This window comes from Lissotriton vulgaris, chromosome 3_1 (genome assembly GCF_964263255.1).
Source record: "Lissotriton vulgaris chromosome 3_1, aLisVul1.2, whole genome shotgun sequence".
NCBI classification, from domain to species: Eukaryota; Metazoa; Chordata; class Amphibia; order Caudata; family Salamandridae; genus Lissotriton; species Lissotriton vulgaris.
The window spans coordinates 491060119-491485975 of NC_141689.1; the positions used below are offsets into that span (position 1 = coordinate 491060119).

The window sequence follows — 425857 nt, forward strand, 5'->3', positions numbered from 1 at the left end:
CTGTACACCTAACACCCACCCACCACCAGGCGTCACAGGTCATGTGACACTGGTCAATAAAGGGGCGGAGCGCTCGGGCTCGTGGCCCATTCACCCATCTGTTACTACTGTGTCAGTGTCTGCCTCACTGTGTGCTTGCTGCGTCATGAGGGCCTAGCGCCCCTCACCACACGATTACCACAATGGCGACGAGGCGGAGCTGTGCCCAGCGTGCCACAGCCGATTGAAACCATCGTGGAGGAAGAGGAGAGAGCTGTGAGGCGACGTCGCGCCCCCTCCCCCTTCCTCACAGGATCGGCGCCTGCCTTCCGTGAGGCCCGCGGGGCATGAGCCAAGCCCCGGGCCGACAAGACCGAGGAGGTGACCGGGAGCCGACCACGCACCTCATGAACACATCGTGAGCTGCTCCCCCTGTAAGGGATAAATAGAGGGCTGCGCGGATCCCACCTGCAGCGGCTAAAGACTGGGCCGCGACTGAGCCCCACCGTGAGGTGATCAACGCAGAGCCCACCCGCGTGGCAAGAGTGGCCATGAGTCCATGTGGCCGAAGGTGAGCCTAAGCGCAGTGTGCCCCGAGTGCAAGAAGGCCAGCGGAGCCCGCCCGCGGCCTGCCTGAAGCGTCCCCTGTCCTCGCCGCGCAGCGTGTGTGGTGAAAGGCTGCGGCGGCGGCGTGAGTGAACTGAGGAGACCACTGCGGAGCCTACCCGCGTGGCAGAAGAGGGCTGCCAAGCATAAAGGGGTGCCCCAGGGCGAAGCGTTTGGAGCGGAGCCTACCCGCAGCCTGCCCGAGTCGTCCCCCGCCCCCGCCGCGTGTGTGCTTGGAAGCGGCAGGGGCACCGAGACGAATGGCGGCGTGAAGAAGTGCGGCCGGACCCGCAACACCCGTCAACAACGAGGGGGAGGGAGCGGAGTAGCTAACCGCCTCCCGACCCCCCTCGCGACGTGATCAAGACCAAGCGGAGCTCACCCGCGGCCCGCCGGTAGCCCCAGCAAAGACTGCAGAACCAGCGGAGCCCACCCGCGAAGTTATGGCGCCCTGAGGGGTGTGACGCGACCCGCCACGGACGTACCCATTGAAGAGGCCCGTAGGCCTGAGGTGAGCCGGGAAGTGCCTAGGGGGGCGCGTGTGCCTGCAGCGACCCCACCATATGACCGTGTACAAAAGCGGTGCTCACCCGCGTTGAGGAGGAGAAGGTGCGCCTGCAACGAGAGGCATGGAGCGCGAGTCGCTTCCTACTTTCCCGCCCCTGGGACAGAAGCAATCGTGACCCAAACGGAGTCAGCGCCAGCCATTCTCCACCCTGCGCAGCGCGTGGAATTGAGAGGCTGTTGCGGGCAGGGAGAGCAAGGACCGGACAGCTAGCGGCCCGTGGCCGATTGGAGCACCCAGCATTGCGCTGATGCCTGTTCTCGCGCACCGTGTGTGCACAGAGACTACAAGAGAGCAGCAGGCACATCATGGATTGTAGGTGCACCAATTGGAGGTGCACGGAAGAAAATAAACACTTACCGCGAAGATAGAGGCGGTCCTGCTGCAGTGCAGCCGTCCGAGGAGATGCCCAGCCCAAGGGGGTAATTAATGACTGTGGGGACTGTAGGGAGTCCTGGGACAGAGCCGGCACCACCAAGCGAAAATCCCCGAGAGTCAGCATGAAGATCCCCAGCAAGTACAAAGCTGCCGGGGCATCGGTAAGGAATCGTACAGCACTGCCATCTAGCGGCCAAAGGAGGTAATTGCGCCCACACAGTAAAAGACTATAGCTGCAACAATTACACAGTGACATGAGCTAGCAGGCAGCTGTATGCCAGAATTAAATTAATGCAGCACCTAACTAAAGGATAGAAGACACACACACGCACCAATGCAACCCAGTACCTGTAACAGGAGGACATTGATAAGTGAGGGCGCAGGAACGCAGCAGTAGCGCCGCACCAGCACCACAGAACACACACAGCAACGCCATACGGGCGTAGGAACGCCGCACAGCGACAAGGAAGCCCTGCCAAGGACGCAGCGTGACACGGCGCAGAGGAAAGCACAAGGAGTGAAGTAACTCCACGCACGAAGGAGAGCGCAAGGACTGACGCTCACAAGCAAGTGACCAGAAGCAGGAGACAGAGCAGAAGCGCAGACCACCTGACGCACAGGGGACAAGCAGAGACCAACTGCCAGCGGAGCGGCACCTGATGGCCACAGGTTGTCGTTGCAACAGCAGGGAAGGAACTGCAGTTCCTTCACCACGGGAACAGAACAGAGGTCCCAAGACTCCCCAGCAAACAAGTACGACACAGGGAGGAAGCGCGACGACCGTCAACACTGCTCCAAGGTCCCAGAAGAAAAGCAAGCACAGGAAGAGCGCGGACGAAAGCACGCCAATACTCACGCACCGGAACGGAGCGAAGAGTGACCCAATTGAAAACAGCGAAGCGTGAGGACTCACGCAGAAAACCACCACGTCTGGTTGCAGAGAAGGAAAAAAAAAACGACCCCTCAGACGAACGCATGAAGAACACAGACAGTCACACACGTGCCACACTCAAGAAGCCGGCCAGCCAGATGGCTGCACCAAAAGCTGACCCACCGGCGGTCGCAAAAGGAGGTGACCGAAGCAAGGGTCAACAAACCGTAACACAGCAAGTATCCCACAAGAGGACCGAAGATAGCCTGCCAGCACCGGCAGAGTGGACCAGCAGAGGTCCAAGAAGTTCGAACACCAAGACACAGTCCACGATCAGCGAATAACGAACTTCGACAACCACAATTCAACATGTAACGTTTGAAGAGAGATCGCAACGCCCGGTCCAGTCACAGACTGACGAGAGAAGACAGTGTCCGTGAACCGGGACAGGACCGGATGGAAGCAGGTGGAGTGCACGCTGCCTGGAGAAGTCTGGTTAGGTAGATGTAACAGCAAGGTGACCAGACCGCGTTGCGAAAAAGATGGAGAAAGGAGAAGAAGTCTGAGTGGCATGACGTCACCGAAGAACGAGAAAGGAGAAGAAGTCTGAGTGGCATGACGTCACCAAAGAAGGAGAAAGGAGAAGAGGTCTGAGTGGCACGTTTGCCACCACCGAAGAGAAGAAAAGGAAAAGAGGTCAGAAGCACGACGACAGGACGACAAGAGAATGGAGGATAATCAAGAGGAGTGTGGACCAAAACACCACGACACTCAAAAGGGGAAACACCGAGGAGAACGTGAGAGGTGCACGACAGTCCACAAGCAAGACCGGGACAAGTAACATCACTGGAAAGAAGCATCCACATGCGAACTCGACAGTCATCCATGGAAGGACAGAAGAGAGCACGCCAGTCTGTGGCAACACCCACCTCTGGGATGGAACGGACGAAAGGGCCGCGGAAATCCAGGGGCAGAGGCCTCAGGGACACCGGTGGCAGCGGGTCCCACACGAGAGACGGACTGTTGAAGCTCACGCTGAAGATCCTGGAAGACCAAAGGTCGCACACGACTGAACCAGTGCAAACAACACCCTTTCAGGTGGAACTCGGACACGGAGAAGATGACCCGTAGCGACGACCTTCAACTTGTTTGAAGAGGCAAGGCGGCATGCACACCGGTCCAGTGGAAGCCTGGCAGAAAGGCCTCCGGGTCGTCCAGTGAGAGGGGACACCCACGAGAGAGGGGTATCCGTGAGAGGGATAACCTGCAGCTGAAAGTCCAGTCAGGAACAGACACCAGTTTCAACCAAGCACTTGGAACAGGACGGTCCAGCGAAAAGTTAACACACTTGGGACTCAATGTATATTTATACTTCTGCACGTTCACAGGATGTGAAACAGAGCGAGAGAGACTGTAAAACCCACTTACAAGCTGCAAGTCTGCCAAGGCAAAAGAAAAGATATTGCCAGCAATCCACTGAACCAGCAGTAAAGACCACCACGTGGGAATCGTCGTGTAAATCATAGGTTTTGTTTGAACTGTTATTTCCCCCACAGGTTGAACTCTAATTAGGGTAATTTGCTTAACTAAGGTTGGGAGGGATGTAGTAACGTAAGACACGGTCTAGTGTCTCAGTTCTTTATGTAACTGTACACCTAACACCCACCCACCACCAGGCGTCACAGGTCATGTGACACTGGTCAATAAAGGGGCGGAGCGCTCGGGCTCGTGGCCCATTCACCCATCTGTTACTACTGTGTCAGTGTCTGCCTCACTGTGTGCTTGCTGCGTCATGAGGGCCTAGCGCCCCTCACCACACGATTACCACACCCGAGTCGTCCCCCGCCCCCGCCGCGTGTGTGCTTGGAAGCGGCAGGGGCACCGAGACGAATGGCGGCGTGAAGAAGTGCGGCCGGACCCGCAACACCCGTCAACAACGAGGGGGAGGGAGCGGAGTAGCTAACCGCCTCCCGACCCCCCTCGCGACGTGATCAAGACCAAGCGGAGCTCACCCGCGGCCCGCCGGTAGCCCCAGCAAAGACTGCAGAACCAGCGGAGCCCACCCGCGAAGTTATGGCGCCCTGAGGGGTGTGACGCGACCCGCCACGGACGTACCCATTGAAGAGGCCCGTAGGCCTGAGGTGAGCCGGGAAGTGCCTAGGGGGGCGCGTGTGCCTGCAGCGACCCCACCATATGACCGTGTACAAAAGCGGTGCTCACCCGCGTTGAGGAGGAGAAGGTGCGCCTGCAACGAGAGGCATGGAGCGCGAGTCGCTTCCTACTTTCCCGCCCCTGGGACAGAAGCAATCGTGACCCAAACGGAGTCAGCGCCAGCCATTCTCCACCCTGCGCAGCGCGTGGAATTGAGAGGCTGTTGCGGGCAGGGAGAGCAAGGACCGGACAGCTAGCGGCCCGTGGCCGATTGGAGCACCCAGCATTGCGCTGATGCCTGTTCTCGCGCACCGTGTGTGCACAGAGACTACAAGAGAGCAGCAGGCACATCATGGATTGTAGGTGCACCAATTGGAGGTGCACGGAAGAAAATAAACACTTACCGCGAAGATAGAGGCGGTCCTGCTGCAGTGCAGCCGTCCGAGGAGATGCCCAGCCCAAGGGGGTAATTAATGACTGTGGGGACTGTAGGGAGTCCTGGGACAGAGCCGGCACCACCAAGCGAAAATCCCGAGAGTCAGCATGAAGATCCCCAGCAAGTACAAAGCTGCCGGGGCATCGGTAAGGAATCGTACAGCACTGCCATCTAGCGGCCAAAGGAGGTAATTGCGCCCACACAGTAAAAGACTATAGCTGCAACAATTACACAGTGACATGAGCTAGCAGGCAGCTGTATGCCAGAATTAAATTAATGCAGCACCTAACTAAAGGATAGAAGACACACACACGCACCAATGCAACCCAGTACCTGTAACAGGAGGACATTGATAAGTGAGGGCGCAGGAACGCAGCAGTAGCGCCGCACCAGCACCACAGAACACACACAGCAACGCCATACTGGCGTAGGAACGCCGCACAGCGACAAGGAAGCCCTGCCAAGGACGCAGCGTGACACGGCGCAGAGGAAAGCACAAGGAGTGAAGTAACTCCACGCACGAAGGAGAGCGCAAGGACTGACGCTCACAAGCAAGTGACCAGAAGCAGGAGACAGAGCAGAAGCGCAGACCACCTGACGCACAGGGGACAAGCAGAGACCAACTGCCAGCGGAGCGGCACCTGATGGCCACAGGTTGTCGTTGCAACAGCAGGGAAGGAACTGCAGTTCCTTCACCACGGGAACAGAACAGAGGTCCCAAGACTCCCCAGCAAACAAGTACGACACAGGGAGGAAGCGCGACGACCGTCAACACTGCTCCAAGGTCCCAGAAGAAAAGCAAGCACAGGAAGAGCGCGGACGAAAGCACGCCAATACTCACGCACCGGAACGGAGCGAAGAGTGACCCAATTGAAAACAGCGAAGCGTGAGGACTCACGCAGAAAACCACCACGTCTGGTTGCAGAGAAGGAAAAAAAAAAACGACCCCTCAGACGAACGCATGAAGAACACAGACAGTCACACACGTGCCACACTCAAGAAGCCGGCCAGCCAGATGGCTGCACCAAAAGCTGACCCACCGGCGGTCGCAAAAGGAGGTGACCGAAGCAAGGGTCAACAAACCGTAACACAGCAAGTATCCCACAAGAGGACCGAAGATAGCCTGCCAGCACCGGCAGAGTGGACCAGCAGAGGTCCAAGAAGTTCGAACACCAAGACACAGTCCACGATCAGCGAATAACGAACTTCGACAACCACAATTCAACATGTAACGTTTGAAGAGAGATCGCAACGCCCGGTCCAGTCACAGACTGACGAGAGAAGACAGTGTCCGTGAACCGGGACAGGACCGGATGGAAGCAGGTGGAGTGCACGCTGCCTGGAGAAGTCTGGTTAGGTAGATGTAACAGCAAGGTGACCAGACCGCGTTGCGAAAAAGATGGAGAAAGGAGAAGAAGTCTGAGTGGCATGACGTCACCGAAGAACGAGAAAGGAGAAGAAGTCTGAGTGGCATGACGTCACCAAAGAAGGAGAAAGGAGAAGAGGTCTGAGTGGCACGTTTGCCACCACCGAAGAGAAGAAAAGGAAAAGAGGTCAGAAGCACGACGACAGGACGACAAGAGAATGGAGGATAATCAAGAGGAGTGTGGACCAAAACACCACGACACTCAAAAGGGGAAACACCGAGGAGAACGTGAGAGGTGCACGACAGTCCACAAGCAAGACCGGGACAAGTAACATCACTGGAAAGAAGCATCCACATGCGAACTCGACAGTCATCCATGGAAGGACAGAAGAGAGCACGCCAGTCTGTGGCAACACCCACCTCTGGGATGGAACGGACGAAAGGGCCGCGGAAATCCAGGGGCAGAGGCCTCAGGGACACCGGTGGCAGCGGGTCCCACACGAGAGACGGACTGTTGAAGCTCACGCTGAAGATCCTGGAAGACCAAAGGTCGCACACGACTGAACCAGTGCAAACAACACCCTTTCAGGTGGAACTCGGACACGGAGAAGATGACCCGTAGCGACGACCTTCAACTTGTTTGAAGAGGCAAGGCGGCATGCACACCGGTCCAGTGGAAGCCTGGCAGAAAGGCCTCCGGGTCGTCCAGTGAGAGGGGACACCCACGAGAGAGGGGTATCCGTGAGAGGGATAACCTGCAGCTGAAAGTCCAGTCAGGAACAGACACCAGTTTCAACCAAGCACTTGGAACAGGACGGTCCAGCGAAAAGTTAACACACTTGGGACTCAATGTATATTTATACTTCTGCACGTTCACAGGATGTGAAACAGAGCGAGAGAGACTGTAAAACCCACTTACAAGCTGCAAGTCTGCCAAGGCAAAAGAAAAGATATTGCCAGCAATCCACTGAACCAGCAGTAAAGACCACCACGTGGGAATCGTCGTGTAAATCATAGGTTTTGTTTGAACTGTTATTTCCCCCACAGGTTGAACTCTAATTAGGGTAATTTGCTTAACTAAGGTTGGGAGGGATGTAGTAACGTAAGACACGGTCTAGTGTCTCAGTTCTTTATGTAACTGTACACCTAACACCCACCCACCACCAGGCGTCACAGGTCATGTGACACTGGTCAATAAAGGGGCGGAGCGCTCGGGCTCGTGGCCCATTCACCCATCTGTTACTACTGTGTCAGTGTCTGCCTCATTGTGTGCTTGCTGCGTCATGAGGGCCTAGCGCCCCTCACCACACGATTACCACAACCACCAGTAAATTAATTAATCACCCAGGACTGTAATCACCGCTACTAGTGTAAGGGCGCCAGGCCCTGCCTCGCGAGTCGCTCCTCGCCCTCCTCACCAACGACCAACCAACCAATCATCAACAATTAATTGATTTTTAAAACATAATCCTGTGCCCCACCGGGCCGCAGTGGTAGGTAGAGTCGGGGTAGACCAATGCCAATCAGGATGATTTTAAAAACCTGACTGGCCACCACCACCAGTAAATTAATTAATCACCCAGGAGGACTGTAATCACCACTATACTAGTGTAAGGGCGCCAGGCCCTGCCTCGCTAGTCGCGCGGCTCGCGCCTCGCCCTCCTCACCTGCTGAGCGCTCGGAATCGGATGGATGCGCTCCCAACTCCGAGTCCAGCAACTTTGGGCGGCGAAGGAATACCAGAGCAGCAGATACTCGCCGAGGGCCAGGGAGAGGGGTGCGGGTATGCTGGGGCGCGGTGGGCAGAGAAAATGCGCGTGCAACATGCAATCTGCGCATGCGTCGCTTCCTCTGGCGCGCACAGCCCCAACCCCCGCAGCAAAGCCCTGCCCAGTGCCCTGCCCTGGCCCCTGCAACTGCAACACTCAACAGTGTCCCGCCCACTGGGGCCCTGATCCGCGCCGCGGCCTGGAAGAGACAGGACTGGGAAGAGAGAGAGTATTGTAAACTGGGAGCAGCTCAGCAGCAGGCAGGCACGTGACGTCAGCAGTAAGTACACAAGTGAATGATGCATGATGATCATCGAAGACTAAGTAAATGAATCACAACAGCAGCGCACGCTCTCTGTGTGTGCCAGAGTCACTCACCGAGTCACCAGTCAGTGCGCAGTGACACGCACGAGTCACGACTTTAAAAAAATGTAATTCTGAGGCAGGAGGACAGGTGCACTTAATGCCCCGTGATAGACCCGGCCCCCATAATTAAGTGCCGGTGCTGAGCACCGGCAGGCTCCGGCTCAAATTAAGCCCTGCATTAGTGCATGGCAGACCTCAGGCGTGCACTGGGGGCAGTACATTAGTGCATGGCAGACCTCAGGCCCGCACTGGGGCAGTACATTAGTGCATGGAAGACCTCAGGCCTGTACTGGGGGCAGTACATTAGTGCATGGAAGACCTCCGACCTGCACTGGGGCAGTTCATTAGTGCATGGAAGACCTCAGGCCCGCACTGGGGGCAGTACATTAGTGCATGGAAGACCTCCGGCCTGCACTGGGGCAGTACATTAGTGCATGGAAGACCTCCGACCTGGACTGGGGGCAGTACATTAGTGAATGGAAGACCTCAGGCCTGCACTGGGGGCAGTACATTAGTGCATGGCAGACCTCTGCCTGCACTGGGGGCAGTACATTAGTGCATAGCAGACCGCAGGCCTGCACTGGGGGCATTATATTAGTGCCTGGCAGACCTCGGGCCCGCACTGGAGGCAGTACATTAGTGCATGGCAGACCTCGAGTAAGCACTGGGGGCAGTATATCAGTGCATAGCAGACCTCGGGCCAGCACTGGGGGCAGTACATTAGCGCATGGTAGACCAAGGGCCAGCACTGGGGAAGTATATTAGTGCATGGCAGACCTCAGGCCTGCACTGGGGGCAGTACATTAGTGCATGGCAGACCTCAGGCCCGCACTGGGGGCAGTACATTAGTGCATGGCAGACCTCAGGCCCGCACTGGGGGCAGTACATTAGTGCATGGCAGACCTCAAGCCTGCACTGGGGGCAGTACATTAGTGCATGGAAGACCTCAGGCCTGCACTGGGGGCAGTACATTAGTGCATGGCAGACCTCAGGCCTGCACTGGGGGCAGTAAATTAGTGCATGGAAGACCTCAAGCCTGCACTGGGGGCAGTACATTAGTGCATAGCAGACCTCAGGCCTGCACCGGGGCAGTACATTAGTGCATGGAAGACCTCAGGCCTGCACTGGGGCAGTATATTAGTGCATGGAAGACCTCAGGCCTGCACTGGGGGCAGTACATTAGTGCATGGAAGACCTCAGGCCTGCACTGGGGGCAGTACATTAGTGCATGGAAGACCTCAGGCCTGCACTGGAGGCAGTACATTAGTGCATGGAAGATCTCAGGCCCGCACTGGGGGCAGAACATTAGTGCATGGCAGACCTCCGGCCTGCACTGGGGCAGTACATTAGTGCATGGAAGACCTCAGACCTGCACTGGGGGCAGTACATTAGTGAATGGAAGACCTCGGGCCTGCACTGGGGAAGTACATTAGTGCATGGCAGACCTCAGGCCCGCACTGGGGGCAGTACATTAGTGCATGGCACACCTCAGGCCCGCACTGGGGGCAGTACATTAGTGCATGGCAGACCTCAGGCCCGCACTGGGGGCAGTACAGTAGTGCATGGCAGACCTCGAGTAAGCACTGGGGGCAGTATATCAGTGCATAGCAGACATCGGGCCTGCACTGGGGGCAGTACATTAGCGCATGGTAGACCTCGGGCCAGCACTGGGGAAGTACATTAGTGCATGGCAGACCTCAGGCCCGCACTGGGGGCAGTACATTAGTGCATGGCACACCTCAGGCCCGCACTGGGGGCAGTACATTAGTGCATGGCAGACCTCAGGCCCGCTCTGGGGGCAGTACATTAGTGCATGGAAGACCTCCGGCCTGCACTGGGGTAGTACATTAGTGCATGGAAGACCTCAGACCTGCACTGGGGGCAGTACATTAGTGAATGGAAGACCTCAGGCCTGCACTGGGGGCAGTACATTAGTGCATGGCAGACCTCGGGCCTGCACTGGGGGCCGTACATTAGTGCATAGCAGACCGCAGACCTGCACTGGGGGCATTATATTAGTGCCTGGCAGACCTCGGGCCAGCACTGGAGGCAGTACATTAGTGCATGGCAGACCTCGAGTAAGCACTGGGGGCAGTATATCAGTGCATAGCAGACCTCGGGCCTGCACTGGGGGCAGTACATTAGCGCATGGTAGACCTCGGGCCAGCACTGGGGAAGTACATTAGTGCATGGCAGACCTCAGGCCCGCACTGGGGGCAGTACATTAGTGCATGGCACACCTCAGGCCCGCACTGGGGGCAGTACATTAGTGCATGGCAGACTTCAAGCCTGCACTGGGGGCAGTACATTAGTGCATGGAAGACCACAGGCCTGCACTGGGGGCAGTACATTAGTGCATGGAAGACCTCAGGCCTGCACTGGGGGCAGTACATTAGTGCATAGCAGACCTCAGGCCTGCACTGGGGCAGTATATTAGTGCATGGAAGACCTCAGGCCTGCACTGGGGCAGTATATTAGTGCATGGAAGACCTCAGGCCAGCACTGGGGAAGTACATTAGTGCATGGCAGACCTCAGGCCCGCACTGGGGGCAGTACATCAGTGCATGGCACACCTCAGGCCCGCACTGGGGGCAGTACATTAGTGCATGGCAGACTTCAAGCCTGCACTGGGGGCAGTACATTAGTGCATGGAAGACCTCAGGCCTGCACTGGGGGCAGTACATTAGTGCATGGAAGACCTCAGGCCTGCACTGGGGGCAGTACATTAGTGCATGGAAGACCTCAGGCCTGCACTGGGGGCAGTACATTAGTGCATGGCAGACCTCAGGCCCGCACTGGGGGCAGTACATTAGTGCATGGCAGACCTCAAGCCTGCACTGGGGGCAGTACATTAGTGCATGGAAAACCTCAGGCCTGCACTGGGGGCAGTACATTAGTGCATGGCAGACCTCAGGCCCGCACTGGGGGCAGTACATTAGTGCATGGAAGACCTCAAGCCTGCACTGGGGGCAGTACATTAGTGCATAGCAGACCTCAGGCCTGCACTGGGGCAGAACATTAGTGCATGGAAGACCTCAGGCCTGCACTGGGGCAGTATATTAGTGCATGGAAGACCTCAGGCCTGCACTGGGGGCAGTACATTTGTGCATGGAAGACCTCAGGCCAGCACTGGGGGCAGTACATTAGTGCATGGAAGATCTCAGGCCCGCACTGGGGGCAGTACATTAGTGCATGGCAGACCTCAGGCCCGCACTGGGGGCAGTACATTAGTGCATGGAAGACCTCCGGCCTGCACTGGGGCAGTAAATTAGTGCATGGAAGACCTCAGACCTGCACTGGGGGAAGTACATTAGTGAATGGAAGACCTCTGGCCTGCACTGGGGGCAGTACATTAGTGCATAGCAGACCGCAGACCTGCACTGGTTGCATTATATTAGTGCCTGGCAGACCTCGGGCCAGCACTGGAGGCAGTACATTAGTGCATGGCAGACCTCGAGTAAGCACTGGGGGCAGTATATCAGTGCATAGCAGACCTCGGGCCTGCACTGGGGGCAGTACATTAGGGCATGGTAGACCTCGGGCCAGCACTGGGGTAGTACATTAGTGCATGGCAGACCTCAGGCCCGCACTGGGGGCAGTACATTAGTGCATGGCAGACCTCAGGCCCGCACTGGGGGCATTACATTAGTGCATGGCAGACTTCAAGCCTGCACTGGGGGCAGTACATTAGTGCATGGAAGACCTCAGGCCTGCACTGGGGGCAGTACATTAGTGCATGGAAGACCTCAGGCCTGCAATGGGGGCAGTACATTAGTGCATGGAAGACCTCAGGCCTGCACTGGGGGCAGTACATTAGTGCATGGAAGATCTCAGGCCCGCACTGGGGGCAGTACATTAGTGCATGGCAGACCTCAGGCCCGCACTGGGGGTAGTACATTAGTGCATGAAAGACCTCCGGCCTGCACTGGGGCAGTACATTAGTGCATGGAAGACCTCAGACCTGCACTGGGGGCAGTACATTAGTGCATGGCAGACCTCGGGCCTGTACTGGGGGCAGTACATTAGTGCATAGCAGACCACAGGCCTGCACTGGGGGCATTATATTAGTGCCTGGCAGACCTCGGGCCAGCACTGGGGGCAGTGCATTACTGCATGGCAGACCTCGAGTAAGCACTGGGGGCAGTATATCAGTGCATAGCAGACCTCGGGCCTGCACTGGGGGCAGTACATTAGCGCATGGTAGACCTCGGGCCAGCACGGGGGAAGTACATTAGTGCATGGCAGACCTCAGGCCTGCACTGGGGGCAGTACATTAGTGCATGGCAGACCTCAGGCCTGCACTGGGGGCAGTACATTAGTGCATAGCAGACCGCAGGCCTGCACTGGGGGCATTATATTAGTGCCTCGCAGACCTCGGGCCAGCACTGGGGGCAGTACATTAGTGCATGGCAGACCTCGAGTAAGCACTGGGGGCAGTATATCAGTGCATAGCAGACCTCGGGCCTGCACTGGGGGCAGTACATTAGCGCATGGTAGACCTCGGGCCAGCACTGCGGAAGTACATTAGTGCATGGCAGACCTCAGGCGTGCACTGGGGGCAGTACATTAGTGCATGGCAGACCTCAGGCCCGCACTGGGGGCAGTACATTAGTGCATAGATGACCTCAAGCCTGCACTGGGGGCAATACATTAGTGCATGGAAGACCTCAGGCCTGCACTGGGGCAGTACATTAGTGCATGGAAGACCTCAGGCCTGCACTGGGAGCAGTATATTAGTGCATGGAAGACCTCAGGCCTGCACTGGGGGCAGTACATTAGTGCATGGCAGACCTACGGCCTGCACTGGGGCAGTACATTAGTGCATGGAAGACCTCAGACCTGCACTGGGGGCAATACATTAGTGCATGGAAGACCTCAGGCCTGCACTGGGGGCAGTACATTAGTGCATGGTAGACCTCGGGCCTGCACTGGGGGCAGTACATTAGTGCGTAGCAGATCGCAGGCCTGCACTGGGGGCATTATATTAGTGCCTGGCAGACCTCGGGCCAGCACTCGGGGCAGTACATTAGTGCATGGCAGACCTCGAGTAAGCACTGGGTGCAGTATATCAGTGCATAGCAGACCTCGGGCCTGCACTGGGGGCAGTACATTAGTGCATGGAAGACCTCAAGCCTGCACTGGGGGCAGTACATTAGTGCATGGAAGACATCAGGCCTGCACTGGGGCAGTACATTAGTGCATGGAAGACCTCAAGCCTGCACTGGGGGCAGTACATTAGTGCATTAAAGACCTCAGGCCTGCACTGGGGCAGTACATTAGTGCATGGAAGACCTCAGGCCTGCACTGGGGGCAGTACATTAGTGCATGGAAGACCTCAGGCCTGCACTGGGGACAGTAAATTAGTGCATGGAAGATCTCAGGCCCGCACCTGGGGCAGTACATTAGTGCATGGCAGACCTCAGGCCCGCACTGGGGGCAGTACATTAGTGCATGGAAGACCTCCGACCTGCACTGGGGCAGTACATTAGTGCATGGAAGACCTCTGGCCTGCACTGGGGGCAGTACATTAGTGCATGGCAGACCTCGGGCCTGTACTGGGGGCAGTACATTAGTGCATGGCAGACCTCAGGCGTGCACTGGGGCAGTACATTAGTGCATGGAAGACCTCAGGCCTGCACTGGGGGCAGTACATTAGTGCATGGAAGACCTCAGGCCTGCACTGGGGGCAGTAAAGTAGTGCATGGAAGATCTCAGGCCCGCACTGGGAGCAGTACATTAGTGCCTGGCAGACCTCAGGCCCGCACTGGGGGGCAGTACATTAGTGCATGGAAGACCTCCGACCTGCACTGGGGCAGTACATTAGTGCATGGAAGACCTCAGACCTGCACTGGGGGCAGTACATTAGTGCATGGCAGACCTCCGGCCTGCACTGGGGCAGTACATTAGTGCATGGAAGACCTCAGACCTGCACTGGGGGCAATACATTAGTGCAAGGAAGACCTCAGGCTGGCACTGGGGGCAGTATATTAGTGCATGGCAGACCTCGGGCCTGCACTGGGGGCAGTACATTAGTGCATAGCAGACCGCAGGCCTGCACTGGGGGCATTATATTAGTGCCTGGCAGACCTCGGGCCAGCACTGGGGGCATTATATTAGTGCCTGGCAGACCTCGGGCCTGCACTGGGGGCAGTACATTAGCGCATGGTAGACCTCGGGCCAGCACTGGGGAAGTACATTTGTGCATGGCAGACCTCAGGCGTGCACTGGGGGCAGTACATTAGTGCATGGCAGACCTCAGGCCCGCACTGGGGCAGTACATTAGTGCATGGCAGACCTCAGGCGTGCACTGGGGCAGTACATTAGTGCATGGCAGACCTCAGGCGTGCACTGGGGGCAGTCCATTAGTGCATGGCAGACCTCAGGCATGCACTGGTGGCAGTACATTAGCACATAGTAGACCTCGGGCCTGCACTGGGGGCAGTACATTAGTGCATGGCAGACCCCGTGCCTGTACTGGGGGCAGTACATTAGTGCATGGCAGACCTCAGGCCTGCACTGGGGGCAGTATATTAGGGCATGGAAGACCTCAAGCCTGCACTGGGGGCAGTACATTAGTGCATGGAAGACATCAGGCCTGCACTGGGGCAGTACATTAGTGCATGGAAGACCTCAAGCCTGCACTGGGGGCAGTACATTAGTGCATGGAAGACCTCAGGCCTGCACTGGGGCAGTACATTAGTTCATGGAAGACCTCAGGCCTGCACTGGGGGCAGTACATTAGTGTATGGAAGACCTCAGGCCTGCACTGGGGACAGTAAATTAGTGCATGGAAGATCTCAGGCCCGCACCTGGGGCAGTACATTAGTGCATGGCAGACCTCAGGCCCGCACTGGGGGCAGTACATTAGTGCATGGAAGACCTCTGACCTGCACTGGGGCAGTACATTAGTGCATGGCAGACCTCAAGCCTGCACTGGGGGCAGTACATTAGTGCATGGAAGACCTCAGGCTGGCACTGGGGGCAGTACATTAGTGCATGGAAGACCTCAAGCCTGCACTGGGGGCAGTACATTAGTGCATGGAAGACCTCAGGCCTGCACTGGGGGCAGTACATTAGTGCATGGAAGACCTCAAGCCTGCACTTGGGGCAGTACATTAGTGCATGGAAGACCTCGGGCCTGCACTGGGGCAGTACATTAGTGCATGGAAGACCTCAGGCCTGCACTGGGGGCAGTACATTAGTGCATGGAAGACCTCAGGCCTGCACTGGGGACAGTAAATTAGTGCATGGAAGATCTCATGCCCGCACCTGGGGCAGTACATTAGTGCATGGCAGACCTCAGGCCCGCACTGGGGGCAGTACATTAGTGCATGGAAGACCTCCGACCTGCACTGGGGCAGTACATTAGTGCATGGAAGACCTCAGGCCTGCACTGGGGGCAGTACATTAGTGCATGGCAGACCTCGGGCCTGCACTGGGGGCATTATATTAGTGCCTGGCAGACCTTGGGCCAGCACTGGGGGCAGTACATTAGTGCATGGCAGACCTCGAGTAAGCACCGGGGGCAGTATATCAGTGCATAGCAGACCTCGGGGCTGCACTGGGGGCAGTACATTGGCGCATGGTAGACCTCGGGCCAGCACTGGGGAAGTACATTAGTGCATGGCAGACCTCAGGCGTGCACTGGGGGCAGTACATTAGTGCATGGCAGACCTCAGGCCCGCACTGGGGGCAGTACATTCGTTCATGGCAGACCTCAGGCGTGCACTGGGGCAGTACATTAGTGCATGGCAGACCTCAGGCCCGCACTGGGGGCAGTACATTAGTGCATGGCAGACCTCAGGCCCACACTGGGGACAGTACATTAGTGCATGGCAGACCTCAGGCCTGCACTGGGGGCAGTACATTAGTGCATGGCAGACCTCAGGCCCGCACTGGGTAGGAGACGCCAATAGCCTTATTAATGATTGTGTATCCGTGCCTCGAGTTGGGACATTAGCTTAAGGCCAACTCCATCCTCGATTCACCTGCACTTCTAACTGATGCCAAGGTTGTCAAACTGTCTTGTAGCCGAACACAGCACTTTTTACGCCCTCACACCCCACCATTGTGGTGAACTAGGGGATGGTCGGTGGAAAAAAAACAGGGTTCCTTGGCTGCTGCTGGCAAGGCTGGAGTGTTGGTTTCCATGAGGGGCATCCAGGGAGTGAGGTGACAACAGCCAAAGTTGCACCCGCATTTAAATCCCACTGCCTGCCCCCGACGGATGCCCAGGTGACCCCCTCCAGCCTCAGCCAGCCAATGGCAGTGCAGGCTGAGCCCGTGAAAAATTCCAAATTGCGCCCACCCCAGGCCGCTTTCTTGGACCGGCCAAATCCGGCCCGCACCTGTCCTGGAGGCCTGCCAGCCTGTGGCATGGCCCCCCGTCAGCCTATGAAGAGGATGGACTGGGACGCAAGACCACCTTGTCTGGGAAAAAAAGAATAATAGTGGAACTTAAAGCAAAACACCTTTATCCCCTACTCGATGTTCATATGAAATATCCCCAAAAAATACCATCGTTGGTGTGAAAGGTTTGAAGTCTACTGTCTCTAATGGTTTAAAAGGGGGGAAAAGAGGGAGCCCATAAAAGCGAAGGCAAATATCAAGGGTGAACCGAGGAATGCACCGAAGGACGTTGAAGTAAACAACTCAGCAATAGGCGAGAAGCTAGAGGCCTGAAATCAGCTAGGGTCTTCAGGATGCAGAAAAATAAAAACTGGATGTGAAGCACAAGGTTCTTCTCTTCTTCTACTGCCTGCTGGGTAGTGGCAGACATATTGGTAGGATTGTTTGACGAATGACGATGTTTAGGGAACAGGTTCCACAGGACAGAGTTAGAATCTCCCAGGAAGGGACTATAGTGGGAAAGATGGACGAATAGGTAATGGATAGCGCTCAAAAGACCCTGCTTAAGACCTATGTGCATTATGTGCATGGTGGTTCAGGCTTTATTGCTGTCCTTAGCCTAATGTCAGTCAGGATCTTTTTTATTTTTCCAGTTAGCTGGCCCCTTATACAATATATAGCTAAATGTTCCAGTGTTGTGCAATTTGCACCACACATTCATAAGCTGGCACTTTTAGCTGGCATTATTACCGGCTGACAGCGCTTTGGACTCTGTAGAGGTGCTAGTCAAGCGTTGCAAAGTAAGTATGGGCGTAAAATCCGTTCTGCTCGCGGATTTTCGGAAAATTCGTAATCTGCGAGATTTGCGAATTTCCCGCAAAATCCGCAAATTCGCACGCAGCGGATTTTTTTTTTCTTGGTGATATAATTTTGCGGCGCGCGGCGTTTACTTACCATCATTCATCGTTTGCCGAGTTATTTTTCTTGATATTTTGCGAGTGCTGTGCCATTTTAGATCCTGCTGCGGGATCCCGCGGGAATTTGGCAAGCGCTATTACGTAATCGCGGCTTGCCAACTTGTACAGTGAGAGCTTGTCAACGCGAGTACGCCGTGATCACGTATCGCGGTACTTCGCAATTGCGAGCTTGGCGATGCGGCGAGCAGCAACAATCTCGCACTCGCGAAAATACAAAATTTGCAATTCTGCGCAAGAAATCACCAAGCAAGCAGCATAAACCTTCTGGAAATGATGATTTTTATCTGAATAACTCCTCAGGTTGACATTTGCCTGCACTTTTTTTGCGAGGAGTCCATTTTGGGGAGAGGGGGGGGTTGGGAGGAAGGAAGTGCCCCACAGTCTTCAACTTCCTGTTCCTGTCCAGTAGGCTCCTCCCAGTGCTTTGTCCATCTCCTGGTCACTTTTCATTTGGATCTGGAGCGGGAAGGATTACTTTTTGTGGATGCTGCTGGATATTTGGATTTGAGGCCTTTTTGACTTTCTTTGGATCACTTTTGGATTAGAAATTTCACAAGTAAGTTTGTTTGGGGCATTACAGTTGCTGCAACTACAATTTTGGAATTTTCGATTTTTGGGCTGTTTTGGGGCCTTTTGCCCAGGGGTACTCAGTGGTGGGTGCACTGAGTCTTTCTGTGGGGTGTTTTGAATTTAAACATAATGGAGGGGCTGGATGGCTTGGGATTGTGCTGATTTTTCTGTGATTTTCGTTTTTTTGGCCTGTTGTGGGCTTTTCACCAGGGGTAGTGAGTGTTGCATGGGCCTAGTCTTTCTGTGGGTTTTCTTGAATTTAAACATCACGGAGGGGCTGGATGGCTTGGGATTGTGCTGATTTTTCTGTGATTTTCGTTTTCTTGGCCTGTTGTGGCCTTTTCACCAGGGGTAGTGAGTGGTGCATGGGCCTAGTCTTTCTGTGGGTTGTCTTGAATTTAAACATCATGGAGGGGCTGGATGGTTTGGGATTGTGCTGATTTTTCTGTGATTTTCGTTTTTTTGGCCTGTTGTGGACAGACCATGTGGTTGGGGGCCATTTTGAGTGCTGCTACAGGCCCTGGCCATGTGCTGTGAGGGAGGGGGCCATTTTGAATGCAGGCAGTGTTCTCAGGCCTGCACCCATTTTGCCTAGCTTTCATCCATTATGCCCAGGGGTAGTGAGTGGTGCATGGACCTAGTCTTTCTGTGGGTTGTCTTGAATTTAAACATCATGGAGGGGCTGGATGGCTTGGGATTGTGCTGATTTTTCTGTGATTTTCGTTTTTTTGGCCTGTTGTGGACAGACCATGTGGTTGGGGGCCATTTTGAGTGCTGCTACAGGCCCTGGCCATGTGCTGTGAGGGAGGGGGCCATTTTGAATGCAGGCAGTGTTCTCAGGCCTGCACCCATTTTGCCTAGCTTTCATCCATTATGCCCAGGGGTAGTGAGTGGTGCATGGGCCTAGTCTTTCTGCGGGTTGTCTTGAATTTAAACATCATGGAGGGGCTGGATGGCTTGGGATTGTGCTGATTTTTCTGTGATTTTCGTTTTTTTGGCCTGTTGTGGACAGACCATGTGGTTGGGGGCCATTTTGAGTGCTGCTACAGGCCATGTGCTGTGAGGGAGGGGGCCATTTTGAATGCAGGCAGTGTTCTCAGGCCTGCACCAATTTTGCCTAGCTTTCATCCATTATGCCCAGGGGTAGTGAGTGGTGCATGGGCCTAGTTTTTCTGTGGGTTGTCTTGAATTTAAACATCATGGAGGGGCTGGATGGCTTGGGAGTGTGCTGATTTTTCTGTGATTTTCGTTTTTTTGGCCTGTTGTGGACAGGCCATGTGGTTGGGGGCCATTTTGAGTGCTGCTACAGGTCCTGGCCATGTGCTGTGAGGGAGGGGGCCATTTTGAATGCAGGCAGTGTTCTCAGGCCTGCACCCATTTTGCCTAGCTTTCATCCATTATGCCCAGGGGTAGTGAGTGGTGCATGGGCCTAGTCTTTCTGTGGGGTGTCTTGAATTTAAGCATCATGGAGGGCATGGGATTGTGCTGATTTTTCTGTTTTTTCCCGATTTTTTTGGGGTGTATAACTGAACTGATGTTCCTCTGTCTTCCATTGCTTTTAGGTGCACAAGACTCAAGAGAACCACCAGTGCCAGGAAGAAGTCCTGCAGCGGTGTGTGTGTGCAGCATAACGTCACTCGACGTCACGTTTGGCCTCAGACAACTCTGCAACTCGTGCAACTGCGGCCTGCTGTTCTGACCTGCTCTGAAGAAGATGGCCCCAAAAAAAGTTCTCCGTAGCTCCTCTAGCAAGAAAGTTGCTAGTAAGGAGCAGAAGAAGCAAGTTACCAAGGAGGCTGGTGTGCCGTCCGCCGCGTTTTTTGGAGTAAAAAAAAAAGTACGCCTGAAGCAGCAGCGGGATCTGCTGGGGACCAAGCTGGGAGCAGCACCCCCGCTCCATTGGGCTCAGTGCCTCCACCACCACGCCAACTTAAGTCAAAGCCCTTGAGTGCTTCAGAGGCAGTCAGTGTACTTCTTCAATCACCATCGACCAGTGATGTTGGCTCATCGCAAGAAAGTAGCAGCAATGTCCCTGAATCAACACAGGTTGTTGTAACTCATCTGACAAGTGTTGAACAACCACAGCCGCAACAACAACAACATGTGCAAGTACAAGCCCAAGTACATGTGGAAGGAGAGGCAGCGCAAGGAGATGCGCAAGCAGAGGTGCATGGAGGGTCACAAGTGCCCACAATAGTTGTTCCTCCCAAAGTAGGGGCACATCAGGAAATTGACAATCAAACCGAGGTATCATTTGAGGAAGCCACTCCTCCTGATGATCATTCTTTGTCTTCCACATCCCTAGCAAGGACAAGATCAAGGGGGGTGTCTACATCTTCTTCAAGCCCACCTCCTTCTGATGATCTGGATGAAGATTGGGAACCATCACGGCAGTCTGAGAGTGAGGCACACCATGATCTGACAAAGATACCTAAGCGTAAAAGGAAGGTCGTCGAAAAACTCATAGCTATGGAGTGTGATGAGGCTCAAAAAGAAGTGACGGATACTGCTGCTGATGAAGCCTCTCACGACGACGAGCCAGTCATCATAAAGGTCACTGCAGCCCCAGCGGGCATGCAGCAAAGAGACATTTTGACCCTATCCCGAGAAGCTGCTGAGCGTGATGATGATGTCGACGAGGAGGCAATGGAAGAAACACCACAATCATTGGAGTTAACTAGTACACCAACACCTACCGCTTCCATATTTCTTAGTCGCCAGAGGGACCTCCATCCACCTCGACCTCAATTAGTGGTGGTGAAAGTGCAAAACGTACTGAAGTTCGGCAATCCACATCCTCCACTTCATCTGGCATTAGCAGCAGGACCACCACCACCAGTATCGCCGCCTCCTCCGGACCCCAAAGACATTTCAAGTCTGCAGTTTGGGACTTCTTTAGTGTTTGCCCAAAAAAGGAAAACGTAGCCATTTGTAGCATTTGTAAGCTTCGAGTTAGTCGTGGTAAGTTTGGTTCCAACTATGGTACCGGAGGCCAGAGAGGTCATCTTGAAAGAAAGCACACTGTCAAATGGTTTGCGCACCTACAGGCGATCAAGGAAGCCCGAATTGCACGTAATGCTGTTTCATCTGATGATGACGAGGAGGAAGAAGACGTGTCAAACACTTCACTTACACCCAGTACCCCTGTCAGCAGCACACCCCATGTGAGCCACACTAAGAGTGTGGGAGAGAGTGATACACCAATGCGAAAAAGTTCATCAGCGAGCGTAACTGGGTCGAAGATATCATCATCATCATCCCGTAAATCCTTGGTCCAGGGCAACATTAAAAAGATGTTGTTTACAGAAGCGCAATATGAACGCAACCACCCACTGACGCGTCTGTATAACACTAAGCTGGCTAAAATGCTAGCTCTGGACCTTCTCCCTTTTTCTTTTGTAGAAGGGGTTGGTTTTCTAGAATTAGTGGCAGCGCTCTGCCCTAAATGGAAGGTTCCTAGCCGGTTCTATTTTGCCCGAGTTTCGGTTCCAGCACTACATGAAGATGTTCTGGAGGTAATTGGGGCAGCTTTGCAGAAGAGTGCTGTTCACACTATACATCTGACAACAGACATGTGGACCAGTGGCGCAGGCGCTGATTACATGTGCATCACTGCACACTGGGTCTCTTTTTCAGGGGTTAAAGCAAAGCTAAACACAGGTGTTGAACCGGACCAAGTTTTTAAAGCTGCTCGGAAACATGCAACACTAGCCATGTTTGGTTTGGAGAAACGGCACACAGCAGAAAACATTTTGGATGTGTTTAACACAAAGGTCCTTGACTGGCTGTCCCCAAAAAAATGCCAGGTTGGTTATGTTTCCATGGATAATGGCACCAATGTAGTTAAGGCCATGGAGCTGGGTGACTATTTCAGAGTGCCGTGTTTGGCGCACTGTATAAACCTGGTTGTCAAAAAATTCTTGAGTGATAAAGACAGTGCAGCGTACAGGGTAGTGGACACCTGCCGAAAAATGTGCAAACATTTCAGCCACTCTTTTAAGGCCCGGAAGCATCTGAGGAGCCTGCTATATGAACGTAAAATGCCAGTGAAAGCACTCATCCAGGAGGTGGTAACACGTTGGAACTCAACCTTCTACATGCTTGAGCGTCTGTATGAGCAGTATACGGTACTCGATCACTATTTCTTAACACAGGGTACAGCTCAGAAGGAGGACCTGAGGATGGGTGCGGCGCAATGGGACATAGTTAAAAGCCTGACACGCATGCTTCGTCCTTTTGAGTTCTTCACGCGTGCAGTCAGCAAGGAGGACTGTAATTTGGGAAAAGCTATCCCATTGTTGTACATGCTGGAGCACCAACTGAAGGAGGTGTGTTCTGTGTTTCAAAAAGATGGAGAAAACCAAGACCCTTTTGTTCTGGCGGAGAAATTATTAGAGCGCCTACAAGGTGATGAACGTTTTAAAATGATCCACTCAAACCAGCATTACATTTGTGCTACTATTCTGGATCCACGCTACAAAAAGGCGCTGGCAGGCCAAGCATTCTTTCCTTTTGATAAAGATGTTACAAAGTACAAACAGTGGCTAGCCTCCTCAGCCAAGAGGTTTGAAAGAGAACGGCAGAAAATTGAAGGAAAAGGCAGTACATCAGCATCAGCAGGCCATCCCCAGTCACAACAATCCACTTCTGCACCTGTGGCTGCGGCACAAGTGACCTCTCAGCCGTTAAAGAGACCGTCAACCGGATCATCTGCACCACCAGACACAACAGTAACATTGGAGGCTGAAGAGGATTGGCTAGCTCGGCTTGGGTTTGGTTCTCAAAAGGTCACAGCAACAGCTAAGCAAAGTGGAGGAACCTTGGAGGAGCACCTTGAGTCGATGGTGAAGGACTATCTGAATGACTCAACAGAGGTCTATGTTAATGCTGACCCATTCGGGTATTGGCATGGGAAAAAAGAATTGTGGCCACATCTCTCCAATCTGGCTTTAAACTACTTGTCTTGCCCACCCGCAAGCGTGTCTTCTGAACGTGTTTTCAGTGCTGCTGGTGGCATTGTAACTTCCAAACGGAGCCGCCTCTCGCCCAAAAATGTGGAGAGGTTAACAATGATCAAGATGAATCAGCACCTCATACCACCAGATTACGGAGTACGAGAAAGCACGCCGGATGAAGACGAGGTGGACAGCAACATAGATGAGGGAATTTCTTCTCTGTCAGGTGACACTGAGCTCACCCTGCCTGAATTCGCAGAGTATGATGACGAAGCCTTATTCTTATTCGTGGACCGTGACACCGAGCCCTGAAAATGAGACAATGAATCAATAACTTTCTTTTTCGTCCTTATTCACTTTTATTCCTGTGTGTCTGTCTTTCTTTGTTGTGCACAGTTAATATTATTCAAACTTTAATCACCTAATCACAAAAACAAGCCCATAAGCAGAACTGTCTTCACTTGTTTGCTTATTGATTTGAAGGTGCCGCAGTCTGCATTCCTCAGGTTCACAAGTTCAGAAGAACATGCTCCTCTATCCTCCTCCTCCAGACTCCTATTTCCATCAAAGCAGAGGGCTGGTTTACGCCCAATGAAGAAAGACTCAGCACTTGTGGAGGTGCTGTTCTACCTCTTTGCGGGTGAGTTGACGGCTCTGGGGCCATTGCTGGGAAGCTCTAATACCGGATAAAAGTGGTTTGGACCAAATCCGAGGCGGAAATTTTTGGGTGTTTTTGCTGACTTGCTTGCCTTTGAGGTGCTCTTTGGGGGGTTCCGGCTGTTTGTGGGTGAGTTTCGGGGTCTGGGAGCACTGCTGGGACACTCTAATCTTGATTGCATTTGCTTTTCAGGAAATCTGTGGTGGTAAACCAGAGTTATGGCCTAGCTACACAGTGCGTTTGGACCGAAGGCCAAGAAATATCGTAAGTATGAGATTTTGCTTTTGGCCTGTTTGGGGGTGTTATGCTTTTTGGCGGGTGGGTTGGCGGGTCTTGGGGCATTCCTGGGAAGGTCTAATTCCGGATAGAAGTGGTTGGGACCAAATCCACGCTGATTTTTTTTTGCTATTTCTGACATTTTGCTCAATATAGCGTTTTCGGGGGCCTGTTTGGGGGGCTTTCTGGTGTTTGTGGGTGGGTTTCGGGGACTGGGAGCACTGCTAGGACACTCTAATCTTGATTGCATTTGCTTTTCAGGAAATCCGTGGTGGTAAACCGGAGTTATGGCCTAGCTACACAGCGCGTTTGGACCGAAGGCCGAGAAATATTGTCAGTATGAGATTTTGCTTTTGGCCTGTTTGGGGGTGTGATGCTTTTTGGCGGGTGGGTTGGCGGGTCTTGGGGCATTCCTGGGAAGGTTTAATACCAGATAGAAGTGGTTGGGACAAAATCCACGCTGATTTTTTTTGTTGCTATTTCTGACATTTTGCTCAATGTAGCGTTTTCGGGGGCCTGTTTGGGGGGCTTCCTGGTGTTTGTGGGTGGGTTTCGGGGTCTGGGAGCACTGCTGGCTATGGATACTTTACTTTGCAAGAGGTTTGAAGCAAATCCATGGTGACAGAGGGGAGTTAGGGCCTACCTGCAGAGCGCGCGCGGAGTGATTTGGGAAATTGGCAAAAAAATGACTAAGTCCCCATTTTTGTACTTTTGCTCTTTGGCTGTTTGGGGGTATTCTACCCGTTTTCTCCTGGGTTGACGGCTCTTGGGCCATTGCTGGGAAGTTCTAATACCGGATAAAAGTGGTTTGGACCAAATCCGAGGCGGAAATATTTTGGTGTTTTTGCTGACTTGCTTGCCTTTGAGGTGCTCTTAGGGGGGGTTCCGGCTGTTTGTGGGTGAGTTTCGGGGTCTGGGAGCACTGCTGGGACACTCTAATCTTGATTGCATTTGCTTTTCAGGAAATCCGTGGTGGTAAACCGGAGTTATGGCCTAGCTACACAGCGCGTTCGCACCGAAGGCCTAGAAATATTGTAAGTATGAGATTTTGCTTTTGGCCTGTTTGGGGGTGTTATGCTTTTTGGCGGGTGGGTTGGCGGGTCTTGGGGCATTCCTGGGAAGGTCTAATACCAGATAGAAATGGTTGGGACAAAATCCACGCTGATTTTTTTGTTGCTATTTCTGACATTTTGCTCAATGTAGCGTTTTCGGGGGCCTGTTTGGGGGGCTTCCTGGTGTTTGTGGGTGGGTTTCGGGGTCTGGGAGCACTGCTGGGACACTCTAATCTCGATTGCATTTGCTTTTCAGGAAATCCGTGGTGGTAAACCGGAGTTATGGCCTAGCTACACAGCGCGTTTGGACCGAAGGCCGAGAAATATTGTAAGTACGAGATTTTGCTTTTGGCCTGTTTGGGGGTGTTATGCTTTTTGGCGGGTGGGTTGGCGTGTCTTGGGGCATTCCTGGGAAGTTCTAATACTGGGTAGAAGTGGTTGGGATAAAATCCACTCGGAAAAGCCTTTTGGCACTTTTTGTAACTTAGGGTTCGTTAGGGTTAGCCCTAGCAGCAGGATTGCATGTGTTTCGGGGTGTTCTAGATTTTTGCAACTGAGTTCTGGGGTCTTAGAGCACTCGTGAGAATGTGTAATTTTGGTTGCAAGTCATTTGAAGAAAATCCATGGTGGGAAAGGGGGGATTTGGCATAGTTAAAGAAAGCCTTTGCCACTATTCTTAACTTAGGGTTCGTTAGGGTTAGCAGTATTTTTATTGCATGTGTTTGGGTGGGGGGTTTTCGAGTCTTGGAGCGCTGCTGGCTATGGATACTTTTGCTTGGTTGCTTGCAAGTGGTTTGAATACAATCCACGGTGGGTAAGGGGGTATTTGGGCCTACTTTTACTTTCAAAGTACGTTTTGTCACCAGTTTTCTACTAGGCCTCGTTTTTTCAGATTTGATTGGGGGTCTTCTACATTTTTGCGACTGGCTTTAGTAAGGGTCTGGGTGGGAGCACTGCTGGGAAGATCTAATTTTGTTCTAAAACACAGTTTACAGTACACCTAGCTTGAGGGGAAAGATCCGCTACATTAATTTGCCCATACTTATTTATCCTTCAAAAGGTGACTCAGACAGAGTACGCACTTTCAAAAATATTGTACTGTCTACTAGGAAAATCAAAGTGTGACTTTTTGCACTTCACAGCCTACATACCTTATATTTATTTATCAGTGGTGTTGTAATATTATATCACTTCCTGTTTTTCGTTGAATAATTACAGGCCGGGTTTCAGTCTGTGCAATGGGGAAAAAAGGATGGAGTCAGGCTTCACATTAGCGAGCCGCAATTCAGCATCCGCCAGGCAGGCAGTGGACAGGGTATCTTCTGGTCACCAACATTGATGGATGAAGCGTCAGATGGAATGGAGGAGTGCCGCTAATAAGAGGAATTTTTTTCTGCATGCAACTTACTTACCAAATTCAATAGGACAACTACAACAACATACAGATACAGTATCCATTGTTTTATTCTATGACTGTGACTGCATTTCTTGGATCTCTCTCTGCTTCTAAATTGATCCCTACAACCATTCTATAGGTTTTACTTCGGCTATTTTTTAAACCTAATTTAATGTAAGAAGTGTTTCTCTGAGTGCAGAGATAGGCAAGTGAAAACGCTGCAGCCCTGTACTGTTGCATTCTAGTACTACTTACTTTTCAGTAACAATGCATGCAGTAGTGCATGCACTTCCTTTATGTCACTTAAAAGATTTATGGTTAGCTTTGTACCCAAAGATTTCTTTATCTTCAATTATTGTTTGTCCATGCTGTGCTTTTTTTACAGGGTGTCTTCTGGTCACCAACATTGATGGACGAAGCGTCAGCTGCAATGGAGGAGTGCCGCTAATAAGAGGAATTTTTTTCTGCATGCAACTTACTTACCAATTTCAACAGGACAACTACAACAACATACAGATACAGTATCCATTGTTTTTTTCTATGACTGTGACTGCATTTCTTGGATCTCTCTCTGCTTCTAAATTGATCCCTTAACACATCACTTAGTCCACTCCACTATCACATCTGCACCACACATAGTCATTTGTAAGTGCTCCTACGTAATTCGCAAGTCGCAGCACGCCCCAGCCGGTAGAGGACTGGGATGGCCCCAATGATGAAGCATGTCACCAAGGGGCAACCTTGGTGAGTGAGGGGACACCTAGAAAAAGAGCAATTTCTCCTTTTCTATCTACTATACCTTCCAGACCAACCCCATTGAGTGTTGTGAATGGATTTATAATGACCAGCAAGGCTCTCAGGTATCTGGCAACAGAGACCTTATGTTGAATATAGTTATCAATAATTCCACACACGCCCTGTACTGTCGCATTCTTTCTTCCACAGTTGTCGAAAGTACTACTTACTTTTCACTGACATGCATGCAGTAGTGCATGCACTTTCAAAGATTGATGGATAGGTTTGTACCCAAAGATTTGTTTATGTTCAATTGTTTGTCCATGCTGTGCTATTTTTTCTTGTCTCCCAAAACCTTTCCCAAAAACCCCCGTACCCATCCATTTTTCAACCCCTAACCCTCTTCCCCCGGGTTGTGTGGTTTTGATTGATGTGTGACTAAATTACAGCAATAAATCCACACACTTGCTGGGGGGGATAAGGTGATAGCAACAGGCTGGTGAAGAAATCCGAGGATATATTCTTACTCTGCTTGACAAAGACCCATGGCTAATGTCAAAGAACTTCAACTGAATTAGTAGTTATACTTTACCATTTGTTAGGCTACAATGTGGCACTGTTCTAGTGTACTGTCACCTGCTATATTCTCTATTGTACCGTTGTATTGCTCAGGACAAACCAGATTTCATTTTCTTTTTTTTCATAGGCATGCAACTGCCACTGTGTCACACCACTATTACCACCGCTATGAGTAAATTTCATCCTCCCAGGATTGCCAACCTTAATCGCCATTTCCCGTGGAGCCAGCCCTGTGCCTAGCCCTACTTTGAAACACAAATTACAGGTAAGATAAGCGTTTGGTGGGAGGGAGAATAATGGAGTATTAGGAGAGACGAGAGACTGACGGTAGTACTACTAAAGTCCTAGGACTCTTGTTTGGGCATTTACACTTAAAGGAAGAAAATGGAACTAAACTTTCAGGAAAACAAAGTTACTGTTAAAACCCACCCACCAGGCAAGCAGTAAAAACAGGTATGGTCAGATAAAGTTTCAAAAAGTATATTTTTATAGCCCTAACAAAATAATCTCCTGCAAGACCCTCCCTAACCCCAACGGTTGTCCTTTAAAAGTCCCAAACCCAACTCCCGATTCCCACCCCCCAAAAGTCTCTAAAAAAGGGGCAAGGGACACTATGGGTGGATGCTGTTGACTTTTTGGGCCAGGGCATCATACTCCTCGCGGAGCAAGGCGTGCTCTAAGCGGAGCCCCTCCAACACGTTGGTAAAGTGGTGGAGCTCCTGCTGAAGGCGGGACACCCTCAGGGTACTGCGGCGCAGGCGTGCCTTGCAGTTGCAATGGCTGTGAGAGGCAGCTGTTGTCCTTGCTGCTCAGCGTCGGCGTTTGGCTTTGGCAGCCCGGCTCGGTCTGGCTGGAGCACTGTGCTGGGCGGCAGCCCATGGGGGCACAGAGGCCGATGCAGCCGATGTTGTTGTCGTGGTCGACTGCGCACTTTCGTCGTCCTCCAGGGCCACCAGCCGCCGATATTCAGCAACAGTGGCATCGATCCTCCGTTGCCGGGCCGCTCTAGCCAGCTCCTTCCTCCTTGTTAGTTTGGAAGGAGCATCTATATGAAGAAAGAAAGACATAGTCTGTAACCAATGCTCTTTAGGATTAACTCAATCATTCAGCAGAAATTTGTGTTACAGTACAACTAGCAACTTGCAAGCGCATTACATAACTATTGAGGCCAGTATCTATCTAACCTCCCACTTCTTCATCCTTGCTCTAACATTAGTGGGAGTTTAAGGAACAAATTCTACGAGCACTATGGACTTCCATTGGAGTCGACTATGAAAGTACACCAGTCTTATTCTTATTCTTGTCTCTTGTTTAGGAAAATTGGTACGTTATCTTCTGCAAGCCGGCATAATGCCAGCGCAGTGAACTTGCACCCGAGAAAAAGAGACGCACGCCATGATGAGTGACCTAGACTTGCGTTACTGTACCGGTCCAGTACATGCAGGCGGTGAAGCTCTTACTTTTCTATTACGGGTGGCACTGAGAATACTCTGTTACAAGGGCTGCTGCTTAATTAATTTAACTTTCATCCTACAGTGCAAATGAGTACTAGAAATGGAAAATGAAGAAGATGAATAATCTGATTATCTATCACTTCACATGGGATGTTTTTGCTTACATATGGGATGACTTTAGGTGATTTGCTTTTTATTGAGTGACCAGTGATACATCCACACATGAATGACTGAGTACTACTAAACTTATTAAGAGAGGTAGGGAGTGGCCACCGTAATAACCGGATCTATGCTGTGCTTGCAATACAAACTACTGCTACTATTTCAAAAAGGGGGTGGGGTCGCACACCACTCACTCACCAGCGGGATCGCCCCTAAGGACAATGGTCAGTGTAGTTTTGTATTCCGCGATGTATCTTTCTTCGCCATCCCTGGACACGTGTTTCGGGGTATTTACCCCTCATCAGCAGGGAATAGGCCATCTTCTTATCTTCTGGGGTTGCCGGTGGCTGCCAAATATTGCCAGGTCTAGTACCACACAAGCGCGCGGGTGCGGGGTCCCAGGCTCGTCAGCCCGCTTAAATATTTCAAAAAGGGGGTGGGGTCGCACACCACTCACTCACCAGCGGGATCGCCCCTAAGGCTATGGTCAGTGTAGTTTTGTATTCCGCGATATATCTTTCTTCGCCATCCCTGGACACGTGTTTCGGGGAATTTACCCCTCATCAGCAGGGAATAGGCCATCTTCTTATCTTCTGGGGTTGCCGGTGGCTGCCAAATATTGCCAGGTCTAGTACCACACAGGCGCGCGGGTGCGGGGTCCCAGGCTCGTCAGCCCGCTTAAATATTTCAAAAAGGGGGTGGGGTCGCACCTACGCGCCAGAGTGGTACTATACCTGGCAGATATTGGCAGCCACCGGCAACCCCAGAACACTGCCTATCCCTGCTGATGAGGGGTAATACCCCGAAACACGTGTCCAGGGATGGCGAAGACAGCGAAGATAGCAGAAGATCGAAAGATGATGCATCGCGAACACTTTCCTACATTGACCAGAGTCCTTAGGGGCGACACCGCCGGTGTGTGAGTAGTGTGCGACCCCACCCCCATTTGTAACTTTAAAGCTCCCTTGAGCAGCGGGCTGACGAGCCTGGGATCCCGCACCTACGCGCCGGAGTGGTACTATACCTGGCAGATATTGGCAGCCACCGGCAACCCCAGAACACTGCCTATCCCTGCTGATGAGGGGTAATACCCCGAAACACGTGTCCAGGGATGGCGAAGACAGCGAAGATAGCAGAAGATCGAAAGATGATGCATCGCGAACACTTTCCTACATTGACCAGAGTCCTTAGGGGCGACACCGCCGGTGTGTGAGTAGTGTGCGACCCCACCCCCATTTGTAACTTTAAAGCTCCCTTGAGCAGCGGGCTGACGAGCCTGGGATCCCGCACCTACGCGCCGGAGTGGTACTATACCTGGCAGATATTGGCAGCCACCGGCAACCCCAGAACACTGCCTATCCCTGCTGATGAGGGGTAATACCCCGAAACACGTGTCCAGGGATGGCAAAGACAGCGAAGATAGCAGAAGATCGAAAGATGATGCATCACGAACACTTTCCTACATTGACCAGAGTCTTTAGGGGCGACACCGCCGGTGTGTGAGTAGTGTGCAACCCCACCCCCATTTGTAACTTTAAATCTCCCTTGAGCAGCGGGCTGACGAGCCTGGGATCCCGCACCTACGCGCCGGAGTGGTACTATACCTGGCAGATATTGGCAGCCACCGGCAACCCCAGAACACTGCCTATCCCTGCTGATGAGGGGTAATACCCCGAAACACGTGTCCAGGGATGGCGAAGACAGCGAAGATAGCAGAAGATCGAAAGATGATGCATCGCGAACACTTTCCTACATTGACCAGATTCCTTAGGGGCGACACCGCCGGTGTGTGAGTAGTGTGCGACCCCACCCCCATTTGTAACTTTAAGGCTCCCTTGAGCAGCGGGCTGACGAGCCTGGGATCCCGCACCTACGCGCCGGAGTGGTACTATACCTGGCAGATATTGGCAGCCACCGGCAACCCCAGAACACTGCCTATCCCTGCTGATGAGGGGTAATACCCCGAAACACGTGTCCAGGGATGGCGAAGACAGCGAAGATAGCAGAAGATCGAAAGATGATGCATCGCGAACACTTTCCTACATTGACCAGAGTCCTTAGGGGCGACACCGCCGGTGTGTGAGGAGTGTGCGACCCCACCCCCATTTGTAACTTTGAAGCTCCCTTGAGCAGCGGGCTGACGAGCCTGGGATCCCGCACCTACGTGCCGGAGTGGTACTATACTTGGCAGATATTGGCAGCCACCGGCAACCCCAGAACACTGCCTATCCCTGCTGATGAGGGGTAATACCCTGAAACACGTGTCCAGGGATGGCGAAGACAGCGAAGATAGCAGAAGATCGAAAGATGATGCATCGCGAACACTTTCCTACATTGACCAGAGTCCTTAGGGGTGACACCGCCGGTGTGTGAGTAGTGTGCGACCCCACCCCCATTTGTAACTTTAAAGCTCCCTTGAGCAGCGGGCTGACGAGCCTGGGATCCCGCACCTACGCGCCGGAGTGGTACTATACCTGGCAGATATTGGCAGCCACCGGCAACCCCAGAACACTGCCTATCCCTGCTGATGAGGGGTAATACCCCGAAACACGTGTCCAGGGATGGCGAAGACAGCGAAGATAGCAGAAGATCGAAAGATGATGCATCGCGAACACTTTCCTACATTGACCAGAGTCCTTAGGGGCGACACCGCCGGTGTGTGAGTAGTGTGCGACCCCACCCCCATTTGTAACTTTAAAGTTCCCTTGAGCAGCGGGCTGACGAGCCTGGGATCCCGCACCTACGCGCCGGAGTGGTACTATACCTGGCAGATATTGGCAGCCACCGGCAACCCCAGAACACTGCCTATCCCTGCTGATGAGGGGTAATACCCCGAAACACGTGTCCAGGGATGGCGAAGACAGCGAAGATAGCAGAAGATCGAAAGATGATGCATCGCGAACACTTTCCTACATTGACCAGAGTCCTTAGGGGCGACACCGCCGGTGTGTGAGTAGTGTGCGACCCCACCCCCATTTGTAACTTTAAAGCTCCCTTGAGCAGCGGGCTGACGAGCCTGGGATCCCGCACCTACGCGCCGGAGTGGTACTATACCTGGCAGATATTGGCAGCCACCGGCAACCCCAGAACACTGCCTATCCCTGCTGATGAGGGGTAATACCCCGAAACACGTGTCCAGGGATGGCGAAGACAGCGAAGATAGCAGAAGATCGAAAGATGATGCATCGCGAACACTTTCCTACATTGTCCAGAGTCCTTAGGGGCGACACCGCCGGTGTGTGAGTAGTGTGCGACCCCACCCCCATTTGTACTGCTACTATTGATGGTAGTATTTGGACAAAATTACAACTTCTTTTCCTTGCCTTTCCCACACTGGAACCGACGTGCGGGTGCAGTGTTACATGCTCTTTAAAGTTACACTTAGTTCATCCACTGACCATCTACTCTCTCTAGATCATGGGTACTCACAAACTTTCTCTCGGGGCTAAATTTACAGTGTAGTTTGTGGCCGAGGGCCGCACTGGTGGGGGCGGAGTCATAGGGGGTGGGGCTAAAGCTAAACGAAAACTTGTGACCATGAGCTTGCACACAGGTCCCTGCAGCAGATGCCTTCATCCACTGAGCCACCAGACCCAGCATTTACATACATCTCTCTCCCTCCTGCTCTCCCTCCTGCCCTCCCTCTCCATCTCTCTCTCCCTCCTGCCCTCCCTCTCCCTCCCCCTCTGTCATCTCACTGTGTGTGTGTCTGTCTGTGTCAGCCTTCAGCCCGGGCTGAGACAGCTTTCTCAACGCGCACACACAGACAGCCACACCAAAGTACTTAACAGGTCTTTAAAAGACCATTAACATATTATAGAGGCTTTGTTTGTTGTAGCGCCCCTGCATCTCCACCCTGACAATCACTGCTCGCCCGGCCCCACAGAGCAGAGGCTTTGTTCTATTTCACCTCTTTGTGGCCCTGCATCTCCACTCTGCTCTGTGGGGGCCGGGGGAGCAGTGATTGTCAGAGTGGAGATGCAGGGGCGCTAAAAGGTGAAATACAACAGAGCCTCTGCTCTGTGGGGGCCGGGGAGCAGTGATTGTCTGCAAGGTCTGCGTACCGCCAAGGAAGGCTTGCCGGGCCGCCACCGGCCCGCGGGCCGTTCTATGAGTACCCCTGCTCTAGATACACATATGCTATCTAAGAGTCAGATAGTAGCATGATCCAGGTATATGGACACATACAGTTTCTGTGTCACCCACCCAGGCTGTTGTCCTTCTACCCATCATTGCTTCATCATTCACCCAGCCATGCATCTCATATTCTTTCCTTCCCAGCCACGTCTTCAATCTCAATGAGTAAGGAATATATAAGAGCTTACCTCTGCCCGCCACCACCACCGTCTCAACTCTCACAGACGGCACTGGAGCCGCCGCCTCCTCCCCTGAAGAATTGCCCTCCGCCTCTGTGTCGAGCACCACCACCTCCGCGCTGGCCCCGCCACCAGATGTTCCACCTACAAAGTACATTTAAGAATGTTAGAATAAACCACTCACTAGTATTTAGTCTAGGAATGAAGACATGTGAAAACAATGTAATTTGTGACTGTCTACTCTAAAGTAAAAAAAAATGTCCCTTTTTCCAGTGAAGGGTGTTGTCTTGCTGCACTTTTTGGCACAACTGATGAAGGCTGGCTTTTTAACACGCACCATTTTTCTCCACACAGACAGAAGATGGACTTCTAACAACAAGATCAAGTTGAAACCAGGTGAGAGCTCGGCTCGACCACAAGAAATGTCTTCAGTTAATCGTCAGCACTAACCACTTTTCCATTCTCAGTTAAACGTTTAGTTTTATTATGACTTCATTTTAATAAATGTGTTTACTTTTAATAAAGCTTTTAAACTTAAATAGACTCTGTGTTTTTGGTCCAGACTAGAGTGACTGAGCAAAAGGTTTTGCAATTTTTGCAAGCATGAGTCCGTGCCTCTGACACTTCTTAACTCTGACTCCGTACTCTTGAGCTACGTTGGATAATCATCATTGGGGATCAATCATCGATGAATTCGGGAGGTAAATGACTGTGCCAAACTATGTAGTCAGTCAATAAGGACATTGGGGGTTCAAAGTCTGTTATCACAGAGGTATGTGGAAACTATAACAGCGCCTATTATAATTGATAAGCAATGCACTATTTATTGTCCATAGTTCTGTTTCTGCAGAAGAATTGTCCCCGCAACAGTAGTGGTATGGATTGTCCTCCTATCCAAACCAAAAGGTAGTATCTTATTCTTTCTTGGTGGTCATTCACATTTTATAGTTGGGAATTTTCAAAGCAGATAGAACACTACAAAAGACATTATGGACAATCCCAGAGGACTGCACTAAGTTGATAGAGCTATTGCTGACTAGAATGGGAGTTTCGCCAACCGTGCAATCTTAGTTAGCTACACAGACAGACTAATAAGAATAATCTAGTAATACCACAGGGAGTCATAGTAGAGGCAGGATAAGAATTTAGATACAGTCTACAAGAAGATCAAAGACGATTTTGAAAAAATCAAATGAGGAACGCTAGGAAAAATAGGTACTAGTCTAAAATGAAAACTTACTGGGGCCAGCAAAGGAGCCCTCGCCTGCCCGATCCTGGCCCTGTTCAACAGCATCCGCCGCCGCCTGCTGCTCCTGTGTCTCCTCGCCCCTGGGGGGAGCTGACGTACACCATGAAAGAAAGAACAGAAAACATGGATGATTGTTGCTTGTCAATGTCAACCAAATCAAACATTTCAAAACAACAACAACAACAAAATATTTCCGCAAAATTATATTGATTAGGGTTAGTTTTCATTGATTTGCGGACCTGCGACTTCGAAAGTCACGTAACTCACTAAACAAAGTACTGAAAGGTTCACCTAGGACTGGCAGGCAGCAGTCCGCAGGCAAGACGCAAAGTGACAGACAAACTCCATTGTGATTTCAGTCAGATCAATGACAACACTAACAGTTGCCTGCTACATAACCAGTCTTTTAAATAGTTAAACTATCAATCCACCGCCACTATTTTTCTTATTGTCAGGGGTACAAAGGAAGGGGCAGATTTAAGCCCCTTGTGGCTCTTTTGCTCCGTTCTTGCGTGACTTTTGTGATGCAGCAGTTGAACAAAAGAGGCGCCATGGTGCGGCGTATAATATTATAACAACGTGACGCATTTGGGAGATGCATCCCGTTATAAAGCCCTGCGCCATCAGGGGGCGTTCCGGCGCAAGGGAGGGCATTCCTGCGCTGGAACACATCCTAAAAGTGGCTGAGGGAAATCTACAAAATTTCAATCAGTCACCCTTAGGACAATGATGCGTCACACAAACCCTGCACCTGCTTGAAGCAGACGTACGGCTTGACCCAGCATTGGGGAGATAGGGTACCCCAGAGCATTGCTGGAGCTGCGCCATCGTTGCGACGCAACTCCAGCAATAAAGCTTCGGTGACGTTTTGGGCCCATGGTGCGCCGCATTGCAAATACGGCGCACCATGTTTGGTGGTGGTAGCGGGCCGCACAATTACTGGCGCATCCCTGCTACTTTGCAGGGATGCAACGGTAATTGCAATTCTGCCCCTTAGGGGCATACTTACTTACGCGTTCTGGCGCATCTCCAGAGATGCGCCAGATCAAATGCGTCACGCAAAACTACCCTTGCGACACGGCAGATGCGCCTCATTACAATGCGGCGCGCCCTGGCGCAAGGGTAGGCACTTGCGTGACGCATCTCGTCACGTAAGAGCGGCGCATCGCTGGAGTCACGTCGCCAACGCAATGCAACTCCAGTAATGCTCAGGGCCACCCAATACTTAACATGCTGTGTCAGTCCTTACGCCTGCTTCAAGCAGGCATAAGGAATTGAATTGACGTAGCAGCGTCGCAGAAGTGCCTGCGTTAAATCTTGTCGATTTCACGCACACACTTTTGCGAGGCGCACAGCCGCCGGACCGCCCACCCTGCATACTAGGAACGCACCCATTGTGGCGCAGGCCCATGGCTTTATAACGTGACGCATCTCCCTAGATGCGTAACGCTGTTAAATGACTCGCAGGGATGCGCCACGTTTACACCGCTGTTGCGTCACGCAAGGCAACGTAAACGTGGCGCAAGGGGCTTGTAAATGTAATCTGCCCCCTAGTGTCTAGCATTACGCAGTTCTGTAAAGTACACTCATACATAATAGTTACTCAGGCCAATGAGACCACAAAATAGAAAACAAATAAGCATAGTAGCAACGCCACTGAGAAGGAGAGCAGTGCACCTGAAATGCACAGAAGATTTTGAAATATAATTTAACTACAATATAATCATCAGCAGCATTATTGGCTTGCTCCACGTAAAAAACAAATATTTGCAATACAACAACACAGAGCAGGAGAAAACATAGTAGTGAGTGATGAAATAGCTACTACTACTCACCAAGCCCGGGGATCTCCAAGCCGAGCTGGTCCAGCAGGTCGCGCTCCCGGTCCAGGAGGTCCGTCCAGCGGTGGGTGGCCTGGCTGTAGGTGGGCTGGACCCCGGAGAGTTGGGACATGGCCCAGCACACCTTCTGCCACCGCTTCCGGCGCTCCCGGATGTTGTAGCCGCCGGCCGCGATCCTGCCGCCTCCCGCGATGGTCCTGGGCAGGCGGCGCTGGACGAAGTAGACCAGCGCGCCCACTTCCTCCGTGCTGAAGATCTCCTGTTGCATCACCTGCTCCCCCCTCAATCGCCCGCATGCTGTCCTGGCACGGGGTCCAGGACTCCTCCTCCCCGCCGCCGCTGCAGCCCTCAAGTGCCTGGGCAGCTTCACAGCGCCTGGCTTCACCATGGTCTGGGCAGGTAAGGTAGGAAGTAGAAAATTAAGAAAGAATAGGATAGGGAAGAAGAAAAGAAAAGAGTTTAAAAAAGTAGTTTAAAAGTAAACAAAAATAGCAGAAAAGACAAAAATATACAGCTAGGAAAAGAGAGGGATAGATAAGAAGCAAAATCGTTCGAAAAAAACCTGAAAACAAGCAAAGGATGGCAAAGATAGCAAGAGGATAAACACCATGCCCAGATACAGGAAATGACTGAAAAACAAGATGGCCGCCCGTTCACGAGCGCAAAAGTAAGTTCGCACGCGATTTTCCTCGCGATCTCGTGCGAACTTGTACTCGCAATGCGCTTACTTCGCGAGATTATACATAGCGGGCGGAAACGGAAATACGTCACGCAAACAAAATGGCCACGCCCGTACTCGACCTTGGGGTAAATTCACGTGTTGCACTGCAAGCGGCTCGCGAATACTGCAAAAAAACTCGCGAAATAACACGCCGCAAAAAAATATAAAGCTCATTCGCACGAATTGGCGGCTTCCGCGGTCGGTTTCGCACGACGCCGAGCCTCGCAAATAGCGCAAAATTACCGAAAAACGATTTTTGCAAAAGCAAAACAAATGAGCAGGTGCAAAAGGTCAATCTCATGATTTGTAACGATTCCCTGTTGTGCTTCCTGAGGGGGCCCTCCAGAATTCGGTTGCCTACTTGCAACTATTGTGTGACCCTGCTCTGACCTTAACTGTATGCCACAAAGGTCCTGATTTACAGCTAAGGGAGCAGACAAGCAGGTGCCAGGCTATGAACTTCAAATTCAGTGACACATTAATTAGCCCCTAATTCATTATTGTCAGTTGGGGCAGGGCAGGTGTTGTTAATAAACTAACCCCAAATTAATTCATGTCAGTTGAAGCAGGGCAGGTGTGCTTGCTTTTCCCCCCCATCTCCTACAGTGATGATGAACCAGAGGGTGGCATTGATGTAACAGAGGGTGGCATGGGTCAAAGAGAGGGTGGCAGTGGTGAAACAGAGGGTGCTGGGAGGCTGTGATGATGAACCAGACGTAGAAACAACATAGTCGCGACCGTTGTGAGCCGACAAGTAAGTTCGCAATTGCGAACTAGTACCAAATCCTCGCAAACTGGCAGAAACCCTTGCAAACACAAAAAAAACCCGCAAATTCGCGGGAATTCGCGGATTTTGAGGATTGCGAGTTCGCAAATTCGCAAAATTCGCGAACGCCAGATTCGCAAAATTCGCCCATGCTTACAAGTAGACGTTCTGTATGCTGACATTGCCACCTGTTTTATATTGACTTAAAATTTAAGGCAAATGTTGCAACTGTGGTAATTGCAGTTGTGCTGCTTTTGGGAGTTTACTTCAAATCCTTAATAAAGTCCTAAAACAGTGCATAACTCTGACTCTGTAGTTTAAAGAGAAACGCATATTCTTCCTCAGATGTCAACAGCTATTTCTATTCAAAAAGGACACAGTCATGGATTTAGGATGGGTGACAAAGCATACAGTTGAGGAAAAAATGCAAATTGTGGTATTGTTACATTAATAGTGTTATTATCTTCAATTACAATTGGCTGTTGTCAGAGACACTGTGTACTGACAATTCTAAAGCCCAGATTTACTAATAATGTGCACAAAAGAGCACAACAGCCACATTTCCTTTGCTGAGTTGCACAAAGGGGGAAAACGAATGCAAAGAGCCCTATTTACTGAGATTGGCTTGCTGCTACTGCTGGCACCCCTTGTCCTAGCGCACAAACAGGCTGCCTTGGGTGTGATTTACGGCCTCACTATCTCGCATTGGATTTGTACTGGAGGCATATCCTTCCAGTACACATTACTGTGCCTAGACAAACTAAGAAGGATTCCCACATTGGATTTATGCTGGGCACTGCAGTCCACATGAAAAGTGCTATTTTGAGAAATTCAAACATTTCCCTTTTTTTTTACTCCTGCTGCCAGGCAGCGTTAGTTTCTAACATAAATCCCAGTATAGCTATTCGTCGTAGATCAAACTTTGCACCAAAACCTATGGGTATTTGCGCTGATCCACCCAGTACCACATCCCTTAATGCAAAGTGATGCAAAGAAGAACAAAGCATTTTTATGTGAGGAAAGAGTAATTTTCCAGCACAAAACACCGTTTCCTCTGGATGTTAATTACCATGTGAGACTTTGCATCCTTTTGTGGCAAATTCCTCCACGCAAAGCCTTAGTAAATCTATGCCTAAAGTTTTTCTCTTAACACTGGAAAACGTTATAACATATATTAGAAAAGAGGAAGGGATATTGACTGGGAGTAGGAGAGAGGTGTAGTGGAACAGAAAGAGGGGAGCTAGATGGAGAGAGACTGAAACAGAATGATGGGGCCAGGAAAGAAAAGGAAAAAGAAAGAGATTGTGGAAGAAACTTGAAAATAAATAGTCCAAATGGAGAGAAACAGAGGAGAACAGAGAGAGTGAGACAATGAGAGGCAGTGATCTAAATATATTTTGTAACTTATCACTACATTTTCTTTATGCATTCTGCTTTGGCATTAATATGTCAAATTCTTTTGCAAATATTATATTAAAAAGGAACCCCAAATATGATTCTGTAATTGAGCGTAGCTCTCTCACCATGCTACTGTAATGGAGTGTAGCTCTGTCACCATGCTTCTGTAAGTTACCGAAGCTCGGTCACCATGCGTCTGTAATGGAGCGTAGCTCTGTCGCGATACTTCTGTAATGGAGCGTAGCTGTCGCCATGCTTCTGTAATGGAGCGTAGCTCTGTCGCCATGCTTCTATAATGTAGCTTATCTCTGCGCCATGCTTCTGTAAGGTAGCGTAGCTCTGTCGCAATGCTTCTGTAATGGAGCATAGCTCTGTCGCCATGCTTCTGTAATGGAGCTTATCTCTGTCACCATGCTTCTGTCATGCTTCTGTAATGGAGGGTAGCTCTGTCACCATACTTCTGTAATGGAGCGTAGCCCTGTCGCCATGCTTCTGCAATGGAGCGTAGCTCTGTCGCCATGCTTCTATAATGGAGCGTAGCTCTGTCGCCATGCTTCTATAATGGAGCGTAGCTCTGTCGCCATGCTTCTGTAATGGAGCGTAGCTCTGTCGCCATGCTTCTGTAATGTAGCGTAGCTCTTTCACCATGCTTCTGTTTTGTATCTTAGCTCTGTCGCCATGCTTCTGTAATGCAGTGTAGCTCTGTCGCCATGCTTCTGTAATGGAGCGTAGCTCTGTCACCATACTGCTGTAATGGAGCGTAGCTCTGTGGCCATGCTTCTGTGATGCATGTAGGAGAGTAGGGTCTGCAATCCTATGATCACCCCGATTTTTTTGCTTTTGTTTCACTGGTTTACGACTTTCTCTGGCTGTGGGCCTGCTAATCAGACCCACAGCCTGGCTGTTCTCTTTCTAAATTACGATATGTACCCTAGGTGCATTTACCAATTGGTACTGGGCCACCTTATCAGACCCCGTAACGCAGGGCATAGGTGTACCCAGGGCCGCCAGGGGCTGAAGCATGTATTATGCCACCCCTGGCTGGCCTCCTAAATTTGACACAACTGGCTGCACGACAGCTGGGGCGAAGGCGTGTAACCACCCTTCGCTTTAGGTATAGTAGCTCTATATCTAACCATACAATGGACACCCGAGTTCCTATCAGTCACTCCTATGGCAGGCCTTAACAATCCTGAAGGCAGAGTGCGTGGGCTCGTGTGAGCTAGGTTCAGGCCCGAGCCGAGCCCGGTTGCAGCTTGCGGAATCAAGACCCAATAGCTGTTCCATGATAACGCGTACCATATCGGTAACTCCGGGGTCGCGTTATCAAGGCATGTCGAGTAAGGTGTCATACGAATCGGGGTGCTGCCCTCTCACCAATTCTGGCGATGAGGTTAGCATCCCACCCTTCTAGAGGGACACGACATGTACGTAACTGTGAACCCCGGTTAAAGTTAACTGAAGCCTCAGCTCCACAAAATGGATGCTGCCACCACAGACACGAGTCTGACCTCCTGCTGCTGGGAGTCCTTCCAGCGAGGAGCACTTGGACAAAGGGTTTCCTGTCGAGGGCGGTGTTCGCACCGTCCCAGACAGGGTTTGTGTATTCTGGGTAGGTAGGGCTTTGGCGAGAAGGTGACTGCGGAGTGGCACCCCGGTGCTCACTACGCATCTGCCGGTTAGAACCAGTTCCAGGGGCGACGGCCCTGGCCTGGGGAAAGTCCGGCAGGGGAGAGGGGTGTAACTACCCCCCTTTCTGGTCCCACCCTTAGGGCAGGACCTAGTCATGTACCCACCCCTTTCTTTAGAATAAAGACCGGAGCGGGGACCCTTCCAGATTAGATCATCTTTGATTCAAGAACTACTTTCTACGAAAGGACATTCAAGACTCTTCTCAAGATTTCTCCCTTGTGACTAAGGAGTAGTCACCCTGCATCAGCGGGCACCAACTAAGAACTCTGCGGTTTGCTGTAAGTCCTTCCTCAAGGAATCCGACGGCCCAGCTCGACGAGAACCGGCTTCCCTGGCACCTCTGACCTCTACCCACGTCATCAGCTCAGCTGTGATCTGTGGGTGCGACGAGACCTCGAGGGACCGGCCATCATCAGAACCTGCACGCTCTTAAAGCCAGCACGACCATCGAGGTAACTCTCTGGTGAGTGCTCTGGGGTCCGAGAAGCCCCGACCCTGAGCCGCTCCAGCACCGAAGTGCAGTCTCCCAGCATCTCCACGATCTGCGTGGGGCCCTTCTGCTCGCTGCTCAGCACGTTGTCTGGTCACTAGCCGCTGGCTTGTGCCCTTCTGTGACGACATCCGAGAATCATCACTGCTGGTCTGGTTGCTCCAGACTGGCCCTTGCTTCCATCTTTGCGAGAAGCACCCCGGACCCTCCTGGTCCACTCAAGACGCCATCTTAGGCCCACCACGTGGCCCTGAGATCTGCCAAGGCTTGTTGCCCCATCCTGGGCCCAGCGACGCCGACAGCATCATCCTTCGTGGGACAGCTCGCACCTCCGCCGTGGTCGCCGACAACGCCTCCTGGTCCGTGAGACTGCAGAGCCTAGCGTCGCCCACTCACCTGGTCGAGGTGACGGCCAACCGGTGCCTTCCTGGTACCCTCTGACTACTGGCTAGTAGTACGAACTTGGTCCCCTCTGCTTTCAGGTTTCATCAATCTCCGATCCAGGCTTGGATCTCTACGAACTATTCAGCACTGGTCGCCGGCCAGCAACTCCTTTTCTTCCGGCTCCTGGCTCGTCAGCGAAGACCCCGACGCCTGTAAGACTTGTGCAGCCGCAGCCCTCGTGGCTAGGTAACTCGGCATTTCGGTGCCTGCATAGCCTCCTTACTCTAGGGTCCTGAGTCCCTCGCTTCCGACTTGCCTTATCGGGTCCGCCCGAGACCTTAATCTTTCCGTGTCCTCGGACACTTGTTTTAATTGTGCACTTGAAGTATTTGCTAAAGAGATTTGGTTTGTGCTTAGTACCCTGTCCTCATAAAGAGTACAGGGCTGTTGTGATTCTTAATAAATATACTGTTTATTTTCATAACACTTGTGTGGTGTCCTTTCACTGGGTGTTCAAGGGGTACATGTGTGGTAAACAGCTGGCTTAACGCGCCCTCTCGAGTCTTTAGCCTTAGACTGCTCGTATCCACGCTACTAGGATAGCTGGTCTATAGGTCGACTTACAACCAAACACCATAAGGGTCGTTGGAACGATACATAGCGGTCGCTAGAATAGTGAACGTTGCATATCGGGCCAACTTCTCACATTGGTGGCAGCGGTGGGATTTGAGCTTGCTGTTGTTTTACCACACGTATCCTAAGAATATCTTGTTGAAAGATCGCACAAGTACTGTTAGTACATATAACTAAAAGCTTAGAATACTCTGAGTTCTACTGAACCAGCTGTTGTAGCTCCTCAAGGCTTAGCACACCTTGGCTACAACTCTTAGCAAGGGTACAGTAGGTAAACACGTAGTGTAGGTAGGTGCATCACTTACACCACACTAGAAACAGTATGTCGGACAAAGGAGGAAACTCTGGGTCTCCCCTTGTGTCAGTTGACCCTCCACAGGTCATCCCTTCAGGATATACTGTGCTGAGCTTCAAGGAGTTAAGACGACTGTGTCACTCCAGGAAGATTCAGCAGGGGTCTAACCCCACAACGTCCTTTCTGATTGGTCTCTTGGAGACTTATGATGCCAGAAGAGCTGAGAAACTTCGTAGCTCTTCTAATCCAGAAGGAGACATGCCTCCCCTCGAGGGAACCCGAGACGATCCTGACCTCATCCACCTCGCAACTGAGAACGAAGATGTGGAGGAGGATGAGGATGAGGATCTCTCTGGGGATGAGGCAGATAAGGGACAGGTAGAAGTCGTCAGACTAAGCAGGTCCAACTTAAGCAAACATGATAGCGGTACTGGGGGACCCCTGGGGCCCCTATCAGGTCAGCTTAACATTGGGAATGGACGAGCCCGATCTCTGTCAAGAGACTCTGGCAGATCCCTTCAAACCAATGGCTCTCACAACTCTTCTCAGAGAGGGATGACGTCCCCTCAGAGGAGAGTGTACGAAGCTAAGGAAAGGGCAGCCAATCTAAGGATTGAAAGGGAAGAACTTGCCCCCCTGGCCAAAGAGAGGCTTGCCTTTGCTAGAGAGCAACAGTTAAGTGGGGCAGTCCCCACTGGTGGCAGCAATGTACCTAGTAATAGGGAAAAGAGTTTCGATACGAAACACCTTGGTAAGATAGTGCCCCCCTTTAAACAAGGGGACAACATCCACAAATGGATTACTGCTTTGGAGAGGGCCTGCACTGTGCAGGGTGTTCCCCAGAGTCAGTGGGCAGCTATCTTGTGGCTCTCCTTTGAAGGAAAAGGAAGAGACAAGCTCCTCACCACAAGGGTGGAGGATGCTAACAATTACCAAATCTTGAAAAATACACTCGTTGAAGGGTTCGGCCTAACCACTGAGCAGTACAGGGTGCTGTTCAGGGATACCCAGAAAACGCAGTCTCAAGATTGGTCTGATTTTGTCGATTGTGCCACTAAGGCTTTTGAGGGCTGGTTGCTGGGCAGTAAGGTTACTGATTATCAAGGATTGTATAATTTGATGATGAGAGAACAAATTTTAAACAATTGTCAGAACCAGTTGTTGCATCAGCATCTTGTCGACTCGGATCTGACCTCTCCCCAAGAATTGGGAAAGAAGGCAGACAGATGGGTTCGTACAAGAGTTAAACAGAACCAGGGCCAGAATCAAGGTGGTCAGAAGAAAGCAGACCAGAAGGGTAAAGATTCTAAAGGGGAACAAAATGACCAGAAGTCTTCGACAGGTCCCCAACAACCCAAAGAGGGTGGGGGTCAGGCTCCCCAAAAGAAGAAAGAAGGCCAATCCAAAAGATGGTGCCAGTACTGTAAAAGTAAATCTCACTGGTTTAGTGAGTGCACCAAGAAAGGAGGAGGGCAGACTCCTGCCACTGCCGCCCCTAAGGTACCTGTGCCCCCTAGTACAGTCAGCAGTGGTGGTGCGCCTCCCAAGGGTTTAGTAGGGTTAACCCTGGGTTCTGAGGGGCGTGACAACTTAGTTGGCACACTCACTCAGGCTGTCCTTGTCAGTACAGGGGACGCAGACGTATCCCCTGATGTAAGCCCCAATACTTTGGGCAAATACCGACAGACGCCTTTCATAAATGGAAAGATGGCTCAGGCCTATAGGGACACTTGTGCCAGCGTCACCATGGTGACGCCTAACTTTGTGGACCCTGGACAGATCATGCCAGGTACAGAATTCCTGGTGACCAATGCAAGCAATGTCACTACCAATCACAGTATGGCAATTGTAGCTTTCTCCTGGGGAGGGGTAACTGGCCACAAGAAGGTTGTAGTTAGTCCAGACCTCCCAGTGGATTGTTTGTTGGGCAATGATTTGGAGTCGTCACAATGGTCAGAAGTGGAGCACCGGACTCACATGGAAATGTTAGGTTTGCCAGCACATGTGTTCGCTGTGACTAGGTCACAGGTCAGGAAATGCCCCACTGAACAGGTGCTGGATCCTGGAACAACGGACCAGACACCTCCCAAGAAAAAGAGCAGTAGGGTTAAGGCTGCGCCTTCCCCCTTGCCCCAGGTCGAGGATCAAGTCTCAGAGGAGGCTGACCTACAGGAATTGAGGGAAACTGAGCCTAGGGAATTCGAACTTGATCAAGTTGAATTCTTGGGTTCAGGGGGACCCTCAAGGGAAGACCTGGGGAAGGACCAGTTAGACTGCCCTTCTCTTGAACCCCTCAGACAGCAGGCTGCTGCTGAGGCTGCTGGGAACGCCACAGGTACCCACAAGGTATACTGGGAAGATGGACTCCTGTACACTGAGTCAAGAGACCCCAAGCCTGGCATGACCAGGAGGCTGGTTGTACCCTTGTCTCAGCGTGGTTTCCTACTTACCTTGGCCCACGAGATTCCCTTAGCAGGTCACTTAGGCCAGACGAAAACGTGGGACAGGCTTGTCTCACACTTTCACTGGCCTCACATGAACGAAGATACCAAGGAGTTTTGCCGCTCCTGTGTCACTTGCCAAGCCAGTGGTAAGTCAGGTGGCACGACAAAGGCCCCCCTTATACCAATGCCTGTGGTGGGGGTGCCCTTTGAACGGGTGGGGATCGACATCGTCGGTCCCATGGAACCACCTACAGCATCAGGGCACAAGTTTATACTGGTGGTAGTGGATCATGCCACCAGGTATCCTGAAGCTATTCCCCTTAGGACCACTACAGCACCTGTTGTGGCAAGAGCCCTAGTTGGAGTGTTCTCCAGAGTGGGCTTCCCTAAGGAGGTCGTCTCCGACAGAGGTGCAAACTTTATGTCGAGCTACTTAACTGCTATGTGGAAGGAATGTGGTGTTAACTACAAGTTCACTACACCCTATCATCCACAATGCAATGGGCTTGTTGAGAGATTCAACAGGACCCTAAAAGGGATGATTCATGGACTACCGGAAAAGCTTCGGCGTAGATGGGACGTCCTGATCCCCTGCCTCTTGTTCGCCTACAGAGAAGTCCCGCAGAAGGGGGTTGGCTACAGCCCTTTTGAACTTTTGTACGGGCATCCTGTAAGGGGACCCCTGTGTTTGGTGAAGGAAGGATGGGAGAGACCTCTCAAAAAGCCTGCAGCCAACATAGTGGACTATGTGCTTGGCCTCCGCTCGCGGATGGCTGAATACATGGAAAAGGCATCTGAAAACCTTAAGGCCAGCCAAGAACTCCAAAAAGCTTGGCATGACCAAAAGGCTGTCTTGACTGTTTACCAGCCCGGACAGAAGGTGTGGGTGTTGGAGCCAGTGGCCCCAGCAGCACTCAAGGACAAATGGTCCGGGCCCTACACCATCCTGGAGAAAAAGGGAGAGGTCACCTACCTGGTCGACCTGGGAACTCCCCGGAGCCCCCACAGGGTGCTTCATGTCAACAGGCTCAAAGCATATGTCGACAGGAAGGACATGAGTTTGCTCATGGCCCTAGATGAGGGACAGGAAGAGGAGAGTGACCCTCTCCCCGACCTGCTCACTCAGAATCCTGACGATGGCTCGGTAGATGGTGTTGTCTTTTGTGGCAGCCTCTCCGAACATCAACAGAGCGACTGTAAACAGGTTCTTCAGTCGTTCAGACATATGTTTTCTCTAACACCCAGTCAGACCGATTGGTGCACCCATGAGGTTGACACTGGTGACAGCTTGCCCGTCAAGAGTAAAATCTACAGGCAGCCTGATCACGTTAGAGACTGCATCAAAAGTGAAGTGCAGAAAATGTTGGAGCTGGGAGTCATTGAACCCTCGGATAGCCCTTGGGCTAGTCCCGTAGTTCTAGTGCCGAAACCTCACACCCAGGGTGGTAAGAGAGAGATGAGGTTTTGCGTAGACTACAGGGGTCTCAATGCAGTCACTAAGACTGACGCCCACCCAATACCAAGGGCAGACGAGCTTATCGATAGATTGGCTTCGGCCAACTACTTAAGTACGTTTGACCTGACAGCTGGGTATTGGCAAATCAGGTTAGCTGAGGACGCCAAGCCTAAAACCGCATTTTCAACCCCTGGTGGGCATTATCAGTTCGTGGTAATGCCCTTTGGTCTGAAAAATGCACCTGCCACCTTCCAACGGTTGGTGAATCAAGTCCTTACTGGGCTGGATGACTTCTGTGCGGCATATCTTGACGATATCGCTGTCTTTAGCTCCACCTGGGAGGATCACCTGGTCCACCTGCGGAAGACGTTAGAGGCACTGCAAGCAGCAGGTCTCACTATCAAGGCCACCAAGTGCCAGATAGGGCAGACACAGGTTGTATACCTGGGCCACCTTGTAGGTGGAGGTCAGGTTCAGCCACTGGAGAGCAAGATACAGTCAATCAGGGACTGGGCTCCTTCAACCACCCAGACTCAGGTTCGAGCTTTCTTGGGCCTGACTGGTTACTATAGGAAGTTTGTCAGGAACTATGGTTCCATTGTGACACCATTAAACGAACTGACAAGTAAGAAAATGCCAAAAAAGGTTCAGTGGACAGCGAGCTGTCAAAAAGCATTCGATGACCTAAAGCAGGCCATGTGCACGGCGCCTATCCTCAAGAGTCCGGACTACTCCAAACCATTCATTGTCCAAACAGATGCTTCTGAGTTGGGTGTGGGAGCTGTTCTTTCTCAACTGAATTTTGATGGTCAAGACCAGCCCATTGCTTTTATAAGCAGAAGGCTGACCCCTAGAGAGAAGAATTGGTCAGCTATTGAGAGGGAGGCCTTTGCTGTGGTTTGGGCCCTGAAGAAGCTGAGGCCATACTTGTTTGGCACTCACTTCAAGATTCAGACCGACCATAAGCCCCTCTTGTGGCTAAATCAGATGAAGGGTGAAAACCCCAAACTGCTTAGGTGGTCCATTTCCCTACAGGGGATGGACTTTACAGTGGAACATAGACCTGGTACTGATCATGGCAATGCCGATGGGCTCTCCAGATATTTCCACTTAGAACAAGAAGACTCACCTGGTCAAGGTTAGCTTATTGTTCCGACGTTTGGGGGGGGGGTCATGTAGGAGAGTAGGGTCTGCAATCCTATGATCACCCCGATTTTTTTGCTTTTGTTTCACTGGTTTACGACTTTCTCTGGCTGTGGGCCTGCTAATCAGACCCACAGCCTGGCTGTTCTCTTTCTAAATTACGATATGTACCCTAGGTGCATTTACCAATTGGTACTGGGCCACCTTATCAGACCCCGTAACGCAGGGCATAGGTGTACCCAGGGCCGCCAGGGGCTGAAGCATGTATTATGCCACCCCTGGCTGGCCTCCTAAATTTGACACAACTGGCTGCACGACAGCTGGGGCGAAGGCGTGTAACCACCCTTCGCTTTAGGTATAGTAGCTCTATATCTAACCATACAATGGACACCCGAGTTCCTATCAGTCACTCCTATGGCAGGCCTTAACAATCCTGAAGGCAGAGTGCGTGGGCTCGTGTGAGCTAGGTTCAGGCCCGAGCCGAGCCCGGTTGCAGCTTGCGGAATCAAGACCCAATAGCTGTTCCATGATAACGCGTACCATATCGGTAACTCCGGGGTCGCGTTATCAAGGCATGTCGAGTAAGGTGTCATACGAATCGGGGTGCTGCCCTCTCACCAATTCTGGCGATGAGGTTAGCATCCCACCCTTCTAGAGGGACACGACATGTACGTAACTGTGAACCCCGGTTAAAGTTAACTGAAGCCTCAGCTCCACAAAATGGATGCTGCCACCACAGACACGAGTCTGACCTCCTGCTGCTGGGAGTCCTTCCAGCGAGGAGCACTTGGACAAAGGGTTTCCTGTCGAGGGCGGTGTTCGCACCGTCCCAGACAGGGTTTGTGTATTCTGGGTAGGTAGGGCTTTGGCGAGAAGGTGACTGCGGAGTGGCACCCCGGTGCTCACTACGCATCTGCCGGTTAGAACCAGTTCCAGGGGCGACGGCCCTGGCCTGGGGAAAGTCCAGCAGGGGAGAGGGGTGTAACTACCCCCCTTTCTGGTCCCACCCTTAGGGCAGGACCTAGTCATGTACCCACCCCTTTCTTTAGAATAAAGACCGGAGCGGGGACCCTTCCAGATTAGATCATCTTTGATTCAAGAACTACTTTCTACGAAAGGACATTCAAGACTCTTCTCAAGATTTCTCCCTTGTGACTAAGGAGTAGTCACCCTGCATCAGCGGGCACCAACTAAGAACTCTGCGGTTTGCTGTAAGTCCTTCCTCAAGGAAACCGACGGCCCAGCTCGACGAGAACCGGCTTCCCTGGCACCTCTGACCTCTACCCACGTCATCAGCTCAGCTGTGATCTGTGGGTGCGACGAGACCTCGAGGGACCGGTCATCATCAGAACCTGCACGCTCTTAAAGCCAGCACGACCATCGAGGTAACTCTCTGGTGAGTGCTCTGGGGTCCGAGAAGCCCCGACCCTGAGCCGCTCCAGCACCGAAGTGCAGTCTCCCAGCATCTCCACGATCTGCGTGGGGCCCTTCTGCTCGCTGCTCAGCACGTTGTCTGGTCACTAGCCGCTGGCTTGTGCCCTTCTGTGACGACATCCGAGAATCATCACTGCTGGTCTGGTTGCTCCAGACTGGCCCTTGCTTCCATTTTTGCGAGAAGCACCCCGGACCCTCCTGGTCCACTCAAGACGCCATCGTGGCCCTGAGATCTGCCAAGGCTTGTTGCCCCATCCTGGGCCCAGCGACGCCGACAGCATCATCCTTCGTGGGACAGCTCGCACCTCCGCCGTGGTCGCCGACAACGCCTCCTGGTCCGTGAGACTGCAGAGCCTAGCGTCGCCCACTCACCTGGTCGAGGTGACGGCCAACCGGTGCCTTCCTGGTACCCTCTGACTACTGGCTAGTAGTACGAACTTGGTCCCCTCTGCTTTCAGGTTTCATCAATCTCCGATCCAGGCTTGGATCTCTACGAACTATTCAGCACTGGTCGCCGGCCAGCAACTCCTTTTCTTCCGGCTCCTGGCTCGTCAGCGAAGACCCCGACGCCTGTAAGACTTGTGCAGCCGCAGCCCTCGTGGCTAGGTAACTCGGCATTTCGGTGCCTGCATAGCCTCCTTACTCTAGGGTCCTGAGTCCCTCGCTTCCGACTTGCCTTATCGGGTCCGCCCGAGACCTTAATCTTTCCGTGTCCTCGGACACTTGTTTTAATTGTGCACTTGAAGTATTTGCTAAAGAGATTTGGTTTGTGCTTAGTACCCTGTCCTCATAAAGAGTACAGGGCTGTTGTGATTCTTAATAAATATACTGTTTATTTTCATAACACTTGTGTGGTGTCCTTTCACTGGGTGTTCAAGGGGTACATGTGTGGTAAACAGCTGGCTTAACGCGCCCTCTCGAGTCTTTAGCCTTAGACTGCTCGTATCCACGCTACTAGGATAGCTGGTCTATAGGTTGACTTACAACCAAACACCATAAGGGTCGTTGGAACGATACATAGCGGTCGCTAGAATAGTGAACGTTGCATATCGGGCCAACTTCTCACAATGCAGAGTAGCCCTGTCGCCATGCTTCTGTAATGCAGAGTAGCCCTGTCGCCATGCTTCTGTAATGGAGCATAGCTCTGTCACCATGCTTCTGTAATGGAGCGTAGCTCTGTCGCCATGCTTCTATAATGTAGCTTATCTCTGCGCCATGCTTCTGTAAGGTATCGTAGCTCTGTCGCAATGCTTCTGTAATGGAGCAAAGCTCTGTCGCCATGCTTCTGTAATGGAGCTTATCTCTGTCACCATGCTTCTGTAAGATACCGTAGCTCTGTCACCATGCTTCTGTAATGGAGGGTAGCTCTGTCACCATACTTCTGTAATGGAGCGTAGCCCTGTCGCCATGCTTCTGTAATGGAGCGTAACTCTGTCACCATGCTTCTATAATGGAGCGTAGCTCTGTCGCCATGCTTCTGTAATGGAGCGTAGGTCTGCCGCCATGCTTCTGTAATGTAGCGTAGCTCTTTCACCATGCTTCTGTTTTGTAGCTTAGCTCTGTCGCCATGCTTCTGTAATGCAGCGTAGCTCTGTCGCCATGCTTCTGTAATGGAGCGTAGCTCTGTCACCATACTGCTGTAATGGAGTGTAGCTCTGTGGTCATGCTTCTGTGATTCAGAGTAGCCCTGTCGCCATGCTTCTGTAATGCAGAGTAGCCCTGTCGCCATGCTTCTGTAATGGAGCATAGCTCTGTCACCATGCTTCTGTAATGGAGCTTAGCTCTGTCGCCATGCTTCCGTAATGCAGCAAAGCTCTGCCACCATGCTTTTGTAATGTAGCGTAGCTCTGTCGCCATACTTCTGTAATGTAGCTTAGCTCTGTCGCCATGCTTCTGTAATGCAGCGTAGCTCTGTTGCCATGCTTTTGTAATGGAGCGTAGCTCTGTCACCATGCTACTGTTATGGAGCGTTGCTCTGTTCCCATGCTTCTCTAACGTACCGTGGATGTGTCACCATGCTTCTGTAATGAAGCGTAGCTCTGTCGCCATGCTTCTGTAATGGAGCGTAGATCTGTCACCATGCTTCTGTAATGGAGCGTAGCTCTGTCGCCATGCTTCTGTAATGGAGCGTAGCTCTGTTGCCATACTTCTGTAATGGAGCATAGCTCGGTCACCATACTTAAGTAATGGAGCGTAGCTCTGTCGCCATGCTTATGTAATGCAGCCTAGCTCTGTTGCCACGCTTCTGTAATGTAGGGTAGCTCTGTCGCCACGCTTCTGTAATGTAGCGTAGCTCTGTCACCACGCTTCTGTAATGGAGCGTAGCTCTGTCGCCATGCTTCTGTAATGTAGCATAGCTCTGTCGCCGCGCTTCTGTAATGGAACGTAGCTCAGTCCCCATGCTTCTGTAATGTACAGTAGGTCTGTCACCATGCTTCTGTAATAGAGAGTAGCTCTGTCGCCATGCTTCTGTAATGGAGCGTAGCTCTGTTGCATGCTTCTGTAATGCAGCGTAGCTCTGTCGCCATGCTTCTGTAATGGAGCGTGGCTCTGTCGCCATGCCTCTGTAATGGAGCGTAGCTCTGTCGCGATGCTTCTGTAATGGAGCGTAGCTCTGTCACCATGCTTCTGTAATGGAGCGTAGCTCTGTCACCATGCTTCTGAAATGTAGCTAAGCTCTGTCGCCATGCTTCTGTAATTCAGCGTAGCTCTGTCTCCATGCTGGCGTAATGTAGCGTTGCTCTGTCACCATGCTTCTGTAATGTAGCGTAGCTCTGTCACCACGCTTCTGTAATGGACCATAGCTCTGTCGCCATACTTCTGTAATGTAGCGTAGCTCTGTCGCCATGTTTCTGTAATGTAGCTAAGCTCTGTCGCCATGTTTCTTTAATGTAGCTTAGCTCTGTCGCCATGCTTCTGTAATGCAGCCTAGCCCTATCGCCATGCTTCTGTAATAGAGCGTAGCTCTGTCGTCATACTTCTGTAATGTAGCGTAGCTCTGTCACCATGCTTCTGTAATGTAGCATAGCTCTGTCGCCATGCTTCTGTAATGTAGGTAAGCTCTGTCGCCATGCTTCTGTAATGTAGCTAAGCTCTATAGCCATGCTTCTGTAATTCAGCGTTGCTCTGTCGCCATACTTCTGTAATGTAGCGTAGCTCTGTCGCCATGCTTCTGTAATGTAGCTAAGCTCTGTTGCCATGCTTCTGTAATGTAGCTAAGCTCTATCGCCATGCTTCTGTAATTCAGCGTTGCTCTGTCGCCATGCTTCTGTAATGTAGCTAAGCTCTATCGCCATGCTTCTGTAATTCAGCTTTGCTCTGTCACCATGCTTCTGTAATGTAGCTAAGCTCTGTCACTATGCTTCTGTAATGTAGCTAAGCTCTGTCGCCATGCTTCTGTAATTCAGCGTAGCTCTGTCCCCATGCTGCTGTAATGTAGCGTTGCTCTGTCGCCATGCTTCTGTAATGTAGCGTAGCTCTGTCACCATGCTTCTGTAATGTAGCGTAGCTCTGTCACCATGCTTTTGTAATGTAGCGTAGCTCTGTCACCATGCTTCTGTAATGTAGCTAAGCTCTGTCACCATGCTTCTGTAATGTAGCTAAGCTCTGTTGCCATGCTTTCGTAATCCAGCGTAGCTCTGTCCCCATGCTGCTGTAATGTAGCGTTTCTCTGTCGCCATGCTTCTGTAATGTAGCGTAGCTCTGTCACCACGCTTCTATAATGGACCGTAGCTCTGTCACCATGCTTCTGTAATGTAGCGTAGCTCTGTCACCATGCTTCTTTAATGTAGCTAAGCTCTGTCACCATGCTTCTGTAATGTAGCTAAACTCTGTTGCCACGCTTCCGTAATCCAGCGTAGCACTGTCCCCATGCTGCTGTAATGTAGTGTTGCTCTGTCGCCATGCTTCTGTAATGTAGCGTAGCTTTCTTCCCATTCCTCTGTAATATAGCATAGCTCTGTCATCGTTTCTGATGTTTGAGTTGATCAATACTAAAGGGAAATCATGTCTTCACAGAGATCAGTTGAGTCATGACATACACTGCATTACAGTGATATGGTCCAGGGAGTCTCGTATCTTTCTCACACCCCACAACAATGGATTAATGCTTAGGAGGTTTTTCTGAATTTCTTATGATTTACTGTGAAACGCCTGAAAGCTGGAAACCTAGCTGCAAATCAAAACCCAATTACATCTTCAACGTAAAGAGGAACATTATTTATTTGTTAGTGTCTATCCATTGCCCATCCTCTCATGTACCTCTCTATCAGGAGGCCCATATCATGTTATACTGTGTCTGGTGGCTTAGCGCACTAAAGCGTCCATTGTAGGGATCTGTGTTTGGCCTCATGGTCGCAGGGTCAAATCCCAATTAGTCGACTCAGCCGTTTATGCTTCTGAGGTCGATAAAATGAGTACCATTGAGTTGGGTGATAATTAACATCTGATATGTTATGTGGAACACTTCAGCTAGATCCAGCGGTGTATTCTGGGACTTTTCATTTTGCTTATGTAGTTATAAGTAAATGTAAATAAAGGCTTGGGCCAAAACCCTCGTACTAGCTCAAAGTGTTACATAGGGCCTGGGATCTCTGGCACCTTTACTGGTGTACGTTTGTGGCTGTGTGTGCGTTCTGCCTGTTTGTGGGCATTGCACAATATCTGTGTAGAAACGTGGTTGTATAAAACTGTAGATTTTGGTTATGGTGCCTACCTACAAATACCACCATGCCCTTCTAAAAAATTACTCAAATACTTTCATGAAAATGCATATTCTGTCTTCCAAAATGTCAGGCATAAGTAGCATATGCAGTCCTGAAATACTTTACTTTCTGACCCTGTATTTGTAACGAGGAAGATGGTGCATTTCCTTCCATGTGAAGAAATAGGAGGACTACATGAGCCATCCAAAGTTGACAGGGGCTTCTCTAAAATCGGTCTGTGCCCACCAACACCAGACCTACTACACACCTGCAGACACCCCCGTTGTTCATCACCCTTCGTGCCCTGTTGCACATCACCCTGTGCTGCACAGCCCCGTGCTCCTGAACTGGGCATCACAGTGCTGCCCTGATGAGTCAGACTATGTGCTCCCCTCCTGCCCCGCATCCATTGTTCTCATGGACTCAGAGGTGTCATGGAGCACATCACCCAGCCGTGTCATGGAGCGCATCACCCAGCCGTGTCATGCAGCGCATCACCCAGCGGTGTCATGGAGCACATCACCCAGCGGTGTCATGGAGCACATAGCCCAGCGGGGTCATGGAGCACATCGCCCAGCGGTGTCATGGAGCACATAGCCCAGCGGTGTCATGGAGCACATCAACCCGTGGTGCTGAGCGCATCACCCAGCGGGGTCAGGGAGCACATCACCCAGCGGTGCCATGGAGCACATCAACCCGTGGTGCTGAGCACATCACCCAGCCGTGTCATAGAGCAGATCACCCAGCCATGTCATGGAGCGCATTACCCAGCGGTGTCATGGAACGCATCACCCAGCGGTGTCATGGAGCGCATCACGCAGCGGTGTCATGGAGCGCATCACCCAGCGGTGTCATGGAGCGCATCACCCAGCGGTGTCATGGAGCGCATCACCCAGCGGTGTCATGGAGCGCATCAATCAGTGGTGTCATGGAGGACATCACCCAGCGGTGTCATGGAGGACATCACCCAGCGGTGTCATGGAGCACATCACCCAGCGGTGTCATGGAGCACATCACCCAGCGGTGTCATGGAGCACATCACCCAGCGGTGTCATGGAGCACATCACCAAGCGGTGTCAGGGAGCACATCACCCAGCGGTGCCATGGAGCACATCAACCTGTGGTGCTGAGCACATCACGCAGCCGTGTCATGGAGCACATCACCCAGCCGTGTCATGGAGCACATCACCCAGCAGTGTCATAGAGCACATCACCCAGCAGTGTCATAGAGCACATCACCCAGCGGTGTCATGGAGGACATCACCCAGCGGTGTCATGGAGGACATCACCCAGCGGTGTCATGGAGGACATCACCCAGCGGTGTCATGGAGGACATCACCCAGGGGTGTCATGGAGCACATCACCCAGCGGTGTCATGGAGCACATCACCCAGCGGTGTCATAGAGCGCATCAATCAGCGGTGTTACTGAGCGCATAACCCAGCGATGTAACAGAGCGCATCACCCAGCGGTGTCATGGAGGACATCAACCAACGGTGTCATGGAGGACATCACCCAACTGTGTCATGGAGCACATCAATCAGTGGTGTCACGGAGCGAATCTCCCAGAGGTGTCATTAAGCACATCACCCAGCGGTGTCATGGAGCACATCACCCAACTGTGTCATGGAGCGCATCAATGAGCGGTGTTACTGAGCGCATCACCCAGCGGTTTAACAGAGTGCATCACCCAGCGGTGTCATGGAGGAGATCACCCAACGGTGCCATGGAGCACATCAACCCGTGGTGCTGAGCACATCACGCAGTCGTGTCATAGAGCACATCACCCAGCCGTGTCATGGAGCGCATCACCCAGCCGTGTCATGGAGCGCATCACCCAGCCGTGTCATGCAGCGCATCACCCAGCGGTGTCATGGAGCGCATCACCCAGCGGTGTCATGGAGCGCATCACCCAGCGGTGTCATGGAGCGCATCACCCAGCGGTGCCATGGAGCACATCAACCCGTGGTGCTGAGCACATCACGCAGCCGTGTCATAGAGCACATCACCCAGCCGTGTCATGGAGCACATCACCCAGCAGTGTCATAGAGCACATCACCCAGCGGTGTCATGGAGGACATCACCCAGCGGTGTCATGGAGGACATCACCCAGCGGTGTCATGGAGGACATCACCCAGCGGTGTCATGGAGGACATCACCCAGCGGTGCCATGGAGCACATCAACCCGTGGTGCTGAGCACATCACGCAGCCGTGTCATAGAGCACATCACCCAGCCGTGTCATGGAGCACATCACCCAGCGGTGTCATAGAGCACATCACCCAGCGGTGTCATGGAGGACATCACCCAGCGGTGTCATGGAGGACATCACCCAGCGGTGTCATGGAGGACATCACCCAGCGGTGTCATGGAGGACATCACCCAGCGGTGTCATGGAGGACATCACCCAGGGGTGTCATGGAGGACATCACCCAGGGGTGTCATGGAGCACATCACCCAGCAGTTTCATGGAGGATATCACCCAGCGGTGTCATGGAGAACATCACCCAGCGGTGTCATGGAGAACATCACCCAGCGGTGTCATGGAGGACATCACCCAGTGGTGTCATGGAGGACATCACCCAGTGGTGTCATGGAGCACATCACCCAGCGGTGTCATGGAGCACATCACCCAGCGGTGTCATGGAGCACATCACCCAGCGGTGTCATAGAGCGCATCAATCAGCGGTGTTACTGAGCGCATAACCCAGCGGTGTAACAGAGCGCATCACCCAGCAGTGTCATGGAGCACATCACCCAACTGTGTCATGGAGCGCATCAATCAGCAGTGTTACTGAGCGCATCACCCAGCGGTGTAACAGAGTGCATCACCCAGCGGTGTCATGGAGGACATCACCCAACTGTGTCATGGAGCACATCAATCAGTGGTGTCACAGAGCGAATCACCCAGAGGTGTCATTAAGCACATCACCCAGCGGTGTCATGGAACACATCACCCAACGGTGTCATGGAGCGCATCACCCAACTGTTTCATGGAGCACGTCACCCAGTGGTGTCACGGAGCGAATCACCCAGAGGTGTCATAGAGCACATCACCCAGCGGTGTCATGGAACACATCACCCAGCTGTGTCATGGAGCGCATCACTCAGTGGTGTTACAGAGCCACTGGGAAGCCATCCATTGGTCCCCTGAAGTACTTATCTCTGAGCTCCCGCCTGATGCGCATCCCATGCTGCACATTATCCTCTGCACCACTCGTGCTGTGCATGTGTATGACTGGGCAGGACTGGCCTTTAAATCCACAGGACATTTCCCCAGTGAGCTGCAGGCACTGGAGCCGCTGCCTCTGACACTTTCCCCAGCTCTCTAAGGCAAATTGCAGCAGGCACAGGGAGCTGACTGAGGTAGGGAGTAAGAACGAAGAGGAAGAAAAAGAAGGGACAGAAAGGATGGATGAATAGAGCATGGAGAGTTAGGGGGTGGGGCTGGTTTGAGCATTGTGGCCAGGGCTGCTTCTGTTTCTCCTTCTAGCCCTGTGTGTGACCCTTTGTCTGTGTGTGTGGGCGCCTGTATGTCTCTCTGGTGCACTAAAAGTGGGTATCCATTGCTGCCCTGGCACGTGTTCATGTAGAAGGCATGCCTCTATGTGCTTGTGTGCGCATGCGCTAGTCAAAAATCAACCATCTTGGGTTTGGCATCCTCTCGAATTCTTCAACCTTATTATTCAGTGGTTTCACTGACTAACAGGAGCTGATCCTGATTCCATCTAGGAAACATTGCAGTTGTGCAATGATGATCTTGCCATGCACCCTGCAGCCGCCTTCCTCTGAGGGCACTTAGGACTTGAACATAAGCCCTGGAATCTTCGCTTAGAAGGAAACATATGAATTACAATCCATCGCCGAGTGACGTTCCACAAAATAGCAGCCAAACTGGCAGGAAAGTTTTCCATTCACTCAAACAAAGAAAATAGCTCTAGATTTAATAATTCATGGTAATGACTCATATTTTCTGGTGGTTTAGATAATCACGTGCCTAATGATGTCATCCTACTGGCCACAAGATACGATTATTTTGCCCACTTTGATGTCAACCGCAAATGGAAACCCAAGTATGCTTTGCAGAAAACGTTTCATTTCATTTGCATTCTTGGAACCTTATCTTTAACCAGTTCAGCCTGGAGCTTACAGAGGCGTCTCCCACACTTGCTTCGGTGCGCTGCTGGGGGGAAGGCATGGAATATAGAATGCCACGGATGCTGCAATCAATTTATGTAACAGAAAAAGAAGACCTAAGCTGCAAGAAGGGAGACACTCTGGAAAATATAAAATTGGGGTTTTAGGCCAACAGTTAGGCAGAATTATACAAAACTTTGTATAATTCTGCCTAACTGTTGGCTTAAAACCCCAGTTATATATTTTCCAGAGTGTCTCCCTTCTTGCTGCTTGGCGCTTCTTTTCGCACCTGCCAACCTGAAGAACAATCTCACTGTGTGAGGAGGGGATGGGCCGAGAAGTATCTGTAGAGAGCCACCCGGGCTCTCCCACACAATGTATCTTTTCCCCCACGCACGCACGCACAACCCCGGGGCGGGCTCGCGCCGGGGTATAAATAAACACGCGGAAGACCGCTCGGGGTCTTTCCGGCTAACTGTTATCTAGAGTCTGTGTCCCTTATTGTATGGTGTTCCCCACACGTGCTAGGCCTTACCTTGCATCACTACACTGGCGACGAGGCCGGTTGTTCCCCACGCGTGCCTGTTGCCTCCTGCAAGCCGCGTTGCCTGTATCCTGCTGCGGTGCCCACCCGCTACGTTGTGCCGGTCCCCTCTGCCCGAGGCCCGCCCACGCGTCTCCCGTGAGGGAGCGCCTTCAGCCGGCGGGACTCATGGGGCCGGTGTGCTGCGGAATCGTCCTGAGGGTGAGTGAACCGTCTGCCCCGCCTGCGCGATCCCCGCATTGCCTCGATTCACCGGCAGGCGCGGAGGAGGTGTGCCTGCCCACCGCGAACGTCCTCCGAGGCCCAGAAGCAGCACCACGTGGCCGCAGCCTGAAGCGGACCCGCCCCCCTTCCTGGAGAAGGCGCGCGAGCGGCATTCTTACCGCGTGTGCACAGGAGGCACCGCGCCAGGCCCCGCTCACTCTGCACCTGCCTGCACTGCACGCGCTCTCATCAAACCCTGGCAAAGGCAATCTGGGGTCATCTGCAGAGCATCCAGCACAAGCCTACGCAGCGCTTCCACGCATCAGCTGCCACCAGTGTAAAAGAAAAATAAATAAATCAGCTAAACACAAGAGACTCACGGCCACACAACGTCAAAGGAGCCTTGGCAAATTCCACCAGGCACCCTGCCTCGCACTCATTCCAACTCCGGAAAGCACCAGAACATAGAGCCTCACTATGAGCCAGAACGCGAGCCAGAACGCGACAGGGGCGGCCCAGGACGGAGCTGTCCAGCCCCCACCGCCAGCAGTCCAGCCACCACCAGCTGTGCCTGCAGTTCTCCCACAGGCCCAAGCCCAAGCGGGAGCCCAGGCCCCAGCGGGACCTCCTGTACCTGCACTTCCTGCCCACCTGCATGCCGGCGCAGCGCCCATCCCGCCCTTTAGCGAAACGGCAGACCCTGCGAAAGCTGCGCTCCGATGGAGAGCGTGGGTCGGACGCCTCAATCTATACTTAAAGGGCACCAGAGAGACTGATGGGACAGTAAAGAGGTCACTCCTCATCCTATACGGGGGTCAAGAAACCTACGATCTGTTCGAGTCGCTCCCCAACACCGGGCCCGAGCACGACTATGATGCCGCCGTCGCAGCGCTCAACGCGCATTTCGACCCCCAGCTCAACAATGACTTTGAAAAGTTCAAGTTCAAGCGCGCCTGGCAAACTGAATCCGAATCTGTCGACATGTACTATGCTCGACTCCGTCGGCTCGCGAGCACGTGCCCGTTCGCTAACCCCCGGGAGGAAATCAGGGATCAGATCATAGTCGGATGCAAGTCGAAGCTGCTAAGAAAGCTGATCCTCAGGCAACCGGGGATATCGCTCGACGAGATACTCATCCTGGCCAGATCGCATGAACTGTCCGATGCCAGGGCAGAGGAAATGGAGGTGGCACTGCGCACCCCGGTGATCGCCCCACCAGCTGCAAAAGCCCCGACCATCAAAGAAGAACGGGTGGATGCGATCCACAGACGATTCCCGCCAGCGAAGCAGCGAAGTGGCCCGCCACGAGGCAACCAATGCGGGTACTGCGGTGATGACCACCCTGCCACGGCCACGTGTGGCGCCAAAGGCAAGACGTGCCTCAAGTGCGGGCGTCTGAATCATTTTGACGCCGTCTGCCGGGGAGGAAAATTCCGATCAGCAGGCCCGCGTGCCAGGGCAGTGACACAGCGCATCCGACAGCTATCACTCGACCAGGAGAGACCCCCTCCCAACACTGAAGCGCAAGACCGACGGCCCAGATACGAGGACGATGAAGACGACGATGTATACGTCGTCTCCTATGTAAGCCGAGCATCCACGAAAAGGAGGCCGCCGCCCATGTGTTCCTTAACAGTGGATGGGACGAGTGTGAACGCGTTGATTGATACAGGAGCGTCCGTAAACGTCATGGACTCGGACCAATATGAGAGGATGTCCCCGAAGCCGGCACTAACACCTTCCGTGGCAAGAATCTACACCTATGGAGGAACTGAACGGCTGCCCCTTCGGGGAGTGATCCAAACCACCGTGGTTAACGGAGAATACTCTACAGAAACCAAGTTTCACATCACAGAGGGAAAGAAGGGCACCCTCCTGAGCTGCCACACGGCAGAAGACCTTGGCCTGGTTTTCTTTGCCAACCAGGTGCACCAAGCACACGCAGACTTCATGTTAAAGGACTTCCCTGAACTGTTCAAGGGCCTTGGCAAGCTAAAGGGACGGAGGTTCAAATTACACATAGACACAACCATCAAACCCGTTGCACTCAGGCACCGGCGGGTGCCTTTCAATCTCAGGCCGCAAGTGGAGGAGGAGCTTCGTAAACTTGAAGACCTGGGAGTAATCGAGAAAGTGTCGGCCCGACACCCTGGGTCTCCCCACTGGTTGTCGCCCCCAAACCGAAGCAGCCAGGGACCATTCGTCTATGCGTGGATATGAGGCTCCCCAACACAGCCGTCAAGCGTGAAAGGCATATCACCCCCACTATGGACGATATCATAGCGGACCTCAACGGGGCAAAGTGGTTTTCGAAGCTGGACCTCAATTCAGGGTATCACCAGCTCGAGTTGGAGCCAGCCAGCAGGTACATCACCACCTTTTCGACGCACGTAGGGCTGCGTCGTTACACCCGGCTCAGCTTCGGTGTCTCATCCGCGGCCAAAGTTTTTCAAAACGCCATTCGGGAGGTGCTATCAGGTCTAAGAGGAGTGATTAACCTTAGCGATGATATTCTGGTATATTCCACAACCCTCGAAGAACACCACGTCAACTTAAGGGCGACCTTGTAAAGGCTCGCCAACAGCGGCCTGACTACACCGAGCCAAATGCGCCTTCTACCAAGAGTCGGTGGACTTTTTCGGATACACATTCACGAGAGAGGGCCTGAAAGTCGATCCCAAGAAAGCGGAAGCGATCAAGGCAGCCAGCACCCCACGAAGTCAAACTGAAGTGCGCAGTTTCTTGGGCATGGCCACATACTGTGGCCGGTTCATTCCGAACCTGGCTGCCATTGCGGAACCCCTCCGGACCCTCACCCGAGCCGATCAGAAATGGGACTGGACTGCAGCCGCAAACAAAGCGTTCCAGACCATCAAGACCAGCCTCCTGGATAACACCACAATGGCCTACTTCCAACCACGCAGGCGGACCGAGCTAATCGTCGACGCCAGTCCCGTGGGACTAGGAGCCGTTCTTTTACAAGAATACGGGCCCGAAGAGTGGAAACCAGTTGCCTACGCCAGCAAGGCGCTGACGGACACCGAGACCAGGTACGCCCAAATAGAAAGAGAAGCCCTGGCCATCAAGTGGGCGTGCCAGCATTTTCATCTCTACCTCTGTGGGCAGGAGTTCACGGTGGTCACAGACCACAAGCCTCTTCTGCCCCTCTTCGCGGGGACATCGCGGCTAGCTCCCCCGTGCATCGAAAGGTGGGCTGTCCAGCTGCAGGGCTACCGATTTAAAGTTGTGTTCCGGCCAGGGGCCCACAACCCAGCCGACTACCTGTCCCGGCACCCGGATGTCGTCACACAGCGACCACTCACCGAGGAAGGAGAAGAAGTGGAAGAGATCGTCCACATGATCACGCAGGCCGCGTGTCCGGAGAACATGTCGCTCAAGGAAATCGGAGACGCCACTGCAGGGGATGAGACTCTAACGAAAGTCCGTCGGGCCCTCGAGGAAAACCGCTGGGCCCATTTTCTTGACGACGCCTCCAGCCTCCGACCGGAAGTGAGCCACGCCAGACAGCAGCTGTGGCAAGTACGCAGCGAACTAAGTGTAGGAGATGAAGGAGTGATCTTACGAGGACACCTCATTGTCATGCCAGAAAGCCTCCAACAACAAGCTCTGAGTTTAGCACATGTAGGACACCAAGGTATGGCCAAAACGAAGGCACGCCTGAGGAGTAAGGTGTGGTTTCCGGCGATGGACAGCCAGGTGGAAACGATGATACGGTCCTGCCATGCCTGCACGATCACTGGGGGAGAGCCTGTCCCAGCACCCGTAATCACCGAAGAAGCACCCCAGGCGCCCTGGACTCAACTCAGCATAGACTTTGGCAGCTTCCCGGACGGAAGGCACATGCTGGTGTTAGTTGATTCCTTCTCGAAATTCCCAATCGTGGAAGTCATAGCATCCACAGCATTCCCGCAGGTCAAGAAAGTATTAAACCGCGTGTTCGCCACGATGGGGCTCCCCGAGGAAATCAAGTCCGACAACGGACCCCCCTTTCAAGGGAGAGAGTTCCAGGCGTACCTGGAGGCTCTCCGGATCAGGCACAGAAAGATCACCCCGCTGTGGCCCCAGGCTAACGGGGAAGTGGAGAGGCTGATGCTGACAATAAATAGGGCCCTCCGGATAGCGGTGGATAATGGCGAAGACCTAGAGGCAGCCCTGGACCAAGTCCTAGGAGCATACCGTCAGACGCCCCACTCAACGACCAAGTGCGCCCCCTCCCACGTGTTGTTCAAGCGGGCTCCGAGGGACGGCATCCCCACTGCGAGCACGTGGGTGCCGGAAGAAAGGGACGCCGAGGCTACCCAAGCCCGAAGACAGGCCACTAACACCAAAGCAAGCGTGTATCGTCACGCCAAGGAACCGGACATCAAAGAAGGGGACGCGGTAGTCGTCAAAGATCGTCACCCGGGGTGGAAGTTCCGAACTCCATTCGAGCCCGAAGTGTGGATAGTGGACAGAGTACAAGGGACAATGGTCACAGCAAGGAGAGACGGCCAAGCTGTGACGAGAAACGTATCATGCTTCAGGAAGGCGACCGAAACAGCCGCAGGGCGCCGGAGAGCAGAAGGAACGGGACCCGGAGACCATGAGGACGTGGACTTCTACAGCTTTCCTAGTCCGACAACCGTGCTGTCACGAGGTGACACTCAACCAAGGCCAACGCCACCCGGCCCCGGCACCGAGCAAAGTCAACCAAGGGCCGTAGAGGCGAGCGCAGGTCCAGGGACAACCCCGGCTGGGGTTGTCGAACCACCGATACAGCCTGAGGCCCAATCCGAAGCCTAGTCAGCGGTTGAGAGACTTTGCCTGGGCATCACCCTGAACGGAAGTCCCAGAGTGTGCCGGCAGAAAAGAACTAAAACAAAGGAGGGATGTAGAGAGCCATCCGGGCTCTCCCACACAATGTATCTTTTCCCCCACGCACGCACGCACAACCCCGGGGCGGGCTCGCGCCGGGGTATAAATAAACACGCGGAAGACCGCTCGGGGTCTTTCCGGCTAACTGTTATCTAGAGTCTGTGTCCCTTATTGTATGGTGTTCCCCACACGTGCTAGGCCTTACCTTGCATCACTACAGTATCTACCAGGCACTTTTGAACTCTACCCCACCCCAAACCCCCTACTGCCCAAAAAAAGTTTGCTGAGGCTGGTGCCGCTGTCTTGGGGTGTTTTTATACCCGTTATTGGATGTCGGCACTTCAAAGCCTTGCAAAATGAGCTGCAAAACCACTATTTACAATGTTTTTCGGCTCGTTTTCCCTGCCACGTGAGATACCGGCTCCTCACCGGGAGACCTTGTGATGGGAGCCGATATCGTGTGTCACACAGTGACAGTGGCACGGAGTATGGACTTGGAAGGACTGTGAGGGTGAGTTATGCATGCTTGGTGCGCTGACGCACAGAGGTCTGGTTGTGGCACGGATTGAGGCTTGTTTCCTGTACTATGCAAAAAGATAGCTTAGAGGGTGGATTAGAGTTTCGATGCTACTCTGGTGATGGCATGATATGGGTTCATCTGAATGAACTTAGGAAACTTCCTGTGCCCTGCCTGTTCATGCCACTCTGCCTAAGGACACTCGGAGTGACTTTACTACTTACCTTCGAAAGGCCGGCTAGGATCTTAAACCAGGTGCAACGCAACACCTTATTGTTCATTTTCAGGTAACTAAGAAAATAATCATGGCTCCATTGCATGAATGATTTTTTCCACCATTTAGCATAGTCACTCCATACCTCCTCCATCCTTGCTCCCAGCCCTCGTTCAGTACTTCATATCAGGATAGTCCATGGAACTCACACCATCTGTGTTTTATCTGTGTTAACGTCTACGCATTCCCTCTAGCCTCATACAACCCCACTCGACACCACCCACCAGTCCATGGTCCAACACTACCCCACTCCTTGAAACTGGGTACCCCTCCCTCATTCTTTGGCTATGTGTCTTCTGTGATTACAAAGCATCATCCAGGACTAGGGTGGGGCATCAATCAATCACTGTATTTGTAAAGCGCGCTACATACCCGTGAGGGTCTCAAAGCGCTGGAGGGCGGGGGAGGGGGGTGGGGGGTGGGGCTGCTACTGATCGAAGAGCCAGGTCTGGGCATGGTTTCTCCATATTACCAGTAAAAGCGTTCTTGGATCCTGGTCTGTTGTGGTGGCTATTAAACATGACAAGTGCCTAATTATCGAATGAAGAAAAAGATGACATGACTTCTGCTGACAATATAGTACAGATGTTATTATACAATTAGCAAGTGTGCAAGTGGAGTGTCAGTCAGCTCTGAAGGACTGGAATCTGAGCCTCGACTTACTGTGCAAAGGACAACTACTTTTATACATTTCTTTATCATAAATATGACTAAATGCAGTGGTTGGGGGACGCACAGCAAGTTTTATTAGTTGTTTGATATTTTTAGTCGATTGTTGTTTTAAGCGGTAGGGTGCTACAGGCAGGTGGTGTGTCTGTCCGACACACGTATGTAGTAAAACTGTTCAATGCGTCACCATGTTACCTTGGTGACGTCCCTGCATCCAGTTCACTCCTTTGGTGTTTAGACAATAAACCTCCACAGTGTGACCAATTGTCGCAATTTATTGGTGCATTATTTTCAATTTGTAATCCATTCCATTCATGTTTTACATTTTAAATGCTTTCAAGAAAACTGCTCCAATGCATTTCGGGTCTTATACCCTTCATCGGGGAGCTTCTGTAAACAAAGACAGAGCATATAACACTAAGGGTGGGATCATATTTACAAGGTTACTTCAGCGTTGCATGCAGGTCGGGTAAGTGCATGGGGTGAACGGCTCAGCCACGGTGTGTTTGGAGTCGGTGTTAACGTGTGTTTAAAGTCCATATTACGTGGTAGTGTGCTAAGTGAAGGGGATCGCAGTGGCTGGTGGCAGAACTAACGAGGTGCTTCGGGGTGATTTAAGTGATTAAACACGCGTGTAAAATAGAAAAAAGATCAGCGCCACGCCACACACAGGAGAAGGGATAATTTGTTACGGTGCGATCCGGACTCGGAGTGCGCAGGGGGTGGGGGCGGGGCTGCTGGTCTGCTGCTGTGAGTGACATTCTCTGACTGCAGCAGGCCACCAGCAGCACACTTTGCGCATGAGAAATATTGGGCTGTGACTTGCCCGAGCATGTGCAGATGTGATGACAAACAGTGAGGCATTGAGAGAGGGTCAAAAGGGGCTGGGGTGCTGTTTCAGCCGGGCCCGGGTTTTACAAGGGCCGCCAGGGTGAGTACACAATGTGCCCCCTTAGCCAATCCTGGTGCTGCATGCAGCGCCAGGATTGGTTGGTCCACCGCGCAACATCCTTTATTGGATGCCGTGCGTGGGTGGGGGCAGATGCTCAGCACTGTGGATAGATTTGGCCAATCACTGTGTGACTTCAGCATGAAGCCAGCAGTGATTGGCCATTCATTCGGGAGTCGCGCGCGCCATCGTGACGTTGAGCTAGCAGCCGCCTGAGCCCAGCAGCAGACGTGGTCCGTTCACCTTCGACCAGCGGTCCACACCCCCTGGTCACCACACAACAAGACAACACAGCAGAGAGTCACGTCGTCCGTCGACTCGTCAGACTCCGACCTCAGTTGAATCACACAGGTGGGTGCGTGCTGCTCATGTCACCATGGCCGCAGCAGGCCAAAGGGGCTTGTCTCCTTTGTGTGTGTAAAATGTGAGCTGATTTGTGCCATTTTTCGGGTACCTAATGATATGGGTAGCGTAGAAATGTTCATGCCTGATGCCTCGCGCGCGCAGGTTCTTAATGCGCTATTCGCATGCATTTGCCTTCAAGCACCTTTTACGCCAGTTTGAGGAATGATCCAAGCAAGTGCTAATGAGGTTAATGCAGCCTACAACAACGTTTTTTTTCTTGAGGAAGTAAGGTCACCTGGTCTCTTAGAAATGCACGATTCATAACTTTAGCTTTTGCAGACGCGGCGCTGCCTGCCTCCATTACTATGCCCTGCCCTGAGCGCTTTTCTTAAACCGTGGGCCTGATTACAAGTAGAACAGAACACAGAGTGTCACAGAGGTAATGCTAAAAATGCATTCGATCGATTTACTGTTACAGTGAGTGAAAGAAATCCGCACCAGTTGTACCATGCAAGCCCAGCAGCCTCTGCGTGTTTCTTGCTGCCTGCCACATGCTGCTTCACCAGTCTGTCAGCATGGATGCAACACACACAACTGTCAGTGCAGCAGGCACCCTCACTCACTGATGAAGTGAGCAAAAAGCTACCTATCCTGGATCAGGCTGAGTGAAATTCCATTCAGTAATTTTGCTCTGCTTGACTCCGAGTTGGGGCCTGTGTGTGGCTCGACAGCTTGGATGGCAAATTGTGCCTGTGCCCGATAGAAGACAGAAGCACAGAGTGCCTCACATTACACTAGTTAACAAATCCAAGATGCAGCTCAGCTCTAACTGAATTCGAAACAGAAAATATATTCTCGGTTTTAGCAGGATGAATTACTAACCCGCTGTCGTGGTTAGATCTAGGAAGAGGCTGAACATGTTCTGCTTACCATGAAAGTCCTGAAAGCTCCTTTAATTCACAAAAAACCACGTATTTAGAAGTGTTGCAGAAAGAATGATTGTTTGTTTCATACTCATTTCACCTATTGCTTACCATTATCTTTGTAGTTTGTAACTGACAGTTGTCTGCTTTCTATTATCTGGTTTTAGTTGCTTTGGGCTGTCCAGCTTGAGTACATCTCTCTCGTGGGCATTCCTTGTTTACTGGATCCTTCCGAGTCCTGCCTCTCTGTAAACAGGCCTTTAAATCTTATCTTGTACCTGATGCAGATCAAAACATGTGCATGATGTAAATCGGTCAGTGAGTCACTGCTTTTGTCAGAGAGATCCTTTTGTTACTTGCAGTTTGTAAGTTAACATCCTAACATACAACAGTGAGCTATTAACTGTCATCTAAGAGCTGCATGCAAACTGCAAGAAAAGAATTGGAGCGTTGTGTTTTTTTCCCACAGTATTTGTTGGATACTCAGAAATGCATTGTTATCTCTGTTTTAAAAGTTTTCTAGTGTTTGTTCTATTTGGAGACTACACAGATTTTACTGATCAAATGGCATATTAAGTACATTTTGTTACACCTAAACACTAACATCTGTGTGGAAAGACATGCGTGATAGTCACATGCGTTCTAATGGAAACGTGGTAAAGGTAAGGCGTGGTTCCCAATGCTTTGTGAAGGCTGTTTCCCAACTGCTGTGCAACTTCTTCTACTCTTAGAGCTGAGATTTTCATGAAAGTCTTATAGTCTGAATTCAGCACCTGAGCGTAATAGGACGGAATGTATGAAGCTCTGTGATTATACAGAATAAGTAGCTACCTATGTTATGCCATCTATTAATGTAATAACTGCACTTTCACAATTGCTTTATTAACCTTCCTGCTTTCTCAAATTTGCTTGAAAATGCACAATTTTTCTTCTCTTTTTTCAAAATTTTCTCGGGGTGGGGGGGAGCGGGAGGGGGGGGGTAACCCTCCCAAATCCCCCTTATGGGGTTCGGGCTCGCTCGCTACGGTGCAGTATGCAAATCAGTTTGCACTCACCACTTTCAAATGTCACCAGCCATTACTGCAATACTTCATATTTCTTAGCCCAACATACTAACAGCACTGCTGCATAAATCATTGACAACCAAAATAACACAGTTAACACACACAAAAAATAAACTTTTTCCTAGTGTCAAATGCATACATCTTCAGTTCCACTGACGCTGAATAGTGCCAATATGAACGTTATTTAAAATCGATTTATATTTGTCACCTTTAAACCAAAATGTCAGGCAAAATTCCATCTCACACTTCATCTTTTACTGTAACTTTCTAGCTTTTAGTTTTACAGCAAATGTAAACAAGTCTGTGGTTCAGCTATTATAAATACTGATCTATCTCATGGAGAAGTGTGGCTCATTGGTTAGAGCGGCAGACCCTGATGCAGAAGTCTGGCCCGGGACCAGGGTTCAATTCCCGCCTTGGCGCGTCTTGAGCTCAATTTCCTCTGACCTGAAAATTCTCGCCTCGGTGCCTATTCTAATCATGGGTCCCACTCTGCAACTCTGGGCAATAGCTTGCTTAATCTCCACAACAGCCCCAACAGTGCTGGGATGCCTGGCTTCACCTTGGGGGTGCCCGGGAGAGGACATTTCACAGGGAAAAGTCAGGAAGGGTTCCACAGCGGTATGCGTACAGCGCCAAGATGCCTGAGGGTATAAGTGCGCTATACAAGTACAAATTCATTTCATTTAATTTCTGCACAGTGTTGATCGTTTAACAGTGGCATGTGACATCTCCTATTCACTATCAGTATCCCAGGCTATACGCTTTTCACTTACAATGATCTATCCTCACATCAGCCCTTCTCCTCACAAGGCATGTCCCATAACCTGCCTGTATGAGTGGTGGATTACTGCTGGCACACCATACTATTGTGCGCCAGGTGCAGATCTTCTCTCCAACAGAGCTCAGGCAGGCTGACTCAGGGCTAAGCACCACCGCGGCACCTGTGTGGCACAAACACAGTCCCAGTGCATGCTGAGCTTGCAAGCTTCGACTCGTGAAGCCTAGTGTGAAAACATGACCCTTCAGTGTCAGAAGGAACGCTGAAGTACAAGCCTAGATTTATATTTCAGCAGAGCAGTGAAGCTTTCCAGTGATGAATGACAGTAGCTATCGGAGGCAGACTTGTCTGAAGAGAATTGATCACGCTTTTCGGAGAAGCATTTTACTATGTACCTTAGCGCTTTGAAGTAGCTTGAGGCGGGGCAGTGAGGAATAAAGGAACAAAGGAAATAAAGACGAAAATGGTTTGAATTGCCCAAATTAATGGAGCTCATATCTTGCGAGTCACCTTCTAATTTATTAACATTTATTTGCTTGTGGTAACTGCAGTAACGGCCGCCATGACGGGCGGGTGGTGGGAGAGGGGGTGGAAATGGGTTTGTCTCGGGGTGGGGGATGGGGGGAAGGTTTATTTAATTAAAAATATATATAAAATAATATCAAACTTAACTTACTGCCCTGCGTCGGTGTCTTGAGGGTTCCACAGTCCGACTTCCGAAACCCCCCGTTCTGCTTTTCCCGAATTCAATTCCTGCATCGTCATCAGCCAGCAGGCAGCCTCCCTCCCATTCCTCCGCCAATCACAACGCTGCAACGGCAGCGTTGTGGTTGGTGAGGCACAGCAGAGCGCGCCCCACCTGGGCCATTTTCTCTATGTGGGCTGCTGCACAGCAGTCTACATAGAGAACAAGCATTTACAATGCAATGGTTTCGCCTTTGGAAAAGTTAGAGCTATTGGCATCGCTCATGACATTTCTTTTTTTTTTACTTATAAATAAATGGCATTATTTACATTGCCAACAGCTCTCAGAGCCCACACAGCCCACACAGCTCTCACCGCCCTCAAAACCCTTAGTTTCCCTCCATCTTTTTTTTTTTCTCAGCCTTTCGCAATACCTCTGTTGCTTTCTCACTCCCTGTTCTTTCGCTGTCTGTTGTTGCATCCTCTGTCTCCCGCTAGTTCTCTTTCTCACACTATCTGCTTCACTCTTTCTGTCCCGTCACTTTCTTCATTTTGTTTATTTCTCTTGCGCTCCACTTTTTTCTGTCTTTCTCTATTACTCTCGCTCATACACTCTCAGGCTGTCTAGTTCTCTCTTTCTGACACTATCTGCTTCGCTCTTTCTGTCCCGTCACTTTCTTCATTTTGTTTATTTCTCTTGCGCTTCACTTTTTTCTGTCTTTCTCTATTTCTCTCGCTCATACACTCTCAGGCTGTCTCTGCTGTTCTCCTTCGGTCTCCCTCTTAACTGGACATGGCCGTGCTAGAACCAGTGCAGCCTTGCAAGATAGCTCAATGACTAATGTCCTCACTGCAGAGAAGTATGCGATACATGAGTCAGAAAATTAACTCCCAAGCAGATCTGCTCAGGCTCTTATCCTCCCGAGAGAGGTAAAGGGGTGGTGTTGGAGAGTTACTGCGCATTGAGTCGTCGCTAAAAACCGCACTCTGTTATGATACCAATGAGACATGCTCCTCGCAGGGCCGATTCGGCCCTTTAGCCTTCTATGGTCTATAAAATAAACACTCCTAATTCTGATACTGCGCAACACTGCCTCTATCTGAGCATGGGTGCGTTTTTTGGTAAGTTGGCTTTACGTGTTTTTGTTAAGGTGTCTATAAAGAAGTGTATATCTGATTCTATATGCCGGCTGGCCCCGCCCTGTCACTTTACCTCCGAGCTCGACGGCTGCGAATCCTGCTCCCAGTTCAGACTGCCCCTGCTACATCACCACTTCCCCCACGGCTGCTGGCGATGCCCCACCCCCCTCCCGCTTTACGATCAAAGACAGTTAAAAAACATTAACATTGACATAAACAATAGCTCTCGCATTGTAGGGTGAAAAAAAGTAAAAAAACAGGACATTGCACAAAAATAGGAGTACAATTTTGTGTCAACCGACTGTAGAGAATGGCCGTGCTCCTCACCAGAGAATTAGAGAAGAGGCAGTAAGAACATAAATGGAATGCAATTTTTAAAGCCAGTAGCATGCCTGTTCATTAAATTCATTTCATATAACAGCTGCGAATTATCCCTGCTTTCGAAAACAAAGTCACCGCCCACCGTTTTCAGTTAACCCTCTTTAATAACGGGGCCAGGGGTTACATTTCCCAAAATCTACGTGATAGCTTGTGAAAAATCCGGGACTGCCCCGACAAACCCCGGACGCCTGGTCACCCTTTGCATTGCCAGACCTATTGGCTTTGCCAATGCTTGTTTAGAAAATTAATGTGAAAAATCGTCCTTCACATGCGCCATTTGACCCTTTTGGTTTTTGTATGAAAAGTTCTAGAGTGGAGACCCCCTTTTCCCTGGGAACGCCCTTGAGAGCGATGGGCTGTATCTCACCTGGCTCAACCGTTTATTTCTCGACAGGTTTTTAAAATGGCGGACCGCTTTTTCTGTCCTCCGGGCCACTTGAAGCTCAGTTTGAAGTGCGGCACTTTCGGCACTGGCCAGACCAGACCTGGTCATTTGTTGCTGCGAAGGCCTCTAGTTGTTGCAGCAGGAGTGGTGGAAGTTGGCTACTCCAGTGAAAGAAGTGGGTGGCATCGGCCCTAGATAATTTTTTTCTTTACAAATTAGTCATTACGGTCTGACACAATTTACCCATATTAAGTACCTGTCCCCAGGATTATTTTCGGTAGAGTAAAATTTTATTTGGGACCTTCGCGCGCACCTTCTAAAAACCAGTGCAGGCTTATTGTTTACAGTTTCCCCGGGCCCTTTTACTCCCCGTAATATGTAACCAGATGTTTGTGGGCTGTTGAAAAAACTGCTGGCCTTATCCAACTGAAAGGCAGCGGGCCCCGGGCCACATGTATGCCGTACTTGAAACCTAGCTTAAATGTTTCAGACCCTCTGTAACGCGAGGCTGCAAGGTAGGTGTAAGGAACGTTTCAGACCCAGGATACGAAGAGACCGAGGTCTCCAAATAAGCGGATGTTTCAAAGTCCATGTGACTAGAGGCAGCGGTTAGATTAAGAGGAAGGTTTCAGACCCCGTTTAAACATAAGCTGCAGGCTAAGCCTAAGGGAATGTTTCAGCTCCTGTGCAACGAGAGGCTACAGGCTAGGCGTAACGGAATATTTCAGACCCCGTGTAACAAAAGGCTGCAGTGCAGTCTAGGTGTAACGGAATGTTTCAGACCCCGTGTAACAAGAGGCTGCCGTTTTGGTGCAATAGAATGTTTCAGCCCCTGTGTAACGAGAGGCTGCAGGCAAGGCGTAACTGAATGTTTCAGACCCTGTGTAACGAGAGGCTGCGTGATCTGTGTGAACAAGGTCCAGGCTCGTGTGGTTGACAGCGCGCTGAAGAGGGCTTTCCCTCCCGTCCGTGTTAGCATTTATTGTCGATGTAAGCGATTTCTATTTCTGTGTGAAGCTGTCCCGCGGGAGAATGGAAGGGGCCGCCTCTACTCTGCAGTAAAGAGACACGAACAACGAGATATGAAAACTATCGATTAGGCTGTCTGAGGTGACACAAAGTGCTGCCACCGGCGTCGGCCTCTGCGGCTCGAGCCGCGTGACATCTTTAGGAGAAGAGATAATTGCACTTGACACTTGCTTTGAAGGTGCAGATTGTGCCGTATTTGAAGGGAGTAGTGGAAACTTAGTGTCTCGTAATAGGCGGTACTTCTTGAACCTACCTTGTTGATCATCATAACCTCAGGAGACCCTCCCAAGTCCTCTGTGCTCACAATGCTATTTGACAGTACATGCAGTGACCAAGATAGCACACGTTTCGGCCACTGCTGCAAAGTCACAGTACCGGCATTTCTCAGCAGAGGGCAGTGCATGATGTGGGACTGACCAGTACTACTCCAAGCAAGACGGTTGTAATTCTATTGAGCTCGAGCCCTGCTCCCCACACATAAAGATCTCACGTCCTCGCGGCAGTTCTGCCTTGCTCATCGGCGGGAGGGGGGCGGGAGAGGACGAGGGGGGCGGGAGAGGACACGAACGGCGGGAGAGGACACGGACGGCGGGAAACGTGCACAGGACAGCGAGGAGGGGGGAGGGGGGACGGCGGGAGGAGGGACACGGAGGAAGGCAGGACAGCAGCAAGCACGGCCCGGCCGGACCAGATTCAGGGGCGTTCCCGGCTTTTGGCTGACGTAGCATGACGTAGCCAAAAGCCAAAAATTCTCGGGAACGCCCCCGAATCTGGTCCGGCCATGACGGACGCCTCTCTGTTCCAATGGCTAGCCTCCATTTATGGAGCTAGCCAATGAAACAGAGGGGCGTATTCAAGGCACCCATACTGGAAACTACAGATTTCTCTGGGGGCGGAGCTAAAAGCTCTGTTCCCCAGTCGAAACCTAAAAAGGGAGAATGGGTGGTCCTGCTCGAGGGCAGGGGGGGAGCGGCTTGCACACTGTTGTGCATATTGACTGTTTGGTCAGCCCCTGGCACTTCTGCTTTCTTCCAGTGCGAGAAAGCAGAAGCATAAAAAGGTAGTTATTACCATTTATGTTTCTGCCTTCTTGTACCACAAGAAAGCAGTGGGACAATGCCCCCACACCCCAATGGGAGAGTCGCCAATGGGTCTGTGCTCTTCTTTTTCATCCTGCTACCAAAGAAAAACTAGGTCTGTATTCCTCGCTCAGTACGTAACACTGAACACATCTCTCTGCTGGTGCTTTCATTGACATAAGTAGGCCTTCATTTTCGACATTCATTATAATATTCCCTCCTTTTGTTGATTTTTCAGCTACTTCCTCATCTTTCTTATTCCTTAGAGTCAGTACTGTGTATACATCCTCCTCAGCATCCTGCATTTTATTAACTAATCTGGTAGTGAACATTCCCCCTAGTTTCTGATGAACCCCTACAATACTCTATCACTATCTGGATGAGAGAAAATATCAGCAGCAACATCACAAAAATAGGCAACACGTCCAGGGTGGCACTCAAGCGGACCATCCCGCAATTCACCACAACTCCGGTAATTATCCATCGGACTGAGGGTGCCCCATTGCATGTCAGCATTGAACTTTGCAATTTTGCAGTTTATGTTCCTTTCCACCGGGACTGTTCCATTACCCCGAAGCACAAAGAGAAAAGAATGGGGGTTCTAACTGCTCAAAGAGTTGTAAGCATTTCTACTCAAGTTAAGCCAGCTATATTTTCATCCCACACTGCCTGACACTTCTGTTGTATGCTATTATCTGTCTGATTCCCTGTATATAGAGATAGGGCCCTGCACCAAAATGTAGCACCATGATGCCATTGATCATCAACGTACACTGTTCCACTCACTCGGAGACATGCCTTTCCTGATAATCATGGGACCAAGGTAAAGCAGAATAATTCTGACAAAAAAGTTAAATCTGGCACACTCCTAGACATCCTTTTTAGGGCTCGCCCCTTTCCTATTCCGTAGGAATAGGAAAAAGAGCCCTAACGCAGCTAAACCACTACTTCAGGCCAAGGGCTCTCTTCCAGAGGATTTTGGACAGTTCACGTGAATCACAATCACGTGACCTGCTCTCATGCACGAGGCTTCCCCCTGGCAGCAGCATTTCTCCTTTCACGGCTGCCAGGCCACATCAAAGGGTTCCGCTGCCCCGCCCCCTGCTTCACAGCCATCTGTTCCCCAGCACCCCCTCTCTCTCCCCGCACACAGCCTTACTCGGATTTCTCCTCCCCCCTCTCTTTGGTCACCCAAGCGCCTCCCATGATTGTGCGACCTCGACCAGCCCTGCACTTCCCACCTTCAGGTAAAGCTGCCATCGGCAGCATGCTTCCCCCTCTTTCTCTTACATTGGGGCCGTCGCCAGCAGATTTCCCTGTGCTGCTTGTTTTTTACAGCATACGTGACACTGCAATTGCAGTTGAAACTCCCCGCCCTTCTCCTGCTTATACTGTAATCACTTGTTATTTAGGTTTCTTGATAGTGCGGCTGACGATTTTTCAAGCCAAAACTGCTTTATTTCAGCTGTCCCCAGTCCAAAATTGCCTCCGCTTTTAAATAAATCAATGGAGAAAATACATTTCCCGATTTTTTTAATCCCATTTTCATGTTCTAAAACGTTGCTTGTTTTATTTCCTACTAATGTGTGCGCTGCGCACATAACTTTTTTTATACACGGATGTCATGCTTCATGTTTTAGTACGCCGGCACCCGCTTTCATGTTTTTTTTTTTATCACCATGGCGCCTGCTTATCACACGCCATGCCCATAACATTTATATAGACAGGTGCAGCGGTTTGTTTCATTGTGGCTCCGGCTTTTATGTTTAACATCTCGATAGCTGTAACTCTTGCAAATCCGTAAGCAATCCAAGAGTGTGTGCATGTTTCCCAGCTGTGTCCCTCCTGTGCTTCTCTCCCCCTTCCTGATCCGTGTTGCTATCTCTTATCCGTCTGCTTTTACATCTCTATGTACAAGTTCAGCCTGCGTGTGTGTGAAGCTGCAGGTTGTGCACCACTACATTGTGTCAATATTGTGCACCATGTTGTAGTGCACATTGCTGTAAGCTTGTGCAGTGATCCAGTTTTGAGCACATCACTCCTGTAAGTACGTGAGATGGAAACCATTGCCCGACCATCTTGCCGTGTGAGACGCTTTCAGGAGAAGGGCCATGTGCTTAAGTTGGTCACTGTCCCCATCTGCAAACAAACGTCAAGCAATCTGCATCTGTGTATGTAAAGTTTGAAATCTCGCAGAAGCAGCGGCAAAAGCAGGAATTGACGGGTGTGAGGGAAGGGGAGATCATCACTGCCTGGGTTAGCAGCTTACGGACTCTATCTAAAGCGAGGGCAGTGACAAGAAGTGGGCCATCTTTTCATCTTTCTGTGGTTAGTCTATTAAAGGGCTACTGCTGCTTTCATGGAGACCGTCCTTTTAAAACCTGTAAAACCGGATGCATACCTCTTAGAACCCTTTTAAAGAACACTATTTCACAGCGCAGTCAAACACTCTTATCATGGCGCAGTAGCACTCCACTTCCACTCTCAAAACACTGCTGTCCCTCCAGTCACTAACAGTGTATTTACCTGGTGCCTCTGCACAACGCCCCGAAGCCTTTCATCAGGTTTGCGCTATACAGATACCACATGTATAGAGCCAAGTTATATTCAGTGCCCTGGTAATCCTCCTGCTAATTCTGTTCATCCCCTCCCCAAGTGTCCTGAAGTGCAGATAATAAATAGGATTACTGTCACAGAGTTAATGGGGTCACAGGTTAACACCTGATCTTGCACTAAAAAAATAAAGGGGCATATTATCAAGCCTGTGCGCTAAAGTTATTGCCGCTTTATCGGCCGAAAACGGCCGATAAAGCGGCGATAATGGGCTTGATAATATGCTCTGTGGAATTCCAAACGAAGCCCATGTTAGATGTCTTCACATCTAACATGGGCTTCGATTGGAATTCCATAGAGCATATTATCAAGCCCATTATCGCCGCTTTATCGGCCGTTTTCGGCCGATAAAGCGGCGATAATTTTAGCGCACAGGCTTGATAATATGCCCCAAAGTTACCATGGGAATTGGCAATTCCGAATCCCCCCTGTAGTTTCACGCAGAGATTTCAGCTGCTTTTCAGAACTATCAGCTGTTTCTGGGAACTAACATCTCTGGGTGAAACAAACCTGATCCGGAGTTGCCCAGCACGTCTCCTAATTGTCTTTCGGTCTGTAGCTTCTGTTACTGCCTCATCTAAATTAAAAGGGAGCGGGTAATGTGTTTTAATAGCACCTTACATATGTAGTATTTTGGTTTGATCATTTTCAGTTTTGTGATGTCCTAGCAGGGTAATCCAATTTCTATTTAAATGTATTTTGTTTGGTGAGAAAGGAGCCTCGCTCTATAGATTTAACCCCAGAGCATGATGTAAGCGTGCAGCTTATTTTTATAGCCCCTAATACCAACAAGTTTTTAAGCTTTCTGCACCTTCACAGATCATGTGGCTGACGTGCACCTCCATCTGTGAATGTACTTTACACATACCATAAGTGTAAGGTTTATCTGTTGATGCGCTTGCAATTGAAACACATCTTCTTTCAGCTGCACAAGTTCAATTCAGTCAGGCGTTCTAATATTTTTTAATGTTATCTGTGAAAATGTTTTCCTTTCGGATGTTTCTATCAATTAACCTTTCTTTCACACTTTCAACCCCAGTCTGATTTCACACGCTGCCCACCCTCCAGCTCCACCCTCCAACTCCACCCTCCAACTCCAACTCCACCCTCCAACTCCAACTCAACCCTCCAACTCCAACTCCACCCTCCAACTCCAACTCCACCCTCCAACTCCACCATCCAACTCCACCCTCCAACTCCACCCTTAGAGCTACTGGCGTTGAAAAGGACAATGTTTTTTACTTTTGCTGAGTATATAGTTTATTTGAAGTATCTAGAGTACGGATGGGGAGAATGAGAGAGGCACTGGAGATGAATGGGGGAGAGAGACACTGAAGGCAGGTGAAGTAAAACCAAACAAACGTATTATGGAGACACAAAGTGAAGCACAACATTGGTGGGAACAATAATAACTAAAGAGACACTGAATAGAATAAAAGCTAAGAAGATGGAGAAAAGGATACTGTGGAACAGTATGCTAGAAGGCACAGAAACTGGACAATTAAGGACAAAGATACCCGCCTCTGTAGAAAGGAAATAGGGTGTTACAATAGGAGAAGAAAGAGAAATAAGAAATGAGAGGGAAGCTGCAGGGAGAGTGGGATTTGAAAAGACAGAGAGCGAAAGAAAGAGGAACTTTGTTACCTTAAGTATAATTAAGATGATATTATGAATAATTGAACAGCCTATTGAACAAAAATACCTTGTAATTTTATTAGTGGTGGGACACACGCAGCTGAAAAATACACTCTAAACACTTGTACAAACATGTTCTATGTTGTCTATTTTGCGTAAATTAACATTTTGTCACCCTCCCAGACCCCTTTCCTCTCTTTTTCTTTCCTCCTTGCTTAAAAATCTACGAAAAAATGAAAACAAACCATAAACAAACATTGAACTAGAATAAAATGATGTTTTCCTCTTCAGTTTACGTTTTTCTTTACCCAAGAGGGGCCAGTCTATCTGTGCGTGATAGGGATGCGAGGGATGTTTTAAGATGTCTGTGTGTTGATCTATCATGGTGCAGGCTTGCAGGGTAAAGAGTCACATCTGTGTGTGACACTGAGCCAATCCAACAAACCCTGCCCTGGAAGCATGTAAAACATTTTTTTTGTTGCAAATACAGGGTTTAAACGTTGCTGTTAGAACAGAACAAAAATAAGGTTTAGCCCAGGTCCTGATGCTTTTTATCGAAGCATCACAGATTCCATGGGGGTGTGACGGTGCAATGGCTTTGGAAGGGGCTTAAAATATTTATTTATGATTATATGCTCTGCATTATCAGAGCACATATACATTTTTTTGCCTGGCTTCTAACAGCAGGGCTAAGGATGGATGGTATTTAATGAAATGCAACCGCCGCTCTGCAGGAAACCCCATAAAGCATACATGCGGACACTGAGTCGTAAAAAGAAGCGACCAAAAACCCTGAAAACACCATAAAGCAGACACGTGGACACCGCATGGTGGAAAAAAAACAATCCATAGGAAGGGCATGGATGGAGGAAGGAGGAGGAACAATGACACGTGGAGGAAGTGTTCGTATGGAGGGGTACAGAATGGAGCTTATTTCAAAGTTAAAGTGCTGCGTCAATAAATGCAGGCCTGCGCTGAGTTAGCGGCAGAGAGTTTGGCATCATGCACGGCCGCCATTGATAATGAAAAATAAATTGAATATGTTGCCACATGAAATCGTCTCAAAGTAACCAAATATTTTTTAGCCAAAATGTTAATTTATTAAACAAAACATAATTTCTATTACTAACTCCATTTCAGCTACTCCTATAAGTCCCTAGTAAATGGTACCCCTTGTGCCTAGGGCATTGGTACTGAAGAGGGTCCACTAGTGCTGCAGCACAAATTGTGCCTGCTTGGAGACCGCTCACCAAGACCATGCAAACTGCCATTAAGGCTGCATCCCTGTGTGCCATGACCTCATACACTGCAAGAGACATAGGTAAGCTCCCTCCACTGCAGGCCTTACAGCCTTAAGGCAGGGTGCACCATATGCCATGTGTGGACGTGTCTGGATGAGCAGATATGGCCCTACAATATATGAAGGAAAATAGGGGTGGGATGCACACCATGCCTCACGATAATTGCACAAGATTAAACTAACTGTAAAGCTATGTGCGTGCAAACTGGCTATGTGTCATGAAATGAAATGAAATGAAAATGTCATTTATAGAGCGCGGTAGCTACCCTGAGGCGTCCTAGCGCTGCAGACTTGTGCCTGTTGGGGCAGTATTAAAAATTAAAAGTTTTTTTTAAAGAGCAGGGTTTTTAGTTGTTTGCGGAAAGATAAGAGATTGGGCTCTGTGCGCAGATGGTAGGGAAGGGAGTTCCAAAGCATTGAGGCGTTGTACGAAAAGGATTGGCCTCCGCATCTGGCTCTCTTAATCCTGGGTACCGTCACCAGAAGAGAGGATGATCTGAGCTGTCTAGCGGGGCTATATGAGGTAATCAATGAGTGGTTGATGGCAGCTCCAGTTTTCCAGTATGCTCGGTGAGTTATACAGAGGGTCTTGAACTCAATTAGTTGTCTGACCGGGAGCCAGTGAAGGCTCTTCAGGCCATTTTCACAGAAAGTCGACGGGGGATTTGAAGTTGTGTTCGTGCTGCACAGTTTTGTGTGATCTGGAGCGTGTTCAAGGTGTATTGAGGGCCCCTAGATACAAGGCTAAATGCCTAAATGACATGATTTAGACTGCCCATCCATCCGGACCTCAATGAAGAACACAACTGACGCGTCCCACCCCCCTATTTTCCTTTATTGAATTGAGCGTACTGGGGAGAGCACCCGCTTGTTAAAATGGATTACAACGCAAAGAATGAACACCGCAACAAGAGTCCACACAATGGCGTTGACACCTCAATTCATTTAACAAACAGAGTTGTAATGTTTAGTGGGGTTTATTGTGCTAAAAATGTGTATTTTGTGAATCAGTGTACTTGCGGTATTGCAAACAATTATGGGGATGTATTATTTATGCCCGAAATGCATCGGGTTTTCTTTGAATAAACACTGCTTTTTACGAATAGCGCTTCAGTCGTGTTCTTCATTGAGGTCCGGATGGGCACTTTTGGGACAAGAGAAACTTGGAAAAATGGTGCGATATTCCCATGTGTGGATTTGAAAGATAGAAGGCATCAGAAAAATGTGAAACGGATATGGACATAAATTGGCAAAAACAAGGAGTGATTTAAGGAGTAAAATACGCCAAATGGCAAAACCTTGCTGTGCACTGGTTGGGGGGAAAGGTCTCCCCGTTTATTGTGGTTGCAGCCTACAATATATGAGCCATGATTGGATACTGTAAGTGCACAGGGAAACCAAAAAAAGGACATGGGATGGATACTTGTCATTACGAGTTTCTTAGCTCCATGAATGCTTCACAGTGCCCCAAGATGTTTGGTACCAAACATCTTGCCTTAATAAAATCATCACGGATGCCAGTGTGGGATTTATTAATAAATGCACACAGGAGATTCTTTAGAGGGTCCCCTGAAAACTTACCGATGACTAGTGTGGTCTGACTAGTGATAGCCAGCCTGCCACCACCAGACATGTTTCTAACCTCATGGGGGGAGAGCCTCGGCTCTCAGAGGCCAGAAATAAAGTGAGCTCTGAGGGGAGGTGCTTCACACCTCCTCCAGGCCAGAATGGCCTTTCAGAGCGGGAAGCTTCAAAGGCATTGCAGCCTTTGAAGTTCAGAACCAGGCTTACCCAGATAGTGGGGGATGCAAACCCCCTATCCTGCTCCACATTTGGTGGGAGGACAGGCGGGAAAATTAGTTAGATGAGGAGGAGTTTCCATATTCAGCCTGCATCACCCCCTAAGGTGTGGCAGGCAATGTGAACCCCCTCACCTGAAACAACCTATCAGGGCTAGGGTAGTGCCTCTTCCCTCAGGAAGTGGTCACTTAGAGGGTGTAGGCACCCTGAATGTAGGTAGCTTATTGGCTACTACCTGTTTCCCCTGTAACAGCCCTAAATTTAGTATTTAGGAGGCATCCCTAGACCCGGAAACTGAAATTTGACAAGAACAAGACTAGGACAAAGATGACTCGCTGCCCGGGAACTGATGCCCTGCTTCAGAAGAAATTGGCGCCAAACCCTGCCTGCTGCCTCCAGGACTCCACAATCATGGTATGCTGTGTTGTCCTGAACCTGTGAAGACTCTAAGAACCGTAGTGCTCCTCCAGACTTCAAGAAATCACCAAGAACCTCCCCTGGAGTGAAGGTATCATTCCCCTGCACACTGCAGGCACTTATCCCACTGGATCGGGTTAGTCGACATGCTGCTCCTCGACGACTTCGATGCAGCCCCTGCACCAAAAGAGGTACAACCACTTTGGAGGGTAAGATCTGTCTCCCCACCAAATTTGGAGACTCCAGAACCTACCAGAACTGCACCGTAATAATACCCGTGGTACCTGACCCCCCTACAGCAAACAGTGAGCTGAAGAGTCCATGTCAGACTCCAACTACCCCAGAAGCAAGCACCCATCAAAGGATGTTGGGACCCCTGAGGCCCACATCCTGAGTGGACCAGATGTCCCGAAATCGCCTCTTCAAGTTGCCGCCTCCTGACTGCGAGGACTTCTCGATGCACGACACCTTGCGGACTTATCTGCTCTGCACCCGGCCCCACAGGCCCTGGTAACGATGAACCAGCCATGCTCCCATGGTCTGAGACCCTTGTGACCTCCTCCCTCCAGTGGGACCACCAGACTTGTCTCTGCATCCTCCTGTGCAGTGTCTTTCCAGGTGACTCATTTGTTGTAGCACACCAGCTACCAACACCTTCAGCACCCTGCTCCCGGCTGAATGCAGGACGCTCCCGATCTTGTGCTGATGGAACTTTGGACCTGGTCCTGCTGTTAACCTAAAACAAGAAGGTGAACTTTGTGAAAGCATTGCCTGTTTTTATATGCATTGACTTAAATGGTGCGTAATTGTGCACACAAGTGATATATTTTCCGAACTCTCAACAATGTTACCTCCTAAAGTTTTTACTATAGATCAACGTTCTTGGTCTTAAGAAAGACATTAAAATCAATATTACTTTGATAAATTGATTGTGGATTTATTCTTGAGTAGGTTTCTCGTTTATTGGCTCTGCGAGTACAACAAATGCTTAGCACTACCCTTAGATCAGCCAAACTTATTGCCCTCACTATCACTAGTATTATCTACTTTAACCTCTGTGTACCAGTAAGGGATCCACTGGACTCTCTGCACAGTGTTCTTTGTTTTATTACACTATATATATATATATAGCCAGCTTGCTATACTATTTAGTTGAGTGTAAGCAATGTGAGTCAGTGGCGTGTGTAATCAAAGAGCAAACAAAACAGGCAGTATTAGCAGTCTGCATACCTGTCTCTGCCATGTGTTGGTACCACATAATAACTAATAAGCCAGCATGAATACTATGAGATATATTTTCTTGCTAAGATACTGCTCTCTGCAAGCGATTATCGCTATTGCATAATCCCATACATAAGATAAAATAGAATTTTAGCGTAGCTGCCAGCATAAGAAGAAGAACAAAATAGCAATACATAACTGTCCGCTAGTAGAGTCGACATATTATGCCACTCCCGCTTTGAAGCGAGACGTCATTATTCTTGTGTCTTGTTTTCCCCCCTCTTGTTCCATTTTTTTTGTGGAAGTGTCTGGGGCAAGACAGGATCGAGTCGCACATAGCTCTTGTGAATCCATGGTTTACGTCCATTCACTTTCACCGCATTAAGGATACTCATCGTCACCAAGAAGGGATCATCGTAACAAGGATTCTTCCATCTGCGGGTGAAGTTCCGCACATACATTTTCTGACCAACAGGTATCAGACTGGTTTGCGGGGCTGAGGCAGTCTTCTCCTTTTGCAATACCTGTTTAGAGAAGAACTTCACAGTTTAACTAGTTCAAATCACAACTCATTTTGTCTTCTAAAACCTCAGCTGCCTTATGGGCATCTGTCTTAACCTTACCATCGTTAAAGGGGTGGGCATAGGACATGCTGTCACAGTTTGATGTGGCGTTAAATGGTGATCGCTTCCTGGCTGATTTCTGAGGATGTACAAGGCTGGTGGTAGGCAATACAGCCATTTCATGTGCAGAGTGGCATATAGTTTGCTTATTTTATTCTTGAGGGGGTCGTTTAGGAGCTCAACTATTCCATTACTTTGAGGGTGAATAAAAGATGTCAGTTTAAGTTTTATTCTTAAAGCATCACAGATGTGTTTGAACAGTGTGTTAGAAAAATGAGGCCCATTATCTGAGCAAATTGCTTCTGCCACACCCCATCTCAGAATTACTTCTCTTATCAAAAAATGGCTGCTGCTTTATCATTATTATGTACACAGGGTCCTGCTTAAATCCGTTGTGAGAATGGACAATTACTATAAGATAGCTGTAATTGTTACATCTTCCTATCATGTCGACAAAATCTTGATGTAGAATTTTAAATGGACCTTTTGGGTGGTGTATTGTAGAGGTGATCACTTTGAAGGTTGGCTTAGTGCTATACTGGTGACCTATTGCACTTTCTGCAATGTACCTGGTAATCATTTCAGATAGGTGTGGAATGAAACATTCTGCCTGTAATGTAGCTAGAAGATACTCTTTTGCTGTGTGTGCTGGAAGATGTAGGTGTTCTAGAGTTGTCTACAACAGGGCTTGTGGCATTACCGTATTTTCTGTACTTTCTTGCCTGTAAATAAAATCTGCTGGTGATTGAATACAGTCTTGCTGTTTTCATAGCTCTGTTTCATGTGGCAGTACTTGTTCTTACAACCTTCACAAATGTAATTTTGCTGTCTCTGTATAGGGGGGGTGGTAATTCTGTATTTGACCACTACTACCTTAGATGGAAGTGTTAAAGCTTCTATTAATCGTTCCAATAAATCCTTATGTATTGCTGGGGACCCATTAGATTTAAGCAATCCCCTCCATTCCCATCTGTAAATACTGGAATGTACAGTGGAGGTGACATATGCTGAATCTGAATAAATGGTGTCCTCTAGTTCCTCAGCTCACTGTAATGCTTCAATGATGGCCACTATTTCAGCCGTCTGTGCTGGAAAATGAGAAGGAAGTGGTATCAGGCTAATCATTTTCTAATGTATCAGATGATCCTTGTTGTTCAGCTCTTAAAACTTGTGCTCCGGAATGTCTAACCCCGTTTCCTGCTCTAAAAAGAGGAGCCATCAAGAAAGAGTAACATGCTCCTTGGGGTGCGGTCTTCCCTGGCATTACTCTCTTCTTCTGATGTGCAATTAGCACATATTATTTCAGAAAACAGAGAGAGGTACAGGAAAGGAAAGCAAGAGGCTTGTCCTCCAGGTAAATGTACATCAATTAAAACAGAGCACTTCTGTCACTAAAGGATTTTTCTTCCCACTCTGGTTTTGTTTGGAAAAGAGGGGGGCAGATTTACAATAACTGGCGCATCCCCAGGGATGCGCCAGTTATTGTGCACCACAGCTCCACCACCCATGGTGCGCCGCATTTACAATGTGGCGCACCATGGGGCAAGAACGGCACAGATGTGTGACGCATCTGTGCCGTAAAGGCGGCACATTACTGGAGTTGCGTCGCAAGCGCGACGCAGCTCCAGCAATGCTCTGGGGGGCCCTATCTGTCCAATGCTGCGTCAAGCCTAACGCCTGCTTCAAGCAGGCGCAGGGTTTTGACGCAGAATTGGCCTAAAAGTGCCTGCGTGAAATCTTGTAGGTTTAACGCAGGCACTTTTGCGAGGTGCACCTGCCCCGGAACGCCCACCCTGTGCCGGAACGCCCACATGTGGCGCAGGACTTTACAACGTGACTCATCTGCCTAGATGCGTCACGTGGTAAATGGGTCGCAGGGATGCGCCACGTTTACGCCGCCGTTGCGTGACGCAACGGCGGCTTAAACGTGGAGCAAGTCTGACATAAATCTGCCCCTGAATATTTTCCTTAGATAACCCTTACCCACCAGGGTTTCCTCTTAGTGGCATGCTTCCTCATTGGGTTCTTCCCGTTCCCCTATGGAACGGGGCATGCCACGACCTACGTGTTACGTGGAAGCACTTTTGTTAGAAAGTAGTAAATGAAGTAAAAGGTGGGTGTGGGGGGGAGAGGAATTTAAAAATACCTAGATAGTAGGAAAGGAATCTTTATTTGTGCCTCTATCTGGTATGATTAAAATATGGGAAATGTGGGAACACAATGAGAACAATGTACCTGAGTTCTTTTGATCAACATCTTTCAAGCCGTACCCCAAGGCTATTCTTCAGGACCAAGAGTTAATACGTCCTGATACAACTCTTATTTTCTCTTAATCAGGAATATCTTTGTGAAAAACATATCATTAGATATATACATACAGTACCAAATTGTGTATGTATAAGGGCAATCTGTGATAAAGATATTTGGAAAGAAAAATGGGGGTTAGCTTGTCATGGCATTAGGCCAAATTATACATTGTCATTCCAAAATATTATAAAATACATCACCCGCATGGAAAAAAACGTGATATATTTTTCTCACAATATATGTGAACACTTCTAGTACTACCATAAGAGAAGTTTGCTTAGAAACAATCATTAACACGAGGCACAAACAGGACAAACACACATATAACATAGATCATGATTAAAATAGATTGTGATTGAAATGACATATACATATTAATTGCCTCCGTTTGGCCTCATGAGACTGTACGGGGGGATGGGGACACCTGCAGTCACACTCTGTGCAATTAAATCAAATGGAAATATTAGGCTAGAAGGCTTAGGGCCCGATTCACAGAGCTAACGTAAGACAAAAGCCTAAACTTACTACCATTTTGGTATTCACAGAAGGCCCTTACTCATTTTGGTATTCACAGAAGTCACTTACTCATTTCGGTATTCACAGAAGTTAGGAGTCCTAACTTTACAACTCCTAAATGCCTTCTGTGAAAACCGAAAGTCTTAAAGTTAGGATTTTTCTCAGTTAAGGAGTAGTAAAGTTCGGACTCCTAACTTTAGGACTCCTAAATGCCTTCTGTGAATACCGAAAGTCTTAAAGTTAGGATTTTTCTCAGTTTAGGAGTAGTAAAGTTAGGACTCCTATACTGAGAAAAATCCTAACTTTTAGACTTTAGGTATTCACAGAAGGCATTTAGGAGTCCTAAAGTTAGGAGTCCTAACTTTAGCATAGGCTATTTTCAGAGATGTCCATGGGACAATAAATTGGTTGCTCATGAATTGTTCTGCCCTGGTTTAAAATTGCATAGGTACTAAAGAAAATGCCTCGTTGTTTGGTTATGCTGGGCTAGAATGGGTGCAATTATTATTTAAAAATTATATTAAATAGGGGGTGAACATGTTTGACACAAGATACACATAAACCCATCGTACATAGTACGTCTGTGTGTGTGTCAGGGCAGCAAGCACATGATAAACCCGTGTAAGGTTGATAGTGACTTGCATGTTTCAAGCACAGGTTAGGCATACCACACTGTTTAGTGTCTGTGTGCACAAAGCATCTGATAATCAGGGGTAAAGTTGACAAGTGCCCATGTATGTTGCAAGCAAGGATAAAGGTGTATGACCTAGATATGTCATGTCTCTGGTACGAATGAGGGTGCACTAAGCAGATTGCATATGCACTAAACAGTCAAGGCAATCACTGACATGCTTATAGTGGGAGTGTGTGTGCACTAGGTCCATGTTAACAGTTTAAATGTGCGCAAACTGAATGGGAGAAACGACATAGAACGGGGTAGTACCATTTGTAAAGTCTGTCAGGTGCACTGAGGGTACAGGAACATACCAGTCTGCACCAGGCACGATACCAAATTACATACTCTGTATGTGTTACACTGGGGACAAGAAGACCCCCATGTGCTGCACGCACGAGGTAAATCATCGTGTGTGAATTCTGACTTGATTGGGACCAAGCATTAGAAAATATCATGTGGGTTTAGATGAAGTTACTTTAAACAGGATTTGGCAATGCCAATGGCCCAGTTTGGCAGGGAGTGTGCATTTCAAGACATGGCTTCAGCATTCCTTAAATAACCATGAGTGCGCTATTGCACTCCACTCTGTACCCTGTACCTTCCCTGAGTAACCATGAATGTGATATTATATTCCACTGTATACTTCCATTCTTTAATTAATGGGGCACTCGCACATGTGGAGTACACCTTCGGAGGGGCTGGGTGCATGGTACATGGTTTGCTGAAAATATAAGCATGTTTTGTTTTTTGCGAACATTAAACATATGTTGGCAGGTGTACTAAACACTCAAGGCGATCACTGCCATGTTACAGTTGGCGTGTGTGTGCACTAAGTCCACAATATATGCAGTGGCAGGTTACAGTCGGAATGTGGGCAAACAGTACTTGCAAGGACTTACATAGTACGGTAATTTTATTGGGACAGGTTAAATCAGGACATGGTGCACATACTAACATTTGTATAGTCTGTAGGGTGGACTGAGGATACAGGAGCATACATAGTCCATGGGTGCAACAGGCACAATGCCAATTTAAAACATTCGGTAGGTGAGACACTGGGGACATGGGGGAACACAGTACAATTTTTTGTAGTCTGGGCATACACTAGGCACTGGATGCATGCATACCCCCATGTTTTGTCTGTATGAGCATTGGCGCAAGCGTCAGGAAATGCAGTGTGTGTCTGGACGCATTTACGTTTAGACAGAATTCGGGAATACCAATAGCATCGGCCTGGCAAGAAATGTGCTTGGCTGCAGCATACCTTTAGTAACCATGAATGTGCTATTTCACTGCAGTTTACACTCCGTACGGTCCTTAAGTAATCATGAAGGTGCTATTACATTCACTGTATATTCCAGGTCCATTCTTTAATAAGGGGGGCGCACACACGGGGAGTACACCTGAAGGGGCCGGGTACACGGTATGCTGAGCTAGTTCTGTGACAAAATAAATTGATTGCATTCCCCTCTTGTTAGACACAGTGAGTTAGCCGTGGACACCTCACTTGGTGGGCAATACTTCTCATAAGGGTCCAAGATGGGGGATGGCACTTGCCCTTCGCCTTCAAAGGCTTCATTTGTTGGTTCATAGCAGTGGCATTGACACAGGTATTGCTGGAAAAAATCATTTAATCTCTTGCAGAAATATATGCAGAGGTCCCCATGTATGCAATTGGTGCTATGCTAGGCACCCTAACTGTAAGCCTAATTTAAATGTTTATCATGCGAAACAACGGACGCTATGCTAAACACTCGCAGCTGCAAGTCTGATGGGAATGCATCTGGTACTAATCTTAGCTAAGGCTTGGCATGTTACAGCAACGTAATACAAGGTGAGGTCACGTGAGTACATTATCAACATGTAGGGTGTCAAATGCAGTACATCCCAGGCACGTACATTTTGGGCAAAGGGTACAGGTGTAGTATCACGCAGTGTCCATACAGCCTTTGGCCGGCATATTAGAAGTCAGGGTTGAAAAGAGGGGGTCAGTCTCAGGACGTAGGGCTGGCATGTTTACTGTATCTTTCGTCTGAAAGCCAGAAACACTAATCATTTGTGTTTGTTTTCATTTATGTATGACCGGATCCATGGCGGATACCTGGGAAGTGCTCCACACCGCAACAACTGCAAGAGGTGGACAGCCAAGGGGACCGGTAGATCCGGAACGTGAGTGGCAAGCGACGGCATCAAGTGTGATGGGCGATCAATCAAGGGCTCAAGAGGTGCCAACACTGGGTTGATTGTTTATAGGTGTGTTAACCATAGGTTGTGCTAGCCGCAGTAATGTAGCAGTATGTTGCTTCACAGGCACCTTAACACCCCTTGTCGGGAAAAAGTATTCTACCTTTACAGCGCCTGTGCTCGCGGGTGCCACCGTAGTGGGCACTGCAATGGTTAGGACATTCTGTCGTGGAGCATAGAGGTCCGGGGTAGGTGGTTCACGGACTTCATGATATGCTTATGGGAGAACTTGGGGCCTATGTTTCCCGAGGTAACCTTCCAATTGCACCAACAATGAGTGCTAATCACGCATCTACTGTACCTCTCTACTACCGGTGTGCTTGGTTTGCTCATACTTGGAGACTAGCAACACTCTACTCCTGGCACCTCTGCTGCTTGGCAAAGCCTAATCTCCCACTTATTCTACGTCTCTGACCTGCCTTTATCTACATATTTTCTAAGACACAAGCTCTTGTAGTGTGGGTCTGTGACCTTCCATTTGAACTATACTTAATATACTCTATGGAAATTCATACTGCTTCCCTCTCCCCTGGGTCCTGGGAGGGGAGGGGAGGGAAGGCAGGTCTGTGCCGTGGCGGTTGGTGTACTTTTAAAGTAGTGGGGCGTAAACTGCCAAACCAAACTGTAACAAGTGTGCAAGATCAAACGTCTTCATGTTATCAGTCATTGAAGGGTGCTGACAGACTCCAGTGATTAACTAGAGGGCCACAGCCACTAACAAACACTGCCACGTGTCTAATATAACACGTGACACAACACCATAATGTGTGCAATCCTGAGAATAAGAGCCTGAGGACAATAAAGGGTAAACGTGCAAAGCAGAGTTTGGCAAGCACAGGAAAACAACTCTAAATGTGGACTCCCAGGAAGTAAACACAGTCAAAGAGAGCTACGTGAATGCAGCACTATTATACACACAAAGTAGCGAATAAAAATCAGTGGAACAAAACACTACAAAATGCTACACTTTGGTATCATATCATATTAGAGTATGTACAATGAGCCCATTAGTGTATGAACACAATACCTATGTTTTCCTAATATCCCAATTAATCATTACACAGGTGTGCTTTAAATCCATATATTGTCTTTTAATTCTATGAAAGTTAATCTCTGCATTCACCTATGGCCAGTAATATAACTTTAAGATACTATAAATATGGGGGTAAAGTAAAATTATGTTTCCATAAATATAATCGGAGACAGTTTTTCTATTACCTAGCATAATTTTCATAATTACAATACTTCATATTTCTTAGCTCAACATGCTAACGTCACTGCTGCATAAATCATTGACAACCTAAATAACACAAAGTTAAGACACACAAAAAATAAACTTTTCCCTAGTGTCAAATGCATACATCTTCAGTTCCACTGACGCTGAATAGTGCCAATAAGAACGTTATTTAAAATCGATTTATATTTGTCACCTTTAAACCAAAATGTCAGGCAAAATTGCATCTCACAATTCATCTTTTACTGTAACTTTCTAGCTTTTAGTTTTACAGCAAATGTAAACAAGTTTGTGGTTCAGCTATTGTCACATATTGTTTCAAATACTGATCCATCTCATGGAGAAGTGTGGCTCAATGGTTAGAGTGGCAGACCCTGATGCAGAGGTCTGGCCCGGGACCAGGGTTCAATACCCGCCTCGGCGGGTCTTGGACTCAATTTCCTCAGACCTGATCATTCTCGCCTCGGTGCCTATTCTAATGATGGGTCCCACTATGCAACTCTGGGCAATAGCTTGCTTAACCTTCACACCGGCCCCAACAGTGCTGGGATGCCTGGCTTCACCTTGGGGGTGCCCAGGAGTGGGCATTTCACAGGGAAAAACCAGGAAGGGTTCCACAGCAGTATGCGTACAGCACCAAGAGGCCTCAGGGTATAAGTGCGCTATACAAGTACAAATTCATTTCATTTAATTTCTGCACAGTATTGATGGTTTAAGAGTGGCATCTATCCTCACATCAGCCCTTCTCCTCACAAGGCATGTCCCATAACCTACCTGCATGAGTGGTGGATTACTGCTGGCACACCATACTATTAGATCTTCTATACAACAGAGCTCAGGCAGGCTGACTCAGGGATAAGCACCACCGCGGCACCTGTGTGGCACAAACACAGTCCCAGTGCATGCTGAGCTCACAAGCTTCGACTCGTGAAGCCTAGTGTGAAAACATGACCCTTCAGTGTCAGATTTCTATTTTAGCAGAGCATTGAAGCTTTCCAGTGATGCATGACAGTAGCTATCGGAGGCAGACTTGTTTGGAGAGAATTGATCACGCTTTTCGGAGAAGCATTTTACTATGTACCTTAGCGCTTCGAAGTAGCTTGAGGCGGGGCAGTGAGGAATAAAGGAACAAAGGAAATAAAGACGAAAATGGATTCAATTGCCCAACTTAATGGAGCTCATATCTTGCGAGTCACCTGCTAATTTATTAACATTTATTTGCTTGTGGTAACTACAGTCACGGCCGCCCTGACGGGCGGGTGGTGGGAGAGGGGTTGGAAATGGGGTTGTCTCGGGGTGGGGGATGGGGGAAGGTTTGTTTAATTAAAAATATATATAAAATAATATCAAACTTAACTTACTGCCCTGCCCTGCTGTCTGGAGGGGTCCACAGTCCGACTTCGACACCCGTCGTTCTGCCTTTTCCGAATTCAATTCCTGCATCGTCATCAGCCAGCAGGCAGCCTCCCTCCCATCCCTCCGCCAATCACAACGCTGTAATGGCAGCGTTGTGATTGGTGAGGCACAGCAGAGCGCGCCCCACCCGGGCCATTTTCTCTATGTAGGGTGCTGCACAGCAGCCTACATAGAGAAAAAGAGAGAATGGGTGGTCCTGCTTGAGGGCAGGGGGTAGTGGCTTGCCCACTGTTGTGCATACTGACTGTTTGGTCGGCCCCAGGCACTTCTGCTTTCTTGCAGTGCGAGAAAGCAGAAACATAAAAAGGTAGTTATTACCATTTATGTTTCTACCTTCTCACACCATGAGAAAGCAGTGGGCCCATGCTCCCACGCCCCAATGGGAGAGCCGCCACTGGGTCTGTGCTCTTCTTTTTCATCCTGCTACCAAAGAAAACTTAGGCCTGTATTCCTCGTTCAGTACGTAACACTGAACACATCTGTCTGCTGGTGCTTTCATTGACGTAAGTAGGCCTTCATTTTCGACATTCATTATAATATTCCCTCCTTTAGTTGATTTTTCAGCTACTTCCTCATCTTTCTTATTCCTTAGAGTCAGTACTGTGTATACATTCTCCTCAGCATCCTGCATTTTATTAACTAATCTGGTAGTGAACATTCCCCCTAGTTTCTGACCAACCCCTACAATACTCTATCACTATCTGGATGAGACAGAATATCAGCAGCAACATCACAAAAATAGGCAACAAGGCCTTAAACAGTCCCCACATCCAGGGTTGGCACCCAAGCGGACCATCTCGCCATTCACCACAACTCCGGTAATAATCCATCGGACTGAGGGTGCCCCATTGCATGTCAGCATTGAACTTTGCAATTTTGCAGTTTATGTTCCTTTCCACCGGGACTGTTCCATTACCCCGAAGCACAAAGAGAAAAGAATGGGGGTTCTAACTGCTCGAAGAGTTGTAAGCATTTCTACCCAAGTTAAGCTAGCTATATTCTCATCCCACACTGCCTGACACTTCTGTTGTATGCTATTATCCGTCTGATTCACTGTATATAGAGATAGGGCCCTGCACCAAAATGTAGCACCATGATGCCATTGATCATTAACGTACACTGTTCCACTCACTCGGAGATATGCCTTTCCTGATAATCATGGGACCAAGGTAAAGCAGAATAATTCTGACAAAAAAAGTTAAATCTGGCACACCCCTAGACATCCGTTTTAGGTCGAGGACTCCGTTGCACTGCTGTAAGCAGTGTGGGCGGAGCTCCGAAGATTTAATGTTTTTTAGTAAGGGAGCTTGAACCCGCCCCTCTTCTCCATTGGCTGGCTTCCTAAACTGAGGCCAGCCATTGAAGGAGAGGGGCGTCACTTGGTTCAAACCCCGTCTTTTTCGGATTCGGGGGCGTTTTTTTAAGCTTCTTTCTATTTACTTTCTCTCCTCTTCCCATTGGCTGGAATTTTACCTTCCAGCCAATGGGAAGAGGAGAGAAAGTAAACCACGCCCCCGAATCTGAAAAAACTATGCTTTCTCCGAGGCATTTCTGCCTCGCCTCGGAGAAACGTGGATGTGTGGAGGCACCTCTCCTGAGTGGCAGTCGCATTTCCGCTCTACTTCAGTCCGTGTTGAGAGCGTGTGGGCCTAAGCAAGTGTGTGAGGTAAGAGGGAGCTACCGTCTTTTAGAAAACCAAGTAAAACGATGCTAACGGTGCAGATGGAGTGACCAGACCGAGGTAACAATTGCCCCCCCCTTGAATATTCTTGGATTACATTGGCACAGATGACACGTTTAAAAATCAATTTCGGATCATCCAGATTGGATTCGTCGTGAGCTATTGTACGGGCAGGGATCTCAACGGTCACCAGCCAATAAATAGGGCACCAGTTCGTGGCTGCGCATTTGCCGAGTCTCGGTTTACAGTTCTCATTTCAGAGCGTGGTTCCGACGTGGTCGTTCGTGCTTGTCGCCGTTTACCAGACGTAAACACAGAGCACCGAGGGGTGGGGGTGGAGGGGTCGGGGTCAAGTACACGTATTACTCCAGGTACGTTTTTTCATTTTTTTTCTTGCTCGCCGGGTCCGAGAGTTGCGATGGAGTCCTGGCAGTGCGCCCGTTTAATCCAGACTTCGCCCCTCCCTGTGGCCTCATCTCCTATGCTGCCATCGACCCCAGGAGTGCCGATTACCAGGCTGACTGCCTTCCCCTGAGAGCCGAGCCACCGGGCTGTCCGTCTGTCCTGACCCCAGCAGATTACCAGCAAGCGAACAGCTTGTGTGCTCACAAGCAGTCGTAAACTGCACGGCGAACTCGTTAACACACACACACCTACCGCCCGCCTCCTCCCTCCACGCTTCTGCCCTTGAACAGCATTTGGGGTCCCAGACTGATGTGAAAGGCGCTGGGCACACAAACCAGATTTTTTTCCTGAGTAATCATTGTTATTATTGTGAAATCCAATTCAGCGGGAGAAGGAGATAATAGCTGCCAGGCATAATTATGCCTCATTATTTGAAAGGATGGCAGCGCACCTCGCTTGCTTCCAAGGCTGGCAGAGTGGGGGGCAGGTGGGGGGGAGGGGAGGCAAGAACAGGCGATTTTACGAAAACAAGAACATATTCACCAAAAACAAGGCCTTCCCAATGGCCACACAGCTGTTAGCAGCCTGCAGCACAGTCGTTGTGACTTGCACCGAAGCAGTCATGCTCTCTGTTATCTTCAGCGTTCTTGGTCAAGGAATGAACGTTTTGCGATGCCATTTGCAAACAAAAAAATGTGGGAATTTATTCTTTTGAACTGTTCGAAGCAGACGTCACTGCTCTAACTGCCTGTAACAGAACGTGTTGCCAGCTGAAGGCGTAATGATTGTGCATAAACCTGTGTGCCCTAAATAATGGAGAGCGTGATTGGCAATACGCAAAGCAGAGCGGACTATTCGAGATCGCTGCAGTGGATGCAGTAGTCCACTGAGCTGTCTTACTAACAAAGGTATATCTGACGTGTTCTTGCGCTTGCCTCCTCTCTTTTTGGTAGAATTAAAACAGTGCATGTTTTTTTTTTCGTTTTTGTTTTTTAAATCACCATTTCAAGATGTACCTCCCGCAGGTGTTGGTGAGCTGTCGAATTTAGTTCACCGTTCCTGTGTTCCAGAATCTATCTTGCCGATGCTCCAGGTATTGTCTGGCAGCAGATCACTGCTCTCATTCAGCCCTGGAAGCGGCTCCAGGTTTGACTTGATTTGATAGCGTCTAACCTACAACGCAAACTAACTTGTTTCTAGGCGCAGTAGAGCTAAGGGAAGTACTAGGCACAGGACTGGAGAGACATTAAGCGATACAGAAAGGTCCTAAACACCGACAGATTGGAAAGCAGACAAGTGTAAAGCAATGTGAGCTTGAACATACAGCCCTGCCGTCTCGGCAGTCAGTCTAATTCCACACATTCTCGCATGCTCCAGAGATGGAGTTCAGCGGGTCTCGTGCGTCGCGTTTCCGATAAAGTGGCACCTGCCCCTTTAAACACTAAAAGCTACGGCTGGGAATTCCTTTATTTTAAGTCCAAAGTTCCTGTTTTCATTTTTTTTCTTTACACAAGGACGATACACAACGTGTATTTTCCAGACCCGAAAAGAAAAGTGGGCCAAACATCTAGCGGGGGTTACACTACTGATTCCATTTGCGGTGCACTCGAATGAGACATCTTTAAAGCACTGATCCTTGGCATCTCCTTCCTCGCCCTAGCGGGCTTCATTTCAATAGCACTGCATGTCTCTTTGATATAGCGCTCCGTAGCGCGGTTTGATATTTCTACGAGCTGTGAATAGCAGGTGCTTCTGTTACTGAATTTAATAAGTCAGTCTATGGACCTCAGGGGTGATACAACATGAGTTGGCCTTCCAAGGTTGGAAGTCAAGATTTGCAGCCCACCCCAGATTTTAACAAGCATTGGCAAAGCCAAAGGCTCTTGCCATTAAGAGCTATTGGCTCTGGCAGTGTTTTGCAGCCATGTTGTACAACAGCGCAGATGCGCTGGAGTGTGGCTAAAACTCATTTTTATAAAGCACTGTGAAAAGGCCACACTCGGTGTTTAGCGCTATGTGTGTGGGGCTCTGTGTGTGTGTGGGGCTCTGTGTGTGTGTGTGGAGCTCTGTGTGTGTGTGGAGCTCTGTGTGTGTGTGGAGCTCTGTGTGTGTGTGGAGCTCTGTGTGTGTGGGGGGCTGTGTGTGTGTGTGGGGGGGGGCTGTGTGTGTGGGGCTGTGTGTGTGTGTGGGGGGCTGTGTGTGTGTGTGGGGCTGTGTGTGTGTGGCTCTGTGTGTGTGTGTGTGGCTGTGTGTGTGGCTCTGTATGTGTGTGTCTGTGGCTCTGTGTGGGGGGCTCTGTATGTGTGTGTGGGTGGCTTTGTTTGTGTGGCTCTGTATGGGTGTAAATACAATAGGTCATGCATTTGCGAGCTATTAAGCTATTGGCATTGTAAATGACAATGCAATTTAATTAACGATTAAGCTATTGGCAATGTAAATGACAATGCCATTTATTTATGATTAAAAAAAAAAAAATCATGAGCAATGCCAATAGCTCTACCTTTAATAATGCCGAGACCATTGCATTGTAAATGCTTGTTGTAATATCCTAGCTCTCTAAATTTCCTCCTTGCATCTCATAATCCCTGTCTTGGCCATTTTTATCTAACTTCACTACGAACTCTGTGGTCTGTTATGACGTTCATTACATCTGCTAACTCTTCCTCATATTGTGAAGAGTTTACTGGGATGACCCATAGTGGTTGCGTCTGTGCTTGTATCCTACAAAGAACAAGCATTTGCAATGCAATAGGTCTTGCATTTGTTACAGTTAGAGCTACTGGCGTTGAAAAGGACAATGTTTTTTACTTTTGCTGAGTATATAGTTTATTTAAAGTATCTGGAGTACGGATGGGGGAGAATTAGAGAGGCCCTGGAGATGAATGGGAAGAGAGACGCCGAAGGCAGGTGAGGTAAAACCAAACAAAGGTATTATGGAACACAAAGTGGAGTACAACATTGGTGGGAACAATAATAAGTAAAGAGACACTGAATTGAAGAAAAGCTAAGAAGATGGAGAAAAGGATACTGTGGAACAATATGCTAGAAGGCACAGAAACTGGACAATTAAGGACAAAGATACCCGCCTCTGTAGAAAAGAAATAGGGTGTTACAATAGGAGAAGAAAGAGAAATAAGAAATGAGAGGGAGGCTGCAGGGAGCGTAGAAATTGAAAAGACAGAGAGCGAAAGAAAGAGGAACTTTGTTACCTTAAGTATAATTAAGACGATATTATGTATAACTGAACAGCCTATTAAACAAAAATACCTTGTAATTTTATTAGTGGTGGGACACACGCAGCTGAAAAATACACTCTACACACTTATACAAACATATTCTGTGTTGTCTATTTTGCGTAAATTAACATTTTGTCACCCTCTCAGACCCCTTTCCATGTTTTTTCTTCCCTCCTTGCTTAAAAATCTACGAAAAGACGAAAACAAACCATAAACAAACATTGAACTAGAATAAAATGATGTTTTCCTCTTCAGTTTACGTTTTTCTTTACCCAAGAGGGGCCAGTCTATCTGTGCGTGATAGGGATGCGAGGGATGTTTTAAGGTGTCTGTGTGTTGATCTATCATGGTGCAGGCTTGCAGGGTAAAGAGTCACATCTGTGTGTGACACTGAGCCAATCCAACAAACCCTGCCCTGGAAGCATGTAAAACATTTTTTTTGTTGCAAATACAGGGTTTAAACGTTGCTGTTAGAACAGAACAAAAATAAGGTTTAGCCCAGGTCCTGATGCTTTTTATCGAAGCATCACAGATTCCATGGGGGTGTGACGGTGCAATGGCTTTGGAAGGGGCTTAAAATATTTATTTATGATTATATGCTCTGCATTATCAGAGCACATATACATTTTTTTGCCTGGCTTCTAACAGCAGGGCTAAGGATGGATGGTATTTAATGAAATGCAACCGCCGCTCTGCAGGAAACCCCATAAAGCATACATGCGGACACTGAGTCGTAAAAAGAAGCGACCAAAAACCCTGAAAACACCATAAAGCAGACACGTGGACACCGCATGGTGAAAAAAAAACAATCCATAGGAAGGGCATGGATGGAGGAAGGAGGAGGAACAATGACACGTGGAGGAAGTGTTCGTATGGAGGGGTACAGAATGGAGCTTATTTCAAAGTTAAAGTGCTGCGTCAATAAATGCAGGCCTGCGCTGAGTTAGCGGCAGAGAGTTTGGCATCATGCGCGGCCGCCATTGTTAATGAAAAATAAATTGAATATGTTGCCACATGAAATCGTCTCAAAGTAACCAAATATTTTTTAGCCAAAATGTTAATTTATTAAACAAAACATAATTTCTATTACTAACTCCATTTCAGCTACTCCTATAAGTCCCTAGTAAATGGTACCCCTTGTGCCTAGGGCATTGGTACTGAAGAGGGTCCACTAGTGCTGCAGCACAAATTGTGCCTGCTTGGAGACCGCTCACCAAGACCATGCAAACTGCCATTAAGGCTGCATCCCTGTGTGCCATGACCTCATACACTGCAAGAGACATAGGTAAGCTCCCTCCACTGCAGGCCTTACAGCCTTAAGGCAGGGTGCACCATATGCCATGTGTGGACGTGTCTGGATGAGCAGATATGGCCCTACAATATATGAAGGAAAATAGGGGTGGGATGCACACCATGCCTCACGATAATTGCACAAGATTAAACTAACTGTAAAGCTATGTGCGTGCAAACTGGCTATGTGTCATGAAATGAAATGAAATGAAAATGTCATTTATAGAGCGCGGTAGCTACCCTGAGGCGTCCTAGCGCTGCAGACTTGTGCCTGTTGGGGCAGTATTAAAAATTAAAAGTTTTTTTTAAAGAGCAGGGTTTTTAGTTGTTTGCGGAAAGATAAGAGATTGGGCTCTGTGCGCAGATGGTAGGGAAGGGAGTTCCAAAGCATTGAGGCGTTGTACGAAAAGGATTGGCCTCCGCATCTGGCTCTCTTAATCCTGGGTACCGTCACCAGAAGAGAGGATGATCTGAGCTGTCTAGCGGGGCTATATGAGGTAATCAATGAGTGGTTGATGGCAGCTCCAGTTTTCCAGTATGCTCGGTGAGTTATACAGAGGGTCTTGAACTCAATTAGTTGTCTGACCGGGAGCCAGTGAAGGCTCTTCAGGCCATTTTCACAGAAAGTCGACGGGGGATTTGAAGTTGTGTTCGTGCTGCACAGTTTTGTGTGATCTGGAGCGTGTTCAAGGTGTATTGAGGGCCCCTAGATACAAGGCTAAATGCCTAAATGACATGATTTAGACTGCCCATCCATCCGGACCTCAATGAAGAACACGACTAACGCGTCCCACCCCCCTATTTTCCTTTATTGAATTGAGCGTACTGGGGAGAGCACCCGCTTGTTAAAATGGATTACAACGCAAAGAATGAACACCGCAACAAGAGTCCACACAATGGCGTTGACACCTCAATTCATTTAACAAACAGAGTTGTAATGTTTAGTGGGGTTTATTGTGCTAAAAATGTGTATTTTGTGAATCAGTGTACTTGCGGTATTGCAAACAATTATGGGGATGTATTATTTATGCCCGAAATGCATCGGGTTTTCTTTGAATAAACACTGCTTTTTACGAATAGCGCTTCAGTCGTGTTCTTCATTGAGGTCCGGATGGGCACTTTTGGGACAAGAGAAACTTGGAAAAATGGTGCGATATTCCCATGTGTGGATTTGAAAGATAGAAGGCATCAGAAAAATGTGAAACGGATATGGACATAAATTGGCAAAAACAAGGAGTGATTTAAGGAGTAAAATACGCCAAATGGCAAAACCTTGCTGTGCACTGGTTGGGGGGAAAGGTCTCCCCGTTTATTGTGGTTGCAGCCTACAATATATGAGCCATGATTGGATACTGTAAGTGCACAGGGAAACCAAAAAAAGGACATGGGATGGATACTTGTCATTATGAGTTTCCTAGCTCCATGAATGCTTCACAGTGCCCCAAGATGTTTGGTACCAAACATCTTGCCTTAATAAAATCATCACGGATGCCAGTGTGGGATTTATTAATAAATGCACATAGGAGATTCTTTAGAGGGTCCCCTGAAAACTTACCGAGGACTGGTGTGGTCTGACTAGTGATAGCCAGCCTGCCACCACCAGACATGTTTCTAACCTCATGGGGGGAGAGCCTCGGCTCTCAGAGGCCAGAAATAAAGTGAGCTCTGAGGGGAGGTGCTTCACACCTCCTCCAGGCCAGAATGGCCTTTCAGAGCGGGAAGCTTCAAAGGCATTGCAGCCTTTGAAGTTCAGAACTAGGCTTACCCAGATAGTGGGGGATGCCAACCCCCTATCCTGCTCCACATTTGGTGGGAGGACAGGCGGGAAAATTAGTTAGATGAGGAGGAGTTTCCATATTCAGCCTGCATCACCCCCTAAGGTGTGGCAGGCAATGTGAACCCCCTCACCTGAAACAACCTATCAGGGCTAGGGTAGTGCCTCTTCCCTCAGGAAGTGGTCACTTAGAGGGTGTAGGCACCCTGAATGTAGGTAGCTTATTGGCTACTACCTGTTTCCCCTGTAACAGCCCTAAATTTAGTATTTAGGAGGCATCCCTAGACCCGGAAACTGAAATTTGACAAGAACAAGACTAGGACAAAGATGACTCGCTGCCCGGGAACTGATGCCCTGCTTTAGAAGAAATTGGCGCCAAACCCTGCCTGCTGCCTCCAGGACTCCACAATCATGGTATGCTGTGTTGTCCTGAACCTGTGAAGACTCTAAGAACCGTAGTGCTCCTCCAGACTTCAGGAAATCACCAAGAACCTCCCCTGGAGTGAAGGTATCATTCCCCTGCACACTGCAGGCACTTATCCCACTGGATCGGGTTAGTCGACATGCTGCTCCTCGACGACTTCGATGCAGCCCCTGCACCAAAAGAGGTACAACCACTTTGGAGGGTAAGATCTGTCTCCCCACCAAATTTGGAGACTCCAGAACCTACCAGAACTGCACCGTAATAATACCCGTGGTACCTGACCCCCCTACAGCAAACAGTGAGCTGAAGAGTCCATGTCAGACTCCAACTACCCCAGAAGCAAGCACCCATCAAAGGATGTTGGGACCCCTGAGGCCCACATCCTGAGTGGACCAGATGTCCCGAAATCGCCTCTTCAAGTTGCCGCCTCCTGACTGCGAGGACTTCTCGATGCACGACACCTTGCGGACTTATCTGCTCTGCACCCGGCCCCACAGGCCCTGATAACGATGAACCAGCCATGCTCCCATGGTCTGAGACCCTTGTGACCTCCTCCCTCCAGTGGGACCACCAGACTTGTCTCTGCATCCTCCTGTGCAGTGTCTTTCCAGGTGACTCATTTGTTGTAGCACACCAGCTACCAACACCTTCAGCACCCTGCTTCCGGCTGAATGCAGGACGCTCCCGATCTTGTGCTGATGGAACTTTGGACCTGGTCCTGCTGTTAACCTAAAACAAGAAGGTGAACTTTGTGAAAGCATTGCCTGTTTTTATATGCATTGACTTAAATGGTGCGTAATTGTGCACACAAGTGATATATTTTCCGAACTCTCAACAATGTTACCTCCGAAAGTTTTTACTATAGATCAAAGTTCTTGGTCTTAAGAAAGACATTAAAATCAATATTACTTTGATAAATTGATTGTGGATTTATTCTTGAGTAGGTTTCTCGTTTATTGGCTCTGCGAGTACAACAAATGCTTAGCACTACCCTTAGATCAGCCAAACTTATTGCCCTCACTATCACTAGTATTATCTACTTTAACCTCTGTGTACCAGTAAGGGATCCACTGGACTCTCTGCACAGTGTTCTTTGTTTTATTACACTATATATATATATATATATAGCCAGCTTGCTATACTATTTAGTTGAGTGTAAGCAATGTGAGTCAGTGGCGTGTGTAATCAAAGAGCAAACAAAACAGGCAGTATTAGCAGTCTGCATACCTGTCTCTGCCATGTGTTGGTACCACATAATAACTAATAAGCCAGCATGAATACTATGAGATATATTTTCTTGCTAAGATACTGCTCTCTGCAAGCGATTATCGCTATTGCATAATCCCATACATAAGATAAAATAGAATTTTAGCGTAGCTGCCAGCATAAGAAGAAGAACAAAATAGCAATACATAACTGTCCGCTAGTAGAGTCGACATATTATGCCACTCCCGCTTTAAAGCGAGACGTCATTATTCTTGTGTCTTGTTTTCCCCCTCTTGTTCCATTTTTTTTGTGGAAGTGTCTGAGGGAAAGGCGGGATCCAGTCACACATAGCTCTTGGGAATCCATGGTTTCCGTCCATTCACTTTCACTGCATTAAGGATACTCATCGTCACCAAGAAGGGACCATCGTAACAAGGATTCTTCCATCTGCGGGTGAAGTTCCGCACAATACATTTTCTGACCAACAGGTATCAGACTGGTTTGCGGGGCTGAGGCAGTCTTCTCCTTTTGCAATACCTGTTTAGAGAAGAACTTCACAGTTTAACTAGTTCAAATCACAACTCATTTTGTCTTCTAAAACCTCAGCTGCCTTATGGGCATCTGTCTTAACCTTACCATCGTTAAAGGGGTGGGCATAGGACATGCTGTCACAGTTTGATGTGGCGTTAAATGGTGATCGCTTCCTGGCTGATTTCTGAGGATGTACAAGGCTGGTGGTAGGCAATACAGCCATTTTGTGTGCAGAGTGGCATATAGTTTGCTTATTTTATTCTTGAGGGGGTCGTTTAGGAGCACAACTATTCCATTACTTTGAGGGTGAATAAAAGATGTCTGTTTAAGTTTTATTCTTAAAGCATCACAGATGTGTTTGAACAGTGTGTTAGAAAAATGAGGCCCATTATCTGAGCAAATTGCTTCTGCCACACCCCATCTCAGAATTACTTCTCTTATCAAAAAATGGCTGCTACTTTAGCATTATTATGTACACAGGGTCCTGCTTAAATCCGTTGTGAGAATGGACAATTACTATAAGATACCTGTAATTGTTACATCTTCCTATCATGTCGACAAAATCTAGATGTAGAATTTTAAATGGACCTTTTGGGTGGTGTATTGTAGAGGTGATCACTTTGAAGGTTGGCTTAGGCTATACTGGTGACCTATTGCACATTCTGCAATGTACCTGGTAATCATTTCAGATAGGTGTGGAATGAAAGATTCTGCCTGTAATGTAGCTAGAAGATACTCTTTTGCTGTGTGTGCTGGAAGATGTAGGTGTTTTAGAGTTGTCTACAACAGGGCTTGTGGCATTACCGTATTTTTTGTACTTTCTTGCCTGTAAATAAAATCTGCTAGTGACTGAATACAGTCTTGCTGTTTTCATAGCTCTGTTTCATTTGGCAGTATTTGTTCTTACAACCTACACAAATGTAATTTTGCTGTCTCTGTTTAGGGGGGTGGTAATTCTGTATTTGACCACTACTACCTTAGATGGAAGTGTTAAAGCTTCTATTAATTGTTCCAATAAATCCTTATGCATTGCTGGGAACCCATTAGATTTAAGCAATCCCCTCCATTCCCATCTGTAAATACTGGATTGTACAGTGGTGGTGACATATGCAGAATCTGAATAAATGGTGTCCTCTAGTTCCTCAGCTCACTGTAATGCTTCAATGATGGCCACTATTTCAGGTATGGGGCTAATCATTTTCTAATGTATCAAATGATCCTTGCTGTTCAGCTCTTACAACTTGTGCTCCGGAATGTCTAACCCCCGTTTCCTGCTCTAAAAACAGGAGCCATCAACAAAGAGTAACATGCTCCTTGGGGTGGGGTCTTCCCTTACATTACTCTCTTCTTATGATGTGTAATTAGCACATATTATTTCAGAAAACAGAGAGAGGTACAGAAAAGGAAAGCAAGAGGCTTGTCCTCCAGGTAAATGTACTGCAATTAAGACAGAGCTCTTCTGTCACTAAATGATGTTTCTTACCACTCTGGTTTTGTTTGGAAAACTGAATGTTTTCCTTAGATAACCCTTACCCATCAGGGTTTCCTCTTAGTGGCATGTTTCTTCATTGGGTTCTTCCCGTTCCACTATGGAACGGGGCATGCTTCGACCTACGTGTTACGTGGGAGCACTTTTGTTAGAAAGTGGTAAATGAAGTAAAAGGTGGGTGTGGGGGGGGGAGAGGAATTTAAAAATACCTAGATAGTAGGAAAGGAATCTTTATTTGTGCCTCTATCTGGTATAATTAAAATATGGGAAATGTAGGAACACAATGAGAACAATGTACCTGAGCTCTTTTGATCAACATATTTCAAGCCGTACCCCAAGGCTATTCTTCAGGACTAAGAGTTAATACTCCTTGATACAACTCCTATTTTTCTCTTAATCAGGAATATCTTTGTGAAAAACATATAATTAGATACATACATACAGTACCAAATTGTGTTTGTATAAGGGCAATCTGTGAAAAAGATATTTGGAAAGAAAAATGGGGGTTAGCTTGTCATGGCATTAGGCCAAATTATACATTGTCATTCCAAAATATTATAAAATACATCACCCGCATGGAAAAAAACGTGATATATTTTTCTCACAGTATATGTGAACACTTCTAGTACTACCATAAGAGAAGTTTGCTTAGAAACAATAATTAACACCAGGCACAATCAGGACAAACACACATATAACATAGATCATGATTAAAATAGATTGTGATTTAAATGACATATACATATTAATTGCCTCTGTTTGGCCTCATGAGACTGTATGGGGGGGATGGGGACACCTGCAGTCACACTCTGTGCAATTAAATCAAATGGAAATATTAGGCTAAATGGCTTAAGGCTCGATTCACAGAGCTAACTTAAGACAAAATCCTACAACAAAATCCTATACTTACTACCATTTTGGTATTCACAGAAGGCCCTTACTCATTTTGGTATTCACAGAAGGCACTTACTCATTTTGGTATTCACAGAAGGCCGTTACTCATTTCGGTATTCACAGAAGTTAGGAGTCCTAACTTTACGACTCCTAAATGCCTTCTGTGAATACCGAAAGTCTTAAAGTTAGGATTTTTCTCAGTTTAGGAGTAGTAAAGTTAGGACTCCTAACTTTAGGACTCCTATACTGAGAAAAATCCTAACTTTAAGACTTTTGGCATTCACAGAAGGCATTTAGGAGTCCTAAAGTTAGGAGTCCTAACTTTAGCTTAGGCTATTTTCAGAGATGTCCATGGGACAATAAATTGGTTGCTCATGAATTGTTCTGCCCTGGTTTATAATTGCAAAGGTACTAAAGAAAATGCCTTGTTGTTTGGTTATGCTGGGCTAGAATGGATGCAATTATTATTTAAAAATTATATTAAATAGGGGGTGAACATGTTTGACACAGGATGCACATAAACCCATCGTACATAGTACGTCTGTGTGTGTGTCAGGGCAGCAAGCACATGATAAACCCGTGTAAGGTTGATAGTGACTTGTATGTTTGAAGCACAGGTTAGGCATACTACACTGTTTAGTGTCTGTGTGCACAAAGCCTCTGATAGTCAGGGGTAACGTTGACAAGTGTTGTATGTTGCAAGCAAGGATAAAGGTGTATGACCTAGATACGTCATGCCTCTGGTACGAATGTGGGTGCAATAAGCAGATTGCATATGCACTAAACAGTCAAGGCAATCACTGACATGCTTACAGTGGGAGTGTGTGTGCACTAGGTCCATGTTAACAGTTTAAATGTGCGCAAACTGAATGTGAGAAACGACATAGAACGGGGTAGTACCATTTGTAAAGTCTGTCAGGTGCACTGAGGATACAGGAACATACATAGTCGGTACGTGCACCAGGCACGATACCAAATTACATACTCTGTATGTGTTACACTGGGGACAAGAAGACCCCCATGTGCTGCACGCACGAGGTAACTCATCATGTGTGAATTCTGACTTGATTGGGACCAAGCATTAGGAAATATCATGTGCGTTTAGATGCAGTTACTTTAAACAGGATTTGGCAATGCCAATAGCCCAGTTTGGCAGGGAGTGTGCATTTTGAGACATGGCTTCAGCATTCCTTAAATAACCATGAGTGCGCTATTGCACTCCACTCTGTACCCTGTACCTTCCCTGAGTAACCATGAATGTGATATTATATTCCACTGTATACTTCCATTCTTTAATTAATGGGGCACTCGTACATGTGGAGTACACCTTCGGAGGAGCCGGGTGCATGGTACATGGTATGCTGTAAATATAAGCCTGTTTTGTTTTGTGCGAACATTAAACATATGTTGGCAGGTGTACTAAACACTCAAGGCGATCACTGACATGTTACAGTTGGCGTGTGTGTGCACTAAGTCCACAATATATGCAGTGGCAGGTTACAGTCGGAATGTGGGCAAACAGTACGTGCAAGGACTTGCATAGTACAGTCATTTTATTGGGACAGGTTAAATCAGGACATGGTGCACATTCTAACATTTGTATAGTCTGTAGGGTGGACTGAGTATACAGGAGCATACATAGTCCATGGGTGCAACAGGCACGATGCCAATTTTACACATTCGGTAGGTGAGACAATGGGGACATGGGGGAACACAATTCAATTTTTTGTAGTCTGGGCATACACTAGGCACTGGATGCATGCATACCCCCATGTTTTGTCTGTATGAGCATTGGCGCAAGCGTCAGGAAATGCAGTGTGTGTCTGGACGCATTTACGTTTAGACAGAATTTGGGAATACCAATAGCATTGGCCTGGCAAGAAATGTGCTTGGCTGCAGCATACCTTTAGTAACCATGAATGTGCTATTTCACTGCAGTTTACACTCCGTACGGTCCTTAAGTAATCATGAAGGTGCTATTACATTCACTGTATATTCCAGGTCTATTCTTTAATAAGGGGGGCGCACACACATGGAGTACACCGGAGGGGCCGGGTACACGGTATGCTGAACTAGTTCTGTGACAAAAGAAATTGATTGCATTCCCCTCTTGTCAGACACAGTGAGTTAGCCATGGACACCTCACTTGGTGGGCAATACTTCTCATAAGGGTCCAAGATGGGGGATGGCACTTGCCCTTCGCCTTCAAAGGATTCATTTATTGGTTCATAGCAGTGGCATTGACATAGGTATTGCTGGAAAAAATCATTTCATCTCTTGCAGAAATATACGCAGAGGTCCCCATGTATGCAATTGGTGCTATGCTAGGCATCCTCACTGTAAGCCTAATTTAAATGTTCATCATGTGACACAACTGATGCTATGCTAAACACTCGCAGCTGCAAGTCTGATGGGAATGCATCTGGTGCTAATCTTAGCTAAGGCTTATCATGTTACAGCAACGTAATACAAGGTGAGGTCACGTGAGTACATTATCAACACGTAGAGTGTCAAATGCAGTACATCCCAGGCACATACATTTTGGGCAAAGGGCACAGGTGTAGTATCACGCAGTGTCCATACAGCCTTTGGCCGGCATATTAGAAGTCGGGGTTGAAAAGAAGGGGTCAGTCTCAGGACGTAGGGCCGGCATGTTTACTGTATCTTTCGTCTGAAAGCCAGAAACACTAATCATTTGTGTTTGTTTTCATTTATGTATGACCGGATCCATGGCGGATACCTGGGAAGTGCTCCACACCGCAACAACTGCAAGAGGTGGACAGCCAAGGGGACCCGTAGATCCGGAACGTGAGTGGCAAGCGACGGCATCAAGTGTGATGGGCGATCAATCAAGGGCTCAAGAGGTGCCAACACTGGATTGATTGTTTATAGGTGTGTTAACCATAGGTTGTGCTAGCCGCAGTAATGTAGCAGTATGTTGCTTCACAGGCACCTTAACACCCCTTGTCGGGAAAAAGTATTCTACCTTTACAGCACCTGTGGGTGCCACCGTAGTGGACACTGCAATGGTTAGGACATTCTGTCGTGGAGCATAGAGGTCCAGAGTAGGTGCTTCACGGACTTCATGATATGCTTTTGGGAGATCTTGGGGCCTATGATTCCCGGGGTAACCTTCCAATTGCACCAACAATGAGTGTCAGTACCTGGGGTGACGTGTCTTATCGGGCACAGCGTGATACCATCAATTGAGCCCAGTTAGTGGCCTCATGGCAGTATGGTGGTATATAGGTATGGTACCAATTGGTTGGGCCAGCCGTAGTAATGTAGTAGTACGCTGCTTCACAGGGGTGTGCCTTGCCAGCTTGGCCAAACCCAGGATTAATAGGCGTTAGCAACACCTCAGCACCCCTTGTCGGGAAGCAGTACTCTGCCTTTACGCCGCCCGAGCTCCCAGTTGCCATCATAGCAGACACTGCGTGGTGGTGATATTCCATAGTAAGGAGGTAGGCATACACGGAGTATTTCCCAGAGCGTAGTGGTCAGGTGTAGGTGGTTCACGGACTTCATGATATGCCAGTGGGAGATCTTGGGGCCTGCGGTTCCCTGGGTAGCCTTCCAATTGCACCAACAGTGAGTGTCAGCATCTGGGGTGCCATGTCTTATCTGGCACAGCGTGATGCCATCAATTGGGCCCATCTGGTAACCCCATGGCGGCTGGTCTAATTTCCCTGAATCAGACAGCCCTAGCATATCTATCCAGACTATAGCCCAAGGGTGCATCTGGGGGGAGTCGTGCTTCTTAAAGGACGGCGTCCATTTGTCCAACACGGGGGATGAAACCGTCGCAGAGAATCTTCTTGCCTAGTTAGTGGCGTATAGGGACAGGGCATGACCTTGCAGTGAGTTGGTAGGGCCTGATAGTCAGACTACAAAATATAACGGCTAGGTTTGTGAAATTTAAGGATAGGGCATGACCTTCCAGTGTAGGAGGGTGGGGCGGGGGGCAGATAGTCGGTCAACTACGCTGGCCTGTGGCAGTAAGGTCATGATTGGTGAGCAGTAAATTTAAGGTCGTTAGGGGGCGGCGCCATTCTTGAATGGGTTGCCTAAAGGGAGGGACAAGTGGTCTCTCCTAGAACTCCAGGGGCAGTTACAGTCTGTTGGCTACATGCGTGCGGGGGAGGGGTGAGTCACACTTTCTCCAGGCTGGTTGGCCACCCCGCACGTGCACAATGACGCCAGTAAACGGCACAGAGATGCAAGGGCCCCCTTTAATGGAGTTAATAGAGCATACAGGGGTAATCGGGAGGCGGAAGTACCCTCACAGTAAGCAGGCCCTCTGCGCATGCACACTTCGACAGAAGGGCGTGGTTAATAGGGCGTACAGGGGTAACCTGGGGGGGGAAGTATCCTCACGGTAAACGGGCCCTCTGCGCATGCGCACTCCGACAGGAGGGCGTGGTTTAAGTGATAAGGATCTGACACCAGTTAGTGACCTTGCCGTAGGCCCAAATAGGTTACACAGAAAAGAAATATTGTATAATGTGATTGATACGTTAGATTCGGATAGGAAATACCTTGTACTAGAATTATGTTAAGGTTAGCCATCTGATATCTGTATATATCAATTGTAATCAAAATGTTGTGTAACATTTGCTGCGTAATTGTGTAAAAATTGTTTATTTCAATTTTTGATTTATTTTTATGTTTTAATAAATATGGCCGAGGGTTGTATGACTCCCACCTCCAAAGAAAAGAAATCCCTTTCATGTCCTTTTAATAATGTTTGTTTACGGAACCGGGGGGGGGGGTTCCTCCGGCAGTCCCTGGCCATACAGGTGTTTTAAATAAAAATGAAGAATGTGTAGGTAAAGCTAGGCTCCATTCAGGATGGGGAGGCAATAAGTGATCAATCAGGTGAGAGGGACTGTGAAAATGGAGTTGGGGAAGGGTTATAGGTTATCAGTCTGCACTCTGGATAAATAGCTGTGTGGTATGGGGAGGGCACAGCTCAGTGGAGGAGGAAGGACAGGGAGAATGCAGGCAGGGCAGAGAGAATGGATGTTGGAAACTGCAGGACTGCAAAGTGCAGGGGAGAGAAGTAATCAGGGCAGAGTGCGGGGCAGTGGCGTCACTAGGGGTGTGCGGGGGGTGCGGACCGCACCGGGTGACACCATCACATGGGGTGACACCCTGACACCAAAATGAAAAATATTAGTCTGTCGAACCTTACCCGGCCACCGGCAAAGATAATTGTCCAATTAGGCTACAACTTAATATGTAAGCATTGCACAGGCCGTGATTCACGCCAGAACTAAGGAGAACCGACATTGTATAAGTAGTAGTTAGAACTTTCACGAACTGCAGGTGGCGCCCATGCATTCTGGGAGTGCACTCTTTGGTACCTGCCCTGCGGTGAGGACCACAGTTTCTTCCTGGGAGGGGTTTCCTTTAAGTCCCGCCAACTAAATCCCTATATGCAAGAGCATTGAATTACAGTGTATGCAGCAGCATTTTCACTTTCACTATTTACAGCGAAAAAATGGCTTCCGCTCCGGTTGTCTGTTCCTCGCTCTCGAGGGATGTCATTGAAGATGACAGGTAAGAGCGTGGGGGCTTTTGAAGAAGGCATGTTAACTTTTCACCTTCGGACACAGAAACCACTGCGATTTTAGACTTCACGTTTGGAATGCCAGGATGATTACAGTCTCAGCCCTCTAACACACTGCATCCTGGAAGTGATGTACACATTTTCAATCCTGGGATCTTAATAGTGCACAGTTTCATGTCCGGCATTCAGGGCAACCCCGGTCTTTTGTCATTAGTGTTACCTTGCCTGGGAACCAGAGCTGTCTGAAAACATTCCTGAGGAATTTATAATAGTAATGAGTGTACCAGGAGGGGCGGCGGGGCACAGGTGTCAAGCTGCGGGCAACGGTTTCCATGCACAAGAGCTGCTTGGGATCCATTGTGTTAATGAGAGTAACAGACAGAGCTATAGAATGCCCTTTCACTTTGACAATCTCACCCTAATGTGTTTTCAAAGATCAAACCAATCCAGGCGCTTTAAATAGATATATATCAGCGGTTGAAGTGCATACAAGTTTGGGAACGGTGATCCTAAGTGCAACGGGGAATGGCTAGTAATTGTGGGAACGGGGTCAAAGATGGAGCTAAAATGGGCAAAATAATCTGTAGCTTCTTTAGTTGGTCTTTCACTTTCAGGAAACTGGACATATAATAACCACACACCTTCAGTGAAAAATAAATACAAATTAAATGAATCTGTGGAAAATGCACCCTTATACACTAGTAAACCTCACATGGTGAATGCAATTGCTGCAGATGTCTGTATGTGTAACCAGAGAGTCACAGACTCAGTAGCGTCACTAGGGGGTGCAGGGTTTTTGGTTGTGGACTGATTTTCCATGCTTGCTTCCTCAATTAATATCGCAATCGGCCTCCATGATGAATGCAGCATTGAGCCCCTCATGTAAAGACCACTCAGTGCAGTGGGAGAGGTGTGGTGCAGCGACCAGGGCAGCGCTGATCTCATGCTCAACATCAACAGTGGGCCACCCTTGATGCACAGCAGTCCATGCTCTCATGAAGCACATTGTAATGTGCATCAAACAGGGTCATCTGAGGGTAAGTCCTAGTCCTTTCTATTTCTGCTGTACATCACCCTGTCCCTGTTCACATTACCTTGTAGCCCCTTCTACGCATCTCAAATGACTCATGCTGCATATTGTAAAGAAAAGCGTTTAGTCTCTGTTCAGCTGTATATTTGTTGACCTGCACATGTGGATGATTTTATATCTGCTGCATTTAGTGAAATGTATGCCTGCCAGTGTGTGTTCGGGATTAATGTGTGCATGTTCGAAGTGTGCACGTAAGAATGAATTTTGAGTGCCTGCACAATTCGAAACTCAACCTTATGTGCTATGACAAGGCTTCGGGATGCCCCTATTTTACATCATCAGCTCTGGCTGGAATTATGACAACAGCAGCAGTGGCGTCACTAGGGTTGGTGTCACGCCAGACTGGAGGACAGGTGAAGGGAAGCGAGAGAGACGGAAGCAAAGCAGGGAGGGTAGTGATAGCAAGCTGGGGTGGACAGGAATGTGGCAACACTGCAGGGAAGACCAAAAACAAGCAGGGAAATACTCTGAGTAGAACGCATGGCCTCCAAAGAGCAAGGGGAGGAGTTATGAAAGGATCGGTAACACCTCTGCAGTGCTTTAGACTCTGGTGTAGAAGAAGACCCCAGAAGAAGAAGTACCCCATCCGTGGGTGCTGCACAGATGACAACATCTCCTCGAGGAGGTAAATCATGGATTCATGGGGTAAGTTGTGAGGGGGTGACACTATGAGCTACCCGCACTGGGTGACACCAACCCTAGTGACGCCACTGGTGCGGGGGACTATCTATGTGGGAAAGTCAGCGCTCTGGGCAGTGGGGAGTGCGAGGCAGATATGAGTGTGGCGTCATGGCGGACGCAGGCCTCTGAGAGTGTGCTGTGTGCATGAGGTGGCTGGGCCTCCCTAGGCAGGACAAACTCCCGTTGAAACACCAGATGGAAACTGCTGAGCCCTCGTTTCTTCTGTCACAGGAAATGTTTTCCTGACGGACACTTCCTGGTCTCACCGTCAGCGTGTTTTGAATATGTATGTTTTGTCGGTCACACGCTTTAACAAATTAAAATGTTGGCTTTTGCATAGTGCATGCACGCATACACATATCTAATGTAAATTTTGACATCGCTGACAAGTAAACGCCCTTTTTCAGACAGAGACCCACACCTGCCAGGGCGAACGTCGTGGAGGACTACAAACACCCCCATCCCTACGATGGTAGCAAACAAACAGACACAAATAGATGCCCAGTGACTGGCCAGAGAGGAGAGAGAGGGGGGAACACAAATACAGATTCATGGATGGATGAATGCAGCTTTTATGTTCATGTAATTTATTTTGAGCAGCTTTGCGCAGGAAAATTAAATGAAAGACTTTCCTTGGAAAACTACTTATAATAGATTCTCTCAGTCTCCAGGCAAATCCAGTGAATAAAATGGCCCAAACCAAAGTCACGCCCTTCATGTCAGAATTACCAAACGCAGGAATGGACCTGCATGACATACAAGGAGCACTGCCCTTGTTTGTGCTGTGGTCGTGCACCTTTAATGAGTTTGCAATTAGCGACTATGAACAGTGCACGCTATGCAGTAAATGCACGACCCACCGGTGTCAGCGAACTCGCCCCTCTGATCGCAGAGCATTAGTAAAAGGTGAACCAGCTTTTTAAGTCAATGTCCATTTTCACTTTTCAGGAGGCTACACAGTCTGAATTTAAAAGGTGGGCAGAGATTCCCCTGCAGGTGGGTGCAGTGGGTGACTGTACCTGCCTGTAGATTGATATATGGGGGTACCTGGGACCCCCATTTTCCCTTTTAGGGCAGCCTTCTATATGATGCACATTCAGTGCGCCTCCAGACACCCCCTTTACCACTGTGCTGCATCTGAAATATCGCCTGGGTTCACAGGCAAAGTGTTTCCTCTTTTGCTTCCGGTCCTGCCTTCATGCAAATGAGGGAACTCCCCCTGGCGGTCATGCTTGTGCGCACGTAGCACCAGAGCGGCATTTATTGCAGAGGAGCCAAGCTTTTGCCTACAGCCGCCTTTGTAATAACAAAGTGCTACTGGGGCGTAGGAAATGGGCGAATGTGCACGTTGCATCCATGGGGCATGTAGTGAAACACGCCCCCCTGGTGTCCATCACCTCTAATTTGTTTCCATAAAGACTTTGACAAGCTCGATATGAATATTAATTGGACTCTGCCTTTTTGCTCGGAACCATGTTATTGATATCATTTTTGTGAAATACAATAAACACAACAACTAGCCTTTTCTGAGCACAAGTAAAATCCATGACGCAGTTTGACCACACAGTGTGTAAATTTACTGAATGATGGTGGGCACTTCCTCTCCTGGGAGCTGGTTAAAGTCTCGACATTTCTAAAGCCACACTCAGGGCATTCATCCATCAGCCCCAGATCTTCTGATGCTTCTGAGTGCATTCTCCAGATTCATGGACTGCACCTCTAAGGCTCTGTGGCGCTCTGGACCAGCAACCCACTTATCTATCTGTGGGGCCTCTATTGCTCTCTAGGTCAAAGCATTATCCAACTTTGCCAGGGCCAGGCACAAGCTGAGGAAACCCTGCCCATATCTCTTGGGGTCTAACTCATCATGTTAATTCAATAAAACCATCTGAGGAGTGAGATAATCTGTCTCTAGCATCCCTAAGACCGTCCTGGCTACACAAATGATTGTATAGCCAGAACCATTATGTAGAAAGTCACCCCCTTGCACCTTGGACATCGCAGAGAAGGGTCACTTTTCGTTTGCCAAAGTCAGGATCTGGCGACACATAAGTCATTAGTCCAAAGCAAGTCGAGATTGCCACCTCGCGGGGGCCATTGGAGCAGTCTGCCAGTTCTTGTCCTCCAAGAAGACTGTTGTCAAGGTAATTCTTCATTCGTCAAAAGATTAAAGTTTGACAGTTTCAAAAGTCTTGAGGTACAAAGTTAGGGCATGTCTAGGCTGCAGATGTCTGTTGGACTTCAAGGTCAGAAATTCAGAACCCCTCCTGCAGCTAAGTCCATGATTACAGATAGTGGTCAGTAACTACCATTCCCAAATGAGAAATCCCTAAGACATCCGATCCTTTGAATCCAGATAGAGCAGCTACTGGAGGCATGGATTTTTGTTTACACACATTTTATCCATTTTCAAATTGTGTATAGGCATATTACATCTGACAGTGGTTACAGCTTCTTTCTAATGAATTGCATGAACAAGAATTCCAAGTTTTGGTATATGTATATGTTAACAGACTTAGTCATTGCAATATACTTCTTGTATTAGTATGCATGATGAGAGGCTTACATACAATTGTCTGGATATACATTGAAGGTAATTAATTTTTATAAGTGTAACTGTCACCCCCCCTTCCCCTCCCAATAAGAAATAAAACCCCCTCCCAAAACATTAAAACAATGCTGCTATGGTCGGGATGCCTGAGTCTTATAATACATCCTTACGGGGTGTCCATTGCCCACAGTTCACCCAGACAAGCAGGGACAGGTCCAGCTCAACGAGCCAGTCATTGATGATTACTAGCTGGGCCGCTCGATAATATCCGTTCACTCTAATGTTGGATTATACCACTTGGTCATGGCTTCCACAGAGACTGCATTATTCCAAATGAAGGATCTTGCCATGGAAGTCATCTTTCTGCAGAATTTTATGCGATTCTATTTGGATAGTTTTGCCTCATATAAAGGATTCTAGGCAAGCCGTCAGTTTGAAAAGCGCGACCTTGCCCATCAAAGACAAACATAGGGACCCCATTGAAGGATATCTCATTTCAGTGTATCTATCATCAGATCTATGTTGTCCACCCAAACCTGCAACTCCACACTTGCATTCAACATCACTATGTAGCTGGGGTCTCCTGATGTCACTGACAGCCTGAGCCACGGCGTCCAGTCTTGGACATTTTCCTATCTTCGCACCAGTAACACACTTGACTTTGCTAAGTTAACCCAGGGTCCCAAGCAAACCCCAAAGGTAGGTTGTCCACATGAAGCAATGTGCTGTCTTCCAGTCAAAAGATAAATATACTTGTGGAGAGCAAACAACATGTAGTAGCAATCGATGTATTTTTACCTCATATTTTAATATTTATTGGAAAAGATATATAATATATATCTGTTACATAACACCATTTTATACAGTTACAGACTGATGTACAAAAAATCTTGTAGCTAACACCAATTTTGGAGGCTTGTCAGCCCCTAGGGATAACCTTCCATGAATATAGTCCAAGTGGAAAACAAAGAAACACGTCCACTTAAAGAAACTGAATTTGTTTGTTCAATGTTAGAAATCACTAATATACATATATATATTGAAAATACTATTGAAAAAGGCGGCAGCCGAAACGCGTCTGGTCGTGTTCGTGTGATCCCAATAAAATCTGGGAGGAAATGTTCCTGTGAGTGCTAGTATCTTTTTGTACCTTGAGCCTGATATCTATCTATCTATCTATCTATCTATCTATCTATCTATCTATCTATCTATCTATCTATCTATCTATCTATCTATCTATCTATCTATCTATCTATCTATCTATCTATCTATCTATCTATCTATCTATCTATCTATCTATCTATCTATCTATCTATCTATCACTCACCTACTGGCAGTCGCCAGTAGGTAGTTATAGTTAGGACCTAGTTTCCATAGGAAATCCATAACATTCTATTTGGAATAACTTTGGCACCGGTGGGCGAATCTTCACGAATTTCTGCTCTGCTCCGCTCCTTCCCTGAACGTTTGGGGGTGATTCGTCAAGTGGGGGCCGAGAAAAACATGTTTTCCCCATGTTTGCATGGGGAAAACATGTTTTCCCCATGCAATTTTCCATAGGGACATTTAGCCCGGGCTACAGCCCCAACGGCTGAACGGAATTACACCAAATTTGGCAGCGAGGTAGAGTTCCGTTCGCAGATTGTGCTTTTTGTTAAATGGTGTAAATCCGTTCAGTAGTTCCTGAGAAAATCAAAAGTAAAATCATAGTGATATCTAGAGACGAAGTTCAGTACTCTGTACTGTACTCTGTACCTTCCCGGGCACGAGCTGCATGGTCATTTTATTTCATTCCATTTTATGCCACCCTCCCGCCCTCGTGGGCATAAAATGGAACCCTCATGTAGGCAGCGCAGCGGACGGGCGCAGCGGGGGCGCCGGCGGGGCGCCGAAGGCGCGCCAAAGGCAAGCCCGTCTGCGCCCGTCCGAGACCGGCCGGGACCAGGGGCCATGACCCTTGGCTCAGCACTGTGCTATTCCAAGGAAAACCTAATTGCGCTAAATAGCGCTACCTACCCCATTAGCCAATATACACAACAGACTCTGAGGCAGGAAAACCTACTGAAACTCGTAGCTGAATCAACCAAGAAAAAACCTAACCAGAGAAGAAGTAGAGCAGCGGTTACTTCAATAAGCGTTAGCTTGCTGAACACTCGTTCGCTCCAAAAACACCATTTAGAGGTGTTTTCTCTGCTCCAGGAGGGGAACACCGACATTCTAGGAGTCACAGAGACATGGTTGGATGACTCATCCACACCCGACCTAGTCGCCGCTCTCCCACCCAACTTTGGTGCTATCTCTCACAACAGAAAAGATGGCAGAAAAGGGGGGGGGATAGCGCTGCTTTTCAAAAACACCTTCAAAGCAGAAACGATCTGTGCTGAATGCATTGAGGGAGCAGACATTCTAGGCGTTAAGCTCTGCTCTCCCACTAATTGCCTCACGATAATCATCGTATATCGCCCTCCTAAAACCCTGCAAACATTTCTAGAACCTTTCTTGGCTTTAGTCCACGACCTCCGCACAAGATATGATGGTCTTGTGGTAATGGGCGACTTTAACCTCCATTGGGAGGATCCCATTAGAGACACTACATCCAAACAGCTCGAAGACGCAATGACCACACTAGAACTAACCCAGATTGTGACAGGCCCAACTCACATGAAGGGCCACACTCTGGACCTGATATGGTCCTCTGTCCCTATTCTGTGCCCAATTACCTCACTTCCCTGTATTTGGTCAGACCACTATCTTGTACAAGCTAGCTTAGCCTTCCCGAAACAAGAAGGCACATCATCCGACAAATGGCGAGTAGTGAGAAAATGGAACGACATTAATTCGGATACTTTGCTATCAACACTACAACAAGTCCCCCACTTAAACAGACTACCGGAAGACGACCTAGAGAAGGCCAGTCAAAAACTATTGCAAAAATTAGTTTCAGCACTCGAGGTAGTAGCTCCAGCACGTAAGATAAAAATCAGGGAAAAGGGTAAAGGCGCCCCTTGGTTCAATGACGATCTAAGACTTCTAAAACGGTCCCTGCGTCAGTATGAAAGAGCCTGGCGAAAGGGGTATGATCTTAGCTGCCAAACCCCTTACAAGGAAAAGCTTGCCCTGTATAAACAAGCCATCAGAACTAGGAAAAGTGAGTTCTACGAGAACAGAATTGCCACAGCATCTAACCCCCAGAAGGAAATTTTCCAAGTACTCACTGAACTGAGGAAAAAGAAGGAGCAACCGCCTTCTTTCACGCAAGAGGACTGTCATAAATTCCAATCCTTCTTCACCTCAAAGATATCTGACCTCCTGATAGAAATCAAAAGCACCCCCAGTTTCGACTGCCCGACAACCCCGCCAAATCCACCCCCCACAATCACTGAGCCTTTAACCTCCCTACCCACACTTACCAAGGACTCCCTGACAAAAGTGATGAATCGAGTCAAATCGGGCTCGCCGGCGGACCCGTGCCCCCCACAGATATTCAAACAAGCTTGGCCAGCTCTGGAAGAGGATATCTTATCACTCCTAAATAGCTCTCTAACCTCGGGACTAGTCCCCTCTACTTTGAAAGAGGCGAGACTGATCCCCCTGCTAAAAAAGGCCGGTGCCGACACCAAGATCTTAAAGAACTACAGGCCCATATCTCAACTGCCTTTTTTAGCAAAAATACTGGAACATCATGTGCTATCCACCCTCTCGTACCATCTCGAGAGCAATGCACTGCTAGAACCCAACCAAGCTGGATTTAGAGCTCACAATAGCACAGAACTAGTCATGCTATCAGTGCTAGATGACCTACGCCTCAAAACAGATAATAAAGATCCCTGTGCCCTGGTGCTACTCGACCTCTCCGCGGCATTTGATACGGTCAATCATGACCTTCTTCTGTCGCGGCTGGGGGAGTTTGGCATCAAGGGCACGGCCCACGCCTGGTTGACCTCGTTCCTAAGTGGTCGGGTTCAGAGAGTACAACTGGACGACATGGTATCAGAGGCTGCCAAAATCACATGCGGTGTCCCGCAGGGCTCTGCCTTGTCCCCCTTAATGTTTAATGCCTATCTGCAGCCCCTCATTGCATCTCTGAATCAGATGGATTGCAATATATATAATTACGCTGACGACACCCAGATCATTATCCAGATAGGCGACTCCCCTTCGGCTGATCAAAAACTGAAGAATATCCTAAAGTTTACCGTCAACTGGATGACGGCAAACTTTTTAAAGATCAACCCAGACAAGACTGAGGTCCTCCCCATCACCACCTCATCCAGTCCCTGGTGCGACCTCCTCTGGCCTTCGGAGTTGGGTACCCCCCCTATACCGGCGACAGCAGTGAAGAGCCTGGGCATAATTATAGACACTAATCTCACGATGTCAACACAGGTCTCGACGGTGGTGGGCACTTGTGTAGGCCTCCTGAGACAACTGCGCAAGCTAGCTCCGATCCTAAAGGCAAGCACTCTCAGAAGAGCAGTGTCAGCCTTAATTCTAGCCCGACTAGATTATGGTAATGCCATGTACGTCGGCATCACGAAAAAACTCACCAGGAGACTGCAGATCGTCATGAATGACGCGGCCAGACTCATTTATAACAAACCGAGAAGGACACCGGCCACCCCACTTCTGCGGGAGCTTCACTGGTTACCAGTGAATCAACGAGCTAAGTTCAAGGGCCTATGCATTACGCAGAAAGCCTTATATGGGAAAGCCCCGAAATACATCAAAAAACGGCTTGTCCCATACGCTCCTAACAGGAACCTACGCTCAGTTAACGCCGCCCTCTTGACCTGTCCTAGAATCAAACGAGCCACCATGGGTGGTCGGACATTCTCCTACACAATGCCCAAAGCCTGGAACGAACTGCCTGAAAACCTGCGCAAAGAATCCAGACTCCTGCCTTTCAGGAAAAGGCTAAAAACTGTGCTCTTTCAAGAGGCATGGGGTAACATCTAGCCTGCTCCTCCCGCACTTATTGCTCCTGCCAGCACTCACTCGTCTGTCAAGCGCTTAGAGGCCCCGGGGTGATAAGGCGCTCTACAAGTCGAAATTAAAAAAAAAATAAATAAATAAATAAATAAAAAAAAAAATAAAAAAAAAAATTGGCTGTCAACTTTCTGTCAACACTCCAAACCAGGAAGTGTTGGCAGCCATTTTGTGCCTCGGTAGAACCGAGGCACAAGAAAGCAGTGATACAAACGTGCACAACACGCAAAGAGGGAAGGGTAGAAACACCCTGACCCCCTAGGCCTGCTCAGGGGGTCCCACAAGGACCCTCAAGACCCCCCATTTTTTTAAAATCACAGGGGTACGAAGTACTGTGCTCTTAACTGTACTATGTACTGTACACTGTACCTTCCGAATATTGGAGGTTCCTGGTGGGCTAGTTGGCCCCCAGGGACCTCCAGTATGCAAGGGGAATTAGTTCCCCCTCTGCAAACGCACCAGGGGGCTGTGTTGCAGAGAGGTGTAATGAGGCCACACCCCTTTTTACACCTCTCTGCAAAGCAGCCCCCTGGAGCATAATGGAGGTTCCTGGTGGGCTAGTTGGCCCCTAGGGACCCCCAGTATGCAAGGGGACTTAATCCCCCAACTTAGAACACGCTGCAGGGCGCGTTTGCACAGTGGTGAAGGTAGGGGGCGGGGCTTGAGGTGACGTGAGTGCAAACATGCCCTGTGGCGCGTTTTAAGTTGGGGAATTAATTCCTCTTCAATCCAGAGGTCCCCTAGGGGGCAACTAGTCCAACAGGTATCTCCAGTAAGCACCACGGAGCTGTGTTGCAGAGTGTTGTAAACAGGGGGCGTGCCCTCTGAACACCTCTCTGCAACACAGCTGCCTGGCGCATACAGGAGGTACCTGGTGGGCTAGTTGGCTCACAGGGGACCTCAGGATTGAAGAGGAATTAATTCCCCAATCTAAAACGCGCCATAGGGAGTGTTTGCACACATGTTATCTCAGGCCCCGCCCCCTTCCTTCACTATTGAGCAAAATATTCCTGTAAAACAGCCAAACTACGAATTCGGATTTACTCACCTGTTATCACAAGAAACGTCAGTGCTACATCTTTGGGAGCACTATTGATCCTGAAAAGTAATTCTAACCATACTTTCAGTAACTTGAATTTCCTTCCATAGGCTAACATTGACTGGTTTCACTTGGAAATTTTTCTAAGTGTGGAGTTTTGGAACTTTAAAAAATTCCTCTAAAATCAGTTGAACTACAAATTCCGATTAACTCACCTGTTATCAGGAGAGACCTCAGTGCTGCATCTTTCAGCCCACTACTGATCCTGCAAAGTAATTCTAATCGTGGTTACAGTAAATTGAATTTCCTTCCATAGGATAACATTGACTGGTTTCACTTAAAAAAAATCCTCAAAAATCAGTCGAACTATGAATTCCAATTTAATCACCTGTTATCAGGAGATACCTCAGTGCTCCATCTTTCAGCTCACTACTATTCCTGAAAAGTAAATGTAACTGTACTTACCAGTAACTTGAATTTCCATAGGATATCATTGCCTGCTATATAAAATATTTATAAATTTAAAAAAAAGTTTTTCAATTTATATTAAAAATATGTAATGTAATTTAAAAAATAAAATATCTAAAAATAAATACTTTAAAACAATGTAGTAAATTAGTATAAAAAAATATAACAATTAATACATTTAAAAATTATCATTTACAAAACCTTTGAGATTCACTGAGAAAACCATAGGTTTCAGCCACGTTATAGTTAGGAATTAGCATTTAAAAAACCTTTGAAATTCACTAAAAAAACATAGGTTTCACACATCTTATAGTTAGCTGGACATTTCATTTATTTTTATTTATTTATTTACGCGACTTTTATAGCGCAACAAATACCCGAAGGTGTCTCGGCGCTGTAGGGCAACTGGAGTCTATCATCAAACCATCCTCTTACTGATTGAACAACCATGTTTTCAAGAGCCTGCGAAAGCTCATCAGATTCGGGGCGGTTTTGATGGCTAGTGGCAGGAGGTTCCAAAGTTTTGGAGTGGCCACAAGAAAGCGCCTGTCTCCCCAGGTGACCGATCTTGTGCGTGGCACAGGGAGGAGACTGATGTTGGCCGATCTTAACTGCCTGCTGGGAGTATACAGTTGAAAGGCTTCAATCAAGAACCTAGGTCCCATGCCATGTACAGCCTTATAAGCAATGCAGAGGGCCTTAAACTTGACGCAGCTCTCGACTCTCAGCCAGTGAAGCTGACGGATACCAAGAGTGGTGGATTTGCGACGAGGGATGTTAAGAAGAATCCTAGCAGCCGCATTCTGAATAGATTGCAGCTTCGTTGTGACACGCTTCTGGGTATGAAGGAAGAGTGCATTCCCATAGTCTATCCTGGAGAAGACTAGGGTGGAGACCAGAGTCTTCCCAGCTGACGGCGGGAGGTAAGGCAACAACTTCTTAATTTTTTTCAGAATGAAAAAAGAAGATGACACAACCTTGTTGGTATGGAGGTCGAAAACCAACTTAGTGTCAAAAATCACTCCCAAATTTCGGGTTTTTTCCACTGGAACAGGTGGGGGGCCAAGCTTTTCTGGCCACCAACCATAAGACCATTCAGGGGAGAGTCTTCCGAAGGTCATAATCTCGGTCTTATCCGAGTTAAGGCGAAGGCAGTTCAGGGCCATCCAGCTACTGACCTCAAGCATGGCTTTCTGGAAGTTGGCTGCTACAGTATGGCCGTCCTTGTGGATACCCAGCACCAGCTGGGTATCGTCTGCATACGATGTAAGCTGTATCCCATAGGTCTTTATTATCCTCGCCAAGTCCGCTACATAGATATTAAAAAGCATAGGGCTTAGCGAGGAGCCTTGTGGGACTCCACAAGGGAGTGCAGAGATAGGGGAATAGTAATCTCCCAACTTTACTGTCTGGGTACGGTTTGCCAGGAAAGATGAAATAAGATCCTTGGCACGACCGTTAATCCCCAAAGCAGTGACACGGTCGACTAAGATGGCATGGTCGACCGTGTCAAAAGCTGCTGACAGATCCAAGAGGATAAGGACAGCCGCCCCTCCCTGGTCCATGATCACCCTAATCTCGTCAGAGGCCTTTATCAAGGCAGTCTCTGTTCCATGCCCTTTCCTAAAACCAAACTGCGTATCGTCGAGAAGATGGTGAGTCTCGACGAACTCTGAGAGCTGTCGGTTCATCAGGTATTCGCATACTTTGGCAGGAAAGGGCAGGCACGCTATCGGTCTGTAGCTTGCAACGGCTGAGGGATCTAAGGAAGGTTTTTTCAGAAGGGGTTTTATGACAGTGTTCTTCCATATACTTGGAAATTGACCTGTCGAAAATGCAATGTTGCAGATCTCCATGAGAGGGCAAGAAATCACTTCTGTGAGTTTTGACACTCATACAAAACCATTGAAATTCCCCCGTTTTAGTTAGTTTAGCTAACTATAACTCGCGTGCCCGCAATGCACTGCTGATGACGTCACATATGACACATGAAATCACTGATGACATCTCAAATGACATCACTGATGACATCACCCTTGTGAAAGAGTGGCAGACCTCCTCTCACCCTAATATAACCTTCGATACACACATTCAAAAATAGAACCTAACATTTTCAAAAAAATGGAGATACCAATACCAGTTAGAACAACCTATTCAGAAATTCCAAAATTTACATACACATCCACTCATTCACCAATAGTTCTATATAGTCACTCATACATGTACTCACTCATCAAATGTACTCATACACCTATACATCCTGTTACACACCTACACTTATACATAGAGTTATTCACACATATACTCACACATGCAAATAAACATCCATTTACTTGCATATACAGCTCTACACACACCACTACACTTATTTCTACAGAAACGTACACATACTTACTCTCTTAAACAATCAGTTATCGAAACACATACTTATTTATACAGGAACTCTTCCAATCTGTCACTGTCATATATCCTTACTTATATACATCAATACTCACATATACTAGTTTAAAACATATGTACTTACTCATAAAGACACTATTGAGGCAGTCATTCACTCACTAACACACCCATACACACACTCATCCACCCATACAGTCCTGCACACAGGCTGTCTTCGAAATACATACAAACAGTGAGTCAGTCATTCATGCATCTGTGCGCTAAGTAATACCCCCCACCAAACCATACAGACACCCATTCTGATACTCAAAAAAACAACTAATAACCCATATAGAAACTCATGTAGCTACTCACTAACCCATGCAGCCACTTATAAACAAAGTGAGACACTGATACAGATATTTACATATTTAAACATTACTCGCTAATACATGTATTCTCTAAGATATACTTAATAAGTCAGTTATACAATCAATTTTACAAAAAAAACATTTAGACACTTATTTACCCATTTATTCTTCCATCAACCTTTAGATATACATATATAAAAAATATTTCTTTTTCAGAAAGACACACATTCACTGGATGATGTCATCAGTGATGTCATCAGTGATGTCATTTGAGATGTCATCAGTGATGTCACTGACCATGTCATGGGTGATGTAATATGTGACGTCATCAGCAGTGCATTGCGGGCGCGCGAGTTATAGTTGGCTGAACTAACTATAACGGGGGAATTTCAATGATTTTGTATGAGTGAAATGTCCAGCTAACTATAACATGTATGAAACCTATGGTTTTTTCAGTGAATTTGCAAGGTTTTTTAAATGCTAATTCCTAACTATAAAGTGGCTGAAACCTATGTTTTTTTCAAGGAATATATATATATATATATATATATATATATACTGACTTAAAATAGTAGTCAGTAGGGTTAGTGACTAAGTGGGTGGTAGCCACAACAGAGCCAGTGTAGTAAGAAATGGTCATCCAGCCCTGGGTCCCACTGCAATCTGGAAGAACAACAATAAGAAGCACCCTCGCATACAGACCCCCAGTCCCATGACCTGACTTCTGCAACCCCATTCCAGAATTCATCATACCGCTTGCTATCGGCTTCAAACTCTTCATCTTCCTCAGCAACCTAAACGTCCACCTCAATGACGTCCAAGACACCAACACTGCCAACCTCCTGGATAGCATGAACATCAGCCTCATGGAACTGGTCACCGATCCCACACAGCACAGGCTACATTCTGGACCTAGTCTTCACGGCCAGCAACAGAGTCAATTACAGTCATGTCACAGAACTCACCTGGACCGACCATGCCATCATCCACTTCACCATCGCGGGAGCATCATGCACCACCACCAAGTGCCCAAGCTCCCCTCACCGCAGTTGGACCAAAGTGACAGAAACCATTAGATCCACCCAATAAGTTAGTTGGTACACACCAAAACACAGGACCACGAAACGCAACTGCAAACATCTAGAGAGACGATGGTGCACCAGCAAAGATCCCACGGATCAAGTCACCTTCACAGCAGTCCTTAACAAATGCAATTGACTCCTGAACGGCATGAAAAAATGCGTCCTGGCAGACCACATTGAGGCCAGTTCTAACCACAACAAATAACTCTTCAACATCGTCAGAGAGTCAACCTGCCCGTCAGCCACTGAAATCGCAATTCCCATGCCAGGAACTCTGCGACACCCTGGTGGACTACTTCCACAACAAGATATTCATCATCTACAGCAACTTCGAACCCTAGCCGACTGACCTCCACAGACTCCTCATGACAATAGACATCACTGGCAACCCGCCAATCACTGGAAGGAAACCACTCACCACACAAGACACCAGCAAGGAAATCTGCATTGAACTCACTTCCATCCTCAATGCATCCATCACCATGGCCACACACCCGAGCAATGGAAACACAGAGAGGTCAGACTCCTCCTGAAGAAACCCTCAGTCAACCCCAGCGAACTCAGGAACTAGTACTCATCTCTCTGCTCCCTTTCCCCACCAAAGTCCTCGAGAAAGCAATCAACCAACAACTTACTGAACACCTAGAGTACAACAACCTGCGGGACACATTCCAGACCGACTTCCACACCAATCACAGCACCGAGACCACCCAGATCACCGGCACAGACGACATCAGAGCCCTCCTTGACCTCCTTACCCTAAGAAACTTGTTAAAACCTGCATGAAAAGAGCTCAATGGACCCCACTTGAAATACTTTTGGAACGCAAATCCAAACCTGCTTTAGAAAAGCAAGTATGTGTCACAACCTATTGCCCCAACGCCAACCGTCTAAAAAGGGTTATAAAACAGAACTGGCATTTGGTAAAGAACCTTGATGCAAGTCTTGCAAATGAGCCTTTATTTGCTTTCAAGAAAGAAAATAATATTGCGAACCACATAGTTCGAGCAGCCATGCCTGTTGCCAAACCACAAACGTTACGCCAAATGATGGGGATGCCACCCATCCTTGGGCACCACAAATGTGGAAACTGCTTATGCTGTGAATCAACGATGGAAGGTTCTTTGTTCCAGCATAATGGAGTGTCATGGAAGCATGACACGGTGAGTAACTGCAAGAGCAAATATGTGGTATATGGCATTATATGCCCATGTCAATTGCTATATATAGGCAAAACTAATCAAGAGATCCGCCAACGGATCTCGCAACATAAATCGAGGATTAAAAGGAAAGTTGAAAATGCCCCCTTGGTGCAACATTGGACGCGATTGCAGCACACTGTGAGTGACCTCAAGTGGACAGTAATTTCGAAAATAGAAAGAAATCCCAGAGGTGGCGATTTAAATCTGACATTATCAAAACATGAGGCTTTCCTTATCGTTAAGTTTGATACAGCAGTATCTGGACTTAATGAATTAAGTGAAATCTTCAAATTGTAATTATCTGTCGTGAGCCAATGGTCAGCTCAGTGGGTGACCTTAGCGTCACATTCCCTTCACTCTGGTAATCACCCGTGTTATTTCAACATTTGTGAGACTCCGGTCTATAGCTCACTCTGAATCCGGTCCGGAATCCCTATGCAACCTTGGCCTCTGAGAGGGCGGCCTTGCTGCTCAGGATCCAGGTATATAGGCAGAGTAGTTCAGCCTCAGCCTGCTACTGCACAGGAGCCTGTGTGTAGTGCTGTCATAGACGCCGTCGATTGGAAAACTCGCTCGGATCTAAATCTGTAAGTACTTCACCCTGCAAATCCGCTTAGCAACGTCAATTGTTTTTTCCCCCTTTTTATAAGGTCTAATTTAGTTTCTCACCCTTGCTTCCCCTCTCTTTTAGTTTAATAATCACCGCTGACCGCGTGGAATAGATATGCCGGTAAGCCCTCAGTTCTTTTACCCTTCTAACCCCGTTGTGACTCTGAACGAGCACCAAAATCCCACGCGCTCATTTATTTCTGTTTAGAGGCACCCTTAACTAAAATAACACTCACGCGTTGATTTTTTACTCTTGTCCAAAGGCGCCTTGAATTGAAACATTTTTGTGTTCCACCTACCGCGGTCACACTCATGTGACTTGTTATTTCGGTAAGCTGCCGCCTTTATTTAAACTTATTTCTCTAACGAGAATGCATGCTAGCGACTAATGGTGTGCATTGTTTCTCCAGATGACCGCCGCTTTGAACGTCCCTCACTGACAGGGTTCTCATGAATAAGTGCTACCTTATCTCCCTGCAAATAACGAATTCCGGTAAAGATTTGTATTTATTGTGTTTTCGACCATTCGTGTTCTTTATGGTCTGTTACAAATTCAAAGCCCATTTTTTCCTTTTATTTTTTCATTTCTCAAGACGTTTCTAGCAAGTGAATACAGGCGGCTACTACACACACGGTCTCCTCAACCTGCACTCTACTAGGTGAGATCCTCTCCTAAAACCGGTAGTGCACCAAACCTATATAATTTCCCATTTTGACACATTCCAATTTTCCCCCCATAGGTTTACCACCATCTAATTGTGTCAACCAATCCCTACCCTGAGACTATTTCATCTCCAAACACAGAAGGTGAGTAAAAATTGCTACCTTCGTCTAAATAGACCGCTCGTCCACCCCCCCACCTGCTGACTTCTGTGTACAAACATTTTTCAAATTCTGGAACACCCTATACTAGACAGTTGAGGCCCCCATGCCTTCTACACCCTAGCCTAGTGGTAAGTCCGTGGAGATAAGGGTGGTAACTGAGTGACGTGACTGATGTTGATCCTGTGACTAAACTAACTATGCCTGTCTGAGTCTTTTATAATTCTTGTTCTCCCCCCTCCCTTTCTTCTTCTTTATTTATGCAGAGAACTCCAAAGGCCCTGAAGAGAATCCCCACAAGTCATTGGGATTCGAAACGCGTAGGCCCCAGCCATATCACTGTCTGCTTTAGTGATAAGCGTGAATGTCATGATAATTGTTGCTTATCACTAACTCTTGTACATTATCCTTTCTCTAATGATTTACAAAGTATTTTTTATACTTGACCATAGGAATGTACGGTATAATTGATTACACACCAAAGGAAAATATTGTTTAAGTGTTTTGCAGACTTTGGCTTTTCTTGTCTTATGTTTTGATATTACACTGTAAATATTGTATGTTTTGGTAAATGTTGTAGCTCTCTTATCCAGTGCACCCCTTCTCCCCATGAATGATTGCATGTTGTATGGTTGTGATATGATTGATATGATGAATGATTCCCCCCTGTTTTGACTTTTTGATAAATGTGTTTTACATGTTTGTTTTTTGAATATGAAAAAAGTATCTCTTGATAAAATCAGAAACAAGAATAAAAGCTATTGACTAGCCCCCAGTCTTGAATGTTTTCTCAAGTACTGCGTCTGAATTCATGTTACTGCGGTGTTATCAGTACTGGCAATTCCTTTTTGTTATGTTCTATGACGGCTCAGCCATACTGATTAGAGCCAACCCTTAGTTGTTTATTGGCTCCTTGACACATTGGCATTGATCCTCCTTGACCTATAGTAGCATTCAACACAGTTTCCCACAACACCCTCATCCAGAGGCTTCACCACATCGGGATCCAGGGGAACTCCCTCCTATAGATCGCATCTTTTCTCACAGGATGGACTAAGAGAATCCGCCTACCTCCCTTCTCGTCAGAATCCAACAGCATCATCTGCGGTTTCCCATAAGGTTAATTTTTGAGCCCCACCCAGTTAAACATCGTCAGAACCTACACCATCAACATAATCTCCTAGGCAGACGACATCCAACCCATCCTCTCACCCTCAGATGATACCCTCACCACCAGGATCAACTTCCACAACTGCATGAAAACCAACTGCCTGAAGCTCAACATGGACAAGACGGAAGTGCTGATCTTTGGAAAAAACTCCTCCCTGTGGAATGACAGTGACCTTTCAAACTCGGACCCTTACTGGCAGATCACGCCTACAACCTCGGCATAATCCTAAGCAGCAAACTCACCATGAAACACCAGTTCAACGCAGTCACCTCCGCCTGCTTCCACACCCTTTTCCATTCCCATTCTGCGAAAGATCTTCAGAAGTCTCCCCGTCGACACCAGGAATAGAGTCACCCAAGCCCTAGTCACCAGCCGAATCAACTACGGCAACACACTCTATGCAGGAATCGCCACCCATTTCCTGAAGAGACTCCAGTCCATTCAAAACACAGTGGCAAGACTCATCTTGGACATCCCCAAAAGGACCAACATCAGCCCCCCCCCCACCTCAGGAACCTCCACTGGCTGCCCATCCAGAAAAGATATCAGTTCTAGATGCTAACACCCGCCAACAAGGCCCTACAGGATCAAGGACCAGCATACATTAACCACTGCTTGAACTACCACCAGCTCTCCAGACACCTGCGCTCCGCCACCTTCGTCCTGGCACACACTCATCACTGTCGAATCTGCAGTGTAGGTCGCTCCTTCTCCTACATCGCTGCCTAGTATTGGAACGACTTTCCACTCCACCTCCGAACATCTTCCATGCTCATGGAATTTAGAAAGGGAGTCAAGACATGGCTCATCAACTGATAGCATCAGGATCCCAGTGCCTGGATATCCTCATGTATGAAAAGCTGTGCTCTACAAGTGCTGATTGATTGATTGATTGAATCCCAGATCCCCTCATCTCAAAGAAGCCACTTTGCTTTGAGCTTGATTTCAAGCAAAAAAGAGTAAGGGTGATAAGGGGCGCCCCTGCAGTGTGCCCGGGTCAATGGCAAAGGCCTCTGAGCTTTCCTCATTAACACACATTTGCTTATGGGTTCTAGGTGGGCGCATTCAAGCAAGTTTGGGCTAAAGTTTATTTTTGTAAGAATGGTGAATAGATAATCTGAATCCCTTTTATCAAGAGCTTTGGCAGAGTCTATTAACAGGAAAGCTAAGGGTTCCCCGATTCTGCCCACCAGTGCTAAGGTGTTATAGTGACACTGTGAGGACTGGGACCAATCTGAGGAAATGGTTTGCCAAGGCTATAGCAAGGATGTTTACCTCTTTGTTAATGAAGGAGCGTGGCTTATATGATCCAGTTCGGTTGGCCACATAACCGGGCTTTGGAATGAGCATAATTATAGCCTCATCCAAATCTGGCAGCAGTGCTCCCACCACCCTCAAGGCCCTGAACTTGATCATGCACAGGTGGTAGGAGCATGCCTACTGGAGACCTGCTATTAAAGCTCAACCAAACACTTGTTACAAAAAGGTGTCTCACCCAACTCACACTAGCCAGTCGCTTTCGACAAATCCCCCATTAAAGGGGACTCTCCAGAACACACTGTCATTGGAGAGATTTGCACTAAAGAAAGTATGAACGCAAGGGTGCATAGACCCTCGATGGTCATAGAGTCTATGATATTAACCAGCACACTCATGGGCTGAGGTTTCACTAATAATCATCCCTCAGCACTCCACACCCATCATGCCTAGTGCTGTCTCCTTTGCTTTTATTAAGCCAGAACAACAGTTTCTCATTCTTGTTGAAGTGTTCATAAACTTGACGTGAGAACCCATTTTGATCTCACGATCCATCAGAATCTGTATATTTTCAAATCTGGAGCTATCAAGCTCAAGGATGACTGATTCAAGTCTACATAGGGTTTCTTGTTTGTTCTGTTTAAGCTTAGAAATTAAATCAAAGACCTGCCCCTCAAGACTGGCTTGAATGCCTCCCACAAAGTCGGAGAAGAGTGAATAGAATCCACATTGAGATGGGAAAATTACTTTATTTCCTGTCTGAGACCTTCTAACAAGTCCCCAGTAGTGAGCCACCAGACAAAGAGTCGCCAGAATACTTGCTTTCATACACTCTTACAACCCATTGCCAACTTCTGGTGATGTGGTCTGACCGTCCTCCAGTAAATTGTTCGTTTCTATCCCACCGTGCAGGTCGGAGGAGGGCATGAACAAGTGATCAGTGGAGGACAAGGATGTAGCCCTCCAAAGAAGGTGTACTACTGCTTCATCTACTGTCCCTATGGCCATATATCCCTGAGGCTGAATGAGGCATGAAGGCTGCCAGCTGAGTTTGACCATTGCGTAGCAATAGTTGAGGGTTGTATCTGTAAAGGGACCTATTCATCAGCCCATTAAATTCCCCCCTGTCAAATACAGCCAGAGGGTGTCTGAGTAAAGATGGAGCCCAGGGTCAGGAAAAGATCATTTGACAGGGTGGCGAGGCACATATGATCATTACTGTCTGTGTCTCACTACCCAAAGATCCAGTTACCATCACAAATCTGCCCAAGCGATTATGCAAGACAAGGGAAATCAGAGGCTGCGTTTTGGTTTGTTGAATTGCTCTCAGCACTTACACAGTGATAGTCACAAGCCAATGGAACACTGAGATAAGTTTTGTGTTTATGCACTCTTTATCGCTGGTTTGGATGTTTTATAAATACATTTACTAATGCCTTTTTAGAAAAATATAACCTAAGTCGTTGCCTTGTCACGTGACACAAAAGTTTCACACTGAGTACTAGCATTTGCAAACTTACAAACAGGGCACACACCTATTTCAAGTATAAAATAATGATGCATAACCAGTGAGAGGTCATTACATATAATATACCACATCAATAACCAATTACATCATCAATGACATTGTGCAAGCCCAGAGCATTTTATTTTGATTTTGTCATGATATACCTTGGATTCAGACCAAGTTACTCAGTAGGCGCAACCTGCTGCCATGTCTAATATGTACTGCATGCGCCCGAGAAAGCCGAGCAATGGCATTTTGTCATCGCAGAGGTCTTTGAGTGCAGGGTGTAGTTTTCAGCCATGACATACGCCCAGTCTCTCTGCCTACAGAGCCTGCTGGACTTTGGGTGCGGAGAATGCCCTCCATGCGCACCATATAGATCCGTGGTCTTCAAACTTTTTAATGCCGCAACCCCCCCAGTGAAAAGAAAAATAATCGAAGCCCCCCAATCATTTTTACAATTATTCTATTAAACTGTTTAAATATGTTTAGACTTATTTAAACATTGCAGTTAAGTTCTTTTACTGTTTTAAAAATGTTATCAAATACTTGATTGCCAAACATACTATTCTGGACCGGCAAGCCTTACTACCATGGTAAAGTACCCACAGTGTGATTATTAGAAATGGGGGTGGGGGTTTGAATATGTGGAGTGAGTCTGTTCCCTGTTGACACCTTCTCCCAGCTAGGATATAACTGACCATAGCTGTTAGTGATGGCCCATTTCAGAGTGGCTTTCTGCAGCTCCTTGTTTTTTCATCTGAAAACAAAGCACTGTTATCAGAACAATGCTTCTTTCGGCCAGAGCCGGGCGCCCCGATGGGATCCCTTGAGACCCCCCTTCCCCCCAGTTTGAAGACCCCTGATCTAGATTCTGTTTTTCAATTTACTGGTCCTACATAGAAACATTCTCCTACTGACCTGTTTTCCACCTCATTGCTTTCCCCACTCATGATCTCATTCTTCAAGAATTGCTCTCACTAAACTCGTGCTCTGTAAATCTGCTGCTCTAAATAGGAATATATTATAACTGTTTGCACTGCCCTGTGATTATTTGTCACCTTCTATCCAAATCTGCTGCTGAGTAATGTCGCATGCGATTGTTGCACAGTACAATGTTTCTTATTGATATGTTCCTGTTTCTGCTTCATAAATAAATACATGAAACAAAGGTGGCAGCAAAACCTGGTCTGGAGTACCGATTGGCCCCAGGTTTCTCAGAGTAACTTTTAGAAACTAGATATTGGACCTAGTTCACAAAGGCAGCTTGAAGAACTGCTCGTGTGTAGTACTAAAACAACTGTGCCTAGTTCTATGCTTGGATGCAATCCACAAAGTAAAAAATGTGGACGTATGCCTAGGAGCACGGTCTCCTTCAATTCGGATCATGGGTGGGGACCTGTGCACCTCAAAATAACCTTATGGTCATATTTTAATTATAACTCTACTCACAAGGAGTAGGGTTGGCAGTGTTCTCTACGTACGCTGCGTAGAAATAAAGGCACTTTGGAATAGGGATTGAATCTACACAACATAGGCATATAGTAGGGAATACTAGAAAGGGTGAAGGGGATGACATTCCTGCAGTCATGGGGGTCACACTACGGGTGCCACCCATCAGTGACAGATCTCTTTTTTCTGTTACGGGTGTAATTCTAAGCCATGCAGGCGTATATTTATGCCTTTGTGCTTTATTGCTACAACTATTGAAGTGTGATTTTGTGTGCAGATTGAATATGTTTACTGTGTAATTACTGTGTTTGACTATTGTTTTTGCTCATAACTTATTGGAAGGACATGGAGTTTTTATGTGTGTCGGTTGCGTTGCGTTGTGTTGGGTCTGGTTTGGGATATCTAATGCGTCATGATGTGTCTTTGAGTAAGTGATGTCAAAAGTGTCATATGTAGTTTTATGATTCATTACACATATATGTGTATTTTTGTGTATGTGCATCTATTATAGTAACAATTTTACAATTTGCCTTGTATGGATGCGTTCTATGTATGGATTTTATGTTTTTGTGTGGAGTGATGGACTTTGTGCTCATAGTGTTATTCCCTGCCCCCACTTATCTCTCAGTGATTCCCTTGTAGTACATGTTACTTCAGGGGCTGGTGGGAGTAGATTTGAGCCTGATTAGATTGAAGCACTACTTGAGCAGATGGGAGTGTAACCTTTGTGATTATCAGCTAACATTTGTAGCCGTGTTTTGTATTGGCTTTCCTCTTCCTGTGCCCCTCCTTGATTTTCCTCTTTCTTTCTCCCAATTTGTAGTCGATATTCCACATTGTGCAGCCACCCCACATGTATACCAAAAATGAAAGTTATATATACTTGATGGAGAACTCTCCACAGGGATAGCACAGATGTAAGCACAGGTACACGTCTGTAGCTTTGTGAATGGCTTTCATGAGTAGGTGAAGTAGTAAACCACAGGATTACTACACATACTTGTAAATACCTTTGTGAATTTTCCCACTGTATTACTGTAGCATCAAAGAAAAGTTTTTCATTTTCTACAGTTAAGGAGAACAATTCCGCAACGTGCAGTATTAATTGTGCTAATACTGAAACCCAACCCTCCATATGTAGCAAATAACTGCCCTAAATGGTGTGGGAATTGGGTTTGAGTCTAATATTACAAAATTAAGCTCCATATGCCACTTCGTTTCTGGCTTTGGTTGGATTGAATATTGCAAAGATGAATATTTGCAAGCAAGCACATCTGGCAACAATTAACATACATAAGCAATACTTGCATTCCTGCTTCATAAGCATTGGAAACACATTTCTTGGTCATGATCCTTTCACCACTTCGTGAAAAAGCACATTTAGAGCCACACATCAGCTATGAGCAGTGTGCACTAGGTATGAGGTGCAAAATCACACACGGACCAGAGCTCGTAAATCTGAACATAAAAACGTACACACACATACATGCATGCCTGTGTGAAGACCTACCACTATAATAAAAAAGCAGAATGTACAATAATTCCAGTACTAGACATTTATTACTGAAAATAGGCAGAACGTAAAAATCTGATTACCACACATTTATCACAATTGAGACGCTTTACATGTGGCCCAGGGCGTTTTCAAGCTTTGATATCTCCCGAGTCAGTTTACTTCATTTTCAGCTGATGCTTTTATTATTTGTGGGATCATTTGTCTCTTTTCTTTACTGCTTTTTGAAGAAATGGCGAGAACCTCGTTGTTTTAATCCATACAACATATTCTGTTGATAGTAACGAGCTTGCAGTTTTGTAATGGAATATCTCCCCTTCAATCTTGCAGAGCTGAGTTGATTTGCGTGAGTGTTTTGGATTTATTCTTGTACCGGATCCTTTCATTTTGACACCAAGGTAGCGGCGCTAAAGAAGGTGACATGTAATTGATGTTCCTTTTTGTTGTTGCCAGGTCCGAGCATTAATGTTTTTGGACTTTTACAGACTGCTATGAATGTCACGTATTTCGCAAAAGCTTGAATCTAAAAATGTCCAAACCATCAATATGTAGGGGGAGGTCTTTCTTCTTCTGTACTCAGAACATCAGGTAGATGTTAGTAAACTTAACCCCCAGTCTGTGGGAAATGTGCGGTGGTGTTTACATGTTTTGCTAAACGCTCATTGTGGTCAAACCTGACGCGTGCTGGGGTCTTCTTGTGACTGCCCTTGGTTAGCTCCAGAACACATGGTTCGATTTCCCCATAGTCCAGTATTTTCCACATCTTCTCTGTGTTGAATGGTTAGAGGCAGCTGTGAAGACTAAGAAAGTCACAATAAACGTGCTACTTTTTATTGTGTGACTGTTTATTATTTAGTCAAGTGTGAAGGCTTGGTCGGCTGCTGAAAGACCTCCCCCACCCCCTGCCAGATGTTGTAGGGAGATTTAGCGAAGGATTTTAGATCTGGGTAGTAGACAGTTTTAGCTTTCTAGACTCATGCAATACAAAAATGATAACTTGAAATAAATACATGTGCAACATAGAGGGGCTTCTGATGGATACTTCTAACAGCATAGTTCTCGCCTTAGAATATGCCCAAAGAGGCAAAGCGGAGCAGAGCTGCATATAAGTGCCACTCATACATGCTGATGTCAGTACCCTAAGTTCTGCTCCTTCCAACTCAAATTTGGAGCTCCTCCTTCATTCTTGTCGGTTTTCTGATGACTACGACAGTGAATTCCAACGTGCTAGGGAATGATGTCCCCACCCAAAATGACAGATTTTAAACCATGCCATGACTGCAGAAAGCAGTTGTTGGTCACGGAACCGCATGAGGGGTGTTTCTTGTGTTTGGGCTTAGGCCACAACACAAAATCATACAATAATTAGCCCTTGTACACCGAAGGTGATCCGGGATCAGGAGACAAACACAAGTGTACTTCACACAGGTCCTCCTCCCACTCTGCCTCCTCCAACTCGAAGTCAGGGGTGTGGGCTCTTTCTTGATGCGGTTCTTGCGAGTGGTCAACTTCATGCTTGAAGTCCTCTTGAAAGTTTAAATCAAAGTCCAAGCGCAAACACGAAAAGCAAAGCAGAACTCGATTCCATACTGCCACTCTGAACCTAAAGTGAAGGCACAAGGGTGACACAATGTAAGTCATACATTTTCGTGGTCTCCAGTCACAAAGTCAATTCCTCAACCGATCCTGTTGCGCGCTATGTTTCCCAATCCATTCTGCAACACAGCAGCGGATTGAAGCCTTCGGACCCCAAAGAACTGTAGGGTTTCCAAGTTGGGTTTTCACCGTCAGATCCATCCTTGGTGCTGTCTGACCTCTTGTGACTTCCATTCTAGCTCAGAGACCTGTGCCCCTCCCTTCCACATACAATATCAGACACCAAACCTATTCCCGCGTGTTGTTGTATTAAATCATAAAAGCTCTACAAATAGTCTTGCACCCAGATTCTGCTCAGGTACCTCTGCCACGTGTTACACGCCAAGAACCTCCATAGTCTTTTTAGCTGTGCCTCTGACCCTGTGTGACAACAAGGGACACCCCTAGGTATTGATGATGATGGTTGTGATGGCTTTCTTCACCTCGCTAGATGATGCCTTCGTTATATGGATGCCAGGGGGCTTCAGACCTCCCCTGAGGTTGGGCTTCCTTTGCCACTAGGGCCCCCAACAGAAGAAGTTGCTTCATGTGCAGTGGTGTTAGAGGGCAGATAAAGCACTGAAGTTACAGCTGTCTTCAGACGAGCCAAAACATCCTGACATATTTTATATCCTGGGCAAGCTACTTCTGTGCCCTTGTTCTCTTTTAGTGAAACTCTCACTGACACCTTGATGGCCACTTAGTCGATACCTTATTTCTGCCCAGTTGCGAATAGGCAGGTAGTCGGGCATCATAGACATGATTTTCTCACCAAACATCTTACTCTAGAGAGCCTTGTTTCACAGGTCTTAACCGGTAAAGTGAATCCCAACTCATTTCCAGCCACTCATCCTGATAGCGAATCCAAGGGAATTGAGGATTTTGGCAACTGGATATTTTACTTGACTGGTCTAGAATTGGGGTCAGCAAATGTTGTCTTATAGGATATGATCAATGAGATCTTGCCGGCAGTCCCAGAAGTCCTTAGAACCTATTTTGCCCATGTAATTCTTGATGGATAGCCTTCGGCCAAGTATGTTATCCGCACAGGTCTGGATACTACAAATTGTCTAGAGAGAGTAGTCTGTACCTGTACTATATTTTGGCGACATGGGTAGATAAATTCCACATGATTTCCCCTTATGGCTATACCCTTTGATGGCTCACCCATTTTTGGTGAAGAGGCATACTCGGCATTAGAGTGTGGAAAGTGGAGTTATGGGTCATTCCTTGTGTCTATTGATCATGCAGTTTACACACCAATTCTGAAAGGTCAGAGGCTATTCCAAAAAGCTGGAGTATAGACAACCTGTACAGCAGTCACCCAGTCCTTTTGAGGCAAGGATATGGGTTTGTCCGGCAGCATATGGACCAGCAGAGGCATCAGTCCTCCTATTCCTCTTCCTCTGCTGAAACAGCCACCAAACCACTTTACTTTGCCATTAGTGGTTCGTGCCTATATAGGTTACGACCAATGCATCTTACAGATCATTTAACATGTCTATACCCTACCTTTTCTTTGACTCTGCTAAATATTCCTCCCACATCAGAGCAATTTCAGTTGAGAACATGTTCATCCTACTGCAAGATGAACAAGCGTTACTCTCTAGGGGTGCTAACAAGAGGGCAACAGACTTGGAAAGAGGAGACGGTTCTTCCTTTTGCAATATTCTTGTTCAGAAGAAGGACGGATGTGCTGACTAAAGGGGTGAAAGTCATTCTTGCCGTCAGACGACCTTTCATGAAATCTATTTATTCTGGATTGTAGTATGGCCTAAGGCCTGCTTTACGCGCATGTTATGTTAGCATGGCTTATTAGAAGTTTAAACACCATTTTACCTTTTGCTGCTTTTGCACACAACACTGCATAGCTGTTTTTGTAAGTTAGCCTTCACGAAGGTCTACACATGAGAAAAGGTTTTGTTTTCGACATCACTAGCATCACTAGACTTACATAGTACCCTTAGTCTGCACAGTGAGTACTGAAGCGGTCAAGGTTATCAAAACATGTTAGCTGTTTTTCGACATGTTCGAGTAACGCTTTCTAGACACAACAATTTGGCAGCTGTGAGCTAACTAAGATTCTGGCACCCTTATTATCACACACTTGCCATGATTTCACACACTTGGAAGATTTTCAGTTTCCAGGGATTCAGAGAGCTTTGGCTGATCCGAATGTGATTTACTCTTACTGAGCCGAAAGGTAATGGGGTCCCTCTAACAAGCCTAAGAGACCTTCTTTAGTTTATAATACATAGTTCCTATGTAGGTAGGGTGCTAAAACAAGGTGCTATAAGACCTGTTTTCACCATCATTGTAATATGACTTCTCCTTATGTATTTTATGGAATTGTAACAATGCTGACCATATTATTTTTAATCATATGTCTGCTTATGTTGGCTAAGATACTGCATCTTAGATCACGTCGCTAAAATAAATATTTTAACCTTACAGTTTCTCTTCTTTACTCCTGTTGTGGACTGGTATGAGAGTATAACGAAAGAGTGTTCTCACTTCCCACCATTCCTGAGTTTGTACCAAGTCGCATGTTCTAGGTTGTCTAATCATTGGTTACTTTGCTATTTGACGAAGAGCTAATGTGACACTGATGCTAGCTGGTTGGGGTTTTTCTAGGTATGGAGGTGAGTTTCTGGTACACCACAATTCACTGATGTCGTAGGTCTCTGTGCAGAGTTCTGTGTGTGAGCAGGATCCTTGCAACATGGCGCCACCAATGACGTGGTCTTATTGTGAGACTCTTGAGTAGTGCTTGTATCCGTCCACGACCCCCTCACTATTGTTTCCGGTTGACAGTTGTGACGGATAAAAACTAGTTACATAGGTCTTTTCAAGCTTGATTATATAAATCGATTTTCTATTGAATTACTACCCAGTTGTGCTTTTTATATTGCATTGTACTTGTCTTTCACTGTGTCGATATGGCTGCGGTTGATATCCCAGCTCACAGTCGTTTGGCTGTGCGGAATCATTTGCAGGATTTCCTAGTATCTTTGAAGGGACAGGCAGTGGTTTTTGTATTATCTGCTGATGCAGCATACCCGTTTGAGGTATTTTATTCATGGGTTACGTTTCCTGCGGTTGATGCTGTTTCTGGTGTATTTCACTCTTACACTCCAGCTGCAGTGCCTGCAGAGTACGCTCCATATAGGACAAAGGAAGTTCCGATTTCTGTTTGGCAGCATGCTGTTTGGTTTAATGGCGCCCTTCCACACGTAATAACAGCGGTAAGCATGGGCGAATTTTGCGAATCTCGCGTTCGCGAATTTTGCGGATTTGCGAACTCGCAATCCGCAAAATCCGCGAATTCCCGCGAATTTGCGGATTTTTTTTTGTGTTCGCGCGTGTTTCTGCCAGTTCGCGAGGGTTTTTACAATTTCGCAATTTGCGAACTTACCTGTCGGGTCGCAGGTTTTGCGAACTTGTTGTTTCTACGTGTCCAGCCTGTTTGGGACACTCTTCTTCATCACTGCCACTCTCTGTCACCACTGCCACTCTCTGACTACTCATGCCACCCTCTGGCCCACCCATGCCACCCTCTGTTTCATCACCACACCCTCTGGTTGTCCAGTGTACATTATTTTCGGCAAAGCAAAGCACACCTTCCCTGCCTCAAGTGACCTGAATTAATTTGGGGCTGATTAATGCGTCACAGAATATTTTTTTAGCTGGCACCTGCTTCCTTAGTGCTTCCTGATTAGTGATCTTTTGCACTTGCTAAGTGCTTTCATTGTTGCAAAATTAGTTACAACACCTGCCCTGCCCCAACTGACAATAATGAATTAGGGGCTGATTAATGGATTTTAACTTCCAGCCTGGCTCCTGCCTGTCTCCCTTAGCTGTAATTCAGGACCTTTGTGGCATATGTGTAACTATTCTGAGGTTCAGAGCAGGGTCACATAATAGTTGCAACTGGCAACTGAACTCTGGAGGGGCCCCTCAGGAAGCACTACAGGAAATGGCTACTAATGATGAGCCTGAACTTTTGAACCTGGTAAGTAGTTTCAGTTTTGCTAAGATCGTATTTCTGCAATTTAGCACTTACTCGCGGGGTGCGAAGTTGTACTGGCAAGCCGCGAACTCACGCGAACAGTGCGAGCAAGCCATAAAATCCGCTGCTCGCGGATTTGCGGATTTTGCGGGAGATTCGCGGATCTCGCAGATTGCGAATTTACCGAAAATCCGCAAAATCCGCGAGCGAAACGGATTTTCCGCCCATGCTTAAACAGCGGTCAGACAAGGACTGTTGTCGATTGCAGGTGCTTCTTGCCTGTATTAGCTGCTTACACCCCGCATCTTAATGCACCGAAGTTGACAGCTCCTAAATTGAGATCCCTTTATAACTCTGCTGGGACAGTGATAAAGGGTCTGGTTCACTACATTTCCCGCAACCTCCCGGGTGGGGCCCCGGGTGGTGCGGTGCATCCAGTTGAAGCTTAGTCCCGTTATGGTTAATGCGATTATGGGCAAGCGTCCCCAGGATAAGGATGAGATGCCATTTGGCTTGCCGAGAAATTCGACCAACTGGAGGATGTATTCCTGAATACTTCTCCTGTGGAAAAACACAGGATCCTTACTATTAGTTTGCAGAAAGACTTAGTGCCAGACGTAAATGACTGTACAAATTGGGGTGTGATTTTTGCGGTGGGTCTATACTAGGTTTTTCGGCACCCCGTCAATGGCTGTCTTGCCCTCCGTCATTAGGTGTGTTTAGGATGAACACGGACCAGAGGCGGCAGTGGAGTTGGGAATGCGACTCGTGGGAGCGTTTGACCTGGTTCGCGATCTCGTCCTTGAAATTTTAAGGGGGATGAGTTAAGTTTCCAAGTGTCGAATGCTTTGCGCGGTGTCCCCGATGCCGACAAACCCCGTCAGTTACAGAGAATTATTACGGAGGCTTATAAGACCGTTGGCCGTAATAGTTTGGGTGTTAAGCCTTTTGTTAAAAAGCAGACTCAGCAGGCATCATCTGATAAAGATGAACACCCGAAAGTTCCGAAACAAAATTGGAGTAAGAACAAAAAAAGTGCGAAAAAGCAACAGAAGCAGGGGTCCCGTCCTGTTTCACCTAAACCTGCTTCAACTGAGCGTATATATGAGTTGCGCGACCGCACTACAATTAAGTCACCTGATAGATTTCAGGTTCCTGAACAAAGTTCTCCTTGCTCTTTGCAGGAAACATCGGTCTCACCCACTGGTGGGGGAGGCGCGCCAGAGGTCAAGGTGCCCAACAGAGCCGTGAGCAGCCTCGTAAGGCTGACGGAAAAGGCAAGCAAGACGAGTCACCACGATAGAGACCCCAGTTTCAAAAGAAGAAAGTTGCTGCGGTAACAGCGAGATATGCCACAGATAGTGAAAACGCAGCTTCGGAATCAGACATGGACGCTGACACTGTTGGACAGCGCGGTGGAGATTAATAGGCATGAGCGGATTTTGCGGATTGGCAATCCGCGAATTTGCAAATTTGCGAACTCGCAATCCGCAAAATCCGCGAATTCCCGCGAATTTGCGGATTTTTTTTTTTTTTTGTGTTCGCCCGTGTTTCTGCCAGTTCGCGAGGGTTTTTACAATTTCGCAATTTGCGAACTTACCTGTCGGGTCGCAAGTTTTGCGAACTTGTTGTTTCTACGTGTCCAACCTGTTTGGGACACTCTTCTTCATCACTGCCACTCTCTGTCACCACTGCCACTCTCTGACTACTCATGCCACCCTCTGGCCCACCCATGCCACCCTCTGTTTCATCACCACACCCTCTGGTTGTCCAGTGTACATTATTTTCGGCAAAGCAAAGCACACCTTCCCTGCCTCAAGTGACCTGAATTAATTTGGGGCTGATTAATGTGTCACAGAATATTTTTTTAGCTGGCACCTGCTTCCTTAGTGCGCCCTGATTAGTGATCTTTTGCACTTGCTAAGTGCTTTCATTGTTGCAAAATTAGTTACAACACCTGCCCTTCCCCAACTGACCATAATGAATTAGGGGCTGATTAATGGATTTTAACTTCCAGCCTGGCTCCTGCTTGTCTCCCTTAGCTGTAATTCAGGACCTTTGTGGCATATGTGTAACTATTCTGAGGTTCAGAGCAGGGTCACATAATAGTTTCAACTGGCAACTGAACTCTGGAGGGGCCCCTCAGGAAGCACTACAGGAAATGGCTACTAATGATGTGCCTGAACTTTTGAACCTGGTAAGTAGTTACTTTCAGTTTTGCTTAGATCGTATTTCTGCAATTTCGCACTTATTCGCGGGGCGCGAACTCACGCGAACAGTGCGAGCAGTGCGAGCAAAATCCGCTGCTCGCGGATTTGCGGATTTTGCAGGAAATTCGCAAATCTCGCGGATTGCGGATTTCCCGAAAATCCGCAAAATCCGCGAGCGGAACGGATTTTCCGCCCACGCCTATTACCATAGTGCAAGAGGCCCTGCGTCCAATACTGAAGGTGACAGCGACTGACACCTTTGTTGTAGTTGAGACAGCTGACACTAGAGTGTCTCCCCCTGACAGACTTTATGAAATTGTCCTTGTAATTGAAGGTGACATAGAACGTACCATAAAAGGGGTGTTTTGGGAAAGGTCGACTGGCCCCCACTCTTGGTCTTAGCTGCTACCCAACGGGAGGAGGTAATCCTCCCTAGTTTCGCACACACAGTGCCAAAAGAGCAGGCGCTGCATTTTGCAGAAGATTGGGCTAAGGCACTTGTGCTAGCTTTGTACCATACTCACTCTGGGTGGGACCAATTTTCCCCTCAACCCCAAAACCCCATGCGGCGAGAAGCAAAAGCTTCCATTGAGGAAATCCTTGAACAATTGGAATATCAAGGTGTCATTGAAACGTCTTTGTCTCCAATGAATAACCCTCTTTTTACTTTGATCAAGCCGGATGGCTCAAACTGTTTGGTATTGGATTACCGCCAATTAAACTCGAATTGTCGTACGTGCGCAGTGCAGAATACTCACAGTTCTACTCTTGTGGATAGTCTTGTGCGTAAAAGGTTCAAGACCACAATTAACATATCCAATGTTTTTTTGCCCACAATCTGTCCCCTATTAGTAGTTAATGGACTGCTTTTCCAAGTGGTGTCAAACAGACCCAATTTCGCCGTTGCCTATGGGCTATAAGAAGAGTTCAGACGTCTTTGCTTCCCGGGTTGTCTCTCTCTTAGAGGGGATCGACACGATGCATGTTCGTATGTGGATGGCATCTATCGCACAGACGACGAATTATGGCCGCATCTGTGCCGAGTGGACCACATCATTTGCAATTTTGTGGATTTTGGCTACAAATTTAACTTTACAAAATCAAACATTGCAGAGTACACAGTGTTGTTCCTGGGCTACGAGCTCAACAATGAAGGTAGAGGTTTGGCTCCTCATTTCCTGGAGAAATGCGCACTTTTGCCCTCTCCCACAACACTGAAAAAAGATACAATCTTTACTGGGCTTTTTGAATTTCGGGCGTACCTACATCCCCGAATATGCCCAGATTATCAAGCCTCTTTACGCTTTGATACAACCTTCTTTTTCCAAATCGGGCTGGCTGCCTGAACATTCAGCTATGTTGCAATCTTTGCAGGCTGATCTACTTGAATCTAAATTCTTGTTGACCCGTGATAACCACACCAATCTGGTGATAAGAATCGTACCAAGGGTGGTGGGTTTCACATACCTCACCTTTAATGAGGGTGACACAGTCCCTATCGCTTACAAGTCACACTTGTACCCTTTGGCTGAGTTGCGGTTTTCCACTGTGGAAAATGTTTTGTCAGCAGTGCAAATGGCGATTCTTAAGGAACGTGCACTGTCACAGGGATAGCGCATTTTGGTTGTTACTCCGTATCCTGCCTTGGAGGCAGTGACGAAAGACAATGTACCAAATTCTAAAGCTTTGCACCCTCTGTGGATACAATTGGCCTCGTCCATGACATCCCCGGATGTCACGTTCATTTTTGCTTCCTCTCTGCAGACGCAAGAGTTCTTGCAGTATGAATTTGTTCATCCTGTTCTTCTGACTATGCGCCCACTTGAGGATTTCCGCTGTATCATTTACACTGTCGGAAGCGCACAAGCGGCTACGGGTTCAAAGCACGCATATCCTTCGGCCTGCGCAATTGTGATTAGTTCTATGTTGGATGGTGAATTCAAGTCCGATGTCGTGCATACACAGACATTAGGGGACTGTAACGCCCAATTGGCAGAGCTCCGTGCTCTAATGCTTGCATTGGAGTACACGGACCCCAGTGTGACTACTCTTTTTATAAGTGACTCTTACTACTGTGTCCAATCATACAATGACAATCTCCCCTTATGGACTCAAAATGATTATCGTGACTCCAAAGGTTGCACAATAAAACATAATATGATCTGGGTTCGAGTCGCTGAGCGTAAAGAACGGCTGCCACTCGTGTTTGTTATTCATACTCTGAGTCATCAGCGTGTTGGAGTTCACACTGTTGGTAACTGTCTCGCGGATGAAGCTGCGAAGACAGAAGTTGCAACATATGTAGTAGCAGCGGTTATACATTCCAAAAGTAGGATTGATGATGACATCTTGGCATCTATTGCCGCAACAGAGAAGGGAGGTAATTACCCTAGAGGTTTCCCTTCTAAATACTCTTTTCATTTAAGTCCTGATAAAGTTCCTTTTGTGAGAATTAACGACGTTGGTGACAAGTTAATACCCAACGCGGCCCGCAGGCAGACTTTGATTACAGCAGCCCACACTGGGATGGCCTCATCGCATGCCGGCGTGTCAGCTACTGTTTCTCTTCTCCAGCAACGACATTGGTGGCGGGGTTTGTACAAACAAACGTGTGAATATGTACTTCAATGTGGCATTTGTCAGCAAATTAAACCTTCTACTGCTGCATGCCCGCCCCAAACTCAGTTGTACATATCTAATAAACCACTTGCTTGTGTTTATTTAGATCACTGCAGTCCTTTCTCATCAGATACTGCTTATAAGTACATCTTAGTAGCAGTTGACTCTTGCACGCGCTTTGTGTGGGTGTGGCCTCAAAGGAGTGCTGATACCAGAACTGTCGTAAGGGATTTGTGTGTCTTTGTGGGAATTTTTGCGTGTGGTCCCTTCCATTCGGACCAGGGTCCTGCGTTCGCCTCTAAGGCGTACAAGGATGCCATGGCTTCATTGGGGGTCCAGATGAAATTTTCGTCTCTATACCGACCTGAGGGTAATAGTGTTGTGGAGCGGATGAACCATGACTTAAAGCAATCCTTGACAGCTAAGGTATTAGGTACTGGCAGAGGCTGGCCTAACCACCTCAATAGCGTACAGCGTGCACTAAATAATCTCCCTAGAAGGTCTCTGGGTGAGCGGACCCCACACGAAATGCTCTTTGGCATCAAAATGTTTGTCCCGGACCTTGATGGTCTAGACATGGTGGCGGCAGCCGTATCCTTTGACGTAGATGAACATTCTAATGTTTAACAGAACCTACAAAAGACCAGAGCCAGCCTTGCAAAGGAACACTTGCCCTCCACATCAGATGCTGCGTTGCAGATTCCGGTAGTCGGCTGGCTACCCCAAGTTGGAGAACTGGTCAGAGAGAAGATCGAGAACAAGAAAGAATTTGGTCCCTCCTATCGAGCTCCAGTTCCTGTGCTTGGCGTGCAGGGTAGAAGAACAGCCATTTTACCTCCTCTTCCTGGGCAAAAGGGGAACAGGTACATCTCCATTGACAATGTCAAACTACACAGGGTGGCCGATTCTTCATAGTATGACTCCTGCCGTTTATGTCCAGCAATGGTGCGACAGTCTGTTTTGGTCCCAGATCCTGCCATCGGGCCTGATATTGCCATTGAAATGAATACAGTTGCGAATCCTTTATTGAATTCATCTGCTGGTGATCCTCTTAATGATACTGAATATACTTACTCCACTGACTTGTCTATGCTTGATTTGGAGACTCGTGTGGCTAATCAATCCCATTTTTCATTTGACACTTGCTCTACAACATCTAAGGCCCCTTCAAAAGTTTAGATTTTTGCTACCTGGTTTAAAAAAACATTTTTTGATTCCCCCTTGGACTTACATTTGGCGGGTGCTTTTTTCAATATTTTTATTCATGCCCATCGGATTTGTGGTGTATTTTTTTCCTTTTATTAATGGACACTATGTTCAAGAAAGAACTTCAATTAGACTAATTGATGGAACTTTTGCCCCCACTCCTCTTCGCACATAATGAAGAGGGACCAGACATTTGTGAATATGACTGCTTGGCCCATTTTAGATGGGATTGTATGGGATGCTGTAAAGTTCCAGATTCATGGGCCCACAGAGGTTATCAATGTTCCCAATGTACTCCGTGTTTCTATGAGGGATGTGGTTAAATAAAATATTCGCTCTGATGATTGGGACGTCCAGGCCGTAGAGGCTTTATTTTCTGATTTGAAATATTATGCTGCCTTCGATGCTGAAGATTTCTATTTAGAGTCTGCGAACTATGGTGATTTGTACTGTTACCAGCATTTTGGCAATCACTTTCTGCATAAGACAAATTCATTTCGAAATGTGGTTAATGACACACAATGGGAACATTGTCCCGCACCTATTGAAGGCAGCTCCAAAACTCTTTTGAAAAAGTTTTCTTATTGTACTGATTTTAATCAATCAAACATTAATGCATTGTATTTTAAGATGACTGAGAAGTCCACTTCTCAGGTTAGACTTACCCACACAAAAGTGCTGTATTCAAAGTCCTTTACTGACCATTTGCCTGTTGAGGGCTATGAGCTGTGGAAAGAATCACTTGATCTTAAATCTAGTTGGGGTTCTAAAAGTTGGCAAGTGCAAGGTACAGAGGCTTTGCATCTTGCATGTCTCAAACCGAACCATATGTTGTTTCTGAATGCTACAATTTCACAAACCACCTGCTTTGGATTGGCTACTTCTTAAAAATTAAATGCTCCTTCATTTCCTGATTTGGGTGAATACCTCCATTGGAATAATTACACCAGTACTTCCCTAAGTGATTTACAAGCCCTGTTGAGTAATTCCTTTTTTAATGTTTCCAGCATTAATCCCGAAGGCTGGTAGCTATGGAAAAAAAGTGCAGATTCCTGCCAGCCCCGTTTATGGGTCTGACCCCTGGCTATACAGAGGGTAGAGTAGATCCCCGTTTTCAGAGTCAACATTCAGTCCCTACCCATTCTGTGGGCAAAATGTGTCAGAATTGGCTCAGACACTTCACCTTAGCGTCAGTTAAGTTGCATTTGTCCAAACTGACTGACGCAGTTGATTTGAATGATTTTGAAAAGGGTCCTGCAGCAGGCAAATCGAAAAGATGGATATATGCTGCCTACAATGAAGTTTGGAAATTGTCCCAAATTGAAGCTGCTTCTAGGCTCCGAGCTATTGATCACGTCAATTTAGATAAAGTACTTGCCGTTGTAGATAATAGCATTAACACCCTTTTTTCCCGTATTTACACATTAGATAATATTGTTTCATCTGTTGTTGATATTGTACAAGAAGATGTTGCAGTTCTGTACCATGGACAAAATCAATTGCGTTCTATAATGCAGTTTGCTTGAACTCTTCAAATGTTAATATCTGGGAAGGTTCCTTGGGATTACATGAACACGACATCGTTATTTTTGTCTTTTAATTTGACTGTTAAACAACAATTTATGTCAATGAAATATGCCACGTTTTCAATGTTGCATATTGAAACATTGGAACCGTTACTGTTTTCCGTGGCCGAGTCGAATTCTGCAGTTTTGCTCATCCATGGTTTAATAACTGTACCTTTCCCCCCTGTTTAAATTTGAGTCATGCATGAAACACTATGCCATAGACAGATTTGAACCTTTAGGTAGTGCCTTTTTACATGAGGTGTGGAATCTCCCATTTACATATAGGTGCTTGAGAGAGGGAAAAGAAGTTTATCTAAAAGGTGAAGACTGCACGTCTACACCAGATCCCTCTTTAGTCTGTACAAACCTGCAATTGCACGGTTCTAGTAATATTACAGCACCGAATCTTGCATGTGTTTTGAAAGGCACCCCCACCCCGGCTATTACACCAACTTTCACATTGCTTGCAAACGGTAGTTATTTGTTATTAAATAATGAAGATTGCTGTGGTATGCTTGCTGGTATTCCGTATTGTTACGGTTTCCCAACGTGTAGTTTGCTGTAAGAATGTCCTGTTTCCTCCTCCACATGGGAGGCTCGATGTTTCCATCTGGCCTTCTATTCCGACCTTGAAAGCAGAGTTCAACAAGATGAGTCAAATAAGAGCTCTTTTGTCCCAGAAGGAGGTCTGCCTTACATCTGCGCGTGAGACATTCGTCCTTCATGTTGCAAATACTCGTACTGAGGTGAATGCTTTATTAAACACAGATCTGCCCCTGCATTTCGGTGCTTTGATTCACACAATGTTTAATGCCTCGTTGACCACGGGCCTGGCACACTTTTTTAAAGGAGTAAGTTCTGCCCTTGTGACCTCATTCCAAATTATATTTGGTGTGATCCCAGCACTTTTTCATTTGATTTTTTTGAGTGTCTTCGGCGGTTTCCCGTTAATTATCGCTTTAGGAGTGGGTGTGCTGCTGTTAATTTGTTTACTTCAGAATGGATGCACAGTCTGTGTCCCACGACGATCTGCCCCGGCTGCTCCAGCTTCCTATCCGTATGCTAGAATACTATGGATCGCTACCTCTGGCGACTCTGAGTTTGGCGTAGGGTTTATCTTTCTGGTTTTCCTACTTTACTTGCGTACAGCCTGTTTTTCATTGCCTGGATTGTGGATTTGAATGGGCCCTGGATTTGTGTCTCTGCAACACGGTGTCTCCTGACCTGGATTTTAAACGTCTAATGAGTCCTTTAGTTGCTCGTGAAATAGATTGTTCTGGTTTTGGGATTATGGCCTGCGTAGCGGCTCCTGGGGTTCTAAGCAATTGGAACATATGGACTGCGGCCAATGACTTTCTGGCACACAGTTACCTCGAAGAAACCCCGAGTAGTCTTCTGATGGTACTAGAGGGCCAGGCGGTTGTGGAGCATGTATGTTCATTTCCTTTACTTAATTGGATGTCTAAAACGTTCATGGATGATGACAACGACTTCCTATTGAAGGTGGTTGCAACGTACGGTGCATATAGGCTGCTGGATTGAAGTGCAACTTTTTCTGCTTCATAGACACATATTGAACTGAGATTTTTTTATTATAATGCCTTAATGTTTTTCTTAATTTTTGAGGTCTTTTTCACACCGTGGCCACCCGTGATTGTTTTCGCTGACTTGGTTCCTTTTTAATTCGGATTTTTACTCCCAATTAACAAGTTTGGCAAAATTCTATGAACTTGGTTCTGTGTCATTCGAACTTGAACTCTGCATTCTATGAATCTTGCCCCCTTTATTGTGCATTACCCGATCAAGGGAGGGTGTAGTATGGCCTAAGGCCTGCTTTGCCGCATGTTATGTTAGCAAGGCTTATTAGAAGTTTAAATGCCAATTTACCTTTTGCTGCTTTTGCACACAACACTGTATAGCTGTTTTTGTAAGTTAGCCTTCACCAAGGTCTACACATAAGAAAAGGTTTTGTTTTTGACATCACTAGACTTACATAGTGCCCTTAGTCTGCACAGTGAGTGCTGAAGCCGTCAAGGTTGTTACAAAGCACAAGGGAAACCCAATCAAGCAATTGGTCAGGGATCATGGGTACATGTACTATTTCCAAGAATAGTGTTCCCTAGACAGTCCGGGATACACATGAGAAATAAATATAGATCAAATGAATTTTATATTCTCTGTCCAGCCGGACAGGATTTAATAAGTCATATATTTATGTAGTCAGTTTATCTATACAATATCAAGTGGGACACAACCTGTGTCTTACTACCACATATAGACAGGTGTGACATACAAAGGAGGTGGGTGTCAGGCAAGGGGAAACAGCCTGCATACAATCAAATTTCGCAGGCTAATAGATTGTTAATACACTATTGTGACATTTCATATAATATAGTCATAAACATATAGTGTATATGGTGTCGACGACGTTTCGATCCCTGAGTTTAAAATAAAGGGATCATCTTCAGGACATTGTAATTCATGCCTGTGTTACATTTCCTTATCAAACTTCAAGCCCAAACAGAATTGGAGGACAAAACAAACAAGCATTTTCAATGCAATAGGTCTCGCATTAGGAAAGTTTGAGTTATTGGTATTGTAAATGACAAATTTTTTATTTATGTGTTGGTTTTGAAAATAGCGAAATTAATAGCTTTGTCATTGACAATGTCAATAGTTATAACTTTTGCAAATGTGGCATCTATAGCATTTGTAATGCAATATGTGTTGTATTTACGTGACGTACCTGTATTGATATTACAAATAACAATGGCTTTTAATTTTTTTAAATAATTAATACTTAAATAAAAGTGATTGTAATTTATAATGGCAATAGCTTAAACTTTTGTAAATAACTTTTGTGAAGATTATGTTCAGTGTATTTTATTGTGACGAAAATCCAAGAACAGGAGTGAAATATTAACATCTTTTTGTGACATTTGTAATAAAGCTTGAAACATTGAGAGAACATATTTGAACCAGTTGTTGTGGAATGGTTGCACAGATTGATACTGTGGTGGCGCTGAGTGATGTTGTGGTGGCGAACGAGTGATGCTGTGGCGTTCAGTGATGCTGTGGTAGCGCTTAGTGATGTTGTGGTGCCCCTGAGTGATGCTGAGGAGGTGCTGAGTGGTGCTGTATGCTATGCTATGTTTTGTTTTGCTATCCTATGTTTTGTTTTGCTATCCTATGTTTTGTTTTGTTATGCTATGTTTTGCTATCCTATGCTTTGATGTGTTATGCTATGCCATGCTGTGTTTTGTTATGCTATGCAATGTCTTTCTATGCTATGCTTTGTTATGCTATGCTATGTTTTGTTATGCTATGCTATGTTTTGTTGTGTTTTATTATGCTATGCTTTGTTTTGCTATGTTATGTTTTGTTATGCTATGCTTTGCTATGTTTTGTTGTGTTTGGTATGCTATGCTATGTTTTGCTATACTATGATATCTTTTTTTTGCTATGCTATGGTTTGTTGTGTTTTGTTAAGCTATGCTATGTTGTGTTGTGTTTTGCTATGTTTTGTTGTGTTTTGTTAAGCTATGTTGTGTTGTGTTTTGCTATGTTTTATTGTGTTTTGTTAAGCTATGCTACGTTTTGTTGTGTTTTGCTATGTTTTGTTATGCTAAGTGTTGTTGTGTTTTGTTATGCTATGTTTTGTTATGTTATGCCATGTTTCGTTATGCTATGCTATGTTTTGTTTTGCTATCCTATGCTTTGTTTTGTTATCCCATGCTATGTTTAGTTTTGCTATCCTATGCTTTGGTTTGTTATGCTTTGCTATGTTTTGTTGTGTTTTGTTATGCTATGCTTTGTTATGCTATGTTTTGTTGTGTTTTGCTATGCTATGTTTTGTTGTGTATTATTATGCTATGCTTTGCTTTGCTATGGTATGTTTTGTTATGCTATGCCATGCTTTGTTATGCTATGCTAAGCTTTGTTTTGTTATGCTATGCTATGTTTTGTTGTGTTTTCTTAGGCTATGCTATGTTTTGCTATGCTATGATATGTTTTGTTTTGTTATACTATGCTTTGCTATGCTATGTTTTGTAATGCTATGCTATGTTTTGTTGTGTTTTGTTATGCTATGCTATGTTTTGTTGTGTTTTGCTATGCTTTGTTATGCTATCTTTTGTTGTGCTATGCTTTGTTTTGTTATGTTATGCTATGTTTTATGTTATGCAATGTTTTGTTGTTATGCTATGCTTTGTTTTGTTAAGCTCTGTTTTGTTATGCTGTTTTGTTATGCTATGCTTTGTTTTGTTATGGTTTGCTATGTTTTGTTATACTATACTATGTTTTGTTTTGCTTTGTTATGTTATGCTATGCTTTGTTTTGTTATGTTGTTTTGCTATGCTATGCTATGTTTTGTTGTGCTTTGTTATGCTATGCTATGTTTTGTTATTTTTTTTTTTTTAAGACCAACGGTCCCAAACTTTATTTAATTTCACAGATAAGCCAGTAGTTATTCATACAATGTCATAACAATGAAGTATTGCCACAAACGGTACCCAGCAAATAGCACATGTTGACATGCCAGTTATACATGAGTGAAAATAAACAGTTGCTGGTGGAAGTGCATTAGTCCCTAAGTGACGGTGCCAGGAATTGACTCATGTTGCAGTGCTCGCAGTTCGTAGCACTGCAGAAAGGGACCAGCGTGGTCACAAAAGCCAACAGTCATTGTTTGAAGTTGAGTTCCCTGATCAATGTAGCAGCGGGTAGAGGCAGCATCATACCCTCCGTTGTCGCATGGATCGCTGGGTGCCCGCTTCCTGGTCACGGGCGCATCCAATCAGCCTTATGTGAAATGCAAACGAGGAAGGGAGATCGAGCATTATCAAGGGTACAGTATGAACAGCCTCTGTGTCAACCAAAAGGAATAACTGGGTAGTCTAATACGAGGGGAAGGGAGAAACATTTCAATAACTGTTGGACTAGCATTCGTGTGTGTGGTAATGCATCTAGAACCCTAGCTGTGTGTGGTGCATCCTATGTGGGTCGCGCAGGGGCGGGGACAATTGAGGAGGCGGTGTCGCTGCGGCTGCAAGGCGAGGGGGGGGTGAATGGCGGTGGGTGAGAGCGGCGGGGGACCTCTCCGTCGTGTAAGGCCTTAGTCATCGGGGGGAGGGGGGAAGGGGGGGAGGGGGGTCGCGCGCGGGCGGGGGGGGGGCGGCGGAGCCCGTGCCAGGTATGGACAGCAATCAAGTGGGCCCCCTCTATTCTGTGTCAGGACGGTACTCTATGCCGGCTTGGGCGCACGCTCGGTGATATGCGATCAGGGCAGCATCCCAGTCCTGGGCGATCGGGTATTTCCGTAGGCCAGCGGTTTCCTCCCTCTGTAGTGACACACTCTCCGCACAAGCCCAGTTGGCAAAAGAGTGACGCCAGTCCACGGGGCGCAGCGGGGCACTCTTTTCCAACGTCGTGTGATAAGACGCTTGGCCGTAATGAGGCCTAAGTCCCAAAAACGTGCCCGTAGTTTGGTCTGCTTGGTTCTCTTGTGGAGTCCCAATAGGCATACTTCCCACGTCTTGGGGAGGGTATCGCCTGTGGCCGCCGTCAACATGTCCGTGACCGCGGACCAGTACGAGGTAAGATGAGCGCAGCTCCAGAGTGCATGCAGGAAGTCCGAGTCCAGGAGGCCGCATCTGGGACACGCCGATGAAGCGAGTCCGAAGTAGCGATTCAGTTTGTCCGGAGACAGATATGCGCGGTGGATGATGTAATATTGAATGATCTTGAATCGCGCGTTGCGGGGAATAACCCTGGCGCCTGCTAGAATAGCGGCCCACTGTTTGTCCGTCCAGTCTGTGCCTCGGTCGGTCGTCCATTTTACCCTCAGTCTCTGAGAGGAAAATTGCGTATGACTGTGTAGGGCTTGTGCAAGCCAATGCACAATGTGGGACCCATCGCCCATCACATGTAGGTACTGGATGAGTAGATGAGTGGACGGCACATGGCTGAGGTCACCCCACGCCTTTGTCAGCTCATGGAGGAGTCTGGCGTGCGTCAGAAATGGACCCACTGGTAGCTCTGTGTCCGCGGCCAAGGCCTCGAAGGGCAACAGCTCTCCGTCGCTATACAGGCCGCCCAGGTCGTCTATGTCTGCCGCAGTCCAGCTGCGCAGCTCGGTCGAGGACAGTGTGCCAGTGCCCAAGGGGGTCCCCAGTAGAGGTAGGTTCGGAGCATAGGGCACCGTATGTTTGGTGAGCCTGAGGCTCCGCACGAAGCACCGCTTTGCCACCGCCACGTGGAGCTGCGTAGGGGGCCGGCCCTGCGTCAGTGGGTGGAAGAGTGTTAGCACCTGTACGGGAGATAGGATGGTGTCGGCTGTGACCGTGTCCACTAGGTTCTTACCGCTCAGCCAGTAGGCGACCCATTGCAGCTGCGCTGCTAAGTAATAGAGCTCCTGATTGGGAATCGCTAGGCCTCCAGCATCCGTGGCTGCATACAGGGTCTTCAGTGCCACCCGGGGTCTCCCCTTATTCCAGATGAGGCGTCTGGTGAGGGTTTCCAGTCCCTTGAATATGCGTGCCGGCACGTACACTGGCAGATTAGTATAATAATAGAGGAGCCGGGGAAGCATTATCATCTTGGTTAGTGCCACTCTGGCCGGCACATTCAGCGGGAGGGAGTTCCAGAACGTGACCTGGGCCGTGAGCGAGGATATGGCTCTCACTAGGTTCCCCTCCAGGAGATCCACGGGGTCTCGATATATTAAGATCCCTAGGTACCTAAATACCGTCGGGTGCCATCGGAGCGTCTCCCCCATCATGCGCACATCACACTGTGGCATCTCGCCATCGAATGCATAGGCCCCTGATTTGGCCCAGTTAACGCGGAGTCCCGACATGTCTCCAAACATCCGAAAGATGTCTGTGATCGCCGCTGGTATGCGCGTGAGGTCTCTGACATATAACAACAAATCGTCGGCATACAGAGACACCGAGTGAATGCCATCCGCTAGTGGGATGCCCCAGGTGTCTCCGGAGGCGCGGAGCATCTCCGCCAACGGCTCCATCGCCAAGGCGAATAAGATAGGGGAGAGGGGGCAGCCCTGTCTGGTACCTCACCCGATGCGGATCCTGTCAGAGAACAACCGTCCAGTCCGGACCCGGACCTCGGGTGCCTGATAGAGGAGTCCCACCATCTGGACGTAGGCATCGCCCAGCTCGTACTTCTCGAGGACTCGGAGGAGATATGGCCATTCCACCGAGTCAAACGCTTTTTCCAGGTCAAGCACGATGCATCCCGAGCGTGGCCAGGTCGGGGTTGCATATCGTTGGACCCTGAAAAAGCGGCGTAGATTGTAGGACGTGCTCCGGATGGGTACGAAGCCATTCTGATCAGAGTGTACCAGAGTGGGGACCAGTGGTGCAAGCCTCAGGGCCAGCGCCGCTGTAAGTATTTTGTAATCGGTGTTGAGGAGCGCTAACGGCCTGTATGAGCCGAGTTCGTTCGCTTCTCTACCTGGTTTCAGCAGGGAGACCACGTTAGCTTCGTTCAGGGACGCCGGGAGTTCAGCGTCTTCCAACGCCGCCTTGTACACTTTCAGCAGTTCCGGTATTAACACCAGTGAGTAGGCTTTATAGAACTCCGCCGGGAGCCCGTCGGGGCCCGGTGCCTTGCAATTGGAGAGGGAGAAAATCACCTCCCGCAGTTCCTCACCAGTGAGCGCAGCTCCCAGCTCCGCTTGTTGGGCAGCGGTAGCAGTCGGGAGCCGCAGTGCCACCAGATAGTCCGTGATCTCCACCACCGTGGCCCGCAGCCGTGAGCTGTACAGGGACTTGTAATGCGATGTGAACGCTTCATGGATCTGTTTCTGGGTGTAGACCTCAACGCCTTGGGCCGTGCGGATTGACAGGACCGATGCGGATTGCGTGTCTTGTCGTACCAACCATGACAGTAGCCTGCCGGGCTTGTCGCCTGCGTTGTGGGTGCGCGCGGAGTGTGCTGCGAAGATGCTATGTTTTGTTATATTATGCTGTTTTGTTTTTCTATGCTTCATTACATTATGCTATACTTTGTTTTGTTATGCAATGTTTTGTTATGCTATGATATGTTTTGTTGTGTTATGCTATGCTGTGTTGTGTTTTGCTATGCTATGCTATGTTTTGTTTTGTTATGATATGCTATGTTTTGTTATGCTATGCTTTGCTATCCTATGCTTTGTTTTGTTATGCTATGCTGTGTTTTGTTATGCTATGTTTTGTTATGCTATGCTATCTTTTGTTATGCTATGTTTTGTTGTGTTTTATTATGCTATGCTTTGTTTTGCTATGCTATGTTTTGTTATCCTATGCTTTCGTATGCTATGTTTGTTATGCTTTGCTTTGTTTTGTTGTGCTATGCTATGTTTTGTGATGCTATGCTACGTTTTGTTTTGATATGCTATGCTATGTTTTGTTATGCTATGCTATGTTTTGTTGTGCTATGCTATGTTTTGTTGTGCTATGCTATGTTTCGCTGTGTTTTGTTAGGCTATGTTTTTGTGTTTTGTTATGCTATATTATGTTTTGGTATGCTATAGTATGTTTTGTTATGCTATGCTGTGTTTTTTTCCTTATCCTGGTGTGTGTGTGTGGTTGTGTGTGTGGGAGGTTGTGTGTGTGGGAGGTTGTGTGGGTGGGGGGTTGTGTGTGTGGGGTTGTGTGTTTGTGTGTGGGGGGGGTTGTGTGTGTGGGGGGCGTGAGGGGGCAGTGTGTGAGGGGGCAGTGTGTGAGTGGGCAATGTGTGAGGGGGCAGTGTGTGTGTGGGAAGTATGTGTGTGGTTGTGTGTGTGGGTATGTTTGTGTGTGGGGTTGTGTGTGTGGGGGGGTTGTGTGTGTGGGGGGGTTGTATGTGTGTTTGTGTGTGGGGGGTTTTGTGTGTGGGGGTGTGTGTGAGGGGGCAGTGTGTGAGGGGGCAGTAATTGAAAGCAAGCTGGGTGGAAGGGTTAAAAGTTCGCCAGGTGAAAAGGTGAATAGATGGAACGACAGAAGAAGTGACCAATGGGAAACAGTGAATGAGAGGATATATATATGAAAGGATGAATGGACGCAGGAATGAAAAAGGTTGGACTGGGCAGCGGGTGGGCTGATAGAAATGTCAAGCAATGGCAAAAAGATTAATAGATCAAAGGGTGAAAGCATTGATGGTGAATGGAGTGACAGCCTTGCTCGCATTCCATACTCGGTTATATTAGACAAATGTTTCAAGTGGGCTGGGATAGTGGCTTTAGATTGACCCAATGACTGTGCTAGTGTAGGACTACCATAGACCTCGATTTACAGTCGAGGTGGAAGCATTAAAAGCAACAGTAGGCAACGATCTGCACGTAAAGTACCTTTTGGATCACCCACAATAAAACGCTAAAGGAGTGAGTTTGCCATTCAAAAATGTAAGCGTTTTCGCCTCAAAGAATTTAAGAGATTTCTGGAGCGCATCAGATTCAAAGGCAAACATTGGTAACGCGCCCTATATTCAGGAGCACAAAGCATTAACCCACTACTTAAGGAAAATAAGTGACATTTAAAATAAAACTCATCCAAATTGTAAGTTTAATATTTAGACTAGGGAACCATGGTGCATTATTTACAACAGAAATTAATGAAAGAGATAGACCGAAACAAGACTGCAACACATTAATCAACGTTGCGTTCATGTGCATAGAGCAGTTTAAGTCAATCTAAATCAATGCAATGCCTTCATCTTACGGGTTAAAAGGTATTGAGGCTTGGCTTGAACCAGAAATCAGGTATGTAGTACATTTTCTTTTAACAAAAATAAGATTGCATTGATTCTTGAACACAAACTAAAATGGTGAAATGTTAAGAACGAAAACAAACCGTGGACCAATGACTGGAACTAGCAAAACATCCGGGATAACAGAGTGCTGAAGGACTGGAACAGTAAGGCCTCTAAATTGCTGTACAAAAAAAAAAAAGCTCTCGGCATTGCATGGCGCAACAGAAGTCTGCTGCACCTCATATTTTGCAATGATGCTGTCATTATGATGCCACTGTTCCATGAGTGTAATGTACAGAGCTCGCATGTTTCCCAAGTCGATGTATAAGAGCTTATCCACTCTAGGTGTTTACCCGTGCACTCTGGGACTTGTAGTCCTCTTTTATCCCGTTTTAAAATCAGTACGACAAATACAAGGATGCAAAGCAAACACCTGGCTTGGATAAGCTCCTCACACATGGAGCTGGGAAACTCGAGAGATCGGACTGTATTGAACATTTATGCAGCAGCCCAATCGAGCATCACTGGAGTCATTTTACTCCAGTCTGCCCACTACGTTTTTGGATGAGTAGCACGTTGGCTGGAAAGCAGGGCTGGCCGAATATGTTGTCAGGACATGGGGGGACTTGACAGTTTGCTCCCTTTGAACACATCTCTCTTGCAGTAGCCTTTCAGTGCTGTGCTAAACAATTCCAACCAGAATACACACAGTTTCACATATATCATCCTGGTACCAAGGACACAGAGTTTCAGTTGTGGTTCTTTCTTTTAGACCATCATAGTCTGTTTTAGACCCATTGATTTCATTATTTATTTTATTTTATTTTATTTATTTTTAGCAATTTTTAAAGCGCAAACAAATACCCATAAGGGTGTCTCGGCGCTAATTCACGGAACTCACTAGAGGGTGTCAGGGGAGTCTAGACAAGGGAGTGGGAGGAAGAGAATAGCCATGTCTTGAGGCTTTTTCGAAATTTTAAAAGCGTGGGAGCAGTTTTGATGTGGAAAGGTAAAGTGTTCCACAATTTGGCCGTGGCAATGGTAAAGCGTCTGTCTCCCCAGTTGGCCCTTTTAGTTCGATGGACTTTCAGCAGAAAAGCTGAAGAGGAGCGTAGAATTCTAAGTAGTTCAACTGGACGGAGGGCTTCCTTTAAAAACTGTGGTCCAGAGTTGTTCAGGGTCTTATACGCTATACACATAGCTTTAAATTTAATTCGGCTCCTGATGGGGAGCCAATGGAGTTTTCTGATGAACGGGGAAACAGATGAGAATTTAGGGATGGACAGTAGCGTTCTAGCTGCAGCATTTTGTACTGATTGTAATTTGTTGAGAACTCCTTCCTGCGCATTCAAAAAAAGTGAGTTGCAGTAATCGGTTCTCGAGAACACTAATGTACTGATGAGAGTCTTTCCTGCTGATTGTGGAAGGTAGGGAAGCAGTTTTTTAATTTTTTTGAGGGTATAGAAAGCCGATGAAACAACGGCGTTGGCATGGTGGTGAAACGTCAGCTTGTTGTCAAAAATGACTCCCAAGTTGCGAACCTTTTCCACCGGCTGGGGTGGGGGTCCCAACTGAGGTGGCCACCACTGAGGAGACCATGCTGGGCGCAAGCTCCCGAATGTCATCACCTCCGTTTTATCGGAGTTAAGCTTGAGACAGTTTGATGACATCCAGGAGCTTATTGCCTTCATTCCCTCCTGGAAGTTGGCTGCAACGGATGTTCCGTTATTATACACCGATAACACTAGTTGGGTGTCGTCGGCGTAAGTAGTGAGGGCAATTCCATAAGATTTTATCACCCTCGCCAGGTCCGACGCATAGATATTAAACAGCGTCGGGCTTAGCGAGGAGCCCTGGGGAACACCGCACGGGAGGGAGAAGGTGTGGGAGGTGAAATTGCCCAACTTGATGGTCTGAGGGCGGTTAGCCAGGAATGAGGCAATCAGATCTTTAGCTTTGCCTTTTATTCCTAACGCTGAGACACGGTCGATCAGAGTGACATGATCGACCGTGTCAAAAGCAGCAGAAAGGTCCAGAAGTATTAGGACTGCTGCTCCTCCCATGTCCATGGTTGTTCTAATTTCATCTGTGGCCTTTAGGAGTGCCGTCTCGGTCCCATGGCCCTGTCTGAAACCAAACTGGGTTTCATCAAGAAGTTTCATCAAGAAGATTGTTATCGTTGATGAATTTGGAAAGCTGGATGTTAATAGACTTTTCAAAAATTTTAGCTGGGAAGGGGAGACAGGCGATGGGTCTGTAACTAGCTGGAAGCTGAGGGTCCAGTGTAGGCTTTTTTAGGAGGGGCTTGATAATGGCTTCCTTCCAGACTGAAGGATATACTCCCGTTGCAAACATGGCGTTGCAGATGGAGGTCAAGGCAGGAGAGATTGCATCAGGGATGCGGTTTAGGATAGCTGGCGGGCAAGGGTCAAGAGGGGAGCCGGATTTGATGCTGGATACCAAGCGATGAATATGATTCTGATCGACAGCTTCAAAAGATAATAGGTAGGGCAGAGTATTAGTGGGGGGTACCTCGGAGAAAGGAGGGGGAGCAGAAACTGGCTGTTAAACTCCCTGGGCCGCTGCACTGTATCCTGTGCTGTGTCAGTTTTATAATGGGATAAACAGGACTATAGTTTTTGGCATAGTTATTGTGACCAAATGGCTCCATGGCTCCCGATACCACGTTTGCACTTCTACACTTTGCGTTTACGTATTAGTGCATTCTGGGGGTTGTAGTCTTGGTTCAAATTAATTGAGCCCTTTGGACCAACACACCTGATAACAATGATTTGTAAAAGCAAAGTCCCGAAATGGAAAAATGACAACCCTGTGACATGGGGTCATCTGGCCCACCTGGCAAAGTTACCTTAAGTAAAAATTACCCTTCATCTATCCTCCCTCTTTGGGGGCCTCTAAGCCACGTATTTGGCCCAACATTTCTTCCCAGCTCAAACGCACCTTAACTTTGCCTGGTACGGCCCAGCCCCCACCACTCCTCCCCTGCATTCTGTCGCCCCATTACAGTACATATCTTGTAATTGAAACGTTGGCAGGCCGCGATAGGCGGTGATGGACGACTGCCGCCGGGAGGTGACTGAACAGCGATGCGAGCGCGCGCCGGCCCCGGGGACTTCGGCGCTGAGCCCGGCTGTAATTAAAGACATATTGAGCGCAGCGAAGTGGGGGCTGGATGGGAGAACGGGGAATATTGACCGCCGCCAGAGGGGGCGGTGCGGAGACCGCCCTTTAGGGAACTACAGAGGAAAGTCCAGCGCGGCCTACTAACTGGGCGAGGCAGCACTGCGATAGCTAACCACAATGCTGGAGAGGAAAAGCCTTCTGAACATCCCCGGGAGGAAAGCAAGCACTCGCAAACGTTTTATTTATGTTTTTTGGGGGTTACACAGAGCTCGCACATTTTCCCAGCTCCACGCGTTGAATAGCTCGCTCAGTCAATGTGTTTACTTTACCCTCTGGTACTTGTAGTTTTGATCTTATAAGTATCCGGGCTGTGAGGAAACCTGGTAGGGCGGGGGTGGCCCGCACATGCACGCCATTCCTATCTTTTGTTATGAGTAGCGAGCTCCGGCGCCAAAGCGAAGTGCGGCAGCTGAAGTCCCGGGTCCCAGGAGGGGGCCCGGGTGAAGACCAGTGGATAGCACTGCAGGGCTCCCATGCCTAAGCGGAGAGCCCTGCGTCGTGCTGGCAGAGGAGCTTGAGTGCTCTGCGGGGCTCCCATGAGAAGCCCCGCGTGTGCCAGATGATGCAGAGATGACACCAGCGACAAGAACCCAGTGAGGTAAGGGGGGGAGGGGTGGGTGTGTGTGTATATGCCTGCGTGCGTGTGTGTGTGGGTGCGTGTGTGTGTGCATGCGTGAGTGTGGCGGTGTGTGTACACGCGTGATCGAGAGAGGTGAGAGGCTGACTTGCTGGGAATGTGGGACAGGAGATGTCCACGGCGCAGGGCTGGACGTGCGCGTCCACGAGGTGAAATCGCCGAGGGCTTGCACGTGCCCATCCCCTGTCTAACATTCCCAGCAAGTGGATAGCATAAGGTCTTTCGCTGGACGCAGCGCTTCGCGCTGCTAACACCAGCTCGACCTAAAAACATAACATGTCAATTGTCAATGTGGGAAGGAAACTGGGAAGGAGTAGGGGAGAAAAAAAGATGACATACACATTAGGTAGGTGTAGTGTACATTTAAAAAACCTTATATACAAAAGTAGACATGTCAGACCAAAATGTTCTATCAACAGGATGAGCTGTCCTGATACCAACATATTACACTGTTTATTTGGACTATTTGTGGGTTGTGCGGATTCCATCCGGGATGATAAGAAATCATGCTGTGGTCAAAAAACTCCCGGCGTATTAAGGCATGTAGGTTGGTAGTAAAGAATGTGTGACTTGGACTGCTGTAATCATGCTGTGATTGCGAACCTGTGCGATTACGGTGAAAAATCGCGAATGGATTGTATAATTTAAAAAGTGGCGTAGTAAGAAAGGCCAAGGCAAGTGCCTACGGAAAATAATTCCAGGGGAGAAATGGTGTTGTGACCAATTAACCTGTTAATCAGAGGCCGTTGTTGGGTGCCTAAGGCGCAACATCGTGAAAGATAAATGACGGCGAAGCGGTGCCTAAGGAGAATAGTACAAGGAGAGAACCGATGCTGTGACCAATTAACGTGGAATTATGAGGCTGTAGTAAGGTGCCTAAGGCGCAATATCGTGAAGGAATTAAAACGGGTGCTGGTGGCGGTGAGACGCGGCGCAGGAGAGAGGTGCCGCTAATATGAACAGATAGCTTACCTAAGAATTGGATAATTGAGGCAATGGTCAATTAAGTGAAGGACTGTTTGAGAAGTGAGTGATGATTAAAACCTGTAAATAAACGAAGTGTGCATTAAGGTTTAAGATGCTACAACGAGCCTCCAGTGAATAATGATTGCTGGTCTCAACCTTACCGCAGTGCGATACGCTGCGAGTTGAATTGCTTGAGAACCGCCAGCTTTTAGGCTGCTCGGTGAATTGCTTGAAAACCTCAAGCTTTTATAGCTTTGATTTGAATTGCGTGGAAACCGCCAGCATTAAGGGGAGAATGCGCCTGGGGGGAAAAAAGGCGAGGGGTGGTAAGGCCCCAATACATTCGTATAAAGTTAACAATTAATCGAAATGGGAGCCGGCATTCGCGCTTACCGTATGCTGTGATCGGTGGTGGTCCTAAATAGGGGACCACGCCTGCAGTCGAGCCGATGCTCAGAAGGACTGTAGAGCGTTCGGAGGTAAACCTCGATTATGTTTGAACCGGTCACGTGACAGGGCACATGTGACCGGGAAGGGCCGGTGGCTCGTATACTGAGTGAGGTGGGTTAATGCGTCGGCCAATTTGGAAGGTGCTGAAATAGAACTCATGTTGTGATATAGGGGAAATGAATAAGTGAAGCGCTCCAGTATGCTCGGTTGTTAGGATTGTATGTTAGTGGTAATTATGAGAACAACATGTCGAGGAAATTTCGTATAAAACCACAGAACTAATCAAAAACAAACAAATTGTTGAAATAACCAATCCGCATAAAACCACAGAACTATTTAAAAACAAATAGTGGAATTAAAACAGTTAATCAGAACACGGTTAGGTCAGTGTCATTTTCAGGGATTTCAGACCAATTTAAAGTTCAAAGCAAGGAAGTCCAGTCCTCGAGACGGTTAACACCATGCGCGTGGGCCGTTTTCCCGCTGTGCGCTGAAGTTTTCAAAAACCCGCCGTTCATGACGAGCTCAGCTCGTCATGAGCGTACAACAGGCGTAAATCATGACGAGCTGAGCTCGTCATGAGCGTCGAAGGGGTTAAGGCCAGTGTGGATGCTTTTAGTCTTAAGTATCCATTTGGGTTCTTCTTTGTTCATGAGTGTGCTTAGATCTCCACCCCTTGGTAGGATTTTTATTGCGTCAATGATTGTTCATTGTAGACCCAGTTCGCTGTGTTCTTTTTCAATGAAGTGGTCCACAAGAGGTGCATTGGGTGTCTTGCATCGAATCCTGCTTTTGTGTTGGCAGATTTTTATTCGCTCTTTCTGCGTAGTCTGTCCTACATATATTTTATGACAGGGACAGAAAATTGCATAAATAGCATTCATGCTATTACAATTAGTGAAGTTTTTCCTCTGGAAGTTTGGTCAAAATTGAAATCCTTCCCTTCAACTATACAATCAAAAACACTACATGAACCACATTTCACAAGCCCTGTTAATCGTGGGAGCCCCCACAATTCATTTATTGTTCCTCTTGTATTTTCAATCTGCAAGGCAGATCGTACTAAGTGGTCCTTTATGTTTTCAGATTTTTTTAAGCGAATAATAGGCGCTCAAGGTTTAAGGTGCCGGAATTTAGTGTGGCCCAATGGCTTTTAATACTTTTTTTGATAGCATTAGAAGCTGGTGAAAATGTAGTCACACATACTAGCCAATTTTGTTTTTTTTCTAGTCTAGTTCCAGCAATACCTCTTTAGGGAAGTACCAGGCCCTTTTTAAGGAGCCGCAGATTCATTTTCGGGGGTACCCTCGAGTTTGCAGTTTGTTTCTAAGAGTATTTGCTTCGTGGAAGTAGTCCTCTTTTTGAAACCAATTTCTCCGGATACGGAGAAACTGAGAGTAGGGAAGGGAGTCCCGCAATGCCCTTGGGTGGTGGCTTTGGTAGCTTAGTAGCGTGTTGCGTTCTGTTGGCTTCCTATATAGCCTTGTGAATAGTTTTGCATCATGGTGCAAGATGTTGAGATCAAGGAAAGGAATGGTTTGCTTGTTGACAGAGAGTGTAAAATTAACTCCACTGCAATTATTATTTAACCAATGTAAAAACTGCAGTAACAAGTCATGGGATTCTTGCCAAATGAGGAAGATATCTATGTATCTGTGGCATTAAAAACGTCTTAGGAGAGAACATGTGAGTCAAAACTTATTTAAATGTAGAAAGGCTGAAAGGACTAACAAATAGCTATTAATAGTGCCCACCACAAGCCCTTGCTTTGACATAGAGGTCAAAATGCATTTGCATTCCAGGTTATCCATATAGAGGATTGCCAGATTGGGAGCAAAAACTGCTCCCACTGATGTACCCCTCACCTGGCTGTAGTACTGATCATTGGACAAAAAAAAGTTTTTCGTTAAGCATATTTCCAGGAGTTGCAAAATGAATAGTGTTGGTAGTGCATGGGGGCGAGGGCGTGTGTCCAGCATTTGCTCTATGACCAACAATGAACCAGTCTGGGGGATATTTGTGTAGAGCGATTCCACATCCAAGGTACATAATGTCTTGGATGTGGGGTCGAACGGGTACTCCTCAATCATGTTAATCATCGCCATGCTATCCCTTATGTATCATTCTGTAGTAGGCACACATTCTTTAATAAAGTGGTTAACATACTGTCCTAGGGGCTCCAAAATGGAGCCAGACCCAGAAACTATTGGTCTTCCAGGGGGTTCTCAGTGGTTTTGTGGATCTTGGGTAATGTATATATCACCAGAGTCCTGGGGGATTTGGTATTGAGAAACTGAAATTCCTTTTTGCTAAGAAAGCCTACATTTAGACCCTCAGTAGTAACCTGGGCTATAAGGTTCTGTATCTCTTTAGTGGAGTTAGTTGGTAACCTGCAATAGTGCGCTGTGTTGCTAAGTTGATGCAGAATCTCCGTTTGGTATTTGTCTTTTTCTTGTAACACTATTCCCCCACCCTTGTCTGTTGGCTTGATAACTATGCCGCTATTTACTTTCAAATCAGCTAATGCTTGCTTCTCCACTAGTGAGATATTATATGGGATGAATGTTTTTTTGCTTTCCAATTCAGTAAGATCTTTAAGTACCAGCTTCTCGAAAGTTAAGATTTCGCTTGGAATCATGCTCCCCGAGGGGGAGAAAGTGGAAGGTGGGCGAAACGGGGTGTTGGTAGTTTACTACCAACCTACACAAGTTTTTTGACCACAGCTTGATTTCTTATCAACCCGGATGGAATCCGCACAACCCACAAATAGCCCAAATAAACAGTGTAATATGTTGGTATCAGGACAGCTCATCCTGTTGATAGAACATTTTGGTCTTACATGTCTACTTTTTGTATATAAGGTTTTTTAAATGTACACTACACCTACCTAATGTGTATGTAATCTTTTTTCTCCCCTACTCCTTCCCCGTTTCCTTCCCCCATTGACAATTCACATGTTATGTTTTTTATATTGTCCTTCAATTCTGTTTGGGCTTGAATTTTGATAAGGAAATGTAACACAGGCATGAATTACAATGTCCTGAAGATGATCCCTTTATTTTAAACACAGGGATAGAAACGTTGTCGACACCATATACACCGTGGGCCTCATTTATGACTTTTTGCCGTAGGGAAGCGCAGCAGGCCTTCCTGCTGCGCTTCCCTACGGCAAAAGCAAAGGGCAGGAATGCGCCGTATCTATAAGATATGGCGCATTCCTGTCCTTTTCCCCTGCGCCGGCGCACAATGGGCTGCCTGCGCAAGTGCAGGCACCCTTGCACAATGGTGCAAGGGTGCCTGCGTTGCGGGGAAGATTATTTTTGTACAGGAAGGGAAACCTTTCTGTACAAAAATAATCACAAGAGGCTTTTCCTCTTTCTATGTGTGCTGCAGAATGCAGCACACATAGAAAAAGGAAATACGAGGAGAAATAAAGACATTTCTCTCTGTTGCGCCTCCCTTACGCCTCCCCTGGGGAGGCGTAAGCTTTTGGCACTGCTTCAGAGTTACGATTTCTCGTAAATCTGGGGCAGTGTCAAAAGGCCATGGATGTTGCTGGGAACGCCCCCAGCAACACCCATTGCACGCCCCTTTAACGCAGAACACTGCGTTAAAGGGACTGATATTTATCAGGCAGCAGTACGCCACAAAAACTGGCGTACTGCTGCCTGATAAATACCACGCAGGCTTCTGCGCCACGGAACTTCATGAAAAGTGAAGTTCCGATGGCGCAAGGGGCCTCATTAACGAGGCCCCATATGTTTTTGACTATATTATAGGAAATGTCACAATAGTGTATTAACAATCTATTAGCCTGCGAAATTTGATTGTATGCAGGCTGTTTCCCCTGGCCTGACACCCACCTCCTTTGTATGTCACAACTGTCTATATGTGGTAGTAGGACACAGGCTGTGTCCCACTTGATAGTGTATAGATAAACTGACTACATAAATATGACTTATTAAATCCTGTCCGGCTGGACAGAGAATGTAGAATTCATTTGATCTATATTTAATACTCATGTGTATCCCTGACTGTCTAGGGTCCACTGTTCTTGGAAATAGAAGCCGTCAAGGTTCTCAAAATATGTTAGCTGTTTTTCGACATGTTCGAGTAACGCTTTCTAGACACAACAATTTGGTAGCTGTGAGCCAACGAAGAATCTGGCGCCCTTATTATCACACACTTGCCATGATTTCACACACTTGGAAGATTTTCCATTTCAAGGGATGCAGAGAGCTTTGGCTGATCCGAATGTGATTTACTCTTACTGAGCGGAAAGGTAATGGGGTCCCCCTAACAAGCCTAAGAGACCTCCTTTAGTTTATAATACATAGTTCCTATATAGGGAGGGTGCTAAAACTAGGCACTATAAGACCTGTTTTCCCCATCATTGTAATATGATTTCTCCTTTTGTATTTTATGGAATTGTAACAATGCTGACCATATTATTTTTAATCATATGTCTGCTTATGTTGGCTAAGATACTGCATCTGCGATCACGTCGTGAAAATAAATATTTTAATAATACGTGTCTCTTCTTTACTCCTGTTGTGGACTGGTATGAGAGTATAACAAAAGAGTGTTCTCACTTCCCACCATTCCTGAGTTCGTACTTAGTCGCATGTTCTAGGTTGTCTAATCATTGGTTACTTTACTATAGGACGAAGAGCTAATGTGACACTTATGCTAGCTGGTTGGGGTCTTTCTAGGGACTGAGGTGAGTTTCTGGTACATCACAATTCACTGATGTCCTGGGTCTCTGTACACAGCTATGTGTGTGAGCAGGATCCTTGCAACAGGATGTTTGAACAAATGTAGGGCCTGGTTTGACACTCATAAGTAGGATCCTTTATAAGTGAAGCTGTCAGACGTCTGTTTGTTTAATTTATCTTTGTCCCAGCAAGGGCTTGTGGTGGGCACAATTAATGGCTATTTGTCAGTCCTTTCAGCCTTTCCACATTTAAATAAGCTGTTGTGATGGGATTTATTAAAGTTTTGACTCACATGTTCTCTCCTAAGACGTTTTTAATGCCACAGTGAGACCTTAACTTAGTCCTGATGTTTCTTATGTGTAAGCCATTTGAACTGATCCATAGATGCTTATTGCGTTTCTTGACTTCCTCCTAGTGATTACACCTGTTTGTTGCATGAGTGAACTCCAGGCACTTTCAGTGCAACTGCAATACACCACCTTTTACCCAGACAAGTTGATGCTGAGGACTCAGCATCATTTCTTCACATAATTATGAATCTTTTACAAGGAGGTCAAACCATCACTCTTCCAGTGCCTTTTGCTCCCCTCACCCTCATAAAGATGGGGAGGAAAGGTTCCATCGGATGTGCCCCAAAAGGGGATTTAAGCTTTTACACTGATCCTACCAAGCAACACCATGTGGATGATCTGCTTTCTCTGGGGATTTTGCAAGACAAGTAAAGGGAAGTTGTGTGGAAGAGGACCCTGTCAAGCTGGATAGATTCAATATCAACATTTGCAATGCCCTGGCCAAGAATCAGCCCCAGAAGTCTTCCACCAGGCCTAAGGCTTCCTCCACTGTGTTGGCTTATGGGCGTCCTGCCATTAATATCTGGCAGGCGATGACATGGGCATTAATGCATGCGTTCACAATTCACTCATGCCTTGACAACCAAGTCTGGTGGGACAGACACTTTGCCCTCTCAGCCCTGCAGGACTTTTTTGTTTGAATACACTCCATAAATTCCTTACTTTGGAGAGGTACTGCTTTGGTATCTATTCTAAGGTGAATATTAATCGGTTAGAAGTATCCATCTGAAGAATAATTTACTTATCTTCGGGAACTCTTTCTAGTGGATTCTATGTCTAACCTCAAATTATTCAGTGCCCCCTTACCTCCCCAAATCCCATTTTTAACATCTCAAAAGGCCCCAAGTCAGTATTAAACACACTGGCACCAACATTTGTTCATGCTCTGCATCTGAAGGTCCAGAAAGGTAAAACATAAGAAATTGCATTAGCATGCAGGGATTGCTTATATACGACTCTGCTTCATCACTTCCGGAGCGATATGGAGTAAATGAGGAACTGCATAACACTACCAAGCAGTGTGCGGGAGTATTGCTGAAGTAAAGATTCCAAATCTAAAGGCCCATTAGGAATGCGGGCGCCCGCCATCCACGCCAGAAAGACGCCCCGCTATATTAAGATGGCTGGGGGGTCCGTGGTGGACAGAAAGACCGTCCGCCGGTCAACTCGTCTACCGGGCGGAAAACATGCATAATATGGGACACCGCCATCCATATTATGATGATGGCAAAGTTCTGCCTTTTCATGGCGGCAACATCTTTTCATTTGGGGACTGTTGCCGGCCCCCAGGGGGTTGGGAGGGAAGGTTGCTGCACTTGGGGGGTATGCTGTTTTTACATTGCGGCGGGTGCAACTTCCAGCACCGCCTGCCGCAATGTAAACTATGTGGGATGCGCTTGCCAGTGTGGCTGGTGCATCGTAATGTGCACAGCAGGACCGCCGCACCCCTGGCGGGCGGCCCCGCACACCGTTACGGTGGCAGGCGGAATTTGTCCACCCGCCATCGAAATAGTGCCCCTAATTTGGTACCTGGAAAGTATCCCAAGTTGAGGAATCTGTGGTTAGATAGAGTATCCACCAGAGAGAGTGTTACAGAAGTAAATAACATGTTCTTTGGGTTAGCCATATTCATCCAATGGTCTGTTCAAATATCATTCACATTTTGACTCGAACACTTCCGCAAATGGCTCTTTCACTGTGAGTGATGATATTTTGCCTGATTACTGTTATATTTATGTTGAAGAAAGAGGCAGGAGTTTACTAGAAGCCTCGTGCTGGGCACAATTCATGTTTGCAAGTAATACTTTTTGAGATGCTATATTCAGAGCATTACCTGGCATCTATGTCACCTGGTCGCTCCGAGGCCTCGGTGCTCTTGGTCACCTGGAGGTTTTTTCCACATGCTATCTGTGGCGTGGAGTGGGGACGGGGTATTCAAACATAATATTGAAATGTCGACTGACACAAATATTGAGTTTTAAATATCGTGACAGAAATATTGACAACAAGAATATCGAGGTCAAGAATATCGAACTTAAGGTAAGAAGTATCAATAAAAAAATATAGATGTCCTTAATATTGTTTGAAAAAATATAGTTGTTTAAAAAATCAATTTTTTTAATTAGTGTTCTGTATTTTAATATATATTTTAAATGTATGTGATGTATTTTTTTGTTTATGTTTTTTAATATAGGTTACATTTTTTGTAGTTAATTTAATTTTAATTACATTTTGTGTTTTTTTGCTCTGTAGCGGACTGTGGGTTTAGAGGGAAATAGGGTGGGAAGTAATTAAATTATAATAAAGGAAGAATATTTTTTATTTATTCATATTTATTTAATTGAGATTTTATAGTGTTAATTGTGTTTTTTATTTTTTGGGGAAAAGTTTGTGTTTGTTGTGGGGTTTATAGGAATAAAAGGTCGGAAGTAATTTATTTTAAATTAATTATTAATTAGTTGTTAATTAATATTAACTAATTGATAATTATGGTAATGTATTTATTTAGGTGCAGGTTGTGGGGTTTTCAGGGGTAAAGGGTGGGAAGTAATTTATTTAATTAAGTAATAATTAGTTGATAATAATTGATAATTTATTTTGTTAATTGTTTCATTTTATTTTTTTCGGGTGTGGGTTTTGGGTTTATAGGGGTAAAAGGTGGAACGTTATTTATTTTTATTTAATTACTAATTAGTTGTTAATTAATATTAAGTACTTAATTGACAATTAAACATGGAAATTGTGTAATTAATTTTAGGTGTGTGTTGTGGGGTTTATTGAGTTAAAGGGTGGGAAGTAATTTTGTTTTTAATTAATTATTAATTAGTCAATAATTATAATTAATTGATAATTAATTAGGGTGATTGTTTATTTATTTGTGTGTGTTTGTCGGTTTTGGGTTTGTAGGGGTAAAGGATCAGAGTAAATTAATTTTACTTACGTAATAATTAGGTAGTCGTCGTAGCTGGTGCGTGTTACCAGCGTTCAATACTTAATATTAGTTGTTAAATACTCTGTTATTTAATTGAAAATACATTTTAATTGTGTAAATATTATTTCATGTGTTTTAATTAGTTTTTTTCATAAATAATATTTGTTTAATTGAAAATAATTATGTTAATTATGCACATTTTTATTTTATTTTAGATGTGGGGTGTGAGGTGTGTGGTGTTATAGGATAGGAAGTAAATAAACTACATTTATGTAATAATTATTGTTTTTGTTATAAAATTATTTCTAAATAAAAAATATTTATTTGTTTGAAAATTATTTCTTATTTTATTTAACAGAATATAGGTATTTGTGATATGTATTTAACATTATGTTTTTTTAAATTTGTAATATTAAATATATTCTTATTTCTAACATATTTATATATTTTTTTAATTACAATTTTTTTAAAGTATTTTTATTTTGTTGATGATATTTTGTTTGTTTTTTATTTTGAACTGACTGGAGTGGGAATAATACATGTTATCCCTTTGCAATACAACACTTTCCCTATTGTTGCACTGACTGGAGTGGGAATAGTAAATGTTATCCCTCGCTATTCAACACTTTCTCTCCTGTTACACTCACTGGAGTGGGAATAGTCATTTTTACCCATCAGCAATCTAAAGGTTGGTCTACGGTTGTATTGAGTGGAGTGGAAATAGTATATTTTATTTCTCCGCTATCCAACACTTTCCCTACTGTTAGACTGACTGAATGGGAATATTACATTTTACCCCTCTGCTCTTTAACAGTTTCCTTGGTGTTGTATTGGCTGGAATGGGTGCAGTAAATAGTTTCTAAGTGTAATTCATTACTTTTACTGCTGTTGCATATTTTGGAGGGAGATTTGGAAATGCTAGTTTTAGCCAGTCTTAATTTTATGTGTTGTGCTAAATGGGAGTGGTAAATTATTGATATATTTACTTTAATAGTTTGCATAAATTGTAGTGGGAATAGTATGTGTATTAAAAGTTATAATTCATTTTGTATTGTTATAATTTATATTATTTTAATTAATTAGAAAATCATTTTTACTAAGTTTAAATATTTTGAAATAGTTTAATGTTTTAATTTAATTAGAATGTTTTTAAATAGATGTTATGTTATTGGTATATATATATATATATATATATATATATATATATATATATATATATATATATATATATATATATATATATATACACATATATATGCCACTCCAAATCTCCTCCCCAGCCGGGAAAGAAAAAGGCAGCACTCACGGGGTGTTTCGTCAGTTTTTCCAAATTTATTCAAGCGCTTCTCACAGACGCGTTTCGGGTCAAGCCCTTTATCAATGTGTCAACACGAGTGTTGCACGGAAGCTCGTTTTAAAGTGCAGCGTGCAATCTCATACAGAAAGCGAGGTAGGACTACTCGTCAATATTATACGAGTGCCATCTTGGAATTTGCAAAATAGGCAAAACTATATACATACAGTTCACGATTGATAATAGAACATTGCATAATATCAAACATATGTAAACAAATTAAAACATTTTCAACAATGTTATATTGAGCCGTGGATCGGCCTGATCAAATCTCGTTTGACATTAGTTACATGTTTCTTGAAGGTTCTTTTAAAACATACATAGTTAATAACAGTTCAGTTTTAAACCTTAAGTGATATTCTTGTGTATGTTTAACAGATATACTGATCTTAAAGTGTTAGCATTGAATAGTGGTGTATAATAGTACAGCCCAGTATCAAGCACATCCCCGTTGGTCAATCTTGCCGTGGATCGGCTATGGCGGTTCCTTTCACTAGAAACCGCTGAAAAAACCTCATGGTGGTGCCGCAATTGGCAATAAGGTTTCCATAGAGATTGGTGTGGTGGCCCTGGAAATGTGTATAGAAGCTTATTTTCCTAGGTGAATGGCCAATTTTTCCCCACTGTTAAGACCTGTTGGAATCTTTGTTTGCAGGTCAATAATGTATCGGGATTCAAGGCGTCTGAGTGTAGTTAGTCTGTTACCACCCCTTTCATGTTCTGGAACTTGGTCAATCCCAAAATAATGCAAGTAATCTCTGTTACTGCGATGTTTAATGGCAAAATGCTTGGCTACAGGTGATGTCATGTCCTTGTTGGCTATGGCACGCATGTGCTCAAGGATTCTCAGTTTAACACTTTTGATTGTGCTCCCTATATATTTCAACTTACAGGGGCACATCAAACAATATACCACATATGGTGTTTGGCATGTAATGAATGAGTTGATGGATCTACTGTTTTTAAGACCAGGTATTCCGTAACCTAAAACTCTCTTGCTATACGCACAGGCTTTGCATTTTCCGCATGGGAAAAAGCCTTTCATTTCTGCCACAGTATTGGTTCTTATTTTAGGGGTATCTAAGTGACTGTGTTCTAAGAGATCCTTAAGAGATTTTGTTCTCTTAAAAGTCACAAGGGGACCATTCGGGATATCCATCCCTATGATCGGGTCGGTTTTCAAGATGGGCCAATTTTTTCGTAGAGTTGATTTAAAAAAATCGGCATCTCCAGAAAAGGTAGTGATCAGACGGAATTTTCCATCTTCACTTTTTTTATCCTTGTTCTGTCTCAGCAGCTCATCCCTCGGTATCCTGGTTACTTTTCTCAGTGTTTGGTTCAGGTGGGATGGACTGTAACCTCTTACTTTGAATCTTTAAATGCTGTCTTTTGCTGCATTCTGGAAGTCTTCCTCCTGGGAGCAGTTACGTTTAAGGCGCAATAGCTCCCCATAAGGAATGCTTCTTTTCAGATTTGTGGGATGCCCGCTGTCAGCATGTAAAATGCTGTTCCCCGCGGTCGGCTTTCGATACAAAGACGTAATCACTAATATGAGCGCAAAATCCGTTCCGCTCGCGGATTTTGTGAATTTTCGGTAAATTCGCGATCCGCGAACTCCCGCGAATTTACCGCGAATTTGCAAATCCGCGAGCGGCGGATTCCGGGGGCAAAAGTTGAAGCCTGGCTGGCCTGTCAACTTGTAACTATTTTACGATGGTGCCGGCAAGCTGCCAGCGCCATCCTAAAATAGTTACTAAGTTAGCTTCAACAGGAAGCTCTAATAGATAAAATAAAGCAGGTGCTCGCACCTTCTTTATTTTATCTATTAGAGCTTCCTGTTGAAGCTAATTTAGTAAGTATTTTAGGATGGCGCTGGCAGCTTGCCGGCGCCATCGTAAAATATTTACAACATGCCCTTCCTGTGAGTGACTCATTCATCAGCCCAAAAACAATCGTGAGCGTCGTCGAGGCAGGTGTTCCTTCTTCCCAAATCTACCGTGGAAAATAAGCTGTGATGCTGGATAGAGGCTTTTGCATCCTTGACTTTCACGAGCGCAATACCCGTGCTGTTCCTGTGACCAGGAGCTTCTTTCTCTTCATCTGCTGAACTGATCTTTCTCTGACCTTTTATACACACAAGAAGCATGTGTGAACTCGCATGGAAGCCCTGCCCGTTTGGCCCCGCCCACACACTCGCGGTTTGCACCGTCTTCCCGCCATTCACCCACTATGATGGACAGCTCACTCAAGGGACCCCTGCGCCCTTCGGGGCGCCTGACTTTGGGCTTGGAAGCCCCCCTCCCCACACTCGCAGTGTGCACCGTCTTCCCACCATTGAACCACTATGATGGACAGCTCACCCAAGGGAACCCTGCGCCCCTCGGGGCGATTGCATAGTAACACACACATGGCCGCTGAAAGCTGTGGAAAATCAGCTGTGATGCTGGATAGAGGCTTTTGCATCCTTGACTTTCACGAGCGCAATACCCGTGCTGTTCCTGTGACCAGGAGCTTCTTTCTCTTCATCTGCTGAACTGATCTTTCTCTGACCTTTTATACACACAAGAAGCATGTGTGAACTCGCATGGAAGCCCTGCCCGTTTGGCCCCGCCCACACACTCGCGGTTTGCACCGTCTTCCCGTCATTCACCCACTATGATGGACAGCTCACTCAAGGGACCCCTGCGCCCTTCGGGGCGCCTGACTTTGGGCTTGGAAGATCCCCCCACCCCCCCACACACTCGCAGTGTGCACCGTCTTCCCACCATTGACCCACTATGATGGACAGCTCACCCAAGGATACCCTGCGCCCCTCGGGGCGATTGCATAGTAACACACACATGGCCGCTGAAAGCCGTGGAAAATCAGCTGTGATGCTGGATAGAGGCATTTGCATCCTTGACTTTCACGAGTGCAATACCGGTGCTGTTCCTGTGACCAGGAGCTTCTTTCTCTTCATCTGCTGAACTGATCTTTCTCTGACCTTTTATACACACAAGAAGCATGTGTGAACTCGCATGGAAGCCCTGCCCGTTTGGCCCCGCCCACACACTCGCGGTTTGCACCGTCTTCCCGCCATTCACCCACTATGATGGACAGCTCACCCAAGGGAACCCTGCGCCCCTCGGGGCGATTGCATAGTAACACACACATGGCCGCTGAAACTAGTAAGCTGAAATGATTCAGCAGGGCAAATCCGCGGATCCGCAAATCCGCCGATTTTGCGGATCTACGATCCGCAAATCCGCAAAATCCGCGGATCGTGGATCCGCAAAATCCTCCCATACCTAGTAATCACCTGATTGTTTTTGATGGTTATCTGGAGATCGAGGTAGCTCACTGCCACTGAGCTGACCTCGCCAGTAAATTGCAAGTTAACATTATTTGTTATTTAGGTGAGAGATGTAATCTTTGGCACTTTCTATCGACCCCTTCCACACCAGAAAGAGGTCGTCTATGCATCTATGCCATTTTACCACATTTTCAGTCCACTCACAATTTCCCGCGGACTAGGCCACCTGCTCCTCCCACCAGCCAACGAATAAATTCGCGTAGCTGGGGGCGAAGCAGGTGCCCATCGCGGTCCCGGAGATCTGTCTAAATAAGTCCCCCTGAAAGAGAAAGCTGTTATTCAGTAAACAGAATTCTGTTAGTTCCATAATCATGGTACTGTGTCCTGCAAATTTCAATGGTCTTTTGTTCATGAAGTATTTAACTGCTTTCAAACCCTGAGAATGCTCAATACATGTGTAGAGACTAGTGACGTCCATAACAATTAGGACATATGTAGAATCCCATGTCAGTTCTTTCAAATGTATGATAAAATCCTTGGTGTCTCTGATGGAAGAGGATAAAGTCAAAACAGATTGAAACAGATAGTGATCAATGAAGGTCGACAAGTTCTCTGTTAGGCTGCCCATTGAGGATACTATGGGACGGCCCGGTGGTGTTTTGAGATCTTTATGGATCTTTGATAAATGATAGAAGGTCGGAATGACCGGATGATTGGATCGCAGAAACATGTACTCATCAGTGTTAAGCATGTTCTTGTTGTGCCAGGATGCTATTGACATTTTTTCGGAAGCCATGTTAAAGGATTTGGTAAATTAATTATTATATATGTGTATTTAACTTTTTTAAAGTAAGTTTGTTATATTTTTTTAATGTAAATTAAATCTAATCAATATTTTTAAAAAATAATGTTATTTAATATATTTAATATTTATTATTTTATTTTATGTACATATCAAAAACAATAGTTTGTACAACTATATTAATGACCAATATTTTTTTCTGATATTTTTGAACTTACCATTATCAATATAGGATGCCAATATTTTTTACATCAATATTTATAACTCGATATTGTGCTTTGGGGATACTTTAGGTGTTGATATTCTGTCAGTGAACCGTGGGAACGGCCCTTGTGGTACCATGAATACAGTGCTGTGCCAAGGATTTTAAACTTGGGCTTCACCTTCATTTACCAGGAACACATTATGATTTCCGGGGTAGAGGTTTTAAAGCCTTATCAGATGCACGTCTCAAGATAGTGGTCAGATCATAGGATGTTGGCTTCAGTTGCCAATCCAAGATGAAGAAGGACCTGTTCCATTGCTGTCAGCTCCTTTTAGAACTATATATAAGAAGACTTATCCAGGAATAAGATGCATCGCTACATGTGTGTTCTCTTTTTTTGTTGTGATATTTGCTCCATGCTTACATTTTTGGCACAGATTTTTTTGTTCTTCACAGTGTCACCTGTGGCTGGATTCATCCTATGGATTTCGTTCCAGGCTCTTTTCTCCTTTCTGATGTCAGCAGTAGTTTGCTTCCTAATAGATTTCTTCAATATTGTTATTCATCTTCAATTCAGACTTATAATATTGTTAAGGGGGTTTCCCCTTCTTGAGTTTGTCATCCTGTAACACCACCAGAGTGGCTGACTGAGAAGCGCTTGGCTCACGGTTCGATCACCGGCAGAAGGACACGTCAGACCACCCAGTCTTTCACAATGATTTGCACATCTGACTAAAAGAAATTACACTTCAGTCTAGTCAGCTAGTTGGCCAATACTTTACTTTGCCAGTGTTTTTTTCCATCACATTCTTTATCATTTTTATTTTTTTCATCTGCCTTGTGTTTAAAATATGCCTGCTATCTATATTGCCTTCTTTCCAGTGAGCTAAGAGTAAGATTTTCCTGTGATGAGTATTAAAACTAAACATTGATTTCTATCTCTTTTCTAAGTACATCTCTCTCACTGTATTAAATTATTAGTTAATGTCAAGCATATGGCCACCACGTTAAAGCAGTGGAATATTTTATTTTAATTTATGGAGCATATCCTTGCAATAAAAATAAAACAACCATCGCACCAGCTGCTCATGTTTAGATCTACTGGCTTTACCTATGCTTGTTGCCTTGCACTTAGAAGATTTATCGGACAGTATGACTTTGTGTCGCAGATGCGGCCTTTTTTGCAGAGTGCAATTGCGATGCTAATAAAGTATGAGGAGATGAAAGTAGCTTGCTTTACACACGTCTTGGAGGCACTTGTATTCTTCAATAGAGTCATGCCCATTTCATAACCCCTCTACAGATATTTCTGTCCAAATAGTCATACATATTTAGCACACAATAAGGAGGCAGTGCACTTGTTTTTCTCAGTTTTATTTGTACATTCATATTCTGATGAGGTGACATCAACCAGAATATAATGCAATATTTTGTTTTATGAGCAAGTAAAAAAATGAAATATATTTAATCATAGTAAAAAAGAGAAACGTGTTTATTTGTTTTCACTTCCAAATTGCTGGGCTTGAAACGTTTGAAAATCTTCTGGGATGGTATCTGAAAAAAAGAAAGTACAGCGTCTCACACCATTGAATTAAAGGCAGTCATTTCATCTTTTATAGAAATTCCACACCTCGATAGACAATAAACAAAAAGGCTGTCTTTCTATCTTTATATTTTCAAAATACATAGGTAATTTATTCTAGATTTTGTACAGTACAGCAATACAGTATGGGGGTCTAGCCTGCCCTGCACTAACTGCACTGTATACAACAGGTGACATGCATAGATTTGTTTGTGTTCACCTGCCTGGGGCCTGGCTCCTGGCTCTGTGTTCACTCTTGTGGGTAGCAGGAGCAGCTCCTCTGCTGAATCGGAGGAGCGTTGCTCCACTTAAATTACCCCCAAAGATGAAAAATAAAATGGTAATTCAGGACCATTTTCAGAGTGTCAGGACAGGGGCAAGGCCGCTGCTGAATGACCGCAGCAGGGAGAAGGGTGGGCTGTTTGTGCACCTTTCAAAGTGTGCATGTCCTTTTGGTCAGCTGTCTTGAGACAGCCATCCAGACATGCGCAATTTTAAACCTCTAACTCAGCTGTCTTAAGACAGAGTAAGTGCAGGCCTCCAGGGCGCTGGGGAGAGCCGAGTGAAGCCGCTCTCTCCAATCAGGGCGCTGCTCTCACAGAGGCATCCAGTTCCTTTGAAGGGGTCTGGAGCGCTAGACATCGAAGTCAGTTCAGGTACATTTTGTTTTTAGTATTAATATTGCCCCATCTTCCTGTAGATGCCAGCCGCCACTGGTGGGTAGGTGGGGTGTTCTCAAGGGCACAGAGAGCGAGACAATAAATCAGGCCCTTAAACCAGAGGCTGACCACATGTAACCCCTTGTTATTCAACTAAAAAGTAGCCATGTTCAAGCTCGTACACGCCCGAAGCACAGAGGAGAATGACTCACTTCCTATACCACGCATGCCAGGCCCACCAAAAGATACTTATACCTATGCGGAGGGCATTTACCTCACTGCCTTGTGGTCGTGCTGTTATTTTAGTGACACACTGTGAGAGAATGAGGTGCTTGGTTCTGATATAGTTGTGAGTGGACAGGAATGTCCGCACTGGCATCATGTTATGGTGAGAATTGTAGCTGGTGTCACTGTAAAGAGCAAGCAATGTAATGTAATGTAATGTATGTGGTCTTGTAAAGCGCACTGCTGCCCTGAGGCTTCGTGGCACTGTAGACCGCTGGGGAACCCGTCCGGGCTATCCATGTGAGATGGTCCCTACTGGGTATCTCCAAGGTGAAACCAGGCATCCCCGGCGAATGTGGGGGGCCGTTGTAGAGATGAGGCAAGCTAATGCCCAGAGTTGCCGAGTGTGATCCCTGGTTAGAGTAGGCACCGAGGCGAGAATTATCGAGGCTGCTTGTCTTTGTGACGTCCTGGCTTTGCCAAAGCCTTTTATCAATGCTGTACAGCAGCGGCTCCTAACCTGTGGTCCGTAGACCCCTGGGGTCAGCAGCAGCAATTCAGGACGTCTGCGGACCCTTATGACGTCTGACCATTATTTCTGTCAATAATTGCAATCACTTTCAGCTACTTGATTGGATGAAGATGATTCCTTCTAAGAGGATTACAGTTATATCAAGTTACAATAATCCTTACTTGATAATCGCTGTATTGCCTTCCAATTGTGATGGATATATGTATTCATCAAATCAATGAAGATATGTTTACTTAGAAGCGGATTTCTAGTTCAGGACAGAGCAGGTGTGAATGCACACAAGGGAGAGAAACCCAGGAGGGCGAAGGGAGACACACATGAGCCAGAAAGCACCAAGAACTAGAGGAAAGGAGGCAAGAGACAGGAGGATGGGTCCAAGAAAAAAGAAGGGAGAGACAGAGGGAAGGAATGTGCAGAGGAATGGCAAGAGAAAGAAATACAAAGGCAGAGAGATGAAAAGGAAAGAGAATTGGAGAGTAGCCTTAGGGCCTTAGAGAAAGAGAATCTCAGGATGGCAGTAGAGATAGCTACGTCTGAGAATGATGGTTCTCCCTCCAACACTGCAGATGTGCCTCCCCTATACGGTTCAAAAGATCTTGTGCACATAAATATAGACGGCTAGGATAATTTGGAATGTTTTGTGAATTTTGAAATTACGAATAGTGCACAGCCTTTGAATACTGTGTCCAAAACAGCCACTGTAACAAGTCGCTTCTCCAAGAAGAAAGACAGTCACTGGGAGAATAGCTGCAGTAGATCAGAGGAACTATGAGCAAATAAAGGGAGCTCAGAGAAGAAAGATTGGGTTGCAGCCAGCTAAGCGTTTCAAAGAGTTAAATAAAGCAAAAGAAGGGATATTGTTCCATCTGAAAACTAGATTCATGGTGTGTGGTCCGTGATTGGAATTAGTGGTTGAAAGGGAAGGAGGCCGAGCATTTTCATGCCCTTAAGCAATTGATGATAGGAACGTGACTCCAGGAGGAGGGATACACCCAACTTAAGCAATACTAGTCTGACTTGACAAAGAAGGGTCTAGATAGACATGCAGGGCTGTCTGACAAGGACCTAGCAGGGTTAACAAGAGTCTGCAGTAACATAGATCTGAGCCAAAAAGGGAGAGGAATTCTCAACAGACTGGTTCCAAAACAGAGTGTGAGAGCAAAGGCAATTCCCCACAGGCAGAAAGGGAATTTGGTTCTGAGTCAGGAACACAAGGCTAAAGTAGGACAGGGAGACTGCCCAAGCTCAAAGTGATTACCTGTTGTAGGTGTTACAAGGAGGGTCACTAAAAAATGGGCTGATAGGTGAAAGACCCTGTACCAGCTACACCAATTATAGCAAGCATATTGGCTATGGGCAAGGAGACCTCAGAGGGCCACATTGCACTCAGCATAGTGGCAAAGGGCATTTGGGATGGAGACCCAATTGCCCTTGAGCATATCCATCCAAATACCATGGGACTTGAGATGGAAGCAGGCATCACTGGGAGGAATGTTCCTGCTCTGAGGGACACAGGTGCCTATTGGGCTATAGTTGAGGAGAAGTATACCAAACCAGAGAAAATCACCCTTGTGCCAATGGCACAGGCTTGGTAACCAGTGGGGAAGACATGGTCTACCTAAGTTTTGCTAGATGACATTTAAATGATGGAAAGGCAACCATATCTGAGCTAGGGGTGAGATAGAAGCAAGCTGAGGGATATCTCTTGAGCGGTAATTTGACTATCCCTGATTTTAGTGCCAGCACCAGAACCTATGTAGCTTGGACCACATCAGCAGTGTTGACTAAAGCACAGACTGCATGTCAGTCACAGGAAGAGACTGGGTCCATTCCCAGGTTTGCAAGGACAAAACAAAGGTAGAGAGATGGCCATTGGCAGACTCTGGAAAAGTACAGGCAGTAGTATCCATTGCCGGTGCTGCACAGTGAGAGGAGGCTAACACCCTTTAAGCAGACCAGATATTGGAGTACAGGACACTACCAGAGCTGTGAGGTTTACAAGTTCTTGAAAGAAATTCCTGGGATAAGTTCCACTGGGTGCTAGCTGAGTGCCCTACACTTGTGAGACAATGGATGGATGCCCAGAAATAGACGAGTGAGGGGGAGTGGCTAGAACGCATTATGTTGGCTGAGAGGATGGGCTGCTATATAGTGAACACAAGAATCCTGAGTCAAGAGCTAACAACAGGCTAATGATTACTATGGAGCATAGTAACTTCTTTTTGTCACAGGTCCACGAAGTGTCTTTAGCAGGTCACTTGGGCATAAAGAAGACCGAGGATAGGTTGGACTCTTTGTTCTATTGGCCAGAGAGTGCATAGAGACACAAATATGTTCTGTAGAACCTGTCCAGCTTGCCAACTGAGTGTAAGCAGAGGGTAGGACCAAGGAGCCATTGGTGCTACTTGCAGTAGTAGGCATTCCATTAAAGCTGCATTAAAATTGTTGGTCCGTTGGTCTGTTTGACCCCATCCTCAATATCAGACAAAAAGTAGATCTTGGTTGCAATGGATCACGCCACCAGGAATCCATATGTGGTGACTCTCCGGAGCATGACTGCTAGGGTAGTAGCCAGGGAACTCCTAGAGGATTTCCTATGACTGTGTATTCCGATCAGGTAATACCTGTTATGTCCTCTTATATGAGAAAGATGTGGGTAGTGCTTAATTTGAGCACGTTGGGCCCATCAGCACTCATTTTAGGGACCAGAACTTAGTTTCCCTCAATAGACTTTGATCCAGAGCAAAACAGAAAAAACTCAAAGAGAGAAAGCAGAAGCCTGCAAGAGTGAGACAAAAGGTCAGAGAGTTTCTGGTGGTGAATTGAATTTCCTTGATGTAGAATCAAGACTATTCACCCATAGTGTTCTGCACCCTTACATGCAACAGTGCCGGCCGTGGGCCTCTGAACAAAACTTTGGGCTCTGGCACTCGTTCCATTACATATTAGGCAATGGATGTAAGCACAAGCTAGTGTGAAATACCACTTCTCAAACAGACTTGGGCGTCCCCTCAAAAAAGAAACCACACAGGTTGAGTATTTTACCCAAGAACTAGCATGCCATTATTTCGGCGGGAAAGGTAAAGTTACAAGGTTCAAGATAATAATCTCTAAAAGCAAACTTCAATCAGGGAGACAAAGTCTATGGAGCAACAATGTTCTATTTCTGCAGTGACCAAGTTTACAGTGAATTATGTATATAGGAGAGTATTTCTTAACCCCTTCCACACTCAGGACGAGCTGGGCTCGTCATGGTGTAGCCTCCTCATACACTGATGACGAGCCCAGCTCGTCATAAAACAATGAAAATAGCGAATTCCCAGCACAGGAGGGGAATTGCCTTAGCAGCCATGGAGTTAAACACATTTTGACCATAAATATTTTAAATTCAAACCTAAGCATTAGTTTTTACCACCATGAATTACATAGAAAACACAGTTTATAGTGGTTCAAAGAGATATTCAAAAGATATTTTCCACACCAAAAATTTCATTAAAACTCTGTTATGCATTTATTATATATTCACAATACAATATACAATTTTTTTTTTTTTTTTTTTTTTTAAAAAACATCATTATACATTTCATAAAAAGATTTTTAAAAACAAGAATCACAAGTCGGCGCGGCGTTTCGGTATTCTGTATTTGAACCTTCTTCAGGACTGATTCTTTAAATTAGATAGGGCAAGGCGCCCACTGGACACAGTTTAATTGAATTCTGCACCATGTAGTCATCGGAATATGATAATCTCCGGAAAAATTCTCAATTTTTGATCCCACTGGTGTTTGGGTTAAATTAGCTTTGTCTTTAGACTGCCAGGGGGAGCCACCGTCTTCCTATATATGGGTTACTTCAATGGCCCATTCAAAATTGGGTGACTGGCGCAATATTCAGGATGAGTTGCTACCAAGTTCCTTCTTGTTCAACTCCAATTTCTTTCTTAATTGACAGATTCGGCCTCCCTGCTCCTGGTCTCTGGCAGTCAGTTCACACGTCCCTCCACTGATCTGGTATGGGCCGTCTCGAATGCATTTGAGAATTTTTCCGGAGATTATCATATTCCGATGACTACATGGTGCAGAATTCAATTAAACTGTGTCCAGTGGGCGCCTTGCCCTATCTAATTTAAAGAATCAGTCCTGAAGAAGGTTCAAATACAGAATACCGAAACGCCGCGTCGACTTGTGATTCTTGTTTTTAAAAATCTTTTTATGAAATGTATAATGATGTTTTAAAAAAAAAAAAAATTGGTATATTGTATTGTGAATATATAATAAATGCATAACAGAGTTTTAATGAAATTTTTGGTGTGGAAAATATCTTTTGAATATCTCTTTGAACCACTATAAACTGTGTTTTCTATGTAATTCATGGTGGTAAAAACTAATGCTTAGGTTTGAATTTAAAATATTTATGGTCAAAATGTGTTTAAGAAATACTCTCCTATATACATAATTCACTGTAAACTTGGTCACTGCAGAAATAGAACATTGTTGCTCCATAGACTTTGTCTCCCTGATTGAAGTTTGCTTTTAGAGATTATTATCTTGAACCTTGTAACTTTACCTTTCCCGCCGAAATAATGGCATGCTAGTTCTTGGGTAAAATACTCAACCTGTGTGGTTTCTTTTTTGAGGGGACGCCCAAGTCTGTTTAAGAAATACCATCCCCCCCAGTCCCCAATCAGCTGTTGCGGGGTCCTCCTTTTATTTCTTAACTAAATACCACTTCTCCACAACAGACCGCCTGGAAACCAATGGGTCAATGCAAATGTTAAACAAGACCCGTTAGAGCAAGGTGGAAACTTTGCGGGAAAAAGTAGGAAGTAGGTTCTTCTCCTGCCATGTTCACCTACAGAGAAATTCCACAAAAATATATGTGTTCTCTTTGGGCACCCACTTCGATTAGTCAGAGAAGGCTATGTAGGAATTTCAGGGTCACCCCAGAGGCTATGGTGGACTATGTGACTGGCCTTAGGAGATTGATGGCACAATACATCAACCAGGCAAAGTAATTCAGGCAAGCCAAGAGCTGATGAAGGAATGGTATGACCAGAAAGCAACACTGACTGCGTGCCAGGAGGGTGGATAGGTGGTGATGTTGAAGCTTATTTGTCCTTGTGGTATGGGCCACACAATGTAGTGCATAATTTTCTTTAGGTGATGTACTTGATGGACAGGATGTTCCACCTGAACCAGCTGAAGTCATACCTCTGGAGAAACTATACAGTGAACATTCTAGCAATGACAGGCGGGGTTGCGTAGAACAGTGAACCAAGCCCTGACCTGTTGCACAGTGATGAGAAGGATGGTTCTGTCAAACGGGTACAACTTGCCCTTAATTGACCCTTGAACAGCAAGAATAATGTAAGAGTTCCCTGGATGATTTTCCCATCCGTTTTCTTTAGCACCAGTGTTGACACCAGTCTGTGTACTTGACATGGATACAGGTTTAGGTTGCCAGTGAAGAGCAAGGTTCACAGGATGGGAAAGGGTACTAAAAGCAACAATTAAGTGATAAATAGAATAAAGAAGTGGGGCTGGTTCACTTTACGGGCTTAATCCTTAGAAGTTCCTGGAACTTTCAATGCTCGATCTATGCTTTTACTATTCAAACAACATTGTCAAAATTAAACATGTTATATACAAAGAACACTTGTGGTGTTTGCCCCTTGTGGGTCAATTATTATCCTTTTCTGATAGTGCATGTCAGTATAGTATGGCCCTATCCCTTTCGTTACATACCATTCTGTGCTCACCTGCGAAGTGTGATCCTCAACACTGTTTCCAACAACGTGCGCGCGTGGGCGCGCGCTCATGTCTGTATCATGAAGCGCGCAGTGTTGTCTGAGGAGCGCGCACAACACGGCACTTCAATCAACAACATTCGCGCCGCTGCTTTTAAAAAGCGAGCGGCGCGAAAACCGGGTGTTTCTTTATGTTTGCTTTTGTTTAATGTATTCATGTTAATTGCAGCGCCCTCACGAGCTGCAATTAACATGAACACTTTAAACAAAAGCAAATAATGTGCCCATCGCCCCTCAGCTGCGCTCTATTAAGTCGAGAAATGCAGCAACTCTACAAACACAGCGTGTGCTTTTCACGTCGTGTTTGTAAAGTTGCTGCATTTCTTTTCTTAACAGAGCTAGGCTGCGGGGTGATTGTGGGGCTTTGTTAAAGTTTTCAGGTTAATTACAGCTCCAGACGGGCGCCGGTGATTAACCTGAAAACTTTAACAAAGCCCCACAATCACCCCGCAGCCCAGCTCTGTTAAGAAAAGAAATGCAGCAACTCTACAAACACAACGTGAAAAGCACACGCTGTGTTTGTAGAGTTGCTGCCTTTCTCGACTTAATAGAGCGCAGCTGAGGGGTGAGTCATACCTTTCTGTGTTTTGCATAGCGTGCCACCCTACTCGTATTCTACTGTTTCTGTCATTGCATTCAGATACATCATACAAGTAACATTATGCACATATGGGCTCACAGGACAGCATGCCAGCAAAGACCAGCCTATCGGTGCTGCTTTCTTACCCAGTTTGGTTCTTGGCTTTTCTCTCAGATATCATGGACAGGTGATAAGCACCAATTAATGGGCCACAGATTAGCGTGCATTTATTAATCTTGTGCATCATGCTTCCCATAGAAGAATTAAAAGTTAATAATTTGTACAGGTAACCAACAAGCTGCATTCTTTCGTTTACAATTTTCTCACCATGCACTTGTTGAAATGTTACTTGTTAACAACAAAGGGCTGGGAAGAGGTTCAAGTTATATTTTATCATTAATGCTGATAGTCAGATCTGCCTCGAATTCCATTGACAGTAATACATTTGCCTACTACACTCAGTTCCACGTGTTAATTGTTTCTGCTCCTCCCACTGCCTGTTGATCAACCTGTTGTGAAAGAACGGGAAAACAACTTGGGGGAGATTTACAAGCCCCTTGCGCCTGTTTTACGCCGCCGTTGCGTCACTTTTCTGACGCAGCGTTGGCGCAAAAGATGCGCCATGGTGCAGGGTATTTACAACATGACGCATCTGGGAGATGCGTCATGTTGTAAAGCCCTGCGCCAGAAGTAGGCGTTTCTGCGCGGGGGGGGGGGCGTTCCGGCGCAGAAACGCCTTCTAAAAGTGGCTGAGTGAAATCTACAAGATTTCACTCAGTCACTTTGGGCCCCATGCGGCGTCAAAACCCTGCGCCTGCATGAAGCAGGCGTAAGGATTGACGCAGCATTCACAAGATAGGGCCCCCCAGAGCATTGCTGGAGCTGCGTCGCGCTTGCGACGCAACTCCAGCAATGCGCCGCATTTACAGCACAGATGCGTGACACATCTGTGCTGTTTTGCCCCATGGTGCGGCGCATTGTAAATGCGGTGCATCCAGGGTGGCGGAGCTGCGGCGATCAATTACTGGCGCATCCCTGCTGATATGCAGGGATGCGCCGGTAATTGTAAATATGCCCCCTGGTGTTCTGTCTCCTGTAATTTACGTAAGAGCCCACTCGTAATATTTGTGCATCTTAGCTCATGTTTCAAGAATTTGTGTTAGCAAAGCATAGACCTTGCCAACCGGGACCAACATTGGTGAAATAACTCTGTAATGTTTGTGTGTGTGTGGAGCACGATAGACAGCTTTTTATCACAAGTGTGTCTTGTTACGGGGCTTTCGAGAGTATGACCCAATCAGAGTCGGTAATAAAATGCAGTTGCTTATGAGAATTGATTAGTAGATCGGGCCCTTGGTGATCTGCAGGGAGATAGTATAATCTTTTTTCCCTGGGAGTGCTCCCATATGAATGAATTTCTCTGACCCTTATATGGAATTGCTCTTAACATTGTGCCTTTTTTTGCTGTTTCGATTGAGCTTTTGATGTCTTAAAAATTAGTAAAATGTTCACGCGAAGATATCTTGGTCAAACTGTCTTTAGACTGCTAGGGCGGAGAGGATGTAGCCTTATGACTAAAGCGGTCGACTTCGAAGCTGGGGAACCGGGTTCGAGTCTCAACAACGTTTATGAGCAAACTTCATCTACCCATGCCTAACAAAAATGTGTTCCGTAACAAAACTGTTGCTCATGTAAAGCGCTCTGATACCCAATGTGTCAGGTCTATTTCGCGTTATATAAAACTCTTAAAATAAATAAATCATACCTACAAGTAAGGACTATTGGCTTTGTCAATGGTTGTTAGTTGCATAAGATAAATAAGCAGCAACTATGGCCTTTGTGTAATATTGAAAAGGCTTCAACTTAAAGCCCTGGTGGCACCACAACAATGTTGCTACCCCTGAGTTTCAAAAAGAGAAGGGAAGCAAGTGTTAGTGAAGAGAATACTCCCGACAGATGGATCAGTCATTTACAAACTTGCAGCTGCCATCTGCTCAGACCTGCATCTTGGCAAGATTAAAAATCTTGGCAAGGCCTAACCAACCTTCCACCCTTCTTAGTTTGTTCAGGTGAGCACGGTTACATTGAGCAAGCATTTAGAAACAACAAGATGGCGAAACCAGCTGCTCTCGCCGTCTCCTTCTTTTCTTTTTTCTTCTTCCTCATATCAATCCCGCTCCACATTTGCCCACTTTCCCCTTCTCCCCATCCCATTCTTGTCTCCATTTCCCTCTAACTGCCCGTTCTTTGCTTTCTCTCTTACTGGTTTTCCTTATATCCGTTCTCCCTCCCAGTTCTCCAAAACCTCTGGCTGCCTTTCTTTCTGTCCCTCTCTTACCAATTTCTTCATTACCCCTTCCCCATTTCTCATCTTTGCGCCCTGACTTGTTTTTTTTTACTTTGTTCCTCTCTCCCCCTTTCTCTGCCACTAAATCCTATTTCTCACTAATCTCCTCTCCTTTTCCTTCAGGCTATGTTGCAATTTTAAATACACAGACTGTCTGGTGGCCTTTAGGGACCCGGCTTGGGACACGCTGAGCAAGATAGCGACTATTATTAAATCTGGCTTGCCTAAAGACCCTGCGCCGGCTAAAGTTTATAGGGGTAGCACTGAGACTTTGGAGCCATATATCAGACACTTGTTAGAACTCTCTTTTAGCTCAGGTAGGGTGCCAAAAACATGGAAGGAGGCAGTGGTGCTCCCTTTGAAAAGAAAGCCGAACATCAGTATGGAGCAGTTAAACAACCTGCGCCCCATCTCGCTTTTACCCTACTTCGCCAAGATTGCAGAGAAGGCTGTTAATCAACAACTGACAGCCCATACCTTTCCATGCACTCCATTTGACGGAGTCAGCTCTGCTCTTCTCCACGTAGACACATAGATGAGGGTCAAACGGCCTGAAGCAAGGGGTCCCTCAAGGGTCCAGCCTTAGCCCGACCCTTTTTAATCTTTAATCTTTATATGGCGCCAGTGGCAGAGATTACCGATAAATATGGGGTGGAAGTTGTGGCATATGCAGACGACACCCAGCTGGTTGTGGCTTTGGCACATCAAGCTGAGAGTGCAGCCAGTAATTTCACCTCTTGAATACAAGAACTGACGGTCTGGATGGCTAGCAACTGTCTCAGATTGAACGGTGATAAAACCGAGGTGCTGATTGTTGGGTAGGCGCCGTCAGTATGGACTTCAGCTTGGTGGCCTCAGAGGCTTGGCCCTCTACCCTCACCCAGTGAACAAGTCAGGAATCTGGGGGTTTGGATTAACTCTAAAACCTGGTTTGAGTACCACACTAGATGAGGGCCTCAGAAAGACTCTGGATAAGCAGCTAGAAAATCCTTAGTCCATGCCTTGGTCACTCGAGGCTGGACTATGGTAATGCCCTCTATTTTGGAGCAAATGTGAGGTGAATCCAGAGGCTTCAGTGCATACAGAATGCGGCAGCTCACCTGGTGTTGATGCTGCCAAACAGAGCTCCCTCTAAGAAAGCTCTGGAGACGCTACACTGGCTGCCAGTGAAAGAACGGGTGCAGTTCAAGCCCTATGTGTGAGTCATCTGATCACACAGGGGAAAGGGCCCGTTATCTCCAGAACCTGCTAACCCTATACAATCCGACCCGGCAATTGAGATCTAGCGGGACGGGACAGGTTAAGGTCCCTAAGATCAGAAGAGCAAGAATGGGAGGGCTCTTGTTTCGCTTTCTGACTTCACAACAATGAAACAGATTACCTCGGACGCTTCAGTTGGAAACCTCAGAGCTGGCTTTTCGTAAGGAGCTGAAAACCTACTTATTCCCTAGGGGGTAGGCCAGAGAGGTTTGTCCGGGGGAATGGGATATATGATGGCAAGGGAGGTACTACAGGGCGGGGACACACTGGTCAGTATAACCATGCGCTTTATAAGCTCAGTTTACTTACTTACTTACTTACATCCAACTATCTCTGAATATTACATGGAAGCACATTTAGAATTTGGACCAGTGTGCCTCTGCAGTGTTGGTGACCTGGCCAAAAAGCACATACAAATAGCTGGTATTGGATCATAAATCCAAAGCTGTTCAGGGTGGAGAGGTGTGGCTCACAGGTTAGAGGCAGCAGACCTGTAATCAGAGAACGGCCCGGAACCAGGGTTCAATTCCCGACGAGGCAGGGTCGTGGACCAGGGGTCATCGGACTCGATAATTCTCGCCTCAGCGCCTACTCTAACCAGGGAACACACTCGGTAACTCTGGCATTAAGCTTGCCTCATCTCTACAACGGCCCCCCACAAACACCGGGGATGCCTGGTTTTACCCTGGAGATATCCATAAAGGGACCATCTCACAGGGAAAACCAGGACGGGTTCCCCAGCGGTCTGCAGAGCCAGGACACTCGGTTAGAGTAACAGTGCGCTTTACAAATACCCCACATTTACATTTACAAATCAGGGGTCCCGGAAATAAGTTTGGCCCTGGCACTCAAAATCCTTAAGATGTCCCTGTGCATTTGTTAAAGTTTCACATGAAAACCTTAACAAATGCACATAATCACCCCGCAGCCCAACCACATTAAGAAAAGAAATGCAGCAACATAGCTGTCAAGATTTCAAATAGCAATGTGGGATGTTTTCATAATTTCACTGTAATTATTAGTGCCATTTGAACAGGGCCGGTTTTAGTGCTGGCGGCCCTGCTGTGACCATGTTTGTTGGCGCCCCAATGACCACCTCAACCACGGATACTCTCATTCCCAACCTTTAACAGGGACCCTCAAGTCTCCAAAACCCCTCTCTCTTTCATATTTATTTTGTTTAATAGCGCCACTCATACCAGTGTAAGGTGTTAAGCACTTTACCTCGCATACACATTACACGGAGACACTGAATCATAGTGTGTAAATCAATGTATAGGAAATGTTCCATCAGAGAGAGGAATACAATGTCTTTTCTCAACAGAGCTGGGCTGCTAGGGTTTTAAGCAAACGTTTGTAGTGATATTTGGCGCTGCACACATGCGCGGTGTGGTTCCTGGCGCACATAGCCACGGCTGAAGTGCACAGAGCCCCTACACTGCCGCACACAGAGGAAAAAAATTAGAGGGAACATTGATCCTCAACTTGTTAGTGATGTGTGTGTGTATTCATGTGAACGATGGTTGATCCTATTAATGTGTGTGATGTGTGACCCTATTCTCATTAGTAATGTGTGACACTCGTTGTACATGTAATGCTTGATTATATATTACCAACCTCCACTGCTTGGACCCATACCTACATTTTATACATATTTACACTGAGAATGGCATTGTGGTGATCTCCACCATGCAGCATGAGCATGTAATGAACAATTAAAGCATGAAAGGTAAAGACAGGACACAGGAACAAGAAACAACAGTTGATTCCAAGATACACCACAGAAACCTTACCGTTACAGCGATATTTTAAGTTCGACCAAATGATGTTCTCTTGGGAGAAGCAGAAAACTCCAAGTCTCCCTCCACGCATAGTTGTGTCCACCGTAACCCCTGAGTCTGCTACCAGATCAGGGCCTTCATAGAATCTTGCCCTTTAAAAACAAAAGTAGTAGAACATTCTTTAGTTACTCTATGCAGCCAAGTGTTTTCACACCTGTTCCTACTTGTAGTGCGGCTCATCAATAAGATGACCTTGCTTAGACGCACATGCAAATTCATACCTCACACTGGGCATGTACTTCCCCTATTGCACTGTTGCAATCTAAACAACATGTGAAGAAATGTATAATATGTATGAAACAAATGTGATGCACATATACAAATGTACGATCTGAATAAAGATACAAAATGTTAATAAAAACATTTACCCCAAAAAAATAAGCTGACGTAGCCAAGGATAAAGGGCAACTTATTTTCACACATTTGTGACTTGTATGGTTTTCACACTTCTTATTGTAAATAAATTGTAGCAAACACCACTTCGAGAATACTTTCAACAAAGCCTACTACTTAGATGTAACTGTGTTCAATCACGAAATTATTTTCACATAATTGGTTGTGAAATATCTAGTGCAAGACACTTAAAGTCACTGAGGAACAAGGGCGTACCTTGCCACTTCAACCACAAAACTTAAGAATTTGTGGAATCAATTTAGTAAAGCCCACAATGTATCAATTCCAGAGTATGCTTCATTTTCTCTTGCAGTCCAAAAGATTGCCCATGCCCACTTCCATCTGTTGACTATTCCATCTTTAGTCTCTAATTCCCCGTTTTCAATATATGGGAAAACTAGGATCTCCTTCATCCAGGATTTTGATGAGACGTGTGTGGAAGGATCAGTGTCATTGTGCTAAACTCCATGAGCCCAAGGCTCATGGGGAAAAATCTCATGATATTGCAACATTCTGAACTGTTTTCTACATATGTCTGGTGCTCTGATTCCCACCGAATATCCAATGGGCCCGGGCATGGTACAAGACATGGCATTCACCTACACCTTGTTCTCTTTGGCCTTACCCACAATATCGCATGGGCTGTGCCACATGCACAGATTGTCGATGGATGTTCAAATCGTAGATGTTTTGAGGTGGTTAGGGTTTGTTAACATCACTCTAATTAATTCCTTCTTCCTTTTGTTTCACTTGTGAAACACGAGGTGACTGGCTAGAGGTTTGTCTGAGGCCTCTTCAGATTACTTTTATACTGAGGATTCGAATGATTTCAATCCCCGTGTAATCCTTGGAAAGGTACAGATGGCCAAACCTTTAGTTAATTTCAAACACAAGGTCCAAAAAGCAAAGAAGACTTGGGGAACTTGGAGAACATAGGGGGCCTATTCATAAAGGCATTTTAGAGCATGCTTAGTAATACTCCTGTAGAACTCTTTTATGTACTCTGTCATGCCTTTACAAATTGGCCCCAAAACATCAAAAGTCAGAGTATATTAGGGCTATAAGGGGATATTAGTATTCATATAGAATTAGTTCAGATAGAAAGGACTGCACCCTCTTTGCACTTTCACTCATAAGCAGTTGGCGTTTCATGGCTAATTCACAAAGGCTCGTAAGACTATGGTTAACAATAATCCTGTAGAACTAATTCCTGTACTCATTAATGCTTTTGTGAATTGATCCCAAAGAATATGAATGACTCAAGAGATGATCATGTCTGATGACTAAGGGCCGTATGCATCAAGCAAATTTGCATTCGCAAAGGCCGAAATTCGCAGAATTTCAGCCTTTGCGAATGCGAATTTGCTAAATGGTATGTATTAAGCAAAATGGTGTGCAAAACAAGGAATCGCAAAATTTGCGATTCCTTATTTAGCAATTGCATTTAAGGAATCGCAAATTTTACAATTCCTTAAATGCAATGTATGAAGCAAAAAAATTAGCAAAATGTCCTTAAGGAATCGCAAATTACCACCAACTTCTAGTTGGTGGTAAGTTGCGAATTCCTTGAAAAATGCAAATTTTTTGCATTTTTCAAAGTGCCATGTGACGCACATACATGCCCTTAGGGCATGTATGTGTGCCACATGTGCACCCATGCATATTTCAGGGGTGCAACAGGGTGTCCTTTGGACACCCCTGCACCCTTGAAATTATTCTCAAATTGTGATTAGCAAATTGCAAATCGCAAATTGAGAATAACTTCCCATTCATTCCTATGGGCCGCCTGGCCCATAGAAATGAATGGGAAAGTATTCCTTAATTGCGATTCGCAATTTGCTAATCGTAATTAAGGAATTTTAAGAAAGCTAAAAAAAAATGCGATTTTGTACATACATACCTATTTGCGATTCTCAAATAGTGATTTCTTAAAAATCGCTATTTGAGAATCGCAAATCAGCATGATGATACATATGGCCCTTAGATAATATATATCTAGGTCAATTTTTTTTAAAACTGCTTTTGTGTGGAATCTATATGAAGATATCAAAAACATAATTTCAAAATGACAAATTACAAAATAATATGAGAAGAATGAATACAAATGCTCAATTAAACGTTTTTTTTCAATGTAGCTATGTTTTAACCACTCACATTTCTTTCTATTTCACAATTAGCTTCCTTATCCAAAACTGCGTTTTAGCTTTCTTTTTTGAACTTCTCTATCTACTTTCAGTGCAGGTACACTAATCCCCTTTTCCTTTAAGCGATTTGAAACCCAGTGTTCCTTGATACCCTGCTCTTCCCACGTTAGTGCATCCCCCTTGCTTCACTAGTACTAAACAGGTTTGTGAACATTCAATGTTATTATTTTAAATACTGAGTGGAGCCAATAAACCTAGAAGTTGACTCTAGGTTTGAAAACACATTCCATTGAATTGAATTGTATGGAACATTTATATAGTGCCTTGCTACCACTAGTGAGGTCAACAAAGCGCTGTGTCGCTCCTGTCTAGTTTGTGCAAGCTGTATTTTGTGCTTGGTTGAAGATTATGAGTGATCTTCATCAGAGTATCATTCATAAGGGTCAGATGGGAGTCCAGTTTTGCAACGTATTATTTACTGTAAGGCACGCTGGGCACCTCCATCTAAGAGGTCTGGAATTCTTACGTAGTTTCTCTAGTTGACTATGTTCATGGTCAGGTGACGATGTTTTGCTATATTAATGGCACATTCCAAATACTGATTTGCTAGCAGAGATGAGGAGATGCTCACATGACGGGGGGAGCAGCCAAGTTTCAACTATTCCTCTGAATTCTACATGATTAGAGAGCTTTCAAATTCCAGAAATAGGCCAAGATTCAGCAGGCTGAACTGAAAAAATTGTGTTCTTAATTTTAATGTCAATCTTGATCAGAGGGCCCTCTGATGCTGAAATCGGTGCAGCTGGAGCTGTCCAAGGGCTGGCTCTGCACCCTGAATGGATTGATGGGCTATTCAGAAGGCCTTGGAGAAGACACACTTTCCAACAGGGAGCCAGTGAAGTGCTTAAACAGCTGAAGTGATGTGATATTCTCGTCAAAGATGTATAGTAGTCATCTGGGAGCTGAAGTCTGCAAGCAGGGTGGTTGGAGCTCCCAAGTCCTCTATTGACGTTATTTAAGTGGAAGAGTACTAGTATGTTTTCGAAGGTAGATTTGAGTACTTAGTTTACCTGAGGTATTAGCAGAGATCGTTGTCCAGATTCACTCCAAGGTACGTATGTACCTTAGTGGATGGAGACATTTTGTTTGTCTCTGGTTTGCAAACAACAACATAGGGTAATCGAAGTGTTAGAAGAGACAAATGGAGTAATACTGTGGAGCAGGACATTTCCTTTATTAGATAGGCACCTACATTGAGCCAAAAGTACCTGGAAACACGGCCACCCCCTGTTTGGTTGATAAGTGTTGACATAAGTGGTAAAATAAAGAGGCCAGAGATTTAGGTCTGGGTATCCCTTTTGCTTTATTACAAGTGCCATAGGACAGAATGCACTTGTAATAAAGTGGATAGGATATTTGTCATGTTTGTGATGGAGTAAGTAACCCATCCGACAAACTCTAAATTGGGGCCATAGTCTTTTTAAGCTGATAACGGTAATTACAATTTTCTGAAGTTTCGAGATTACAAAAATGGCCCGATTTTATGGTTTATCATAAACGTTGGCCTTATTACAGGACTACTCTGGGCGCACAACAGGTCATTGCACCTATTTTTTGTTCCATTTAGAAGAAGAGGTTACAGATGCTTGTGGGGCCCCTTCTGCAATAACAAATTTGTGGGAGGGCATTCTTTCATCTCAAGGTGGGAGACATTTGCTCCTTCACTATCACTCAATTACAGACAAGGGCACTGGAGCAAACCACTTAGGGAGTGACACACAATTAGTAAGCACAACAAATCTTTTGTGAGGAGAAAGGGGGCCCCTGGAACCATTCTGCATACGTGAGTTGCATCATAATCATGTCCTCCTGCACTTAATGACATAGAGGCAGTTAAAACCGATGGTCCATCTTTCAATACTGCTTTGTCCCCATAGCAGGAGTGAGTGAGCGCCGGTCAGGGGACAGCACATTATTTGCAATATGTTGATTGGTCCTGGTCTGTGCCGAGTAAATCCGTAATGTAGTACGGACCCGAAGGCCATGTCAGCGAAATTGTGCATCATTGCCGGAAAGTAGGTCAATGCTCTCTACAAGGGTTTTTGTTGTTTTAGTAACACATAATGGAGTAAAACATGGAGCAAATTCATTTCAAACTGTTCCTCTGTTTTATATATATTAAGAGGCGAAAATAAATGTTCTCTATTTTTCAAATGTAATATATGTGGCTCAGTTTAAGGCAAAATTATTTTGTACATTTTTTGTTGAATTCACAGCACAAAAAATTGTTATTTGTGAATTGATTTATTTCTTTAAATCGCCATGTATCATTTAAAGTGTTAATTTTTGGTTTACATGGTTTCATAATCTGTTGACTATTTTTACCCAGATGCAAAAATCTTTTATATGGATTATTTGCTTCATTTCATACTATGGTAAATAAAGTGAGCAACCCAGTAAACCTTTGGGGGCTTGGGTAAAAATATAGGATGGGTAAAATTGCCTCCAAAGGAGTTTGTTATCTTTGGTTGAGTTGACTTAATTAAGAAACTAAGTTAAATGCAGGTAACTTAATTATCCTGAACAAAATTAATTCCAGTTGATTTTTAAAAAAAAACATATTCATACACTTATGACTGGTTAAACATGACAATACTTTACAGTAAGACAAAGACAAATAGACATGTGTATAGGCAAAAAAGTAAATTTTATCAAAATTAGGACACAAAGGGAAATATACAATGCAAAAGAAAATATGCAAAACAGGGATACAGGATATATGTCTGAGAATAAATCAAGATCTCTGTAAGGCCTGTTAGCCGCCTATCCAAAATACAGATTAAAAGAATTTCCTTTTGGATAAAGCTGAGAGTCGACGTTTCGGTCTTTATGGACAACTCTTCAAGACCATCATCAGGACAGTAGACAGTAAATATTGTAACTCCCTTAAAATGGTAGTTTTGCTCCGTGTATTTGGAGAGAAGGCGCTATGTAGGGCAGAAACGTTGTATCTATTTCAAGACTTCTTAAAGCTTCTATGGGCCAATCTTATGTTCGCTTGCCCGAGGGTCGCGAGGAAAATTTCAGAACGTATACATGGATCAAAGTGGAACAATCTTTAAGCGCATTCAGAGTTGCTAACAAAGGTTTCCTCTTTGAGCTCGCTCCTCGCAAAAGTGTCAGAGGGGGCCTCAGTCAGTGATGCATTCGACAAGGACAAGTCTGTTCAAAAGCATCCGCGTAGTCAGAATCTATCCGCCGTAACTCTGCAAGCAGACATGCAGCCCAAATGGTGTAAAAAGACACCACCTGTTCAAAGTTATTTGTGATCTTTTCCCCAGGTGTGAATTATAAGTGCAGCCATCACTCTTGACTCATTTTGTGAAGGAAGAAATTTGGTAGCAAATGTTAGCAACTAGATACATTTAATGCAATAAAGTAATCATAAGGTCCAATCAGAATTGGAGTTGATGGGGAAAAGGTATTTACCGCACCTGGTAAATTATGACACTGCAAGGTGAGGTATTTACCTTCTGTGGTAAACAGCTCCTATTCTGATTATTCATCTGGAAGCATGGCAGGAGCATTTGCAGCCTTCTGCACTAAATGACATCTGTATCGGTGTTTCCCGTGCATTTTTCCTAGGTAAATTTTAGCAGTAATTACCTTATTATTTGGAACTTAGTAATATGTGTTACCACACATAACAGAAGTTAACATACAACTTGTTCTCAGGACCTTAAAATATAAAATTAATAATAAACTCCAAAGAGAGAGGGGAACTAACGTTTAAAAAGTCAGGTAGAGAGAGCAGAGGAAATGTTGGAGAAGCTGTCCACAAGGAAGTTGAGTGACAGTGGGTGATTTGTATCATCTGAAGGATCTCATTCAAGAATGAGCATAGATTGAATTTCATGTTTACAATGAAGGCCAGCCTACCCAGATGCAGCACAAAATAATGCAATAATATACTTGTGATTATCGGATGGGAATATGTTACACTCCGCTACCTGGGGATACAAGCATATCATGCACAGCTTGATGTAATAGAAGGTCATTTTGCCTGTGTTTTCAGAGCACTGAAGGGCTGTGTGAATTTGTGAAAGTCTAATACAAGGAGAAGCTCATTAAGATGATAATGCTACCTTGCTTACTGCACTTAAGAAAGCTAATTAACAAAATAAAAATCTACATGACATTATTTGTAATTGTTTACACAGTAGGTCTTTAAAAGTGCACAACAAAACAATGTGCATGTGTTCCTTTGTAAAATATTGTGTGGAATTAGTTTTAAACTGCTGGCTGGTCGTTTGTATCTTTCCTTATCTAACAAGATTTAACATTACAAGGACGAAATCTGCTGTGTGTGTTTTGGTAGGAGTCCAAATATTCTCAAGTTGTTATATTTATGCAATACTTCCTTCCGGCATTAAAATGCATGCAGGGAAATATTGAACAAATAAATGAATGTATTATATTTCAAAGTTGTTATTTTACTTCTGGTGGAAAAGATTATGTGAATCCAAGGAAAGCTCACTAGAAAAATTGTGTTTATTTGTATTTTGAACACCACACTCTAAATCAAGTCATATGCCGAATACTAGTGCAGACAAACCGAGGCAACCGCCCCTCCACCGATAATCCAGTGATAAAGAATTACAATGGTGGATAGCAGAGCGCAGAGTACGACAACCCTGGTGTAGAAGGATACAAGTCTGATCACATGTGACAAGCCTGGGAGTGGGAAGGGCGGGGGGTTAGTTGTGGGTGGGTAACTGTTGAACAGTGACTACATGGACTACTAGACGAGAATTTATGGACCAACAAGGATGTGTATTGAACTACTCCTATGCAGTGGGCAGAGGGAGAGTGGGCCTGGGCCACCGATACGATATTTCAGACCACTTCAGAAAGTAATAGAAGCTTACAGGAAGGAAATCTTGACTAAATGTAATTTGTATCCAGAAGACCTCTATTGGAAGATTGTTTAAAACCCAATAAAGTTTGTTTAAAAAAATAAGCATACTGTAAATGATTTATAGGCACAGTTTGTGATGGAGACTACATTATTGTAAGACTATTTGCATTTACTGAATAAATCTAATATTATCAGTTAGTCAAAGTCATGTTTATTTAGACCACAGGTCTTTAAACAACATAAAAACATAACATTTTGTATACACTCTTATATCATGACTAATTTCATCAACAGTTACCAATAAAACAAGTAAAGAGAGAAAAGGAGAGAAGGAAGAACATGTTTCCGTACACTCCGTACACAATATAAAGATCACAGTGACGCCACTTCACTATACCGATTGAATAAAATAGATAAATATTTTTTTTATCCCTATTAAAAGTGCCCTTCTAAACTTCTTCTATCAAATGAACTAAAAATCCCAGCTTGGTCATGGCTTTCATCCTTCAACTTATTCCTCCATATAAAACCTTTTTACTGCATCCATATATCTCGCAATATCTATTGCAATATCAAGATTAGGCATGTCAACAAGAAGTTCAACGGCTTATCTGAGGCATAAATTACAATATTTTTAAAAGATGGGACGTAAGAACAGCTTCTGCAGGGCTAATATTTTTGAGTAATCCACTTGTATGTGCAAAATATCACATTTTGTACCTAACCTACATTTATATTTACCATCTGGTTACATCATTTCTATTATTGTTTTCTCATTTATTATCCAGGGGTTAATACCAATTCTTAATCTTAATACTTAACACCGAAGCCAACGATTTGGCAATCTGTCCAGGTATGGGAACCGGGCTTCCTTCTGCCAACTACCTAGCATTAATTGCACCATTTTTTTCTCTCTCAGATACTGCCAATCTTCCTTCCAGGAGAGTTCCTTACCTAGAGTTCCTAATTCACTCTTAGTAGCTTCTACTTGTAACATCTGTTGACATATTCTCACCTTCAAGTTTCCACATACAGAATATAATTGCTTTCTAACTCCTTTGGCCCAATCTTTTCCAAAATCTTAATAGTGCCACTTGAGCCTGTATGTTTCATGATGTCATCCCCAGCTCTATTCTAATATTATGAAAAGACCAACTAAAGTGAGTGCCTTTGGTAGAATTCTTTGTAGCTGAGTTTCTGAATGTACTTTGCCTCCCTATAATCCAGCAGATCAACCTTTTATAGAACAGAAGCATTGATAGTTCTTGGTGGAAAACTGCAGTGGGAATTAAAATAATTTGGTCATAAAATACATTTGAGAATTCTGTGGGCAGTCCACACTGCCCTGGGGAGATGTGATCCAGTCTAGGACTGGTGAGCATGAGATGGTTTTTATGTAGGAGGTAGAAGTGTGTGTCTAGCGCAGAGTTGACCTTGCGTTATTACTATTGATAGTGTTGTTAATGTAATGCCACTGTTGTTGATTATATGTTGACACTTACTGTATTTTATGAAATGATTTTTGGACTCGATGAACTTGGTGGGTACAGTGTCTGTTAAGGATCAAGGTGTGGTTCCTCAGGTTTTAAGTTTATGATTTCCTTAATGGTTAAGGTGTGAGTGTGAAATGATTTGAACGGAACAGTAGTAGTTTGTTTGAGCAAAGGGTAAACTATTTTGGGTCATGAGTAGGTTGTTGCTGGTTGAGGCCTAGCTCTTAGTGTGACTGTGCAGCACCTCTAAGTGTTAGTGTACCTGTGGTAAGTTTGTATTTCCTTCTTGTTTCCCCATTATCACAGACATAGTTGTCAATTGTTTTAGTATACCTTGTATTTGTGCCACATTGGGAGTCATTAGGATGGTGGGCGGACTTAGTCCGCCCGCCATCCTATCGGTAATTGGGACTGCCCGCCATAAGGGCGGGGGTCCCGTGGGGGGTATTAGGATGCGCCCACCACTGTGGCGGGCGCATCCTGCATGTTTAGCATTGTGGCGGGCGGGCGGTGCTCTCAGCACCGCCCGCCACAATGCTAAAAATGCATGTACGCATTTGCATAAAGAAAGCGGCAGGCACCGCGCGGTGCCTGCCGCTTTGTATATGCAAATGCAGGGGGGTACCACAGGTACCCCGCTATGTGCACCCCTCACCTCTCCTTCACTCTGGAGGCCCACAGGGGGCCCCTAAAGTGAAGACCGCATGCCTTTCCGTGGTGGCATCACCACCACGGAAAGGCATCTACAAAAGCCCATGTTAATATGGCTGGCGGTGTCTATTAGACACCGCCACCATATTGGACCTTTTCCGCGGTGGACGGTCTTTCCGTCCGCTGCGGTCCCCCAGCCATCCTAATATTAGGATCATTAGGGTCATTTAGGTGAGGATGGCGGACGGATTGCCCCCGCCAGGCCGGCGGTGGCTACCGCCAGCCTGGCGGGGGCAATCCGCCTGCCATCCTAATGGGCCCCATCGCTTACTATTCATTCACATTTGTTTGCATGTATTTGAATTTTGTGGTGTTAACAATGGGGGTGAAATCTGGTAAGTTTGAGAAGTCACTTGATAAGATGCAACAATATTCACTGCTGGATACCCAAACTCAGAAAAAGTTTAATAAGGTTTAAATGCATACATGTTTGTAATTGAAGTAGAGCACGGGCTTGTCAATGTTGTAACACATGGTAGACCTTTCATTAATAACGGAATAAATTGTTAAGTATTTATAAATTATGCCTGAGTTCTGATCAGTTCTGAGATGCCCTTCCAGTTTTCGTTATTGGCACACCCTCTAGAGCCTTTTAGGTTTCGCCTGGCATTACTGCGCAAGAAGTTCGCGCAGGCGAAATCCTAATGTTTACTTTATGGGTTATAGGAACGTCCCCCGGCTCCCATTGGCTAGCTCCATAAATGGAGGCTAGCCATTGGAAGCCGGATCTGTCCGTCAAGGCCGGACCAGATTCGTGGGCGTTCCAGCGATTTTTTCCCTCTCCACCCCTTTCCGATCGTCATTGCGGCGGTGGGTGTGTGCATTTTTTTTTTGGGTCTCGTCATGTTTTCTCCGTGTCTTTTGCAGGGGTGGGCTGTGCACTGAGGCCGCTGATCAGGTAAGCAGCATTTTTTAATATTTATCCCATTCCCGACCCCCCCTCCTGCTGTCCGTGTGACTGTTCCGCCTCCCTCCCCGTGTGTCCATTCCGCCCCCCTCCCCGTGTGCCCGTTCCCGCCCCTCTCCCCTTTCACTTTCCGTTGCTTGTTGAGAAGGTTCTTGGACCCCAGGACATGAATCTCCCCTTTGCGCCGATTCCACTAAGGTAACTGGATGATGACATCAGACGTCTGATTTCTGTCACGCACAAGTTAACATTGTTATTTTGTTTTGTATAATGTTGGTGTTAAACTCGAAGAATTGAGATATACTTCGCATTATAAACGTGACATAAACATATGTCTCACATTACTCAAATGCAGAGATTAAGTCACAGCAAACATTCAACACCATATGTTGGCGAGAGGCACTAAAAAGGGAAATTGGGGATATAAATATCTTTCGGGTTGTGTGAATAATAACAGCGCAGCACGTTCAAACGAGAGAGACGCAGGTTTGAGCAGCCATGAACAGCTGGCTTGTGGGAGTTGAGTGACTACTTCAAACTTGCACTTTCACGGAGAGAAAGAGAGTTCGCTGAGGTTAAATGACATTATTTTCTCAGACACACATTTGTGACTCTATACTAAATTGATATTACAGCACATGCGCACGGAAATAGTGTACTCGGTTTGCGCATGCGCTGGGCTTATGGTTACGTCTTCCATCACATGTGAGCCCTGATGCATGCTTTGATTTGCTTACATTACGGAAGGATTATCTCAAAAGGAGGCTTGAAAAAGTCCCGGTCCCTCCAGCTTCATGCTCTACAAATTGCTGCGTACCGACTGACAGGTAAGCCCCCCGCAGGTACTCTGTGTTTCTTATTTGTAAAACCGTCTATCGTTCGGTTTTTAGCTCAGTGGGCTCCCTCTCGACCTATATGATCGTTATATTTAAGTCGCCTGCACTTGTGACTTGCTGCAACCTTGTTATAATCGTAATCCAGCCTCACCCTGGTGTTTACACACTTTCAGGAAGAAGTGTGGCTCAGGGGTTAGAGGCGGCAGACCCGGAAGCTGAGATCGGCCCTGGACCAGGGTTCAATTCCCCGCCTCGGCGGGTCTTGGGCTCAAAAATTCCACGGACTCGATAATTCTCGCTCCGGTGCCTTCTCAACTCACGGGTTCACACTCTGCGACTCTGGGCAATAGCTTGCTTAATCTCCACAACGGCCCCTCGCGGCGGGATGCCTGGCTTTCACCTTGTGGATACCCTGCTGGGGTTATCTCACAGGGGAATACCAGGACGGGTTCCCTAAGCAAGCGCCGGGAAACCCTTTGTGGGTAGCTGTGCGCTATATAAGCTCAAATACATTTACATTTACATTTCTTTAGGGGGTTGGTAGACATTTTCTACTTGTTTATGGTAAAACTTGTCTGTATTCTTGCAGGCTCGTTATTTGAGTTGAAAGTCTTTCTGATGACTTTTTGACTTTATAGCAGCTTGGTATGCAGGCTTTGGTAAATAGACAATATTGATAAAGTTCAGACTATCGAAGCCAACTAATATTTTGGTGTAAGTAGTCTCTTACATCTTAACCCATTATATGTAAGTTTCCCTCTGTTATTTTGGCTCCTTACACTTTGACTTAGTGGGGTAGTCACAGTTCTATGACACTCTCAGCTCCTAAAGTATATTATTACTATTAGTTGCTACCGTTTTTTCTAGAGCGGTGCCCCTTTCCTGAGCGGTTGCCAGGTAGAGGTGTGGTGACTTACCCAGTGATTACGGGTAAGTTCATTCTTGCTTTTAGATGGTTTTCTCCATGTGCAACGCTGCAAACGTGGTTGATGCACATACAAACATTACATCTTTGTTGTTTAGGTTTCGCCTAAGTGAAAGCTGCGCACTGCGCAGCTTTTCGCACAGGCGAGCCAAGCTCGACCCTCCATCACTCTCACCCCCCACCAGGGTCCTCCGTCCCACACTCGCTCCATCGCTCCATTATCGGCAGGGCCTCTAAGGCGCAGAGCGGTGCTGCAGTTTTACACACTCCCTCGAGTCTGGGGTACACCTCCTCCACCTCTGGCCAAGTTCGACCCCCCCGCCCCACGTACGCAGCTCTCCCTTCACGCTCGTTTACCTCCTCTCTTTCATCACTTCTCCCTTACCCTCCCTCTATTTCATGCTAGAGGCTTCATGCAAGACTCAACTGGTGAAACTCTGCTTCTGTGCCACCCCTGACCTCTGTGTGGGGCTCTTTCTCTACCCCCAGGAAATGTCAGGCTTGGACGCGGGCATAGATTCCTTGATGGGTTTCATCGACTATACTCCTCTGTCATGAGAGGGCTGGCCGCCCTCTAGCTACCAAGGTCACAGCTCATTTCACGCGCAAGGTGGCAGCTTCCACAGTCCTGTTTGCCAAAATGTCCTTGTCTGACAGGGCTGTGACATGGCTCAACGTCCATATCTTTACAATGCATTACTGCTTGGATGCATGGCCGAAGGTGGATGTATCGGTTGGGCAAGCTGCTCTGCGACGTCTGTTCGCATAAGCTATGAACTCCTTAGTATCTATTTAATCAAATACTATTTTGTGATTAGTGATTAATAATTTTCGAATACCTTAAGATTTAGGCATATATATCTATACTACTATAATAAAGCAGAAACTTTCAGGCTTTGAGGCGGGTAAACTCGGGAACCACTGCGCCAATCTACACACCTGATACACCGTTGAAATCGGCAGGGTGTGTAGATGGTTATAGGCTACATAAATTAAAAAAATAAACGTTATTTAAAATGTTAGATTAAAAAAAAAGTAGTCCCTCAAAAGTAGCGCCGGCCGCGACGTGCGTGGTCATGTTAGGAGCACGGGGAGGAGCGGCGTCCGAGGAACGGCGGACATGGTGCGGGGGAGGAGCGGTGACATCAGGAGCAGAGGACCCGCGGCAGAGGAGGAGCGGCGGACATGGCGCAGGGGAGGAGCGGTGGTGCGAGCGGGCAGGCGGGAGCAGCGCCGGCAGAGGTAAGGGCACTCATGTAGGGGCAGGCGGGGGACGGGGTAGGCGGGGGACGGGACGGGCTGAAAAGTCAAAAGTTTGGCTGATGTCTGTAAATATTGACTTTGCCAGCGTATGTTATAACCAGGTTCTCGACGTTGATCATTCCCGGTTTAGCAGCACATGTGTCTGTTATTATGGCAACAAAGCATCAGTGTACTGTACTGGATGGTTTCTCCTGAGTGAGCCCTGTGTTGGTTGTTAGGATGGGATGGTTATTGCATGCAACTGCAGCGATGAGCCACTAAGACAACAGGAGACCAACCTTGGGGGCTGTTGTGCAACGATCAACAAGGCTGATGTGGTTAATATTCCCTTCACGAATACCTGCGTCCCTTGGATGGAGTGGAGGGAAGGGGGTGGATGACGTGTGCACAAGGAAAAAGTGACGTGTGCAGGTTACAAAAGTGGGGCGGGCGGGGGCCCTGAAGCAAAGTAAATTACAGGAGGAAAAAGTGACGTCTGCAGGTAACAAAAGCGGGGCGGGAGGGGGCCCTGAAGCCTAATTGCTCCCGGGCAACGTCGAGACGGGCTGCTAATATATATATATATCTATATATATATATATATATGTTATGTTATGTTATGTTAATAACTTTTATTCGGCGCACAGCTGCCCCAGCGAAGGGGCGTCCTGGCGCCTGATCAGGTACCACAACACAACAGATCAATGCTGGAAAGAGAGGGAATCAATCAGCGTAGGCAAACAGGTGGGTTTTTATAGCGCGTCTGAAGAGAGTCAGGCTATTTAGGGCATGAATATGGACAGGGAGGGAGTTCCATAATCCAGCCGCCAAAACACGAAAGGAGCGACCTCCCATCCTACCCAGTCTGAACCTAGACTTAATCGCCAGATGAAGAGATTCCGACCTGAGAGACCGCGTGGGGACATAGGGAGAAACAAGGCCTGCAAGGGCAGGTGGAGAGGAGAGTTTCAGGATCTTAAATGTCAGACAGAGAGCCTTAAATTTGATTCTCTGTCTGACCGGCAGCCAGTGAAGGGAGGTCAGGACTGCAGAGACAGAGCAACGTCTCGGGAGGCCAACAATGGCCCGCGCAGCGGCATTCTGCACCCTCTGCAGCCTAGTGGCCTCAGCCTGGTTTACTCCAAGCAGCAGGGCACTCCCGTAGTCCAGCCGAGAAAGGATGGAGGCTTGGACCACCAGTTGCCGAGTAGGAGGGTCGAAGAATTTGAGGACTGGTCTCAGTCCTCGCAGAATACCATAGCAGGTAGCTGCAATCTTCTTTGTGTGGCTGGTAAAAGAGAGGTTAGGATCCAGCCAGACCCCCAAGTTCTTAACTTCGGCCGCTGGGATGGGGGACACCCCCAACTCAGGAGGCCACCACTGATCTCCCCAGAGTTCCGCCTGCTTCCCTAGAATCAGGACCTCGGTTTTCTTGGCATTTAGCTGTAAGCAATTACTACGCATCCAGTTCGCCACAGCTATAAGTCCTGCACGGAATCTGGGCGCAGTCACCTCAGGGTCCCCACTAAGTGTCACCGCCAGCTGCGTGTCGTCGGCATACGATGTCATGGTTAAGCCACATTGTCTGACGACAGCAGCCAGCGGTTTCACATATAAGTTGAACAAAGTGGGGCTCAACGCAGAGCCCTGAGGGACTCCCAGTCCCAAAGGATGGAAAGAGGACTGACCAGGTGGAATGGCCACTTTGAAAAACCGGTCCAAGAGGAAAGAGCGGAACCATTGAAGAGCCTTCCCACTTCCTCCAGGCGCCGCATCAAAATGTCATGAGACACCGTGTCAAACGCGGCGCTCAAGTCTAACAAGAGGAACGCCGCTGTTTGCCCCGCATCCAGCACTGAACGCAAGTGCTCGGTCATAAAGAGCAGAGCAGTTTCAGTGCTGTGTTGTGCGCGAAAACCATTCTGACTCTCGTCAAGAATATTATTACGAGAGAGGTGGGCAGACAAGATGGAGTTCACGTGTGCCTCAGTGACCTTGGCGGTCCAGGGTAGGAGGGAGATGGGCCGGTAATTCTCAGGAAGCAGGGGGTCAAGGTTGGGCTTCTTCAAAATGGGGCTGACCACTGCTTGCTTCCAGGAGGAAGGAACCCCACCCTCACTGAGCAAAAGATTAATCAAGTCCAGTATGGGCTCACAGCAGAGGGGCGGGAGAAGTGTAATAAGCTCCGGCTTCAATGGATCTAAGGGAGAGCCAGATTTAATTTTGAGGCTCAGAGTGTCAAAAACCTCGACAGACATGGCAGGCAAGGAGGACAGAGTTTCGGAAACCGAAGCCTTCACGTCACTACGTTCAGCCCCGGGTACAGATGGCATAAATCCTCGGTAGATTGCCTGCACCTTCTCCACAAAAAAGGATGGCAGACTTTCACAGTGAGAGTCCGTGCAGATTTCTAGCGAGGTGGCCCGTTTCCCCATCAGATCTTTGAGCACCTTAAAGATTAATTTAGATGGGTTAGGGCTGTTGGAAAACTCAGAGGCATAATATGCGGCCCGGGTTTGGCAGATAGCTCTGTGGTAGGTCTTAAGCTGGGCAAAATACAGCGATTTTAACGTGGGGTCAAAGGATTTCCTCCAAGCCCTCTCAGCTTGCCGGCATGTTCTCTTGAGCTCGGCAAGGGTCTCATCATACCATGGGCTGCGCGTTTTGGCGTGACATTTCGACCATCGCATAGGTATGAGAGAATCGAGGGCAGTAAGGACCCAGTTACAAAACTGTTCGTATCCCTGTTCCACATTCGGCAGATTGCCCAGGGGCTGCGCCTCCAAGACCTTGACAAACTCCTCCAGTTTGAGCTTACGCCAATTTCTTTTAAGGATCAGTCTATCCACGGGTTTAAATTGTGGGTCATCTAAGGGGCATGACACTTTAACCAACAGATGGTCAGTCCATCCTACCACCATCGGGTCAGATGTTCTAGCCCGAACCAAGGTGGTGAAGAAGGGATCAAGTATGTGACCTCCTATGTGGGTGGGGGAGGTAACTAGTTGGTTCAATTGCATGGCTTCAAGGTCCGCTAATATATATATAATGTCTGCACTTTACTATTGTTTATATTTTCTGCTTTGGGTCGCATGGTGGGATGGTTCAACTTACCCGCTGACCTTTGATAACTGCTTACTATTCTGATTGAAGCATGTGCATCTACAAAGATACAATACTGGAGAAAAAAGAAGTTACCTGTACACTGTGGTTCTTCAGTATTGATATATTTTATAGATTCACATGCAGCCCACCCTCCTCCCCTTTCAGCATCATCCTCCATACCTCTGTTGTACCTCTAATTGTAGCCATGCCCGAAATCTGAAGTATGGTGGCCTTGCAGGGAAATGAAGCCTCTATGGTCTATGCTCTGATTGGCTGAAATTTGGACGTTTTAAAACAATGATAATAGGTTGCTAAGGCTATTGAATTTCTATGGCAATGGAATGTTAGACTTTATTACTACTATTTTCCTGGTAATGTGGGACTCCGACCATGACGACGGGGAAGATTCAAGCCAATGAATGTATAAAAGATATCAATACTGGAGAACCACAGTGTACAAGTAAGTAACTTGTTTTTTTGGGACGCAGAGTGATCCAGAAGTGGGCTGCCAAACCTTGCACACACGTTCTGGAATATTACTGGGCACATAAAATGATCTTGGGATGACAGAAACAGTCTGTTCTGTTAGGCAGTCCTGCTCCTTCATTTGAGAGGCGGTAGGTGACTTTCGGATCAAGCCTCCAAATGGATTGCTCAGTATTAAGAGACCTGAAGCTGATGCCCCTTGATGGCCTATGAAAGTTGCAGTCATTGTATTGTCTGATTTTACCAGGGCATGTGACCTTGAACATGAGTCTGAAAATTTTAGAGAGCCTGAAGGTGATATTTCCTTCCAGCTTGTTGATTTGTGACTCTCCAAGAGAGACAAAGGAGCTTGAAATAAGTACCTAAAACAGCTTCCTGACCCTTGAATATAGCATCTGTTGGTAAAATAAATAGGGAACTTGGATGCAGTGAAAGGCTTTTGGAGAAGTATGCAGGATGCAACTACCAGTGAGGACTGATCTTATCTCAGTTGTAAACTGAATGATACTCTCCAGTGACTAAAAGGACGACTACCAATGACTCTGGAGATGCAACATGAGTGGACACAGATGAAACTGAGCCTATGGATCTGTAAACACAAATGATAGCATGAGACCTCAAATCTCCAATGATTTCCATGCTGAGCCATCTCAGAGCTTTAAAACTGAGCACAACAGAAATTGAAGAAGTGTTACTCTCAGATCTGGAAGAACTACCATGTGTAATCCATCCTGAAGCTGGCCAATATAAAGATCAGATCTTGAGTTTGAGTTAGCCGACAGTTTGAAAAATTGGCCTCTTATGGAGCATGGAGCAGCCAGTGTACAAGATATGGAAACACTATTACATTGTGTAAATGATTTTTTTTGCATAGCATCTATGAGATAAAGCAGTGCTTCTTAACCTTTTGACTTTTGTGGACCCCACTTAATCATTAATGGAGCCTGGGTACCCCCACTGATTCATTATTGGAATCCAGGGATGACCACCGAGTTATTACTGAAAGCCTGGGACCCTGGGCTAATCATTTTTGATTATTTGAACCTCAAAACAATAGACATATACAGAAATAAATATTGATCAAAGAAATACACACATGATTATATATTTTAATTCATTCACAAATTTAAAAAATCCAAATTTTAATAGGAAACTTGGAGCTTTTCTAAATTCAATTGAGGCCACTCATTGTCTATACTATATATTGTTTAATTCACTTGCATTACTACCACAAATCAATCTGAGAATACTAACTTACTTTTTAGCCTCAAATTTCAGATTCCTTTGCATTTAGATAACCCTTCCAAATTTTCAATTGTACATTTTGCTTCTTCATTTATATTCACTTTATATATCTGTTAACATTATTTCGGTTTCTATGCAGTCACTGATCCCTTGAGTGGGCTTCAAGGACCCTCCAGCGTCCCTGGTCCACAGACTAAGAACCACTGAGATAAGAAATTAAATGTGACTAAAACTGTGATGATTGAGTGTACTTTAACAACGTAAAATAGTTTCTCGTGAATTGTAGAGGTGAACGATACAACAAAAAGCCATTAGCAGGAGGTGGAGGATGCATATTGCTCTGGGTCATCCAAGATGTGTAGATAACATTTCCTAGTGAGTTGAGCACTTAATGTTGAGATGTGTGTGTGACCTGCCATGAATAGGTTCCAAGTCCAAAAAGGATAACAGACTTTCAGACTAGCTAGGTCAGAAACATTTGTAACGATTTTGATTGGGTAACAACAATTGTATATAAAATGCTCTATTTAGCGTTCTTTGGATAAAAGTACCATACACATGTGTGGTATATGTCTTCTATGTCCATTGTAGTTTCTTGTATTATTCTTTGGAATTGTAGTTCTCTTACATCATATAGATTCTTGTGTATGTAATATGGAATGTAATTGTTTGTGAGTCTTGGTTCTAGTTCAGAGAAGCGGTTGGAGCTGATCTGAATAGATGCCTTTACTCTAGCACCAGTGGGTCTTTTACTACTTATAAAATAAATAAGTATTTAACTTAATTTGTCTCCTCCGCTTTATACAATGGCGACGAGGTTTATTTAATTATATACTGACCCACTGTGTAGCTGAACTTCTTCAACATCGATTATCAAGAAATTTATCAGCACGGACTTACTGCGTGGTTGTGCCGGCTATCAAGGTCCTTTTGTTGAGGAGTTGGGCATCTTTGCTGAAATCTAAGGTACTGTAGTAAATTAATTATATTAAAGGATTTAAGTGGACTACTCCGCTATTGTGTCGTTTGGCCGTTGGCCACTGCTCGCGCTCACTTCACGCGCTGGAGCTGGATGTCTCGCCTCACGAGCTGAATTTCTGTGACGTCGTATGGACTTATTGAAACGCACAAGCTCTGGTGGAACGCAACGTTTTACGCTGCACGCAACGTCGCAGCCATTTTGAGTAAGGATCTTCGTGATTTTACGAAGAGAGTGCTGGCAGAATTCAAATTTAAAGCGCAAAACAAGTGCTTTTTCAGCGAACACAGTGATTCGCTCACTTTAAAGAAAATTGTTATTCTTGGCTATGTTGCATTGAGTTCGAAATTTAAAGCGCTACTTCTTTCTTCAAGTGCAAGTCAATTCACTATTCATTGCTATATTGCATTTAATTCAGTGATTTGCACACTTTTTATTTAAAATGCAAGACGATTCATTGTTCAATTTTCGGCAGTACAATTTTACTTTCAGTGATTTGCACACTAAAAAGCAAATATTTCAATTTAACTACTGTGATTTGCACACATAATATTGGAGGTGCAAGTCAATTTTATTTTAGTTACTGTGATATTTTTATTACATTGCTATTGTTAATAATATTTTATTTCAGATTTTATTTAATATGGCTTCTTCTCACATTTGCAATCAACCTTCCATATTTCTGGAAATTCCTGGGAAACCAAAATTGCGTTGGAAGAAATGGCTAGAGACTTTTGAAAACTATATTGTTGCAATTGATGCAACTAAGTTCTCTGCAGGAAGAAAAAAAAGCTATTCTTTTCAGTTTTCCAGGAACTGCTGCAATTGAAATCTTTAAAAATCTTGAGCCCATTGCAGCACCAAGGGGAGAAGGAGATGTATGGAATGTGTTTAAAGAAGCTGTAGCGAGACTGGAAAAGCAGTTTGAAGATGAACCAAATGTCATGATTGAGAGACATGCTTTTCACAAGAGGAAACAAATGAATGATGAGTCCGTTGAAGACTACATAGCGGCTTTGAGAGTATTGGCTGCTAATTGTGAATTTGGGGCTTATGTTAATCTCTCTATCAGAGATCAATTTGTGTTTAATTGTTCTTCTAAAAAAGTGCAAGAAAGACTTTTGCCTTGCCGCAATCCTACTTTGGCGGAAGTAGTAGATTTGGCAAAAGGTATTGAAAGGTCGATAGAGTCTTCAAAAATTATTGAAGCAGAATCTGTTAAAGGTGCAAATGTATCTTCTATTTGTTCAGTTCAAGCTCGTGGAAAAAATAATTTCAAAACAGGCAGGGAGTCTGGTTTTAGTTGTTTTAGATGTGGTTCTAAATCACATTTAGCGAATTCTTCTGATTGTCCTGCACTCAAAAAGAAATGTAGTAAGTGTGGGAAAAATGGTCATTTTACATCTCTTTGTAAGACTCTTAAAATAAATTTTAATACTAATACCACAGTTAGTTGTGTATCTAATTTTGAAGGTGATATGGAAAAGCTAATAATTACTATTTATGATGATGCGTTTAATGACCATATTAGCAGTGTCACTCTTCCCTTTAAGGCTCCTTTAGGGACTGTTTATGTCGGAAAAGTTGGGTTTGAGGCCATGGCGTATTCGGGTTCGCCAGTAACCATTTTATCTGATGTGTTTTTCAACGAAAATTGGAATGGTGTAAAACTTAAAGTTTCTGACATAAATCCTAAAGCCTTTGGCAATTTTAAAATTAAAATGTTGGGTTTCTTTGAAGATCATTTGAAATTTGAAACTCGCCAAATTTTTTCTAATATTTATGTGGCGATTGATGGAAAAAATATTGTGGGTTGGTTTGACTTGGGTAAGCTTGGTGTTAATTTATGTCCAGGTTCTGATCATCCAATCCAGTTAAGAGATGTGCCCATTAATAACATTGTTTTAGAAAATCCTTTATCTTCCATTCTTAATAAGCATGAGAAAGTTTTTGAAGATGTTGTGGGAGAAGTAAAGCAATTTTCACACAAGATTAAGCTTAAAAAAGGAGCTTTGCCTGTTCAACATAAGGTTCGGATGGTACCTTTGGGAGTGAGAGATAAGCTTAATTACACCTAGATGATTTATGCTCACAAGGTATTATAGAACCTACTAACAGTTCTGAGTGGGTTTCGGCGATAGTTATCGCTCTTAAAAAAAATCAAGATATTAGACTATGTGTGGACCTTCGTTCACTTAATAAAAATATTGTAATTGAAACTTACCTCTTGCCTAGAATACAAGAAATGTTGGCGGCTGTCAATGGTGCAAGATTTTTTTCGATCTTTGATCTTAAATCTGCCTATCATCAGGTAACTCTTGTGGAAGATTCAAAGGATCTGACAGCCTTCATTACTCCGTTTGGTTTGTCCAGGTTTTTGAGGATGCCTTTTGGCCTGGCATCAGCTGCCAGTGTGTTTCAGAAGTTGATTGATAATTTATTTCATGGTCTGAAGGGGGTACAGACGATATCCTGATTTTCGCTAAGACTATTAGTGAGCATAATTCAATTTTGGAGAAAGTTTTAAGCACTCTAAACAACAAGGGTATGACTGTTAGCAAAGAAAAATGTAAATTTTTGGTCAATGAAATTAACTATTTGGGTCACAAAATCACTCCTGAAGGCATATTTCCAAAAGAAGATATCATTAACAACCTGGAGAATAGTAGTAAACCAAAAGACAAGGATACTTTGCGCTCATTTCTCGGTTTAGGTGAGTATTATGCTAAGTTTGTAAAGGGATATGCTTTGGTTGTTAAACCACTTAGACAATTGTTAAAGAAAGGGTCAAAGTTTGTTTGGACAGATGTTCATGATTCTGCTTTTGAAAAGGTTATTAACCTTATAGCTAAAGCACCTGGACTTAACACTTTTGATCAGGAAGGGGAATCGTTTGTAACTGTTGATGCGAGTACAATTGGTTTGGGTGCGGTGTTCACACAGATTGTTGAAGATACAGAAAGGGTCATTTCCTTTATCTCTAGAGGTATTGGGGGTGCTGAAATTCACTATAGTACCATCAAAAAGGAGGCCCTAGCCTGTGGGTGGGCTGTGGAAAAGTTTAAGAATTTTTTGTGGGGAAGACCTTTTACTTTAGTGACTGATCACAAACCACTTGTTTATATGATGGATGGTGTGAGAAGTGGCAATGCTTCATCAAGATTGGTTAGGTTAATTGCGAGACTACAGGAGTTCAATTTTGTTATTCAGCACATTCCTGGAGGGAAAAATGTCACTGCAGACTGTTTGTCTAGATTACCTCCAATTAATGATTCCAGTGATGAAATTATGGATCAACATGAATGTGTGGTAGCTTCTATTGATGCTGTTGAATTTTGTGGTTTTGGCATTGATGAGAAAGAATGGAATCACCATTTAGTGAAAGACAGTGTTTTGGAGAAGGTTAAGTTTTACGTTGTTAATGGTTGGCCTTCTGTGATGAGTTTGGAATTACCTTTGAGGAGTTTTGCTCAAGTTTCTGAGGAATTGTCTATTGAGAATGACATTTTATTAAGACAAGATTTATTTATTCCACCAGCTAGTCTTCGAGATAGGATCATTCATTTAGCACATTTTGGACATCCTGGTGTGTCGGGAACGAAGAAATTGTTGAAGTGCCATTATTGGTGGCCTGGTTCAGATGCTTCTGTTGAAAGATTTATTGATAACTGTTCAGTATGCATTAATTCTGATAAGCACTGGAGGGTTACTACTGAACCACTGTCTTTAGGTGATGGCCCTACAGGTCCTTGGCAAAGACTTTCTATTGATTTTTCTGGACCTTTTGAGTGTCTTGATAGGGAGAAGAGATTTTTGATTGTTTTGATTGATGATTTTTCTAAATTGTTATATTATTCTTTTGTCGAACATCCTTCTACTGATGAAGTTTTGCATTTTTTGGACAACATTTTTAGGGTTGAAGGGGCACCTATCTCTTTAATGTCTGATAATGGTGTTCAGTTCATTTCTAGCAAAATGCAAACATTTTTGAATACGTTTGGCGTTTCTGCAGTTAGGGCTCCTCTTTATAGTCCTCGTTCCAATTGTCAGGTAGAAAGGGCAAACAGATTTTTTAAAGAGGGCATTCAAGCTGCTTTGGAAAGCAAACTTGATGTTTTTGAAGGAGAAGATTTGGAGTTATCATTTAACTCCTAATTCTTGTACTGGAGTTTCTCCTTATTTTTTGATGAGAGGCAGGAAACCAAGGTCTGTGTTCATGCCTTTAATTATTAATGAAAGGGAAAAAGAAATCAGTTTAGAAGATTCTATTGATAAAGCTAGGAACAACATGGTTACAGCTTGCTCATCTGGAAAGATTTATCATGATTTGTCTCACCATTGTAAAAGCAAAAGTATTGCAATTGGTGATTGGGTGAGAATTGTTAAACCATCTCTTACACCTAAGGGTATGTCAAAGTTTTCAGAACCATTTCAAGTTGAAGATGTTGCTAACTCAACTGTTTTGCTTAAGGATAGGGGTTGGTGGAGCAAAAGTTTGGTGATTGTTCTTAAACCAGGTCAGGAACAGTTTTTTGGAAAAATGGGAGATGGTGTCTCATTTAATGATTTTTCTACTGATTTGTTATCGTCTGGAAATTCTGTTCATTCTAATGACAATTCTGTGTCTGGAAATTCTGTTCATTCTAATGACAATTCTGGGACATGTCTTGATTCGGACAATGCATGTTTGAATTCTTCTGATTTTGCTGACTCTGTTCATGGGGGTGATAGTTCTATGAGTTCTTCTGTACAAGGTGTTCCTATTTCTGTTAAAAGAAATGTGAAATTGCCAAAAAAGAATTGTGATTATGTTTTAGACTAGTTTTGTTATTTTGTTTTATTTTGTTGGAAAAGGTACATGTGGTATATTTCTTCCATGTCCATTGTAGTTTCTTGTATTATTCTTTGGAATTGTAGTTCTCTTACATCATATAGATTCTTGTGTATGTAATATGGAATATAATTGTTTGTGAGTCTTGGTTCTAGTTCAGAGAAGCGGTTGGAGCTGATCTGAATAGATGCCTTTACTCTAGCACCAGTGGGTCTTTTACTATTTATAAAATAAATAAGTATTTAACTAAATTTGTCTCCTCCGCTCTTTACACAATGACAGATTATTATTATTATTACTGCTATTATTATGATTATTAATAATATTATATGATTTATGTTGTTTCAAAACAATGGTTGAAGGGGGTGTTATGGCTGTCTTTTTGCTAGCTCTTTGGAGAAGGAGAATGATGGAGAGTGACTCCAGCCTATCACCCCCATAGCATAGGGATTAGGCCGATAGACAGGGACCCTGTCTTATATACATAAAGGCATTTGCGTGTTATTTTCCTTAGAGTAAGGCTTATGAATTTAAGTGAGGGGTTAGATATATAAGTACTAGTCATGATTCACTCATTTGCTAACATGCCGATCTGTTTTTCATGGAGCTATGCATATTATGGGCTCCGTAGGCCTTAAACGAGACAGACTCCATTTTGCTTTCTGCCCGGTAGCTCGAGAAGGCTTTCTAGGTTAAGTGTAATGTTTTAGTTTTAAGCTGCTGTTCGCTTGGAGAGAACCGGTTCAGGCTGACCCTTATCGAAGGAATGTATTTTTCTCCACTCCGAAGACACAACTTCAGGCCGGCCGGCTGGGAAAGTGTCCTTGGTACGGGGAGGTACAAGAATTTGGTGGGCGGCAGGTTACTGGCCGTGAATTTCCATGAAGGAACGGGCTTTGATATTAGCGAAGGTGTTAGTCTTTTAGTCAGTCAGTCCGTAGGCGGCATCTAGCCGTTAGCATCTCTGCCATTATTCATTTTCATGGTGGACAAGTCGCCATCTTTGAAGTCGGAGAAAGATTTAAGACCGAAACTCTCTGAGATAGACTGAACGAGAAGTGGCGCGGAGCGCACTGATACAGAGAGAGAGAGACGGTAGTTAATAAACAGCAAGGTTCCGAGGTCCTGAGGGAGAGCAGACGAGGTTGAGCCTAGCGGTGCAGACGTGTACTTGTGACGGCTGAGGGTGACTGCAAGGCGAGCCAGGACCCAGAGACGAGACAGGAGCCTAGATGACTGCCGAGTCCCGATTTCCCATTAACCAGGTGATGTCCGACCGATTCTTATAGTATGTGCACTCTAACCTTTATCTTTTATTCCCTTTGCAAATGTAATGTTGCATAGTAATGTGATTTATGTCTATTGTTAATAAATATCCTAATTCATATAGAATTATTGTGTACCTGGTGCTTATGTTCAATCTGGGTAAATGATATTCCTAGTCGAGCACTATTTAGGTGAACGGATGAGAAATCCCGATCAAACAAATGGTAATCGAATAAAGAGGGAGTGAGTGGACCTTTGATGTCAAAAGCAAGAAGTACATTATACAATTTGAACCCATATTCAAAGTTATTATTTTAGTTTTGTCCCAAGTAGATTGCCGAGATATCGTCCCAATAATGGTTCATAGGAATGTGGTCGTCGTTGATATGCGGCGTTAATGAGAGCGTCGGGAGGGAGACCGACGTGTAAATCCACCAGATTGTGGCTTAAAATAAGTGAGAACGTCAGGAAGGACACTGACGTGTAGTTTCGCAGGATCGCGAACAATTTGGAAAAGGGAGCATTGGGTTCTGCAGGCCCGTGTGTAGACACACCGGATTGTGTGTCAGATCTGCCCTAGGGTAGAACGGTCTGGGTCGGGGTGACCGCGAGGCCAACTGATGTGAATAAGATATTGTAGAAAATCCATATATGTATATTGTCATTCCCCATTCTTAGGTGCAATCTGTATATTTATCTGTATAGCTACTCATTGTGAATACGATCTAAGAAGGGAAGGTGAGTACGTTTTGGCTGGGTCACAGGGGCCCCTGGGGGCTGATCCCATCTAAACAGAAAATCCAGCCATTACATCTGGCGTCACGAACTGTTTACGAAGCCTGTGTGCATTGTGTTGTTTTCATCTCGTTGGTTTGCGCTCGGCTTGTACGTATAAAATTTTGTTTATAATTGTGTATATAATTTTTTGCGTGTCATTATGTTTGCGAAAAAATCACAGTCGGTTTTTAAATTACCGATCCAGATTCCCGGTTGGGAGTCTACGCCTTACGAGGCTTTGGCCCGTGAGTGGGCTGATTCTACTGGCTTGAGTGAAAATTGGTCTTCATTCTTGGAGCAGGCGGAGCCTGCTGATGTGATTTCGTGCCTACAGAAAGCGCCAGTAGTGAAGGGTGATGAGCTTCCTATTTTAGGACGCAGAGGGTGGATTATTCTTAATGCATACAGAATATTGCATGAGAGGTTTGTGCAACTACAGAAACAGTTTAAAGATTCGGAAGGACAGTGTGTCGAGTTGCAAAATGCGCACACTTTGTTGCGTTGTCAAAATAAATTGCTTGCCGATAAACTTGAAACATATCAGACCATTGCCGAAAGGGCTGCGGTCCGTATTGCACGATATAAGTATAAACATCGTCGTGGACGTGTGTCTTCACGCAAAGTGCGTATGGTTGTAGCAAAAGCTGGAATGGATTGGAACCCCGATGAGTGGGACGGTAATATCTGGGATTCTCATACTTCTGACTCCTCGGCAGAGGAGGGTGACAAGCGCGAGTCTTCTCGCTCCGGACGTGATTGTAAATCTGCTTCGTGCATTGATTTGACTACCGATGGTGATCGTGCTCGTTCTTCCCGTGCGGATGACGTAGCTTGCCCTGATTGTTCTGTTAAATCTAAGATGCGGGCTTCCTCGGAAGCTCTTCCTGCAGTTTCTGCTCACCCGATCTTTCGACGGAAATTACAACAAGCCCCTGGTAATCCGGGTGGTATCCCTCTTGATTGTATTGAAGATTTTACTCAGCAGGAGATCAGTGACATCCTGCAACGATTTAAACAACGGCCTGGTGAGGCCTTGCTTACCTGGATGGTGCGTCTTTATGAGCTTGGCGCTTCCGGTATTATGCTCGATGCTGTTGATTGCTTACGATTTTGCTCTTTGAGTTCTGATTCTACTATTCAGGACCATTTTCGGAATTTTAATGGTAATGTCCAAACTTCTTTGCTCCAGCTTGCGTCTGATGGCTGTAATCATAAATATCCAACTGAGTCTGATTGGCCCTCTGATGAAAAGCCGTGGTATACTCTGCGCGATGCGTCGCAACGTTTAAAGGAAGAAGTCATGAAAACGTGTATCTTCCTTAGTACTGCTGATAGGTTATTGGATGGTCTTTTAACATCTTCTGTGCGTAACCGTATTATACGTACTTCTCCTGTTGCTTACAAGCAGGTCATGATGACATTATTGATTAACCAAACTGGCAATCCTTTGTCTGCTGTGCTCGAGTCTGTTCGTCAGCTTGGTGAGCTGGGTGAATGGTTTAAACCTGAAAGACAATCCCGACCTGAGGGTCGTACTGGTGGGGACTATAAGTTCTCTAGACGTGACATGTTTCTTGCTCTCATTGCTGATGGTGTCAAAAGGGAAGAGATTGATGGTGAACCTAATAATATCCTATGGGATATGTTTCGTAAGCGTGGTTTGGATCGAAAGGAAGGTGCCCGTCGTGTGCGAAAGAATGAGTATGATCGTGGTTCGGATGACAGTGGTGATGAGAGACGACGTGTGAATACTGATCGCCGTGATGATCGGCGCTATGAACGCGGTGGTTCCCCCCGTCGTACTGATGGGAGGGGGAGAGAGGATGATCGTGAGAGGGGAAGAGATGATCGTGGTTCTAGCAGACGTAGAGATGCAAGGAGTTATTCCCCTGACGTAAGAAAGAGGGAGGATCGTAACAGACTCTCTGACCGTAACTCAAAACTTTTTGAACCTGACACTAATCCGTTTCGTACTGGAGACGGATATGAACAAGAAATTCTGATACCCAAGAAAACTGAGAACATTTACCCTGATCTGTCTTGGTTGACGGAACGCAGGAAAAATGACTAGGAAATAGGTCAAGCTCCGGTACGCAGGTGGGCCCACAGAGATTACAGACCCTATGTAGATATTGAGATTTTTTGGAAACATCGTAATATCCAAAGGGCCCGAGCGTTAGTTGATACTGGGGCGGAGGCCACTTTAATTCATGGTAAGTCAAGAAAATTTCATGGACAGTCTTTCACAATTACCGGTTTGGGTGGTAAAGAAACACCCGCAGTTCAAACTGCACTTGAAATTAAAATTGGTAGAATTCCTCGTAGAGAATACTCTGTGTTGGTTGTGCCACTTTTGGAATACATTATTGGAATTGACATTTTGAAAGGTATGACTTTGCATTTGGATGATGGTTATTATCAATTTGGTACTAGACAGTACATTTCGACCAGACCCGTACGGGTTGGCCGTTTACGCATGCCACCTATTAAGATCCCTTTAGCGACGAAAGTGATTTCTCAGAAACAATATCGCATCCCAGGTGGTCATGAAGAAATTACAGCTACGATTCAGGATTTGGTTGACACGGGAGTCATTACTCCGGTCACATCTGCTTGGAATAATCCTGTTTGGCCCGTGCGCAAAAGTGACAATTCTTGGCGCATGACTGTTGATTATCGAGAATTGAATAAACATACACCTAAATTGACTGTTGCAGTGCCTGACATTGTTACACTGATTGAGAGAATTCAAAAGCATCCAGGTACGTGGTATGCTTCCATTGATATTGCTAATGCATTCTTTTCAATTCCGATTGCCCCCGAATGCCAGGAACAATTCAGTTTTACATGGAATGGACGTCAAATGACGTTCCGGAGTCTTCCTCAAGGTTATGTACATAGTCCTACGATCTGTCACCGGCTGGTGGCAGAACATTTATCTGAAGTGCCCACGATTCCACAAGTTCAGATTTGTCATTATATTGACGACATTTTGATTCAAGGTGAAACGCAAGACCAAGTACAGTCTCATTTAGATCAGATCATTGACTGTTTGCGAGCAAAAGGTTGGGAAATTAATCCTGACAAATTACAAACTCCATCCCAAGCTGTAAAATTTCTAGGAATTAATTGGCATGAGGGTCACAGAGAGGTGATTCCACAGGTTAAACGAAAAATACTTGATTTTGCTGTTCCCAGGAATAGGAAAGAGGCACAATCCTTTATTGGATTGTTTGGATTTTGGCGTCAGCATATTCCCCATTTGAGTCAAATCTTGGCTCCACTGTATCGAGTTACTCGTAAAAAGAATGCGTTTGAATGGGGCGAACCTCAACAGACTGCTTTTAATTTGGCTAAAGAAGCTATTCAGTATGCTTTGGATTTGTGGCCCGTGAGTGAAGGTGATGTGGATTTGAATGTGTCTGTGGAAGGTCTGTATGCCAATTGGAGTTTGTGGCAAAAGCAGGGCAGACAAAAAGTGCCATTGGGTTTTTGGACCAAAAAGTTACCAGAGGCTGGTGAGCGTTACTCACCTTTTGAAAAACAGTTGCTTGCTTGTTACTGGGCTCTGGTGGATACCGAGCAATTGACTTTAGGCCATGCTGTGATTTTGAGGCCTGAGATTCCCATCATGCAGTGGGTTTTGAGTTCACCGAAGTCCCATCGAATTGGACATGCTCAGGAGGCTAGTGTGATTAAATGGAAATGGTACATTCAGGACAGGGCACGTGTGGGTCCGAAAGGTGTGGCGGTTTTACATGAGCGAGTGGCGCAGGCGCCCTCCAATGAGGCTGAAAGTGAGTGTTCGGTTCCCGTAGTGCAGGAGTCTCCCGTGAAGTGGGGTAAATCATTTGATGATCTGTCCGCGGAGGATAGAAAACATGTGTGGTTTACGGATGGTTCTGCGAAGTTCATTGGTGACAAGAGACATTGGAAAGCTGTCTCCTATAACCCGATTACACAGAAATTATTGAGCACAACTGGAGACGGTAAGAGTAGTCAATATGCTGAACTCTATGCGGTTTACCAAGTTTTAAAACAGGAGTTACCAGGTACATGTCATATTTTCACTGATTCTTGGTCCACTGCAAATGGACTAGCGGTGTGGCTGCCGACATGGCACTCGCATAATTGGGAATTGCATTCTAAAGAGTTGTGGGGTAAGGAGTTGTGGCAAGATATTTGGGAACTGCTTCCGCAGAGTACTGTAACAATCTTTCACGTGGATGCTCATACTCCAATCGACTCCCTTGACAAATTTTTCCATAATATTGCAGATGAACAGTCTAAAATTTCTGAGGCAGTGGTTGACATGCAAGATTCTGATTTGGCGGGATTGGCGAAATGGGCCCATCAGAAAGCAGGACATTTTGGAGAGAAAGCCACTAACAGGTGGGCTGCTGATAGAGGAATTCATATTCCCTTTTCTTTAATTAAAGATGCCATTCTACATTGTCCCATTTGCCAGCATTCTAGAAAGAAAGAGGTGCCTCAAATTGTTCGAGGCCACTTACATCGAGGTAAATTGCCCGCCCAAATTTGGCAGATTGATTATATTGGTCCGCTCCCCATGAGCAGAAATTGTATTTCTGGTGGCCCATGTGCCATCACTAGATTAAGTTTGCTAATGTTTTCTTCACATCCCCCTTCCCATTCTCGTATTGTTCGAGACTCTATGTCATTACATGAAGACTGTGATTCCTCTGTTCATCTTTTTTTCTAGATCAGAATATCTTGGTTTAGCTTTTTCTATTATTGGTGTTCCGGCATTGGCCGTTTATAATGCCAAAACAATCAGTAAAATGGCCTGCTGGATGGTAAAATCGATCAACCAAACATCTACTGTTTTATCAGATTTATTATTAGATTCCCAAGGTGAACGTAGAGCTATTTTGCAAAACCGTGCTGCAATCGATTATTTGTTGTTAAAACATGGGCACGAGTGCTCTGAATTTGAAGGTCTATGTTGTTTTAATTTATCTGACCATTCTAAAGATATCCAATCCCATATTAATAAACTCCACGACTTGACTGCAGAAATTAGAGAACATATAGATCAGGGTTTCTTTGACTGGCTTTTTAACTGGCTCCCTGACATGCATTTTTTACGACAAATTTTGGGAGGGGTTATTGTTGCTGTTTGTATTCTTATAGCAATTTGTTGCTTTATTCAGTGTATTCCTTCCCTGCTACAATATTTTAGACTTACTAAGGCTCATAGATCAGTTAGTTTTGTTTCATATTATTCGTCTACTGACGTTAGTTCCATTTAGTTTATGGTTAATAGACTGGAGTCAAGGGGTGTAATGTTATGGCTGTCTTTTTGCTAGCTCTTTGGAGAAGGAGAATGATGGAGAGTGACTCCAGCCTATCACCCCCATAGCATAGGGATTAGGCCGATAGACAGGGACCCTGTCTTATATACATAAAGGCATTTGCGTGTTATTTTCCTTAGAGTAAGGCTTATGAATTTAAGTGAGGGGTTAGATATATAATTACTAGTCATGATTCACTCATTTGCTAACATGCCGATCTGTTTTTCATGGAGCTATGCATATTATGGGCTCCGTAGGCCTTAAACGAGACAGACTCCATTTTGCTTTCTGCCCGGTAGCTCGAGAAGGCTTTCTAGGTTAAGTGTAATGTTTTAGTTTTAAGCTGCTGTTCGCTTGGAGAGAACCGGTTCAGGCTGACCCTTATCGAAGGAATGTATTTTTCTCCACTCCGAAGACACAACTTCAGGCCGGCCGGCTGGGAAAGTGTCCTTGGTACGGGGAGGTACAAGAATTTGGTGGGCGGCAGGTTACTGGCCGTGAATTTCCATGAAGGAACGGGCTTTGATATTAGCGAAGGTGTTAGTCTTTTAGTCAGTCAGTCCGTAGGCGGCATCTAGCCGTTAGCATCTCTGCCATTATTCATTTTCATGGTGGACAAGTCGCCATCTTTGAAGTCGGAGAAAGATTTAAGACCGAAACTCTCTGAGATAGACTGAACGAGAAGTGGCGCGGAGCGCACTGATACAGAGAGAGAGAGACGGTAGTTAATAAACAGCAAGGTTCCGAGGTCCTGAGGGAGAGCAGACGAGGTTGAGCCTAGCGGTGCAGACGTGTACTTGTGACGGCTGAGGGTGACTGCAAGGCGAGCCAGGACCCAGAGACGAGACAGGAGCCTAGATGACTGCCGAGTCCCGATTTCCCATTAACCAGGTGATGTCCGACCGATTCTTATAGTATGTGCACTCTAACCTTTATCTTTTATTCCCTTTGCAAATGTAATGTTGCATAGTAATGTGATTTATGTCTATTGTTAATAAATATCCTAATTCATATAGAATTATTGTGTACCTGGTGCTTATGTTCAATCTGGGTAAATGATATTCCTAGTCGAGCACTATTTAGGTGAACGGATGAGAAATCCCGATCAAACAAATGGTAATCGAATAAAGAGGGAGTGAGTGGACCTTTGATGTCAAAAGCAAGAAGTACATTATACAATTTGAACCCATATTCAAAGTTATTATTTTAGTTTTGTCCCAAGTAGATTGCCGAGATATCGTCCCAATAATGGTTCATAGGAATGTGGTCGTCGTTGATATGCGGCGTTAATGAGAGCGTCGGGAGGGAGACCGACGTGTAAATCCACCAGATTGTGGCTTAAAATAAGTGAGAACGTCAGGAAGGACACTGACGTGTAGTTTCGCAGGATCGCGAACAATTTGGAAAAGGGAGCATTGGGTTCTGCAGGCCCGTGTGTAGACACACCGGATTGTGTGTCAGATCTGCCCTAGGGTAGAACGGTCTGGGTCGGGGTGACCGCGAGGCCAACTGATGTGAATAAGATATTGTAGAAAATCCATATATGTATATTGTCATTCCCCATTCTTAGGTGCAATCTGTATATTTATCTGTATAGCTACTCATTGTGAATACGATCTAAGAAGGGAAGGTGAGTACGTTTTGGCTGGGTCACAGGGGCCCCTGGGGGCTGATCCCATCTAAACAGAAAATCCAGCCATTACAGGGGGATGACCCAAAACTTTATCCATGTATATTGTGAACTGCCTGTCTAGCAAACATCTGTTCTGACAGGCTAGACTTAAAAAGGGGAAGCATTATCTGCTGCCCATACAAGAGGCTGGATGTATTATGGGAGATGTTGTGGCCATACTTGGCATATAGGTCCCAGCAATGTTACAGAACAAAGCAGTGGTCTAAAGGAAGCGAAGACAAGTGGTACAACTAAAGGACAGTACAGTGGTAGCCTTATCTTAATTTAATTGTGTACAGGTTTGCCATTACCACCCAAAGTGAGCCAGCATGTGCTGCACCCGTGTCCAGAGGAACATAAGGAAAAGAGAAATCCACTGGCACCATTAGTCGATCACTCACACATCCCTTGACGCCTCACTAGCTCTTCCCTTACTACTCTCTCCCGTTTCCCCGGCGTTACCCTGGCACAAGTCCTAATTGCCATTTGCAGGATTAACTACTTTAAAGCAAGGTGCCATGCCCTTGCTTTTTTCCCTTTTTGTACACAAAAGTAGTTTAGATTGAGTGCATGTAAAACTCAAGCACTCAGCATGTTGCGCTTCCTATGGTTAATCAAGATTTCTGCTTTGAATATTATACTGGGGTGTAATACACAACCTTGATGATTTCTGCTGTGCAAGATCAGAGAAGCTGAGTGGTCCCCAGGCAAACGAGTAAATTCAAAGTATTTATGTGGAGAAAGGTACCATTGATATGGTTTCCATTACTTTAATTGCTCATGCATTTTTAATATGATTTCCATTATGATAATGTGGTATTTTATAGCCGCCTTTTCAAAATCAATTAGCGTTATCACAAGAGCAAATTTTAATTATAACTAAATAGAAATACACTACAGATAGAAAATGCACAACACTTCTCAAAACAAACAGCTTGATGTACAGTGTGAGAAAGTGTATTATTAGTTGGGATGGATGGTAGTCCACCACACGTAATAATGGCACTTTGTTAGGTCCAGTAAAGTGTTCAGTAATTTAAATATGAGCTCAGTGCCTAGTAGCTCTGGCACAGAGCAGACAGGCTTAACTTAAAAAAATGTGTAACACATTTAAAAGTACCAAAACAGTTAAAATGTTAAGAACACAACAAAATAAAAATTAAATTAAATTTTATACAAATAGAGAATATATTAATGAACATGACACCAAAACAACAACAAAAACAATAAGAGGAACCAGATATATATTTATTTTTATTTTGTAATGAATAGAAGCACAAAAAGCGGAAAGCACCAACTGTGGGTAACTGGTTGCGCTTGATGGGAGAAGGGTAAGGATTAAGGCCAACTGCAATAGAGCCTGGGTTGGATATGAGGACCTGCTTGGTTCCGCTCAAAGAGTTACCTTTGAAAATTATCAAAAAGGTACAGTCCTTAGCAGGGCAAGACTGCAGGCTGGATCCGAAGACGGGCTCACTGGCGATGGGATGACGAAGGGTGCAATCTTTGTGAAATCGTCGCGAGGCGGGGAAAGTTCAGAGAGGGAAAAATCCAGAGTTTGTTCCCAGAAAGCTGTTGATGTCGATTGGATGCTGCTTGGCTCTGAGCCTAGGGAAGTTTTCGACCTTAGGACTTAGACTCGTTTCTGGATGTCATAGTTCCTCAGCAGGGCAAAGCTGCAGGTTGTAGCCAAAAAGGGAACAATGTCACTGGATGCTGGTTGGCATCAGGCCACCTAGATCAGATTTGGGGCTGCAGAGAAGATTGTGGTGGGAGCTGCGGCAAAGTCGTGTTTTCCAACCTTGCACCCTTCGCAGATTAGCTGACAGGTTGGTCTGGGTCCCTCGATGGTTCTGCAGGCAAAAACGTTAGCAAACCTTTTTAAGTTCCATCTTTATAGGTTTGGGCAGGAGGATTACACTCTGACACCAGCAAAGGGTTCTAGGACCTCAGGAACAGGAATAAGCTATCAGGACTGACTCCCAAAGAAACAACTGGCAGGGACCAGGAGAGGCATAGTTGAAACTGGTTAGCTGGGCTCTTTCAAGAAAATCAGCTTCTTGCAGCTTTCGCGTCCCTGTAGCTCAACAGGAGGTCAGATAACTGACTCATGGAGTCCACTTCGTTGTCTTGGGTACATGTGGGAGCAGGTCCAGCCCATAGGGTTCGCCTCACGGTTGTATGTCGGAACGAGTTCCTATACAACGACAACCTTAACAACGCTGTCTCTACAACAATCGCGTCTTAACCATGAATTGCTTTACCACGCATTCCTTTATCATGAATTTTTGTGGTAAAGGCATGCATGGTTAACAGCTATCCGTTGCTAAGCTTACCAACCCCCTCCCACTCCCCCTGAGCACTAAATGTCGGGACGAGTTCCTATACAACGACTACCTTAATAACGCGGTCTCATCAATGACCGCATCTTAACCACAAATTGCTTTACCGCATATTCCTTTACCATGATTTTTTGTGGTAACGGCATGCATGGTAAACAGCTATCCGTAGCTAAGCTTACCACCCCCTTCCCTCTCCCCCTGAGCACTAAATGTCGAAATTAGTTCCTATACAACGACTACCTTAACAACGCGGTCTCTACAACGACTGCGTCTTAACCACAAATTGCTTTATATACTCAAAAAGGGGGTTGGAGCACACCGCTGACACGTCTCAGCTGAATAACCTCTTTGAATCATGGTCGATGTGGTTCATTGTTATTCGCTCCATACACAGTTCTTAAAGTTCATTAGCCAGTGCCAGTATTCTCTTCAAGGGTATCCCTAGACACGTGTTTCTAGATTCCTCTTTCATCAGTAGGGAAAATATTCATAGGTCGCTGGACATGCTGCCGCAATTTACTCAGGAATAATACCACTCTCAGCATGCAGGTGCCCCTCGAGCTCGTCAGCTCTAGCGGCTCACGAGAGCCATTTTATATACTCAAAAAAGGGGGTTGGAGCACACCGCTGACACGTCTCAGCTGAATTACCTCTTTGCATCATGGTCGATGTGGTTCATTCTTATTCGCTCCATACACAGTTCTTAAAGTTCATTAGCCAGTGCCAGTATTCTCTTCAAGCGTATCCCTAGACACGTGTTTCTAGATTCCTCTTTCATCAGTAGGGAAAATATTCATAGGTCGCTGGACATGCTGCCGCAATTTACTCAGGAATAATACCACTCTCAGCATGCAGGTGCCCCTCAAGCTCGTCAGCTCTAGCGGCTCACTCATTGCTTTACCACGCATTCCTTTATCATGAATTTTTGTGGTAAAGGCATGCATGGTAAACAGCTATCCGTGGCTAAGCTTACCACCCCCTCCCTCTCCCCTTGAGCCCTAAATACACCCCCACCTCCTAAAAACTAGCCTGATCCCACCACCCCCTAAAAACTACCTGAACCCCCACCCCCTAAAACTACCCCGAACCCTTCTTATCTGCCCTGTGCTCTTTCTGACGCTCCTCTCTTCCCGCTCATCCCGAACCTCAGACCGACTTTACCTTAACCACGCACATGCGTGGTTAAGTCAAAGTCATTGTTCAGGCAAGAAATTGTTCGGCATGCGGGTTTCCGGAACTCATGGCTCCAACCTCGTTGTTCCCCTCGCCTCACAGATCTCAACATCAGGTGCAGTTCTTTTTCAGTCTGGCGCAGGTCCCGTAGTGTTCTGAAGAGGGTACCCATGGGTACCACATTTATGCCTGGAAGTATCCTGCGGGCGGAGGTGACTCCTAGCCCCTCCTCAACAAATAGAGAAAAAGTCCCCAGCGGTAATCCTACCTGCTTTTGAAGCAGTTCTTTTGTGCCCTATCACCAACAATCCCACAGTGCCCCTCTCTACCTAAAAACAAAGTGGCAGAACTTTTGTGTCCCTGTTCAGAGCTCCTGTGCACACCATAGAGGTGTGGCCAGGGACATGAGCAACCCCTTCTCTGTGGTCACTCAAAACTGGTTCTCTGGAAGCTGCTCTACCACTGGGCCTGGTGCCTGACTGGCTAGGGGGAGAAAGAAAAGGGTAGAACCAGGTCTTATCTACATCTGCCTGTGACAGGGTAGGCCTCCTTGACATTAATTAAGTTCTCGGGCACAACCCAGATGGTCCTCCTGTCAGAAGATCAAAACCCCTCCTCACACCCAAGGCCTTTGTCTGAGGTCTTGGAGCAAGTTCACAACTCATCAAGGAGCTATTCAGCTCCTGGGTGACCATTTGGAATCTCATGCAAGTGAGATTCTAGAAGCTCTAGGCAGGCTAAAGGTGACTTTAATAGAACCTTTTAAAATTTAGTAAAAATCTGTCTTTACCCATTACATTAAAGCTTACGTGTCCTACTTTTAAATATCATGCACCCTGCCTTATTGTGCATGTAGGCTGACTTAGCGGTGACTTAATATTTAAAAAGAGGTTTTAGGCCTGTCAAAGGGGGTTATTATGAATTTGCATAGCCAGGTTACTGGTGGCAGGCCTGCAGTCATGTTTTGACTGTCATTTTAGCATCAACGGCCAGTGCAGGTAAACGCTGTGTAGAAGTAGAGCCTTTTTGGACATTTTTTTAGGGGCCAGTGCACATGCACTAGGGCCTGGTTAGCAGAGTCCCAATGCACAGTTAAAAAACAGCAGCATTGATCTAATAAAATGGAGGGGGGTGATCGTGCAAAAAAAGGCATTTTCTTACATAAAGAACAGTATCTCATAAAAATGCATCAATAAATAACACCAAGCAGAAATTATACTGCCATAACAAATTCATACAAGTGCTCCTAACTGTGATTTGTGATATACCATGTGTAGCCCAACAATTATCCTTTTTAAGTGACACTTCGTGACCCCTTTCACAGGTCAGGTGCGTTATGTTGTGTATTATGTAATGTACCTTTAACTTTGCACATTCCACATTCTTTGGAATTGAGTGTACTGTGTTCCACTTTCCTCTATGTGTTCTACATTGATTCAGTTGACGCTGACTGACTACCTGTCAGCTGTGTACCTGCTTGCTAAAGGATTAAACCTGTTTCAACCTACATTGAAGTGTCATTCTTCAATTCAACAAGGTGCTCTTCTCTTAAAAAACACAAGTTAAAGTCTTCACTATCTGTGATTCTTCGTTACCTTTGGTTTCCTCTCCATATTATAAACGCTTTCCAAATGTTGCTTCCTGATTACTACCCTGCGTCGTTGTTGACCATATGGAGACACTGGCCATGGATTCCAAAAAAAGAGTGTTTTACCCTTCTTGCCTTTGCACTTTATTAACATTTCGTGATGATCGCAAGCGCCCAGACACCTCTGCTGACCCCCGGACACTGTCCTTCGTTTGGATCTTCTTGTTGCACCATAACTTCTCAAAGAGCCCACTCCATCCCACGTAGTCCGGATGCAGCCGGCCGCTTCGTCCCTTGTTCTGCTTTGTCGCTCTTCCTTCTTATTGGATTTGACCAGCGCGGCATCCGTTGTTTCTTCTTCTGCAGGCATTTTCTCCCACCTCCTTCATAGGTCTCCCCTCGCAGTCACATGTTGGGCTCTTGTGCCACCTTCTGGTCTTCATCTGAACTGCGGCCAACGTTTTGCCGTTTACTTATTTCTATTTTTTGTGTACCAATGATTTCAAAATGCAGTGCAATCCTGCCCCACTATTTCTTCACTCACCAGGTGAAGCCTTGTCGAAATGGGCTGCCTGGCCTAAATTTTACAAAAATTATCTGGGGGTCCTGGACAGAAAAACATTACACAACGAAAGAAAAAAACCGTTATTTTTAAATTTGCTGGAAAGGAGGCTTAAAAGATTTTTGAGCATTTACCTCACTCATCCTCTTCCCAAGGGTTAATTGCAGGTAAATATGAAGCGCGTTGAGAGGCAATTGACAGATTGGGAGCACACTTTATTGATGCGACTCGGATTGTCATAGTGAGACATACGTTCTACACCAAGGTTCAATTGTAAAACAAACCAGTTGATTCCTATGTGACAACACTAAGGATATTGGCTTCACAATGGGAGTTCGATGGCACTTTTTAGCTTTACATTAGAGATCAAAGTGTCATCCGCGGTTTCAGTAAGATTCAAGAACAATTTCATGTCACAGAAATTTCACTCTGAAAGAACAGGGGAAGACTTTGGAAATATCAATGTGCTCAGTCAAGAAATTATCCAGGACACAGTCATCTAGCACAGACATTTGTATTGTACAACATATGGTATCATCAGAGATTATTGAGTCTAAATTCAGGGAAAAAGTTTTGTCTGGAATTAATTTGAATCCTAAAAGTTTTCATCGTGGCTCACGCTCTCATTCTGCCAATTACAGCTCATGCACTGCTAAAGATCAATATAACCTTAGAGATCTGTAACTCTTCAAATATTAGAGTTTGGGACATTGGAAATATTGCTATAGTTCGAGAAGTTTAACAAGGCATTGATGAAAACGTGTATTTTCCTCCTGTTTGTTGCATTTAAGTGGATGACATTGAAGTTGCCGTTTTGGCGCTCTCCGGATCTCCTTATATTGTTGTTGATGAGTTGTTTTTTAAAGATAAATTAGGTGATAGAAGTCTACATGACCTTGATGTTAGAACATTGTTTCTTCTGTGGTAACTCAATTCACATGTTTGGTTTCATGGTTTTCACTGTGGGGCATATTCTCTAGAACGTGTGATAACCATCGCAAAAGTTACTTAACGCAACTTCCAACATATCAGTGTATCGCGGGAAAATTACCCTGTGTTAACCAAGCATTCTCAACACGGCGGTACCATGCAATAGTCTCCAGATAACGTGTCGAATTACTGTGTTAAAATCAACGCCACGCCGCAAATATGCAAAATGTGAACGCAAAAAAAGCTGTGATGAGGCCAATCGCGATACTGAAATCAGCGAAAACCAGCTACAGGCCTGCAAATCCCACGCGTCTGGCGGGAAAATGCACTATATAAGCTACAAATACAACACACCAGAAGCAATCCAAAGTGCGTAACCAAGCACAGAGGCCGGCGCAAACCCCACAACCCCCACAGACCAACAGCAAGGAACAACGGGGTTGGGGAAGGCCAGGGAGAAGGAGAGGGAGACGGGGGGCAGTCCTCAGGAAAACCAGATCAGCGTCACAGAGGTGACCGAATATTACCATCAACTGGCCCACAATTAGACTACCGGGAATGCAGTCAGAGTGTCGTGGAGGCCAATGGAGGAGGCCATGAGGCGCTGGCATGATGTGAAAATCTAAACCAGGCACAAAGCTGCTTCCAACAGGAAGGCAGCAATGGTGCCTGGAGGCGGGAGTCCTGTGCCACAGGAGGAAACAGAGGCCACAGTCATCAGTGTGGAGACGGTGCAAGGAGTCGGGAGTACGGACACAGCTCAGGAGGACCTGACACAAGATCCACAGGGTGAGTAACGACCAAGGACTGGGGGTACGGGGGAAGATGGGCACAATGGCACACATGCATAACGAGGTCTAGCACACTGCACACCCACAATGACCCAGAATCATGTCCATGTTCCCCATAGCACACTTCAGCACACACACGTAGCATGAACTGCATACCCACATTGACGACAATGTGGTACAATGCGCAAACACGACTCTGCATAACAGAGGGCACAACTGGGTCTGCACACATGCAGAAACAGGCCTACTACATCTGACAGAGCTGGAAACTGTGAAATGGAAATGTACGCGAACAACCTCACATCCATCATGTAGTCCAAATGTACATGGTCCCGCATCCAAATCCTGCACCTCCCAAACAGTCACAATGTACATTGTCATACAGTCTGCATGTAAACAAGAACAATGCAACAATATACATGTCAACACAATGTCAACATGCATCTCCCCTTCACATTGCAGAGGGACACACAACACCACCAGCAGAGCATACAGAAGACCACACATCAGTGATGCCAGAGAGGCCCACCACATCTTCGACACTGACACCCTGCTACAGCCCATGCACATCCCACGCAACCCACCACCAGGACCAGGGCAGCCAAGCTACACCGAGGAGAACACAGACCCTGCAACAGACCACACAGCAGGAAGCACCTGCAAGCACAGCTGGCTCACAACACTTCACCAAGCCACACATGGCACCCCAATGCCAGGTGTCAGAAGACCAAAAGGAGGTGGCTGAACAGGTGCGGGGGGGGTCCGAACCAATGGAAGGAGAACTGAATCACAGACATGGGTATCCATTATCCTTCAGGGACCACCTACACCCCACAGAGGAGACCCACACTGCCATTGACACATGCAGATGCACATACCCAGTACATAACCACACCCATGGGCACGCAAACATCAGTCACACAGCCACGTTGGCTCTGCGTACGACGGCTCAGTCCACTCCGCTTACGAATTGAGTGTTTATCGACAAAGCTATATCTCCAAGCTCCAACCCGCTGTATGCGGTGACATGGTTGCATCCGCTGTACACAGCACATAGTTATGTGTTAGGATCCGGGCCTTCATACATACAACAAGACCACAGGGACACACGCAGATATCATGTTGAACTTGCTACGGGCATGTGCGCCCGGACTCTTTAATGCCAGGGTCACATGTACAGTGACGCCTTTGCTGGATGTGTGTGGGGTGAGTGTAAGCCAGCCCGCATGGAGTGTTCGGTGCTGGCAACAACCTAAACAGGGGACACCAGTGCCGCGGAAACATAGAAACCTGCATAACACTGTCAACTCCTGAGCAACATGGAGGGAGCCAGAGCAAGTACAGAGGTCACCCAACATACAAACAGAAGTGTCCATGAGTTGCAGTGCACTGAGGTAGGTGCACTAGAGCTGAGCGCACCCATGTGAATAAAATGTCTTATATTGTGTCCCTTCGGGACATTCCTGATGCAGACGCAGTGTGGTGTGTTAGACCTGCATCATCTTCCACATCAACGACCCAGGTCTCCCACACTGCCTGAGGTGACATTGCTGCGCAACCTATCCACAGCACAAAACTCAATCAGTGACGGTCCATGGGTTGCGGTGCACTGGGTTAGTGGCACCTGGAGTGCTGAGCGAGTTACATGCAGATGATGGCATCCACGACAGATGCCAGCAACTCTATAGTCAGTGAGCCCTGGTGGACCACAATTGAGGCCGGAGGCAGCAGACAGTGCAGGGCCACAGACACATGTCGTTGATGCCCCCAAGGCCATCGTCTCAGAGGCCATCAAATATTGAATCAAGCAGGCTCCCTGACATTAGCTGCACAGAGTTAGTGGCCCGGATGCATAGCGTCCGGCACAGGCACCCTGCCTCGGGACGGTGACTTGCGGTGCACTGAGGTAGGGCCATGGGGACTGGGGGGATCCTCATTGATGTCGAAGGTTAATATACAGTGATGTAAAGTCTGCATTGCCATGTGTACCTGGCCATTGCATGATCAAGACTCAGTTCAAAATGTGTGACCTACTCAGAGCTGTGGCCAGCTGCATGGCCGGCTAAGACGTGCCTTGCCGGAGCTCCGGCCGGGCTGCACACTAATCCGACGATTACCAACACCCCGGAGAACGCACCTTTTACTTGGTGGTGTGTGATTACATCAAGCATCCGGTGAGCGCTTTGTGGAGCCGCCACCCGCGCGGGGCTCCCCGAACTTTGAGAAACCGGCGGCTGGCCGAGAGCGCCCGTTGCAGACAAGATGGCGGCGAGGGACTAGGCGGCTGCAGGAACGGAGCGAAACGGACCTATACGCCTGTCCGATCACTGAGGCGGAGCCGGAACCACAGCGCGGCCGGGGCCTGGCATGAGCCCCATTGCAGTACCGACAGCGGTGCCTAAACCGGAGCGGCAGATCCATATTGAAGTCCGGCTGATTACTGACCCGGTGCACGGTGAGCGAAGGAGGAGCGGGGCAGCTCCCCACACGTCACAGCACTGTGAGGTGGCGGCGGACGGGAGCGGAGAGCAGGAGGGGCCCCCCCCAGCGACAGGAACGAGGGAGACGAGCGTCTGGGTCGGCGGAGCCTATCCGCACCTGCAGAGGCGGAGTCGGAGTGGAACCGACAACGGAGGTGAGCCCAAGGGGAGACGCGCCGGCGGAAGGGGCGGCCTAGGGAGAGGCCTTGCTGTGGCGGCCTAGTACGCCTGTGATTACCCCCAAACCCGCTTCTAAAACACCTGCATCGGCGGCGACCCCCCCCCCCCTCCATCCCCCCCGCTCGCCCCAGCACGAACAACCGCACTGCATGGAAGACACTGAGGGGCCCTGAGACCGGCTGCAGAAAGCGGCGAGGGACCGGCAACGACCAAAAAGACAGCATCCGGGGTGGCGCCGACTAGAAACCCAGTGTGCTCAGAGCTGTGCAGCGGCGAGGAGAAAAGGGGGGCTGGGGCCGGGACACCGGCCATGGATCTGCCAATAAAGAAGGCACTACGCCCAGCCAGACGGGGGAGAAGACCCTGAAGACACAGTGGGGAAATCAAGACCCGGGAGTGGAGGCAGTGCCCCCCTGGCACCTCTAAAACCGGAGGTGAAGGTATAGAGGGGACGGCGGTGCGCGGGTGACGGTCGGGAGGTGTCCACGAATCTGGCAGAGGGCGAGGGGACGAGGCAGCCTTCTCCGCCCACCCTGGTACCAAGGGGCACCCCGCTGCGGACTACGTGATGAGGACAGTCGGCCTCTGATATCGGAGACGCTCCTGGGGCAGGAACAGGGGGCAGGTTTTGAAGCGACTGGAGGCCTGGCACAGGGACGAAAGACCTCTGGCGGCACGGAGAGAGGCAGCTAGGACGATCCACGCAGAGCCCGGAGGTGGGCGAGAACCCACGACACCAAGGAGTGTCACCAAAGAGAGGCCGGGTGGGGTGCTAGCCCCCTGGAGATACTGTCGTACAGGCCGCGGAGTGTGGAGTGGCGACGACCTTGAAAGCGACGGCCTCCGGAGTACAACCTCCTACAAGCTACGAGTTTCAAACGCTACAGACGGACCGCCAATAGCGCCGCCCGCACTGCGACGAGGTCACCATGGGGAAGAGAGACCCGGTCCCTAAGCCAACTAAACAGGGCCCCATGGATAATTTTGCGACATCAAGGCCGGCAATGGAACAGCGGCCGGAAACGCCTGGACCACAATCCGAAACAGCGATGCTGCTGGCAGCCATCCAAGCCTCTAGGAGTGAGATCCAGGAATCACTGGCGGCACTGGCGGTGAAGATTGGAGAAGTGGGCTCTGAGATAACGTTGCTGCGACAGGACTTTCGAAATCTAACGGAGAGAGTGACAGTGGCCGAAACTAGAGTCACGGACAACGAGACATCGATTACAGCATTAAAAAAGGACATGGCGGAGCTCCAGGCTTCACATCGTCACTTGCAATGGAAGGTGGACGATGCTGAAAATAGATTACGGCGCAATAACCTTCGATTTGTAGGTTTTAGAGAAGGACTCGAAGGGAGGGATATGGCCTCCTTCCTCAACACATGGCTAAAGAATACCTTCCCGGTGGCACAGTTCTCAGCATGCTTCGTCATTGAGAGGGCACACAGGGCGCTCCTGGCCAAGCCACCGGAGGGGGCAAGACCGAGACCAGTCATAGCGAGATTCCTGAACTATGCTGACAGGGATCTTATACTTCGAGAAGCCAGGAAACTGGGGGAAATACGCTTCGAAAATGCCACAATCATGATCTTCCCGGACTATAGCCAGGAGGTGTCAAAACAGCGCCGTTCCTTTGACTCAGTAAAGATGAAACTACGATCCTTGAATATAGCCAACATGCTCCTTTTTCCGGCAAAACTCAAAGTACTACAAGGACAAATCCATTTTCTTCACATGTCCGGAGGACGCCTGGCAATGGCTTGAAGAACGCCCCATCCTGAACAGTAGGGAGGCAGCCGGAAGAGAAGCCATGGACAAATCACTGAGGGAAAAGGCGCGCTGGGAGCAGCCGAAACCACAACGTAGACGATCTGGAAAGACTAGGAGACATAAGCCAGCGACGCCCTATCAGACCCGGGGGGGCGGTGAAAGGAGAGGAGGCAGTTCAACGTCTCCGAGTAAAGAATCAGTAGCGGGCTCCAGATTTAGCTGCCTGCGGAACGGCAGCCGCTAGGAAGGAGACGAGGAGGAAGACTCGGAGGGACATGAATCCGGAAGGGATGGGGATGACGGCCTTGGCGATTCAGTCCACCCATTGGTCGCAGAAATACAGCTGCTGGAGCAGGACTCGTCGGGGCAGGGCCCCGCAACGGACACTCGGGACTCACACTCATGAGCTCAGATATCCGGGGAACAATGAGAAAGCAGCCCGGTTTCCGGGAGCACGCAAGTTGACACGCCCTCTTATGTTGTTTATCTTGTTTACACAGTTATTTGGTGTGTGATGGGGGGGATATGTGGGAGAGCGACAGGCCTTCTCCCATGGATAGTTAGGTCCCCGGTTGGGACGCGACTGGAAGGGGAGGGAGGTGGGGAGGGGGGGCAGGGAAGGGATGGTTTTTCTACTCACTCAAGTTGGGGGACCAGGGGGGCTGGGGAGAAAGGGGGGAGCCAGTTGGGAAACAGCAGCAACACGCCATGCCACACCGTGAGCCGCCCTTGCTCTGGGGACCCACATGGAATGAGAAAGGTAACACGCAATGGCAGACACACTAGATAACCCACACACAGGTGACGCAGGAGTCACCGTATTAACATGGAATGTGAATGGTCTTGGGCCGAAGATTAAACGTAGCCTGGTAAATGCCTACCTTAAAAGGCTGGCGCCGGATATTATCCTTCTCCAGGAAACTCACCTCAGAGGCAATCAGTGCGCGTTTATAGCAAGAGGCAGGCATGTGGTATTAGCACACGCAGGTTACACAACAGATTCCAGGGGGGTAGCGATCCTCGTTAAAAAAACTACACCGTTCACTACCACTCGTACCTGGCTAGACCCGCAGGGGACTTACGCAGAAGTACAGGGAGTCTGGAAGAGGCGTAGGTACACGATCCTCTCAGTCTACGCCCCCCCAAAGCTACAGGCACGCACCCTCAAGGCAATCACCGCTATCCTTTTAGACACGGCGGACACGATTCAGATAGTGGGGGGGGGATTTCAACGACGTGATGTGTGTCACAAGGGACAGATCGGGGACACTGCCCACAATAGGACACGACACAGCACTAGCGCGGCAGATGCAGATCACAGGCCTCACTGATGTCTGGAGATGGCTCCACCCCACTCAGGAGGCCTACTCCTTCTACTCGGGGGCCCACAGGGTCTTTTCGAGGCTGGATTATATCTTTGTGTCCCGGCAGGATGTCTCCGTGAGAGATTTAGCAGAATACAAGGCACAGGGAATTTCAGATCACTCCCCACTATACGCACATTTGGGACGGGGGAGGAGAGAGAGGAGAGTGGAATGGCGTCTAGCAGCTTGGGAGCTCCAAACACCAGAAATACTGAAGGGTATCAGAGCAGACATAAGGGTGTATGTGGCCGAAAACGAGGGTACGGTTAAATCAGGGATCACACTTTGGGAGGCGATGAAGCGGTCCTAAGGGATCGTATACAAAGCAGGCTGGGAGAGGCCAGGCGGAAGCTGCAGGACACGGTCACTAGTGAAGAGGTGTCATCTTAGCCCTAGAAGCGGAATACCACCACAGGAAGGAAGAGGCAGTACTTAGGAAGCTGTTTGACACGCAAAGACACTATAGAGAACTTGTCACTGGGGAAGCACGCACGCAGGCGTCGACGACGCTCCACCGATTATATGACGTGGGGGATAAATCGGGCAAACTCCTGGCATGGCTGAGCAGGAAAGAAAGGGCAGCAAGGTGGGTAGATAGGATAATGCTAACAGAGAATAGGTCAGCATGCACGGACGAGGCCATAGCAGAGGCCTTTGCAACATACTACGAAAACTTTTATAGGGCCAGGAACCTAGGTGGCGAGGAAGACGCACAGCACTACATGTGCGACATGGAGGTGCCGACCCTGTCACCTGAGGCCATCACGGCCTTGGAAGCGGAGATGACACTTGAGGAAATACCAGAGGCTATAGCATCCCTGAAACCGGGGAAGACACCGGGGCCCAACGGCTTCCCAGCGGAATTCTTCAAACGGACGGCTGACCTGTTGCAACGCCATGAGAAAACTTTATTTATTGAGGCATACCAGACCGAGAGCCTGCCACCAGACCTCGCCCTGGCCACAATTGTCCCAATATACAAGGAGGGCAAACCTAGGGACGAATGTGCCTCCTACCCTCCGATTTTCCTCCTCAATATGGAGACGATGATTCTGGCCACTGTTCTCGCTAAACGCTTGCGGCAGGTAATCTCGGATCTGGTACATGCGGACCAGTCCAGTTTCCTCCTTAATAGGGCAACCAATTCAATTTGGTTGAATTTCCGCCGCACGCATAATTGGCTGCAGGAGGTCCGAGGGAGGAGCGAGCCCCACTGGTTCCTCTCGTTGGATGCAGAAAAGGCCTTCGATACAGTCCATTGGCCCTTCTTGCTAGAGACACTACGGAGGTTTGGCTTTGGTCCCAAGTTTTTTAAGTAGATTCAGCTCCTGTACTCAGCCCCGAGGGCGCGAGTACGGGTCAATGGGAGGTTGTCTCGCGAATTCCACATTGGCAGGGGAACGCGTCAGGGATGCCCCCTGTCCCCCCTACTTTTCACACTTACAATAGAAATCTTAGCGATCAGGATTAGACGGAATCAGGGAATTAGGGGCTTCACGTGGGGAGAATCGGAAGCCACCCAGGAGAAAATTTCACTATATGCCGACGACGTCCTGTTGTTTGTTACAGACCCGGACGCAACAATCCCGATACTGTTCAAGGAACTGGCTGATTTTGGTGCAAGGGCAAGTCACACTATTAACTGGCACAAATCGGTTCTGTATGACCCGCAAGGGCTGGAGCGGAGGGAGTGCCTGCCAGAACTCCTCATTTACACCACAGAGGGCTTCCAATACTTGGGAGTATACATAACACTAGACAGGACGCTCTCCTTTAATAATAATGTGGCCCGAATTATGATAAGCGCGACGGCAGAAATGGATCGGTGGCGACAGCTCCCACTCACCTTGTTGGGTCGCGCGGCTCTTTATAAAATGGTTCTGCTCCCGAAGTTTCTCTATGCCCTTCAAAACGAATACTATCCGCTGCCGGTTAAAACTTTGAATAAAATCCATGCAGATCTGCGTACATTCTTGTGGCTGGGAAAACAGCCGAGAGTGGCCTTATCCACACTGCAGCGCCACCAGTACAGTGGAGGGATTTCCCTTCCCAACCTAGAGGCATACTATTGGGCGGAGCATCTCGCTCCGATTAACGAATGGTTGCATGCGACTGTGGATCACCCTACCTATGCACTAGAAAGGTCGAAATGGTCTACCACCAACATACTGTACTACTTGTACGGAGGGACCGTAGGAAAGCAACTTCTACTGGCCACTAGGATCACGCTGACGGCGTGGCATAAGGCGACTAAACGCATGGGATGGGACAAGCGGCCCACCCGACAGACGCCGCTATGGCACTGTAAATGGCTGGGTGAGCTCAACAAATTGAAAGGCTTCAGACGGTGGGATGACATTGGCATTTCAACAGTAGGAGACGTGATTGCAAGGGGAGAACTGAAACATTTCAAGCGCTCAGGGATGATTTTGGCTTACACATCACACAGTATTACAAATATGCGCAACTGAGACATGCTTGGAGGGCACAAAACATCACACTGACAGACATCCCAGAGTACGCTCCACTGGAGGGTAGATTAGTACAGGAGCAGATAAGGGGAGGGGCGGTATCCCTCACATATAGAACACTGACCAACAACATGCTGGGTGACTTACAAGACTTACAGAACAAATGGGAGGCAGACACGGGCGTCATGGAGGACCTGGACTGGGAGATGGTTCTTATGCACCCACGCGAGGTAGCGATTAAGTCTAGGCTTCGACTCATACAACTGAAGGTGCTCCACAGAACCTATTTCGACAGGGTACGCCTTTTTAAAATGGGGAAGGTCACTGATACAGCGTGCCTTAGGTGCCACCAACAGGATGGTGACTTCTTTCACACACTCTGGGGTTGCGAAATCATACAAGCGTACTGGGAAGAAATATTCGCAGAGTTAGATGAGGTCCTGGGAATGACTCTACCGCGCGACCCTAGGTTGGCTTTGTTAGGCATGACAACCGAAGTTGACCTGGCCCGCCCCTTGATCATCTTTCTAGTACTTGCTTTGGTGGTGGCGAAGAGAGACATTGCACGATACTGGGGGGCTTCCGAACCGCCAGAATTAGAGGAATGGAGGAGGGGACTGGACTTGTACATGGCGGCAGAGAGAGTGACCTATAAGGCCAGGGGCTGCCCCAAAAAGTTTCGGAGAGTGTGGACGAAGTGGAGACAATACCATGGGTTGGAGTGAAGCCCCAAGGACCTTGAGTGGAAGTTTCGAAGAGATCCCCAGTGTCACAGGCTAAGCGGCGGTACCTAGGGGAGGCTTTGTCTTAGACCGTACTGTACAGTCCAGTTATGAACAGTGAGTGGGAATACATCAGGGGGGTAGGATGGAACCGGGAGAGGGGGGGAGGAGGTGGGTATGGGGGCTGCTGTTCTAGGGGTTGTTTTTTCCTTTCTTAAGTTCTTAATATGTTGTCTGTAAAAGATCCACGCATTTTGTTGACACATGTGGAATCCAGGGACACTAAAAAAGAAAAAGTTGCGTAACTGACGGACAAGGCGGAATGTTGACGCCAGTTCGTGTGCTCATTTTTCATTTGTGATACTTTCAATGCAACAATAAAAAGTAATTATAAAAAAAAAAATGTGTGACCTACTCGAGCTTAAGTGTGGCCCGGGAGCCGAAGTCCACGTGGGCCCACAGACATGTGTGGTTGTGATGCCATGCACAGACTTGGTGGCACCACGTCGAAGGGAGTATAGTGACTTAACCTCAGACTTGAAGGATGTTCCCTGCCATGGCGTCATCAAGACTCAGTTCCAATTGTGTTTCCTACTTGTTCGCTGTGCATGCCGGTGGAGTATATCAACGAGAATGGAGTTATGCAGGCCTGTGTCACAGAGGCTATGATGGTCTGAGGAGTCTGTCAATGTCATGGGCCTCGCGCCTAGAGCTTGCACCGGCACGTGATGGGTCCTCTTCGACACACGCCGGTGTCGGCAGGTGGGCATTGAGGCCTGGGTGCGCATGGGCAGGCAAAGAGGTTTCGGGGAACAGCTGCCTGGGGTGCAGCAGGCGCACAGGATAACAGGCACTAGCGCTCATGGCGCCGGCCTCGTGGCGGAGTGAGATGCGCCGCCCTGGCAGAGATGTTGGGCATTATGGAAATGGACTACGCCAAGAGTTACGTGCCTTTTATTCACACACCTATGCTGGCCTGGCGTACGCCGGGCCAGCCTACTCCGCTCACGCTTACGGGGGGGAACGTAACAAACTAGTTTTCCTTGAACTCCCCCACTGGCTGGAGTGACATGGTTGCGTCCACTGTCCACTGCACTCCATACACCAGCGGGGTCTGTCAACATAGATATGTGTGTGGTCTGCATACTAAGTCTGTCCAGCACAACCACGCCACACTTGGCATTGTGTACATTCATATTCTTCGGTCACTTGCCTCCTTCACACATATCTGGTCCCCACCTCTTCCCACATCCTGCTATTGTGTGGCTGAGATGACATGCTGTTGGTGGCTAAAGTACATAGCTGGCCCAGGTTACAACAGTAAGTTGTGCTGTCGTGTCTGGTGGGTGTGCATGTTGTATGTGAGGTGTGCATCCCCAGAGTTGTGAATTGCATGATTGTGGAGTTGAGGTGTGTGATGTGTTCATTTGGTATTGGCCAACGAGCAGTGCATTTCCATGGGTGCCAGCCTGGTAGCGCAGGTTGATGATAGACTGTCAAAAGGTATATGAATCATGCACACTGCCTGGGGTGTTAGCAGCGACGTTGGGGGGGATTCCTCTGTGGTCCAATATTGCCTGGACATTGGTGGGATACGTGCACTTTCTGTTGCCCTTATTGTGTGCAGTGTTGCCAGGGGGCACAAGTAGGACATGTATGCAGTCAATTGCCCCTGACACATTTGGGAAGCCAGCTGTGGCGTAGTTGCCTTGCTTGGTCTCTGGCTGTTCCTGCGCAGTGTGTGGGAAGCATAGACAGTGGGGTACCAAACTGATGGAGTCACCCATGATCATTGTGAGGGATTTGGATTGGGTTGGCTGTGTGACTCCTCCGACTAATGCGGTTGTTGTTTGGGAGGTACCAGTGGCCAACAGGTGCATCACGGCAAGCAGCTTGATCTGAGGTAGGATGTTGGTAGTCCGCTGTGTTGGTACCGTCCACTTGTGTACAATGGTGGTCAGAATGTGGGTTGTCCTTTTGAGCCTGTAGTGGCCACTGACATTTTCTGGTGTTGGGTCTGTGAGGTTGGTGCGTTTTCAGAGGGTCGCTGTCTTTGTCTGCGCTGGGGGAGGGTGTTGGGGATCAGGGGGGTTGGGCGTGGTCCTAGGGGTGGTGGAGGTGGGTGTTGTGGCCCTCTTGGGTGTCCGGGCCGCATGTTCAGGAGCTCCATGGCATCTGTTGTTCTTCCGGTGTGGCTCTGGCTTTGGCTCCCGTTTGTGGGACAGGCTGTGGTCTGACTTTACACCAGGTCAGAGCAGGTGTTAGTTTCCTGCTGCTAACGTGCCTTATTTCCTGTTTTGTGATCTTATCGCTGATCTGGCTGGTCATTGAGAATGCTCCGGAGTGGTGTAGTCACAGCTTTTTGCTCAGGGACGCCTACTCTGCATCTCATTAGCGATAGTTGCGAGGGTCATTTGTGGTGATGATTTTTGCGGCTTCTATCGCAGGTAAACTGGTGCTATGAGCTGTTAGCACCAGCTTGTGAATGGGGTGATATATTTATTGTGACTTTGGCTGCGAAGTCGGCGATAGCTCCTTGAGAATATGGCCCTATTTGTTTAACAGCAAAGTACATTTTGGCAATGTAAAGTTTACATTGCCAAAAAGGTCTGTATTGATTGTGTGGGTGTCACCAGTGCAATATCGGAATGATACTTTGACCAGAAATGTACAACCCCATTTCTTATATTAAAAGGTCCTCATCTGATATTGGGAACATTCTTGCTGAATACAAATATCTGTTTAATTGCAAATTAGGGAAGGCTGAAGATTTTCAGAGTCAAACTCAAGAACAAGAAAAACATCTACCACACTTAAACATCACAAAGACTTTGCCTGAGCACATTCACAAAGAGTTTGGCACTTTTTTTTGTGTGCTCCCAGATAAGCTGGGACCAGGGCAGATAGGAAGGGAATTCCAAACACCCCTGGGAGTAGAAACCTCCAGAACCGTCTCCTACTTCAAAGCTGGCACCAAGTACCAAGTATAAATGTTGAATCCTCAGACCCAACACTTCAATACACCTCTGGACCTGTGGAGGACTCAGAAGGACTGCTGTGCTGCTCTGCAAGAAGGAGTTCTACTCTGCTGCCTTTTTGCCTTGATGCCTGATTGAGAAGGCCTGGACTTGCATCTTGAACCCAGGATCACCAGAGTGGCTCGAAAGGCTAGCTGTCTTGGCTCCTGAACTGAGCCTCATGAACAGAAAAGGCTCTATCCACCTTGAACACAGCATCTGGACTCTGCCTGCTGTGAGTCTTGCCCTCTCCCAAGTGGTGCCACTACAGTCCTGGACCCTAGGAAGTGGACCTGATGGTTCTCTGCCAGCCGAGATGTGGTTGCTTGGGCAGAACCGAAGGAGTCGGAACCGCTTCTGCGCAACACACTCCCAATGCAGGACCTCACATCACAAGCCCTCCTCATAGGCATCCTCAATGAAGACACAATACCTTGCATAGCAAGCCCAGTAGATGGTCTAATTAGAACCAAAGCTGCACAGTGCATCTCCGATGCAGGACTTCCCATCAAAACCCGCTGCCTCGCGACGCATCCTCTACACGGGATCTCGCAAATCTCTGCAGCCATGATTTAAGTTACTTTGTTCAGCTGGGTTAATTTAGTCCATGCATCTGGCGCGTGCTCCACTCAGTTGGCCTCAATACGTGACTTTGTCCCAGTCCGGCACGACCAAATAACCACAGTTCGCACTTTGTGCTTATAGGCACTATTTTTTATCTAAAACTTTAAAACTGCATACCTCCAATTCAACTGATTTGAATTTTTTTGCTTTGGTGTCAACTAATTATTTCAATTTTACTCTATTTTTCAAAATTTATGTGGGATTTTTCTTGTGTTGTGATATCACTTTATTACTGTCTGAAGTGCTGCATAGATACTTTGAACATTGTTTCCAAGTTAAGGCTTACTGCTTTTTGCCAAGCTACCAGAGGGTAAAGTACAGGCTGATTTGGGGTTTGCTTGGGTTTTCAACCTGACCTGAACTGTGGTTGCTGCTTATGTAGGGTTTTACCCCCCTCATCCAGTAACCCAATTTTCTACACCTCTAATAATGAAAGTGTTAGTTGTCTGGGAGGGAATTCTCGAAGAATATTATTCTTTCTCATGTGTAACACTAGAGAGAGAAAGAGTCTCTGGGATCTAAGAACAATTAATGGGCTCGCCTAGAGGGTTCAAGTCAAGGGTAATACAGGTAGCCTACTTGTTCTTGTGTTGCTAGGGCAGCAACTTCATCTCTCACCCTGATATGTAGAAGGTGGTGTGCCGTGACCCAGCTAGGGCTCCCCAGAATTGTGCTCATCTGCCTTCAGAAGCATGAGAGGAGCTTAGGGTGTGAACCCAAGAACATAATCTTTGCCATCCTTTGGTCTAACAGGGATAAATGAAATCTGGGCCTGTTAAACATTGTGTAACTTCTGCTCAGAATCCTCTTCCATTTCTTTCCTTGGTTCAAGTTTGTTAGAAGTTAGTGTGAGACAAGGGGACAAAGGTTAATGCAGGACCCTCTGGATCCTTCTTCCATTTTTTGCCAAGTATGATAAGCAGCACCTGTTTCTACATATTTAAAAGACTTACTTGAGGAAAGAAAAAACATGGCATCTTCAAGTGTTCTGACCTAATAGGCCTTCTGTGGTTACCCCCATTTTTGGTGTACTCGAACACAGCATTTCACTGCCCTTTAGGCTAGGTCAGTGCTGGCAAGGGCCTATATGTTAAAGTACTAGCTATTGCACTATTCTTGTGCTTGTCTGTTCACTGTAAATACTGTCCACTGTAATATATGAGTTTCTATGTCCCCCACTGTCCCTGTATGATTGATTGTTGTAAGCTTGTGACATGCCTGATAGAATGATAGATTTTTCCTTCCCACATTTTTTGTACCTAGCATGTAATACTGTTTAATTTTGAACCAATTGTTCTTTGATAACATTAAGCAAAATAATAAAAGCTACTGATCAGCTCCAAGCCTTGAATTTTACTTCAGGTTGAGTGTCTTAAATTGCTAAATGGTTACTTGTATCAGTACTGGCATCCCCTTCTTGTTGTTATAGATACTGGCTCAGCCATACTGATTAGAGCCACCCCTTTGTAGTTTTCTGGTGTTAATAGCGGGCGCTGGCTCGCGAGGCTTAACGGTTCACTGATTCGAAGTCAGGATAGACCTGTGGCTATCCCCTCATCACATTTGTAGAGAAATTGTGTTTCATGTACATGCTACTTTTCAACTTTGTCCTTCTTTAGGTCTTTAAATCTTTTTTCTTTTTCACTGTTTTCACAGAGTAATGGCAGAAAAAGACACCTTTGCCTACACGGAGGATCACATTAGAAACTTCCTCAGTGACCCGCCTGTCTTCTCTTCAGTTACCCTAAGCGAAACAGCCACTACATCCAACGAATCGGATAAACTAATCCGTCTTAAGAAAAAGCAGATAAGGACTGATCTTCATGGTCACTTCTTGTTGCAACACCTCCGGGAAGGCACCATCCCAGCCGGTTTGCAAATTAAAAACATACCTGTAATTTTTACAGAAGACCCGATATTCAAGAAAGGCTTCTCTATGATAGAAACTAAATGTAGTAGAGATTTGATGATGTTAACAGTTGAGACAGCAGTCCGTATATCAAAAGAGGAATTGGCTGAAATCTCTAAACTAGAGGCAGACATAAGTATTAATCCTACCATAGCAGATGCTAAGGCTCTCCTGGACAAAGTTAACAAAGAAGTCCAAGAGTTTAAAGATTATACGATAACTCAAAAATCAAACCAATTTGAGAAGGACAAAAAGGGTTTTTCATTAGACAACATATACCCCTACTTGCAGGCCGACTTCTATTCCAAGGTAGAATCGAGACGTTTCCTTCAAGGGAACCAAGGAAGATCACGTAAGCAGTTTATCTCCTTCAGTGATACTTCATCATCAGGAACGGACAGTGATTCAACCAGTAATTACAACCGTCCAAATAGGAATCGCAACTGGAACGCCAACCAACAACAATCAAACCAAACTTCTAACCCTCATTTTTTAGGGAGAGGCCAATCCCTACCCAGGGGTCGAGTGAGAATCAACACCCCTTGGGAAATGAAAACCAGACGACAACATTACAAAAATTAGATATGTCGCCTATTTTCAATCTATCTAAGAGAGTTCTAACAGCTGATGAGGAAAACGTGTTGGCCAAAGGCCTATCATTTGTCCCTTCCAAAAAAACTGACTTCGTTAAAATGAAGTCAGAATTTATTGAATTCTGCAGGAAACTAAGACTGACTCTGTTCTTCAAAGATTCCCCCAGTTCCCAGTCTTTAGAGGTGACTGGTCTTAGGAATAAATCCTCCTTTTGTCCTCCTGCAAGTAAAGTCCCAAAAAACCTTCTGACATTCGAAAAAAGCGTATTGTCAGCGATATCAGCTATGGAAAAAGAAAGAAAATACGTTAAATTTAACACCCCTAAGGCACAAATGACAGCTCTGAACAACCTTAAAAATGACAGTACAGTCATAATAAAACAAGCCGACAAAGGCGGAGCAATCGTAGTATGGGACATCAACGACTATACTACTGAAGTTATGAGACAGCTGGCTGACAACAGCTGCTATCGTAAAATAAAGAAAGATCCTACCTCTGAACTACAAGACCAACTTTTTTCCATCATACAAGAAGGTTTTGATCTTGGCTTTGTCGGACCTAAAGAGCTTGAATACCTTAAAAATTTACATCCCAAGGTGCCGTTGTTTTATGTACTGCCCAAGGTACACAAGGACCCACATCAACCCCCCGGCAGACCTATTGTCGCCGGGTGCGGTTCGTTATTAGAACCGGCAGCCAAATATGTAGACTGTTTCTTAAAAGAATTCATGACCAGCGTGAAGTCCTACCTCCAGGGCACAACTGACTTCATTAACAAACTCGAAAACATTGAGTTTCGCGAAGACAGAGACATACTTGTTACGTTGGACGTAACTGCTCTATACACCCAGATCCCTCAGGATGAGGCGATAGCAGTTCTAACACACTACCTTGATTCCAGACTAAGACCCATGCAGGTGCCCACCAAATTCATTGTCGACCTGGCAGCTTTCGCCTTAAAGAAGAATTATTTCTGCTTTAATGGCGAGTACTACTACCAAACCAAGGGAGTAGCCATGGGCTGCCCCTTTGCGCCCGAATTGGCGGTATTATTTATGGCTATGTACGAGGAGGCATATATCTACCAGAACAACCCTTTCACTCAATACATCGGAGCTTGGCTCCGGTTTATTGACGACGTCTTCATGACATGGACAGGTGATAGTAACACCCTCGACCAGTTCTACCAGTGGTTGAATAATAGAACTGCTGATATAAAATTCAGCATTTCCAGCTCAACCAAAAGGATTGCGTTTCTAGATGTGGAAGTCTTCCCTTCTGAAGGGAAATTGGCCACGACCCTATACAGCAAGCCCACGGATAGAAATAAATCACTCATGTTTTCTAGTAACCATCCGAGGAACCTAAAAGAGAACCTGCCATATGGGCAGTTCCTGCGAGTTCGTAGGAATTGCACATTCAAAGAGGATTTCCAAAAACATTCAGAGAAATTAACATCTAAATTATGCGAAAGAGGTTACCCCAAAAAACTCGTGAAGAGCTGTATGAGGCGAGCACAATGGACACCGCGTGAGACCACTCTAGTACGCAAGACCAAACCTGAATTAAAAAGACAGGTTTGTGTTACGACATACTGCCCGAATGCCAACCAATTGAAGAAAGTCATAAAACAAAACTGGCATTTAGTGAAAGACTTGGATAACAGCTTAGTAGACACCCCTTTATTTGCCTTTAAAAAGGAAAACAACATTGCCAACTATGTAGTTCGGGCCGATATGCCTACATCTAAACCAGCTACATTGCGCCAAATGATGGGGATGCCCCCGATTCTTGGACACCATAAGTGTGGCACTTGCCTCTGTTGTGAATCCTCGATTGAGGGCTCATTGTTCCAGCACAACGGAATTTTTTGGAAACATGAATCATTCAGTAACTGCAAGAGCAAGTTTGTTGTCTACGGTATCATATGCCCATGCCGCCTACTTTATATAGGCAAAACCAACCAAGAGATCCGGCAAAGGATCTCGCAGCACAAATCAAGAGTCAAAAAGCGGGTTGAGAATGCACCCCTGGTGCTCCACTGGACACGTATGCAACATACTGTTAGTGACTTGATGTGGACTGTAATTTCCAAAGTGGAAAAAAATCCGCGAGGTGGTGACCAGAACCTTGCCTTGTCAAAACGGGAAGCCCTTTTGATACTGAAATTCGACACTGCGGTGTCTGGTTTAAATGAATTAAGTGAGATATTCAAGCTTTAACTCTCTCTTCCTGCCTCTTTCTATACTGCAGATTCTATGCATATTACTAAGGTCTGAAAGTGACTAAGGATTGGCCACTCCGGTCCGGGTTTTCATTCTTGCCCCCACTCTTTTTTCTAAACCGGCCAGCACACCTGGTGGGTGTGGCCTTGATAATCACCTGCATTTAAGGGTGTTCCCCAGCAGCTCAGTCTGCTTAGGCACCCTTGCCTGAAGGTTACCACTTTGTTCGCGTTTGCCGTCGCTAAGGTCGCCAGCCTGAACCTTTGAAAGTGAGTATTTGAAGTAACTTTCTTCACGTTAGGAGCCAGTTAAAGCCCTATGTTGCTTAACTAATCTAGAAACTTCTGCTTTCTTGGCAGGAATAAATCACCTTTCTGCAGCGTGCGGTGTAATGTTGACGGTAAATTCTTTTTTCCGCTTTCCCCATATAAACCGCGTGTTGTAATCCGGGCGAAATAGCCCGCTGATACGCTGTTATATTATATCTTTGCAGGATCGTAGAATGGTTTGAACGTTTGCAACCACGGTTAGCGGACCACGCCCGCCGTAATTTAAAACACGGTAAGCCGCTGAGTCCTCCTTTTTTCCTCCTGCACGCAACTAGTGGCTGTCTCTACTTCATAACCGCAATGTTAAGCGCCGCGTGTGCTTTCTTACAGGTCCATTAAACTTCTGAGTTGACAAACCCCAATTGCCGAATTAGGCTTCAGCGCCGCTGTCGACCATGTTTAATCCCTGAAGCAATTACTTATAATAATGAAACATTGCCTCTCCTGTTTCGCAGGCCTCTGATTCAACTTCACTTCTACTCCCACGGCGACAGTGTCTCAAATAAAGCGACAGCTACCCTAAGGACAGGGATATCGGTTATAAATAAGAATAGAGATTTTAAAATATTAGGTAAGGCGAAGTGCCACCTGTAGATAACCTGTTGGTGGGACAATTGTAGCAAACCCTCCCTAAAATCTCGCATGTTTACCATCTTTTAGGAACCCTTCAGCCTTTCCAAAGTGACCCCGCACCTGGTAAAGCATCATCTGTAAACACGGTAGCAGGTAATATTAAAAGCCCTTAATCCCTTTTTTTGCCACCGCATCCAAGTCCGTTTTGTAATTCAAGTCTGCTTCGGACATTTCAGGTACAAAATACCCCCTTCAGTATATATGCTGTGAAAAACTACATTCGGATGTTATAACACCGTGTTTTGGTAAGCTGTATAGGAGAGGGTGTGGACTGAGTGTATATTCTAATGATGATCCGTTTTAAATACACTTGAGGTCAAACCCTTTGATCTTACTATCACTCTTTTTCTTTTTTTTCTCCAGAACCAAAGGCCCTGATGAGAATCCTCGTACACCTGTAGGATTCGAAACGCGTAGGCCTTCCACCACCTTTAAGTCTGCCTGGGTGACAAGTTGACCTGAATTGTTTTGCCACTTTTTCACCCTTAGTTGTACATTACCTTATTCATCTTTTTGGTTGACTGCATCAAAAATTGTGATTATTTAAAACTTGCGTTAGGAATGTACAGTTTATGTAAATAATTCTATAACTAAACTTTTTAGAAATTTAGCAGACTGTGGCCTATTGCACTATTCTTGTGCTTGTCTGTTCACTGTAAATACTGTCCACTGTAATATATGAGTTTCTATGTCCCCCACTGTCCCTGTATGATTGATTGTTGTAAGCTTGTGACATGCCTGATAGAATGATAGATTTTTCCTTCCCACATTTTTTGTACCTAGCATGTAATACTGTTTAATTTTGAACCAATTGTTCTTTGATAACATTAAGCAAAATAATAAAAGCTACTGATCAGCTCCAAGCCTTGAATTTTACTTCAGGTTGAGTGTCTTAAATTGCTAAATGGTTACTTGTATCAGTACTGGCATCCCCTTCTTGTTGTTATAGATACTGGCTCAGCCATACTGATTAGAGCCACCCCTTTGTAGTTTTCTGGAAGTATGATAAGCAGCACCTGTTTCTACATATTTAAAAGACTTACTTGAGGAAAGAAAAAACATGGCATCTTCAAGTGTTCTGACCTAATAGGCCTTCTGTGGTTACCCCCATTTTTGGTGTACTCGAACACAGCATTTCACTGCCCTTTAGGCTAGGTCAGTGCTGGCAAGGGCCTATATGTTAAAGTACTAGCTATAATTAAAATATATGCACCTATCTCTATCACCTTCTCCTCCATCACACTTCCAGGCACTGTGCCCAAAGACATGAGTCACTCATGCATGTCACTGAAATACTTCACACATAGGATCACAACAAATGCATCACTATGCAAACCATGAAGTCTCCCACGGCGAAGGGTGCTCACCACCCAAGTAGGTGCTTCTGTTCCCCATACTAGCGTCTGAAGTGCTATATAAATATTATAATATCATACAATACTGTCTCATAATGAATCCAGCTGTTTATGAGGTGTCCATGCTTGCAAAGGCTGGCATCCTATTTCTCCAGATACTCAGACATCTCCAACTCCGGCTCTCCTTGAGATTGTGCTAATGGCCTTCTTACACCTATCCTCACTTGATTTTGCCCTCTCACCAGCGGTGCCAAGATCAAGTGCAAAGCTGAGAGGATCTCTCTCTATTGTTATCTAGGCAGGTAGTACAACCAGAATCCCAGAGCCGGCTTTGCCAGTACAATTCATCTGAGCTTTTATGATGATAATGTCTTCTCTACCCCGTGAGGTGAGGCGGAGTTAACCCAAGGCCATTTACTGCTCATCTGGTTTCATGACAAGACAGTGTCCTGCAGCAGTCCAGGAGATCCACGGATAGGGGGTCATTACGATTGCGGTTTTTCCGCATCCTCGGGGCCGGCGGAAGCCACCGCCGCACCCGAGGATGCGGAAAAACCGCAGCGGACTGACCAAAGACCCACCGCCACATTAGGATGGCTGGTGGGTCCTGGTTTCCGTCTGCAGCTTTTCTGCTGCGGTCGGATTACAACCGCGGCGGAAAAGCTCTAATATGGTGACGGTGTCTTACAGACACCGTCCACCATATTAGGATGGCCAGTGAGTTATGCTTTTCCGCGGCGGGTTTTCCGCCGTGGAAAAGCATACGGAACTTCACTGCGGGGGCCCGTTGCGGGCTCCCTAGGTGAAGGGGGTTGGGGGGGTGCACATGGGGGGTACCTATGGTACCCCCCTGCATTTGCATGCAGAAAGCGGCAGGCACTGCGCGGCGCCTGCCTCTTTCTGCATGCAAATGCAAGGCGTGCATTTTTAACATTGCCGTGGGTGCAGCTTGAAGCTGCGCCCGCCACAATGTTAAAAATAGAGGATGTGAACGCCAGGGTGGCGGTCACATCCTAATTGCACAGGAGGGAACTCCGAATGCCATGCAGAGGTTCCCTCCTGCTCTGGGGTCGCGGACGGACGCAAGTCCGTCTGCGATCCTAATCGACCCCTTAGTGTGTAAATCTAGCTACCACTAAATGACATTTCATTTCTGGGAGATAAGACTGAGACTATGGGTCAGTGACATGCTTACCCAGGGAACAAGCTGGTATAAAGTGGCAAACAGTGCCTTGGACTCTCAGTTTAGCTGTAATGGGCCTTCAGTACACTGTGTCAGGGCTGACATTACAGGCATCAGGTATAAAAACCTAGTAAGGTGCCCCACCACTCTGCAGTGGTAAACTGCCAGACTGCTGCCATATTACTGCAACAGACTTGTCGGGTGCCATCAGCAGCACAGAAGGTGACTGAGGATGGCACAAGTTGGCAAGGTGAAGTGCACGCATGGTGTATGGCTGGCTTGCCACCCCAGCTAAAACAGTTCAACTGAACCTACAAACGCCAATGGCAGGAGGCTCATGCAGGTATGTGGGAGTCAGCACCACCGCTCAGTCTCTCTCCTGTGTAGGAGAAAGACCACATTCCAGCGCTGCCCAACCTCCAAAAATAAAACCTTAAATTCAATTAGAGACTTCCTTGTTATTGCACTGCAATTAACTGTGCAAACCATAGACAAAGAATGTGTCTCAGTTCCAAGAAAGAGGGCTAGCTCTTACCAGTAGCAAACACCAGCACAAATTAACAACTGATTCAGAAGTATAGCTCAAATTCATTGGCAGAGCCCGTGTGAGAACACTGCCAGAATTATGGAAGGTCTGTTGGAACTCTCCAAAACACAAAACATGTTATAATTGCAATGAAGCTATCACATTGAGAATCACTGTTAACTTTGAATGGAAGCAACCTTCTGCTACATTAACTCCAGTGTCCATGAACTTACCTGATGTATCCAACCTGAGGTCTGTGCTGAAGAAACCATCTGTAAGACACCTTATCCTTCCATCCCACATTTCTGGGGTCCTTCCATAGCAGCCTGACTTGATCAGTGCTGTCTCCAGTGTGCCACAAGGAGTTCCTTAAATGCTCGCCTGGTCCAGTTTTGGATTTAACAGCCTAGAGAAGAAGAGCCAAGCTTAGCAAGAACAACAAACTGGCTGAATTTCACTAGGTAATAACATGTTATTCATCATCAGAGTCTGAAGTACCCACTTCCTCATAACTCTTCTCCGACTTTAACTCACAATTCCAATGCTTTTGATTCCAGGAAGCACTGCCAACCTAAATGGTTCTGTATTTTGCCCAATAAATCATGCACATTTTACTAATAAGTGACTTTTACTGAAAAATGACCAATGTTTATATTTTCATTCACTAAGGAAAATAATAATGTACGATTATGTTACAAATCTTGTAGCAGCAGGATATTTTGCTACCCAAGCAGCAATGCCTGGTGTAGAAGACTTACATAGGAACATATTTATGAAGGGGTGGGCGTCGCGCTAGCACCACACAACATGGTGCAAGCGAGACACAATCCCAAAATGCGCTTTATGAAGCCATGCGAGACCACATTGCGTGGCTCTGAGTGGCTTCATAAACTGCAACATATTGCAAATTGCGTTACTCTGCCCTGGGAAGACATTCCATGGGCGTTGCGTGAGTGTTCCCACGTGACTCCCATGGTTTTTGACGCATTCCCAAAATTACCAAAGGTGGTAGACCTGAAAAGGTGCCAAAAAGATATGCCTTCCCAGGGGAGGCGTAATGTGGAGAAATATCTTTATTTCTACTTATTACTTCTTCTTTCTATGTGTGCTGCATTCTGCAGCACAACGCGAAAGAGGACTATGCCTCTCAGGATTGTTCCTGTGCAGGAAGGTGCCCCTTCCGGCACAAAAAAAATCCTGCATGCAACAACCACCCTTGCACCAGAGTGCAAGGGTGCCTGCATTGGAGCTAGACAGCCAACACAACGCCAGTGCAGGGACAAAGGCAGGAATGAGCCATATTCTTTAAAATATAGCACATTTCTGCCCTTTCCCTATCAACCAGCCCAGCAAGGGGATTTGCTGTGCTGCACTACGTGACTATCTCATAAATATGCCCCATAGTGTTCTATCATTTCTGCGGTTGTAGGTACAAGTATTGGAGTAACTCCGGCACTCACTTAGTGGTACTGGAGGTACTTAGACCACCCAGTCATCCAGCAATGTTTTTTCTTTGCTATACCAAGGCAGGTGTCCAAGGGACCTATTACTATCCCCAGTCTCTCCAGATGAGGTAATCGTTGAAGTATAGGGGAAGTTCCCATTCTCCTGGGGCAAATCCCTGTAAAATTGTCTCTGCAGTTCCCTCTGAGGTGCATGGAAGAGCTGAAAATAGAGTGTGGTTCTCACTGCTGCTCTCTGCATGAAGGGAAACTCACTTGGAGTTGGAGCTATATGGCTACCTGTGGTAAGCACGGGCGGACTGAGAACCGAAAGCGGCCCTGGCAAACAGCTAGGCCGGCCTGGGGGTGGGGAGGTGCTAGATGGAAGCACCACTCCTCACTGCTGTACCTTTTGTTATGGGGCCAATATTGCAGCTATGCTGCAAAACCGGCCCCGGTAACAAAAACATCAACCCCCCCAAGGGGCCCAAAACCAGCCCCCACCCAGGCGGCCACCCAGGGAAACGTCCGGTGCCCGCTATGCCCAATCCGGCCCAGGAGGTAATGGGGCCCTGTGTGGCGATCCAAAAACGTATACATTACTCAGCAATATTAACATGTCCTTAAAAATCACACAAGAAGACATACAATACTTCAAGTGTTTATATTGTGACTTGAAGCTCACAAACATATTCACCCCAGCATGCTTTAAAGAATATTGGATTTTTTTGTTCAATATCTACCCTGTATGGGGCTATTTTCATTATGCATTGCATAGTCAGCAAACATTGATTTTTGTCACCAGGATTTTACACTATTTGTGAACAGGTCAAATTCTGGATGGGACATAGAAGGCAGAAAACATAGCTTAAGTCCCCTCTCTCGGTTTCTCCACACCTTCCTTGGGGTCTGCCCACATCTAATTCTCAAATGTATGTAGGCATTGGTATTTGTAGAGCGAAAATCACTCTTAAAGTCATAAGCCCTAATTGCTAATCAACCAATTGTCAATTAAGCCAAATAACTCTGTTTCCAATTGACTTATTGGTAAGAAAAGTGCTTTTTCCTTAATTAAATTATCTATATAGATCTTAAGCGACCGCAGTAGCCACCTCTTTCCTTGCTAATTGAATGCTCTGGTCAACACTGAACATCAGCACTGATTGACTGCTCTAGTATGTATATTTACACGTTGAATAGAAAAAAGATCTGGTGGGTGGCATTATCACCTGACAACACAGGTATTGCAGGTAGACCTGTACCTGTCTCTACCTTGGATGGACGATAAGGGAATTATTTTTCTATTCAACTACCTAAACCAAGATATAGGGCTCAATGCAGCAACGTCCCTCATTCCAGACAATGGAAATCCTTTTCAGTGGCTGCACTGGCTAGAGCTGTATCTACACGAGCACAGCTAGGCAGAGCCAAAGGGAAGGAGCCGACTAAGCTCGATCAAGTTGCTACTCTGGCGCTCTCAGTGCCAGGCTGACGGAAACCTTGGACCGAATGCTACCAGGACTGCTTAATAAAATGAGAGCTACCAATATTGCTAGTAAGGCTAATCCATCGTTCTCCAAAAAGCTTACATTGAGATCCAGAGAGGCAAATCACCACTAGCGTGTCACCGATGATCCCAATTTTAGACCGTATTCACACATCAGCTTCGGCCATCTATAGAAAGGAGATTCAAACAGCAAAATATAACGATTTCTCTCCTCAGTTAGCTCCCACGGCTCCCACAAGCTTTTTAAGATGGTCAAGCAGATTGGCAGTTCCATCAGCCAATCAGAAGGGCTGTGTTCCCTCACACCTTCTAGGCAGTGCACTCTCTAACTTCTTTGATGAGAAAACTTGGAAGCTTAGAGGTGGGATTTTGGCAGACTACATGGGTTCTGCAGGTCACAATTGTAACTTTCTTTCCAATGAAGAAAGGCTGAATCCTCACAACAACCTATCATTCCATTTCAATGAACTATCCAGCTCAGTCATGCCAGAAGCTATCCCCATGGCTAAATCCTCGAGTTCACCTTCAGACCTTTGAAACAGGTGGCATTAGGCATGGTGGAGGAAATCACTGAGATATTCAACCTCTGTACACATAGCGGTATGGTTCCAGGGGAATGAAAGGCTGCAAAATATCAGACCTCTGCTGAAAAAAATCTTCATTATTTCCTGTAAACCGGAATAAATATCGACCCATTTTGCTGCTGCCATTTCTTACAAAAGTCTTTGAGAAACTGTTATTGACTCAGCTGCAAACCTATGTGGAAGATAATAGTCTGGTACATCCCCTTAAAAGCTGGGTTTAGGGCCAGTCAGAGCACGGAGCTTCTAATCCTCTCAGACCAAGAAGATTTACAGCTCATGAAGGACAGGGGGGACTGCCACTGTGGCCCTATTGGACGTGTCAGCAGCATTGAGCACCATTGACCATGCCATATTAATGCACAGTTTAAGAAAGATGAGATGTGATTCATGGACTACGATGGTTCTGCTAATTACTAACGGGCCATAGACTAGCCAAAGTCCTGCCACCTTAATGGCACAGCTCAAGACCTCCTTATATGGTGTTCCTCAGAGGTCAATTTTGTTGACATTTTTGTTCAACATCCATATGGCACCCCTGGCGGTAGTACTAGAGAACCAGGGGGTGCAGTTCTACATGTATGCTGATGATACGCCACGTATATTTAGGCAAAAAGATTGCCAGAATGCTGAACAGTGTCAAACATTCACCCCTGTACCGAGATATGTGCCTCGATCCATCATTTTGTTTGCTCCCCATGCCATTCCAGTTTAAACCCAGCCGTATGCAAATCAGTCTGGACACTGCTCTCCATGGGAACAGTCCAGCCCGAACTGCCAGGCTAGGTCCTCCCTGGACCGGAAACAAACATCCTGGGACTGGTTAGTTTGACTCCAGTGGCATGGAGAGCATGAGACCCACGTCTAGGCATGCCCAACCCACTCGGAGTAACAAATGCAGAAAAAACAATTGTTGGATAAAATGCTGAACAGTGTCAAACATTCACCCCAGTACAGAGATCTGGGCCTACATACATCGTTTTTTTTGCTCCCCATGCCATTTCAGTTTAAACCCAGCCATAAGCAAATCGGTCTTGACTCTGCACCTGGGGCGGCGTAGTGAGCGAAACAATGGATTTATCCCAGATCTCTTGACTGGGCGAGAATGTTTGATTTATTCAGCATTCCGTCCATCATTTGTTGCTGCAGCGTATATTTAAGATGCACCCAAAGAAAAGAACCGATTTCAGTACCTCTGTATCTCAACCAACATTGGCATGCACGTTAGTGGGTATTCACACATGGATGTCTGAAATTGTTTAAACAGAACGCCACTAAAACAGAGGTGTTGGTAATTAGAAATGATATCGGTAAATTAGATCATTTGACTTTGCCAGAGTATATGCGGTCATGCCATTAGCCTGCCAGGATTATGCGCAGCCCTCGCTAGAACATTAGGTAACTCAGGTAGCGAGAACCTTCTTATGGCAGCTCAGAATGGTGAAACAAATTCAACCATTTATGGATCATACTTATCACATGCAGGTAACAAAAGCTCTAGTTATCTCATCTTGATTATGATAATGCTTGTTATTTGGGGATTACGGAGTGGACTCTGAACCTGCTCTAGATGGTTCAGAATGTGGCGGCCCTCTTAATTCCGGGCAGCTCACGCCTTCAGCACATTTCTCCAGTTTTGAACCAGTGTCAATGGATGCCAGTATGGAAAGGAGTTCTATTCAAGGCAATGGTCATCACCCATTGCATTCTCCACGGCCCAGCCCTGCAGTTCTTAAAGTTAAAATTCATGCAGAACAAGCTCATTAGAAGCTTGCGATCAAGAGGTCTTTGGCTATTCAGATGAAAACCTTCAGGACAGAGCTGTCTGTCAGAACTGCTAGGAAATGGAAATCTGTTCGACCCCCTACCTGTTTTCTCTTTGTAAGGAATTAACAACCCATTTATTTAAGCAGGATGATTCTAAGGCACTCAGCACACACGAATGGCCTGTGCTAAGCCTATTTATTTTATCTCTCTTCTGATGTTTTATCTTTCCAGTGCCATTAAGCCCATGTGTACATGTGCTTAGTATTAATAAATACTAATATGTTACAAACATCCATGGAATGGTTTCTTATTTCGGATACTGTGTACAAAAAAAGGCATCATGTTCACGTTACTCTTTTAGCGCACACCTTATTTCGTAGAGCAAGAAGCTAATTGTTCTGTTAATTTCGCTGCTCATGAACAGTGCTAGTAACCAGGTTTAAAATGTATAAGGCAGTGAAATCCACTTACTTGAATTAGTTTATAATATCTACATTCTCATTGTTTACTCCAACTATTAATTCTTTAACTTCTATCTCAACCTCTTCGAAATTTACTTTAATTAAAGCTGAACAATATTATCTATAATATCAGCTTCTGACGCATACTTGAAAACACCTCCATTTCGTGACGCTTTTTAAGTCCAGCCTTGGCAGCGCATTTGCTGCTCTTCAAGCCATGCTGTATTGGAATATGTACTTGAAGCCCTGTCGACTCTTCAACCGTATTTGTTATTGTGTTGTGTCATTGTCCTTTGTAAATGCTGGCTTCTGATTGGTTTGTAGGCTTGTTAGTTCCTCCTTAGTACCGCCTTGTCTTCATTTGTAACCTCCCATGAGGACTGGCCCTTTTACTTCGGTTGTTACACAGTACGTCTTCTGCAGTCTGTAAGCACTATTTTCTTTAATGAGTTTCTCTTACTGCAGGAGGGTCAAGCATTTGGAATGCAATAGGCCTGCTATTTGCAAGAGTTTAAACTATCGGCTTTGCAAATGATAATGCCTTTTATTTATGTTTTAAAAACTAAAACATAAATAGAAGGCATTGTCATATACAATGCCAATATCTCAAACTCACGTAAATGCGAAACCTATTGCATTGCAGATGCTTGTTTTATGAATAGGTCCCTCTCAGGTTCACACTACTGATATCCTTTTCTTGGTTCAGTTAATTATTTTCCTAAGAAAAAAAATGTAAGAGCAGATTTGACTTTTAACACATTTAGCTAGAGATAATCACTAAAATGTGCACTTACCTTTAGCTGAATGCCCGGCTCTGCAACTGCTCTGAAAGGCGTGGCCTGCCAGTAAGTCTGTTCAGTCTGTTTCCACATGACCACATAGAAGCTCGAGCTGTCTTGATAGCCAAATATAAAGCCAGCATAATCATCATCGGTCACAGTGTTGACATGGAACGTGCCTTCAAAATCGACCCCGTTGAACGCGGTGTAACCTGGGGAGTGCGACACACATTGAATTACTCAGAGAATGTGTCATGAGTCTGGTCAAGTTTAGCTCTAATGTATATTACACTATACGACTGCAGGGAATTTAGACATACCAACTGCCAGGCCGGGATCACTGTTCATAGTCTGGACAATTTCCATTCCCTGAAAGAGAAATTGGAGTTTTGCATAATATTGATAAAGTGATTGTTTGAATGAGTAAGAGCCATGGACAGGCAGCTCAGCTTTTTGTGACTTTCTCCATCAATTTGCCAATATCAGTCATCCACTGCAAATTTCTGTAGTAATGCGGCAAATAAGCAATTGAGTTCTCTTTGAAACTAATGCAATGTGGGTACCAAGTTAGAAGAGCTAACATAGTGAAGGCTGTGTTTGCACCTTACCGCAGGAATTGTTATACACATTTTGGTAATTGCATCCATCGATCCACGTCGATGTAGGCGATTACCAGTGGGGTCCAAGAGATACAGTGCAGAAATATAGCAAAGCTTTACTTAAAACCCAATGTGATGGAACCTCTCAGGCTCATGCTATTTGTATTTCAGTTAAACATAACTGTATGACAACAAGTTTTTTTAAAGAAAAAAGGTAAAAACTTTATTTTTTAATTTGCAAAGCTATACTTTGCTTAGGCTACACTAATCACCAAAACACACAATCAACATAATCTGTGCCAATTTAGTTGATATTGCTCTGTAAATAATCTTGGTATAGTTGGATATGATTAATGAAAATAAGTCACTTTAACACCCACAAATAGCGGAATTTGAATCAAATGTATACAGATGTATACAAATTAAAGAGACTTTTTTTATTGCCAAAAATGTGTCAAATTTGGCCAACAATTCATTCTCTAGTTCAATTAAACAAGTCAGAAAGTACATGTTTCATTTTGGGTAGTATCTGGCATAAAAGATTTACCCAAGCCCTCACTATCTAAATAGTTACAAAAATGAATTGCAGTAATACCTGGTTCAACACTATCCAATTTGGATCGATTTGGGCATCTCCTTCGGGATCGAGGACAACAGTCTGGTAGGCTCTGAAATCTGTTAAGGTAATTTCTGCATTTTCTGGGCACACATCAATTCGATCTATGACCGTGTCTTGGTCAAAATCTGATTCGCAGATATCACCCACACCATCACCTGGAATAGCAAAGCATCAAAAATCAGTATTGAGATGTATAAGCGACAGGGATGTGATCACCTGCCAGATTAGGAAAAGGCAGGTGGAGCAGCTATTATTTAGAAATATGCACCAATCTTTAACATTTCCAGTGATTGTACATATATATATATATATATTTTTTTTTTGCCACAAAGTGATCCTGCAGATAGCGAGTGCGCTCACCAGCGTGTGCTCAGCTCAGGGGTCGGATCCTGACCCAGTTTAGAGTTTATGTCACAAAAGGAGTGGCACAACCAAATTCTTATTGAAGCCTTTTAATTAGAGCTTCACCCCACCAACGCGTTTCAGCCTCACACCGTGAACAAAGCCCTGTGAGGCTGAAACGCATTGGTGGGGTGAAGCTCTGATTTAAAGGCTTCAATAAGAATTTGGTTGTGCCGCTCCTTTTGTGACATAAAATATATATATATATATATATACATCTGAAATATAGGACGATAAGAGGTCATGCTGAGAGCTCAGAACAAAGATGACTAATGGCATTAACGTGGAAGGCGCGAAGCACATTGGGCTAGATTTACTAAATTGTACTTCGAATGCTACAGCCGGAAAGCGATAATTTCAGATGCCGAGTGTGAGCAACAATAAGGATGAAATTCCAAGCTATTATGTGCAGCTGGTGCCCCTCCCATTTCTTCTTTTTTTGCTCACTGTGGTTCCCCTTCGCTTTTTGATTTTTTGCATCAGTTTGAAAGGCCCCTAATCCCTGAATGAAGCCTCCATTGGTGTCCCAGTCGTAGTCATAAGGGGATACCTTCATCAACTAGCATAGACCAGCCAGTGGTGTAACAAAACTCATGCCCCCCTGCAAAGTGTATGGAGGGGGCCCCCCATGACCCGAACCCAGTCAGAAGCTCTCAGCTGCCACTGGTGCACAGTACCTGAGGGGCCCCGTGGAGCTTTAGCCCCCCACACAGTGGGGGCTGTTGTTACGCCACTGAGGCTGGCTTCGGCTTATTCTTAGTTTTTGGGTGCTTAGGTGCAGTGAGGGTGGTTGCTTACACGCGCCGCCAGGTAAACTGAAGTTCAAAAGCCTGGGGTGGATAGCTGCCTATTCATGTATGTTTTTCACAGGTATGTTTTTTAAAGTTAGGTATAATGTTATTGTTATGTAATGTTTGCAAATCTCATGCATGGTCATCACTGGCATAGCTCTTCATGGAAAATAGTGTGCCGAAGTTATAACCCCGAAACCGGTCCTAGGATGTTTGTTTCCAGTCCAAGGATGACCTGGCTCAGCAGTACGGCATGGACCATTCCCATGAGGCACAGAGTCAAGACTGATTTGCATATGGCTGTGTCTGAACTGGGGTGGCAAAGTTAGCCAAAGAACGATGATGGATTCAACCCAGATCTGTGACTTGGGGTGAGTGTCTGAAAAGTTTCAGCGGTCCATCCATCATCTCCTTGTGTTTGCTTTGTTCGCCCTAAGTTGGCAGGGTATGCCCAGACGTGGGTCCCTTGCTCACTTTGCCACTGGATTCAAGCAAGCCTGGCTGATGAGGGGTGATACCCCGAAACTGGTACCAGGATGCTTGTTTCCGGTCCAGGAAAGACCTGGCTTGGCAGTTTGGGCTGGACTGTTCGCATGAAGCACAGGGTCAAGACTGATTTGCATATGGCTGGGTCTGAACTGGGGTGGTGAAGTGAGCTAAAGAACAATGATGGATTCAACCCAGATCTGTGACTGGGGTGAGTGTCTGAAAAGTTTCAGCGCTCCGTCCATCATCTCCTTGTGTTTGCTTTGTTTCCGGTCCAGGGAGGACCTGGCTTAGCAGTTTGGGCTGGACTGTTCCCATAGGGAGCAGGGTCAAGACTCATTTGCATATGGCTGATTCAAACTGGTGTGGAGTGGTGAGCAAAAGAACGATGGATTAAACCGAGATTTTTGTGACTGGGGGTGAATGTTTGCATTGTTCAGTTTTCCGTCCATTGTTTGTTCCTTTTGCTTTTGTCACCCTAAGTGGGAATGTATGCCCAGACGTTGGTCCCTTGCTCATAGCGCCACTGTATTCAAGCTGACCTGGCTGATGAGGGGTGATGCGCTGTCTTGGGCCGTCAAAACCATCATGTGCACTGTGCATGTTCTTCATAGGCTGTAGTATACAGCCTTAGTGGAGAACATGCCCAGCCTCCCAGTCCCCGCCTGGGCGCCGAACCACGGCACTCAGACCAATCATAAACTCTACTTAAGGCAGTGATATGATCGGTCAGGGGAGTCTGGGAGCTTCCTGATTTCTAATTGGAGGAGAGGCGGCGGCTGGTGATGGCTATCACCAGATAAGTTTACTTTTCTTTCTTTCTTTTTTCCTAACCCCCCAAACTCTCCCCCGCCCACTGCCACTGTTCCCTACCAGCCGCCACTGCAAATGATTTATGATAAAGATGATTGATACGGATTCTGTGCGTACATCCTTGATTCTGAGAGGATTTTAAGCTGTATTATGAATGAAACAATGAAATCATTGTGGGAATTCTGCTTCCCTGGCATCAACGTGAATGGGACCGGGAAAGGGGTTATATAAGTGCCGCTAAGAGGTCCTTTGTTACTATTGTTATTTTGTTATTGTTATCTCTTATTGTAATATACATTGGAAACAAATATGTGTGTGGAGAAGTTCTGCACAGGGCAATAATTACCTACAAGAAATGCATCCACATATTAAGAAGCATTAATGTAATTCAAATGTGCTGGGCTCACAGGTTTCCAAGGTTTATGTGCACAAGACGCATTTTTGCCACTAGTCAGTAATAGGGTAAAAAGGAAATCCCCAGCAACAGCCAAGCCTCTTCTCTTGATTCCTACCTCTGTTTAATGCCATCGCTATTGGTTCTCAGTGGATAGGAAGTTGTCCATTAAGACCCCATACTTAGGATGTCTTACCCCGTGCTCTGCTGCCACCGTTCAGCGGGCTGTCCTGTGCTCTACTCTAAAACTGGCAGGAGGTCTCTGATTGCACTCCCCCAATAACAGATCAGCAGAAAGCAGTCACCTGAAATGCACTGTCTAAAGGGGTTGGATGGTATGATAAACATACGTTAGTAGCATGGCATGGTTACTGAAACTCATTCCTGGGGGAAGGATGAAGTACCCAAGAAGCTTGCCCGTATGGCAGTCAGCCCAGAATGATGAGGAATATAAAATATCATTGCTGTTGCCAGCTCGCCCTGTTCTTGGTCTCATTGCAAATGCTGGGTAATGTAGATCCAGGGGAGAATTTACAAAGTGCACATGTCTATGAATGAAGGCATAGTGTGGGGAGCTTACTGTTGTCATCCTCCTGCCCCGGGTTGGGCACCAGTCTGCAGTTGTCGGGGCCCGGTGGAATGATATCTGGAATCCCGTCGTTGTCATCGTCATCATCACACTCGTCGCCCAGTCCATCCTTGTCTGTGTCCAGCTGGGCGCTGTTGATGACGTTGGGGCAGTTGTCATTGCTGTCTTGGTGTCCATCACCATCGCTGCAGAGTGCAGAGAGAAGGAGCAATCAGTCCTAAGCCCAAAGAATGACATGAAGGTGCCTGCAACCACAGCCCCTTGTGCTACATGCTCACAGTGTATGTCCCGCATCAATTCACAATGTGTTATACACTGATTACTCAATAATTTAAATGTTTATGTGAAGGTTGACTTTATTAGTAGGAGTTTACAGTGAAACACTATGGGTAATGCACTTGTTTTTATGATTGTTTTTTTTAACTTAAAGCACATTTTCTTATTTGTAAAATTGCTATACACCATGATCAGAATTGGAAAAGGAATAGAAAGGGGGGGGGGGGCTCGAAAATGCTTTATTGTGCATTACTGGCGCCCTCCAGTGGTCGTTGCAAAGAAAAACACAGAAACTGCAAGGAATCGACCTGAGAAGTGCAGGCGAGTGCTCGCGTCTCGCCAAGGGTGTGAAATGCTATTCAAAAGCGACTGCAATCTGGATCCTCGTTCTACTGAGTTAGAGGGCCACAAGGGCTATATAGGATGTGGAATCAGTAAGGCGCCATGCATTATTGATTACAATGATCTCTACCCCCGGGACCTGCCTCTCATATGTATGTTAGTTTCCCTATAGCCAGTGATATCGGCAGTTTGGGCTACCTCCATCAGGCACTATGTCGAAACAATACATGAGCGTATGACACCAAGGCCACTGTGTCAGATGGCCTATTAACACTTCCCCACCTATATGTAGGCACTGGGACAGCCATGGGGATGTCTCTCCTGCACAGAGACCATGGCCACCCCAGGGACCCAAGAAACAGAGGGATGCACTGGGAAAGCCACGAGGATGCCTCTCTTACACACAGGCCATGGCCATGCCAGTCACATGACCTTACTGTCTGGTGTCCAAAAAATCGAATGCCGTTACTATTTATTTATTTGCTTTGCATTTGTACAAGATGATTCTGCCTTTCGGACTTGGAGTCCCCCTCCTGCTTCTGTCAATCAAGATGTGTGTGCAGCTGGTGGAACTATTGCTCGCACAAACATCTGTTAGATTATCCATGTATGTCAGCATTATGACTATTTCTAGGACCAAATTTGGTGTTTGCGAAAGACAGGTATAAGAGGCATTTGTGTATATATAGCTTGTGAGTTGTCCTACGCCTTTTGTATGGTTTTTCAAGCCCCAGAGTTTTACTCTATTGGAGAAAATGATACCACTTTTTGCGCGTCAGACTTTTTCAGATGGGGCAGGGTATTATTGCCTATTCTTCATGAAAATGTTTGTACCCATTATCTGGGCTTTCACTCTGCTTATCCTTTCATTATTTTGTACTTTCGGACTGTTTTGTTGCAGGTGTTTGGGACACCGATAGGGGAATTCATGTACTCTTCCTATGCTGAATTTGAGCCTTTTCTCTGTGCAGATTGTTTCTCTTGTGGGTCTTCAAATCTTAAAGGCTCTTCCCAGAAAAAAATCGAGCCTAGAGAAGTATTGGATGTTGTACTTTGTTGAGGTCATGGCTGATAGTGGGTGCTATAGAAGCCAGGTTTTGTGTATAGACGAACGGGAATAAAGGACGGTGGGTGTCTTGCCACTAATATACTACATCACTGCAGTGGCCCAGAAGTGTGCTGCCACGCCGCCTTATGCATTGTTATAGCATTTCTCACCGCACTTTCATTACTGAAGGGCATTTTTGCACAGTTCCCCGCTAACTAACCCTATATGGAGTGGGCTGAAGGCATGTTATAGGCTCTCTTTAGGATGGGAGGGTGCATCCCTTACCTCGTGTTTTTTAGTATGAGGTAATTCTGTAACGTCAATGGAGTTTTCCATGTGATTGTCAATGAGGTTTGCTGTTATCTTGAGATTGATGTGCTCCCACTCTCCGTTACCTTGGCCTCATGTATAGTTGAAAGAATCTCTTATCAGTCCAGTAGGATATAAGATTAACAGTGAGGTCATGTATGTGCGACTAATTCAAATGGGCGATCCACATTTATGACAATTTGAAATGTGGGAATTTATCTCCTCCATAAGGTAAATGACTCCCCATGTAATATTTTTTTCTGACATCTATTGACTGGTATGTTTGCTAATTAATTGCTAAAGAAACAAACGAATTGTGTACCATATGATACCTGTAGGTACCTGTTTGGAGAACGTGATCCTTACCTATTACCCGCTATTCACGGGTTTTTTTTTTCATTTCAGGTGGAGATGGTGTATTAACCACCCATCACTTCCATGACAACATAGGGACACAGCCAGTATAGACATCTGCTTGTTTTATTTTATTTCATTGTTGCATGCAGAGTCACTCGAACTTTGTTGATCCTGATGAATACCTAAGAAGTCCTGTAGGAATCTGACACAGGCAGAAACATGTTGACCGCTATGGGGATATATTTGCTCTGAACCCCCAGTCCTCTCAGTTTTTAACCCTATCCAAGGGTACCACCAAATAAAGTTATTGGGCCCCTGAGATAGTTTCAACCGTATCATTAATGTTTGTCTTTCCACTCTGTCCCTCACTCACCCATTTGCTTAGGGTTATCCCCCACTCTAAAACACCTGGGCTCCTCTCCACCCACCCCCTTCTTTGGTGGAGAGTTGTAGGCCACATCTGGGACCTTGCGGGCCTGATGTGAGGAGGTAGCCCAATGATGAAGCATGCCAGCTTTGGGTGAGTGAGGGTTCTTGTCCTTGTAAAGGATCACTTTCTGCTTTCTTTTCTTTCCAATACATAACTTCCGGTTCACGAGAGACATCTTTTTTGTGAGTTCCATTTGTAGACAGGGAGTAGTACGTTCTCTTTTGGCATGGTCTCTTTTGGAGCCCTAGTGTGTGTTTTTTGGCCATCTAGAGCTTACCCAACTGGTGCTAATCAACCTTTGGTTTTGCATTAAACACGATGAATGGCCACGATGTACCCCGAAACCTGAGGGTCACAAGGGGTGTGGGAAACCCCAGCTACTCACAGGAGGTACACAGCCTTGGCAATATCACAGGCAACGAGGCCGGTGCCATGTTGCTGGGCCGAGGGAGGTCCCTGAGCTGGGATCATGCTATTGTGGCCTGTCACTAGATGGAGGCTGGTGCCATGTTGCTGGGCCGAGGGAGGGTCCTGAGCTGGGATCATGCTATTGTAGCCTGTCACTAGATGGAGGCTGGTGCCATGTTGTTGGGCCGAGGGAGGTCCCTGAGCTGGGATCATGCTATTGTAGCCTGTCACTAGATGGAGACTGGTGCCATGTTGCTGGGCCGAGGGAGGGTCCTGAGCTGGGATCATGCTATTGTAGCCTGTCACTAGATGGAGGCTGGTGCCATGTTGCTGGGCCGAGGGAGGGTCCTGAGCTGGGATCATGCTATTGTAGCCTGTCACTAGATGGAGGCTGGTGCCATGTTGCTGGGCCGAGGGAGGGTCCTGAGCTGGGATCATGCTATTGTAGCCTGTCACTAGATGGAGGCTGGTGCCATGTTGCTGGGCCGAGGGAGGTCCCTGAGCTGGGATCATGCTATTGTGGCCTGTCACTAGATGGAGGCTGGTGCCATGTTGCTGGGCCGAGGGAGGGTCCTGAGCTGGGATCATGCTATTGTAGCCTGTCACTAGATGGAGGCTGGTGCCATGTTGCTGGGCCGAGGGAGGTCCCTGAGCTGGGATCATGCTATTGTAGCCTGTCACTAGATGGAGGCTGGTGCCATGTTGTTGGGCCGAGGGAGGTCCCTGAGCTGGGATCATGCTATTGTAGCCTGTCACTAGATGGAGGCTGGTGCCATGTTGCTGGGCCGAGGGAGGTCCCTGAGCTGGGATCATGCTATTGTGGCCTGTCACTAGATGGAGACTGGTGCCATGTTGCTGGGCCGAGGGAGGGTCCTGAGCTGAGATCATGCTATAGTGTGGCCTGTCACTAGATGGAGGCTGGTGCCATGTTGTTGGGCCGAGGGAGGTCCCTGAGCTGGGATCATGCTATTGTAGCCTGTCACTAGATGGAGGCTGGTGCCATGTTGCTGGGCCGAGGGAGGTCCCTGAGCTGGGATCATGCTATTGTGGCCTGTCACTAGATGGAGGCTGGTGCCATGTTGCTGGGCCGAGGGAGGTCCCTGAGCTGGGATCATGCTATTGTGGCCTGTCACTAGATGGAGGCTGGTGCCATGTTGCTGGGCCGAGGGAGGTCCCTGAGCTGGGATCATGCTATTGTGGCCTGTCACTAGATGGAGGCTGGTGCCATGTTGCTGGGCCGAGGGAGGTCCCTGAGCTGGAATCATGCTATTGTAGCCTGTCACTAGATGGAGGCTGGTGCCATGTTGCTGGGCCGAGGGAGGTCCCTGAGCTGGGATCATGCTATTGTGGCCTGTCACTAGATGGAGGCTGGTGCCATGTTGCTGGGCCGAGGGAGGTCCCTGAGCTGGGATCATGCTACTGTAGTCTGTCACTAGATGGAGAAGGACAAAGATGTGAGGACAAAGAGCCCTTGGATTACTGCTATTCCGGGATTCATTGGACAGAATCTTTCATATTACCACTCACATGAACTACAGCAGTGCTAGGCATGGCCCTTTATGTACTGGGGCTGTTCTGTGGAACTGGAAATACCTTCTAAATAGACTGGGGCATGCAGGTGAAAAAACAAAAGATTCAGGGCCTCATTTATGAAGTTTTGCCGTAGGGAAGCGCAGCAGGCCTTCCTGCTGCGCTTCCCTACGCCAAAAGAAAAAGGCAGAGGTGCTCTGTATCTATAAGATACAGCGCATTCCTGTCCTTTTACCCTGCGCCAGCGCACAATTGGAACGCAGGCACCTTTGCACCATGGTGCAAGGGTGCCTAAGTTGCGGGGATGATTATTTTTGAACTGGAAGAGAAACCTTTCTGTACAAAAATAATCACAAGAGGCTTTTCCTCTTTCTACGTGTGCTGCAGATTGCAGCACACATAGAAAAAGGAAAAACGAGGAGAAATAAAGATATTTCTCCCTGTTGAGCCTCCCTTACGCCTCCCCTGGGGAGGCGTAAGCTTCTGGTAAATCTGGGGCAGTGTCAAAAGGACATGGATGTTGCTGGGTTGTTGCCTATAAAGAGGCCCTTGGGAGTTTGCGTATAGCAGGGACACTGGTCTTTTCTTTCTATATTAATGTAGTCATGATGTGTCTTATGCTCAGATGTTGATTAGAAATAAAAATAAAAACGTCCACCTTATCTTTCCATTACACTGCTAGGAACTGTAGCCTAAGACAAGATATAGGAGCACCTCTCTGGGCACTCACACACAACTCCAAAATCTCCCCACATTGGAACACAACACTCTGCCAACCATGCACCGCCCTACGGTTTATCATGCTACCCATCAGATCAGGGGGCTCTGACTTTTCTGTAGGAACAACTATTTATGGTTGATGAAAATCATCCTAAGCTACTTATATTAATACTGCAATAGTGACCAATTGAGGCAAGATTACATTTGTAGCCACCTCATGCACGATTATCAGCAGAGATCACCTCATTGCATAAAACTACCTAAAACTGTAAAATGTATCACTCAAATCGTAGCTTTTTCTCCAAACATCAGTTCATGAACTCTGAAATCACACACGTTTTCATATTTTAAATTTCCAAAACCTCTAATTTAGTAGACTAGGTTGCACACAAGAGCTACTTACAGGTAATCGGAGTATCCAGAACTACTTATTGGAGAAGAATGTGTTCGATAATACTCTTCGGTGCCGCACAATGCGATACAAAGGCTACAATACAATCTTCCTGCGCCTCTCTCCCCCACTTTCTCTGTTACGGTTGCTATCTCTATTTTCTCTTTGGCCTCGATTTGTCAGATCTTTTTCCCTCTGGTGTCTCCTTCCCAAGCATGTGCTCCTTTTTGTTCCAACCTTTCCTTGCCCCAAGTGAGGAGGAGATGCTTCACCACATACAGGACAGCCAGGAGGCAACTTTCCCGGCTGTCCTAGACAATATAAGATCATTGCTGGACCAGGGGAAGGCCGTAGCCCTGATCCTGTTAGACCTCTCGGCGGCTTTCGACGTGGTCTCCCACCAACTTTTATTGGAAAATCTGCATGAAAAAGGGATACATGTTAAGGCCCTTCAATGGCTGAGCTCATTCCAATGTAATAGAACTCAAATTGTACAGCTAGGTACCTTTTCTTCTACTCCAAAAACCCTCAACTGTGAAGTTCCGCAAAGAGCATCCCTGAGCCCCACATTATTGATGCCTATGTTTCATCTTTGGCAAAAATTGGCATGAAATGGGGCTTCGGAATCTGCTCCTATGCAGATGGCACCCAACTGACAATAGCCATCGGAAACAAGCATGATGACACCAGAGCCAAACTCAACAACTGCCTTACTGAGATGGCAAACTGGATGTCAGCTCACTGTGTAAAGCTCAATGCAGAGAAACCTGAAATCCTGCTTCACACATCCTGGTGGCCCCACTCTTTGGGCGGTGGTGCCAGCTCCAAAGCGGTGCGTAAAAAACTTGGGCATCATCATTAACAACACCTTATCGATGAAAGACCACGTGCGGATCTTGTGTGGTAGAAGCTTCGCTACCTTGAAGCTCCTAAAAAGACTATTCCCTTGGATCCCACTGGAAAGCAGGAGGACCATTACACAGGCACTGCTTGTCAGCAGGCTGGATTACGGAAATGCACTTTTTGTTGGCATGTCAGATTACCTTTTTTTAAACGTCTGCAGGTCATACAGAATGCAGTGGTTAGACTAGTGTGAAATGAGGGCAGATACAGTTCTGCGAGAAAAGGCCTGAAGCAACTGCACTGGCTGCCCATGCACCAAAGAGCGCGTTTCAAACTCCTAGGACCTGCCCATAGGGCACTTTATCAGACAGGCCCCAAGATTCTCCAGAACAGAATCAAATTTTACGTCCCACCCAGATGCCTAAGGTCACGCTCCTTAGCATTAGCTGAGACCAAAAGAATCAGTAAGAGCAGGACAGGTGGACGCACTTTTTCGCACCTTGCAGCACTTTAATGGAATGAAGTTCCGCTGGAGTTACGACTAATTGAAGAACACATGGCGTTCAGAAAAAAACTCAAAACCTACCTATTTCCCTAGCACTTCCATTTTTGCCCTCAATTAAAATAACCTGACTCATCACTCTCCAGCTACAGCCAGTGCCGTGATATTACAGTGGGATGAATGTCGCGCTTTATAAATAAATAAACATATGCATAAGCAGCCGTGAACAGGGGAAGAACAAACTGACTGTGAAAGCCACCAGAGCCCCCCAGTCCTATTTTGGGATTGAATTTCTGTTACCATAGGATGATTTTGGCGAACAACTTTACACCGTTGCCAATGTGAATGATCGACCTGTTTGCACATTCACTGTTTCTTGCACAAACGACATTTGAATGTTATAGTTTTGAGAATTTGGCCTCAAACGCAGGGACTCAAACATGTCTCCTTAGGTTTAGAATCCCCATTCTCAGTAGGTAATAGTTTCAACTTAGGTTCTTTGCCGCTTTCAAGTTCACCAAATTTAGCTCTGAAGCTCTCTCTCTGGAGAAGTCCTCGATGACTTTCTCTGCACCTTCCTGCCTGGATGCAGCTAATAAAGCTTTGTTGTCTCTGAAGATGAAAGGATCACAGAAAATGATGGAACTAAAGTACATTTTCCTATTTTCTTTTTAAAATTCTACATCAATATTGGCGGTGAAATGTGTGCTTATTGAATTAATAATCGAGAAAGAATTTATCTACGCTGTTTTTTAAAATTTCTTTACAGTTATTTAATGCATTGAATGGCTTCCTTTTTCCTCCTGCAGAAGGTCTTATACCACTGCCTAAGATATTGAGTTTTCGCTGCTGGCTAAACTCCCAGCAAGTGCACTGGAGGAACCGAGGAGTGGGGCAGTCAGAGGATAAAATGAGGGTGCGTCTAAATGAGTCTGTGTCTCCTCCATCCAAAGTTACAATCTCAACCCTTTCAACTGGGCTTTGATCTGAGCCTGTGATCCATGCCTTACGGAAGGCCCATTTTGATTCCCCTGACAGCTTTTCACCGCTGTTTGAAAAGAGCATATTTACTTTTGCTGGTGTTCTAAATACACATACCTGTCTTGGTTGGTATCGCAGGAGTCTCCAACAAGGTCATTATCGATGTCCGACTAGAAACAGAAAGAGAACACACGTTATGATGCTCCTCACTAACAAGTTGAAACAAGTCTAAAGGTTTCAAAGGGTAACACCTTCTTGACCTCATGATCAGCAGTGATTGGCCAGAAGTAGAAACTGAAGGCAGATAATCATAACCACCTTCAAAGGCATGTCTCGCCTTCGAAGTACATGGTATCATGAGACTGGAGGTTCTGCAGGTTAGCCATGCGCTGTGTTAGATGTGTTTATGCACACCAGTGTGTAGGCAATTGCAATTTATTTACCAAATGCATTGCACTGGGCACCCTCAGGTCCATGCTGCAATAGCACGCTGATAGATATTTTATTTCTACAGCAGTCACTTGTTTCAGTGCATCGCCTGGGGTGTAGCTTGGTCAGTAAGACTGGGTGGTGTGAGCTTCAGATCTCCCAACAATCACGCTGGTTAAAATACATTATACGAGAAGCAGGGCCGGCAGGCGCCTTAAGGCGCAGTAGGAAGAGAGAGGAGTGCGGATTGTGAGGGTAACTTAGAACTCAATGTTTTGTAAAATGATCATTTTGTTAAGACCTTTGTAACAGAGACAGGTGTGTGTGTGTGTATGTTTGTCTGCATGTGTATGTAAAACTCCCAAGTGAAGTCTGACAAACACCTCACCATAGTCAACTTAAAGCACCTGTACAAAACTAGCTACTACTGAATATATTTATTAGAGGAATTTGACACCCCAAACACCCTCCACCCGTGAATCTATGTCCCTGTGCATCGCAGTGGGTCCCACAGAATGTGCGCATATAACCCACAGGCACCCAAATATACTGTGAAATAGATGACAGTCAAAATGAAGAAAAGATCTCTGAAAAGCACCCCTCCCCTCTCTCCTGCTTCCTTCAACAGTTTGTGGCACTCCTGGCTGATCCTACAGGCACAGTCAGGTCAGCACTGTTGTTTTATCTGAGCCTTTCTGCTAAAAGGAGCAGTTAGTTGATAACCTACGCCCTGCATTCCTTCTTCCGGCCTCTTCTGATCAATTGATCATCAACTTCAAGGGACCCCACAAGACACAGATAAACGGAGGACAGGACAGATAGCCCCCTGGCCCCTCACTAGCTCATGCAATGATGCCACTAAGACAGACAGCTACCCTCTCTATTGGATGAAAACAGAGATTAAATGCATAAATGGTAATATCTAAGAAGATCCCTTTATGTTTTCTGTGTGAGGACTTTTTTCATCCTTCAGTGTAGATATTTTTGCAGATGCAGCGTTAAAAACCCAACGCACCAGTGATTCAGCCAGGATTAGAAGCCTTCCCTGTGCCTGACCACAAACACAGCCTATCATTAACCAATGACTCACTCAACCAACCACAACTGTAAAGAAAAACAGAAGACCAGCCTTACATGAGATGAAGCACGCGGCACTGCGTACAGAGTCTCACGCCTGAGATGAATCCTGGGGATTGTAATGAAACAACTATCACAAGGAGAGGTTGTGAGGGACATTTCCTACATTATAAGAAATCCCATTTACTTGTACTGTAAAGGAGCATGACCATGACTAGGGCATCTCTGATGCCTGCCCTCTAACCAGTCCCACTGTGAGAAGATGGAACCATGCAACGGTGTGGAGGGAGCAGCTGAGTTCAGTGTCACCGAGGTGATGGTGGGGATTCTCACTCGTGGCCTGGAAGAGACAATTCTTTCTGCCTACAGTTACCCTATGGCTCCATGTTACAAGGACACATTGTTTCCAGGCCTAGACTTTCATTGACACAATAAGTGCATTCAGAACTTGCAGTCCTGGCTCAGCTAAACTAAACTCTCTAAACCATCACAGCCAAGTATTTCAAAAGGAAGGGCTTATTCAGTAAGGTGTGTCCATGTGAAGCGGTCCAATCCCAAGAGGGCTGACCCCCCCCCCCCCCCCCCCCCCCCCCCCCCACAAAACATCCCTGGTGTGCGATCCATGGCCAGGAAACCCTTTTGGAAAAACCTTGTTTGAAAGGAGAGACTCTCCCCTTTCAAATGAGGCCTCCCTGAATGCAGGGGCGGCCGTTTTCGGCTTGTTTTTCTCACTGGAGTCGAACGCGCCCTTACCTGCAGCTGCCCTCAGCTCCGGTGGGGATAACTGTGATGTCAGAGCACCTCACAGTGTGCTGATGTCACAGATGGACAGGAGACGTAGAAAGCCTTCTGCATTACCACCAGGGAAAGAAATAGAAACATACAGTGCTTTACACCGAAGGATTTAGTGGGTCCCTCCCTGGTGTTGGCCAATGGATATGCGCTGCACCAGGGAGGTAGTGCGTGTGTCGACCATTGGCTGATACATGCACCTAAAGGGTTAAGATTCTCCTTCAATATTTTAGCAAACCAAAAGGCTCCTCTTTTGGTTTTGTTATCTTACATCTGGGGCAGCACAGTGCACACACCTACTACACTGTACCGCAGTGCCATTTAAATACTTCTACTTACCTGGTTAGGGTTGCTGATGTCAATGCAGCTGTCACAGGCATCACCGACACCATCATTATCTTTGTCTTTCTGATCCACGTTGGGAACCCTCTGGCAGTTGTCCAAGAAGTTCTTAATACCTGGATGTAAAAAATGTATAGTTGGTTCTGGAACAATAGTATAACTTTCTTTTTTGCACTTAATCAGATATGTAAAGTTGCCAATGTTACTTATGTTGCAGCCTCGGGGTACAGAGAGGTCCCCAAACATCATCCCACTTGCTTAAAAACCATGCAATACAATATAGACAATGGTTCCGTCGGGTATGCAACCTGATTCCTTCAATGCATGAATTTAATTCCTTATTAATTCAGTCTAGTTTTTTAGTTACTACGGACAAAGCTCCCAACAAAGAGCCTGCTCACCTTACAAGTCCAGCACCAAAGAAATTCGGGGTAAAACATCCGTTTTTAATCTATGAATTAATCATTTCATTCACAAATACCCCTAATACATATCAAGATTTAAATCAGAACTTCTTCACAATTCATATATATTTTACAAAAAGCGGCGCAGGACATACAGTGATTATAATGTGACATCAAGTGAAATGGTGACATTCAAAAGTGTTTATATACAGTTAAGTGAGGGAAAGGGAGGGGAAAGGCAAGAAATCTTTTGGCCAGTTTCAATTCTTTGGTTAAATTATGCCAGTAATCCACTTCAATTTGTGATCATGAAAACTGGGTGTTCTGTACTGGTCCAAATATATCAGTTTTGTCGACGATTCGACCCTATGGACGCCTGAGTAGTGGGTCTATAGTGCGTCTTCTTCAGGACATGGGACTGTGAAAAAGGCAGTAAAACAATAAGAGAGAGTAAGGGTATTTCACTACAATGTGAGGTAGGAACTCCTAGTCCCCTGAAGGAGATTATAACAAAACAAATGGAGGAGTACCCGCTATAGGCAAAACAGAGAAAGTCTCTGTGCCAAAAGCTTAAGGCTTAATCAAGTACTTGTGCCCAACCTTTACGTAGGGCATAGCATGTCCTTTTTGAAGACCCCTCACTCAACAACCTAGTTGGTGACATGCTTCATCATTGGGGTCCCACCCCGAAGGCCGAGTGCCAACAGGGTGTGCTACGACACCTGACTACAGTGGAGCGGGTATTTTTTCTTTTTATATGTGCAGTGATAAAAAGGGGTGAAAGTGATTTAAAAAGGGGCCAGATCTACTCACTTCATGATTTTATTCCTGAGCGACTGGAATCTGGTCCAAGGAGAATTGCAAACGACACAGCAGCCCTTATTCGCATACAAAAGGGGCAGAAATATAAAAGACACAGTGGTGAAGGCGTTCTTGGAACCCCCGAAACAGCCTGACCTAAGGAACTTGTTGAACTTGCCACCAGTGGTTGGTCATCGCAAATGTGGCAATTGCAGAGCCTGCGGATTCTGTCTGGAGGGCTCGTGTTTCACCATGAATATCAAAACGTTTAAGTTAACATCATTTACGAACTGCAATAGTGCACAGGTTGTGTATGCCATCATTTGCCCCTGTGACTTGACTTATGTGGGACAGACTAAACAGAAGGTAAAGACCAGGATCCTACAGCACATGAGTAGGATTAGGTGTAACACAGTGGGTGCCCCGTTGGTGGAACATTTTCAAACACATAGGCATACTCCAGAAGACATCAGGTGGAGGGTCCTAGACAGAATAACACCTAGCGCAAGAGGTGGATCGATTACTAAATCACTGAACTACAAGGAGTGTGTGTGGATTCACATTCTCAATACAGTGCAGGAGGGGTTAAATGAGCGTGAGGAGACAGCAAAACAGATGGGACAATTTTAGATATGTAGGTCTATAATCGAACCAGTAGCCTGTGGACCTAGGCTGGGTTCAGATGCATTAATAGAGCGAAATATCAGTCAGGGTTTGGTATATGAGAATGTTAAAAAAAACCTTGGGATGCTAAAGTTTGTAAACTGTATGAATATTTTTTCACATGTATTGTCATCCTTCTGAATGAACAATTGCCCATGATTTGTGTCACAAATACCATAGTCCTTTTACTCCCCATATCGTTAGTATGAAGCTGTAAGCTGTAGGATTCAATCCTCATAATGGTAACAGTTTAACTTGTCTCTAGGTTAAGTTCCAGTTTGCAAATCCCCTCTGTGATTGAGCATAACCTGCTTAACTTTGTATTCCAATACGTTAATTTAATCACACTACTGCGATTACTACCACGGTTGTGATAGATGGTGCTTTGATCATCGCCGTTTAAGAGGTCCTTGACGGTAACCAGGGGCTGCTTAGCAACCAAAAAATGCTTCCATGAGACAATACGTAAGCTCGTCAGCTGACCAGTGACGGCATGACGCTCACGTGCCCTGGCGTCCTCGAGACGAGTTTGTTTACGGGCTGACTCAGAGGTCAGTCGCGAGTTGACTGCGGCAGGAGCGAGGAGATGCATAATGATCACGCTAACTGACCGGTATTAAGAGACTTCAGTAAAATAGGTGAGAACAAATGCAGGCCAGTTTTTTTAAATGTCTCTATTTTGGATACGAACAGCTGGCTTGTCCAGTGTATCCAAGAAACGGCTTCTGATACACTTGTTTTCTGACAGATTGACCGATTAATACGGCGACCGGAACCTTGACAAAATTCGATTTTAACCCTGTATGGTGTGGGGACCACTATCAATGATTTCTGGGTGAGTGTATACTTTATACTGTGTATAATGGCCTTAAAGCATATGGATGGCCATATCGACTACATCCACCTCTCCCTCACAGATCGTTGGATTCACATGACGATTTAAACAGTACAAGCCCCACACGGTTCTCCCGCCCTTCTATGAAAAACGTTGATGGACACGACTAGTGTCAATTAAGGGGTGAGTGTTATATGTCTGTTCGATTTTTAGAATGAGTGGGAATTTCCAGAAATTCGATCTGAGTGGATATGGACTAATGCCTATCCTTATATATTTACTCAACTCAACAGATAAAAAAAGTTCATCATGGCAAAAGTGATTTCTTCATGTTAAATACAGGGTCCATCTCACGAAGGCCCATTGGTGAGTGTACTGATTAGTCAATGTCCCTCGTCGTAACAATTCTCACCACAATCCTTCAAATCCAGATTTTGACAACTAATTTGTCTAACTTGCAGGCGCCTTTTTCACAGTCCCATGTCCTGAAGAAGACCCGCTATAGACCCACTACTCAGGCGTCCATAGGGTCAAAACGTCGACGAAACTGATATATTTGGACCAGTACATAACACCCAGTTTTCATGATCACAAATTGAAGTGGATTACTGGCATAATTCAACCAAAAAATTGAAACTGGCCAAAAGACTTCTTGCCTTTCCCCTCACTTAACTGTATATAAACACTTTGAATGTCACCATTTCACTTGATGTCACATTATAATCACTGTATGTCCTGCGCCGCTTTTTGTAAAATATTTATGAATTATGAAGGAGTTCTGATTTAAATCTTGATATGTATTAGGGGTATTTGTGAATTAAATGATTAATTCATAGATTAAAAACGGATGTTTTACCCTGAATTTCTTTGGTGCTGGATTTCTAAGGTGAGCAGGCTTTTTGTTGGGAGCTTTGTCCGTAGTAACTAGAAAACTAGACTGAATTATTAATGAATTAAATTCATGCATTGAAGGAATCAGGTTGCATACCCAACGGAACCATTGTCTATATTGTACTGTATTGCCCAGGTTCTGAGGGATACTGGGTTACCCCATGGTGATTTACATTAAAAACCATGCAAAGCATAGTACCTGAAGACATACAGACACAGCAAACAAATGCCCCTGGGAAGGTTATCCAATCAAGCTGTCCTTACACCATATCAAGACCAGATAGCCAAAGAGGCACTGCAAGAGATACATAGGAGTCAAGCACAGTCTGAACCTGCAATACAGAACAATGAATTGCTGATGACCACTTCCCTAGCATAACCCCTAGTGTGGCTCAGTGGTTAGAGGCGGCAGACCCGGAAGCTGAGATTGGCCGTGGACCAGGGTTCGATTCCCCGCCTCGGCGGGTCTCGGGCTCAAAAATTCCATGGAGTCGACAATTCTCGCTCCGGTGCCTACTCGACTCACGGGGTCACACTCTGCGACTCTGGGCAATAGCTTGCTTAATCTCCACTATGGCCCCTCGCGGCGGGATGCCTGGCTTTCGCCTTGTGGATACCCGGCCGGGATATCTCACAGGGGAATACCAGGACGGGTTCCCTAAGCAAGCGCCTTGGGACCCCTGGGTTAAAGTGCGCTATATAAATCGAAACACATTTACATTTACATTTACATGCTAAAGATAGACTGCTAACCTCAACAACAGGTCCAAATAAAGAACAGCAGCATAGTGATCATTTAGACAGTATCTAAAATCTAAGAAAGCCAGAACTGTCCACACATCACATCTTGCACAATGAAATATTTCACACTTCCATCTTACCAAATTCCAAATGTGCCAGCGACTGATGTGGCACAGACTGCCCTAGGCACAAAAATACAACTAGCTTAATAAAGTCCTAAACACTGTCACATCCTAGTGTCCTGCAGTTGAATATATGCTTGTTTGGGGGAGGTTCAACTCTGGGTGGTCCATGAAGCTCCAAAGCAATGACTTCTGCCCTTTGTTCTTCATAAAGCACTTGAATATCATGGACTTGATAAACCAATGGTAAATCTAACATGAGCTGATGTTTCACAGGGAAAACCTCTGAGTCCTCGTGCAATTGTGTCAGTGTCGGTAGGCTGAAAAAATAGTCATCGGTTGTCAATAATTTTTTAACCAAAAACTAACCCCAAAATGTACAACACTCCAATGGACCTGACCTCACTAATTCTTCACCTCAATGGCCCTTGAAACTCTCTTCACCTAAAGTGTTCAAAAAGTTCATAAACTCCTGTCCTCAACCTAGGGCACATATAAGAACTTTAACAGAAGTACCACAGTACTGGTAGCTCAACTTCCCTTCTGAAAACAACTAATCAAAAGAGGAAATCATCATAGCTCCTTGCCAGCTCTCAGTCTAGAAAGAGGAGAGGGCAGAAAAAGACGGTTTAAAAGTAAACTGCAGAGGGTTCCTTACTGCATCCAAGGCACAAACACAGATTTTCCCATTTGTCCACGATGCCTCCCTATATCTCTAAATGCAGACATTTTAAGTCGGCACTGAAAAACACCCAATCGACCAAGAATTATCACCATTCTGCCAACATTTAAGAAAATAACATGAAAAGAATAGTTTCTCAATTCTTGTCACATTTAGCTATCAACAATCTTGTTGACATCACCCAATCAGATATGAGGTCTGTCAATGGCACCAAATCCACCTTGCTTTGCTGATTGGCATTCAAGAGGATTTAGATGGAAGCCAGATCACGCTTCTCTTAAAACACAATCTACAAAACATATGGATGCCAATGTCCCAGCATTAGTTATGCACCACCCATAATATGGTTCCACTCAATATTTTCACTGCCATGGTATGAACTCATTTACGCCATGCCGCTGAAAATAAATGTGGACCAATAGCACATTTCATTTAGAGTTTCTGTATTATAAACACATATTCACATATTTAGCACTGCAGCGTAAAGATCAAATTCAGAGTTATTATCTCAGTAGAGAACAAGTGACAAGAGAAGAATACCCTTACCCTATCACAGACTGCATATCACAATTACTATACACAGCAAAGCAACTCTCCTTAGAGTCACAAGTTCTATTCAGTGTGATTTTACTTTAATGCACAACTCCCATTCCCATTCCCATTTACACAAAATTTTGTTCGCCAGAAGAGATACAGAAAAACAATTGTCAAACCGTCTCCATCCATGTCATCGTCACAGGAGTCTCCTTTTCCGTCCCCATCAGTGTCCCTCTGGTCGTTATTCAGTACCATGCGGCAATTGTCGCAAGCATCTCCGAAGATATCCTGGTCGCTATTCTTCTGGTCAACATTGGGAATGTATACACAGTTATCCTAAAAGAAAAGACAAGCACATCTCCTTTGTAAGCACCAAGCCAAAGCCAAGCATTTAATCATCATTTTTCCTACTTGAGACACCACCCATTACTAGTGTGTGCTGGCATAATGTGAAACATTGTCCATGACCATACGTCTACAAATGGTCTAGACCATGGACATTGCTATAGTGGGGCAGATCCTGGTGAGTATGCACAATCCTTTTGTTGTCTGGGCTAACCTTATGTAAACCCACATTGTCACCACAGTATCATGCATCTGTCTTTGCTGCAGCAATACTGTCCCTCACTACAAGAAGCCAGGTAAGGATGCCTGAGGAATGGACTAATTTCCATTCTCTGTTTTTGCGTGTGTCATGTCAGTGTTCCTATTGAATGGCTAGAGATCTAACATTTGCTGACTGAGTCTCCACTCTAACAAAACTACATCTTTCATGTGTACACATGGACATTTGTCTGACACGATCCGGGGCATCTCTTCATATCATCAGGATATCGCCATGTGTATCCCTCCTTCCTATGGGCTTATGTCACACTGGGGATGAATCTCGATATGTGAGGTAATCAACAAGTCTTATTTCATATCTTCAACTCCGAGATAACTCTACAATAACTACCTAGTCCCATCTTACAAGCCATTCATTACTTGAGACTTGGGGGCAAATTTACAAGCCCCTATCGCCACCACAATGTCACTTTTCAGAAGTTGTAGTGGCAATAGAGGCTTTGCCTTATTCACAAGGCAGCGTAAAGCCACTTAACCTGGCTTAACGCCGCCTTGTAAATAAGGCCCCTTTCCCGCTATACTTAGCGTGAAAGGGCTTGGGAATGGGTGTTGCTGTGGGCATTCCACCACAACAGCCATTGATTTTGAAGCTGCCCTATATTCACAAGGAGAACGTAAATATGGGGCAGCACCAAAATTAAGACCTGGCAAAACCTGGTCTTAAACAGGCGCAACGAGAAGAAATGTTTCATTTACCCTCAATTATGCTGAGCCCGATTCACAGAACTAACTTAAGACAAAATTCTAAACTTACTACCATTTTGGTATTCACAGAAGGCACTTACTCATTTTGGTATTCACAGAAAGCACTTACTCATTTCGGCATTCACAGAAGTTAGGAGTCCTAACTTTAGGACTCCTAAATGCCTTCTGTGAATACCGAAAGTATTAAAATTACGATTTTTTGCAATTTAGTAGTAGTAAAGTTAGGACTCCTAACTTTAGGACTCCTAAATGCCTTCTGTGAATAACGAAGGTCTTAAAATTAGGATTTTTCTCAACGTTACTACTACTACATTGAGAAAAACCCTAATTTTAAGACTTTCGGTATTCACAGAAGGCATTTAGGAGTCCTAAAGTTAGGACTCCTAACTTCTGTGAATACCGAAATGAGTAAGTGTCTTCTGTGAATACCAAAATGAGTAAGTGCCTTCTGTGAATACCAAAATGGTAGTAAGTTTAGGATTTTGTCTTAAGTTAGTTCTGTGAATTGGGCCCGCTGTTTCTATGTGAACTGCGCTGTGAAGCACACATTGAAACAGCAACAGGCATTGATTGTTTGAGTGCAGGAAGGTGACCCTTCCTGTACATAAACAATCAAGAAAAAAAATACTTTTTGCAACTTCTATGTGTGCTGCATTAAGCAGCACACATAGAAGTCACAAAACAGCATTCAAAGATTGTTCATGTGCAGGAAGGGAGACCTTCCTGCACATAAACAATCTTCCTCTCATCGTAGACACTCTTGCACTATGGAGTAAGGGTGCGTGCATTAGAGCTAGGCTGCTAAATCTAGTGCCAGCGCAGGGGGAAACACAGGGCTGCACCATATTGTTGTAAATATGGTGCAGCCTTGCGTTTCAGAAGTGGCGGATTGCTGCCTTAAACCAAGGAGACTAACACCGCGCTCCGCCGCTTCGCAGTAAATATGCCCCTTGGTATCTGCTCTCATACTTATTAGATTTCAAGAGAGAGAGACGAGAACTGGGTGATGCTGACTTTGTTCTTGGCAGCAGGAAGAGGAAGGCGTCCAGAGCCTGGTTAACAAGAGGGGGGGGAGAGGTGCACCAGAAGGGCCTCAGGAGACTGTGGAAAGGGGTTAAAGCTTTGTTCATTTTTCAAAAGGAGATGCCAGGTGGAGGACAAGAGACCAGTCTCTAAAGTAGATGTCAAATGTGTTTAAACAAGAGAAAATTAGACCAGCTCTATTCATGTGGAGTTACTGCCATTGCCAGCATATGCATGAGACAGTGTTTGCTGCGCAAACCTTTACTGCTGAGGCCATCATAACAGCAGGAGCACCACTGGTGAAGATCCGCTAGCAACCCTGGATCCCAACACATCCCAAAAATGCTGGCGCCATTGCTATCTGCCTCAGCCCGATCCCTACAGCTTGGCATCCTGGATAGTTTCTGGCCATCAGGTGGAGAGCTGCTCGTTCTCACCAAACACACGTTCAACCCAAACAACACTCTAAATCTGCCACCCTGAACTGTCTACTTTTACTATAAAAAAATGTAAGCTTAGAATTGGCTCAATTGGCATCCGTGTGAAACTAGATAGAGGGAAGAAACTGGTTTATCGCTAATGAATGAAGACATATCAGGGGCATATTATCAAGAACGGCGTTAAAAACTATCATCGGTTTAGCGGCAGAAAACTGCAGCTGAAGAGGCAATAATGAGCTTGAGAATATGCCCGTGTAAATTTCTATAGAAGCCCATGTACTGGTGTGAACATGGGCTTCTATTGGAATTCTCCAGGGCATATTATCAAGCCCATTATCGCCGCTTTAGCTGCAGTTTTCTACCACTAAACCAGCGATAATTTTAACGCCGTCCTTGATGATATGCCCCATCAGAGAGTAGGTTTTCTCAGGGAGGATGAATGCATTAAGTGGTTACTTAGAGACGAAAGATAGAAGAATGTCTCTTGGAATCACTTGCTACAATTATGACAATCAATCAATCAATCAATCCATTTATAGAGCGTGCTACTCACCCATGAGGGTCTTAAGGAGATGAAGGGAGGGGGGTGGGGGTGCTGCTACTGCTCGAAAAGCCAGGTCTTGAGGTGTTTCCTGAAGGTGAGGTGGTCCTGGGTCAGTCGGAGGTGGGCGGGGACGGAGTTCAAAGTCTTGGCAGCCAGGTAGGAGAACGATCTTCCTCCGGTGGTGGTTCTGCGAATTCCTTGGACGGTGGCGAGGGGGAGGCTGGCGGACCGGAGCTGGCGGGTCGGAGTGTAGAACGTGAGGCGGTTGTTGAGGTATTCGGGGCCCCTGTCGTGGAGCGCTTTGTGTGCGTGGGTGAGGAGCCTGAACGTGATCCTTTTGCTGATGGGGAGCCAGTGCAGGTTTCTCAGGTGGTCAGATATGTGGCTGTGGCGAGGGATGTCGAGGATGAGTCATGCAGAGGCGTTCTGTATGCGCTGAAGTCTTTTCTGAAGTTTGGCTGTGGTTCCTGCGATAGGGCGTTCCCGTAGTCTAGTTGGCTGATGACGAGGGCCTGGGTGACCGTCTTTCTGGTTCCGGTGGGGATCCACTGGAAAAATTTTTGGAGCATGCGCAGGGTGTTGAAGCATGAGGATGAGATGGCGTTGACATCCTTGTTCATCGTGAGGGAGGAGTCTAGGATGAATCCCAGTTTGCGTGCGTGGTCCGTGGGTGTTGGTGCGGCGCCCAGCACTGTGGGCCACCAGAAGTCGTCCCAGGCGGATGGGGACTGTCCGAGGATGAGGACCTCCATCTTGTCTGAGTTCAGTTTCAGACGACTGAGCTTCATCCATTCCGCGACGTCTTTCATTCCTTCCTGGAGGTTGGTTTTGGTGGTGGATGGGTCTGTGGTGAGGGAGAGTATCAGCTGGGTGTCGTTGGCGTAGGAGATGATGTTGAGGTTGTGTTTGCGTGTGATGGCGGCGAGGGGGCTGGATGGATGACGGGAGGCATAACAGCCCTAGAAGTGCATATTGAGCTTTTACTCCAATACGAAGAATTAATATAACAAAATTAAATAAGTAGGGGTAATGAAATCATTATTATTACAGTATAAAATAAAGTACTATCATGATTCATGTAACAAGTGGGCAAACACACAAACATGCCTCTGAGCAAATTCACCAACCAAGAATACCAAACGAATTATTAAGTAGGGCCTAATTGTTCTTTGAAGAGTGGGCCCTGAATAGTAACCACGAAGTATAGGTGATTAGCCTACACAAATGTCATACATGAAGCAAGTCAACAAAGCCTTGAGCTCCAATGACATGAATGTTGATTGTAAGGCAGAGAGAGGAGGGCGCACACTATTAACAAATCCAGTAATGAACGCCTCAACAGGAAAAAGAAAGTGACTGTAATGAGTTCACACTGACTCCTTAATCTTTATATCCACAAGAAGGCTGCATTTCTTATATGCATGGCACCAAGCCTTTTCAGGCCTAGAATTAAACCTGAAAGCTATCACCGTTAAAAAAATAGGCCAAAAAAAAAGTTCTTTCCCTTTCCTCTCTGGTAGACACTCTATTTAATGGCAGATTCCTGCCTTCGAGAATATCCCCAGGCTCTAAACTGTATCCAGATATTTTTGTAGCAGTGCTCTCAATTGCCAGTTGATAATGTCATTCGGCTCTGCAGTGACTCCATGCCCCCAGGAAGTAACAGAGCAGAGCTGCATATAAGCACCACTTCTGCATGTTGCCAGTCAACTTTGCCCTTCAGCACCCTCAAACTTGGAAAATTGGAAACATTGGTCGGACAGTTTGCCAGATTCTCACTTGTGCCCTAAATGTTAGAGGCCACTCTACAAACCTGGAGGAATTTGCGGTTAGATACAGTATCCACCAGAAAGGCCATTACTGAAGGCATGTAATTTGTTCTTCTGATAGAAACACCTAACTGTAGATTCTTTACATCAACAACAGATGCCATAATAGTAACTGCCAAGGTGGAGGATCTGGGGAGTGGACTGAGGTGGTACGTGGTCTGGGGTGTTGGTAAGCTGATATCAAGAAAACGGATGCAGACTGGACCAACACCCGCAAGGTTCACCAACCAAACCTCATTGGTGACCTACATGCCAACATCAAAGCCATCAACTACTGGATCACTACTGGCGCAAACACCCTATCAATCAATCAATCAATCAATCAGGACATTTATAAAGCACACTACTTACCCGTGAAGGTCTCAAGGCGCTGGGGGGTGGGGGAGGAAGGGGCTGCTTCTGCTCGAAAACCCTAGCCCCCCTGAAAAATGCCAGCTCCAGCAACTGGTGCAATCGTCAAAGATGCCGGAGGACACCATCAGTCAGACGAACTCCTCACCTCGGAGGCGGTCAAGATCTGCCGACAATTTGTCCCTTGAGCACAGCCCCCTCAGGACTCCGAACTTGGAGGCCATAGATTCTGATCTTTCGCAGAGACCAGCGATTTGACCAACACGGCGCTGTCGCGAAGCAGCATCACGAAGTTACTCGGCACTGAACTCTGGGATATTGGTCCCATTGAACCGCAGAATGTAGAAACTCTGCTGATACCGCAAATGTATCCGTCTCCACAGGAGGGGTCCATCACGCAACTTCTTAGCTAAACGCACTATTTTGGCTTATTACCTTCTAATTTAGGGCAACAGATGCTTCAGTTTTAGAAGTATAGGGTGGGGGGCATTGGGTTGGGTGGGTTTAGACCGTTGACCATTGTTTAAATTTGTGTTTCCTACTATTTTATCTTTTGTTGAATACATGCAGCACACTACTAACATACTAATATACATGCTTCTTGACTTCCTACACAATGCCACAGATGCTGGAGGCATGCTTTTCCAGAACTCCACACAAGTCCCGCACTGGCTTTGGGTCCTGTGACCCCAATGCTCTATTTGCCTCACATGGCACACTCTTCTCCAGGGAATAATTCCCTCTGCATCCTATCATGGAACATCAATCGACTGCTTGAACGCATTTAACACACTGCAGTGCTGAAATATGACCAAAGACATACCCCAACGTTCTCCTGCTCCAGGAGACCCATCTCTTGGGTACCCGGTGTCCCTTTCTTGCATGCCATGGATTCAACAGGGTGTGGCATTAGGGCTTTGAGAGGGGGTCAAGGAGGGGAGCTTTCCTGCTCCGAAGAGGCCTTCTATTCATCCCCACTCATGTTAGAGGTGACCCACAGGGTCGATCCATCACTTATCGGGGTCCTTGGATGGGAGCTCTCTCAACTTGATCTCTATATATATCCTGCCAGCTACAACCACACCAACACTGATCCACCTAACCAACATAATCTCTACTCTGCCCCCAGGCCAGGTAATATTGGTTGGCAACTTCAATGCTGTGATGCAGCCAACATTTGACTCTACCGGCTTTCCCTCTTCTGCTCGCATAGCCCATGCAAAAAGACTGATCAATTGGGTGACAATGTCGGGCCTCTGTGATGTGTGGAGAACTTAGAACCCCCGGGCTCTCCACTACACTCATACTTCAGCAGCGCACCACACACAGGCAAGAATTGATATGATCTTCTGGCCTTCCCCCGACTGTCATAGAGTAACACACAGGGTATTCTTCCCATAGGAATCTCTGACCACTCACCTCTACTTATGCATCTGGGTGAACCTCATGGCGTACTCTGCCTGGCATGGCGCTTAAACGCCTGGTGTCTACAAAGCAAGGAGATTAAAAAGGTTTTGGAAAAGAACTGTGTCAATACTTCCTCACTAATATTGGCTCGGTCCTGTCCCAAGGCACCCTCTGGAAGCAGGGCCGGACTGGGAACCAAAACCGGCCCGGGCAAAGTGCTCGGCCGGTCCCTCCCTCCCCACTCGGGGGGTTGAAGTTGCCGCCGAGCTCTTTGCCGGGGTTTTCGACCCATTTTATTATAGGGCCGATTTTGCAGCTATGCTGCAAAAACGGCCCTGTAACAAAAACGGCCCCCAGGGGCCCAGAACTGGCCCCCACCTGTGCCGCTCACCTGGGGATTGCCCCTTGCCCGTTATGGCCAGTCCGGCCCTGTCTGGAAGGCAGGTCAAGCCACCATTAGAGGAGTGGCCAAAGGTCGGGCACAGCGCATAAATCAAAATTCCCGGCTGACTCTCTTGGAGGCACAAGCAAACCGTCTGGAATCCGGCCCTGCTGGATCCCCAGACAAAACTCAAGACAGCCAACTTGCGGCAATCAGAGAAGAAATCAAGCAAATCTCGCTGTAATCAGCTAAATTGCATTGCCGCTCTTCCATCGCTCGTGTCTATGGTGTCATATTCACTCGCTTAAATAAATACACCGAGTCGGAGGCTCTGCATGAACATGTTACTTTATTCCCTGCCAGCCTCGCACTGGCTTACAGGCTATTCCTTTTCCTGTACCTCACTTCCTGTTCCTCCTTCCTGCTCGCCTGCCCTGTCCTAAAGCAGGGTCAGGCGAGACGACGTGACATCTCCCCTGTTTCACAAAGTCTTGCTTCTACTACATTTCCTCAACCAGTCGTCGAGGTTTCCTTTTTAGACGTTGAGGACGTTTCTCTCGCCCTGACGTTTGACTCCGGTGGCTTGTGACTTCCATTGTTCGTGCAGGACTGTGAGGATATTGGTCACTGCTGTCACTTTGGTTGTGAGACTCACTTGAGGTTTGACTTGACGATGTCTCACACTGAGTGTTCCGATTGCATCTTTTGAAATGCGAGATATTCCTCGTTATTTGTTTGTGATCGGCCTTTGCCGTGATCATAGTTCCTTTCTTTTTAATGACTTGGAAGGGAATGTCGAGATATCGACTATCCGCCTTGGCGCACCGATCACTTAGGACAATCACCCAATCTCCTTCTTGGATGTTAGTATCTTTGGCGTGCCTACGCTGGTCTGCGTATGTCTTCATCTTGTATTTGTTTTTGTGATCTATCTCGACTAGTGTATCGTGGTCAACGGTGACATGTCGTTGCCGAGGTGTGGAGTCCATCATAGGTACTCGGGTTCGAGGTGTCCTTCCTAGCATCACAGTGGCTGGGCACTGGTTGGTGGTGCTGTGTGGTGTGTTTCGGTATGCTCTTAGCACTTCGTTTAGTGTCTGTTGAACATCTCTGTGAGTCAGTTCTGTCTGTTGAATCGCCTTTTTGAGTGTTCCCATAAATCGTTCCACCATGCCATTTGCCTGTGGCCATAATGGAGTGATTTTCTTATGTTTGAAATTAAGATGGGTCGCAAAGTTTGTGAATTCATGGCCATTGAATGGGGGTCCATTGTCTGTTTTTACTCGCAAAGGAATGCCCCATGCTGCAAAGATTTCATCAAGCACCGGAATTACTGTCGTTGCTCGAGTGGATGTTATTAGATGTGCAAAAGGGAATCGTGAGTATTCGTCCATGATGACGATGATATATTGTCCTGATTGCAGCGGTCCTAAGAAATCAACTGCTACTTGCTGCCATACTCCTTCCGGTAGTTCTGACATTTGTAGCGGTGCCGGGGGTTCTTCGCGACTGACCACTTGGCATGTCATACAGTCTTTCAGGGTTGTTTCTACCATGTGATCAAGTGTGGGGAACCACACGCGTTCTCTCAAGGCTTTCTTGGTTGCATTGATGCCTCTGTGGCCTTCGTGTGCCAAATTGATGACTCCTTGGCGCAGTTTGAGTGGAATCACGATCCTCCCCCCTCGCAAGAGAAGGCCGTTGTCACTAATGGAGAGTTCGTCACGCACGCGTTGGAACGCGGCGATGTCTTGACGCAGTTGGTCAGAGTCTTGCGGTGAATGTTTCACGTCCCTCCAGGAGTTCGGGCGGACGCGAGTCATTACAGCTTGTATGGCTTGCATACGCAATGATGTGACGTTGGTCCGAGTTTTTGCGATATGGGGCCAAGATGGCGCCCAGGCCCACTTGGCTGGCGTCGACTGTGATTTCCGTTTTTTTCTTTGTGTCAAAGTATGCTAGATTTATGGCGGACACAACAGCTTGTTTGATCACAGTAAATGCTTGTTGGCACGATTCAGTCCATTCAAATGGTTGGCCCTGGCAAGTGAGTTCACGTAAGGGATAGCTGATTGTGGCGTAGTCGCGGATGTAACGCGCGCAGTAACTTGCCATTCCGAGGAAGGAACGAAGGTCGCTCACATCTCGGGGTGTTGGGGTGTCAGCAAGCGCCGCTACCTTCTCAGGATCTGGTCTCATCCCCTCTTTGGAAAAGATATGTCCATAGAACTTCAGGGTGTCCTTGTGGAACTCACATTTACTGGCGTTGAGAGTTAGGTTTGCGGTCAACAACGCATGGCAGACCCTGTCCAGTGCAGTGTCATGTTCAGTTTGATCTTTACCGAACACTAGCAGGTCATCACTATAATTGAAGGCGTTGGGGATGCCTTGTATGACCCGTCTGATGGCCTCCTGGAAGATCTCGGCGGCCGAGGAGATGCCGAAATTCAAGCGTTTATAACGAAATAGGTCTTGGTGTGTAGTGAACGTTGTGATATATCTTGATTTGTCATGAAGCTCCAGCTGGTGGTAACCTTTATTGAGGTCGAGTTTGGAGAACACAGTGGCACCATTCAGCTTCGTGATCATGTCACTGATGTGTGGCCCAGGATGGCGCTCGCGCTCAATGGCGGTGTTGGGCGCGCGCATGTCGACACACAGTCGGACTTTGTTGTCTTGTCCCTTTTTGGGAACCACCACGACTGGTGACACCCATGGCGTGGGTCCTGACGTGCGTTCAATGATGTCTGTCTGAAGTAGGTCTTGTAACTCATCATCAACGGCTTGTTGGAGGTGGAATGGCACCTTTCTGTGATGTTGAGCGATAGGTGTCACATTCTCATTGATGTGAAGTTTTACTTTGAAGTGGTTTAGTTTCCCGAGGCCCTTAAAGAGGTTTGGGAATTTTGCTACGATGTCGGGGGCGTCTTCAGTCATGTAGAGGAGTTCTACCAGCTTGAGTCTTTCTGCCGTGGGTAGACTGAGTAGGCAGTCTGCCACATCTGGTCCTTCTACCACATGGATGTATGCATCGACTGTCCGGTCTTTGAATGTAAGGGTGGTGTGAAACTGGCCTAGGCACGGTAGAGGTTTGCGTGACATCCACGTGAATATGCGGACGGCTGCAGGTTCCAGTTTGGGTCTTTGCTTCATGTTGTAGTATTCAAGGGCGCAGATGTAGTTTAGCGAAGCTCCTGAGTCCAGAACAAATTTCGCAGGATGCTCTCCTATCAGGATGTCTAACATCGGGTATCTTTTTAGGCGGTCGGGGTCTGATACCATGCAGATATATTCATCGCTGTCCTGTGATGTTGGGGTGCGTGATGAGGATGACTCACTGGATGTGTCTCTGCGTGACCGATAGGATTCTGTTGTTTGGTGCCTGGTTCGGTGAATGCTCTCAGAGCGACCTCTTGATTGACTAGAGTATGCTGACTGGACGCTGGAGTTTGACGAGCTGGAGGAGCGTCTTTCCCTCCCTTTTATGGCTCTCGCATGGGGGGCGTGTGTCACGGCCTTTGGTCGGCGATCTGTGAGTTGACTGCTTGGCTTGACATGCTATCTCGAAGTGATTGTCTCTCCCGCAGCAATGGCACCGCTGACCAATCGCTGGACATTGTCCTGAGTGTGGGTATTCTTGTCCACATCTGTAGCAGGTGGGCGCTGACTTGGCAGACCTGGAGTGTCGTGAGCTTCCTTTGGAGGGTGTCTTTCGGGAGTTGTGAGATTTATGGGAGCTTGACGTTGGTTTGGTCGATTTAGATGATGTATGTGCCTGGACTCGCAGTGCATGGTCCTTCTGGTCAGATTTATGTGTTCCCATTCGTTTGGCATAGTCTTCCGCTTGATCATTTATCCTTGTTAGCTCCTCGATTTCCTCTAATGTATATGGTTTCTTTAGAAGCCTCCGGCGGAGAGTCTCGGAATGACATCCATCGATGATGCGGAGTCTCAATGCGTCTTCTGTCTTGAAGTTGTCAAAGTCACAGTATCGTGCTAGCCTCCTTATGCGCATGATGAAGTCACTCATGCACTCATCCTTTTCTTGAGTTGCTAGATTAAATGTGTGTCTTTCGTAATCCACGTTGCGTTTGTGGAGGAATCGTCTATCAAGAGCGGTTTTTACTTCTTCGTAGGTAACGGTCGCTGCGTTGGGTAATTCTTTGATGATTTGCGCAATGTCTGGACCTATCAAGTTCCTCAGCGCCACTAGTTTTTGCTTGGGGTCCTGCACCAGGGATCCTATCATGTAGTCCTCGAAGTCCTCACTCCAACTCTTCCACGTTGGACCCATACTGTTACCTGGCGTCCGTGGTAGTGGCTGTGGTTGGCGCATGAATGAGGCTCCAATGGGGTTGTTGGCCATTGTGGGTGCGTTGCCCGGAGGGGTTGGTCCTCCTGTGTTTGCTTGTGGGGCTGGGCCTGTTGTGTTGCTCCCTCCAGACGAGCTGTCAGGAGATGTGTTGGACATCTGTAGCAGCTTCTTGAAGAAACAGGCAGATTTATTCTGCTTCTCAGTGAATTCAGGCTTCTGGGAAAGAATTCAGGCTTTCCTGCGTCTTTGCGCGTGTTTCCCGCTGTGAATTCAGGCTTCTGGGAAAGAATTTAGGCTTTCCTGCGTCTTTGCGCGTGTTTCCCGCTTTTTTCATTGCTGGGACCCTTCTTACTGATTGGCGCCTGACCTTAAGATGGCCGCCATCATGGGTTCGTGGGTTAGATATGCGCTGGCGCCTGACTTTAAAATGGCCGCAGCGCGGGACGTCTTGTCTCTTACTTGCTTTTGCCGCCTTGTGCGTTTGAACCTTTGCCTGGGTCTGGTGTCGCGGGGAAGGCTGCCGGGTATGACTCACCCTCACTCCTCTGTTGCGGATGCGGGCAGTTTCTCCCTCGCGCTGCACGGACGCCTCGTACCTTCGGGGGCAGCTTGTGTCTGGGAACACGTGGGGACAGCGCTCTGGCATATGCGCTCCCACTCCTGGCTCACGGCGCAGGGTTCCGTGAATCGCTGAGCTTCTCTGGTGAGTTTGCAGGATGGCAGCAACGGCGCCGGGTTTTGGTTTTCGCGCTTTTTTCGCGCCGCCGGTGAAACAGGCTGCTGGACTCGGTGATCGGCCACTCTGGTTGGCTGAGTGATGTTGCTGTTAGTGGGTTTTAAGATGATCCCACCCTCGTCGCCATTGTCATATTCACTCGCTTAAATAAATACACCGAGTCGGAGGCTCTGCATGAACATGTTACTTTATTCCCTGCCGGCCTCGCACTGGCTTACAGGCTATTCCTTTTCCTGTACCTCACTTCCTGTTCCTCCTTCCTGCTCGCCTGCCCTGTCCTAAAGCAGGGTCAGGCGAGATGACGTGACATATGGGTGGGGGGACAAGAACGGGAGGCTGCTGCACAGGCTGGCCTCATACTCCTTGGCTAATCACATAGTCCCCGAGATCTGCGACCCTACTGGAGCCATCTAGCGTATGTCCCCTGCGATCGTACAAACGTTTGCTGCTTATTATGCTGACCTGTACTCCTCCTCCAGGACAGCGGCTTCCCATTCGGACTTGCTCGACCGCAAGAGAGTCTGCCTTCCCTACTTAAAACAGTTTGAGGCAGCTGGCTTGGACCTCCCCTTTACCCCTGAAAAAGTCCCTGTTGCAATCTCATCACTGGCTGCCCACAAAACACCGGTCCCAGATTGACTCTCCCAGAGGGATTATGCCGCAAACCGTGATCTTCTGGTTCCCCACCTCTCTGGGCTATTCCAGCATGCCGTAGACACTGGATCCTTTCCCCTGAAATGGATATAGCCACGATTGTAGTTATCTCCAAAACCCAACCGCCCTCATCAACACGTACAGAATACCGTACGATTTCTCTAATTAACACTGCACTCATGATATACGCCAACTTCTTTGCTCAACGCCTACGCCCTCTCTTAAATAACCTGATCCACCCAGATCAATGTGGCTTGATTCCGGGGCAAAGTACCAGACACTGTTTGCGACGCCTCTACTTGGCCCTTGTTAACCGCCAAAGGCTTAACCCTTATCTTGCACTCCTCTTAGTCGACAACGAAAAGGCCTTTGACACAGTCCACTGGCTTTACCTGGAAGATGTGCTTATAATGATGGGTCTAGGTCAACACTTCCGTGATGCGATCCGAGTCCTGTACTTACACCCCAGAGCAAGAGTACTCGTCAACGGGGCCCTTTCAGAGAGGTACAAGGCAGGGCTCCCTCCTCTCACCTCTACTTTTCTCTTTGGCGATGGAGCGTCTAGCGTGTCTCATTCGCACAGACAATAAAGTCCAGAGATGGGAATGGGGATGTCACCACATCAATAAAATTGTGTTGTACGCGGATGACGTCCTGCTTTTCTTGGAGGACCCAACCCGCTCAGGCCCTAGATGTCTCCAAATCCTCCAATCCTCTGAAAGGATCTCAGGCCTCCGGCTTAACCTAGCAAAATCGACTCTCGTCCCCCTCCACCTCTCCAGGGTTTGTTTTGACTGGCAATCATCCATCCCTATTCGGTGACAATCATTTAAATATCTGGGCATATGGGTCGCGCTGCTCCCTGAGCTGGAAAGGGCACTAATATCAACCCCTTGTTAAAAGAGACAAAAATTATCTCTGTTGCTTGCAAAATCTACCACTTGACCTGCTCGGAAGGTCGCGCTGTTCGAGATGATGATCCTCCCTGCTTCTTATATATCATCCAAAACACCCGTTTCCACTTTCCGGGGAGTTGGTTCAAAGAAATAGATAGCATGGCTACCCGGTGTCTATGGGGAGGTGGGAGACCACACATGGCCCTTGCCCGATGTTGAGTCCCTCCTTTGGATGGAGGCATGAGCATAACCTACCTCTACCTGTATTACTTAGCCACCCGATTGCTCGTCATCCATGACTGGTTCACATGGGGTTGGTCTGATCCAACCTGCAAAACTGAGCTAGGTGACATGGACTTCTCCCGCATTCAAGCCATCTTATGCGGCTGCCCAATACCCCAAACACTCCTGACGGTGACTCGTGCAGTACTGCCGGCCTGGCGATCGGCCCTCCGACACACAGACTGGGACAACAAACAAACACAACAGACACCTCTTTGGCAGGGTACATGCCTGAGTGAGGTGGCGGCACTGGAGGGCTTCAGGAGTTGGGAATCACATTGGTATATCACAACTGGGTGACATTTGGGCGAGTGGCCACATCAGAACATTCCAAGACCTAAAAAAGCGCTACTCTCTCCACACCTCACAGTTCTATAAATATCTCCAGCTGCAACGGCCCTTAGCACACACATTTCCAGAGGCACCGCGCTACCCGAGTTTAGCCCTCCAGAGGCGCAAATCATGATGGGTAACCTGGGTAAAGGTGGCATAAGTCGATACACCGCACCCTCAGTAACAACGCCCCCACATAACTCGAGCTGCTCCGACTCAGATGGGAGCAATGGCTGGGTCCCTTAGAGGATGAGGATTGGCCAGGATGCACTTATGGCCCCCAAGACCATTACCACCTCTGCAAAACTCAGCTAATTCAACTATACAACCTGCATACCGCCTATCTCACCCCAGAGCGTCTCCATAAGGCAGGCCTGTCTGACTCACCAGAGTGTCCACACTGTAGGCAAGCACCTGCCGATTTCTTCCTCATGACCTGGTTCTGTCTCCGAATGCTGTGTAGTGGGGTTAAATTGAGTCTGAACTCATAAATGTCATAGCGTGGCAGGTGCCCCACAACCCATTGCACCTAATCTTCGGAATCATGGAGGGCCTGGATGGGTCCCGGGCAGTCAAACTGTTCCTTGGAATGGCTACTATGGTAGCTAAAGGAAACATCGAAGCGCTTTGGTCTCAACCCACATCTCTGAGTATTGCCACATGGCGTCGTGGGGTAGACTGGTGCGCTGCTCAGGAGAAACCCTTGTTCATAGCCAGAGGTTGCCCAAAGAAGCATGAAAGGATATGGGGCAAATGGTTGCATCAGTTACATTGATATCATCTCAATGTTGTGGGCATTCTATGTGGTCACATTAGACAAGTGAATGGTCGTAATTCCCATGCATGTATATGAACTGACCACATGGTCAGGATATTTGTAGTCAACTATGATGATTACCTGTGCTGCAATGTCCATTTTCCGTTTGTTTTGTGAATTTTAAAAATCAATAAAATTGATTATATAAAAAAAACATTGTCAATGAAGTCTCCAACTCCTCCAATGTCATTGGGGTAACCACTGGCAGGTCCGGATCGTTCCCCATCTCCTCCCCATTCTGAGTCTCTGTTACCAGATTCCTCAGTCTCGCTCAGCACAGCTTCCCAACTGTTGAAGGGCCCCTGACCTCTGAATGTCTCCACAACTTTTTTTGACAGGGTTGTCTGCGAGCGGCTCTGCACCGTGCTTTGCCTCTTATGTTTCCACCATTTTGACAGATGGCCCATCTCTCTGTCCTTAGAGAGGTGGCGTCTGTGGCTCTCTAACCAGTCCCAAACCTCTGTTGTCATTGTGAAGAGATCTCCTGGTCAATGGTGCAGAGTTTTGTTGAAAAAGCAGTGCATATCTGAGGTCAAGTTTCCTACGGTGCTGTATAACTCCAATGAAGGTTTCTCGTTGGCGCTGGACTGCTGTGGCCTAGTACGGAGAGATGTTAACATGCTCTCATTCTATCTGCAGTGTCCTTGTATCCTTGCCGTTTGCAAGATGGCGACCCAGTCTCAAATGTTTAACAGTCTGGCAACTATTGCCCTTGGCGATGCCCGGGAATGAGTGGCCTCCCAAGAACTGTATGTTTTCTCTGCATGGTAAACCACTTTGAGGTTGTCCCCTCTAACACCACTGAGGACAACCACTCTTCTAGGAACAATTCCATGCTTAGGCCTTCCACATTTTCTGGGATACCCACTAGACTGATATTGTTACAGTGGGATCTTCCCTCAGCATCATTGAATTTGTCCATGTGATTGGCTACTTACAGTTCTAGTGGCTGTTTTGGTCTCTTTAAAAGCTGCCAGTATGGCCGCTGTGTGTGCCTCTAGCCTGTTGTGCTCTCTGCTACCTGGGGTGACTTTTATTGTGTCGGGGTTTGGTAGGCTTTTGACAGACCATCTTGCGTTCTCTCTCCTCCATAGTGGGTTCCACTTTGACTTCCTCTTTGTTAGGGGAGTTTATCCAGCGAATCCTATCTCCTTCGCTCCTCGCCTACTCCAGATTGTTTATTAACTGTCCGGGGCCACCACTGGCAGGGCAGGAGTGTTACTCAAGGAGTGATGTACCCCCCTATGGGCAGTTCCATCCTGGGGACTTGCCATCTGGCGCCTGTGGAGGTCCTGCTCGGGGGGGGGGGACACACCCACCCCAGCCTTTCAAGCCACCAGCCCCGGACATGTGCACCCATCTCTCCTCACAATTGCTTGTTCACACGTTCTGGTCGTTCAGGCTATCGCACACATGGCAGCACCCTATCACAATGCCTCTCTGGCTTGTCTGTGTATCCCCTCTGTTCAGTGGTGTAACACAGGCCCCACAGCTCCTGCTGTGCAGAGGGGCCTAATCTCCAGGGGGACCCCTCAGCACACTACCTTACAGTGCCACCCGACACCTACCTGATGAACGACCACAGGGGTCAGAGAGCATGAGGACCAGAGCAACTGTCCGTATGGTTCCTGTGCTGCAACCCTCGGGAGTCTACTATCTGTATTTGTTGAATGCAGTAGTTCACTAGTGGAAGCTAAATGGATTTGGTGTCATTTATGGCACAGGGAACCAATACATGGCTGAATGTACAAATTCAGACCAGTACCATGAAGAACATAGAACAGTAATTTTTAAAAAAAACAATAATTTAAAAAGACATGAAACAATCATTAAGAAAGCTTTTCGATTTATTTAAAGTTAGATTATAACATATTTTTGCAATTAAAATCATATACACAAGTTATTCATAAATTTCAGAATTTCCAAAAACACAGTTTTTAAAAAATTGCTAACCTAGCAATAGTTCATACAGACATTACTCAAATATAATTGTTAAATGAATAAAAATGGGAACGAAATTGTCGACGCGGCGTTTCGGTGCCTCTTTTATATCCTGCACCTTCTTCAAGGACTCGTTCACAGCTTAATAATATCCAGGTTAGTTCTTTCCTGGTCCTGTTTGTTTAGATATTTTTGAGCACGTATTACATCCGCTCATATTTCTTACAGCCTTTTGTTCTTATATGTAGATTTTATCCAAACTTCACTCGGTTTTGGAAGAAAATGGACCAACTTCAATCCGGTCCTATCTTCTTATTTACTTCGTTGTTAAGAGGACGCCTCTGGGAGCTACCTTACCCTGTTCCATTCATCATTGTATCTTTGTGGTGAGAGGAAATTTACTTTGTTTTTATCTTCATACAGTCAAGGGTTCCCTTTGTTGTAGTTTATTAAAAGCTTTTGCACGGCGTCCTCCTCCTAGCCCGGTTGTTTGGAAGTGATCACTTCCAAACAACCGGGCTAGGAGGAGGACGCCGTGCAGTTCAGCTACCAGCAACAAAGCGAACAGCCAAAAAAGCTTTTAATAAACTACAACAAAGGGAACCCTTGACTGTATGAAGATAAAAACAAAGTAAATTTCCTCTCACCACAAAGATACAATGATGAATGGAACAGCGTAAGGTAGCTCCCAAAGGCGTCCTCTTAACTACGAAGTAAATAAGAAGATAGGACCGGATTGAAGTTGGTCCATTTTCTTCCAAAACCGAGTGAAGTTTGGATAAAATCTACATATAAGAACAAAAGGCTGAAAGAAATATGAGCGGATGTAATATGTGCTCAAAAATATCTAAACAAACAGGACCAGGAAAGAACTAACCTGGATATTATTAAGCTGTGAACGAGTCCTTGAAGAAGGTGCAGGATATAAAAGGGGCACCGAAACGCCGCGTCGACAATTTCGTTCCCATTTTTATTCATTTAACAATTATATTTGTGTAATGTCTGTATGAACTATTGCTAGGTTAGCAATTTTCTAAAAACTGTGTGTTTTTGGAAATTCTGAAATTCATGAATAACTTGTGTATATGATTTTAATTGCAAAAATATGTTATAATCTAACTTTAAATAAATCGAAAAGCTTTCTTAATGATTGTTTCATGTCTTTTTAAATTATTGTTTTTTTAAAAATTACTGTTCTATGTTCTTCATGGTACTGTTAGGCCTTACATATACTCATTTGTAAATTTGGTAACCTTTGCAACATAAAAATCCCCAACATTGATGTATATGTCCCCTTTGGGATCCTAATACCATCAATGACTCATTGAACTCAGGAGAAGGAACTCTGTTTTTTATAAGATTGTTGACCCAATCCTTTTCCTGCCAGAAAGGGTAACTCCCGACATTTTTTGGACAAATTCAGACCAGTCCTTGCTGGGCTTGAATTACAGCCTAGAAAAGGCCAATGTGAAGGACTTTTTTGTCTTTGCAGAGAGCACTCCTGACTTTATTGGCTTAAGGAGATGTAGATGCTTTACTGGATCAGTGAAACATACACCTCTGTACTGCGGCTCGGTTTTACTTTTGAGAAACCACAAACCCCTGTCACTTTTCAAACATGTAAAAAAAACATGTTTATCAGGTAATGTTTGGTGACATACTGGTATAGAATTAAGTAATTGGGCAACCACAGTTTCAAAGGTAAAATATTAGGCTATTTCAACGCCAGTGTTAGCAAGCCAAGGCGCTGCCTCGCTGCATGGATTTAATCTGTTCTACTCACGTCTGTGGCTAATTACTACTAACCAGCACTGTATGTGGATACTTTTCTTTTTTTATTCTAGTCCATTACTGTTGTGTGGGTGACGTCTAGAATGACATGGTGCTTCTAAGGCATGGAAATCAACCCCTCTTGTTAGCAGTACAAAAGCACTACAAGCCAGTAGCAGAGAAACTCTCCCTCCACAAATAACCTGCTCCTAAAAGTGTGATGCTTATTTTGTTATCCGACCTAAGTACTAATATATCTATTTGTAAAATAAGGAAGGAAGAGGGCTAATAGAATGACATGTCTAATTAATATTCAGTAGGCAGATTGCAAATCATGATTGTCTTGGTTTGGCTACCTTCACAGTGATGTTGGCCTGCAAGGGAAAGCAGACCATTAGAGATGTGCAAATTTTACTTCATTTGCTTATGTGTAATTAAGAGAAATTTAGGAAAGATTACTCGAAATGCAAAACTGGAATTTAGACCTATATTTTAGTATGAAATCTGTTTTCATTTCCATTTTGGGCAAAATGACATATTTGGTGCTAAAAATAGTGCAATAAATGCAAGTGCTGCAAACAGCAGCGACTCAGATTCTTGTTGCTCTCGTAGTTCCCATGTGTTTGCACTAAATGTTTCTCACAAATATTTTGAGTAACAAGCATTACATAAAATTACTGAAATTATGTGATGCTACACCCGCATAACAAACTTTAACCAACACCCCTGTGAAAGAAGTTCAAAATGGATTTCTTTTTTCAAAGTAGCACGAGTTTCTTAAAGAAATGGGGCTGCTTTAAAAAAGTATGTCCAATTTTAAAAAGTTTCTGTGAGAGTGGGCCTGGACCTCTGCCTACAGCTACTGACACTGCGACCATGATTTGCAAAGGGGAGAAGTATGTAAAGAGGACGACCCATTTGCTTTGCAAATCAGTTAATATGACTTGGGAGTCAGTAACTTGTCAGTGGTTTGTGACCAGAATTAGTGTTGCAAACTATTGATACCTAGGTTACTGATTCGCAGTTTGGAATGAGTTCCTCAGACCCACCCCTTCAAAATCTTAAATCTGTAATCATTTCTGAACCGCTAAATGGGTTTAGAAAATGAGAAACATGTTTTTACCAGTCGCAAGCCATCTGATTTAGTGAAATGGGGGTGTTTTAACCAGTGAAAACCTTTATATATCTGGCCGATTATGACTTTAAAAATATGGATTCCCAAATATGTGATTTTAAAAGCTTGTGGACAGCTTCTAGTCTCCAGATCAGATATTGATTCCACCAACACTTTTCCAATTGACATGTATGGTGTTATTGATGTTGTCTATAAAATGTGAATCATATAGTTTAAATATTGTGGATGTTACTGCCATCTTGCGCTTTCAAAGCATTTTTTTAATTAAGAGATCTGAGGTACAAAGAGAATGCTGGTTTAAGGAATTAGTCCCAAATCGGAGCAATTTGTCCACAATCTGCTTTCCCTAATAGACACCACGTAGACGTCAGGCACCATCTTGTTGCAAATAATCTTCACTTATTTTAGCATGAGTAATATCTGATCTCAATTTTCCAGTTGTATGTAATCTTGGCCAAATATTTTCTATATCCCGTCCTAGTATTCGTACCATACAAATCTGGGGCCACCCTCACTTCTATATTCCAAATCCCTGCTCTTGTAAGCTTTTTATCTCTTACAGGGCTATACATAATCCCACTACACTTGTCATGATGCGTCCACATAATTCATCATGGCTGTTCATGGGGAGCACCTCATTTCAGAACATCTGCACTTAAGCAGCTAGCTGTTGTACTAAACACACATCGTTTCATAGGGTTTTCACATTACTATTCTCCAAGCAGTATGAGCTAGGAGCTATTTTTGCAATGATATAGAAATTCAGTGAAGCCATATAATTAAAATGTTATCTTCATTGTTTTGTAAGGCTTCCCTAAGACGAGTTTCAGGTATTTTGGAGAGATATGTTACCCTGGTGATTGGTAGCACCTCAACCAGGTTCAGATATACTACTTTTCAATTGATAGTTGTGTTTTACTTAAGCATTAAGATCTTGTAAGAAGTGCTATGTAACAGTGCAATTTCAAAATCCAGCATTCCCCTGATATCACGGGTCCAGAAGTAGAGTGTAGCTGGCTTACCAGTATATAGATAAATATGTATTAATACCCTTTAAATGAAACTTTCCACTTCCTAAACTGCTTAAGGGTTTTGCTACTCACTTGTGAATCAAAATTAGTAATTTTAAATAAGTCTGTAGATATTTTTGTTATCTCAGTGCATTTGATGTCGGGGAGTACAGTGCAGGTAAGTATTTTGAATAGAAATATGTCTAATCTTAGTAGCACTTTTTCTACACTAGGCTTTTCCAATCAGTGTAGACATTGGTCCTGTGAATTATGTTGGCATGGAAGAAGACGACTGTAGTCCCGGGCCTGTCCTTTTCCTGCCATGAGATGTAGAACCTAAATCTTGGCCAGGAACTAGCCACCAGACTCAATACGGATATTTTTCCACTGAAAGAAAGATCCAAATGTGCGGGAAAAGCAGTCTAGTACATTACACTGCCATCAAGATATTGGAAACTTGTGGGTGAACAAAAGGAGAAATCACCATCAGATTGGAAAAAAATGCAATATATGTTTTTTTTCATCATAACCAGAGTAGAATACTACAAAACCCTACAAACCATCACCCATCCACAGACACATTGACTCTTGCTCTTCGGAGGGATCAGTGTGCTATGTAGAAGGATTCTTTTAGAATAGTACTTTTAAAATAGTGCTGCCTCGGGGTGTTACAATACCTGGTATCATAGCATACTACAGGGTGGCTCAATTCATGTTAATAATTAAGTGATGGTATGATACCGGACAACCAGGCTTTTGCATCTGAAAATGGGCCAAGCATGGAACACCGTTGCAGCATCTCCTATATGGAGAGATTTCTTCTCCTCTTCCACCTTCTGCTAGAGTGGTCTTCAGACATGGTACAGTACAACCAAAGCCCTGGGGTGAAAACATAACTTACCAAAGAAGCACCTTAATGGATCAAAGATTGGCTCCAACAAGTGGTGGAACTTTGGGGGTTCTGACAATGGGACCCCATAGGGATCGCCAAACTGGCGATGCCATGGCCAGGACAGTAATAAAGTCCTTTTGCGACACTACAGTAAAAATGTGAACTACATTGCTCCAAATTTTTTAAATACTTACATTTGTGACATGCCCTGTGGCTCTAGATTAGGAGCAGGGACGTAATTTAGGGATCACCAGGGGTCGCTGCCCTGACCACTGGCTAGCTCCTTGCGACCCCAGGCCCTGACTTTGTGCACCCCAGGACTCAGAGGTGGCGAAATCAGTACAAGGAATGCTGGGGCAGCTCGTCTTTATGGACGTCGGATGTGTCTCCACTTCCCTTGTTTTCTGTCAGGTTTTTTTTATTGTACTAATGGTGAATAATATTGCATAATTCCCTATTAGGGTTATAGAAAATGGAGTACAAATAGCAGTTATATGGCAGCTGAGGTAATTAAAAAAATATTATTTTGAATGAATTCTTTGTGTGTGCTTACGGGTGATTGTGTGTTTATGTGAGAGAGGATGTGTATTATTGAATGTATATGTGTAAGCAGAGTATGTTTAGTTGTGAATGTGTGTGTATGTGTAAGCATGTATGTGTGAGTGAAAGTGAAGGTCAAAGGGCTTGTGATGTCACTTCCGCTACCCCTGGCATGCTGGTAAATTGGCGCCCATGATTTGGGGCGACATTAAGACCTCCATAACTTTGGCCCTTTAGAAGCTAAACTCCTGACAAAAGAGTTCCAGATGCAATTTTAGGAGCGGCTCCACACCTCCATGACTGGAATTAAATAATTAACAAAACAAAGAGATCTTGCAGCCCACACAGTTTGTTCCTCAGGTTACAGCGCCTCATGGAGACTAAGGCGATGTGCAGGATGGCTTCAAAGGTTCATGTCATGTTCTGTCTGCCACTGTTTAATCTTCAGTTCTACTTAAAAATCTGGGCGTGATATTGCCCCTAGAGTCCCCACTCAAAATCTGAAGGGGTATATTGCACCCATACCCCACATACGGTGTGTAAGACTGCCCTTCTAACATGCATGAGGTTAATCCGAGAGCGACCTGCTATTAATATTCTTCGATAGACTGAGGTACTATACCTGCTCATTTACAATGCCGTCTCCGTCTGCGTCATCATCGCACGCGTCTCCAATACCATCTCTGTCTGAGTCCTCTTGGCCAGAGTTTGGAACATTGACACAGTTATCCTACAGAGGGGCAAAGAAAGTGAAAGAACAGGACATCAATGCACGACACTCATCCATCTGCCTGGAAGATGTTTTCTCTTACATACATTTAACTACAACATTATAATGGCTGTATTTTTTTAAAACATTGTTGAACATTTATTCACTGCTACCCATTTCAAAGTTTATCAAGCTCCTCACCTTTCGACAGTTTCTGGCCAGGCATTTTTGTTCTTGATCTGGATAACCATCAATATCGGTGTCTTTTCCGCAGATATATCCATCGCCTGCCCAGCCAATGGCACACTGAAAGGATAATCAAAGTTATGTGCGGGTTTAATGTTTGGTTACACCTTACAGCTGCACTTTGTAGTAGATTTAAGCAATGACAGTCTACATATAAGGGCTTCCATGCAGCAATGTCTGGGCGTCTACAGACACATATATAGCACGTAAAAACAGCACCAACATACTTGCTACACCAACCTGTAGGAAACGGTATAGCATACCGGCAACTTTTCAGAACATCTTCTAACCCTATTGTATGGGATTCAATTTTGACAACATCGGTTCTTTATATAGGGCCAGAATGTATCAAACAGTTTTACCCATTCTGTGTCCATAGGAAAATGTGTTCATACATCGTGCCCCGAGTCTTCTATTGGTGATTAGTCTTTTTTTATCTTATGTGTATTTATTCTAATCATTTTATGTTTAATACAATGAACTTTGCCCCTATAGTATGGCAAACCAAGCTTTAATCCACATGTATCCACCGATTTATGGGAATCCCAGTCCTGCAGAAATAAAAGTCAGTGTCTGCCAGCCTAGTGCCTATCACAGAAAAAACCCTCCTGTGCAGAACACTGAGGCCTTTGGTGATACAAGGAGATCTTTCCTTGAATGTAAACCATGCTTGACCTCCCCTGCTGTTTACAAGTTTATTTTCTGGGGGCAAATGATTACGTTTGTGATATTGTAATTGATTCGAGGTAGAAAATGTATGTGTAGATTGTGATACTTATTGCAGATAGTCCCCTGGTACCAGCCAGCACTTACTGTCTTAGCTTCTATTTTTAACCAGTAGAAAGACGTGTAATTATCTGTATTGATAAAGTGTGTTGATCTCACCACAACTGCAGTCTGATGGAGAAGTCTGTAAGAAAGCTGTCTGCTTTATGAGCATGAAATAGCTTTCTAAATTGAGTATTAACCTACAAATAGATTTTCGTCCTAATCTAATTGATCTACTTGGAAGAGGCAGGGCGCACACTGTTGAAATGAAGAAAGATGATAAATAACTTTAAAATGATGTTTCACGTGAAATTGCACACACAGATTTTTGGGACTGCCTGTAGTACTTCTAGATTTGTAGTCAAGTGTTAGGGGAATTGTGCTAAAATATGCAATCTTTTGTGTCAATTGTTTCAAATTTGTCTTGAAGTGGGTGAGGCCCCACCGCCTCTGGTAAGGGTAAAGCCTGTCTGGTTCATAATAAAAGTAGTCATATATGTCCATGGAGCCCCTTTAGAACAGCTAGAATTGTTAACCAATTTATGTGAAAAATGTGATGCAAAATTCACCATGAAGACTCTTTTATTAAACGGTTCTCGGAGGGGAAATGACCTGACCTCCATAAGTGGAAATTAGGCCTCTTTGCTTCACTCTCTCAATTATTGCATTTAGGGGTAGATATGTACATTTAACTGTAAAAATGCATTACAGCATTTGAATAAACAAAGCGGCAGGCACCGCGCAGCTCCTGCCGCCTTGTTTATGCAAATGAAGGGGGGTACCACAGGTACCCCCCCTGTGCACCCCCCACCTCTCCTTCACGCAGGGGGCCCCCAGAGTGCAGACCGCATGCCTTTCCGTGGCGGCATCGCCACCTCGGAAAGGCATCCGATTTGGGCCATCCTAATATGGCTGGCGGTGTCTATTAGACACCGCCACCATATTAATCCTTTTCTGCCCCGGTCGCAGGGCGACCGGGGCGGAAAAGTGGCGGACGGTCTTTCAGTCCGCCGTGGTCCCCCCCTGCATTCTAATATGGCAGGTAGAATTCAGGACAGGATGTCGGGCGGATTGCCCCCGCCAGGCTGGCGGTGGCTATCACCAGCCTGGCGGGGGCAATCCGCCAGACATCCTAATGGGCCCCTTAATGTCCAGTTACCGCTGCTTACCCAAAGAGGTGCTTAAGAAGCCTTCTTTGGAATGTGTGACATTTTCAACAAATTATAGCAAACAATGTTTAACTAGGAAAGGATTTAAATTTGAGGTGGCTAGCTCTTTCTTATAACCGTGCATGGAAGCATTGAGACAAAATCTGTTCTGACATGACCTGAGCATGTGCAAGACAAAGACAGCACTGTATTACTTCAACTCTTATGCAGACCCCAACATTAGAATTGGCCACGATATGGGGCTGCGGTCTCACGTATGCAATGAAGAAGAGTGCTGACCTTTGGAGAACTAACCATGTGATGTTTGTAATTTTTGAGAGGAAAGAAGTAAGTCTTCTCTGGTGTATCCAGCTTTCCAGGAATGACGTACAGTAAGTCAGCGCCATGTTCTTGCATTTATTTTAGCAGCACCACATATTTGACAGTGCTCGAAACCAACGAGACGGGAAGGTGTATCTCACCAACATTCAATGAAGATGGACATTTTCCTGTAAAGTCTAGAAGGGACTTTTCGCATTATTATTGGCACCGCTTGCACCTCTATGGCACCTCTTTTGACGCGGCCGGCCCGATTGGGTTGTAGGCGGCTTGCTGTGTTAACCAAGTAGGCGCTATAACGGCATGTTGGGTATATGCTGTGACATTGGTTTCGACCGCCTCCCTTCGGGGCTGGCGCTGATGTTTTGCGAGGTGCATTGCGCTTATTTTCCACTCAATAAAAAGATTTAATACTAAAGTCTAGAAGGGTTGCCTAAATCCCTCAGTAGGGGCAAAATTAAAGTTGCTGAGATGATTGCTGCTTTCCATATTTTAAAAGAACCGCTATGTGTAATTGCTTGTGACTGTCATTTACAATGCCTTTTGAAATGCTAAACAGGCTAGAGGTATTCCACTAATTCAACATAATCATAATGCATGGGGCAGACTTAAATTTTGCCTGAGGCGAGGGAGGCTTCGACGACAGATATGACAAGGAGAGATGAGAATAAGAGGTGCAAGTCGGGAATCCTGATGTTGCTGGAGGAGCCACCTGACATCGAACTCAAAAACTGCAATTTCAAACCCAGCTCCTTTTTTCAGAATCAAAGTTTTCATGAATATGTCTCAGACTTAATCTATTTCCAGGGGGCTGGAATATCTATGACAGTTTGGGCAATCCATGAAGTACAGATCGGAACATCTCTATTGATTCCTGATTTTTTTCTAGGATATGGTTTCGTATGGAGCCCAACTCGGAGTAGTCCCTGTAAAATGTGATGTGGTCTGGCCAAAGCAAGCAACACCTCCCACACTGACATTTACCACACACAAATGTTTCTGCTACCTGTTGAGTGGAGAACTAACGAATCCCCTGGTAATCTAATTTCTTCAATAGGTGAAAGCCCAACATATACACCTCCAAGCTGTGGTTTTTACTGCAGTGCCTATAAGAACTGCGGGTTACCCTTAGAAGGACATGACATGCAGAAGCAACTGCTCAAGTACATGCGCACCGGGAGCCTTACGTTTTTTATTTGATTTGAATTATAGAAAACCTACACAGCCCAAATGTGGGCAAGTGGTCCATGAAGCACTGCTCACATAATTAAAATAAGAAAAATACATCAAAGATGACTATGTATTTATAAAGCAAAAAATTGGTGGGTGAATCTTGAAATGGAAAGTTGAGACAAGACGGTACCAAAGATGGAATTAATATCTAAAATACTGCTGAATGAACGTTTTCAAGTCTAATAAAAACTGCAGCAACGACGCCTATATAAGGAAATGATGGTGCACTTACCACACAGGTAATATCCCCGCTCCTCTCCTCTATACACTGAGCATGGATGCTGCATGGGTTCAGGGTCCTGTCTTTGCAGCTTTTGTTCGGCTTGCACCCTCTGACCTGGTCACCGGTATACCCCGGTTTGCAGCTACCACAACGGAAGGAGCCCTAAATGGGACAAAAAGCAAAGCAGTTTCACCGATTGTATTTATATATAAAGGAGGTGGACCATCACAATTTGAAAAATCAAATGATGCTATACCATCAGATTGTTTAAAAATTGATAGATATGTTTGTAAGGTCACACGGGGCTGGAGTACTGTTCACAAAGAGTAACATGAAGAACGCCATTCCAAAGCTCCACAACAAAAACAGCATCACACAAAATGGTAGAATGAGTGCATGATGGCACATGCCTTCACAGTCTTATATATCTCATCATAAAATATGCATAACGTACACATTTTAAAATATTTAACAATGATAAATATATATGTTTGCTGAGCCTTAAAGCTATTTCTTTATTCATGTCAAGGGTTTAATTGTTGCAGCATGGGGGAGCAAAGTGCACCCATACACCAGTGGACATCATGCCAGCTGTCTCTTAATTCTTGTAAAGTGGCCTGCTTTAGTTAGCTGGTTCAACATGCCCGAAGAAGGACTTTGTGCAGTCCTCTCCGCCGACACTTTGGAAAGGCTAGTACAAGCAGCAGTGGGGTTTGTTTGGTGTCCTGGTACTGGGTGGATTAGTGTGTCCAGTAAGTATGTTGTGCACAAAAGAGACAATGATCATATCACATCAGTTTAGGTTCAACTTCACCGGACAACACAGGCAGACCTCACTAGCAACAATGTGGGCTCTCTTCAATATCTGAGATATTGTTACTCGTTTGTCTCTGCTATATTCATAATACTCCTTTAGTAATAAAATCCCCTCTTCTTTACTGGCCAATCCCTTAAAATCAAGCCTGAACATTTGAGGAGCTCTCTTTGGTGCTGCCATGAAACAGCCCATCACTGCTCCTTTTTTCCCTTTTATTTATGCTCTATCTCTTCAATTACGTTATTCCAGCATTAGTTACAGAGCTTTCACTTGACAAAATGTTTCAGCCTTTTAAACTTTTTGCTCAAACCAAACTATTAATAAAAAATAACAACCAAATCTGTTGAAATTTTCTTTTGAATTGTTAGCTATCCCTAGTAATAAGGTGGATGGGTTTATAAATCTCTATATTGTCACATACCTATAAACTCAGTCATTGTTCTCTCAATATCTCCCCATAGAATAGTTTATAGAAAAGCTATCCATTATTACATATTCTTAAACTGCACCATTATTCTTCCAGTTGTTTGATTTTAGACTCGCCCCACCGTTCTCAGTAATTTCTCTTGATCGCCTATGGAGTATGAGCGTCTCCTTCAGAATATTGTACAACTAGCGCATCCCATGCTCGTGATGGAGCAGATTTCATCTGCAGTGAGGCCTTGTTTTATTTTTTTGTGCTACAGACAGACTGCATTTAAATTGCCACACACATTTTGGTGCAAGTTAAAAACATGGCACATGAAAAATATGAAGGTGAGGCCTATTCAGTCTGAAATGCTTTTGCTGAATTAACATGTGTTTTTTCAGTGTAGAGAAAAGTGGCCTTTTTAGCTTTGAAGATTAATAGAATGTGTTTCTCTCTTCCCAGCTCATTCCTTGCAATCTTAATTCACTATTCCTGTCTTAAAAGACTTTGGCTTGCATATTTTGATAAACATTTTCAGTTAATAACACCTCTTTTTATAATGTGTGTGAATTAATAATGCACCAAACACTACACATGGGGCTAAATGCTTTTTTGCATGAAAAGCTATCTAAAACATTAAAGCATGTTGCTGTGTGCGCTCTATTAACTGTGTGTGCTTTTAAAATTTACACTAAAGCATAAAAATGCTATGTTTCACATTGCACATTTATTTTACAAGTTGTCATAAATAATAGAAAAACTGCTTGAAACTAATAGCTTGGCTAGGTAAACATTTATAAGGGGTATTAGTATGGAGTTGGGAAACATAATGGGCTGATTTAAATGAAATTAATATTCTCTTTGTGTTTGCTTTGTTTTTGGGCCTAAGAGAACATGGCTGCCTGCGAATCCATCAAGGCTATGACTTGCAAATCAGCTTTCCTCAAGCCACAAGGGAGTCAAGGCCATCTTGAACTTTGTACATTCTTGTGATTGTGCTAATGTACCAGTTAGTTAAAATATCCGTCCTACTTCGCTGTGAAAGGAAGGAAGAGAATTAGAATGAAACATTTTTCCTAGCAGATGTTGCAAATATATATACAATGCATTTACTCATGTATGCTTCTTTTGTTAAGACTGGTATGCTCTAGAATTTTCAATGAGTCAGGATAGTGAGATGTCATGCCATCATGACTGACCAATCACGTACAAGTTTTCCTGAAGATGCAACATTTTTGTGTAGACTGCCAAGAATTAGAGTATAAATAATGACCTCTCTGTGTGTGTGTGGTTGGCTTTTTGCTCACTGGCTGGCTTCTTGCTCATTTTGGCTTAGGCTTTGCTTCATTCACATGGGTACGGTACGAGAAAGTCCAGGGAGACAGCTGATAGGGTGGAGATTGCTTCCAAAGAGAGGGGAGGTTTTTTTTTCAAAGAGTCCTTGCACGTCATATTTTGGCACTGCAGGCCACATTCCTTTGAGGTCCTGTGAAGGGCGGGCTGTTTTGCTCTTTAGACACAGACAGGAGCAGAGTGCAGTGGATTAGGATAGAATTAGATGCTAAACTTTAAGCTTATGCTTTGACTAATTAATTAGGTCTGAAAAGATTTATTTGACTTATGCATTTATTTCTCTTAATGGGAGATTTTTGCCAACTATTTAATTATTGATTAGCTTGCAAGACTATTTTTTCTTAGAAACTCTTTAAGAATTTTGACTGATATTTTGCGCCACATTTTCTTTCCTACATGTAATGCTTATATGCAGACTGTAATGTGTTCTGTATTTAATGCTATTTTTCCTGTTTTCCAAATTCTGTAACCTGATTGATATTTTACTAATGAATAAAGGGTCAGAGAAAAATTAACTTTTGACTAGAAAATAAAACCCTTTAAAATACTCAACAACTCTCTTTATTGGCTTGAATAATAATTGCATTTCAGGTTTACATGGTGTGAAGGGGCCAACACCTTTTCAGCTGTAAAATTAGAGGTAGCATGAGGGTTTTGCATTGAGAAATTACCAGAAGAAATTACCGCTCCATCACTCGTGCAGCACTTATATCCCTGGTTCTTTGGCTCCCTTTCACATACATCCCTCCACATCCTTCATCACCTCAGGTGAAGATTCAGAGTTACTCAGGACACTGTAGGCTTTAGTTAGAGTTTGATGCATGGGATATTCTGTCAAAGTGTGGCGGACAAGTACCATAGACTATAATGGATTTGTAATATCGCTGGAGATACATCTGCGACGTTTGTGACAAGGATCCAGTCTGGTAGCTCTGAATAAGACCCTAAGATTTTTTAAGAAGATATTTATGCCTCAACATTCTGGGATCATACCCCAGAAAAAGCTTCATTCTAAAGCTCCTTGCAGGAGAGCGAACCTATGCTCCTGCAAGCGTTCATGCTGACGACTATCATGCGGCACTCACTGCCTAAAGCACATGGGTTGGAATACAATCAAATCCGAACTATGAGAAGTTCTTCTTGGATCTAGTGACGCAAGGTGCAAGACAACAGAATGATATCCTCCATGCACGTCTGTATAAACTAACTAGGACCTGTGCGTTCAGTGATAGCCTCTTGGCTCTGGAATCGTCTTCCCTTCCACCTGCTGCAATTATTGAACCATATGGCCATCAAGAACACTCTGCAAACCTGTCTCTTTTGCTAACGCTTGCTTTCTTTCTCTTTTCCTTGATTTGCTGTTCTCTTGGTTCACTAGGTCGCAGCGCCATGAAGCCAGTGATGACGGTGTGAGATGCAAAGCACACTCTCATTTCAATTCATAGTTTGTGCCTATAAACTTCAATGAGGCCACTTGAGAAAGTCAATTACTGCACCTAGTGTGTTTCACTGGGAGAGTTGAACTAAATCCAAATGTTTTTACCTGGCGAGTAAGGCCGGTTACTAATTACTACCAATTGTACTTTATAACACAGTCTAATATGTCTACCCTTGTGACACATATGAAGATCTCAACCATAAGCCTCATTGTTCATCAATATATATTAATCAGGATCTTAAGAGACCCACTCATGCAGTATCAACATTGAACCTGCATTTGAACTATGTCTTTTAATGTGTCCCAATGAATTCATTTGTGGGGTTGAGGTCTGCCTCTCATTGTGTTTGGATGCATTTTTGAAGGGAAAAGCCACAGGGGTGTAGTGAATAAGGCTCTGCATGTTGACCTTTTCCACAGGTCTTTGGGCAGTAAATAGTTACTAGGAATTTATTTTGTGAGTAACGTAATTTACTTTTGATGTTTCAGAGCCATAGACTCTGTTCCGCTGCTCCCTAATAACCAGATATTGCTATTTGTGTCTTAGGGGTCCTTATGATGGCAGAGAACTCCCCCCTCCTGGCACCCTACCAGTGGCGGATTCACCGCCATCCTGCAGCCATTCTCCGCCCGCCAGATAAGGATGGCGCGCAGTGTGCTGGCGGATGGAAAGTCCGTCCATGCGGGGCCAACACAGGCAATCATTATGATTGCCTGTCAGACCCACCCTGCATCCACAAAATGGTGGCGGTGCCTAGCAGGCACCGGCTGCCAGATTTGGATGCTGCATCCCAGCCTGCTTGTGTATGGTGGTTCAACCCCCATTCAAAGGCTGGTGGGGATATACTTTGGGGGCCATTGCGGGCCTCCCCTTTTGCAGGGGCATGTTACTTGTGCACTTGGTGGGCACCTGTGGTACCCCACTACAGTTTCCTACACCAGGTGGCAGGCACTGTGTGGAGCCTGACACGTAGTGCAGGGAAATGCATGACATGCATTTTTATCATCAGCACCCGCCGCAGCGGTAAACATGCACCATGTGACTGCTGTGGCGGTTGCATTGTAATTACATGTGCGGGACCGCCACTATATAGGCGGCCGGTCCCTATTCCGGGGACGATGGTGGATGGAGTTAAGTCCGTCTGCCAACGTAATCATCCCCGTAGTTCGGCAAAGGGTAGAATGGTGGAGCAGGCCATGTTACCTTGTGATGAGGTTTGGGTACTCAGATGAGGCATGACACAAAGTAATAAATGTTACAACCTGGCCTGTTTGGCACTGCCCCACAGCCCAGTCCACACAAGTAAACAGATTTCACTGTGTCTAAAATCCAAGATGGGCGAGGGCTGTTTTGAAATGACACCCTCTTCCGCCAACAAGATGCATATCGAGATATCATACCGCGCAATGAAGACAGGGGGTCCGCCAGAGTCCTACCTTTGACCAGAGCTGTGTGATCAGGAATATTTGGTCAGATTTGCAGGCAGCTCCCCTACACATTTGTGACCATTGTATGAATTGTATACATTGACTCTGTTGTTTCAATGGAAGATTTCTTTCAGCTACCACCTCATTAGATCATAGCGGTTGACTGAGGCAGACAGCATCCTAAGTCTCAAAAGTCATAAAAACCAGCCGCAGCAAGTCATATTAAAGACCCTCTGCATCATGTGGAAGCTGCATAGCATAAATCATCTCCTAAGTGCATAACAGAGCTGTTCGCAGAGACTAAAGGGCGAAGAAACCTACACTCTAAGAAGGACTCTACGCTTAGAGACCAAAGGGCGAAGAAACCTACACTCTAAGAAGGACTCTACGCTTAGAGACCAAAGGGCAAAGAAACCTACACTCTAAGAAGGACTCTACGCTTTCTATGACCAAAGGGAGAAGAAGAAGTCCAGGAGGGAAACAACTCATGACAGCGTTTACAGAATCAGAGGATGCAGGATCACTTTCGTGCAAAACACCTAACTCTAAAGACCTTCGAAGCAATTAAAAAAGCACTTAATGAACAGCATCTCTCCTGATGCCTAATGAACTCAGAATCTGCCTATGTCCTCACTTTCATTCCCTCTCCCCCTGAATGTGTCCTTTCCTCCCTCTGCCCTCATTCCTCCCCCCGGCACCTTGAAACTGGGTGTTTTGGCATATGTTGCGCATGGTAAGTAAATACATTTAAATACATGGTGCTGGGGTCGATTTGGGGAGCCTTAGCTAACAGTGAGAAAACAATGAAGGTAAATGTTCAGACTGAGCCGCATCATAAAAAAACTATAGTATCAGAAATTTTGAGGGACATTAGAACTGCCCTACCCTCATCCAATATAGAACAAAGCTTTAGACTACTCTTTTCACAGGACACTGTCCTATAGGCTATAGGAATGTACCAATGACATGCCTCTTTGTTAACTACAATAACTTTCACCCCTGAGCCCTTGCACATTGATCAGCACTTTGTAGCTGGGATCTATGTCTGAAAATCCAAAACTCACACTTCGGACGGGCCGGTAATTTCCATTTCTGGGGTCATTGGAGTTTGCAAGTCACTTGTAATCGTGGCCATAGTCTTGATAGAGCGCATATAGCGCTCTACTTGTAGTGGTGCATCATACTCATAGTTTAATGCACCAGCATATATTTCAGTATCATTATGTATTATGTTAAAATGCATTTATTCTCCCCATTGACAAGCAGTGCAATGTGCACAATATATATAACTCACATGTAATAGCATATCATTATTTTTATATGCACCTGTGTATGAAGACACTATCAGCCTGATTCATCATAGACCCGTTTTGCGAGTCTATAATAGCGATTCATAAGGAATCGCTATTACAGACTCGCAAAACGGGATTCATGTAGGAATCGCAAAAAGATTTGCGATTCCTACACAATCCTTATTTGCGATTAGCTAATTGCTAATCGCAAATAAGGAATTCCTCCTCATTCATTCCTATGGGCCAAAAGGCCCATAGGAATGAATGGGGAGTATTCCTTATTTGCGATTAGCAATTAGCTAATCACAAATAAGATAGCGATTTAAAGGGTGCAAGGGGTGTCCAAAGGACACCCTGTAGCACCCCTTAAATGCAAATTGAAACAGGTGTTGCGCACACACATGTCCAAAGGACATGTGTGTGTGCAACATGCAACTTAGAAAAATGCTTTTAAAAGCATTTTTCTAAGTTTTCGCTATTTACCACGAGGTTTGACCTCGCGGTAAATAGCGGGCCGAAATTGCGAATTCGCAATTTTTAAATGGATGATAGAGATTCCTTAAATGTAATTCCTCGCAAAATTGTGACATCGCTATTACCGATTTTTGCATTTGGGATGATGAATCCCAAATGCAAAAATAGCGCTCGCAAAGGGTCAGATTCTCAGAATCTGGCCCTTTGCGAGCCGATTTCGGCTTGATGAATCAGGCTGTATATTCATTAATGTAATCGTGTGTTTTAAGTTGTCTGTGGTCTAGGCCCGAAGGTGCAAGTTGTTTACAAGTTAGTTTTACTCTCAGCTACTGAAGAAATAATTAAATGTATTTTTGAATGTGTAGAGACCGTGCGCTTCCCTCCCATTGCAGGTATAAAGAATAACATCATTATTTTCATCTAGGGAGATACTTGGAATGACTTTGAATAGCCTGAGAAGCGATGGGGAGTATTATCTTCTGTGCCTGGCCTTTCTACGCTCCAAGGTCATAAAAAGCAAGACGATTTAATTAAAGAAGTTACGGAAAAACACTGAACTTTTGGAAACTTTGGAGAAATGAAACAAAATTGTCACGTTATACTCACAAGAGGGGGCTGAATTATCCTCTTTTGTATTATGCGCAGGGACAGAAACAGCAGACTTCTAGATTTTGGAGAAGAGAAAGCACCTTAAAACGAGCTCTATAGCTTTAAGCTATTTGACCCATTTTAACGTGAGTACTTCTTAGGAAGTCTACACGTGCTGACACCTTTGAAAGCTGAGACAGGGAAGCCACCTAGAATCATCATTATTGAGATTATTGTAGGGAGAGATATTTCATGCTTTCTTTCCTAATGAAAAGGGACTTGGACTCTGCCTCCAACTTGGGGTGCGTGCTGATCTTGGAGTTCATAATTTTGTGTCTCTTTTGCCGAATTAATTATATGCGCAGATTTGGCTCTGTATTGATTTTCCTCTACCTATATTCATTGATATTACGTTGTGTTTATATACAATTATTTTTGGCCTTATAATAAAAATGCATAATTGGAATTTGGAGTTTGTGGTCCTTAGAGCATAATGAAATTGTAAGTATAAATTTGACGTGTTGTGTTTCCCCTCGACAAACGTTAGCAGGCAAGCCGAACTTGAATAATAAGACAAGGCCTAAGTTTGGCTCTATCAGTCTGATCAAATGTTAGCGCACTCGGCTTCGCTCACTTTTCGCATTAATTACACGATAGTGGTGTAAGAGTTTCTCAAGTGAGTACATCTTTCTGCAAGTGTACATTTAGACTTGGTTGAAAGCCAAACGTGAATTTGCTTTCATAAATCAAGTTCATTATGTTGAATAACTAGATTTATGACTCAGGCACGTAGCTCCTCTTTAGTCAGTCTGAGAAATGGAATAAGTGTATTTCATGTGGTATCTCTTTGATTATTTTTCAAAATATGATGGATATCCGTCCGCCCTACAAGTGCCATAGGATTTAACACCATTGTAACACAGGGGATGGGACATGTACCTCATCCGTGACAGAGTATTCTGTCTGTCAAACTCTAAGCAAGACCCTAAGTTCCTCCTGTATTTCACAAGGTATTTTCAGCAGACATCCGGGGCCTCATTTATGAGGTTTTGCCGTAGGGAAACGCAGCAGGCCTGCTTACTGCCCTTCCTTACCGGAAAAGAAAAGGGCAGGAATGCTATCTATAAAATATGGCAAATTCCTGTCCTTTTCCCCTGTGCTGGCATACAATGGGCTGCCGTGCGCCAACGCAGTCACCTTTGCACCATGTTGCAAGGGTGGCTGCATTGCGTGGATGATTATTTTTGTACAGGAACGGAAACCTTTCTGTACAAAAATAATCACAAGAGGCTTTTCCTCTTTCTACGTGTGCTGCAGAATGCAGCGCACATAGAAAAAGGAAAAACGAGGAGAAATAAAGATATTTCTCCCCGTTGTGTCTCCCTTACGGCTCCCCTGGGGAGGCGTAAGCTTCTGGCGCTGCCTCAGATTTACGATTTCTCGTAAATCTGAGGCAGTGTCAAAAGGCCATGGATGTTACTGGGAACGCCCCCAGCAACCCCCATTGCACGCTTCTTTAACGCAGAAAACTGTGTTAAAGGGACTGATGTTTATCAGGCAGATTTAAGACAAAAAGTGGCTTAGGGATGTCTGATAAGTATCACACAAGCTTCTGAGCCATGGAACGTCACAAAAAGTGACGTTCAGGAGGCACAAAGAGTCTCATAAATGAGGCCCTCAGTTCCTTCTGTATCTCACTGAGATAGTTATTTAGAGTTTGATGGATGCAGGAGTCTCGCCAAAGACTGGGCAGATGTCCAGTTCTCCCTTTTTAGAATCATTAGCCTGATAGCAGGACAGCCGCCAGACTATAAACCACCCTCTAAATTATTTTCATTCACTTTTGGCATTCCAAGCTTTCAGTCAAACCTGCACCTTATGGTATTCACAATGTTTGTTTTATACATTTTGCAATTGTTCAATCTTTCAGGCCTACAGCCCCCCTTGGTCAGGTCCGCTCGTAGTGAATAACTAAAACAGAATTACAGATAGCGATCACAAGCAATGCTGCTTTTCACTGATCATATTGTTGACATATATTGCAGCTGTTGTATTTGTGGCCTGTACATTGATTCTTAAGTGGCGGGCACTCACCATGGTGTTTATGCATTGAGAATTTGGATCACAGCCGCCGTTTCTCCCATTTTCACACTCATTAATGTCTGTGCAGACCTAATAGGAGGACGAGATGGATAAAAGGGTTTATAGCAGGAAGAAACAGAATAGTCCATTGTTTTAAGGAAGTAAGATGATCTCCCCCCCACACACCTCCAGTGTTTGCTCCTGTTGGTAGATCTGCGGTGCAGACTGTGGGTGTGCACAATGGAGTCTGCTGAAAGGGATGGGTGCTTGCGGCATCCTTTTACCCACCTGAGCCTGATTACAAGTACCCAGGGACCAGATGCAATAATAACCACACCTGATAAAATCCAACACCAAGATGTTCGTAATTCATTGTGTCCAATCACCTTCATCTAGTCCAAGTTTAACCTGTGAAAGTGGCCCATAAAATGTGTATTTTCAATCAAACCACCCAAAATACACACGTCCTGGTATTACCTGGGCATTTCCTCCCCTTACATTCTGGCAGGTTTCACTTGCCAGGATTTAACAGGGACTGAAGACTTTATCTCACCTGGTAATAGAAGGTGTGACACGCATTTCATTATTTATATTCACGATTCCCTTCTCAATCAATGTACCTGAGCCCTGGTAGGCCGGCCCTCCGTCTGCTGCTACAAGAGGAGCTGCGGATGCTCCATCTTTGAGGTGTAGCTGTTGAAAAGTCGGCTTCTACTCTTGTTTTACCGGGTAGTGTTGGGAACCCCAATGTGGACCTACTGTTCCTCTTCGTTTCTGAAAGTGTTTTCTTTTTGGCCTTATAATAAGCATGCCAACATACAATGCGTAACATAAATTCATTTCTTCGTGGCATTGGCTATGGAATGGAAACCCTTCAGTACTCGGGTGAAGTTTTACCCTGCTTTAGAGCAGTGGTCTTCAAGCTTCTTAATGCCAAACCCTCCATGTTAAAAACAAAAATCATCGGGTCCCCCTTCAATTGATCACAATTATTCTGTAAAATTGGCAATTTTATATTTGTCTAAACATATTTAAACATTGCAATTATGTCCTGATACGCCTTTCACACACACTCCCAGTCAGGATATATATGACAAAAGTTGTTAGTGGAGGCCCATTGCAAAGTGGCTTTCTGAAACTTGTCAATTAAAACAAGGCATGATGCTTCTCTTGGCCAGAGTCTGCTGCCACCCCCAGACCTCTTGAGCCCCCCCCCCACCCCCAAAGCCACTACCCCCAGTTTGAAGACCTCTGCTTTAGAGGGAATTATAAAATAAAGAACAAAGTGAGTGTGGGCGGCAACCAATGAAGGTAGTGCTTGAGATTCTAGCTTCCTCCTTCATGGAGGAGTGGGCTTAAGCTACTTGCTGATTGGATGGTGAAACATAACAATACCTCACCTGCTTATTGGTCCTCGCATAGGTTGTGCCGACGCCCTGTGTAGCTGGTCCGGTGTATCCTGGCGGGCAGGCTTCACATTTGAAACCTGGGGACGTGTTCAGGCAACGAACTCCAGGAAAGCAGGGTTGAAACCGGCACTTCAAACAAGGAAAACAGGTTATTACACTGCTGACTTTATGACAGGTAACTGGATAATCGGAGCTTCAGTGGGAAAATCTACTGCTGATTAAACAGAAGGTGCCATGTAATAATCAAAGCATTCGTGTTTAGTCCTGACGTCACTTTTATCGAGTATCGCATCATAAAATGGTAATATTAGACCACTGGGTCAATTGTCAAAAAACACAGCACCTGGCCATTTACAAGCACTAGGTGTGCCAGACATAAGGATACAGACAAAGAAGTGTACTTTCTTCTGCTCGGCTCTGCCTTTGATTGACTTCAGATAACAAAGACAAGTTTTCATGACCAAGTTTGTGAAATGAGAATGTATCCCTTGGAAGTCAAGTTATGCTACTGTCATTCTGTCAGAATGTTTTTGTTAAAGTTATCACCAATGTCGGAAAATTGGTCATGGAAAAATGGGAACTTTAAATGAGCTAATGAGAAGTATCAAGGGCATTGGTAGGATGATTTAATACCAAACCAAAAAGGGTCAGCGTAGAGGTACTGATAGAATCACCCTCCAAAGCAAGACTTTTTTAACCACAGAGATTCTATCAAAAAAGTGAAAAAGTGATGATTTTTTAATTTTTATCGTTTCTAAGAGGGTGCTAAGCTCTCTCTTACACATGGAAAGATGGGAGCACAATGTGCTTGTTAAAATACCCCTCACACACTAAAAAACCGTTAGTGTCATGCTTCATCATAGGGGTCTTCCCGCCCCTATAACGGGACGGGGCGTGCTACGACCAGACGGAATACGCGGGAGCACTAAGATGTGACAGAGGCTATGTGTAGGTGCATGGGTATCAGTGAGAGTGTAGGGACCTAACACTAGTGAGTGTGCAAAAAGTGAAAAAATGGAAAAAAGTTTAAAAATTCCCTGGCTTAATAGAAAAAAACAATTTTATTAGCTTCTCTAACTGGGAACATTAAGAAGGGGTTGTGTGGTAGAGCATTAGCTAATACCTAGTCGACATGTTTTGTAAGCAGTCCCCTACTGCTTACTCATCAGGACCATATAATGATCCCTACTGTATTTACTCAGTTCTATCAAATAGTGCCTACTGTCCTACAAACAACCAACAAAAATAAGTTGGCTGTTTGGGCTTCGGGGCATGAGTTGGCCCAGGTGAAGCAGAAAAAATTGACCTGATGTGGTCTCTGTAAAAGAAAGGGAAGAGAAAAGCCAACATAAGTGCATGAATAAGCATTCTTATCTGAGTGGAAAATACAAACAGACAATTATTCCAGATTATTGGAAGCAAACCGCATTATAAATCCTAAAAGCGGTTGGATTCCTACATGAGAATCAACATGTAGTTGTCATGTGTCTCTCGACATCAACTACCTGTCGTTAGAGACAATAGTGGTATCGTATTATCGGGTCCACTGTCATAGCATCACACACACTAAACTTTCATGACTCCATGCACTTCCAACAAACTAGCAATCTAGAGGGGAGGGGGACCTCCTTCGTAACATTTTCAAAAATAGTCAGGATATAGATAACATACTTATCTCAGTAATTATCAATGCCCCATGAGTTTGCAGGCGAGGGGTATTCTGCGCAGTTTACTACAAGGGACAAAATCTCGTGTTAGATGGTTTCAAAATCAACGAGATTTTTGTCAGTACGTTTTATCCCTGTGACCCGTTTTTTGAGACACGAGGTCAAATTCTATTACTTACATTTCTGCCAGAGAAAGAAATCATTGTTCCTACCCCCGTGCTCCTCCGAGGATAGCCGGGCTCGAGTGTCCGTTTGTTTATAAAGGTCCTCGTACTTCCGCGTTTGTTGCATACGAGGGTGCCGCCTACCACGTAACGCTAGTGCGTTAACTTACAAAGATGGCCGCCTGTTTGTGGCGCGGCCGGAGTGTAAAAGCGGAAGTCTTTCCGCGATGTCTACTTTCTACTTGCAATAGAAGATTTTTTGGAGAAAAATTGAGAGACAATTCTAAATACAGAAAAAAGTAATACAGTATATTTAGGAGTGAATTTCTCCGCAAGCGGAATCCTCGTGGTGGCAATAAAGGTACATGGGGGTAGAGTGAGATGAGGGGCTCGGTAATTTACAGTTGGCTCCAGGGTATATCGTCATTTAGCCCGTGTTTGTGTGATTGAATACGGAACACCCATCTCTGTTCCTTTTCAAACAAAAATCTTTCATTGCTTACCAGTTCTATTACCGTCCATGTGATTTCCTCTGGTTTATGATTCATTTCAAGGAAATGGTTGGTCAGTTTTGTACTGGATTTCCTGCATTTGATCGTGCTCTTGTGTTCACCTATCCTGACCTTGACTGCCCTGCTTGTCATGCCCACATATTCCAGTTGGCAGGGACAGGTGATCAGATATATAACATTCACACTGTTGCAGTTGCTGAAAGCTCTCTGTTCCCAGACGGTGCCATTGCTGAAGGTTATTTTTTTACTTTTTTTAGTCAGACCACAAACCCTGCATCCTCCACAAGGATAGTGACCCTGAACAAAGTTGGGGTCCCTTTGTGTATTGTTGTTGGATTTTGGTCTTGTATGGACCAAGACATCCCTCAAGCTCTTTGCTCTTTTGTGCGCAAACATTGGTTTTGGTATTTGTAACCCACCACTGTTCAAAATTCTCCAATTCCTGTTAATGATTTTGGTCACTAAGTTGGAGCTGGTATTGTATGTTGTCACACAAATTGGTTGTTTCTCTTCCTCTTTGGCTGTTTTTTCTTCCAAAAGGCTCTCACAGCAGTTATTCCTTGCTCGGGTGTAGGCCTGGTTGATAACACGGTCAGGATACATTCGTGCTTTTAATTTCTTTTTGAGATCATTTGATTGAATTTTGAAGTTCTCAATCTCTGTACAATTCCTGCGCAGGCGCAGGAACTGGCCGTACGGGAGATTGTCCCGCAGATGCTTGGGGTGAAAACTGTTATACATAAGGAGACAGTTCTTAGAGGTACTTTTGAAATGGGTCGTGGTCATCAGTCTCCCGTCCTTGGGAAAAATGTTCAGGTCTAGGAAAACCAAATTGCTTCTGGAGACTGTGCTGGTAAACCTTAGGAAATCATCCTGTAGGTTGAGCCAGGTTAGAAACTGTTCAGAGCCTCTTTCATCTCCATCCCAGATGATAAGGATATCATCGATGTATCGTTTCCATAGCTTTATGTTGAGTCTGAAGGGATTGTTGGAGTTCAGTATTTTTGTTACCTCGAGATGGTGTACGTACAGACCAGCTATACTAGGGGCAAATGTACTTCCCATGCTGGTCCCATGCTTTTGTATATACAGGGTGCCTTCGTATTCAAAAAAGTTTTCTTTCAAGGCAAGTGCGCAACAATTCATCACCACATTCCGTGGTGTTTGGTATTCCCAGAAGTCCTCAAACAAGACATCTTCAATGATATCTAAAGTGGCTTGGTGGGGCAGGCTGGTGTACAGGCTTTCCACATCACAGCTGATTAATAACTGGGTTTCGGGATCGAAACTTACCTCTTCTAGCAAGTTTAGCACTTCCTTGGTATCTTTCAGATACGTAGATGTTTGTTGGACCATTGGCCTAAGAAAAGCGTCTGCAAATCTAGAGACTGGCTCTAGAATTGATCCAATACCCGAGACGATTGGCCTCCCAGGGGGGTTCTGGAGGTTTTTGTGGATCTTAGGTAGGGTGTACAGATAGGGGGTTCTTGGATTTTTTTGACTCAGAAAATCCCCCTCTTTTTTGGTGATCCAATCATGTGATAGTGCTTCTTCCACCATGGTACCAATTTTCGTTTGTATACTCGTCGTAGGGTCACTGTGAAGGACTTCATAATTTCTTTTATCCTGTAGCAACCTTCTGCACTCCTTGTCATAATCTTCTATGTTCTGTATGACAGTAGCACCACCCTTGTCGGCAGGTTTTATTATCAATCTTTTGTTATTGCTAAGATCACGTAGAGCCTGTCTTTCCTCGTTGGTGGTATTCTGAAGGGCACGTTTTTCCAGGGGATTGATATTCTCCAACTCCCTCATTACTGCCTTTTCGAAGGTAAGTAGTTCGACTGGAAGGGTGTTATCCATAGGGGTGAAGTTGGATTTGGGTCTCAGATTGCTATCCCCATGGTCTGTTGCATCTTCTTTGTCCTTGAAGAAAACTTGCAGTTTGAGACGTCGCATAAATTCCTGGACCTCATGACAAAGATGGAATTTGTCCATACTGGCCGTAGGCACATATCCCAAGCCTTTTTCCAGAACTCTTCTTTGCGGAGGGGTTAATTCAGTGTCTGAAAGGTTCACAACCAAGCTCATTTCTTGCTCGTCGTGGCGCCTGTCATGCTCCTTGTTGAGACTCGAGGAGTTTCTTCTTCCTCGGTGTTCCAGTGGACTGTGGACCCTCTCTGGTTCCTCCCTTTCGTTCGTCCTTGGCGCGCCCCTAAAAAAGGAGCCGAGGGATCAAAGTATCCATAATCTTGCTGTTGGTAACCCCAGGTGGGGTAAGGTCCCTGTGGATGCTGGAAGGGGGGTGGTCCATATTGTTGTTGTTGATGGTATATCATGGGAGGGTTGAAATTGTTCCATCCTCTCGATCCTCTGAAATTAGGTCTACGGAAATTCCTCCTATTTCCTCGTAATCTCGGGCTCTTATTCCTACTAGAATTTGAGCTATTGGAACCTGAGCCAGATGTCTCATCGTCTCTCACATTGTCATTCGTTGTTTTATAATCATCCTTAATGTAGGGATAGATTCTTTCCTTTGTCCATCGGCTGTTGTCCTTCTTTAATTTCTCATATTTGCTGTCTTTTAGAGTGGTCTCAAACTCGTTCAAAGTTTTATTCATTTCGTCTAAGTATTTTTTAATATCGGCTGGAGATTCATAGCTTTTGATACGTACTTCTATAGTTTGTATCTCCACCTTCAGTTCACTGGCCTATCTACTCGCAGTCTTAATGATGAGGACTATCCAGTCCCTGGTACATCGCCATGAAATCTTAGACCAATCAATCTTGAAAGCTTTGTCGTGTAAGAAAATAAATGGTTCATTGCGAACAACAAGGCCAGATGGTGCAGTATTTACTTTTAGGTATTCAGACATTAGTAATCCATGGAGGGCTGTTTTTATTTGAGTTCTCCTTAACTCCTCCAGCTCATCCCAATCATTGTTTTTGTTTGAAGGGCCTGCAGTGTTTAGACCATCAAAGGTTCCCAGGGATGCCATCAGATTGGAGATCTCATCTTCCGCAAAGGCTAGGCCTAGATCTGCCATTGTAATGTAAAGCGAAGTCAGGAGGGGTCCCCTTGTCTGTCAAGAGCTTGTTGTGTAGTGCAGAATCACTCATGCAGTGGTGGAGAGCAAAAAATTGATCGATTATTCAATGTGCTCCCGCAGCTGCGTGCTGCCAGTAAGTCCAAACCAAAAAGGGGAAGCGTAGAGGTACTGATAGAATCACCCTCCAAAGCAAGACTTTTTTAACCACAGAGATTCTATCAAAAAAGTGAAAAAGTGATGATTTTTAAATTTTTATCGTTTCTAAAAGGGTGCTAAGCTCTCTCTTACACATGGAAAGATGGGAGCACAATGTGCTTGTTAAAATACCCCTCACACACTAAAAAACCGTTAGTGTCATGCTTCATCATAGGGGTCTTCCCGCCCCTATAACGGGACGGGGCGTGCTACGACCAGACGGAATACGCGGGAGCACTAAGATGTGACAGAGGCTATGTGTAGGTGCATGGGTATCAGTGAGAGTGTAGGGACCTAACACTAGTGAGTGTGCAAAAAGTGAAAAAATGGAAAAAAGTTTAAAAATTCCCTGGCTTAGTAGAAAAAAACAATTTTATTAGCTTCTCTAACTGGGAACATTAAGAAGGGGTTGTGTGGTAGAGCATTAGCTACTACCTAGTCGACATGTTTCGTAAGCAGTCCCCTACTGCTTACTCATCAGGACCATATAACGATCCCTACTGTATTTACTCAGTTCTATCAAATAGTGCCTACTGTCCTACAAACAACCAACAAAAATAAGTTGGCTGTTTGGGCTTCGGGGCATGAGTTGGCCCAGGTGAAGCAGAAAAAATTGACCTGATGTGGTCTCTGTAAAGGAAAGGGAAGAGAAAAGCCAACATAAGTGCATGAATAAGCATTCTTATCTGAGTGGAAAATACAAACAGACAATTATTCCATATTATTGGAAGCAAACCGCATAATAAATCCTAAAAGCGGTTGGATTCCTACATGAGAATCAACATGTAGTTGTCATGTGTCTCTCGACATCAACTACCTGTCGTTAGAGACAATAGTGGTATCGTATTATCGGGTCCACTGTCATAGCATCACACACACTAAACATTCATGACTCCATGCTTCACCTGGGCCAACTCATGCCCCGAAGCCCAAACAGCCAACTTATTTTTGTTGGTTGTTTGTAGGACAGTAGGCACTATTTGATAGAACTGAGTAAATACAGTAGGGATCGTTATATGGTCCTGATGAGTAAGCATTAGGGGACTGCTTACGAAACATGTCGACTAGGTAGTAGCTAATGCTCTACCACACAACCCCTTCTTAATGTTCCCAGTTAGAGAAGCTAATAAAATGGTTTTTTTCTACTAAGCCAGGGAATTTTTAAACTTTTTTCAATTTTTTCACTTTTTGCACACTCACTAGTGTTAGGTCCCTACACTCTCACTGATACCCATGCACCTACACATAGCCTCTGTCACATCTTAGTGCTCCCGCGTATTCCGTCTGGTCGTAGCACGCCCCGTCCCGTTATAGGGGCGGGAAGACCCCTATGATGAAGCATGACACTAACGGTTTTTTAGTGTGTGAGGGGTATTTTAACAAGCACATTGTGCTCCCATCTTTCCATGTGTAAGAGAGAGCTTAGCACCCTTTTAGAAACGATAAAAATTTAAAAATCATCACTTTTTCACTTTTTTGATAGAATCTCTGTGGTTAAAAAAGTCTTGCTTTGGAGGGTGATTCTATCAGTACCTCTACGCTTCCCCTTTTTGGTTTGGACTTACTGGCAGCGCGCAGCTGCGGGAGCACATTGAATAATCGATCAATTTTTTGCTCTCCACCACTGCATGAGTGATTCTGCACTACACAACAAGCTCTTGACAGACAAGGGGACCCCTCCTGACTTCGCTTTACATTACAATGGCAGATCTAGGCCTAGCCTTTACGGAAGATGAGATCTCCAATCTGATGGCATCCCTGGGAACCTTTGATGATCTAAACACTGCAGGCCCTTCTAACAAAAACAATGATTGGGATGAGCTGGAGGAGTTAAGGAGAACTCAAATAAAAACAGCCCTCCATGGATTACTAATGTCTGAATACCTAAAAGTAAATACTGCACCATCTGGCCTTGTTGTTCGCAATGAACCATTTATTTTCTTACACGACAAAGCTATCAAGATTGATTGGTCTAAGATTTCATGGCGATGTACCAGGGACTGGATAGTCCTCATCATTAAGACTGCGAGTAGATTGGCCAGTGAACTGAAGGTGGAGATACAAACTATAGAATTACGTATCAAAAGCTATCTCCAGCCGATATTAAAAAATACTTAGACGAAATGAATAAAACTTTAAACGAGTTTGAGACCACTCTAAAAGACAGCAAATATGAGAAATTAAAGAAGGACAACAGCCGATGGACAAAGGAAAGAATCTATCCCTACATTAAGGATGATTATAAAACAACGAATGACAATGTGACAGACGATGAGACATCTGACTCAGGTTCCAATAGCTCAAATTCTAGTAGGAATAAGAGCCCGAGATTACGAGGAAATAGGAGGAATTTCCGTAGACCTAATTTCAGAGGATCGAGAGGATGGAACAATTTCAACCCTCCCATGATGTACCATCAACAACAACAATATGGACCACCCCCCTTCCAGCATCCACAGGGACCTTACCCCACCTGGGGTTACCAACAGCAAGATTATGGATACTTTGATCCCTCGGCTCCTTTTTTAGGGGCGCGCCAAGGACGAACGAAAGGGAGGAACCGGAAAGGGTCCACAGTCCACTGGAACACCGAGGAAGAAGAAACTCCTCGAGTCTCAACAAGGAGCATGACAGGTGCCACGACGAGCAAGAAATGAGCTTGGTTGTGAACCTTTCAGACACTGAATTAACCCCTCCGCAAAGAAGAGTTCTGGAAAAAGGATTGGGATATGTGCCTACGGCCAGTATGGACAAATTCCATCTTTGTCATGAGGTCCAGGACTTTATGCGACGTCTCAAACTGCAAGTTTTCTTCAAGGACAAAGAAGATGCAACAGACCATGGGGATACTAATCTGAGACCCAAATCCAACTTCACCCCTATGGATAACACCCTTCCAGTCGAACTACTTACCTTCGAAAAGGCAGTAATGAGGGAGTTGGAGAATATCAATCCCCTGGAAAAACGTGCCCTTCAGAATACCACCAACGAGGAAAGACAGGCTCTACGTGATCTTAGCAATAACAAAAGATTGATAATAAAACCTGCCGACAAGGGTGGTGCTACTGTCATACAGAACATAGAAGATTATGACAAGGAGTGCAGAAGGTTGCTACAGGATAAAAGAAATTATGAAGTCCTTCACAGTGACCCTACGACGAGTATACAAACGAAAATTGGTACCATGGTGGAAGAAGCACTATCACATGATTGGATCACCAAAAAAGAGGGGGATTTTCTGAGTCAAAAAAATCCAAGAACCCCCTATCTGTACACCCTACCTAAGATCCACAAAAACCTCCAGAACCCCCCTGGGAGGCCAATCGTCTCGGGTATTGGATCAATTCTAGAGCCAGTCTCTAGATTTGCAGACGCTTTTCTTAGGCCAATGGTCCAACAAACATCTACGTATCTGAAAGATACCAAGGAAGTGCTAAACTTGCTAGAAGAGGTAAGTTTCGATCCCGAAACCCTGTTATTAATCAGCTGTGATGTGGAAAGCCTGTACACCAGCCTGCCCCACCAAGCCACTTTAGATATCATTGAAGATGTCTTGTTTGAGGACTTCTGGGAATACCAAACACCACGGAATGTGGTGATGAATTGTTGCGCACTTGCCTTGAAAGAAAACTTTTTTGAATACGAAGGCACCCTGTATATACAAAAGCATGGGACCAGCATGGGAAGTGCATTTGCCCCTAGTATAGCTGGTCTGTACGTACACCATCTCGAGGTAACAAAAATACTGAACCCCAACAATCCCTTCAGACTCAAAATAAAGCTATGGAAACGATACATCGATGATATCCTTATCATCTGGGATGGAGATGAAAGAGGCTCTGAACAGTTTCTAACCTGGCTCAACCTACAGGATGATTTCCTAAGGTTTACCAGCACAGTCTCCAGAAGCAATTTGGTTTTCCTAGACCTGAACATTTTTCCCAAGGACGGGAGACTGATGACCACGACCCATTTCAAAAGTACCTCTAAGAACTGTCTCCTTATGTATAACAGTTTTCACCCCAAGCATCTGCGGGACAATCTCCCGTACGGCCAGTTCCTGCGCCTGCGCAGGAATTGTACAGAGATTGAGAACTTCAAAATTCAATCAAATGATCTCAAAAAGAAATTAAAAGCACGAATGTATCCTGACCGTGTTATCAACCAGGCCTACACCCGAGCAAGGAATAACTGCCGTGAGAGCCTTTTGGAAGAAAAAACAGCCAAAGAGGAAGAGAAACGACCAATTTGTGTGACAACATACAATACCAGCTCCAACTTAGTGACCAAAATCATTAACAGGAATTGGAGAATTTTGAACAGTGGTGGGTTACAAATACCAAAACCAATGTTTGCGCACAAAAGAGCAAAGAGCTTGAGGGATGTCTTGGTCCAATCAAGACCAAAATCCAACAACAATACACAAAGGGACCCCAACTTTGTTCAGGGTCACTATCCTTGTGGAGGATGCAGGGTTTGTGGTCTGACTAAAAAAAGTAAAAAAATAACCTTCAGCAATGGCACCGTCTGCGAACAGAGAGCTTTCAGCAACTGCAACAGTGTGAATGTTATATATCTGATCACCTGTCCCTGCCAACTGGAATATGTGGGCATGACAAGCAGGGCAGTCAAGGTCAGGATAGGTGAACACAAGAGCACGATCAAATGCAGGAAATCCAGTACAAAACTGACCAACCATTTCCTTGAAATGAATCATAAACCAGAGGAAATCACATGGACGGTAATAGAACTGGTAAGCAATGAAAGATTTTTGTTTGAAAAGGAACAGAGATGGGTGTTCCGTATTCAATCACACAAACACGGGCTAAATGACGATATACCCTGGAGCCAACTGTAAATTACCGAGCCCCTCATCTCACTCTACCCCCATGTACCTTTATTGCCACCACGAGGATTCTGCTTGCGGAGAAATTCACTCCTAAATATACTGTATTACTTTTTTCTGTATTTAGAATTGTCTCTCAATTTTTCTCCAAAAAATCTTCTATTGCAAGTAGAAAGTAGACATCGCGGAAAGACTTTTGCTTTTACACTCCGGCCGCGCCACAAACAGGCGGCCATCTTTGTAAGTTAACGCACTAGCGTTACGTGGTAGGCGGCACCCTCGTATGCAACAAACGCGGAAGTACGAGGCCCTTTATAAACAAACGGACACTCGAGCCCGGCTATCCTCGGAGGAGCACGGGGGTAGGAACAATGATTTCTTTCTCTGGCAGAAATGTGAGTAATAGACTTTGACCTCGAGTCTCAAAAAACGGGTCACAGGGATAAAACGTACTGACAAAAATCTCGTTGATTTTGAAACCATCTAACACGAGATTTTGTCCCTTGTAGTAAACTGCGCAGAATACCCCTCGCCTGCAAACTCATGGGGCATTGATAATTACTGAGATAAGTATGTTATCGATATACTGACTATTTTTGAAAATGTTACGAAGGAGGTCCCCCTCCCCTCTCAGTTGCTAGTTTGTTGGAAGTGCATGGAGTCATGAATGTTTAGTGTGTGTGATGCTATGACAGTGGACCCGATAATACGATACCACTATTGTCTCTAACGACAGGTAGTTGATGTCGAGAGACACATGACAACTGCATGTTGATTCTCATGTAGGAATCCAACCGCTTTTAGGATTTATAATGCGGTTTGCTTCCAATAATATGGAATAATTGTCTGTTTGTATTTTCCACTCAGATAAGAATGCTTATTCATGCACTTATGTTGGCTTTTCTCTTCCCTTTCTTTTACAGAGACCACATCAGGTCAATTTTTTCTGCTTCACCTGGGCCAACTCATGCCCCGAAGCCCAAACAGCCAACTTATTTTTGTTGGTTGTTTGTAGGACAGTAGGCACTATTTGATAGAACTGAGTAAATACAGTAGGGATCGTTATATGGTCCTGATGAGTAAGCATTAGGGGACTGCTTACGAAACATGTCGACTAGGTAGTAGCTAATGCTCTACCACACAACCCCTTCTTAATGTTCCCAGTTAGAGAAGCTAATAAAATTGTTTTTTTCTACTAAGCCAGGGAATTTGTAAACTTTTTTCCATTTTTTCACTTTTTGCACACTCACTAGTGTTAGGTCCCTACACTCTCACTGATACCCATGCACCTACACATAGCCTCTGTCACATCTTAGTGCTCCCGCGTATTCCGTCTGGTCGTAGCACGCCCCGTCCCGTTATAGGGGCGGGAAGACCCCTATGATGAAGCATGACACTAACGGTTTTTTAGTGTGTGAGGGGTATTTTAACAAGCACATTGGGCTCCCATCTTTCCATGTGTAAGAGAGAGCTTAGCACCCTTTTAGAAACGATAAAAATTTAAAAATCATCACTTTTTCACTTTTTTGATAGAATCTCTGTGGTTAAAAAAGTCTTGCTTTGGAGGGTGATTCTATCAGTACCTCTACGCTTCCCCTTTTTGGTTTGGACTTACTGGCAGCGCGCAGCTGCGGGAGCACATTGAATAATCGATCAATTTTTTGCTCTCCACCACTGCATGAGTGATTCTGCACTACACAACAAGCTCTTGACAGACAAGGGGACCCCTCCTGACTTCGCTTTACATTACAATGGCAGATCTAGGCTTAGCCTTTACGGAAGATGAGATCTCCAATCTGATGGCATCCCTGGGAACCTTTGATGGTCTAAACACTGCAGGCCCTTCTAACAAAAACAATGATTGGGATGAGCTGGAGGAGTTAAGGAGAACTCAAATAAAAACAGCCCTCCATGGATTACTAATGTCTGAATACCTAAAAGTAAATACTGCACCATCTGGCCTTGTTGTTCGCAATGAACCATTTATATTCTTACACGACAAAGCTTTCAAGATTGATTGGTCTAAGATTTCATGGCGATGTACCAGGGACTGGATAGTCCTCATCATTAAGACTGCGAGTAGATTGGCCAGTGAACTGAAGGTGGAGATACAAACTATAGAAGTACGTATCAAAAGCTATGAATCTCAAGCCGATATTAAAAAATACTTAGACGAAATGAATAAAACTTTGAACGAGTTTGAGACCACTCTAAAAGACAGCAAATATGAGAAATTAAAGAAGGACAACAGCCGATGGACAAAGGAAAGAATCTATCCCTACATTAAGGATGATTATAAAACAACGAATGACAATGTGACAGACGATGAGACATCTGACTCAGGTTCCAATAGCTCAAATTCTAGTAGGAATAAGAGCCCGAGATTACGAGGAAATAGGAGGAATTTCCGTAGACCTAATTTCAGAGGATCGAGAGGATGGAACAATTTCAACCCTCCCATGATGTACCATCAACAACAACAATATGGACCACCCCCATTCCAGTATCCACAGGGACCTTACCCCACCTGGGGTTACCAACAGCAAGATTATGGATACTTTGATCCCTCGGCTCCTTTTTTAGGGGCGCGCCAAGGACGAACGAAAGGGAGGAACCGGAGAGGGTCCACAGTCCACTGGAACACCGAGGAAGAAGAAACTCCTCGAGTCTCAACAAGGAGCATGACAGGCGCCACGACGAGCAAGAAATGAGCTTGGTTGTGAACCTTTCAGACACTGAATTAACCCCTCCGCAAAGAAGAGTTCTGGAAAAAGGCTTGGGATATGTGCCTACGGCCAGTATGGACAAATTCCATCTTTGTCATGAGGTCCAGGAATTTATGCGACGTCTCAAACTGCAAGTTTTCTTCAAGGACAAAGAAGATGCAACAGACCATTTGGATACCAATCTGAGACCCAAATCCAACTTCACCCCTATGGATAACACCCTTCCAGTCGAACTACTTACCTTCGAAAAGGCAGTAATGAGGGAGTTGGAGAATATCAATCCCCTGGAAAAACGTGCCTTTCAGAATACCACCAACGAGGAAAGACAGGCTCTACGTGATCTTAGCAATAACAAAAGATTGATAATAAAACCTGCCGACAAGGGTGGTGCTACTGTCATACAGAACATAGAAGATTATGACAAGGAGTGCAGAAGGTTGCTACAGGATCAAAGAAATTATGAAGTCCTTCACAGTGACCCTACGACGAGTATACAAACGAAAATTGGTACCATGGTGGAAGAAGCACTATCACATGATTGGATCACCAAAAAAGAGGGGGATTTTCTGAGTCAAAAAAATCCAAGAACCCCCTATCTGTACACCCTACCTAAGATCCACAAAAACCTCCAGAACCCCCCTGGGAGGCCAATCGTCTCGGGTATTGGATCAATTCTAGAGCCAGTCTCTAGATTTGCAGACGCTTTTCTTAGGCCAATGGTCCAACAAACATCTACGTATCTGAAAGATACCAAGGAAGTGCTAAACTTGCTAGAAGAGGTAAGTTTCGATCCCGAAACCCAGTTATTAATCAGCTGTGATGTGGAAAGCCTGTACACCAGCCTGCCCCACCAAGCCACTTTAGATATCTTTGAAGATGTCTTGTTTGAGGACTTCTGGGAATACCAAACACCACGGAATGTGGTGATGAATTGTTGCGCACTTGCCTTGAAAGAAAACTATTTTGAATACGAAGGCACCCTGTATATACAAAAGCATGGGACCAGCATGGGAAGTACATTTGCCCCTAGTATAGCTGGTCTGTACGTACACCATCTCGAGGTAACAAAAATACTGAACCCCAACAATCCCTTCAGACTCAACATAAAGCTATGGAAACGATACATCGATGATATCCTTATCATCTGGGATGGAGATGAAAGAGGCTCTGAACAGTTTCTAACCTGGCTCAACCTACAGGATGATTTCCTAAGGTTTACCAGCACAGTCCTCAGAAGCAATTTGGTTTTCCTAGACCTGAACATTTTTCCCAAGGACGGGAGACTGATGACCACGACCCATTTCAAAAGTACCTCTAAGAACTGTCTCCTTATGTATAACAGTTTTCACCCCAAGCATCTGCGGGACAATCTCCCGTACGGCCAGTTCCTGCGCCTGCGCAGGAATTGTACAGAGATTGAGAACTTCAAAATTCAATCAAATGATCTCAAAAAGAAATTAAAAGCACGAATGTATCCTGACCGTGTTATCAACCAGGCCTACACCCGAGCAAGGAATAACTGCCGTGAGAGCCTTTTGGAAGAAAAAACAGCCAAAGAGGAAGAGAAACGACCAATTTGTGTGACAACATACAATACCAGCTCCAACTTAGTGAGCAAAATCATTAACAGGAATTGGAGAATTTCGAACAGTGGTGGGTTACAAATACCAAAACCAATGTTTGCGCACAAAAGAGCAAAGAGCTTGAGGGATGTCTTGGTCCATACAAGACCAAAATCCAACAACAATACACAAAGGGACCCCAACTTTGTTCAGGGTCACTATCCTTGTGGAGGATGCAGGGTTTGTGGTCTGACTAAAAAAAGTTAAAAAAAAATAACCTTCAGCAATGGCACCGTCTGGGAACAGAGAGCTTTCAGCAACTGCAACAGTGTGAATGTTATATATCTGATCACCTGTCCCTGCCAACTGGAATATGTGGGCATGACAAGCAGGGCAGTCAAGGTCAGGATAGGTGAACACAAGAGCACGATCAAATGCAGGAAATCCAGTACAAAACTGACCAACCATTTCCTTGAAATGAATCATAAACCAGAGGAAATCACATGGACGGTAATAGAACTGGTAAGCAATGAAAGATTTTTGTTTGAAAAGGAACAGAGATGGGTGTTCCGTATTCAATCACACAAACACGGGCTAAATGACGATATACCCTGGAGCCAACTGTAAATTACCGAGCCCCTCATCTCACTCTACCCCCATGTACCTTTATTGCCACCACGAGGATTCCGCTTGCGGAGAAATTCACTCCTAAATATACTGTATTACTTTTTTCTGTATTTAGAATTGTCTCTCAATTTTTCTCCAAAAAATCTTCTATTGCAAGTAGAAAGTAGACATCGCGGAAAGACTTCCGCTTTTACACTCCGGCCGCGCCACAAACAGGCGGCCATCTTTGTAAGTTAACGCACTAGCGTTACGTGGTAGGCGGCACCCTCGTATGCAACAAACGCGGAAGTACGAGGCCCTTTATAAACAAACGGACACTCGAGCCCGGCTATCCTCGGAGGAGCAAGGGGGTAGGAACAATGATTTCTTTCTCTGGCAGAAATGTGAGTAATAGACTTTGACCTCGAGTCTCAAAAAACGGGTCACAGGGATAAAACGTACTGACAAAAATCTCGTTGATTTTGAAACCATCTAACACGAGATTTTGTCCCTTGTAGTAAACTGCGCAGAATACCCCTCGCCTGCAAACTCATGGGGCATTGATAATTACTGAGATAAGTATGTTATCGATATCCTGACTATTTTTGAAAATGTTACGAAGGAGGTCCCCCTCCCCTCTCAATTGCTAGTTTGTTGGAAGTGCATGGAGTCATGAATGTTTAGTGTGTGTGATGCTATGACAGTGGACCCGATAATACGATACCACTATTGTCTCTAACGACAGGTAGTTGATGTCGAGAGACACATGACAACTACATGTTGATTCTCATGTAGGAATCCAACCGCTTTTAGGATTTATAATGCGGTTTGCTTCCAATAATATGGAATAATTGTCTGTTTGTATTTTCCACTCAGATAAGAATGCTTTTTCATGCACTTATGTTGGCTTTTCTCTTCCCTTTCTTTTACAGAGACCACATCAGGTCAATTTTTTCTGCTTCACCTGGGCCAACTCATGCCCCGAAGCCCAAACAGCCAACTTATTTTTGTCGGTTGTTTGTAGGACAGTAGGCACTATTTGATAGAACTGAGTAAATACAGTAGGGATCGTTATATGGTCCTGATGAGTAAGCAGTAGGGGACTGCTTACGAAACATGTCGACTAGGTAGTAGCTAATGCTCTACCACACAACCCCTTCTTAATGTTCCCAGTTAGAGAAGCTAATAAAATTGTTTTTTTCTACTAAGCCAGGGAATTTTTAAACTTTTTTCCATTTTTTCACTTTTTGCACACTCACTAGTGTTAGGTCCCTACACTCTCACTGATACCCATGCACCTACACATAGCCTCTGTCACATCTTAGTGCTCCCGCGTATTCCGTCTGGTTGTAGCACGCCCCGTCCCGTTATAGGGGCGGGAAGACCCCTATGATGAAGCATGACACTAACGGTTTTTTAGTGTGTGAGGGGTATTTTAACAAGCACATTGTGCTCCCATCTTTCCATGTGTAAGAGAGAGCTTAGCACCCTTTTAGAAACGATAAAAATTTAAAAATCATCACTTTTTCACTTTTTTGATAGAATCTCTGTGGTTAAAAAAGGATGATTTAATAACCTTTACTCAAAAAGAGAGGGGAACACCATGGTATTAGCAGCACCCACACCCACCCAGCCGACGGCTCCTACAGGCCATTCTGTCACAGTGCCTGGAAGTCTGACCGGTCTGACCGGGAGAAGTGGATGCACAGAGGCGAGCATTGGATTTCTAAGTTTCTCCTGAGGTTGCCTAAGCAACCAGAAACCTGAAAAGTGCTGTATACTAAACTTCTCATTGGCATACATGAGTCTGTTGATTTATTTCACTATTTCTTTTTTCACCGAGTAAGAAAACAAATATTACTGCACGTACGCAAGGGGGCCACTAATCTTCTTTTACCTTTTAAAAGCCTAATTTGGTTTTGGTGACAGTCCGAGGCGCGGCACAACACGTATGTTTTTTGCTCCTGTCACACCAGCTGTTTGGGTATAATGGTTAGACTTACCAGTGAAGATCACGTGGTTTAAACAAAGAAAATTGTGAATTTGTGAGTCCTACGGCTGAAACTTTGTACACACCAAATTCAAATGGATCACTGGAAAGTACATCTGTGCATTCTACAAAGGTGAAAATGTCCATCACCTGCTGACTACTCACCTGGTGGATGCAGTATAGCCGAGAGGGCCTAAACACCAGATCTTCTGATATGTAATTAATCTTTTTCCCTAATATCATCAGAGACAACTAAATGACTGCATTGACGAGGCACAACAATTCTGTTTGCACCTTGGAAAACTGGTTTTAAATTACGTCTCGCTGGACATATGAGTGACCAGGCACAAAGTTCCCCCTCTCTGTTCAAGATATTACTGGAGACCATAGTGTAGGGTGACAATTTGTGAAATATGGATTCACAGCCACAACAATCACCAGTTAAGGTACAACTGAGAGCACAGCAGTGACTACACATTTCAGGAATTGGTGCATGCAGTTCTTTTACTTGGTCCTGCCACACCTCCATAGAAGCAGCAGAGCTGGTGACTTGATGGGCTTCACTCTTTGTGGAAAACAAGTTACTTTACTGTTGAGCCGGTCTGGAAACATTTGAGATTCCCCAGTCACTTCATTGCAGGTATGAACCACCTCTGCGTGGCCACCACAAGCTTACTGTGGAGCACAAACATGAACATCAAAACACATCCGACTGCTCAGTACCTCATCGACATCTGTGCACGTAACTCCATTCCCTGAGTAGCCATCCGGGCAAGGGCCACATTGATACCCATCTGCTGTATTTATGCACTTCACCCCTCGGAAGCAAGAGCTGGCGTCGCATTTGGGTTTCGGGGGGTCTGTCGGAATTGGATAATTTGGACTTAAACCTGAAAGCACAAAAACAAGCAAAATAAATTTAAAGCACAGGTCATTCGTTTATTTTAGTGTTTTATTTAGTGCACACATGCTGCCTTACAAGCTCTAGAGAGTGGTTTGATTGGTTAGTAAATATTATTGAAAAACCAGGAACTCTTGGAAGAAGCTATTTGTCTTCTGGAGGTTTAATTTCTCCTGTTTGGAGCATTATTGTGGCTCTGTTGTGTGTATGAGTACCACACCTGAGAGGTGGCGGATGAGCATGGAGGGCCCCAGTCTGGTGAGTAGCATTGTTTTATATGCTATACATTATGTTAACATAGAGCGTGGCCAGCGCTTTCAAGGTATCCTTAATGTGTGTTAATCTATTGCTGTTCCGTGTTGATGATTTTCAGTTAAAGGGTTGATTAAACAAGCTGCTCTATTACAGTTTTCTCAAGACCAGATTAGATGCTTTACATCTATCCTCTGGACTGAGCTGAGAGGAATCTTAGGGCATTTAACCCTTAACTCCAGAGGACATCTTACATATTAGTATGATCTGAACAGCGCGTTCGAACCTTGTAAGCAGGGCTTAATTTGAGCCAGTGGTTTCCGGTGCTTGGCACCAGCACTTAATTGTCAGCACTGGCACTTATGACAGCCTGCCACATGGTGGTGTTGTCTGTCTAATTTAGAGAGGAGTACAACCAAAGTTGTTTATTCATTCAATATACATTAAATATGACTGATACCAAAACCCAAGCCATTCTTATAGCTTTGGGGCCTGGAATAGTCAAAATTGTCAACTTACAGGAGTCTGATGGTTAGCACTAAGCACTGCTTGTAAGCCAAAAAGAGCTTGCTTCTTGGTGCAAAGTAAGAGAAAGATTTACATGACTCGAAGGGGAGTCAAGGCTCAATCCAGAAGTTTTATTTTGAAATTGTTGAAGCCTGTTTATGAGCTTTGGGAGATAAATCAAGCCTGCATTATGTGTGCCCAGTTGTGTCACAAGTAGAACTCTGTCAGCTCTACTTCTTTGGTAACATGGCTAGGACTGAGTGGTGCGTGGAAAGTGTATTTTTTTAACATAAACAGTGCAGCAGCCATTGATATGCAAGCATCATAAGCACAGCATCCCTTGGTTGCCCTGAGGCAACAATCTTCCGATGGTTGAAAGCTGGATTATTTGACCACTCGTTTTATTTGGGGTGTGATGCTTACATCTGAATCATGGTTATGGCATTCTGTTTTGGGGCACAAACTGTATGGAAGTGAGTGGTTTCAGCTCTGTGCAGTACAACATGAAACCGAGGACATTTTCCTTGATACTCTGGTATTTATGGTTCATGAACTTGGAGATAATTTCTTTGCTAAAAGTGTATTTTTTTCAGGTGCATCTGGGTATTGTCTGAGAATTGGCCGTTACAGTTGAAGTTATGAGCGTTTGTAAATTGCACCTGGAAACTGTAAAAGGAAGGCTCGCAGAGAAACTATGCATAACGCCTTTAACTTAGAGCATGGGTACTCACAAACATTTTCTCAAGGGCCATAAAGTTTGGACTATGATGGAACAAGAGCTGCATCGATGTGAGCAAGGTGGGTACAGGGGAAGCTAAGCAGATGCATCTTTTGGCTGAATTGCACAATGTGAGCCCAGAAAACCTGGGATTAATCCCAGCTTCTCCAGTTTACCAAATTGTGTGATCCTAGGCAATAGTTCTATTTAACTTTCCCTCCTTTTTCTTTTATTATCACGTATAAGAGGTCCTCAAAATACATGACTTCAAGATGTGCACTGTACAAAACCTTCTCCTGTGTTTTATTTAATAAACTATAATGTTGTTTATGTATAATGGGAACCAAGCCCACCCAAAGAGTGCACATACTAACTGACTTGCCTCTTAGTTCGCTATTGCATTGTAGTCAGTGTGGGAGGAAGAATTAATATTTCTAGATTCATATTTGAAAACCATCACTTAAAAACATACTTCCCAATGCACTGTTATAATCTGATATACTATGGTGAAATGGTTCTGCATGTTAATGAAATACAGTTTTCAATTTTGATGAAACCTTATCATATTTTTAAACTTTTGCTGCAAGATCGCTTAGAAAATGAAGATATTCCTGAAGTTAAGCATTGCAGAAGAACCTAGTTTGTAGTGAGGGCTGGGCCTTGTTACTCACATTGCTACGTTTGCATAGGCTTATTAGAAGTTTAAACGCCATTTTACCTTTTTGCTGCTTTTTTACACAACACTGCATATAACTGTTGATGTAAGTTAGGCTGCGTGAAATGCTTCACTTGAGAATGGCTTGTTTTCAGCATCCCTAAACTTACATTGTGACTCTAGTCTGCACACTGAGTGCTAAAGCCTCCATGGTTATCATAACAAGGTAGCTGTTTTTCGGTAAGATCGGCTCACGTTTTAGCCATAACATACATGCAGCTGCAGCCAACGTGATTCTGGCGCCTTTAATAATGCACTGTAAGCATGATTTGAATTTGAATTTTAAAATATTTATACAGCGCGCGTACACCCAAAGGTTTCATGGCGCTACAGTAGGCAGAGTCTCTGAGGTCATGGAGCGGGGAGAGAAAATGAGGATAATTTATGAGGGGAATGCTTTGGAAAAAAGAAAGGTTTTTAAGGCCTTTCGAAAGGGCTGGTATTGATTGCAAGTTCTGAGTTGCATCGGAAGGGAGTTCCAGAACACAGGGGCAAGGGTGGAGAATTTAGACCCTCCCCATTTCTTACGACGGAAGCGAGGAACTGTGAGTAGGTGGTGAGAAGAGGAGCGAAGTTCCCTGGGGGGGGACATAAGGTATGATCTCCGAGGAAATAAAAGCAGGGGACCTGCCTAGCTGGGCCTGAAAGGCGAGACAGCCCACCTTAAAAAGGGAGCGTTCGCGCACAGGGAGCCAGTGCAGGGATTTCAAAAGGGGAGTGGCGTGATGGGATTTCGTCAGGTTGTATACCAAGCGGGCCGTTTGGTTTTGGACCAGCTGGAGACGACGTACGCTATAGGCTGGCATGCCATGGTAAAGAGCGTTGGCATAATCCAAGCGGGAGATGACCATGGCCAGTACAATAAGTTTCAGGGCTGTGAAGGAGAAGAAGCGGGAGACTTTACGGATAGTGCGGAGGGATAGAAAAGAGGAGGAAACCACCGAGCTCACCTGGGAGTGCATAGTGAGTTGATCATTGATTTTTATGCCCAGGGTTTTGACGGAGGAGGTAGGGGGTGGGGGAGGACCAAGTGAGGAGGGCCAGAAGAGGGGGGACCAGGGACTGGAGCAACCACCTGTCAGAACAAGCTCTGTCTTATCTGGATTTAGTTTCAGGTGGTTGTGATTCATCCAGTCCCGGATGAAAAGCATGGTGGATTGGAATTTGGATTTGGAGTCAGGGGAGTGAGACAGAGAAAAAATGAGCTGGAGGTCATCCGCATAATTGTATACGGAGACCTCCATCTGTTGAAGAGCAAAGATGAGGGGGGCTATATACAAATTAAACAGTAGGGGGGAAAGGGAGGAGCCCTGGGGGACCCCGCACACTACCTTCCGTGGTTCAGCCCAGAAGTCCCCCAGGTGAACTGCCTGGGTGCGTCCGCTTAGAAAGGAGGACAGCCAGACCAAGGCGGTGCCTCCGATCCCCGCCGCTCCGACACGGGAGAGTAAGATGGAGTGATCTACCGTGTCGAATGCGGCCGAGAGATCGAGTAGCACCAGGGCCTGGGGGATGCCAGTGTCCATTCCCTCTCTAAGGTTGTCCAGTACAGAAAGCACGACCGACTCGGTGGAGTGAGCCGGTCGAAAGCCGGCCTGACGGGGCGCCAGGATTCGGTTTGCTTCCACGTAGGAAGATAGTGCTTTGGTGACATGCCGCTCCAGGACTTTCCCTAGGAAGGGGAGGAGGGAGATGGGGCGGTAGTTAGCAGGGACGGAAAGATCTGATCCAGGTTTTTTTAGAATGGGCAGGATTATGGCAGATTTGAGAGCGGGGGTGACCACGCCTTGGGCCAAGGAACTGTTAAGAAAGGTGAGGGGGGGTAGCGGACAGTTGGTGAAGACATGAGCAAGAATATGAGCAGGACAAGGGTCGTGAGGGGAGCCAGATTTGACCAGAGGGAGGAGGGAAAGGAAAGAATCTTCTGTTAAAGGAGGGAATGAGTGAAGGCGGGCGTCTGTCGGGGGACAAGAAGGGACTCGGAAAGAGGGGGAAGGGGGAGGAATATTGGCCCTGATTGTCGCAATTTTGTCCAAAAAGTAGGAGTTCAGGGTATCACAAAGAGGTTGAGAGGGGGAGGGTGTAAGGGTGGTTCGATCAGAGTATGCGAGTTTCTTAATGATGGCAAAAATTTCTCTGGATTTGTTCTCCGCAACTAGGATTTTGGAGGAGAAGTACTCTTTTTTGGTGGACAGTATGGATTTCTTATATTGCTGCAAAAGGGAAGTGTAGTGTGATTTAAGCTGAGGGCAGTACTGTCTTCTCCATGCTCGTTCTGCGTGGCGGACCGCTAGTTTTTGTGCCTTCAGATCGTTATTGAACCACAGGTTGGAATCATTAGTCCGTTTGGAGGAAATGTGCCTCAGGGGAGAGATGGAATCGCAGGCTAAGAGTAGCCACGAGTTGATGGAATTAGCTTGATCCACTGAGGGCAGGCCGGACAGATCGGGGCAGGAGGAGGAGAGAGAGGAGGCTAAGGCAGCCAGGTCTACCCTCCCCCAGGAACGGGCCCAGATGTTTTTGGGGTGCGAGGACTTGATAGGCGGTGCGAGTTGAGAGGAGAAAGAGATCAATGAGTGATCAGACCAGGGGCAGGGAGAGATGGACAGAGAAGAAATAGGGCAGTTCAGAGACCAGATTTGGTCGAGCGTGTGTCCATGAATATGGGTCGGGGTATTGATATGCGAGATGAAATTAAGAGAGCGTAAGGTTTCAGAAAATTCCTTGGAAGTGGAGCATTCAGCTGGGTCGGAAGGCCAGAAATTAAAATCACCCAGGAGCAGGACGGATGAATTGTTTACAGCTAGGGAGGCCACCAGTTCTTGAAATCCGTCCAAGAAGGTAGGCGACGGTTGAGGAGGGCGGTACATAAGAAGGCAGGTGAGGGGAGTATGGTAACAAAGAGAGCGAGCGACTAAGAAGTCGGCCGTGCCTATCGAGGGAAAACTGATAGGTTGGAATGGTAGATCCTTTCTGGCGATCAGGGCGACACCCCCTCCGGATTTACCCATTGGGCGGTCAGCCCGGAGGGCATAGTAGGTGGCTGGAAGGGAGGCAAGGAGATTAGGGAGGGAGCTGTCGCGGAACCAGGTCTCCGTAAGGAATAGGAGGTCTGGTTTATGGATATCAAGCAAAACTGACAGTTCGTGGCAATGCTTAACCGCGGACCGCGTGTTGAGGTAGAATATGGTAAGTGGGACCTGACTGGGTCCGGCTGGGGGATTAGGACGGGGAGGAGAGGGCAGGGGGGAAGGGAGGGGCGGAGTGAGAGGGGCGATCGGAGTTGCTGCGGCTGTGATGCCCAGATTCTTGATATGGATGGTCAGGGAGGCTTCAATGGGCCTGCTGGCTTGAAGAGCGAGTAGCTGTGCCGATGAATATTGTAATGGGCCGGGCAGGAGAAGGGGCCTAGGCCCTAGGCGCGTTTGGTCGCGGACGGGCGCAGACGGGCTTGCCTTAAGCGCGCCTTCGGCGCGCAATCGGCGCGCCCGCTGCGCTCGTCCGCTGCGCGTCCGGTAATGGCACATGATTTATGGGAGTTGAGGGAAGGGGAACATGGGCGTGGCCTCCGAGAGGGGGCGTGGCCTCGGCGCTCGCCAAAGTGGCGTGAAGTATTGTCCAAAGGTCGGTGACCTCCCGCCGCAGCGATGAATCGGCTGCGCGGGGAACCGGAAATGAGCAGGTAAAGTAGGTTTTATTAAAAGCAAGTACACGAGTAAAATACACACAATTCTCTCTATTAATCAGGGTAAAATTGCTAAAGGTCTGCTCCCGGCTTCCGCCTCAGGAGGACTCGCAAGACTGGGCAGGACGCTCGTGAACAGCGTCTATTTAAATGCGCTGAAAGTGGGCGTGGCCACCGAGGGGGGGCGTGGCCTCGGCGCTCGCCAAAGTGGCGTGAAGTATTGTCCAAAGGTCGGTGACCTCCCGCCGCAGCGATGAATCGGCTGCGCGGGGAACCGGAAATGAGCAGGTAAAGTAGGTTTTATTAAAAGCAAGTACACGAGTAAAATACACACAATTCTCTCTATTAATCAGGGTAAAATTGCTAAAGGTCTGCTCCCGGCTTCCGCCTCAGGAGGACTCGCAAGACTGGGCAGGACGCTCGTGAACAGCGTCTATTTAAATGCGCTGAAAGTGGGCGTGGCCTCCGAGAGGGGGCGTGGCCTCGACGCTCGCCAAAGTGGCGTGAAGTATTGTCCAAAGGTCGGTGACCTCCCGCCGCAGCGATGAATCGGCTGCGCGGGGAACCGGAAATGAGCAGGTAAAGTAGATTTCAGACACTTGGAAGAATCCCGTTTTTCCAGAGAGACAGAGAGCTTTTGCAGATCCTGATGTGATCCATTCCTGCTGATTCTAGAGGTATGGAGTCTCCCACACAAGCCTAAAAGACCTTCTATAAAACATAGTTCCTAGCTAGGAAGGGTGATTTACTAGAGGCTATAGGACCTATTTTCACCATTATTGTAATATGATTTCTCCCTTTGTGTTTTATGGAATTGTAACAATGCTGATCATATTATTTCTAATCATATGTCTGCTTATGTTAGCAAAGATACGGCATCTTAGAGCACGTCGTTAAAATAAATATTTTAACCTTACCGTGGACTGGTATGAGAGTATAATTAAAGAGTGTTCTTGCTTCCCACCATTCCTCAGTATAACCTAAGTCGCGTGTTCTGGGTTGTCTAATCATTGGTTCCTTTGCTATAGGATGAAGAGCTAATGTGACACTGATGCTAGCTGGTCAGGGTTTCTAGGCACTAAGGTGAGTTTTTTGGTACACCACAATTCACAGAGGTCCTGGGTCTCTGTGCACAGTTCTGTGTAGGAGCAGAATCCCTGCAACAAGTTACTTCCTTTCTTTAACTTCTATTAATCTTTAAATACAGGTTTTCCTGCATATTTAACATCATTTTAATGTGTTTGCTGAGTCGAGTGATCAGCAGCCCAGTGCTGCTGTTGATCAGGGGGCTGCATGGACAAGTCAGGAGGGCCACATGCGGCCCCCGGGCTGTAGTTTGAGTATCACTGCCTTTGACGATATATCTGACCACGTTTATATTGGCTTGAAACAGTCATGAAAGGTCTGTTGCAGTCCATCAGCCTTTAAAGCACTCTAATCAATGTAAGTTATGCGCCATGTCATATGGTGCAGAGAAATTCTGGAAAATTGATACAGCCTACCTATCTTTATCTTGAGTGATGGGAAAAATATCCCTGATATTCACAAGTGCAGGTTCAGTCCATCTCCCTTTGAAGGCTTTGAATCCTGAACCGTGGTCATGGAGCAGATGGAAGGACCGTTTCAGGGTTACATTTCAAAAAGTGGTGAACCACCAAAGTGCTTTTCTTGGCCAGAAACTATGTGATGGCCTTGCGACACGAGGGCTTCAAGCCAGCTTCAGTAATCAGTATACCATAGACATTTGATGTGGTTGCCACCACAATACCTTTTTTGAAGGTACATTTCTTTATAGGGTTGCTGAGATTGCTAGGCTACTTTTAGATTCTGCCTGCACTTTATCACACAGTTTTGACATGATATAGCAGCTGTGACGTCCTCTGTAACCCACCCAATAGTGCCACGCATTTTCTGCCCACTAAATGTTTGATTTGTCAGGATATGATGAGGGCATTTAGCTCTTAAGGCCTAAAGATATGTGTTGTCTCACCCACCTCACTACCTGTTTGTCCAACAAATGTGGTGCCCTAATTGTGTTTTCAATTAAACACATCTGTTTTGAATGAATGAATGAATAAGCATTTCTTAAGTGCGAAGCTACCTGAAGGCATCCCAGGTCTGATAGCAGTACATTCAAGAACTCCGAGCGGCATTAGGGAAAAAGTAAGGTTTTAATTTGTTTCCGGAAGGTCAGGTGGTTAGCCTCGAGGTGAACCTGGAGGGGAAGGGAGTTTCATAACCTGGAGGCATTATAAGAAAAAAGACGTCCTCCACTTCTTGACTTTCTTATTTTAGGGACTGCAGTCAGATGTTTACTGTCCGAACGCAGGGCCCTGTTTGAACACTAAGACAGAATGATGGATCGATTAATGGGAGGTCCCTTACATGCTAATGTCTTGTGTACAATACACAGAGCCTTAAACTTGATTCTCTCTTGTATGGGAAGCCAGTGGAGAGTGGCAAGGGCAGGCTTTGACGATTGGCGGTTAGGAATCCTCAAAAGCACACTGCTGCACAGTTTTCGACAATCTGTAGTTTTGTAATGGTAGGGCGTGGTGCTCCTAAATAGAGGGCTCCAGCTGGGAGAGAATCAATGCCTGGACCATGAGTCTTCTGGCAGGGAAAGGTAGGAGAGGAAGGACTTTTCGCAGCATCCTAAGGATTCCATAACAACTCACTGCCACCTTCCATGCCTGCTCCTTAAAGTCAAGATTGCGGTCAAGCCAAATGCCCAAGCTCTTAATCTGGTCCTTGGGAATAGGTGCAGGACAAAGGCAGATTAGCCTCAGTGATCGCGCATTAAAAGTAGGAGACTTGTCAAGAAGCATCAGCTCCATCTTAGCCCCATTCAGTTTCAAATATGAGCGCTCCATCAAGATTGCTACTGTCTCCAAGCACAAGTCTTGACCAGGCAATGCGTTTTCAGGCTGATTGAGAGAGACAACCAGCTGAGTATCGTCAGTGTAGGTAACAATCTGAACTCCAAAAGGCTTCACTATCTCGGCCAACGGGCTCATATAAACATTAAATAAAGTGGGGCACAAGTAAGACCCCTGTGGGACACCGCATCTGAGGGGCATATGTTCTGAGATAGTATCATCTTCAAAAACTTGAAAAGACCTACCCTCCAGAAAATATTTCAGCCAGTTTAAAGCCCCCCCGGTAACTTCCACATCCCTAAGTCTCTGGACCAGCAGCTGGTGATTAACAGGGTCAAAAGCTGCACTAAGTTCTAGGAGAATATTAGCAGCACAGCCTCTGCCATCTAAAATTTTCCTAGATTCTTCTACCACTGCCAAGAAGGCAGTCTCGGTACCTTGTTGGGGTCTGAATCCAATCTGTGAGGGATGTAGGCAGCTATGGCTCTCCAAAAGTACAGAGACAGCTGAGTTGACATGCTTCTTCGCAATCTTACTGATCCCTGGCAATAATAAAATAGGACAGTAATTCCCCAGCAGCTCTGGCTCAAGATTGCATTTTTTTTAACAATGCTTTTACCATAGCGCATTCCCATTCAAAAATTAGGTATTAATCAATTCTCATATAACTGGGGACACTGTGTCAAAGACTTGATTTAAAATGGCCGGGGGATCTGAGTTTGTGGGAGAGCCAGATTTTAATCGGTCTAAAATACTTTGAAGTGATATCAGAGTCAAAGGAGGGATTTCCTCCAAAGAGTGTTCAAAAGTTTGAGATCCATTATCCATTGGAGGTGAATTTTGTTGGGCCGCCACCTGAGGGAAGGAGATATAAATATCTTGTATTTTGTTAATCGGTTGCAGCAAGATGAGGCATCATCAGACACAGCAGGAGGGGCGGGCGGTTTAAGGAGAGATTTTGCAATGCGAAAAAATGTGCGGGTGGTTAGATGCCAGCGTAATTCTCTTTTCATAATATAGAGCTTGAGCAAATTTAATTTCTTCTTTATAGATTTTGATCGCCTACCTGTATTTAACTTTATTGACATGTGAGAAGTCCTTTCTCCATATTCCCTTCAATTTTGTGCAGGTTTGTTTAAGCTCATGGAGCTTAGGAGAATACCAAACAGTTCGATTAGCACCAACCTTATTACAATTCAGTTTTCTAGGAAGAACAAGGCCTAGCGATGATTCAAGCCATTCATTAAGCTTGTCATAGGCACTGATACGATTAGAATCAGGTATTGGTCTGGTTTTTTTATGGGTTGACACCCAAGATTCTATTGAAAGATTAGGCCATGGGCGAATCTGTCTTCTGGCCTTCGAGGACGGCATACTGGCCACCTGATGAGCCCAAGTAAATGGAATCAAGAAATGATCTAACCAGGGCACCGGTATAGGGTCCCTGGCCAGAAGATTCTAGATATTTGAAAAAATGGGGACAAGTAAATGGACTTTCAAATGGGTGGGACCAATAACTTTTTGATTAAATTGGAATGCCCCCAAGCCATCAACCAACTCACCAGTGGCTGGGGGTGAGAGGTCATCTAAATGAAAGTTAAAATCCCCTAACAAAGTAAAATAAGGAGTGAGCTAGCTAGATTGGCTGCCTCATCAGGGAGGGCCTTCTAAAATTGTCCATAGGCACCTGGGGGTCGATAAATTAAAATCCCAGAAAGAGTGCAAACATGGGATAGACCGATAGCAAAAATAAGGCTCTCGCAGTCAGGTAGCAGGCCTGCAGAAGTGCGGCAATTTAATTTGGTTTCTAAATATGATAGCTTTGCCGCCTCTTCTGCCTGATTCCCAAACTTGCCTCTGAATAGCATACCGAGGGGGAGTGCCTGAACGATGTCAGGGTCTGCATCACTATTCAGCCTTGTCTCTGTTAAAAACAAAACATCAGGACCCTCTTCCTCCAGAAATAACCGGATTTCTGCTAAGTGTTTAGGAATTGATCTGCAGTTGAGTAAGAACATTTTAAATGCATTCTGAGAAGGTCTAGCAGTTAGAGGTTTGATAAAAGAACAACATTTAAAAGGACAATGGGGGCAGTAGCTGACATGGCTAGCAGGCGAAATAGAGTGAAAACACTTAGTCAAGGTTGTCCCTCTAAGGTGATTGAGCTGGTCTGTGGTATATGTATACTTTTCCCTGGAAAAACCAGCAGAGGTTTGGCCCATAATCCCGTTCGGGAGCGAACAGGTGCGGACGGGCGCAGACAAGCTTGCCTTTGGCGCACCAGGGTTGTTCCCGCTGCACGTGTCTGCTGAGCGGTCATGTCAACCACCCCTTTAGAACTCGGGGGTACGCGTCGGTGTCCAAGAGTGGAGCGCTGACCTAAAGTGTGCCTTCCTGTGCAAAAATGCAATTACAATGCCCCCGGAGCTATACCACAGCTCCGCCAGCAAACATTAAAAGCAAATAAAATTAGCTCCCGAGCCTAACACAGCTCACGTTCTGTCAAAAGCGCCATGTTGAAAAATATCTTTTTGAAGATATGTGCCAGTAAGCAACTTTTGCATGCACTAGTATTAAACTGCTCTCTGACAAAATTCATATTAAGTATAGATTCTAAGAAATAAGAGAATACACTTCAGTATTTGTGGTAAATAAACTGTCTGGCCCTAACACCCTGCCTCAAAGTATTAGACCTTTTCCCACCAATGATCAGCACTCTGTTAATAACACTAGTTTTCCACCTCCATCCCAAGTGTTTCTCAGTTGGCAGCAGCTTTGGTGTTCTAAACCTTCACAAACAGCTGTCCACCCATTTGAATAATTGAAAGGTTCAACAAGAAGGATCTGATGTTAATTGAAGAAGTTCTGTGTTTTCTCAAAATCGGTTTGTGCTGGACTAGTCTGCCATTTATTGGTAAAACCACATTTATTCCCGATTGTCTACTTACCGCAGGCCTGGCATTCAGCAAGGGTGTTCCGCAAAAACACTGTCTCTTTCACCTTAAAGCACAAAGCAGGGCAACATATTTTTATGGATTTACTTCATTTCATTTGGACACATTATCTCAAGAAATATCATGCTAATTCGGATATAATTTTAGAAAAATACTTTTTCACCGTGTTGGTGTACTTTGCTGAGGTAAGATGAATATTACATGACATCCTGTTTTTGTAAATTTCTTACCATATTTCATTTATCCCCCATTCATTTTCATTTCTTTTTTTCTCAATATTATAGGGTTGTTAAAGAGTTGATTGAAGGGGAACACTTCCACCATAAAACAATGAATAATTGGACTCTTGGTGGATTTTAGACTTACGGCCACATGCATCAAAGTCCGTTTTTGCGATTCCTTATTTGCGATTTTTAGGGAATCGTAAATAAGGAATCGCAAAACGGGATGCATGATTGAAAATGCATAAAATTTGCGATTCGGTAAAAATCGCAATTTTTACCGAATCGCAAATATTATGCGAATTCCAATTTGCGATTTCGCAATTCCCATTGACTCCTATGGGCCAAAAGGCCCATAGGAATCAATGGGAATTGCGAATTCGCAAATTAGAATTCGCAAAATGTTAATGCATTCCATGGGTGCAGGGGTGGGTCCAAAGGACCCACCCCTGTACCCATGAAATGTATTTTAAAGTGCATGTTTCACACACACATGTCCTAAGGACATGTGTGTCTGTAACATGACAGTGTTTAAAATGCTAATTTGAGCATTTTAAATCTTATTCACAAATTACCACGAGGTTCACCCTCGTGGTAATTTGCCCCCCCTAATTGCGAATTCGCAATTTTAAAAACAATCATGCATTGCTTTTAAGGAATCGCATTTTTGGAAATCGCTAAAAATAGCGATTTTTCCAAAAATGATTGATGCACAGCAAAAAGATATTTAGGAATCGCAAACGGCCGATTTTACCGAATCGCAACGTTTGCGATTCCTAAATACCTTGATGCATGTGGCCGAAAGTGTGGGGCTCCGGTCCCACTCTATCGCTGCCTTATTTTTCCTTAGTGGAGTCAGTTAACGATTTCCTACTTAAAACTTAAAATGTTCTTTATAGCTAAGGGACTAGTTGCATGACACTTAAAATAAAAAAGGGCCTCACCTGCTGTGACATTAGTTCCTTCATGTCTCCCAGAAGTTGGTTAAGTTGCGTCATTTGAACAAGTAGCAGCCTATTCGTGTCACCTGTGAAAGACATCCATATAAGAACCAATAAACAGTGTGCGTGTACAGACGCCATTTTGAACATTCATATACCAGTAAAGAGTAGCTAAGATAATTTGTTAATGCACACCGTAAATCTCGTCCCTACTGTCACATAGCTGCCAAGGTTTCAGATTGCTTATGAGTGACTTTTTCATAATTTCATTGTAATTATGAGTGACATTCAAAGACTATGGGCGACATTTTCTCGCAGCAATTTATATCTGCCACGTTTTCGGACTCCTTAAGTGTGTCATTTCTCTGTTTTCTTTGTGTTCATGTGTGACAATTTGATTGCCTTATGTGTCACACTTTGAGTGATATTTGATGGTGAGTGCATGTCCCTGGCACCACCAGTTGCGGCCGGCATGGCTTGCGGGTGTGGGTGTAGAGGGTTTAATTTAAAAATACTTATTTAAAAACATTAAACTTACCTTTCCTTCGGCTGGCTGCCGCGTCTTCACTGCTCCTGCTCTCCGGCTTTCCTGCTTCTGGCAGGAACAGGAAGCAGGCAGCCAGGCAGCCAGGCAGCCAGGCAGCCAGGCTCCCTTCCCAAGTCCAATCACAACGCTGCAATCAGCTTTGTGATTGGTCGGGACGCCGCCCAGCCAGCGGCTTATGAGGTGGCCATCTTTTCCATGCAGACTGCAATGCAGCCTACATGGAGAAGGCCAGAGTGCACGTGACTGGTTTGGGTGGCCCCAGGGGGCCGACCCAACAGTCTTTGCGCACTTAGGGGTGGGTAGGCACACCACTCCTCCCCTGCCCTAGTTGCAGAGCAGCCCTGCCCGCCCTCCCGCCCGCAACCAAACATAAAATGGTAATAATTGCAAGTTATTACCATTTTATGTTCATGCTTCTCACACTGCGAGAAAGCATGGGGTGGCGCTCCTCCGCCCTAGTGGAGGAGCCGCCCCTGAGCACCAACCACCCTGTACACAAACTTAACATAAGTGCAGCTCAGCTAAGTTGTGTTGATATGCCTGTGATGTGCCAAAATGTATTGGCTGTAGTGTTGGATATCCCAGCTCCTGCACATTAATGCAATTCACAAAGTTCTTTTAAAACATGTTTATATTCATTGACACTAATAAGGCATGTGATCTCATGCAGTGACAATGTTCTAAACTAGCATTTTAAGCAGCCAACAGACACAGTTAATAGGTGATCAATCGGACTGCAAAGTCAGAACTGGCAGAACGTGTAAATCACGTAAGAGAAGGCCACTTGGCAACCACTGCCTGGCCTGCAAAACACAAACCCTGCAGAAATATTAATAGTGTTTCTCATTCAGTGGCATTTCCCACCAGCAGGCGGAGGAATTGCAGATATCTAATTTTTTTATGTACTTAAATTGGACCTGCAAACATCAATGTATTGGATTTATTTTGCCACGCACTGCAGTCAGCAAGTGTTAAGCCGCCTCATCTACTGGGCCAAATTCTGGAACACTCTCAGGCCTGGTCGGGTAAGAGCACTGCTTGCCTAATCAGCAGAGCTCATACAGCTGTTTTGACCAACAGAGCTGGATGCCACTAGGTGTCACTCTCTGATAGCTATTTAAAAAGATTAGAGCCATCCACAACTAGGAAGGGAATTCGAGACATCCCGCTTAGCTGTCTCTTCATCTTGTTTGCGTGACATGCAGCTGTTGCCATGTGTCCTCGACCTTGTGCTGCAAGGGTTGTCTATCAGAGCGAAGAGCCAGGTACAAATGGGAGATGAGTCTGCGTCCCCGCCATACCCAAAAGCGTCACCAGGGTGTGCGAGGGTTCTGGAGCCTCCTGGAACGTGGGCCACAGCTGTCGGGCCCTTGCAGCTTACTTAGCATATTGCAGCAACTGTCCACTTCTCAAATTATATGTTGCAATAGCGTCTCTGAGGGAGACAAAGCGGCCCTCGGTATACAAATATGACAGCCGGCCGCCTGCCCTTTCTCTATTTACATCACCGAGGCCACCTGCGCAAATGGGTACATTAGTAAAAAGTCGAGATCAGGTGCAAACGGCGCCCTTCTAAAAACGTGCTTCTCACTTGATTGATCTATATCACCACTGGGTACGTTTTTACATCTGCCCTAAAGGGTACTTATATGGAGCCATTATATCCCTGGCACTGTTCAGGGTCCAATTGAAAAAGTCCTCTCAAAACTTCTAAATCTACTCCCAAAAGGGTTTCTCCTAATCTTAAAGTAACTTTCTGACTAAAGATTCATGAACTCCGTTGCAGTACTCCTGGAACTATATAAAGTCATACATTTGCAGGAGAACTCCTTCTCCCCCATACATACCGACAGATTCTAACTAGGGGGACAGTTTGACGGTAAGGTACATTTTTCTTTTGCTCCACAGGAAAAATATTTTCCCACTGAATAAACCCCTGCTCTAAACCCCCATGAAATGTGGGGGTGTTCCCGTCCAACAGTTACTAACCCCTTGTTTGGAAATAGCTTTGTAAGTGTTTAGGTTGTAAAAGGTCATGCACAATGCTTCTGAAGGCCCAGAAACCTGCAGCTTCATTGGTGTGAATTTTACAAACATCTAAAGGAAAAGCCATCCTTGCCCCCTGGTAACTCCATGCCCTGCTACTAGGTTCTTCCATGGACACAGCTCCCTTCTGGACTAAGTCTTGGAAGGGGACTGAGAAGTTATTTTGCAAAATTGGACTTTGCCATCTCTAACCCTGCCTATTTTTATTTGAACAATATGAACCTGGCCCAGATACCGAACCTGTGTTCCTGAATCTAACAAATTCAGGGGAGGGCTCTCCTGATGGTATCTTTGAATGTAATGAGTGCCTCAGCCATAGAGTGATTTTGCCCTTAGGATACTAAGGGGTAGATGTATCAAGCCTTTTGCGATTCGCAAAGGCCGAAAGCTTTTGCGACTCGCAAAAGGCTTTTTTGCATTTTTTGAAATGTATCACAAAATCGCAAAATAAGGAATCGCAAAAATTTGCGATTCCTTATTTTGCTTAAGCATCTAAGGAATCGCAAATTTTGTGATTCCTTAAATGGGATGTATGTGGGTTCTAGAAATTGCGAATTTGTGTTAAGAAATCGCAAATTACCACCAACTTGTAGTTGGTGGTAATGTGCGATTTCATTCAATAATGCCCTATTTTGCATTTGTGAAGGTGGGATGTGACGCACATACATGCCCATAGGGCATGTATGTGCGCCATATGCACACACATATGTAAATTTCAGGGGTGCAGGAGGGTGTCTTTGAGACACCCCTGCACCCTTGAAATTATTCTCAATTTGCAAATTCGCAAAATGCGATTCGCAAATTAAGAAATATTTCACAATCATTCCTATCGGCCTCCTGGCCCATAGGAATGCATGGGAATTATTCCTTAATGCGGATTCGCAAATTGCGAATTCGCAAATAAGGAAGACTAAGAAATGGCTAAAAAATAGCGATTTTCTACATACATTCAATTTTGCGATTTCTAAATAGCGATTCCTTAAAAATCGCTATTTAGAAATCGCAAAATGGAATCTTGATACATCTACCCCATAAAATCGTATTGAAGGACAATTGGAAAAATACACTGGAGCCTTAGGATGGATCTCAAAAGTATACAACAATAGCATCTGGTGGACCTTCGCTGACGGGACAAAGAAGGGGGTGAGGAGGTTTACGAGACTACGTTCTCTCATATAAACCAATGGCTGCCCAATGACCATGCATCGCACATTCCAAAACTTAAATAACATATGGGGCCATATGTAGGTAATATGTTTTTTGCGATTCTCAAATTGCGATTTTTAGGGAATCGCAATTAGAGAATCGCAAAACGCAATGTAGATAGGATTAGCAAAATATTTTGCGAATCCCACCTATTCCTTATTTGCGAATCGCAAATTGAGATTCGCAAATAAGGAATACCTTCCCATTCATTCCTATGGGCTAGAAGGCTCATAGGAATGAATGGAAGGCATTCTTAGTTTGCGATTCCCAATTAGAGAATCGCAAATTGAGAATGCAATTTCAAGGTTGCAAAGGTGTCAATAGGACACCTTTTTGCACCCCTGAAATAAACATGTGTGCACATGTGGCACACATACATGCGCTAAGGGCATGTATGTGCGCCACATGGCACTTTGAAAAATGCAAAAAAGTGAATTTTTCAAAGAAATTGCAAATTACCACCAACCTGAAGTTGGTGGTAATTTGCGATTCCTTAAGCCAAAATCGCACAACTTGGGTGCTTCCAACATTGCATTTAAGGAATCGCAATTTGGGATTCCTTAAATGCATTTGCAAAATATGAAATCGCAAATTTTGCGATTCCCTATTTTGCGTGTGGATTTTTGTGTGCTACATAGCACACTGCCCAAATTGCGATCGCAAACGCAGAAATTCTGCGAATTTCGCCATTTGCAATCGTAATTGGGCTACCTACATATGGCCCATGCACTCCACACTGGGCTGTTGTTCAACAAAAACATTAACCACAACCCAATATTTATCTATCTCTGAATGCATAATTCATGAGAGTTTAAATAATGCTGTGATGCGTATATCATTTCATCTTTTGGGTAAGAGTAATACATCTCGAGCGGTAATTGGCTGTGCACCATTGCATTGCGCTTGTTGAGGACGGTTGCGATACCTGAACTCTGTACGGGCTCGCTCTGCTGCAGGAGGCAGTCTTGAAGGGAAGCCACCTGGGAGAGGGATCCACCGATCACCAGCTTCAGCTCCTCCATTGAGTCCTGTAGATCAAGAACAGAATCCAAGAATGTCAGCATTTACAAGAACTTGTGCCCCTGTGGCTATGAAAGGATCACATGCATTGCACCCACAAGAACCCAGTCATGCCTGGTGTGTAAGCCTGAGCCCACGCCAGCCCCTCCATGAGCCACAGTGGTGCTTGGTGGCTTCCAAAGTAAAGAGGGCGACGGCCTTTTACGGTTATGTTAACAATATGACCTGGGAGAAAAGTTTAAACTATAAGCAGGGCCATTTCATTGGAATTATGCAGCAGGAAAGTGACAAATTATACGGCAGGGATGAATAAATTATGCGGCAAGAAAAGTCAAATTATGCGGCACAATGCAGCACATTTCGTAATAGTATTACTTAATTATTTCATAATTTTTAAACTTGGTAACATTGTATGGGCCTTGGTTGCGCTTCAGTACCAGTTTAAAACCCAAATATAGCAATAAGCAACAGAAAGGTGACCAGTCCAGCTTTGAAAAGGGCATTCCACTGCGCTCAACACGTGTCTCTGCATTTTTTATAACTTATGAGGTAGAAACAATTTTTTTGTTAAAATCAGATTATGCGGCAGATTGTGGAATATGTGGTAAATGCAGCAAATCTATACTTATTCGAAAATCCCTGCAGTCGCATAATCGCATAATTCCAGTGGCCCTGACTATAAGGTTGTGATATGCAGACTATGAAGAAGTAGCGAGTCCTCTAACAACTGTGTTCCTCCTCTATTCTGGAGCACAGATCAAGCTTAAGTCAGCCATTGCATCAAACACAACTACAAATTCTGTCAAAAAACTATTGCTCTAGATAGTAATCTATTAGTCTCTTGCTGTTTTCAGAGCGGCACAAATGAACACATAATAAATCCTTTTTGACCAGCTACCCATACCTTAAAAGAAGCTACAGAATCTTTCAGTATCATCACTGTACCATCAGGGCATTTTCAGACAGGATTACCTACTTGCCTATCCTCTGGTCACATAGTTTCCAGTCACTGGTCTTGCAATTGAGAACCTCACACGTTCTGAGAATTGTAATTATATTTTATTCCCAATGAACCCTACTGACACACCTGATAGAAAGGATTTTAACAGAAAAGCCCAGGATTGGAAAAGGGATGTCCTGATGAGCTAGTGCAACATTCATCCCTGCTTAACATATGCCTATCAGGGAGCCCAACTTTATGGAAGAAGTACTTGTGCACACCTTGAGGGCCTAATGCTTCTTTCAAGAACTCTTCTATGAGAGTCTGTACGTATTCAACACGTGCACTTTGTCTCTCCTGCCCCACGAGCCACTTTCTTGCCTCACTTACCATAGGCTTTTTTTGAAACGTCCTTAACTCCACGGAGTCCGAGCTCAGCGGCAGGCCAGAGAACGCGCGTGGAAGGTCGCGAACGGCATCCACCTGCATGCAGTCCAGGTACATCTCGGCAGTGCTGGACCGCTGCTGGAGGCCGCTGAGGCGCAGTAGGAGGCTGTGGCGCTTCCCATCAGCCAACTGGATGTTGCTGAAGATGACGGAGTTCAGCTTGCCATCGCTCTTCAAGTAGCGAAGGGAGGCTGATGGATACAAAGACATGATTGGCTATCACCAGATGCAGTCCACAGCGCTAATACACAAGATTAAAACAAGGCCAAGAGTTGGATTTCTCTTGGAGTTCATCACATGGATTCAAGAATTCACTTAAAACAGCAAACTCTACCTACTAGCCCTATAACTCTCTCTGTTCTTTTAATATTCCGTCGGCTTTGGTTACTCCATGAGAGCTGATACTCAAAAATTAAATGTTATATTATCTGTTTCTGATAAACTCTGCCCCACCCTGCATTCTATGGGCTTCTCAAAGCTGTGTGGATCACAGGCCCGAATCCCACTGACCTGTAAGTGCGGCAAGAGAATATGAAACTTATGGGGAGAAATCATTTAATAAATTGGCAACACTTACGCAGAACATTCTCCAAAGAGGTCACTCTGTAGTGCTTTTCTGGAGCAAGTGTGCTCTCTAGTGTTGCACAGATCAGTTTGGAGAGCGTTCCAAAGCTTGGCTCAGAGGACCTGAACCGGGCATCACCCAGCACACACCTTCCTGAATCCAAGCAAACTGATGGTAGGAGCAGCCATCATCCCAAGCTGTGAGCAGCTGCATAGGATATTTGGGAAGCACTTTCTTAACTTTGGTCTCTTGGTTCAATTAATTATCAGTAATCGTCATTACTCCGAGAAGAAGACTTCCTCATCACAGTCCTACATTCAAGCCCTTCAGGATTGGCCCTCTTACAATGTGCAAATGATCCTGTTTCTATACAGTAAGAGGATGGGGAAGGAGACCTTGTTATCTATAGGCAAGTTGACAAATAAATACATCTTGCTGTTTCAGGACTCTAAAGGAAGAACTTCCTTGTTTAGAGAAATGAAACAGTCGAAGGTGAGGACTCAGTCAGGATTTGTAGGGCGCATCTGCTTGTTCTCCTATTGGTTGAACATCCAAGTCGTGAGGTCCTTCCTGAAGTGCTGGAGCGATGGTGAGCTCTGAGGTGCAGGAGGAGGTCGTTCCAGGTCTTGGCTCGCAGATGGAGAAGGATCAGCCTTCACTGTTTGTCCAGCGGATGCGACAGGTGGCAGGTAGGGCGAGGACTCGTCAACGCTGCATAAGAACTGTGACTAGGAAGGTAGGTGGCGAGGCGGATATGGGTCAAGCTGGTGGTGGCTGCAACTGAGCCCTTAAACACTTTAGGACAACTTTGGGTTCTACTTTAAACTTTCCCAGCTTCCAACCATGTGCATCTGTAACAACATACTGTAACCTGGGGTTAATTCACTGGCTGCTTCAAGTGTGAGTGACCTCAATCAGAAAAAGGTTTATTATATTTGAAATAATTGTGTTATCTTTCTGGGAATATTGCTTGACAGTCTGAGTGTGCTTCATCGATTTCCTTTCTATTTCCATTGAAACAAAGGCAAACTTTATTTTTCTGGTTGAGAAAACAAATAATTCATTCGGATCAATGTGAAAAGGACAAACGTATTTGTTCCCAATTTTCGGAACATATTTTGTATAGTCTAATGACAAAAAATGTGTTTTTGGATAGATATTACTTGACACTTAAGAAACAATGAAACTAATTGTTCTGTACATGAAGCACAAGTGGGCAGTTTGTGCTAGAACATGCCCCCCACATTCTTCACATTTTATCGACTAATAACCTAGAAGCCATGTTTCTGACAGCATCCTAGCAATAGTGCATCCAGGTTTGGATGAAAAGGTTTCTCTATAATATTCGAGGCAGTGTCTGGACCCTCAAATAGACTGGAAAACTGGCAAAAGTCTCAGTCAATAAATGAGACATTGATAAATACATCACGTATTTCTATTTATAAGTGAAAGTGCATTTTCAATGATTGGCGACTTTTTGTGTGTGGGTATCTAGATGTGTGAGTGGGTAAATGTGAAAATGAGTCAAAACAAGAAAGCAAGGATGGTCGAGTGAGTAAGTAACTGTACAGGTGGATGGAAGTATGGAGGCTGGATGATAAATGAATAGATAAGCGAGGGCTTGGATAAATGCCTACTTTGTATAGGGTGTAAATGTAAATTGATACTTGTATAGCGCACTACTCACCCGAAAGGGTCACAAGGCGCTTGTACGAATACCGCTGTGGAACCCATCCTGGTTTTCCCTGTGAGGCGTCCACTCCTGGGCAACCCCAAGGTGGAGGCCAGGCACCCTTAGCGTTGTGGGGGCCGTTGTGGAGATTAAGCAAGCTATTGACCAGAGTTGCAGAGTTGCACTCCATGACTGGAATAGGCACCGAGGCGAGAATTATCGGGTGTGTGGAATTTTTGAGCCCAAGACCCCGTGGCGGGGAATTGAACCCTGGTCCCAGGCTAGACCTCTGCATCAGGGTCTGCCACTCTAATCATTGAGCCACACTTCTCCAAGGTGTGACAGTATCTCAACAGAGTAAGATGAAAGGGCCACAGTATCTCAACCTGTTCAACTCACTATCAACAGGTTTACTTACATGTATCTGGCATTACCGGCAATCTTATGCACACAATATACAAAGAATTGAGTTTGTGGTGTCTGGGCCAGAATTAGGCAAACAAATCATTATCATGCTGTGTACTCTATGACCAATATTATGCCGCTTTGGGCGCCGTCATGCCAGGAATACCCTCATATGCCAGGAATTTCCACCATTAAGTGAGGGCCAACATTAGGCTACAAGTAGTCACCATCATGACTTGGATTGCCATGGTATGCCAAGAAACAATGCCATTGTGCCTGGCACAGCATTATGTCAGAGTTGGGTGTCATTGTTAACGTTTTTTTCTGAAGTGAAATTTCGGTTGACAAGTAATTTGTGTGAATTATTCATTTTAATGATGCACGTGAGCGTAACAGATGCATTCCTGATTTTGCACTTAAAACAACATGATTATCTCATTTAGAAGTGTGATTAATATTGTAGTATAACTATGCCACATTTTTGTGTAAGACACCATTATTTTAAAATGGATGCCGCTTCAGGTGTCCTGCTCATCTTGCTCCTGCTCATCCCCCTCCCAATTGCGAGCCTTCTCTCCCCACAGTTTCCGCAGAGCGCAGTGCGCTATGACGTAAGTGGAGAGTAGTGTTAAAAAGCATTTATTTTTCATTAAATCTTCCATCGTATGACTGATGTGTAATTCTGAAGGGTTTCTATTGCTAGTTCTGATGCAGGCACTTCGAAGAACATAGGTCTATGAGCTATTGTTGAGAAAATGTTTCATATTGTGTTGTATGTCTCTGGAGTGCAGTTGCTGAGGAAGCAAGCGGAAGATTTCTCTTACCTTAATAAATGGGTTAGTGTTAAGAACCTTTCAGATTTAAGAAATTGTTTTTGATTTGCCAATGTGACCTAACTGTGATCATGCCATGCTGACTTTGCAGTTTTGTTAATTAACCCCTTCGCTGCGGCGGCAATTCCGCCGCAGCGCTAGGGGATGGGGGGGCCGCGCGGCGCTCCCATGCTCGTGACGAAACTGCTCTGTCACGAGCCTTGGGTGCGCTGTGCTGATGACGGAGTGGTTCCGTCACGGCCCGCCCGCTCCACAGAACGTCCAGTGCAGGCGCGGAATCCGCACCGCACAGGTGCGCCGAGCGGGCCGTGACGGAACCGCTCCGTCATCAGCACAGCGCGTCCGTGGCTGGTGATGGAGTGGTTCCGTCACCAGCATGGGAGGGGCTAATATGCATCAACTGTGTATAAAAACCCCTGGTTCAGATTGATCGGGGCACCTTTCCATTTTCCTTCTGAAACTCTGTCAGATTATTTAGGATTCTGTCAGTACTCTTTATGAGTTTTTCACTTAGAACATAGATGCAATGTTAGGAGGAGCATAAACTTCAGGATGCTGAGGATTCCAGTGGATATATTAGAAGTTCTGGTTAGCTTTTGTCCGCGCTCTTTGGTTCGCAGCAGGAAGGAGATCATAGAGTGATTATTCAGGCATTTAGACTATCCCCAAATTCAGCGGCATCTGGACTAAGAGCTCTGTTCAGCTAAGTGGTGAGATAGAATCCTCTGAGCTGTTCTGCAAAAGAAGATGGTTCTGATGTAGGAAGACTGCTCGCTTTCTCCTCGTTTCTAAACCGGGCTTCCTTTGCCAGAGAAAAAAAAAGCCTTTTTGAACATTAACGAAGAGTGGCTGGTGAAATGTTGTCAGGCACTGGTGGGATTCCCATATGTCTGAAAGTACAACACCAAGTAAAGAAATTCCAGCTTTCACAGGTTGATTTGGCAAAAGCTTTCCTGCAGACCCTGGATAAAGGCCCAGGCTGACAGACTGAGTTGTCATGCTAAGGAATCTTCTGGAGTGTGATGGGGATGAAGCAACTGTGTATCCTTCAGCCAGCCCTTGCAGGACTGGGGATTGTCTCCCTGAGGATGAGGTCAGGAAAACACATTTGTGTTTCTCTGTTGTCCTTGTCTCTCCTTCAGCTCATCCTTGAGCCACTGGATGTGTTGCCTTGATGGCAAATGCTGGGAAATCCCTAATCGGAATTTCTAGAAACTGGTTTGTTTTCAATACATCTGACCATCTGGCATCTAACAGGTGTGATTCTCTACTTTGCCCCGATTAATAGCCATATTTTTATATCTTTAACATTTTCAATGTGTTTTCTACTACTAAAAAAGAATTAAACATGTGTAAATTACAACCACGAGTAGCCAGAAACTGTGCATATGTCCTTTATTGTTTTATTTTACTTTTCAGCAAGCCTCAACAATCAGGTTCCAGGAGGCTTAGTCAAAGTGAGATTCACAAGGATTAGCTTAACCTGCTAATTTTACCATACATTACAAAGAACACAACTGTGGCATTGGCATTTAGACTTAGAATGGCTATAGGCCATTGTGTTGTTCTTAAGGTATTCCCTGCAGTTTATGAATTAATGTATAAATGGTTCAGCCCCAGAAACTCACCTTTATTCAATCTTCCCATTACAGCAAATTCAAAAAACCTGCTATTATCCACCGGAGAGTAGAGCCCAAAGATGGTGGCGGTGGTCTTGGGCTGCAGTTTGAACGTTGACAGCACATATATTTCACTTAAAGTCGGATCTCTCATTTCTTTTTGAAGAAACTGTGTCACTTGCCTCTGGGCCGGAGCAGAGAGAAGATCCAGAACTGGAAGGCAAAAATGGAGGGAGACATAAGCAAGTGACTAATGTGTAAGTACCACAATCATGAACTGGTTAAGCGTAATATGACCTAGAGCTCAGGTTCAAGAACAACATGCATATCAGCGAAGAGATGAAAGCCAAGCGGGTCCATTGCACTGATCTCTTCAGTGGGTCCAGTAAATATCAACATGGGACTTTCAGTGATGATTTTTAGAATACATCTTGTGTGCAATAAGTTAGATGGCTTGTGGGCTGGCAAAAGGGATCTGGGAGCTAGCCGAAAACACGAATCTCCAACTTTCTTGTTGCATGATCCACCGGGGTCCATAGCTTTTGGTGAGGCCATTAACACGGTCAACATGCAGCTTTGCACCTAACAAAGCTCTTCTACATGTGCACTAATCCACGACCCCATTCAAATATAAAATTCACCAATACCAACTTAGGTAGCATTCCTACAGTATACCGACCTCATGAAATAGCAAAGGGAGATCAGGGACAGGGTTCCAATGGACCAGAAGCTGACATTCGAATCTATGGGCCAGATGTAGGACCCTTTTTAGTGGTCACAACTGGAAAATCAGCCCATTTGCGACCGCTAAAAAGGGTTGTGGTATGTACAAACCCTATGTTCTGAGTTGGTAACCTAGTACAGACTGACAAAATAGAGTTTGCGAGTCACTATTAGGAAGGGGCGTGCCAAGGGCGTCCCTTCCTAATAGCAAGTCGCACTGGTATGTACAATTGTTTTTCTACCAAAACAATTGCAGTAAGCAACTACTTCAAGTAGGTGGTAAACCAGTTGTGATGGGCGGCAAAAAAAAATTAAGAGCAGGCAGTGGTCCCACGGACCACTGCCTACTCTTACAAAATGAAAAGTAAATGTTTCAATTTTTTTTTAATGCATCCTGTTTTCCTTTCAAGAAAACGGGCTGCATTTAAAAAAGGCTTTATTGAAAAAGCAGTCACAGACCTGAATATTGATGAGATAGGTCATTTGTGACCCCATTGGGAATAGCTAAATGTGTTGACACATTAGGAGATTCCATTTTGCAAATCGCCAATTGGAATGGTCGTACATATGTTCTCCCTGTGCTATTGCAACACTGGTCTTTCATCTTTCTATTACAATCCCGACCACAGATTCCTGATTAATCTCCGGTGCACATCAACACAGATACTAATTCTTTATGGAGTGATGATAAGCAGAATTGTCCCAGGTAGAAATGTGAAGGCTAAATAATCGCCAACATTTATAGACTGGTGGTGGGACATTTGTGATGCAGGGAAATATATGTCACAACCGCACATCGGAGCTCATCTAGGTACATTTTTACTGAGGTTCTGCTTGCACAACTGTGTAATGCTATTATTATTTGATCCAGGTTGAGTGTAGGTGACTGTCCGCGTGTTTCTTTGCTAGTACCCTCATGGTATGAGCTTTACTTGTGCTCAGGCCTCTGATACAGCCTTGCTTGAGGTTGCGTATTCTAAATTAGGTTACATTTTTACATGCCAGCAATGACAGGAATCAACCCAATTGCTGAATCGAAACCTGATAATGTTCAGCACTGGAAGAAGCAGCCCCCTTCAACCTTCAAATGTTCATTTATTTTTCCGACGGTCTGTGATATTTCAAGTAAAATTGATTTGTATAAATCATAAAAAGATCTCAGAAAAAGAGCCCCAAAAACGGTGAGCCCGTCGAGCATTGCCGCACCGGCCCGACGAGGAGCAAGGCCCAATGATGAAGCATGACACCTCTCGGGGTGTGTGAGGGCAACAAGACAAAAGTATTGTCTTTCCCAACCCTTTCCCCCAATTCCCACCTAGGAACTACATTCTCTTCGTGTGATACTCTCTGTGTGGTGTCTCTGGCATGGACACCCCTGGTCTGTTACCTGTGCAGAAGGGAGGCTACAAGTCCCTGTGCATTGGTGCCTCCATGCGTGCCTGTGAGTGCATTGCTGCATGTGTACAAGGATGGGTGTGATCTATGAAGTGGTTGACATGGAAATAACAAGGTGCAGCTACACCTTAACCCAGAGTACCTGTTTGTTGCTGAGAAGTGCCAGTACTCACCCATTAAAAGCACTGAAGCAGAGCTGAGAAGTGTCTGTACTATCTCTTCAAAAATAAAGAATGTCAGGTACTCAGTACCTGACAGCACCTGCCCATTTAGAGCTCTGAATTTATGTCAACGCTTGCATTGAGGTTTTGTGCCTCTTTTTTCAGTACGAAGGCCAGATCTATTGCCGATAAGGGTTTAAAGGACATGCTTTGGTGCCAGAGTGAAAGGAGGGCATCCCATGTATAATCGCAGTCCTGAGGCAATAAAGACCGGTGGTTGACTTACTAGAGTCAAAGAGTAAACAGCACATCCACAAATGTGGCAGGATTTCTACAAAGTCAAGGCCCAGGTAGAAAGTCAGCTGTGTATATAGTGTTCTGCCAGGGCAGTGTATGTGTCTCCACCAACAGGGCTGTTTCTACCACTGGAGAAAACGTCTGGGAGCATATCCACCACTGATGGTGTAATAACTACCATCAAAATGTAGGCACTGAAATGTACCATAAAAGGTCCAGGCGGATTCCACCTACTCCTGCAAGGCCAAAGGAGGCCAGCCTTTTGAGCCGGGGTTCACTCCCGAACCCCTCTCAAGCTACTGAAGGTTCTCAAAGGCCGCAGGGCTCTAGCCAGACTGGCACCCTGCACATGTAAGGGTGAGAGACAAAAGCGCAAGGTAGGTTGCTGCCCTCACAGCACAAGAGCGAATCGGCCTGCCTCCTAGTACCCGGCTTGCCTCACTTCTCTATGCAGCCCCACAGGCCCATCACTTTTCCTTAAACCTCAGAGACCCAATTTTTGCAGATTCTCTGTTGCCACCTTCTTTGAATCAAGTGACAAGACATTATATTCTGGAAACACAAGTCCGGTTTGACTCACATGTTCCTGTGGAGGCAATTTTAGGAGAAGTCAAGGTGGGGCTTTTCCTCCTTAGACCAACTTGCAAAACAGTTGGTTATTTCATAAAGAAAATAACCCAACGTGGGTAGGTTAGGTAGTGGGCTAAGCAGTTGAGTGACTGTTTTAAAAAAAATACAACATCAAATTTTAAAGTATGACAAGGTACAGTTACCTCAAGTGCAGCAGTAAAAGTTGGCGCAAGGTTTTTGCAGCAGTTGGGATGGCTGTACTTTTTTATCTGTGTGAAAACTATTAATCTACTTTACGCCCATTGTCTGGTGTTAACACCATGTTCAAAAAGCAATTACTGTGGGCAAATGGTGCTCAAAGCTGTTTGCACCCATGCTGACACGTTTTCTACAGTGCGCCTTTAAAGGGGGGCACATCTACAAAGCCATAAGGTAGAACATCAGGAATTTGCTCCTGCAGAATTACGTGTAGTTTTACAGCAAATGTTTGACTTTTTAGGGATACATAACGAACCCCTCCTCTGGAGGCACTAACGAAGAGTGTGATGTAAGAGTTTGTCTGGCAGCAGACCGTTCGTGCGCCCACAACTGAGGCAGGATTTCGACCCCGAGGCAGACGTAAGAAATCCGCTTTATCTAAAGGGCTCTGCCAAGGCTACAAAGTTTCGTTCTCTAATGTCTCTACTGTGGGAAGAAAATCCAGAATTCCCACCAAAATGCTAGACTAAGTAGGGTGGTTATACCGCCCTACACGTGGCCGAAAATAGAATCTGTGGATTTTTGGCAGATTTTCCATTAGTGCCCAAAGACCAGCCCCTAAATCAGGCCAAAATAATTGTAACTTCTGATGACTCAGGTCCCCGTAAATCCTGTTGAAAGTCACCACCGCACGGAGGCATTTGCAGCGGGTGAGGTGGAGTTCAGGGGCGCATGGTGAGAGGATTATCCTGTTGGTAACACCTCGCCAAAATACTGGTTACCTGAATAGTGGGTTTTTAAAAAGAACAACTACTCTTGGCAATTATCTAATAGATCTATATGTGCACTACTTCTGCAAATAATCAAACGATAGTACTTCACCAGAGTTTTTTTGTAAATGTTTAGCATTTTTGTTTCCTGTAGCCAATGCTAAAGTATTACAAATAAAAAAAGCCATAAACATTTCTAAAAGCTCTAACTGAAATGGTCTGAGAACTATTGCACTGTGTGAGGGTGAGGGTGAGTGAGGGTGAGGGTGAGTGAGGGTGAGGGGTTGAGGGTGAGTGAGGGTGAGTGAGGGTGAGTGAGGGTGAGGGGTTGAGGTTGAGGGTGAGGTGTTGAGGGTGAGTGAGGGTGAGGGTGGGTGAGGGTGAGGGTGAGTGAGGTGTTGAGGGTGAGTGAGGGTGAGGGTGAGGAGTTTTGGGTGAGTGAGGGTGAGGGGGAGTAGTTGAGGCTGAGTGAGGGTGAGTGAGAGTGAGGGTGAGTGAGGGGTTGAGGGTGAGTGAGTGAGGGTGAGGGGTTGAGGGTGAGTGAGGGTGAGGGTGAGTGAGGGTGAGGAGTTGAGGGTGAGTGAGGGGTTGAGGGTGAGGGGTTGAGGGTGAGTGAGGGTTTGAGGGTGAGGGGTTGAGGGTGAGGGAGGGTGAGTGAGGGTGAGGGTTTGAGGGGGAGGGGTCGAGGGGGAGGGGTTGAGGGTGAGTGAGGGTGAGTGAGTGAGGGTGAGGGGTTGAGGGTGAGTGAGGGTGAGGGGTTGAGGGTGGGTGAGTGAGGGTGAGGGTTTGAGGGTGAGGGGTTGAGGGTGAGTGAGGGTGAGGGGTTGAGGGTGAGTGAGGTTGAGGGTGGTTGAGTGAGGATGAGTGAGAGTGAGGGTGAGTGAGGGGTTGAGGGTGAGGGGTTGAGGGTGAGTGAGTGAGGGTGAGGGGTTCAGGGTGAGTGAGGGTGAGGGTGAGTGAGGGTGAGGGGTTGAGGGTGAGTGAGGATGAGTGAGAGTGAGGGTGAGTGGGGGGTTGAGGGTGAGGGGTTGAGGGTGAGGGGTTGAGGGTGAGTGAGGGTGAGGGTGAGTGAGGGTGAGGGGTTGAGGGTGAGTGAGGGTGAGTGAGGGTGAGTGAGGATGAGTGAGAGTGAGGGTGAGTGAGGGGTTGAGGGTGAGTGAGGGGTTGAGGGTGAGTGATGGTCAGGGTGAGTGAGGGTGAGGGGTTGAGGGTGAGTGAGGGTGAGTGAGGGTGAGTTTGAGGGGTTGAGGGTGAGGGTGAGTGAGGGTGAGGGTGAGTGAGGGTGAGGGGTTGAGGGTGAGTGAGGGTGAGGGTGAGTGAGGGTGAGGGGTTGAGGGGTTGAGGGTGAGGGGTTGAGGGTGAGGGGTTGAGGGTGAGGGGTTGAGGGTGAGTGAGTGAGGGTGAGGGGTTGAGGGTGAGTGAGGGTGAGGGGTTGAGGGTGGGTGAGGGGTTGAGGGGGAGGGGTTGAGGGTGAGTGAGGGTGAGGGGTTGAGGGTGAGGGGTTGAGGGTGAGTGAGGGTGAGGGCGAGTGAGGGTGAGGGGTTGAGGGTGAGGGGGTGAGGATGAGGGGTTGAGGGTGAGTGAGTGAGGGTGAGTGAGGGTGAGGGGTTGAGGGGGAGGGGTTGAGGGTGAGTGAGGGTGAGGGGTTGAGGGTGAGTGAGGGTGAGGGGTTGAGGGTGAGTGAGGGTGAGGGTGAGTGGGGGGTTGAGGGTGAGCGAGGGTGAGGGGTTCAGGGTGAGTGAGGGTAAGGGGTTGAGGGTGAGGGGTTGAGGGTGAGGGGTTGAGGGTGAGTGAGGGTGAGTGAGGGTGAGGGGTTGAGGGGGAGGGGTTGAGGGTGAGTGAGGGTGAGGGGTTGAGGGTGAGTGAGGGTGAGGGGTTGAGGGTGAGTGAGGGTGAGTGGGGGGTTGAGGGTGAGTGAGGGTGAGGGGTTGAGGGTGAGTGAGGGTGAGGGGTTGAGGGTGAGTGAGGGTGAGTGAGGGTGAGGGTGAGTGAGGGTGAGTGAGGGTGAGGGTGAGTGAGGGTGAGGGGTTGAGGGTGAGTGAGGGTGAGTGAGGGTTAGGGTGAGTGAGGGTGAGGGAGGGTGAGGGTGAGGGAGGGTGAGGGGTTGAGGGTGAGTGAGGGTGAGTGAGGGTGAGGGTGAATGAGGGGTTGAGGGTGAGTGAGGGTGAGTGAGGGTGAGGGGTTGAGGGTGAGTGAGGGTGAGTGAGGGTGAGTGAGGGTGAGGGGTTGAGGGTGAGTGAGGGTGAGGGGTTGAGGGTGAGTGAGGGTGAGGGTGAGGGTGAGTGAGGGTGAGGGGTGGCCAACATCGCTATCCTCGTTAAACCAGTTGGCTCATCAGTGTTTGTCAACAGTGCGCCTTGTTGAGTAAGCAGAAAGAGATCGACGGCGGTTCGATAATGCCACAGCTCTGTGCTAACAAAAATGCGGAAAAAAGTAAGCATTTAAATCATTGGCAAATTCTACGGAAATTGATTGCAAATGGGAGCAGCTCTGCTTGCAAATCCTCCCTCCGTCGCCCAGGCTGCTGGACTGGAATTGCAGCAGCTAGAAGTGAGGAAGAAAAAAACAAGCAGCAGAGCACGGCATCAGTGTTGGCATTGCTGGGGGGTATGGGGGAAGTGGGGATTTAAAAAAAATGCGACACTGCGGGCAGGGGAGGGGGCGGAGCGGGTAAAATAAACAAAGCGCAGAAAAACACACAGAACCAGGGCTACATTTCACACATATTAAAGAAACCAGCAAACAACTACAACATAATGCAAGGCAAAATAAATACTAATTAGAGCAATGGTGCCAAGTACTAATCCTGCGTAAGCATGTGTACTACACTAAACAAGCATATGTAAAATGAAGAATGAAGGAAACAGTCCCAAATTTTGTGAAACTTATTAGTAGCAGCTTGGGTTGAAGACCGGAGATACAAGAAGAGAGATAACGACCAGGAGTTAGATGGTGAAACGTAATCCTCACGCTGCATCCAACACCAGCAACAACCAGAGGCCAAGCGTAGCCTGGCAGCCGGTAGCACGAGCCAATAGAGAGCTTGATTACAGACACAGGCAACAGCAGACAACCGCTGCAATCGCAAAGGACCCTGAGCTGAAAATAGCGTCCACAACCTCTACCTTCACTCTCATTTCAAAATCCTTCTTGGTTTAGTAATCCTCTGAGGGAAAAATGCTTGTGACGTGTGTTGTTACTATGTGCACGACGGGTGGCTATGCGGTGCTCTTGCGTGCACCGTGGCAGACTGTTACTGAGTGCACCACGGGCTGGCGTGACTGCTACTGAGAGGACCAATGGCCGGGCAGAGATGAAGTGTCACTGAGTGCACCCAGGTATGTGTGCGGTGCTCTAGAGAGCACGACGGGTAGACGTGAGCTGTAGAGGTGTTCATCCCAGGTGGACGTGAAGTTTTCTTTTACTCACCACGGGCAGATATGATGTATTTTAATGATCCCTATCTACACCACGAGTAAACATGAGGTGTTGTAGTGTTTGCAAGACCAGACTTACCTCGCTCCCAGTGTAGACACAAATGTAGTTGAACCGTTAAAAGGGGGGAAGTGGGGATTTAAAAAAAAATGCGACACGGCGGGCAGGGGAGAGGGCGGAGCGGGTAAAATAAACAAACAAGACGGAGGGAAGAGAGGGGAGGTGGGAGGAGAAATGCGACACGGCGGGAAGGGGAGGGGGCGGAGCGGGTAAAATTTTGAGGTTGGGTAGATGGTTCCTGGACAGTTTGTTCAGTCAGTATGGAGGGGATCAGGTGTGTTTCTGGGGTTATGATTGGTGTCAGAGGTGGTGTGACGCTATAGTTAGGATGAATACTATATGTGTTCAGCACCAGGAGTTGACAGGGTAGTGGTAAGTGCTGTGTAACATAACTTCGTGGAGTGGTTGACGGAGGGGGGTTTCGGATTCTTTGTTGGCCTGGTGGCGATGGTAATGGTCGTTAGGCACGTAGCACTAGTTTTAGGGTACTGCTCGTGTACCTTAGTGCCACTCCAGATGCTGATGAGTGATTTTTGATCCATTCTGTCTTGTTCTGTGTCTTTGGGTGCAAGGTACCTACCCATGCACCAAGCCTTCCTGTTCGCTTTTAGGCTGCGTGGGGTCTCCAAGTACAAATGAGAACTGCGGGCTACGCCTGCCCCTCCTCCCCCTGGTGCCAATAGTCGTCGATTTCTCTGGACAGCATGCGCGCGACCATAGCCTCCAGCAAACACACAGGGTGGCATGTGCGAAGTGAGAGTCGTGGCTGAGCTGTGATCAGAGCATTCACGGAGGGGGCGGAGAGTCAGTCTGGCGAGCAGGGGGAAGCCCAATGCTGCCCGCACGACAAATCACTGCAGACTTCTGTTGTCTCAGTCCTAGATGAAATTAATAGAATCGAGGTGAACGGGGCAGGCGGGAGAGGATTTCCCAACCCTACGAAACGGGAAGTTTAATTGAGCTCCAGAATTTTGCCAAACTTGCTGCTTTCCCCTTCTTTGACACACGATTGTTGTGAGGGGAATGACACTTGCTCATCTAATAAGTTGCAGTTTGTTTTTTGTGACGGTAGAGCGTTTCAACAGGCCGTGGGAAAGCTTGTGTCATTTGACAGCCAGTCTGTGACGTTTTTTCTTTCTCTGTGATATTGTTATTGGCCCACTCATTGCCTGCCGCCTCGACAGTGTTCGGACATCAAGCATATGTGATTACGAATAGGCCTATTGTGGAAATGACTGCATCATTTATTGTGAAACTAGCTGGGGTTTAATAGATCCTTTCTTTTAGGTATGCAGGCATTAAAAATAATATAAAAAAACAGACCACTTCACAGTATGTGACAAAGCATAATAAATGCAGAAATGGTTGATTCCGTCATCGGACCTCAGTCAAAAGGTAGTTCGCAGTGTGCGCATCATAAGTTATAGAAAAATTGCATTTTTCTCGGCGAAGCAGACTAAAAATTCAGTGAATGGGCAATTACGGTGTTTAGTTTTAATGTCGCGTGCGGGAAGGACATCATTAGCGATTGTTTTAACATACCACAAGGATGCTCTTCTTCCATCAGATTTAAAGTCGTTCTTTGTAGGTTTGGCCTTAGCCACACCATATTATTACATTAACAATCTGAAAATGGTTGATTTGTGTTCTTGTTTTTTTTTTAATGCATTGTTCTTTCATGATTTACCACTTTTAAATCGAATAAAGCCTATTTTGATTGATTGTGTTCTTGTTATGAAGAGAATTGTTTGAGAAAGGCCTGTCTGAGATTTAATGCCAGTGTAATCTTAGGTTTATCGTGGCAATTGCATACTGTTCACTTGTTAAAGAAGAATGGAAATGTCACGCTGTTTAGACCATTGAACCGCAAACGTTACAATAGTTCATGTTTGAACACAATGGTCACGGTTCGGTAGGGAAAAAAACAAGACGGAGGGAAGAGAGGGGAGGGGGGAGGAGAAATGCGACACGGCGGGAAGGGGAGGGGGCGGAGCGGGTAAAACAAGACGGACGTGCACGCGCTTTTAAGCTCAATGCGCATGCGCATTGAGCTTAAAAGTCACGGGCACTGCAAGGAATCGCCACGATTCCTTGCAGTGGATAAAGAGTGGATAAGCCCCCATAGTCTCGCTTGCTCGATGCGCATGCGCATCGACAGGCGAGACCTAAAAACAAAGAATGTGTGTATATACACCGATCCTGGGAGCACCGAGTTCAGGAGACTTTCACTGCTTGTTAGAGTGCCTGCACCAATCGAAGCGGGGCACTCTACGTTTAAAAGTGGACAGCATACAAATTGGAGGAATTCTCAATAATAAAAAACAATATATCAGACAGTGATTCAAAATATTAAAAAGACATCAAAGAGAGATAAATTGAATCACTGTCTGATATATTGTTTTTTATTATTGAGAACCATGAATGTACATTCTGATGATGTTTTAATTAACTAAAGATATAAATATATACACATTCCTTGTTTTTTTTTTCTTTTCAGGAATGGTGAAGTACTATGGTTTGATTGTTTGCAGAAGTAGTGCACATATAGATCTATTAGACAATTGTCAAGAGTAGTTGTTTTTTTAATACTGATTATAGCACCCAAGCTCTTGGCTATAAGGGGTCGCGCTCGTATTTTTACACTTATACCTCAATAGTGGGACAAAATATGAGTGGGGATTGGTGGGTGGGCGAAGAATTAGGATTAAACTGTTGCAAGGCTTATATATTGAAAACTGAATATGAAGTTGGCCTTTGAACCGCTGAGTTTAAAAAAGTACATTTTAATTTGTACAAGATAGTTCCTCAGAACCCGGGATTGAGCAAGCAAAGGAAAGTAAAACTATTTGAACAATCGCCAAGGAAAGCAAGGTCGCCAAAAGATTTCCTAAAGTGAAGCTGACAATTTGGCCCTCTTTTGTAACTCGTCAGCTTGCTTTCGAAATATCTCTCTCCTGCAGCAGCATTGCATCAGCACCAAGAGGCCGCTAGATGGCGATAGTGGCCGTCTGTAAATACCCCAATAACATAACTGAACATGACTAAACAAAGACTCCGATTTCGAAGGAAATTACTGTGTACTGTAAGGTGCCCCTACACAGGTGTAGCAGGTTACCTGTCCTGCTTAATAGAAGCCACCTGGATGTGCATCCACTGAATCTTCTGTCCAGGCGTGGCCAGAGCCCATCCGCCCCCCCCCGACCGCAACCAGCGCCAGAGACCCTCTCCGACCATCCACCGTTACGACTCAGTTGCCCTCCTTGCACTCAACCCCAGAATGAACAACAACTGCCAGCTGTCCACGCCGAACACCACCCATGGCCAGTTCTTCTGCCGCCACTGTCACCAAACCTTCACCACCCTCCGTGCCCCTACGCAGGACGCCAACACCACCAAAGGCCTGAAGTGCATCCTCCTCAATGTGCGCTCCCTGCACGACATGCTGTAGAAATATGCGACCTCCTCAACAATCTCTCACCAGACGTCACCTTCTTCACAGCAACCTGGACAAACGCCTCCTCCACCCCGACATCGACACCACCATCCCTGACGGACACAAGATCCAGAGGAAGGACTGCCCCAACCGCCCAGGAGAAAGACTCACCATCGCACACAAGAGCTCCCTCCAACTCTCCACCTCCAGCATGAACGACTCCCCCCTCCCCTTCCACCACCGAACACCTTGACTTCCAGATCCAGACCATCCCTATTTCATTTATTTATTTGTAGAGCGCAACACTCATCCCAGAGGATATCACAGCGTCATGTAGCGAGAAGTTGTGGATGGGCTGCCAGTCTGATCACATGATCTTATGGCGGCCGCTGCACCCGTCCGCACCTGGACAGCGCCCAGTGCCAGAACCCCTGGACCCCGGAGACCCCCTGCACCCGTCTACAATACGACGCCAGCATCCTCCACGCACTCAACCCCGGCCGAAAACACGCCTGCTACCGGGCCACACCGAAGCGCACCAATGGACCTTTCTCCTGCCGGAACTGCAGCATCACCAGCATCCAGCCCTGCCAAACCGTCAAGCAAGGATCCCAACCACCTCCAATGCATCCTCCTCAACACCCGCTCCGCTCGCAAACACACCATCAAACTCTGGGACCTCCTCGACTCGACCGCCCCCAACGTCGCCTTCCTGACGGAGACCTGGCTGAACACCATCTCAGCACCAGACATCGCCATCCCAGAAGGCTACAAGATCTCCCGCAGAGACCGCACCACAGAGTGGGAGGGGGAATCGCGACCGTCCACAAGAACACCATCAGAGGCTTGACCAACACCGACGACACCCTCAACACCGCCGAGTACCTGCACTTCCAGATACACACCGACCCCAATACCACCCTCAGAGGAACCCTTGTCTACAGACCGCCCGGACCCCGACTATAGTTCAGCTACTCCATCACCGACCTCATCAGCACCCACGCCCTCACCTCTGCGGACTACATCCTCCTCGGGGACCTGAACTTCCACCTCGAGAACAACAACAATGCCAACACCACTGCCCTAATCAACAACCTCGCCAACCTCGGACTCAGACAGCTCGTAACATCACCTACCCACGCCGCGGGACACGCACTTGACCCCATCTTCTCCGCAAGTCCCCATGTCTCCTTCAACCACACCACAGAACCCCACTGGACCGACCACAGATGCGTCCACTTCACCTTCAGGAAACCCACCACACACCACCACACCCAACAGATGCCACGCGCTGCTGAGACAAGGTCACCGGAGACCAACTGATCACCACCCTTGCCCTGAGACCACCCCCTGACCCCATCGACCCCAACACTGCTGCCCTCAACCTCAAACAATGGATCAAAGACTGCGCCGACACCCTCGCTACACTCAGGACCCCCGCTGCCAACCACTCCAGCAAGAAAGCGACATGGTTCACCGAAGACCTCCAAGCCTCCAAGCGCACCTGCCGAAAACTGGAAAAGAACTGGCTCCGCGAACGAACACCAAACAGCTACACGGGCCACAAGAACGCCTCCCGCAGACACCACCAGCTCATCAGGACCGCCAAGAGGACCGCTTTCAAGGACCGCCTAGACAATAACTCACACAACAGCAAAGAGCTCTTCAACATCTTGAAAGAACTCTCCAACCCCGGCTCCAACACTAACGACACCCCCCCCTCTCAAGACCTGTGCGACTCACTGGCCAACTTCTTCCACCGCAAGATCGCCGACATCCACAACAGCTTCAACGCCACAACCCCCACATCCACCGCCTAGCCCACCAACCCTGCGACCACCATGTGCATCAGCCGCCTGATCGCCTGGTCCAACTACAGCTATGAAGACACCATCAAGACCATGAACTCCATCCACTCCGGATCCCCATCTGACCCATGCCCACATCACATTTTCAACAAAACCAGCACAGCCATCGCCCCCTATCTCCAGAAGACAATCAACATCTCCTTCGAGACAGCAACCTTCCCGGAAAGCTGGAAGCACGCCGAGATCAACGTCTTACTGAAGAAACCCAAGGCGGACCCCAAGGACCTCAAGAATTTCCGGCCCATCTCCCTTCTCCTGTTCCCGGCGAAAGTCATAGAGAAAATTGTCAACAGACAACTGATCCGATACCTTGAAGACAACAAAATCCTGGACCCATCCCAGTCAGGCTTCTGCAGCAATCACAGCACCAAAACCGCCCTCATCGCCGCCACAGACGACATCAGGACCCTTATGGAAAAGGAGAAACAGCCTCCCTCATCCTCCTGGACCTCTCAGCCGCCTTAGACACTGTCTGCCACCGCACCCTAACAGCATGCCTCCACGACGCCGGAATCCAAGAGGAGGCCCTGGCCTGGACTACATCCTTCCTCTCCGGCAGAACACAGAGCGTCCGCCTCCCACCCTTCCGCTCCAAGACAACCAAGATCATTTGCGGTGTTCCTCAAGGATCATCTCTCAGCCCAACGCTGTCCAATATCTACATGGCTCCACTCGCCCATGTCGCCCACCAGCACAGCCTCAACATCATCTCCTACGCCGACGACACCCAACTGATCATCTCCCTCACCAAAGACCCTCTCACCGCCAAAGCCAACCTCCACAGGGGAATGAAGGCCGTTGCCGAACGGATGAAGGATAGCAGGCTGAAGCTGAACTCTGACAAGACAGAGGTCCTTATCCTCAGTTCCACCCCCTCAGCCTGGGACGACTCCTGGTGGCCAACCTCGCTGGTAATAGCCCCAGCACCCACCGACCACGCACGCAACCTGGGGGTCATCCTCGACTCCACCCTCTCCATGACCAAGCAGGTCAATGCCGTCTCCGCATCCTGCTTCAGCACCCTCCAAATGCTCCGCAGGATCTTCAAGTGGATCCCCTCCAAAACGAGAAAAACCATCACCCAGGCCCTCGCCACCGGCAGGCTGGACTATGGAAACGCCCTCTACGCAGGAACAACAACCAAGCTCCTGAGATGGTTGCAACGCATCCAGAATGCCTCGGCACAGCTGGTCCTCGACATCCCCCGACACAGCCACATCACTCCCCACCTGAGAGACCTACACTGGCTCCCAATCAACAAGAGGATAACCTTCAAACTCCTCATCCACGCACACAAAGCCCTACACAATGCCGGACCAGCATACCTCAACGAACGACTCAGCTTCTACACCCCCACCCGCAGCCTCCGCTCAGCCAGCCTCACCCTCGCCACGGTCCCACGCATCTGGAAAACGACGGCCGGCGGCAGATCCTTCTCCCACCTCGCCGCCAAAACCTGGAACACCCTCCCAACCAACCTCCGACAAAACCAAGACCTGCTGACCTTCAGAAGACTTCTCAAGACCTGGCTCTTCGATCAGTAGCGGCCACCCCCCTCCCCAGCGCCTTGAGACCCTCACGGGTATGTAGTGCACTCTACAAATTCCTTGATTGATTGATTGATTGGGGGTTCCCCTAGGACTATGCTTCGCTGCACCCTCGCATACAGACCCCAGGGCCTGGCACTTCGTTCACCACTACCATCGCTGACCTCATCACACCCCACGACATCGCCTCCATGGACTACATACTCATCGGAGACCTGAACTTCCACCTGAACAACCTCAGCGATCCCAACTCCACCGTCCTTTTGGACAACTTTGTCAATAACAGACTGAATCAGCTTGTCACCACCCCTACCCACAAGGCAGGACACACCCTCGACCCCATCTTTGCAGGAGGGAACAACATCCGCTTCAGCCACACCACACAGCCCGTCTGGATGGACCACCACTTCTCTTTCAACACTGCCACCGCTCAAAAACCCACACCACGCCCTCCACGTAGAAACTGGAGCAAGGTCACAGACGAGCACCTTAACTCCACCCTCATCCACGACCCCCTCATCGCATCGACCAACGTCAACTGTGCAGCCAAGGAACTACACCGCTGGATCACCAACTGTGCAGACAAGCTCGCCCCCTCTGCATCCCCGACAGACAATGCTCCTTGAAGGCCACCTGGTTCTCCACCGACCTCCAAGAATCCAGACACTCCTGCAGACATCTCAAAAAACGATGGAGAAGCAGCAGAACCATTGAAGACCTGACGAACTACAAGAACACCATGACAGAATACCACTAACTCATAAAATCCACCAAGACAACCTTCATCCGAAATAAAATCCTCACTCCAGCAAAGGAACTCTTCAGTATCATCCAGCAATTCACCAAACCCTCCCAGCAAAGCAGCAGACATCACACCCACCCAGGCCCTCAGCAACAAGCTCAGCTCCTACTTACACCTGAAAATCAAGGCCTTCTACGACAACTTTAGCAAACAGGCTAAAGAAACCGCCCTTCCCTCCAAAGACGACAGCCAGCCCACCATCACCACCTGGACGCTGGTCACCACCCAAGATACCATCACAACCATGAAAAGCACTCCCTGAGGAGCTTCCACTGACCCTTAACTGCCGCACATCTTCCACAGAGCCGCTGCCGCCATAGAACCCTAGCTACGACGGACCATTAATGCCTCCTACGAATTTGGTACTTTCCCCTACGTCTGGAAACGTGCAGAAGTCAAGCCCCTCCTCAAGAAAGCCTCGACAGACCTGAGGGACATGTCAAACTACCGACCCATCTCTCTCCTTCCCTTCGCAGCTGAAGTCACTGAGAAGATCGTTAACGCCCAGCTGACAAACTTCATCGAAGAAACCACCATCCTCAACTCTTCCCAAACCGGATTCTGCAGTAACTACAGCACGACACCGCCCTCCTCACTGCCACAGACGACATCTGCACCCTCTTCGACCAAGGCCACACCGCGGCCCTCATCCTGCTGGACCTCTCCGCAGCCATCGACACCATCTCACACAGCACTCATGCAGCCTGACTTCATGACGCCTGCATACAGGGAACCACCCTCGACTGGTTCCGCTCCTTCCTTGCCAGCAGAACTCAAAGTATCAGACTCGCACTGTTCCTCTTCGAACCCACAGAGATCAACTACGGAGTACCCCAAGGTCATCACTCAGTCCCACGGTCTTCAACATCTACAAGGCCCCCTCTCCGCCATGGTCAGACAGCATAAACTAAGCATAGTATCCTACGCCGACGACACACAGCTCATCCTCTCCCTCACGAAGGACCTGAAACCACCAGACTCAGCTTCCAGTAAGGAATGAAAGATGTTGCAGCTTGGATGAGCAGCAGCTGTCTGAAACTCAACTTGGAGAAGACAGAAGTCCTCGTCCTTGGACCCACCCCCTCAGCTTGGCACAACACCTGGTGGCCTGCCACCCTTGGCCCCCCCCACCCCCATGGACAACGCCCGGAACTTCAGCATCAAACTCGACTCTTTCCTCACCATGACCCGCCAGATCAATGCCGCCGCCTCCAACTGCTTCAACACCCTCTGCATCCTCTGCAAGATCTTGATGTGGATCTCCCCAAAGCCAGAAAGACTGTTACCCACGCACTCATAACAAGGAGACTGGTCTCCGGAAACACCCTCTATGTTGGAATTAACAAATCCCTGCTACGCAAACTCCAGACCATCCAGAACACTGCGGCCACACTTGTCCTCTGCATCCCATGACATGGGCACATCACCCAACACCTCTGAGACCTCCACTGGCTCCCCGTAGAGAAGAAAGTAACCTAAAGGCTACTCACCCACGCCTATGAATCCCTCCAGAACACCGGACCCAAATACCTCAACGAACCAGTCCCCTTCCACATACCCAATAGAAACCTCTGCTCCGCCGACTTCACCCTAGCAGAAACCCAGCACAGCCACAGAACCAGAGCAGGTGGAAGAGCCTTCTCCTACATCACAGCCAAAGCCTGGAATGAGCTCCCGGCCAACATCAGATGCTCCCATACTCTGCACAGCTTCAGGAAGAGCCTCAAGACCTGGTGTTTCGGCTGACTAGGAGCTATGGCCCCACCCCCTCCCCCTGCGGCTTGAGATCCTCATGGGTGAGTAGCATGCTTTAAACTCCCTGATTGATTGAATAAAGAGGAGTTGACCGCTCCTGGTCTCTTACACCCATACTGCATTCCTGTATGTGTGTCGGTCATTGTGGTCGAGGTGTGGGTCCTACACAACTCACCGGGTACCTATTGAGGTGAAAGGTACCCCCACAACACTAGCGACAATGGTGGGATGCGCCCTCAAGCACCCTGAAGCCACTGCACAGTGAATCGAAGGCCATCGTGATGACTCACAGCCACAAAGATCCATCCCCTGCCTTCCCTCGGCTCCTGCCCGAGTACACGAGGAGCCGCAGCGGTCCGTCAGCACCCACAGCCAGCACAGAAGTCGGAGTGCTGCACCAGCTGTCGGCATACCTTTCTCCCCCTTCACCACACGGCAGAATTCTAGCCATGCTGCGGCATGAGGAGGCAACAGGCCACCCCAGGTAACACGCTGGCAAAGCCCTGCCTGTCACCAGCAGAGCCCGCAGTAAGTAGCAGCTCAGACCGAGGGCCCACCTGCTGCTCTGCAGCACACATGCTCCTCTGCTGACACCATGTGGCGTGAAGGCCTGCTTACAGCCCGGTCATCTCCAGCTCATTCGCATGAGCCCACACCACTTTAGCAGATAAGAAGCGAGCTGGCAAACAAGCATTGGCTTAAACAGTCTACTGGAAGAGAAGGAAAAGACAGGATACAGTTTGGAACACGCTGAAAACCAAGCAAGAGAGTCCCCAATATCATAACAGTTGAGGTAATGTATCCAAAGGCCACATGTCAAACTCCAAATACAGGCCGACATGGCAGATGAAGCGAAGGCAGCTCAACTCCGATACAAGCCACCACACAACATGCACTCACTGGGGTACTACCAACATTCAGTGAACTTTCAGACCCGGCGACAGCCTCCCCTGGATAAAAGACATGGATAGGGCGGCTTGACAACTATTTCATCGCCATGCGAGAAATTGATGGCGCCATTAAAAGAGCCATGCTATTCCACCATGCTAGAGAGGAAATCTACAAATCGTTTGAACATTTACCTGACACTGGTCCAGACACCAACTATGACGCAGCTGTGAGAGCACTCAATGCTCATTTTGATCTGCAATTGAACCTGGACTTTGAGAGATTTAAACTACGCCAAGCCCGCCAGTAGGAAGGAGAGTCAATAAATGCATTCTACGCCAGACTGCATGAGCTGGCAAGTACCTGCACAGCAGATGACCAACTCAAATAAATTCAGACGCAACTGATTCAAGGATGCTGCAACAAGACACTGCGCAGCTTAATACTGAGGCAACCAAGCATCAGTCTACACAATATCTTAATCTTAGCAAGGTCACACGATTTGTCGGCAGCCTGAGCCAAAGAGAAAGATCTAGCCGTTACACAAACGCCTGAGAAGGCCACAGTCATCAAGGTCGAATGAGTTGATGCCATCCGGACAAAGTGCATAAGTGACGAATGAAGATTCCAGCCCACAAGGCCAGGAAGAGCACCCTGTCAGAGAGTGCCCGGACCAAGGCTGCATGTCCTCCAATTGAGGGATCACCAACCCCTTCACATCAGTCTGCCAGAGAAAACCCAGGAACAAGAACTCCAGGGAAAGCAAGTGATCCCTGACGTACCTAGCACACCAGGATGAAACAAAGCCTCTATCAAGAGTCGCCGTCTAAAAGATTCCTCTCCCAAAGAAGAGGAAGAAGAGACATTCCTCATCTCATTCACCAGAGAACTAAAACATCACTGGAGACTACAACCCGTGTGTGTCGTCCGTGTTGATGGGTCTGAAGTAAAAGCCATCAGCTACTGGAGCATCAGTCAAAGTGATGGGAGTCAAACAATACAACTGTCTTCAGCCAAAACCTCAGCTAGTTCTGTCACACACCAAGGTCTTCACATATGGAAGTCAATCGCCCTCACCCCTCTGTGGGCACATTTCCATACCATTGCAATCCAATGACCAAGAAGTCATGAAAATGTTCCACGTAGGCGACAAGGAGGCCAACACACTAATCAGTAGCCATACTGCACAATATCTTGGCCTGTTGCTTTTTGACAAAAGCATGAGGTCGCATCAAGTCGATGACCTGCCGGATCAATTTCCCGAATTATTTAGAGGGCTCGGGTGCCTCAAGTACCCTCCGGTAAAACTACACATTGACCCTGAGTTCGCAACAGGGGCACTTCGCCACCGATGCATTCCATTCCATCTCCAACCTCTGGTAGAGCGAGACCTTAAGAATCTCAGGCAACAAGGAGTGATAGAAAATATTTCTGGACCGACTCCCTGGGTCTCCCCAATGGTAATTGCAGAAAAACCAAAGCAACCAGGAAAGCTACGCCTGTGTATTGACATGCAACTCCCAAACCGTGCAATCAGGCCGGAACTGCCAAATAAGAACCACTATGGATGACAACATAGGGAAAGTTAATGGCTCGCAATGGTTCTCTAAGTATGATTTAAATGCCAGCTACACCAGCTGCTTCAAGCTGAGGAAAGAAGATACATTACCACCTTCAGAACGCACATGGGACTGTCCCGGTACAAACGCCTATATTTTGGCATATCATCAGCCGATGAAGTTTTCCAGAATGCGATACGTGAAACCTTATCTGGACTGCCAGGCTTCCTGAATGTCAGTGACAACATTCTTATCCACTCCACCAAAGAGGCTGAACATCACAAGCATCTTTAAGCAACCCTGTTACGCCTATGGGAGCATGGAGTCACACTGCATAAGGAAAAGTGGTTCTTTTTCCAGTTGTCTATTGAATTCTTCAGATGCATATTCAATCAGGATGAAATACAAGTTGATTCCCGCAAGTCACAAGCAATCAAACAAGCACCAACTACAGTATCGGAAGTGCGGAACTTCCTGTGGGTGGTGGGCGATTCATTCCTGATCTCGCCACCCTTGCAGAGCCTTAAAAAGCCCTCACAAAGGCAGTCACCAAGTGGGTTTGGGGCCGTCAGGAAGAAGACACGTTCTGGAGGATCAAAGATGCACTCCTCGACAACGCCATGCTGGTGTATTTCAACCCAGACAAGCACATTGAACTGCTGGTAGACACCAGTTCTTTAGGTCTGGGAGGTGTACTTGCTCAGAAGCAGGAACCAAGTCAGTGGGCAACTTTGGCATTCATCAGCAAAGCGATGGCGCAGACTGAAGCTCGCTGTGCCCAAATTCAGTGGGACGCCCAGGCAATCAAGTGCGTGTGGACACTTTCACCTGTATTTAAGCGGCCACCAGCCTCTCGTCCCACTCTTGCATTGGTCGGCTCCCCATCCACCCTGAAGTTTGAGAGATGGGCTATCAAGCTACAAGATTACCAAATGGAGGTGGCTGAAAAGAAGGGGTCCTCCCAAAAAGGTAATGTAGGCAGGTTCAAGGGGGGGAAATTCAAGCAATCAGAGAAAACACAGAACAGCCCTGCCAAAAGATTATTTTACATAAGGCCCTGTATAGGGTCCTAGATATTTAACAAGACAACGGAACCACTCATAAGCAGGTCAAGGCGCAACACCAGTAGTGTATAAATGATTATTTTTATTTATGGGCCCACATGCATCAAGCATTTTTGTAGTCGCAAACGGTGCGATTTCTTAAAATCGGCCGTTTGCAAATGCAAAAGTGCTTTTTGGGATGCATGAAGCAATTTTAGAATTCGTAACATGTTTGCGAATTCTAAAATTGCGGGTGCTTTTAAGAAGTTGCAGATGTGCAATTTCTTAAAAGCAATGCATCATTATTTTAAAAAGTGAAAATTCGCAAATAGGGTGCCAAATTTACCGAGTGGTTGAACCACTCGGTAAATTTGGAAAAAGTGTTTAAAATGTTGAAAATGCTTTTTTTTCAACATTCATGTTACGGACACACATGTCCTTAGGACATGTGTGTGTGCAACATGATGCGAAAAATACATTTCAGGGGTGCATGGGGGGGGGGTCCTTTGGACCCCCCCCCTGCACCCATGAAATTTTCTAAGTGCCACTCGCAATTTGCATTGACTCCTATGGGCCTTTTGGCCCATAGGAATCAATGGGAATTGCGAAAATTAACTTAAGAATTCGGTATTTCTTTGGGATTTGGTAAAAATTGCGATTTTTACCGAATCACAAAGAAATACCGAAAAAAATGATGCATAGCATTTTGCACTTCTTAATTTGCGATTCCTTATTTTTCGCAAATTAAGAAATGCAAAATGACACAATGATGTATGTGGGCCTTAATCTTTTACTTTTTATTTTTTCTCAAATTTCAAGATTTAATGCATAAATATTACAAAATAGAAAATCATTTCATTGTACAAAAATAGGATAAAACACATAGTTCAGAATGTCAACATATCACGTCCCACAAACACCATTCAATCACACATACAAAAAAACATACTCTTCAATCGTACCCATACAGCAAATCTCTCATTCCTCACTCTACATACAGTCACAATATTACATTAACGCCTTTAGGTGGATTGTTGACCAAAAGACAAACAGATCATCAGGTAAAACAAAGGTGGGGGCAGGGAACCAAGTAGGACTGAAGATAGAGAGAACAATCCTGCTGCCCACAAGAAAAACGCCAATGCGCGTTTCGGTGTTTAGCCCGATAAAGGGCCACACCTTCGTCAGGGCGATGATGTAACACGGAGTATGGGACAAATATCTGTATGAAATACCACATCCAGGTGAGGCAATTCCCTCCGTACACTTTCAACTTCAGATGGCAGGCAGAAAGACCGATATGATGTTCACGAAAATATCGGCCGTGAAAATCTGTCAATCAATGGATGCATCAACTAATGGTCCGCTCTTCAGTTTTTAGGACCGTTAGGGAGGTGTTCATCGGTAGGATGTCTTCAGAGACAAAATTCTATTCTCTATTTAAAAAAGGCGATCCAACGCGAAACCACTTTCTTTAAGGGACCGTTATCGCATGAACAAGTGTAGTTTGGCACCCATCGATAAATGCTCCAGGTGGACTAAGGTCGCCGGGTATCGCGACCTGACTAAGTCCTACCGGGCCGCTACCATTCTTCGTGCGGGCTGGGGGTAATTCAATGACCGCGCCGAGACCAAATGGAGGTGGTCTACTGACCGAGATCTAAAAACCCTGCTGGCTTTCTCTCTCCTGGCACTCAGGATGGCAACAATGGAAGACTATGTCAATATGATCTCAAGCGATGCTTGTCCTAGGGCTCTGAGCCTGATGGACATCAAAGAAGCAGCCGAAACAGACCCTGTCATTACCTGAGTAAGTGCTGCCATCCAGAATGGAACATGGCAGAACTTTCTTCAAGATGCCAGCAACTGGCCCGGGGAGGAAAAAGAAGGGCTGATAAGGATGTGGAGGGTGCAAAATGAATTCAGCACAACCCGGGATGGAATCCTTTTGTGAGGATATTGCATTGTCATCCCGACTGCCCTAAGCCACTATGTGACACAGTTGGCGCATTGAGGGCACCAGGGCACCATGAAGATGAAGTTCGGGATGAGAGATAAGGTGTGGTTCCCCTGGCTTGAGGACAAGGTTTAAGAGGTTGTTGAAAAATAGCCAGCGTGCCAGCTGACCAGCATGCCTGAAAAACCTGCACCGGTAATCACTGTAGAACCATGCATGGTACCGTGGTCCAAGCTGAGTCTGGATTTTAGGAACTTCTCCGATGGGAGGGCCACTATGGTCCTGATGGACAGTTAGTCCAAGTATCCCATTGTGGAGGTAGTTGATTTAACGGCATTCACCCATGTTGCCCCCATCCTTGAGAAGATGTTTGCCATCTTTGATTTATGCACGGAGATAAAGAGTGACAATGGGCCACCTTTTCAAGGTACAGAGTTTGGAGACTTCCTCAAACACCTTGGAATACGTTATCGCTGCATCACCCCCCAATGGCCCCAAGCCAACTGCAAAGTCTGTGAATAAATATTTGATTTTATCACACAGCTCCTCTCTACCCAGAGTGTGAACAATGCAGGTGGTAGGAATAACATTTTTCCTACCCCCACCGCCAAATAGCGCACTCACGTGTACTTACTGGTGATGGGGGGCTTACAAAGACCCCATCACGCATACTCCAAATGAGCTCCGATGGCTCCAGATAGAACAAAGGACTTCATTTAACCCTTTATGAGTAGATGGTTCTGAGTGAAAGAATACCAACAAGACTGGCTCTCGCCACATGACCATGCCTGCCCATTACTAAATGAAGGTTTGGGAGTAAACACTAGGTGCACGCTTCTGTGCTTAGGGCCTTGGCCAGTCTCGCTTTTTTCAAGCAGGTGCTTAAGATGAGCCAGGTCAAAGATCTTAATACTCCTCATTCACCACCATCAAGTCTTTAACCCAGTGAGAGACATTTCAAATAGTTAGATTTTTTGGAGATTCCTAAAGAGCATGTATTCGGGTTCTGCCATCAAAGTCGGATTCTAAATATCGCATCGCTTCAGACCTTCCATTTAGAGCATTTGATTGACGTTTAATCTTCAGATAAATGCATCAGCCCCCACGACACATCTACTTCCGGCTCTCTCCTATTTTCTCTCTTTCGAAAGATGCTCACAGTCCATTCTATGAAGATAGAGCAGCACATGCTGCATAGAGCTCAGAACTACACCACCCACAAGACAGAATGGCACAGGTTTGTTGTTGAATCTGGTGTGAAGTACCTGACAAGAGATTCCTGGGTGGGGAGCAAGATTCTCCGTGTAACCCGGGCCATTCTCCAGTATGTGCCATACACCAAGGAGAGAACCTAGTGCTTGGTTCTCTCTTCACCCTTAGCCGGTGGAGTGTTACAGAGAAGGCTAGACGTGTTCGCGCTTCCAGAGATTTAAACAACGTCTTGTTGCATTGTTGCATTGTTCCATTGTCCATACATCTTTTCAGTCAGTTACCAAGATTCTGTGGCCATGGGCATGGATTTCTGATCTGCTACCTCAAACCCCAAGCTGCCATTCTTTGCTCCATTCAAGCTTAGGACATACTCTGGCACCCAGTAGCATAGGTGATTGAGGGAGGTTGTGATTTCATTTTGTCCATCTTTGAATTCTTCTAGGTGGATTTGTACCTCAGTGTTAGCGTCGTGTGTGCCCCTTGTAGTCATAGGAACTGGACTAGAAGGCAGATATAGAAGTTGACAGTAATGGTGAGAGTCTTCAGCTCAGAGTAACTCCAATTTCCCAGTCAATGATTTTTCGAACACAAATCATACCAGCTGACTGAATTCACCCAGGTAGGAGTAGATCCAAAGTAGGTTTCTCAGTGATCCCTGCCCAATCCTGGAGGATCTTATCATTACGGGAAATAGGGTGTTTTACAGGCAAAACAGTTTGATAGATGAGAGATCTCTATATCTGAAAAGTAACTATTTTGTAATTGTGAGATTAGCTAATCAATTAGAAATACCGGGGTCACTGATATTAAATAAAATACTCATGTTTTTCCCAAACACGTTGTCCCTTCTATTGGTGGGATATCATGTCCGATTTACCAATCAAATATTCTACCCATCTGTGGCATTTTACAATTTTCAAGCACGTTTCGTAATTTGGTTTCCCTTATTTACACAATATGCCTTCAAGTCATGAAACGGGAAAAAACTTCAGAGAACAAGAAGTTCTTGTGAACCACAAACTACATTTGAGACCCAAACTCAGAAACCTGTTACTTTCTTGGCGCACACACCCCAATTGTATCCATACCTTAACAAACGTGGTCACAAAGCCCTTGTCGGCATTATTATGTCTTTCTGCAAAGTCTGCCATATATCTATACCTGCATCCTGAGCTCTTAGTATCTTCCTTGATGGTCAAAGATGTTCGAAGTTCTACCTTGTAAATAGGGGATCTTCCTTGGGACAACCAAATAGCAAATGTCAGCCTATCCTTAATCACCCTTTTTCTAAGCAATCCAAGGACATTGTGTTTAACCTTTAAGGAAACCTAGGACTGAAAATGCAACCGCCCATCAACACTACCATGGCTTGATCACAAGCAGCCACGACTCAGCTTCACTAGAATGCTAACCTTGGCATACTATATCCTGCAGCTGCCTCTATAGCTGTGGCCCAGCAGTGATGTCAAGGCCATCCCCAATATATCTGTCTGTGTGCGTACTGCCATTCTGGTTGTCTCACCCTTGCCCTGTAGGCATTGTAGAAATTCTAGCCCTTTAAAGAAACTGAAGATTAGATCCACCTCGTTATCCACAACAACTCTGTCTTAAATAACCACTAATCTGGGTTACACCTTTGATGAGTCAGTGATTTTCAATCGTTTGGCCACCACATACTGTCTGCATTTATTACTTGAACTTCCAAGAACATTTGGCTTCTTAAGTCACGGCTTAGTACTAGATGATCTGGAAAAGTATGGGTATTGAAGGCCATGTCCTTTGGCTCTGGAGGCAATAGTTTACTTTTCCTCCTTTCTATCCAAAATAAATCCAATCCAGCGTCAAAGTGGTGTGCCTTGCAGTGCTCTCCAACTCCAAGGTTTTTTAATAACTACGCTTCTCCAGTGTGCGTCATTGTAGGCAGCCTAGGCATTTCCTTCTGCTAAGAGGCACATGATCCTGAGTACTGTCTTGGCATGGCCTTCTCCCTGATACTCACCAACCCAATACATTTATCCAGTTTATTAGATTTCATTTACACCCATTCTTGAGTGCACAATTAATTTTAATTCATGACAAGTGTCATCAAGTGCAGAAAGGACCGACCTTCCCATTACCAAGGGACGGCCTCTTGTATCTACCTGCCAAAGTAGAAATCTTTCTACTTACCCAGGTTCCACATCCTTCCCAATCTACCTATGATTCATAAGTAAGTGAGGCTCCGCTCTTACTTTGATCTTCACAAGGCTTGGGGCATGGTTTATCAAAAGGTCTTACCCATTTTGCATCTTTGGGGAAATGCATTGATACATATGGGCCTAGGTTCTTTCCAGATGACACAGTGGCAATGCACATTTGTTCAACCTCACGAGTCCTCCATATCACACTTTACTGCAACTCTTCAAAAAAGCATCATCCCTAAAGCTAAGTATTCTAACTGCATCGCATCCATCTAATTTTTCTACAATTACTACAATTTGCAGTCAACAGACTTGTCTTTGACACAACTGAATCCATTTCAATGGGTACATCCTGAATCCAAAAGAAAAAAAACATGAAACTGCACTTGAGAACCTCTTCCTTCGAAAAAATATCAAATTGAGAAGCAGTCCTTAACTGAGAATGGCCCAGTCTATACAAAATTAGGATTGTCTGTCTCTCCACCTAGCACAGGAAAAAAGTGTTCCACAAAGTCATCCTTAGCGAGAAAAAATCTATTGACCCTGCACTCCAAAGAAGCCTAGCCCCTTCTTTCTGCAAGAGAGTTGTATTAACCCTGTAGCCATCCTCCATTGTAATCACCTTTATTCATTCCCTTCTAAAAAAAACAGCGCTGTTTTCCCTCCTTTCTTACTTCTTGTACAGAACACCAATATCACAATATTGAAACAACTCGCCCTTTTTCAATTTCATAAAAGCTCCCAATGTCCCGCGGCCTGATCAAGGTTTTAGAACATGCGCTTATCAATAAAAAAATAAAAGATGCATGTTAATGCAATCATTGGCACATTTTGTTTATATAGCACTATTGCAAGTCAAATCGTTTTGGCACTGCTGGACCTTCTGGTTAGGCGAGGGAAAAATGCATATGAACTACAAGATGACAATAACATTTCTCTTGATTACTTTTGTTATTGAATGTTTCTTTTAATTTGCAGAGAGACAAAAAACACACATATATGCATCACAGCGGAAGCGCGTGTCGGTGTACAATCGAGTGCTTCAGCCGCCACTGCTGAACCCATAGTGACCACAACTTCCTCAGGGGCAACGTGCTCACGTCCAAAAGGAATTTGGAAATTCAAAATAAAAAATAAAACATCTCAGTCTGTACACGTGAAAGGATTACAAAAACAACCTGTATTTTTCGGTGTAAAAACGATTAAAACACATTTTGCACATAAATGTGTGTCGCATATATTAATGCGTGTCTCCTTTTACCATTTCCCATGCTGACAGTGGCTCCTCGTTATGCTCAGCCAGACTATCGTCCATCACTCTTTCCTTTGTACATCACACGGTAGTAGTGTACAACACTATTTTGCATTACTTTGGAGTTACTTTCCAGCACAAAAGAAGCAATTCACTGGACAATAAACCCCATTTCGAAACTTGGTGTCTGTTTCAGTCACTTTTGTGTTAGTAAATCTGGCCCACCTTTTCCACCTCTTCTTCACCGATATTATTGATGGTGGGATGACTGACGCATTCTTTCTCCACCCACCTTGTTGCATGGTTCAAAGTTACACAGCTGTGTCTGACATTTGTTTTCTTTGTGAATCAGGTGCATCTCACACTTCTTTCCTGGGTGCAAACAATCCTTTTGTGAACCACACCTTATTGGTGCTGCATCGGCAACACATGCTTCCTTTTTGAATTAACTTTTACCCAGTCAATGGGATCAGAGCACGCCAATGCCTTCTCCAATCTGAATTCATTCACATTGGCCTATTTAGCAGCTCTAACTTCCAATAACCTCAATGGCCTACTCCAGCCAATGGGATCAGAGCACATCAATGCCCGCCCCAATCTGGATTCATTCACATTAGTCTAATTAGCAGGTCCAATTTCAAATAACCTCAATGGCCTACTCCAGCCAATGGGATCAGAGCACACCAATGCCCTCACCCAATCTAGATTCATTCACATTGGCCTATTTAGCAGCTCTAACTTCAAATAACCTCAATAGCTTACTCCAGTCAATGGGATCAGAGCACACCAATGCCCTCCTCAATCTGGATTCATTCACATTGGTCTAATTAGAAGGCTCAATTTCAAAAACCCTCAATGGCCTACTCCACCGTAGTTAACCCATTGACTCTGACTCCTTTTGTTAGAATCAAGAACTCTGGATCCTTCCTGTGACCATTCTCTGTCAAGACTAGAAGAGGGAACTAATAACGAACTAGCGAAATGTAAACCTTTTTGATGTGTTTTTAATTTCTAGGCTTCTAAAGTTAGAAGCTATAAAGCTTTTTGCTCTATGAAAACCTGCCAACAGCTGAAGGGCGCATTCTACGGATCCATCTCTGTATAAAGGCACGTGCAGGGCAGTCTACCTCATGCTGCCCTTTAAGCATGCTGTAAGAGAATCCATACCTGAAATGTGCACTCTTATTAAATAGGCCTAGAATCAATATTTCAGACTGTGTAGATTAATAACTTCCCTTGCTTTCTTGGTGTATTGTGGTTAGTCGTGACCAGATGTAAGCCTCTTGAATCATCACGGTATACAACTGTTACAACAAAGTTTTTACAACGCACTACCATTACAACGCAGTCATTACCACGCATACCATTACAACGCATTGCGCTGGGGGGCGCTCTAGGATAGGGAATAAGTATAATTTTATATCCAACACCTTCCCTAGTGTCCACGGGGACTGGAGTTGGAATATAAAATTATACTTACCACTATCCAGCACCTCTAAGCGCTATGCGTTGTCACGGTATTCGTTGTAAATACCGCGTTGTAATGGTATGCGTGGTAAAAGTATGCGTTGTAACGTCATACATCCATCATCACTGAACACAAATTGTATGTACTCCATTTTACGCACACACAGATACTGTTAGCTTCGAGCTAATGACTGGTGATTGCCCATAAAAAAGATCATGCAAGGAGTAATACTCAAATACTTTGAAAAACCTTGGAATCTGGTTCAATGTGTAAACTCAACAAGTTTGGTCTATCGGTATATCAACCCTCAAGGCACTTAAAATTTTTCTTTTTATCCAAGACATACACTCCAAACAGTAATTGACGCTTTGATTCAATCTAACCTGGACTATGTAGTTAACTGAATACTTTCAGGTCTGCTGGACTCCCAGCTGACACAGGTCCAGAGAACCCTGTATATGGTGTTTAGACTAGTCTATGGGCTACAAAAATTAGATAATTTTACAGCATCCTAGAGAGCTCTTTATTGGCTCCTGGTTACACAAACGATTCAAGGGTCCTTGCTTAAAACCCAGTGCCTTGCATCACACTGCTCAAAAGTCCTATCCAATATTATCACTCCCTTTCTACCTCCCAAAACTCTGTGGTCAGGCTCCCTTACCCTTGCGATCATCCCTCATTTTAAGAAAGCCCATTGTGGGGTGTAGGTCATTCAGCGTACTGAACCAGTGCTTCTTGAAGAAGCTCCCTCTTTTCCTACAACACCTTGGCGACTTCTCTGCCTTCAGGAATTCATTGCAAACTTTTCTGCTAATCCACCCCCAGTACCCTTCCTATCTTTTCCTTTGGGTTTGTGTAAGGGCAGGACGGGGAAACAAATACAGCCCTGGCAAAAATGATCAAACTAGTCCTGCTGCATTTGTTTAGTCGCACAATTTCTCTCTTTCCATCCATCCATTCTCTCTCTCCTTCAATCAATCAATCAAACAGGATTTATAGAGCGCTGCTTTGAACCTGCAAGGGCATTCAGATGCAGAGAGCCATGCAGCTTGGGTGGGATCCGTTGAACAGCCATATATTGAGTCCTTCCTGAATTCTTGAAGAGAGGGTGTGGTTGGGAGGTGGAGGCAGATGCACTTCCAGGACTTCGCTGCAAGGAAAAAGGAGAGTCCAACACCTTTGCTTCGGCGGATGAGCGAGGTAGAAGGATGCGGAGCACAGGAGTCTGGAGAATTGGTGGGAGCTCAGGTGGTGGCTGATGTATGCTGGTATTTGATTGTGCCGGATTTTGTAGGCATGGGTCAGCATCTGGAATTCACATTTCTTGTGGACGGAGAGTCAGTGGAGTTGTCTTGAGGTGTGGCATGATGTGGGTCCATTTGGGGCGATAGAGGATGAGTCTGGACTCTGAGTTCTGTTTGGACTACAGTATTTTTAGCAGGTGTGTGGTAATTCCTCATGTATGGTGCGTTGCCATAATCTATCCAAGCACCTAAGTATGAGGGATTGAATGACGGTTCATCTGGTGCTCTCTGGGAGCCATTTGAAGATCTTTCGGAGGAAGAGACTGCTTTGATCTTGTTTTTTTATGATAAGTTTGCTCTCCAGGATGATGCCAAGGTTCTGGGTGTGGTCTGTGGGAGTGGGTAAGAGGGCTAGCTCAGCTGGCTACCAGGAGTCGTTCACGGGGTGGTGTTGTTCGCAAAGATCACTACTTCCTGTTTGTCTGTGTTGAGTTTGAGGTATTTTTTTGCATCCAGTTGGCAAGCTGGTCATGCGCAGGCAGAAGTTGGTCCTCGTAGTGGATGGGTTTCAGATAGAGAGAGGATGAGTTGGGTGTCATCTACGTAGGATATGATGTTCAGTCCATGGGTTCTGACGATGTTGGCTGGGGGGATCATGTAGACTTTGAACAGAGTAGGGCTGAGGGATGAACCTTGAGGGACGCCACAGATGATGGTTTTGTGTTCAGAGGTGAAAGGTGGTGGGCAGCTTCTCTGTGTTCTTCTGGTGAGATGAGATGTGATCCATTTGAGGGCGTCCTCTTGGATTTTGCTCTGATGAAGCCTCTTAAACAGGGTGTAGTGGGACATGGTGTTGAAGGCTGCTGAAAGGTTGAGGAGGATCAGGGTGGCTCTTTCTCACAAATCAAGGAGGGTTCTGATGTTGTCGGAGGTTGCTTTCAAGGCGGTTTCAGTGCTGTGGTTCATACAAAATCCAGATTGGAATGAGTCCAGAAGATCAATCTCCAGGTATTCAGTAAGTTGTTGGTTAATGGCATTTTCGAGGACTTTGGCAGGGAAGGGAGCAGAGAGATGGGCCAGTAGTTCTTGAGCATGTTGAGGTAGGCGGACGGTTTCTTGAGGAGAAGTTTGACTTTAGCGTCTTTCCATTCTTCTGGGAAGATGGACGAGGGGATGTATGTCAGTACAACGCGGTTGTTATCAACGCGGTACTTTACATCGCAGATTTTACAACGCAAGTCGTTACAACGACTTGCGTTGGAGGGTGCGGATTTCGGAATCTTATAATTTTATATTCCAACACCAGTCCCCGTAACAGTAGGGAAGGTGTTGGAATATAAAATTACAAGATTCCTTATCCCACAGCGCCATCCAGCGCAAGTCATAGTAACGACTTGCGTTGTAAAAGGCGTGTCGTAACTGCACTACGGGGTGACATCCGCGTTGTAAAGGATGTTCCCCTGGACGAGGTGATGGATGGGTTGGAAGATGGTGATGACCGCATTGCTGATAGTCCTGTTTCCAAGGTTGAACATGTGGTGGGGACAGGGGTCTCTGGGTGTTCCTCAGTGGACAGAGTGTATGATGGCTATGGTGTTCTCTGTGGTGAGGTGGCCCCAAGCGATGATCCGGTGGTCGGAGTTTGCTTTAGCGGAAGCGTGAAGGCTGAGGATGTCGGAGGCTGAGGGTTGTGATTTGAAGTGTTTGTAGATCGTGGAGATCTTGTTATGCAGGAAGTCCGCCAGGGTATCAAAGAGTTCTTGGGATGGGTGATGATGCTCTCGGTTGCTGAAGGGTTAGAGAACTCCTTTATTTTTATATATATTTGTATTTCCAAAACAACATTGCAATTACATTCACCACAGATACAACCTATTCGCACTTTGCCTGGGCACACCTACAACCTGCTTAGCGTTCTGAATAACATCACTTGCAAGGCATCACTTCCTTCCTCTCTTACTCAGTCCATTTCCTCCTGGGTGTCCTCCCACCTCCTCATTGATATCGGGGGTAGAGAACTCCTTTTTGATGCTGAAGAGTTCTTTGTTGTGGTTGCAGCTCACTTGATGAGGTTGGCTAGGGCATTCTTTTTCGTCCCTTTCAGGTGATAGTGGTTGAGTGAAGTTCTGTGGGATCCTTGCTGGTGCGTGACTTTCTTTCTAGTTGTTTAGAATTGTGTTTTGTGGTTCTCAGTTCCGAAATGTACCAACTGGCATGTTTGGTGGATCTCTTGAGCTTGGTGGGTTTGATGGAGGCGACTTTGTTGGTGCAGTCAGTGATCCGGGCAGCGAGGTTTTTGATGGCCTTTTCAATGTTGGTTGTGGTGTAAGGATGGGAGATTTTGAGGGCGTCAGTCCATTGGCTTTTGGATACTTTGTTCCAGCTGAGCTGTGGGGTCCTGGGAGGCTCGGTGACTTGCTGGGGGCTCCTGTGATGGGGAAGTGGATGATTGAGTGGTCCGTCCAGTTTTGCTCGGTGACATGGCTGTACTTGACTCTGTCACTGCCTGTGAAAATAGGGATGAGCGTGTGTCCTGCTTTGTGTGTGGGGTTGGTGACCAGTTGGGTGAGGCTGATGTTGTTCATGCTTTGGAGGATGTTGGCTGTGTTTACATCATTAGTCGTCAAGGTGAAAATTGAGGTCTCCAAGGAAGATGTAGTGTTTGGTGTCAATGGCTTGTGGTGCAATGAATTCGGGGATGTCGTTGCAGAAGCCAGAGCGTGGACCTGGAGGTCTGTAGGCTATGGTGCCGCTGATGGTGGTTTTGCTGTCTGTTTTTAGTTGGAAGTTGAGGTACTCCATGATCGGGATGGTGTCGTCTGCGGCAGGGGTGCAGTGGATGGTTTCTTTGTGGATGATGGCGATTCCACCTACATGTTTTGGGATGCAGTCTCAGTGTGCTATCTTGTAGCTGTTGGGCGTGGCAATTTTGGCTATGGATGTCGGGGTGAGCTAGGTCTCAGTGAGGAAGATTGCGTCAGGGTTGGACAGGCGCAGACGGGTTCGCCATCAGCGGGTCAGAGGTGTGGCTGCGCTGCAGCCTCCATTATGTAGGCCATGGGAGGCGGGAGGGGCGCTGGGTGGGATTAGCAGGAGGCATGAAGTGGAAGGGGCAAAAACGTCAGCAAGGCGGGAAAAAACAAGCTGGCGACAGGGCTGAGACAAACAGCAGACTGGATTAAGAAATATTATACTACGGTTACAACAGTGCGCAAGAAACAAGGGTGACAACAAACAGCAGAATGGCTTTCACAGTAAAATACGCTACGGTTACAACAGTAAACAGCAGTGGATAAAAATAAGGGTTACAACAGGCATGGAAGCAGAGAAGGAATAACACTAGCACAAGGAACAAGGTACAGTAGTGGGGCTAAGCAGTACAGTGCAGCAGGAGCAAGCACAAGGCAGTGAGGGAGTTGGAACAGGGACCTGCTCTCCTTCTCCCTCTTCTCCCTCTCTGGTCTCTTTCTCTCTACCTTCTTCCTCCCTCGCTCTCTTTCTCTCTCTCTTGAAGCCTCCCATTGTCTGCTGCAATTAACCTGGGGGGAGGTGGGCGGGAAAGTGACAGAGGCACTAGGGGCGGCCCTGGGCTTTCAAAACTGGCACCCATTGGCTCCCGCCCACTGGGAAAATACCCGGTGGAACAAAAGGCCTGTCTGGCCATAGCTTGCTTGTGCTGTTAACGCTCAGTTCTTAGCTCCCCGATGCCTCCCGTGCGTGCAGTTGCGCCCTACAAATACATAATTAAATAAATGCGTTGATCAAAACGGGAGGAAAAATGAGGTGCTCGTTATCATCCGGTCTCCCCACAGTTGTCACGAGCACGTGCAAAATGATACGATTTCTGACCCTGATGTAGTTTGCTCTAAGTCTAAGGCATGTTAGCACGTGACCTCCAGTGTGTAAATGCCCCCCAATACATGCAATCACTCTGCACGGATTTAACCCATGCTGCTCGTGTTTTCGTTTTTAATTTACATCCAACATTACTGTATGTGGCATGGAAGTGCTCTGGGTTACTTCTATATTAAAACACTGGTGGGGGGAGGGGAGGGAGAGGTTGCATTGAGTCATGTGAAGCCAGTCTGACCCCCCACAAGGCAAGGCCTATCGGCAGACACAGGTGTGAGGCAAGTGTAGGTGCCTAGGCTCCGCCTCACAGGAGATAACACCCTCTGCATCCGTGGACCACAGTGGCTGACTCCAGTGGAGTAGGGTTGCATACCTGTCCCAACATCTGCTTGTACTGCAGCCTGTCTAGGCAAGGCGCCTGACTACTCAGCTCAACTTCTGGGCGCTTGAAAAGGGTAATTTCGAAGGCACTGGAAAAGAGGGCGGAGGTAGAGGGTAAAAGGAGAATTATTAACCACATAACTGCTTTGGAACGCCGGAAAGCGCGCGTTTTGAATTGTTCTGTACAGTGTATGTCTAGCCGCTGCCTGCCTTGGGCTACAAGGGGTATTTCGAGCCATGTTTATATTTCCCGGCTGATTGCTTCTCTTTGGGGTGGATACGTCAGGCTTCCTGGGATGGACTCGTAACATAAATTACTTTTAAAAGACACTCGTGGATTCGGGGACTGCCACAGCCAGTGTTGCTATCATTGATATATAGCTACTACGACCAATGCACCTAGTAGAAAGTGGCGCTTCGAAGCTTGTTTCTGCGGTCTCTGGGCACTTGGGAACAGCACTTGTGGGAAGTGCCATGAAGCACGTGGTCGATTCCACAGCTGGAATAGCAGTGAACCATCCGCGGCGCTGCGGTTTTTGTGAACGGCCCCCTCTCAGAGGCGTGTGTGGCGGGAGCCAGACAAGCCATCGTTAAAATAACAAAACAACTGCTGGGGAACAGATTTGGGTTCTGTGCAAAGGTATACGCACTGACTAAACTATTAAGGGAAACTGCATGTGAGATTTTATACTTTCTTTAAAAACAAAAAAAAGATAAGTTCTGCCGTCAGTCCAGACAGACAGGCACTTCCTCCGTAGACGGCCTCTTATAAATACACCACTCTTGGCCAAGGGATACTTTCTGACTATGACAACACGGTATGGGCGGCTTCATAGACGTGGCTTCCATGGGTGCAGCAGGTGCAGTGCCACCTGTTCACAGAGGCCTGATGCCCCCATGAACCCTGATTGTGTTGTATTGTAATTGCATTTATATAGCGCTTAGTTATTGCAGTATTTTCAGGGCACAAGTCGTAAAAAAAGAAGTGGCGGGACGCTGTCACCGGAAGTGACGTCACAACCGAAAATGACATCGCGAAAGGTGCCGAGCTCCACGTCCCAGAGAGGCCAAAGAGTGAAGTCCAGCTGTGTGGCAGGGGGGATGGCGTCCCCCCTGGTAAAATAAGTGGGGGGGCGCCGTCCACCCGCCTGGTCCCCCGACTCGAGCCCTGAGTATTTCACAGTTCAAACAGCAGTGGGGGACATTTCATTCCTCACAATTATATCCCATGACGCCACTGATGGGCTTATCCGACTCACGGTTTGGGGTTTTATCCCTACTGGGCGCTATTTACACATTGTAGAGGCGCACCTTGTAACGACATTGTAGAGGTGCTGGCCGCCCACACAGGAAGCCACATCATGAGCGCGTGCCTAGGAGCGGGACGGAGCTGTGAATCCATTTTCAACTAAATGGTTTTGTCTACAGAGCAGCTTTGTGCCTAAGAAGCACAGCTCGAAAGCATGGTGCAATGGCCACTGCTCCATGTTTCCGAGCTGTGCCGCACTAACCTGCAAAGTGGCTTATTTACAAGCCCCTTGCGCAGCCGGTGCGTCACTTTTAACATGTGGAAAATGTAACATACCAGCGGTGCAAGGGGTTTGTAAACAAGGCCTCTAGTTTCTAAGTAAAGCACTAATGCTGAGTGCATCAGAGTTACAGGACGAAATTATGTCCTGGGGTAAATCTACTGGCCACAAATCAAAAAGGGGGGTAACTGTTCCAAGGCTGGGTGCAGAAAGTCACCCACAGACAGAACAAGACAAGCATTTACATGCAATAGGTCTCGCAATGACATCGTTTTGAGCTATTGGCATTGAAAATGTTATTGATTTTTTTCCCTTTCCTGAAGCATTAATCAAGTAATGGTGTTGTAAATGACAATGTCTTTTACCCCCTGTTGACCTCCGCAAAGCTCATCAGCATATGTCCGTCATAAAAAGGAATATCTGACAATCGCATCTGAAACATTTTGAAACAATTCTATAGTTTCACCGCAATTCTAAATTAAATTGTAAAATAAAATATATATTCTCATAATATTAGCACATTGAATACATTCAAATAAAATTTTATTCTTACATTTCTCAGATCGCTTTGAATATTTTTGTTTGAGTCCACAATTTCTCTCCGAGATATAACCCTGAAAATATCTTCACTAAACACCTCAGCGCCTCATCAGTGGTAGTAGGCACTATATAAATACATATGTGAAGATCTTCTCAAATTGGGCAGAACTCCACCTGGCTCGGTTCCAGTGTATTTTAACTGTCCGAAAGGATGTCAGGAGACTTTATCACCTGTATCTAAATACCAGGGATCAAGTCCATGTTGCTAAGTTACCAGATTCTATTTTTAAATATAGTTCACCTAATGGCTATAAATAGTTGGGTCATAAGGATCCATTGATTATTTTACCCAAATGCAACAGAAATCCAAAGCAACATTTTCAGATTACCTAAAAAATACCTGGATATTTTGCAAGGTTCTGAGATCTATGACCAGATTCAGGCTGGTCTGGTGTCATTATATATGGTAAGACAGATCTATGTAGCCTTTGATACAAGGGGATTTGTGTTTGCTGGTTGTTTGACTGTCCTTTGTTGATGGAGGGGAGATAGAGAGAAAAGTATATAAAAATGCAGATTTTATAACTGTGCTGTCATGTACATATTGGATGTTTCACGTGGATACGGCCAGCTTTGTTCAAAGATCTAGCATCCTTTGGCCTCTCGCCGGTTTGCTCTTTAATCAACACCTCATTAGCTTCCGGCGAGGTCCCGTTGAAGTGGAAACAGGCAGTAGTTATGCCTATTCTTAAGAAACCATCTTTGGACGCCGGCAAGCCCGAGAATTATCGTCCAATTTCACTTCTTCCGTGGCCTGCTAAAGTTACTGAGATGTATGTCAACTCTGTCCTCTCCAACCATCTTCTCCAGGCGAATGTTTTGGACAGCACGCAGAATGGTTTTCGAGCTGGGCACAGCACGGAGACTGCTCTACTTTATATGGTGGAGCATTTACGCTCCGTGCTGGATGCGGGTCAAACGGCGGCGCTGGTGCTATTAGATCTGAGCGCCGCCTTTGACACTGTGTCCCATCCCATCCTTCTGCTTCGCCTGGGGGAAGCTGGTGTTACGGGGTCTGCTCTCCAGTGGTTCCGTTCCTTTCTTGCCAACCGTTCCTTCTGCGTGGCCGTTCCGCCCTACCAGTCCAGACACCACCCTCTGGATCTGGGGGTCCCCCAGGGCTCCTCGCTGAGTCCCACGCTTTTCAACCTTTACGTGAGACCGCTAGCTGAGGTTGTCAGGCAAGGGGGCTTGACCATGGTGTCTAATGCCGATGACACCCAGCTAGCGGTTACGATCAGCGGGGATGCGGAGGTGGATGCCCCCAGATTCCAGAATGGACTGCGGGCGGTTGCCAGCTGGATGACCTCCAACTGCCTCCAGCTGAACGCCAGCAAGACGGAGGTTATGATCTTTGGCAAACAAACGGAACTCTGGGGAGACAGGTGGTGGCCGTCGGATTTGGGACCTACGCCAACCCCGGTCGCTGAGCTAAAAAACCTTAGGGTTTGGCTCGATCCAACGCTCTCTTTTGCCTGCCATACCAAACGTACGGCGGCCTGCTGTTTTGGTATTCTTCGTGGACTTCGGCCTGGTTTTAAATTCTTCGATGCCACCACTAGGCAATTGGTGGTCCAAGCGACCGTGATTTCCAGGCTCGACTATGCGAGTTCCCTGCAAGCGGGATTAAATCAATCGAAAATCATCCGCCTGCAGCGTGTCCAGAACGCCGCAGCGAGAGCGGTTATGGGACTACCCAGATTCTGTCCAATCACTAACACCTTGCGCACGCTGCACTGGCTGCCGATTGCACAAAGGATCCAGTTTCAGGTCCTGTGTGTTGCTTATAAAATCCTCAAGGAATCCCCTGCCATGATCCTCTCCAATCTGCTGTCTCGCTATGTTCCGACCCGGGCTTTAAGATCCTCGGACTTAGAACTCGCGGTTGTTCCCCGTTTTCAGCGTTGCAGAGCAGGCGGCCGTTCTTTCCAAGTACGTGCCGCTACGCTGTGGAACTCTCTTCCCCCTGCCATACGCGCTCTTAGAGATTTGCTTTCCTTTCGTCGTGCCTTAAAAACCTATCTGTTTCCTTGAATTTCCCTCGCTTTGTTTTTGACCAGTTGTGTTGTGTTGCTACTTGTCAGGCGCCAGGACACTCCTTCGCTGGAGCAGCTGTGCGCCTTATAAATGAACTTAACATAACATAACACAACATACAGTTATCTGACAGCATAGCCAAGAGAAACTCAGCTCTGTAATAATTGTATTGGTAACAGTGGTAGTGCCTAAATCTCACTTTAAGAGGTCATATACCATTCGCAATTTTCTTACAATATGAATGCCACTTGTGTCTGTGAAGTACATCTGGGTACCTTTATTTAGGTCTACGAAATTTCGGGCCCGATTCAAAGAATGAACTTAAGACTCAATCCTAAACTTACTTCTATTTTGGTATTCACAGAATGCACTTACTACTTTTGGCATTCACAGAATGAACTTACTACTTTTGGTATTCACAGAAGTTAGGATTTTGTCTTAAATTAGTCTTAAGACAGACTTAAGACAGACTTAAGACAAACTTAAGACAGATTTAAGACAGACTTAAGACAAAATCCTAACTTAAGTCTGTCTTAAGTTTGTCTTAAGTCTGTCTTAAGTCTGTCTTCTGTGAATACCAACAGTAGTAAGTTCATTCTGTGAATACCAAAAGTAGTAAGTGCATTCTGTGGATTACAAAGTGGGCATGACTGATAAAGTCACATCCATGCCAGAATTTATATAAGGGACCTTGCTGGATTTAAGGGGGTGAGCCAATAGACAATAAGTTATGTATTGTTTTAACCTTAATTATAGGAGTTTCGAGGCTGACAAAAAGGAAATCAGGTCACGTGGGCAGTGAAACAGGTTGATAAGATGAAGATGGCATGGAAGATCAGTGTTTGCAGCTTACGGTAGTCGAGCTCAACAGCTCATGCACAAATAATACGAACACCTGAAAGAGATAATATTTACAACTACATAAATTGCACATGTTAAGACGGCTGCGGAAAGAAGTTAGCAAATGACTGACGTGCACACTGTACATTCCCCATCTAAGACAGTACTGAATGGGCTGTTCCCAACATCACAGTGGCCTTCACGCAGTAGAAATATCTATTACTAGCAGCCCCTCCCAACGTTGTCCGGTAGCAAAAGACTGCTTCAGGGCCCCCGCCCGCCGCGCAGAAGAGTTGTCTGTGCAAGTCTTGACCCTGTTCAACTGATTTGACCCACTTGTGTTATTTTTTTAATTCGTATGTATTGTTTTCCGCGTTTTATGTTGTCCACAAGATGTGAGGAAAGTGTTGTGTCACCTGTTTAATGTTTTTTTTTCTTTCGAAGGCTCTTTCCGTGTGTTTGTTTTTGTATCCCTTCAAAGAAGTTTCCCTTTCGTTTTGTCAATTGTGTGGTGAAGTCCTGGCAGTGCTCGAGTAATTATGGGCAGTTGTGTTATTTTCGTTATTCGTATGTCTTATTGTAAGCGTTTTATCTTGTCCGCAAGATGTGAGGAAAGTCTTGTGAATGCGCAGTCGATTGCGTTTCTCCGTTAAGAAATGTCGGCTTTTTTTGTTCGTGTTTACCCCCCTGTGACGTCGTTGGTCAATGGCCAACGGTTAAAGACTTTTTTTTTGGTAAGCCGAAGTCGTGTGTGTGTTTTCTTTAGTGCGTTGTGATTGGTGTAGTATGCGATTAATCCTGCCCGCTCTATGTGTGCATATGTAAGTATGTTGTGAAGTCGCTTGGCCTATGTTTGTTATTTGCACTTGGCACAGCCCTGTAAACGCCCACATTTGTTGTTTGAGACGCCCACGACCACGCCCCCAAGGTACTACTTTAACACTGTTGGCGTTTTTGCTTTTTTAATGTATATGGTGTACATATCTATAGCCTATGTCCTTCCGCCACATCTCCCATTTCAAATGGGGTATTGGGTGTAGTGATTGGTGCATTACTTTTGTAGTTTACCTGGCTCAAAGGTTTGTGTTCTCTCTTTAAAATAGTAGTATAGATTCAGTTGGTTAAAAGGCATCTCCAATATAACTGTTTCTCGTCCGTAGATAAACATATGCTAGAAGGTGGAAGACAAGGAAGTTGTGTAGGGGTGTGTAAGTGTTCATGAAGAATTTGAGGGGGGTGTCCATGAAGAAGAAAGAAAATAAATGTTAATAGCAATCCCTTGGAAGGCTGCATTTTAGATGTCTCGCAGACTGTATGATTCATATTGAAGCGTACAAGCTGTAGAGTGTACCTTTAATAGGGTGAAAATGAAAATGCTGATTATACCCCTAGGGAGCTGCGCGACCACCAACCCGGGTTTTTCTATTAGTTCCAACAGTAAGTAGGGCTGGCAAGGACAACTTTTGGAATTTGTGATGAAGCCCATTGTAAATGCACTTGAGCATAACCTTTTGATGTGTCATTGCAATTTGCACAACTATGGCGAACGCAGTTGTCGGAATTACCACAACAGATAGCCAAAACGACAAGTCCCTGGTGATTCAATGGATATACATCGAGTGGTGCCTTTCGAATGTGTTGTCTGCGCTTCTTACCTTTAGAAACAGGAGAGCTGGTACTGAGGGCCTTCGGGGACCCGCTCCTCTTGCCGCTGTCTGGTGGAGACCTCCGCGTCTGACCAGGGGCCCTACTGACGCCTACGAGCTCCGACCCGGTGGGGCTACCGCTTTCTGCACCGAGGATTGGAGGTCTGTTGCCTGGACTGACAATGCCGCCTGGATCTGTGTTGCTGCCCACTGAGGCAGAGCGTGTCAGGCTCAGCGGGTGAGGGTGCCCACCCCCTCTTCGGAGCTGGAAGTGGACTGTGGCCCGGATGGGCTGCATAAGCAAGCGGCTGCTGTTGGGAGGTGGGGTTCCGATGCTGCTGCACTGCCTCATCCTCTGGGGCTGCTGAGAGGGGCCAGAGTGCATGACATCAACCAAACGCAGCGGGCGGGAAACGCTTCACGCCGAAAGCCTCGGGGAACGGGGCTGCCGAGGCATTCAAGATAAAACATTATGAAGCAATTTAGGGCCCACGCAGAGACCTCAGTTTGGGAAAGGACTGTCTGCTGGTCGCGGGCAGAGTGACACAGCAGCTGCTAACCCCAGCGTTCCTTTCCCGGGCAAGGGGCATGAAGGCCGGCTTCACATGCGCTGCCTCGTGTGGTGCTTGTACTGGTGAGGGGGAGGAAATCCCTCATGCCTGGGGGGCTCCATGGGAGGGTGAGAGGTGTCTGTGAGTCTGTTAAGGCTAGCAGGCAGAGAAGAACAAGTAAAAGTTCGGGAGATTCACTGGCATTTGGAATGAATCGCAGACAGCGCATTCCAGCAAACAAAGGGAGCCGGGATAGTGGGGGCAGCCGGCGCCATGCACGTTTTGCCTGCCTGCAGCCCTTCCTCCTTTTGGAATGGCCCATCAGGACTGGATCCTTTGCTTCATGGCTTGTTTAGATAACGCAGCTACTTTAGATAAGAAGTTGCTTCATGACAGCCATGAAGCAGGCGATCCAGTCCGGATGGGCCGGACGGAAAGGAGAAAGGGCAGTGACCAAGAAGCATTATTTTCAATGGGAAGCCATAGTTTAGTATAAACGCTGACGCGACCCAATGAAAATGATGGGCGGGCCTTCAAGTCCACTTCTTAAATCTCCTCATGTACAATATATCTCGCCAGAGCGAGCACCGCATGCGCGCTGCAACGCTAGGCGAGACCTAAAAAAGGAAGGGGATGTTCGAGGTATAGGATTCACTGTCTAGAGGCAAGCACTAGTCTTGTCTCATAATGCTCTCACACATCCCAAAGGATCTCATGCTTCATCATCGGGCGTTTGCTCCTCGTCAGGCCGGTGCTGCAATGCCCCACAGGTCCCCCGAAGGGTCGCTTCAGCTGGGAGCTTTTGTATGGACTGCTGTTAGGTGAGTGTGGATGTGCGAAAAGAGGGTCCTCTGTGAGTGGTGAGTGGGTGCTTGAAAGATAAAACTGACTAAGGGATACCAAAAGTCAGTGAAGTTTAATGTTTTGGTTCCCTTACCAGATTAAAAGACCCGAAGGTCGTGAGTTACTCAAAAGGACGTAAGGTGCCTTAGTACCTAAAAGTCAACATGTTTCGCACCTGATCGGTCAGAGAGATCCATGGCACTTCATCAGGACCAAATGTGAATAAAAACGTGAAAAGTAGTGGGGTCAAGAACCCTACTCGATGAAGGCCCGCCACACCTACGTGTAGCTACAATGTAGCTCAAATTAAATAGCTTTGCCACTCCTGTCGCAACCTAGTAGGAGGTAAAGAGATGCTTCATAGGCTAGTACGTGTGGACACCCACACCTGTACAGCAGTTATGCGTAGGGTGCAACGTCGTACTTCACCTACCCACAGGCACGCCTCAACAGACACCCAGCCTCGGAACAGTCACCCCCTTTTTGATTTGCGCCTAGCACAAGGAGCACGGGTACTAGACCAGAATTAGCTCCTAGTCCCCCCCTTTTTGCTTGATATATATGTAAAACTACTGGCACCCACTTTATGTATTAATCAGGGGCAAAATAACCAGTCACTCCAGAGTTCCAGAGACTGAATGAGTACTAACCCGTGGAGTCACAGCTTGCACACCTGTGTAGGAAAGTACGATCTGCTTTTAAGGTTACCCCCACTTTTTGCCTGGTGCTAAGCTGTTATTGACTAGTCTGACTGGGATCCTGCTAACCAGGACCTGAGTCTCTGTGCTAAATTGGTTATGGTGAGTAATTAGGCACATCCCAGATTGGCTACTGGTGTACCCTTATACGTCCCTAGTATATGGTACTGAGATACCCAGGGCATTGGTAAACCAGGGGTCTCCCATGGGCTTCAGCATGTATTGTGCCACCCATGAGAGACCACTCAAATTGTGACTACAGGCCTGCCATTGCAGCCTGTATAAGCTGGTGCTAGCACAACTCACAGCAGATATAGGTTGGTTTCCCTATATCTGAGGTTACTGCACGCCTTTGAATCCTGAGGGCAGGTGCTGGGTTCTAAGTGTGAGGTGCCCCTGCATGATCAGGACACCCCTACAACGGTCAGAGTTGAATCTCCCGGGCTGTAAGTGTTTATGTGTATATATATATATATATATATATATATATATATATATATATATATATATATATATATATATATATAATACTAGCAGCCCGTCCCGACGTTGTCCGGTAGCAAAAGACTGCTTCAGGGCCCCCGCTCGCCCCGCAGAAGAGTTGTCTGTGCAAGTCTTGGCCCTGTTCAACTGATTTGGCCCACTTGTGTTATTTTTTTAATTCGTATGTATTGTTTTCCGCGTTTTATGTTGTCCGCAAGATGTGAGGAAAGTGTTGTGTCACCTGTTTAATGTTTTTTTTTCTTTCGAAGGCTCTTTCCGTGTGTTTGTTTTTGTATCCCTTCAAAGAAGTTTCCCTTTCGTTTTGTCAATTGTGTGCTGAAGTCCTGGCAGTGCTCAAGTAATTATGGGCAGTTGTGTTATTTTCGTTATTCGTATGTCTTATTGTAAGCGTTTTATCTTGTCCGCAAGATGTGAGGAAAGTCTCGTGAATGCGCAGTGGATTGCGTTTCTCCATTAAGAAATGTCGGCTTTTTTTGTTCATGTTTACCCCCCTGTGACGTCGTTGGTCAATGGCCAATGGTTAAAGACTTTTTTTTTTGGTAAGCCGAAGTCGTGTGTGTGTTTTCTTTAGTGCGTTGTGATTGGTGTAGTATGCGATTAATCCTGCCCGCTCTATGTGTGCATATGTAAGTGTGTTGTGAAGTCGCTTGGCCTATGTTTGTTATTTGCACTTGGCACAGCCCTGTAAACGCCCACATTTGTTGTTTGAGACGCCCACGGCCACGACCACGCCCCCAAGGGACTACTTTACCACTTTTGGCGTTTTTGCTTTTTTAATGTACATGGTGTACATATCTATAGCCTATGTCCTTCTGCCACATCTCCCCTTTCAAATGGTGTATTGGGTGTAGTGATTGGTGCATTACTTTTGTAGTTTACCTGGCTCAAAGGTTTGTGTTCTCTCTTTATAATAGTAGTATAGATGTATTCGATATATTTAATATGTATATGATTACGATACATAGAGTGGCCATGCATCATTACGTGATGACCATCTTTAAATTGGCTGTAACGAACCCTGTCATGTTTGGTATCAAACATGTTGGAATCATATCCCCACATCGTAAACTATGTGGGAGGTATGATTCCATGCACTGAAAAGCTCCTGGTACCGGGAGCACTTAGAGCCTCCCGTAGGAACTTTACCACTCTGCACCACCACAGCACCACTCTGCACCACCACAGCATCACTCTGCGCAACCATTCAACAACAACTGGTTCAAATATGTTCTCTCAATGTATCAAGCTTTATTACAAATGTCACAAAAAGATGTTAATATTTCACTTCTGTTCTTGGATTTTCGTCACAATAAAATACACTGAACATAATCTTCACAAAAAGTTATTTACAAAAGTTTAAGCTATTGCCATTATAAATTACAATCACTTTTATTTAAGAATTAATTATTTTAAAAAATTAAAAGCCCTTGTTATTTGTATTATCAATACATCTAAGTCACGTAAATACAACATATGCGCATTACAAATGCTATAGGTGTCACATTTGCGAAAGTTATAACTATTGGCATTGTAAATGACAAAGCTATTAATTTCGCTATTTTCAAAACCAACACATAAATAAAAAAATTGTCATTTAGACCAATAGCTCAAACTTTCCTAATGCGAGACCTATTGCATTGCAAATGCTTGTTTCAAGTGTTATCTAACAATAGACACAGGGATGAAGCTAAGTCAGACATAAAACTGTCTGCGTCAAATCCCCCCCAAGACTCCTGAGGGCCGTATTGTTGTCTCGTAGACAGAGCAGTTTGTTCATAAACAAGCACACAGCTCCCTTTGACTCCTGCACACACTTTCATGAGTCAGCACCTGGGGTTTGCATGGGAGACAAGGAAATATATTATTTTTAGGTTTTAAGCAAACATGTTATATTCATGTGCCCCAGGTAGAGATGAAGATCTTTTCACTCCACCTGCATAGATGTGAGTCTCACTTCCTTATGCGGTAGAAACATTTCAAAATACTTGTTCCTAAATAAAGTGTCTACAATATAACACCAAGAGATCAAGCACTATATATGTAAAGCATGTATAAATGCACCCTAAGAGCAACAACAAATGTATTTGAGCACTGTTATCTGCCCCAAAGATAAGCCATCCTGCTGGTAAGGTTTGTTGTACACTGTAGTGTCCTGCTGGACACGGTCTAGTTGTTCTTATGATGCAACCTACACTTTACACCCACCCACCACTCGTGTCACAAGTCAGGTGACCCAGTCAATAAAGGGGGCGGAGCGCACGTGCTCTTGGCCCATTTACCAGCCCACTATCCTGGTGTCCGCATGTCCCTCATTACCCTAATGCGGGCCTAGGGTCCAACATTACACTGGCGACGAGGTGGCTGTACCCTGACGTGCTACAGCTCAAGAAGAGGGGGGAGAGAATGATGCCTGCCTGAAGGCAACCCCCCGCGACGATCGGCGACGGCCGCCGAGAGACCTGCAGAGCAAGTGCCTAGCCCCGAGCCTACACGTCTAGGAGGAGGTGACTGGGAGCCCACCCCGCACCTCTCCAGCCCTGCCGAGTGCCGCCGTGCCGAGGAAAGCGCACAGAGACACAGCGGACCGACTGGAGCCCACCTGTGTCGGGCGCAACTGAGCCCCCAGGGAGCGTGGAGACCGACGCGGTGCCTACCCGCGAGCCAGATAGGCCCGTAGGTCGGAGGTGAGCCCTCGCGCTGAGAATGCCCTCGGGGGTCGCGGGAGCCGGAAGCGGTATTGCTGACTGTCCCTAACGTGGGTGCCAACCCCACAAGGAGGAACATTTCACAGAGATGTCCCACCTCTCTGTCTGGCATCACAAAGGAATTGCCTGTGTCCTCCTGCCTCTCAGATGTACAAATAAAATAAAAGTACTTACCAGGCATCCTCGAGGCCTGTCCCAGCACACCAGTGTAGCCAGAGTGGCTACAGCACCTCCTGCACCCACGCAGCACAGAGCCCAGCACCGGCAGCTCCATCAAAAGGAACGGAGGAAAGCTCCAGAAAAGCACAAAACGACGTGGACTGCCAACTAATCTATCCAACACTGCCACCTAGGGGCCAGTTCCCAGAACTGCAGGCTAAAAGGGACAAACAAGCCTTTAACAACTCAGGAAACACTGCAGATAAGCCAAGCAGACTCCCAGCAGAGGACAGCACGGCACTGCGCAGGAACGCGCCAGGAGTCAACGTACTCCATGCACAAGGACGTGCAATGAAAGCGTGACGCAAGGTCACTACGCAACCAGAGGGGGCGAAGAAACCAGGCACGGTTAACACCCCAAGAAGACAAGAGCCCCACCGTCAGCGCGCACGTGAGCGTACCCAAAAGAGAAAGTCCAAGGAGCGGTGACGTAACCCTCCTGAGTCAGCAAAGCACATGAAGAGCGCTGACAAAAGCGCGCAAACGCAAAAGCACTGCAACGGAAACAAGTGGCGATCCCAAGGGTCATGGACAGCATGAAGACTCACGAAGAGGAAGCCGACCACCCAGTCTGGTAGCCAAGAAGATGAAGCCGGACACCCAGTCTGGTCGCAAGAAGGTAAAGCCGGCCACCCAGTCTGGTTGCAAGAAGGTAAAGCCGACGACCCAGTCTGGTCGCAAGAAGGTAAAGCCGACCGCCCAGTCTGGTCGCAAGAAGGTAAAGCCGACCACCCAGTCTGGTCGCAAGAAGGTATAGCCGACCACCCAGTCTGGTCGCAAGAAGGTAAAACCCACCACCCAGTCTGGTCACAAGGAGAATGAAGTCGCAATGGAGATCGTCTATGAAGAAAGAATGGTGACCACCCAGTCTGGTCAAGAGGAAGACAAAGCCAGACAATCGCATAGAAAGAAAAGGAGAATCTAACCAGCAAGATGGTCGCCAGCGAGGAGAGACCTGGCAGGAGGTCTGCTCAGAAGGAAGAAGACGTCCGTGAACTGAGTGACCAAGAGAGCGTCCGGAAGAGGACCCGAAGAGACGGACGTAACACATACACAAACTAGGAGCACGAGAGAAGATCGCAACGACCGGTCCAGTCACAGAAGTGAAGAAGACAGTGTCCGAAAGCCAGGACAAGACCAGAGGGAAACAGGCGGAGTGCACGCTGACTGGAGAAGCCTGGTCAGGAAGACAAGGACAGCGAGATGACCAGACCCCTTCGCAGAAAAGAAAACGGAGAAGGGCACAACGCCATGAAGGAAGGAGAAGAAGAAAGGAGTCGTGTGGCACGACGCCATCAAGAACAACAGCATCCAGAAAGGTGAGGAGAGGTGTGACAAGTCTACACACCCACCAAAAGAAGAGGTGACACACACCACAACACCACGTACAGTGACCCACATGTCCAGGAGAACATTGATGGCACTAGGAACAGAACAGGCATCTACTTACAAATCCCAAGACGACCGGCCGACTACAGGAGAGTACAGGCTGGACCATTGGTGACACCTACCTTTGGGATTGAGCGGAAGATTGGATGCGGAGAGCGCTCAGACATCCGGCAGAAGGAGAACTGACCACTCCACACCAGCCCGTGGGTATCCAAGGGGCAAAGGCCTGAGGGACACCGGTGGCAGAGGGTCCCAACAAGAGAGATGGATCCACCGCTGTCTATCCTGCACGTCCTGGGAAGAAGAGGAACTTGTGCGCAAAGGCAAGAGTCAACAGCCACCCTCCAGGTGGAGCTACGGACTGTGAGGTAGTAATCTCATTGCCTCAACCATTCACACCCAGACTGACTGTGGAGTTGGAGCATCGCTGCAGAGAACACCCAGCCCCGCGGAAACCTGAAGAAGAGGGCCTCCTGGACATCTCGTGGCAGGAGAACACCCGCGAGAGGGGCGTCCCAGTGAGAGGGATGTCCTTCAACCACTCCCTCCTTTGCAATGTGAAGCCAAGCTGCCTACAGTGAAGAAACCAGGCGGACTAGTAGAAGATAACATCCCTCAAGGCTACCATCTGGTCATCCTGTTCGCCGTCACCCCAATAGCAAGATCTCAATGGACTGAAGAACACACTGCCATGGCGCAAGTCCAAAAGAGCACGCCCACCAAGAACCAGGACGCCGAGCCCAAGAGAACGAACGTTTCAGCTGCAAGTTTCCACCGTCGTCATCTAGCAGGCAGCTGAAGAGCCTCCTTCTAAGTTTACAATATTGCATTTATGTTTTTCTCCCACTGGTTCGGACTTTGCCTTTCCTCAATTTTTTATTGAAGTTTGGGAGGAATGTAGTGTCCTGCTGGACACGGTCTAGTTGTTCTTATGATGCAACCTACACTTTACACCCACCCACCACTGGTGTCACGAGTCAGGTGACCCAGTCAATAAAGGGTGCGGAGCGCACGTGGTCTTGGCCCATTTACCAGCCCCCTATCCTGGTGTCTGCGTGTCCCTCATTACCCTAATGCGGGCCTAGGGCCCAACATTACATACACTGATGCAAGATGCCCAACGCCTGCCACCAGACCAGACTATCATACATGTGGCTTCACACACAGACACTTCCAATAAGACACATTAAACAGACCACTTGCACCTATCCAGCACAACACAGATAAATCACATATTGGACTATCACTGTGCTTACAACTGCTCTTCCAACTATTAAAAGCCATAGAGCAGTATCCACTAGAACATGTTGGAGAGAGCTCTTAACATGCATCAGACAAGTTCAGACATGCTATGAAGTCACAGTACAGGGAAGCACTTGCCACATACAGGTACACACATGCACACGCACACACATGCCCACACACCGGCCTCCGCCTTTGAAAGTCAGACTCATGCGCCCACTGCTCATTGGGTAAGACGTAGCACCCTAGCCAAGAAGAGGTATCACCCACCCATCACAATACCCATATCACATCATCACAGGCTGACACAGACTTCATCCTGTGGTGGCAATGCTGATCCATGGGAGAAGTCACTGGACTACCGAGCTACTACAAGACCATATCAGTGTTGTGGAGAAGTGTGGCTCAATGGTTAGAGGAGGCATACCCGGAAGCTGAGGTCAGACCCGGGACCAGGGTTCAATTCCCGACGCGGCAGGGTCTGAGCCCAAGTGTCCACGGACTCGATAATTCTCACTTCGGTGCCTACTCGAATCACGGGTTCACACTCTGCAACTCTGGGCAATAGCTTGCTTAATCTCCACTACGGCCCCCCGCGGCGGGATGCCTGGCTTTCACCTTGGGGATGCCCAGTAGGGGTTATCTCACAGGGAAAAGCCAGGACGGGTTCCCAATGCAAGCGCCGGGACACCCCGTTGGGGTAGCCGTGCGCTATATAAGATACACAAAAAAAAAAAATCCTTCACAAATAGCAATAACACAACATGTCATAAAATGAAACCGGTCCAGTCTATCCTTCTCATTAGAAAAGCCGGAAGAAGAAGGATATACTGAAAGACGCCGGAGGGCCGTCAGTTGTTGAACTCATGCAGCGGGGGCGCAATACTCTTCCGGGCCAAGGGCGGAAGCGACAGGCATCACAAGCCGGCACTACGAGCAGCCCGGCTCTGAGTCAGCCTAACAGCCAGGACGCCCGAACAGCGCTGCATGAGACTAAACCTGCCAATGTCGATGCCAAGGCTTCCAGGAGTGGAGACAAAGCAAGCAGCCTGTCTTCAACACAGACTCCGGATGTCACAGCGGTGAGCCCCTCAACAATACTTAGTATTGACAGCAACATTGTCGAGATGTACAGTAATGAATCACCTCCCATAACAGCGGCAGACTCCGGTTCTTGTGCAATTTCTGAAGCCGGCGCTGGCATAGACTATGGCTCAACCAGCGCCACAATAGTGTTACAGACGGGCCTAGGCACTCAGGAGCAAGGCAGGTTGAACCCAGGGTTGAACCCATTAGGCAATACAGCCGACGATCATACCCCCCGCGTAAATCATGATCAAGACCTATCTAATACCGAGGGGGCTCAACAACTAATACTTTATGTACCCCAGATAAAGACAGCGCTGCCCACAATGACCAGGATAAGGAAGCTAGCGATTTTTTTTCATTTTCCGATGAGGCAGAGCTCGAAGCAGACTGGGGGGACTCCTCAGCCTCATATCTAACGGATGAATCAGATAGCCTGACCGATGCTGGCGCAGAACCACGTACCGTTAAACCTAAACAAAAAATCAGTAAGCGTGGGAACTAGCCTCATGGGGCAGGTCTAGACTGGGACCATACCCATACCGAGCAGCTAACCCCAGCAACTCCAATTGCTCCTACAATTCCAGCACCTGCATCTTTAGACGCGGTCTTGCAGGCGATAGCCGCACATCGCGAAGAAACTTCGCAGGATGGTCGCAGAGCACAAGCCGCTCTCCGCAAAGTACAAGGTGTAGTGCGGAAACTGGTCAAAACTTGTGGCTCATTTGGGGATCGATTGACGGAGGTTGAGGCAAGAACCCTAGCTAACGAGGCTGAAGTGGCGGCTTGTCAAGAGTGGGTTGAGTCATATAAAGCTCAAATAGGGGACATTAGATGGAAACTGGAAGATTTTGAAAATCGTCAGCGCAGAAACAACCTGCGCATTTTGGGTGTGCTGGAGAAATCTGAGGGGGACGACACCCGTTCCTTTATAATAAACCTTCTCCGAGACTCCCTGCCAGAGCTCTCCAACTGGAACTGGGATATTGAAATACAGCGCGCCCATCGTATGCCACTTACCTTGAAAACCCCCGCTAAACCCGGAGCATACCCGAGGGCTATCTTAGTCTATTTCGGCAATTTTTTGCTTAGGCAGGCTGTGTTTGAGAAGGCCAGGCCCGAAGCTAAGCGCACCTCCAAAGATATCACTTACTTTTCACGCCCTGACTTTTGTCATACCACCGTTGAGAGAAGGTGGAGACTGCGCCAACTAATAAAACCCTTCCAGGATAAGAAGGCAACAGTATATCTTAACAATCCGGCGCGGCTCAAAGTTATATATGGGGGGCAGACAAAGTTCTTTGTCTCCGAGGTTGCTGGCCAGGAATACCTAGATAGCTTGAAATAACAATATGAACGGAGCATCTTCAGCCCGATCTTCTGCGATTGCGGATCTGTATAGCTATTTCTGTTAAAAAAAACATTTTTTAAATGGTGATTTTGTCTGGGGTTGACGGGTCTTTAAATGTTTTTTATTAGGCTTGGGTCACTATATAAAGTTAGTCAGATAGGCACCCTGGAAGAATAGGAACCCAATATCACGCTCTATGACATATACTTTTATTCTTTAATTGAGCTCCTATAAGCTTTATTTTGGTTGAAAATGTTTTCTTTTTTCCTCTTTTACTTTAGCATACTGGTTAGGACCTGACAGTGTGTTGCACCCCCATCACTTGTTAGACTCCAGTGGAGTCTTTTTGCCTTATTTTGGGAGTAAGGGGGGAGGGTAAGGGAGGGTTGGGAAGAGGGAGCAGGGGAGGGCTGGGGGGGATGGGGGGGAAGGGGGACGATAGAAAAAAAACACAAACAACTCCATACCTAAGAATCCAAATTAAATCAATGAATTACCAGAACACGCTTCACAACGCAATTATAAGTATTAGTGTAAGCAAGGGCTTAAACTACCTAGCTTTATGGGGAGGATAACTATCTGTAGTTGGAACGTAGCAGGGCTGCATGATCTAGATCAGGGGTACTCATAGTACGGCCCGCGGGCCAGTGGCGGCCCGGCAAGCCTTCCCTGGCGGCCCGCGGACCTTGTACACATCATACCAGTGTTTAAATATTTTTTTTTTTTTAAAAGAGTGTCTGCAAGCTAAGTTACAGCAGCGCGACTCCGAGACTCTGCTGCTCTGTGGGGGCCTGCCGGGTGATTCCTGCCATAGTTAGAGTGGAGCTGCAGGGGCGCTAAGAGGTGAACACAGCCTCATTAACATTCTAATGATCTTTTAAAGACCTGTTAATGGGCTCCGTGCAGCTATGTGTGTGTGTGTGCTCCGAGCCCGGGCTGACACAGAGGCTGGGTGAGATGACAGAGGAAAAGGGAAAGAAAGGAAGACAAAGTGAGCATAGTTTTTAACATTTAATTGAAACTTGAGCACGTTCAGGTCAGTGATTTAGTTCCTGTTTACATTGTATGTGTTAATATTGCATAGTTGCATTCCCTAAAAGTGTTAGCTATTTTAAGGATTCTGTTCATGCATTATTTTTCCTGTCTCACATTACTCTTGTACTCTTGTACCTTGAACTGAGTGGCACCACTTGAGAGCGCTGGAGCTTAGGCTGAGGGCACTGCGAGTTTCTCACAGTGCCTGTCAAATAGTGAAAAATATGTTCAGAAATCTTGATGGACATCAAATCCTGGCCTCTCAGCAGAGCGCACAGGGCAGTGGTCATGTGTTCCAGTTGCAATGTGATTCTGTGCATATGGGTTTGATGGAGGTATACTTTTTCAAAATAATGATGTAAAAGAACATTTAGTGAATGCTTGCTACTCGTAACAAGTCATCCTTAACTTTTACGCCCTACCACTTTCAAATGTCACCAGCCTCACAGTGGTGGTGGTGGGAGATCGGGTGAAGGAGTGAGAGAGAAAAAGGGTTAGAGGGAAAGGGATGGAGGAAGGGAAAGGGAGGGGGGAGGGAGGGAAAGGGAGTGACAGTGAGGGAGTGAGGGAGGGAAAGGGAGACCGGGTGAGGGAGTGAGAGAAGGAAAGGGAGGGAGAGAAAGGAAGGGAGGAAAATGGAGTGACAGAGTGAGGGAGTGAGAGAGGGAAAGGGAGGGAGGGAAAGGAAGGGAGGGAAAGGGAGTGACAGAGTGAGGGAGTAAGGGAGGGAAAGGGAGACAGAGCGAGGGAGGGAAAGGGAGACAGAGTGAGGGAGTGAGAGGGAAAGGGAGGGGGAGGGAAATGGAGGGGGAGGGTAAGGGATGGTGGGAAAGGGAGGGAGAGAAAGGAAGTGACAGAGTGAGGGAGAGAAAGGGAGACAGAGTGAGGGAGTGAGAGAGGGAAAGGGAGACAGAGTGAGGGAGTGAGAGAGGGAAAGGGAGACAGAGTGAGGGAGTGAGAGAGGGAAAGGGAGGGAGAGAAAGGAAGGGAGGGAAAGGGAGTGACAGAGTGAGGGAGTGAGAGAGGGAAAAGGAGACAGAGGGAGGGAGACAGAGGGAGGGGGGCAGAGTAAGGGAGAGTGAGAGAGAGAGAGAGGGAGGGAGGGAGACAGAGAGAGAAAGAGAGCGAGAGAGAGAGATGTGTGTATGCCGGGTCTGGTGGCTCAATGGACGAAGGTGTCCGCTGCAGGGACCAGTGATCAACCTCATGGTCAGTTTTTTTTTGTTGCCCTGGCCCCGCCCCCTCCCCCACTGACCCCACCCCCACTGGTGCGGCCCTCGGACACAAACCACAGTGTAAATTTGGCCCCCGAGAGAAAGTTTGTGAGTACCCATGATCTAGATAAACGTAGGCGGCTCTTTGAGGTAATTAAGCGGGATTCTTTTGACATTATATGTCTTCAAGAGACCCACCTACCCTGGGGAAAGCATAGCCTGCTTAATACTCAAGGGTATAACGTTCTGGCAACCACAACCCAAACGACCAATACCCGGGGGGTAGCCATACTAGGTAAAAAACATATAGGGAAGCCTCTACGCCTAGTAGCAGATCAGCATGGTAGATGGGTTATTGTAGAACTGGCTCTAGGGCTAACCCTTTGCTCAGTGTACAGCTCGAACCTGGATGACCCATCTATGTTTGAGAGTCTAGATTTGGAATTGGCAAGGTGGCCTGGTCCACTGATCTTTGTTGGAGAGATTAATATTGCATTTAGCTCTACCAGCAACGACCTAACAAACCATATATACTCTGGTCGAAAACCTAGAGTATATCGGGCTGTGAGGTCACTAATAACTACTCATAATCTTGTTGATATCTGGTCTCTTAAACATCAAGGAGAACCAGGCTATACATTCTTCTCACACCCCCACAACAAATACACCAGAATCGACTATATATTTACTACCAGAGACATTTCAAGTCTAGCAACTATTATCAAATATCCTAAGTTAATCTCTGACCACAACGCCCTGGCTCTCACGTTAAATATAACCGGTACCATTAGAAAACCCTCAGCCTGGACTTTCGATAGGAAACTATTGGTTAACAGAGACTATATCAACTTTATTAGGAAATGGGCTCAGGAGTATTTTGATATCAACCGCTATAGTGCTCCCAGAAATGTGGTCTGGGATTGCTTTAAAGCTGCATCCGGAGGCGAAACCATTAGTTATGTAGCTAGACTCAAAAAGCTGCAAACCGCGGAATAAACTAAGAAGCTAAAGGAACTAGCGAGCTTAGAAACCACCCATACTACATCAATTGCACAAAAAACAGATGGGACCAACCTACTTCGGCAGATCGTAATTCTTAAAAGCGATCTGAATAGAGGACTCGCTCAGAAATCCGCAGAAAATTTTAGAACTCATCAAAGGAACCTTTATGAGAATGGGGAAAGTGTTGGCAAGCAACTAGCTCTACATACAAGACAAAGGGCCTCCTGTAATGCAAACTCATCTATTAAAATAAATGACCTTGAATACACGCAAATAGAGGATATAGTGGAGGTCTTTCAAGGCTACTATCAGAATTTATATCAGGATGATGTCGCCTCTAGCAAGGAAGATATTAAGACATTTTTTAATTACTTTTTAACCTGTTCAGACAGTAGCCTAGATAATACCACAAAAGACGATTTGGATAAAGAGATATCAATTTCAGAGCTCGAACTTGCACTTGCCGAATTAGCCTCGGGGAAAGAGGCAGGTCCTGATAAGATTCCGCTGGAAATATACCAAATTCTAGGCAAAACTATTTTACCACTACTACTAGATTTATTTCAAGGGGTACAGTGGAATGGAAGAACTCCTGCATCTTGGAAAGATACCAATATTATTATCTTTGCCAAAAAGGGGAAGCCCACTGAAGCCCCGTCATCATACCGCCCGATCTCACTGATAAACTCAGATTCAAAAATATACGCAAAAATTCTGGCTAATCGGTTAAGGGGGATCATTGAACATCTGGTTAGCCCATGGCAGCACGGTTTTATTCCAGGGAAAGGTACTACCGATCATATCCGTAGGGCAATTTCATTATTTGATATTATGTCAGCAACCGGCGGCCAGATGTCAATGATCCTTCTTGATGCCGAAAAGGCATTTGATAGAGTGTCATGGGAATTCATGTGGGCTATTTTAGAGCACTATAATTTTGGGCACAGCTTTATCAAGTCAGTTAAAGCTATGTATATTGATCCCAAGGCTAAACTCCAAATTATGGGGCATGAATCAGGCAGTATTAACATCTCAAGAGGAACGAGGCAGGGCTGGCCTTGCTCCCCGATTTTATTTGCCCTTTACATTAACCCTTTGATATTAAAACTCCTCAACAACACCAGAGTTAAACCAGTGGTGACAGGAAAATTCGAAACAAAAATGTTAGCCTATGCCGACGATGTAGCAATTTTAACACCAGAACCCAATCTAGCTTTAGCTGAGATTGAGGCAATTACACATCAATTCAGATCTCACTCAGGCTACTCTCTTAACAAAGGCAAAACTGTCATACTATGTACAAATAATATTCATTGCATAGACGTCAGGAGAACAGAAAAAGCGACTTATCTAGGGGTTTGTATATCGGCTGAGATTCACGATATAACCAAAATTAACTACGAACCACTTATCAATTCTATTAAACAAGATCTAACAAGAGTAAACAGCCTTCATCTATCTATTATAGGGAGAGGGAATTATGTTAAAATGACTCTTTTTCCCAAGATATTATATCTATTCCGGTCAATCCCCTTATTAGTTGAAGACAGCTTCATTAAAATCCTCGATGCCCAGATCTCTAAATTTATTTGGCAATACGGCAAAATTAGGAGATCGCTTAAATTCTTATCTTTGCCAATTGATAGAGGAGGACTCGCTATTTCGCAATTATGTTTATATTTCTGGGCAGCCTTTCTACAACAATTTGCCCCGCTGGTCAACCCTGTATTTAACGGGGAGGAGTCGGGAATACCGTCAGTCTGTGAATTAGCTCTTGGCCATAAAGGATTACTTTTAAGACAACTACTTTTAAGACAACTAGAGCCCAGTTATTTAAAAAAAGTTAAGTTTAAAATTGTCACCGGGGCGTGGAAAGCTTGGGTACGGATAACTAAACATATGCAAATTCCCAAACTAAACCTCTATACTCCACTCTGGCACTCATCTCTGCTTCCTCTAAATGTTAATGATATGATCTCCGCTAGCTGGGAAAGACGGGGCATTATCTCCCTTCTTGACTTCCTCGGCACAGATATGAAAGCTAGTTTAATTACCCTTCAGAACCAGTTTAATGTACCTGCCATGGATTTTTTAAAGTTTTATCAAATAAGAAACATCTTAAACACTAAGTTACCCCACATAAGCTGGAACAAAATACCTCTTATTGAAGACATCATTAGGCCCTCCGTTAGAATTGGCACTATCTATACCTCCCTGTATCAAAAAACTCCAGATGACTTGGAATCTACTGAAGTATCATGGGCAAATAGGCTTGAAAATCCAGACATAGACATTGATAAGGTTCTGGCACTGTCAACACAATGATTACTCTCCACTAGTCTAAAAGCACAACTCTATAAAACAATGTACAATCTTTATTACACCCCAGCAAAACTGTACTCATGGGGGAAAAGCAACAACGATCACTGCCCTAGGTGCCTGTGTGGACCGGCCACACTACTACATATGTTTTATGACTGTGACAAGCTTACACTTTATAAAAAAATGATATGGGAATTCTGGGAGGAGGTCTTTGGGCGAGCTTTGCCTGAATCATCCACCATCTGCATGCTCGGGTATGATTGTACAATAAATTTGAATCCTAGTGAGGAAGCTATGCTCTTCATTGGAGCTGCTGTCTACCGAATTATACTTGCCGCTCGCTGGAAAGATAGCGACCCCCCGAGCTTCCAAATGTGGCTAGCTCGCTTCTTGGGTGTCTATAACCACGCGATAGCTATCTATGCCACTAGGGGCTTGAAGTCTAAGAGACTAGGGGAGAAAATCTGGTCCCCTAACACAATTTGGTCTGCCACAGCCACCTCAAACTGAAGGGTATGTTTGACCTTATTCGACCTCTTTCATGCCTCTTGCATTCTGGAATGCATTTATTATTGCAGCCTTTTTTACTTCTTTTCTGTCTTCCGTTTCACCTGCTGTACCTCCAAGCATCTGACAATGTTGCAATACTGTGTTTTTGCATTTTTCTTTCATAATTTTTTTTTTGGGGGACTCTTACTATTTTGCTTTACATGATGTTACAATTGTGTATCAATGTGTAAGGTATATGCCTTTTCTCTTTTATATTGGAGTTGTTTACACAAAAAAAAAAAAAAAAAAGTATTTTCTTTCCCAATAAAATGTGCGTACTTAACCGATTGGGGCAAAGGGGTATCCGGGCATTTGTAGACATGTCCCACGAAACAACAAGGTAACGTTTGTTTCTTAAACATTGACACGAACAGACTCCGGAAACCAGTTCTCAGGTGTAAAAAGAATGTTTGTGTAGTAATTCAGTAGCCATTTAAAACACATGGTGGCAAAACCTTCCGGTAGAAATCATTCATAAGCGGTCAACTGGAATTTTTTATCATAGTTGACCCTAATAGTGTCAACATATTTCCTTTGTTCTGCGTCATTTATAAACAGTTATGTGCGAGGTTTGAAATGTAAGATATATGTGGAGAGTGTAAATGTCAAGTTAATTGTGCAAAACATTTACTAGTAGGAATTTGCCCGTTTCTAAGCACCTCCAATGTTAGCAAATAAGAGATCAGAAGCTCGGGAGATTAGGTAAATGAGCCCTGGGCATTAAGCAACATAGTCTATTGGGGCAGATGGGGCAAGCAATTCGATCTCCTTATTTTACAGCCACCAAGCTAGCAGCAAGACCCCGTCCCCTCTCAACCGGACATATCCATGATTCCATTTTAGATTTGGTTTAATTTATGCAATTGAGACCCATTCATGCTGGGTTGTTTGCGTCTACATAGAAGAGGACAAGGGGCCAGAAGTAAGAAGCTTTTTTGCTTGCAAATGTCCCGAGCATTTTCTGATGTACCAAACCCTATTTGCGATTCGGTAAGCTATTACCGAATCGCAAATAGGATTGCGATTCAGTGTTAGGAAGGGGCGTGTTTAGGGCGTCCCTTCCTAATACCTAATCGCAGCAGTATCTAAGAATGTTTTGCGACTGAAATGCGGTCGTAAAACATTCGCATTTTCTTCAAGTTGGTGGTAACCTTTCGTAAATTGGAAGGGGTCCCTAAGGGACCCCTTCCCCTTTGTGAATTGTAGTACAAATATTTGTCCTTAACGGAAAATGCGCCGCATTTAAAAAACTTTTTTAAAAAGATAGCTTTATTTAAAAGCAATCACAAACATTGTGGTCAGCTGAACCCAGCGCCCACCATCCCTGTGATATTAACAATTTCCAATGGATTGCAAATTGCAAGCTACCTCATTAATATTCATGAAGTAGGTCGATTTGCGACCCACTAGGAATTGCTAAATGATACTCATGGAGTTTGATACATTAGGCATATCGTTAACATAATTGCAATTTACGGAGAATCGCAATTAGGTAATCGCTAATTGGAATAATGATACATGTGACCCAAGATGTGTGACCATTCTGTTTTGCGGGTCACAAATTGCAATTTTTGGGGGGACTCGTGAAATGGAATGTACTAACGAGTCTCAGATACATTTAGCAATTCCCAATGGGGTCGCAAATGACCTGCCTCATCAATATTCGTGAGGCAGGTCATAATTTGCGACCCATTGGGAATGGACTACATTCACAGGGATGGTGGCCTGCTGGAGACAGCAGACCACCACATCTGTGTTTGCTTTTTAAATAATGCAATTTTTTTTTCAAATGCAATCCATTTTCCTTAGAGGAAAACAGGATGCATTTAAAAGAACAAAAAGTAAGTTTTATTTTTCCTTTTTAAGGGCAGGCAGAGGTCTGTGGTATCCCTTCCTGTTTGCAACTGGCTTTCCACCAATTTGAAATTACCCTGCAACTCGGTATTGGGAAGGGACATTTTTGCACGCCCCTTCCTAAGAGTGACTCGCAAATCCTATTGTGCATGTTGGTAATAGGTTACCGAATTGCAGAATAGGCTTTGTACATGCTACACCCCTTTTTAGCGGTCGCAAACGGCCTGATTTTCCGTTTGCGACCACTAAAAACAGACTGACCTCTGGGCTAAGGTCTGGGATGGGCAATAAAAGGTTTTTGGCTTGGTGCATCACGAGAGCCCCACAAATGTCATTAGGATTTGTGAAGTTCAAGCTTGTTAGTATGGCATCAGCTATTTCCATTGGTGGTATACCTAAAAAAGAAATGGCGTCTTCAATGAATTCATTTTGAGGACACACATCTGCTCAAATGGCTGTTCCGGTATGGATGCACTACCTAAAAGGAGGAAGTAATCCCTTTCAAAGCAGCTCTTAGCCCCCTCGTGTTCCATTCAAATACTATATTGCATGGGACTGTAAATATCTGGGGAAAAATATAAACAGGGTATAATAATTTTTGAAATGCAAAGCACAGTGATGTCCCAGAGGTATGTCGCTTTCTTAGTTCAATATTCTAGTTACTGCTCCACACACAGGGATGACAAGGCAATTACTGGATCCGAAAGTATAAACATTCCTTTATTTTGATCTGCATAAAAAAAGTAATTTGTAAAGGGCTAAAAAGTGCAAAAGTGAGTGGTATATGGCAGCTAAAAATAGCCAATATTTCACCCAGTTATATGGGCTTGAAGTGAGAGCCTACTTGAAAATCCTTTTATAGGGAGTTTTCTTTTGCTTCTAAGCTGTTGCCAAAGTCAACTAAGGAGACAACGGAGAAAAAGTAAAACAAGTGAAATTGTCAACATTAGCAGCACTACTTAGACACTTTTGTAGAAGATGAAACCTAGTTAATGTAATGTATGTATATCACAATGTGCTACCAGGGTTGCCATATGGAAGAATTGTGGCACAGCGGCTAGGGTGACTGACTCTGGAATCTGGGGTTAGATCCCCGGCACCGGCGACAGAATAGCCCAGCACCATGTGAATCTGGGCAATGGCTTCCCGACGGCCCTCAGAGCCTAGAGACCCTTACGGGTGATTGTGCGCTTTACAAATGTGGATTATTATTATTATATCACTCCTCATAGGCCAAACGCCATGCTTTTAGACCAGGACTTTCACTTAACACATCAATGCATTCTTTAAGTTATCGGTTTGATTAGCTTCCATTGAACTAATTGTACAAAGAGTAGACAACAGATTACAACAATTCATGAAAATAAAGTCCAGGCCTGAACACATGATTTGTAGTGGATATGGGGTCATCTGGTAACCTTAAATGTGCCATATGTTAGTTATAAAGAGATAAAGATACTGAAGTTGTAATCTATCCAACCTTTCTTCTTGTATGTGCATTGTGTGTGCAGGGTCAGACTGAGGCAGAGAAATAGGTCTGGATACCAAAATAAAAGTGTCCCCCATTAGTGAATCAGTAAGTAAAATAAATGGGCCTCATTCTGCCAATCGGGACACTTTTGAACTTAGAAAGGCCGAGCTGCATAGGTATTTTCCAAGGTGTGGGAGACTGCATGCAGTTGTGCTTGCTGCAGGAAATGTTTGTGATAATATCGGGAAATCAACAGTAAAAACCGACCCACCACGCCATATAAACGGCATACGAACAGCCAACAAAAAACTGCCCCCCACACTGACCTGTCAGTCCAGCGCCTCTAGCACTGCCAGGTAGCCCCGGAGTCCAGTCCGTCCTGTCCCGGATGTGTGTGATGTGCCTCTGTACATATAGATGGGCACAAGCATGCTTTCTGCCTGTTGGTCTGTGCACTTCAGTACGTTTGAATGGGTACCTTTATGCCTGTTGACCTGTGTTCGTAGGTGCCTGTGCATCTGCTGGACTGTGGTTCACGAGTGATGGTCCGTGTGTTGGCCCATGTGAATTTGAACACACATTTCTGTCTGGTGCGGTGCATGTATGTTTGTAGGTCTGTGGACAGGGTGTACGGCACAGACCGGCACAGCCCGTCCCTCACCCATCTCTCTAGCCTTCTGTCAGCCCATCTTCTCCCCAGTCCATCTGTCTGTGTGTGTATGTGCCGGTAAGTGTGTTGTCTGTGACTGTGTGCATGTGTGCTGTTTATGTGAAGCTGTGCCTCTGTGTGTTGTCTGCATACATATCTGCATATATGCATGTTGAACTGTGTTTATGCGTCTGGATATGTGTTGATGTGCGCGCATGTGCGATTGTATGTTGGTCGGTCCATGTGAATGAATGTGTAAGCGTCCATGTCTGCGTCCTGGGTGGCGGTAGGTGTGTGATCTGCATCTAAAAGCACGCCTCTTTGTTGTGTCTGTGAGTATAGAAGAATATACCAGGGGGGCCCTGCTGACTTTGTGTGGACGTCTGCGGTGGGGTACATCGGCCCCGGCTCCGCTACACGCAGGGAGCAGTTGTGTAAGCATCATGTGTGTGCTGCTACTGTCTGAAAAGAAGTGTTCCCAGCGAGTGCCATACGTGCCAGTAGACCTGAACTGCTGAGCAGGCACTTTTCGATGGTTTTGTGCAGACTGCTCTAATGAAAGCCAGAGCTGCGCCACTACAGGGACGCCCCGGGCTCGGAGAGGAGATGCAGCGCGCACGTGACGCACATACATGGAAAGAAGCTACAGACACTTTCATACCAGCCAACGCTGCCACCGTTTGAAGCAGGACCCCGAAATATCTGCTTTTTAAATATTTTTCCATATGGGGAGATCTCCGTGACACCCTTCCACACCCCACCAGTGCAGAACTCACATGTTTGTAAATACAAACTCACTGCGCGAAGGCAAAGGCTTCTGGGCGCACCGAGCAGCAGGACACACGCACTTATTCCAGCAGAGGCGGGCGTGCAGCTGGACTCTGTGCGTAATTTAGAACACACAAACGGCAATTAATAAACTATGTCTTTGGTACAGGGTCCCTGTAATCCTAAATCCTTATGTATCGCAACTGGTTCTTTTGTAAAGCGCTCTGACACCTTCGGGTATAGTTCGCGCTATAGAATATCGAATTGAAAAAATAAGTAAATGAATAAATAAACAACGTCTTTAGTTGGGCTCGTAATACGTAACATCATATTTTATTTATTTATTTTTGCAGCGCTTATTACGGAGGGTCGACTTGTTTCTCTGAATTATCGTGAATGCCTCCCCCTCGTTCTTCGGCTCAGTCTACCGGGCTATAAGCATAAAACCGAACAAAGTGCGTTAAATGCATGCATTTACATTCTCACAGATGGAACCCACAGCCTGCCTTAAAGCAGCCACGGGCGTGAAACACACCCCTCTCTCTTACCTTGGTACGTCGGGAGCGCCTCGAAGACTGGCGTTAACTGCAGCAGGAACTGCAAGAGGAAGCACAAGGCCGCCTTCCCGGGCAGCATCTTCTCTGCAGACCGGAGCTGCAGTCAGGTGAAAGGTGAAGAGATGGATTGATCCCTTTTCTGTCCCTTCCTTCCCGGTGTGAGCGGTGGGACGAGGCTGGCAGGCAGACCCAGCTGTGGCTGTGCCGAGCCGTGCCCCCTCTGGAGGGAGGTGCAGAGAGGGGTCTCGAGCCAGTCACAGCTCGCACTACTTGCGCGGAGCGTTAAACACCTCCGTGGACCGGGTGTTATTGGCGGACCAGCTCACCGCTCCATGGAGGGGGAGGTGACATGGAAACCGCACTCGTCCCCTGCCTGGAGCTGGTGTCCGGGACATGCTACATTCCTCGCCCAGGCGTCCTCTGACAAGTTACAGCTGCTCCATTTTGCCTGAATGCGCCAATCATTTCTGAGGGTTTTGGTGA

At 46.2% G+C, this 425857-nt stretch overlaps 1 protein-coding gene and 1 non-coding gene across 2 annotated transcripts; both read right to left on the reverse strand.

Annotated features, from left to right (window-relative positions):
- Nucleotides 1–178518: 178518 nt before the first annotated feature.
- On the reverse strand, nucleotides 178519–425586 carry THBS4 (thrombospondin 4). Its single transcript, XM_086960723.1, has 22 exons — nucleotides 425366–425586; nucleotides 362673–362876; nucleotides 357513–357760; nucleotides 356088–356190; nucleotides 351367–351449; nucleotides 350196–350247; nucleotides 338314–338480; nucleotides 320264–320401; nucleotides 318876–318953; nucleotides 308992–309144; nucleotides 305227–305331; nucleotides 304939–305046; nucleotides 281867–282026; nucleotides 276012–276130; nucleotides 273492–273544; nucleotides 265229–265422; nucleotides 261739–261917; nucleotides 260865–260913; nucleotides 260560–260756; nucleotides 254241–254413; nucleotides 191945–192084; nucleotides 178519–178714 (listed from the first exon to the last, which is right to left on the reverse strand). The coding sequence occupies exons 1-22, from the start codon at nucleotides 425451–425453 to the stop codon at nucleotides 178653–178655; spliced, it is 2853 nt and encodes a 950-aa protein (XP_086816849.1). The 5' UTR covers nucleotides 425454–425586; the 3' UTR covers nucleotides 178519–178652.
- On the reverse strand, nucleotides 354382–354572 carry LOC147726666 (small nucleolar RNA snR46). Its single transcript, XR_015309642.1, has one exon. It is a non-coding gene; the product is annotated as a small nucleolar RNA snR46 (small nucleolar RNA).
- Nucleotides 425587–425857: the final 271 nt, after the last annotated feature.

Coding starts and splice junctions, on each gene's coding strand:
- THBS4 (XM_086960723.1), bottom strand. CDS start 425,453: ATGCTGCCCGGGAAGGCGGCCTTGTGCTTCCTCTTGCAGTTCCTGCTG. Junction 351,450..356,087: donor CGAGCCCGTACAGAGTTCAG/GTATCGCAACCG, acceptor TGTCTTTCACAG/GTGACACGAATAGGCTGCTA. Junction 260,914..261,738: donor ATTGGATAGTGTTGAACCAG/GTATTACTGCAA, acceptor TTTCTCTTTCAG/GGAATGGAAATTGTCCAGAC.